The sequence below is a fragment of the Doryrhamphus excisus genome, linkage group LG20 (genome assembly GCF_037039965.1).
Source record: "Doryrhamphus excisus strain RoL-2023G ecotype Guam linkage group LG20, RoL_Dexc_Guam_v1.1, whole genome shotgun sequence".
Classification (NCBI taxonomy): domain Eukaryota; kingdom Metazoa; phylum Chordata; class Actinopteri; order Syngnathiformes; family Syngnathidae; genus Doryrhamphus; species Doryrhamphus excisus.
Window position 1 is genome coordinate 3,125,386 of NC_136376.1, and position 576,716 is coordinate 3,702,101.

General features: G+C 40.2%; 16 protein-coding genes and 3 long non-coding RNA genes across 31 annotated transcripts in view; 7 read left to right on the plus strand and 12 right to left on the minus strand.

The window, feature by feature from the left end:
• Window positions 1–4,081: 4,081 nt before the first annotated feature.
• LOC131107954 (protein bicaudal C homolog 1-like) lies at window positions 4,082–65,804 on the minus strand. Of its 2 annotated transcripts, none has more exons than XM_058058488.2 (21): window positions 64,601–65,804; window positions 49,890–49,936; window positions 39,652–39,721; window positions 30,987–31,066; window positions 29,839–29,997; window positions 27,945–27,998; window positions 23,333–23,515; window positions 19,360–19,611; window positions 17,267–17,398; window positions 15,100–15,304; window positions 13,429–13,578; window positions 13,114–13,304; window positions 12,893–13,034; window positions 11,089–11,242; window positions 9,900–10,059; window positions 9,784–9,823; window positions 9,568–9,722; window positions 9,346–9,508; window positions 8,841–9,004; window positions 8,651–8,750; window positions 4,082–6,428 (listed from the first exon to the last, which is right to left on the minus strand). In XM_058058488.2, exons 1-21 carry the CDS (start codon window positions 64,797–64,799, stop codon window positions 6,301–6,303), a joined length of 2,928 nt encoding a protein of 975 aa, XP_057914471.2. In that variant the 5' UTR covers window positions 64,800–65,804; the 3' UTR covers window positions 4,082–6,300. The 2 variants fall into 2 exon arrangements, with proteins under 2 accessions (XP_057914471.2, XP_057914473.2); XM_058058490.2 differs by lacking the exon at window positions 64,601–65,804 and adding an exon at window positions 51,363–51,462.
• Window positions 51,045–60,912, plus strand: LOC144902150 (uncharacterized). Its single transcript, XR_013630442.1, has 3 exons — window positions 51,045–51,106; window positions 51,536–51,668; window positions 60,817–60,912. It is a non-coding gene; the product is annotated as an uncharacterized LOC144902150 (long non-coding RNA).
• Window positions 65,805–65,957: 153 nt separating the features above from the next.
• On the minus strand, window positions 65,958–70,176 carry LOC131107955 (ubiquitin-conjugating enzyme E2 D4-like). The gene is made up of 7 exons (XM_058058491.2): window positions 69,987–70,176; window positions 69,538–69,601; window positions 68,163–68,194; window positions 67,828–67,905; window positions 67,297–67,402; window positions 66,404–66,497; window positions 65,958–66,305 (listed from the first exon to the last, which is right to left on the minus strand). Exons 1-7 carry the CDS (start codon window positions 70,008–70,010, stop codon window positions 66,260–66,262), a joined length of 444 nt encoding a protein of 147 aa, XP_057914474.1. The 5' UTR covers window positions 70,011–70,176; the 3' UTR covers window positions 65,958–66,259.
• Window positions 70,177–76,160: 5,984 nt separating this feature from the next.
• rgs7a (regulator of G protein signaling 7a) lies at window positions 76,161–143,641 on the plus strand. The gene is made up of 18 exons (XM_058059005.2): window positions 76,161–76,424; window positions 80,400–80,523; window positions 115,626–115,722; window positions 119,913–119,963; window positions 120,980–121,086; window positions 123,099–123,150; window positions 125,182–125,246; window positions 125,531–125,607; window positions 127,147–127,228; window positions 128,987–129,061; window positions 129,164–129,262; window positions 129,328–129,389; window positions 132,265–132,375; window positions 133,731–133,856; window positions 135,381–135,567; window positions 137,136–137,225; window positions 142,705–142,741; window positions 142,824–143,641. The coding sequence occupies exons 2-17, from the start codon at window positions 80,446–80,448 to the stop codon at window positions 142,723–142,725; spliced, it is 1,380 nt and encodes a 459-aa protein (XP_057914988.1). The 5' UTR covers window positions 76,161–76,424; window positions 80,400–80,445; the 3' UTR covers window positions 142,726–142,741; window positions 142,824–143,641.
• A 958-nt stretch (window positions 143,642–144,599) lies between these two features.
• Window positions 144,600–155,733, plus strand: grem2a (gremlin 2, DAN family BMP antagonist a). The gene is made up of 2 exons (XM_058059007.2): window positions 144,600–145,057; window positions 154,611–155,733. The coding sequence occupies exon 2, from the start codon at window positions 154,612–154,614 to the stop codon at window positions 155,173–155,175; it is 564 nt and encodes a 187-aa protein (XP_057914990.2). The 5' UTR covers window positions 144,600–145,057; window position 154,611; the 3' UTR covers window positions 155,176–155,733.
• A 1,146-nt stretch (window positions 155,734–156,879) lies between these two features.
• Window positions 156,880–200,319, minus strand: fmn2a (formin 2a). Of its 2 annotated transcripts, XM_058059004.2 has the most exons (18): window positions 200,166–200,319; window positions 196,906–198,818; window positions 194,170–194,315; window positions 191,644–191,793; window positions 189,404–190,017; window positions 188,877–189,018; window positions 187,123–187,210; window positions 182,521–182,582; window positions 175,794–175,885; window positions 175,594–175,723; window positions 175,360–175,506; window positions 174,109–174,168; window positions 173,389–173,509; window positions 170,856–170,948; window positions 163,590–163,641; window positions 162,204–162,353; window positions 157,653–157,734; window positions 156,880–157,550 (listed from the first exon to the last, which is right to left on the minus strand). In XM_058059004.2, exons 2-18 carry the CDS (start codon window positions 198,770–198,772, stop codon window positions 157,524–157,526), a joined length of 4,023 nt encoding a protein of 1,340 aa, XP_057914987.2. In that variant the 5' UTR covers window positions 198,773–198,818; window positions 200,166–200,319; the 3' UTR covers window positions 156,880–157,523. The 2 variants fall into 2 exon arrangements, with proteins under 2 accessions (XP_057914987.2, XP_078643559.1); XM_078787433.1 differs by lacking the exons at window positions 156,880–157,550; window positions 157,653–157,734; window positions 162,204–162,353 and adding an exon at window positions 162,376–163,391.
• Window positions 200,320–201,340: 1,021 nt separating this feature from the next.
• chrm3a (cholinergic receptor, muscarinic 3a) lies at window positions 201,341–289,783 on the minus strand. 2 transcript variants are annotated; one of them, XM_078787435.1, is made up of 5 exons: window positions 289,703–289,783; window positions 289,410–289,595; window positions 287,437–287,596; window positions 253,346–253,450; window positions 201,341–204,536 (listed from the first exon to the last, which is right to left on the minus strand). In XM_078787435.1, the coding sequence occupies exon 5, from the start codon at window positions 204,515–204,517 to the stop codon at window positions 202,634–202,636; it is 1,884 nt and encodes a 627-aa protein (XP_078643561.1). In that variant the 5' UTR covers window positions 204,518–204,536; window positions 253,346–253,450; window positions 287,437–287,596; window positions 289,410–289,595; window positions 289,703–289,783; the 3' UTR covers window positions 201,341–202,633. The 2 variants fall into 2 exon arrangements, with proteins under 2 accessions (XP_078643561.1, XP_078643560.1); XM_078787434.1 differs by having other exon boundaries at window positions 289,410–289,756.
• A 19,273-nt stretch (window positions 289,784–309,056) lies between these two features.
• Window positions 309,057–388,669, minus strand: ryr2b (ryanodine receptor 2b (cardiac)). Its single transcript, XM_078787273.1, has 103 exons — window positions 388,556–388,669; window positions 386,688–386,807; window positions 385,779–385,883; window positions 385,630–385,701; window positions 385,432–385,510; window positions 385,255–385,367; window positions 383,768–383,891; window positions 383,452–383,548; window positions 383,312–383,386; window positions 383,000–383,156; window positions 382,212–382,376; window positions 381,524–381,645; window positions 381,253–381,436; window positions 380,962–381,097; window positions 380,792–380,887; window positions 380,585–380,703; window positions 380,299–380,432; window positions 376,437–376,678; window positions 376,153–376,345; window positions 374,209–374,428; window positions 374,034–374,138; window positions 373,859–373,962; window positions 373,678–373,761; window positions 372,733–372,892; window positions 372,501–372,648; window positions 372,191–372,399; window positions 370,450–370,624; window positions 370,149–370,357; window positions 369,792–369,981; window positions 369,444–369,576; window positions 368,492–368,606; window positions 368,204–368,364; window positions 367,914–368,073; window positions 367,015–367,101; window positions 366,294–366,520; window positions 364,645–364,858; window positions 364,052–364,582; window positions 363,777–363,977; window positions 362,958–363,072; window positions 362,692–362,832; window positions 362,233–362,509; window positions 362,048–362,162; window positions 361,846–361,978; window positions 360,697–360,800; window positions 360,483–360,618; window positions 360,240–360,414; window positions 359,425–359,533; window positions 358,864–358,984; window positions 357,827–357,996; window positions 357,394–357,614; window positions 356,955–357,045; window positions 356,757–356,897; window positions 355,179–355,342; window positions 355,015–355,093; window positions 354,846–354,935; window positions 354,500–354,637; window positions 353,315–353,392; window positions 353,155–353,230; window positions 350,156–350,279; window positions 349,781–349,896; window positions 348,675–348,751; window positions 346,814–346,935; window positions 346,612–346,661; window positions 346,451–346,511; window positions 343,781–344,028; window positions 343,383–343,464; window positions 342,199–342,329; window positions 341,805–342,125; window positions 341,488–341,725; window positions 340,167–340,254; window positions 339,990–340,073; window positions 339,757–339,918; window positions 337,882–337,989; window positions 336,573–336,685; window positions 334,745–334,841; window positions 334,476–334,606; window positions 332,411–332,462; window positions 332,291–332,338; window positions 332,123–332,222; window positions 331,949–332,028; window positions 331,663–331,739; window positions 331,512–331,585; window positions 331,313–331,393; window positions 329,650–329,738; window positions 329,430–329,558; window positions 329,229–329,333; window positions 328,032–328,113; window positions 326,765–327,957; window positions 325,380–325,435; window positions 325,051–325,186; window positions 324,881–324,967; window positions 323,623–323,802; window positions 323,426–323,556; window positions 323,031–323,073; window positions 319,766–319,902; window positions 318,479–318,539; window positions 318,020–318,166; window positions 317,714–317,848; window positions 314,172–314,328; window positions 313,375–313,439; window positions 311,829–311,929; window positions 310,037–310,088; window positions 309,057–309,854 (listed from the first exon to the last, which is right to left on the minus strand). Exons 1-103 carry the CDS (start codon window positions 388,595–388,597, stop codon window positions 309,759–309,761), a joined length of 14,529 nt encoding a protein of 4,842 aa, XP_078643399.1. The 5' UTR covers window positions 388,598–388,669; the 3' UTR covers window positions 309,057–309,758.
• Window positions 356,424–357,676, plus strand: LOC131108248 (uncharacterized). The gene is made up of 3 exons (XR_009120434.2): window positions 356,424–356,612; window positions 356,788–356,889; window positions 356,951–357,676. It is a non-coding gene; the product is annotated as an uncharacterized LOC131108248 (long non-coding RNA).
• Window positions 388,670–389,134: 465 nt separating the features above from the next.
• actn2b (actinin, alpha 2b) lies at window positions 389,135–409,129 on the minus strand. The gene is made up of 21 exons (XM_058059138.2): window positions 408,841–409,129; window positions 403,983–404,097; window positions 402,243–402,362; window positions 402,093–402,179; window positions 401,915–402,002; window positions 401,564–401,642; window positions 398,055–398,136; window positions 397,846–397,931; window positions 397,595–397,687; window positions 396,312–396,542; window positions 396,082–396,229; window positions 395,816–395,966; window positions 394,866–394,974; window positions 394,192–394,332; window positions 392,376–392,558; window positions 392,173–392,307; window positions 391,801–391,980; window positions 390,334–390,480; window positions 390,196–390,261; window positions 389,965–390,123; window positions 389,135–389,878 (listed from the first exon to the last, which is right to left on the minus strand). Exons 1-21 carry the CDS (start codon window positions 408,970–408,972, stop codon window positions 389,720–389,722), a joined length of 2,691 nt encoding a protein of 896 aa, XP_057915121.2. The 5' UTR covers window positions 408,973–409,129; the 3' UTR covers window positions 389,135–389,719.
• Window positions 409,130–409,896: 767 nt separating this feature from the next.
• On the minus strand, window positions 409,897–421,874 carry p4ha1b (prolyl 4-hydroxylase, alpha polypeptide I b). Of its 2 annotated transcripts, none has more exons than XM_058058943.2 (15): window positions 421,715–421,874; window positions 417,882–417,961; window positions 417,716–417,812; window positions 417,500–417,651; window positions 417,304–417,441; window positions 416,865–417,104; window positions 415,854–416,074; window positions 415,605–415,781; window positions 414,326–414,396; window positions 412,806–412,905; window positions 411,856–411,909; window positions 411,710–411,775; window positions 411,564–411,632; window positions 411,305–411,401; window positions 409,897–410,399 (listed from the first exon to the last, which is right to left on the minus strand). In XM_058058943.2, the coding sequence occupies exons 1-15, from the start codon at window positions 421,729–421,731 to the stop codon at window positions 410,329–410,331; spliced, it is 1,650 nt and encodes a 549-aa protein (XP_057914926.2). In that variant the 5' UTR covers window positions 421,732–421,874; the 3' UTR covers window positions 409,897–410,328. The 2 variants fall into 2 exon arrangements, with proteins under 2 accessions (XP_057914926.2, XP_057914925.2); XM_058058942.2 differs by lacking the exon at window positions 414,326–414,396 and adding an exon at window positions 414,741–414,811.
• Window positions 421,875–424,779: 2,905 nt separating this feature from the next.
• Window positions 424,780–430,778, plus strand: LOC131108107 (uncharacterized). Its single transcript, XM_058058899.2, has 4 exons — window positions 424,780–424,903; window positions 425,350–425,536; window positions 427,220–427,520; window positions 428,580–430,778. Exons 2-4 carry the CDS (start codon window positions 425,411–425,413, stop codon window positions 428,972–428,974), a joined length of 822 nt encoding a protein of 273 aa, XP_057914882.2. The 5' UTR covers window positions 424,780–424,903; window positions 425,350–425,410; the 3' UTR covers window positions 428,975–430,778.
• Window positions 429,464–435,305, minus strand: ecd (ecdysoneless homolog (Drosophila)). Its single transcript, XM_058058896.2, has 14 exons — window positions 435,160–435,305; window positions 434,803–435,019; window positions 434,608–434,725; window positions 434,444–434,531; window positions 434,182–434,360; window positions 432,662–432,854; window positions 432,462–432,590; window positions 432,242–432,367; window positions 431,009–431,094; window positions 430,829–430,929; window positions 430,527–430,752; window positions 430,385–430,452; window positions 430,118–430,320; window positions 429,464–430,002 (listed from the first exon to the last, which is right to left on the minus strand). The coding sequence occupies exons 2-14, from the start codon at window positions 434,996–434,998 to the stop codon at window positions 429,757–429,759; spliced, it is 1,959 nt and encodes a 652-aa protein (XP_057914879.2). The 5' UTR covers window positions 434,999–435,019; window positions 435,160–435,305; the 3' UTR covers window positions 429,464–429,756.
• Window positions 435,306–435,530: 225 nt separating this feature from the next.
• Window positions 435,531–442,595, plus strand: fam149b1 (family with sequence similarity 149 member B1). Of its 3 annotated transcripts, none has more exons than XM_058058893.2 (16): window positions 435,531–436,001; window positions 436,332–436,445; window positions 436,757–436,877; window positions 437,941–438,089; window positions 438,173–438,301; window positions 438,371–438,517; window positions 438,592–438,767; window positions 438,844–438,974; window positions 439,592–439,654; window positions 439,964–440,055; window positions 440,121–440,345; window positions 440,842–440,965; window positions 441,035–441,166; window positions 441,243–441,324; window positions 441,587–441,730; window positions 441,810–442,593. In XM_058058893.2, the coding sequence occupies exons 1-16, from the start codon at window positions 435,955–435,957 to the stop codon at window positions 441,890–441,892; spliced, it is 1,959 nt and encodes a 652-aa protein (XP_057914876.2). In that variant the 5' UTR covers window positions 435,531–435,954; the 3' UTR covers window positions 441,893–442,593. The 3 variants fall into 3 exon arrangements, with proteins under 3 accessions (XP_057914876.2, XP_057914877.2, XP_057914875.2); XM_058058892.2 differs by having other exon boundaries at window positions 435,955–436,001; window positions 436,733–436,877; window positions 441,810–442,595; XM_058058894.2 differs by lacking the exon at window positions 439,592–439,654 and having other exon boundaries at window positions 435,533–436,001; window positions 436,733–436,877; window positions 441,810–442,588.
• On the minus strand, window positions 442,148–443,958 carry dnajc9 (DnaJ (Hsp40) homolog, subfamily C, member 9). The gene is made up of 5 exons (XM_058058900.2): window positions 443,604–443,958; window positions 443,084–443,224; window positions 442,767–443,021; window positions 442,611–442,697; window positions 442,148–442,533 (listed from the first exon to the last, which is right to left on the minus strand). Exons 1-5 carry the CDS (start codon window positions 443,775–443,777, stop codon window positions 442,423–442,425), a joined length of 768 nt encoding a protein of 255 aa, XP_057914883.2. The 5' UTR covers window positions 443,778–443,958; the 3' UTR covers window positions 442,148–442,422.
• Window positions 443,959–445,473: 1,515 nt separating this feature from the next.
• On the minus strand, window positions 445,474–453,199 carry ndnfl (neuron-derived neurotrophic factor, like). Its single transcript, XM_058058516.2, has 4 exons — window positions 453,020–453,199; window positions 449,124–449,327; window positions 448,038–448,159; window positions 445,474–447,198 (listed from the first exon to the last, which is right to left on the minus strand). The coding sequence occupies exons 2-4, from the start codon at window positions 449,294–449,296 to the stop codon at window positions 445,838–445,840; spliced, it is 1,656 nt and encodes a 551-aa protein (XP_057914499.2). The 5' UTR covers window positions 449,297–449,327; window positions 453,020–453,199; the 3' UTR covers window positions 445,474–445,837.
• A 9,966-nt stretch (window positions 453,200–463,165) lies between these two features.
• ccser2a (coiled-coil serine-rich protein 2a) lies at window positions 463,166–509,755 on the plus strand. Of its 6 annotated transcripts, none has more exons than XR_009120354.2 (12): window positions 463,166–463,822; window positions 470,642–472,037; window positions 472,120–472,334; window positions 474,393–474,507; window positions 481,360–481,456; window positions 484,651–484,816; window positions 486,906–486,977; window positions 487,074–487,193; window positions 492,059–492,196; window positions 496,504–496,613; window positions 498,754–498,838; window positions 507,873–507,909. XR_009120354.2 is itself a non-coding variant. In XM_058058271.2 (12 exons), exons 2-12 carry the CDS (start codon window positions 470,681–470,683, stop codon window positions 507,922–507,924), a joined length of 2,457 nt encoding a protein of 818 aa, XP_057914254.2. In that variant the 5' UTR covers window positions 463,166–463,822; window positions 470,642–470,680; the 3' UTR covers window positions 507,925–508,072. The 6 variants fall into 6 exon arrangements, 5 of the variants coding, with proteins under 5 accessions (XP_057914254.2, XP_057914253.2, XP_057914255.2 ...); XM_058058271.2 differs by lacking the exon at window positions 496,504–496,613 and adding an exon at window positions 501,780–501,819 and having other exon boundaries at window positions 507,873–508,072; XM_058058270.2 differs by lacking the exons at window positions 496,504–496,613; window positions 498,754–498,838 and having other exon boundaries at window positions 463,166–463,366; window positions 463,464–463,822; window positions 507,873–509,755.
• A 30,810-nt stretch (window positions 509,756–540,565) lies between these two features.
• LOC144894488 (uncharacterized) lies at window positions 540,566–545,191 on the minus strand. Its single transcript, XR_013625114.1, has 3 exons — window positions 545,173–545,191; window positions 544,818–544,899; window positions 540,566–541,292 (listed from the first exon to the last, which is right to left on the minus strand). It is a non-coding gene; the product is annotated as an uncharacterized LOC144894488 (long non-coding RNA).
• Window positions 545,192–545,270: 79 nt separating this feature from the next.
• Window positions 545,271–576,716, minus strand: part of grid1a (glutamate receptor, ionotropic, delta 1a) — a 303,095-nt gene continuing 271,649 nt past the window's right edge. Inside the window, exons 9-16 of one of the 2 annotated variants that reach the window (XM_058058871.2) lie at window positions 573,038–573,139; window positions 569,893–570,090; window positions 568,031–568,361; window positions 565,373–565,511; window positions 560,037–560,232; window positions 556,405–556,571; window positions 551,585–551,825; window positions 545,271–546,410 (exon numbers count right to left, since the gene is read on the minus strand). In XM_058058871.2, the coding sequence (XP_057914854.2) occupies window positions 545,973–546,410; window positions 551,585–551,825; window positions 556,405–556,571; window positions 560,037–560,232; window positions 565,373–565,511; window positions 568,031–568,361; window positions 569,893–570,090; window positions 573,038–573,139 (1,812 nt within the window). In that variant the 3' untranslated portion in view covers window positions 545,271–545,972. Of the gene's footprint in view, window positions 546,411–551,353; window positions 551,826–556,404; window positions 556,572–560,036; window positions 560,233–565,372; window positions 565,512–568,030; window positions 568,362–569,892; window positions 570,091–573,037; window positions 573,140–576,716 lie in introns of both variants that reach the window. The other variant, XM_058058872.2, reaches the window with a different exon arrangement.

Genomic DNA, 576,716 nt, shown 5'->3' on the forward strand with positions numbered 1-576,716 from the left:
CATTCAAATACAGTAGGAAAAACATCTCTCAAGGCCTCGACTCTGCTTTTGAAGATTGAAGATTGAAGGACTGGACTCTAGAGTCCTTCCCTGAAGGTCACACATGTGCTCCTGTTGAAGATGCAACATGCACACGTGAACACGGAGAAGCTTGGTCTCCATTAAGCTCTTCTGCATGGACTTAATAAGACCCAGCTTGTGTGCTGGACTTACCAGCTGCCTCCTGCTGTGTTTAAATACCTTCATTTCCAAAAGAGCTTTAGGCTTGATAGCCACAGATTAGCACACAGCATCCGTCCAAATGACTTTTCTTTTCATTTCAACTTCATAAACATCATAAAAGTGCTGGACTAATGCACAAATGCATAACAAAAATAGTTGATTGTTATGCACGCCATGATTTGCCCTATTTGCCCCTGTTAACCAAGAGGAGGAGCAGGGGGAGGAGGAAGGAGGAAGGGGATGGTTCCTACCTCCGTCCATCATCAGATAACCTCCTCCCCTCCAGCCTCAGTTATCCTGGGTTAGGATCAGTTCCCCAATGTGGGGAAAGGGGGGGGGGTGCACACAGCGTCCCATAAACAGACTAAAAAACACAACTTCCATCAGTTGTATCCTTACACAAAATCATCTAAAAATTATCTAAAAAGTAAAAAAAAAAAAAAACTGAATAGAGTTGTGTCCTGTGTGTGTGTGTGTGTTCGGGGTGTCATTTTTTTTTTTTTTTTTTTACAGTGAGGACCACATCCTGAAGAAGGGTGCGAGAACCACTTTGATATTTTGTATTTTGTAAAGCAAGACATGTAGAGATGCTAAGATGGTGTACATAGCATCCTGAGAAAAAACGCACCACAGCTTTCTGACCCTTATTGTTAGTATCAACTTTGCTCTGCTTTCCATTTTTATGCATTTTTTTTTAATTTTTGTCAACGATTTTTGTAAATTTTCTTTTCATAGTATTATGTCTCCCATGATATTTTGACTTTATTCTTATAATTTTTTTTTAGTATTCCTTGGTTTATTGTAATAGTATGACTTTAAAAAATTATAAATATTATATATAATTTTATAAATATGTTTATATTTAATATTATATTTATATTATATTATATATATATTATAATTATATTTATATTTAATATTTCATCTTCTATGTAAGTTACTTAAGTGAAATTTTTCCCCCAAATTGCAACTCATGTTTGTTTTTCATAGTATTTCTCTATAAAATAACGTCATTTTTTTCTGTAGTATTTATGCTACTTAAAATGATGTTACTTTTCCCCTGTTCTCATTAATTCTTTTTTTTAATAAGATAAAAATTACTGCTGGTTTTTATGACGGAGTAAAAGGGCCACATTAAAAAAAAAGGCAAAAATTAATGAGAAAAAAGTTGTAATATTACTTTTGCCCAAGGCCAATAGTCGCATAAGTCTCCCATTTTTATAGCAATGCTTGTAAATACTACAACGTATTTAAATAATCAGAGATTTTGTACATTTCTGAGAATAAAATCGTAAATGTACTTGATAAAAACTTGTAATATTACAAAAATAAAGTCATACATTTACTGGACAAAAATATTTTTGGGACTTTTGGTGTCGGGTATGTGGAAGGGGGCGGGGCAAAGATGGCGGAAGTGAGAATGGCTAGCTCAACATGCTAATGTAAATGCTAACTGCTGTTTTGCATCACGTTGTGAAATAAAAACCTTGCCTAAAGCAAGAAAAACGTTCCCTTCTATATTGTCATAAATTTACCAATTTATTTCTTGAAAATCTTCATATTTTTTCCATTTTTGCTGTTTATTTTTTTTCTTGTAAAATAGTATTTTTTGAATGTGCTATGGGCCAAATAAAAACCAAACAAGCCCCAAACATCCCACTGTGACAACTTCGGACACCCAAGTGATAAGCCCATATTTGCTGTGCGGAATCCAAAATGCAGCAGATGTGGAAAGTGGAAGGATGGCGGCGGTGATGGCGGATGCTACAGTCTTCAACCTGTAGAGGTCAGAGGTTACGCTTGTGTAACATTTTCTTATTAGTCATAAGACCCAAAGAATCAAATGTGTTTGTGTGCCTGGCTGAAGTTTTCCTTTCAGGAATAGTAAGAGATGAAATGGAATATTATGAATGCAAACATCATGGAGTATTTATAAATACATACAACAGGTTTATGCGTCATAAAGCGAGCATATTGTCAAAGCTCACACTCACATCCTCGTTCACACTTTTCCTGCAGAGGCAATCTGCTAATGTGCTCCAGCAATATTGCTGGACATCAAGTGGGAAGCTTGCCTGCAGACATTTGAAATAAAATGTTTTTTTTTTTTTTTCGTGCATCTCAGCCCATCGGTAGCAACCACGGTCCTCCCTCTTGACCGTCAAGACGAAATGTGACATCGAGTGACATCTCAAACCAAGCGCCACCCTAATGATTGTTTTGCACAGCAGCCGCCGACATCTTAACACACGCTAACCACTGTTTACATCGTCTGCGGTGCGGTGGCGTGACACCCCACTCTCACAAAGGCAAAGCTGGTGTGTGGATTGCCAGCGAGTCACACGCTGCTGCTGATCAACACGCTTCAGTGAAGGCCACCTGTTTGGGTGTACGCCATCTTCCTCACCATATGAGCCGCTATTTCATGCCATCAACCACAGTGTTACTGTATAAATGTAGTGCTACTGTATATCCTAATTTACATTCACTTAGTCATGGAATTCATTATTATACCATTGGAAGAATTTATTACTTATCATTTTATATTTTTTTATTTATAATCACAATTTTAAATATATATTTAAAATATTTTTATTTAATATATTATTTATTAGTTGATGAGGACTTGCTAAGTAAACAATAATATACAAGTTAAATCAGAAGAAAAATAATTTTAAATATTTATATCCTTGTAAGAATTTATTACTTATCATTTTATATTTTTTTCTTTATAATCACAATTTTAATTATATATTTAAAAATGTATATATTTAAAATATTTTTATTTAATATATTATTTATTAGTTGATGAGGACTTGCTAAGTAAACAATAATATACAAGTTAAATCAGAAGAAAAATAATTTCAAATATTTATATCCTTGTAAGAATTTATTACTTATCATTTTATATTTTTTTCTTTATAATCACAATTTTAATTATATATTTAAAAATGTATATATTAAAAATATTTTTTTAATATATGATTTATTAGTTGATGAGGACTTGCTAAGTAAACAATAATATACAAGTTAAATCAAGAAACATCATTTTAAATATTTATATCATTGTACAAATTTATTACTCATCATTTTGTATTTTTTATTTATATCACAATTTTAAATATATATTAAAAATATTTTTATTTAATATATTATTTATTAGTGGATGAGGACTTGCTAAGTAAACAATAATATACAAGTTAAATCAGAAGAAACATCATTTGAAATATTTATATCATTGTAAGAATTTATTACTTATCGATTTATTTTTTAAATTTATAATCACAATTTTGAATATATATTAAAAATATTTTGATTTAATATTTATTTATTAGTTGATGAGGACTTGCTAAATAAACAATAATATACAAGTTAAATCAGAAGAAACATCATTTTAAATATTTCTTTCAAAAGTTATCAAGGTAAAAAAAAGTTTAATAATAATATTAAACTTTTAAACTAATAAAATTAATAATTTTGGTAAGTTTTTTTTTTTTTAATTCCCCAAATTTTGAATACTATTTATTAGACATTATTTTTCCTGTATCTGTAGCAAGTATATTTTTTAAAGCAGCAACACTGCCCCCTTGAGGCACTGAGCCAATTACACTCAATACACCTCCTGTTCATGTTACCATTGTTACCATGTTGTTTCTATTCAACTCACTACCAAATATGACAGCTAACAGATAGCAGGTGAGTTCCAGCATATAAAAAAACATATTGACTAGCTTAATTCCACCTAAAAAGACATTGGACAAATTGAGAATAAAGGGAGAATAGTATATATGATAACGGCAGAGCAGATGGAATATTTAACAGAAAAAAAACAAAAACAAGCAAAGGAATATTTTGCATATATTTATTACCTTCATAAAGTCGAGAATGTTTTTTGCCTGATTGATGGCTTGAGTTTTGTTCTAGAATCCAACTGGCATTGAACACAACTTTTGAACGATTCTGCATAAAATCCTGACAGAATGGAAAAGACGTTGCACAAATGTTACACACTTTAGTTTTTAGTGGTTTTTGACACCAAACTGCAGTACAAAAAGAGAGAGATGCTTATTTGGCAATTCAGTAAACTTTCGGACACGAAAATAAAACCTTTTGTAAGAAGGTGGGAGGACAACAAATGTCTAATGTAGGCGAGAACACGAGTCACAACATAGCGTAGTGCCACTGTGAGTCAGGCCCGACTAGGCCTGGGATCCGATCTTTTGTTGTATCAAATAAAAGAACACAAAGAATAAAATTAGCCGGTTAGCATCAGCAACCGTGTCAGATCATGTTATTAAACGTGAAAACCACGTTGACCACGACTCAAATCACATCAGAGGAGGCAAATGTGGTTTAAAAAAAAAACGAGAAAAGGGAATGTTGGGAATCATTGCAATGAAAGCAAGGCACTGCTTTGTTTGGCTGCTGGTGCTTCCATACTGGAAAGGCGGTCATTCCTAATGGCTGATTTTACGTTTTAATACTGAATAGAAACATAAAAACATCAAAAATACCATTGATTGCACTTGGGGTATCTTCTTCTGCATAGTTAACGAACACTTCAGGACACTTCATGTATACCGCTCGTTATCTTGCTTCATTAAATGGAGCAAAGGCAGCTTTTCATGGCTTTTTTTAATTAAAATGTTTTAAATTTTTTTATAGAAAGACGTACACTTAAGCCCAAAATAATTTATACCCTAGCCAAATATGGTGTTAAAATGATTTTTTTTAAATTTGTGAGATGGAAATTATGGAAGAATGTGAAACAAACTAATTAAAATAACATTTTTGATATTAAGTACAATATTTTTTGCTATTTTATTCTCATGAGTTAAATTATTTTATTCAATTAATTTATTTTATATTTATATTTTATGATTAGTTTTATTTGTAACATGAAAATTATGGAAAAATATTACACAAACTAATTAAATTAACATTTGGGATATTAAGTGAAATAATTTTTGCTATTTTATTCTCTTTAGTTAAATTATTTTATTCAATTATTTTATTTTTTTTTATATTTTTCTGATTATTTTTAGATTTTTTTTCCATTCAGGTCTATGAATAATTTGTTGATATTTTAATTTTTTTTATGGTTATTTTCTGGCTGGAAATGACAAGACAAATTGTTCTATATTTGGGATAATGTATAATTTAGTCAATAAAAGTGAAATGTGATATTAAAATATTGTGATATTAATTGGTAGAAATATTTGGTAGAAATATTGGAAGAAATATTATATATATATAGAAATATATAATATCAGCAGACTTATCAAAATGCATATATTTGAATTTATTCATGATTATTTTTCTACATTTGGGTATATGAATCATTTTGTACATAATAAAAACTCACTAAAATCATTTTGGGCTTAAATGTAGTCAGCACTATGGGGGGATGGGGGGGGAGGCTGGTGCATTGTGAGATTTTGAGCCCACGCCGACAAAAAACGGTTCCTTATGAACAAAACAAAAACACGAAATGACAATAATACGCACAAAATAATCATTCATTAGGTATAAAAAATACACATGTAAACTGATTAGCATTAAAATCCCACCCTTTCCCTAAACATGGTAGAATAATGAATACAAAATATTTGTTTTTTTTTATCACTTGGTGTGGAAATACACACAAGATGGCGGCCGAGCATCAACGCCGAACCTCCCAATTAAAAGCCCTTTTTGGAGTCCATGACGGTCACGATGATGACCTTGCAGACCTACTTTGATCTTCATCCAGGCTAAGTGCTAACATTTCTTTGGCTTGGGAGCAAAAAAGTTCTTCTTCATATCATGAAGGTTTTCACAGGCAAACGTTTAGCAATATTAAAGTGCATGTCACTGACACGGCTGCAGCCGCATCACCGGAAGGAAAAGGATCCGACTAAACCGTTCCGCCTGCACCTTCTGGAGTAGCCTAAAGAACGCTGAACTTCCATGTTGCTTCCCGAACTTCTTTCCACGTCGTGCGGACAACTATGGCTTGTCATTCATTCTGGAAAATTAGTCTTTAGTCCGAAAGAGGCCAAGGAAGCGGCATCCAGGATGGGACGGTTCTGGGAGTGCCTACCACCTCCCGCTGACGCTGGCCATGTCGGCGTGGAACTGACGGGAGAGGCGACCGCTGGCGCCCCCTTCCAGGAAGGAGGACCTGATGGGGGGCTCAAATAGCTTCCGACGGTTCTTGTTGAGTTCTGTGAACACATCAAAGTCGCATTAGCGAAGAAATCCACTACCTCTAGCACCTAGGCTAAGATTGATGGCAGTGGTTTGCTTTATTTATTCATTTGTTTCAAATATTCACTTACACAATTCAACACATCTGAAAAAGAAAACCTGAACAATTATCATAGACAAAAAGATTGGACTTCTGGAGGCCTACATACTAGGAAAACACTGGGAATGTAGGCTACCACGCAGTTAGCATGTTGGCAACCGTACGGTTAGCATGTTGGTCACCGCAAGGTTAGCATGTTGGCCACCACGTGGTTAGCATGTTGACCACAGCAAGGTTAGCATGTTGACTACCATGCAATTAGCATGTTGGCCACCAAATGGTTAGCATGTTGGTCAACACACAATTAGCATGTTGGCCACCACGTGGTTAGCACGTTGATCACCACATGGTTAGCATGTTGGTCACCACACGGTTAGCATGTTGACTACCATGCAATTAGCATGTTGGCCACCAAATGGTTAGCATGTTGGTCAACACACAATTAGCATGTTGGCCACCACGTGGTTAGCACGTTGATCACCACATGGTTAGCATGTTGGTCACCACACTGTTAGCATGTTGGCTACCACACAGTTAGCATGTTGGCCCGCAATTGGTTAGCATGTTGGTCACCACATGGTTAGCATGTTGACCACAGCATGGTTAGCATGTTGGTCACCACACGGTTAGCATGTTGGCTATCACGCAGTTAGCATGTTGGCCACCATGTGGTTAGCATGTTGGCCACCACGTGGTTAGCATGTTGACCACAGCAAGGTTAGCATGTTGACTACCATGCAATTAGCATGTTGGCCACCAAATGGTTAGCATGTTGGTCAACACACAATTAGCATGTTGGCCACCACGTGGTTAGCACGTTGATCACCACATGGTTAGCATGTTGGTCACCACACGGTTAGCATGTTGGTCACCGCGCGGTTAGCATGTTGGCTATCACACAGTTAGCATGTTGGCAACCATATGGTTAGCATGTTGGTCACCACACGGTTAGCATGTTGGCCACCAATTGGTTAGCATGTTGGTCACCACATGGTTAGCATGTTGGTCACCACACGGTTAGCATGTTGGCCACCAATTGGTTAGGATGTTGACCACAGCATGGTTAGCACGTTGATCACCACATGGTAGCATGTTGGCCACCATGCGGTTAGCATGTTGGTCACACGGTTAGCATGTTGGCCACCACGCGGTTAGCATGTTGGTCACACGGTTAGCATGTTGGCCACCAATTGGTTAGCATGTTGGTCACACGGTTAGCATGTTGGCCACCAATTGGTTAGCATGTTGGTCACACAGTTAGCATGTTGGTCACCACACAGTTAGCATGTTGGCCACCGCACGGTTAGCACGTTGGCCTCCGCACGGTTAGCATGTTGGCCACCGCACGGTTAGCATGTTAGCCACCGCACGGTTAGCATGTTGTTCACCACACAGTTAGCATGTTAGCCACCGCACGGTTAGCATGTTGTTCACCACACAGTTAGCATGTTAGCCACCGCACGGTTAGCATGTTGGCCACCACACAGTTAGCATGTTAGCCACCGCAGGGTTTGCATGTTGGCCACCACACGGTTAGCATGTTGACCACCGCAGGGTTAGCATGTTGGTCACCACACGGTTAGCATGTTGGCCACCAATTGGTTAGCATGTTGGTCACACGGTTAGCATGTTGGTCACCACACAGTTAGCATGTTGGCCACCACACAGTTAGCATGTTGGCCTCCGCACGGTTAGCATGTTCGCCACTGCACGGTTAGCATGTTGTTCACCACACAGTTAGCATGTTAGCCACCGCACGGTTAGCATGTTGGCCACCACACAGTTAGCATGTTAGCCACCGCAGGGTTTGCATGTTGGCCACCACACGGTTAGCATGTTGGCCATCAATTGGTTAGCATGTTGGCCACACAGAGAAGAGATGGAAAAGATCTGGGATGGAATCAGCATGTGGGTTTGAACTCCGGCTTCCTCCCACATTCCAAAGACATACATGTTAAGTTAATGTTTGTGTAATTAGGTTGTTTGTCTCTTTGTTTGCCCTGCGATTGTGACCACTGCGATGAAGAACGAGTCGGTGCAGCAACAAAACGGCCCGCTCACGTACATAGAATGTCCATAAATCTGCTGTAAATCCATCAACATTCATTGGGGACTTTACTGTATCGTATTAGTAAATACCAGAGATGGCCAGTAGCATTTTCCTGCGGGCGCCAAAAGTGGTGATGCCCAATTCCTTCAGATCCTGGTCGGTCAGAGTCAGGAATGTCTGCAGGTCGATCTGGAAGTCACAACAACATGTTCAATCCCCGCTACTCACGTTCTACTTTCACATACGCCACGAGGAACCGCACTGTCTCATACGCTTCACCTCCTGTTGCTGGAAGACGTCCGTGTACTTCCCCAGGCCCAGCTTACTGAAGAGCTCAGGCAGGTCAGAACCTTTGAGGGAGGAGTTCAGGCTGCAGCCGTTGCTCCCCGTCACCGAGGAGATGCAGTCCATGTAGTTGCTGCTGCTCAGGTAATGTTCCGCAGCTGGCCGGAACGCCGTTCATGCGGAAGAAGAAGAAGAAGAACGCGCCAAAAACGACATTAGAAGCATAACGTTCATGCACATTCAATGGATAAAATACATCATGTCATGCTGTGAAATCGCCATGGCAACCACGCACACACATAAAACGGGAATTGGGTTCACTGGCTAGGAGTAACAGCGCGGAATGGCGAGCAGCTGCTAACCCAGAGGGTGCGTTCCGCTCAATAAAGGGAGGCCATTTTGGATTAGGTGCCACATAAAGCGCACAGTGGCTGACTTTCAGCCAATCACAACTCAACGCCACGCTAACGGACATGACCCAACACGTGCTGCAACACACCGGATTTGTTCTGCTTCCTCTTCGGGCTGCTCACAGTGGCGGGGAACTCGGCGTGGGCCTGCAGCCCGTTTGACGTGCCGTTCCTCTCCCGCCAGTTGTCGGAGTCGCTGCCGTTAGCCACGCCCTCCCGGCTGCTGGACCGCGACAAGGACAGCGGGGAACCCTGAAAGGAAATCCAGGTATTAGACAGATCCCGTGGAAAGATTAGAATAGTGCACCGACCTCGTATGTGGTGCTCATGCTGGGCTTGTAGGACACGTGATTGGCTCTCCTCAGCTCCTTGATGGTTTCCGCCGGCATGGATTTCGAGAAACCGAGACCGCTCCATGTGTTAGTCGGGGTTCGAACCTCCGTCACCACGGGTTTCTTCAACATAGCTGCATGAAGGTACAAGTTAATCCCGCCTTTATTGACAGCCTCTAACTAATGTCCGCTCACCTTTGGTTGCCAGCAGCTTCTTCTGTTCATAGTCAAAAGCCTGCAAAGCAACAGCGGCCATGATTATTCATACAAATAAAAGATTTGTGTTCTGTTTTTTGTGTGTTTGTGTGTACCTGCATGTTGGCGAAGGAGGTCTGCGGCCCCAGTCTGATTCGCTCTCTCTCGTTCTGCTGCGCCGCCCTCTCGGCCGCCCGCTCGCTGCCCGGCGCCCTCTTGTCAGCCACAGGACTGTCTGAAGAACTGGACTCGGCGTCCGACAAGAGACAGTCGGAACTGCACACGACACACAGGAATCATTGCCAGGAATACCAGGTGACACGATTTAAAACCAAAATACAATATTACAGTATTTTAACTTAACTTTATTTCATTTGTTTTCTTTCAAAACAATAATCATTTACTGAATACCGGTTCTTCCGGTATTTAAACACAGTTTAATTATTATTTATTATTATTTATTTTATATTATATTATATTATATTATATTATATTATTATTATTATTATTATTATTATTATTATTATTATTATTATTATTATTATATTATATATTATTATTATTATTATTATTAATTGTTTAATTTCTTCTGGTATTTAAATATATATCTTCTTACATTTAAACGCATTTTGGTGAGTATTAATCTAATTTTATTTATTTGTATTTCTGACAGAATGTAAGCTTAAAATATTTTTAACTTAATAGTAATAATGTAATAATAATATAATATATATATTATTATAATATATATATATATATAAATATAATTAATAGAATATATATAATTTAACTGCATTTCAGCCAGTATTTGAATGCGGTTTTATTTATTTTTGGTTTCATTTAAACTTTTATTTTCTTGAAAATTTAACAGTTTTTCTGGCTGGACATATAACTTAAAAATAATAATTATTTTATTTTATTATTCATAATTATATATATATATATTTTTGTATTATTTTATTTATTTTTTATTTAGTTGTAGTTATTTTTGCATTTCTGAGAGTAAATAAATTTTTTAGTCTTTGAGTCCTATTTTATTTGATTTTATTTAAAACTAATTTTAATTACTTTTCTTGCATTTCTGCCAGTAGTTAAAATACTAATTACATTTCATTGAATTTCTGCCAATATTTAATTAAATGTAATTGCATTTCTGTCAGTAATTGAATTGTACTATAATATTTCTTGTAGCAATCCTTCTAAATTGTTGTTGTTGGAGTTTCTAAAGTAAAAAAGTGTAAATCCATCTCTGTGCACATGGACTCAATAATGTGTGTGACTTAAACATCTTAAATCCCAACATACTGTAGGTGGGAATTCTTGGTGCCTTGCAGGAGCTCCACGGCTTGTCGTTTTCCCGATGATGTCTTGCATGACGCCAGCATCTGCTTCAGCTCGCTGCCGTTGGCCGAGTGAGAGGGGCTCCTGGGCATGCCCACCTCCACAAATGTGTCAGAGCCTACACACACACACACACATTCCTCTTTATCGGAAAAAAAAAAACGCTGCATTAAAAGTCCCGGCGGGTTTGTGGATGAGTGGAAAAACACCCATCTGTAATTCAGCTTCCAGAGTTACAGGAAGTGTGAAGAAGCAACACTTTTTGAATATGCACGGCCATGAAATAACATGATGTCAGCCCATTTTAAAGGAGATCTCTGGGGATTCACGTTGGAGGCGTCCGCCACGCAAACAAAAGGGCGAGCCAGTCCAAACACACCGTGTGACACAGGAGGAGGTGATGGAAGGAAGGAGGGAAGGAGGGAAGGAGGGAAGGAGGGAGAGGAAACCTGCCCGTGACGCACCACATCAGGGAGGACGGGTTCGGTAAACAGTGGAGGAAAAGGAGACGCGTGAGAGAGAAGAACCGAGGGGGAAAACCGCCTGAGCAACACGAGGAGGGCTGAAGCTAACGTCTCCATGATGATAAACTCTGGCAGATCAGGGACGAGTTCATTTCAGGTGTTTTTGAAGGTTAATGTAGGTAACAACAGGAGAAAAAGATATTTTACTTCATAATATAAAATAATAAAGTACCCCAATATATAACAAAAAAGTGTATTCATTCATAAATGTGACATTTTAAACTCAACAAAGCATCCACACTATGCCCTGATTACAAGCTGACAGGTGAAATGCTTTTTTTTCAGTTTTAAACAAGCCCTTACAGGGAACGCCTTTTTATGTGTCTGTAGCTTTAATGCTAATGAGCTCTATGCAAGAGTGTGTATTTTTCATATACACTGTAACTTTTCACTTGTTCAACATAATAGATACCATTCATTCATTTTCTACCGCTTATCCTCACGAGGATATGCTGGAGCCTATCCCAGGTGGGGTACACCCTGGACCGATGGCCAGCCTATCACAGGGCACATATAGACAAACAACCATTCACACTCACATTCATACCTATGGACAATTTGGAGTCGCCAATTAACCTAGCATGTTTTTGGAATGTGGAGAAAACCCACGCATGCACGGGGAGAACATGCAAACACCACACAGACATGGCCGAGGGTGGAATTGAACTCAGGTCTGCGTGCTAACCACTCGATCGCCGTGCAGCCCTAATAGATACCAAATATCAATAAATAAAAATAAATGGATGCTATTTTTAGCCGGCACGGCGGTCGAGTGGTTAGCGCATAGACCTCACAGCTAGGAGACCAGGGTTCAATTCCAGAATTTTCCGAAAATTACAACTTTTTTGTTTTGTTCATCATATTTAAAACATTTTTTTTTGTTTTTTTTTGGGCATCTCTATGTGGAGTTTGCATGTTCTCCCCGTGCATGCGTGGGTTTTCTCCTGGTACTCCGGTTTCCTCCCACATTCCAAAAACATGCTAGGTTAATTAGCGACTCCAAATTGTCCATAGGTATGAATGTGAGTGTGAATGGTTGTTTGTCTATATGTGCCCTGTGATTGGCTGGCCACCAGTCCAGGGTGTACCCCGCCCAAAGACAGCTGGGATAGGCTCCAGCACCCCCGTGACCCTTGTGAGGAAAAGCAGTAGAAAATGAATGAATCTTCATACTACATGTTCTTCTTCTAATATTTGGACTTAATAAGAAAATGAATGAATGCTATTTGTCTGTGTATGTGTACCTTCATCTGTGCTGGACTTGCTGGACAGTGGTTCTGATGGATTGTGTCCACTGGCCTCTTGGACCGAGTCACACGGAGCTGGACTCAGAACCGTCTCGGCGAGTGATGCAGTGGCTATCCTCCCGTAGACGGAACCGGGATGCTGCACAAATCCATGAAGCTAAGTATTAAGCTAAGTCATGAGACTAATGGAGTAATGGAGTGGTGGAAACCGAGCCGACCTTCACGTGGCCGTTGAGCGTGCAGGCCGCTTTGGCACAGTCGGGAACGCCGTTGATGGGCTGCTTGTCGATGGGCGCCAGGCCCGGCGGAGGGGACGGCGTGCTCTGCGTGTAGCCCTGCACGCCCGATAGCAGGATGCTGCTCAGGGTGGCCTGGGTGGCCGGGTGCAGCATCAACTGGGAAGAGAAGGCTGGAGGAGAACCATAATATTTATTAGATTTAATAACCCCAAAAAATTACAAAAACCAGCAGAACTTGAGGGCCATCCAAGCCGACGTGGGCTTTCTGAAAAATATACACGCCGATACACAAACCTTGGGTGCTGGTGAGTGAGCTGGGCCACAAGGAAGGCGTTGGGGTGCTGGGGGCCTGCAGAGGACTCATGGAGGAGTTTAAGGTGTTCAGGACAGTGTTGGGGGCGGTGGAGTTGGCGAGCGAGTGGGACGCCGTCGCACCCAGGAAGCCTGTAGAGAAAAAAAAAAAAAATCAAAGGTGGTCCTGTCAAAGTTAAAAACATGTTAAAAAAAATAATCAAATTCCATGCGAAGGAATCTCTCTACAAGGTCAGTCCATATCTAACATGTCTTCCCGGCCAATGTTATGGAGACAATGTGGTGCTGAGTGCATGAAAACACAAAGAATGGGGTCTGCGGCTTTAACAAGGGGCTACTTTGGCTCCAGGAATAAGGCACGGGACTCTCCTGGCAGCCTGCACTGTGTAATCTGCGCTAGACAAACATGCAGCAATTGCTAACGGCCAGCCAGGATGTGGCCGTCCGCGGCTTGATCACCGACTTTTAACTGATCGCTCTGCACCGGGACCACACGGAATGACATTATTATCATTTCCTCTGACTGAATATTTACGTTTAATCCTGCTTTTTACGTCTCCTTTGGCAGGAAGTGTAGTGAGGTCAGGAATATACTGTACAGTTTGGATACACAATACATAGAAAATGAAAGCAAGAATAATAATAATGATGAAATTAAATTTTTATTACACATGCATCAATATGGCCTATGAGTCGAGCTGACTCCAGTATATTTACTCAAAATCAATAGGGTTCTTGCTTTGCAACTATAATGTGAAAGTATCATTTAAAATCAATCGCAAGGGGATGCTGGAGCCTATCCCAACTGTCTTCAGGCGAGAGGCGGGGTACACCCCGGACTGGTGACCAGCCAATCACAGGGCACATATAGACAAACAACCATTCACACTCACATTCATACCTATGGACAATTTGGAGTCGCCAATTAACCTAAGTAGAAATATTAAAGAAGTTGCCATAAAGTTGTAATATAATGATAAACCAACTAAAGCTTTCGGAATGTTTAATATTAAAGAAATATTATGGGAACAAAGTCCAAATATTAGAAGAAGAACATGTAGTATGAAGATTCATTCATTCATTTTCTACCGCTTATCCTCATGAGGGTCGCGGGGGGTGCTGGAGCCTATCCCAGCTGTCTTCGAGCAAGAGGTGGGGTATACCCTGGACCGGTGGCCAGCCAATCACAGGGCACATATAGACAAACAACCATTCACACTCACATTCATACCTATGGACAATTTGGAGTCGCTAATTAACCTAGCATGTTTTTGGAATGTGGGAGGAAACCGGAGTACTCGGAGAAAACCCACGCATGCACGGGGAGAACATGCAAACTCCACGCAGAGATGGCCGAGGGTGGGATTGAACTCGGGTCTCCTAGCTGTGAGGTCTGTGCGCTGTGTCTGTGTCAGGAGTTTACTTTAAATCTACTCGATTGAACAACATGAACGTAAAGGTGATTGTAGGGGTGTTATTTCATGTCTAGAGGGCTCTAATGCTAAAAAGTACTTCTTACCCTTATTACAACATTGGTTCTGTTGCTACTGTGTTGTGCAATATGTGGTCATATAAAGCTATATTTTCTTAGACACTTTCTCATGCACTCCAAATCATTATTAAAGTGTATCCATAACAGCTCTTAATGGTTACCCAGGTTGCTGAGCCCCAGGCCAGCTGAGGCTAGGATATCCAGGCCAACGGGACACATGAGGGACGGCGAGGGCACGTTGGCGGCGGGGTTCAAGGCCACCGAGGGCGGAGAAGAGGACACCCCGTTGCACTCGAGACCCAAGAGAAATTTCCGGGCTTCGTACATATTCACGGCGTTCCTCTCCACACTCTTGACTATTACAGACTGGAAGACACAGAGAGGTTGGAGAGGTTGGACAGCGGAAGTGTCTTCATGATGAAATAGGTGGATCGGAGGAAGGTGGATAGCATGGGAGGAGGATGGAAGGCTTGGGAATGTTGGCACAAGGAAACAGGGAGTGAAAGGGAGGATGAGAGGTGGAGACAAACAAGATGGGGAGGAAGGAAAAGGGAATTAAGGCGAGATTAGGATGATAAACAGCAGGAGTGTAGGAGCAAAGATTTCACCATTGCTGCACATGATGGAAATACCCGGAACACATTGTTCTCCTACGCCTGAGACATCAAATCAGCAACAAAAAGTTATTATGGGGAATCTTTAAAGAGCATGTGGGGATGATTCTCACACAATTGAATACTACAGTATGTAATAAAGATGCTGTCTTCTCATTGAAACCATTTTTGGACTTTTTGACACCAATATTTAGGGGAAAAAATATTAAACTGTTCTCAATTTGCGATGTAAATGAGTATGTGTGACGTAAATGCATCACACATACAAAAATATTATATAAAATTTCTTCACAGAGTTATCGATCTGTTGAATAACAAAAAATTTAATTCATTCGGATGTCAAAGATATGCTTTTATAAATAATAAAATTACATATTTTTTAGAAGATTTTTTTCATCATAGATAATAATAATTACTATTATTATTATTAATATTTTTCATTATAGATAATAATAATAATAATCACAATTACTATTATGATTATTAGTATTATTATCTATGATTAAAAATATTAATTAAATAAACAGTATATAATAATAAATAATAATAATTATTGTTATTATTAATATTTTTATCATTATGTATGATGAAAAATCTTTTTAATCAATATAATAATAATATATAATAATATAACAAGATAAAAAGAACAATTATTATTACAATAATAATTATTATTATTCAGAATCAGAGAATCAGAATAGTCTTTATTGTCATTGTATTGCATACAATGAAATTTGAGAAATGTATTATTATTGTTGTGATTATTATTATTGCTATATATTAATTAATTTTTATTTGGGTTTTAAAAAACGTTTATGAAATTGAATCTATATATTTACTAATAATGTATTATATATTTAATTTTTAAATTAAAATATATAGAAAAAAATATATTTATATAATTGTAATGTATTTTTTAAAATTATTAATAGATTTGAATAAAATATAGCTATCTAGGTCAGACAAGCTAATCGGCTAATGCAGATGAAAACATAATTGTACGGTGTCGGTAATTAATGATGCTACATCTTTCCAAAGAGCCCCAGAACTTCTCATCTTACCACAAATACTACGGAAATGAATCCAATATGATCTGTAGAGAAATAATCAGGTCAGACCGCTCATTCGTCTTCTAATTGCGTGTGCAGTTTCCAGCCAGGCCACAAGCCCCGCCCTCCTTGAATGCCACATAAAAATCATGTCATGACTGTTTGCATTTCTAAAAACAGACTCCAAACCCGATGGCTCTGTCCTTTACGGCCAAAGTGCTGAGGCAGTGGATTTGGAAGAGGTTGTCTGCTGTCACCTCATTAAAATATTTAAGTGAAGGGTTCTTAGGAGGGTTAAGGGGACGAGATCACTGCATGGGTTAGGCACTGCGCCCTTGTGGCTGACATGAAGACACCTGGGGAGATGTACTGGTCTGTACTGGTCCAAATAGGGCATCGCAGACCTCGAAGAAAGCTTCTATTACTCGAAACGCAATAAAGACACAAAATGAGCACACAGACACACTGTGGTTCCTTTGGCCTCGTGTCCTCGTTTTTCCTGTTCAAGTCCCTTACACGTTGAAATGGGATCTTCTAATATGTTTATTTAACACAACATCACAGTCCCGACACCGCCCTGGCTGCCTCTGACCACGTGAGACACTTGGAATGTTGTCTTTAGAGGCCGGGTTCATCCCTTGTAGCACGTCAGATGTCTGCCATACCTTGCTAGGCTGCTTGGGCTTGGGTTTGATGCTGATGAAGACGTCCAGCTGCTCCATGAGGGCCGTGATGCACTGAGGCTCCACCTCCACGTCTTCTTTAATGTCGAACATGAGCACCAGCGGCAGGCATCCCTGAGGAGCACACATTAGATCTCGTAAAGGTTACCCATATGAATGAGATTTAACAGAAAAAACAGTTTTCCCGTTCAAAATAGCCAAGTGGAAAACTGCAAAATCCAAGCTACAGTCAACGCATCAGACAAAAGGAGACACTCGAATGACCAACAGAGGAAGAGTCGTTTGTGTTTATATCTCAGCATGAGAAGGTGCTGTAGCAAAGTGGAAACGGTGGAGCAAAATACTGCAACACTATGCTAAGCTAACAATAGCATGTGTGTTTGTTTTTGTTATTTCTGATGCCATCTGACCCAACGGTACCTGCTTTTGTGAATGAAAATGTTGACGTTTTGTTTAAAAATTTTAAATAAAAATAAAAATAAAAATAAAAATAAAAATAAAAATAAAAATAAAAATAAAAATAAAAATAAAAATAAAAAATGTAAAAGTGTAAAAAATACTATATATATGATTTTCAAAAGCCCTACAAGGAACAAACAAAAAAGAAAATGTGTCAATAGGTACTAGTGGGTGCTTAGCCCTGCAAAGACGGCGGCCATGTTTTACAACCAGTCTCTCACACATCTGCTTGAGAGTCCTCTAAACATGTGGACCAAATTTGGTGCTGATTTGCCAAACCATCCTAAAGCTACAAGGATGCAATATCTGTGCAATATCTGATCAACCTCCATGTGCAATATTAAGGTTCTAAATGCAATATATTAAGTTCTATGTGAAGTATTATATACTATTATAGTACCATAATGCCTCATATTAACTCACTAGCAAGATCTCATAGTGTATAGACTGGTCATATATTTCATCTCGTTTCATATTATCTGCATACTGCATATCCAGAGTTATATACTTTGTACATAACTCTGGGTAAAACTGTTGATTTTGTTTATATTGTTAATTTTTTTATATTGTTTATTTTGTACTGCTTAACTGATTCTGTACTCTTAAGATTAAATGTCCTTATCTTATCTTATCTTATGCATTGAAACTCTGAGATTAGTCAAAACAATAATCGAACAGTCGGTGCTTTAACACGGGAGTAGAAGGGTTCAGTATTAGGGTGTGGTGTGTCCTCATGACTTGAGTTTCAGTCCAATTCGATAAAACACTCAGGACTCCCTGGTGGACATTTACATCTCAAGAGATGGGGGGGGGGGCATTCTGCCAAGTGCAATATGCTTCACATTATCACCACCACAAAACCACAAACATCTATATTTTAGGCTGAGCGCTGCATGGCCGCCGCTCCTATTGTGAGTGGATGTAATTAGCTACAGTGAAAGCAGGCATGTCGGTCCTGACAGGCCTCAGGATTGGATCTGTAATCAAGAGTCTGGGCCTGCAAAAACGGGGGGGGCCAAATGACAAAGTACTGTAGACCGGACACTCCATCCTGTATGCCTACTTTTATTTTAAGCCTCTGTGTATCCACTCTTCCATATTTGCAAACATAAACAGGCTTGTTCAGTCGCCACAACAAGCTTGGTATTTGATAAATGTCTTGCGGTCCAGATGGGAGAACAGTTCTGCGGAATTACTGTCCTACATTATGCACTAGCGTAACAAAAGCATTTAGCCTCTGGTAATTGGCAATGATGACTTTCATATAATCTGAAACGATAAGCCAAAGTACTTTAGATAAAAGCAGCGTAAGGTTCAAGGGCACCAAGAAACCTCTGAAATTCTAGTAAACGATGATCATTTACAGGAGTCAAGATAATGCGTCTAACTAGCAGGTATGTGGCAGCTTAATGGTTGTTGTTTGACTGCACAGAGCCAAGCAAATTCTGCCAAGGTTCTCCCTAAAACCTCAACAGGCCGTGGTGGTTAAATTGCATCCTTCGCATACCAAGATGATGTCCATTATAGCAACCACACACGCTGGGGAATACATTTCCCATGCCAGCACCACAAAAACAAACCTCCAGAGGTTTCGAAGTCACGCACAAATTACGTACCATGAGGTACTGCCGAGCCAGACACACCGACTCGATGGTGCCCTGGATGTAGACTGTGGATTTCTTCTGCGGGCTGTTGGGGTCCGGGAAGTGGATCTGGGCCCCCGTTCTCTGGGTGATGTGCTTAATGTTGCTGCCGTTGCGGCCCTTCATGAAGAGGTGGTGCTGCGGTGCGATGTCAAGGTGAGTGGTGACCGAGATGCTGTTGGCCAGGCTTCCTGCTAGATGTTCTAGCAGGAGAGCAGTGCCTCGCTGGAAAGAAAAAAAAAACACTAAAATCAGTAAAATATGAATATAAAGAAGGTACATTCTCCCATAAAGGAACAATACTGTATGTACACCTAAGTCACATGCTGTTTACGTCTAATGTACGAAATTACTGCATGGGGATGCATTGTCACCACCACTTGCCGCATCCATGCAACAGAAGGCATCATCCCAGCTTCATTCATTTCTCTATTTGCAAGGGACCTGCAAGATGTTCAATTCTTGCACAGCTGCAGAAAGACAATGCGGAAAGAGCAGGAAGGAGGCATAAACTAGAAAAAAGGAGGCACTGACTGTACCAGAGAGGGAATGGCAAGATGGTATCATTGGACACGGACACTCTTTGGTTATTCATTCTCATATCCTCATGAGGGTCGCGGGGGTGCTGGAGCCTATCCCAGCTGTCTTCGGGCGAGAGGCGGGGTACACCCTGGACTGGTGGCCAGCCAATCACAGGGCACATATAGACAAACAACCATTCACACTCACATTCATACCTATGGACAATTTGGAGTCGCTAATTAACCTAGCATGTTTTTGGAATGTGGGAGGAAACCGGAGTACCCGCACGGGGAGAACATGCAAACTCCACACAGAGATAGCCGAGGGTGGAATTGAACCCTGGTAGATCCAAGATCCAAGAGGCTACAGAAATTAGCCTACAAAAATTTGCCAGTGTTGTTTGCACATAGGTGGCGTTGTTGTTTCGTTGGCGTGTTCAAGGTACGCTATTAATTGTGTACCGTTGTGTCACGTCTGTTAATTGATATTATTTGCATTGATGCTGGGTTGCACGGTGGTCGAGTGGTTAGCACGCAGACCTAAGATCTTCCTTGTGAATTTCTGTTGATAAAAATAATAATAACCTTTTGCCATTCCCTCTCTCGTACAGTTAGTGCCTCCTTTTTTCTCGTTTATGCCTCCTTCCAGCTCTTTCTGCATTGTCTTTCTGCAGCTACGCAAGAATTGAACATCTTGCAAGTCCCTTGCAAATAGAGAAATGAATGAAGCTGGGATGATGCCTTCTGTTGCACGGCGTCACACGACAAATGCTTCACGGATGCGGCAAGCGGCGGTGACAATGCATCCCCATGCAGGACCCACAGCTAGGAGACCAGTGTTCAATTCCACCCTCTGCCATCTCTGTGTGGAGTTTGCATGTTCTACCCGTGCATGCGTGGGTTTTCTCCGGGTACTCCGGTAATTGGCCACTCCAAATTGTCCATAGGTATGAATGTGAGTGTGAATGGTTGTTTGTCTATATGTGCCCTGTGATTGGCTGGCCACCAGTCCAGGGTGTACTGAGAGCTGGGATAGGCTCCAGCACCCCCGCGACCCTCGTGAGGAAAAAGCGGTAGAAAATGAATGAATGAATGAATGCATTGATGCTATAAAACAAATATTTACCACCGTCCCTTTGTTGTTTACTACAGTGACTTCAAGGTTCAAGTACACTCCAATTCTACAGAGGGTCCAAAAAAAAAAAACAAAACCCAAACCACCATCAAAAAATAACAAAGCCCACACAATCACTCCTTACACTTTCTTTACGAGCGAAAACCTATCCGTGCAACTGTTTGACGGCAATAAAGTATATTTCTGTCGAGAAACCCGATCGCTCATAAAAGCTTTGATAAAATATTATTTCATTTACTGCACATCTCTTTCCACACCGCATTATAAAACAGTTTATAACCTTGAGAAAATAATGACATCTTTGGAAAATGTAATAGGCAGCTGTCATGATTGTCTCTCTGCTGTGCAAATTATCACTTGCTGGTGCAAAGTAAGGTCCTATTGTGCAAAGGGGAATCCATACACACACACACACACACACACATGCACTGTGGTCAATGTAACACAACCATCCACTGTGGGTTTGGCAATCCTTGAAGGTACTCCCAGGGTCTCGCAGCACCACATAACAGAGCTTCCCCAAATCATCTCGGCCTTCATCTGGCCTCCTGAACCCTCTGACCTGCTAGGGAACATATTTACATCTTCTGGAGAATCTTGGATATAAGGTAGTCAGTGTACAGCTTGAATAGCTGCCAATACACTGGGAATTAGTCAACACACAGCCATTAGTGTCTTCTCTATAATCCTATTCCGCTTCTCCATGGTGGAGATGGTGGATGTTATACCTTGTGCTCCTCTACCTTCCATCCTTCTGCTAGAGGATGCCCCACAGGTGGCCGTTCATACAATTCTCAGGGAAGAAGTACATTTGAAACACTTTATGCTAGGACTACGTTAAAAAGCCATAGCATTTCAGTATATGGAATCAAACTATGGAATGGATTTGGTAAGGGAATCAAACAATGCAAACAACGATGAGCCAATTCAAGAAACAATACAAGCAGTTGATGTTTGCTAAATACAAGGATGAAGAGTCTTGAACCAGTCATGATGTGCTATATATATCACTATATTGACACTTACTATGGTACACATTATGGCATTGGATGCTCATATCACCTTGTACTTCGGTACTTGACAAAAATAAATAAATAAAAAAATATATAAAAAAATTAAAAAAATATTTAAAAAAATTTGAAAAATTATAAAACAATTATAAAACAATTATAATAAATAATAAAATAATAAAATATATTTTTGGATTATATTAGGAAAGCAGGAAGTGAACAAATGTAACAATTACTGATTGTAAAAGTACCAGATGGAGGGGTAGGATTTAATAAGTTTTGCTTCTTCCTACTCCTTTTGGACATGTGGAACTGTGAACTGATTATGTGATGCATTCAATTGTAATCTGATGCATGTTCAAATGAAATTAAACCATTACCATTACCATACTGTATCCGGACTCACTCTCTGACTGAAGTTCTGGTGTAGATGAAATATAATAACTCAAGTGACTTTGGTTATTAGTAAGAAAACCATGGAAATATCAGCTTGTCAATTAAGCATCAATTGGACATTTGCATCATTTGATTTTTCTTTATGCAGCCCTCGGTGGAATAAGTATTTTCTATCATGCTGTCCCTGGACAAGCTAATTAATGAAAATTCTTGCTGAAACATGCGGGGTGTACTCTATATATAGAGGCCTGTAAAGCCTAATGTGCCCACGTAGAAACTAAAATGTTGGTTGATTTATTGGAAAAAGAGACTGGAAACCTCCTCATACTAGCAGAAGAAGTGTGTGTGTGTGTGTGTTGATAAACATGCAAAAAAATGACACCTCTGCCTCACTGCTGCTAAGCTAAAAACTTTAAGAGTTGCACCTCCCCCGCAGTAAAAAAAACAAAACAATCAGTTCACGCGAGTGGACTCTCTCAGCAGTCTCTTGGCTGCGGGGCGTTGAGAAGTAATGAAGCGGTTTGTGTGAGGGAAAGTCAGCAATGCTTGCTAGTGTCGGTGGGCTCGGGAAAGCTTCCTCGCCTTGCGGGCGGAGAGGAGCTCGGCTACGACGCAATAGACAGGAAATGAGCAAAACTTCTTGTGACCTTATGATGTGCTCTATTTTGTACGTACACCAGCAGTGAAGGGTTTGGACACACCTTGTTTATTGGAGAGATTAAGCACTGTAAGTGCAACCATTTGACTAATACTGTTAATGTAATTGTGGTGAAAATGTTCTATTTTATGAATAAAATATTAAACATAATGGGTGTATTTACAATTAGGTCAGTTGAGTCCACTTGTAGTGGACTGTAAATATATAACGTAAACATCTGCCTCACCTTGACGGCATGGGCGTTGTTTTGGGATCCGCGCACCACGCCGGTGGCCCTGTAGAGGCGCGTGGGGGGCTTGAAGGACACGGTGAGGTTGTAGGTCTGAGAGATGGCCTGCACGCTCGGTGAGCTGGGGTCCGACTGCATGATGGCTGGGAGCTCGAACGATAGCACCAGAGGTAGCAGCTCCTACAAGCAGTGGGGGAGACGGACATTCAATCAATTACTACAAAATTACTACATCTTTATATGTATTTTCTATATAAACTTTAGCGGACACTGTTTTTCTGCAATTAAATACGCATTATTCAACACATGAAACACTAGCAGTAATATAATAACATAATCTTAAATTAAATTGTGCTTCAATTGGGTGAGAAATGCAATTAGAAAGACAATACTTTATTTATCACTTTGGGATTCCTCAGGGAAATTGGCAAATGAACTGCAATACTGGCACAAATGCAATTCAATTAAATTAAGTTAAAATAATTGAATAATTTAAATTACTGGCAGAAATGTTATCTGTATGCTATATTGTATGACAGGGGTCGGCAACCCGCCGCTCGTCTTTTGAGTTTTTTTAACACCCATGTAGGTGAAATGTGCATTTTCGAAAAGAGCGTGAAATATCTGACTTACTGCAAGTCTGTGAATGCATCTAGACTTGGTTCTAACTGCTGATTGGATGAGAAAGGGATGGGGTGGTAGGCTAGTGTTTGCAGTGAATCTCACTGTAAAAATAGCGTACAATAGCTATGCGTTTTGAGCCTGTGACACGCTAATCGCAGAGTTGGTGACTACAGGAAAGGTCGGTAGTGTAGAACAAATGTTCAGCAACTGTGCTTTCACTTTTAAGTCCCCAAATACCAAAAAAGGTCTCCATTTGTCGCTAGTTGCTTTTGAGAAAAAAGCCGCCAGATTGGTAAAATGTCATTTTTTGATTGTAAAGGTTGCCGACCCCTGGTGTATGTGAATATTGACTTAACATTAGAGTAGTCAGTGTCCAGCTTTTATAGCAGAATAGCTTTACTGTCAACACACAACCATTACTGTCTACATACAAAACAGGTAAGTGGACAGAAATAAGAAACGTTAATGGCCTCCATAGCACTAACAATGCTTCAGTTTGCCTTAAAAGCTTTCAACCGTGCTTTCACTTTTAAGTCCCCAAATACCAAAAAAGTCTCCTGATGACGCCAGGAAAAGTCCCCATTTGTTGCTAGTTGCTTTTGAGAAAAAAGCCGCCAGATTGGTAAAATGTCATTTTTTGATTGTAAAGGTTGCCGACCCCTGGTGTATGTGAATATTGACTTAACATTAGAGTAGTCAGTGTCCAGCTTTTATAGCAGAATAGCTTTACTGTCAACGCACAACCATTACTGTCCACATACAAAACTGGTAAGTGGACAGAAATAAGAAGCGTTAATGGTCTCCACAGCACTAACAATGCTTCAGTTTGCCTCAAAAGCTTTCAACCGTGCAACCGTGCTTTCACTTTTAAGTCCCCAAATACCAAAAAAGTCTCCTGATGACGCCAGGAAAAGTCCCCATTTGTCGCTAGTTGCTTTTGAGAAAAAAGCCGCCAGATTGGTAAAATGTCATTTTTTGATTGTAAAGGTTGCCGACCCCTGGTGTATGTGAATATTGACTTAACATTAGAGTAGTCAGTGTCCAGCTTTTATAGCAGAATAGCTTTACTGTCAACGCACAACCATTACTGTCTACATACAAAACTGGTAAGTGGACAGAAATAAGAAACGTTAATGGCCTCCATAGCACTAACAATGCTTCAGTTTGCCTCAAAATCTTTCAACCGTGTAACCGTGCTTTCACTTTTAAGTCCCCAAATACCAAAAAAAGTCTCCTGATGACGCCAGGAAAAGTCCCCATTTGAAAAAAGCCGCCAGATTGACATTTTTTGATTGTAAAGGTTGCCGACCACTGGTATATGTGAATATTGACTTAACATTAGAGTAGTCAGTGTCCAGCTTTTATAGCAGAATAGCTTTACTGTCAACACACAACCATTACTGTCCACATACAAAACTGGTAAGTGGACAGAAATAAGAAACGTTAATGGCCTCCATAGCACTAACAATGCTTCAGTTTGCCTTAAAAGCTTTCAACTGTACAGCATTAAACTATGAAAGCAACGTTCTGTTCAAGCTCTGAGGCATTTGGCCTGTTTGTTCTCATGCATGTCATACATGTCATTGACTCAAACCCGCAGCAGATATCAGCGGTCCAGCAAATAACACAGACGGACGCTACGACCTTACTCCATGAAAACGCACACTTATGCGTGCAGAAGTGTATGGACACGTGCGTACACACACACACACACACACACACAGAGAGTTATCCAAACACTGGCTGTTGGGCAGAGCGCCACAATGGCTTTGGCTTCCAGTGAAGGGCAAGCAGCATGGATTGCTCCAACCAAAGAAATGCTTCCCTGATCATTCCCATATGTGCTTGGCCTTACATTTGTATCTCGGTTCCACTCTCGCTCTCTGAGGGATGGAGAAATGTAGGTCAGAACACAGAAAGGACAGCCGGACTCTGGAAATGAAGGAAGAATAGGCTGCTTTTTTTTTTATATGGTTGGCGCTGACTTCAGCTTTATTCAAAAATGAGTGCCTGGAGTCCAATTTCAGGCTAAAAGGTCCTGGTAAAAATGGGAAAAAGATGATGGAAAATGTAAATAAAGAGACCTTTTATCACCTTTATCACACAAAAGTTGAATTCTCGCTTAATTCTGCGCTTTGACACATGAAAACAGACACCCACCCAGGAAACAAGGAGCCCATTGAGCTGACTAGCTGTCTGTGTGAAAGGATAATCATTGGAATGAATGAATGGATTGACGAATAGGCGGATGGTTTCTTGAGGATTCTGCAAAATAGTCACATCACAATAACATTTGTCTACCTGTGCCTCTTACACAAAGTGAGCCACAATTGTGTGCACTTTCACACAGAAAAGACGATTCTCACCTCATTTCCAAAGGCGAGCCCAGCTACTCTAAAGAGAACACTAATTTCACATGCTGGTACCTTCCATCTTGCCGTTTCCGTCACTACCCAAAGCTCAGAACCATAGAAAACCAAGCCGACCGAAGGAAATGCGTCATAGCTTCTCCTGCTAACCGGGTCTCCTTATGATGAGCAATATTTTGGGATGCTGGCACTCATTTGTTGCTTGTGCAACCAAGCATCACGCTTGGAAGAAGATAAACGCCCACACCATGTTTCAGCAGCAGACACCACATAAATATGCAGCGTTTATATCACTCTTCGGTTACGTGGTGTATTTGTGTTAGCTTTGGAGATAGCGGTGACGGTGTTGAAACATATGAGACGTTTTAGGACTGTTAGACAAATCACATGACTCAAACTGACGCTGTTTTGCAATGGTTTTAGCTCTGCTCGTATGGTTTAATTTCAGGGGTCTCAAACTCAATTTACTTGGGGGCCACTGGAGCTAGGGTCTGGGCGAGGCTGGGCCGCATCAGGTTTTCCCCAAAAAAAAAAAAAAAAACGCATTTATTAAAAACAGAAAGATGAATAAACTTTGCTTTTCTACAAGAAAAGCTCTGATAAAACATTCCACTGTTCTCAAATATCTTAATTTTTATTTTTCTACACAAAATAAGATGAAAAATAAATGAACAAATCAAGAATAAAGAAAATCAATCAGTAATAAATAAATGTAATAATAATAATAAAACAACAAATAATAAAAACTTAAGAAACCACATATAGTTGGTGGGTAGACAAATTATGTTTTTCAGATTAAAATGAACAAAGCATTATTAGAGCCCTGTAGACATGACAAAACACGACTATAGTCACATTTATACTTTTTTTTTATTTACAACATATTGCGCAACTGCAGCGTCTTGAGACACATGCTAACTCGCAAACTAGAGAGCTAGCGACCTAAACGGTAGCCTTCAAGTTATTTCCTTTAAACTTAAATAGCCAAAAACTCACCACTTCCACACGGATAGGGAGGATAACTATTAACAGTTATTTAACCTTTAACATGAACATTAATCAAACGTAATAATTTTTTCTGGGTACATGATACCATACAGCATCCATATCAAACTTGCGCGGGCCGCATTAACATTAAACTTTCATATCAAGGCGGGGGCCTCAAACTAGTGTCCTGCGGACCACATTTGGCCCGCGGGCCGCGTGTTTGAGACCCCTGGTTTATTTGGTCAACTGAGAACGCAGGTGGGTGGGTCTACGTCCTGTTGCAAGTGAACTCGAATCTGGTCCATAGGACACCAAAGTCTGCACAATAATCCTTTAAAAACGTATTTATTTTTAGTCCGACCAACAAGTGTGAAGGCAGTTTCAGACTTTTGCTCAATCAAATGGATGTAAGTCGGAAAATGGAACGTGTGAAACCCAAAACGGGCACTCGGGTCCAGAACACTTTGACCCAAGTGAGTTGAAAAAAATTATAGTTGTCCTAAAAATCAAATGTTTTGAATGGACGCCATAAGTAATAATTTTTCCAGAGTACAGGACGTGTTCCTCTCAATGTTTTTCCGGTGGGAGTATCCCCCTTTTCAAAGACAGCGGGACTGGGTCCAACTTACCCTGATTTTAACTCGAGCCGCCTCCACCCCTCCTGGCTGCCCTGCGATGGACACCTGTTGATTAAAAAAAAAAGTACATTATTGAATGCATTATCAGACATAATTCCAATGTTGACAGCAAATCGAATGAAAACACGGAAAAAGCAAGACTCCATCTTTGACGGCATAATTGCTGCTATTTTTATAGCTATTTCAAAAAAGACTACGCAACTGCAAGCAGGTCCCATGTTAGCAAATGCTCACAGATGTGCTTTACATCATTGCCTGAACATGCCAATACTTTCTATATTCTCGGAGGCTCTTGTGACGCATCAGTTAAGCTTTTAAAACCAGGAAAGGAGGCAGCTTAATGGGTCTCGGGTGTTAAGAAGGAAGTCTCTTGATGATTGTCTGCCTTTCAGTGCGTCACCGGAGAAACAAAGTGATGGATGGAATACACTTCATGAGGTTAAACCGTCTGAATACTGTAATCTTGTATCATTTCAATTTATGAATAAATGCACTCATTTGCTGTTTATGTCTCATTTTATGTGTAAGCATAGCGTCTTGACCTGCAAGTGTAAAGACTGTGGAACACATTGCGCTCTGTGATATGATGAGAGAGAAAGTAGAGGTCTGATTTTTTTAAGGAGGCGTTTTTGTGATGCAAATGTATCACTTGAGAACGTTTTGAACAGTTTGATGATAATAGATTGTCCTTGAACCTAAGTAAAACTAAAATTGAAAGAGTTCATATCACCTCATACTTCGGTACGAGGTACATTATTTAAGAAAAAAACAAAACAAAACAAAAAAAACCCTTAAACTGTATTATGGAAAGCAGGAAGTGAACAAATATAACAGTTACTGATTATAAAAGTACCAGATGGAAGGGTAGGATTTAATAAGCTTTGCTTCTTCCTACTCCTTTTGGACATGTGGAACTGTGAACTGATTATGTGATGCATTCAATTGTAATCTGATGCATGTTCAAATGAAATTAAACCATTATCATTACGTTCCTCATAACCGAAATCCAACAAGAGCTCAGCTCATGGGAAGTCACAGTTGATGCGCTACACTGCCGATGGGGATGTCATACAACTTCACGTCAAAATAATCCCAACTATCCATTTAATATGGGGAAAGAAAACAGATTATTTCTATTTCCATGATTATTTTTGCTTGAAATCTGAAGAAATTGGACTTTGCGGGAAAACTGCTCTTTGAACCTTTCCATGTTGTTCTCTGCGGCACAATGTTATGATTTCCATTCTGGTTATTTTAGGTGTTCAGTACAGACGCGGGTCACTTGACAATCCATGTAAATAGGCAGGAAAAATATTTGGTTACAGGGCAATCCAGGATACAGAAGTACCTTTTCCAAACAGTCTCTGTCTACCCAATTCCCTAGGGAATGCGTGAAGCAAACCAAATGGCATTGAAAGTTATTTCCTTATTGCCCACATGGCCTCTCACTGAGAAAAATCGGTATTTCATGACCACAACATTGCCCAACTGATGATCCAAGAGGGTAATTGGGACCTACATGTTGATTAAGAAACGCGGCACTCTGTAATCAGCAGGGGAGTTTTCGACATTCCGAGGGGTCAGATACTCTGCGGTTATCAGACTTTAGCAGCCGTCTGGCCTCCTGCGCTTCATCACGCAGCCAAATTCACTATTTGGTTGCGCTAGTTTGCATAATTGTCCTTTCTGTTTGAGTCGTAGGAAGCCATTAGCTAACCTCTGGGAAGCACAACTTTCGGAATACAACATCAGTGTTTGTGTCCACAGCAATATTGGAAAACAAACTGGAAATGGATCAACAACGAAGCATCGAAAGACACAATAATGTAGGAAAAAGCAGTTTCATGAAAGTAAATATTTATTGAAATACAACTCAACGACGTACCTGGTTGCTTTTCTCTGCTTGGTTGTTCCGGTTGGAATCTGGGAAGTGGATGTGGCAGCCCGTCTCCTCCATCACCCTCTTGATGTTGTTGCCCCCCTTGCCGATCACATGGGAGTGCTCCGTGTGGGACACATCCATCTTCAGCGTTACTCTGTTACTCTGGTGTGATTAAGGAAAAAGACAGATTTAATTATTATTATTATTATTATTATTATTATTATTATTATTATTATTATTATTATTATTATTATTATTATTATTATACAATTATAATTATATACAAGCATATCACTCTAATTATTTAAATTTTGAAATAACCAGACAAAATGTTTTGACATTTAATAAAGTACACATAAAAATGTCAAAAAATGTAATAAATGTTTGTACACAATAATTTGTAATTTCATGTTAAAAACCTCATAATTTGATTTTCATTCACAATTAGCTACATCTGCACAATCTATACCAGGGGTGTCCAAAGTGCGAATCGGGGTCCATTTGCAAAAATTTGGACACCCCTGGTCTACATGGTGTTTGTTAAAAAATATTAAAAAACAACACAATAAATAAAAACAAATAAACATATTAGCTTTAAATGGTATTGTCATAGAAGTATGACAAATGAGTCGGAATCATAAGAAAAATTGTCAGGTGGTAGAGTGGTCGCCTCCCAATCTGAAGGTTGCAGGTTTGATGCTCCTGTGCTCAAAGTATCCTTGGGCAAGGTACTGACCAACTGTTTTTTTTTTTTGCACACTCAGCATCACATTTCTGTGCTTCTAAAAATATTTTAAAAACAGTTCTCTGCATGATGCAGTGCAGTACTATACAGTCTGCTATGATAAATATAAAGTCAATAAAACTCTTCAAAATTGGCCATTATATTTTTATTTTGTGTACTTTTCATGTATCATTAGATTGTGCAGGTGTACCTAATGATGTGGCCACTGAATGTAATGATTTGTCATATTCGGCTGACAAAAGAAGTGCATCAATAATTGGCTGCCCCCAGGGGGTGCTACAGTACAGTCTCCTAGGTGTGCAATTCTCCTGTTGCCACGGCAACAAAGCCTCCTGGCACATGGCAGTTGATGTCAGGTCCAGGATGTCGATGTGTGTGTTGTTGACAGGAAGCAATAGATGCTTACCTTTGTGTCGAGTACCAGCATAATCCTGTCTTTGGCTTCTCTCACGTGTTCCCTCTTGCCGCACACCTTGATGTGTGGATCTGCAGAGGAGGACAACGTAAACACAACACGGATCAGAACCTCTCGGAACCCAAAACGTTACACAGCGTGTCTGCCTCTGCTAACAGATGACAGCGCGACAGAAACCCTGCGATGGTAATTGCAGCTTTGAGTTGCATTTTTCAAGTCTGCGAGTGGCCGCGACGTGTGACCAATAAGAGGGGGGTGTGGTGGGTGCAAATGTGAGGAGCCATACTCAGGCTATCTATCAGTCAAGTTGGTGCAGACCACCGAGAAGGATGATTATAGCTTTGCTGCATTTAAGCCTGACTAGACGACACACATCACGTGACCCTTATCGTGTCAATCAACCTCATTCTACCGCTGCAAAAGACACTCGGTTGCTCCTCCTTAGTGTCCTCATCCATAACTCAACTCTGTACTTCAACACTGAAGGTCCTTACATTTCCTGAACAAGACAAAGTTAGAAAGACAAGAACATTTTTCCATGTACAACATTCCAAACATCAATAGAGACATCAGTTCAGTTCTACAGAAAAGGGTGAAAAGCGACATTTTGTTGCATGCTTTGAATGGGAAAAAGTAGCGTCATTTGGTGGACAAATACACTTCTGATCAGAATGTGAAGACCAATTAAAAATGGCAAGAATTTACATTGGATCTTAAGGAAGTTCATCTTCAAAATAAAACCCAAACCTTCCTAAAATAGAAATAACATGTCCAAAAAAAAGTTGCACGGTGGAGAAAGTGGTTAGTGCGCAGACCCGTGTTCAATTCCACCCTCGGCGATATCTGTGTAGAGTTTGCATGTTCTCCTCGTGCATGCGTGGGTTTTCTCCGGGTACTCCGGTTTCCTCCCACATTCCAAAAACATGCTAGGTTAATTAGCGACTCCAAATTGTCCATAGGTATGAATGTGAGTGTGAATGGTTGAATATATGGTTCAATATATAGTTGCTTACATATTGTCACAAAAGCAAAAAGAAATTTTGTGTCAAAGTGAAAGTTATGCTCTCTTTTGTAGTTGGGAACTGATATTTTCCTGAAACTTACCTATGTTCCACTGCTGATTACTAAGGAACGGAAAAAGGTACAAAAAACTTTTTTTGGGATAAAATACAGAAGGGCTGGTGATCGAGTGGTTAGCGCCTCACAGCGAGGAGACCCGAGTTCAATTCCACCCTCGGCCATCTCTGTGTGGAGTTTGCATGTTCACTCCGGTTTCCTCCCACATTCCAAAAACATGCTAGGTTAATTTGCGACTCCAAATTGTCCATAGGTATGAATGTGAGTGTGAATGGTTGTTTGTCTATATCTGCCCTGTGATTGGCTGGCCACCAGTCCAGGGTGTAACCCTGCCTCTCGCCCGAAGACAGCTGGGATAGGCTCCAGCACCCCCGCGGTAGAAAATGATGAAAATGAATGAATGAATGTCCAAAAAAGGGCTGCACGGTGGTTGTGTGGGATCAAAAAATACAAAAAAATATATACGTACATTTTACAGTAGTTCACTTATTATTACACTTGTGTGACACTTGAATTATGAATTTTAATGCATCGTTTACTCTGTTTTTACTTTGTTTTTTTGCTTTAAAGCATCTTTAAGTACTCTGAAAAGCGCTATACAAATAAAATGTATTATTATTATTATTATTATTATTATATTATTATTATTATCTCTTCTGTTTCCATGACAGCCTTGAATCATCTACTCCGGTGTCCTATGGAACTCTTTGACTGGACTAAAAACTACCTTATTGCTTTCTTAGCCTGGGCTATTGTGGGAGGAAAAAATACAAAAAAAATATATATGTACATTTTACAGTAGTTCACTTATTTTTACACTTTTGTGACACTTGTGAATTATTTAAAATATACCGACTGAGACAGATTTGCAATGTCGTTGTCATTGAAGGACTGACTGACTGAGGACTTTCATTGCTTTTACAGATTTATATGAACAAAAGTCGACTTATATTAAAAAAAAATGCTTGTACAGTAAATAAAGAGTTTTATGATGGTGGCAGATGCTGGAACGGATGCTTTTATTCCACTCAGTAAACTGTACTTGTGTTGGTACCAATGTACCAACACATTTCAGTTCATATAAGTGAACGCCAAATAGCATTGCAGCTCTCGGTCCCCCGCAGAAGTGAACACATAGACACTCACTGATCATGCACAATAGTGTACTACACACATTGCAGGAAGTCCGCTAAGCCCGCTTCCAGGAATACTCCTCCCCATACCTACACACACTTACAGCATCTCGGATTTACAGTACGGCCTTCAGACAAGACCCACTGTACAGAATTTATTGTTACAACCTCTGAGAAGCTCACAAAGCGCCTGTTTAGACTTTTGCAGGCTAGCTTGGGAGGTGTGGGGGGGAGGGGGGGGTCAAGGACTGCAACATTTTGTGATGACAAGGGAATTCCAAAGTGTATGGAAACAAAAGAAAGCTGAAAAACAGCTCATTTTTATCCTTGTTGTACCAATTACAACCATAAGAGGGCGCTGCTCCAGTGTCCCCGTTCTAACCTGCTGCGCACATCTGGCAAACATTAGCCAGCCTGAAGGAACTGTGATGTAGAACACCCCCGCATTTTTCACGTAGAGTGTGGTGTGGGCGCTTCTACTTTTCTTTTTTTCCCTGTCTCTCTCTCTCTCTTTCTCTCTCTCTCTTTCAGGAATTAAAGCAGAGTAGAAAAAAAGTGAAACTAACAGCTTAAATTGGCACATGGAGCACATATGAAAACAAACAAAAACACACGAGTGGACGTGCAGCTGTGAAAAAGGTGAGTACTTCCAGTCACACAAAGAAGAAACCTTTTGACCCGCAGCTCCGTACTTACTGCAAGTAGCCGGAAAAATAAGGAAAATAGGAAATGTCTCTTGTAATGAAGTTACGGTATTTGGATAAGTATTAATAAGGAGCAGATATTGGTCCCCTATTATGGAAAAATGACTTTTTAATGATGTTAAAACATCAGCATCATAAGCAGTAGTGCCCAAACGTATGCCAGTGAGATAATAGTGTGACTTTAATACTTTTTCCCTAACCTAATTTCCCCAAAAATACATCTTATTTCTCATTATGCTATAATCTCATTTAATATTTCAGCTCTGTGCTTCTAAAATGACAGTATTTTCCCTCATATTATAAGTTTATGAGGAGATCCCGGCATGTTTGATGGCAAAAATGGCCCAGATGTTCAATTCAGATACAGAAAATGAGGACTTTGATGAATTTGTGGATGAAAATTTATTAAAAATTTATTGTTGAATAGTAGAATAAAGTTCAATTAAACTCATTGTTTTGCTTCTGTTGCCGTTTTTTTTTTTGGCAGAATGTATGTTTTAACATGCGGCTTATGTATGTGTTACGTACAGAAATAGACCCCGTAATTGAGACTGCGCCTCCGGTGCGCCTCTGGTGCGCCTCCGGTGCGCCTCCAGGTGCGGAAAATACGGTAAGGTAATCATATCGACATCATATCTCATAACATTACTGATGCCTAGTGACCATGATACTACATATAGCTTGTCTTTCAGTATTTTTGGACTAATAATAGGCCATAGTCAACCATGATATAGTGAGGGAGTGATATAATAGCGAGGGACGACGCTATATGTAAAAAGCGGATAGAAATAGCTCATTAGCAGTGAGATAATAGTGTGACTTTAATACTTTTTCCCTAACCTAATTTCTCCAAAAATACATCTTATTTCTCATTATGCTATAATCTCATTTAATATTTCAGCTCTGTGCTTCTAAAATGACAGTATTTTCCCTCATATTATAAGTTTATGAGGAGATCCCGGCATGTTTGATGGTGAAAATGGCCCAGATGTTCAATTCAGATACAGAAAATGAGGACTTTGATGGATTTGTGGATGAAAATTTATTAAAAATTTATTGTTGAATAGTAGAATAAAGTTCAATTAAACTCGTTGCCGTTTTTTTTTTGGCAGAATGTATGTTTTAACATGCGGCTTATGTATGTGTTACGTACAGAAATAGACCCCGCAATTGAGACTGCGCCTCCGGTGCGCCTCCGGTGCGCCTCCGGTGCACCTCCAGGTGCGGAAAATACGGTAAGGTAATCATATCGACATCATATCTCATAACATTACTGATGCCTAGTGACCATGATACTACATATAGCTTGTCTTTCAGTATTTTTGGACTAATAATAGGCCATAGTCAACCACGATATAGTGAGGCAGTGATATAATAGCGAGTGACGACTCTATATGTAAAAAGCGTATAGAAATAGCTCATTAGCATTTAAGCTAGCTAATTCCAGCATCAAGTTACAGCACACTGTTGTGGGACCTCTAAATACTAAATAATATGGGACCTTTAACTTGGTGGGAGGAAGTGACACATGCAGAGAGTTATGTGCTTCCTCATGGTATTAAATCACCGGAGACACACACAAACTCACACACACACACACATTCACACAAAGTTGCGCCCTACAGGTGAAAGTGTGGCCTTATCGCGCCTGTGCAGGTGTCAGACTTGGTTGGCTGCAGGTGATAAATGAAAACGAGGACCTCATATTCTGATGGACTCGCTCAAGTGGAAAGGTGACAAACATCTGCTGCCAGCACGCAGTTTTAAACCGCTTCCAGACTCGCTGTGAAAGATGACATTTTGGAGCAAAAAGTCAAAGGGAAAACTTCTAGTCTAGCCTCCTTTTGAATGGGAAGTGTAAAAATAACACACATGACGCCATCGGTGAGTCTTGTGTTAGTCAGGTTTGACTGGACACTTGACTCGCTGAAACTATATTCCTCCATAACCAAAACCAATTACAACTCAGCTCACGGGATGAAGCGGGGGGATGTCACTGTTGATGCGCTACATTGCTGATGGGGATGTCATGCAACTTCAAATCCGAACTGTCCCTTTAATGTCACAGTCCAAGTCGAGTTGCAAGGTTTTTATGATATTGGCAAGTCGAGCCCAAAGTGATCAAAAAGTCCAAAATAGCCTTTTGAGCTTTTTTGCAGACATGTTGTTACCTTGCTAGCAAATGTTTCAAGCTGTGTGGATCATAAACGGAAGGCTCTGGCACCTCGTAAAATCGTGTTTTTCACTGGATTCCATGATTTAAATGTCTGCTTAATACATAAACCAATGTATCAATAGTTTTATAATGGTGGAATAACAATATTTTGTTTTCACCGGAAAAGCATTGAAACTTGCAACATTATACAACCTTGCACCAACGACATATACCAGTGATAACAACCGTGATGGCTGGACACCACATGATTTTTATTTTAGATAACAATACATCATTTAATTCACATGGAGTAATTTGGTCGCATAACTACAGCTTAGCTTCTGGCTTTGCAGTAAAACATACTAATTAACGCGTGTAATGGCAGAGGACACAAAAGATATTATTGGATTTCCAAAGTTCCTGACTGACTGACTGACTACAACGATACGAAGAGCCGACATCGAAGGATAAAAAAGCGACGTCGCTATGAACGCTTGGCCGCCACAAGCCAGTTATCACTGTGGTAACTTTTCGGACACCTCCTGCTTGAAAAAAAAAACAGATAACAACCGTGATGGCTGGACACCACATGATTTTTTGATAACAATACATTATTTAATCCACATGGAGTAATTTGGCCCCATAACTACAGCTTAGCTTCTGGCTTTGCAGCAAAACATACTAATTAACGCGTGTGATGGCAGAGGACACAAAAGGCATGATTGGATTTCCACAGTTCCTGACTGACTGACTACAATGATAGGAAGAGCAGACATCGGAGGATCAAAAAGCGACGTCGCTATGAACGCTTGGCCGCCACAAGCCAGTTATCGCTGTGGTAACTTTTCCGACACCTCCTGCTTGAAATAAAAAACAGATAACAACCGTGATGGCTGGACACCACATGATTTTTTGATAACAATACATTATTTAATTCTCATGGAGTAATTTGGACCCATAACTACAGCTTAGCTTCTGGCTTTGCAGCAAAACATACTAATTAACGCGTGTGATGGCAGAGGACACAAAAAGTATTATTGGATTTCTAAAGTTCCTGACTGACTATAACGATAGGAAAAGCCGACATCGAAGGATCAAAAAGTGACGTCGCTATGAACGCTTGGCCACCACAAGCCAATTATCCCTGTGGTAACTTTTCCGACACCTCCTGCTTGAAATAAAAAACAGATAACAACCGTGATGGCTGGACACCACATGATTTTTTGATAACAATACATTATTTAATTCTCATGGAGTAATTTGGCCCCATAACTACAGCTTAGCTTCAGGCTTTGCAGCAAAACATACTAAATAACGCGTGTGATGGCAGAGGACACAAAAGGTATTATTGGATTTCCAAAATTCCTGCAGGGTTTCCCCTAGGATTTTCTGAAGCTGTGGTGGTAGGCCGCATGATTCTGCACCACTTTTCATCCATTTTTTTAAAAAAACTTGAAACATTTAACACTTCCTGGTTCATGTACAGTACACTGTACAACGTAAATAAACCGATTCCCTCCTTTGGGGTACATGCGTTAGTCTCCTTCTTTCCAACACCAGATGACGCGTCGCTCCATTCCCGTAGGACCAGCTTGTTAAAACAAGCACATGTCCTCCTCCAAGAACACGTGTGCTCATAAATGCAAAGACAGCGTCCAACATTTTTTCGCAAACGTTGACGCAACCACGGGACCGCTTTAACAGACGATTAAAACGTTATCATTCAGCACACAAAACATCTGTGCCAGCTGATGATGGACTGAACTCGTGTGCGATGTTATGTCACGCTGTCAAAGATGTTGTATCTTACATAACCGTCATGTTGGATTTCACATCTGGCTCCAGGAGACACTGGTAACTCTCCTGTGGGCAACAAAGTAGGCGTGGCTACATCCTATTGTCAAACCCCCACTGGTCATCATCATCATCAAGTGCATATACCCAAAGCACGCCTGTTGGAAAGGCTCCAAATGGGCGTGATGGTGTTTTATTGGTAACAGAGCACTGGAACAACATTGGCTAATAAACACAGGGGCTTTGATAAAATGAAAGCGACGCCTACCCGTCCGGGATCGGCGGCCAAAAATTCCTCAAAACAGATGAAGAACAGAAGATGAGAAGCGAGGAAGTTGAAACAGACGAATGTCAGCATCAGTTGGGTTCTGCTTGTCAAAAGCACGCCCGCTTTACACGTGATGCTAAGCTAACAGCGCCGAGAGTGACAGGACGTCCTGTAGATATATTGAACGTAACAATAGTAACATGAAGTAGTACAAATTGAATAAACAATACTGTATTTTCTACTGTATTTAGGCTATTTACGCATTACCTCATTCAATCACAGCCATTTTTGGTGATCAAAATATAGATTAGATGGTCATCTTTCATCAGAAAAAAAGTTTGTTTCTGTCATTGTTCATATTTGATGTAATCTATTTATTCTCCACATTATTATTTATTATTATACGGGAGCCAGGAAACGACATTTCGTTGGCAATTTCACTGCTGTGTTATTGTGCAATGACAATAAAGACAGTCTATCTATCTATCCATCCATCCATGCGCAAGAGGCAGGGAGTACTTTCAACGCTAGTGCAGACCTGCCAACGTGTACACATTTATAGTACTCAACATGTAATTTGACTCTTGAATAGACTTCTTGTATACTCTACATTTTCCTGCTTTCAGTCAAATATTTCTGTCCCTGGGGGGTGCGGGGGGGGGGGGGGGGCATGACAGATAATTGAAAACCACTGCCTTAAAATGATCATTTACAACTCAAATGCTGTTATTTGTGCCATTAAATTATATTAGTTTCTTCCAACATTTTATTTTCAGTAGCGTAGCAATTACTTCCAGGGCCTCTAATTAGCGTCAGGGCCAAAAAAAAAACACCTGCGGCTGTAGGCGACCTACTGATGATGTGTTTATTAACCACGTGCAGCATCCAGCAGCTTTATCTACCTCTGAATACGCTTTAAAAAGCCGGGTGTTAGGGTGAAAGTCATGTATGTTACACTTGGCATACTGTTGTTTACTACCTAGGAAATGGGGTACACACATTGTCATGGGGGCACATGAATAATGATAATGATAAATAAACCAATAATGTATGTAATAAATCATTACATATATCAAACAGGTGAGAAATAAGTCCGATGTGAAATCAATACTGCCTCCAAACAGCAATAAACAGGATTTAAACATGAATACCCCGTCAATAAAATCCATCAGTTCTTGCTGTCAGACACGTGTTGCCGCTTTCCCCCGAACACAAACGTCTGCTTAAAACCACACTGAGGCGTAATGATTAACTTATTGTTGGCAAGGAGAAGCCCAAGTCAGGTGTGAGAGCCAGATGGATATGCGTTAGCGGTCTTTGTTGCTACTACACATGTTGAGGTCAGGCTAAAACATGCGCTACTTTTCGATGACACCACATCCAGTCGACAGAAAAAGGCTGAGCACTCGTGCAGCCACAATAATAAACACATTGCTACATGAATGCTAATGCTTAATACACAATGATAGTCCAATATCTACTCAAGCAGAACATCATGCAAGGAGAAATAGAAGCAAATTCTCACCTTTTTTTGACTTTGCGCCGATCTTGAGTTTCGAGGGCCAGGCTATTTGCGTTTGAGTTTCATCCATAATCTGAAACACAGGACGATAATTACCACAAATCATATGGCACACAAGGTAACATGTTTATTAGAATGACCACGCCTTGCCCCGAAGTCAGCTGGGATAGGCTCCAGCATACCCTTGTGACCTTAGCGCGGAGAAGCAGCATAGAAAACGGATGGATGCATGTATTTAAAATGTCCCAAGGTTGTACAAATCTGACTTTGACCCAAATTATTGGTCCAAAAAGCATAAAAATTAATAAATGAAAAATAGTAGCAAATATAACCTTGCACCAATGACATATACCAGTAATAACAACCGTGATGGCTGGACACCACATGATTTTTAGATAACAATACATCATTTAATTCACATGGAGTAATTTGGCCGCTACAGCTTAGCTTCTGGCTTTGCAGCAAAACATACAAAGAAACGCGTGCGATGGCAGGGGACACAAAAGGTAACACATATTATTGGATTTCCTGCAGGGTTTCCCCTAGGATTTTCTGAAGCTGTGGTGGTAGGCCGCATGATAGTCAGATTTTGCACCACTTTTCATACATTTTTTTTTTTTTTTAGTAATAGTGAGCGGACACAGAGCAGTGCTGGGAAGTTAGTCAGCACCACATGAAGGAAGTCACAGAATGGATGATTTTTAAAGCAAATGCCACATCTCCAGTGTGGGAAATATTTTGGTTCTAAAGAGAATGAACAAGTTGAACGCATGAACAGGGACGCACCAATATGTCACATTTGTTCGAAAGTAGTGACAAGGAAACAGGGGAGCATGACCAACTGAGAGACAAAGCGGCAAAAATAATCCTCCGCGACTTATAGATATTAACTGTTAAATCTGATTGTTTTTATGTAATTTTTTATTAATCTAGAAATTAGTAGTCATAGATTTAGTCCGGAAAATACAGTATAATATGCTAAAAATGTCATTATACAAACTCAAAACATTCATTCATTAATTTTCTACAGCTATCCTCACAAGGGTCGCAGGGGTTGCTGGAGCCTATCCCAACTGTCTTGGGCGAGAGGTGGGGTACACCCTGGACTGGTGGCCAGCCAATCACAGGGCACATATAGACAAACAACCATTCACACTCACATTCATACCTATGGACAATTTGGAGTCGCTAATTAACCTAGCATGTTTTTGGAATGTGGGAGGAAACCGGAGTACCCGGAGAACATGCAAACTCCACACAGAGAAAGCATTTTACAGTATGTCCTTAAACCTCACATGAATAAAAACGTAGTGATGATGAAGACATGATATTCCCGTCAGGTTTGTGCGTCCTTGTATAAATCCTATAAATCATCAATCAAGAAATCCCAAATTCATTTTCATCATCGCAATACCTTAATAATGTAACGATTACAAGCATGGAATTTCCATTTCACCAACAATTTCAAAACATAAACAGAATAGAAGGTCCAAAAATGTGTTATAGATGAAAAGTTGACTTAAAAAAAATTTAGAAGGTTTGACAATTCTGAATGTGTCAGGAAAAGGTATTTCTTCCCAACCTGGAACAGATTATTTCAATTACCATTATGTTCTACGATGTTCAAATAGTTTTGAAAAATGAAACCTCCATGGAATTTTGTATTTCAAAGACAACGAGACTGTTTAAAATGTGAACGGCAGTTCCAGAGATGAATGGAGGGTAAGAGTGTTAAAACGGTTTATAAATACATGGCCGGCTGCAGGTAATATAAGCTTACATTATGTATCGCTCCTGCTCAGCACAGCAATCAGACGCCATTCCGACGTTCCGAAAAAAAAAAAGGAAAACAACAGAAAAAAAATTGGCTTGGCTACATGTGAACAACGCCAAGGCCAATCTGTACGAGAGCTCCTTGACAAGTCCAGTCATCGTAACCAGGAGCACATGCACGGGACGCTAAGAAAGCAAACCTTCAACCTCCTGCTCCTCCTTTCAACCACAGGAAAGCTCACCTTGCTTGGCTTTCTGGCTACAAATCCACAGACAAACCTCTGGAGGGTTTGACTCGCGGGGAAAAAAATGTTAGCCCTTAAAGAAAAAAAGAAGAGCTGACATGTTCTCTCCTAATCTTTGTTTTCATACTTTGCAGACATCTTTGAGGTGAAAAAGGTAAGAGTTTATCCAAAGTCTGATGCTGGAGCACTATTTAAAACTCTCAGTAGCGCACTCGTCATCCTATATTATAGTATTACAATATCAGCTTAAATAAAACTAAAATAAATGGAAAGTTTGTTGCTCAAAGGTTTGCCTTAATGCTGGATTTTTGTTGTTATCGTTATTCGTTCATTCATTCATTCATTTTCTACCCTCGTTTTCCTCACAAGGGTCACGGGGGTGCTGGAGCCTATCCCAGCTGACGTCGGGCTACACCCTAAACTGGTCACCAGCCAATCACAGGGCACTAATCAATAGCTTTTTTTTATATGCAGCTGACTGACAAATGCCGTATTTTCCGGACTATAAGTGGCACTTTTTTTCATAGGTTGGCTGTTCCTGCGACTTATACTCCAGAGCGACTTATAAATGAAAAAATTGTTTATGTTCCATAAACACTGGACACCTTTTCTGTTCATGTTTATTTTTTGTGTAGCTGAATAAGCATTGTGTTAGCATATCTTACACCTATTCAGCCTGTTCTCTATTCTTTTATTGTTAGAACTTGCCTTCCAAGAGGACGTAATGTCTGTTTTGGTCAAGTAGTTCAAATAAATTACCCGCAAAAAAAATGCGACTTATACTCCAGTGCGACTTATGTATGTTTTTTTTTTTACCTAATTATGCATTTTTGGCCTTGTGCGACTTCATTCATTCATTTATTTTCTACCACTTATCCTCACGAGGGTCGCGGGGGTGCTGGAGCCTATCCCAGCTGTCTCCGGGTACACCTTGGACTGGTGGCCAGCCAATCACAGGGCACATTAGGACAAACAACCATTCACACTCACATTCATACCTATGGACAATTTGGAGTCGCCAATTAACCTAGCATGTTTTTGGAATGTGGGAGGAAACCGGAGTACCCGGAGAAAACCCACGCATGCACGGGGAGAACTCCAAACTCCACACAGAGATGGCCGAGGGTGGATTTGAACTCGGGTCTCCGAGCTCTGAGGTTAGCGCGCTAACCACTCGAACACCATGCAGCCCTCCGGAGCGACTTATAGTCCAGAAAATACAGTAGTTAGCATTTTAAGATGTGTAGGGAAACCTCTTCTCTTAAAAGTGCCACAAACAGCAACACTTCTCTTATGTTTAGTGGTCATAAACGGGCTCTAGGGTAATGGTAATGGTTTCATTTCATTTGAACATGCATCAGATGACAATTGAATGCATCACATAATCAGTTCACAGTTCCACATGTCCAAAAGGAGTAGGAAGAAGCAAAGCTTATTAAATCCTACCCCTCCATCTGGTACTGTTTCATTTGTTCACTTCCTGCTTTCCATAATACAGTTTAAGGTTGTTTTTTTTTTTTTTTTTTTTTTCAATACCATAGTAACTGTCAATATAGTGATATATATAGCACATCATGACTGGGACATAGGGGCATGATAGGGACATGTGTTACTCTTAGAAGATGATTCAAAAGTCCTTTGTTCACAATAAGGGCTCTTTAAAAGCTCAACTTTTCCCGAAAAAGCCAACATATTTCTCAAAATTCCAAGTTCTCGCCAAAATGGAAAACAGCCCATATACTTGAGAGAGAGCGAGAGAGCGAGAGAGTTGGGTGGGGGGGTTTGGGGGCACAAATTAAAAAGGGAAGTGCTTAAATTCCACCACATGCTCTAAAGGGAGTAGCCTGCTCTGGTTGTCATCTTGTTTAACATGGAGCGACAAGCCTGTCCTTCGCCAGCGTGACAAACATCATGCAAGTGTGCCTTCGGTCGCGCCGTGCATCATGATGGTTGACTGCACGTGCTGTCCGGCCTCATCGACCTAGCATAGCATCCTATACACGACTCAGAAAGGACGAGAAGCAGAACAAACGGCTCCACGCGCCAACTTGAGATATTTAAAGGATTTTTTTTTTCTCCCTATTTTTCTTCAACATGTGGCATTGTTTCCTCTCGCTGCACATCTGCCGTCGTAATTGTTATCATCTAAAGAAACAAAAATAAAAATAACAAATGCTCCTCAGGGACGCTTGTGAAATATGATGCTGACGTTGCAGCCATGTTTTATTAAAGGCAGGTTCAGTATGATAATGCGGAATGAAAACATAGCAGGATTCCTTCCTGGTAACCTCACTCATCTTTTCTTCTTTTCCTGAAAATGTTGTTTTTTTTTTTATATGTCGAGGTTCGTTTATTTCTGGCCGTTTATACAACATTTTCCATCACGGGCCCGCCATTAAAAGAATTTTAATACTGTTAAGGTACACTGCCAACTACTGGTCGGATATGGAAACTACAGCTGTTTACTCCTCTTTACACCTGATTTTCATCATTCATTCATTCATTCATTCACTTTCTACCACTTTTCATCACGAGGGTCACGGGGGTGCTGGAGCCTATCCCAGCTGTCTTCGGGCGAGAGGCAGGGTACTGGACTAGACCTGGACTGGCACTTATAGACAAACGGAGTCCCCGGAGAAAACCCACGAAAACTCCACACAGAGATGGCCGAGGGTGGAATTGAACTCGGGTCTCCTAGCTGTGAGACCTGCGCGCTAACCACTCATTTTGCCTCATTTTGATTGATTGATTGATTCATTCATTTTCTACCGCTTTTCATCACGAGGGTCGCGGGGGTGCTGGAGCCTATCCCAGCTGTCTTCGGGCAAGAGGCGGGGTACACCCTGGACTGGTGGCCAGCCAATCACAGGGCACATATAGACAAACAACCATTCACACTCACATTCATACCTATGGACAATTTGGAGTCACTAATTAACATAGCATGTTTTTGGAATGTGGGAGGAAACCAGAGTACCCGGAGAAAACCCACGCATGCACGGGGAGAACATGCAAACACCACACAGAGATGGCCAAGAGTGGAATTGAACTCTGGTCACCTAGCTGTGAGGTCTGCGTGCTAACCACTCGTCCACCATGCAGCCCGGAACCAAGATTGAATTTGATAATGTGGAATAAAAATTCCTCTGTCTTGTTTAATTCCTCAGTGCTATCATTAGCGTCATGTCGAAACAAACCTTTCATAGTTAATGTCGTCTTCTGAGCCAACAAGTGTTGCAATAACAGCATCAGTGCAGGCATTAAGGACATGGCTCCTCACAACAAAAGCAAAACCTGATGAGTTCCACCATGGCCTGAGGCCCGGGCCACTAATCTGCAACATGGCTGTTGTCTGCACAATGAATAAATAAATACCTCCGTAGCTAAATAAAGTTTTTCATCATTAACTGAAGCCAGAGTGGCCATGTGGGGGAATTTATTCACATTTGCTCCTCACTTGTGCATCTTTTTCTTGTCTGTGACAACAATAAATGTGCCTGGAGCGTGTCCTAAAGGCGTTTTATTTCAAATATCAAGGAAATAAACTCTTTTTTGCCAATTCTGCAGTCAACCTATATTATGCCAATGTATTCAATTTTAAACATCTGTGCTTATTGTTGTGTATGTTGTATATAAACATGGGTACTCATATAATCATGGATCATGATGTGCTATATATATCACTATATTGACAGTTACTATGGTACCCATTATGTCATTGTATGGTCATATCACCTTGTACTTCGGTACGAGGTACATTATTTAAAAAAATAATAATTAAAAAAAATAATAAAATAAAATAAAACCTTAAACTGTATTATGGAAAGCAGGAAGTGAACAAATGTAACAGTTACTGATTGTAAACTCCTTTTGGACATGTGCAAAAATGCATAATTAGGTACAAAAAAACATACATAAGTCGCATTTTTTGAGAAAAGTTTGTTTAAGCTTGTCTAAATATTTGTTATCATTGTCATTGTTTCATGTAAATTGAAGGAGCAAAAGCAGTATCGGCCACAAATATAATATTTTGACTGTATCATTTTTTATATTTTTTATATTATATTTAATATATATATAATATATTTATATTATTATTTTATTATTTTTTATATTATTAAAATTATATTTTTAGAATGTTATTATTTTGTATATTTTATATTATATTTAATATATATATATATAATATATTTATGTTATATTATTTTTATATTATAAAAATGATATTTTTAGCCCCCCAAAATAGCTGCAAGCCACAAATTGCCCCCGGGCTGCAGTTTGTACACCCTCCTTTTAGTGCTGCCCTGCAGTAAGGGCGTCTACCCAAAATGAGGACAGCAGCACAAATAAATAGTCGATCCCATCATGACCAACACGACATTTCAAAGCAGCAGCAGCTCCGATTACTTTTCCGTAAATCCTCCAGCTTCCTGCCCTACGCTCCATCAGTGTCTTTAAAAAAAAAAAAAAAAGGTCCTTGTTCGGCAAGAGAGCGAGAGACGTTTCCTGTTCACGGCTGCTGTTCTTGGCGGCGTCGTGCAGATGGGACTGATTTCTGACAAGACCACACACCATTTTAATGGCCGCCCGTGTTTATTTTCGATGAAAAGGGTCTCCCTAAAAAAATCTCAAATTCACAAGTTACCTATATACCTTTGATGCACCGCCTCTTTGCGGAATCCAGAAACACAAACTTTTGCTGCGTCTCATCGCGCAAACTTGACACAATGATTGGCTTCCACGGGATTCCAGCTGCTTTGTGCATTCAAAAAACCAAACAGGCATGTGTTGGACAAACGTGACTATTCACGTGCACGCAGCAATCAACATGGCAGAGGTATGCGCTGCGATGCTGCAGCTGTTGTTACAGCTGGAATGTGTGTGTGTGTGTGTGTGTGTGTGTGTGTGTGTGTGTGTGTGTACGGCAGCGGGACACAGGGGGCCTATCGGGGGTGTAAAGACACTGTGAGCAGACATTGAAGCTGCCAGATGATAGCTACGATGTAAAACAAGAAACTTAGCATGCATTTTATTGTGCGTGTATGCTAGTACGGTTCCTGCGGTCACGTGTGAAAGCGAGCATTCAAACTGTGGGGCGCCAATACGGACAGGACGTGGACCAAAGACACGGACCAGTGTGAAAATGACAGTATGCAAAAGTGATGAATATAATGGAAGTCGGGTCTAAAACCAATAAACCTCTTACTGGTTTTTAAATGTCTTAACGGCCTTGCACCTTCTTATTTATCTGATCTGCTTTTACCAGATCAACCCCCGCGGACCAGGCAGCACGGCGGTCGAGTGGTTAGCGCGGAGGCCTCACAGCTACCGCTTTTTCCTCAAGAGGGTCGTGGGGGTGCTGGAGCCTATCCCAGCTGTCTGAGCGAGAGGCAGGGTACGCCCTGGACTGGTGGCCAGCCAATCACAGGGCACATATAGACAAACAACCATTCACACTCACATTCATACCTATGGACAATTTGGATTCGCTAATTAACTTAGCATGCTTTTGGAATGTGGGAGGAAACCGGAGTACCCGGAAAAAACCCACGCATGCACGGGGAGAACATGCAAACTCCACACAGAGATGACCGAGGGTGGAATTGAACCCTGGTCTCCTAGCGGCGCGCTAACCACTCGACCGCATGTCTTTGCAGGAAAAGTGCTTTACAAATAAAGTTGATTTGATTTAAACCGCGATATACGAGGGACGGCTATACAGAGTTTCCATTGCTATCGCTAACTTCACTGCTAATGTTTACTGTTCTTGTTAGCATGCACGGTCACAGTGAGTGGAGCACCCACTTGGACTCAAAGGAAGTCCCGCAGACGGTGAGTAAGAGCATCCTGGGGATAAAATATGGGGGTGGACTTTAAAAAAAAAATCTCTTGTCACTTTCTGAACTCTACCACTAAGCCTCTTTGCAGAGCACGGGCGTGTAGGCTGGACAGGAAGTGGTCAAAATAACAGTTTCCATTTTTCATCAGCTTCAAGGTACTCCACACGAGCCTCTCAACAATACCATCTCACAGCGCGGACCGCCGTGTTTATTTTCCAGCCTTGAATCCGGCACGCACGGGGATCACGGGAATCAAGTGGAAATTCCACCATAAAAACATCTCGTTGTAATTTGCGTAGATGTAACCACGAGCTGTGATTACTATACTTGAGGTCTTCGGGTGACCTTGAGGGGGCAACGAAGTGGACATGGATGATATTTTGACATGTACTGTAAGTAAAAGAAGGAGACTTAGAGTACGGTACTTGTAAAAATTCCACAGAGGAGGCGCCTGTTTTGCATTACATGCTTGGTGAAATGTGCCTGAGGAAAAGTTTAATTGGTCTTTCTACTCCGCTTCATTAAGTCCAACACAAAACTGAAGGAGACTTTGTAACGTATGTATCCTTTGGCGGAATCATCTGGTGCTACGTCAACATGATACCGACTTCTGCTTATTCCCATACTGAACTAAATAAATATAAATATGGCAGGATTAAGCTGTATTCCAGAATTCCCAAAGTCAATTCAATTTCAATTCATTCATTTTCTACCGCTTATCTTCACGCTGGAGCCTATCCCAGCTGTCTTCGGGTGAGAGACGGGGTACACCCTGGACTGGTGGCCAGCCAATCGCAGGGCACATATAGACAAACAACCATTCACACTCACATTCATACCTATGGACAATTTGGAGTCGCCAATTAACCTAGCATGTTTTTGGAATGTGGGAGGAAACCGGAATATAGCATAGAAAGCATAGAAAAGTTATCTACAGTATGTTTTTTTACCACTATTAGAGCCCTCTAAACAAACACTAACACCCCTATAGTCAGCTTTACACTAGCATTACATGAAAACTTACACATTAGCATTAGTCTTCTAGCGAGAGGCGGGGTACACCCTGGACTGGTGGCCAGCCAATCACAGGGCACATATAGACAAACAACCATTCACACTCACATTCATACCTATGGATAATTTGGAGTCGCTAATTAACCTAGCATGTTTTTGGAATGTGGGAGGAAACCGGAGTACCCGGAGAAAAGCCACGCATGCATGGGGAGAACATGCAAACTCCACACAGAGATGGCCAAGGGTGGAATTGAACCCGGGTCTCCTAGCTGTGAGGTCTGCACGCTAACCACTCGCCCACCATGCCACCATGTCAGTTCATAATGTCTATCTATCCATCCATTTTAGTCGTGGGGGTATGCTGGAGCCTATCCCAGCTGACTCCGTGGTACACCCTGGACTGGTGGCCAGCCAATCACAGGGCACATATAGACAAACAACCATTCACACTCACATTCATACCTATGGACAATTTGGAGTCGCTAATTAACCTAGCATAAATTAATGTTTTTGGGGGCTGCATGGCGGTCGAGCGGTTAGCAGCTAGGAGACCAGGGTTCAATTGCACCCTCGGCCATCTCTGTGTGGAGTTTGCATGTCCTCCCTGTGCATGCGTGGGTTTTTTCCGGGTACTCCGGTTTCCTCCCACATTCCAAAAACATGCTAGGTTAATTAGCAACTCCAAATTGTCCATAGGTATGAATGTGAGTGTGAATGGTTGTTTGTCTATATGTGCCCTGTGATTGGCTGGCCACCAGTCCAGGGTGTACCTCGCCTCTCGCCTGAAGACAGCTGGGATAGGCTCCAGCAACCCTGTGCGACCCTCGTGAGGATAAGCGATAGAAAATGAATAAATGAATGTTTTCGGAAATTTGGAGTACCTGGAAAAAATGCAGGGGAGAACATGCAAACTCCAAACAGAGATGCCCAAGCGGAGGATGGAACCCAGGACTGTGTGGCCAACATGCTAACCACTCGTCCACCATGCGGCTATAATGTGAACTAAACACCTAATAAAGTCAATGAGGCATCAGAGCCGGCACTCGTGCGGCCTTACATCGTGCATGTTTTCAAGTTTACAAAACCAACTTGTACTTTGTCTTCTGTTACATAAGCAAGAGAGAAAGGTCGTTGTTGTTGTGTCAGCTGCCGCGTTACGAGATCATAGCGCAGTGGCCTGCAGCGACTGAAGAACATCGAGTGTCATTCCAGTTCTTGGTGTTTTGTTTTGTTTGGGTTTGTCGGAGCAACTGGAGGCTGCACCTGACATGTGCACCCCAAACTCCGCTTTAACATCTCCAGGAAAGACACGCAGCTCAGCGGGTGAAAACACAACCTTAAGATAATAATAAGTACTTTTAACACTCACCTTTTGAAAGAAATCCTCCCCGCCGTTGACTCTCCCCTCCGAGGCAGCTATAGTGGGACACAGGAAGAGAAATATTATTTATTTATTAACAGTCACTCCATGTTGATTAAACATGCACATTTATTTCAGATACCAAGTACATATTTCATGGACTAGCGTACACATTCGCCCTCGAAACTGCAGTTTTTGAAGCACATAACAAACTCCCGTTGTGACGTTGTGACCTGCAAAATTCATCAAACAATAACAAGAGCCTTGGTGCTTGAAAGTCCATTTCCAAGCAGGTAACTGAAGACCGAGGAACACCGAGGAACACCCTTGGCCGCTGTTTGGAGTTTTATTGCAGATGGTTGACGGTCAAGAAAACATTAAACTAGCCACTCCTTATGGCGACGCTTTAGAAAACAGGGTCCAAACAACAAATGGGGGGAGGATATATCAACTTGATAATATTTCAACTTTATACTACTAAAATCAGGTTATAATAATACATAATCATACATTCTATTATATAATAATAATATATAATAATAATTTAATACTCAAATTAATATTTTGACTTTATTCTTGTAAAATTATTTCATTTTTTTCCATTTCTGCTGTTTTTTTTCCATTTAAACTTTCTTATTGTACATTTTCCTTCTTGTAATTATGACTTTTTTCCATAATATTTTGTCTTTATTGTCATAATATTATGTTTTTCCCCCACTTAATTTTGCTAGAAATCACTAAGTTTGTTTTTTACTCTTTCTCATATTGCAACTTAAAAAAAATGATGTATTTTTTTCTTTAATATTTCAACTCTATGCTACTAAAATGACTTGGAATATTACGAGTTTATTGTCATAAAATGGTGACTTCTTTGTTATTAGAAGACAATTTTTTAAATTAATATTTTAACTTGATTTTCTTGATTCTGTTCTTTCCTTTTCTGCTGTTGTTGATTTTTAAACATTTTCCGAATTTTTCAACTTTTTTTTTTTTTTGAAAATTGTCTTTTCATAATTCGGACTTTATTCCATAATATTTTTTTTTACTTTATTCTGAAGTTGCGGTTGTTGATTTTTTTTCATTTTTTTAAATGATGAGAATTTGCAAAAAATTCTAAACAAATTCTTAGAATCTGCCACTGGCCAATAAAAAAAAACAACAGCCGTTTGGTTGAAGCAGCTCGCTAGCCAGGTAGCTAGCTAGCAAGATGTTTCATCGTGTAAAAGGTAAGAAAAATATGTCATAACTTCAACATATTGACTTGTATTCTTATCTTGGGTATAGGATAGGAAGTATATATGACGAGCTGTCAAAATAGTGACACATTTGTTCTTACCGTGTAAACAATGAGCAACATCTTCCTGTGGCCGAGACAGTTAGCTTAGTAACTAGCGCTCAAAACGATAAAAATGTCCACATGCCATCATAGTTATATATATATATATATATATATATAATAGTTACATACGTATATATTCTTACCATGTAAACATCTTTGTCACCAATTTGTGAAATTGCACTTCAAAACTTGTAAGAGCAAACATCTACAGTAGCTAGCCTTCAGGCTATGATTCGGCTGATGCAACAAGCGGCAACCCGTCTAATTAATGGGTCGTTAAATACGACACAGTTTGATTGTGATGCTTTGATTCAAGCCCAGCTCCCATGGATGAGCTACCAGCGCTGGATGAAGACCGACGCTGACAAAGCCAGTGAAGCTTGTCGCCACTCCAGCACATCTGCAAGTCGTCCGGATTGCGGCGGCCGGTCTGATGCAAAATACATACGGTATCTCTTCTCAAGTTTCGCTATCATTTAGGAGAACAGGAAGTTTTAATGATGCCTCTTAACCGACGCTGTGTCGGAATCTGGGTCACGAGCGTGTGGATTGGTTCAAATGGCCTGGTTTCCCATTATTAGCGCTGTGATTTTGAATGACATATGCAGAATACGAGATGCCTGCTCAAAAAGCAACTTCATTGCCATTCAGAGCAGACGATGAGGCCGTTTGGCGATGAACGAACACCGACATCGTCCAGGCTGTCCAGTCAACAACAACACTCAGGTTTAAAGTCGCATTGACACATCGCATTATGTCATTGGATGGCCATATCACCTCGTACTGTGGTACGTGACAAAAAATAAAAAATATAAATATTATATATATATTTTTTAAATGTCTAAAAAATTTGAAAAATTATAAAACAATTATAAAAAATAATACAATAAATTATTAAAAAAAATATATTGAGAATGGCCATATCACCTTGTACTTTGCTCCATGACAAAAAGTAAAAAAATTATAAAAATCATAATTTTTAAAAAAAAAATGAAAAATGAAAAAATGAAAAAATACAAAAATTATTTAAAAAATTGAAAAATTATAAAACCATTATTAAAAATAATAAAATTAATTATTTTTAAAAAATTATATTAGGAATGGCCATATCACCTCATACTTTGGTACGTGACAAAAATAAAAAAATATAAAAAAAATTGAAAAATTATTTTAAAAAATGAACAATTATTAAAAAATTGATAAATTATACAAAATTTGAAAAATTATAAAACAATATAAAAATAATAAAATCAATTATTATTTTAAAATTATATTAGGAAAGCAGGAAGTGAACAAATGTAACAGTTACTAATCGTAAATGTACCAGATGGAGGGGTAGGATTTAATAAGCTTTGCTTCTTCGTACTCCTTTTGGACATGTGGAACTGTGAACTGATTATGTGATGCATTCAATTGTAATCTGATGCATGTTCAAATGAAATTTAACCATTACCATTACAAAACATGAAAACTTAGAATGACTAACATCAGATGTATATACAGTAGATGGATGCAGTTTTCTAACACATGTACACGACGTAGGAACCTTTCGAGAAAACAGCCGGCAGATGCGTGTCATGTAAACCGGGTCATGGGAGAACCCAGAACAGACACAGGAAGATTACGACACTCACCGGGGTGCTTATCGTGCATGACACATCTTTTGCAACACTCACACCGAATCTGGATCTGGTGATACGCTTGGCTTCAAAGAGGGAATTCTAATTCGGCCGCTCCGCCATTTGTACTGCGTCACTAACCGTAAAAGCTAAGAGGCTGGAAATTTCACTAATGAGGGTAAAAATAACTACAAGCCATCCTTTTGTTGAGCAACCTTACAATTTAATTACATTTTCAATACAGAAATACAGAATTACGATAATCCCCTCTATGAGACTACATAAATTAATTTCAGAATAATCTCTAGAATAATCTCATGTATAGGTTTACAACAATCTCCTGTATCGACCCACAAAATATTTCATATGGACCAACAATAATCTCATGTGTATGCCAATAATATTCTCATGTAGAGACCATGAATAATCTCATGTATAAACCAACCATAATCTAATGTATAGACTGGCAAAAATCTTCCACAATGTCAACAATCTCTTATGGAGGCCTAGAACAGTCTTCTGGGTAAACACAGAACAATTACCTATTTCAGCAAACAATAATCTCCTTTTGTGGTAGAATAATCTCAAGTATAGGATCTCCAGCAACTGTCGTTATTATAAAATAATACAACATATACTACCGCTCAAAAGTTTGGGATCACTTGGAAATTTTTTTGGTCCAGTCTAAGATATGACTTTTTCTCGGTAGTCCTGCTATGAAGTCCAGCATCCTGAAGTCGCCGCTTCACTGTTGATACTGACACTGGTGTTTGACGGATACTATTTAGTGCAGCTGCCAGGTGACGACCTTAAAATACACACTCTCAGATATTTGTCTTCTTGCACAGCTGTGCAGCGTTTTTGTGTCCTTGTTAGACCCATCCCAGTTTGTGCTGCTCTCTGAAGGGAGTAGTTAACAGCATGGTAAGAGATTTTAGTTTTAGTTTTTAGATTTTTAGATGGCTTTTCTAATAATCTATTAGCCTTATAAAATGATGAACTTGGATTAGCAGCCATACCAGGAGATTGATGCAGAGGACTGACAGTTGTTGATAGTAGGCCTCTATGCAAAAATGTACATCCTGATTCATTTTAATTGTTTGTGAAATGGATAAAAATGTTGGTGAAATGCATGAAAATTTGTTTTGTGGACATTTTTATGGCTTAAAATTGCTCTGAAGTAGCACGTGTGTCACCTTTTGCTGATGTTACGCTGTTCTTCAGACTGTAAACTAGTCGAGCGTGAATCGACAGCACCTCTGCTGGTCGCATCCAAGTACTGCACTTTATTTCTCATCCACTTAATATCATTGATTATGGTTTCTCTCGTCATCGTATCAAAGAAGTCACATTGTTTAGCTTCTACCACAACCTGCAATGAAGCTAAGTGAATCATTTTCTCCACTTAGCTAATTTTACTTTTTTTAATTTTATTTAATTATTATACATGGTCACACACACTGACTGTTTTTCAACAGTCAATGCAGTATCAATGGGTTCTAGGTCCTAGTACAAGTGTTCTAAAATATGCATCTGGAAGCATGCAAGGCTGCTGCCGAGCTGGTCTTTGGCCGGCCAACCAAAACCCAAAGTAAATTATAGATCTTTGTGGAGACACGCTGACAGAAAGCTCGAACAAGGCTTGAAGAGCACATGCTTTGTTTAAGAGCATAGTATATTTTCGGCATTTTTGTTGGACAGATATTTTCTTCATTCGTTATGTCTTTTAAAATAGAGTTTTTTTGGGGGGGGTTAGGTTCCATGAGGACAAAGTGGCATTTTGTTGTCACATTCAGCACACCAGATCACATCTAGAATCACCAAAAAGTACACCTCAAGCAAGCAAGACCACATCTTAAGTCGTCGTGTCATCCAGCGGCGACGTCGCCAATTACCAATTGTAACCAACACATCGATATAGCCTGTAAAGAACCGAGCAGCAGAATCAAAAATGAAAGCATGAAGGCCAGAACACTGCCAGATGATACATGGATCTGTTCTCCATTATTTAGTCCAGAGACCAAATCCTGGAGATTCTGCTGTTGTGACACAGATGGAATGTAAACAATGTTGATTTCTGCAGCCATGGCCGGGATCCATGCAAACAATACCCTCATAACGCCATCCAGAAGACACGGACATGTAAGACTGCACCAGTGAAAACACTCAAGTGAGGCGGGGAAGGTTGAGACACAGAACCAGGGCCAAAACTAGTCCGGTTACAGAATCCATCACAGGTCTGATGGTCCTTTTATTCTAAGCACATTATGCCACACCATCAATCGCAAGCACTTCATATTATGGAGAATTGACTCAATGTGTTCTATGCATAGGGGTGTCCAAAGTGCGGGCCAGGGGCCATTGTGATGCCAAGTGAACACTTTCTTGGTACCTGGTGTTTACAGTCCAGTATCACATCCCCTGCTGGGCTAACATGACGGCAATGATCATAGTACAGGACCCCCCCCCCCTCCGTGGGAAACGGGGAGGGGGGGGGGTCCTGTAGGGGGGGGGGGGGGGGTTAAAACCTCCAAAAACACAATTTACAATTTAAAAAACTAATTTAAAGACCAAGCATTACTTTTTTTACTATGCCATTTTGCTCTATTGTTGGCTGCACGGCGTTTGAGTGGTTAGCGCGCAGGCATCGCAGCTCGGAGACCCGAGTTAAATTCCACCCTTGGCCAAACCAGAATTTTCCAAAACTTACAACTTTTAGTTTTGTTCATCATATTACATTTTTTTCGTGTGTTTGTTTTTTTTGTTTAGCATGTTGGCCACACAGTCCTGAAGACCTGAGTTCGATTCTCCGGGGGGCAAAAAGCTCAAAAAAGACGACACATATTTAAAGACCAAGCAGTCTTTTTTTTTTTACTACTTATTAGTATCAATATTTGTGCCTTTTTGCTCTGTTGTTGGCTGCACGGCGGATGAGTGGTTAGCGCGCAGGCCTCGCAGCTAGGAGACCCGAGTTAAATTCCACCCTCAGCCAACCAGAATTTTCTGAAAATTACAACTTTTTGTTTTGTTATTTATCATATTTAAAACATTTTTTGTGTGTTTTTTTTTTGGGTTAGCATGTTGGCCACACAGTCAGTAGATCATGAAGACCTGAGTTCGATTCCCCGCTTGGCCATCTCTGTGTGGAGTTTTGCATGTTGTCCCCGTGCATGCGTGGGTTTTCTCCGGGTACTCCGGTTTCCTCCCACATTCCAAAAACATGCTAGGTTAATTAGCAACTCCAAATTGTCCATAGGTATGAATGTGAGTGTGAATGGTTGTTTGTCTATATGTGCCCTGTGATTGGCTGGCCACCAGTCCAGGCTGGGATAGGCTCCAGCATCCCCCTTGACCTTCGTGAGGATAAGAAGTAGAAAATGAATGATTGTTCACATTTTGCAGGTTTTTTTACTGCAAAGTGCCACGGGCCAATAACAAACATGCTGCGGGCCGCATATGGTCCCCGGGTTGTATTTTGGACACCCCTTTTATAGATTGACAAAAATGTGTCTTTTTGCTGAAGCGGCTTCTCCGATGAAAATGATCCAAATAAATCTCCAATGGAAGCAAGAGGATGAAATGTTGAGTGATCTGAGAGGAGAACAACAAACCAAAACCAGAACTTCTCCAAAGACAAACACCAAACACTCAACATGGGGAGCGGTTATACAGTCCTGTAGTCATGATGTGTGTAAGTACCCCCCCACACCCCACACCCCCTCCTTCAAAGAAACATTTCTAAAATAGCAACCACAAACCAGACAGAATGTAAATCTGCACTTTGACGAGGGTGCAAGGAAAAGAAGCTGGAGGTCTGTAGAATAACAGATATTTAATTTACAGGCTCCGGCAGCACAGAAATGGGTCAGACCACCCCCCCCCACCTCTTTTTTTTATTTTTTTATTTTTAAGTAATGAATTACAGGTTTTTCCACCGAGCGGAGCTCAATTATATTACAGCTGCTGAGAGCTCCATCATGGCCGCCATGGAGGAATGTAGCATGCAAGCAAACTTTGAATAGAATTGTTTAATTGTATCAGCATGTTTCAGGAAGGGGAGGAGAGAGAAGGTGCGAGAGAAGGAAGCAAGGAGAAGGTGGCGACAGGGCAGAGCTCTGCAGTGAAAATAACTTGAATTAAAATGTGGTTACTCTGCACATTACCGGCCTTAAGTGCAAAATACAGGCACAAATACTAAAAAAAGAAACACTAAAATTATGCATTAATTAGCTTATGGCGTTTAGAACAATAGCCACGTTTACATGGACCCAAATATTCCAATTGCATTCGGTTTATTTGTAACGGAAAGAATGTAACCTTTGTATACACCTCATTCCGAAAGAAAAGTGCCAATCCGAATGGACATATAATCGGATTCCCGGGAATGGAATATTCCTTTCCCCAATCCGATTGAGTACCCGCTCAAACGGAAAGTTGTCAATGTGTGTTTTTCTTCTTCTGTTGTTTATTGGCGGTTGGCAAGCAGCTTTCGTGTGCATTAGCGCCATCTGTGGAACAGAATCTAAACCAGGGGTCTCAAACACGCGTCCCGCGGGCCAACTGTGGCCCGCAGGACACGAGTTTGAGGCCCCCCGCCTTGATATGAAAGTCTAATGTTAGTGCGGCCCGCGCAAGTTTGATATGGATGCTGTATGGTATCATGTACCCAGAAAAAATTATTACGTTTGATTAATGTTCATGTTAAAGGTTAAATAACTGTTAATAGTTATCCTCCCTATCTGTGTGGAAGTGGTAAGTTTTTGGCTATTTAAGTTTAAAGGAAATAACTTGAAGGCTACCGTTTAGGTCGCTAGCTCTCTAGTTTGCGAGTTAGCATGTGTCTCAAGACCCTGCAGTTGCACAATATGTTGTAAATAAAAAGAGTATAAATGTGACTATAGTCGTGTTTTGTCATGTCTACAGGGCTCTAATAATGCTCTGTTCATTTTAATCTGAAAAAAATAATTTGTCTACCCACCAACTATATGTGGTTTCTTAAGTTTTTATTATTTGCCGTTTTATTATTATTATTATTATATTTATTTATTACTTTATTTATAAAAACATGCTAGGTTAATTGGCCTCTCCAAATTGTCCATAGGTATGAATGTGAGTGTGAATGGTTGTTTGTCTATATGTGCGCTGTGATTGGCTGGCCACCAGTCCAGGGTGTACCCCGCCTCTCGCCCAAAGACAGCTGGGATAGGCTCCAGCACCCCCCCGCGACCCTTGTGAGGAAAAGCGGTAGAAAATGAATGAATGAATGTTTGCAGTCTTCCAACTGTGGTGGAAGACAACGTCTGCAGAGCTTGAGTTGAACTTTATTGTGAAATTACAACAGGAAATGTATAGCGATGTCTTCCGCGGACATATTTGTTTGGACAGCGGAAGCTGTAAGTATTTTTGTTTGGTTAAGTTAGACGTGTCAGCACCGATGAAAAGCTATCACAACAAGACTACTGTTTGAATCCTCAAGAGGGAGTGAGAAAAGGGCCCACTGCTCACCCCGTCCCCCCGAGACACCCACTTCCTGTTCAGGAGTCTTACTCAGCACCCCGGGATGAAGAGGAGGAAAAGGCCTGGTGTGAAACTACAAAATGAGTGTGTGAAAAAGCTGCCTGGTAACAGTTAGGTAGCTGGGAAGCAAATTAGCTAAGTGGACAAAATGATTCACTTAGCTTAATTGCAGGTTGTGGTAGAAGCTAACGGGTAAACAATGTGACTTCTTTGCTACAATGAGGACAGAAACCCGTAGCCAATGATATTAAGTGGATGAGAAATAAAGCGCAGTACTTGGATGCGACCAGCGGAGGCGCTGTCGATTCACGCTCAACTAGTTTACTGTCTGAAGAACAACATCACATCAACGAAAGGCGACACCCGTGCTACTTCAGAGCAATTTTCAGCCATAAAAATGTTTGGGAGCGCTTGCAAATTATTTGTTTTCTAAAGAAAAACATAAAGACCTCACAGCTAGAAGACCCGAGTTCAATTCCACCCTCGGCCATCTCTGTGTGGAGTTTGCATGTTCTCCCCGTGCATGCGTGGGTTTTCTCCGGGTACTCCGGTTTCCTCCCACATTCCAAAAACATGCTAGGTTAATTAGCGACTCCAAATTGTCCATAGGTATGAATGTGAGTGTGAATGGTTGTTTGTCTATATGTGCCCTGTGATTGGCTGGCTCGCCCGAAAAATGGTTGTTTATCTATATGTGCCCTGTGATTGGCTTGCTCGCCCGAAGAATGGTTGTTGTCTACGTATATGTGCCCTGTGATTGGCTAGCTCGCCCGAAGAATGGTTGTTTGTCTATATGTGACCTGTGATTGGCTGGCTCGCCCGAAGAATGGTTGTTTGTCTTTGTGATCTGTGATTGGCTGGCTCGCCCGAAGAATGGTTGTTTGTCTATATGGGTCCTGTGATTGGCTGGCTCGCCCGAAGAATGGTTGTTTGTCTATATGGGTCCTGTGATTGGCTGACTCGTCTGAAAAATGGTTGTCTATATGTGCCCTGTGATTGGCTGGCTCGCCCGAAGAATGGTTGTTTGTCTACGTATATGTGCCCTGTGATTGGCTGGCTCGCCCGAAGAATGGTTGTTTGTCTATATGTGCCCTGTGATTGGCTGGCTCGCCTGAACAATGGTTGTTTGTCTTTATGTGATCTGTGATTGGCTGACTCGCCCGAAGAATGGTTGTTTGTCTATATGTGCCCTGTGATTGGCTGGCTCGCCCGAAGAATGGTTGTTTGTCTATATGGGTCCTGTGATTGGCTGACTCGTCTGAAAAATGGTTGTCTATATGTGCCCTGTGATTGGCTGGCTCGCCCGAAGAATGGTTGTTTGTCTATATGTGCCCTGTGATTGGCTGGCTCGCCTGAACAATGGTTGTTTGTCTTTATGTGATCTGTGATTGGCTGACTCGCCCGAAGAATGGTTGTTTGTCTATATGTGCCCTGTGATTGGCTGGCTCGCCCGAAGAATGGTTGTTTGTCTATATGGGTCCTGTGATTGGCTGACTCGTCTGAAAAATGGTTGTCTATATGTGCCCTGTGATTGGCTGGCTCGCCTGAAGAATGGTTGTTTGTCTATATGTGCCATGTAATTGGCTGGCTCGCCCGAAGAATGGTTGTTTGTCTACGTATATGTGCCCTGTGATTGGCTGGCTCGCCCAAAGAATGGTTGTTTGTCTATATGTGCCCTGTGATTGGCTGGCTCGCCCGAAGAATGGTTGTTTGTCTATATGTGACCTGTGATTGGCTGGCTCGCCCGAAGAATGGTTGTTTGTCTATATGTGCCCTGCGATAGGCTGGCCACCAGTCCAGGGTCTACCCCGCCTCTCGCCCTAAGTCAGCTGGGATAGGCTCCAGCACTCCCGCGACCCTCGTGAAGATAAGCAGTAGAAAATGAATGAATGAAAAATACAGTAGTAAAATTGGGGTCCTTTAATGAGTGGTCAAATACTCATACTATGAGTATATTATGTGGCTCCTGTTGACCAAACTGCATGAAGACTAATACAACCTGACCACACCGAAGGCCCCAAAATGAGCTTCCGCCACAGTGGTAGGAGAAAAAGTACACACTCCAGTGGTGTTATAAATTTTCCCGACAACAAAGCTGCATCCCAATTGTGGTGCGACACACACGTAGCACATCCGTTTCGGAGGATGAAGGACTAAAGTATATTTAGACTAGACTCTAATCCCATTTCTCCAGCATCCTATAATACAAGGTTACAAGGATACTGGAACCAGATGAACGCACGTTATGATATGGAAAAATATCAGTGAACGCATCACAAGTGTGCGATTCTCGAAGGCATTAGTCAGGAATGAAATTAGAAGAGAGGTGGGACCGCCGTGCTGGTAAACGGGAATGTCGTCACATGTTGTGTGACTTGTGGAAATTTCAAAAGACTATTAAGATGTGATTAACTGGCGTGACTTCATACTGACTCGCAGTTTTTTGGCTCGCTCTCGCCAGGATGGAAGATGGAAACTATGAAGCCGGCCGTTCCAGCAAGTCCTAATGAACGTCTCTGGACCTGGCAGGTCCATATGCACAGGTTCAAATTGGTAAACAGAGGTTTTTTTTTTTTTTTTTTCAACTGGGTTGTCCTTTTGGCACGGCGGAATAGAATTTGCAAGTTAACAGCTTGGAGAGCTTGACACCGGGATGAAAGCTTGAAAGATGGCTTCATGTGGACAGAAACCCTGTGTGGTCACTTTTCAGGAAAGAAACCACGGTGGGAAAGCATTAACATTTACTTCTGGACCAGCTGTCCACCTTGTCTGCTTTGGGGTCCAGGTTTTCCCTGATCAAGTAGTCTGCCACAAGGAAGATTAAGACAATGGTGGACCTCGGCGTTGTGGCATTTGCGTTTGTACCAATTTTTCAGCAAGGGTCACATACTGAAGAATGAAAAGACGAAATTTTGTGAAGATGCTAAAAAAGAAGTCACAAAAAAGAAGCGCTTCATTTGCTCACCTTAGCCTAGCAACACACCACAGTAGGGGTCATTTCTCCATATTGGAGATTTTTTTTTTAGCTATTTTTTATGTTTTTGGATTTATTTGGGGGCTGCACGGCGGTCTAGTGGTTAGCGCGCAGACCTCACAGCTACGAGACAAGGGTTCAATTCCACCCATGAAAGTTACATCGAGTTAAAAAAAAAATTGAACTTTGGTGTTTGCTGTTTTTTATTTAATTTTTCCCAACCAGATTTTTCCAAAAATTACAAGTTATTAGTATCAACATTTGCTCCTTTTCGCTCTATTGTTGGCTGCATGGTGGTTGAGTGGTTAGCGCGCAGGCCTCGCAACTAGAAGACCCGAGTTAAATTCCACCCTCGGCCAACCGGAATTTTCCGAAAATGACAACTTTTTGTTTTGTTCATCATATTTAAAACATTTTGTTGTGTTTTTGTGTTTTTTGGGTTAGCATGTTGGCCACACAGTCAGGAGATCATGAAGACCCGAGTTCGATTCTCCACCTGGGCATCTCTGTGTGGAGTTTGCATGTTCTCCCTGTGCATGAGTGGGTTTTCTCCGGGTACTCCGGTTTTTCCTCCCACATTCCAAAAACATGCTAGGTTAATTAGCGACTCCAAATTGTCCATAGGTATGAATGTGAGTGTGAATGGTTGTTTGTCTATATGTGCCCTGTGATTGGCTGGCCACCAGTCCACCAGTGTATCCCGCCTCTCGCCCAAAGACAGCTGGGATAGCCTCCAGCACCCTTGTGACCCTCATGAGGCAAAGGGGTAGAAAATGAATGAATGAATTTTCATACTACATGTTCTTCTTCTAATATTTGGACTTTGTTCCCATAATAAGTGTATGATTTTTTTGATGAGTTTGAGTGACAGTACATCTTCAATTTACTCTCAGGACAAACGAGTCGCCACTATCCTTTGGTTCCTCTGCCCGCCAGCGACCGCACAAATTGTGAGATCGGGATCTATCATTTGAGGAGCAACCACAGCATACTTTTAGACATTCAAGTTGCTGTATTTTTCACAGAGGAGTGAGTCAGAGATACATTCACACACATAATAAAAAGCCTCACATAAAAATACACAATATAATACCATGACAGTATCAGTGTCAATCAGCAGCTCTAATCCAATCAAAACAAAGATAAATGTTAAGATGGCCGCGTACAACAACAGATATGAACATTCCAAAGACTGACTTTCTGACTCTGGTCCAGAGTTTTAAAAAAAATCTTCCAGCGAATGGATTTCAAAAACGATTTCTCCAGATGTGACGCTATTCACCCAAAGTACTACCAAAAACTGCAAAAGCCGCTTAGCCAAGGAATGAATGAAGGAAACACCTCCTTCCTCATGGACATGATACCACCTCCGATCCTCCCTTATAGCTAGCTCAGCCTACCTTGTGTATATGCCTACTCAGCTTTGTCAAAATAACAAATAAAAGGCTTCACTACACACCTTAAAATGCCAACACACTATAGCAGGACCCTGAGCCTTTGCATGTCAACTTTGTGAACTTTGGTTTTTGCTGTTTTTTATTTAATTTTTCCTAACCAGAATTTTCCGAAAATTACAACTTTTTGTTTTGTTCATCATATTTAAAACATTTTTTGTGTTTTTTTTGGTTAGCATGTTAGCCACACAGTCAGGAGATCATGAAGACCTGAGTTCGATTCTGCGCTTGGGCATCTCTGTGTGGAGTTTGCACATTCTCCCCGTGCATGCGTGGGTTTTCTCCGTTTTCCTCCCACATTCCAAAAACATGCTAGGTTAATTGGGGACTCCAAATTGTCCATAGGTATGAATGTGAGTGTGAATGGTTGTTTGTCTATATGTGCCGTGTGATTGGCTGGCACTCGCCCGAAGACAGCTGGGATAGGCTCTTTTTTGTTCTAATAGGATTTTTTTTCACCTTATTCTCATAAAATCACAGCTGATTTTTCATTTGTGAAATAAAAAAAAGTTGTACATTATCTTCTCATAACGATGACTTATAAATAATTATTTAAAATTATTATAAATAATAAAAAATAATTATAAATAATTATAAATAATTAAACTAATAACATTGTAATTATTAAAATATTTTAATATAATTTTTTTCCCAACCCCAAAAATTACAACTTTATTTAGGTTGTTTCAAATAATAATGAAACTTTTTTAAACTCTAATATTTCTACTTTTTTTAAAAAAACAAAAATTACTTGATTTTTCATCATGTTACATTATTCATGTTTCTCTTAATATTTGAACTTATAAAATGAATGCAGTTTTTACTGTTTAATTAATATTTTTACAATGTGCCACGGACCAATAAAAAGCAGCATGGGCTGCATGTTGGACACTCCTGTCTAAATGTTTAAAATGCAGATTGATGATTATTTATTCTAACAATACCAACGTGTTTTGACCTTGTTTGTACCTGCCTACAAATAGCACAGCTAAGGGGCAGACATGGGGGGGTGAGGTCAAAGGTTAGAGTGGTTTCATGGTTCAGCTAATGCGGCCTCCAAAGTTGCACTAATAAATAAATCAGACTGGGTTCCATCATTTCCCCCCAAATCCAACAAAGTAGGAACACCCAGCTAGCAAGATGCATCATTTATACGCGCACACAAAGCGTGACGTGGCGCATGGTATGACCGGGACACTTGGATCTCGGGGTCGGTTTCTTGAAGCTAAGTTGTTTTCGTGGAAGGGTCGGGGATGACATGGAGCTTTGAGGAATGTACTTCAGGGAGCCCAAGAGCAGACATGGGGGAAGATGTGTGTGTGTGTGTACCCTGAATGTAAACATCAGCTTTAGCTTATCACACACACAAACATTTACTACATCTATGTTTTGTATTTGTAGTCACTATTACATTAATTTAGTTTCAACAAACGTTTTATCATTCATCATGTACAGTATCTTCAATTTTTTTTTTACAAAGATGCATTTGTTTTGCTTGAAGAGTTGTGTTCACGTGATAAAATGTCATTCACTGTTATAAACATAATGTATCTTTGGTGCGTTTAATGTCTACCAGTAAGCTCGGAATTAACTTATATGTCCAAATCTTACCAGACGTTGTCTTGTTTAATTTCACACAGTCTCAAGCGAAAGCTCAACTACTGCTCTATTATGATAAATGGCGGCTAATTGAGGTCACTACTAATTGGCTACTACGCTTATTACTCGGTCATGTGACCCGAGTGTGATTGCTGGTCAGTAAAACAATCATACCTGCATTTTAAAAGGCGGTAATTCAACAAAGAACTTTTCAGTACCTAGCAACATGAACTCTAGCTTCTTCCGGTCCACTCGGAATCTCTCCTCGGTCCACTCCGGGTCGGGCAGCTGGTGGGGTCCGCTCAAGTCCTCCTCGGAGCCGGGTAAAGGGGAGTCGGTGCTTCGCTCGCTGTTGGAGCCCTGGTCCGACTGTTGCTGCTGCAAGTATCCGCTCAAAGTGTCGCAATGGGCGGCCATGACGCTGCTCGGTGTCGGCGGCGGTCGGAAAGTTTTTTTTTTTTTTTTCAGAGTTCTGGTCCCGTCACTTGGAAGTTGGGCCTTGCGAGATCATTGCTGCGGGCGATCTTCATGCACCCTCATTTTGCCCCGATTTTCTGGAGCCGGAGGGGGGGGGGCGGTCTAAAAATAGTCAGCCTATATGACTCTTGTCTCTCTGCAGGCAAGGTTCTGTGTTGCAGGCAAGCGGAGGTCCTGCCAACATACCAAGAAACTCTTCGGGAAAAAGTTTCACATGTCATCCTGCACCAAGACTCCTCCCAGACTCTTTTCATTCTCCCCATCAGCCCACCCCTTCCCCCCCTAAAAAACCATCCACTTCTTTTCTTACATATTACTCCAAAATATACTCATAATGCACTAAATGACATTACAACGCACTTGCAAGATGAGCAGTCTTGACTTAAAGTGCATTTATTATCTTAAAAGTTATGTTATTTATGTCAACACAGCATGCAACTGCTTTATTGGCCTATAGAGGAAACACTCCACATCCTGTGTGGGGGGGTTGGGGGGGGTTAAAGGGAAGCAATACAGGAAAGTTCAAGCAAAACAAAACACGCCTTCACCAGTCAAACAGACCGACTGTCCAAGTGCAATATGATAACATGTGAAAGGAGCATATAACTGAGTGGGGGGTGTAGTTTAGGAAGTTATTTAATGGCACCTTCCGGTCATTCATTTAATTTAATTCCACACATTTGTGCATATTGCATATATTACTCAAACTTTCATCACAGGTCATTTGTCCTCAAGCATAATAATCTTGCTTCTCTATATAAAAAGGACATAAAATTGATTTCTGCTAGTTTAAATGTACGTAATAAGCATTTAGAACTTGGAGTCTACACAAAAAAAACATAAGCTAAGAAGCTATTATGTTCTAATTAGTTTGCAATGGCCTCCAGGCATGTGCACTAAAAGAATATGCCGCCCTCTAGTGGACACCAGAGTTATAAGCGTTAAAACAGACTGACTTTTTTACTGTCAGGAAGCTAAAGTATAACACAATTAGCATTTTTTTGGCATAAAATAAATGCAGGAACTGATTTGTTTGGTTAATTTACTAAAAAATAGTTTCCTTTTTTTTAAAAAAAAAAGAAAAATGCAACTCAAATTTTTGTGATTTTTTAATGTAAAGTAAAATGAGCATAGATTCATTCAATATAAATCTCTCAAACGTATAAGGTATCATCATCATCCCCACCGCGAATAATAATAATAAAAATAATAATAATAATAATAATAATGGTAATAGTACTAATGCCAATTTAGCGAAAGAATAAAATGGACAGTCAATACAAATTTGGGTCATGTCAAGTTTGAGTAGTGAAAGTGCTCCCAGTAGAACCAGTGTGGCAACAGTACTGTAACTGTTTCTTTCTGCATTTGACTTGAGGTGTCATGTTGGTGGTGAAACTTCACATTGCATACTTCTGAGTCCATTCTCTGGCAAGTTTGTTGTACCTAGCCGAAAACACATCAGAAAGCCCAAATTATGATTGTATTTGTATATACGGTATATTGTTAAATGATGCAATGTTTGTGCATGCATTGGTACTTACTTCTGTCTGTCTGATTTGTATGTGTGTGCTATGTCGGGGACTAAGGGGTCATCGGGATTGGGGTCACATAGCAAAGAGCATATGGATAATAACACTGCAATAGGACACACAAAAGTTCTCATATTAGTAATTTCCAATAAAACACAGTAACTACAGTCATCCATTGTTTATCACGGCTACGGAATAGTTTCGTATTTAGAGTAACTACTTTTTTTAACCATTATTAGAGCCCTCTTGATATTAAATAACACCCCTATAGTCACATTTACAGTCTTATTACCCAATATAGTGGATATAATGAGTGAAAATAAGACTGCAAATTTTGGGGGAAATTTGGGGGAATCATCCACAACCCTTATGCGAGACATGCACACACATCTCTTTTCTGTGTGTTCTAAAGATATACAAACTGCTAAAACGAGGCAGTTAAGAATGCATGTAATGGAACGCTTACAAATCCAGAAAAACTTTATGGTTGATGTAATATGTATTTAAAAAAAGTATCCATGTTAACGTAGACAGTTGTGAGTACAGCCACAACAATAGCCCATATTATTATTATGATGATGATGATTATGTTATTATTGTGCCTGTTGTGAGAAATAATTACAAAATAATCCTAGCCTGTAATAGTCTGTGTCTTGGGTGTGTTAATAGTGACACCTAGTGGTCAGTGCATGTGACAGTTAATAAAAGTCTTGTATTGCCTTAAACTGCATTTGTATTTTAGCTCATTTGGAACATTCTTATACTTAAAAAATGCTTAATTTAGGTTAAGAATTTGTAATATTTGAAGTATTAACAGCGATCATTAATTTCTGAAAAGGGTTGGGGGAGCGATGTTGGAAACAACACAATCTCAATATCACGTATAAACCAAACAAACATTTTACCTTTTGAAACGGTGAGAGCAGGCGACCACTGTGATCTTAAGATGTCAAGGCAGATGCTACCGTTGCCGTTGATGTTTGGATGATAGATTTTTGTCGTAAAAGCCACCTAGGGGACAAAAAAAAAAACACAATATGACTCTCAAAAGGAGTCGATTCTGAACGTCTAGTCTTTATTAACTAGGAAGCATTAGCATTTAATAAATGTATCTACCTCTGCATGCACTTTAAAATACTGCTACTCAGCTGCTGTAGTGAAACATTTGCGTGTTAAACTTATAAATATAAAATACTAAATAAATAACTCATCAATGGTATTAATGCTGCCTGTGACCGCTACAACATTATTGTTATGCAATATGCTGCACTTGTTCATTAATGACCACGTGGTCACTCCAAATCATTATTGAAATTGCATGTATTTTAAACATTTGACCCTGGACCCCATTCATTCAACTTCCATTATTTTCTATGGAGAAAATGGTCCATGAATTAATTAGTCAAGTTCAACTGCAATATAAGATAAAAACCTACCTTAGGTGGTTTAAAAGGATAGTCTGTGGGGAAATGGACAGAGAGGAAAAACACGCCTCCATGATAGGGGCTGTCATTCTGAGAAAGAAAACGGGGAATTTATTGTTATTTAGTTCATATCGTGCACGGCTGAACTCAACAATGCCACAGGCTTCAATGTGTTACACTAGCTGAGAGTGTGCCAGTCTAAACTCTTTAAAACAGAAACCGGGGGGGTTAGCGGAGTCTGTTCAAGTCAACATAAAGCACCTATTGTCTACACATCCAGAAGCAGCTTCGTAAAAAAAAAAAAAAGAAGAAGAAATGCTGGAAATAAACATCTAGAAAAGGCTCACCGGTCCTGTGATGGTGGCTTGCCAATGGAACACTGGGAGACAAAAGAAGGTTATTAAGCAACTAGAAAAGGGCAGTTCTTTTACAAAATAACAAAGGAAGACGAAAAACAGGTTTATTACGTCACAGCACAGGATTGCAACGCCTGATAAAATCGGGTGTCCAAAGTGCGACCTGGGGAAAATTTGCAACTAAGGGCTGTTTTTTTTTTTAATTGACCCATGTTGTAAAAGTATAATTCCACAATAAAATTTTAAAAAAGAAGCAAGTTCCACAAAAATAAAGTCAAAATATAAAGACAAACAAGTTAAACTACCATCATTGTAGCAGCACAGAGTTGAACTATTCAAGGAAAATTATGTTCTTTAACAAACAAAACAAAATAAAGTCGCATTTTTTAGAAAATTGGGTTGGGGAAAAGTTGTAATAATAAGGGGGGGGGGGGGAACAAAATATTTAGGATATAAAGTCAGGATTACAATTGATAAAATCGGGTGTGACCTGGGGGACATTTGCAACTAAAGGCTGTTTTTCTTAATTGTATAGTAATTGTAAAGTATAATTCCACAAGAATAAAGTCAAAATATAAAGACAAACGAGGAAAACTACCATCATTGTAGCAGCACAGAGTGGAACTATTCAAGGAAAATTATATTCTTTCACAAACAAAACAAAATAAAGACGTATTTCTTTTAAAAAAATTGGGTTGAGGAAAAGTTGTAATAATATGGAGGAATAAATATCAAAATATTTAGGAAATAAAGTCAGGATTACGAGAAGAATATTTGCAAGAAGAAAGCCGAAATAGCTGGAAAATTAAAAAAAAAACTGTCTCAAATGGGGGAAAAAATGCATGGACAGTTAGTAGGTTACGCATAGTGTGCTAGTAATAAGTATATACTTTTGTTACACATAATATTAGAAAAACCGAAGCAAATTTTGGCAAAAATTTTTTTTGATGAAAACCGAAACATCCAAAAACCAAGGCTTGACTGTACTTCCATAGCCAAACATTTTTGATGCCGTACAGTGATAAAGTTTGAGAACCACTGCCTGATAGAACATACAAATACGCCCCCTAGTGGCCGTAAAAATATTACCCTGTCATTGACATTATGATATCACTGCTTTATTGTCCATGACATGTCCATTTACTAAACAGAGCCAAACTAACAGTGGTAGAAATTATGTTATGTTTTTGTTTGCTGCTGCTTATCCTCAGTAGGGTCAAGGGTGAAGGCTGGAGCCTATCCCAGGTGGTGCCAGGCGAGAGGCGGGGTACACAATGGCCTGGCCTCGTTTATACAAATTAAGAAAAATGTATATATATTAAAAAGACAATGGCAAAATGACAAACAGTAAACACAGCATACTCACTGTCCTCTCCAACTGGTCCTGCTGAACATGAAGCAGGAGGGTCCCTCTGCAAGTCATTCAACTCCTACCAAAAAAAAAATTAAAAATTTTCCTTCACATGACTTAAATTAAACAATAAAGTGTCAAGCAAAGCGTTGAAAAGTTTCAAACAAACAAAAAGTGACACAGCTTGCAACCCCTTGCTAGGCTAACTTCAAGCTAGCCGCCAAGTTAGCTTACTCATGATGAACTATAAAAGCTAATGACGTTAATGTTTCGGACTCAAAGCGGTTCAAATCGACTACAATTAACCTCTTAATCGCTTCACGTTTAAATATAAATCCGTGTAACCGTTTATATTAAACTATGTGTGCAATGTTGGCTCAATTAAGTGAACATATCGACATTTCCCGACGACTCCCCAGCCGCTTCTGCATCAGATAAATAAAAACCGTAATGGCCAAACTCACCTTCTGTATTCTTTTCAAAGCCATGACAAGTCCTTGGGCTCGGCTACGAGAGACGGTGGCGTCCAACCGACAGCTGTCAACAGTAAATAAGCTCACTTTTATGTGCCGACTCGATGGTGTTGTTTGTTTTACAGGCGAACTGCGTCTCTTTTGTTTCCGCGTTTTTGTTCGCCAACGGAAGAGCTGGAGGAAGCGCGGTGCATTGTGGGGGATGTAGTATGAGCGGGACTAATTCCTCTTAAAGGGGCCGTTCGAAATTTCGCGGAAAACCCAAAGTAAGAGAGATTCATGAACATTTTAACAATTAACATTTTAGGAAGAATTTACACTTTTAAACTTTTAATAGTATGTTTAAGATTTGCATAGCGCTAATAACTTCACTGACAGGTTTTAAGTACAACCATCCATTTAAATAGCCTTCACAGCCCTGGAGATACTTAATTTTTTATGCTTTGCCCTAAAAATACGCTTTATGATTGATGATTGATCTCTGAATCAGCTTTATTAGAACTGGGGAGAATGCTAATGATGATCATGAGTAATAGTATCTTAAAATGTATTAAATGATTTCAAATAAATCAATAATAACAGTAGCATGCAGTCAGCCTAAGAGTCTGCAGGTTTCTGTGTGGAGTTTGCATGTTCTCCCTGTGCTTGCCTGGATTTTCTACAGGAGCTTCTTCATGAGCTGGTTTTTAAACTGGATTAACCAGCAGCATCTCGGTATTGATCAGCGGTGCATCTCTAATCTCCATACTGAATCACTCAGCACCATAATGCACCCTCTGCTGGCGTAAACATGTCATTACACTGTCAAAATGAAATACAGGCCTCAACATAAAAAAACAAAGTTTGTAAGGTTAATTTATTAATAGAAATTGTGTGGGTGTGAATTTGCATTTCCTTCACATGTACATGGCAATATATGTAGTAAAATTATCCAGTCTATTTTATTTTTGGTTAATTAATCTATTCATTATTTATTCTTGCAAGACAGTCTTTTTCTTAATGAGAAATCCTGTCATGTTTTGCTCTTGCTCTTTTTAGTGTTCATCAGCTGATCAACAGTTCAAAAGCCTTTAAAAGCCACAATCTTGGCAAGAATATGAATTCAATGAGATTTTCTGCCAGGCACTCACACTGTCATGATCTCTTGACGGCAAAGGCAAAAAAAAAAAAAAAGCCTTCTCTCTTTGACTGTGGTTGCTGAGATTGGATGCACTAAGACTGTTAAGATAGTTATTGATTTTAAACATCTTCAAAGATCCTGAGGCTTATCGAACAAAAAGGTCAAGTGGTTGACCCCAGAAAATGTCAGCAACTCTGAGCCGGAGGATGTCAGACACGGAACCGTCCTCGGCAAAAATGAAGGTTGCTACTGGGGCAGAGTGCAGTTCGATAACCATAACACGGCATCTGAGAGAAGAGAGAAGGTTTTTAAGAACAAAAAACCTGTGTAGAGGGCGCCATCATAATCTGGGATGCTTTTTTTTCCCTTCAATTGAACAACAGAACTTCCAGTTGTGCAGGAGCGTCAAACGGCTAATAGCAGTACTTTCTTTATTTTGGCTTTCTGCTATATTTACCAGCTAATACTCCGTTTCCACACACAGAGAAGGAGAAACAGAACTTTCAGCTCATTTTGTCTTACATATGCCACATTCCAAAAACATGCTAGGTTAATTTGTGTCTCCATTTGAAAGTCATATTTGAATTCCTATTGTATTATAAAGTACATGTGGTCATACTGTTGTATACAGTACAAACATACTGTGATCATCGACCCCACTATGATACTATTGTGGCCAAGCTCATAGAGAAAAGGGTGAGGTAAATATTCAGGTCCACCTGGCAGAAAAGCTTAAGTCCAGAGGGAGCAAAGGGGACAGGAGGACAGGAGATAATCACATCATCTACTAGAACAGGAGAGAGGTCACATCAGTCATGTTTTATGCTACAAAGCTCAAAGCCACCTTTGCAGAAAACGATATTTTTATTTTTTGTTTCTGCTGCACTGATTCACGTATAATCAAAACAGCTCGTGGCTAACTCATAATATTTTCACAGAGTGCATTTGTAATCAGTGTGTGACGCAGGTAGAGTGGCGGGACTTGAGCTCATAGCGCTTGCATTTGACTTAGTAGAGTTTTACTTCCTGGTAGGAATTATCAACAACCTGGGAATTGATGTCCCTGTGACTTGAGTGTGCAAGCACACTTGAACAAATGTAATGAGTCCTCATAATAATACACACAAAGAAGACAAGCCCTTGTCATAGACTGTACAAAGCAGGGCTATTCAACTGGGAATGGCCATGTAAAAGCATCTCATCACATACAGGATCTTTGACTAGTGTTTTTCTAGTAGGAATGCTTTGCTTTGATACTGTTTTGTGTATACTTCCTGCAGGATGTAGTGTAGTAACTGTTGCAGTCAACAGTCTGGAGCCTATCCCAGCTGTCTTCGGGCAAGAGGCGGGGTACACCCTGGACTGGTGGGCAGCCAATCACAGGGCACATATAGACAAACAACCATTCACACTCACATTTATACCTATGGACAATTTGGAGTCGCCAATTAACCTAGCATGTTTTTGGAATGTGGGAAAAAAAACCGGAGTACCCACGCGTGCACGGGGAGAACATGCGAACTCCACGCAAGCGGTGATTCGGTCTTCCAGATATCCTGACTGTGTCACCATGGAAGGTGGAAACCGGAATGTTTACAGGAAAAGTCAAAGAACTGCTGTCATAGACAAGATCTTGGACTACAAACTGCAGAACACGCCAGTCAGAAGCTCTGAGATTCTGCTAAGGCAAAACACAAATCTCACGATGGAAGGTGGAAACAGGAACATGCAAATCAATCAAGGAAACAGGACAGGTTTTGGTAGTAGGTACTTAAAACTAGCAGATCTCTCATGTCATATAGAAGATTACCATAGATTGATTACCGTTTTTGGTAGTATGTACTTAAAAACAGCAAAACACTCCGAGCAAAACATAAAACTCACCATGGAAGGAGGAAATAGGAACATACACAACAGAAGAATAAATCCAGGTAACAGGAAACCTCAAAAAGCACAGCACTCCTGTCCTATAGAAGATCTTTGACTAGCCTTTTTGGCAACAGACACTTAAAAACAGCAGAGTACATACATAGAAGGCCTGTAGGGGGGGGACTTGAACGTAACCCGCTCATGCTAAATATAGCACATAAAGCAATCTTACAAGTAAAGTTCAAAAACGTGACCGCATCCTGTGCACAGCGGTGCTCTGATCCTGAGTGGCAGCTGGTCCACGTTTAAACCAAAGTAAATCAATAATCAATACTCCAGCTGACACCAGGGTACTTTGACTTGTTCTGTTGTTGTTGACATAAAAAAAAAAACGGTGCTACACATTTCGCATTTTGCTGGGTTTATCAGCAACATGTGTACTAACTCAGTGGCCACAACATTAGGAACAGATGCACCAACTAATGCGACCAACCCTCAGCAGGATAAAATCTGTGGCAATGTTGCGGCTTGGGAGTAAATTCATAGCACAAACGGTAGCAGACCACCAAAGGGCTCCGTTATAATAATAATAACATAGTCAGTATAATGACAAGCCGCCGCAATTTAATAATGGGAGCAGGCTGCGCATAGTGGAATTAATTCTACCTATCTTGCACAGGTCAATGGATGGGTGGTTTCATTTCCTCGAGAGGCGATGCATTGTATTATATACCAATTTAGCGCTGCATTTGTGCACATAAAGGAGAGCGTAATTAAAACAGTCAAGTGGAAGTACATCCGCGTGGAGACAATTGGTTATACAGTATAGCGGAAGTAGTGTGCATCGTTGCGTTCACAGCTTCTCGCGTCAATTGCCTTTTTTTTTGTCGTATTTTATTTTGGAAAATCATTTCAGAACAGGTGAGGATACTGACCGATATTAATTTTTAATAATAATAATTTTTTAAATAATTTCACTTTGTCCACAAGAGCATACAGGGAAGGTAATGAATGTAAAAGCAATAAATAGATATGAAAAATGTGTATTTGGGTCACCCCCAGAGGTACGCTAATTTTACGTGAATAAACATGAAAAACAATTAGCGCCAAGCACTCAAAATTACGAGTGTGCCTGAATGCCTCAGGCAGAAAGTAGTTGTTCATTGCTCTGTGTGCATCATATGAAAAAATAGGTTTGATGATTATTTTGCGCATTAAAAGTGTTTTATCTTGAAGATTTCATTTATTTTGCATTTTTTAATATTTTTTAATCTATTTTTATTTTTTATACATACGTATATGTATATTTTCTTTATATATATATATTCATATATATTTTTATATTTTATATATTTGCATTTTTTCTTTTTATATACGTATATATTTTTTTGTTATTAAAAAAATCATTTATTTATTTTATTTATTTATTCTTCCAGTCCCTGCATAGCGCAGTGGTGAAATTACATAAAAAATGCAGATTTAAATTCTAGCCACTGTGAGTGGACAAAAATGGAAGAATGCCAACATCTTTTCTTAAAGATATATAGGACAACAAGCTAAAGTATCACTTTAAAGTATTACAAAGTTCCCTTTATCCAGTATCTGAACTACGCTTTTTGGCTCGTCTCTTCAACTCAGCAGCATTTCTCCATAGCTGCGATGCCCTGGTGGAATCCTTCCTCGTATTCATCACTTACGCCTCCACAGTGCAGTGGAAATAAATCTAGACGAGAATGTAAAAAGTGTATCTTCAGTGACATATTGCAGCCAAGGGCTTTGTAGGACTTCAGAAGATTTCCCACCAGCTGCTTATAATGATCTGCCTTGTAGCTTCCAAGAAACTCTGATGCAAAGTCAATGTCTGAAACTTCTCTACATGCATTTGTCCTCTTCCAAGAGAGAGATTTCAGCAAAAAAAACAAAACACTTTATGCCAAAACTCTACTGAATGTATTGGAATGTGTTTTCAGATAGGACTGGTTGCTTGTAGACACACTGTATGTTCTGATAAACTACCCTTTTTGCTTTATTTTGCAGAAATTTCCCATTTTGACCTAATACTGTATCTCAGAAACTACAGCCAATCCACATTATTTATGGTACAAGTACCACTGGTGGTACAGAGGTACAATTTGAGACATACGAAATAACATTTCATTTTCTACCACTTATCCTCACAGGGGTGCTGGAGCCTATCCCAGCTGTCTTTAGGTGAGAGGCGGGGTACACCCTGGACTGGTGGCCATGCAACCAATCACAGGGCACATATAGACAAACAACCATTCACACTCACATTCATACCTATGGACAATTTGGAGTCGCCAATTAACCTAGCATGTTTTTGGAATGTGGGAGGAAACCGGAGTACCCGGAGAAAACCTACGCATGCACGATGGCTTCGAGGGGCATAGAAAAAATAGACGTCTGGCAACATTACGACATCATTGCTTTGTTGTTCATGTTTTAATTGTTTGTTGGGTGGGGCGGAAGTCCAATATTTGAAATCTACTGTGAACCTGTAATAAGGAGACCAGGGTTCAATTCCCATGCACCCTCGGCCATCTCTGTGTGGAGTTTGCATGTTCTCCCCGTGAATGCGTGGGTTTTCTCCGGGTACTCCGGTTTCCTCCCACATTCCAAAAACATGCTAGGTTAATTAGCGACTCCAAATTGTCCATAGGTATGAATGTGAGTGTGAATGGTTGTTTGTCTGCCTGTGATTGGCTGGCGACCAGTCGCCCAAAGACAGCTGGGATAGGCTCCAGCACCCCGCGACGCTCGTGAGGAAAAGCGGTAGAAAATGAATGAATGAATGAATGAATGAACCTGTAATATGATTTGAAGTATGTTGCTCAGATATACTGTTGCTAATGACTTGGTGATTGCTATGATATGCTCTGATATACTGGCAAACATTATAGTCATCCATTGAGTTCAATCTTCATTCCTCATCGTTCACAAACAATTTACTGTTCCGGAAATGCACTTCTAATTAAGCTAATTATTATGAAGCTAGATCCTCTTTCCATGAATCCATCATTGGGAATGGAAAGAGAGGAGTATAAAACGTGTGTCTCCAAAACGGGCCGCAATTTCATTCCTCACACGCTATTGGGTACGGATCGATGCGCGTTCACTGTGCAGCGAGGGCGCGCGCCCGCGCGCTTCACAGCATCGCAGCCAGGGAGAGCGAGGAGAGAGGCGAGCGTCAGAGAGAGAGAGAGAGCGAGAAAGAGAGAAAGAGAAGGGGGGGGGAGCAAAGTGTTCGTTCGCCGCCGAATGTCCGCCTCCCGGAGCCGCCAATGAACCAGCCTCTATTCCTTGTGTGCGCCGCTTGACAACTCTCCAGCCCAGCCGCAGGCTCCGAGGCGTCCGTCCCGATCCACGGGTCCCACCAGCCGGGAAGGCGGGCGGGAGGGGGGCGCTGCGCGTTTTTTCAGGTGAGCACCCCACATTATCACACACATTATCCCCACCATCCTCTTTCTTCTTCTTCCTCGCTTTGCCTTCTTGTGTTGTCGCCGTGGTGCGTTAAGGGGCGTTGTTGGTCGCTGTCCAAGGTGCTGAGATGCTACACACACACACACACACACACAAGGCGGCCTCATGCGCGAACACCGTTCTCTCTTCTTTATGCATGCTATTTAACGTGGCCACGACTAATCCACGCAAGCATGTCGTGTGTGTGTGTGTGTGTGTGTGTGTGTGTGCGTGTGATGCACAGGGAATAATATTAATGATGACGGAGCGGAAACGTGCACACGGTACATTTACATCCGCTGCTTTGCCCTCGAGTGGCTGCTGTGTCTAAGCTGCATTGTGGAGTACCTCCTCCAGGGACGGTGTGTTGTTCTACTGCATCTGCCCTTGTTCAGCCTCTTCAGCTGATCCTATCTTGGCCAAGCATTCTCATAGGGGGGGGCTTCTACAGCCAAGTTAAATGTACGGACATCTACCGTTGGGTACGATATAAAGACTGAGGCTGGTACCTTCAAAAGCGCTGCTGGTTTTTTTTTTTTTTTAACATATGCATCCAATAAGCTCTCCATAATGCAAATTATGTGTGCAGTTTTGATTACTTACCAGAATCTGACCATGTTTTAGTTTATGACACAGTCCATAATTGCACCTTAAGCGGGTACAGAGACACCAGTTTGTCTGAAGTACACACCATAATACTGAAAAACACAACAGTTTTTCATATATAACAAGTCACAAAAGTGAGTACACTAATTTTTATGTCAATATCCTGTCAAGTGATACTGAAAATAGTAGTTGATTATACTTTAGAGTAGTCACTGTATGCATTCCAACATGGACTGTGATATTGAAGTTTTGCAACACAACAAGTGCCTTGCTAAGGAAGCTGAAAGTCAAGGTGATGGAGGGGGCAAATATATACGTATCTCCCCAAGACCTGAACCCAAGTGAGGACCTGTGGGGCATCCTTATAAGCAGGGGTGGGCAAACTACGGCCCGGGGGCCACATCCGGCCCGCCAAGTGTTTGAATACGGCCCGCCCAATCTTTCCAAAGTATTTCATTTAAACTCAACATACAACCTGGCATCATGGCCTGAGCCAACCTTTTGATGGTTTTATCAATTTCGTTTTTTTGACATGGTCTGTTGTTTACAAAGTGCTCCTGAAAAAAGGGACACAAGCACATAATAATAATAATAATTATTATTATATTATTATAATAATTATTAGAACTATTATGATTATTATAATTATTATATTAATGCTAATTATTATATTAATTATATATAATATTATTGTTATATTTGCATATTTTACATAATAATAATATAATAATTATTATTTTAATTTTATTGTAATTATTATAATATTTTATTATTTTTAAAATATTTAAATATAAATATAAAATAATAAATAATAATAGCAGATTGCATGACAATTTTACAGATACAATAATACCAGGTGGACTGTTACGTGTAAAATATATAGTCTACCCCCCCCCCCCCCCCGTAAATTTTGTCATATCAATGCGAGTCAAAAAGTCTGCCCACCCCTGCTTATATTAAGCATAAGGACAGAAGCGAGGAAGGAAGGCGGAAGAGTGGAAAAGCGTCTAACATCCAGCAGTGATGTCATCATGGAGGAATGGAGGAAGATTCCAGGAACAACCTGTACGACTCCATGCCTGAGTTGACTTATTTTCAGTCAATAGCAAATCTAAACTACTATATAAGCAGCACTGACTACTCTAAATATATATAAATTTAATTTCTATACTATTGCCCCTTAAGTATTGAAATAGTTTCTGAAATGTGAAATACTGTGCGATGATGATACTATCTTACCCAGTGATAGTGGGACCCAACATCATCCCAAAATGACAAATGGTGACCCAAATTGACGGAATTTCTTCAACTCAAATCAACCATGTGAGATGCAGCGCTGAGGCAACTCTCTAGCAGATATCTGCAGCTGTGTGTCCAACGGATGCAATGTTAAGTCTCCACTCAGAAAGATGGCATGCACCCCAGGGTGGCGTGCTGAGCATGTAGCGCAGACAAGAACGTGAGGTGCATTCAGAGACATTGGGTCATCATTAAATTATTTTTTTTTAACCCCACGGCAAACACCTGTGGCCCACCGAAAATGGCTCCGCAATCCAAAATAGAACCACTGGTCTTCGTTACTTGTTTTGTACTTCGAGAACATATTTTTAATGCATCTTTTATGGTATCAATGTGGAAATTCGATTTGTTTATACGAGCATTTGGAAGCACATTGACATAAATACTATATATTCCATTGACTGTATATTATAGTAAACACCTTCACAAAAAATGCATTTATGTTTTATAAAGGTTTGTGATTGGTGGCCCTATGGTTTCCATGTTAACAGAATTGGCTAATAAAAATGAAATTTATCGTTTAACGACACAATGTGAATGAATGTTGTTATCGTGAGGAAAAGGAACGTTTCCATGGTGGAATAGTTCCCCGGCAGATGACTCAAACATGGTGGAATTCCATTAAAAATACTAATCAGACCCCTCCCACCGTAAACACACAGGGTTAGTTTAGTTTAGCATGCTAGTGTGGTTATGTGAGTGCGACTCAGGCTGGACGAGTATATTTTCACCGCATTCACCGCAAAATATCTTACATATGCCGTTGGAATTGCATCTCTGATGACATCATCCTTCATCACAAGCAAAGAATTAATAATAAATGTAAGGATTTTTGCATTTAATTAATGCATATTTTATTCTCAAACCCTAAAAGCAAATATGCTATATTGGTATAACATGTAAAAATGTAATTGAAAATCATTACAAAAAAACAAAATATTGGGCTGTACGGCGGTCGAGTGGTTAGCGAGCAGACCTCACAGCTAGGAGACCCGAGATCGATCCCACCCTCGGCGATCTCTGTGTGGAGTTTGCATGTTTTCTCCGGGTACTCCGGTTTCCTCCCACATTCCAAAAACATGCTAGTTTAATTGGCGACTCCAAATTGTCCATAGGTATGAATGTGAGTGTGAATGGTTGTTTGTCTATATATGTGCCCTGTGATTGGCTGGCCACCAGTCCAGGGTGTACCCCGCCTCTCGCCCGAAGACAGCTGGGATAGGCTCCAGCAACCCCCGCGAGGATAAGCAGTAGAAAATGATTGAATGAAAACAAAATATGGAAACAAATTTACAAAAAGAGATTTCATTCAAGGTTCTGTTTTAGGTCCCTTTGACATTGGAACATACCTGTATCTTTTTGGGACGGGAAAAATTTGGTTGTCGTCAGTCTGCTGGTGTAGACTCCAGGACCCTACTGTGACCCTGAAGAAAAGATGAATACAAATGGAATTCTCACTGTTCGAAATAGTGGTACAGTATCAATATTAACAGCACAGATTGCTTACATGTTTTATAACATAGCTGTACCCTTTTGTACACCTTGGAAAAGGTAGAAACTGCTAACTGAAGTGACCTGAATGGACAATATCTACGCAGTTTGAGTAGAATGTACCCAAAGCTGCTAATTGGCCTTGAAAGCGTAGCCTCAAATGTAAACAAAGCAGTAAATTAAGAGCACAGTGACTCCATCCCATGCCAGAAGAACCCTGAGGGCAGGCTACTTGTCATTGCCTTCACCGCCTGAACTCCTGCTTCCTCCTACTAATAATTCACATTGCGTTTTCTCACACTACCCTGTCCATACAAGTTAAAAAAAAAAACAAACGTCCTTGTCAAGACCTTGCGGGACGTGAACAGGTGCAGCCAATAGAACAGCACATTTTGTTCCACGTGTAAATGTCAAATATGTTTAAACACCATCCAGGCTATCGTGCTGTGTTGTCTGTGTGGTCAAGGTAGGGGAAAGACAGCTTTTTGGCTCCATTTGTCCTTCTAATAAGAGTTAAATATCCGGTCTGACCACCGCAGGAGCACCTGACATTCCCTGTGGCAGACTGACTTGTGGTGGACCATCATGGCGCAGACCAACAGCGGCGGGCAGGGGACCAACGGGGTAGCAGACGAGTCCCCCAATATGATCGTATACAGAAAGGTAAGAGCATTTACGCTTTTGTAATACGTTGGCTGCAAATTGGCTGTGAAATGTGTGATGGCAATTTGGCAATATATCAATACAACATTATTTTTGATACAACATTAAATATTGATACATTTGAATCAGAATCCTCCACTTGATGCCGCTATTTTTGTGTGTATAGGATAGGATCATTTAATTTGGATATATACATATACAGTATATACCAGTGGCGTCATTAGGCCCTAAAATGTTCTTAAGTCCTCCTAAATAATTTGATATTTTTTATTGATTAAAAAAAAAATTATTGATTTTTTTATTTAATTTTTTACAAATAAAATTTCTGACAAATTTCATATAATAGTAATATAATAAGAATAAAATATAATATAATATCCCTATAATAAATATCCCTAAAATGTTCTGAAGCGCCCCTAAATAATTTGATATTTTTTTATAGATTTTTTTTTAATCTCTGACAAATTTCATATAATACGGCAAAAGCAGGGTTATTTTTAGGTTATTTTTGAAAAATGTTCTTAAGTGCCCCTATATAATTTGATATTTTTTATTGATTTTTTTCTATTGATTTTTTTTCATCTCTGACAAATTTCATATGATACGTCAAAAGCAGGGTTATTTTTAGGTTATTTTAAAAATGTTCTTAAGTGCCCCTATATAATTTGATATTTTTTATTGATTTTTTTTCTATTGATTTTTTTTAAACTCTGACAATTTTCATATAATAAGGCAAAAGCAGGGTTATTTTTAGGTTATTTAAAAAATGTTCTTAAGTTAATATTTTTTATAATATTTATTTTTCTATTGATTTATTTCTTTTTTTACAAAAAATCTCTGACAAATTTCATATAATAGGGCAAAAGCAGGCTAATACTAGCCTACTACTATTACTAGTAGAAAAGTAGTATATACACCCATAAAGTATACGTGAGTCTATATCATCGCTCTCTTTATCGTAAAGGCCGAGTTGTAGTAATTCTATACTGCTATAAAAGCCGTACAGTGACTACTCATCTAAGTGTACCTTCAGTAATAGTACTAGACTAGAAGTAGACTCGCTGTGTGAGGTACTGCACCGTACTTGTCCATAAATACCACAGTATCATCATATAGTCAGTTATACAGCCCGCATGTGCATCTGTGCGGTGGCCCTGAAGGTGTAGTGACTATTTATACAGGAGCTGACATAGTTAACACGCTGCTGGAATGCAGTTTTGTCTGCGCTAATGGAGGGGAGACGACACGGCAGTGATGTACTGAAGGAGTGTATTTCTAGCGCGCGAGATGGGGAGGGGCGGCCCGCTGCTGAAACACCTTAATCCAGCTGCTTCACACATCAAACAGATTCATTAACCCATTAAGATCTGATGCAACATTTGCATGTTTATTCCTCCAAGCTATGCTGTATTGATCTAAAAAAATAAAAAGTTAATGAACACAAGGAGGGTGAAGGCAATAGTGTAATGGAATGGATGTTGGGGACCATTTTGATATTTATAATGTTGCTAAACGGGCTAAAACCAATCCAATGTAACCTAAGTAATATTCCTTTTTGTATTTTGAATGTGAAAGCAAATAGTGGGCCACAGATGGCCCACATGCCACACTTTGGACACCTGGCTACTCCAGAGAACATTCATTCACTCATTCATTTTCTACCGCTTATCCTCACGAGGGTCGCTGGAGCCTATCCCAGCTGTCTTTATACGAGAGGCGGGGTACACACTGGACTGGTGGCCAGCCAATCACAGGGCACATATAGACAAACAACCATTCACATTGTTAGAATAAATGATAATCAATCTGTATTTTAAACATTTGTCCAACATGCAGCCTATGCTGGTTTTTATTGGTCCGCGGCACATTGTAAAAATATGATTTAAACAGCAAAAACTGCATTAATTTTACAAAGTTCAAATATTAAGAGAAATGTGAATAATGTAATGTGATGAAAAATTAAATAATTTTTGTTTTTTAAAAAAGCAGAAATATTAGAGTTTTAAAAAAGTTGCATTATTATTTGAAACAACCAAAGTAAAGTTGTAGGGAAAAAATATTATGCTGGAGCCTATCACAGCTGTCTTCGGGCGAGAGGCGGGGTACACCCTGGACTGGTGGCCAGCCAATCACAGAGCACATATAGACAAACAACCATTCACACTCACATTCATACCTATGGACAATTTGGAGTCGCCAATTAACCGAGCATGTTTTTGGAATGTGGGAGAAAACCCACGCATGCAAACGCAGATATGCCTCAGAGCGGAATCAAACTCGGGTCTGCGCGCTAACCACTCTTCCGCCGTGCAGCCCTCCGGAGAACAATTCATGTTCGGTTTAAATTCTACTTTGAATACCTGTAATGTGACATAAGGACATAGCAAGGTTTTCTCAGTATTGCTCATTTGATTGCAATCTTTTTATGCATTTAAGATAAAAAGCATTTTGGAAATTGCTTCCCTGCCATCAGGGCTTCACTTCTCCCGGCGGGCCCAGACTTTATTATCCCCAAAAAGATTGAAAAAAAAAAGAAAAAAAGAGCTGATCCATTTTAGTCTCCTGTTTTTTTCATGTAATACCTAAAGCCAAAGTGACTTAGCCTGGGTGCTATGCTTCTGTAATGAAGTGTGATCTGCAGTATTACAGCGTACCAACATGCATCACCGCCCGATGGGCCATTTAATGCTTTACTTCACGTTCAGGTGCTCCCATAAAACCAACCTTTTCTCATTTTCCTCGTGCATATGACTCAGGTGCGGCGTCAATTTTCGCCATTTCATTCGCTTCACCCTTCAACGAGCGCCGTCGTTCCATCTGCTCCCGCGCGGCAGGAAGAGGATGCGCTTAGCATGGTATCATAGATCGACGCTTTTTTATTGCGCTCACCCGCATGCCGGGCCAATATCGTTGTCATGCCGTGTGGGACAGGATTGCGCCGGGATTGAGGCACAAAAAGAGTCACAATTTTTTAGCAAGCAATCAAAGGAGGATGACAGGCTCGTGAACAGGATGGCTCAGAAAGTAGGCCACCCATGGAGGATAATGGAGTCGAGTGAATGGGAATGTTTGGGCTTTTTTTTTTTCAATGGAATTCTGTCTAACGGTGGCCTTGATCGGATGTCCGTGATGAAAATATGCCAATTATTTAAACAGTTGTCTTCTTTTCTAACATAAATGATGAATAAAATAAGCTTATATCATGTTGATGCTACACTGCGGCAGCATGGAGTTGTTGCCATGGCGATCATCACCTCTGATGCTATATTAGCGCTAGCGCCAAAGCTAATGGAAGCGTTCAGGAAATGTTCATTTCAAGGCATTACGCTTAGTATTTTTGTGTGTCTGTGCTATTAAAATGACATTATTGTTCCTCATAATATTTTGAGTTTATGCTCAGAATATTTTTATATTTTGACTTTATTTCCAAATTTTTACTTTATTCTTTTATACTTTTACTTTTCTCAAAAAATTATATTAAAAAAACATATTTTTTCTTTAAAGGAGACCTATTATGCTCGCTTTCAGAGCTTTCTTTTGAGTCATGGACGCCAATAAAGCATCTATACGCGATAACTTTCTAGATCTTCCAGATTATTCACCTCGTTCTGCAGTGTTTCCATTGATTTCCCGCTTCCCACCAAACGGTCTGTTTGATTTACTCCCCACCCAAGGCACGCCCCCCCCCAGGTACGCCCACTCCACTGTGATTGGTCACACTCCCATGCACTCTCGAGGACTTCCAGGCAGCTGCCGATTTGATTTTGCCCAATTACTTACATAAAATAAACACAGTTAGGAATCTGATGAATTACTTACAGCTTGCTCTTCTTTGTCAACAGTTTGGCGGATAGTCCAGTGTTTGACATTTTCACAAAAGAGTTGACAGATGAACATTTTTTTCTCTTGCTAATGCTAGCCTCTTTAGTTAGCTTTCCCTCATACTCGAACAAACTGTCCCAATGCTAACGTGTCTTTATATTATGTCTTATTTTCTATAATTAGGTCAACTTGTCTACTATATTGGGTAATACAAGTGTAAAGGTGACTATGGGGGTGTTATTTGATGTTTGGAGGACTCTAAATATGTAAAAAAAAAACATTAAGAAAGTGATGAACAGATTTTCTACGCTCAAAAACATTGGGCATGGAATTGACAGGTTGTTACTGAAAACCTCTTCTCCTCCTCCAGTGACTCCAGGTCACAGTAATTCATGTTTCCCCTCAGTGAACCGCAGCTCCCCCATTCCTGACAGCACTCATGCAGTCTGAGTGTGGACATCCTGTGTGCTACTTGTATTGCCAGCTCATTTTCGGAAGAATTGTACCTTCTCTAGTACTGTCCCATGAGACGATAATCAAATAAAAATGCTCCAGGAGGTTGGTGGGGTCATGCAGCTTTCATACGCCATCCTCCTCTTCGCTTCTCTGTGATGGTGCTGGCTTTCTGACCTACATAACGGTATATGATGACAGGGAGAACGCGGTGGAATGTAGCGAAGACGAAAATGGATGCTTCTGGAGTGGCTTGGGGTCAAACGTCAATGGTGAAAGGAGCTCTTTGCCCAGGCCCAAGCCGGGTGCGTTCATTTTCAGATGCGAGACGAGGAGACGGTGACCCGCTCCGACTTGATTGTCAAGTGGGAAGAGATGTTTTTTTTTTTTTTTTTTCATGTCGCCGCTCAGCCTTAAAGTGAGTGTACAAACACGATGTTGATATCTCCTCAATAGTTACATAACGACAGCACGGGGAGTTCTCTGGTTGAGGACAGCGCATGCTAGTTAAACACTCCTTCCACAGGGACCGGAGCTGTATCCTTTCTCAGACTCGGTCTCTCCGTGGCCTGTCCGCCACTCCGCTGCTGCCATTATCCGCTAATGAAAATGGATGGGCGAACCGAGGTGTTGACCCGCTTTCCTCACAGACAGTTTCCCTCAAGGACGCATAGAGTGGATGTACAGAAGATGCAAATGCTCAACTGCTAGCATCACCAATGTAGCCAAACAGGTAACCAAAACTTGATAAATGTCCAATGTACCATGCAGCGGAGTCGAGCACATGTGTGTGCTCACTCACGTGTGTGTAGCATGAATAATACGGTGGCGTGCGTAGCGCTATGTAGGGCGAACGTTCGCAAAGAGACAGCACTGAATTTTTCATGTGAGCCTAAAACATAAGTTCCACTCAACACGAGTAGGGAACATGCTTTGCGCGTTTGCAATCACGATACGCTACACATCGTGTACGTAGGATATGGATCTTTTTAACATTACTCACCAGGTTCTTATGTACGATGGAGTATTTGGGTCAGATTGAAAAAGTATTGAGTACAGTTATGGCCTGAGGATAGAATCTATACTTCAGTTCAGTTGCCTAGAAGTTGAAAGATCTCACATCCTGGGTGAGAAGGTACCTGAGAATGCCGTGTACTTCACTGAAGCACCGTGATTTCAACAGTTGGTCCAAGGAGTAGAGAGGGCAGCCCCCGATTTCCTTGGCGGTGGTGACGACACCTCTGGAGTGTGCTCTTTTCGGCCGCTGTACACACACACACACAGAATGAATATGTGATAGTAAAGCATAAAATGTACATTTATATGTAGCATACAAATACTGTACACAAGTTTTATGTACTTAGCTCCAGTATGTGCTGCTTGTGAACTGAACTGTCATGGTGAGCGGACTCACAAAATCCTAAACTTTGCATAGAAACACCCACAAATGTTGCTCAGATGGCTTGTTAATAAATTTAGCAATGTGGCTTGTCGCCATGTTTTGACTTAGTTACTTTAAAGAAGTAACTAGTTATAGTTACGTCTAAAAAAAAACGTAACTGGGTTACTAATTGAGTTACTCCACTACAAAAGTAACTATTGCCCCCCTCCACACACACAGCAAAGACGGTACCATTACAGAGGTTTGCATTTATTGCAGTCAACAGGTGTTTATGTGGGTTTGAGTTGCTCACACAAGACGTGGACAAACTTTTTTTTTCGGGGACATAATGTACATTTTACCTTTGACATCAACGAGGTTAAAGTAGTGTCTTTACTTCCATTTGGCAAACGCTGTTTTCTCATTAGAGTCTTCCTCACTCGCCATCTCTCGCTATGCAGTTAGGACTTTAGACATGCTCTAAACACCCGCCCACCCAAGTTCTCTGATTGGCTGAAAACGCAATCTGTGTAAAACTTAGCCAATCCTCATTGCTTATGTGCTCTAAACACCCGCCCACTTAAGTTCTATGATTGGCTGAAAACGCAATCTTACGAAATTTAGCCAATCCTCATTGCTTATGTGTTCTAAACACCCGCCCACTCAAGTTCTCTGATTGGCTGAAGACGCAATTTTAGTAAAACCTGAGCCAATCCTCATTGCTTATGTGTTTATGTGCAACATTCTCACACTCACTGCGCTGCAGATTAGTTATGAAGTCGGTGATATATTTTTAGGCGGCTTCAGTATCGTGTCGAAAATGGTTACGGCGTTATGCTGGCAGTAAAAGTAATTAGTTAGATTACCTGTTACTGAAAAAAGTATTATTTTAAACGCCGTTATTCCCATCAGTGGTCATTACTGGAATTACACAAAGCAGGACTTAAATTTGTATTGTGAAGTGAGAATGGTGGGCAGGGTTCTGGAGTTGAATCTAATGTAATAACAACAACATTCGAGTTTATTGTAAATGTTGACCAGAAATCAGAGAACATCAATGTCAAGCTCGCAGGAGGAGCGAGATTATAACCTTGCCATAACCATGTCATAGCACAAGAGGGCATATTTTCACTAACGAGCATTGCAGCCCTGAGTCGGTTTGTTCTTTTCATCTCGCAGACAACATCGATTAGCATTCACATGCCATTTCTGAGGCAAATGTGCACTTAAAGAGTACATCACAGTGTGAAGTACGCCTGCTGAGCCGCTCATATTTACATCTAAGCATCCACTAATTGTTCTCCCAGCAGTCACTTGGTCTTGTGTCTTCTGCGCGTAGATCCATTAATCCTCAACTGTATCCATACTGTTCCCTGCTATTATGTCTCTAGTCCATCAGAGACAAGGTACTGTTTAACATTCTGCTGCTTACAAGTGTGTCAATATGGCTCGTCTTTCACGTAATTGGTCCCTGGGTGAAAGGCAAGGCTTTGCAACAAATGATGGAAAAAAGAAGAAAAAAAAAAATCAGCGCTTCCATTGTTTCTCCTCCCGTCTCTTGAAGGATCAGACACACTCGCATGTGCACGATGTAACCTTCCATTAAATATAATTACTGGCATTTTTTTTTTGCGAGAGCAAGACCGGCATGAGTCACACACACCTTGTCTTCTCTAGCGGCATCCTCATAAAATTAGCGCCATACAAAAAAATACGTAAAAATGATTGCCACAAAGTACATTTGGGACACTATAGACGGATTCCGGCCAGGATCATTGTCATTATGTGCATTTGGGACACTATAGACGGATTCCGGACAGGCTCATTGTTATTATGTGCATTTGGGACACTATAAACGGATTCCGGCCAGGATCATTGTTATTATGTGCATTTGGGACACTATAGACGGATTCCGGCCAGGATCATTGTTATGATGTGCATTTGAAACACTGTCGATAGATTCCGGCTAGGATCATTGTTATTATGTGCATTTGGGACACTATAGACGGATTCCGGACAGGATCATTGTTATTATGTGCATTTGGGATACTATCGATGGATTCCGGCCAAGATCATTGTTATTATGTGCATTTGGGACACTATAGACAGATTCCGGCCAGGATCATTGTTATTATGTGCATTTGGGACACTATAGACGGATTCCGGCCAGGATCATTGTTATGATGTGCATTTGAAACACTGTCGATAGATTCCGGCTAGGATCATTGTTATTATGTGCATTTGGGACACTATAGACGGATTTCGGACAGGATCATTGTTATTATGTGCATTTGGGATACTATCGATGGATTCCGGCCAAGATCATTGTTATTATGTGCATTTGGGACACTATAGACAGATTCCGGCCAGGATCATTGTTATTATGTGCATTTGGGACACTATAGACGGATTCCGGCCAGGATCATTGTTATGATGTGCATTTGAAACACTGTCGATAGATTCCGGCTAGGATCATTGTTATTATGTGCATTTGGGACACTATAGACGGATTCCGGACAGGATCATTGTTATTATGTGCATTTGGGATACTATCGATGGATTCCGGCCAAGATCATTGTTATTATGTGCATTTGGGACACTATAGACAGATTCCGGCCAGGATCATTGTTATTATGTGCATTTGGGACACTATAGACGGATTCCGGCCAGGATCATAGTTATTATGTGCTTTTGGGACACTATAGATGGATTCCGGCCAGCATCATTGTTATTATGTGCATTTGGGACACTATAGATGGATTCCGGCCAGGATCATTGTTATGTGCATTTGGGACGCTATAGACAGATTCCGGCCAGTATCATTATTATTTACATTTGGGACACTATAGACGGATTCCGGCCAGGATCACTGTTATTATGTGCCTTTGGGACACAATAGACGGATTCCAGCCAGGATCATTGTTATTATGTGCATTTGGGACACTAAAGACAAATTCCGGCCAGGATCATTGTTATTATGTGTGTATGGGTTGTTTGAACAACTTCATGCTCCTTCGCTATGCGCCGTGAGACGTTCAGGCGCACTCGTAAATGTCAGTGTCCTATCCATCATCTTTCTTTATCGTTAATTAGTGGTGGGTGGGAACGGTTTGGGATATTTTGATCCCTTTATTTATCCACAAAGGGCGCCACAGCCAAGTACAAGGATTATAATCATATAATAATAACTTGATGAGACGACACGTCTGATTTTATGCATGGAATGGTGATGATCGTCTGGTCCAAATCTGGGATAGGAGACAGAGAAGAGCACATTGGAGGACTTGCAGTTAAATCACATCCGAGCTCATCATAGCCGCCTGCCTTAAGTGATTGTCTGATGGGAGCTTCTCTTCCTGCCGGTGTCTGACATTACATTATTTATTAGATGCCTCCTTGCCAGACCATCACAAGCAACCATCCCCTCCAGTCATCTCACGTTCTCCTCTCCAGCTCCATCACAATGGGCTTGGACTTCTAGATCATGTGACACGATTCATATACAGTATATGTGTAAGCAATTGTTCCTTTATGAGCGGAACACTGCTGTTCGCACTTTGCAGAAGGTGTTGACGTCGCACCACGAGAGCGCCGACGTGTGACTGACTAATGAAGCAAAGAATAAACAGAATTAACAAGCCAGGCAAGAAGGTATTAGTGCATGTTATTGATCTGACTATTGACTTGGGGGTTGTAGGATCATTTTGGCAGAAACAAGACTTTCGCTTTCACATCCGTATTACTGCAACATGACTGTAATGTTGTATTGATGGATAATGGCGGCCTTACTGATGCACATATTCAGGGTACAACTCCCCCTATGTACACAATAAGATTTTACCCATACAGGTAAAAAGTTGTAAGGTAATGGTAACGGTGCATGTAGTCCGACTCATAAAACCCAGGTACGTATATCTGACGTATCTGACCTGTGTCATAAAGCAGCTTTTCCTCAAGATTGACAGTGGTTGTTTGTTTCACAGGATTAGTAAAACAGAGAGAAAGATGGCGGGTGGACAGGGTGGGGGGTGGTTGTGGTGGTGGTGAGGTGGGCCGATCTATAATTACAAGATTAGAGAGAAATCTTTTGTACATCTGTTGGTTGCCTTTCAAAGCAAGCATGTTGCTTCTGGTCTCCATTGAACTGTTTTGTTGCGAGCCCAGATGGACAATTGGCTCATGACTTTGTGCATTTTAAACTAATCCATTGTGTCCATATTTACTGTGGTCAATAGCTAAAAGGCAATTACTGGAGATACACACACCAGCGCGCTACAGTCAATAGCAGCGCTGCTCTAGTATTTCCTCATTGAGATAATACACTGTTTGTGTTTACGTGTTTATAAGCAAGTATGTGTCCTTTTTGGGGACACCAACGCCGTGCGACCAGATGAGGTGTCCGCAAGCCTGATTGTCGTTCGGGTTTTCAGTTAATAATGTGAGAACACGAGAAAGAAATGCATTAAAAACTACAAAATGTGAGGAGGTGCGTTTGATAAGAACTCGGCAAGGATCATATTAGGAAGGCAGTGAGGGACCGTGTCCTTTAAATTGCCCCTCGGGGATAAATAAAGTGTTTTTGAACTTGAACTTGAACTGTGGAGGAGTGGAGCGTGTAGAAGGTTACGCATTGAAGGGAAATTTTAGCACACACAAATGCCCTCACATATAGTTCAGTTCCAAATGTGAAAATTGCAAATAATTCATGGTGTTACGTTTGTAAATAAAATGTTATTTTGATGTAAGACAATCGTTTTTGTGTTGTTTATGTTGTTATAGTTGTTATATATATATATATATAATTAATTAATTAATATAAATTCATGGGTTTTTGTGTTGTTTATGTTGGTATAGTTGTTGTTTATATATATATATTTTTATATATTATAATTATTATTATTATATTATATTATTAATATATATATATATTTGAGCAAAGCAAAAACACTTTAGATTCATCGTTTTTTGTGTTGTTTATGTTGGTGTAGTTGTTATTTATATATATATATATATATTTATACTTTAAATATATACTTACTTTACTATACTATACTATACTATACTTTAAATTCATCAGCTTCTTTTTTTAGTCATTCATTCATTCACTCATTCATTTTCTACCGCTTTTTCCTCACGAGGGTCGCAGGGGTGCTGGAGCCTATCCCAGCTGTCTTCGGGCGAGAGGCGGGGTACACCCTGGACTGGTGGCCAGCCAATCACAGGGCACATATAGACAAACAACCATTCACACTCACATTCATACCTATGGACAATTTGGAGTCGCTAATTAACCTAGCATGTTTTTTGGAATGTGGGAGGAAACCGGAGTACCCGGAGAAAACCCACGCATGCACGGGGAGAACATGCAAACTCCACACAGAGATGGCCGAGGGTGGAATTGAACCCTGGTCTCCTAGCTGTGAGGTCTGCATGCTAACCACTCGACCGCCGTGCCATCGATGCACTCATCTTTGAATCTGCAAAAAAGCACCAAAAAGCAATGCTACTCCCTCAAATGTTGAATTATTCCTTGAAGTTCCTGCTACTAAAGCATCAAATGAAAGTTTAAGTTGTGGACAGCGTACAAACCAAGCCTGGAGGTATCAGAAGAAAGAAGCAAATCCCATGACCACACGTTGTGCTGCACCGTGAATAGAAATCATCCCATAATGACTAAACAGTCTCCAACATTTATAACAGCAGAGTTATAGCTTTCTCCGTGAAGACAGCAAAGATATTCACGTCCGTCTTGCTCTAAGCCCCCCCCCACACCACCCCATCTGTGGATGTCTGCCACAGCTGGAGTCTTTCTTCCTGCCTGTTTGGATTACATAAGGGTCCAAAGGCAGCCTGGGCATTAAAGATAGCGGCTGACTCGGGCCTCCTCGCCTTTTGTCTGGACATTTCATTCCAGCTCAACATTTAGCGAGCGATTACAGGGAAAAACCCTCGTCCGGGAATGTGAATGAATGAATCCTCCAGAGTGACAGTCTTAACACGGACAAAAGACGCTTTCGGATGTGACTGCATCTCTCAAAAGAATCATTTTATCCTTGTTTGTCCTCGTTTTCAGAAGGTCTGGGTTCTGTTTCTAACCTGGTTTTTAGTAGGACATTATGAAATCGTTATAATGCTCACAGCCACTAGGGGCATATTTAAATGACACATGAAAATTGTCCATAGGTATGAATGTGAGTGTGAATGGTTGTTTGTCTATATGTGCCCTGTGATTGGCTGGCCACCAGTCCAGGGTGTACCCCGCCGAATGTAGCGATCAATGCTCTTATTTTGAAGGCCGGAAGGGTGTTGTGTGTGTTGAGAATGTCTGTTAAGAGAATAAACGTACCTCTCAACCAACCTTATTTCACTCACAAATATCAGCAGGCATAATAAAGGTAAAAACAAGCGTTAAAACGCAACATGGTGTACACACACTCATACAGCCCGAGCCGTACACACACTAGCATGCAGTTAAATTAAGCTAACACTGCTAGCAGGCTACACGGTGGTCGAGTGGTTAGCGCACAGGCCTCACAGCTAGGAGACACGAGTTCAATTCCAACATCAAGTTTGCATGTTCTACCCGTGCATGCGTGGGTTTTCTCCGGGTACTCCGGTTTCCTCCCACATTCCAAAAACATGCTAGGTTAATTAGCGACTCCAAATTGTCCATAGGTATGAATGTGAGTGTGAATGGTTGTTTGTCTATATGTGCCCTGTGATTGGCTGGCCACCAGTCCAGGGTGTACCCCTGCCTGAAGACAGCTGAGATAGGCTCCAGCACCCCCGCGGGAGAAAATGAATGAATGAATAACACTGCAGCTGCACGGTGATTGAGTGGTTAGCGCGCAGACCTCACAGCTAGGAGACCCAGGTTCAATTCCACCCTCGGCCATCTCTGTGTGGAGTTTGCATGTTCTCCTCGTGCATGCGTGGGTTTTCTCCGGGTACTCCCACATTCCATAAACATGCTAGGTTAATTAGCGACTCCAAATTGTCCATAGGTATGAATGTGAGTGTGAATGGTTGTTTGTCTATATGTGCCCCGTGATTGACAGCACCCTTGTGAGGATAAGCGGTAGAAAATGAATGAATGAATAACACTGCTAGCTTCCATTCACGCTCTGTATGAGAGGTTTTGGAGTTTTTTGCCAACTTTTTCAGTGTTCAAGGTCGCCTTTTCAACCTGTTTAGTTTGGGCGGTAGCGAGCTCGGGGTTGTGTTGCGATTTCGCCACGGTTGAGCGATCAGCTGTGGCCAAAATTCCGCATTTAATAGTAGATACCGTTTGTATGGACACGGAACTCGTAGGGCTCTACCTCCTTGCACGTTTTTGGGATCTGGGAGGAAGCTGGAACACCCGGAGAAAACGAACCCACGCACAAAAAGACCATGAAAACGCCACAGAGAGATGCGCAAACCATCAATCTACTGACTGTGAGGCCAACATGGCTACTTTTACGTTTACAAGCAGAAGGAAGGGATTTATCGGTTCTGATGGTGAGGGACTACACATATTTCTGGGTTGAGCAGAAAATTCCACCAACAAAATAATTTTCTCGGGGAGGAGGGGAGGTCCCAGTCTTATTATATTCTCCGATATGAGGCTTGCTGTATCACACTTGGAAATCCCCTGCTCTACACACTATACTAATAGACTGACTACCTGTCTCTCACTTGCAAAAACAAACTTCCTTTGCGTGCATTTTGATGAAAATATTCAGGCCAAGAAGAAGACTTTATTACAGGCGGCGTTATCTCGTCTTCGCCTATGTAGCGTACATTCCCCCTGCAGTCTCACTTCATCGCCAGAGCCCAAATCGTATTTGCAGCCTTCAAAAAGTCAACAGCAATAAGAAATCTTGTCATTTTCACACATCGACTCCTTTTCTCCGCCGTCAGCCGGAATCAAGCACGTTCTGCAACATGATTACTGTTTTGGAGCATTATTGCTGATATTTGACATGGTGCTAAAGCAGGGTTGCTGGTATTGCACGTGGTTGATGTTAATGTACATTGATGTCACTTCAGATTGTGAAAAGGAGGTGAAGAAGCGTGTGGAGGCAGGATGGAACGGGTGGAGAAAAGTGTCAGGCGTGATAGAAGTTGTGTGATAGAAGAGTTTCAGCTAAAATGAAAGGAAAGGTATACAAAACTGTGCTGAGACCAGCCATGTTGTTTGGTCTAAAGACAGTGCCACTGAGCAGAACTGGAGGTAGCAGAGATGAGGATGCTGAGGTTGCTTGAATGCTTGAGGCATTGGGAGTGACCAGGATGGATAGGATGAGGAACGAGTCAATCAGAGGGACATTAAGTGTTAAAGGCCTTGGAGATGTTGTTTGGTCTCGAGACACTGAGGAAAAGACAGGAAGCAGAACAGGAGGTAGCAGAGATGAGGATGCTGAGGTTGCTTGAATGCTTGAGGCATTGGGAGTGACCAGGATGGATAGGATGAGGAACGAGTCAATCAGAGGGACATTAAGTGTTAAAGGCCTTGGAGATGTTGTTTGGTCTCGAGACACTGAGGAAAAGACAGGAAGCAGAACAGGAGGTAGCAGAGATGAGGATGCTGAGGTTCTCATTTGGGAGTGACCGGGATGGATAAGATCAGGAACGAGTTGATCAGACTGACATTAAATGTTAAAGGCCTTGGAGATGTTGTTTGGTCTCGAGACACTGAGGAAAAGACAGGAAGCAGAACAGGAGGTAGCAGAGATGAGGATTCTAAGGTTCTCATTGGGAGTGACCGGGATGGATAGGATCAGGAACGAGTAGCTCAGAGGGACATTAAATGTTAAAGGCTTTGGAGATGTTGTTTGGTCTCGAGACACTGAGGAAAAGACAGGAAGCAGAACAGGAGGTAGCAGAGATAAGGATGCTGAGGTTCTCATTGGGAGTGACCGGGATGGATAGGATCAGAGACGAGTAGATCAGAGGGACATTAAATGTTAAAGGCCTTGGAGATGTTGTTTGGTCTCGAGACACTGAGGAAAAGACAGCAAGCAGAACAAGAGGTAGCAGAGATAAGGATTCTAAGGTTCTCATTGGGAGTGACCGGGATGGATAGGATCAGAAACGAGTAGATCAGAGGGACATTAAATGTTAAAGGCCTTGGAGATGTTGTTTGGTCTGGAGACACTGAGGAAAAGACAGGAAGCATCACTGGAGGTAGCAGAGATGAGGTTCTCATTGGGAGTGACCGGGATGGATAGGATCAGAAACGAGTAGATCAGAGGGACATTAAATGTTAAAGGCCTTGGAGATGTTGTTTGGTCTGGAGACACTGAGGAAAAGACAGGAAGCATCACCGGAGGTAGCAGAGATGAGGTTCTCATTGGGAGTGACCGGGATGGATAGGATCAGAAACGAGTAGATCAGAGGGACATTAAATCTTATAGGCATTGGAGATGTTGTTTGGTCTCGAGACACTGATTTGCTGTGATTTGCTTCTTCCTTCTCGTCGCTTTTCTGTTGTCACAATCCGGCCTGCCCCGCCCCTGCCCCGCTAGCGCTTTAATGCTCTCTTTGTTCCCTCTCAGCTCTTTCAAGCGCTCCTCATACACCTGCAGTGTATAAAACTAACTTCCCTCACTTGTACGGATGTGCGGCTCTCTCACCGTTCCACCCCGTCCTGCCACAACACCCGAACCCCCCCTCCGGTTCCATCCTCCTCTCACATCCCTTTCGTCTCTCTTTGAAGTCGTCAGAGCTCGATTCGGAGCGCCGTGCCACTCCAGTCTGCTTTTATCCTGACAAAAAGAGGAAGAAAATAAAAAAAAAGAAGAGGGCAATGTATTCAGACCCCGCTGCAGCACAGTCATCTGTCCTCCTGTGTGAAATGATTCACTTGTGACTCATAGCTTTATTGGGGACTTGCGCGAAACAAAACAACGAGGGATGGATGCGGCGTTTTCTAGCCAAGATAACTGCAACTGTAACTGAGAGTGTTGCACCGATTCGTCACCAATGCCGCTTGCTACATCTCAATAAGAGACCTGTCTCCACCCAAGGAGGAGCGTTCTTGTCATTCAATTTCTTTGTATGTGTCCCGAAGTGGAAAAGTTCTTGAATATTTCTACAAAAAGTGCTTTTTATGTATGCTTACACAACTGAGTCAGTTCACCGGGAAATCCTAATGGCGATGATCCGGGGTCATGTGGGGAACAGGATGATTAGAACTGTCATTGTGTTGAGTCGGGAGATCCCACTTCTGATGCCAGATTTTAGCAAAAATCTCTGCCTCCTTGGAAGATCTTTTAAAGCAAGAGACTTGTCAATGATCCATTTGCATTCAGGTAAGAAGTGTAAGACCCTCAGGGTTATATGAGGTAAATAGTCAAAACCCAGACAGGAATGGACCATTTGATGAATTTTATCCAATATCAGATCAAGGAGGACAGAAAGGTGGGATAGAGGGAGGGTGCTCAGTGATCGTACGCCTATGTAAGACCCTCAAACATACCTGTCAACAATTGCATTTAAAATACTGCAAAAAGTGTACTGTAAAAAAGGTCAGTCAGGATAATTCATAATGACGCCTCCAGAGAACATACTAACTCCTTATTTCTAAAATCACAAATACTTCAACTTGCTGATATAGTTCATCTTCAAACAGCTAAAATAATGCATAAGGCTAAAAATAACCAATTAGCTAAAAATGTCATCCAATACTTCTCTACAAGAGAGGAGAAATATGATCTCAGGGAAGAACTACATTTGAAACACTTCTATGCTAGGACTACGTTAAAAAGCCATAGCATTTCAGTATGTGGAATCAAACTATGGAATGGATTGAGTAAGGAAATCAAACAATGCAAACAACGATGAGCCAATTCAAGAAACAATACAAGCAGTTGATGTTTGCTAAATACAAGGATGAAGAGTCTTGAACCAGTCATGATGTGCTATATATATCACTATATTGACACTTACTATGGTACACATTATGTCATTGGATGGGCATATCAACTCGTACTTTGGTACGTGACAAAAATTAAAAAAATTAAAAAAATTTTAAAATTTTGAAATTTAAAAAAAAAATTAAAACATTAAAAAAACAAAAACAAAACAAAATTAAAAATTAAAAAACAAAAAATATATATTAGGAAAGCAGGAAGTGAACAAATGTAACAGTTACTGATTGTAAAAGTACCAGATGGAGGGGTAGGATTTAATAAGCTTTGCTTCTTCCTACTCCTTTTGGACATGTAGAACTGTGAACTGATTATGTGATGCATTCAATTGTAATCTGATGCATGTTCAAATGAAATTAAACCATTACCATTACCATAACACAGGACGTGACAAAGTATTTCAACGTAGAGGCCACCCTGGACCCCCACTTTCTCTTATAAAGTATGAACGGTACAATGAACGATTTTAGTGGTTTTGAAACCGTGATATTTTCATACCGTGGACCGGAAAACCGTTTTCCAACTCCCATCGATCCATTTTCTATACCGTTTATGGAGCCTATCCCAGCTGACAGCTAACCCAACTCCCATGGTACCCAGGCTTCCAACTTGTGTTATTTGAACGTGTACCCGTTTCAATTCATTTCTGAGGTAAACAAACTCTCACAGCTTGCACGTTAAAAGTAGCCGAACGACTGAGCCCTCACAGCTACGCACTCTTAGCTCAGCTTAGCCAGCCGCCAGTCTGGAGTGTGCAAGCAAACGCCACACGCTGTCATTGCTTCTTCTTTGGCTTCTTAAAAAAAAACAAAAAAAACAAGGCACACCAGTGACTAATAGGTTGAGAGAAAGTGAATATATCTAGTAAGCGTTCACGACACTAAGAAGGAACAAAGTGATGTGATTTACTTGCTGTATTTACCTCAGGAAACAGTCATTCATTTGGAGTTAAGATGCATGACTCAGAGGTTGAGTCACATTTGCATCTGTTTGGGTCGGATCATAGCAGCTCGGTTTGTTGCCTTTTTCAAAGTACATCAGACTAACGCTATTTATAATAGACAGTATTTGCAGTTTATTCATCAGAAACGGGACAAATGCAGTTCTGGGTAGATTGCTACCACAATGTGCACCATTTTATCCATCATACATTATTGTTAAATGTTTGTCATCTCACCTCAGTTATGAAAAAAAACATCTTATCTCGTTTGATGGAAACAAAAGGTAAGGTCAGGGCAACAATGGGAAGGGTGCACTCTTTCCTTTGGATTGCATAATTTGATATGTTGATATTAATTTCCCTTGTACTGTAGTCTGGTGCATGTGTGTGTGTGTGTGTGTGTGTGTGTGAGGTTAGACAGACAGGATATTTACCTGCTGATTCCAGTGAGACAAGCCCCAAAGCTAAAATGCAGACCTGATTACATTCTACACAAGCTGCAAAATGGATGGAATAGCAAATAGCGCGCTTCCATAGCACACTAAAACTAGTTCGCTATGGAAGTAAGAGATGCAATGCGACTCAAAAACAACCACCTTGGTTTAATAACATCTGGTGAATATGAAATATTGAAGAATAGTCATTTATAATAAAAAAAATACCACCCACACAGGGATTAGTGATGCTGCTGCATGTACAGTAGTTGCTGTGTGTGCATATGGCTGCTTCTTTTGCACATTGTTACTGTGACTGGGCATGGTCGCCGGCCAATCGCAGGGCACATACAGATAGAAGTTGTGTGATAGAAGAGTTTCAGCTAAAATGAAAGGAAGGGTATACAAAACTGTGGTGAGACCAGCCATGTTGTTTGTTCTCGAGACACTGAGAAAAAGACGCAGAAAATGAAGCAGAACTGGGAGTGACCAGGATGGATAGGATCAGGAACGAGTAGATCAGAGGGACATTAAATGTTAAAGGCCTTGGAGATGTTGTTTGGTCTCGAGACACTGAGGAAAAGACAGGAAGCAGAACAGGAGGTAGCAGAGATAAGGATGCTGAGGTTCTCATTGGGAGTGACCGGGATGGATAGGATCAGGAACGAGTGGATCAGAGGGACATTAAATGTTAAAGGCCTTGGAGATGTTGTTTGGTCTCGAGACACTGAGGAAAAGACAGGAAGCAGAACAGGAGGTAGCAAAGATAAGGATGCCAAGGTTCTCATTGGGAGTGACCGGGATGGATAGGATCAGGAACGAGTAGATCAGAGGGACATTAAATCTTATAGGCATTGGAGATGTTGTTTGATCTCGAGACACTGAGGAAAAGACAGGAAGCAGAACAGGAAGTAGTAGAGATAAGGATGCTAAGGTTCTCATTGGGAGTGACTGGGATGGATAGGATCAGAAACGAGTAGATCAGAGGGACATTAAATGTTAAAGGCCTTGGAGATGTTGTTTGGTCTCGAGACACTGAAGAAAAGACAGGAAGCAGAACAGGAGGTCGCAGAGATGAGAATGCTGAGGTTCTCATCGGGAATGACCGGGATGGATAGGATCAGGAACGAGTGGATCAGAGGGACATTAAATGTTAAAGGCCTTGAGATTAAGTCAATTGGAGGCAATTGATTTTCTTGATTTAAAAGCTGAAAGAAGAAGAAGTTGTTATTGAGTATTGTTGCCGTTAGCATTTGCTATAGCCCCTGACTACTGCTCATGCACAGTTTCTGTTTTGCTACACATGACTATTCTGTTGCACACTTCTGTTGTGGTTAATGCACGTGGTTGCTACTTTTGCCTGTAGCAGTCGTTCCACACAATGACTGTTAATGAGCATAATTGCCGTTAGTGTATGTTGTTGCCGCTATTGCACATGACTGCTACGTATGCACAATTTCTGTTTGTGCACATTGGTTTGCCGGGGCTGCAAATGGCTGTGGTTAATGCACGCGGTCGCTACTTTTGCCCACAGCGGTTGTTGTTCAACACAGTGACTGTGTTTGCACATTGTAGCCATTTGTGTGCGTTGTTACGACTGATTATGCATCATTTCTGTTTTAGCACGTTGGTTGCTGTTGTGGTTGCTAGTTTGTCGCCTAATATTTGCTGTTCCTCACAATTACTGCTTTTTTAAATTGTTCTTTACTGTTATTGCACATGACTGTTCCTAAGGTGCAATTTGTGGTCTTGCACCTTTGTTATTGCTGTTGCACATGGTTGTAGTTAATGCACATGATTGCTACTTTTGCTCATCGGAGTTGTTGGTCCACTGCTTCTAATGCAAAATTGCTTTTTTTGTATATTGTTGCTGTTGCACAAGGTATAAACTTTTACAAGTGATTATAGTTTTTGCACATGATTGCTGCTTTTGCACATAGTTGCTATTCTTGTACACGGTGTGTAGCGTTATCGTTGCTTATTTTAGTGTCCTGGGCTGATGCTTCTGTGCATAATTGGTGCTGTTATATTGTTAGTGGAGCTGGACAATGTGATAAAACATCAGGTATATTTCTATAACCGAGTCTTGTGGCAACATTTTAAGGGGGGGGGGCATTACACTGTATGATGGAAGCACTCCACAAGTGACTGACAGTGAGAAGTCCATCATCTTCATTGCTGCATAGTACAAATGTCAAAGAGGCAATGTGTGTGTGTGTGTGTGTGTGTGTGTGTTTGTGCATCCTGCCAGACACTCCTGCTGTCCTTGTTGCGTCTCCGCAGAAAAGAAAAGGCAGAATGTCAGCCTGCCAGCATCCAGCTGCTTCTTTCTTATTGCTATTCAGGACACTCTGCCATCCTGAGCGTCTGTTGCACGTGCCAAGGAGGAATGTGGGAAATGAGGGATGGAGAGGAGGGAGGACTTGAGGAGTTAAAGCCCCACCCCGACTCATGTTATCTAAAAATAGATCTACTTTTCTATTCCCAACACACCTCCGTTTTCTAACATCGGCCTCCCTCCCTTCTGTTTTCTTCTTCATGTTTGGTCTGGGTAAATGCACTCCCTGGTGCCCAATAAGGAGACTCCTCCAACACGGGGCCAAACGCTCTGATGAAGAATTAACTATACTGTTGACATAAATCTAGTCGACTCCCGTGATGGCAGTTGGTGCGTTTTAACCAATAAAAACACAAAAACAAATCCTTTCTGGGTCAACACTTAATTGTTGATTATTTGTGAAAAAAAAACATTCTTAATGATGAACACTGCAAAAAATGGCGGACCAAATTTAGGATAAAAGTAAATTTTACTTGGTAAGAAATGTTAAATTAAGATTTTTATATCTAGAAATTACTAGAGGGGCTGCATGGCGGTCTAGTGGTTAGCGCGCAGACCTCACAGCAAGGAGACCAGGGTTCAATTCTACCCTCGGACATCTCTGTGTGGAGTTTGCATGTTCTCCCCGTGCATGTGTGGGTTTTCTCCGGGTACTCCGGTTTCCTCCCACATTCCAAAAACATGCTAGGTTAATTAGCGACTCCAAATTGTCCATAGGTATGAATGTGAGTGTGAATGGTTGTTTGTCTATATGTGCCCTGTGATTGGCTGGCCACCAGTCCAGGGTGTACCCCGTCTCTCGCCTGAAGACAGCTGGGATAGGCTCCAGCACCCTCGCAACACTTGTGAGGCTAAGCGGTATAAAATGAATGAAGGAAGGAATCTTCATACTACATGTTCTTCTTCTAATATTTGGACTTTGTTCCTATAATATTTCTTTAATATGTAACATTCCCAAAGCTACTGTAATTCTGGCCACCAGTCCAGGGTGTACCCCGCCTCTCGCCTGAAGACAGCTGGGATAGGCTCCAGCATAAACAACACAAAAATGGTTGTTTTTTGTATGACAATAACTATTTATTTACTAATATAACACCATTAACTATTTACAAATTTCACATTTGGAACTGAGACCTGGGTTCAATTCCACCTTCAGCCATCTCTGTGTGGAGTTTGCATGTTCTCCCCGTGCATGCGTGGGTTTTCTCCGGGTACTCCGGTTTCCTCCCACATTCCAAAAACATGCTAGGTTAATTGTCGACTCCAAATTGTCCATAGGTATGAATGTGAGTGTGAATGGTTGTTTGTCTATATGTGCCCTGTGATTGGCTGGCCACCAGTCCACGGTGTACCCCGCCTCTTGCCCAAAGACAGCTGGGACAGCTGCCACCCTTGTGAGGAAAAGCGGTAGAAAATGAATGAAATTACCAGGCCCGGTTCTGTGCCACCACTGGAAACTTGTGCATGACAAGTTTTACACTTAGCTGCAACATCATTTTTGGGCTTTAACAGAAAATACAGCTACACGACTGATATCAGTGCTAGCTAAACAGGTTAGCACATACTGTTGTTGCAATCACGTGGGCTCTATAGGGTTGGGGGGAATCGACTGCTTGTATCAGAGTGCCAATATCTGAGATTTTACATGCAGGCCCCAAAAAATCTGTTTATTTTCTGATATCGCCCTGATATCCAACATCAACACCCCATGTACTGTATAAGGAACCAATTACCGAGCTGGTGAAGTGATTTTTGCCTATTTTCCTGTGGAGTACAACTTTAAATGCGAGTCCAAAGTGAGTTCCTTTATCTACTCATTTATGATAGCATGCTGTTCGAGTGATGAAATGATGGTGGGTGGGCAGGAGGGATATTGGCTTTCAGTGGATTATGTTCCAGCACATGGCCAACCTTGGCTTAGTCATCGCACCCACTGCCCGCCCACCAAGATGATGAGAGAGTGTGTGTGTATGTGTGTGAGTGTGAATTAGACAGAGGTCTTGCCCTAGGAACACACACATCACTAGAACCACCTGCCAGCAACATCAGATCATTAGGTGTTGGAATAAAAAAACGCGTATAAAAGAGGTCAACGGTGGTGAATGATCCTTGTATGGCCACCATGACTGATGGACACTTCATTAGGGACACTTGAATTAAAAATCCTGCCTTTATGAAGACAATAAATATCAGTGTTGATTGAAGAATCGGTGGTAGTTTGCATCGTACATCCTTGACTTGTTTCCAGAGCAAGTCAGTGTTTTGCATGGCTCAAGTCTCAGGTGTTTAATCTCGAGTCAAGTCTCAAGTAAAAACATGCAAGTCCAAGTCAAAACTCAAATCTCAAGTCAAGTCTCAAGTAAAGACACGCAAGACCAAGTCAAAACTCAAATCAAGTCTCAAGTAAAAACATGCAAGTCCAAGTCAAAACTCAAATCTCAAGTCAAGTCTCAAGTAAAGACACGCAAGACCAAGTCAAAACTCAAATCAAGTCTCAAGAAAATACATGCAAGATGAAGTCAAAACTCAAATCTCAAGTCAAGTCTCAAGTAAAGACATGCAAGACCAAGTCAAAACTCAAGTCAAGTCTCGAGAAAAGACATGCAAAACCAAGTCAAAACTCAAATCTCAAGTCAAGTCTCAAGTAAAGACATGCAAGACTAAGTCAAAACTCAAATCTCAAGTCAAGTCTCAAGAAAAAACTTAGAAGTCCAAGTCAAAACTCATATCTCAAGTCAAGTCTCAAGTAAAGACAGGCAAGTCCAAATCAAAACTCAAATCTCAAGTCAAGTCTCAAGAAAAGACATAGAAGTCCAAGTCAAAACTCATATCTCAAGTCAAGTCTCAAGTAAAGACAGTCAAGTCAAAGTCAAAACTCAAATCTCAAGTCAAGTCTCAAGTAAAGACAGGCAAGTCAAAGTCAAAACTCAAATCCCAAGTCAAATCTCATGTAAAGACATGCAAGTCCAAGTCAAAACTCAAATCTCAAGTCAAGTCTCAAGAAAAGACATAGAAGCCTAAGTCAAAACTCATATCTCAAGTCAAGTCTCTCGTAAAGACAGGCAAGACCAAGTCAAAACTCAAATCTCAAGTCAAGTCTCAAGTAAAGACATGCAAGACCAAGTCAAAACTCAAACCTCAAGTCAAGTCTCAAGTAACGACATGCAAGACCAAGTCAAAACTCAAATCTCAAGTCAAGTCTCAAGTAAAGACACGCACGTTCAAGTCAAAACTCAAATCTCAAGTCAAAACTCAAGTAAAAACATGCAAGTCCAAGTCAAAACTCAAATAGGGTGATATGCATGGGGCCCTGAATGTAGTAAAGGCCACTCCAGAATCCCATGATGCTCTATAGTGGAAAAGTTGGAAAAACACCAAAAGCAGTGTCGTATGAGGATAACTCCCTTGTTGCCATGCCAGGAGGAAGCAAACATTGTCTCTCATTTATGATTTAACACGGGCCTATGATTTGGGCATCGCTCCTTGGGGAAGGTGATGTTTGGGAGTCGGGGGAAATCTTGCACATCCTCCTCCTGCTGCTGCTGCTTCTGCTTTACACCAGGGGACGACGGGCCTCCAGGGAACGCAAGCAGGGAAAGGAAGGAAGGCGGCATTTAAAAAATGCCTGCACGAGTTGACAACAACGCTGAGAGGAGGGGCGTCCAAATTGAGCGTGTTGGCAGGCGGCATAAATGAAATAATGATTAGTCCGTCAGGGTGTCAATACTGCTACTTGTGCTTGCTGCCATGAAGTGTGCACACAAGGGGTTTGGATAATTAGGAAGTATCGGATGCAGCCAAGTATTATGTCATTAAATATACCAGAGTCGGGCCTTATGATACTATTATGGCCAGGGGGGTAATTATGGTATGTCTGAGAAATGACACATTCATCCTTCCTGTTGCATTTGCGTATTAGAAATATCATAAGAAAAGTAGATGGAAGTTTTATTTTTATTTTTAGATTTGTATTTTTATTATTGTTATTACTAAATATTATTATTATAGTAATACTATAATAATAATAATATTATTGTTATTACTAAATATTATTATTATATAGTAATACTATAATAATAATAATATTGTTATTATTAAATATTTATTCATTTGTTTCGATTTTAGATATAGCTATTATCATCAAAATTGTTACTTTATTAAGGTTTTTGATTTTTTTATTATCATTATTTTATATACATATAAACAACCTGTATCCATCCATTTCTTATACCCATTATCATCATTGGGATGGCAGGGGTACGCTGGAGCCTATCCCAGCTGAGTTTTATTAAAAATGAAAATACATATCTATATAAAACATGTGCCAAGCTTAATTATAAAATATTAGCAAGATTGAACTTTATATTTTCCTGTTCCCGGGTGCGTTCTTTTAGCGAATGCTGAGATATGACGTAACACGCAGCTCAAGACGTTCTTCGATTTAAAAAAATGGAGGCGAGCAATCGGCACTGGTTTGTTTTTGATCCAAACGAAATTTCAAGACTGGACGAACGAAAAACCGGCAACAATACGGAGTTATTCCAACAAGTGAAAGAAAAACTCGATTAAGTCGGTATCACGTGATGTTAATGTTTACGTTTTAATGGGCATGCCCCATTGACTATTCTGGTTGATTATAGCGCCGCATGTAGACAAGAGATTGGAATATTCCTTTCCATGGATACCATTGTTTTTGGAAAGGTCATTTAAAAAGATTCAATTCGGAAAGGGAAAAACTCCTCATGTAAACATGGCTCTTCCAGAGTTCATAACACAGCCAAATCCACAGTGTATTTAAGCACAACAACCCAACATGCACCTCGGGAACCCTCCAAGTCATGTCGAACATCACTCCCCTCCTATCATCCATTAACATATCAGCTCACTCAAGCCATTAAAAGGCTTTCAGTCACACCTCCAAGGAGTATTTCCAAGCTGACGAGGCATCACGGCTGACAACATCCATTTGTACGTGTCCAAAGAGAAGCTCTCTCCGTCCATCAGACTGTTTACGATAATGCTGCTGCTGCTGCTATCAAGAGTGTTTAACTGTTGCATTAGCCTTGTCTTATCACTCGCCTCCATTACTGCAGCCACAACTTTATTTACATCCTTAAACATGTTATTTGGTGCGGTGGGTCGGAGGGTGCAATGATGCATTAAGAAGGAATCATTGTCATTTGGATAAAAAAATCATAAATTAATTTGGGAAAAGGGTGAAGTTCATTCATTCATTCATTTTCTACCGCTTTTTCCTCACGAGGGTCGCGGGGGGTGCTGGAGCCTATCCCAGCTGTCTTCAGGCAAGAGGCGGGGTACACCCTGGACTGGTGGCCAGCCAATCACAGGGCACATATAGACAAACAACCATTCACACTCACATTCATACCTATGGACAATTTGGAGTCGCTAATTAACCTAGCATGTTTTTTTGGAATGTGGGAGGAAACCGGAGTACCCGGAAAAAACCCACGCATGCACGGGGAGAACATGCAAACTCCACACAGAGATGGCCGAGGGTGGAATTGAACCCTGGTCTCCTAGCTGTGAGGTCTGCGCGCTAACCACTCAATCACCGTGCAGCCGTAGTATTATTCATTCATTCATTTTCTCCCGCGGGGGTGCTGGAGCCTATCTCAGCTGTCTTCAGGCAGGGGTACACCCTGGACTGGTGGCCAGCCAATCACAGGGCACATATAGACAAACAACCATTCACACTCACATTCATACCTATGGACAATTTGGAGTCGCTAATTAACCTAGCATGTTTTTGGAATGTGGGAGGAAACCGGAGTACCCGGAGAAAACCCACGCAAGCACAGGGAAAACATGCAAACTCCACACAGAGATGGCCGAGGGTGGAATTGAACCCTGGTCTCAGTTCCAAATGTGAAATTTGTAAATAGTTAATGGTGTTATATTAGTAAATAAATAGTTATTTTCATGTAAAACAACCATTTTTGTGTTGTTTATGCTGGAGCCTATCCCAGCTGTCTTCAGGCAAGAGGCGGGGTACACCCTGGACTGGTGGCCAGCCAATCACAGGGCACATATAGACAAACAACCATTCACACTCACATTCATACCTATGGACAATTTGGAGTCACTAATTAACCTAGCATGTTTTTTTGGAATGTGGGAGGAAACCGGAGAAAACCCACGCATGCACGGGGAGAACATGCAAACTCCACACAGAGATGGCCGAGGGTGGAATTGAACCCTGGTCTCCTAGCTGTGAGGTCTGCGCGCTAACCACTAAACCACCATGCCGCCCCAAGGGTGAAGTTGTTAAGCGTAAACATAAATTTCTTCCCCAACCGTGCACCCGTCTGTGCAAATGACACGGAATGATGAATAACGACAGCAAAGGGAACACACGCATTCCGAGGAGCAGATGCTACGTGTGACTGATTGTGTACACACAGGAAAAACGTCCATTGATGAAGACAAGTGACAGCAGGGCTTATATCGAGCACCAAACTGCAGATGCTGTTAAATGGCCGACGGCCCGGTTTGGTGGAGTCTGCCTGTTGAAAAAAAAACAAACTTTCATTGTCGTCACCCCGGCATCTGTTTGCGTTGAGTCCTTCATGTCACGCAGTATGCTCGTCATCCTAAATCTGGAGCCGGGATACGTGCGGATGTAATGAGGCGTCGCGCGAGGAGGGAAAATCTAAACGAGGTCACAGAGGAACATTTTGAAATGAATTAGGCCGGATGCTATGCTATTCTCAATAATCCATTTTGCGCTAGCTTTGGAATTCACCAGTAGTTTCACGAAGATCAGTTAGGGATCATGACTCTTAACGTAGAGCAGGGGTCAGCAACCTGTGGCTCCAGAGCCACATGTGGCTCTTCAGCCTTTTTGTTGTGGCTCCCTTTGCAATTTTTTTCCCCGTCTTTGTAATGAGTTAAAAAAAAAATCCAATTTTGTGTGTGACCATGAATGCATCGTAACTGATTTCTGGCAGAAACATGAAGGAAAATTAAGATAATTAAAAAAAAAACAGCTGCATGCGAACTACAACAGGTAAGTTTACAGTAGTTTACTGCTAGTTTACTATAGCAAGAGTACTCAAACTCATCTTTTCTTATCTGAACTACTTTGATACCCCCAAATTCCCTCCAACGCTGTTTTAAACGTATATTTTGCGGCATTGGGTATTTCTTTTTAATGAGCAAGGGAGCAAAACGGCTCTTTTCATAGTAAAGGTTGCCGACACCATGATGCATGCAACGCACTGACCCTTTTTTTGCACAATAACTGCTACTTCAGTTATCGCCGCACATCATTCAAAATCTATTATGTTGCGACTATAATGAGCACTTTGAAGAGGATCGGTTGACAATTGCGACTGGTTGAGTGCCAAATAGATGATCTCTGACTCAAAAGCTACTTAGATTGTTCATTTATTGCGGTCTTTCTTTGAATATCACTGAAAGCTTGAAGATTGGTTGTGAATTGCGACTGAAAAAGTGCTGAAAATAGAAGCAAAATAAGTATTATTATTATTATTATTATTATTATTGAAGATACTGTATAGTATGATTTACACCCTTTGGTTCTTCCTGAAGTAAAAAATAGTATAATAGAGTTTTCACAGTAATACATCAAAGCATCAAGTCCAAAGTCTGCGTCCCCTCCGTTCTCCCCGCCACTATAACCCCCGTCTGTCTTCGTCTCTTCACGAATGAGCCATGGGGAACTGCCAAAGATGTCCTTGCGATTGTGGTTGGATTGGACACGGCGTTGCTGTGGTAACTCGCCGAGTGGAAGGCAAACCTCAGAGAGACTTGAGATTCACGTCATCAACTCGACAAAACCTCGTCAGCATTAACACACACACACACACACACCTTTGAATTGCACGGTCGGTCTCTCATTGGACAGTTCTGTGTCAAGTCGTCTTAAATTAATGCACTTCATTAGGTACACTTGCATGGTACAGTATAATTTGACATACACGTTAAGCTTGTTATTTGCTGTACTGTACTCTTATTTATACTATATTGTCGTTATATTGTGTTGTTTATTTGTTTGTTTGCTGTGCTAAGCATATCACGTATTACATAAACAATAAAAGCAACATTAGAAAGTAGCTTTGTCTTAGTTTATATCGATTGCTTCACTGCAGTTATGCTGATTATTCAAAAACCGGTTTGCACATAATTGCTTAGTTAAGTCTAGTCAGCATCCGTGGCCACCTTTAAATGCACGGATCATCCATCATTTGTTATTGTTATTATAAAATTAACTCACTCACATCTCACTGATGGCTGCTTTTTACACGCACACTCATGTTACAGTATGTAACGTTATATACACCTTTAGGTTTTCAACCCCGTCCAAATGGACCGGCCTTGTCATGAGAAGATGTAAGATTCATTTTAGCATGAGCTGACATTGATTACAACGAGCTATAATGCATATTTGAATGCTCGCAATGATGAAGTTGCACTTTCTGATATTGTGGCAGACATTTTCTGCAAACCCCATCTCGTTTTTCGAGACGGGATCAAATATGAAATGTCATCTCTTTCGCTGCTCTGGTAGGAACAGGCTGTTTTATTTATTGAGCAGCGAGCTAAGAGGGGAATTATGTCAATCAACTGGAAGATGCGGTTGTTCTGTTGATATACTGCTTATATATAATGCATAGCCGCAGGTCATATCCAGATACTTTAAGGCCTGCGCAGCAAGACCATTGGGAGGATATACTGTATTATTATTACATGACATTAATGGCGCTTCTTATGGGGTTGCACTGAAAATGCATTGAAAGATATGCACACAGCTGCACTAGCATGTTCTGCTAAAGTAAGCTAACCCTGCTAGCTTCCATTCATGCTCCATAATAAAGATTATTATTGCTCTCTGGTTCTACCATATCTTACTTATTGTGTGGAAATATGGGGTAATAACTATAAAAGCAATCTTCACTCGCTAAATGTACTGCAAAAAAAGGCCAGTAAGGATAATTCATAATGCCGCCTACAGAGAACATACTGACTCCTTCTAAAATCACAAATACTTCAACTTGCTGATATAGTTCATCTTCAAACAGCTAAAATAATGCATAAACAATTAGCTAAAAATGTCATCCAATACTTCTCTACAAGAGAGGAGAAATATGATCTCAGGGAAGAAGTACATTTGAAACACTTCTATGCTAGGACTACGTTAAAAAGCCATAGCATTTCAGTATGTGGAATCAAACTATGGAATGGATTGAGTAAGGAAATCGAACAATGCAAACAACGATGAGCCAATTCAAGAAACAATACAAGCAGTTGATGTTTGCTAAATACAAGGATGAAGAGTCTTGAACCAGTCATGATGTGCTATATATATCACTATATTGACACTTACTATGGTACCCATTATGTCATTGGATGGGCATATCACCTTGTACTTTGGTACGTGACAAAAAATAAAAAATTATAAAAATTAAATAAAATATTGTAAAAAACTTTGAAAAAAAAAATCTAAAAATTTAAAAATTTTAAAAATGTAATTTTTTTTAAAAATGTAAACAATTTTAAAACATTAAAAAAAAACTAAACAAAACCAAATTAAAAAACCAAAAAAATATATATTAGGAAAGCAGGAAGTGAACAAATGTAAGTTACGATTGTAAAAGTACCAGATGGAGGGGTAGGATTTAATAAGCTTTGCTTCTTCCTACTCCTTTTGGACATGTGGAACTGTGAACTGATTATGTGATGCATTCAATTGTAATCTGATGCATGTTCAAATGAAATTAAACCATTACATTACTTTTGTCAATGTTTCAGGTCTCATTGTCTCCTCACAATGACAGAGTTTTATTCACATTATGTCAATTTCCGCAAGATTCCCGATTTAACAGTAGATTCCATTTTTTAAATCTGTCATTCCATTAACACAGAAATGATAGGACCATAATAATATCACCCCATCATTCTTCACTGTAGCACACGATCCCATTCATCATGCATTTCCTGCTAGAAGCAAGTCCGAGTTCAATTTGTATCATCCATCCTGACTATGGTATAAAAAAAAAAAAAAACTGATGAAGGTCTCACATAATTGAGCATTCCATCATCAGACGACCTCCTTAAAATCGCTCCGACATACCTCAAGATAGACCCCGTCCTATTTTGGGTCCCGTAGGCCCTTTAAAAGCGATCCCGCAGTCATTTGAAACGCTTGCTGATTGCGTGTCCGCGGTGATGGCCTTTACGCACTTCACGTTCACACAACTTCTTTTCACGAGTGACATCGTTGTTATTAGAGCACTCCGACTGCGCAGACAAAACACCGCAGACGTACGTGCACGGGCGGCTCGATGGATGGGTGTTTGAATGACAGAAACAAGAGACGCTATCTCGCAATTCCGCTCTCTTCTTGTTGGCAACCTGAACATTGATTGATGGATGGATGGATGAGAAGAAGACAGGAAAGAGAGCCACTTTGGTCTTCCCCTTCGCTTTAGATGGTGAATATTCACGCTGGTGGCATTTTAGCATGTGTAGGCGGAGAGGTTTGCAAAGGGAGAGAGAGAGAGAAAAGTGTGAAGTATCGATCAATGTTGTCCCTGTTTGCTCACGGCGTTCTCGCCAAACTGGGAGGAAAAAAAAGACAGCGAGACAGAGGGTTGGTTGGCGTTAGGTGGCGTTAGGGTGGCAGGCGTATCTTCAAAAAGCAATCAGATGAGATTCGGATGAATTGGGACAAAGCACATCTCGCTGGAACAAAAAAACGCCATCTTGAAGTTCTTTGTGATGGAATTGTGTCACATCGATTTTGGAGCTTTTCAACGTCCTGGCTTGCCGTCGAGTTCCTATTAGTCAGCGACCTTAATAACGGCAATAAATAACCAAGTGAGGAGAACGGCTCTGCGAGCTCCTCGTTTAAAAAATTAAACCTGGCCTGTGACAGCACGACATTACTGCTCCATTAAAGCCTCCTCGTGAAGATCAGTAATAGTCCGTAAGTAAGCAACAGAAGAGAATCACAAAGCTCCTTTACAGTGGGAGGAAAAAGTATGTGAATCATTTAGTATTTTTCTTAATTTCTTAATAAAATGGTCATAAAATGTCGGCCGATCATCTCAATCACAACCTCTGCTTGAACAAATGCCACACAAAAGTTTGGGATCGCTTGCAAATGTCTTTGTTTTCCAAAGAAAAACACATTTTCATGTATTTCACAAACAATTAAAATGAATCAGATGATTTTCAAAGTAAGATGTACATTTTTGCATAAACAAACCTGACAAAAAAAGCAAAATTGCAAAAAAAAAACTGCAAGCCAAATTAGTGGGAGATTACCATTCCACACTCAAATCTCTCCCAGCTGGCAAAGAAAATTCATTTCCAGCCACATAAAATGGAACCAAAATGAAACCTTTCGTGAAATGAGCACAGCTGACAAGTTATAACTGTCAAAAATTGCATTTAAAATACTGCAAAAAATGTACTGCAAAAAAGGCCAGTAAGGATAATTCATAATGCCGCCTACAGAGAACATACTAACTCCTTATTTCTAAAATCACAAATACTTCAACTTGCTGATATAGTTCATCTTCAAACAGCTAAAATAATGCATAAGGCTAAAAATAACCAATTAGCTAAAAATGTCATCCAATACTTCTCTACAAGAGAGGAGAAATATGATCTCAGGGAAGAAGTACATTTGAAACACTTCTATGCTAGGACTACGTTAAAAAGCCATAGCATTTCAGTATGTGGAATCAAACTATGGAATGGATTGAGTAAGGAAATCGAACAATGCAAACAACGATGAGCCAATTCAAGAAACAATACAAGCAGTTGATGTTTGCTAAATACAAGGATGAAGAGTCTTGAACCAGTCATGATGTGCTATATATATCACTATATTGACACTTACTATGGTACCCATTATGGCATTGGATGGGCATATCACCTCGTACTTTGGTACGTGACAAAAAATAAAAAATTATAAAAATTAAATAAAATATTGTAAAAAACTTTGAAAAATTATAAAACAATTATAAAAAATAATAAAATAAATTCTTATTTTTAAAATTATATTAGGAATGGTCATATCACCTCATACTTTGGAACGTGACAAAAAAAAAAACATAAAAATTATATATTTTTTAAAAAAATGTAAAAAAAAATTGAAAATGTATAAAAAAAATTGAAAAATTATAAAACAATTATAAATTATATTAGGAATGGTCACATCACCTCGTACTTTGGTACGTGACAAAAAAATAAAAATTTTACAAAATTCAAAAAATGATAAAACAATTATAAAAATAATAAAATTAATTATTTTTTTTAAATTATATTAGGAAAGCAGGAAGTGAACAAATGTAACAGTTACTGATTGTAAAAGTACCAGATGGAGGGGTAGGATTTAATAAGCTTTGCTTCTTCCTACTCCTTTTGGACATGTGGAACTGGGAACTGATTATGTGATGCATTCAATTGCAAACTGATGCATGTTCAAATGAAATTAAACCATTACCATTACCAAAATAAGGGACATTTTCGAAACAATAAGAGAAATTCTGGTCTATGTTATGGACAACGAACACTTAATTGATGCCATTATTTTGACTAGCCTTTAATTGTGGCCAACCGAGCTAAATACTTGCTAGTAACTGTTCAAGCTAATACTGGTTGTGTTCATGTGTCCATGTTAGGTGTGCAGAAAACAGACAGCTGTGTCAACCATTAGTGGCAAATAAAGACATAAATTACAGTACATATGAAAGTAAAAAAAAAAAAAGGAGCCTTGACACGCCGCACACATCACAATAGCAGTCATGGGAAAAGTCAAGCTTTTACGGGTGGTTTGTTTCTGTATTCGGCGCCCTCGTTTCAAGGCCACACACCCTTCTAAGAACTCCCATAGCTCTCACCTTGACGTGTGCAAATACTTTAATGCATGCGTCATTTGTTTTACCCCCGCTCTGAAATGTGTGTTTTAAATGTGTCACTCAGTCAGTCAGTCAAGCACACAAACACACACAATTCCGTGTGAAAAGCTGCGCCTATGCTTCCAAGTACAGATGGAAAATATGCTGTGATGGATAATGACAAGAAAGCTCACTTGGCAGCACTTTTTTTTTTTATTTGTTTCTGTGTGACGAATGGCACAAATCATCAAGTCTGGTCAGAGTGCGGCTAAGAATGTGACAGCAGTGATTGTTAGTCACGGACATGGTGAACCCCCGTCTGTGTCCTGCAGACGTGATTGAGTCGTGTCTGGGTTCAGGTGGTAAAGTGGGTGGCAGCAATCACAAAGTCGGTGCTTGAACCCAAGACAGTGGCAAAGCATTCTGTCTGAAGGGTCCTTATGCAAGACGCTTATCCTCTAAATGCTGCTGATGAGCTATCTGCATATAAATGACGGAGGAAGACAAGGAGTCACAACACATTTTCCACCGCTTTTGTTCCAATTAATTTTAAAATCATATTTGTCTTCAAATGACAGATTTTTTAAAGCGGTGCGAGAATATGACAATTTCTGTCAAAACGGGCTAGGTATGTTTTATGGTCTAAAACTCATTTTGGAATAGAGGCAATTCAGTGAGAGAAAATGGTGAAATTAAGTGTATTAAACGACAAAGCCCGTTTCCGCCACTGAAAATAAAAACTATCCTAATTGTAAGTCAAAATAATGAGATAAAAAGTCAAAATTACAGGATAAAAAGTCAACATTTTGAGATAAGAAAGTCGAAATTATGAGATAAGACAGTTGAAATTATTAGATAGAAAGTCATAATAATGAGATAAAAAGTCAAAGTAATGAGATAAAAAGTCAAAATTAGGAGATAAAAAGTCATAATTAGGAGATAAAAAGTAAAAATTTTGTGATAAGAAAGGCAAAATTATGAGATAGAAAGTCATAATAATGAGATAAAAAGTCGAAATAACGAGATAAAAAGTCGAAATTACGAGATAAAAAGTCAAAATTTTGAGATAAGAAAGTCAAAATTATTAGATAGAAAGTCATAATGAGATAATAAGTCAAAGTAATGAGATAAAAAGTCAAAAATTAGAAGATAAAAAGTCAAAATTTTGAGATAAGAAAGGCGAAATTATGAGATAGAAAGTCATAATAATGAGATAAAAAGTCGAAATAACAAGATAAAAAGTGGAAATTACAAGATAAAAAGTCAAAATTTTGAGATAAGAAAGTCAAAATTTTGTGAAGAAAAAGGCGAATTTATGAGATAGAAAGTCATAATAATCAGATAAAAAGTCGAAATAACGAGATAAAAAGTCAAAATTATGAGATAAAAAGTCAAAATTACAGGATAAAAAGTCAACATTTTGAGATAAGAAAGTCGAAATTATGAGATAAGAAAGTTGAAATTATTAGATAGAAAGTCATAATAATGAGATAAAAAGTCAAAGTAATGAGATAAAAAGTCAAAATTAGGAGATAAAAAGTCAAAATTTTGAGATAAAGTCGAAATTATGAGATAGAAAGTCAATAATATAGGGATAAAAAGTTTAAATAACGAGATAAAAAGTCAAAATTTTGAGATAAGAAAAGCAAAATTATGAGATAGAAAGTCATAATAATGAGATAAAAAGTCAAAATTACGAGATAGAAAGTCATAATAATGAGATAAAAAATCAAAATAACAAGATAAAAAGTCGAAATTACGAGATAAAAAAACGGAGTCCACACAGATATAGCGTACATGCTAACCACTCGTCCACCGCGTGGTTCGGTGCATCATAAAATGCCCCAAGCAGCTGAAATGATGTTATAAGATCTTTGGATGTGTCCTTTTCCCCTCTTTTCATGTCGCCCCCCCCAACTGTGTTCCAGATGGAGGAAGTCATAGCGCGCATGCAGGACGAGAAAAATGGCATCCCGATCCGAACAGTGAAAAGTTTCCTCACCAAGATCCCCAGTGTTTTTTCAGGTAAGGCTCTTTTCTCTTTCCGTCTTATCTCTTGTGCTCAGCGGTGCTTCTCTTCACTTTGCTCCTCTCTTGTCATCTCTTCACCTGCTGGGCTCACATCCCCCCCCCCCCCCCACCCTCTCAACCACAAAGTACACAGCTTTACTAACTTCTTGCCAAATAAAAAAAACACACACAGCTCTGACATTCCAGCAATGCAGAGGTGTCGGGAATATGACATCGGATGAGGAGGATTTGTTCGCAGTGCAATTTGGAACCCAAGCCAAATAGCGTTTGCATTAGTTATGACTTGGTGGTTAGTGTATTCCAAACCCACAATGCACCTCTCTACTTCCTGTGAGCGGCTTGTTTCTGCTAATTGTGCACAAGCCGCGTTATTTTTCGTGCCCTAAGGCTGCAGAACCAGCACTGCTCACCACAGCCAAAATGGGAATATCTTGTCAAAACCCCCATCATGTCCTCCTGACATGGCGGACGAAGATAGCGTATGCTAATATATGATACAAACATCATGCACTTTATTTGAATGGACAACAAATGTACCCATCTGATGAGGCAATACAACAACAAAACAAAAATGACAAATATTATTTTATGAAAGCGGGGACTATCTGATACTACTTTGTGAATTATTTTCAATATTAATGAATCGAATATTTTGGTAGTTAGAGCATATAAAACTTGTTATATACAACATTTGGATGTTCCATAGCACTACTGGCAAAATATTCCATTAATACATTTTTTACCATTATTAGAGCCGGTAAACATGAAATAAGATGTCACCTATGGTCACCTTTACATTACCCGTTACACCTAGGCTATTGGGTAAATTTCATGCTACTGAGAAAGGGTTTTAAATGGAGTGGGTAAGAAGGCCAAAAGTAAAAAAAACAAAAAATGTGAAAAAAATACCACTTCCACACGTAATGTGAGGAAAACTTTTTTTTTTTACTATATAATGTCCGACATGCCATAGCTGACTCCATGCAGTGTGACGCTCTTATCAGTGTAACATTACTGACACCTAGTGACCAGATTATTACATATGCCTTGTTTTTCAATATTTTTTTACTAATAATAAATAAACGGCGGTCGTTTATTAATTATTGAAATGAAGCAATGAGGTGAATGTATACCACAACCCATAAGGGGGCGCCATAAATGTATGCCGTGTATTATACAGTGGGGTTTTTTTTTTGGCGTTTTAGTGTACGGCAACCTAAAGTTTGGATTTCTATACAAGCTAACCTAATTAGCTAAACCTTTATAACAGGGGTCGGGAACCTTTTTGGCGAAGAGAGCCATGAAGGCCAGATATTTTAAAATGTGTATCTGTGAGAGCCATATACATTTTTTTTAAACATTGAATGCAATAAAATGTGTGCATTTTTATGTAAGACCAACAGTTTTAGATAATGGGCTCTAATTACGTAGACCAGGCACACTACCCCACGCCAATGGGGTGTGGCCAGCACACTTTCGTGAGCAGTGCAGTGTCTAATAATAAATCAAATACTTGTTGCCATTAATGCAACTTCTGCTGCTGCTTAGTTTTGCACCGTACTCAGTATATTTCATTCTTTTGGCCATCTTTGCCAGAAGGCTTGGTTCTGCAGCTTTCGCTAGGTGACTATTTGACTAAAGGAGGAAAGTTTACATGTACATCTTAATGGCCGAGGTACACTACCGCATTACCCAGGAATAATCGAGTTTTGGTGTTTGACCTGGAAAATATCATCAGGAAAGATAGATATGGTTGGCCGTATTGCAGAAGAAAATAGATGGACGGATTAAAATGCATAAGAAAGTTGTTGATTTTGAATATTATTTTTAACAGTAATTTCTGTGATGGTTTACTTTAAAATGTTAGCAAAAATAAATTTTTATTGTGGTAAGAAATGCTTGAGAGCCAGATACAGTCATCAAAAGAGCCCTACCTGGCTCCCGAGCCATAGGTTCCCTACCTCTGCTTTATAAGGAAATGAGTACAATTAACTGTTATTACGCAGTATTTGTGCGCAGTGCACCACAAAACATCTTGCATCTATCTATCTATACACGCACACACACACATATACACACATATACACACAGAACCTGACATTCCAAAGGCATCACATTAATCAGGCCTTGTTTGAAGATTACCTTACACATCCCATTTAAGCTCTCTCTTACAGAAGTGGGTCATGTGCGAGTGTGTGAAAAACGAGTTGCGCTAATCACGGTAATTCACGGCAAAAACCTCCTCTAGTTTTATGTGTGCGTGAAAGAAACAAAGGGGCTCTCGGTAATAACAGTCGAAAAAAAAACACATCATGACAGACAGACCGCCACAGGGACCGCCTGACAGTTCGCACTCAGTAATTGCTTGCAAGATATATTTATTTATGAGAAATATATTTAGCCCAAATTGACACAAGACGTAGATTCTGTTGGGGTGTGAAAAAGGGGCAAGAGGCGGGGGCATGTTGTTGGAAATAAGTTGGAGCACTGTGAGAAAGCCGCCACTGGATTAGTTGTCGCAGTGCTCTAAGCGTTGGGTATAATTATCTGTTTTGAACGCCACGCAAGTTTGTATGTATTTATGCACGTTTATATTTCAGCTCAGGGCTTTCATCAAATATAATATGTTTGATTTGGCTGTGCTCTTCAGTATTTTACGCAAAGTGATTCAAATTTCCCGCCATGTTGCGCAACAACACACAACAACAAGAACCCAAAACAAACATCCAGGAATGATACTTTTCGAAGGGGAAATGGCCGACATGACCCACAAATGACGGCTTTAAACCAAAATGAGCGACTCCCTGTGTGACTCAAGCATTATTACGCATCTCCTCGCTTATCCTCACGAGGGTCGCAGGGGGTGCTGGAGCCTATCCCAGCTGTCATCGGGCGAGAGGCGGGGTACACCCTGGACTGGTGAAATGAAAACCGGAGTATAGCATAGAAAGCATAGACAAGTTATCTACAATACGGTTTTTCACCACTATTAGAGCCCTCTTAACAAACACTAACACCCCTATATTCAGCTTTACACTCACATTACATGAAAACTTACACATTAGCATTAGGAATGCCTAATGCTAACATTACTGGGTACTACATATCATTTATTTTTCAATAGTCACAAAACAATAATCATTCATTCATTTTCTGCCGCTTATCCTCATGAGGGTTGCGGGGGTGCTGGAGCCTATCCCAGCTGTCTTATAATATTAAAGAAGTTGCCATAAAGTTGTAATATAATGATAAACCAACTAAATCTAGAATTACAGTAGCTTTGGGAATGTTACATATTAAAGAAATATTATAGGAACAAAGTCCAAATATTAGAAGAAGAACATGTAGTATGAAGATTCATTCATTCATTCATTTTCTACCGCTTAGCCTCACAAGTGTTGCGAGGGTGCTGGAGCCTATCCCAGCTGTCTTCAGGCGAGAGGCGGGGTACACCCTGGACTGGTGGCCAGCCAATCACAGGCATATATAGACAAACAACCATTCACACTCACATTCATACCTATGGACAATTTGGAGTCGCTAATTAACCTAGCATGTTTTTGGAATGTGGGAGGAAACCGGAGTCCACGCAAACATGCAAACTTCACACAGAGATGGCCGAGAGTGGGATGGAAATCGGGTCTCCTAGCTGTGACGTCTGCGCGCAAACCACTCGACCACCGTGCAGCCTGTGATATAGACATGTCTACCAAAATTTCTGAGAAGAGCTACATAGCTATTTTTCCGCGGCCATATCTGCAAACCAAACCAAATTTTCACCGAATGCATGCCAACAAAATGTTGGAGTGATGACAACTGAACAGTCGTGTATCTAAAAAGACTTGCATGTCCACCAATGCTGACTATGCTCGGACTACGATTCCATCGCCGCTGACTGTAAGAACTGTACAATGATTTGTACCCGTCGTTATTCAATTATCGGAAGCGTGGCTTTGGAGAGGCTGCCAGAGAAGAATAGTTGGGATATCATCCGCCCACATGGTGTAAGGCGAGAGGAATTGCTATGCACTGTGATGGCGAGGGACGGTGGAAACAGTTAAGAGTGTTATTTGAATAAAAGAAAACAACCCACAGATAATATATATATATATATATATATATATATATATATATATAATATCTGCAAGGCAATGATCCATAATAATAAGCTTTATCGTTTTCAGGTTCAGATATCGTACAGTGGATGATCAAGAATCTAGACATTGAAGATCAAGGTAAGAGTTCACGTTTGGTATTAGCTTCATGCTAAAAGCCAGGGGGGTGTTGTTTTTCTTTCATGCTTCAGCCAATTACCAGCAGTTACCATGGCAACACATATGTCTCTAACAGACGTACATGCATGTTTTCTACAATACTGCTGTAACCTTTTCTTTTTTTTTTTTATTATTTTTTTGACCGTAAGCTTTTTATGAAAAAGGTTATTATATTTATTTTGCGTACGTCTATCACGTTGTGGCGTTTAATTCCCGGTGACGATCATTGTTTATTGTCCGTGTTGTAATATACAGTATGTATAGTCCAGGTTGTGTCAAGGGAGGTGTTTGACAGGAAACAGCTTTGAATAAATTATGAGGCATAATTTATTGATGAATGGAACACACACGCCAGGTAGAGGTGCATACATATTTGTGTGCCCTTCAAATATAACAAATGAGCAGACATTTTTAGTATTTAGTATGTCCGAAAAGGAGCAGGAAGAAGCAGAGCTTATTTATTAACTACGCCTCAGAAAGTCAAATAACGGCCGCGGAAATGTTTTTTGATGTCGTATCATGACACAAACAGATCGGCGAACATATGACAGGGAGAATGACTGACGGGTTGCGGCTACAGAGTTGCCTGGCAGGTGAAGGGCACAGGCGATGACGGCGATTACACGTTTTTCATTACGCGATGGTTTAAAAATCAAGGACAGTTGAGCGAGCGCCGCGGGGGGAAGCAGATTGTCTCTGCAGCCGGGGCGGGCACAACATCAGCTGATTTGTCTGATGAGCTCTTGCCTCTTAAACTCAAGGTGGCCTCATCAGCTAACACCTCCTGCTGTGGCCGTTTGCTGCCGCCGAAGACCTGGACCAAGTGAGGTTCCACAACCATAATAATAAACCTCTCAGACCAATGACTTAACAAAAACCAGCAACATGTCTGGACAACTATTATTTGACTCATTAGTATTGAACCTGATGGTTAAACTGATTAAGAAGTTTCTTTGTTTATGTATTATCCTTCCCAGTTGAGGCTCTTCACCTCGGAACACTGATGGCCGCACACGGATACTTCTTTCCCATCTCAGACCACGTCCTCACTCTCAAAGATGATGGCACTTTCTATAGGTTTCAGGTGAGGATAGCAGAAATGAATGCTGGGTATTCAATAGTCATGTTTACATGAGTTTTTCTCTTTCCGAATGGAATCTTTCCGAATGATCTTTCCGAAAACAATGGTATCCATGGAAAGAAATATTCCAATCTCTTGTCAACATGCGGCGCTATAATCCAACAGAATATTCAATGGGGCATACGCAGTAAAACGTAAACATCAACATCACGTGATACCGACTTCCTGGAGTTTTTCTTTCACTTGTTGGAATAACTCCGTATTGCCGGTTTTTCCTTCATCCAGTCTTTAAATTAGTTTGTATCAAAAACAAACTTTCCGCAGCAGTCCATTGCCGATTGCTCGCCTCCATTTTTAAAACCGAACGTCATATCTTAGCATGCGCTGAAAGAACGCACCCGGGATAAATTTAAACAGGAAAAGATTAAATTCAATCTTGCTAATATTTTATAATTAAACTCAGGACATGTTTTATATAGATATATATTTTATTTTTTAATAAAACTGGACTTGTGAATGGCGTATAGAAGGGTTTAGATTCTGTTCCACAGATGGCGGTAATGCACACGAAATCTGCTTGCCAACCGCGAATAAACAACAGAACGCAAAGAACGCACCATGACAACTTTCCGATTAAGCGGGTACAAGATACCTCAATCGGATTGGGGAAAGGAATATTCCACCCCTGTGAATCCGATTATATATTCATTCGGATTGGCACTTTTCTTTCGGAATGAGGTGTATACAAAGGTTACATTCTTTCCGTTAATTTAATTCCGTTTATTTCCGTAGCAAATAAACCGAATGCAATTGGAATATTTGGGTCCATGTAAAAGTGGCTATTGGCATAGTTTGTCATTTGTATTCATTTTGGTCATGCACTGAATCCAAGGAGAAAAGTTTAATCCACATCAGGACTTCATGTTAGGAACTCGACTCAGTAACGTCCTCGTCAGAACGCTACAATATACTGAATTATCGACAAGATTCACTCAAATTATTGTAAAGGGCGTTGAATCGATTGCAACTGGACTGTCCAGGTTGTTTTAGACTACGTTAGTCTCTCATTTGAGCAAACACAAAGACGAGGTAGAACACACACCAGTCAGACTAGACAGGACAGCTCTAGATTGAGAGCTCGGTGCAAGATCCAATCTATTTATATCCCGGCATGGGCAGACAGGAATGGTTTGGTTCTTTAGTGGTGCCAACCATGAAAAAAAAAAAATTGTTTAGAAAATAACAATCCCCACTGACGAACACAACACTCTTCTACACCCAATAAAATGAATCAATAAGCGATTATCAGAGAGATGATCCAGGAAGTAAGTCAGCAACAGGTCTTCCGATACTGTAATTTAAATGTTTTATGTGACGCTGGACATGATAGATGATACCAGCCATTATCAGCGCACAGATGAGTCTGTTCAGCGCCAGGCTGCTCCTCCCCAGGAGCAAAACGGACTTAAAAACTCCTTAGTTCTCCATGCCGTCCAACGGTAGAACCGTATAAAGGGCTAGCGAAGGAAGGAAATGGAAGACGGGGAGGGGCACAGGGTCAATGTGCAATAATATGAGGTTGTTCTTAAGGTCAAAATACATATTACGTACATATTGTAAATATCTGTTTAATCTACTACTAGTACTGCATACTGTGTTGGTGCTACCGGAGCTGTAATTTCCCAAAGGGCACACGCCAAAGGGATCAATAAAGTTCTATTAAATCTAATCTCTAAACGAACGTTTAAGGCTACTCAAACAGGATTCGCTTTCTCGTCTGAAGATCAGCGTCGCCCGCAGAGGGCCAAGATGCATGACGACTCCGATGCTGACAGGAGCTTATGTGCTTTACGAAACAAAAGGTTTTATTGTGACAGATGCAATGCTGTGACTATGCACCCCCCCCCCCCGCCCCCCCTGCCCGCCCTGCCTCACATGACAAGAAAACACCATAAAGAGATGAGATGATTTCTTTTGCGTGCGGATTGTATTCATCATCATATTTCTGCTTGCAGACTCCATACTTTTGGCCATCAAACTGCTGGGAACCAGAAAACACAGACTATGGTGAGTATATCATAAAATATGGTCATATTGACACTAAGTCACACTCTAACAAAAAATGCATAATATTATGAGGAAAAATAATGCAGTTTAGTAATGTAAATGTGAAAAAATAAAGAAAACTACATGTGCTTTGGGCGGCACGGTGGTCTAGTGGTTAGCACGCAGACCTCACAGCTAGAAGACCAGGGTTCAATTCCACCCTCGGCCATCTCTGCATGGGTTTTCTCCGCGTACTCCGGTTTCCTCCCACATTCCAAAAACATGCTAGGTTAATGGGCCACTCCAAATTGTCCATAGGTATGAATGCGAGTGTGAATGGTTGTTTGTCTATATGTGCCCTGTGATTGGCTGTCCAGGGTGTACCCCGCTCAAGACAGCTGGGATAGGCTCCATCACCCGCGCGACAATTTTAGCCATACCTTATATATTTAGCCAAACAACGATGCTACAACATAAACTGTGATTGGTTGGTGATCGGTCCAGGGTGTACCCCGCCTCTCGCCCGAAGACAGCTGGGATAGGCTCCAGCACCCGCGCGACATTTTTAGCCATACTTTATATATTTAGCCAAACAACGATACTACAACATAAACTGTGATTGGTTGGTGATCGGTCCAGGGTGTACCTTGCCTCTCACCTGAAGACAGCTGGGATAGGCTCCATCGCTCGTGTGACACTTTTAGCCATACTTTATATATTTAGCCAAATAACGATGCTACAACATAAACTGTGATTAGTTGGCGATCGGTCCCTGGGGGTACCTTGCTTCTCGCCCGAAGACAGCTGGGATAGGCTCCAGCACCCCTGCGACAAATTTAGCCATACTGTATATATTTAGCCAAACAACGATGCTACAACATAAACTGTGATTGGTTGGTGATCGGTCCAGGGTGTACCTTGCCTCTCGCCTGAAGACAGCTGGGATAGGCTCCATCGCCCGTGTGACACTTTTAGCCATACTTTATATATTTAGCCAAATAACAATGCTACAACATAAACTGTGATTAGTTGGCGATCGGTCCTGGGTGTACCTTGCTTCTCGCCCGAAGACAGCTGGGATAGGCTCCAGCACCCCTGCGACAAATTTAGCCATACTGTATATATTTAGCCAAACAACGATACTACAACATAAACTGTGATTGGTTGGTGATCGGTCCAGGGTGTACCCCGCCTCTCGCCCAAAGACAGCTGGGATAGGCTCCAGCACACGGGCGACAATTTCAGCCATACTTTATATATTTAGCCAAACAACGATGCTACAAAAACTAACTGTGAATAGTTGGTGATCGGTCCAGGGTGTACCCCGCCTCTTGCCCGAAGACAGCTGGGATAGGCTCCACCACCCCCGCGACCCTCATGAGGAAAAGCGGTAAAAAAAAATGAATGAATGAATGGTTGTATGACCCAAAAACACACACGCTAACCATCTGGAAACTATGCAGACCGTTTAGATCTTGAACATATTTATCCAGTGGACTCACAGTAGACTTCCAGAGATGAAACACAAAGTGTATCACAGGCTAAATTGGAATTTAGTCCTCCTCTAATTTCATCAGACAGACTGATTACAGTGAATGAAAGCAGGGCCATGCTTGTGTGCACGACGCGCCCGCTGTGCACATTAAGGAAGGAGCATTTGAATGGTGACACAGAGATGAGCTTTTGGCTGCGTATTCATTCCGAGAGTAGTTTTTCTTTTTTGGGTCATTATTGTTTTGAGTTGTAGATTTAAAAGATAAAGTAGGTCACAGTCATGGGGGGAGTTAAAAGTGTGTCAGATGTTGCAGCGCAGCGTCTTTTGGGTTTTAAAAAAACAGTCTCGGTCTTAATGGCCGACTAATGGTTAGTTTACAAAGGGATGAAGGGAGGATGATGACACTCGGACATCAACATGCACGGTCAATGTGATTTACAGGTCAGTTTAAATGTGCAGTTGAGAGGATTAAATGAGTCGGGCCACTTAAGGCCAAGCTGAGATCCAGTCCTCTCTCTCTAACCTTCTACCCTTCTCTCTCTCTATCGCTCGCTCAGCTGTTTACCTCTGCAAAAGAACAATGCAAAACAAAGCACGTCTGGAGCTTGCAGACTACGAGGCAGTAAGTAAAAAAAAAACATTCTAACGTCAACCACTTTGACACCAAAACCTGTTTGATTTTTTTTTGCTTTTTTTTGTTTTTTTACTGTTTTCTGCTCCCCTCCAACTGAAGCTATTAAGTGAATCACCAGGCTCTGTTTCCTCTTTTGTACAGGAGCAGGGATCGTTAGCGATGCAATCCAACCGTGCACTGTACACAGCTTGTGCAGTAAACATAATGAGTCCAATCACCTCAAAAGCCTTTTTTTTTTTTCTTCTTTGTTTGTTTGTTTGTTTTACTTGCAGGAGAGCTTAGCAAGGCTACAGAGAGCATTCGCCAGGAAATGGGAGTTCATTTTTATGCAAGCAGAAGCACAAGCAAAGTAGGTTTCCGGAATGTCGGGTTTCCATTAAGCAGTACAGTTCGGTTCAGCTCACATACGATACGGTTTGGAAGAATAAATGTCGACTTGGAAATGTAGTCCAAAATGTAGCTGAAAACGACGCTCAATGTTGCCAAAAGATGGCAGTTTTTAGAACATTTACAGTATGCTGCAATAGCCACAACAAAAAAGGGAAAAAGGCTGCCAAAAAAGATTAGCTTTGTTGTCAGCGTAATGGAGTATAACGTACCGTTACCTCTGATGATAAACGTCACCCTTATTAAAGCTTGTTAGCCATGTTTTTGTTTTCTTTTGTTTACTTTCTTCTGGAATGCTTTAAAGTTGGACCTCAGATGATCCAAGCGGGAAATTTCCTACTTTCTGACACTCTGGAACACAGCATAAAGACGACAGGAATGTTTTCCATATTTGACGCAAGGGGAAAGGTTACCATGTATTCATTTATCTGTGGCGGGCAAAGGTGAATTTATTTGCACCGTCACAAATAGATTTGGTGCGACTTGTCTTAATTTATTCTTGGTTTGATTTATTCATGTTTAATACATATACAAGTACAAATTATTTTAAGTAGGTTACACAAATCTGCAAAAAGTTCATATTAATCAAAAATTACAAGTTAAATAAACTGAAAAGACATATAATGGAACTTTTAAGAAAAATTTAACTATACTTAGTATATCAATTAATTATTTTTAATTATTTTTATTTTTAATTATTTTATTTTTTAGTTAACTATACTTATATCAATTAATTATTTTTAATTATTTTATTTTTAATTATTTTATTTTTGTTAACTATACTTATATCAATTAATTATTTGTATTTATTTATCGGATTTACAGTGTCTTAAGTTGTATGTAAACTATGTTTTTAAGTTAATCTTACTTAATATAGCTCAATTTAATCAAAACATATTAGTTAAAAGTACTCAAAATGGAACTACATGTTAAATGAACTCGACATAAGTAAGTTATTAGAACTTTTTTTAAGAACTTTGAGTGTGCATAACTTTATTTATTTAAGTATTTTGAACATTCAGGTTTACAGTGACGCAACAGAGGAATGTTTTTCTTATGTTTTTTTGCTCACGTCCATAGAAATGACATCGACATACACGTTTAATGTCTATTCACGTAAATGTATGTAAAGCATTCCGATAACCCACCGCCACAAATAGATTGCAGTCTTGTGGGAAACTGATAATTACTATCAGTTATGCATTTTTATTCACATTTTCGTCCAATTAGTTCCTTCCAAAAGGTGCTTTTTCCTTCCCAAATGTGACACAAAAGCGCTACTTTTCTGTCAACCAGTCAATGGACTGCAATGTCACTCTGTCCTTGTACCCCAAACCGTGTGCATGAATCATTTTTTACAACAGCTTTTGTATCGCAGACTAATGAACTGAACTGTACTGCTTGGTGAAACTTAAATGAGCCTAACTTCTTGGTAATAAGGCACACAGAATAATAATAACTATAAGATTAATAATAATAATGTGTCTTTTTTTCTCCTCAGGGTGGATAAGAAAAGGGACAAAATTGAGAGGAAAATTCTGGACAGTCAGGAAAGAGCTTTCTGGGACGTGCACAGACCAGTGGTGAGTGCATCGTTTACCTTTGCTGGTGTTGTCGTCGCTGATGGCTGATGGCTATGCTAACGTCTTTAGGTGTCCAATGGACGGTGGTGATGGGTACCTTCCCTCCCCCACACACACATACATCAATATCTGTCACCGCACATCAGCACCGCAGCTCATCGTTAACCACAAGCTCACTTAGCGTTAGCCTTTAGCTTCGCCCCCGGCACCATTCTCAAATAGCATCAGCGCCTGGCTTAAATAGCAAATAACACATTCAATTTATGCGTCCTTGGGGCAACATGATCAATATTCATTCAGATTTCACCGTGACGCTGTCCCGCAGAGCTACTTAATCCTGAGATTTCAACCACTTCGCTCGGTCTCTTGCAAGAATCGACACATTCGGTGTTTAATGAAGCGCTGTCAGACATTTTGGCCTGGAGAAGTCGAGAAATCCTTACACATATTCGCGAATTTGGCAAATATGTAAAATGTGCACAGCCTAAAAAAATGTCATTTTTATTATTAATAATATAATATTATATAACACAACACAACAATAATAATATAATATAATATAATATAATATAATATAATATAATATAATATAATATAATATAATATAATATAATATAATATAATATAATATAATATAATATAATATAAATTCATTCATTTTCTCCCGCTTTTTCCTCACAAGGGTCACAGGGGGTGCTGGAGCCTATCCCAGCTGTCTAATCTAATCTAATCTAAAATATAATATAATATAATATAGAAATCCTTCCACATAGCTGCAAATTTGGCAAATACATAGAATGTGCACAGCCAGCATCCTCGCAGGGTGGCCAAAGTGCGTGTCGGGGACCATTTGAGGCCCGTTTTTGAATGACTAAAAATTCATTATTATTATTAATATAATACAATACAATACAATACAATATAATATAATAAATCCTTCCACATAGCTGCAAATTTGGCAAATACGTAGAATGTGCACAGCCAGCATAATTGCAGGGTGGCCAAAGTGCGTGTCAGGGACCATTTGTGGCCCGTTTTTGAATGACTAAAAATTCATTATTATTATTAATATAATACAATACAATACAATATAATGTAATAAATCCTTCCACATAGCTGAAAATTTGGCAAATACATAGAATGTGCACAGCCAGCATCCTCGCAGGGTGGCCAAAGTGTGTGCCGGGGACCATTTGTGCCCGTTTTTTAAATACTAAAATTTCATTATTATTATTATATTATAGTAATATAATATAATAAAAAATAATATATATTTAGAATATTATATAATATAATAAAAATGTCATTATTATTAATGAGATGTATTATTAGATATTACACTAATTTGCACCCAGTTTAGCATACATTGACCTACAGTGGATTGCTTTGAAACTCTTCCATGCAAAAAATGTATCAAAGTGCCCCAGATGGGTGGACTCCAGTCACACGACTGGGGTCACAATTTTCATGACTTTGACCTTGACTTGACACCATCATCAAAGACTTGGACCTTGCATCAATACAACATACTTTTCAATTGCGTCTGCCTCATTGAATACATCTATTAAGTCAATTTAAGTCAATCTTAAATTGTACTTGCCCATCTTTACTTAAAGATTGACTTAAAAAAACACCGACTTGCTCTCACCTCTGAAGTTCCTCCACAATCCTTCAATTGTATTTCCTGTGTGCAGCTTTCATGGATGCTAAAATACTGAAAAATTAATTAAATCAATTTCATCTCCCTCCCTCCCCAAGCCTGGATGTGTGAATACAACAGAAGTCGACATCAAGAAGTCCTCCAGAATGAAAAATCCACACAAAACCCGAAAGGTGCATAACAGATTGTGTTGTCTTCAACCCACCCAGCATTGGTGTTAAATGAAATAGTGCTCTACCCCCCATTACTGATTTATTCTGTTTATCCTGCCCTAGTCTGTGTACGGCCTGCAGAATGATATCCGTGCACACAGCCCGACCCACACCCCCGCCCCGGAGGCCAAGCAGCCAACAGAGGAGGAGCTGCAGGAGCAGGTTAACTAATGTGGAAAAGAATCATGTGACTGACAAGCTAACTGTTGCTGTGTTTTTGTTTTCAGATCACATTCTGGCAATTGCAATTAGACCGACATCGACTGAAAATGTCCAAAGTGGCGGAGAGGTGAGCGGTTCCCAAACGGGACAGATGAAAGAAGTCTATCTACCCATAGAGGCTAGCATTTGGCTAGCACACGTCATGACTAGTGATAGTGCCACAGCTTGAAAACCATTGTCCGTCGTTGAAGACAAAGACAAGTGGATAAGACGAAAGCAGTGTGCCTTTATGGTAATGGTAATGGTAAAATTTCATTTGAACATGCATCAGATTACAATTGAATGCATCACATAATCAGTTCACAGTTCCACATGTCCAAAAGGAGTAGGAAGAAGCACAGCTTATTAAATCCTACTCCTCCATCTGGTACTTTTACAATCAGGAACTGTTACATTTGTTCACTTCCTGCTTTCCTAATATAATAGAATTTTTTAAAGTTTTTTAAAAATAATTTTTCAATTTATTATTTATATATAATTATAATAATATAATTATTAATTTATTTTAGATTCTATATATTTTGTTATTTTATTTATTATTTATGAATGTATTTTTTATTTTATTTTATTATTTTTAATTTGATTTTTTTTTTTTGTCACATACCAAAGTACAAGGTGATATGACCATCCAATGGTTTCTTGAATTGGCTCATCGTTGTGCATTGTTTGATTCCCTTACTCAATCCATTCCATAGTTTGATTCCACATACTGAAATGCTATGTCGATTATATCCTAGCATATAAGTGTTTAAAATTTTTGTTTTTAAAAAGCTGATTTATATTGTGCTAGTTGTTCCCTTACCGTGAACCGTGATTATGGCAAAGCATAAACCGCCACGATTTAGCCATCGATGCGTTTAAGCCCTTAAACAGGCTAACTTGTTGCAGTATTTCAAGCTAACGGTGTGACCTTGAAGAGCACAGGAGCCGAGGCGATGGCATCAATAGCGGCCGATTGGTTGTCTCCTCGTGTGTGCCGAATGAAGACTTGCGTTGTTGAGTCGACAGCTATCTAACCTTGCGAGCGCACAAGCAGGGTCATCCCCCTTTGTCAGACTCTACCTTGGATTTCAATTTGAAGTATTGATCCGACTTGCCGGCCAGTTTGTTAGAAAGACGTGTAATTTGAATTACGGTCTTTGTTTTGTAATAGGGTGCAAGTGGGGTCAATATTTTGGCCTCATTTACGCTCACATTAGTGGCGAAGGCGTTTAAACGTAATACAGTAGCGGCTACTATTGGCGCTCGCTTTGGTAATAATGATCTAACGGCAGAACACACGGATCCCAAGTGGTTAGCATGTCGACCACACAGTCGGGAGATCGGGAAAACCGGGCATGCTAGGTTAATTGGCAACCCTAGTGACGATAAGTGGCATAGAAAATATGTGGTTGGGTGTAACTGCACAAAGTACTTTATTTTCTGGAGTATAAGTTGCTCCGGAGTATACGTCGCACAAGACCAAAAATGCATAATTAGGTAAAAAAAAAACGCACTGGAGTATAAGTCGCATTTTTTGCGGGTAATTTATTTGAACTACTTGACCAAAACAGACATTACGTCATCATGGAAGGCAAGTTCTAACAATAAAAGAATAGAGAACAGGCTGAATAGGTGTAAGATATGCTAACACAATGCTTATTCAGCTACACAAAAACCTATAAAAAAAAAAGTATGACTTAGTCCAGAAAATACGGTATTTTTTTCGATAAATATTTTAGCTTTTTCTTAATTACTGCTGATTTTAAAAAATATATTTTACATTTACCATATTTTCTGGAATATAAGTCGCTCCGGAGTATAAGTCGCACAAGGCCAAAAATGCATAATTAGGTAAAAAAAAAACATACATAAGTCGCACTGGAGTAGAAGTCGCATTTTTTGCGGTTAATTTATTTGAACTACTTGACCAAAACAGACATTACGTCCTCTTGGAAGGCAAGTTCTAACAATAAAAGAATAGAGAACAGGCTGAATAGGTGTAAGATATGCTAACACAATGCTTATTCAGCTACACAAAAAATAAACATGAACAGAAAAGGTGTCCAGTGTTTATGGAACATAAATAATTTTTTCATTTATAAGTTGCTCTGGAGTATAAGTCGCAGGAACAGCCAACCTATGAAAAAAAGTACGATTTAGTCCAAAAATACGATATTTTTTTTCTATAAATATTTTATCTTTTTTTTTTTTAATTATGGGTGATTTAAAAATATATATTTTTTATATATATAAAATATATTTTATATATATATATATATATATATATATTTATAAGTCACTCTGGAGTATAAGTCGCAGGAACAGCCAACCTATGAAAAAAAGTACGATTTAGTCCAAAAATACGGTATTTTTTTTCTATAAATATTTTCTTTTTTTTTTTAATTATGGGTGATTTAAAAATATATATTTTTTATATATATATATATATATATATATATATATATATATATATATATATATATATATATATATATATATATATATATATTTATAAGTCACTCTGGAGTATAAGTCGCAGGAACAGCCAACCTATGAAAAAAGTGCTACTTATAGTCCGGAAAATACGGTATATGTTCACATTGTCAACTCTCATGGAAAAGCGCAAAAAGAATTAAAGCGATCAATCAAATTTGCTAATCGTGCCATTTTTACATGGTGTTCTTCCTGTATTAGTCAAGTCAGCCATATTGTACTGGGCAAACAGGACAGCCGCCACTATTTTGCTTTCAGATCAATTTCTGTTTCCATGATAGTCGTATTCATCTGTGGCGGAACCCCCCATAAGTTGCTAAAGAGGCCCAAGGAAAAGTCAAATATATTTTTGTTTTGTGTCTTGTGCAACTTTAGCTGCATATTTTCTCCCCCATAACTAAGAGCTTCCACCGTGCTTTGTATATTTTATGTCATGCCGTTCCATATTTGATTGTGTCTCATCGTAGTTTGCTGGCCTACACGGAGCAGTACATCGAATACGACCCCTTCCTCACGCCCCCGGATCCATCCAACCCCTGGATCACAGACGACACCACGCTGTGGGAGCTGGAAGCGAGGTTGGCACCAAGTCCTTTTTGGGGGGTCGAAATGATCATCATCTACACCAGCGTGTACACCTAAAGCATAGATAGCATTTGAGGCCATTTGAGCCAATAAGAAGCTTGGAGAAAAAGCCTGGGATCAATATGAGAGGACATACGTCCATTGAACACAATCAGTTGGGTTTCTGTCAGCTCACTAAGCCCAATGACATTAGCATCCTGATAATCATATTACTGCAAAGTTTAATGGGGAAAAATACAACTTGTTCCTCTGTTGTGTTATTACCGAGATGGGATTGAAAACAAAGGCGTTCCATGGTGATAATGATTGGCAAACTCAGTGGCGTCACTCGGTTCTGAGGACAGGAGGTGCACAGAATATGAATGAATGTTTTAGACATTAAAAAAACAATTCAAAAAAAAAAAAAAAAAAAAGGAACAAGAACCGGAATATAACTTTCGGACAGATTTAGTAGAGTTACTCAATAGTTTTAGGCCACCATTAAATGTACACAAGTACACACAATCTACACTGCAAAACCGCTGCTCAAGCTCTGCAACCATTCTGTCCAGTGGACAGTGATCAATTATATAATAATCATTATTATATTATGAATTAGCCTATTATTATTACTATTATTATTATTCGTCTTCTGATTATTACTACTACTACTAGTAGGCTAATATTAGCCTGCTTATTGGCTTGCTTATTAGCCTGCTTTTGCTCTATTATATGAAATTTGACAGATTTTTTTTGTAAAAAAAATCAATAAAAAAATCAATAGAAAAAAAAAATCAATAAAAATTAATTTATTTAGGGGCGCTTAAGAACATTTTAGAAGGACTGAAGCCCCCCTAAAATAACCTAAAAATAACCCTGCTTTTGCCCTATTATATAAAATTTGTCAGAGATTTTGTTTGTAAATAAAAAATGTTTAGAAAAAAATCAATAAAAAATTTCAAATTATTTAGGGGTGCTTAAGAACATTTTAGGGGGACTGAAGCCCCCCTAAAATAACCTAAAAATAACCCTGCTTTTGCCCTATTATTTGAAATTTGTCAGACATTTTGTTTGTAAAAAAAAAAATCTATAGAAAAAAAATAAATAAATATTTTAAAATTATTTAGGGGCACTTTTAGGGGGACTAAAGCCTATTTTTGCCCTATTATATGAAATTTGTCTGAGTTTTTTTTGTAAAAAAAATATATATATAAAATAACAAAAATACAATATATAATATAATATAAATAAAAAAATATGGCCTAATGACGCCAGTGGGCACACTCTTGTTTCATGACCGAGTCCGACACTCCTACTTCACATGAAGGGGAAATGATCAGTATGTGTTTTGCCCTCCACCCCCCATCAGTAAGGAGCCTGGCCAGCAGAGGGTAAAGAGGTGGGCTTTCGGCATCGACGAGGTTCTCAAAGATCCAGTGGGGAGAGAACAGTTCCTCAAGTTTCTGGAGTCTGAGTTCAGCTCTGAGAATCTCAGGTGAGAAATAAACATTGTCATTTTTTTATGTTTGAGGCTGAACTTGACCTTAAAAAGCCACAAAACAATCAAGTTTGTTGAGGTCTTGGAGGTTTTTATGCAACGTTAGTGTCATATTTTTACCACAATGATGGTCAAATGTTGGACCTCTGATTGGTTAGCTACATCAGCAGAAGGTTGGAGCCAATGAGACATTAATGATCAGCACACACAGAGAAAACACAATATGAACCTTATTCAATGAACAAAGACTAAATAACCTCATGTGACCTCACGCTGTCATTTTAAATGTCTACTCATCCTAATACAAATGTTGAACCGTCATGGCGACAAGCCTCTCGGTCCCACGTGGATTCCGCAGTCAAACCGAGAGAATGTGATTAATATGTCCGAGCGTGGAGGATTTAATTCACACTTTGCACCTCCCCTGCTGCTTGTGCACAGCCTTCATAGATCCATGCGGAATCCCTCAGTTTAAAAAAAATAAAAAAAACTTTGTTTGTACAAACAGACAATCACGGTGATGGAATGACGCACGACAATGTTTGTGCATGCAGCCTTGTTGCTAATAGGCACAACAGCAGCTATGTGCAGGTGGCTGAGGGTCCTCTGCTAATTGGTTTATTCATAGCAACATGAATACTGCACAAGTTTTAAAGATGCACGCCAACACCTACTTATGAATAAAGCATGGATGTGCTCCTACATGTGCATTAAAAAATCACGTGCAGGCAATCATGGCTCCCCTTATGGAATATACCATTACTACTAAATAGGAGCATTTAATGCATTTCAGTACTTTGGGATTTAATTATAAAGTCACTGATTGTGTGTGTGTGTGTGTGGTATGTGGGTTGACTTACTGAATATGGTTGCTCTGCAATTGGTAGCAACAGTTTTCTCCTTGGTGCGTTGGTTCCAGTGAACAACGGCTTGAATGGAGTGAGCCCCATTTGTCAGTCGTGCAGTCTCTTTGTCTTGATGGATGGAGGCGGGGCCGTCTGCTAGTATACACACAGAGTGCGGAAGAGTGTGAGGAGCGATGCGAAGTATCGTAGTAGAAATTCATTCATTCATTCATTTTCTACCGCTTCTATTCTATCTATTCTATTTTATACTCACGAGGGTGGCAGGGGATGCTGGAGCCTATCCCAGCTGTCTTCAGTCAAGAGGCGAAGTACTTCCTGGACTGGAGCAGCCTATCACAGGGCACATATAGACAAACAACCGTTCACCGTAGTAGAAATTAAATGAGTAAACTACAATGTTGTCATTTTTTTTCCATCAAATATCGTCTCGTCTTGTGACACGCCCAGTTAAGATGCATATATAAGTAAGTATATATAAGTAAGTAAATATAGTATATAATTTCATGTGTTGCTTTTTTTTAATCAAAGTGGCCCTTGCATCCTTTTTTCTTACTTTGTGGTCAATGCCGGAAAACATTGAGACACCGATGTAAAACATTATGATTACTTCTTACTTAGAATTAACTACACAACGTTCCTCTGGTCTTCACGCAAGGTTCTGGCTAGCGGTACAAGAACTCAAGAAACGTCCCATCAGAGAAGTTCCCAGTCGGGTTCAGGAGATCTGGCAAGAGTTTTTGGCTCCGGGCGCTCCCAGTGCCATCAACGTGGACTCCAAGAGCTATGATAAAACCACCCAGAATGTCAAAGACCCCGGACGCTATGCCTTTGAAGACGCACAGGTGTGTGATTGAATAGCTCAGAATACGGTCGTTTTCTTCTGCACGTTTGCTTCAACAATTTTAATCTTACGGGAATAAATTACAAAAAGAACATTTGCAGGAAAAAAGTTAATGGCTGTAATTTTAAAATCCAAAACAATATAAAGAGAAAAAGCTGTATTCTAACTCAGGCTGTGTTAAACAATTGTTTTTCAATGCATGGATTAATCTAACGATTCATTTTTAAATCCGATTTGATTTGATTTCGATTCAATTATCGATTATATCCCCATAATTTGACCTATATAGCAATTAATGCTACTTTTTCTCCATGAATAAAACACAAATTTCTTCTTTCCAAGATATTTTAAATTTTCATATGTTCAAAAATGAATGAATAAAGTTCACAATGAAATCCTATACTAACAAAAATAATAAATCTAACTTTCTTTCAATAAATAAAACTATTGCAAAAAACACAATCTGAAACAAAATGCAAACATAAAAATAAATTGGAAAAAATAACAGCAGCTGTGTGTGTGTGTGTGTGTGTGTACAAGTTACGAATGACGTGGCTAATTATTGAAAACAAGGAACGAAAAAACGTCGAAAACGTGTCTCCTCCTCCACGCTAGCAGCTTCCAGGTTCCAGGTCATCGCGCTAGTGCCTTTATAGTACGCCATCTCCATTTTACACAGGTCACAGACCACCGAATCGTTACCTTTAAGTGTAAAGTACTCCCAAACTGTTGCTATATGGCCGCCGCCATTTTCGGATTCTGAGTGACCATTAGTGGTGCGTCGATCATGAACGAACGGGTCAAAAGAACTAGCTCTTTTTTGTGAACGTAATGAACGAAGTCACCGCCTCTAAAATACCTGTTCTGTCCGTTCAGTTGCAAATGCTTTTTTTTTGATTGGCTGGAGAGTCGGTTCACAGTTCCTGTTGCAGGGCGGGACTATCTTCGTGCTTGCCTGTCTCATCCTATCATCGCGCTTTGCTCTGTGGGTGGGCGGGGTTAGCTGACTGAAAAACAGAGACGGGGAGATTGATCGACACTCGTCGACGGTTCATTCTTATTACATTTATATTGTTTATTTTAATATTTTTGTGTGTTTAATAATGTTTAATACGCATTTGCACTGTCTGTTAATATTTTGTACTTTATATTATTGTTTTTAATGCACCTCAAGATAGTAAAAACCATTAAAAACCTTATATGTTTTTTGTTTTTCCTAGTATAATTTTAGTAATTTTAGTAATAATTTTATAAGAAGTGCAGCGGTCACACTGGGGGGCAGTGTGGGGTGGCTGGTACGCTCGGATCAGAAAGGCTGGGTTTGATAAAAAGTTATAATATTGTGAGAATAAAGTCCTAATATTCCAAAAAGAACATTAACAAAGCTTATTTATGAAGAAACTTAATGGAAGGAAAAACAGCTGGTCTAAGTCTGGACAGGCATCTTTTATCCCTGCCAACAAACCGGTCGCAGCTCTATTGTGGCGCTCGGTGGAACAATCCAAGTGTTGAAATAATTTGATCACGCCGTGTCTGATGATGTTTTTATGCATGACTGTCATGTTACAGGAACACATCTATAAACTGATGAAGAGTGATTCTTACAGCCGCTTCATTCGTTCCAGTGCCTATCAAGAGCTATTGCAGGCCAAGAAAAAGGTACCAAAAAGTCTTTCCACATTCCGTGGATGAGCCTTACTGTTCTGTAGGAACACATTGTCATGACCGTGTGCTGCAGTGGCACAAGGTCAGATCAATCGGCACTAATATAATGTGCATTACAAGTTTTACTTGTTGATTATTATCAAGCTATTTTTAACCAAATACTGTAATAATAATAATCTGAGGTCGGTCCTATAAATCCTGCCACCACGGGAAACCTGTGCATTACAAGTTTTGTACTCATCTGCAACGTGAACAATGAACACGGTGCCACCTACAGGATCCTGGTGTTGAATCTACTACCCTCCAGAATTCACTTGTTGATTATTATCAAGCTATTTTTATACAAATACTGTAATCATAATAATCTGAGGTCGGTCATATAAAACTTCCTCGGTCGTGCCACCACGGGAAACCTGTGCATTACAAGTTTTGTACTCATCTGCAACGTGAACAATGAACACGGTGCCACCTACAGGATCCTGGTGTTGAATCTACTACCCTCCAGAATGCACTTGTTGATTATTATCAAGCTATTTTTATACAAATTCTGTTATAATAATAATCTGAGGTTGGTCCTATAAAACTTCCTTGGTCGTGCCACCACGGGAAACCTGTGCATTACAAGTTTTGTACTCATCTGCAATGTGAACAATGAACACGGTGCCACCTATAGGATCCTGGTGTTGAATCTACTACCCCCCAGATTTCACTTGTTGATTATTATCAAGCTATTTTCATACAAATACTGTAATCATAATAATCTGAGGTCGGTCCTATAAAACTTCCTATGTCATGCCACCACGGCAAACCTGTGCATTACAAGTTTTGTACTCATCTGCAACGTGAACAATGAACACAGTGCCACCTACAGGATCCTGGTGTTGAATCTACTCCCCTCCAGAATTCACTTGTTGATTATTATCAAGCTATTTTTATACAAATACTGTAATAATAATAATCTGAGGTTGGTCCTATAAAACTTCCAAGGTCGTGCCACCACGGGAAACCTGTGCATTACAAGTTTTCTACTCATCTGCAACGTTTGTTTTGCGTTTGTTTTGTGATAAGTGAATTTCCGCAAAGTCCTATTATTCTTTGTTTACATCACTTTGAGAAGGCTATGGAATTACTGCAGGGACATAATAGACGGACACCGCTAGCATAGCAATTAGTTAGCCTCTCCAATTTATTTATAGCATTTTTTTCATCTTTTTTCAATTTATTTATTGTAAAATTAAAGTGTTTCAGACAGAATAGGGAAGGACAAATAAGTCCAAAACTTACCACTTCCACACAGAATGAGAGGAGAACCTTTTTCATTCGATCTCAGCCATGACACGTCCGTCTTAGACCCGATATTGTGAGGAAGTGATACTCTCAACAGCGAGTGAAGACTGTACACACATTTTTATGACCGTGCCTTTTCCCACAGTGACTTTCTTCAGGCATGGGATTGGCTCCCTGGCTACAGTTAGGGGTTGCAAGTGCTAGCTTTAGCTTTATTAATTTTCTACCGCTTTTCCTCACGAGGGTCGCGGGGGGTGCTGGAGCCTATCCCAGCTGTCTTCGGGCGAGAGGCGGGGTACACCCTGGACTGGTGGCCAGCCAATCACAGGGCACATATAGACAAACAACCATTCACACTCACATTCATACCTATGGACAATTTGGAGTCGCCAATTAACCTAGCATGTTTTTGGAATGTGGGAGGAAACCGGAGTACCCGGAGAAAACCCACGCATGCACGGGGAGAACATGCAAACTCCACACAGAGATGGCCGAGGGGGGAATTGAACCCTGGTCTCCTAGCTGTGAGGTCTTAGCTTTAGCTTTTGTACTGTAAATGCATTTCCACGCAGAAAGAGAACTGGTCATGAATCAACACACCGACCACAAACTCCAAGGTTGGCTTCGATTCCACGGTCTTCCGGAACCAAATCAAAGCTGTGTGTTGTTTCTCAGCGGAATCGTGTAAATCACACTGATCCTGCCTTAATATCAGGAATAAACCTCACACAGGTTCACCCAGAGTTCAGTCTGAGAGCGTACAAGTAGCTAGCGCTCTGTTTGTGCGAGCGCACGAATGCTATCTGAGCAGCATATGAAAATGCTCGAGGACGGCCTGTGAAAGAGTTGCTGAAACGTCGCAAACCCACCAGGTCAAAGCAAAGGACGCAGCAAACAAAAGAGGCGCCCACGCGCCGGTAATACAGATGAGGTGCACGGGGCGGATAAAAGCGGGGTATTAATAGAACGCTCTGTCAGGTGGTGCTGCATCAAGGCCCGCTTGTCTGGCCGCCATCACTGGATTAATAAGTCACAATGATGCTAATTAGCCTCTGAAGCTGCTCCGTGTTTCTACCCGTTATCGTGGCAAAGACGATATTGGCTTTGGGAGGTTTGGAATGACATAAATATGGCCTCCACTGGAATGGTGTGAAGTTGTGGGATTGTTTATGACACACGGACAATTTGTGCTGTCTTTAAAACATTTGCAGCATTTCTTGGTATCCTGGCTTTTCAACTGTATTAAACTGCACGGCGGACGAGTGGTTAGCGCACAGACCTCACAGCTAGGAGACCCGAGTTCAATTCCACCCTCGGCCATCTCTGTGTGGAGTTTGCATGTTCTCCCTGTGCATGCGTGGGTTTTCTCCGGGTACTCCGGTTTCCTCCCACATTCCAAAAACATGCTAGGTTAATTAGCGACTCCAAATTGTCCATAGGTATGAATGTGAGTGTGAATGGTTGTTTGTCTATATGTGCCCTGGGATTGGCTGGCCACCAGTCCAGGGTGTACCCCGCCTCTCGCCCGAAGACAGCTGGGATAGGCTCCAGCACCCCCGCAACAAATTTAGCCATACTGTATATATTTAGCCAAACAACATAAACTGTGATTGGTTGGTGATCGGTCCAGGGTGTACCCCGCCTCTCGCCCAAAGACAGGTGGGATAGGTTCCAGCACCTCTGCAACAAATTTAGCCATACTATATATATTTAGCCAAACAACAATGCTACAACATAAACTGGGATTGCTTGGTGATCGGTCCAGGGTGTATCTTGCCTCTTCCCCGAAGACAGCTGGGATAGGCTCCAGCACCCCCTTGACAAATTTAGCCATACTGTATATATTTAGCCAAACAACATAAACTGTGATTGGTTGGTGATCGGTCCAGGGTGTACCCCGCCTCTCGCCTGAAGACAGCTGGGATAGGCTCCAGCACCTCCGCAACAAATTTAGCCATACTGTATATATTTAGCCATTCAACGATGCTACAACATAAACTGTGATTGGTTGGTGATCGGTCCAGGGTGTACCCCGCCTCTCGGCCAAAGACAGCTGGGATAGGCTCCAGCACCTCCGCGACAAATTTAGCCATATTGTATATATTTAGCCAAACAATGATGCTACAACATAAACTGTGATTGGTTGGTGATCGGTCCAGGGTGTACCCCGCCTCTCGGCCAAAGACAGCTGGGATAGGCTCCAGCACCTCTGCGACAAATTTAGCCATACTGTATATATTTAGCCAAACAATGATGCTACAACATAAACTGTGATTATATGGTGATCGGTCCAGGGTGTACCCTGCCTCTTGTCGGAAGACAGCTGGGATAGGCTCCAGCACCCCCGCAACAAATTTAGCCATACTGTATATATTTAGCCAAACAAAATAAACTGTGATTGGTTGGTGATCGGTCCAGGGTGTACCCCGCCTCTCGGCCAAAGACAGCTGGGATAGGCTCCAGCACCCCGCGACAAATTTAGCCATACTGTATATATTTAGCCAAACAACGATGCTACAACATAAACTGTGATTGGTTGGTGATCAGTCCAGGGTGTATCTTGCCTCTTCCCCGAAGACAGCTGGGATAGGCTCCAGCACCCCCGCGACAAATTTAGCCATACTGTATATATTTAGCCAAACAAAATAAACTGTGATTGGTTGGTGATCGGTCCAGGGTGTACCCCGCCTCTCGGCCAAAGACAGCTGGGATAGGCTCCAGCACCCCGCGACAAATTTAGCCATACTGTATATATTTAGCCAAACAACGATGCTACAACATAAACTGTGATTGGTTGGTGAACAGTCCAGGGTGTATCTTGCCTCTTCCCCGAAGACAGCTGGGATAGGCTTCAGCACCCCCATGACAAATTTAGCCATACTGTATATATTTAGCCAAACAACATAAACTGTGATTGGTTGGTGATCGGTCCAGGGTGTACCCCGCCTCTCGCCCGAAGACAGCTGGGATAGGCTCCAGCACCTCCACGACAAATTTAGCCATATTGTATATATTTAGCCAAACAATGATGCTACAACATAAACTGTGATTGGTTGGTGATCGGTCCAGGGTGTACCCCGCCTCTTGCTCAAAGACAGGTGGGATAGGTTCCAGCACCTCTGCAACAAATTTAGCCATACTATATATATTTAGCCAAACAACGATGCTACAACATAAACTGTGATTGGTTGGTGATCGGTCCAGGGTGTACCCCGCCTCTCGCCCAAAGACAGCTGGGATAGGCTCCACCAACCAACTGTGATTGGTTGGTGATCAGTCCAGGGTGTATCTTGCCTCTTCCCCGAAGACAGCTGGGATAGGCTCCAGCACCCCCACGACAAATTTAGCCATACTGTATATATTTAGCCAAACAACGATGCTACAACATAAACTGTGATTGGTTGGTGATCAGTCCAGGGTGTATCTTGCCTCTTCCCCGAAGACAGCTGGGATAGGCTCCAGCACCCCCACGACAAATTTAGCCATACTGTATATATTTAGCCAAACAACATAAACTGTGATTGGTTGGTGATCGGTCCAGGGTGTACCCCGCCTCTCGCCTGAAAACAGCTGGGATAGGCTCCAGCACCCCTGCAAAAAATTTAGCCATACTGTATATATTTAGCCAAACAACGATGCTACAACATAAACTGTGATTATATGGTGATCGGTCCAGGGTGTACCCTGCCTCTTGTCGGAAGACAGCTGGGATAGGCTCCAGCACCCCCGCGACAAATTTAGCCATACTGTATATATTTAGCCAAACAAAATAAACTGTGATTGGTTGGTGATCGGTCCAGGGTGTACCCCGCCTCTCGGCCAAAGACAGCTGGGATAGGCTCCAGCACCCCGCGACAAATTTAGCCATACTGTATATATTTAGCCAAACAACGATGCTACAACATAAACTGTGATTGCTTGGTGATCGGTCCAGGGTGTATCTTGCCTCTTCCCCGAAGACAGCTGGGATAGGCTCCAGCAACCCCTGCGAGGATGTGAGGATAAGCGGTAGAAAATGAATGAATGAATAAATGCCATAAAATGGCCTACCCCTTATTGTTGACATGCTAACAATGATGGCATTCTGCACTATAAATAATACACCAAAAAATACTATATTTTAGGTTATTAGGGTAGGGGTGTTATTCATGAAATACTCATTTTTCTTTTTTCGTTTCTTTTACAGAAGAGTAAGAACCTCTTCTGAAAGTGTTTCCTTCCAGGTAAGATCCAATGCTAAAAAAAAACTAATGTCACATTATAGTCACCTTGTATGTCCTCCTTTTTGGTGTCTTCCCACCACAGGAGAGACCCACCAGGATCCAAGCAGTGGAGCAGCGGTGTGCCATCATGCTAAAAAAACAAAAAAAAAACACAAAAGAAAATCAATGCCATCTCTCTCTGGGACATGGAGAGCAGCCATCGTCATCATCTCTCCATCATTGTCTAGACACCCACTCCGGGCCCCAGCCGGGGGGGGGGGGAACAAGCCGGGCCCGTCTGTTCGTCCAGTTCGTTTGTCCAGCAGCCATTGCACGTCCACAGAGACAGAGATGCTCCGTCTCCTCTTCTTACAGCAACTGACATTATACGATTACTTTAAAGGGGAAAAAAAAGAATAAAATAAGAAGCATCGCTGGACTGTGTGGGGACGCCGGAGAGGTAAAATGGTGGAGACCTTCTTTCATGATGTCAGAGAGACAGAAATACAATGAAATAAAACACACACGTAAAAAAAATAAGCTTAAAATGATCAATCCTAGCCAATGGGAAAGTGTTGTGCAGAATGAATATACTATATATATGTATATATACACATATATACATATATATACATATATATATATGTATCTACAACTATATTACTATGATTGTTTAGTGTGTGTTTACTTTTCAGCTTTGCGTTATTTTTTTATTGCACTACAATAATCTAATCAGCACATTATTGGTTTCCATTGCACACAAGTAAGTAAAGTCACATCCTATCAGGAGGATACTTAAACGTCTGCCGTACGATGTAAAACATACCTCTATGTTTTTTTTTTTCTCTGCATTTATTTTTATACCATATTTAAGGACACTTTGACTTACTTGTATTATTAAAGTCGGCCCTCTGTCTGTTATGGTGGCTTGTCATGACTCTGGAGAATGCCAGCCATCACTGGACGCAACAGGATGACATACTGGTAAAGCAGTTGGGCAGTGCATTCTGGTTTGTGACCGCTAGAGGGCGGTAAAAGGTTATTCCCCCCACTGAGGGGCGCTGTCTTCTTAGAAGTCGGTTTAAGACGTTGGGATTTTTAGAGTTAGTTCTCTATTTAATTATTCCTTTAGTTTTTTTTTTTGTACTTTTTATTGTTTTAATTCGTTATATGCACTTTTTTTCATTTCCCACACTTTAATGTTACAAAAAAAAACAGGCTGTCTTTTGACATTATACAATTTATTCCCTGGCTGACTTTTTTCTCATTTTTATTTTTTTACTCTTTTTAAAAAAAATAGTTTTCCTTTGCTTTTTATATTAGAATGGGTCATTTACTTTTTACATTTTTTTCCTTGATATTTTTCTTCATTATTTTCAAATTTCTTCATTTATTTTATTTTATATATTTTTTTAAACCTATTTTTCATTCAGGTTTTTTTTATTTTACAGCATTTTTTCAGCATTTGCAACTATTTTTATTTATTTTTTCATTCTTTTTATACACTTTTTTTTGCTTCCTTTCATTTTTTCAGTGCAGGCAATTTTTTGATATTATAAATTTTATTACCTGGTTTACTTTCTTCTCATTTAATTTTTTTTCCTTTTTTGAGAAACATTTTTTTTCACAATTTTCCACTTTTTTTCTTACAATGTTTTCATTAAAAAATAGAAATATATATATATATATATATAATATAATTTTAAATATATTACCAGAAATAGATATAATTATTATGGTATATAGCATTACATATGTTATAACTATTAATTATAATAAGATAATAATAATGTGATTTAAAAATGCAAACTGAAAGGGAAGAAAGCTTGACACATGATTGGCTGAAAACGTGTAAAATGAAAATAGAGAAATACCCCCCCACGCACACACACACACACACACACACACACACACACACAAGTATATTAAAAAAAAGGAGTACACAATAAGCATAGCCAATAGGAAAAAGGCCTCCCAATCTTGAGGAGGGACAAGGGTGGTGGGATTCAAACTAAGTCTGAAGGCTTTCCAGTCAGTGGAACACTTTCACACACACCCACGTACACACACCCACACACACACACACACAGACACTCACACACTGAGAGCTGAGCTATGGTCTCACTGTCTTCAAGCTGTGGAGCCGCCCTCTAGAAGCCAAGAAGAAACAAAACAATGACAGACAGCTTAGAAATCAAAAAGCCTGAGGATACTACAGACTTTGTTGTCATGGAAACCGGAGCCTGGCAGCGGACACAAGGACCGCCGATGGTGGAATGACCTGCCCTGACCGCATCCTCCACACGCTACCGTCACGCTGTGCAACTGTGCTGAGAGGTACACGCACCCGTCACTGTAATATACGCTCCTTTTGGCGCTTGAACGCATCGCAAGCAAACAACACTCACTGCCAAATAATGCTCCATTTGGCTGACACTAGAGTCTTAAATTGGATTGACATACTCGTTTAGGGCTACCAAGTTGGAGTTGTGGGAAGTTAGGATTCCATTACTTTACAAATTTGGTAAGAGTTAAGCCAAAAAGACATTTAAATAATCGGTTTTAATCATGAGATGATCCCACGTAGACAAAGCGATCAAAGATCCTCTACATGACCAAAGCACTTGTTGTTTTAAGGACCGACTGCAGAAAACAAACCAAAAAAATGCTAGTTAAAGATCCCCTAAAGTATATGACAAGAGCCGAGAACCTACTGCAAAAAACAGTCAAAGATCTTCTATGTACTTTACTAGAGGGCTTGGCTGTTTTAGGAAATTTACTGCAAAACCAATACTCAAAGATCCTCTATATAACAGAAGTGCTTTGCTGTTTTTAAAGATCTACTGCAAAAAAAAAAAATGCCAGTCAAAGATCCGCTTTATGAACCTACTACAAAAAGACAAGTCAAAGATCCTATAATAATTCTTTTTACCAATCAAAGATCCTCAATATAACAGAAGCACGCTGTTATTTTTAAGGACCAACTTCAAAAATGCCGGTCAAAGTCCCTGTAAATGATAGGAGCACTCTCGGTGTTAAAGACCTACTGCAAAAAAAACCCACACACCAGTCAAAGGTCTGTTTTTAAGAACCTACTGCAAAAAGACAAGGTCAAAGATCCTCAAAACGTCAGTCACCCTCCAGAAAAACTAGTCAAAGATCTTCTAAATCGTAAATGGTATGGCATTGTTTTGCTTTTTTTGGAAATCTACTGCAAAAAGACTAGTCAAAGATCCTCTATTAAATATGAAGCTCTGTTTTGAAGGACATATGCCACAAAAATCTAGTCAAAGAGCCTGTACATGGCTGTTGTTCCTTGCTGGGTTTTGGAATGTGTTGTCAAAGATCCTCTAATTGGCTGAAACACACCACACATACCGACTTTTTCATCCAGTACCAAACGTCAGTCACCCTCAAGAAAAACTAGTCAAAGATCTTCCATATCGTAAATGGTATGGCATTGTTTTGCTTTTTTTAGGAATCTACAGCAAAAAAAAACGAGTCAAAGATCCTCTATTAAGCATGAAGCTCTGTTTCGAAGGACATATGCCACAAAAATCTAGTCAAAGAGCCTGTACATGGTGTCCGTGCCCTGCTGGGTTTTGGAATGTATTGTCAAAGATCCTCTAATTGACTGAACCACACCACACATACCGACTTTTTCATCCAGTACCAAAAATATTTGCGTTTTGGATGAAACTTCAATGACAGTCAGCAATAATAGTTCATCGATTTTTAAATGTGGTGAAATTTAGACCATAAAGTGTAAAATGTCCTCGCTACAGCCAGTGGGTCTTCTTCGTCGTTCCACAGGAGGGTGTAAATCAGAGCAATCTGTACGGTCTTATTGAGGAACTCAAGTGTGGGCTTTTCGGATTCTCACCACGTCGGCCACCCAGACCCTAAAACTCCCCTCCACCTTGAAGGTTCCAGGAGGTTGTGTGGATAAAAGTGTCAGGCTAAATGGCTGTCATTAGTGGCTGTTGATGGTTGGGAATTAGTGTTGTGAGTGAGAGAATTAGTGTGTGATGACAGTCGGGGGAAAAAGACGACACATATAAAAAATATATATATATATATATATATATATATATATATAAATGTGGTTTGTGTGGGCGCTTCGACATTATGAACGCTTTAGGGAGTTTGCCTTCTGATCCGTCTTACTGCTGCCGTGACTGCACCACCTTGTACAGTCGGCGCCAACGTTAAGACGAGGATTTAGCCAGCACTCTGACACGTTTGCAACACAAAACAAGCCCTTTTCCTCAACGCTTAAGACTTTAAAAGTGGAGTTTGATTGGAACTTTTTCACACGTGAGAGTTGCAATGCACTGCTTTTGGGGGGGCTTTACAAAAAAATTAAATTTGGGCTTTTTCTTGTATGGAATCACTCCTCTTTATTGCTCTGTGGTTCTACCATATCTTACATATTGTGTGGAAATATAGTAATAGTAATAACTATAAAAGCAATCCTCCCTTGCTAAATGTACTGCAAAAAAGGTCAGTAAGGATAATTCATAATACCGCCTACAGAGAACGTAGGGGTGCTGGACCCTATCCCAGCTGACTTCGGCTGAGAGACGGGGTACACCCTGGACTGGTGGCCAGCCAATCACAGGGCACATATAAACAAACAACCATTCACACTCACATTCATACCTATGGACAATTTGGAGTCGCTAATTAACCTAGCATGTTTTTGGAATGTGGGAGGAAACCGGAGTACCCGGAAAAAACCTACGCATGCACGGGGAGAACATGAAACCTCCACTGTACAGTACAATAATAGTTAAAATCTAATTTATTTTAGTTTTATTTAGTTAATACCCGGAGAAAACCCACGAATGCACGGGCAGAACATGCAAACTCCACACAGAGATGGCCGAGGGTGGAATTGAACTCGGGTTTCCTAACCACTCATCCGCCGTGCAACCTATTTTATGGCAAAGATACATAAAATTAATCTAGTAAATAATACATACAGTATATTGTACCTCTAATGTTTTCACTTAAAAATAATAATGGTGCCTGGTAAATAATAATTGCGCAGTAATTTCAGTTCAAATAATCGATAATTGTAATGTAATTGTAATAATTCAATAATTGAATAATTTTTTGGAATGTGGGAGAAAACCGGAGTACCCGGAGAAAACCTACCGTAAAATCTAGTATGTAACAGGACCAATCTGCTTTTTTTAAGGACTCCACAAATGAGTTAAAGATGCTCTATATGCACTACAAAAAAAATTCTAGTCCAAGAGCCTCTACTTGGTTGGCAGGAGCCCTTTGCTGTGTTTTAGGGATATACAGCAAAAACGCTGGTCAAAGACCCGCTCTATGACAGGTGCACTGCATCTTTAAAAGGACCCACATCAAAAAGTCAAGTCAAAGATCCTAGAAAGGACAGGGACCATCTGCTGTTTTTTGGAATGTGCTTCAAAAAACACGTTTTTTCCAAGTTTTGACGCAAAATGTCATTTACGGGCTGTATGAGTTGTGTTCTGGATGAACAAAAGTATACGGACACATGGACAAGATACGGACAAGATTTTAAGAGTGTGTCTGTGGGAGGTTTTGTCAATTTGTGATGTCACAGGCCACCAATTTCTGGTCTGCAGGCTCAGCATTCATTCATTTTCTACCGCTTTTCCTCACGAGGATTGCGGGGGTGCTGGAGCCTATCCCAGCTGTCTTCGGGCGAGAGGCGGGGTACAGCCAATCACAGGGCACATAAAGACAAACAACCATTCACACTCACATTCATACCTATGGACAATTTGAAGTCGCTAATTAACCTAGCATGTTTTTGGAATGTGGGAGGAAACCGGAGTACCCGGAGAAAACCCACGCATGCACGGGGAGAACATGCAAACTCCACACAGAGATGGAGGAGGGTGGAATTGAACCCTGGTCTCCTAGCTGTGAGGTCTGTGCGCTAACCACTCGACCACCGTGCCGCCCCAGGCTCAGCATGTCTGCTGAAAATGTTTAATGGGGTTAAAAGTCAAAGTTCTTAAGGTCTTCCACACCAAATTCATCCCAGCGTGACTTTTCATACACATGCAAACCGTTCCCTCATCGAGGAATCGACCGAAATGTATTTTCTGATTTAAGCAGACAGCTGAAACGAAATTCCATTAAAGCGAATCAAATTCCAAATACGAGCCAAGATTGAATGCGGCGTTAATCGCTGTCGCTTCATAGCGGCAAACAAGCTCCAACTGGCGGTCATCCACTCCATATGGCAGCTGAAGCCGAGGCGTCGTCCTGGATTCTCCTCGCCACTTTAGACTGGACTCGAGCTCGATATCTGCGAGTCATTATCAAGATGGATTGCGGTGACAAACGGCTGTCCAAACCGCTGACAGAAACCTCATAAAGATGCTGGAACATCAAGAAAAAAAAAACCATCCATCCGTCCTGAGTGTTAATGCTGATAATGACATGGTTCCTCTATGCAGTTGTGTTGCAATTAAACACATCGTGTTGTGTTTTTTTTGGGTGTCCTTTAACTGTGGACGTGGATTTGTAAAGCAACCTGTAGCAATATTTTAATGCTTTGATGGAAAAAAAAAAAAAAAAAAGATAATATGTTCTTGCGTCCAGCCCAGCCGTCTCCCTCACTCTCTCTGGTATTTGGTTCTGGTATTTGTAATTTCATTACAGTCCTCCATTTTGGAAGCAAGGTCTGCCACACTTCAGTGAAGCATGTCCCCCAAAGTATTTGTGGTTTCTCTCTCGCAGCAGTCCCAGCACAAAGATTGTTTACGGGGGCGATATTAGTCTCTGGCGCAGACGAGAGAGAGAGAGGTCCGCTTCACTTTCAACCGCAGTCTCCTTCCGTCGTCGGCGGCGGCGGCGGCGGCAGGACGTTGGAATAATTAGGGCAAGCGTCAAGGAGACACAGAGCGAGAGTTCATGTTAGTCTGTGTGGGGGGGGGGTACAGTCGTGGTAAGAGACCCCAAACCTCAACATCTCCTTGTCCCGTCCTTCCTACTGTCTCGTTACGCCAAAGGTTAACCACCCCACCTCAGTGCTCCAAAGCCTCAAATGAAGCCTCAAGTGGTTTTGCAGCAGAATTGATGGTGGGAGCTTGTCAGGACCGGCACTATCAGGCCCGGTTTTTGGACGTTGGAGACAGGAAGCTCTTTGAAGCCATCCGTCACGTCCTCCCGTTAGCGTTTCTCAGAGTTAATAAAGGTAGAATCACCAGAGTCACAAGAACGGTGGATCTTGCGGAGTGGTTCCTCCTTAGAGGTTCTTCAAGGAATCAGACATACAAGACTGTTAGCTTGGATTGGATGGATGGTTGGAGGTTGGATGGAAGCCATAACCACAAAGATACTGGTTCTGGACGGGTGACACCGAGGACTCCGTAGATGAGTGACAGGTAGAAGCAAACATCTCAAGGTTTCCTCAAGGTTTCCTCAATGTGTAAAACAGAAAATTCACGGGTCTCAGTGCCAATGTCCCGTAGGACCACAAAGTATCCCATGAGCCATTTCAACTGCAGTATCAGAACTATATGAAGGGCTAGAAATCCAGGAAAGAGTTTTCTGTGTAGGATGGCCGGGTTCTCCCTGATAGAGATAAGCTGAGAAGCACTGTCATCTTGGAGAAACTTACAGTACAATAAGTAGTACCAATGTACCAACATCACATATTTATACTTCTGATGTGACGTTTAATGACTTGTTTATGTTAATCCTGGTATTTACCACAATGGCAATACTATAAAGTAAAGAGTTTTAGTGTTCGGAATCCTTTCCTTTTTAGTTACATATTGAGTCACACATGGAATTCAAGGAATGTGATGACTGCATGTATGGATAAAATCCATAAAATTAAATAGTAAGGCCACAAAATTACACGAGTACAGTCATTCCTCATTTACCATGGTTGATTGGTTCCACATTCTACACTCCAGACTTCGAAATAAGATTCTTATTCATTCATTTTCTACCGTTTTTCCTCACGAGGGTCGCAGGGGGTGCTGGAGCCTATCCCAGCTGTCTTTGGGCGACTGGTGGCCAGCCAATCACAGGGTACATAAAGACAAACAACCATTCACACTCACATTCATACCTATGGACAATTTGGAGTCGCTAATTAACCTAGCATGTTTTTGGAATGTGGGAGGAAACCGGAGTAACCGGAGAAAACCCATGCATGCACGGGGAGAACATGCAAAACTCCTGGAATTGAACCCTTGTCTCCTAGCTGTGAGGTCTGCGCTGTAACCACTCGACCGCCGTGCAGCGTTTCTAACATTATTAGAAACCTCAAATAGTAGACACAATAAGACATATTATAAACTCACATTATTATTGGTAGAGTTCCTTGTTGTCCTTTATTTACTTCCTGTTCTGTACAGTACTTCCTATGGTGGCTATTGTCTCAGCAGTGTAACATTACTGACACCTAGTGACCGGTGTAGAATACTACATATCTTCACAATGTCTTTGAATGGGTCTTCTGGATGACTTCATCTAGCCGTTTTTATGTGAGAAAAAACTTAATTTATGCAACAAAAAAAATACATAAAATTTGCTTTATTTGTTTAATTTGTGACTATCATGAGACAGCAAAATTCGAAGTGACTGGTATAGAACTCACATTACTATTGGTAGGGTTCCTTGTTGTTCTTTATTTACTTCCTGTTATGTACAGTACTTCCTACGGTGACTATTGTCTCAGCAGTGACACCTAGTGACCGGTGTAGAATACTACAAATCTTCATAATGTCTTTGAATGGGTCTCCTGAATGCTTTCATTTAGCTGTTTTTATGTGAGAAAATACTTAATTTAGGCAAAAAAAAACAACATAAAATTTGTTTATTTGTTTAATTTGTGACTATAGTTTTTTTTGTGGTCACTTTTATATTTATATTGTTATTCCTTGTTTTATTTTTATCCTTTTCCTTATTTTTAATTTCTACAAAATGCACCGTGGAATTGCACTCAAATTTCGTTGTACGCAATACAATGACAATAAAGGCGATTCAGATTCTGATATAGTGAAAAAGCAAAATTCAAAGTAACTGGTATGGATGCGGGCAGCACGGCGGTCTAGTGGTTAGCGCGCAGACCTCACAGCTAGGAGACCAGGGTTCAATTCCACCCTCGGCCATCCCTGTGTGGAGTTTGCATGTTCTCCCCGTGCATGCGTGGGTTTTCTCCGGGTACTCCGGTTTCCTCCCACATTCCAAAAACATGCTAGGTTAATTAGCGACTCCAAATTGTCCATAGGTATGAATGTGAGTGTGAATGGTTGTTTGTCTATATGTGCCCTGTGATTGGCTGGCCACCAGTCCAGGGTGTACCCCGCCTCTCGCCCGAAGACAGCTGGGATAGGCTCCAGCAACCCCCGCGACCCTTGTGAGGAAAAGCGGTAGAAAATGAATGAATGAATAGTTTTTACCAGATGTGAATATGTCCAAAAAAAATATCACAACACGGTGCTTTTTTCCAAGCATTTGCTATAAATAATAAGGCATTTAAGCCGTATGGACGATGCTGACGATGGAGCCTCGGTGCCTTGGTGGCACGCCCACACAGCTGCCATGACATCAGGATCAAGAGCAGCATTAAAAAGGAGTCAAAAGCCAAAGTGGCTTATGATAAAGTCATTTGTTCCACGGTGGGGTTATTAGAGGGTCACCGAAGGCGAAGACGACTTCCACATTTTACACGGTGAAGAGCGCTTTGTGAATAAGCCCACTCACTCCGTGGCCTCCGGGCACTTTGCTTCCCTGTCATGCGGTCCTTTTCAGGAACGACATCTGTTCAAAAGATGCTTGGGCCAAAAAAAAAAAAAAAAAAAAAAAATGGTGCTCTAGCCGAGCTTCACACTGGAAGACGCCGCATCAGTCGTGTCGTTGTGATGCGAGGATGAAACAAACAGTCGGAGAGATAGCGGGTCGTTCTAAGTTCAGTCATCACAATAGGATATATCAGCAAAGAGAATAATAAAGGTGCTTTTTCACCCCTAATGGCATACAGATGGAACTTTCCTATGCTGGTTTACATATCTGCGGCATAGTTCATGACTAAAGTAAGCAAAGCGCTAATTATTTTAACAATAAAGTCAACTTCCTCTTCTCGTTATGGGTGTTTAAGTTCATCCTTTGATGGGAGGGTTTTGTTTATTTTTGCAAGGGAGTTGAACGTCAATGGAAATGTAAAGGTGCTTCACGTGACCACACATCATTAAAACGATTAAAACGGTCTTATGGTATTTTTTAAGCAGTTTTTATAGCTTACAAGTAAAATTGCATGTTGATGCTGGAATTTAGTAAAGAAAGTACTATTAGCAAACCCAACTGGGACCGCTCTATTTTGTGTGTCTGTAGCTTTAATGCTAATAAACAGTGTATGTTGTGTACTATGTACTATGTGTACCACTTTTTACACGTACACTACAACTCTACACTTTCCCGACGTAATTAATGCAATATATCACATACAACAAGCAAAACTAGCATGGCTACCATAACAGTCACGTCATCATGCTAGGTTAGCTTAGTCACTGAAGAGTCAAAAGATCTTGCCAGATTAAAACGTAAAGATTTCTCGTTCACAAAAAGTCTTCACTTACCCGACGTAATGAATTCAATATATTACATACAACAATATCACATAAAGGAGTGAAACAGGAGGACGCAAACGTTAGCAAAACTAGCATGGCTACCATAACAGTCACGTCATCACGCTAGGTTAGCTTAGTCACTGAAGAGTCACAACATCTTGCCAGATTAAAACGTAAAGATTTCTCGTTCACAAAAAGTCTTCACTTGCCCAACGTAATGAATTCAATATATTACATACAACAATATCACATAAAGGAGTGAAACAGGAGGATGCAAATGTTAGCAAAACTAGCATGGCTACCATTACAGTCACGTCATCACGCTAGGTTAGCTTAGTCACTGAAGAGTAAAAAGATCTTGCCAGATTAAAATGTAAAGATTTCTCGTTCACAAAAAGTCTTCACTTACCCGACGTAATGAATTCAATATATTACATACAACAATATCACATAAAGGAGTGAAACAGGAGGACGCAAACGTTAGCAAAACTAGCATGGCTACCATTACAGTCACGTCATCATGCTAGGTTAATTTGGAATTTAATTTGCTCTACCTATAGTCCTTAAATTCATCATAACTTCTAATCTCCATCACAAATTAAGTTCATGCTAGCATGGCTATGCTAGCATTAGCATCATGCTGGGTTAGCTTATTTGCTTAAAAGAAAGAAAATGATCAAACTTACAGCTCCCACGTATGTAGGAACGTTTGGTGGAGCGCCAGGCGTCATTTTAAGATGTGTAGCGAAGCCTGCTTTTTCATCCTAAAAACATAGAACTTAAAAATTTCACATTTGGTTGTAAAAAACAAGCTCTAGGAACACACATAATATATATATATATATATAATTTTTATTTTTAGTTTTATTTTTATATTTTATATATATATTTTAGAACAATACATATTTTTTTTAGAATATTTTTATTTTTATTTTTATATTATATATATATATTTTAGAACAATACATATTTTTTTAGAATATTTTTATTTTTAGTTTTATTTTTATATTTTATATATATATTTTAGAACAATACATATATTTTTTTGAATATTTTTATTTTTAGTTTTATTTTTATATTTTATATATATATTTTAGAACAATACATATATTTTTTTAGAACCAAAAAACTAAAAACAGGCTTTAGGAACACACATTATATATATAAATATATATATATATATATATATATGATATGAAATCAGTAAAAAGTGACATACTATTGGACCTTTAATGACCAAAAATACAACTTACCACTGAAACTGTTGCGTTCATGACCGTTGTCTCTTTCTGTTCCAGAATGCTGTGGAGAATAACCATCCCAGTCATACTGGCGGGAGTGCTCTGCATCACCGTGGAGACCAAAAAGCCCCGCCCCCAAGGCTACATCCCGTCCCCGTACAAGACGAAAGGGAACCTATCCTCCGAGCGCCACCACCGGCTACTCCAGCAGAAGCCCGAGGTGCTCTCCTCCAGCCGGGAGGCCCTGGTGGTGACGGAGCGTCGCTACCTGCGCAGAGACTGGTGCAAAACCCAACCCTTACGCCAGACCATCAGCGAGGAGGGATGCCGGAGCCGCACGGTGGTCAACCGCTTCTGCTACGGCCAGTGCAACTCCTTCTACATCCCCCGGCACGTGGGTTCCCAGAGTCGAGGAAAAGGTTCCGGGACCGGAAGAAAAGGCAACAATAAAAGCCAGGAACCGTTTCAGTCGTGCTCCTTCTGCAGGCCGCACCGCGTCACGCAGCTCACGGTGCAGCTGGATTGCCCTGACCTGCAGCCGCCTTACCGACACCGCAAAGTGCAGAGAGTCAAACAGTGTCGCTGCATGTCGGTGGATGTGAGCGGACATGGAAAGCTGTGACGGCGGAAGTGGGAATGCCGCTGCGTAGAACTGCTTCCTGTACCTCTTTCAATGAAACACACAATACTGCAACACTGATTGAAGACTATATGACATGGTGGTACTTGGTTTGGACTAGATGTTGACTTTACAGCCTTGTAGTCCAAAACCACAAAAAAAAACTGTTGGAGATGTTTCCTGATTTTATCTTGCTTTTCAGTGTCCTGAATGCAACACGATATGTTGTTACTGTTTGGACACAAGACTGCGTACAAAAGACAAAAAAAAAAAAAAACATACAGCTCAACTTGTCACCAGGATTTGGTGGGAAATTAAGCAAAGTTTTGTCAAAATATGATATATTCTACCACACAGCTCAGAATACCAGAATATCATTTTCATACAGGGGTGTAACGATATGACGTAATCACGTTTTGGTACGTACCAAATGTCAATTTGGTTTCTTCTGGTTGCAGTAAGGGAATACAATGCAAAACAGATTTTTTTTATGTTTTAATGGTAAGATTTTAATTATATTTAAAATGACACCTAAAATGCAGTTAATTAATAATATTAATTAATTCATAATTTTTAAAATTAAATTATAATTTTTTTATAAAAAAATAAATATAATTTATGTTTTAATGGTAATGTTTTAATTATATTTAAAATGACACTACACAAAAATTATTTAACTAATAATATAATTACTCAATTTATACATTTTTATATTACATTATAAATTATTTTTTCTTGAATACAATTATAAAAAAAAAAAAAAATTATTAAAAAAATAAATAAATAAATTCCTTATTGCCCAAATCAGGGTTCAGAAAACTTTTTGACTCAAGGGGCGCATTGATTTAACAAAAAACTAGCATATTTTACACATATAATAATTCTAACAGTCCACCTGGAATTATTCTATCTGTAAAAGTGTCATGCTATCTGCTATATGTGCTTGTGAAAATATATTTTTTTTAATAAAAAAGCTACCTAAACCATCAAAAGGTTGGCTCAAACCAGGTTGTGTGTTGTATTATACACTTGGCGGGCCGAATGTGGCCCCCGCGCCGTAGTTTGCGCACCCCTGGCCTAACTGTATAAATTCTCCAAAGATAAAGTTGTACTATTTCATTAACATAATCTTATGTTAATCTAAACCAAAATAATTAATCTAATCTGAAATTAAATAAAAAATTATATGACAATGTCCAAATTATCCAAATATTCAAAACAAAACAAAAATTCCTTTAAATATGTAACTTCTTAGCATACAGTATCTACATTGGAATGTTTTTAGCCATTATACCAAATTGTGGGTTTTCAAGCTCTGGCCTCCCCTTGGCATCATCACTACTGCATGGACACCTGCTACAAAGTCATGTGTCCCGGGTGGGAACACTGTACACTTGGGTACCGTACCGTAAATCTGTTTACATGTACCGTTCCACCCCTATTTTCATAACATAACATTCTTTTTGAATTGAGAAGCTCCCTTTTTGTCCATGTGAGAAGAGACCGTCCATGTTTAGTCAAAGTGCAATGCAATATGTTATACAGTATACACATTTTATCTTTGTGTGCATATGTGAAAAATACAATATATGAATAAATCTATTTCATGTGAATTTATAAATAATTTTTTTTTTAACAAGAAAAAAAAAATTACACCCAAACTAAAATGTAAATAAATTCTTTTATTCAATAAATATCTTTTCACCGTCAAAAACATATACGGAATGTCAAATGTCAAATCACATGATGCTCGTGTTTGGTTAGCATATCACAATGTAGAGCTGCAGAGGATTTAACGCATAAAGCAAATGCTGACAGTGATGAATTAAGCAATAACACCGTTTAAGAGTGAGTGAGGAGGGGGTGGGGGGTACGGCCTTAAGGGGGACGCGAACGTAGCCGAGGAGGTGCTGAGCGCTGCTACCGGGATATGAAGTAGTCGACGATACGAAAGTGAAAGAATTGCAACTGATACGTCTCCGAAGTCCATGTTGCACATCACTTATGTGTGTGTGTGTGTGTGTGTGTGTGTTAAGGCACTGTCAAGGAGATCTACACCTGTTATAAACTGTTGGTTTACTGCTAAAACCGGCTACACTAAAAGTCTGCATATGGCTTATGAAATACAACGTATAAAACGTTGCTAGAAATTTGCAGAGAGCATTTTCTGGCATCTAGTTTTAATCCCCTCGGCTTCAGTTTGCTGCATGTAATAATTCAACAAATGCTGCCAAAGAGGAGCCAAAGTTTCATTTTTCTTCCACCGGCGATAAGAAAGTTTAAAAAAAAAATGGAGTAAAAAATGTGTGATTGTACTTGCACAGTAGACTCGCTGATTAGTCTTCTCTGTTTTACATCTTCTGGCCCAGCTTTGCTTTCTGTGGAGCACAAACAAACAAAAGCCTTTTTTTTTTTTTTTTCCACAGGAGACGACAATGCAGGAGAAAAAGCAGACATAAGACAAAAGAACGATGACGTACGATTCCAGTTGCATGTTTAGGTTTGACATTGTAGGAAGATTTCTCCTTGGCTTGTTTGAAACACTCCTCCGCCATTTTTAACCTGAGATAAAAAGATAGAAATAACAGAAACATTTACAGATTTACAGATAAACTGATGCATACTGGAAATCATACTCTACGTAATAAGACATCATACGTAGCCTACTGCGTTTTTTTACTTTGCTTGTGTGAACCGCAAAGGAGGATTGAGGCCCACACTGAAATACACAGGAAATACTAATAAAAAAAATACAAGTCATAATATGATGTCGAAAATGTTGCAATATTTCAAGAATTTGCTAAGAATTAATTGAATGAATATTCACAAAATAGTTACAACCAAAAATGATCGCAATGTCAATAATGGAATACTAATTTTACCATTGGAAAGTGACAACATTAGGAGGAAAAATGCAACACATTTTATGAAAAATAAATTCACAATATTTTATATACACAAAAATATATTACACTGAAAATGTATTAAAATAAATTAATTAAATGAAAAAAATTAATGTCAAAATATCAGGAACAAAAGAGTCATTTTTGCTAGAATAATAATATTAGGAGAAAAATAATATACATTTCTGAATAAATAATTAAACATAAATTACATATGTAAAATCAAAAATATATAAATATATTATTGAATATAATGTATGATAATTATAATATTAATATTATTATATTAATATATTATATTATTAATATATAATATTATTATTAAATATAATATAAATATGTACATCAAAAATAATTGATTTATGACTAAAACAATACATTTTCAATACATTTAATTTACTTGTAATATTGCGATAAAAGACTAATGTCAAAAGAAAAAGGAAAATTATGCAATATTTTAAGAACTTTATCAAAATTTTATGACATTTACTACAAAAATCCAAGAAAATAAAACAAGTGAATTGTTGTAATATTATGACGGGGAAAAAATTGTCATAACTGTAAGAAAATAAGCCCATAATTTAGGTAGAAATGTATGCATATTTCGCTCTTTGTTGACTTGGTGCTCAGGCCGTTGAGATAGTGATGATTGTTATTGTTCATTACACATGAAGTGACCCAAAAAAGGCCAGCATTGTTAGTCCAGTGAACGGCGTCATGCCACGTCTAACACGTAAACAATACGGAGGCCGGTTTGAGCTACAGTGATATATATATATATATATATATATATATATATATATATATATACAGTGAAGAAAATAAGTATTTGAACACCCTGCTATTTTGCTATTTCTCCCACTTAGAAATCATGGAGGGGTCTGAAATTTTCATCGTAGGTGCATGTCCACTGTGAGAGAGATAAACTAAAAAGAAAAATCCAGAAATCACAATGCATGATTTTTTAACAATTTATTTGTGTGATACAGCTGCAAATAAGTATTTGAACACCTGTGTATCATCTAGAATTCTGACCCTGAAAGACCTGTTAGTCTGCCCATTAGAAGTCCACCTGCACTCCATGTATCATCCTGAATCAGATGCACCTGTTTGAGGTCGTTAGCTGCATAAAGACACCTGTCCACCCCATACAATCAGTAAGACTTTAACTTGTAACATGGCGAAGACCAAAGAGCTGTCCAAAGACACCAGAGACAAAATTGTACACCTCCACAAGGCTGGAAAGGGCTACGGAGCAATTACCAAGCAGCTTGGTGAAAAAAGGTCCACTGTTGGAGCTATCATTAGAAAATGGAAGAAGCTAAACATGACGGTCAATCTCAATCGGAGTGGAGCCCCATGCAAGATATCACCTCGTGGGGTCTCAATGATTCTAAGAAAGGTGAGGAATCAGCCCAGAACTACACGACAGGACTTGGTCAATGACCTGAAAAGAGCTGGGACCACCGTTTCCAAGGTTACTGTAGGTAATACACTAAGACGTCATGATGTGAAATCATGCATGGCACGAAAGGTTCCCCTGCTTAAACCAGCACATGTCAAGGCCCGTCTTAAGTTTGCATATGACCATTTGGATGATACAGAGGAGTCATGGGAGAAAGTTTTATGGTCAGATGAGACCAAAATAGAACTTTTTGGTCATAATTCCAATAAGCGTGTTTGGAGGAAGAAGAATGAAGAGTACAATCCGAAGAACACCATCCCTACTGTGAAGCATGGGGGTGGTAGCATCATGCTTTGGGGGTGTTTTTCTGCACATGGGACAGGACGAGTGCACTGCATTAAAGAGAGGATGACTGGGGCCGTGTATTGTGAGATTTTGGGGAACAACCTCCTTCCCTCTGTCAGAGCATTGAAGATGGGTCGTGGCTGGGTCTTCCAACACGACAACGACCCGAAGCACACAGCCAGGAAAACCAAGGAGTGGCTCCGTAAGAAGCATATCAAGGTTCTAGCATGGCCCAGCCAGTCTCCAGACCTGAACCCAATCGAAAATCTTTGGAGGGAGCTCAAACTCCGTGTTTCTCAGCGACAGCCCAGAAACCTGACTGATCTAGAGAAGATCTGTGTGGAGGAGTGGGCCAAGATCCCTCCTGCAGTGTGTGCAAACCTGGTGAAAAACTACAGGAAACGTTTGACCTCTGTAATAGCAAACAAAGGCTACTGTACCAAATATTAACATTCATTTTCTCAGGTGTTCAAATACTTATTAGCAGCTGTATCACACAAATAAATTGTTAAAAAATCATGCATTGTGATTTCTGGATTTTTCTTTTTAGTTTATCTCTCTCACAGTGGACATGCACCTACGATGAAAATTTCAGACCCCTCCATGATTTCTAAGTGGGAGAAATAGCAAAATAGCAGGGTGTTCAAATACTTATTTTCTTCACTGTATATATATATATGTCCAAGCGTATGGGCTGTTCCCAACCCACAATCAGAAACCTGCATGAACGTTTGGTCTAAGAGCCAAACTGAGAGTTGCCATGATGGCTAAGGGCAAAGTGCAAAGAGTTAATGTTTGCAAATGTGTTTGTATTCTTTCCTCCCTTCGATGTGGCCTCTCCGAAGACGACAACTACATCGCCAGTCAAATCTTCGCTTGGCATAATGGACCAATTTGCTTTGTGTTGACATGCGTCGTTATCAGTGTATCCATCACAGCACCGAGAGCCAAGTGGATGCTGCGTGTGTTCTTTTCATTACAAGGGCGAGGACAAAGATTTGGGTCATTTCATGTCTTTTTCCCTTCATGAATGTCAATGACCGTGATAGGATCTTCACAAAGCACAACATGTACTATTAAGTTATTCATGAGTGGCTCTGGGCACCGTGGTGAACGTACAACGCTGTGGGAGATGGAATGACATTTGAAAAGGTAAAAGTCTTACCTTTCTTAAAACCAAGGAAAACAAATACAGGACGGAATTACAGTAAGGTCCAATATCTCTTAAAAAAATACGTTTTCATACTTACATAAAAATCAAAATTAGGGGTGTCCAAACTGCGACTCAGGGGCCAGTTGTGGTACCTAACTGGTTTTTAATAGCCCTCGGCACATTGTAAAAATACAATTATACAGGGAAAATAAGCAGTGATTTGAAGGGAATAAAGTCAAAATACTTGGGGAGTAAAGTTCTAATAACGACAGATAAAAGTCGTCATCATATGAGCAAATATACTGGAATTTGACAAGAATAAATTCAGAGTATTATGAGGGAAAATATTTTAAAAGCATAGCTTTAAATATTAAAGAAAAAAAGGACCTTGTTTAAAAAAAATTAATAAATGTGGAATTAGGTTGGAGGAAATTATTATATCACAAGAATAAATTCAAAACAAACAGTGGAACCTCAGTTAGCATCCAAGGGAAAAATATATTAGAAGCATAACTTTAAATATTAAATAAAAAAAATGACCTTGTTAAAAAAAAAAACTTAATAAATGTGAAATTAGGTTGGAGGAAATTATTATAACACAAGAATAAATTCAAAACAAACAGTGGAACCTCAGTTAGCGTCCGCCCTGGTTTGCGTATTCCTCAGTTAACAAATAAAAAGACAAACGTTTGACTTGGTTTGCATGCATTCTCGGATTAGCAACCAAAATATGGCGCATCTCGATGTAACACACTGCATGCGTTATCATCAGAATAAAATCACAAGAATAAATTCAAAACAAACGGTGGAACCTCAGTTAGCGTCTGCCCTGGTTTGCATATTGCTCAGTTAACAAATAAAAAGCCAAACGTTTGACTTGGTTTGCATGCATTCTCGGATTAGCAACCAAAATATGGCGTTATCATCAGAATAAAATCACAAGAATAAATTCAAAACAAACAGTGGAATCTCAGTTAGTGTCCGCCTTGATTTGTATATTGCTCAGTTAACAAATAAAAAGACAAACGTTTGACTTGGTTTGCATGCATTCTCGGATTAGCATACAAAATATGCTGAGTGCATGAGTTACATCACGCGATGTTATCAGCGGTTGACACATTTTTATAGTCTTATATATATATATACATCTATATACGTGTATATATAGTCTCTAGCGAATGTAAGGCAGCTAGCATTAGCATGGGAATAATTTGTGTAAACTCACCGCTCCTTCAACATCAGCTTATTCTGCTTTTTCCACTGCTCTTTGAAATCCGTGGAAAACTCGTGCCAAATGCTGAACAGGGTGCTGGGAGAGACCTCCTTCTCGCCTGCTTTGGGTTTGACCGAGAAGGACACGCTCAACTCCAAGAAGCTGACAAGGAGAATAAAAAATAAAAACATCAGCTTCCAGGCCAGAATATTACAGCATGGGAAAGAAAAAAACAAAACAAAACAGTTTTTGGCTGGGAAAAGTTTTGACTCGTGGGGCCGCAAAAAGTTAGCGTAGGGACCATCTAAGTATAGGTGGCATCAAATAGAAATAGCATACTTGTTCACGGTGCAACAAAACGAAAACACAATCCATCCACAGCAATTTAACACACAAATAAACAACTAAATACGACACAAAACTTAAAAATTTTAGTTCAAAATGCCCACAAGGCATGCTGGGTAGTCTAGTTGCAACAACAATATGAACTCAAGAGTCAAGAGTATGTCAACTCCTGCGTCTTAACTCCTTTTGACAACCTTCTCAACACAACAAAATGTTGGGCATAGGAGTACCAGAAGTTACCCAGCATGCATAGCTTTTTCTACAAGTTTTGGAAATGCCCGTCGGACCAAAATAAGATACTTGGCGGCCATGATAATATAAAGGTGGTGTTTGGAGATCAAGGAAAGTGTTAAAAACTCCAATATGGTTTTACTTGGTTGTCATCCAATCATACCTTCAGTTTCCTCGAATAGAGTTTGAACATGGACTAGTGTTAAACCGGACGTGATGGCGGACGCAATTGATGTAAATGACTTTGATTTGTTGTGCAAAAGTATGTGTAGTAATTGTACTTTCAGGCCTGTTGTACACGTGTACGCCAGGAAAAAAAAAAGTGGGCGTAACCAACGAGGACAATCCATCCGAAGTACTCGTGCGGCAGGATGACACATGTCAAAGTGTTAACCGCGGAGGCCGTGGATCAATACGTCGGACAGGTTGGGTCGTCTTTGTTTGGAGTGTGCTGTAGGAACATTCCTGGCCAGCCGTAACAGAAGCCTGGAGCCAAGGCTGTCTCCTCTGGCTGCGCTTAGATAAACAACGCAGACACCGCACGAGGAGTTGTGTGTGTGGGGGGGTGGCCTCCCGTCTACTGAGGCCCCCGGAACGATGCCTTGCACCTTCCCTCCAGAAGCCCTAAATATTGACAAAGCGGAAAAGATTATTTTCCTCTGAGAACACGGCACTTAAAGCTCTGTCGTATTCATCATCCCGCGTCGCCGCCACTTCCAAACTCACAAATCAGAGCTTTGACGCATGAGAGCGGGTCTTATGTAAGCCGTGAAATGGAAGAAGAGGAATTGTCTATCCGAGAGGTGAATTAATGAAACTTACGTCTTTTGAGTGTCGGCCAGCTCCTTCTCTCGTGTTTCCAGCTCCTTTTGGGCTGAAAAGAAAAGACAAAAGGAAAAATGGAATGCGTGCAGGATGAGCTCACCGGGGGTTTAAGACTTGTATGTACAGGAGCATTCCACCCGCCACCGTCGCTTAAACCAACACGGTCGCTGGTGTGCCACCAAGTGGTTTTGTTGTTGCACAACTGACAAATGAGTGGCGTGGAGTGGATAGCACAAGTGCCTCTTTGTGCGCTCACCCGCCAAATGGAGACGGATGACTGTGCGGCCATTTGTGTGCGAGAAGGTGCTGGAGTAAGTCGGCATTTGCACAGGACGGGACCCGTTGGTTTACATTTCCAGCCCGATACGGTGCTAACCTTAAGGACATCGGGGTCATTTGGACTGGGTTACGATGTAGCGTCATTTCTGATGCATTTGCTCTGATAGTGTAGGATCATCCGAAACCTGGTGTGCACCAAACAGGAGTCATGGTTCACTTGCAAGTGAATTCTTCCATGAAAACACACTGTTTACCACACTTTAAATACAGTTTTTCATCTTATTAAAGCCCTCTAATCATGAACTAACACCCCTATAGTCACCTTTACACTGGTATTACTGAATATAGTAGACATAATAAGAATAAATAAACCATTTAAGGCACAACTAAGCAACATCGGTGGTTCATAGTTAGAGTTTCAATTTAATGGTAATGGTAATGGTTTAATTTCATTTGAACATGCATCAGATTACAATTGAATGCATCACATAATCAGTTCCCAGTTCCACATGTCCGAAAGGAGTAGGAAGAAGCAAAGCTTATTAAATCCTACCCCTCCATCTGGTACTTTACAATCAGTTACTGTTACATTTGTTCACTTCCTGCTTTCCTAATATATATATATATTTTTTTGTTTTTTTATTATTAAATTTTTAACATTTTTTCACTTCCTGCTTTCCTGATATAACTTAAGTTGGGTTTTTAAAAAAATATATTTTGCAGTGCTGCATGGTGGTCGAGTGGCTAGCGCACACCTCACAGCTAGGCAACCCGAGTTCAATCCCACCCTCTGCCATCTCTGTGTGGAGTTTGCATGTTCTCCCCATGCATGTGTGGGTTTTCTCCGGGTACTCCGGTTTCCTCCCACATTCCAAAAACATGCTAGGTTAATTAGCGACTCCAAATTGTCCATAGGTATGAATGTGAGTGTGAATGGTTGTTTGTCTATATGTGCCCTGTGATTGGCTGGCCAGCAGTCCAGGGTTTACCCCGCCTCTCGAACAAAGACAGCTGGGATAGGCTCCAGCACCCCCCACGACCCTTGCGAGGATAAGCGGTAGAAAATGAATGAATGAATTATTTTGCATTTTAATTGATTTTTTGTCACATACTGTAGTACGAGGTGATATGAGCATCCAATGCCATAATGGGTACCATAGTAAGTGTCAATATAGTGATATATATAGCACATCATGACTGGTTCAAGACTCTTCATCCTTGTATTTAGCAAACATCAACTGCTTGTATTGTTTCTTGAATTGTCTCATCGTTATGTATTGTTTGATTGGGTTATGAGCAGTAGCGGTATATTCCTTAATATTATATTTGGAAGCTGCCAATTCCGAACAACGGTTGTCATCTTGGAAAAACTGGGGTTCAGTCCCAGAGTACGGAGCTATGGGATCGCCACTGGTTGCAGAATCTTATCTCTTTGCATGGGGTTTGCCTTCAGCGACGACAAGCCTCATCTTACCAGTGATGGAGATGCGGCCCCGCAACAATACACAACGTCTACGTAGCGTTGCTCTCTTAGATCCAACTACTGTAGGCAACTCTTCTTTCCTCCATATGTTCAAGTTCGGAACTTTTAGTTTATATAAGAGCAAGAATGTGGATTGTGGGTTTTTCCCCTTTGGTCCAAATCTTCAATGTGCTGTCGTAGACTTGTCAAAAAAGGCAGCCAGACGTCTACTCAGTCACCTCCAGGTCAATAAATGTATGCTAAAGCTACATTAAACTGTCACTGATCAGACATATCCTAAAGAAAGTCACGTCTCCTCAAGGGTTGCTGGTTTTTTGGTTTTTTTTTTTTTCTGAAGACATGACTCCAGATAGAACAGATAAACTTTCCTGGCGCAAATATATGTTGAGCTCTTATCCCAGGGAATATCTGGTTGCGATGTGTAATTGAAGCCAGAGCAACATCTAAAAGAGCTTGTCGAGAAAACCCAGTGGGAGCTACGCTATGCTGCAAGACGCCAAGCCGCTAAATCAGCCGTCAGCCCGCAATCCCATTCCAGCGGGATGACAGCTCGTCAATATATTATGACAAATCTGCAAATAATATGAAAATGTCTTCATACCAGGATCCTGATTTGTTCCTTGAGAAAAAGGTACGACTGCAGAACCAGGACTGTTTGTACTTTGACTCAAATTGGTTGGGAATGACATTTGTGGTGCTACCTATGGTTTTTGGTCAAAGACATGCTGCCCCATATGTGCTTGTCAGTCCTCTAAAGGTGGGTACTAGGGATGACCCGATCAGGTCTTGCCAATCCAATCCCTAATTTAGAATCTATAACATTTTTTTAAACAAACTTTCTTCAAGCAAAGAGTAAAACGAAAGCGGTTCAAGCAAAAGCAGTGACGAAAGCTGATTGGTCCAGGACTCCGGCCTCTTACACATTCTTGAGTGTATAAAAGACCGAGCAGGGAAAGGAAGGGTGCTTTTTTTGCAGCTGCGCTGTAATAAGACCCGCTTACTTGTAGGCATGCAGGTACTGCAGATAAGCCCGGATGTCTGTATTAGGTATTGTTGTCAGGAATAAACAATCTGATTCTCATTCTATAATTTGGTTCTTTAAGATTCCCTTAGGGCGGCATGACGATCGAGTGGTTAGCGCGCAGACCTCACAGCTAGGAGACCAGGGTTCAATTCCACCCTCGGCCATCTCTGTGTGGAGTTTGCATGTTCTCCTCGAGCATGCGTGGGTTTTCTCCGGGTACTCCGGTTTCCTCCCACATTCCAAAAACATGCTAGGCTAAAAGAAAACAGCTAATGGCTAGCATAGAAATGTAGCAGTGAAGGTTGACACTTTCCTTTTCTGTAAAATATTACTATGTACATTAGTTTATGGTTGAGTGGTTAGCGTGCAGACCTCACAGCCAGGAGACCCGTGTTCAATTCCACCATCAAGTTTCATGCGTGCATGCGTGGGTTTTCTCCGGGTACTCCGGTTTCCTCCCACATTCCAAAAACATGCTAGGTTAATTGGCGACTCCAAATTGTCCATAGGTATGAATGTGAGTGTGAATGGTTGTTTGTCTATATGTGCCCTGTGATTGGCTGGCTACCAGTCCAGGGTGTACCCCGCCTCTCGCCCAAAGACAGCTGGGATAGGCTCCAGCACCCCCGCGACCCTCGTGAGGATAAACGGTAGAATCAATGAAGATTCCCTTATCCTCCATTCGAAACCCACTTAGAGTCCTCAGGGGGAGGATTAGTGAAGAGTTTTGAGTATTCATATAAGAATTATATAAATCAAATCAATTATCCGTATTATTCCCATTATCATTAGTTTAGCAATAATGTTGTCCCAAACATCCCAAATGTATTGCAGGTGTCGTTTGAAGACATGTGGGATGGATCCTCACTTCATGGTCATGTCCATCAGAAACAGATTATCCGAAAAAGGCTAAAAGACAGCGACCATCAAAGCTCAGCAAAGAGAAGCAAGCAGGAGGGGTCGGGGGTTGGGGGTGGGGGGGTAATGAAGCTAGGCCAAACAGCCAACAAGTCCGCTCCCACTGTTATTCTGCGGTTAGTTTCATGGTCAGAAAACAAACAAAGGCGGTTAAAATGGTGGAGCCAGAAACAGTTTAACCCCTGAGCCTTTCGGAGATTACTGACATAACAAAAATATGACATTTGGATGTTTTTTGTTATGTTTTGGTGTTTGCCCCCCCCCTCCCCCGTTCTACAACTGCAGTGGCGGAACCCCAAGAATCCCGACCCGAGCAAAACATCCATGCTCTCAGAGGGAAAACTTTGTCATGTGAATCAAAGCGGGAGCTCCCATATTTCTTTCAAGCCCAGAAAGGGAGCTCACCAGAGAAGCGAAGGGAGGGAGCGGGGGCGCCAGGAGCTTTCATCTGCAGACTAGCTTGAAGAAACGGACAGCGAGCTTTACCGCCCAGCCACATATGCTCCGTGTTACACGTCCTCATTTGAATACAAAAGCAGTCGGTGCGAAGCCTGTGGCGTGTTCCTTCGGAGCGATTGGTCACAGTCAGTTAAATGTAGCGTGGGTCTAAGCCAATGTGATGGGGGGGTGGGGGGGTGAAAGGGCTTGTTATGTAAAAACATAGCAAACAATATGTTGCACCTTAAAAGGTGACAATGTTATACTGCTGTTGTATAAAATATAATTTTGCACCTGAAGGAATATAATAACTTTACCCCAATTCCAGGTCATTGCATCAGCCGTCCCAACCGCTTCTTCACAAATTTATCGAAATTTTTGCAAATTAAATTAAATTAAATTAAATTAAATTAAATTAAATTAAATACATATAATTTATTAAATACATAAAAATATATATTTTATTAGGATATACGTATATATAAATTATACATTAGTTTAGTTTATTTCGAACATAAAAAACATCCAAAGCACAACAAACCAACCAAAACCAATACAAATACTTATGTATATATAAACGTACATATGTTCGAAAGGGAGTGGGAAGAAGTCAAATCCCACCCCCCTAACCACCCAGATTCCAACCTCATCCCAACTAAAACATATATTATTCCTTGTCCACACAGATTAAATTAAATTAAATTAAATTAAATTAAATTAAATTAAATTAAATTAAATTAAATTAAATTAAATTAAATTAAATTAAATTAAATTAAATTAAATTAAATTAAATTAAATTAAATTAAATTAAATTAGCCAAGGTTATTAACGGTAACATGCACCCACCTTGCATCATAATGATATAAGGATGACGAGGATACAGTCGAGAAATGTCTCCACTGCTTTCATGACACTACGTTCTTTATTATTTTTGTTATTGTGTATGTCATTTTTAATAACGCGCTGCAAAAACAACATTAAATGTGACACTTTTATGTTGCGCATGTGTTCATGCGTGAGCGGTTCAAGTTCAGGTTGAGCATATGGCATGCAGTTCTCCGCCATAATGCTAGAGGGCGGTATTAACCGGAGGTTCGAGTGATCACATTGATAATACATATGTCATATACCAGTTGGGGATTGTGCAAGTGATGGCCCCAGGTCCTGTACTTGGACAGGGACGGGTAAATGGACCATGCCAGACCTCTAGCATCTCCAAGTATCTGCCTGAATTTTCAAGCTTGTCATTTTCATCAACAGTGTTACTGCCAAGAAACGTAACCATTTTGTTCTCTTTACACCCAACTCACTGAATTTATTCTTATGATGCATAAAATGACGATGAGCATAAGCTCAGCTCTAATTAGTGTAGTTAGTGGTATGTTAATTAAGGTTGTTTTTGTCACACCACATCTGAGGGCTGGCAGTGACACGGCTCACGCTGGTTTGGAAAGAAAAAGAGCAATAAAAAAAAAGTCTGTTTTCAGTTTATGGACTTTTGGTCTAATCTTTGATTTCTCAGTGAGATATTGGCTCATTGAAACGAAACCATGTGAGGCTAAGTCCATGGAAAACCATTGTTTGGTGGGGGTGTTGACGTCTGAAATCTGAGAACAAGCTGATTTTTTTTATTTTTTTTTGGGGGACGGGTTGGAATGTACAGCTTTTTACAGTGAATACTTTATATAGTATGCATCTAACGAACGAGTAGCTAAAGTTGTGCATTGAGAAGTGTGAAACGGCATAAAATGAACTACTCAAGTACTTGAAGGGTAAGTAGGTGCACATAATTTGCCCCCAATTCATCACCATCATGGTTTTAACAGCCCTTTTGGTAAACATCTCATTGTGAGGGTTTATTTGATCTAGATCGGCACGGAGATAGCAGAAGAGTTCAACGAGGCGACTGGGTTCTTCTTCATTTTCCATTTACTGACAGACAAAATTAAAGGCCCAGTCTGCGAGCTTGTACGGGAAAAGAAATTAAACATTGTAAAAATGTAATGCATAAAAAAATAAGTACATAAATTAGAAATCAATTGAATATAAATGAGAAAAAATTAGAAAAAATAAAAGTAAATCGAGCCAATTGAAAATAAATGTATAATAGATCCCTGCTTTTTGCAGTGGTTCTGTTCCAGACTTTTTATATATACTTTTTATACTATTTATATATATATATATATATTAGATAATATTAGAAACACCTACAATAAAATAAATATAAATATTTATATAAATATATATTATATTAATATTTATATATTTAAATTTATTTTATTGATATTTTATTATTTTATTTATTATTATTATATATTACTATATTGTTATAATTATTATATATTATTATTTTATTTTATTATTTTATTAATACTTATTAATATTTTTATAAATATATATATATCTATATAGATATATATGTATTATTATATATTTATATAAATATTTATATATTATATGTATGTATATTTGTAGGCGGCACGGCGGTCTAGTGGTTAGCGCGCAAACCTCACAGCTGGGAGACCGCGGTTTGGTTCCCGCCCTCGGCCGTCACTGTGGGGAGTTTGGATTAATGTAATTTTTTATATTTTATTGTACATGTTATGGCTGCATGGTGGTCGAGTGGTTAGCAGAATTGAGACCAGGGTTCAATTCCACATGTTCCACATGCATGTTCTCCCCGTGCATGCGTGGGTTTTCTCCGGGTACTCCGGTTTCCTCCCACATTCCAAAAACATGCTAGGTTAATTAGCAACTCCAAAATGTCCATAGGTATGAATGTGAGTGTGAATGGTTGTTTGTCTATATGTGCCCTGTGATTGGCTGGCCACCAGTCCAGGGTGTACCCCGCCTCTCGCCCGAAGACAGCTGGGATAGGCTCCAGCACCCCCCACGACCCTCGTGAGGAAAAAGCGGTAGAAAATGAATGTATATTTGTACAAATATTATATATATATTATATATTTATATAAATGTTTATTTATATAAATATTTATATATTTATTTTATTGAAGGTGTTTCGAATATTTTGCACCATGCTTATAAAATAAAATAAACAAATGTAATGTACCTCCAAAAAGTGACAGGCGAGAGTAATCGCGGTAGAGAGTAATCGCGGTACCTTGGCTCAAAAAGGCGTCCATCTTGTCCTTGAAGGGCTGCAGGTTGTCAACCGAGGACAGCTTGCATACTTTGTCCGTCTCTTTGGAGCAGGCTGAAAAAAAAAAACCAGGATGACGATGAGCGCCATGTGATGATACACAGAGCACGAACGCCGTCACCTACATCACACCTCGCCATGGTTACACTGTGTGTTTTGTTTGGGAATACATACTTTATAACACGCCGTCACGCCGTGTCTACAAGTACACACAAGATTCGTATTTTCTACACAAGGCCTGAACGGTTAGAAATGTGTTTAAATTCAGAAACCACATGGCAGCTCTTCCGATGCTACTTCCATAGGACATTTTTAGCCCCTCCCTACTTATCGGAAGTCTGTTAGAGCACTCTCCAGATTCTGCTAAGGTAGCAAAGAGCTCTGCAGGTAGAGCAAGTGGTGACGTATTTATGCACGGCCGGTTTGCAACGCCGCCACCGGGGGGGGGGGGGGGGACGTAGCGGATAGGAGTGTATCTCCCGTGTGAGCAATTCAATCTTCATGACTTTCAAATAAAGGATCATTATGACGTTTGAAAAAACAATATATTCCATCAAAGTGATTGGTTTAGCAGAAAAGAGGTTTAGCACATCCATGAGACCGGGAGCGTAGTTTGGGGAATTGTTGACAGAGACATATGGAGGACAAACTTGCAGAAAAATACATAATTTTGGAAAAGTGCTGCTCAGTGCTTTGAGAAGAAGAATAAGAATTCCCTGTCGAAACTTCCTGTTCTCTTCATAAGATGACCATTATTTCATTTTATTGGATTTCCATGTGCTTGACTATGGAATATCTCAAAATTATTACAAAAAGGAACAATGAAAGAGCCAAAACTCTAAAAAAATTGTACCACATCAATGACTATATGTGATAAGTTGTAGATCATTGCTTCTTTAGGCCTGCAGAGAAGGCTTTGCTAACCCTCACAGCACACTGCCAATCTCAGATAAAAGTATCAATTATTTTATGTTGACTTTAAAAATTGAAGCAGGACATCATGAACAAAATCATCTCCTATTCTACTAAATTTAACATGACGATAATCACCTCAACTAAACATTGAATTTCACGAGGAGAGTGAAGTTCTGCTTAATCCAGCGGGGGTCTCCTCACATCTGTTTCTGCTGGTCGTGTGGACAACAACCAGATGTTATCTCGTAGTCGACGCACACCTCCCTCCACCGATCCGAATGCCGCCATGTAGCAAGTCGGGCTCGAAAAAAAAATTAGTTTCCGTTTCCACGTGAGAAGTTATGTTAAAGGCTTAGTGCATTATTCATGGCTCCATGGTTCCTCACACGTTGCCCATAAACAAATAACACCTCATCTCTCTTAGTGTTGTCCCAACCCCCAACACCCAATCATCCTATCCTGTCCACCCCTTGGCTCACCGCATAGTATGTTATAGTAATGGTAATGGTTTCATTTCATTTGAACATGCATCAGATTACAATTGAATGCATCACATAATCAGTTCATAGTTCCACATGTCCAAAAGGAGTAGGAAGAAGCAAAGCTTATTAAATCCTACCCTTCCATTTGGTACTTTTACAATCAGTAACTGTTACATTTGTTCACTTCCTGCTTTCTTAATATAGTTTAAGTTGTTTTTTTTTTTTTATTATTTTGCAGGGTTGCACGGTGGGCAAGTGGTTAGCGCGCAGACCTCACAGCTAGAGGACCCGAGTTAATTCCCACCCTCGGCCATCTCATGTGTGGGTTTTCTCCGGGTACTCCGGTTTCCTTGTTACATTTGTTCACTTCCTGCTTTCATAATATAATTTAAGTTTTTTTTATTATTTTTTATTATTTTTATTATTGTTATTGTTTTTAATATTTTTTATTATTTTTTATTATTTATTATTATTTATTATTATGTATTATTTTTTTATATTTTTTATTATTTTTTATTTTTTGTCACGTACCAAAGTACGAGGTGATATGACCATACAATGACATAATGGGTACCATAGTAATGGTCAATATAGTGATATATATAGCTAGAAGACCCAAGTTAAATTCCACCCTCGGCCATCTCCGTGCATGCGTGGGTTTTCTCCAGGTACTTTGGTTTCCTTGTTACATTTGTTCACTTCCTGCTTTCATAATATAATTTAAGTTTTTTTAAAATGTATTTTATTTTATTATTATTATTATTTTTATTATTGTTATTGTTTTTATTATTTATTATTTTTTCAATTATTTGTTATTATTTTAATTATTTTTTATTATTGTTTTATTATTTTTTTGTATTTTTTTTTTTGTCACGTACCAAAGTACGAGGTGATATGACCATACAATAACATAATGGGTACCATATTAACGGTCAGTATAGTGATATATATAGCACATCATGACTGGTTCAAGACTCTTGATGCCAGGTTAACTGGCGTATATGTATGGACGGATGATTGCATTATTTTGCTTGTACTTCTGTATGAGGTATATAAATAAAGGCTGGTTCGATGAATCTGGCGTTGGACATCCTTACCCGTCAGGTCTTTTCTCAGCTTACGCAGGTCCTTTTGAAAGTCGTCAAACTTCATCTGGGAGGCCTGGAAGAGGTCGTGTGGCTCGGGTAGAGGGTAAGAGCAGGTCTCTTTTCCAGCATTCTGCAGTACAAACACACACAACTTAGCGAAGGCCCCTCTTGTGTACATTACAGACACGGCGCGCATTAAATGTCTTAAGTGACTCTTGTGTACTTATCAACAATCCAAACAAGCTTGAGGAGATATGTTTGATTTTACAACACATTAGGAGCATTTAGCTCAGTGCGCCCAAAGAAAAAAACAAAACAAAACACCACAATCCCCTCCATCAACGTCGCTTCAAGGCCATTATGAGTGCTACAGGCATGTCATGCAGGTTGATTTTGGCAAGGCAGCGCTCAGCCCGAGTTCATTTCATCTGGAGAAACTAATTATTTACACCGGAGCCTCGTTAGATGCCGTGCCAGAGAGCAGACGACCGCTCTGAATGAACCCAGACCGGGAGATGAAGAGTGAAACACAGACAGAACATTACAAGCCAGCCAGAGGAGGAGAGAGATTTCAGTGTGTCGTATATACGGAGAAGGAAAATAAATAATTTGATAAAGGATAAGTCATTGTATCCTCTGGCAAGAGGGGAGATGAAAAGAGGGCTCTGGAAGGATTTCTGAGGGAACTCGGACTGAAAAAGATTCAAATAAACAGAAATGAAAACATACCTCATCAAAGTGCCTCAGATAGTAAGCAACAACGTAGGACAAAAGACTCTGGGAGTTATCCTGAAAGAAAGGAAGCAGAGCTAAATAAATAAATCCCTTTATTTATTAATCCAAATAAAGATCTTTTTTTCAATCATCATGGAGCAGGATGTTTCAATTAGAGCATATAGAAATGGAAACAGCAGCCTAAGAGAGTGGAGTGGAGGGAAAAAGGGGGGTTGGGGGGGGGGTAAATCATGACATTAGGGCAACAATGTAACAACACGCCGGGCCGGCTGTCATAATTCAGAGTTAGATGTTCTTTATGGATGCGAGGCTGGGTCCACCTCCACAAGAGCACATACTGGAGCATCACGGCCTTATATGGCAGTGCCAAGGCCAGACTGGGACCACTGTGATACCCAGAGGATACCGATAGGAACAGTGGAACATTATGGCCTCTCCTCGGAATCTGCTATGAACTCATAAACCTCCACAGTTCAGTACAAAAATAAAAGTCAATAAAACTAAAATAAATCAACATTCATTCATTTTCTAATGTTTCTTCCTCACGAGGGTCGTGGGGGGTGCTGGAGCCTATTCCAGCTGTCTTCGGGGGAGAGGCAAGGTATACCCTGGACTGGTGGCCAGCCAATCACAGGGCACAGCCAATTAAAGTAGCTTTAGGAATGTTGAATATTATTATGGGAACAAAGTCCAAATATTACATAAGAACATGTAGTATGAAGATTAATTCATTCATTCATTTTCTACCGCTTAGCCTCACGAGGGTCACGGGGGTGCTGGAACCTATCCCAGCTCTCTTCGGTTGAGACTGGTGGCCAGCCAATCAGAGGGCACCTATAGACAAACAACCATTCACACTCACATTCACACCTATGGACAATTTGGAGTCGCTAATTAACCTAGCATGTTTTTGGAATGTGGGAGGAAACCGGAGTACCCGGAGAAAACCCACGCATGCACGGGGAGAACATGAAACCTCCACTGTCCAGTACAAAAATAGTTAAAATCTAATTTATTTTAGTTTTATTTAGTTAATAAAACTAAAATAAATAAACTAATATTCAGTAATTTTCTACTGCTTATGCTCACAAGGATCGCGGGGGGTGCTGGAGCCTATCCCAGCTGTCTTCGGGCGGGGTACACCCTGGACTGGTGGCCAGCCAGTCCAAATTGAAATACACAGGGTATGCAGTACTATGTACTATGAACTATACGGTACTTTTGAACCATCTTGTGAACACTCACACTGCTCTTAACGTCCTTCAGTTTGGGCAGAATGTCCAAGGAGAAGCCATCGGCCTGCCCGCGAGTGCGATTTCCTCCGTTCATGAAGTTCCCAAATGCCAGTACCAATCCCAGAACCTGCAATACACACTTGCCACTCTGAAGAGTCTAACACACACACACACACACACACACACACACACAAGAGTCAGGGATATTGGTGCCAATTAAAAATGCGGACACCTGGTAGTTCACCTTGCATGTTCTTTGAAGAATTTCCATTTTACGAACAATTGAGGTGATGCATTCATGGAAAGTTGACTGGAAAAGGATGCAGAAGACCCGCTCAGAGAAGTTGGGGATTTCGGATAACTGGAACAGAAACCTGATGTGGAGATGACGGAATGTTCATATTCAAAAAGACGACTCTGAAGTCACCATTAAGGGCGACTTACTGCTCGGGCTTGTCCAGCGGCTTTGTGTCCTCCTTGTCTGCAGAAGACTTCACGTGTTTCCTGATGCTGTCCATCTCATCACTTTGGGCCCTCTGCTCCACAAGAAAGTGGTTTCATTCAAGTGGTAATGTGATCAAAACACAATTAGAGGGAGAATAAGTTCCTGTATGCTGCCGCTTTATGATGCATTATTTGTAGTGAATAAATTATAACATGTACAATAAAATATGAAAAATTACATTATCGAGCGGATTAAGGGAAATTGGATTACTTAAGAAATAAATAATGCATTACATTTTTAAAAACCTTGATAAAAATCTTAAAAGTTGGAAAAATTGCAAGGATTTTGCACAGTTGGACCTTAAGGAGGTTCTAAGTAGATCATCAAAATGCAAAAATAACAAATGGGAGGGAGACCAAAAAAAAAAAAAAAAAAATCGAGCATGCAATTTATTTCAAATAAGCACTAAATAATAAGCATCACTGATGTCAAAGTCCAAGTCGAGTTGCAAGTCTTTGATGAGATTGTCAAGTCATTGAAGTTCTGCCATATTGTAATAAAAATACCATAGTTGAGGTTTCTGATGCAGACAAACAATTGTTACTTAAGAAATAAATAATGCATTAAAATTTAAAAATCCTTGATAAAAATCTTAACAAAAGTTGGAAAAATTGCAAGAATTTTGCACAGATGGACCTTAAGAAGGTTCTAAGTAGATCCTCAAAATGCAAAAAAAATAAATAAATTAATGGGAGGGAAACGAAAAAAAAATCAAGCAATTTATTTCAAATAAGCACTAAATTAAATAATAAGCATAATTGATGTCAAAGTCCAAGTCAAGTTTGAGATTGTCAAGTCATTGAAATTCTGCCACATTGTAATAAAAATACCATAGTTGAGGTTTCTGATGCAGACAAACAATTGTTACTTAAGAAATAAATAATGCATTAAAATTTAAAAAACCTTGATAAAAATCTTAACAAAAGTTGGAAAAATTGCAAGAATTTTGCACAGATTGACCTTAAGAAGGTTCTAAGTAGATCCTCAAAATGCAAAAAAAAAAAAATGAATGGGAGGGAGACAAAAAAAAAAATCAAGCAAGCAATTTATTTCAAATAAGCACTAAATTAAATAATAATCATAATTGATGTCAAAATCCAAGTCGAGTTTGAGATTGTCAAGTCATTGAATTTCTGCCATATTGTAATAAAAATACCATAGTTGAGGTTTCTGATGCAGACAAACAATTGTTACTTAAGAAATAAATAATGCATTAAAATAAAAAAAAAACCTTGATAAAAATCTTAACAAAAGTTGGAAAAATTGCAAGAATTTTGCACAGATGGACCTTAAGAAGGTTTTAAGTAGATCCTCAAAATGCAAAAAAAAAAAAAAAAAATTAATGGGAGGGAAACAAAAAAAAATCAAGCAAGCAATTTATTTCAAATAAGCACTAAATTAAATAATAATCATAATTGATGTCAAAATCCAAGTCGAGTTTGAGATTGTCAAGTCATTGAAATTCTGCCACATTGTAAAAAAAATACCACAGTTGAGGTTTCTGATGCAGACAAGCAAATGGAAAAATTGCAAGAATTTTGCACAGTTGGACCTTAAGGAGGTTCTAAGTAGATCCTCAAAATACAAAAAGAACAAATGGGAGGGAGACCAAAAAAAAAAAAAAAAAAAAAAATCAAGCAAGCAATTTATTTCAAATAAGCATTAAAATGAAATAGGTTGTTCAAGTCATCCCACTGAAGTCTGAATCAAGTCCAGAGTCATTGATGTCAAGTCCAAGTCGAGTTGCAAGTCTTTGATGAGATTGTCAAGTCAAATTCAAAGTCAGCATGTTGTAATATTGAAGTTCTGCCACATTGTAATAAAAATACCATAGTTGAGGTTTCTGATGCAGACCTACAAATGTAAACTCAGTTTCTCCACTTGTCCGGAGGAAAACCCCCCACCGCCCGCACCCTACCCCGAGGAGTCCGACCTCTATACGGATCCTCTGAATGGCATCAAACACGAGCATCAAAAGCAGCGAGCGCCCGTATTAGTATTCTGCGCACCGCCGCCTTCTGTGGACGGGTCCAAACTCCCCTTCGCTCGTTCTCTCGAGACGTTTTCAAGTGTAAATATATTTAACACAAAGCAGATCCTTTTCAAAGGGCAGCGGCGCGGCCCAGCAGTGTTTGGTGTAATTGGGGACAAGTAGGCATTAGCGTGTGATCTCGGAATTGCAAGGGCATGTTGCAGCGCTTGTTAGCATGGGAAATACACTCCCATGTGGAATATCAAATGCAAAGGAATGTAGGATGATATTTTGTGATGCCAGATTCTTAGCAGTTGTCGGCCAAGTGGTATTCATTATCCCCGTTTCGAGTTCTGGGCAAAGTGAGCCGGTTATAGCTAATTCTCTATTTATGTCACTCAATTTTCCCTTTATGGGAGCCTTTGTGCACTGAAGTGCAAAGAATACTTTCCAAATGAGACACTGTATAATGTAATAAACATAAAGACAGCAGAAGCAGGGGGAGAGGCGGGGGACAGGGGGGGGATCATTAAAAGATCGTATAAGCGGGGCCGTGGTCATGACTGACCTGTGACTTTGGCTACCGTCAGCAGTCTGAACCTCAGACAGCCAGTCTGGGCCCAGATTATGGCTTGTGATATTGCGTGGGAGGGAGCGCTTGTCCCACTATCACTGCGAGACCCCTTTAATGCTTTAATGGCTTATTGTTCAAAGCGCAGGAGTGGCTATAATCCGCAGACTGAGAGACTCTATGGCTGTGAAAAGAAAAAAAAAAAAAAAAAAAAGCAAATCTCTCATACAAAATGTGCATAGCTCCACTTTGTTTGTAAGCATTTTTCTGTGTGATCGAGGCGAGGAAAGTGCTTCTTCTGCGAACAGCGAGCGAGGGCGTAACCGTTAGAAGCCCCCTCGCATTCCTGAAGACAGGCTGACTGTGCTGCCAACTGTGGTTTAGGGGTCTGGAGACCCACAGACAGGATGGAGTCTCGCAATACAAAAGGGAAACAATTTGGCTCCTCCACTCAATAACACAGCCTGAGGCGGTGGCGGCAGGGGAGGGTGGGGTGGGGGGGTTGGGGTGATCGCAGGAGGAGGAGAGGGCGAGCGGGCTGGAAGTCGTGGGGTGAACGCTGGAAAGGTTAGAGTAGACGACTGATCCCCTCGCTTGTGACACGGTGGTTCATAGCGAGCCCAGGACTTGTTCCCATGACCGTCACTGGCAAATTACAGTTCTATGTCCGATGTTTTCATACACAATTAATTTGATTAATTTTGTGCTATTCGTGATTAATTTGAAGCAATATTGTTCCAGGGCAGAAATATTATACAATGTATATCGTCAATCATTTTTAAATACAAGAATTGTATGCACAAGTTTATCTTATCTCGGGTCGATTGTGAGGTCGATAAGCGGATCCCCTCAACGCCACGACTGTGCCTAGAAATTCGGTCCATAAGATTATGAGTAGATTTGGTGACAAAGGGTTCAAGTCTAACTGGAAACAAGTCTGACTTTTTGCCAGCAATGCGGACCAAGCTCTGACACTGGCTGGGAGAGAACCGCACGAAGTACTTAAACTAGGGTTCTGCAAAGAACACTGTCAAATGCTTTCTCCAAGTCCGCAAAATCTAAGTAGACCGGTTGGGTAAACGTTCATACACCCTCAAGGACCTTTTCTGGTCCACAGTTCAACGACCAGAACAGAAAACTACACTGTTCCTCCTGAATCAGAGGTTCAACTATCTGGTAGACAGTTCTCTACAGAACCCCTGAATAGACCTTAACAGGAAGACTGAGGAGTGGGAACCACGTTCTCTGGGAGCACCACTAATCTGTCATTTGTGGTTATTGGTGTTGCCATTGTTGAGTATCGGATGATCCAATGGATTTGTGGTTACCACATCTGGCTCACATTCAGGAGATGCAGGTTTGAATCCTCAAGCAGGTGTGTGTAGAGTTGTTCATCTATATGAGCCCTACGATTGACTGACAATCACTTATTATAGGATTTAAGTGACTGTATTTTGTTTTTTTGAATAATTCTGAAGTCCGAATCAATATAAATGCTAAATAAACTCAAACATATGCACTCCGTTCATAAAAAATCATTGAGGATGTACACGGTACAATCATTCCACACAAGAAAATGATCTGTACAAATGCATTATTGTCCCAAAAATGAAGATACATGTTTATGACGGGAATGAGGCTGGTTATGAAGCAATATATCAAACGCACGTGGCTCGTTCATCTCCTCCAACCACTCGCCCACTGACTAAGCCCATCATCATTTCACCCAAGAAATGGTAACGGTTCAAAGAAATAATAACTAAGGCATCGAAATCCATGGTCATGACGAGTGTATGTAAACTTCTGACCATTTTCACAGCATCATCACAGTGTATCGCTTGGAACACATGCTCAGGTTTAGGCTGTGATATTTATTGGCGTGACTTTGCGTGGGTTCACCCCCCCACCCCCCACAATGGTTTTTCTACTTGAACACAAGGAGCTCTTTATTGTCAAAAGCATTGGAACTTGGTGATGACAGCCTTTTATGCAAATATTATGAGTGCACAATGCATGGGCTGCAAGTGTCCTTTTCAAACACCATTTCAAAGAGAGAGAACAAAAGCCGAGTCGATTGAATCCAGCGAAACAAAAACAAGTGTGCCATGAAAAATCATCGGTCCCCCCTTTTGGACCAGCCGACGCAAGGAGGGACTCTAAACATCACACGGTTTGCGGCACGCTAGTTTCTTTCGGTACCTAATGCCCATGTCCTTTAGTTCACCCTTTACAGTGAGGCAGGAAACTGCACTTCGGAAGAGAAAAATCTCTTCACTTTGGTGAGGCGTCAAGTGGAAAAACAAGCCACGTGCTCTTTCTGAAAAAAAAAAAAAAACACTATAATTAAATGGATTTTCTCCCACCTAAATCACTCAGAAACGCTAAGTTTTTAGCTTTTGAGGGTTGATTGCCATCGGTAAAGCACAAATAAAGTAATGGATGCCTTCTTAAGGTGTACACACACTTGTCCCATTGAACCGTACTTGGCCCGTGTACGTTAAGCGATCGATCCTCGCAGGTTCTTAAGGATAACAGACACATTTCATAAGAGAAATAAGACTCAAAACAGAGAAAATCATTTTTGGAAGGAATTAAAATCCGAGGATTCAATACTTCAATTCCGCATTGTAAATATACTTAAAAACTCAGTTACCCTCTGGAGTGCCTTCAAGTACCCCCAGCAATATTAGTACCACCATATGAGAACCACTGACTTAATTGAGGTAAATTGCTCCTCTTGCAAGTAATTAATGACAGCCACCACCTTTCAAACGCCCCAGTTTCCATATGATTCAGGTTTTTGACCAGTTCTTTTGCTCAAACTCATTGGCGAGAGGCGGGGTCCACCCTGGACTGGTGGCCAGCCAATCACAGGGCACATATAGACAAACAACCATTCACACTCACATTCATACCTATGGACAATTTGGAGTCGCCAATTAACCTAAGTTGAAATATTAAAGAAGTTGCCATAAAGTTGTAATATAATGATAAACCAACTAAATCTAGAATTACAGTAGCTTTGGGAATGTTAAATATTAAAGAAATATTATGGGAACAAAGTCCAAATATTGTAAGAAGAACATGTAGTATGAAGATTCATTCATTCATTCATTTTCTACCGCTTAGCCTCAAGAGGGTCACGGGGGTGCTGGAGCCTATCCCAGCTGTCTTCGGTTGAGACTGGTGGCCAGCCAATCACAGGGCACATATAGACAAACAACCATTCACACTCACATTCATACCTATGGACAATTTGGAGTCGCCAATTAACCTAGCATGTTTTCGGAATGTGGGAGGAAACCGGAATACCTGGAGAAAAAACACACATGCACGGGGAGAACATGCAAACTCCACACAGAGATGGCCGAGGGTGGGGTTGAACCCTGGTCTCCAAGCTGTGAGGTCTGCACGCGAACCACTTGACCACCGTGCAACCCCATTGGTGACTGCTGAATAAGTTGCCATGGAGCCAAATAATTTGCTCAAGGTGAGAATCATTGAATTCAAGAAAAAAGTGAAGATGGCATCCTATCCAGTCCTCATCTTCTTCGTCATTCCATCCATTTCCTATACCACGTATCCACATTAGAGTTGTGGGGGTTTCTTAGCCATTCATCATTTATAATTACTTTTGCAGTTTTCTGCAGGTAACATTTTGACCTTTTGGAACAGATTCATTGCAAAAAGCCAGCTAGCACGGCTTGTGTTTAACTGCTTTGCATATTGGATTGCTGTTTTTTCGTGGCAGTCACCTCTGCTCTAGTGCGAGTGCACCCTCGGGTTCCATTCTGTCATAAAATAACAGTCTTGCTATTTGGGGTAGACTGTGTGAAATGTGCAACTGCGTCTTTCTGTGTGCCGCAAGCGACAGTTTTCAAAATAAAAGCCGGACAGAAAGAAGACTGACAAAGAAAATGCGGTCTTTGCTGTGTTAGTGTGTGGGTTTGTTGCTCAACTTTGTGTGTTTATGTATTCTGCTCTGGCGGGTGAGTGCGGAAATGTTTACTGCTCTGGATTGATGATCGAAACCGCAGTCTGTGCCGGGCTCACTCATCTTGCCTTCAAAATAAAAACAACATGTTATAGCTCCGAGAGCAGCCATGAGGTTTTTCATACTCACGTTCTCATACAGAGCTTGCAGGGTCTCCAGATCAACGACAGCGTTGTCCATATTTAGGACGGCTGTGGGGGGGGGGGGGGGGGGGGGGGGAGAGGAGATGATGTTAGCGCCTCGACCATGTCATGACCGTTCTTAAATGAGTCATAAACGTTGTCGTGATGATAATATTATGGTGCGGCTTGAGGCTGCAGACAAAACAGCCCAAATAAAGCGCAGCGTGTCGCATGCGGCCACTTGCATATTTTTCACATAGGGGGGCCTCAAATGTGAAACATAAATACACGAGAGAGGTCTGAGAAATCTGTCAGTTGCTACAATGATCTGTGTTTGAACTCCCGTGTTTGAATTCCTGGTGTCGCCTTTGTGTCTCGGCGCGAAGGACCCCGGCGCCCGCAAGCATTAGTCCTGTGAGAGTAAATGTTTAAAGACAAACACAGCCCCGGGGGGTCGGTGATGTTGAGGCTGAGGTGTTGCCGTGTGCATAATCGCTTGGCGAGGAACGCAACACCAGCGCATGCAAGTCCAGATTTATATTCACCTTGCTTGGATCTGCTGCTGATGCTGATGTGGAAGGTGTCAGGAGTGAAAATGGAGTCGTGTTAAGGTGTGAAATAACACATTACGACTTTATGCCACTCAACAAGGCAGCAGAACCTCTAATGTGGAACAACCCAAAAGTGGAGTTCAACTAAAAATACTACCTCTAATTTCAAACAAACATGCATGCATCAGCAAATCCCGTGAGACTGCAGTTGTGATGATAACCATAGAAAACACCAAATTATACAATAAAAAAAAAATTACCACCACTGAAGGGAACCATTCATTCATTCATTCATTCATTCATTCATTCTCTACCGCTTTTCCTCACGAGGGTCGCTAGGGGTGCTGGAGCCTATCCCAGCTGTCTTCGGGCACATATAGACAAACAACCATTCACACTCACATTCATACCTATGGACAATTTGGAGTCGCTAATTAACCTAGCATGTTTTTGGAATGTGGGAGGAAACCGGAGTACCCGGAGAAAACCCACGCATGCACGGGGAGAACATGCAAACTCCACACAGAGATGGCCGAGGGTGGAATTGAACCCTGGTCTCCAAGCTGTGAGGTCTGCGCGCTAACCACTCGTCCGCCGTGCAGCCCCATTAATATTTGTATTTTTACATTTAGGCAATAAAAAATTTAAAAAATTTAAATTAAAAAAATAATAATTTTGGGCGGCACGGCGGTCTAGTGGTTAGCGCGCAGACGTTACAGCTAGGCAACGAGGGTTCAATTCCCACCCTCGGCCATCTCTGTGTGGAGTTTGCATGTTCTCCCCGTGCACGCGTGGGTTTTCTCCGGGTACTCCGGTTTCCTCCCACATTCCAAAAACATGCTAGGTTAATTAGCGACTCCAAATTGTCCATAGGTATGAATGTGAGTGTGAATGGTTGTTTGTCTATATGTGCCATGTGATTGGCTGGCAACCAGTCCAGGGTGTACCCCACCTCTCGCCCAAAGACAGCTGGGATAGGCTCCAGCACCCCCCGCGACCCTCGTGAGGAAAAAGCGGTAGAAAAAGAATGAATGAATAAATGAAAAAATAATTTTAAAAATAAAAAAATAAAACAAAAAAACACAAAAATATATATTAGGAAAGCAGGAAGTGAACAAATGTAACAGTTACTGATTGTAAAAGTACCAGACGGAGGGGTAGGATTTAATAAGCTTTGCTTCTTCCTACTCCTTTTGGACATGTGGATTATATGACGCATTCAATTGTAATCTGATGCATTGTTCAAATGAAATAAAACCATTACCATTTTGTGTATCTGTAGCTTTAATGCTATGATTTGCTGTGTTTACCCTCACCTGTCTGACAGCGTATGACTCCAACAAGCGCTATTTATCCACTTTCTACATACGTGTATATGTACATCCAACATAAAAGAGGCAACATATCACATACCATGTGACATTAAAAGAAAACAGCAAGCAAGGGATATCATTTTTCTCCCCCAAAGAGGCTCCAGGGACGCACATTATTGTTAGACCGACATTATGAAGTCACTTTTGTATAATAAGGGACCTGTAAGGTATAAGCGTCCATTTCTATCTTGCTCGCTTATCTTCCTCCGCCTGACATAGTGAAGCCTCCAATCAGCGCTAATGGTGCAGTATGGTAAAAGTTGTCCTAACACAAGGAGATGGACGACACCACTGATGAGAGTGGCCCTCGTATGCCCCTCATTTTTGACCTGTGACGAATGCACTCACATTCAACCCAGAGTTAAAAAAAAAAAAAAAAGTGAAAACATGCAAACAATGTTTTGCAGGCATCGGTAAGAGCATTGACTAAAAAAAAAACGTGATTTTGTTCATGGCGCACATTCATTTGGATGAAAGCTTCACAGCCGACGCAGTCATCCGCTGTGAATGGGACGCGAGTGTTTAGACACGCGGTGAGTGACGACTGGAGAGCAATCAGAGACAAACTAAAACAGGAAGACGGTGTGTTCCCATTAACGTCTCCCCCGGTGACAGCACTTTGACAAAGCCGGCTTGACAATACGGTGACAAGACGGAGAAAAACACAGAACGTCTGAGAAAATGGGGGAAGAATGGAGGCTTTACATCAACTGTGAGTAGACATTTGCATTAATATAAAAGCACTTACATCCCTGGAAGCTGATTGACAGGGCTATAGAGTAACATCACGCTCAGAACTATTGACCCGGTGGCCCAAATCTGTCCTGAGAATGGCATCAAAGTGGCCCGCCAATTTAGTTTCATATGGAAAAGGGGTTCTGGTGGCAATGTGGAACCCAAATTACGGCAGTGAATAGGTTTTGCAAGATACTAAGTAACTTCTCTGTGACATTCAACCTTAATTAAATGTGAAATACTAAACTAGTGCATTTGAAAATCCCACTGTTGAGATTCATTCATTCATTTTCTACCGCTTATCCTCATGATGGTCGCCAGGGGTGCTGGAGCCTATCCTAGCTGTCTTCAGGCGAGAGGCGTTGTCCACCCTGGACTGGTGGCCAGCCAATCACAGGGCACATATAGACAAACAACCATTCACACTCACATTCATACCTATAGACAATTTGGAGTCGCTAATTAACCTAGCATGTTTTTGGAATGTGGGAGGAAACCGGAGTATAGCATAGAAAAGTTATTTACAGTACGTTTTTTACCACTATTAGAGCCCTCTAAACAAACACTAACACCCCTATAGTCAGCTTTACACTCGCATTACATGAAAACTTACACATTAGCATTAGTCTTCCAGCGAGAGGCAGGGTACACCCTGGACTGGTGGCCAGCCAATCACAGGGCACATATAATAGACAAACAACCATTCACACTCACATTCATACCTATGGACAATTTGGAGTCGCTAATTAACCTAGCATGTTTTTGGAATGTGGGAGGAAACCGGAGTATAGCATAGAAAGCATAGAAAAGTTATTTATAGTACGTTTTTTACCACTATTAGAGCCCTCTAAACAAACACTAACACCCCTATAGTCAGCTTTACACTCGCATTACATGAAAACTTACACATTAGCATTAGTCTTCCAGCGAGAGGCAGGGTACACCCTGGACTGGTGGCCAGCCAATCACAGGGCACATATAATAGACAAACAACCATTCACACTCACATTCATACCTATGGACAATTTGGAGTCGCTAATTAACCTAGCATGTTTTTGGAATGTGGGAGGAAACCGGAGTATAGCATAGAAAGCATAGAAAAGTTATTTATAGTACGTTTTTTACCACTATTAGAGCCCTCTAAACAAACACTAACACCCCTATAGTCAGCTTTACACTCGCATTACATGAAAACTTACACATTAGCATTAGTCTTCCAGCGAGAGGCGGGGTACACCCTGGACTGGTGGCCAGCCAATCACAGGGCACATATAATAGACAAACAACCATTCACACTCACATTCATACCTATGGACAATTTGGAATTAACGCCAATTAACCTAGCATGTTTTTGGAATATGGGAGGAAACCGGAGTACCTGGAAAAAACCCACGCATGCACGGGGAGAACATGCAAACTCCACAGAGAGATGGCCGAGGGTGGGATTGAACTCGGGTCTCCTAGCTGTGAGGTCTGCGCGGTAACCACTCGTCCGCCGTGCAGCCCCATTAACATTTGTATTTATACACCTATTATCATTTTATATTTCTTTTTTTATTTTTATAATTGTATTTATAAAAAATAATTAATTATATTATTAATCAACAGCCAGCAATTTGCAATTTTTTTTCATGTAATTTTAAATATCTTTAAAACCTTACCATTAAAACATAAAAATCAATGTTTTGCATTGGCTTTGGCTATTTCTATTAGCTATTAGCATTAGCTATTTCAGATGGTCATCACAGTGGTTAACCTACCACTTGGAAATGCTCAAGTGTTTAAGTAGTGTTTTGTTGTTTTCACATATTTAAGTGGTTAACATATTTTAGTACTTGTGTAACAGTTTAGAATGTATATAAAAACATGAAATATGAATACAATGTATGCTCTCGTCCTTGTCCGCCATTATAGTGATGTTATCATTACCAAAGCGGAGACGCCACTCACCATTCTGGATGTCCTTCATGTCAAGATGGATGCTGGACATCAGAATGCCAACAGCCTGAGAACGCTTGTTGCTCAACAGCTTCACCACCTAGAGTCCACGAGAGGGAAAAACATGTGCGGTTAAAGCCACACAGAGAAGAAGTAGCAAAGAAAACACCACATGTAATAATTGATATGTTAGAAGAGACAGGATCATTACTCCCCACGTCTGTGTTTTTTTCCTGGTGTGGGAGCAGAACATAAGACGACTGACCACAAACATTTATATAAAATTATAATCCTGTCTCCTTGATTTACGACGTCTCAGTTTTCTTTCCTGTACCACCACCATCGGCATCAATCATCTCCGAGTTGTGACGTGAAATTCAAGTTAAAACCCCGGCAAAGGAAATGATGTGACATTTGACCCCAACTACATAAAAGGTTTGGAACGTCTTCAAAATCAATAAACTCAATAAAAAAGTTTTGGAAAGCCTTCAAAATCAATAAACTTCTGATATAGAACTTTAGAAAATGATTCATCTGAACACACTCAAAAAAAACCACCAATCACGAAAATTGACTGGATTTTTCCTACAATCAGGTTGAGGTCTGCACGAGTTCTGCAAGCACTGGGGAGCTGCGGTTCATTGATGTGAATGAACATGAATTCCAAGTGAATATTCACACAAATGACCAAATTTAGACATGTTCATTGTTATCTGTGTTGCCAGGTTTATTGGCACCTCAATTTCCGAGATACCCTCGCCGACAACCCCAGTGAGGATAAGCGGCATAGAAAACGGATGCATGGATGTGTAATTGGATTGGACACAATACTGATGCATATTTTACGTTAATTATGAACATTGCGGTCCGTACCATCTAGCAACAATGGGAATGAAGTGTGATGTTCTGTTTATTTGTTTTTAAGTTTCCGTCGTCTGACATGTTTGGTTGACATTCTGTTCCGTGTTCATGGGAAGTGATGAGTGAAGCTAAAAATGATTTAAAGTCCGCTTAACTGTTTTCAGACCTCCTGGATGAGTATTCCAAAAAAAGACAGGGGCCAGATATCTTTGGCACGAACAAAAGGAATTCAAATGTACCCGCAACCACTACGAGGTTTTTTGCAATCGATGTTAAAGTAAGAGTAAAACTTTTATTTTTTGGAGGTTTTTTTACAAGTTGGCCCCCAAGAGTTGGAAGTCACCCATTCCCATGAAATGATTTGCATTCCTGAGAACCGCATTTCCTCTTTACAGATGATCCTACATCCCCGGAACAATATTGTGTTTATTATTTCGTATTGAAGCTGTTAAATACATTAAACATACAAATCTTGACAAGAACATGCTTGAATTGAAGATCAAACATTTCTCCGTTGGCTGATTGATGGGAGTAGCATGACGCGTCCTGGCAAAGGGAGACGCTCAGGCCTCGGAAAACTGAATCATACAGCGAGCACAATGGGAGGAACCACATGGTGAAATACAGCTCCCAGGCTTCAACCACCCCCCCCCCTAAAAAAAAAAAAAAAAACACTTTCCCCCACTTACTCCCACTATGGAGTCATTGCCACGGTGAGGTTTCTTTTTCACCGCACGCGAAATACTGGCCGGGTTCCATCATCTGGTCAGAGGAGACTCTGATGGGAGCCAGAGCTCACGGCATATAACAACTGTCACTCTCGCAAGTGGGACAAGATAGGATCCCTGAGGTACACCAAATCATATAAGCTTCACTACAAATCTGCATGAAAAAAAAAAGCATACCTGCTTGGCTTTGGATTTGCTGATTGTGTCCGAAATTGGCTTTTTCTTTTCTTTTACAGCACTTTTGGAGAACAGTTCCACAAATTCTTCAAAGTCCACAGATGGTTCTTGGATTTGCTCCCATACCAATGAGCCGGCGTGTCTGAAATAAAAATGGAATTTTAGTGATGTAACATTTTCATTCTAAAACAGTAAATAGGACAGAAAGATATTTCCGTAAGTACTTTCTCAGAACTTCTCAAGGGACAATACTACAGAAATTAAACCACATGCAGCCCTGGACCATGACACTACCACCACTACGTTTGACTGTAGACAAGACACAATTAGCTTGCGTCTCACTTAAAATATGTAGCATTGGTGGTCACTATGCCTGGTCTGAATCATTTTCCGCAAGGTTAGAATCCCTATTGCCTCACACGGCATACGGCTGATCTTAATCTAAAGTGGACGTGTTTCCTCTCAATGTTCTCCTGCATGGAGAATAACTCTTTGCCAGCGATGCGTATCTATCTCCATGTTCTTACTTCTTTGCATGAAGTTGAATGCGTGTCCAGTAGAGGGGCTTCATTGGCTTGGGGGGCTCGATCATTGCCTTGGCAGGGGCAGCTTCCTGCATCGTCATGGGGAACATGGGGCCCGGTGGTGGTGGGGGGCCAAGGCCCGGGGGCGGTGGCGGAGGTGGGGGGCCCATCATCCCTGGTGGCGGGGGCGGTGGAGGGGGGCCCGTACCTGGCAGTGGGGGAGGAGGTGGAGCTCCAAAAAAAGGAGGCGGTGGCGGTGGTGGCGGAGGAGGGGGGCATGGTGCTGACCCAGGTAAGGGTGGCGGAGGTGGAGGAGGGGGACAAGGTGCTGACCCAGGTAAGGGTGGCGGAGGTGGGACAGTCTGCTGCTTCTGTTGGCACGTACAGACAAAGCCCACCTCCGCATCCAACTTATCCTTCACCGGTGACGTCTGAACAAACACCTCCTGCGCTCTCACCCCCGAGCCGCCGCCCTCCGCCTTGTCCCCGCTGGCCTGATGACCCTGCAGCACGGCCATCTTCACACGGAGGTCGTGGATGGTCTTCTCCAGCTGTGATATGATGCTGCCTTCATCCTCGGAGGAAGACTGAGCTGACTTCAACCTGCTGGGATCCGACTGTCAAAATAAAAGATAACATTCAAAATTATATTGTTTCAATATTTAATAAGTGATATCTGGACATGTTTTTCCTAAGTTACTTATGTTTATTTTCCACATGAAAAGGGCTAACTAAACTACACATAAGTCAACAAAGTCCATAACGTCTAGACTATCAGACCTCATGGCTCCAGAGGGGATGAGGGGGATACCGAGAGATTTCACCCCAGAGACATGGAGCCTCCTTGGGCCTTAAATGAGGAAAAGAGGGTCGCTTTTACACAGTCTCAAATTCTGTGGTCGCATCAAAAATAATCCTTTTATTTAAAGGTCCCATATCAGGCAAAATGGACTTCGGAATAATGTCCTAGGACTCGAAAAGATGTGAAAAATCTCTTCCACTTGAGCAAAAAGTCGCTCAAGCGCTCCCTTTTGAAGTTGGCTTTCTTCATGACATCATGAAGGAAAAACGTCCGACCTCATAGCATGATTCTGCCTCTGACTGCAAAGGATAAATTTGTTATATATTAGCATGCTGAATGCACGCACCCTTGCTAGCACATGCATGCACTTGATAAAATGAATACATTAATTTGCACCACTATATTTTTGCATGCTAGCTTTTTTATCGCTATTACGTAGCATAGGTTACTTAAGTGGTTGCGTGTTGTGTTGCACACAATCACATATACAGTCAATGTCGTGCTAGGATGCTTGGAGGTATTTACGAGCGGAAAGCACAGATAAAGCCAGTGCATCCCAGCATACGATGCATTGCCATGGTAACCTAAGCCAAAAGGCTATATCAAAGGCTGCCCTTCCTTTTTCCCGGAAGGAAGTAGGGACAATATAAGGATTATTTTAAGATAAGAGTTGGAAATTGGTCAGTTTCCTGCGCTAATATTTGGATGAAAAACATTTTTTTTTGCTACATGTTAAAATAAAGCCTGTGCTAATTATCTATCAGATGTGGATCTGTTAATGTTATGGTTTTCTTCTTCAAATAAGCTAACCTTGCTTGATGCTGCTGTTAATGTAAGCAGTGTAGCTCACATAGCTAGGCTAGTGTCGCTAATGCTAATGTTTGTGTCCTCCATCCTGCTGTTGTATATGATATATGGCATATATTATGTTCTAGTGTGTATGTAAAAACTGGATCAAGTGCAAAATAGCACTTCTTGGAGACACACACTCATTAAAAAACTCATTAGCATTAAAGCTACACACACAAACATGGCGTTTTCCCAGTTGGGCTTGCTAATAGCACTTTTAAATTGTTTATATTGCTACACCACTTTTCCAAAACACTGTTGTGGAAGCTTTGAAATATATTGTACAATATTGTGTGTTGTATTGTACAAAATTGTGTAAATTAAATGTATTTATGTGTGTGAATTTAAATATTTCTTGAATTAAACAAGCAGAGGTAGCTTGTGGTCGTTCTAGCTAGACAAGCCTGACCTCTGGTGGACAAAGTGATAATTGCAGTTAAAATCTCGTTTCAAATTATGTTGGTAAGTTAATAGTCAATACGGAGTGAAGGAGGTAAGTTAATATTTATGCAGAATTAATGCAACACAAGCATCATCCAAATTAGTTTACTATTCTTGCTAACACGCTGTATATGTTGTTTTTTTTTTTTACCTGCGGGTGAGGTGTTGCTCCTGCTGTGGTCTTGGTCTGCAAAGGTGATCTGGAATTCTGCACTCTGGTGGGTGTTCTACCCCCATAAAGCTCCCACAGATGTGAGGACACTGGCAAGCCCACCGTGGCCCAGGTGTACAGCTGCTCCCCCTGCGTGAATTTAAAAGAATAATTACTTTCACCTCCTTTACCACGGCAAACGGTAACATTATGCTATTCATTTCCGGGTGAAGGTTCAGTCGTCTAGCCATATAGCGAACATGCTAGCTAGCTAGCTAGCTCATAAGCTAAACAGCAAGCTAGCTTAACTTTTAGCCAGCTAGTTTCAAACACTATAATCATTAAACACCAATAAATACATGTCAAACCAAACTATCACTATTGCGCTAGTATTAAGCTAGTAGTTTGAGTGAGCTAACAAGCTAAAATGCTAACCCACCATCAAGCTAAACATCTCAAACTTTTAGTTTAGCAAGCAGTTTTCAAATTTAAACTACTAAATCCTCATAAAAAATCAAAACATAAAGAACGACAGGTGGCCACTTTGGTGTTCTGTAAAGGAGATATGCTAAGAATTTATACGAAAAAAATAGCATCTTTGTGATATACTGTAGGTGAAAAAGCATTATTAGTATCAATTTCAATCTTTGCTCTGTTTCTCCATTTTTGCTGCTTTTTTATTTTCCAAATTAAATAATCTTCATATATTTTATTTTCATAATTGTATTATTATGTATAATATATAGTGTATTAATATTATATAATATAATATGACTTACAAAAATATTTTGAAAATATTTCTGCCTTAGGTTACTCAAATGAAGTTATTTTTCCTCATAATATTACATTATTATTTTCATATTCATTTCAATCTTTGCTTTGTTTTTCCATTTTTGCTGCTTCTTTATTTTCCAAATATTTCACCTTTCTTAAATAATCTTCATATAGTTTTTCATAATTTTTATTAGTTTTTATGTATAATATATAGTATAATAATATATTATATAATATAATATGACTTACAAAAATATTTTGAAAATATTTCTGCCTTAGGTTATTCAAATTAAGTTATTTTTCCTCATTATATTATGGCAAAAAGGGAGTTTTGAATTTTTTCCCCCTTTTTTCCTGGGGAAGATCACGCTGCCTGCATGGAGGCACGTGTGTAGCTGTTACATAACATGGTCAGCAGATGGTCTACGCAAGCATTGCTGATTGGGACTGTGTGTGTGTGTGTGTGTGTGTGTGTGTGAGAGAGAGAGAGAGAGTGGGTGTTTGCAGACTTTTAATCCACTCATGTGTGCATAAACCACCAACATGGACCACTGTCTCCTTTTGTGTAAGAAGAATGCACCACACACAGACGACTTGACATTAAAAGGGAAATAGTGTGCATGGTTGTGGTCTTTGTGTATGCTGATGTTGTGTTTTAGATGCTGTTCATGTGGGGGAAGTGCATGCGTGTAACGTGTACAGTATTTTGCATGAGGGATAAAGGATAAACAACACACTCACTCACTAGCCGCAAGCAACAATGTGACCACAACAAGCTTAAGCGTTTGCATGCCAACGTTCTAATATTCCTGCCAGGGTGAAAATTAAAAAGCCAAAATCATGAAGTCATTTGTTGGTTTTGCATTGCAGAAGTGAAGAGATTGAAGTTGCGGGGGGCAGGGGGGGGCAAAACTTTTCTGATAATTGCTTTTAGAAAAAATCTGACAAAGTGTAAATGATAAATTAAAGGTTTGTACACAAAAGTGTAGAACTGAAAAGTTTAATTTATGAAGCAGTTATTCTTAAATATTGTAGAATTTTTTTTTATGTTCTAAAAAAAATAACGTTGCAAGGACAATTTGAGAAAATGAGTGTAGAAAATTTCTGAAAAGGTTTTAGAACATTTCTGAACAGAGTAAAAAGTTTAGAATGTTAAAAATTTTTTTAGGCAATTTCAGAAAAACATCTGAAAATGTTTTAGAAAAATTCTGACAAGTGTAAAATAAATTCTAGGAAAATTTTCTACAAATAGTGTAGACAATTTTTTAAGATGTTATAGAAAAATGTTCATGGAAGGTATGGAAAATTTCCAAAAAAGTTATTCATGAAAATTTCCAAGAAGAAAATTCTAGAAAAACTATAGACATTTTATTTAAAAAATACAAATCTGTATATAATTTCAGAAAAAAACATCTGAAAATGTATTAGAAAAATTCTGACAAGTGTAAAATAAATTCAGAAAAAAATTATAAAATTTAAACATAAGTGTCAAAAATTTCTGAACAAGTTACAGAAAAATTCTCAAGAAAATTTTAGACTTATGTTGAAAGTGTTTGAGAGAAAGAGACATCTGGTGGTATGAAATTGTATGAAATGTCCTTGTTCTCATATTTTTTTGATTTGTTTATAATGCAAATTCCCTGTGAAAGGCTAACCTAAAGTTCCTCAAAATGTAGAATCCGAAATGTTTATATTATCATTCATGTCACAGCACATATCGTCGTTGTATGGTGAATTATTTGTATTACTTACATTGAACGTTGGCTTGGTGTCACCGCTGTTGTCACTGAAGGGATGCAGCAGACCTTGAGTCAACATCCTCTGACACATTTCCTTGGCCTGCTCCTCCGAGGAGCCGTCCTCCTGACTCATACACAACCTGTCCACCAGAGAGCGTCCTGTAAACACACCAACACATCACTGACGTCACTTTCCAACTGTTTAAACATTTGGTTCGTGCTAATGAAACACCTGCACACTTCCTTCCTTATGAGGTGATGGTGTTAATTATGCAGATCCGGTTCATCACCATCCTACAGAAATGGAACGCTTATAGCTGCGTAGACCAATTTTAGTGTTATAAAAATACTATTAAAAATCATCTGTATGCTTGATTGTGACAGCATTCTTATTATTAGAGTAATATTTGGCTCGGGTTGAATTACAACAGCGTCAGTTGATGCTCCTGGAAAAGCCGTGGCAAATTGTTTGGGCTTTCCTTTCACTGCCATTTCTTCTCTCCTCAGGGCTGCATGTGACCTGGAAAACTGTCCAAATTCAGCAGCATCACGTGCAGGCAAAGAATGGCCAGACAAATCCTCACACACTCTCTCTGGATGCTTGATGTGGTACGCCTAAATCCGACTCATGCACCCTAGCAAAAGGGGAAAAATATACTTATATTTTAATAGAGATGTCCGATATTGTCCAACTCTCAGTTTCTGATACCGATATCAGCAAATAATACCGATATGTGCGACATGACATAGCTCCTGTGGTGGAATGAACACCTATGTTGTATACAATATATATATTTTCAATATTGGTTTTCATGATAATTATATTTTTCATGACATTTATGATATTATTATGATTATATTATTTAATAATAATTGACAGTTACTATGGTACCCATTATGGTACTTCGGTACGAGGTGCATTACTTAAAAATAAATAAAAATAAACAACTTAAATTTCTATTATGAAAGCAGGAAGTGAACAAATGTAACAGTTACTGATTGTAAAAGTACCAGATGGAGGGGTAGGATTTAATAAGCTTTGCTTCTTCCTACTCCTTTTGGACATGTGGAACTGTGAACTGATTATGTGATGCATTCAATTGTAATCTGATGCATGTTCAAATGAAATTAAACCATTACCATAATTTTTCTGCTGATATCAGGCCGATAATTATCTGACATCCCAAATGTTTACACGATTTTATGAACAGGAAGATAAATGACCGGACACAGTTGTATTTATTTGTATGTATTGACAGCTACAAATGAACTAAAAATGTAAACACGCTTTCATAGTAGCAGAACATTTGAATCACACTTTAAATGACTTGCACGGCTGTCGATACGTTCAGGTTATAATAAAGTTATCAGGAGTATCAGACTCTGGGGGGGACACTATTGTGCTTCATAACAGGGAATGCCATAATGCTGTGAATGTAACCTAATATTTTGATATATCATTATTACAAAAATTATTTTTATGTCCCACCTGATGAAATGTAAACTGATGTCATGTCATGACTCATACTTATCATGAGGATAAACTGTCACTTTGCTTTAGCATCCCCCAGTGGTGCATTCTGGGTACATGTGTATATGTGTGTGTGTTTTAGTGTCATCGTGGTCGTCATTTTGTGGGACAGACCGATACAGACAATGGCGGGCAGCTGAGCTCATCAAATGAAGCAAGGATCGGAACAAGGTAGCATTGTTTTAGGAGACACAGGCCTTATTAAAGACTCCTTCATAGGGAGCTTACACTGTTTCCTTTCTGCTTCACTGCTCATTTTCCTGCAGTGAACCGCTTCATAATGTGATGATCACATTTTTTTTTCGTAATATAATTGCATAAGGGAGTCTGAGTCAGATAAAAAAAATAATAATTCTCCAGTAAATTTAATGTAAAATTACATAAAAAGTAAAGCACATTATTACACTCACCCCATGATGACATATTACCCGTATAAAGAGGCACCAGAAGTCTTCAGGGGAGGTGCATAAATTGAAAAAATAAATAAATATTTTTTTTAACCTGCTAAACTTCATATATGTATAAAAAGGTCAAATAAATACATTTTTAGCTCCTACAGTGAGTTTAAAGTGGTCATAATTTCAGTAGTCAGGCATATCTAAATATATAATATCTATAATAACACATGATGTGATATATATATATCACTATATTGACACTTACTATGGTACCCTTTATGTATGGTCATATCACCTCGTACTTCGGTATGAGGTGCCTTATTAAAAAAAAATAAAAAAAAAATAACAGAAAGCAGGAAGTGAACAAATGTAACAGTTACTGATTGTAAAAGTACCAGATGGAGGGGTAGGATTTAATAAGCTTTGCTTCTTCCTACTCCTTTTGGACATGTGGAAGTGTGAACTGATTATGGGATGCATTCAATTGTAATCTGATGCATGTTCAAATGAAATTAAACCATTACCATGACCATGATACTATCTACCCTTCTTCCAAGAGTGTTTACAGTGCCTGCTATTAAATTGTCAATAACATACAGTATAGTTCCCCAACTGGTATTTCTACAGGTTACTATACACAAATACGCTTCCTTATGCGTACTTCCTGTCAGACACGCCTCCTCATGCTTCTTCATTCACTCACTCACATTCAACAGCCAATAGGCCCCGCCTACTTGGTTCCTCGAGTACCTCCTAGTCTCTCAAAGCTGAACCAGAAACACTAACAAGACTAGACATACAGTACTTCATCACGACTCACCTGAGAAGATGTCCAGGTAAGATGCTGTTGCCCTGGAGGACCTGGAGTGTCCATACTGGGCCCTCCTGGAACCCAGCGTCCAGTAAGCCCCACCAGCGCCACCCTTCTCGGACGTCTCCTGCTCCGAGAACTCAGCTCCAGTTCCATCTTGTCCGGTGGACCAGTCGGCAGAGGTGCCGAGCGGCCCTGCGATGGAGCTGGACCTCTGCTTGCGTCCCCGGCCTCCCTGGGCGTCGCCTGGTTCGGCTGGGTCTATTCTCCTGGGCACGCAGGGGCTGGTGAGGGGGGATGCAATAGGAGAGGTGAGTTGCCTGGTGGTGGTCTTCACGTAGGAGGGGTGCACTGGGGGGTAGAGTTTAACAGTGGACGGGGAAATAGTGGAAGCTGGTCTCGGCTGAGAAGCAGACGGACTCTCGGTCGGAAGCTGGCTTATTGATAAACTGTTCTTCTTCCGAAGGGACAGGAAGTCCTGTCTGCAGTCATCCTCCACTGGCGCCATGAACAGATCCGTACTGCTTGCGCTTTTGTGAGGACTAGCACCCACAGGTTCCACCCGAACGCATGGCACGCCCGGGTATTTGCTTTGAGATGCCCAGTTTTCTTGACCGGCGTCGTCCTCGGCGCTCTCGTAGGAAGTAGTGGTGGTCAACGTGTCCGGGAAGCTGTAGGTGCTGTTGGTTTTTGGGAAGAGGCTTCCACTGCTCCTCTCAGTGTCCGGCACCGACGACGGTCCACTTTCACTCAGCGATCCAGGCACTGATGAATCTCTTGACATCGGCGTGCTCTCCGATGTGTTCTTCTGAGAGTCCTTGTCAAAGCTGAAAGCCTGATGGGATAGGAGCTTGGTTTGGCCTCCTTGGAAGGTGGACCCCTGAGTCAGAACTCCGTCACCCGATTGGATCTTCATGGCTTGCTGGATGTCAGACAACAGATCCTCGTTGTCAGCTGGTGCAGAGTGAAAACTGTAGAGGTCTACATCCGATCCAGAGCTGGTCTTTCGGCACATGTCATCCAGGATGGATTGCTGGCTTCCTACGGTCAAGCGGCTTAGCTCACTTTCCGACAACATTCCCATCTCGTCAGCTGACAGGCTGGCTCCTTTCTTAAGGCCTGCATTTCCTGACCTCTCGTCCTCCAGCAAGTCATCCTTGGACAAAGCCTTGGCCTTGGAACTTTTCCTGATCTTCATCCCGGAGAAAACAGAAACCTTGGAATCTGACTTGGATTTCTTTTGCTCCCCACCTGCTTTGCTCGCCTTGTTGGATTTTTTGGATTTCTTATCCACTTCTCCGGAGTCGCACCCGCCATCCTTTCCCCCTCCGCCGTTACCTCCTTTCTTCTGCTTGGCCTCCTGGTTGCCCATGCTCCGGAGCAGGCGCACACCCCTGGCTATGAGGCCGTGCTGCTGGGGTCGAGGCTGGCCATGACTCCGGGGATCCTCCCGGGATCCTCTGCTTAATCCCGTCTGCTTCCCCGGCAGAGCTGGAGGCAGCTGTGAGGATGATGCTGATGCTGAGAGGAGGCGGAGACTGGCGGTGACAGCCTCGGCCTCGCTGCCGTTCACTCCTCTCTCTCCACCCCTCCCTGTCAGGGGTCTCCTCTCTTTTTGCCCCTCCCTCTTATCCCCGCCTGCTCCCGTCCAGTCAGATCTGTTGCATAACGGGCTGCTGTTGGAGCGAGCGAGTCGCTGATCCCTGGCAGGGGAATGCTTGGGATGCTCAGAAAGGATCTGAACATGGGGCTGAGATTGTTGTTGTCGACGCAGGACGTTGGTGGCGCTGCTTTTCCTCCTGTCCTTGAAGGTGCTGGTGAAGAAACTCTCCTTCAGAAAGGGCACTTGGGTCTCCACCGTCTTAATAGTGTGCATGGTGACCGGTGTGGTGTCATCCAGGGGGGAGGACGACCGAAGCGGGCTGAAGGAACACAAGTTTAGATAAATGAGTTTATTGTCAGACACCCTGGACTGGTGGCCAGCCAATCACAGGGCACATATAGACAAACAACCATTCACACTCACATTCATACCTATGGACAATTTGGAGTCGCTAATTAACCTAAGTTGAAATATTAAAGAAGTTGCCATAAAGTTGTAATATAATGATAAACCAACTAAATCTAGAATTACAGTAGCTTTGGGAATGTTAAATATTAAAGAAATATTATGGGAACAAAGTCCAAATATTAGAAGAAGAACATGTAGTACGAAGATTCATTCATTCATTTTCTACCACACACTGCCTCACGAGGGTCACGGGGGTTGCTGGAGCCTATCCCAGCTGTCTTTGAACAAGAGGCGGGGTACACCCTGGACTGGTGGCCAGCCAATCACAGGGCACATATAGACAAACAACCATTCACACTCACATTCATACCTATGGACAATTTGGAGTCGCCAATTAACCTAGCATGTTTTTGGAATGTGGGAGGAAACCGGAGTACCCGGAGAAAACCCACACAGAGATGGCCGAGAGTGGGATTGAACTCAGGTCTCCTAGCTGTGAGGTCTGCGCGCCAACCACTCGACCACCGTGCAGCGATCTCAATTGTTATTTCTCAAAAAACATATACCATACAATTTAAATAATACTATTAATAACTCTATTATTTATTATTTTGTGGGGATTTTTCTTCCACACGATTGAATAATAATATTTTAACTCTTATTTCCAAATGTAAAAAAAAAACAAACAGATGAGAAGTAGTGATTTATTTATGATTTGTTGTTAACTGACACACCAGAAACATATTTGAACTGCACAAGAAAATATGATTGAAACATTAATCTGCCATTAGTGTAAAACCAGTGCTTATTGAAGAATATCTGACGGTAAAATCATCCAATTTATGTTATTTAGATGTCAGCTGACACATCCAAAACCACATAAATCCAAATAACTGCTACTTGTTGGCACATTTTCACTAAATATTTGGCACAATTGATTCATATACTTGATGCAGTAGGGAAATTACGTCTTTGGGTGTGGTGCAGGAAAACCAAAGTATTACTACTCATCCTTTCAGTGTTTTTTTTTAGCACGAATTCAAGCAAAACATCTACAGAGATGATAAATAAAACATAAACACTCCCAAAGTATCATTGTCAGATTTACACGAGAAAGTCAACTCTAAAAGTTTGGACACTCCAACAACACTCCTGATTGACGCTTATTTTTCAGCACATCCAAGCATGTGGTCAACTTACTTATATATCAGATGAAAGACACATGAAATAAAAATTCATAAGAAAGGAGAGAACTTGCCTGAATGCAGTGAACGGAGTGAAGACAACCAGACAAACAAATGTTTGTCCTCTTCTAGGAGGCGCTCCTCTGCCATGGGTCACATGAAGTTGGTATTTGCTTCATCACATGTCTGCCGTCATCATCATCATCATCTGTCCCTGCAGCAGGAAGCCCCCCCCCCCTAAATCCGCACTTGGACTTGTCACAAGTACTATTTATTGTATTTGTCCTTTTCACACCGTTGGTGGAGTGTTACATTGCAAAAGGGTGGTGATATATGTCATATGTCATATGTCATGGCCGACATAAAGCGATAAGCCGCATTGACAAAGTGTGTCAATCACAGCCTGCTGTCTCCTTTTAAAGGACAACCCCCAAATTAGGACACAAGTGGCAGGTGTGTTCTCTCGGCTGACAGCAAACAAAGCAATCATGCTGATCAATGAATTAACATATTAACCATATATGCAAACCTAGGCCCATTATGAACATAGTATGTCATATGGCACATTTTACAATTACAATTAAACAACAAAAAAGGAAACAATGGATAAAAAGACATAACATTAAATTTGTCTTATATATATATATATATATATATATATTTTTTTTTTTTTACACTACGACCATTTTGTCATAGTGACCATATTTTTAACAAAACAAAACAAGAAAATATATATATATATGCTGAAAAATCTAATGATGTGGTGACCATTTTTTTAAACAAAATACTCAGATGCTTTACAGAAAAAATAGAGTTGAATAAAAGCAAGTAAACAGAGTAAAAGATACATTAAAATACAACATTCATTCGTTTATACACAGCTAAAACATGGGTAAAAGTATATATATATATGTACTATATATATATATATAGATAGATAGATAGATAGATATAGCTAGATAGATAGATACACACATATATTTATATATATACATATTTTTTTAACTTGTTTAAAAATATGGTCACCTTTTTAAAAAATAAAATAAAAAAATTATATAATATATATATTTTTTGATTTAATATTTTTTTAAAATCTCTCTCTATATATCTATATATATATATATAATATATATATATATATATAATATATATATATATAAATATATACATATTTTTATGAAAATAAAAGTAAATGAAGTCTTTGTACCAGTCATTATATTGTCAAAATGAGGCGACAGATCATCTTTGACTGTTTATTGACTTAAAATGATTGGCATACTTTAACGTAACAAAACAAAACAAACTTGTGTTCACCATGTTTACATTCCCAGTACTTATGACCAAAATGTTCTTCATAAAAGTCTTTGTGATGGGTGCATATCAAATACCAAGTGACAAAATGGTTTGAACATCTTTTTTTTTGCACACAGTACATAAACAGTAGAAGGGCAGCTGTCAATTGTACAATACTCAAAAGTATACACTGTATTTTAAAGATGGCAGCTGTCAATCAAAATGTCCCTTATCAGATTTTAAAAAGTTTCAAATGCTGTACCGTAATCAGCCACTAGAGGGTAGAAGAGAACTGTAGTCTTAAAGTTGACCATTTTTATAAACAATCTTCAGTGCGAATTTAAATGAATTATGTGCAGTAAAGTAAACCAGAAACGTAATAACAATTCCCCGCCCTGTTTAATCACTAGTATAGTTTATTAAATAATGTGACACTGGTTTCACTTAGGCTGAACGGGCTGGTGAGAACTGTAGGTCCCTCTGTCGCCACAAGAGGCCGCTGTTGCTCCAGCCAAATAACAACTGTACTCTTCATTCAATTAACACCGTTTTGTCGTAGACATCAACGGTAGTGTCAACACAAATTGACATTTTAGTGTGTGGGTCAGAAAAGTACACATAACAGAATACCATCATTGTATATTCACAACTGCGTACAGGAAAAAGTACAAGAACACAACCAAGACTCGTCGTCACATTGAACACAGGAGCAGTTCACTGACGGTGCGGAATATTCACAACTCATATTCATCATTTGAAGACTGGCTCAAAAGGTTCAAGAATATTAATTGAAAAAAAAAATAGCACAAAAAATAAAAAAAATTCTGCACAAATGTAGAATATTTTATACCCCATAAAACACAACTTGTACCGAAGCAGGAAGGCAATGTACAGGAGATGTGATGGTCAGTGAACACAACACAGTTATAGTTCTTTCATTCACACCAAGTTGTGTTTAAAAGCACTCTGCACGTTACAAATGTAGCTAGCGACAAAAAGAGGAAAGATTTAATTGTGTGACAACCGTTTAGCCTCCTTCAGTCAATTGCACTTAAATACTTCACCCGCCGACAAGTTCCGTTGAAAGCCCTTTTCTAGAACACATGAACTGGACTGGTCCTCCAAGACAAAATGTTCTTGTGGAGCACCTGTAGCATAAACATGGACGTACATCCAAACTTGCTATGGTGGACGAGACTCTTTAAGGAAGCCTCTTGCTTTCATTCCATCGTCAACATCTTTTTTTTTTTTACGTGGACTCCCTGGGAATCCTCCTATGGAAGATCACTGACTGCCTCTGCTGGAACTGCTGCTTCCTTCGCCTTTTCTGGTCCCAGCGGCACAGCAGTATCATCTTGAAGGTGGTGCGGAAGGTCTTGTTGCACAGGGCGTAGCACATGGGATTGACCGTGCTGTTGACGTAGCATAGCCAGTAGCCAACCGCCCATATCGTGTCCGGGATGCAGCCCTTGCAGAAGGCGTTGATGAGGACCATGATGTTGTACGGCGTCCACGTGATGATGAATGCAAAGAGGATGGCACTGAGGGTCTGGGCGGCTTTCTTCTCCTTCACTAAGGACATGCGTTTCCTCTTGGAGATCTGAGTCCGAGCTCTAGCGGCGAAACGCTTAGCAAGAGCAGCCTCCTTGAAGGACATGGGGACAGTGGGGGATTTGGTGGCGGCGCCGCCGGTAGTCATGGTGGGGTCGGTGGACGTGGTTGCCGCCCCATCCGCAGAGTTATGCGTCGCCTGAATAGCCGGCATGGATTGAATCTTGCGGGAACAAAAGCGTTGGTGGTAGCTGTTTTCTGCATTGGGACTAGTTCTGTCGAGGTTGTCTTCCGCCCCTTTAAGTGGGTCCTGTTCTGAGGCTTCATCCAGGTCTTCACAGGAAGTGAGCTGGGAATCGACAGCAGCTTTGATACCAGGAAGGCTGAGAACGATGGAGAAGATAGTATGGCCGTCTCTACCGCTGCAGTCTTCATCGTCAGATGACCCGGACTGTTCAAGTGAGACTGCATTGTCGTTGTTGTTCCAGCTGTCGCTACTGCTCTGATCCGGATCGCCCTCGCCGTGTCGGATACTACCAGGTCTCCAGGATCTAACCCCGGACCAGCAATGGAGCCGACTGACAAGCTCCCGACAGGCGCTTCTTCTTTGGGACAATCTGGTCAGCTCATAGCTGCTGCAGCTTCTGGAGCTGCCAGTTTGACGTGCAAAACGGGCTCTGTCCACACCGCCGTTCTTCGCCGCTATCCCACCACCACGAGCCCCCGAACCCTGCAGTCCTGCTAACTCTTTGGAGCGGTTCTCCGTCTCCTTATAGATGCGCCAATAAAGGACGCTCATAATGGTGACAGGAAGGTAGAAAGCCGCCATGGCAGTGCAGAATGTGATGGTGGGTTGCTGGAGGAATTGAATGTAGCATTTATCTGGCGGCACCGTCCTTTGGCCTTCAAAGTACTGCCACAAGAGGATGGCGGGTGCCCACAGAACCAGGGACACAAACCAGGCCAATCCGATCATGATCCCGGCTCGCTTTGTCGTTCGTTTAGCCCGATAAGTCAGAGGCCTGGTTACGGAAAAGTAGCGGTCAAAGCTAATGACCAGAAGGTTCATCACTGATGCGTTGCTGGCGACATAGTCGATAGCCAGCCACAGGTCGCAGGCCCAATTCCCCAATGCCCAGTAGCCCATCACGAGATAGGCCGTGTAGAGGTTCATCGAGATCACCCCAATGATGAGGTCGGCCACGGCCAAACTCAGCAGGAAGTAGTTATTCACGGTCTTTAGCTGACGGTTCACCTTGAAGGACACCACCACCAGGATGTTCCCAATGATGGTGACCAGGGAGAGCATCCCTGTCAGCAGCACGATGAGGACCACCTGCCACACGGTGTGCCCACCCAAAGGATCCGGAGCGGACGTTTCATTGCCAGGCTGTAATCCCGAGGTGACGTTGAAGAGGGAAACGACGGAGGAGGAGTTGTCACCCAGGGCGTTCAGGTGGACAACCAACCAGGATAATGTTCCTGCTTGGTGGAGAGCGTTGGATTGTGGGTGAGATCCCGCAGAGGGTGGCAAGGTTTCGGGAATCAGGAAGAGACCAGGGTTTGTGCTGTTGGAGGTCATTGTTATGTCCGGGCATATTCTAAAAAGAGAGAAACGGTGCAAAGGGACAGAGAAATTGGTTAGACAACATGTCTTCACATGTCTGTCAAATGGAAAGCAGTTTTACTTTATTTTGGTTTTATGATACTGTGGTCAACTTCCTTGTATGCATGCCTGACAGTTAATAACGTTTCTTAAAGCATTGCCTGTACACTATACCTATATAAACTCTTTCAAAATGACAGCGAGGGAGCATTTGCTTTGTTTTACTTTTATTTAGTTATATTTTACAGCGGGCAAATTCTTTTTACGCTTTGTACTACTTGTTGTCTTGGAGAACCTATTAAAGGCCAGTAGATTACTTTATTGCTCGGTAATCACCATCCTGCCTCCCTTTCATCACATGTCTGTCAAACGGAGAGCAGTTTTACTTTATTTTGGTTTTATGATACATTGGTCAACTTCCTTTTATGCATGCATGACAGTTTATAACGTTTCTTAAGCATTGCCTGTACACTATACCTATATACACTCTTTCAAAATGACAGCAAGGGAGCATTTGCTTTGTTTTACTTTTATTTAGTTATATTTTACAGTGGGCAAATTATTTGTACGCTTTGTACTACCATCTGTTTACACTTGTTCTTTTGGAGAATCAATTAAAGGCCAGTAGAATACTTTATCGCTCGGTAAACACCATCTTGCTTCCCTTTCATCACATCTGTCTGTCAAACGGAGAGCAGTTTTACTTTATTTTGGTTTTATGATACATTGGTCAACTTCCTTTTATGCATGCATGACAGTTAATAACGTTTCTTAAAGCATTGCATGTACACTATACCTATATGAACTTTTTCAAAATGACAGGGAGGGAGCATTTGCTTTGTTTTACTTTTATTTAGTTATATTTTACAGTGGGCTACTTCTTTTTACGCTTTGCACTACCATCTGTTTACACTTGTTCTCTTGGAGAACCCATTAAAGGCCAATAGATTACTTTATCGCTCGGTAAATGCCATCCTGCATCCTTTTCATCACATGTCTGTCAAACGGAGAGCAGTTTTACTTTATTTTGGTTTTATGTTACATTGGTCAACTTCCTTTTATGCATGCATGACAGTTAATAATGTTTCTTAAAGCATTGCATGTGCACTATACCTATATAAACTCTTTCAAAATGACAGCAAGAGAGCATTTGTTTGTTTTACTTTTCTTTAGTTATATTTTACATCTTCTTAAGTCTTTTGTAGAAAAGTTTTGGCAATACCGACCATGCCAGGGAGAGTTTTCTCATTATTTGTTGTTGTTTAAAATGTCGCTTGTGTCACGGCGTATGTTTCGGGCTTGCCAAAGCAAGGAACTAGTTGTGCGAGAGCTAATTGCTAATAGCTCGTTAATGGTGTTTGCATTTTAACAGGAGGGTCACTTGAGGGAGGCGAGCAAAACAACAAAACAGAAGATGCTGCTGTTTTTGTCAGAGCATTTCCTGGATAATTGGGTTATAAATTGAGAAGGAGACTTTTTAGCAATTACCATGTGTGTGTTTGTGTGATGCACTCAAATATTTTGCTTCTGTTTACATCAAATTAGCTGCCCAGCACTTGTATAAATGATGGATTTCTTCCTGAAGGAAAAACATTGAGGATGATGTGAGCACACAGCATAATAGTATTTTTTTTTTTTTTAAGGGTGCGTATTAAACCCGGTGGGAGGCCTTTGTGACAATATAAACAAGATGTGATGAGGAAGGACAAAAAGAAAGAATCCAAGTCGACCTGTGCACAATTTACACAAATATCATGACATGCACAACTAAGCACCGGCAAACACACACACACATAGCGTCCTCCCACTGGGACAAGTATTTGGATCTAAGAGCGCTCCTGCAGAGCAGGTAAAAGGGCCCCAAAGCAGCTCAGTATGCCCACTTCTTTTTAGACTCAAACTGGACTCCACATGAACCTCTACGGTGTATAAGATATACTGCACACACACAATACGTAGCATTCTAGTCAGTGGGACACGTCCAGGTGTGAAGATGGAGTTAGCAACCATGACCGCGACGAAAAGGGTGCACTGCTTGGGGCATTTTTGTTGTCTTGGAGCCTTCCATGCGCGAATCCACAGACATATTCTAGGAATTTATGCCATCGGTTTATTCAAGTCAAGATTCACGTTTTCAGTTGTTCACTGAAGCAACGGAAAGATCACTTGGAGATACCTTCCTTTCCACCAAAAGTGACGTATATTAACCTTTCATTCATTCATTTTCTATCCAATCACAGGCCATCCAATCACAGGGCACATATAGACAAACAACCATTCACACTCACATTCATACCTATGGACAATTTGGAGTCGCCAGTTAACCTAACCCATGCATGTACAGGGAGAACATCCTCACAGAGATTGCCGAGGGTGGAATTGAACTCGGGTCTCCTTGCTGTGAGGCCTAGGCGCTAACCTCTCAACCACCATGCAGCCTTAACCTATGTTATTAAATTCAATTAAACAACATTAATGTAATGTAATGGTTTAGTTTACTTCTATCGTGCAAAAATCATGTTTATATAGAATGCATACCTAAAATAAAAAGAAAAAAATAATAACAGTTGTAATATTAATAATAATAATTATGTAAAAATAAAACAACCATAATAACTAATACTAATAATTGTCATGAATAATAATTAATACTATACCGAGTAGTCGAGTCGGCGGTCGAGTGGTTGATTTGTTTTGCGTTGATCTGTAATTTGAAATTTTAAGTCAATTAGTATTATCGGGGCTGCACGGTGGTCGAGTGGTTAGCGCGCAGACCTCACAGCTAGGAGAACCGAGTTCATGTTCTCCCTGTGCATGTGTGGGTTTTATCCGGGTACTCCGGTTTCCTCCCACATTCCAAAAACATGCTATGTTAATTGGCGACTCCAAATTGTCCATAGGTATGAATGTGAGTGTGAATGGTTGTTTGTCTATATGTGCCCTGTGATTGGCTGGCCACCAGTCCAGGGTGTAACCCGCCTCTCGCCCCAAAGACAGCTGGGATAGGCTCCAGCACCCTCCCTGTGACCGTCGTGAGGCAAAGGGGTAGAAAATGAATCAATGAATCTTCATACTACATGTTCTTCTTCTAATATTCGGACTTTGTTCCCATAATATTTCTTTAATATTTAACATTCACAAAGCTACTGTAATTCTAGATTTAGTTGGTTTATCATTATATTACAACTTTATGGCAACTTCTTTAATATTTCAACTTAGCTTAATTGGCGACTCCAAATTGTCCATAGGTATGAATGTGTGTGAATGGTTGTTTGTCTGTATGTGCCCTGTGATTGGCTGGCCACCGGTCCAGGGTGTACCCTGCCTGAAGACGGCTGGGATAGGCTCCAGCACCCCCCGTGACCCTCGTGAGGATAAGCAGTAGAAAATAAATGAATGAATGTACCGAATTCCCAACATTCGACAGGCAGGGCAGGTAAAAAAGCGGCTAGTTGGAATTTCCTAGTCTCAGCCTTTGACTGGAACATACAGCTGCTTGTGTTAAACATCTTCTAATTGGCTTCCAAGGGAGAAAATGTGTCATCGTGAAGATAAGAGCTTTGCCGGTAAAGGCGTATCATCTCAATCTGCTACCTTGGAAAAAGAAAAGTAAAAGCTTCCGATGAGGAGAGGTGAGACAAAGGTGGCGAGAGCACAACAAGAAAAACGGCATCCCATTAGAAAGACGACAAACATCAGACTTTGTGTGTCCTACAGAACGTTGAGAGCACGGGTTAGTTGAGACAGCGTGGGCGGATGCAACGCTAAGAAATATGACACGATAGATTCCGAGCCCTGCAACGAGCTGCCACCATAACAGTGATAGAGGTGATCCATCAATGTCATTTTAGGGTGACCTCCTGTGTCCTGTTCCCCATTTGGATAACATTTTTAAAGGGCTGATTCATCCTGGTTGGCTGGAGATGTTCTCATTTTTATATGACACCTGCACCGTGCCATCTGATCTAATAACACAAGAGATGTATTGAAAATGTGCCTTTAATGCTCAGTCGTGATTGACACTGTCAGAGATATTATGTTTATGACTGTGGTTGACATTTGTTGTGGTGTAAAACAACATACAGTACCAAGAGGTGTCTATATGTTCAAATGAGAAAGATTTGGGTTTGTTTTACTTTTATTTAGTTATATTTTACAGTGGGCAACTTCTTTTTACGCTTTGAACTACCATCTGTTTAAACTTGTTCTCTTGGAGAACCTATGAAAGCCCAGTAGATTAGCGAGGGAGCATTTGCTTTGTTTTACTTTTATTTAGTTATATTTTACAGTGGGCAACTTCTTTTTACGCTTTGAACTACCATCTGTTTAAACTTGTTCTCTTGGAGAACCTATGAAAGCCCAGTAGATTAGCGAGGGAGCATTTGCTTTGTTTTACTTTTATTTAGTTATATTTTACAGTGGGCAACTTCTTTTTACGTTTTGTGCTACTTGTTGTCTTGAAGAACCTGTGAAAGGCCAGTAGATTACTTTATCGCTCAGTAAACGTCATCCTGCTTCCCTTTCATCACATGTCTGTCAAATGGAGAGCAGTTTTACTCTATTTTGGTTTTATGATACATTGGTCAACTTCCTTTTATGCATGCATGACAGTTAATAACGTTTCTTAAAGCATTGCCTGTACACTATACCTATATAAACTCTTTCAAAATGACAGCGAGGGAGCATTTGCTTTGTTTTACTTTTATTTAGTTAGATTTTACAGTGGGCTACTTCTTTTTACGCTTTGTACTACCATCTGTTTACACTTGTTCTCTTGGAGAACCTATTAGTAGATTACGTTATCGCTCGATAAACGCCATCCTGCTTGCAAATCCTGCAAATGGAGAGCAGTTTTACTTTATTTTGGTTTTATGATACAGTGGGCAACTTCCTTGTATGAATGCATGACAGTTAATAACGTTTCTTACAGCATTGCCTGTACACTATACTTATATAAAGTGTTTCAAAATGACAGCGAGAAAGGGAGGCTTTGCTTTGTTTTAACTTTTATTTAGTTACATTTTACATTGGGTAAAATATTTTTATGCTTTGTACTACCATCTGTTTACACTTGTTCTCTTAGAGAACCTATTAAAGGCCAGTAGATTACTTTATCACTCGATAAACGCCATCCTGCTTGCAAATCCTGCAAATGGAGAGCAGTTTTACTTTATTTTTGTTTTATGATACAGTGATCAACTTCCTTGTATGCATGCATGACAGTTAATAACGTTTCTTACAGCATTGCCTGTACACTATACTTATATAAAGTGTTTCAAAATGACAGCGAGAAAGGGAGGCTTTGCTTTGTTTTACTTTTATTTAGTTACATTTTACATTGGGTAACTTATTTTTACGCTTTGTACTACCATCTGTTTACACTTGTTCTCTTGGAGAACCTATTAAAGGCCAGTAGATTACTTTATCGCTCGATAAACGCCATCCTGCTTGCAAATCCTGCAAATGGAGAGCAGTTTTACTTTATTTTTGTTTTATGATACAGTGATCAACTTCTTTTTATGCATGCATGACAGTTAATAATGTTTCTTAAAGCATTGCATGTACACTATACTTATATAAACTCTTTCAAAATGACAGCGAGAGAGCATTTGCTTTGTTTTACTTTTATTTAGTTATATTTTACACTGGGTAACTTCTTTTTGTTATTATTTTACTTTTATTTACTTAGTATTCAGCATATAAATGTAACTTCAGACATTGCCTGTACACTTGATAAAGCTGTTTTGAAAAGACAACAGGGGAGCATTTGCTTTGTTTTACTTTTATTTAGTTATATTTTAGAACTTCCTTTTATTATTATTGTACTTTTATTTACTTACTCAGTATATAAATATAACTTCAGAGATTGCATGTACACTTAATAAAGCTCTTTAGGACCAATATCTAGGGAGCATTTGCTTCATTTTACTTTTATTATAATTGAATTCTTTTTGCACGTGTCTTCCAGCAATGTCGATGAATGACCATGAGGTGCCGCTACTGCTTTGAAAACATCCATCCTCTTCCTTCTCTATTTTGTGCCTATCAAAGGGTGAGTAAAACATTGCCTGTTTAGTTAATAAAGGTTTTGAGATGGCTTGGAACAAGTTCCTTCAGCTTACATGGAATCCAATGGCAAAATAGTTTTAAAATTGTATGTTACTTTTACTCAGAAGTTGACTAAAGCCTTTAAGAGAAGTCAATGTCTTGATGACAAAAAAAGACCATTCCCTCAAAGCTAGCAAAGCGTGTCTGGGTGTTTGTGCAAGGCACAGCATTAAGCGCCATATTTCAACTTCCAGGCACGTATAGGTGTGATAGTCTCAGGTACACACACACACACACACACACACACAGATCAATACTCATTTATTGTGTAATGCAATGCCTTTTGCTGACATTTGTCTGGGTGCGTTTGGGCAGCGGTCCGAGTTCGAGCTGACGAGGTCACCGCATGGTCTCAGTTTTCTATTTTTAGCGTCTCATCTATCAGCAATGATGAGGTCACATGATGGCCGCTATTTTGGAAATAAAGGTTGACGCCGATTTCAGTCCAAACCGACTTTGTGTGTTTTGCATGCAAATAAAGGCTGTGTTAACTCGTATTCAGCTGGAAGGAGGCCATTAAGACCAAGTTGGCCGCCTTACATAAGCCCATTTCAAATTAAGCGTGCACAATTGCTGCGTCATACAGGATGCAGATTAGAGTGACCGCAGACCAGGAAGTGCACACTGATTGATGACACAACACAACGTGTGTGTACACATGCACCATGGCAACCTAGTGCAAACAACATTTTTACACACAGTAACTAGCTACCGTATTATGGACTCATAAGGACAACCATTTCATCTGAATTTGGTTCTTTGGTTCAAGGCTCAAGTTTAGAATGATGTTGCATTAATGATAATTATTATTAGTAAAAAAAACATAGTAAACAATAATAAAAAAGTAAATAAATAAAAAATAAAAAGTAAATAATAATAAAATAAAAATATAAATACATAATTAAAAAATAAAATATTTTCATACAAAATTGTAATTCATTAAATGAAAATACTAATTAATAAAAATATATAATAATTATTTAATATGGTTTATTGACAAATGGATGAACCCAAGCTCCACTGATATATGTTTATATTCATTATTACAATAATTTTTCATCCATACGTTCATACATTCATACGCTCAAACATACGAAATACATATGTAAATAATAATAATAATAATAATAATTATTATTGTTATTATAATAATAATAATAATTATTATTATTATTTAATTGTATTTCACAACTTCCTTGTATTATTTTTTACTTTATTGACTTATTCGGTGATAATAATAATAATAATAATAGTAATAATTATTATTATTACATACACCCAACAATAATAATATCATACTCATAATAATGATAATATTTTTATAATTAATTATTATTATATTATATAATTATAATTCTTATATAATAATAACAATAATTATTATATACTACTATTAATACATTATTATATATTATATAATAATATTTATTATTGTTATTGTTATTATTATTATTATTTTAACAATTAAGCTCAAGCTTGAGTAGAGCAGTAAAATGTATGTTATCATATGTTACATTAATTACCATAATAATACAATACAATAATAAATCTACCATTTTTTTCAATGTTTATTTTAATATTTAACATTGTGTGTAATTGAATAAAATAATAATAAGTGTCAATCAGAATAACAAGAGATGTAAGACTTGAGTGGTGAACTACTGAGCACGTTATCACGCCCATCAAATTCGTCCGCCACGGGAACGTTGCTCAAATGTGTTAAAAAGTTCAAACGAGTGGCACAGCGTTTGTGATGAGATGAGATGGTTGCAGATAAATTGATTAGGTTGCGCTGCAGCGTGACGACGCTATTTTAAACAACATGCCGGAGGGTTCGAATACCAAAGACAGCATGATACAGTCCAAAAGGTCCGCATGAACTTCCTCCTTCAGAGCTTGAAAATGTACAGAAAATCCCAGGAGGATAGTAAAGATATAGTAAAGATATAGTAAAGATATAGTAAAGATAGTATAGGAGCAGCTTTGTTGCTCTGAACCCATGTGTGTGTGACATTAAGTATCACAACCACTCCAACGTGACATTTGTAGACTCATAAATGTCCTTAAACGCCTCTTTGCTCTCAACACAGCAGCGGAAGGGACGGCTCAATGTAAATATTGCGCAAGAGCATACTGTTATATGTGCACATTCACACTTCCTTCAAATAAACACATGGGATAGTCGGTTATTGCTGAAAAAGCAAACAACACGTTAGCTACTCATGGAAACTACATTTCTAGCCACGCGGGTTTATGCTAGCAAGAAGAAGCGGGAAGCTGACGTTATGTTTATGTTGTTTTCTGGACATTTTTTTCAATAGTTGTTTATTAAAAAATCGTGGAACCAGTTCCAACTTTTGGATTTGTGTGTGGCCTCATTCTTGTCAGAGCACACGTATTTGATTGCAGAAAATCTGCTCTTGTATTGGATCACAGGAAACAAACGCAAAAAAAAGCAAACGCAGCAGGATGTTCTCATATATAAAAAAAAACAGGATGAGCTCCATTATCTTTAAAGATGGAGAACCATCTGTCAAGGTTACTCTCAGCGGCCTGCGTGGAAGTGAAGATGGATGCGTGCTGGAACTTCAGACCCCCGGCTCTTAAGGTGATGGATCGTCAGATCTAAAGCGAGGAACATGAAACCTCAACAATCCACGAGCCAGACTTTCTAAGTCGCTGACATGGACTTCAAAAGCAGGTAGACCATAAGCCCGGCGGGTACCATCTGCTCCGTGGATGATGATACAGCTGTCTCTCGTAGGGAGGGGAACCCACCGCCGCTTCTGTCCGTCATCCGAGGTGCTTATCATCTGCTTTTATCTTACAGGGGATACATTATCACGTGACTGTTCTAACATTTTGCAGCTTTAGCGGATTTTCTTCTCAAGTCTTGGAACATCCCAAAATCTGAAAGCTGAGCTACTCCGTCTGTGGGCCAAATCCCCGCCCCCCCACCCGCCCCCCAAGCTGTCTGGATCCAGCCCCTTCTGGTTGTGTCGATCACAAGGTTTAGTTGCCATGTTGTCTCTTTAATGAACGCCACTGTTTTCGATCCCACACAATGATTAGCGTATCGCTAAATGTTTTCCACTTTCCCCAGTATCGTGGTCTCTCGGTTCAGGCTGGCGAGCATCAGTCACTTTGCAATTACCAGGACTGACAGGTGATGTTCACTTCCCACCTGGTAACGTGTTTTTCTATGGTCTTCACATCGAGCTGCTGTGGCGAACTCGTCACAGCGTGGATCTGAGTGCTCTCTGTGGGTAATCAGCAAATATGAGGTAATGTAATGATGTTGGGAAATGACGCTATTACAGCATATACAGAATTTCATGTGTTGCTATCAGTTGGCCACGTCTCATGATATGCAGTACTGTACATCTTACAGCGGGGGGGGGGGGGGGGGGGCACTTTTTTTTGCCACTTTGATATTAAGTTATATACTGTATATTTCAAGGAAAAAACGTCGGTGAAAGCCTCTTATTAATATTAACATTTAATTAATATTAATATTATTTTTATTAATATGAATAAATTCTGTCTTTTCTCAATACCCCAATTTTTGATGTTTTTTTTCAACGTTACGAACATTTCAACTTTCTTCTTCAATAATCTCTGTAAATTTACTTCCGTTACTTCCCGTAATGTTTTGACTTTATTCATATGTCATAACTTCCCCAACCTAATTTTCCAAAAATGACACCTTTTGTTTTATTTCTTGTAATAATATTACTTTTTTTAAAAAAAAACAAACTACTTTTTTGTATTAATATTTCAACTCTGTTCTATTAAAACAACCTATTTTTCCTAATAAAATTATGAGTGTTTTGGCGTAATAATACAACTTTATCTTGTTACGACTTTTTCTTCTCTTAATATGTTGACTTGAATTTTACAGTATTAATATTTCAACTCTGTTCTATTAAAACAACCAATTTTTCCTAATAAAACTACGAGTGTATTGGCCTAATAATACAACTTTATCTTGTTATGGCTTTTTCTTTTCTTAATATGTTGACTTGATTTTAAATTTTTTTAATTTTCAATATTTTCCAAATATTCAACCACTCTCCTTAAATAATTTTTGTAAATTTACTTATTGTAATATTATGACTTTATTCCCATAATAATTTGACATTTTTACTTTTTTTTAATTTGGCAGGTACTTGTGTGTAGCTGCTGGAGTCCACAACTCAATACAAAGGGCCCAAAAATTAGCATAAAAGGTCCCCTTTTATAATTCAACTTTATGCTACTAAAAGAACATTATTTTTCCTCATAAAATTATAAGCTTATTCTTTACAACTTTATCTTGTTAGATTACTTTTTTTGTCTTAATATTTTGAGAAATTTGCCTGTTTTTTAAGGTAAATTTTTAATTTTATGAAAAAAGTTTGAAAAGGTATTAAAAAAGGTAAAAAAAAAAATTAAAAAGCTAAAGTTTTTTTCCTTGCAAAATAATTTGATTAGAATGTGCCACGGGCCAATAAAAAAACAGCTCTGTCCGCAAATGACCCCCGGGCCACACTTTGGACACCCCTTGATTTAGCGCTTAATAAATTCAGTACGAGTACTTCATCCTGACAAGAAGACTGGCGTTGCCCCCCTAAGGAGTCGTGATGACTAATGAAAAAAAAAAACAAGTTTGGTATTTCTTTCTTTGCTGTTCACACTTTGGTTTCCACGCCAACCACGCAGAAAGCGTGCTGTTCGCATAAAACGTTGCATCATCTATTTAACACCACCTTTGCAGCTTTTGCAGATCATTTGGTGGCTACACATAATGTATAATGTAACTCTTTTAGTCCACATTGAGCATTGACTTCTGTTAAAAACTTCTCTATGCATGAAAAGGGACAAAGTCAACTGCAGTCTTTTAATACCAGGAAGCGGCTCAGCGTCATTATTCAGCCTAACCTTGTTTATTCTTCTTTATGATGGCCGGGCAGCCAAGAGATCCTCTTTTATTGAGGTGTCTCGCTGCTGCAGGCCGGATTAGTGCAGCACAGAAGCTGCTGGACGTACGGCCGGCAGAAACACAAACACAGCAGCTTCACGCCCGGGGGAGGGGGGGCGGCGACCATAAAATAACAATGCCGGGAATTGGAATAATACTAACAATAACAATCACAGTGGGACGTTATGGCGGGAATGTCAAAGTCGTTAGCGGAAAGATAGTTAACAGAGAAGACACACATGGCATCGCAATGGCTTTGCTAGCACTTTAACCACTTTCCGCTAGTCTGCCATATGCAATATTCATATGCAATATTGCTAGCATTCCCTCGCTATAACGCAGTTCACAGAATTTTTTTGTGTTTTTGTGACACAAGCGTCCACAGCCACTACGGGACGTAACAGGATGGATGGATGGGTTTGGTAATATTAGGTTACTTTAAGTTGCAAAAAAAATGCGTCACGGCAAACCATCTGGCACTGCTTTCTTCTCTTATTGGTTGCAAAAATCGAAATAGGGAGGAGGAACACTACCGCTCAAAAGTTTGGGATCATTTGCAAACTTTGTTTTCCAAAGAAAAACACATTTTCATGCATTTCGCAAACAATATTAATATTTCATCTCTATGTCACTCATTTATTCTCGTAAAATGAGAACCTTTTCTTGATATTTTGACTTAATGTTTTGAAATATTTTTAACATTTTCCAACTGGTTCAACTTTCTTGTGGTACATTTTTTTTTTCTCGTAATTATCAATTTATTCCCATAATAGTTTTACTTTATTCTCTTAAAGTTATGACTTTGTTATGACAAAGTTATGACTGTCAGTATCAACAGTGAAGCGGCGACTTCAGGATGCCGGACCAAAAAAATTCCAAGTGATCCCAAACTTTTGAGCGGTAGTGTATGTGAAATTGTGTGCACACATGACCAAAGAAAAATAAAGTATATCAGGTTTAAAATGGAGCTAAAGATGCTAGCAAGTGTATGAATGACAACACGACCAATGACCCCAATCATCAACATGGGAATTAACGAACTGACATGAATAAATAACGTGTTAATGGTAATGGTAATCTGGTACTTTTACAATCAGGAACTGTTACATTTGTTCACTTCCTGCTTTCCTAATATTTTTTTCATTTTTTTTTATATTTTATTAATTTTTATACACATTTTATCTCACATTTTGTACACATTAAGGGCCATATAAGATCTTCAATGACGTTACGTGTGTTTTTTTTTGTAAAAATGGCAGACAATTTTGCCTTCAGTGAACCTAATTGACAGTTTTTTGTCAACACTGTTTTTAATGAACCCGATATATATATATTTTTACAAGCAATAAAGACCATATAAAGTCTTCAGTGACCTTAAAATATAAGTTTTATATAAGATTTTACAGAAATTATTTAATCAAAAGGAGGCAGGTGCCTAAATTTGGGCACCCCAACTGAAAAATGTCACCTATATTTAGCAGAAATAAATGTTAATGGTTTAATTTCATTTGAACATGCATCAGATTGCAATTGAATGCATCACATAATCAGTTCACAGTTCACAGTTCACAAAAAGGAGTAGGAAGAAGCAAAGCTTATTAAATCCTACCCCTCCATCTGGTACTTTTACAATCAGTAACTGTTACATTTGTTCACTTCCTGCTTTCCTAATATAATTAAAGTTTTTTTATTATTACTTGTATTTATTTATAGATTTTATTTATAGATTTTTATATATTTTTTTAATATTTTTTTAATAATTAAAAAAAAATAAATTTAAATGATTTTTTATTTTTTGTCACGTACCGAAGTACGAAGTGATATGAGCATCCAATGACATAATGGGTACCATAGTAACAGTCAATATAGTGATATATATAGCACATCATGACACATTCACAGTTCATAGAATAGGAAGAAGCAAAACTTATTAAATCCTACCCCTCCATCTGGTACTTTTACAATCAGTAACTGTTACATTTGTTCACTTCCTGCTTTCCTAATATAGTTTACGTTTTTTTTTGTTTTTTTCTTTGTTTTTTTGTCACGTACTGAAGTACGAGGTGATATGACCATACAATGACATCATGGGTACCTTAGTACCTGTCAAATGCTATCTTTGGGATTTGTCTGTCAACAACAGGTCTTGCAAAAGAGGGTTGTCTTATATGTGTTTTTGTTCAATGTGGTCCCAAGCTCCAGGTATGCAGACAAAGAATCTACAAGTGGATGTTCCAGCGCAGTGCTTGAGCTCTGCGGTGGGTCTCCGTGCTGGTGACCGACGCAGTAACAAGCTGCTGGAAGTCTTTAGACATGCCACGCCATGACAGCACACATGTGTGTGTGTGTGTGTGTGTGTGTGTGTGTAGAAGAAAGGCTCCGGGATATGTCAAAGCTAAAAATCCCGACCCCGAAGATGAATGCACGTTCCTTTCTTCCTCTTACAGTAAATCTGCATCTGGATGACGGCCAGCGCATACCTCAAAACAAAAACGCTGCTGTAAATTAGCCTAAAAAAAAAAAATGGCGTGCATGTGTCAACTTGGAACGCGGTGAGCCGTAGCGACAGCTCAATCCAAACTTTTATAAACCTGACTTTGCCGCCGACCGACCGTTCAACACACGCCTGTGCTCATGCTACACATGTCACTCAAGGTCGGGATGGCGATGAATCCTTAAAAGGAAGTGCAAACGTATCGAAAGCGTGCAGTGTAAACACAGAGGCGAGGGCTCTTTAAATGAGATGCGGCGTGCAAAGAGTCTCTTTGGGAATGTTCCAGGAAGACAAGAAGTCACACCTCCAGCTCCTTCCCTCCATCCCTCCATCCATCCCTCCCTCCATCCATCCTTCCTCCCAAGCACAAGCAGGGATATTGTGTGTTTAAGTCAAAGACGAGGGACCAAACAAAGCCAACAAGGCTGTCAGCTGATGGAGAACATACACACACACACATACACACACACACACACACACACACACAAGCATTCTTACATAAGCTCACCATTGAAAATGTAGGAAATACGTCCACACACCTTCTATTTGTCTTCCACTGAGACACTGAGAGGAATGCAAACAGAGACGTGGTCATGCTGCACAGCTCAAACACTGCAGGAGGACAGTGTGTGTGTGTGTGTGTGTGTGTGTGTGTACGTGTGTGTCAACAAGGTGATTAAAGGATGTTTATGACGCTGTCAGAAAGCCTGCAGTGCTTGCACAGTGCTGCACAGAATTGTGTACAAAGTTACAAAAAATACATATTCGGGGGTTACCTGACAGGGGTTATTTGAAAAATATCTTATAAACGAGAGTACAGCACTCACATTTTAGCAAGATTTTAATCATATCTTACTACAGGAAATACACTAGCATTTAGCATTTTAGCATTGTTTTAGCTCTGAATGAAAGTTTGGATATTGTATTTTAATGTATCGTTTACTCAACTCTATTTTTATTTCTTTTTTTCTCTACTTTAAAGCGTCTTTGAGTACTCTGAAAAGCACTATACAAATAAAATGTATTATTATTATTATTATTTACTTTAGAGTCGCCAGTGTACAGCTTGTTCCATTGACTGAAAATGACTTAACGCATGCTAGGGCATGATCTTGTGTCACAAAATCTCACAAGATTGAAACCTGACGAGAGTCTGCATGTGAGTTCGAGGTCTGGGATACTAAATAAGTACATTTATCAGCTGTAAATAAGCCTTCAGTTCCAAAAGGACGACAAGGATATAAAAACGCTACAGCCCAACAGCGCCAGGACAACCAGCGATCAGAGAAGGCAATGCGTGAGTCACTTAACGTCTCGTGTCCAATCTCTTGAATTGATAATTAAAATTCAAGCGGAAATTGAACTTTGAGTGTAGAGACACGTGATCAAATGTGTAAAAATGACTTAACGCATACTAGGGCATGATCTTGTGTCACAAAATCTCACGAGATTGAAACCTGACGAGAATCTGCATGTGGGTTTGACACCTGGGATGCTAAATAAGTACATTTATCAGCTGTAAATAAGCCTTCAGTTCATAAAGGATGACAAGTATATAAAAACGCTACAGCCCAACGGCGCCAGTGTTAAAAAAAGTGTATAAAGTGTATGTTATTTATTCCGCTTAGAGGAAATTACGTTTCAAGGAGAAAATAACTAACATAAAATCCATAATAAATAACAATTAATGTGTCTAAATAAATAAAACATATTATAATAATACACATTGCTGGAAAAAAGTCCAGTTGCAAAGAAAAATACTGCTTATGCTCTCATGCCGTATATCATCTTCACGTTCACTCAGCAGTGCATCATCCCCCGCACGGCAGCCCCCCTCAGAAGCCCCCCGAGTGCACATCAAATTGGAAGAGGTTCATCCAATCATAAGAACCCAGGTGACATGACTTGTACCTGGCATCGCTGCAGCCTAAAATAGCTTTTTAAATTCGATTGTCCCAAAATTCATAGGGGACTCCGGGTGGTCTCATCTCATCTCCAAGCTGATTCCCTGATAAGCGGCACCACCACACCGCTGACGCCATTGCCGACATCTGCAACGGGAGCTCCCAAAAAGAATAGAAATATATATAGACAGCAAAACACCTCAAATTGAATATCGGTTATGTAGATTCATCATTATCTACATATTTGAATGTAGAGCATAATAATAAGGAATAAAGCAGCAGTCACCTCCACTGGATTGATTACTGTATTCCATCTATTGTGCTGGAAGTCCTTGCAGACGCCGCATTTGCTCTTGGATTAGTTTATTCCTGCACACATCGCTTACATTATTAATGGAGGCTGCTCTGACCTTCCACAAGAAGGGTGGGACATTTTTGTGGCATGCTTTGCAGGAAGGGTTAGCGCGCAGACCTCACAGCTAGGAGACCAGGGTTCAATTCCATCCTCGGCCATCTCTGTGTGGAGTTTGCATGTTCTCCTTGTGCATGTGTGGGTTTTCTCCGGGTTCCTCCCACATTCCAAAAACATGCTAGGTTAATTGGCGTTAATTCCAAATTGTCCATAGGTATGAATGTGAGTGTGAATGGTTGTTTGACTATATGTGCCCTGTGATTGGCTGGCCACCAGTCCAGGGTGTACCTCTTGCCTCTTGCCCGAAGACAGCTAGGATAGGCTCCAGCACCCCCCGCCCCCCCCATGAGGATAAGCGGTAGAAAATGAATGAATGAATACTTTTTATGCTTTCCGACTGTATATTTATAACAAAACAAAAAATTATGTCCCCTTAATCTTCTAAAAAATGAATTTATTTTGTTTATATTAACATCACCGAGTCTAAAGTTTGGAGACATTTTAGGTTTTAGAGGATTAAATGCATGTTTTTATTCATCTTTTGAGATACAGCGGTACCTCGGTTAACATCCCGCCCTGGTTAGCACACTTTTCAGTTAACAACTTTTGCTCAAAATGAATGAATGAATGCTTTGCAGGGTGCAAAACTTATATCACTTTAACAAAGACAGGAAGTCCCACACAGGGGTAGACATACTTGTTCTGGGTGCAACAGCGGGGGGCGGAGCTGATCGGCGGAGGGCCAATATCGATCTTTTTCACTGATATCGATCTGAGGCCAATCGATCGAACACCCCGAGCATAAATTCTCATGACATAGTGGATATACAAAGCAAATAAACACAGAGGTGTCAAATTAACGGAGGAGAACAATGACACCTGTGGCTGTAGGCAACCTACTGATGAATTTCATTATTTTGAATTTGAAGTATCATAATGTTGCTACTCAGCTGTTGGTGGGAAAAAGTAGTTAAATACTCGCCCTGGCTATTATTATTATTATAGCATTCACAATAATAATATTTTTATACCGAGTACTTCTACTAGGGTCTACTAGAGATGGCTGCAAACCAAAAGCTTGAAAAAAATTGCAACACGTATTTTTCTACGGGACACAATGCTCAGCAACAATCTATAAAAAAAAATAAATACATAAAATAAAAAACAAACAAACCCTCAGGGCTCGACATTAATAATGTAATTTGGGCCTAGAAGACAAGAAAAAGAGTATAAACAAACAAAAACACTTTACTTTTAAGGCAGCTCATTATCCGTATCGCCCATGTCCCTGAAGGCAGCATCATTATGATGCATTGTGTTATTTCCCAATGTTGTTAATGTTACATTTAAACACCACAGTGTTGAAACAGGATAAGAAGAATACTAATACAGGCTTAAATGCGCAATACAATTAGTGAGACGATGGCCACTTTAGCAGGTATTTAAATCTCATATTCAGCAGGTGGCCTCACAAAGTTTATAGCCCGTAATTATATTTTATATAATGCGTCGGCTGCTTAACGACGCATGAAAACCAAAGTAATTGAGCTGCAGCTTTTATGGCTTGAAGAAACACGGCCACGCCTGCAGGGGGCGATGAAGAAAACGACACAGGGCGTTCATACACGGGAATTAGCTCAACAATGCAGATTGGCTAATAATAATAATACGTGGTCGTGTTTTGGTGGGTAAAGCCCTGAGTGATGATGTAGTGGCCACGCGCCACCCTGACAGCCACATTAGCGGGATGGAGAGTGATGAGATGTAAGGAGACGCAATCTCGGGATAATGCGAGTGGGAAGATGCAACACAGCACGACGAGAAGGCCAACGTGGGCGGATCAGCCGGAGAAATGGTGCACGGTGGTGCATGATATGGTGTCATGATTTTGTATTTTTATTTTTATTTTTATTTTTATTTTTATTTTTATTTTTATTTTTATTTTTATTTTTATTTTTATTTTTATTTTTATTTTTATTTTTATTTTTATTTTTATTTTTATTTTTATTTTTATTTTTATTTTTATTTTTATTTTTATTTTTATTTTTATTATGAGTATTTTCATTAAAAAGCACTTTTGAATGGGAAAGTGTCCCAATACATTTCATTTGTAACGTATACTTTTTGGCGACTCCAAATTGTCCATAGGTACGAATGTGAGTGTGAATGGTTGTTTGTCTATATGTGCCCTGTGATTGGCTGGCCACCAGTCCAGGGTGTACCCCGCCTCTCGCCCGAAGACAGTTTGGGATAGGCTCCAGCACCCCTTCCGCGACCCTCGTGAGGATAAGCGGTAGTTGGCTGAACGGGACAAAAAATAAAAAAATATATATAAAAAAATAAAATAAAAAATATATTAAAAAAAAAAATAAAAAAATATATAAAAAATAAAATAAATAATTATTAAATTATTAATTAATTAAATAAAATAATTAAAATAAATGTAAATAAAAAATAAATCCCCTTAATATCCCAGAATGTAAACATGATTTTGTGCTGTAATACAATGAATGGATTAAAAAAAAACAGCACCAGTCAAAATTTGGAGCCACTTTTCCATCTTATTGAATGAGAAAGTGTCTCCAAACTTTTGACTAGTAATATGTATTTTTTTATTATTTCCTACTATCTATTATTTTCCTACTAACTTTCAGGAGAATGTGGATAACGTTCACAGCACCTCAATGCAAGGCCAGGAATGAGCCATTCTACTTTGGACAATCCCACTATACCCCCCCCCCCCCCACCCCACCCCCTCGAGGCTCTCGCTCGTCTCACTTTCAGGCCGTCATCGTGGATGAAGGATGCTTTGAGGCAACTCTTCAGCTTATTTAAACACAGCTGAGAGCTGGTATATTACTCCTACCCCGAGTTCGTGCGTGAAGATAAACACAGCCTAAGTACCTCGCTCGCATTTTCTAGCCTTGAAATTGAAAATAAAAATGAAGCTTCAAAAGGAAGCCATCCTCCGTACCTGCAGCTTTGACGGCTTTATCTGCTTTTACTTAAGTGACTTCATCGTCCCCACGAAGGCAAACCGGAGAGGAGGAGCTGAGACGGATGGAGAAGGAAGCCAACCCTCCCAAGTGACCTGGATTTGACTGATATCATTTCATTATTCTGCAACTTTATGCTTGGTGGGAATTCGTGTCGTCCATTAGGATAGACACGGCTAAGAGATAGCAGCTCTATCTCATCTCTGAGTCTCGTAGGTACTTATTATTATCTCTGGTGGAGACGGCCATCTTGGACATGCTGGATCACTTTCATACTTTTAAATAAATCCACTGCAACATTCCATCACTTTGGCTCGACTGGCATTTTAATGTCATCGTATGAAGTAAAAGTAGTCTTGCACATTTTGGGACATTGGGATTTTTTTTTTTTTTAATGGAACGAGGAGATAACCTTTCAGCATTGTATTTTATTGCAAAATTCTCTTTGGACAATTTATAATGAGTTTTTAATGGAAATAGAAAATTTGACCTAGTAAGGTAAATTTGACCTAGTAAGGTAAATTTGACCTAGTAAGGTAAAAAACAGTAAAAAAAATCTTCAATAATAATTTCCAGAAACGTAATAACTGATCAAATAAGCGTATTTGATAGCGTTTTTATGACATTTATTTGTTGAATTTTAATTAATATTATAAAAAATAATTATCACGTTATTATTAAACATTTCATTTACCCATTATGTCATTGTATGATCATGTCATCTCGTACTTTGGTATGTGTCAAAAAAAAAAACGCAAAATAATAAAATAAAATAAAATAAAATAAAATAAAATAAAATAAAATAAAATAAAATAAAATAAAATAAAATAAAATAAAATAAAATAAAATAAAATAAAATAAAATAAAATAAAATAAAATAAAATAAAATGTTAAAACAATTTAGTAAGTTTGGCTTCTTCCTACTCCTTTTGGACATGTGGAACTGTGAACTGATTATGTGATGCATTCAATTGTAATCTGATGCATGTTCAAATGAAATAAAACCATTATCACTACCACTACTACTTTTTTACTGCAATAATTATTAAATTTGCATTTATTATTTTAACTAAATTAATTATTGTTTTTATTTAGCTTTAAAAAAAATTAATCCACAAAATAAATTCATGATTGAATAATACATTTAAAATTAAAATACCGATAATTCTTCCATATTAGGAAACAAATTAAAGATTTAGAAGCAATTATAAGCTCTTCTCCTTTGTCAAAGTGAGGCCTAGGGTCCATTTGCGGCCTGTAAATCGTTCCTTATTGGCCTTGGGCACATTCTAAAGATAAAATGAAGCGATCATTAATGATATACACGATTAGATATCACATTAGTTCCCTTTGTGGCCTGTAACCCAAAGCTACGATGTTTTGTTCAGATCACTCAGCATATATTGACCTCCATTTTAGCAGCAACAGGAGAACACGTCCTGCTTGAACGCACACGACGCTTCATTAACTGACTTCATCTCTTTTCTTCTGTCAAATGGCGTGACGACTTCACAATTGACTTCAAAGGTACCAAGATCAATAAGAGACGTGTACAAAGAACAAGGAAATTAAATCCGGGATGTGTGAGATTAATAGATGCACTTTGTTTGTCGACGTGATGTCATTTATGACGGCTGAATTTTCCAGCCAAATCAAACATGGAAGTTAATCACGTGATTTTTTATTACGCAAGAGGCGTCTTTGCTCTCGACGAGGAAAGGAATGATCCGTGTTTGTTTATTCCGAATTGGTGTGTGTGACGTGATGAAGAAAGGGAGCTGATGGACTGATTAAGTGGCACATTTGCGGAGGTTGTTATGACCTCCTTTGATTCTCCACATTGCTCCGTTAAAACCCATCTGCAGTCTGCGGCATCGATTAAATCTTCAATCATAACCCCAATTCCATGAGTCGTTTCGGGAAATGTGTTTGTTTTTGCTGATGGCACATCATGGAGATGCAGAGTTTTAACTAATATAAAAATATTTAAAAACAAAACATGCTTCAGTGGTAATTGTGGTGCTTGTTGTGCAGTTTTTGATTAAAAAAAATTGTCGCTTGTTTATTGTGGTTAATTGGTTCCGAACCGCAATAGGTTTGAATAGGATTAAATTTTCAGAAATTTAATATTTTCTGCTTCTGACTTTCTAAATAAATTAAATAAATTAAATAAATTAAATAAATTAAATAAATTAAATAAATTAAATTAATTAAATTAATTAAATTAATTAAATTATTACATTTTTAGAACCCCGTAGACATGAAATAACACCCCTATATTCACCTTCATACTCCTTTTATTCCACTGTAGTTGCTTGCCATAGCCCTGCATAGATGTTTTTCTTGATGGTGGCCATTTTTCATAAACAATATTAGCTCAAATTTTACACACACATACTTGTCAGTGTCCTAAACGTGTGTACAAAATTTGGTGGTGCTTCGGTTAAAAATCCTAACAATACAGTGATTTGTTTTGCGTTGATCTGTAATTTGAAATTTTAAGTCAATTAGTATTATCCGGGGCTGCACGGTGGACGAGTGGTTAGCGCGCAGACCTCACAGCTATGAGACCCGAGTTCATGTTCTCGCCGTGCATGTGTGGGTTTACTCCGGTTTCCTCCCACATTCCAAAAACATGCTAGGTTATTTAGCGACTCCAAATTGTCCATAGGTATGAATGTGAGTGTGAATGGTTGTTTGTCTATATGTGCCCTGTGATTGGCTGGCCACCAGTCCAGAGTGTACCCCGCCTCTCGCCCCAAAGACAGCTGGGATAGGCTCCAGCACCCCCGTGACCCTCGTGAGGCAAATTGGTAGAAAATGAATGAATGAATCTTCATACTACATGTTCTTCTTCTAACATTTGGACTTTGTTCCCATAATATTTCTTTAATATTTAACATTCCCAAAGCTACTGTAATTCTAGATTTAGTTGGTTTATCATTATATTACAACTTTATGGCAACTTCTTTAATATTTCAACTTAGGTTAATTGGCGACTCCAAATTGTCCATAGGTATGAATGTGAGTGTGAATGGTTGTTTGTCTATATGTGCCCTGTGATTGGCTGGCCACCAGTCCAGAGTGTACCCCGCCTCTCGCCCCAAGACAGCTGGGATAGGCTCCAGCACCCCCATGAGGATAAGCGGTAGAAAATGAATGAATGAATAGTACTATCGGGGTTCAATAACAGCGCCACCAAGTGGTGTATTTCCACAGCAGTGGTCCATGTTCAACAGTTCAACAAGTCCGTCTTCCCTTCTCCAGTGTACCAGTCCAGTCCAAGTGAGCAGAATGAGTGCCACACAGTTTGAGGCAGTAAAAGCATCACATCAGCCTCCCATGTGGCAGCCAGAGCCATAAAACAATAGCTGTAGGGACAGTCGTGCTATTTAGGAAAAAAAAACTAATTCACTTTTGATGTTGCTGATCTTCAATTTACCAACGTACACTATGCCTCATTCCCAAAGAAACATGCCAATCTGAATGAATATATAGTCGGATTCCCAGGGGTGGAATATTCCTTTCCCCAATCCGATTGAGGTGTCTTGTACCCGCAGTTTGTTTTTGATCCAAACTAAATTTCAAGACTGGACGAATGGCAATACAGAGTTATTCCAACAAGTGAAAGAAAAAACTCGGGGAAGTCGGTATCACGTGATGTTGATGTTTATGTTTGTAAAGGTGACTATAGGGGTGTTATTCCATGTCTAGAGGTCTCTAATAATGTTTAAAAGTGTATTTGGAAGCTGGCAAACAGAGTTTCTATGTCTTAATCTGTCTTTTTATGTCTACCATATTGGGTAATAGGAGTGTAAATGTGACTATAGGGTTGTTATTCCATGTCTAGAGGTATCTAATAATGTTTAAAAGTGTATTTGGAAGCTGGCAAACAGAGTTTCTATGTCTTAATTTGTCTTTTTATATCTACCATGTTGGGTAATAGGAGTGTAACGGTGACTATAGGGGTGTTATTCCATGTCTACAGGTCTCTAATAATGTTTAAAAGTGTATTTGGAAGCTGGCAAAAAGAGTTTCTACGTCTTAATTTGTCTTTTTATGTCTACCATATTGGGTAATAGGAGTGTAACGGTGACTATAGGGGTGTTATTCCATGTCTAGAGGTCTCTAATAATGTTTAAAAGTGTATTTGGAAGCTGACAAACAGAGTTTTTATGTCTTAATCTGTCTTTTTATGTCTACCATATTGGGTAATAGGAGTGTAAATGTGACTATAGGGGTGTTATTCCATGTCTAGAGGTCTCTAATAATGTTTAAAAGTGTATTTGGAAGCTGGCAAACAGAGTTTCTATGTCTTAATTTGTCTTTTTATGTCTACCATATTGGGTAATAGGAGTGTAACGGTGACTATAGGGGTGTTATTCCATGTCTACAGGTCTCTAATAATGTTTAAAAGTGTATTTGGAAGCTGGCAAACAGAGTTTTTATGTCTTAATTTGTCTTTTTATGTCTACCATATTGGGTAATAGGAGTGTAAAGGTGCCTATAGGGGTGTTATTCCATGTCTAGAGGTCTCTAATAAAGTTTAAAAGTGTATTTGGAAGCTGGCAAATAGAGTTTCTATGTCTTAATCTGTCCACCATATTGGGTAATACTTTTCAGCTTAGTCTATAAAAACATTTCTACTAGATGAGGGCAAAAAAATCAGGTAAAAACGGCGTCTGTGGTGCAGTGATAACATCACGTTAAGGAATATCAATTAACTTCCCCGACCCGGTCGGACACGCTAAATGAGAGAAGTGGAAGTAAAATGGAACGTCCGTAAAGTGATTAGCTCGTTCAATCGGGCTCATCATCTTGTTTATCAACACGATCAATACCGCTCGCTGATGGACTGCCTTGGACAGGAGTTTGTCACAGAATGACAGCGCTCCTTCCTACTGATCTCATCATCATGGATGCCGGTGATGTCACTGATCTGCAAAGACTTCATTCCCGAATCAAATGCTGCTGTTCCGTGCAATATATAAAAGTGTGAAAAGTGTTTTTTTTGGCATTTTGATATTAATTACGGGTGGCACGGTGGTCGAGTGGTTAACGTTCAGACCTCACAACTAGGAGACCAGGGTTCAATTCCACCCTCGGACATCTCTGTGTGGAGTTTGCATGTTCTCCCCGTGCATGCGCGGGTTTTCTCCGGGTACTCCGGTTTCCTCCCACATTCCAAAAACATGCTAGGTTAATTGGCGTTAATTCCAAATTGTCCATAGGTATGAATGTGAGTGTGAATGGTTGTTTGTCTATATGTGCCCTGTGATTGGCTGGCCACCAGTCCAGGGTGTAACTCGCCCGAACTCTTCCATGCAAGCAGTTTTGGTTAGTGTCTTTCTTATAGTGGAATCATCAACACTGACTAACTTGGATGTGGGGTCTTTTGTGACCCCTTGGATGAGTCGCCGCTGCACTCCTGGTGTCCTTTTGGTTGGCTGGCCATTTCTGCAAAAGTTCACCACTGTTCCATATTTTGCTATTTGTGGATTATGGCTCTCACTGTGGTTTGCTAGAGTCCCAAAGATTTTCAAATGGCTTAATAACTTCTTCGAGACTGATAGCTCTTAATGAAGTTATGTTTTAAAGGGGGTGGGAATGGCTTCTATTTGTGACAAACTAAACAGTCCCAGTTTTGTTATAGGAAGGCGACTGCCCTTTTGTGAGCCTCTTTGAATTTGTGAATAAAGTTTAAACTGCCAGGCCTGTCAGGTTAATCGCCTTCCGTGCTGTGAGCTCAGCTTCGGCATTGCTGACATGTTGGAACGTTGTTGTCATAAAACATCTGTGTGCGTATGACCCATTTCATTGTATATTCATTGCACTCCAAAATATACACATGTATTTTTTCAGTTGGTGTTTTTTCACACTGGAAGACATCCAGACTGACTTGGCAAAAAAAAAAAAACCCTGCAAATAAAAGTAAAGGCTAATTATGTGGAGAAGTTTGGAACATAATTACCAGATTTTCACTTCTGTTCACACTTATTTTGATGACGCCGGCTAGATGATGCAATTTGGACGCAATGCTTGGATTAAGCATCAAGCAAGATTTTTTTTTTTTTTTTTGCAGAGTTTAGTAAGAAAGGCTCACTGAAGAAAAGTTAGCTCCCATTTTTAAGACACCCTCACTAGAAGTCACTTGGAAAATACCAGTGTTGTCTATGCAAACCAGTGGAGGAAATGGTTTGTTTTTTTGGAAAGCAGCGTCATTTCCATAATATAAATATAAATAAAAATAAATAAAACACCCCTCCGATCGACATATTAGTTCACTTTTTCAGAAATCAAAGCACCTTCAGGGGGGAGAATTGTCCCGCCCACCATCATAGATAGAGCAAAACTGACGTGACAAATAACCTTCCTTGGTTAGAGTCCGTTTTGGCTGTATTAATGACATTAACCAAGGCACCACTGTACTAGTAAGTGTACAAAAACATATTTTTGTCAACAAAACCACATAGGTGGTATTGCCCATGATCATACAGTAAATGAGAGTACCCCGCCTCTCGCCTGAAGACAGTTGGGATAGGCTCCAGCACCCCTGCGACAAATTTAGCCATACTGTATATATTTAGCCAAACAACGATGCTACAACATAAACTGTGATTGGTTGGTGATCAGTCCAGTGTGTACCCCGCCTCTCGCCCGAAGACAGCTGGGATAGGCTCCAGCACCCCCGTGACAAATTTAGCCATACTGTATATATTTAGCCAAACAACAATGCTACAACATAAACTGTGATTGGTTGGCGATCGGTCCAGGGTGTGTCCCGCCTCTCGCCCGAAGACAGCTGGGATAGGCTCCAGCACCCCCGTGACAAATTTAGCCATACTGTATATATTTAGCCAAACAACGATGCTACAATATAAACTGTGATGGGCTGGCCACTAGTCCAGGGTGTACCCCGCCTCTCGCCCGAAGACAGCTGGGATAGGCTCCAGCACCCCTGCGACAAATTTAGCCATACTGTATATATTTAGCCGAACAACAATGCTACAACATAAACTGTGATTGGTTGGTGACCGGTCCAGGGTGTACCCCGCCTCTCGCCCGAAGACAGCTGGGATAGGCTCCAGCACCCCGGACAAATTTAGCCATACTGTATATATTTAGCCAAACAACGATGCTACAAGATAAATTGTGATTGGTTGGTGACCGGTCCAGGATGTACCCCGCCTCTCGCCCGAAAACAGCTGGGATAGGCTCCAGCACCCCGGAGACAAATTTAACCATACTGTATATATTTAGCCGAACAACAATGCTACAACATAAATTGTGATTGGTTGGTGGTCAGTCCAGGGTGTATCCCGCCTCTGGCCCAAAGACAGCTAGGGTAGGCTCCAGCACCCCCGTGAAAAATTTAGCCATATTGTATATATTTAGCCAAACAACAATGCTACAACATAAACTGTGATGGGCTGGCCACTAGTCCAGGGTGTACCCCGCCTCTCGCCCGAAGACAGCTGGGGTAGGCTCCAGCACCCCGGGGACAAATTTAGCCATACTGTATATATTTAGCCGAACAACAATGCTACAACATAAATTGTGATTGGTTGGTGATCGGTCCAGGATGTACCCCGGCTCTCGCCCGAAGACAGCTAGGGTAGGCTCCAGCACCCCCGCAACAAATTTAGCCATACTGTATATATTTAGCCAAACAACGATGCTACAAGATAAATTGTGATTGGTTGGTGACCGGTCCAGGATGTACCCCGCCTCTCGCCCAAAAACAGCTGGGATAGGCTCCAGCACCCCGGAGACAAATTTAACCATACTGTATATATTTAGCCGAACAACAATGCTACAACATAAATTGTGATTGGTTGGTGATCGGTCCAGGATGTACCCCGGCTCTCGGCCGAAGACAGCTAGGGTAGGCTCCAGCACCCCCGCAACAAATTTAGCCATACTGTATTTATTTAGCCAAACAACAATGCTACAACATAAACTGTGATTGGTTGGTGGTCAGTCCAGGGTGTATCCCGCCTCTGGCCCGAAGACAGCTGGGATAGGCTCCAGCACCCCCGTGAAAAATTTAGCCATATTGTATATATTTAGCCAAACAACTATGCTACAACATAAACTGTGATGGGCTGGCCACTAGTCCAGGGTGTACCCCGCCTCTCGCCCAAAGACAGCTGGGGTAGGCTCCAGCACCCCTGCGACAAATTTAGCCATACTGTATATATTTAGCCAAAAAACAATGCTACAACATAAACTGTGATTGGTTGGCGATCGGTCCAGGGTGTATCCCGCCTCTCGCCCGAAGACAGCTGGGATAGGCTCCAGCACCCCTGCGACAAATTTAGCCATACTGTATATATTTAGCCGAACAACAATGCTACAACATAAACTGTGATTGGTTGGTGACCGGTCCAGGGTGTACCCCGCCTCTCGCCCGAAAACAGCTGGGATAGGCTCCAGCACCCCTGCGACAAATTTAGCCATACTGTATATATTTAGCCGAACAACAATGCTACAACATAAACTGTGATTGGTTGGTGACCGGTCCAGGGTGTACCCCGCCTCTCGCCCGAAAACAGCTGGGATAGGCTCCAGCACCCCTGCGACAAATTTAGCCATACTGTATATATTTAGCCGAACAACAATGCTACAACATAAACTGTGATTGGTTGGTGACCGGTCCAGGGTGTGTCCCGCCTCTCGCCCGAAGACAGCTGGGATAGGCTCCAGCACCCCGGACAAATTTAGCCATACTGTATATATTTAGCCATACTGTATATATTTAGCCAAACAACGATGCTACAAGATAAATTGTGATTGGTTGGTGACCGGTCCAGGATGTACCCCGCCTCTCGCCCGAAAACAGCTGGGATAGGCTCCAGCATCCCGGAGACAAATTTAACCATACTGTATATATTTAGCCAAACGACGATGGAATCTCGCCTGCGATTTTTCTATGCCACTTAATTTTTTTTGGATTATGAGATTTTTTTTTGTAAATATAAACAAAACATCCATTTTGAAAGATGGCTATGATGATGAATAATTACCGTCTGAAGGAAAGAACGCAATGACCGTACGCCACATCCGACACATCCAATGCAAGGACAACGTCCTAATGTTGTGACGTGTTGCCGCTACTCTGGTGTAAATTGCATGCGTGCTTTGTGCGTCCATCATTGTCTCTCCGTGGTTTAATTAACAATCAGTTCCACCTGACTACCGCCACCATGTCCTCCTCCTCCATCATGCATTTTTATAGCACCTCTATGGAATACATCTCTAAATTCCTGCCCATATTTATTAACCTGGAGTCATCAGAATAATAAATTATCACAATAATAAGTCTTCTGCTCTGTGAAAGAAGTTTTATAGACATCCCTGGCCAATAAAATGATGTTCTTTTGTTCCCTTAGCAACACAATGATGATAAGAGAAGCTGAATAAAATAACCTTTATCAAACCGTACACTCTTTGACAAGGAATGATGTACGTTTTGTATAATTGTCATATTTGGAGGTGATTGAAATGGGTATGTAAAATCGCTAATGCTAACTGCTAGGACATACGTAGGGTTTTCAATGTAAACTAGCACGTCGAGCTAGCTCATCGAGCTAGGTTTGCTTTACAAAACATGAAAGTCACCCATGCATTGCTTTACACTGTGTGGCCCTTCTGGAGAAAGATGCTAAATGCTAACAAATGCTAACCTTGAAATAAACAGGCATTCAGTGCGCGGTAATGTTAGCATTGACACAAATACAGCATAAGGGGTGTCCTGGCTGGTCCAACGATATATTGGAACAAACACAAACATGCTGTTTTTCGCCTTAGATGCTAAATGCTAACAAATGCTAACCTTGAAATAAATAGGCATTCAGTGCGCAGCAAATTATTCTGTACGGTAATGTTAGCATTGACACAAATACAGCATAAAGGGTGTCCTGGCTGGTCCAACGATATATTGGAACAAACACAAACATGCTGTTTTTCGCCTTAGATGCTAAATGCTAACAAATGCTAACCTTGAAATAAATAGGCATTCAGTGCGCAGCAAATTATTCTGTACGGTAATGTTAGCATTGACACAAATACAGCATAAGGGGTGTCCTGGCTGGTCCAACGATATATTGGAACAAACACAAACATGCTGTTTTTCGCCTTAGATGCTAAATGCTAACAAATGCTAACCTTGAAATAAATAGGCATTCAGTGCGCAGCAAATTATTCTGTAGGGTAATGTTAGCATTGACACAAATACAGCATAAGGGGTGTCCTGGCTGGTCCAACCATATATTGACTATATTGACATATTGACTATTCTGTTGGATTATAGCGGCGCATGTAGACAAGAGATTGGAATATTCCTTTCCATGGATACCATTGTTTTTGGAAAGATCATTCAGAAACATTGCATTCCGAAAAAGAAAAACTCCTCATGGAAACATGGCTACTGTCAACACTATTTTGACACTAAAAGGTCAAATTGTTACATAGTGCAGCTTTAACTACACCTTAAAAACAAACACCTTTGGGATGAACTACAATTAAGACTAAATTCCCCAAAATCACACTCCAAAATCCGGTGTAAACGTTCCTTTGAAACAAATGCTAATTTCTGTACCGATTCAGGAAAAGAAAAAGCACGGTGTGAGGTGAAGATGTATTTTCAGCGCTAACATTTCATGAGACGGGGGTGAAATAACGTTCTGACAGTGGGAGGTGAGACATGAGAATTAAGCAAAAGCAGTAAAACTGTAATAACCTCCACTCCTTGGCTGCAATGAAATATTGTCATGTGAAACTTTTACTGCTGAAAAAACGGAAATAACCACACAAGGTCAATTTAAAGGCAGACCTGCGGGTCTGGAAGTATTTACATAACACTTGGGACGTGTATTGCATTCAGGAAGAAACAAGACATGCTCAGACCTGAATTTATTAAAATATATATATATTTATTTTAAAATAATAATAATAATTATTATTATTATTTTAGTTTAATTGTATTAATTGTATAATTGTATTTAATTGGAAACAAGACATGCTCAGACGTGAATTAGTTTTTTTAATATAGATTTATTTTTAAATAATAAATAACAATTATTATTATTATTAAATAATAATAATATTAATAATACTAATAACACAATAATAATAATATAATGATGATGATTATTATTATTATTATTATTATAGTAATAATGTCAATATGGTGGTAATAATGTTTGCGGATCGCTGATTCAGTAATGGAAGAAAGAAATACAAATAAAATAAAATAATAATATAATAATATTTATATTAATACAATAATAATGATGATGAAGATTATTATTATTATTATTATTATGGTAATAATGTCAATATGGTGGTAATAATGTCTGCGGATCACTGATTCAGTAATGGAAGAAAGAAATACAAATAAAATAAAATAATAATATAATATTATTAATATTAATATATAATAATGATGATGAAGATTATTATTTTTATTATTATTATGGTAATAATGTCAATATGGTGGTAATAATGTCTGCGGATCGCTGATTCAGTAATGGATGAAAGAAATACAAATAAAATAAAATAATAATATAATAATATTATTAATATTAATATAATAATAATGATGATGAAGATTATTATTATTATTATTATTATTATGGTAATAATGTCAATATGGTGGTAATAATGTCTGCGGATCACTGATTCAATAATGGAAGAAATAAATACAAATAAAATAAAATAATAACCATAATAATAATAATGATGATTGTGATGATGATGATGATGATTATTATTTATTTTATTTTTATTATTATTATTATTATTATTATTTTTTTTTTTCTTATTATTATTATTATTATTATTATTATTATTATTATTATTATTATTATTATTATTATTATTATTATTATTATTATTATTATTATTATTATTATCCTCAAACATTATTAGCACCCTCCACATTTCCTTACTGGTTGTCAAAATGTCCTACATGGTTGCAATTAATAATACATTTGACTGTGTGCACTCTGCCTTCCACAGCTATCTATCAAACTCTCTAATTCTATTCCCCTTCAACCGCAACAAGCGCTTTCGCCTTTGCAAGCACTTTTTTAATGCGCCAGCATCTTTGTTTGACTTTAAAGAGCAAGAGCAAAGAGCAAAAAGTGGACTTTTTCTGAGTACACTGGAAGCGTATTGTTTGGGGATCGAGAAAGAAAACAGTGGCCAGCTTGTTATGTGCTGGGCAGGTCTGGACCCCAGATGCAGAGGCGTGGGGGCGAAAAGCAGCATCCGTCTCCTTCATAATAGTCTCACAAAGTACAAGCAGCAGACACCGGCTGAGCTTTGTCTTCAGCTGGCAAAAGGCGCCATGAAAACAGGAAATATTAAATGTCCAAAGGTGGACCTGTTTTCCCAGCTACAAAGACTAAACATTTATATTCAAGTATAAAACCATTCATTCATTCATTTTCATTTTTCTATACCGCTAATTCGTGGTTCAAATCCCAAAACTTCACTATATTGTGTAATGTGAGTGAATCCGGCCTATTATTACTCAAAAAATCTGCATATTGAAGCATATTTTACATTTTATACACAAATTATATATTTAAAGATGCTGTGAAAGATATGTAATATTCTACACTGGTCACTAGGTGTCAGTAATGTTGCTAGAATGTTCGGTGAGACACGCAATCGCCAAATGCGATGGCATGAACAAAAGCCTTTTATTGCAGCTTTGAATTCATATATAAAATAAAAATAAAAATAAAAATAAAAATAAAAATAAAAATAAAAATAAAAATAAAAATAAAAATAAAAATAAAAATAAAAATAAAAATAAAAATAAAAATAAAAATAAAAATAAAATAAAATAAAATAAAATAAAATAAAAATAAAAATAAAAATGAAAATGAAAATGAAAATGAAAATGAAAATGAAAATGAAAATGAAAATGAAAATGAAAATAAAAATAAAAATAAATAAAAATAAATAAAAATAAAAATAAAAATAAAAATAAAAATAAAAATAAAAATAAAAATAAAAATAAAAATAAAAATAAAAATAAAAATAAAAATAAAAATAAAAACTGTTTTAAATGACTTATTTCTACTACATTGGGTAATACTAGTGTAAAGGTGACTGTAGGGGTGTTTGTTTATGCCTATAGATCTCTAATAATGTTTATAAAAAATATTTAGAAGGTAGTAAACCGGTTTTCGATGGTCTAAGGACAAAAATATTCCATTCATATGTAAGGATCATTGATCACAGTCGGTTCTGGAAACAATCGCAATAAGCGAGCAATTACTGGACAATTATTGTACTATTTTAATTTATTTTAAGTGTTTTGGTAACAAGAAAATAAAATATATAAAAAATGTATAAAAATATTGACTTAAGACAATACAAATACTTTGTTTTCCAGATTCAAAGTGCAGATGCTTTGACGCCGTTTGGGTATACATTGAATATTAGTCTTGGTGGTGAGCAGCTGCGAATGGGAACATGTGGAATAGTGTTCATCCTTCACCTTTGCTGCATCGTCTTCACAAGGACAAATTCATCAGCCATTGACTTTTGCATTGCGTTGATCAAGAAAGGCCATCGGGTGATGGCGGCCCAAAGAATTCCCACCATATCCCGGAGATGCAGGTGCAGCAGTATAATCACTTAGAGGCTGAACGCCAGGATTATAACAGCTCCTCTTATTGGCCTGCCAGCATGGCTAGACGCATGGCGGGCTTGGCGGGCAGGGGGGGGGGAGACAAATGCCCGCGCTAAGCAATACAAGCAGTAATCTCAGCTCGAGACAAGAAATCGAGACAAAAATCCATGGTCGGTCAGAGAACGGCAAGGCTTGTTTCATTGATAGTAACTTGGATTGACTGCAGCTTGCTTGCTAGAGCATACGTTTGGGCTTTTTATAAAGTGCTGCATTTCTTCATTTACTGCTGGAAACATCCACAATAATGGCCTCTAGTTAATAATGTTGCAAATATCTCTCCCGACGTTGGACGCTGACCACTCATGATACGTCACATGTAGCTACTTACATACTGTTGGTGTCAACAACAACACAACCACCGCCTACAGAGAACATACTAACTCCTTATATCTAAAATCACAAATACTTCAACTTGCTGAGCTAAAAATGTCATCCAATACTTCTCTACAAGAGAGGAGAAATATGATCTCAGGGAAGAAGTACATTTGAAACACTTCTATGCTAGGACTACGTTAAAAAGCCATAGCATTTCAGTATGTGGAATCAAACTATGGAATGGATTGAGTAAGGAAATCGAACAATGCAAACAACGATGAGCCAATTCAAGAAACAATACAAGCAGTTGATGTTTGCTAAATACAAGGATGAAGAGTCTTGAACCAGTCATGATGTGCTATATATATCACTATATTGACACTTACTATGGTACCCATTATGGCATTGGATGCTCATATCACCTCGTACTTCGGTACGTGACAAAAATAAAAAAAAATAAAAAATTATTTCAAAAATTTAAAAAATTATTTAAAAATTTTTAAAAATTATAAAACAATTATAAAAAATAATAAAACAATAAAATAATATTTTTTATTATATTAGGAAAGCAGGAAGTGAACAAATGTAACAGTTACTGATTGTAAAAGTACCAGATGGAGGGGTAGGATTTAATAAGCTTTGCTTCTTCCTACTCCTTTTGGACATGTGGAACTGTGAACTGATTATGGGATGCATTCAATTGTAATCTGATGCATGTTCAAATGAAATTAAAGCATTACCATAAGCCAACCAATGAACTAAATCATAGTCTGTTTAGGAGGATGAAATGGAGATGAGAACACCCATAAGACTTTCAAGTTGCACATTTTATTCTTCAAGCTCATCCAAGTGTCCTAATGAGAAGAAGCTCAAGGATGTGAGTATTATTATTCTTAATTACACTTGAATTGTCTTCCCAGAGCTTTTCAACCGGTCACTCCCGGGAGAAAGACTCACATTATGTCTTATAGGGTTTTTAATATTGGCGGTGTATGTAATGAGCGCACCTCCAGACGTTCTAGTTGAGTATTTTGTAATTCAAGAGCGCTTCTGAAGCTCTTGACCAACACGTAAACGTCCTAACGATCAAGACGCTACGTTTAAGGGCATCATTATTCCTAATTGCACTCCATGTTGGATCATTCCTCCTTGTGGGTTTGTAATTCTAACTAGCTGCATTTTCTTGCTGTTAAATGTTTGCTATGTTATCTAATTGGCCACCGGGACGATTCGCCATCAGGCGATGGAAAATACACTTGGGTGGATTCAAGGTAAATCACGAAATGCTCACGCTCCATGTATACATACTACTTTGCTCCTGATCCAGCAGGATGCTCTGTCCCTCCATATTGGACGCTTATGGAAGGATTCCCGTGCCATCTGTTTTTTTGCAAGAACATCTATAAGATCATGCCGAAAAATAAGGCGTGACACGAAAAAATCACACCGCTAGCTTCCTATGTGTGTGTGTAGGTGAGGTTTCTCCCCAGAAACCATTCCCCTAGAGAAAAGGAAGAACCCTCAAGTTTTTTTTTTTCCATCCCAAAGTAACTGACTGAATGGAGTGTCACTAATTGCAGAAGCGGCTGGCGTTCCGGCCCACAATAACTCACAGAGGAAATGGCCGTGAGTTTTAATGCAGCGCGCTAATCACACAGGCAGTTATCTCATGCAGCTGATGGACAAGGTGCAGTCATCCTTGAATGTTCCGCCCAAATTAAGCAGCAAAAAAAAATGATACATTAGACGGAAAGGCTCATTAGAGTCAATGTGACTAAGAGTACGAGACTGATTAATAATAATCAGCATATTGTCAGGATGAAAGTGGACTTGATGGAGATACTTTTTAGGGATAATTTTATACATATATGGAATGTTTTAAAAAGCTACTGTCAAAGATCCTTTTCATTACAGGAGCCCTATATAGTAAATGCTAGTCCGAGTTTGCCTGAACGCCTCACAGCGCAGAGCACACAGTCAGAACAGAAAGCAAGAAGGAGTATGACATGAAGTTATTCATTGTGCTGTGTTAGTTTTATTCATATGATTCATATGACGATTATGTCGTCCTTTACATGTGTTTAATTCTCAAGATTTCATTTATATTAATTTTCTACCGCTTATCCTCACGAGGGTCGCTGGAGCCTATCCCAGCTGTCTTCAGGCGAGAGGCGGGGTACACCCTGGACTGGTGGCCAGCCAATCACAGGGCACATATAGACAAACAACCATTCACACTCACATTCATACCTATGGACAATTTGGAGTCGCTAATTAACCTAGCATGTTTTTGGAATGTGGGAGGAAACCGGAATACCCGGAGAAAACCCACGCATGCACGGGGAGAACATGCAAACTCCACACAGGAATGGCCGAAGGCGGAATCGAACTCGGGTCTCATAAGGATGATGAAGATTCTTAATATTTTGACACTTTCTTTCTTTATTTCTTTCATTTTCTACCGCTTATCCTCACTAGGGTCGTGGGTATGCTGGAGACTATCCCAGATGACTGCTACACCCTGGACTGGTGGCCAGCCAATCACAGAGCATATATAGACAAACAACCATTCACACTCACATTCATACCTATGGACAATTTGGAGTCGCTAATTAACCTAGCATGTTTTTGGAATGTGGGAGGAAACCGGAGTACCCGGAGAAAACCCACGCATGCACGGGGAGAACATGCAAACTCCACACAGAGATGGCCGAGGGCGGAATCAAACTCGGGTCTCCTAGCTGTGTGGCCTGCGCTGTATGTTTTTTTCTACCAAGTTATGTATTTTTGGCCTTGTACGAATTATACTCCAGAGCGACTTATAGTCCAGAAAATACGGTACACATTTAAGTACTTACTTGCTATAAAATGAATGGACCAAATCTTCGTGTTGAATATTTTAATGATGATTAAAAAAGGTTAAAGTGTGCAGGGGTAGGGGGTTAAAGGGGCTTCGAGTCAAATGTCTAAAGGGGTCGGTGACTGTGAAAAGTTCGGGAACCACTGCTCTACACGACCGCTAAAGGCTGCCATCATGCGTTGACTAAGTTCCGATGCCGGCGAGGTTAAATTGGGTCAATGACTGGCCCGTGGGGGAGGAGCAGGAAGTGAAAAATGTCAGTTTTCTCTCATTTTTATGTCTAATTTATGCATTATGAACAAAATCCTATTCTAGGAGAAACGAGACCCGCGGCAAGACCTGAGAAAATCACAAATCCCTGCCTCCAAATGTAATGAGTCCCTGCTCTGAGCCCTGTGCAGGGTTTCTCATTAAACCTGGGCGGTACGCTGGTTTTACATAATCAATTGGAAATGAAAAGAAAAGCCAAGGTGAAGTCAAGCTAGTTCAGATTTAAAGATACGGCAGGACTCGGAAAGGACAAGTTGCACCAATTACTTGTGTGTTTGCCGCCAATGTAATTACTGAAGACATTATTTCCATTGATGAAATGACCGATAAGCCGACGCAGAGGCGGACTGGGGAATTGATCATTTAGACTAGGAAGCTTTTATAGGACTTAAGATGATGCTGCTGGGTAAGTAATGCAATCATTGGCTTTCTGGAAAGTGCAGTGTTAGCGACGATTGGAGCCTCTGAAAAGTTTGGAGTGTTAGTTAAAGAAATATTATGGGAACAAAGTCCAAATATTAGAAGAAGAACATGTAGCATGAAGATTCATGCATTCATTTTCTACCGCTTTTCCTCACGAGAGTCGTGGGGGTGCTGGAGCCTATCTCAGCTGTCTTCGGGCGAGAGGCGGGGTACACCCTGGACTGGTGGCCAGCCAATCACAGGGCACATATAGACAAACAACCATTCACACTCACATTCATACCTATGGACAATTTGGAGTCGCCAATTAACCTAAGTTGAAATATTAAAGAAGTTGCCATAAAGTTGTAATATAATGATAAACCAACTAAATCTAGAATTACAGTAGCTTTGGAATGTTAAATATTAAAGAAATATTATGGGAACAAAGCCAAAATATTAGAAGAAGAACATGTAGTATGAAGATTCATTCATTCATTTTCTACCGCTTTTCCTCACGATTGGTCGCGGGGGGTGCTGGAGGCTATCCCAGCTGTCTTCGATCGAGAGGTGGGGTACACCCTGGACTGGTGGCCAGCCAATCACAGGGCACATATAGACAAACAACCATTCACACTCACATTCATACCTATGGACAATTTGGAGTCGCTAATTAACCTAGCATGTTTTTGGAATGTGGGAGGAAACCGGAGTACCCGGAGCCACACAGAGATGGCCGAGGTTGGAATTGAACCCTGGTCCTCCTAGCTGTGAGGTCTGTGAGGTCACCTACAACATAACATACTGAATAAAATTGTGTTTAGTAACTGGTGTAATTGACTTTTTCCAGGAAATAATCTTTAACTCCAATAAAAACAAAAAGAATATCACCTTGTTAACAGTATCATGATATATCGTGAGCCTAGTATCGTGATACGTATCGTATCGCCAGATTGTTGCCAATACACACCCTTAGTACTGAATGTTCCGTAATGTTCCAAAATGAATGCAGTGTTACACGTCTAATGTATAATATATGCAGCTAACACAAAGAGATTTTTTTTTTTTACCCAAATCCCCAAATTAATCACGGAGAGCAACATGTGTGTGACAGCCTGACTCTCTGCATAATAAAAATGGCTAATTGCAAATTACCCCAAACATCCAGCTTTAAATGGCTAGCATGAGAGTCCCCCCCCCCAGCCCCCAGTGGGTGATTATGTTAATTAGCAGCATATTTCCTCTCAAAGTGAAGCGAGCAGGTGGCAACTGCAACTCGGAGGCAGACAAAGTGACTGCGGGATAAATGGAGGCGGGCCGGTCGGACCGCCGCGTGTGCAAGTGTCGGCATTTTAAAAAACCGAGGGGTCCTGATTCAATTGTGCCTGCGGATGCCGGTGCCATTTCCTACCCTGCCAATCAAAAGCGGCGGAGAACGTTAAATCCCTTCGAGTGCTTTTTTTTTTTTTTTTTTTTTACCTGTCAGTCGTCACATCCTGGCATGCTAGCATACACCAGCAGCATCCGTTAGTCACCAGGGATCTGCATCACTTACGGTTATCTTGACCTCTGAAGTACCAAGATGGCTGCTAACAGTAGGATTTTGTACACAAAGTCATTCAAAGTATATTTTTTATTTGATATGAGGTCGACCCAGACTATCTGAAGCATTTCAGCTATCATTCCGAATCAGTTCTACCTTTGAAAAAGTCTTATCCAACTGTGTGCCTCGCCGCTATGATTTCTCCGTATCAATTATGCATAATCCCTTCAATCGTCTGCGTTTTGACTGTCAATCAGCGAGAACCAAAAGTTGAGACGAACTCCCCAATTTTAATTTTTTAAAGCTTCTCCTGGTTGAACGGTGATTTTTTTGTGATGACAACAAAAGAAAAACCGAACCGGGTAGGAATGCACAGTTGGAGATGCCCTCAATGCATACAAGTTGTTCTATAAGGAAAGTGCCATCCATGCCCACAAGATACCATTTTTGGTCCATGATGAGCTCTGAAGTACTCGTAGAAGTCAGGAGCAGGATCATGCACAAAAGATGAAAAGTACACTGAGGGCATGGCAAGGGACCACCCGGGTCAACATGAGGTCTCTCTGTCCCTCAGTCCCATATATTATACTGTTGTCAATGTATGTGTTTGTTGCATAAATGGCATTTAAACTATAAGAAAATTGACTGTGTTCATAGTTAAGGACATGGATCATGTCAAAAATCTGCCTAGACCACCCCGACCAGGCTAGTTTTAGTGATGTTGTAGGCGTCCTCTGGTTCTGGACTACCTATCATAATGAGTCAGAAGAGCACGAACACATCTGGAAAATGTCCATGAGGGATAAAAGTTCCGGTTTTCCCTGAAAAGCTGGCTGTTGGATGCAAAGTTGTCTCACTGGGGAGGAATCATTCCTACAAGTTAAGTCTATGGCTGTGTTCGAAACCGCATACTTCCATGCCCGTACTATCCACACAACATACTGCATACCCGATCCATCAGACAGTATGCAAAGCATGTACACTACAGTGTACTACAAGATAACCCACAATGCATTGCGCTCCTACCCGAGCCGAAATCGACAAGCAAAATCTGATTTCACTTTAGCTCTAAACTCTTTAAATACATCACTTTATTGAGATTTTTAAAAAATCAGGTAAGAAAATGGTGTGTGTGCCATTTATTTGTCCAAATACCAAATGTTTATAATTTTGTTTGGACGAATTCTGCAAAATTTAAGCTAGCCAAAGTGAGTAATGCACTTCCGGTTATTTTCACAAAATAAAATACCCGCTTACTTTTCTCACACAAAAAAACATAGTGATAAATCACAGCTTTTACTTTGAAGACAAGAAGCGAACCAACTTGCAATATATCCTGCTTGACCAACAAACGCAGAGCTAGGAGTACTAATGGATGAATTTTGGTCTTTATCTACACATTGTAATGGTAATGGTAATGGTTTAATTTCATTTGAACATGCATCAGATTGCAATTGAATGCATCACATAATCAGTTCACAGTTCCACATGTCCAAAAAGAGTAGGAAGAAGCAAAGCTTATTAAATCCCACCCCTCCATCTGGTAATTTTACAGTCAGTAACTGTTACATTTGTTCACTACCTGCTTTCCTAATATATAAAAAATATATTATTTCATTATTTTAAAATATTTTTTATAATTGTTTTATAATTTTTCAATTTTTTAAAATAATTTTTATATTTTTTTATTTTTGTCACGTATCGAAGTACGAGGTGATATGACCATCGAATGACATAATGGGTACCATAGTAAGTGTCAATATAGTGATATATATAGCACATCATGACTGGTTCAAGACTCTTCATCCTTGTATTTAGCAAACATCAACTGCTTGTTTTTAATTTTTAATTTAAAAGTTTTTAATTTTATTTAATTTTTTTAATTTTATTTTATTTTTTTATATAGTCAAAGTCAAAGTCAGACCGGACCTGATAGACTTTTTGTCACCGATACAAAAGTTGCACCCAAAAGTCAACTTTTCTAAAAAAAATAAATAAAAATAAAAAAAAAACCTTGGTACATTTATCATTGCAGAGGTCACAAGAGCGTCTGCAGGGATAATGGCTTTTTCCAAAGTATTGACACGCTGGTAATTAAGTGTCTATAGGTTAGGCTGCCATAGGTTAATAGAAGCACATCAACACATCACCACGGCGACAGCTGGAGGTGTTATCATTGCTCGTACGGCGAGACGTAGACATCCCGTAACAAAGGTGAAATGTGGGCGACATAAGGACCCCCGCTTTGACATTTACACTCAGCATTCGTTTAACAGGAGGACAGCCGCTAGTCACTCCGGTATGGATTTCCTGTCATGACTTAAGGTTGTCTTGTCCTAGTCTTCTCTGTACTTTTTCCTGGTGGACCAAAAAACCAGCGCACCCAAAGACCTCCAAACGTACCGGGTAGAAACGTATCCGTCACAATTGCATTGCTGATTCTGGCACAGATTAGCATAGCCTGTAAAGAATTGCTGACATCACTAAAACAGGCTATACTAATTAAAGCCAGAATCATCAATTCAGATCTTCAGACACCTTCATCCCTCAAAGCGGAGAAGAGTTTTGCTCGGAGCGAAGCTGAAGTTGGAAGTGAATCAAAGGTTAATGTCAAGACAGGAGCAGACGGATGGAAGGGAGTAGAACTTAGTCATGGGTTGAACGTGACAGGATGCGATCCTTTCAAACGGTTGCTATGGAGAATTCAACACTTTGTTGGATGGACGTCAGGTTTTGCAAATCCCTCTTCCCTCCTGACTGAGCTCAACATGTGCTAGGAAGTCACTAGCAGGTCTTTAGGACAGATGTTCCATTGTTCTCCGAGCTGTCTTCATCACTCAGAAGCGATATCAGAGTTGCAGCACACGGAAAAACTTGTGCTTCACAAAGACCTTGTGCACATAATGGATGGTCTACCTCGGGAGAACGTACAAAGGAGAAGGGAAATAAATGGGGAAAGTGGAACGGTGGAAATTACCAAGCGGGACAGGTTGGAAAAACCCTGTGTGATTAAACCAATGAGAGAAGACAGGGGTGTTAGAACGGCATGTTTATTTGTGATCTGATTTTTGGGGTTCAGAACATTCGGAACGGTACAGAGTTCCCTCACAGAAGACTGGAGGAACTGGTCTACTGGGGGGAACAAAACCGTTTAGCCCATCTTTTGGATTAGCTGTAAGATAGAGCTTGAAAACTCACTTCTGCTGTCAAAACTTCCTGTTTGGGAACAAATACGTAACACTCCATTTTGGTGGAGTGTACCCAAAGACAGTTGAAATAGTTGGGGCCAAAAAAACAACAGAAATTGTAAACAAAACAGACGGAATTTTACGAGAATAATTTTTAACTGATTAATATTTTAATGAGGAAAAATTTGCAATTTTTTTTAGAATAAACAAATTAATTTCGGTGCATTAATTTTAATTTAATTTAATTTTAAATAATTTTAATCCATTAATTTCGGACACGCTGTGCGTCCATGCAACATTGTAATATTCCAAACGGAAAATTTATGAAGATTATATGTATACGGTAGACAAAGAGAATGTGGATAAAACCAAATATTAGTAATGCATTTTAGCCAATCATTTTTAAATGAAATGATTTATTGTTGATTTAGGTCGAATGTACCCAAAGACAGTTGGGGCCAAAAAAAAAACAAAACAGAAATTGTAAACAAAACAGATGGAATTTTACAAGAATAATATTTAATTGATTAATATTTTAATGAGAGAAAAAAATCACATTAAAAAATAAATACATTAATTTCGGTGCATTAATTTTAATTTAATTTAATTTTAATTAATTTTAATGCATTAATTTCAGACACGATGTGCGTCCATGCAAAGTTGTAATATTCCAAAAAGAAAATTAATGAAGATTATATGTATACGGTCGACAAAGAGAAGGGGATAAAACCAAATATTAATAATGCATTTTAGCCAATAATTTTTAAATGAAATGATTTAAATGGAGCTGCACGGTGGTCGAGTGTGCCCAAAGACAGTTGAAATAGTTGGGGGCAAAAAAACAACAGAAATTGCAAACAAAACAGATGGAATTTTACAAGAATAATTTTTAACTGATTAATATTTTAATGAGGAAAAATTCGCAATTTTTTTTTGAATAAACACATTAATTTCGGTGCATTAATTTTAATTTAATTTAATTTTAATTAATTTTAATACATTAATTTCGGACTGCTGTGCGTGCATGCAAAGAGAAAAATGCACATGTTTTTTGAATAAACAATTAATTTCGGTGCATTAATTTTAATGCATTAATGTTGGACACGCTGTGCGTGTAGCGGTGGAAAATGAATGAATGAATGAATCTTCATACTACATGTTCTTCTTCTAATATTTGGACTTAGTTCCCATAATATTTCTTTAATATTTAACATTCCAAAGCTACTATAATTCTAGTAGCTAAGTTGCGGATACCAATACTTTGTATTCAAGCCTCGGGCTTAGTAAAAATGACCACATTTTTGGGAGGTTTTCTTCGCCCATGTATCACCCTGACGACGGTAAACGATGAGTTCAGGAGCTCCCAGTAATGAGGACGCTTTTCTGGCTCTCAGACTCATATCTCAAAGATGTGACGTGGCTTCTGTTTGCTTTGGTTTGCTCCCCCAAAACCTTTGAACAATAAAACAGCCCAGAGAGTACAGCTGTTCGTCTAAGATTGAAAATATCGAACCCCTGAGCCTCCCGTTTCTTAGCGCAGGTTCGCGAATATAGCAACGGTAGGCATTGATCATCGAAGATTTTTATCAACGGCTTTGAAGAGAAAAGGATTCCTTCGGGGTCGAGGAGACTAAATGACTAAACCGGTAGGATATTTATTATGGCGGTCACTGTTGGGACGTTAGCTATAGCACATTCCTTTTTAATGGATTCCTTGTTCACTGAATAAGAAAGCTAATGGGACTGATTATGTGTCCAGGTTGGTTTGTTTTGTCTTTTGTTAGATCATGGGCAATTTACCGCAACTGGCAGGATTCAATATTAATAAATGGAATATTTTGTTAGAGCAAAGACTGTTTATGACCTTCTAAATATGGCTTTTACGAATTATTACAGCCCTCGAGAAATTAAAACACTCCCTATAGTCCTCTTAATGCTTGTATTACTAAATATACTGTAGTAGACATAATCATAGAAAATAAGCCATCCGGTCGAGTGGTTAGCGCACAGGCCTCACAGCTTAGGAGACCAGGGTTCAATCCCACCCTCGGCTATCTCTGTGTGGAGTTTGCATGTTCTCCCCGTGCATGCTGCTTGTTACCTTGTTTGTGTTTTTTTTTTGTTGTGGTATAGTTGCTTATATATTGTGTCAAATTGAAAGTTATGCTCTCTTTTTTTAGTTGGGAACTGATATTTTCCTGAAACTTATCTATGTTCCACTGCTGATTACTAAGGAACGGAAAAAGGTTGAAACAAACTTTTTTTCCGATAAAATAGGGCTGCACGGTGATCGAGTGGTTGGTGTGCAGACCTCACAGCTAGGAGACCTGAGTTTGATTCCACCCTCGGCTATCTCTGTGTGGAGTTTGCATGTTGTCCCCGTGCATGCTGCTTGTTACCTTGTTTGTGTTTTTTTTTTGTTGTGGTATAGTTGCTTATATATTGTGTCAAATTGAAAGTTATGCTCTCTTTTTTTAGTTGGGAACTGATATTTTCCTGAAACTTATCTATGTTCCACTGCTGATTACTAAGGAACGGAAAAAGGTAGAAACAAACTTTTTTTCTGATAAAATAGGGCTGCACGGTGCACGAGTGGTTAGCGCGCAGACCTCACAGCTAGGAGACCTGAGTTTGATTCCACCCTCGGCTATCTCTGTGTGGAGTTTGCATGTTGTCCCCGTGCATGCTGCTTGTTACCTTGTTTGTGTTTTTTTTTGTTGTGGTATAGTTGCTTATATATTGTGTCAAATTGAAAGTTATGCTCTCTTTTTTTAGTTGGGAACTGATATTTTCCTGAAACTTATCTATGTTCCACTGCTGATTACTAAGGAACGGAAAAAGGTAGAAACAAACTTTTTTTCCGATAAAATAGGGCTGCACGGTGATCGAGTGGTTGGTGTGCAGACCTCACAGCTAGGAGACCTGAGTTTGATTCCACCTTCGGCCATTTCTGTCATGGAGTTTGCATGTTCTCCCCGTGAATGCATAGGTTTTCTCCGGGTATTCCGGTTTCCTCCCACATTCCATAAACATGCTAGGTTAATTGTCCATAGGTATGAATGTGAGTGTGAATGGTTGTTTGTCTATATGTGCCTTGTGATTTGCTGGTGACCAGTCCGGAGTGTACCCCGCCTCTCGCGCAAAGACAGCTGGGATATGCTCCAGCCACCCCGCTTACTGGCTCCTAGAGACCAGAGTCAAATACTCTGCAGAGAAGACATATGCAGTGAACATTCACACAGGAGCTGCTGTCGGCCACTCTCTAAACTGCTAGCCTGCTACTAGCTAATTACTAGATTGAGCAATTCGGTGATGTTAACGAAAACTCACAGACAAATGGTCATTGCTCACAATTGCTCACAATTTTCATTCATTCATTTTCTACCGCTTATCCTCCCGGAGGTCGCAGGGGGTGCTGGACTGGTGGCCAGCCAATCACAGGGCACATATAGACAAACAACCATTCACACTCACATTCATACCTATGGACAATTTGGAGTCGCCAATTAAGCTAGCATGTTTTTGGAATGTGGGAGGAAACCGGAGTACCCGGAGAAAACGCCACATGGCCGAGATGGCCGAGGGAATTGAACTCGGGTTTCCTAGCTGTGAGACCTGTGCGCTACCCACTTGATCACCGTGCAGCCCTCACAGTTTTTGTATATATGCTTTTCAGACCCTTAAGGGTTTGTGGCAAATCTCCTGGTGATCTTGCTCAACACCCAAAATGGTTGGTAGTGAGAAATTTCAAGTCATTACAGCTTATTAGGGTGTAATAACAGCGCCACCATGTGGTGTATCCGTCTGACAAGTCAGCACTCGAGCAACACCGTAGGGGCGAATGTTTGCGAAAAAATTGTGTTTTTATGCACAGCGGTTGAGAAGCAGAAGAATCCTCCAGTGTGCTTGGATGGCTGTGAGCCTTCATTACGTGTTCAAGACCTGTCCCGACTTTTTTTCCGGTTGCACCAGCACTTTTTTTTTGAGGAGATTTAGCCGAAGATGCAGATGGTGCTTGACAGGCTTAGAAAAGCAGAAGACTGCTGAGGGCAGTGTATATATGCACTAGATGGGCTTTGTAATGAATAGTGGGTTTAAGCTTGTTATAGCAGGCGACGGATGCTGAAATACTGCAAATGATGACGCCCCAATGAAGACGGAGCACTCGGAAAAATATGCTTAAGTCCTGAGTACAGGAAACTCGCAGGGAACTTTTGACAATGTTCTTGTTATTGCTGAAACTCTACATACACACTGAAGACACTCACAAAGGGGAATTAACTTCTCTCCACTTCCAGCAGTTGAAATGAAAAATATATCAATTGGATTTAATATGTGCCTCCCTAGAAGTGCCGGATTGTACAGGAAATCAATTTCTAGCTTCCTTTATCAAGTCAACTCCCTTTTCTCCAGGAGGGAATGCAAAATTAAAAAATAAAAAAAAACCTGCCACAAGGTGTAATAAGACCAAAACGTTATGAAGACAACTACACCCAAGGCTTAAACTCACGTCAATGAAGCGCTGTAGCGCTGCCTTTAGCCGTACGGTAGCTGATGCGTTAGTGGAGGCGCATGGAGGACACATGGCTACCGGGATGGGCAATATGCGGGAAAATATATTTACACTCATTACACAAGAAGTCTGCCAAAACATCAGTGGATGAACGAGAAGATACGATGGACCACGGCCTCTTGGCCAACAGGGACTGCACTTTTTTTTTGTAAAAAGGCAAAAAAAATTGAGAAATGTATATATTTAAAAATAAAACACTGTGTTATAATTAGTTATTACGATTTTTATATTTTTAATATTTTTAATAATTTTTTAATAATGATTTTATATTTTATTTGTAATATTTAAATTGTGCCTTTTTGCCTTATTTTTCCCATTTTGCTATATGGGCCAATAAAAAATGTTCACCAATAATAATAATAATATATTATAATAATAATATATACAATATACAATATATGATAATAATAATAATAATAATAATAATAATAATAATAATAATAATAATAATAATAATAATAATAATAATAATAATAATAATAATAATAATACCAATTTCATAATATCAAGATTTTTAGGCCTGTTATTATTATTTATTAGGATTTTTTATTTGTAATATTTTAATATTTTTTTGATTTTATATTTTACTTTTAATATTTAAATTGTGCCTTTTTGCCTTATTTTTCAATTTTTTGCTATTTTTTAATTTTGACATTATTTCTATATGGGCCAATAAAAAATGCTCAGCGGGCCGCCAATAATAATGGCCGCCAATAATAACAATAATGATAATAGTACCAATTTCATAATATCAAGATTTTTAGGCCAGTTTAAAGTAGCAAAGCTAAAAAAATATTTGAGCATTGCAAAGGGAGCCACAACAAAGAGGCTGAGGAGCCGCGGGTTGCTGACCCCCTGTCCTACTACAACAACCTGTTAGGGTCCGAGCTTTGTATAAGGCTTTGCATCAAATAAATGAAGAGAAATAAAAACAGATCTACTGACTGCATGCATTTTTTGGAAGAACAACCATTTACTTTCTCCGTGTAGAAATTTTTGCATCACATCTGGCAACTTCAATGGCTAAAATCCAAACCCCACCCTCCCAAAAAAAACCATAATGAAAGTCATATGAAATTGTGCAATTTCTCCAGCAGCTGAGTGGCAGAGCGTCTCCATTGCAGCAGACAGGTAATTACAGTGGAAGGGATGAAGTGACACAAGTGGTTTATCTGCATCTTCCTGCCCTCACGCACACAAATGTGTTGCTGCTTGCTATCTCTTGTAAAACCAGCCCCCCGCCCCCATCGACCTTCCCTCCCCGTTAGCAAATGAAGTGCACACTGAGTGAATCCTATCCAACGCTCTGTTGCTTGTAAAACACACACACACACACACAGAAATTGTAAAGTCGCCGAACTCCGACGACGCATTCACACTCCGCTCGCTTCCATCATAAATCAGCTCTGCCTTTTGAGCCAATTAATAAAGAAGATGATTTTAATTTTTGCCTTGTCGGTTGCATTGATTTTAACCCCAGGCTATGGAATATATCAATGCTAATCTGATAGCCAGCATCCTTGAGCAAAAAACAAAAAAAAAGAAAAGATTTAATTCTTAGCCCATCAAAGCACACCATATTGCATATGACATACGACATATGACATATGACATCAATATGAAAGTGGAGTAAGGTGTATAAGTCAAAGGTTTTATGAAGTATGAGGTATGAAATCTTTTTGCTCCATATTTAGCCATTTAGTTAGTGTTACATCCATTTCTTTTATTTTTTTAATAGAAAAAGGTATAAATATTACATCAATAAATGCATATAAAAGTCCTAAACACCAGATTTTTTCCAGCGAGGGCCACATAGTAAAAATGAAAGGATACATAAAATTAGGACTTTATTCCACTAACATTTTGACTTTATTATTATAATATTATAACTTAGCTTTCCAAAAACTACAACTTTATTTCTTTTGTTTTTTATATTATGACTTAAAAAATGTATTTGTTTTTTAAAATTAGATGATTTTTCCTGATAAGGACATTAATATACCGTCATGTTGATTCTTGTAAATTTGCAACTTTTTTCTTGTTACAATACATATTTTTTATCTTTATATTTTGACTTTATTCTTGTAAAATTAAAGCTGTTTTTTCCCATATGTGATGTATTTTTCATATATATTTTTAAATATTTCAGTTATTTCAACAAAATTTTATTCTCATATTTATGACTTTATTCCCATGATATTTTGACTTTCACCGCAACCTAACTTTGTGTATTATTTTCTTAAATATTTATATATTTCTTAAATATTTGTCATTATATTACAACATTTTTATCTTCATATTTTGACTTTATTCCTTGAAAATAACTGAAATTTTTTTTCTTTAGTTTACTTGTCCAATTTGATATTTAGAATATATTGTGGGGAAAAAATGTAAAATTTAAAATTTAAAATTTAAAATTTAAAATTTAAAATTTAAAATTTAAAATTTAAAATTTAAAATTTAAAATTTAAAATTTAAAATTTAAAATTTAAAATTTAAAATTTAAAATTTAAAATTTAAAATTTAAAATTTAAAATTTAAAATTTAAAATTTCATTCATTCATTCATTTTCTACCGCTTTTCCTCATGAGGGTTGCGGGGAATTTAAAATTTAAAATTTAAAATTTAAAATTTAAAATTTAAAATTTAAAATTTAAAATTTAAAATTTAAAATTTAAAATTTAAAATTTAAAATTTAAAATTTAAAATTTAAAATTTAAAATTTAAAATTTAAAATTTAAAAAACAATTAAAAAAACAGCTATGGGCCGCAAATGGTCCCCGGGCCACACATCAGACACCCCTGATTTGAACAATATACAGACACAAAACCAATGAAGACTAAATAGCAGTAGCCAACAAAAAATGGGCTATATGGGCCAACAAAAAATGCTCAGCCGGCCGCCAATAATAATAATAATAATAATAATACCAATTTCATAATATCAAGATTTTTAGGCCAGTTTAAAGTAGTAACTTGCTAACATGATGTATTACTATTTCTTTCCGGGTCCAAACTTCACTTCTTAGTGTATTGTGACGCATACAAACATGATGAATGAAACTTACCAAACACTTTTGGGGGAGGCGAAGTGTCTGGAGGTCACCTTCGGGTGTCAACTTTGCTGTCTGCTGGGGGGACACGATGGTCCTCCTCCCCGTGGATCATGGCGTCTACATGGAAGACAAATATATAAGTTTATTTTTCAAACATCTCTGATTCCTTGTCTTTATTTATGCGGCGTGTTTTAATCAAGGACGTGTTTGAGTACAGTAACGAGCGTTTTTTTTTTTTTTTTCTTCCCCCCTGCTGGATAATATCTGTCAAAGGAAAGAATTGCATGTCTTGGTGTCTGCTGAAGTCTTCATGCCTTATATAGTCTGGGTCTAGTGTGCTGCACAGTGCTGCATGCAGCCGGGGGGCGACGGAAGCTCGCCCAAAGTCATCTTATCATCACGGCGGAGTCTTCCCTCCTCGACAAAGATGAGCACAAAGACGCCTAATGGAGGATCTTGTCTAGCTGAAAATGCATTTATTAAAATGGACGTCGCGCAGCTTATCAGGGTGGATAATGAGAATGTGAGGTGGGTGACGGCTGAGGCGGCGTAATAATCATCAACGAGATCACAAACAGCTTTCAGGTCGCTGCAGCGAGCGAGCACAAGTGTCTCATTTTCATGTTACAAATTGAGCTTCCAAAAGGTCAATGAAGCAAACATTTCCCTTCTAATAGGAGAGGCTGCATGACATTTCTCGCTTTGCTGCGGAATTTTTCATTTATTATTATTCCAGTTTTCTCCATTTCAACCTGGAGCCTCACACCGCTAGCTAATTGACTTGGTCTAACATCACGCTCTGTTATTAAGTACAACAATAGTCCACAGTCTCCACTTGGCTCCATTTACCCGGTTTCTTCTCTTCCAATGTTTTTTCATGTCCATTTAAAATTGACCGAATATGCTCATTTTTTAACCTTTTGGATTGAGATGTGGACTCCTATAGAGCAGCTACACACAATAACACCCACAGAAATCTTTCTAGATCTTCCAGAATCCGTACCTATTCCAGATGTATTTATTTGGATTCCGTGCTTCCAACTAAAACGGTCTGTTTTTATTATTATTATTTTTATTTTTTTTTATTATTTTTATTATTTTTTATAGTTTTTATATTTTATTTTTATTTTATTTATTCCACCCACATGAATGTGAGTGTGAATGGTTGTTGGTCTGTCCCCTGTGATTGGCTGGCCACCAGTCCAGGGTGTACCCCGCCTTGCGCCCGAATTTTTATTTTTATTTTTATTTTTATTTTTATTTTTATTTTTATTTTTATTTTTATTTTTATTTTTATTTTTATTTTTATTTTTATTTTTATTTTTATTTTTATTTTTATTTTTTCAAAAACCACTTACGGGTGGATAAGGAGGATAGGAGTTGATAATAAAAGAATAATGTTTTTGGAAAGCGAATTGAAGCATTTAGGAGCTACTGGCAGCTCATGAGCCACTGGTTGAAGACCCCTGACTTTGTGTGTATGAACTCATAGTGGTAACGTCAGCAACGCTGGTGCGGTGGAGCTCAGGTGAAGCCAGGCTTGTGGACTTGTTTCCGACCTCGTCAACCCGAGGAGGATCACTCATTGTCGGACACACTTTGTCAGAGCAATGTTGGTGCATTGATGGACAGCGTGTTCGATATTAATGCACCTTTCTCAACTAATCAACTATTTCTACTAAGTTGCATGAATTGTGGCAATTTTTAAGGTCTCTGGGTTGTATGGAAAGCTGCCCAGCACTTCCATAAATTAAATAACGCAAGCCATTTTGTGTATGAAGGGCTGCAATCAGGTGTGAGATATCCAGACTATCTGCTGTTGACAGGAGCAAGCTGTGGACCTGCTTTAATATGCATGCAGCCGCTCTGTGTTTTACATCCGACTGTTGCATAATGCACGCAGACGTTCCCCCACATGCTAGCCGCAGGCTTCCATTCCATAAGAATGCACCTCCTCTTTGGAAATGAAGCACTTTCATCACAGCTAATAGCTTTCAAGTAACCAGCGGAACATCTTCAAGTGGCAATGATGGCTGTTTTAGCCGTTAGCTAAGCAACCGTGGCATTGTTGGTAAAAGTAGTAAAGTAGCATCATTAAAGCATTAGCATGGAACTGCATATTTTGTGTTAAATGAAATATATAATATCCACAGAAATGTAAAATGTAAAAATGTACTAATATACATTAGCATCATGTTAGCATCACAACATTCCGTGCTTTCATCACTTATTGTTAACAAAAACATTCATATACGTTTTATATTTGGTGTTACAAATTCATTCATTTTCTACCGCTTATCCTCACGAGGGTCGCTGAGGGTGCTGGAACCTAAAATAAAGTATAAAAACAATAAAAAAATAAAAAATAATAAAAATAATCAAATAATAAAAATAATAAAAAATTATACAAAATTATAAAAATAATTAAAAAATAATAAAATAATAATAATAATAAAAACAGACCGTTTTAGTTGAAAGCACTGAATCCAAATAAATACAGCTGGAATAGGTACGGATTCTGGAAGATCTAGAAAGATTTCTGTGGGTGTTATTGTGTGTAGCTGCTCTATAGGAGTCCACATCTCAATCCAAAAGGTTAAAAAAAGAGCATATTAAATCAGTTTTAAATGGACATGAAAAAACATTGGGAGAGGAGAAACTGGGCAAATGGAGCCAAGTGGAGACTGTGGACTATTGTTGTACTTGACCAAGTCAATTGGCTTATAGACAAACAACCATTCACACTCGCATTCATACCTATGGACAATTTGGAGTCGATAATTAACCTAGCATGTTTTTGGAATATGGGAGGAAACCGGAGTACCCGGAGAAAACATGCCAACTCCACGCAGAGATGACCGAGGGTGGGTTTGAACTCGGGTCTACTAGCTGTGAGGTCTGCACGCTAACCACTCGACCGCCGTGCAGCCCTGTGTTACAAATGTTACTGTTTTTCTGCACTGTAACAATTTTAAAAATAATTTTCCCTCATTGTGCGATAACTAGCTAGCTTTATTAGCCACCGCAGGCTACCCACAGTCTGGGTGTAGAAATGTTAAAGGCCAATTTCTTTCAAGCCCCATACTGTTATCCATCTGACGCCAAAGCTTTCTGACCTGCAGGAGTCGGTCAAAAATACCAAGTGACATTTTGCATACGAATAATTGAAGCAGGGTGGGCTTCGACCCCCCCGTGCCCTTTTACGTGCACGTGTTGCCTCACGATTGCGTTTGGAAAATGAGAATATTAAAGGTTCTCGTGAGCAAAGTCGCTTGGAACTGAGAGGTGAAGTTCCTATAATGACTTGACCTTTCTTTGAAGCAATGACATCACATAAACTGTACGACTTGACTTCTCCTTCTGATTACTAATGAGCTGATTCCTAGTCATCCCATTCCATACGTGGATAATTGCCACTTCGTTTCTTATTCTGGGGATTTAAACAAGGATTTCTGATGGAGTGTAAAAGTCCCCCAAGATACAAAAGTGACTTTTTAATAGTGGCCTAACAATAATGAGAACATGGAGCTCGTTTATGAGAACCATCAGAACCAATCATCTCCCTCACTTGTTTGCTCCCCTTTGAGAGAAGTTGCGGCTTTTTGTAACATCATGAAGTAAAACCTTGTGGATTCCTTGTGGACACGGGTCAATGCAGTAAAGTGGAGACTGTGGAGTCTAAGTGAAACAGACATGGAAAATAAACATGAAGGAGGAGACTGAGGGCGGCGAGAACACGGGCCAATGCAATAAAGCGGAGACTGTGCAGTCTAAGTGAAACAGACATGGAAAAAAATATTAAGGAGGAGACTGAGGGCGGCGAGAACACGGGCCAATGCAATAAAGCGGAGACTGCGGAGTCTAAGTGAAACAGACATGGAAAAAAAACATTAAGGAGGAGACTGAGGGCGGCGAGAACACGGGCCAATGCAATAAAGCGAAGACTGCGGAGTCTAAGTGAAACAGACATAGAAAAAAAACATTAAGGAGGAGACTGAGGGCGGCGAGAACACGGGCCAATGCAATAAAGCGGAGACTGCAGAGTCTAAGTGAAACAGACATGGAAAAAAATATTAAGGAGGAGACTGAGGGCGGTGAGAACACGGGCCAATGCAATAAAGCGGAGACTGCGGAGTCTAAGTGAAACAGACATGGAAAATAAACATTAAGGAGGAGACTGAGGGTGGCGAGAACACGGGCCAATGCAATAAGCGGAGACTGCGGAGTCTAAGTGAACCAGAAATGGAAAAAATCATTAAGGAGGAGACTGAGGGTGGTGAGAACACCGGCCAATGCAATAAAGTGGAGACTGTGCAGTCTAAGTGAAACAGACATGGAAAAAAATATTAAGGAGGAGACTGAGGGCGGCGAGAACACGGGCCAATGCAATAAAGCGGAGACTGCGGAGTCTAAGTGAAACAGACATGGAAAATAAACATTAAGGAGGAGACTGAGGGCGGCGAGAACATGGGCCAATGCAATAAAGTGGAGACTGCGGAGTCTAAGTGAACCAGACATGGAAAATAAACATTAAGGAGGAGACTGAGGGCGGCGAGAACACGGGCCAATGCAATAAAGCGGAGACTGCGGAGTCTAAGTGAAACAGACATTAAAAAAAACATTAAGGAGGAGACTGAGGGCGGCGAAAACACGGGCCAATGCAATAAAGCGGAGACTGCGGAGTCTAAGTGAAACAGACATAGAAAATAAACATTAAGGAGGAGAATGAGGGCGGCGAGAACACGGGCCAATGCAATAAGCGGAGACTGCGGAGTCTAAGTGAACCAGAAATGGAAAAAATCATTAAGGAGGAGACTGAGGGTGGTGAGAACACCGGCCAATGCAATAAAGTGGAGACTGTGCAGTCTAAGTGAAACAGACATGGAAAAAAATATTAAGGAGGAGACTGAGGGCGGCGAGAACACGGGCCAATGCAATAAAGCGGCGACTGCGGAGTCTAAGTGAAACAGACATAGAAAAAAAAACATTAAGGAGGAGACTGAGGGCGGCGAGAACACGGGCCAATGCAATAAAGCGGAGACTGCGGAGTCTAAGTAAAACAGACATGGAAAATAAACATTAAGGAGGAGACTGAGGGCAGCGAGAACACGGGTCAATGCAATAAAGCGGAGACTGCGGAGTCTAAGTGAAACAGACATAGAAAAAAAAACATTAAGGAGGAGACTGAGGGCGGCGAGAACACGTGTCAATGCAGTAAAGTGGAGACTGCGGAGTCTAAGTGAAACAGACATGGAAAAAAAACATTAAGGAGGAGACTGAGGGCGGCGACAACACGGGCCAATGCAATAAAGCGGAGACTGCGGAGTCTAAGTGAAACAGACATAGAAAATAAACATTAAGGAGGAGACTGAGGGCGGCGAGAACACAAGCCAATGCAATAAAGCGGAGACTGCGGAGTCTAAGTGAAACAGACATGGAAAATAAACATTAAGGAGGAGACTGAGGGCGGCGAGAACACGTGTCAATGCAGTAAAGTGGAGACTGCGGAGTCTAAGTGAAACAGACATGGATAAAAAACATTAAGGTGAGACGGAGGGCAGCGAGAACATGGGCCAATGCAATAAAGCGGAGACTGCGGACTGTAAGTGAAACAAACATGGAAAAAAAAACATTAAGGAGGAGACTGAGGGCGGTAAGAAAATAGACTGTACCTTTGTATACTGCCCTGTGCAACAGAAATACAAGAGATCACTGGGGAGGCAAGAATAACAAGAAAACGATCCTCTGCAGCAAAGTGGAGACTATGGAGCGTATAACTGCATCAACAGTGTAAGCTAAGGCTAGCATGTGTGTTTTTGTCATTTGCCGTGTATCCCCAATGTTACTACTGCTACTGCTAAGCACCACACAGGGAAAAAAGGTCTAGAAAGGGTCTTTGATGAAACAAAGACTGTCATTAAAGGACGTTATCAACAAGCGCTGCTGTTCCTAATCCACACTCCAGCCAATCCTCCCTGCGAGACAACCTCAGCTGCAGAATTATTTATGAAGGAAAACAACAGAAAAAGCCACCATATTTCATTTTCTTTCTGCAAGGCTGCGAGCCACAATCATTCCAAAGGATGTGACTAGACAGACAGAAGCATAGAGAGGAATATAATAAAAAGATAAAACAGCACGCAACTGCACACAAATGCGTTTGAGACAGACAGACAGATTAGAAAGGCGCCAATCTCTAACATGCACAAAGACATAAAGTGGGATCACACACTCGGAATGTTGCAATAAAAGAGTGGATCGTGTTTGCTGAAGCAGGTGGATCGTTTGTTTTTGGCAAACAGCCGCACGCAACTGCGAGATGCGGTGTGTGTGGGGGGGCTGTTGCAATTAATCCCAGCATGCTCCATGAGAAAACAAAGTTTTTCCTGTGAAGGCCACATCGTCAAAAATGAAATGATTCATTCATTTTCTACCGCTTATCCTCACAAGGGTCGCTGGGGTGCTGGAGCCTATCCCAGCTGTCTTCGGGCGAGACTGGTCGCTAGCCAATCACAAGGCACATACAGACAAACAACCATTCACACTCACATTCATACCTATGGACAATCTCAACTTTTTCCTACTAATATCCTAATATTACATTATTCTTGGAATTAATTAATTCTAATTAATTCTTCCAATTAACCTAGCATGTTTTTTGGAATGTGGGAGGAAACCGGAGTACCCGGAGAAAACCCATGCATGCAAACTCCACACAGAGATGGCCGAGGGTGAACCCAGGTCTCCTAGCTGTGAGGTCTGCGTGCTAACCACTCGACCGCCGTGCAACAAAGTATGCAATGAAAGGATATTTTATGAAGCGAAACTTATAGATAGGATTTCCACATATCTTTTTGGAATATTACAACTTTGCATTGATGCACTGCATGTCTAAAATTAATGCACCCTTCCCCTTTAATATTACGTGTTTATTCTAAAAAATATTGCTAATTTTTTTAAATATTTAAAATATTAATTAATTTCAAATTATTCTCGTAAAATTTTGTTTACAATTTCTGTTGTTTTTTGCTCCCAAGTATTTCAACTGTCTTTGGGTACATGTTCTTGTTGTAATATTATGACTTTATTGCTATAATGTTATATTTTTGCCAACATTATTTTGTTGTGTTTTAGCCTCATAATATATATTTTTTTAAATCTCAACTTTATGCTACTAATATCCTAATATTACATTATTCTTGTAAAATTCTAACTTTTTCCTGTTGGATCCTGTTGATTTTTTTTCTGTTAATATTTGGACTTTATCCTCCAATATGTACTGCTGCCCCCCCCAGGGCCACACTTTGGACACCCCTGCTTTAAGTCGTGAGAAAAGCCAGGACTGATTACATAAAAAATACAAGTCCATGTTGTCGTCTTGCTGTGCTTCCTGCTCACTGAGCCCCCAAGCTGGTGGATGTGGACCACTTGGCAGGAAATGAGAGCAAATTGATTGGGGGACAGATGGACCAGAGGACGCCATCATGGCAGCAAGAAAGCAGTGAGAAAACGAGACCAGCATATGTGGCAGCTGACAAAACATTTCAGCTACCATTTTTTTTGGAGAGTATTTTCCCACGGGACAATAGTATAGGGCGGTACAGTACTGCTTCCATTGCAGTATAGATTTACTAAGCTGCACAGTGACTACTCTAAAGTGTTTGCTATTTCTAATATTGCCGAAATGCTTGGCTTTGCTGGGATATTGTCTTCCACAAACTGAGACATTTAACATGATGTGTATCCACTCGCACCTTCTGTGTCTTCTTATGTAATCCTTCCAAGAAACAAAGCGCGGGGAGGAACACAAACACTTTCGCCTTCTTACACTTGTCTCTCCAAAGAGTCCGGGACAGACAAAATCTGTCGCAAGATATTTTTAGACTTTCTCGTTCAATCCTCTTCTCGACAAACCTGAGAAAACATGAGACGGGATGCAGCGGGAAGTTCATGGCCACGCTTCCTTACTTATGTCACACACGTGTTTAGCATTCAATTGAGTCATTAGGGGAGCGCTGAATTCATTCAGGGTTATTTCACCAAGGTATATAATAATATTAAATATTAATAATATTTAATAATAATATGAGATATTAATAATAATGTTAGTAATCAAAAAATGTTTATTATTAAATATTATTATTAATATTATTAATTATTTGATATTATTATTAAATAATAATAATTAAATATTATTAATATTTAATATTATTATAAAATATTATTAATACTTAATATTAACCAGTAACATATTATTAATTATTTGATATTATTATTAAATAATAATTAAATATTATTAATATTTAATATTATTATAAAATATTATTAATACTTAATATTAACCAGTAACATATTATTAATATTTATTATTATTATAAAATATTATTATTATTAATATTTAATATTATTATTAGTAATATTTCATAAAATATTATTAATATTTCATATTATAATAAAATAGTATTAGTAGTAATATTTAATATTAATAATTCATTCATTCATTTTCTACCGTTTTATTGTATAATAATATTAAATGTTAATAATATTCTATAATGATATGAAATATTAATAATATTGTATAATAATATGAAATAGTATTAATATTTACTGATTAATATTAAATATTAATAATATTACAGGTCCATTATTGTAGAATAATTTTAAATACCAAATCTAGCCTTGACGCTGGAATTTAGACTTAGTAAGCTCTACTGTCTGTAGCTTTAATGCTAATGAGCTGTTTGTCCACACCTCTCCAAGACAAAGTGGTACTGTCCACTTTGATGTATACACTGTAACTCTGCACTGGTCCAATGTAATACATGCCATTCTTTTAAGAAGTGTAGCAAAGCCTGTTTTTTTTAACATCGCAAACACGATTGTCTCACAAATTGAAACCAGTAAAATTACATGTTCAATACAACACATCCTATATTATTATACATATGTATAATAATTTATAATAATCTATTTAAGAAGCACTGCTGGAACTAAAACACTTTTGGATAATAGAGCACCTTTACAGATCTTTACAGTTGCGGGATTAAATATTAATTTAAAGTAAATATTGTAAATTGTTTAAAAAATATGTAGCTGAGTGAAATGACTGAATGATATAATAAAACAAAGCCAATCATAAACAATACCTCTCTGACAACCGAGCATGATTATGTCAATCAAGGCATATTTACGATGTGTGTGTGTGCCAGGGTGGGCGTTCTAGCATGAATTTCATGAGGTGCTTACAGCTTTGATAGCAATGATCCTTCAAGTCACACACACACACACACACACACGTTATGGAGGTGAGAGATGATTGGCTGTGCAATAAATGGCTCGTTAAGCTGTGGAATATCTGAAGGCCTCAAACAACTTCTCCACTCAATGGCCACTCAGGAAAAACCTTTGTCATCAAAGGAGATGACTCATGTTAATGACTCGTCTTACCACTCTTACACACACACACACACACACACACACACACACACACACACAGGCGGTGTTACGGGGGAGCTATATGAGTATTATTTTATGTGTGACAAAGGCCTTCACAATAAAAGGTGGATATAAACATGACATCAAGTAGCCAGTGTAGACTACAGTTCAGTAACATCTCGTATTGCTGAAAACTGTATTTATATTTTACTTTATTTACAACATTTGTTTGCTTAAATATGCATTTTTGGACTAATAATAAGCAGTAATTAAGAATTAAAAGCTATTAAACCCCAAAGTTTCACCACCATAAATCAGTTGACTTGAAATTTCTCATACATCAACTATAACTTTAGGGTGTTTAGCAGAATCATGACAAACTTTGGGGGCGGCACGGCGGTCGAGTGGTTAGCGCGCAGGGTTCAATTCCACCCACGGCCATCTCTGCGTGGGTTTACTCCGGGTACTCCGGTTTCCTCCCACATTCCAAAAACATGCTAGGTTAATTGGCGTTAATTCCAAATTGTCCATAGGTATGAATGTGAGTGTGAATGGTTGTTTGTCTATATGTGCCCTGTGATTGGCTGGCCACCAGTCCAGGGTGTACCCCGCCTCTCGCCCGAAGACAGCTGGGATAGGCTCCAGCATAAACAACACAAATATGGTTGTTTTACATGAAAATAACTATTTATTTACTAATATAACACCATTAACTATTTACAAATTTCACATTTGGAACTGAGACCCGGGTTCAATTCCGCCCTCGGCCATCTCTGTGTGGAGTTTGCATGTTCTCCCCGTGCATGCGTGGGTTTTCTCCGGGTACTCCGGTTTCCTCCCACATTCCAAAAACATGCTAGGTTAATTGGCGTTAATTCCAAATTGTCCATAGGTATGAATGTGAGTGTGAATGGTTGTTTGTCTATATGTGCACTGAACAGACGGGTTTGTTTTTTTGGACATATTTTCTGGACATTTTTAATACAAGGCTGCACGGTGGCGGCGTGGTTAGCATGTTGACCACACAGTCAGGAGATCGAGAAGACCTGGGTTCGACTCTATAGGTGACCTGTGATTGGTTGGCGACCACTTCAGCTAGGATAGGCTCCAGCATACTCTGGCATAAAAATAGAATGGATGATTTTTTTTTTTTAAATGTATGACCTTCCATGAATTCCAATGTCATTTCAATGTCAAACTCTAATGTTTGAGGATCCAGAAGAATACGCATCAGTTGCCAAGCGCCTGTCTTTTAATTGTGCGACGCATGTAGCAATCATCAGGGGACACGAGGAGCTTATTTGCACATGGCGACACATTAAGAGTGAACTTCCTGTTTATTCAAGACGGTGGCGCTTATCCTTTAAAACCTCTTTACGCTCACTCCCGTTGATCACACCTCTGCGCTGCGCCTCCTTTTACGCTTCTCCGCGCCTCTAATTGACTTTTTGGACAGGCGGCTTGCTCTGAGATAAAAGATGTTCTGCATCAAAGTGCCGCCATCCCGACCTCGCTTCGCTTCCTCGCTCAAGTGATCACGATGAGATGCATCGGGCACGCAGGGGTCAGCGTGGCACCGAGGGGTTAATGATGTGCCGCTCGGCTTCGGGATTTTTCATTCAAAGTCCCAGAAGATAAACGCTTTCATGCGCTATTTGCACTTTAGCTGTTTATTTAAAGCACATTCATCGGATTCTGCCATGAAGACGCACACTTGCCATGAAAAAAAAAAAAAAAAAAAAAAACTACAAAACGTGTGAAGTATCCTGGAGTGCAGAGGCGGCTCTCAGAGAACATTCCAGAGATCATTTCACTTCACTTCTGCTGCTTCCTTTTCATCTTTTACACTTCCTGTGAGAGCACATCAGAAATAAATACCCCATCTCCACGTGCTTATTCACTTTGTTAGGTCCACCTGGGTAGAACTCGCTCACTTTCACCATTTCATCACATGACCGAAGAACATTAGCTTCGCCCCCTATGGGTTGGGGGGCACAATGGTTTGGGAGACACGCAGTAAAATATCCTCACTTTCTTCATCTTTAAACAAATGCTTAATGACGTGTGGGGAGTTAGTTGCTAGGGCGGCCATGTTTTTTAATGCAGCCCTCCCATATATTATCTGTTCTTTAAAAATACACCACATCGGACACAATCCCAATTGTGAAGGTCCGATCAGCACATGCCTACTTTATTCTCATAATATTTTGACTTTATTCCCAACCTAATTTTCCCACCAAAATTGCTTTAATATGTCATGATAATAATGATAATTTAATATTCATTCATTTTCTACTGCTTATCCTCACAAGGGTCGTTGAGGGTGCTGGAGCCTATCCCAGCTGTCTTCGGACCAGAGACGGGGTACACCCTGGACTGGTGGCCAGCCAATCACAGGGCACAATATAATAATATTATAAGAATATATAATTATATATATTATAAATATATATTTGGCAACTCCAAATTGTCCATAGGTATGAATGTGAGTGTGAATGGTTGTTTGTCTATATGTGCCCTGTGATTGGCTGGCCACCAGTCCAGGGTGTACCCCGTTCTCTTGCCCAAAGACAACTGGGATAGGCTCCAGCATAAACAACACAAAAATGGTTGTTTTACATGAAAATAACTATTTATTTACTAATATAACACTATTAACTATTCACAAATTTCACATTTGGAACTGAGACTCGGGTTCAATTCCGCCCTTGGCCATCTCTGTGTGGAGTTTGCATGTTCTCCCCGTGCATGCGTGGGTTTTCTCCGGGTACTCCGGTTTCCTCCCACATTCCAAAAACATGCTAGGTTAATTGGCGACTCCAAATTGTCCATAGGTATGAATGTGAGTGTGAATGGTTGTTTGTCTATATGTGCCCTGAACAGACGGGTTTGTTTTTTGGACATATTTTCTGGACATTTTTAATACAAGGCTGCACGGTGGCGGCGTGGTTAGCATGTTGACCACACGGTCAGGAGATCGAGAAGACCTGGGTTCGAAAAGCGGTAGAAAATGAATGAATGAATGAAGAAATATATATTATTATAATATATAATAATATAACAAATAATAGTCATAATAATTACATGATTTCCCTCCTAATAGTACAAGATTATTCTTGTAAAATTGCGACTTGGATATTGTATTGAATTGTATTGTATTGAAAGCACACATACTGTAGTTTGGCTGTGCTGATGCGGCCATGTTGCCTGAAAGAGTCTACATCGGTCGGGGTAGTTCCAGGTAGACCCCAGCCTGGGTAACATTGGCGCCACAGAAACGAAGCTGGTGTGATGAGTTGTGGTGAGACAGAAACAAGAAGCCCGAGGCAGAAAGATGCTCATCTAAATTGCAGAGTATCTTTTCAGACAGCGGTTTTGCACACGTCAATGCAACCACACGCAGGCACAGTAAAAAAAAAAAACATGCAAAATGTTGCCTTATATGTCTTACTCTTAGTCGATAATCCCTCATTCCGTGTACATGCATCATTCCGTGATGAATGACACATGTTGCCTTTAGAGGTCATGGGAAAAAAAAGCATCTTTGCTTGTTTTGTTTGTCTTTAGACAAATTTCTTTCTCTGTTTGACCAATCAAACACTCAGCGGTGAACACAGCATCTCTAGTGAGTGGAGGAAATTGGAGGTTAACTAGTTAGCACGGTAGCTCGCTATATGCTATATGCTATATGCTAATTCTTTCCCTGCAGTGATCCCGTAGCCTTTGCATTATGATGCAAACAAAGAGGGACACAGCTAGAATAATAAACAGCCAGCAAAGAATAATAGCAGTGTAAAGGTGACTATGGGGGTGTTATTTCATGTCTGCATGACTCTAATAATACTGACAACTGTATTTAGAAAGCCATAAACAGGTTTGATATGCTTTAACTATGAAAATATTCATTCATTTTCAACCGCTTTTTCCTCACGAGGGGTGCTGGAGCCTATCCCAGCTGTCTTCGGGCGAGAGGCGTGGCACAGCCAATCACAGGGCACATATAGACAAACAACCATTCACACTCACATTCATACCTATGGACAATTTGGAGTCGCCAATTAACCTAGCATGTTTTTGGAATGTGGGAGGAAACCGGAGTACCTGGAGAAAACCCACGCGTGCACGGGGAGAACATGCAAACTCCACACATAGATGCCCGAGGGTGGAATTGAACCCTGGTCTCCTAGCTGTGAGGTCTGTGCACTAACCACTAGCCCTATGAAAATATTCTATTTATTAATACTGAATCCGACTTTACTTTTCGCAGTTGGGTCTGGAACCAATTAATGGAGATAAAATATGAGTAATATATAAAATATATGGATATTATAACGGGAGTCAAGATTGCTCCAGAGGGGAAAGGCATGTATGAAAATATTCTTGGTCGTCAGAACTTCGGAACGGTGTTATTTTCTCACTGTTCGACTTTTGGTGTGAATCTGGCACCCTTATTGATAATGCTTGTGAATTCCATGCTATGGAATGCTATGCTAAGCGTGCCAAGTCAATTCAACTCAATGAAATTGCTGAGTTTGACACGTTTGACTCCATGACTAATGAGGTCATTATCACCATCTTTCCCTGTCAAGAAGAGGTCGGTTTGGGCAAAGGGCAAAGGTTGCAGCGGGAGTGAGCAGGGGTGCGGATGATGTAACATTTGCAAACATGAAACATTATCCCCCCCCCCCCAAGCTAGGAAAGCACGATTGTGATCTGTGACGCTCGGCTGAATTTACAGCCCAGCGGTGATCTGTGGACACGGGAGATTAAGAGGTTTGCAGGCGTGTGCCAACCTCAGAAGAGCTTTTGTATTCCAAATATGTACGGCGGATTCACAACACAATGGCGGAAAGTCGAGGAAGTGTCTGAAAGCACGCAATGAGTCAAAAGACGGGCGGCGGCGTGCCTCTTTAATGGAATATGCGTGTTCGCCGCGCGCTGCGTTTTCTTTGCATCAATTACCTCAAAGTGGCGAGTGGGCTCTCGTATGAGTCGTGACTTTATTGCTGTTCGAGTCCATGTTGGACCTCGGAGCAAGGTGGAGAATCCAAATGGAAGCAGGAACGCTGCAGGCCTTACATCACATTCATATGCGATGGGATGTTCTTGCTGTATATTTTTATGTACCCCGCCTCTCGCCCGAAGATAGCTGGGATAGGCTCCAGCACCCCACCATGAGGGTAAGCGGTAGAAAATAATGAATATATATATTTATATATTTTTATATTATTTATTATATTATTATGTTATCATTATTATCATGTTATATTAAAGTAATTTTGGGGGGAACATTAGGAATAAATTGGGAATAAAGTCAAAATAAAATTATGAGAATAAAGCAGGGATGTGCCGATCCGATCTTCACAATTGGGAAGCAGGAACGCTGCAGGCCTTACATCACATTCATATGCGATGGGATGTTCTTGCTGTATATTTTTATGTACCCCGCCTCTCGCCCGAAGACAGCTGGGATAGGCTCCAGCACCCCCTGTGAGGATAAGCGGTAGAAAATGAATGAATGAATATATATAATTATATATTTTTATATTATTTATTATATTATTATCATTATCATGTTATATTAAAGCAATTTTGGGGGGAACATTAGGAATAAATTAGGAATAAATTGGGAATAAAGTCAAAATAAAATTATGAGAATAAAGCAGGGATGTGTCGATCCGATCTTCACAATTGGGAAGCAGGAACGCTGCAGGCCTTACATCACATTCATATGTGATGGGATGTTCTTACTGTATATTTTTATGTACCCCGCCTCTCGCCCGAAGACAGCTGGGATAGGCTCCAGCACCCCCCGCAACCCTCTTGAGGAAAAGCGGTAGAAAATGAATGAATGAATATATTTAATTATATAGTTTTATATTATATAATCATTATTATCATGTTAAAATAAAGCAATTTTGGGGGGAACATTAGGAATAAATTAGGAATAAATTGGGAATAAAGTCCAAATATTATGATATATATTTTGAGAATAAAGCAGGGATGTGCCGATCCGATCTTCACAATTGGGAAGCAGGAACGCTGCAGGCCTTACATCACATTCATATGCGATGGGATGTTCTTGCTGTATATTTTTATCCCATGATGAAAAAAAAATAGGTATTGATGACCGGCAAATCCATTTTCCCTGCCATCCCAGTACGACTGTTCATTATGAATTATGAATTCACTTCTGTCACTAGCAGCTCGCACAATTAAGACAGCATCCAGCGGAGCGGAGCACAAACGCTTCTACAGTGAAGAAAATAAGTATTTGAACACCCTGCTATTTTGCTATTTCTCCCACTTAGAAATCATGGAGGGGTCTGAAATTTTCATCGTAGGTGCATGTCCACTGTGAGAGAGATAAACTAAAAAGAAAAATCCAGAAATCACAATGCATGATTTTTTAACAATTTATTTGTGTGATACAGCTGCAAATAAGTATTTGAACACCTGAGAAAATGAATGTTAATATTTGGTACAGTAGCCTTTGTTTGCTATTACAGAGGTCAAACGTTTCCTGTAGTTTTTCACCAGGTTTGCACACACTGCAGGAGGGATCTTGGCCCACTCCTCCACACAGATCTTCTCTAGATCAGTCAGGTTTCTGGGCTGTCGCTGAGAAACACGGAGTTTGAGCTCCCTCCAAAGATTTTCGATTGGGTTCAGGTCTGGAGACTGGCTGGGCCATGCTAGAACCTTGATATGCTTCTTACGGAGCCACTCCTTGGTTTTCCTGGCTGTGTGCTTCGGGTCGTTGTCGTGTTGGAAGACCCAGCCACGACCCATCTTCAATGCTCTGACAGAGGGAAGGAGGTTGTTCCCCAAAATCTCACAATACACGGCCCCAGTCATCCTCTCTTTAATGCAGTGCACTCGTCCTGTCCCATGTGCAGAAAAACACCCCCAAAGCATGATGCTACCACCCCCATGCTTCACAGTAGGGATGGTGTTCTTCGGATTGTACTCTTCATTCTTCTTCCTCCAAACACGCTTATTGGAATTATGACCAAAAAGTTCTATTTTGGTCTCATCTGACCATAAAACTTTCTCCCATGACTCCTCTGTATCATCCAAATGGTCATATGCAAACTTAAGACGGGCCTTGACATGTGCTGGTTTAAGCAGGGGAACCTTTCGTGCCATGCATGATTTCACATCATGACGTCTTAGTGTATTACCTACAGTAACCTTGGAAACGGTGGTCCCAGCTCTTTTCAGGTCATTGACCAAGTCCTGTCGTGTAGTTCTGGGCTGATTCCTCACCTTTCTTAGAATCATTGAGACCCCACGAGGTGATATCTTGCATGGGGCTCCACTCCGATTGAGATTGACCGTCATGTTTAGCTTCTTCCATTTTCTAATGATAGCTCCAACAGTGGACCTTTTTTCACCAAGCTGCTTGGTAATTGCTCCGTAGCCCTTTCCAGCCTTGTGGAGGTGTACAATTTTGTCTCTGGTGTCTTTGGACAGCTCTTTGGTCTTCGCCATGTTACAAGTTAAAGTCTTACTGATTGTATGGGGTGGACAGGTGTCTTTATGCAGCTAACGACCTCAAACAGGTGCATCTGATTCAGGATGATACATGGAGTGCAGGTGGACTTCTAATGGGCAGACTAACAGGTCTTTCAGGGTCAGAATTCTAGATGATACACAGGTGTTCAAATACTTATTTGCAGCTGTATCACACAAATAAATTGTTAAAAAATCATGCATTGTGATTTCTGGATTTTTCTTTTTAGTTTATCTCTCTCACAGTGGACATGCACCTACGATGAAAATTTCAGACCCCTCCATGATTTCTAAGTGGGAGAAATAGCAAAATAGCAGGGTGTTCAAATACTTATTTTCTTCACTGTATATGTGTGTCGCTTCAAACGGCCATAAAATAGAAGGGCTGGATGGGGGGGTGGGGGGGTCTATTTACCACTGGTGTATGCTATTGTATGTTATTGTATCATATTTACCATTCTCTTATTGATCCATGTGACCTTTATTGTAATGTCTTCCATCCACACACGTGTATTACAGATACTACTTACTTACTGTAATATAACATATTGCTACAATAATATAAGACGCCCATGTCTGTAGCTGACTGACAAATAGTTGCTAGAGCTACGGGCTGCTTTTTTGAGCATGCTTGACATTTAAACCCTCCCAACGAGGCATTCGGTCCTCAGCTTGATGTTGATTTGTAGACTTTAATGATGATTTAGCCTAAAAGTGTCATTTTAATTAGGTCCTCTGTTTTCAAATGAAGAGGCTACATTCATTAAAACAGCTTCTCACTTGTGTTTAGTATGGAATCATATTAAAAAAAAACACAAGATTATTAGCATCAGTGCTTAAAGGTCAGAAATTATATTATTTATTGAATAAGTTGGCTGCACGGTGGACGAGTGGTTAGCGCGCAGGCCTCACAGCTAGGAGAACCAAGTTCAATTCCACCCTCGGTGGGCATGTTCTACCCGTGCATGCGTGGGTTTTCTCCGGGTACTCCGGTTTCCTCCCACATTCCAAAAACATGCTAGGTTAATTAGCGACTCCAAATTGTCCATAGGTATGAATGTGAGTGTGAATGGTTGTTTGTCTATATGTGCCCTGTGATTGGCTGGCCACCAGTCCAGGGTGTACCCCGCCTCTTGTTCAAAGACAGCTGGGATAGGCTCCAGCACCCCCATGACCCTTGTGAAGATAAACGGTAGAAAATGAATGAATGAATAATTATATATTTTTATAATATAATATAATATAATATAATATAATATAATATAATATAATATAATATAATATAATATAATATAATATAATATAATATAATATAATATAATATAATATAATTATTATCATGTTATATTAAAGCAATTTTGGGGGAACATTGGGAATAAATTGGGAATAAATTGGGAATAAAGTCCAAATATTATAATATATATCATGAGAATAAAGTAGGGATGTGCCGATCCGATCTTCACAATTGGGATCAGGATCCGATCTGAACAGATAATATATGGAAGGGCCTCTCACCCGAAGACAGCTGGGATAGGCTCCAGCACCGACCCTCGTGAGGATAAGCGGTAGAAAATGAATGAATGAATGGATGAATGATACAACGAGGGAGCGATAATCAAACCCCAATATCCCGCAATCTTCGCACATTATACTGATTTTCCTTGGAATGCCGAACAAAATGATAGATTTCCATTAGTGGTTGTATATCTATATCTACGTATATCTATATCTATATCTATATCTATATCTATATAATACGTAGCCCCATGCCTCAAGTCTTCATGCAAACCATCTGCATGCATCCCTACTGATGGATACGGTCGTATCGAAGATCAATGGACCTCGCCGGTCCTGATGAGACGTGCGTTACAGTGTGGGTAGCGTGTTGTCACTCACGGACAAATGAGTGGGAGTGCATTTTCTTTTCCGAAGGGGAGTAAAAGCTAATCAATGTGAAACGAGCGAGCATGTCAAAGAAACAGAAGACGGACAAATGGACTTGAACCTCGTAGACATGCAGACGGCCAAGGTGACATCTTATTATTACAACTTAGTTACATAAGAAAACTAAGAGTGCCATCTGTCACCACAAAGGATTATACCAGGATTTGAATTGATGATAAACTTACATAAGCAGAGATGGCGTCACGCCGCTTGGCGAGGTACGACGCCGCATGCTGACAGAACGTTTCCTGTCCCGAGGTCAAGAGACTGAAAACAAACGTCCATCCATACTATTTGTCCTTCTGATTGAGGACCCCGATTAGAAGACGGCGACACTTACAGCAGGTTTCATCCTTTAAAGGTGTTTGGGGGTGTCGGCCAATGAAACGAGTCGTTCATCTTAGACGGGACTCGGGCCGGAGAGCAAGCTTTGCTTCTTAGCACGGATTGTTTGACCAAGGTTGGGGAATTCGACACATTTCACAATTCCAACATTTCATCATCTAAGTAATTCCTCTCCGTTATCCTTCAGGGCAGACAATAAGCTAGTAATTCAATTCCAGTCATTTTTCCAAAAACAACCTCTTCAGTAGCGGCCATTTTTTCAAATCACACAGAATATTTAAACAGAAGATAACCTACCGAAGACCCGAGTTCAATTCCACCCTCGGTACTCCGGTTTCCTCCCACATTCCAAAAACATGCTAGGTTAATTAGCGACTCCAAATTGTCCATAGGTATGAATGTGAGTGTGAATGGTTGTTTGTCTATATGTGCCCTGTGATTGGCTGGCCACCAGTCCAGGGTGTACACCGCCTCTCGCCTGAAGACAACTGGAATAGACTCCAGCATTCCCCCGCAATGCTTGTGAGGATAATCGGTAAAAAATGTATGAATGAATGAAATAGAAAAACCGGCTGCACGGTGGTCGAGTGGTTAGCGCACAGACCTCACAGCTCCAAATTGTCCATAGGTATGAATGTGAGTGTGAATGGTTGTTTGACTATTGTTTGTCCTGTGATTGGCTGACCACCAGTCCAGGGTGTACATAGGTGTAGATGCTGGGATAGAAAACGAATGAATGAATGAATGAATGAATGAATGAATGAATGAATGAATGAATGAATAAATAACCTACCGAAAAAAAGATTACAAAAAAAATCCATGCATTTTTTATGCCGCTTGTCACAAAAGGCGGGACTACACATTGGACTTGTCTACCTTTTTCCATTCTTTAATAATCAGCAGTAGAACAAAGGCAAGTTTCAGGAAAATATCAGTTCCCAAGTATCTTCAGTATTAATAAATACAATATTTTCATAGTTAAAGCATATCAAACCTGTTTATGGCTTTCTAAATACAGTTGTCAGCATTATTAGAGTCATGTAGACATGAAATAACACCCCTATAGTCACCTTTACACTGCTATTATTCTTTGTTTGCATCATAATGCAGAGGCTACGGGATCACTGCAAGGAAGGAATTAGCATATAGCATATAGCGAGCTACCGCGCTAACTAGTTAACCTCCAATTTTCTTGATTTGCCTCCACTACTGTATTTGTTCTAAACTTAAGAAAGGGTTTCAAACGGAGTGGGGAAGAAGGGCAAAGTAAGAAGCCAAAAATTTACCACTTTCACACAAAATGGGAGGAGAGCTTGCTTTCACGATTTCATGAATGGTTGTTTGTCTATATGTGCCCTGTGATTGGCTGGCCACCAGTCCAGGGTGTACCCCGCCTCTCGCCCGAAGACAGCTGGGATAGGCTCCAGCACCCAATTGTGAGAAAAAAGAATAAATACGTTTTCTTAATCATGTTGGAGTTTATTGGAGTATATCAGTTACCGTGTTTCAAGGTTGGGTTTTTTCATTTCCCACTTTCCTAGAATGCAACACGAGACCAACCGATCACCAAATTCTCCATTGTTCCTCAAACCTACCGTTCACGTCAGGTTCGGTACGACTGAATACTGTTATACTTGCGATAAGCCTCCACAAATACGATTTTTTTTATGTGTGTTTTTTCATGCGGAGAAGCCTAATTCCCAATCCCAGCCGTCTCCCAATCAACAGGGCTGAACAAAGACTGGTTTAAGTAGCCGGGCTGCATTAGAAAAGGAAATCAAACATTGAGCTTTGTGGACACTGTAAACAACCTCTGTCACATCCTGATTATGATCTATGGAAAGCTAAGTCCCGCTTTCAAACAAGCAAATAAAACACAACGTCTCTCTTGAGAGAGTGGACTCACAGGGGTGGGGTCGGGGGGGGACCTTACGTCCTCTGGTAGCTTCACTGTGGACAAATAAACGTCAGACGTGATTATTCCTCCCTGTCTCTTCCGGTGGTTCTCAACGGGATTAAAGGCAACGCTGTGATGTGATGGGATTAAGAAAATAAAAGACACTTAAATCCTAAAATCAGCTGTTAGAGAGCTTAAGGGACTCATAGCGAGAATCCACAAAGCAAGTCAAAATAAGAAAAAAAAAGAGAGCTTCTGCTTAAATTAAAAATGAGCGATTAAGCAGATGATAAAAGTTTACGTCACTATAAATAAACCATCAGCTCTGCTTTGTGTGTTTAATGTTGGACTCTTTTACTGTGATGGATGAATGACACTTAGCCATTTTTGAGAGGCTAAATGTGGCCTTCTTTCCTTTTAAGGTTTTTTTATTCTCTATGGGAAAAACCATAATCTTCAAAATAAGATGATAAATACATGGTTTCAATTTTTCGGGAATATTGTAGCTTTGTTTGCAAACGTATCGTATACAAACTTGACAAATTGCACGAGCATGTATAAAAACTTACAGTGCATCCGGAAAGTATTCACAGCGCTTCACTTTTTCTACATTTTGTCATACCGGATATAAATCCGATATATGCGTAAAAATGCGTATATTTTTACGCATTTTTTTACGCATAAATATATGCGTATATGCGTAAAACGGACATTTTCCGGTATACGCATTTCGCTTATATCGGACAAAACCAGTGGGAACAATTGAATCCGATATATCCGAGGTTTACTGTAAATACTTTTTAGACCAATTCCCCAATACCATATAAACTATTCTCCAAAATGCTGCTTTGCAAAAGGACGGTTAGCATAGTTGCTAACATACCAAACTCAGAATCCTTCCTTACTTTCCTTGGCCATTTTTTCTATTTTACCCTCAAAACCGTCCTAAAGTTGTAATAAAGTCTACGCACCTCGGCGGCCATTGCACACCGACGCACGCTTCCACGTCAATGTCAGCAGGTTTCATTTCCTGTTGTTGCTTCACGTTCATTTCCCTTCACCGACTTTGGCCTCGGGGTCTTCTCTCTCTCTCTCTCCTTTGTCATCACTCTGACGGCTACAAGTTCGACTTCTCCTCCGCTTCTTCTGGAACGTCAATCAAAGTCAGCAAAGAGCCATCCAAGACCGGAACAAACTGACGAGTTGGAGATAAATAATATGAAAGTAGACAGACTTAGTGGTCTAAAAGTCAAAATGGACGACGTAAAAAAAAAAAAACAAAAGGGTATTTAAGGTAGCCAATCGCAAGTTGGATCTTCTCTGAAGAGCATCACCTTGGTGGCTTCAAAACAACTGTCAAATGAGAGCAAAGCTTGTCCTACATCGTGGTCTAGGCAGGGTTGGGTAAACAATATTACAATATTAATATTATAATTATAATTAATTATTATAATTAATTATTACTAATAATATAATTATTATAATAATAACAATATTATTTATATTATATATTATTTATATTAATATTATTTATATTATCCAGGGGATAATTATTTTTTTTATCTTTATTAATTATTATTTATCTGTTAAATCTGTCCATTTTTTTCAGGAGCACTTTAAACATCTATTTAAAAATATATTTTTTAAATTTTTATTATGATAAAACACTGACTATTAAAGACTATGTGTATATGTAACATCCATCCATCCATTTTCCTCCGCTTATCCAGGTCCGGGTCGCGGGGGCAGCAGTCTTAGTAGGGAATCCCAGACTTCCCGGTCCCCGGCAACCTGCTCCAGCTCCACCGGGAGAACACCAAGGCGTTCCCAGGCCAGCTGTGAGACATAATCCCTCCAGCGTGTCCTAGGTCTGCCCCGGGGCCTCACCGGGGGAGGCGTCCGGGAGGCATCCGGACTAGATGCCCAAGCCACCTCAACTGACTCCTCTCGATGTGAAGGAGAAGCGGCTCTAGTCTGAGTCCCTCCTGGATGGCTAAAGGTTTAAATACTTTGGAAGCAACCGGCGGACCGAATTCAAACGCTTCATGGGCGGCATGTGGCCCCCGTAGCCGTACTTTGCCCACCCCTGGTGTAGGGGGAAAAATACAAAAGGCTAGATCCGAGAATTCGGATGTCAGGTTCCAGTGTGAGGAACTTGGGACACCACGGGCACGGTTCTAAGTTAAGGAAACATCTCAGCTAAGTTAAGACTCCAAGGATGGTGACAACGGTCAAAGTCAACCCACAGACCAGGTCCAAAGTCCTAATACATGATCTTGGTGCAGGTGGCGTCACGGAAAAATGCGATTGAAACCAAAAAAATGAAAAATATTTGCAGGTTGGTGGGAACGTCGGTGCATGCGGTCCAGACAAAAAGGCCTAAAACCACACCAAGAGCACGAAGACCGGTGTTGCATAAACAGACACGGACATGTCAGAAGAAATAGGTGAATCAGTGTGATGAGAGCCAGCTGTGTAAACATCTAACTGGCTTCCAGCTGTACCATTACAGGGAAGACAAATAGCTGAAGCATCGTTGCAATGTTTCACAGTATAGACCCGCAACGAGAAACAGACCTCCAGCACGCCTTCAAATAAAAAAAAAAAATAAAAAAAAATGGAATCCAATGCTCACAATGGCGTGGAAAAGGAGCACAGGTGCACATCATCTCACTCTCGGGGCTCGCCCTGTAGTGAAGCAGCTGTGTCGCACGGCGGCGTGGAAATGACCTCCTGCTGGGTGATGCTTCCACACCGCCTCCTTCGAAGCTACAAATGCACGACGCCTGCTTAGCGTTATGAGGATGCACTCGGTTGCCATTCCTTATTTAGAAACAGAATTTTACAACCTCCTAAATACTGTTTTTAACATTATTAGAGCTCTCTAAACAGGAAATAACACCCCTACATTCTCCTTCATACATTAGCCAATATAGTAAACATAGTAATAGTAAAGACAGCATCAATAAGACTTAATGTTTTTACTATAGACAGTGGCTATTGATTTGTATATGTAACATTGCTGACACCTAGTGGCCAGTGTGGTGTACTACACACCACATGCGTTTTCTCAATGCCTTATATTTGGATTTTTACATCATTTAGCCGTTTTCATTCATTCATTTATTTTCTACTACTTATCCTCACAAGGTGCTGGAGCCTATCCCAGCGGTACACCCTGGACTGGTGGCCAGCCAATCACAGGGCACATATAGACAAACAACCATTCACACTCACATTCATACCTATGGACAATTTGGAGTCGCTAATTAACCTAGCATGTTTTTGGAATGTGGGAGGAAACCGGAGTACCCGGAGAAAACCCACGCATGCACGGGGAGAACATGCAAACTCCACACAGAGCTGGCCGAGAGTGGAATTGAACCTGGGTCTCAGTTCCAAATGTGAAATTTGTAAATAGTAATGATGTTATATTAGTAAATAAATAGTTTTCATGTAAAACAAAATTTTTTGTGTTGTTTATGCTGGAGCCTATCCCAGCTGAACATGCAAACTCCACACAGAGATGGCCGAGGGTGGAATCGAACACGGGTCACATTCATACCTATGGACAATTTGGAGTCGCTAATTAACCTAGCATGTTTTTGGAATGTGGGAGGAAACCGGAGTACCCGGAGAAAGCCCACGCATGCACGGGGAGAACATGCAAACTCCACACAGAGATGGCCGAGGTTGGAATTGAACCCGGGTCTCCTAGCTGTGAGGTCTGCGCGCTACCCACTTGTCCACCGTGCAGCTTTTAGCCGTTTTTATGCTTGAAGTAAAAAAAAAGATGTAAATTTTGCTAAAACATGCATATGTTTTGAGTAATAATACGACTGAAGTCAGCTGGGATAGGCTCCAGCTTACCCCCACAACCCAGATGAGGATAAGCGGCATAGAAAATGTCTGTATGGATGGAATAAGCCCCATTCAACCACATAACCACATTAATATGATACAATATCATATAACTCTTGACTCCGTATCGGTCTGTTGTAGCGAAGACGTTATTTTACCGCCATATCTACGTTCTTAAGGTTGTGACCGACAGGACGAGATCGTGGGTAGAAGTGGGTACAAAATGAGTTTCCTCCGGGATAAAGAGACCAGGTCTCTCAACTGGCCTGGGAATGTCTCAGGATCCAGTCGGAAAAGAGGAACGTCTGGGATTCCCGTGACCTGACCTTGGTTAAGCGGTAGAATGGATTTTTTAAAAATGTGAGTATATAAAAGTGTATATATATATATATATACATACATATCATAGAAATATTTTTTTCAAATACTACCAAGCCCTCACAATCTCCGTTCGGACTAATTCTGTCCCTGGGACAAATACGACAAAGGAGCGCTGATATCGTGCGGTGAGATAAAGACAATAAGTGTTCCACGTGCACGTCTGTCACAGGGAAAACCTCCCATGGAATCATCTCCATGAAGCTTATTATTATACAATACTTTTACCGTCCGTGATCTGCCAATCTCTGGTACGCCTGATGATTATTCAGCCTCCCGTTGACAGACGCCATGATGAGCCTAACCTGCCCGTCTACAGCGGCATGCTCCGCCTTATTAGCGGCCTCGGTGTGTGCGTGCAACGCCACATGCTGCATGGCTGCGGGCTTCCTTTGTACAAAGAAACCTTCAAACGCATGCAGGGAGATGAAATATTCCGGTGGAATATTGTGGGAATGACAAACAGATGCATTCAGGGAGGTGCATTGATGTGGAAAGCAGCATTTGAAGTCGGCATAGGACTTTAAAAAAAAAAAAAAAAAGCAGTGGCAAATGTTGCGTTGCGCTGGTTTAGGTGTGGAGTGGTGATTTATAACACGGACAGGATGTATGACGTTTGTGTGTGTGCAGCTTTAAGAATTAAAAGCTTCTATTGTTCTCTTTTATTGCGATGCTATGCAACTTTGTGGCCATGCTATTATTATTGTTTACGTACGTATGTGCTCTATAGACAAGGACAAACAGGTACCGACTTCCACAATGCAGATTCCACTTCCACACACACTGACCAACTGCAAACGGGTTGGTGCTGGCTTTGGATTTGGGGGATGAAAACTTCCCACAATGCATCTGAAGACCACTCATGTTGTTCATTCATTTATTTGAAACTTCCCTATGTTCTACTGTGAATTACTAAAGAACGGAAAAAGGTAAAAACAGACTTTTTTTTTTGATGACCGATGAGAATCGAACCTTTCTTTTGGTCTACACAGCCTAAGAACTAAATATTCAGTGTCATTCAGTGTCATTCAGTGTCATATTCAAAATAATCCAATATGGCCGAAACCAAGAGCGACGTCATTTTTATTTATTTATTTTTAACATTATTAGAGCTCTCTAGACAGGAAATAACACCCCTACAGTCTCCTTCATACATTAGCCAATATAGTAGTAACAGTAAAGACAGTAAAGGCATCAATAAGACTTAATATTTTTACTATAGGCAGTGGCTATTGATTTGTATACGTAACATTGCTGACACCTAGTGGCCAGTGTGGTATACTACATACCACATGGGTTTTCTCAATGCTTTATATTTGGATTTTACATCATTTAGCCGTTTTCATTCATTCATTCATCTTCTATCGATAATCCTCACAAGGGTGGCAGGGGTGCTGGAGCCTATCCCAGCTGTCTTCAGGCGAGAGGCTCTCTAAACAGGAAATAACACCCCTACATTCTCCTTCATACATTAGCCAATATAGTAAACATAGTAATAGTAAGACTGAATATTTTTACTATAGGCAGTGGCAATTGATTTGTATACGTAACATTGCTGACATCTAGTGGCCAGTGTGGTGTACTACATACCGCATGCGTTTTCTCAATGCCTTATATTTGGATTTTACATCATTTAGCCGTTTTCATTCATTCATTCATTTTCTACCGATAATCCTCACAAGGTGCTGGAGCCTATCCCAGCTGTCTTCGAGCAAGAGGCAGGGTACACCCTGGACTGGTGGCCAGCCAATCACAGTGCACATATAGACAAACAACCATTCACACTCACATTCATACCTACGGACAATTTGGAGTCGCTAATTAACCTAGCATGTTTTTGGAATGTGGGAGGAAACCCTAGTACCCGGAGAAAAACCCACGCATGCACGGGGAGAACATGCAAACTCCACACGGAGATAGCCGAAGGTGGAATCGAACCCAGGTCTCAGTTCCAAATGTGAAATTTGTAAATAGTAATGATGTTATATTAATAAATAAATAGTTATTTTCATGTAAAACAACCATTTTGGTGTTGTTTATGCTGGAGCCTATCCCAGCTGTCTACGGGCGAGAGGCGGCGTACACCCTGGACTGGTCGCCAGCCAATCACAGGGCACATATAGACAAACAACCATTCACACTCACATTCATACCTATGGACAATTTGGAGTCGCTAATTAACCTAGCATGTTTTTGGAATGTGGGAGGAAACCGGAGTACCCGGAGAAAACCCACGCATGCACGGGAAGAACATGCAAACTTCCGAGGGTGGAATTGAACCCGGGTCTCCTCGCTGTGAGGTTTGTGCGCTAACCACTCGAACACCGTGCAGCCATCTTTGTAACATTTAAAAAAATACTTTTAATGACATAAATGTTTTCATTTATTGTTGTGCGGTCACATGACTTTTAAATTTACGATTCGGCGTGATGGCGCCATCTGTTGACAGCCATCAAAATACTTGTTGATGTGAAAAATATTGGTCTTTTAGTTTGACTTAGCAGAAGTTAGACTGAGCCCAGATCCAATATTGGCACGCTTGTTTACCCAACATCTCCAAAGCTTCTCCAAAGCTGACTGGCGTGACATGACGACAGTGTGAAAAATAACAGAAGTGCATGCGAAGCGGAAAGCCTGCAGGGATTCGACTCAAATGTAACATTTCCATACAAACGTGCTGCACCGCATGCATGAGAAAGCTTCAAAAAAAAAAAAAAATTTTTTTTTCTTCCCCTTAAATGCTTCTTTTTTCCCTCCGCTGTCATCCTTCCCTGTCGCTGCCCAGACGTCTCGCTCGATTTGCTTCTCGACAAAGTCAGGGTGACGCTGGGGGAATGGTGATTCATGTGGAATATTTGACTGCTCTTTTATGCTTTCTTTGTCTGGACTTAGTAAATAAATCAATAACAAATCAGCCTCATTTCTTACCGCTGCTCCCCACTGATGGATGCTGGGTCAATCCTCATAAAAAGATGAATCATAAGTGATGATGGACCACTCGTGTTATAGTGTGCTTGTACGTGGACAGTGTATTTATTATTCATGAACGTGGTTACAAACCATATTGATCATACTACGCATTGATTTGGAAATTAAAACCAACCACGCTAATAATTTTTCTTCCTTTTCACTCCTGCCAACACAAAATGTATACATTTTATTTTTATTATTGGAATTCACTTCCATAAAATAGTCTTAATGATATTAACTCCGGCTGCACAGTGGTTGAGTGGTTAGTGCACAGGCCACACAGCTGGGATAACCGAGTTCGATTCCACCCTCGGCCATCTCTGTGTGGAGTTTGCATGTTCATTTTGTACCCCGCCTCTCGCCCAAAGACAGCTGGGATAGGCTCCAGCACCCCCACCCCCCGCGAACCTTGTGAGGAAAAGCCGTAGAAAATGAATGAATGTTACAAAGATGATAAAAATATGGTTAAAAAAGGCCCTCGTCAGGCAAGAGGCGGGGTACACCCTGGACTGATGGCCAGCCAATCACAGGGCACATATAGACAAACAACCATTCACACTCACATTCATACCTATGGACAATTTGGAGTCACCAATTAAAGTTTAATTTAGTATAATGATAAAACAACTAAATCTAGAATGACAGTAGATTTGGGAATGTTAAATATTAAAGAAATATTATGGGAAGAACATGTAGTATGAAGATTCATTCATTCATTCATTCATTTTCTACCGCTTATCCTCACAAGAGTCGCGGGGGTGCTGGAGCCTATCCCAGCTGTCTTCGGGCGAGAGGCGGGGTACACCCTGGACTGGTGGCCAGCCAATCACAGGGCACATATAGACAAACAACCATTCACACTCACATTCATACCTATGGACAATTTGGAGTCGCCAATTAAAGTTTAATTTAGTATAATGATAAAACAACTAAATCTAGAATGACAGTAGATTTGGGAATGTTAAATATTAAAGAAATATTATGGGAAGAACATGTAGTATGAAGATTCATTCATTCATTCATTTTCTACCGATTATCCTCACAAGAGTCGCGGGGGTGCTGGAGCCTATCCCAGCTGTCTTCGGGCGAGAGGCGGGGTACACCCTGGACTGGTGGCCAGCCAATCACAGGGCACATATAGACAAACAACCATTCACACTCACATTCATACCTATGGACAATTTGGAGTCGCCAATTAAAGTTTAATTTAGTATAATGATAAAACAACTAAATCTAGAATGACAGTAGATTTGGGAATGTTAAATATTAAAGAAATATTATGGGAAGAACATGTAGTATGAAGATTCATTCATTCATTCATTTTCTACCGATTATCCTCACAAGAGTCGCGGGGGTGCTGGAGCCTATCCCAGCTGTCTTCGGGCGAGAGGCGGGGTACACCCTGGACTGGTGGCCAGCCAATCACAGGGCACATATAGACAAACAACCATTCACACTCACATTCATACCTATGGACAATTTGGAGTCATACAAACTCCACAAAGAGATGCCCGAGCGGAAAATCGAACCCGATGTTCTGACTGTGTGGCCATCATGCTAACCACTCATACACCGTAAACAACGCTTAAAAATATATATTTAAAAATTGAAACCAAAAAGTTCCATATACTAAAACACAAGAAAGTGGGGAATTGAACCCGTCGGCATGCATGATGTCACATTACTTCAGGTCTAACTGTTGGTTTTTTTTTTGGTGTATGGATCATCACTTTTTATAAAAGTTAATCTGAAGTGCTTAGGCATGGCATCTTTGTCGTCACCGTAGATTTATTGTCTTTTATGGCAAATGTTAACTTATTTTTACGCTTGTATGACATTTAATTATGAACATTTCTCCTTCTCATTCAGTTATTTCCTATGAGAAAACATCTTTGAGCTTCATATCTGTGATGTCCATAAATCACCTTTGCCCCCCACCTGACCTTTGCCCCTACAACACACACGGTGGACTTGTGCGTGCACCGCTGTGTGCTGAACATACACAATATCCTAAGACAAACACGGAGCGGCGCTGTTAAGGGCTGTAAAGTGACGGCCGTGTCGCTGCCGTGCTTACGAGCGCTAGGAAAGGTTAGAGCGTGTAAAGCTACACACATGCTCACTTTGTTATGGACGCAATATCACAATATCAGCACGGGACCACAATCAGGCAATGCACAGTATTAAATGTAATAACATTAATAGGAAAATATCATAAAGTATTTGAAATATGTACATATATAATATATATATATATATATATTTTTTTTTTTAAATAAATACATATTTTATATATATTTTTAAATACATATATATATTATATATTTTTAAATAAATATATATATATTATATATATTTAAAATATATATATACATATATATTTTAAATAAATGAAATAGTATATCATGAAAAGTATACAGTATATACAATGATATATTGTATATGAGAAAATTACAATGAGAAAATTACATATGCACTTGAATTATATCGAATACGGAAAATCTTTTAAAAAAATCTATAAAAATGATTATAAAATAATATATTGGTTAATATTATATATACTTTATTTATAAATTAGATGCATAATTATATTATCCCATTACATATCTAATTATTATTATATGTTTTGGGGAATTTGTTGTGATTCATTGGATAGATATGGATGACAATATTTTACAACAATATTAAAATTCTAATATATATATATATATATATGTATATGTATACTGTATAAATAAATAAAATATTTAATTAATTATGTAAAAATTACTTAATTAATTAATTAAAAATAATTAATTAAAAAAATAATAATTAAAAAATAATTTCACAAGTTAAAAATGCATTTTAAATTATATATACAATGATATATATATATACGATGTGATTTTTTTTAATACTACATTATATTTGAAAAATATTCTATATAATTTTATACATTACAAACATTACAAAAATGACATCTAATAATTATTATATATATTTCAGTGAATTTACAAGTGTATTCGGTTAAAAAAAACGACAAAAAAAGACCACCATGTTTATATGTGCCTTTCAAAGGAAAGCCAGCAAGAGTTGGAGTTCGAGTCTGACAGCTTTCTATCTGGCCTAAATGTCTCCATTAGCATCAATCAGCAGTCCGGTCCACCCCCCCCCACCCCTTCCACTGAAGACATTAAAAGGACAGCTACAAGGGGGGCTTCATTGTTTTAATTATGGCAGCCAAAGGCCCGCACTTGTGCCGTCTAAAGATAGACGACCCGCTCGGCTGTGAAAGTGGATTATGCAGGCTTTAACATCAAGACCGGCTCTAACCAAACCCAATGGGGGGATGTTGGCCCGTCTGTTTGACCAGCTGACTCCTGTAAAATAGCAATCAGTGGCTCCTATGGCTCTAGACGCTAGAAGTGCTCCGGTGGTGCCAGGCGGCGCTCGGGTGGCCTTGGGGAGGAGGGGACCGGGGAGGGGGGTGGATGTCTCCACGACAGACAACAGCCGGGATTACTCTGCCGGTCACGCAAGCATGATAATAAACATATTGTTAAATCAATAGCTCTACTGTTAGCCTTGGTATCTCTGTAAAGACACAATATGCTATGGAACGTTATGCAATCGGGTCAAAGGATGGCGATAACTGCAGCGTACGCCGCCACCATTCTTAAACAATCTACACTGGTGTACAGCATCAGGTCCAACATGTTGATTTTGATGTAAAGTCAACACAAAATGCATAATCTGAAATGACCTGATTGCACACAGAAATGCTGCAAAATAGAAATGCTGCTCACGATCGACAGCGAGCAAGTGCAACAAAATGAAAACACAACACATCCACGGCAAGCTAACGTAAATAAATCAACAACTGAGCGCTACACATAACACCTAACTTAAAACTGTTAGTTCCAAATGCCCGCAAGGCATGCTGGGTAGTCCAGTTGCAACAACAATACGAACCTGATTGCACACAGAAATGCTGCAAAATAGAAATGCTGCTCACGATCGACAGCGAGCAAGTGCAACAAAATGAAAACACAACACATCCACGGCAAGCTAACGTAAATAAATCAACAACTGAGCGCTACACATAACACCTAACTTAAAACTGTTAGTTCCAAATGCCCGCAAGGCATGCTGGGTAGTCCAGTTGCAACAACAATACGAACCTGATTGCACACAGAAATGCTGCAAAATAGAAATGCTGCTCACGATCGACAGCGAGCAAATGCAATAAAAATGAAAACACAACACATCCACGGCAAGCTAACGTGAATAAATCAACAACTGTGCGCTACACATAACACCAAACGCTAAACTGTTAGTTCCAAATACCCGCAAGGCATGCTGGGTAGTCCAGTTGCAACAACAATATGAACCATCAAGCGTACGACCATCATGTTGGAGCTCCGTGTCATGGAATGTTGGAAAACTGTCATGAGGCAGTACATGTTGGAATTCATGTTTTTCTCAGTGAACCACAGCTCCCCCAGTCCCAGCAGCACTCATGCATAACATAGGTGTCCAAAGTGCGGCCCCTGAATGTTTTTTTTAGTAACATTATGAGGGAAAATGTAAATTTAGTAGCTTGGGCTTGAAATATTATAGGAAAAATGTGCATAAAGAAACAAAATAAAGTAAAATTAGGCTCAGGAAAGTTATTATATTAATATTAATTATATATCAATATATATCAATTATATATTAATTTTAATAATAATATATTAATTATTTAAATTATTAATTAATATTATAATAATATCATATTAGACCAGTCCAGGGTGTACCCCGCCTCTCGCCCAAAGACACCTGGGATAGGCTCCAGCACCCCCGCGACCCTCGTGAGGAAAAAGCGGTAGAAAATGAATGAATGAATGATTAAAATTATTCATTAATATTATAATATCATATTAGACCAGTCCAGGGTGTACCCCGCCTCTCGCCCGAAGACAGCTGGGATAGGCTCCAGCACCCCCGCGACCCTCGTGAGGAAAAGTGGTAGAAAATGAATGAATTATATCATATTATGGGAATAAAGTCATACTATATTATGAAAAGAAAATTTCCAAATACGACTTATGAAGATGGAAAATGAATAAAAACAACAGAAGAGGGCCGCACGGTGGATTAGTGGTTAGCATGTCAGGAGATCTGTAAAATGAAATCCCATGTCGGGCATCTCTGAACATGCATGTTCTCCCCGTGTGCGGTACTCCGCTTTCCTCCCACATTCCAAAATCTAATCCAATCTGTCTAAATGTGCCACCAAGCCAGCTGGGATAGGCTCCAGCATACTCATGAAGAGACGGATGGATGATTTCTTGCAATTATATGTATACATATGCAGGAACATATTGCATCTTCATGTTTTCCTATGCGGGAAGCCATCCCAGCCCAAACCCATTCCTGCAACACCATCACCCAAAAAAAGACACATTGTTCCACTTTGGAGTTTGATGCCGTTGTCAAACTCCCACTGCAACCAGCACAGGAAAATATTCCCAACCGTAGCAGAGATGGCATTCCCATCAACAGCATCCGCACACATGCAAAGCACATACCGGATGTACAGTACACACTACTGTACGAGGTGGAAGCCCCCATAGGCTTCCTGCGTGGTGACCATCTATGGGCATCGCAAATACACCGCAAACGTGCGTCCTGCGGCATCATTTTACGCAACAGGACACTGTTTAAGTGCACTTTTTTAGCATCATTCCGCAACTTGTATTAATAAAAAAAAGCGACAATGGAACTTTTAACTTGCCTCAAGAAGAAAAATCACTCAGGACTCGAACGGGAGCGCTGGGGATAAGTGGACAATCCAAAATGGAACCGGGTTCTCTCGGGTGCTGCAGTCCGAGTCCACTCACACCATGCCGATGAGGATGAGGATGAGGAGGATGGTTGGGCACCTTCTGCCGCCTCTGCGAGCAGCACATTGGAGCCAAGCAGCAGCAGGAGGAGGAGGAGGACCACGGAGAGGATGTCCGAAGGCGCACGGAAAGAGAGAGTGCGCCATGATTGGGCAGCGAGGTGGTGACGCGTCTGCAGGTGACTCCTCCGCCGAATAAATAGTCCACGCCAATAAACGATCCAATCCGGTAAATAATCGAAATTATACTCATAATATCTTTAAAAACGGTGCTAATTTGTTATCAGCTCATATTAATTGGCTGAATATTTATCTTTTATGTCTAAAAAGGAAAGTTTTATTGAGATGCGGAAGTTGGTGCAGGTGTACCTAATTAAGTCTCCTGTGAGTCTATACGAAAAATATTAATATCTATTCAAAATGTAAGCAAAAGCATGTATGGGTATTTAAATCAGTAATACTATTTGCCCCAATGGCTGCACAGGACACAAAAGTCAAGTAAATGAGTTAGTTTAGTTGAGTTAATTGGACTAAGCACAGGTGTTTTGATACTTAATTACCTGTGATGTCTTTACAAAGATCCTTTATATGACACGAACACACTGCTGCAACACTAGTCAAAGATCCTCTATGATAGGGGTGTCTGTTGCTGTGAGGTCTGAGGCGCTAACCACTCGACCACCGTGCAGCCGAGTCATATAATACATAGTATATAATATAATATATAAGTCGTATAATGAGTCATATAATATTCATTCATTTTCTACCGCTTATCCGAACAAGGGTCGCAGTGGGTGCTGGAGCCTATCCCAGCTGTCTTCAGGCGAGAGGCGGGGTACACCCTGGACTGGTGGCCAGCCAATCACAGGGCACATATAGACAAACAACCATTCACACTCACATTCATACCTATGGATAATTTGGAGTCACGCTAACCACTTAATCACCGTGCAGCCGAGTCATATAATATATACAATATAATATATATGTCATATAATGAGTCATATAATATAAATATTATAATATATATATGTAATTTCATGAGGTTTTGGATGCTCTGCACACTCAATTTTTCGGTTTCATTCAACTGACATCAATGCGATCCGGACTTCCTTATCAGGGCTGCAGATTGCCTGCACTTAGTAAACGCGGACTTACATACACGGAAGTCCTCGGGAGCGTTTGGGATTGTGGCGTACCTAGACAAGGGCCGAGGGTGAAGACAATTTGGGAATTGTGTATTTGGGAAGTCCATCTGGAAGATCTAGAAAGCTGCCTGTGCGGGTTATTGTGTGTAGCTGCTCTATAGGAGTCCACAATGCAATATAAAAAGTGGGGTTAAGGTAAAGGTTAAGGCAGGGGGGTCTACAACAACATGGCCGATAAAAATGCACACACACACAAAAATTGCTAAATCTAATTTTATGTAAAGGTATAAATTTTGGAAATATGGGCCATTATTTAGTTAGAGTTTTGTATATTTAATACGAACAGTGGTCCTTGAACACACCTTGTAACAAACTCCAGGCTCCTACTGGTGGATTTCATGCTATTTTTCATTTCACAATTAATCAAAATGTGCATTATGTGAATGTGCTTATGTCACATTCACATAAGCCCCCACGCCCAAATAGCTGTCCTTGGTGATGCCTGCTGGTAAACAGCAGCTCGTAAGCCAAATTTTAGCTCACAGTTCAAAGCAAAAAATGTGTCGAGACACAAAAAAACTGGTTAGTTGGGACTCTGGTATGTCGATTTATGATTTCTACATTAAGGCCGATTTAGGGTGAATGAGAACAAAAAGCAAATGAAAAATGAATGATGAATCAATCAAGTGTTTTGACAGCTGCCTGTGATGTACTTACAAACATTTCCACGGATCTTTTTCTTGTCTTTTTTTGCCACCGACACAAATGGAGAGCTAATCCCAGCAGGAATGTGTATAAGCCAATTACATCTGGCTGCAGGCGAGGACCTAACCAATGTGAAGGCCTCGTGGAGCTTCCTGCTCAGCCTCACTGCACACTTCCCGTTGCCTGCACGCACACACGCTATATTTCGGAGAAAACACACACACACACACACACAGGAGCGTCACAGGCATGCATGAATGGGACATGCTGACATTTCCATGCTTGTCTTGGATATGTAAAGTTACATAATAGGGTCTTCTGCTGCGGAGGAGAAAGATGCTGATCCCGGCGAATGGACTTCTGAGGCACCTAGAAGTAGAATAAACACAGACGGCAAATACCAAGTTAAGATTTATGGACAAAAATATATACCGAGGACACAAACTCGCCTTTTTTCTACAAAGCCGCTCCACTTTCCTGCAATTTCACACCGTCTGACTTTGGGAGAGCTGCATGAACACACTGATAACCGAGACGCTGTGTCGAGGCCACCGGTCCACCCTCACCTTGACGGCCTCCTCCTCCTCCTCCTCCTCCTCCACATCTTCCACCGCCAATCTTGAGAGTGTCAAGAGAACATCAGATGGCCACGAAAGAAGTTTTGCTCCGCTTGACGCGGAAAAGTGTGTGGATATTACACCCAAAGAGACGCTACTCGTGTTGAACTTTTTCCACTGAGGGTCACATGACAAATGAAAGGATGCAAGGGCCAATTTTATATTTATTTCAAGAAAACATCACAGCTTTGTGACATAGGTGAAAATGCTTATTATTAGCATTAACTTCACTCTTTTTCTCCAATTTTTTGTTTGGGAAATATTATCTTTATTTTTCAACTTTTTCAACAATTTTCTCCTTGTAATAAAATGACTTTATTCACATAATATTTTTACTTTATTATAATATTATAAAATTTGTTATAATATTTAATATTAAATAATATATATAATAATAATACAAATATAATATATAATATTTACTTTATCATAATATTATACCTTTTTCCCAACATAATTAAAATAAAAATTAAATAATGAAATAATACAAAATAAAAAGAAATAAAATAAATAATGAATAATGATAAATGAATAATACAATAAATAAATAATACAAATAAGTAAATTTAAAAGAAAAATTCTCATAAAATTGGCACTTTCTCTCTTTTGCCAACTTTTTCAACATTTGTCTTGTAAATTTTTTTCTCGTAATTTTGACTTTATTTCTATAATAATTTAACTTTATTTTTGTAATGTAAATTCTCATTATTATAAATTTTTCCCAACTGAATTGTGTAAAAATTTCAACATCAGGTTTATGCTACTTTTCATCATAATATTAGGTTATTGTCATAAAATTCAAACTTTTTTCTCTGAATATTTGGACTTTATTTGTCAAGTTATTGCAATTTATTAAATTTTTTGCTGTTTGATTTTTTGATTTTTTTTAGTTTTCGTTTAGTCTTGTTTATCATTTCTATTGTGTCGTGGGCCAAAGAAAAATAAGCTGTGAGCCGCAAACGACCCACGGGCCACACTTTAGCGATGGGCGCTGCTGCATGTTATCAACATTCATGACATTTGTAGACGTTAAAAATGATTTGAATCAACATGAAATTTCAAAAATAGTCGAGTATCGAAGTATCGAAAATTTGTCGATACTGGCCCATTCGGTTTTGCAGCCTGCAGTCAAAGAGTATTTACGGTGAAAGTCTGCCTGCTTCAAACTGCATGTATTCCCGTAGCAGGACCAAAAAAGCCTTCCACCTTCCATTGCCACTAATATGTTGTTCCCGGAGCGACACAGCGAAAAGCACTCGTCTTTGATTTCCTGCAGCAGCCGAGCGAGCCGAGCGAGCCGAGGTGCTGCCCGAACGTGCGCTTGGAACGCTCCACGTGTGTGCACGCAGCGTGTGAATAGCACCCACGTGTTGAATTATCCCGGCCTGTACCTCATCAGGTGCTCGCACTCCATCAGCTTCAGCTTCGCCTCCCGCCTTATATGGTCGTCTCCTCATGCCACTCTTCACACCAATAAAAAGGCTCTCATCCTCTCGCTTGCTGCGTACGTACGAGTCTGACCTTCATCACCGCGGGACTTCTTCTCTTGGTGCACATGCACGGAAGGAGACTGAAGTGGCTCGACGAGTTCCATAGTCTGAGTTCCTGCATGGTGGAAAACCACAACACTCGTCAAAGATCTTCTATATGACAAGAGTACTCACCTGTGGGTTGGGACTTAAAAGCGGGTGGGGCAAAAGTTATAGTTTTATGGGAGTCAAAAGTCAAAATAGTATACTATTTTCTGTTACAGTATATTATAATATATTATAGTATACTATTCTATCTAGCATATAATATTAAATATTAAATATTAAATATTAAATATTAAATATTAAATATTAAATATTAAATATTAAATATTAAATATTAAATATTAAATATTAAATATTAAATATTAAATATTAATATTAAATATTTGATGTCAATATTTTTGATTTTATATTAAATATTTTATATTAATATTAAATAAAAATTAAATAAATAATTAAATAATAATAATAATAAATAATAAAGCGGGTGGGGCAAAAGTTATAGTATTATGGGAATAAAGTCAAAATAGTATACTATATTCTGTTATAGTATATTATAATATACTATAGTATACTATTCTATCTAGCATAGAATATTAAATATCTAATATTTTACATTACTATTAAATAATAATTAAATAAATAATTAAATAATAAAACGGGTGGGGCAAAAGTTATACTATTATGGGAATAAAGTCAAAATAGTATACTATTTTCTGTTATAGTATATTATAATATACTATAGTATACTATTCTATCTAGCATAGAATATTAATATTAAATATTAAATTTAAATATTACATATTATGAAAATTATGTGGGTCGCACGGTGGACAAGTGGTTAGCACATTGGCCACACAGTCAGGAGATCGGGAAGACACCCATTATAATTCATGTATTGACTTGTAAAACAGCTGTATGTTACATTTGTACTTATTAGCCTGTACAATTAATAAAGGTTATTTGATGGGTCCAGTTTGACCCTGGAACAGACTAGCTCTTCTTCCCATATATTGCATCCGGTGCTTCCTATGCTATGTTGTGATGTTGGCCGGACAACAGCATCCAAATTTCCATCTTTGGACGCGTCCACTGAGCCGCTTTACAACCTTCGCAAGATGTCCAATTCCTCTTCATTAAATCGGAGCAGCTGCTGAAGCCCACCGAGGAGCGACGGCACCGCCAGGCCCGCTTCTCCACCGGACCATCTGCCGCTCGTCAGCAGCCTGTTGGAACAAAGGCCAGATTATCAAGAGTTTTTAATGACGACTGCGGCATTAGCTAATTAATAAACATCATCAGCTTTATGGATCATCCCGTCTAGTTATCTTGTCTGGAAGAGCATGATCTCAAGGTCAAAGAACGACCCCAAATATTCTCTTTGTTGACACATAGACACACAAGATGGACCAAAAGCATCCTTGAGGAAACATCAGCGCTTCCCTAATCCAGCAACACCAAGTCAGTGTTACAATACTGCAAAGCGATCAGCGGAAAAAAAATTCAAACAGAAAATGGCCGACCACTGCAAATCGGAGGTCGGGCGGTTCAAAGCGCTCTTGGGATGAGCGTGCGCCCGCGTGATAAGGAACGGGAGCGTGCCACAGCGAGGAAACAAAAGCAGAAAAACAAAAAGGCAAGGATGGATCGCCGCAGACGCAGCCTCACTTCGGACTTTTGAGGCCTTATAAGTCCTGGATGAAACCACAAGACCATCATCCTTTTTGCCTCCGCAGCAGATTCTTGGCTGAGCTCTGCGATGACACATCCAGATGTTCACAGGCTTTCTTGGATGATGAAGATAAGCAAAAGGAGGAGATGGGCTAAGATGAGAACTTAAGAGGCGTGCGTGCGTCCACCTACGGTATATATCTCCATATACACTCATCATGATGACGAAGGAGGAGAACATCTGGTTGTTAGCTCCTGGTGCTGGACTCATCAAGATCAAGTCAGGATGGATGCTGGATCATGGAGCATTGGAACATTACAAAGCATACGCCATGTGATGGACATCTTACAGGTTGGATTCAAAGCCTTGATTGACAGATGCAATAACGCTGTCTGGTAACCATCACCCTTTACGTCCCACAACATGATTGAGCCGAGGCACATAGTTTACATGAGAAACATCTCCTGACGCGCCATCAAACCCAAATGTGGCAACAGGTGGATGGACAGGTGCATTATGTACCTTCCGCCATCTTGTGGAGGAGCGTTTCATTGTTCTGTCTGTCACATGATGTGATCCAGATCACCCCCCTCTGGATCCAGGATTATTTTTTTAACATTGTGAGATCCACAAGGACCAGTTTGGCATTTGTGCTTATACCGAACAAGTATCACGGTTGGGTCTGAAACCAATTGACCGTGATAAACGAGGGACGACTACGACAGGTCTGAAACCAATTAACAGTGATAAACGAGGGACGACTACGACAGGTCTGAAACCAATTAACAGTGATAAGCGAGGGACGACTAGATCAGGTCTGAAACCAATTAACCGCGATAAAACAGGGACGACTAAAACAGGTTTGAAACCATTTGACCGTGATAAATGAGGGACGACTGCAACAAGTCTGACACCAATTAACCGTGATAAACAAGGGACGACTACAACAGGTCTGAAACCAATTAACAGTGATAAATGAGGGACGACTAAAACAGGTGTGAAACCACTTGACCGTGATAAACGAGGGACGACTGCAACAAGTCTGAAACCAATTAACTGTGATAAACGAGGGGCGACTACAACATGTCTAAAACCAAATAACCGTGATAAACGAGGGGCGACTGCAACATGTCTGAAACCAATTAACCGTGATAAACAAGGGACGACTACAGCATGTCTGAAACCAATTAACAGTGATAAACGAGGGACGACTACGACAGGTCTGAAACCAATTAACAGTGATAAGCGAGGGACGACTACAACAGGTCTGAAACCAATTAACCGCGATAAAAAAGGGACGACTAAAACAGGTGTGAAACCATTTGGCCGTGATAAATGAGGGACGACTGCAACAAGTCTGACACCAATTAACCGTGATAAACAAGGGACGACTACAACAGGTCTGAAACCAATTAACAGTGATAAACGAGGGACGACTACAACAGGTCTGAAACCAATTAACCGCGATAAACAAGGGACGACTAAAACAGGTGTGAAACCACTTGACCGTGATAAACGAGGGACGACTGCAACAAGTCTGAAACCAATTAACTGCGATAAACGAGGGGCGACTGCAACATGTCTGAAACCAATTAACCGTGATAAACAAGGGACGACTACAACAGGTCTGAAACCAATTAACAGTGATAAGCGAGGGACGACTACAACAGGTCTGAAACCAATTAACCGCGATAAAAAAGGGACGACTAAAACAGGTGTGAAACCATTTGGCCGTGATAAATGAGGGACGACTGCAACAAGTCTGACACCAATTAACCGTGATAAACAAGGGACGACTACAACAGGTCTGAAACCAATTAACAGTGATAAACGAGGGACGACTACAACAGGTCTGAAACCAATTAACCGCGATAAACAAGGGACGACGAAAACAGGTGTGAAACCACTTGACCGTGATAAACGAGGGACGACTGCAACATGTCTGAAACCAATTAACCGTGATAAACAAGGGACGACTACAACAGGTCTGAAACCAATTAACAGTGATAAACGAGGGACGACTACAACAGGTCTGAAACCAATTAACCGCGATAAACAAGAGACGACTAAAACAGGTGTGAAACCACTTGACCATGATAAACGAGGGACGACTGCAACAAGTCTGAAACCAATTAACTGTGATAAACGAGGGGCGACTACAACATGTCTAAAACCAAATAACCGTGATAAACAAGGGACGACTACAACATGTCTGAAACCAATTAACCGTGATAAACAAGGGACGACTACAGCATGTCTGAAACCAATTAACAGTGATAAACGAGGGACGACCACAACAGGTCTGAAACCAAGAAACAGTGATAAACGAGGAATGACCACAACAGGTCTGAAACCAATTGGCCGTGATAAACGAGGGACAACTACAACATGTCAGAAACCAATTGACCGTGATAAACGAGGGACGACTACATGTCTGAAACTGATTAACAGTGATAAACGAGGGACAACTACAACAGAAAGAGATACAAAAAACTTCTAAGGCAAAATAATTTGATAATTTTTCAAATGTTTTAGTCAAAAGTGTCGGTATCGTCGATATTGGCCCAGTATCAATATCATTACTTTACATTTAAAGCGTATATTACCATCATTTCAAGTATTTAGGATCATACCAGTGTGTTTTTATTTCATTAATGAATTAAAAAACGTGTTTTTCCTATTTTGTTTTCTGCTAATTGCATTGCATTTCAGCTCAATTCCTACTAAAGCTTATATCGACTTTCATGAAAACGTTTTTTTTTCTCGTCTGAACTTGAGAAGAAAATGCATTTGCCTGCAATCAACCCCAAAATCCTAGCAAAAAATCCCAAAACAAACATGCTGCAACCAGGCGGAGGTAAAATGTTTGTGTCGCTTATTAGGATGAACAAAGAGACGCCCTAAATTGTTGCCGTGTGAGCGTCCCAATTAGCTTGACGACGTTGGATGCTTGGCGTGCTGCTCGCCTCCTGTGCCAATCATCATAATGCCATCTCCGCAGACGCATTAGGCCAATTTAGTATCACAATTAAAAGAAAGTAAAAAAAAGAAATAAATCATGCATGCTCATTTCCACCTCATTCAGCCATGACAGCTTTTTAATATTCCGTTACGTTTATCGCTTCTCATGACTCACAATAACTTGGCGTTATTATTACGACGTGTTTATTGATGTTTGTTTGCAGCTTTTTGGTGAATAATTATTTCCACTCATTTTCGAGCCAATGAAAACTAAGAAAAGTTTGGTGCACATCTGGATGAATACTGTTTTCTCACTTTAACATCATTTTTCTGTATGCAATTTATTTATCTTTGAGTTAATAGGCAAGACGTGTTTATTGCCGTTTGTTTGCAGTTTTTTGGTGAATAAGTTATTTCCACTTATTTTCGGGCCAATGAAGACTAAGAAAAGTTTGGTGCACATCTGGATGAATACTGTTTTCTCACTTTAACATCATTTTTCTGTATGCATTTTATTTATCTTTGAGTTAATAGGCAAGACGTGTTTATTGCCGTTTGTTTGCAGCTTTTTGGTGAAGAAATATTTCCACTTATTTTCGGGACAATGAAGACTAAGAAAAGTTTGGTGCACATCTGGATGAATACTGTTTTCTCACTTTAACATCATTTTTCTGTATGCATTTTATTTATCTTTGAGTTAATCGGCAAATTAACATGTATGATTATACATATTTTTCTTATGTAAACATAACTTAATGCCAATTAGCATATGATGAATGTATTCCTAATAACAGCAAAGTGAAAAATCCAATAGCTAGCATGAAAGAAACAAGCATTATTTCTGCTTGAGTGATGTAAATATCATTCTAAATTTGGATCCAGCAGCGCCTTAGGACCTTCCCAGGTCAAGAGGACCCAACGCTAATGAAGTCCCGCTTTGGCTTGATTTGGCAGTGAAGCCAAAAGGGGTAAATTAGCATACTTTACTGGAATAAATATGTGCAAAAAGTCGACTCCTGCGGAGAAGAGGGGAAAAAACGAGCGGCATACTAATTTGCCGCTTGGCACTCGCAACGCCACGTCTCTCGTAATCTACTGCGCCGGGGGGATTAGGAAAGCAGCAATGTCCCAGCATTTGAACCCGAGATCTACACCCCACCACCCTCCTGAGTCCTGCTCTTTTAGACCCAAAGGGGAGAAAGGAGGCGGGTTTCGGAGGGGACAGATACGGTCTGAACCAACCAGTTGGGTCCATGCATATTCTTATCATAGCCACAGAAAATATGCAATAAAATAACATTTCAAAAATACGGTTAAACTCAAACTGTGTGATTTTAGATGGAGAATAGGTTTAGATTAAGATTTAGGTTAGGTTTAGATTAATAATCATAAACATACCACCTTCTCTCGACTATTTTAGCCTGAAAACCCATCTTCTTTGTGGGTTTATTTTCATTTTTTTTGGTAAATTTTATTATTAGAATGGCCCCCGGGATGCACTTTGGACACCCCTAGCATAAAGGCTACACCATCTCAATACATGGTGATTCTATAGCCATAATAAAATAATACAAAGACAAAGAAAACAACAAAGATGTGAACAGACTGCAGATGAGTCACTCGCAGCCAAAAGACAAACCAGCACCCAATCAGGGTTTGATTGTAGGACCATAAAGGATGACCCTTGACCTCAAACCACTGACATCAGGATGTTTTTTTTTTCTCACGTTGGTGTTGATGTGATGAAGCTTTTCTTTGGCGGCCACTCCAGTGGATGAAAAATCATTTTGACCACACATGCTTGATTGGGGGCGGCACGGCGGGGGGAGTGGTTAGCGCGCAGACCTCACAGCTAGGAGACCAGGGTTCAATCCCACCCTCGGTCCATCCGTGTGTGGAGTTTGCATGTTCTCCCCGTGCATGCGTGGGTTTTCTCCGGGTACTCCGGTTTCCTCCCACATTCCAAAAACATGCTAGGTTAATTAGCGACTCCAGATTGTCCATAGGTATGAATGTGAGTGTGAATGGTTGTTTGTCTATATGTGCCCTGTGATTGGCTGGCCACCAGTCCAGGGTGTACCCCGCCTCTCGCCCTAAAACAGCTGGGATAGGCTCCAGCACCCCTTGACACTCGTGAGTATAAGCGGTAGAAAATGAAGAATGAATAATCATATATTATAATAATATTATATTATTATATTATCATTATTATTAAAGCAATTTGGGGGGGGAAATTAGGTTGGGAATAAAGTCAAAATATTATGAGAATAAAGTAGGGATGTGCCGATCCGATCTTCACAATTGGGATCAGGTTCCGATCTGGTGTATTTTTAAAGAACAGATAATATATGGGAGGGCTGCATGGTGGTCGAGTGGTTAGCACACAGGCCTCACAGCTAGAAGACCCGAGTTCAATTCCACCCTCGGCCATCTCTGTGTTGAGTTTGCATGTTCTCTCATGGTTTTCTCCGGGTACTCCGGTTTCCTCCCACATTCCAAAAACATGCTAGGTTAATTAGCGACTCCAAATTGTCGAATGAAACCGAAAAATTGAGTGTGCAGAGCATCCAAAACCTCATGAAATTACATATATTTATTATAATATTTATATTATATTACTCATTATATGACATATATATTATATTGTATATATTATATGACTCGGCTGCACGGTGATCAAGTGGTTAGCGCGACTCCAAATTGTCCATAGGTATGAATGTGAGTGTGAATGGTTGTTTGTCTATATGTGCCCTGTGATTGGCTGGCCACCAGTCCAGGGTGTACCCAACCTCTCGCCCGAAGACAGCTGGGATAAGCTCCAGCATCCCCCGTGACCCTCATGAGAAAAAGTGGTAAAAAATGAATGAATGAATGCTTGATTGGATGGTCAGTGAACGCAACAGCAGTCACATTGCAAACCCAAACTCCGAAAAAAAATGTGGAATGGAAGGTCTCGAGCTTTTGCTTTTGTTGATTCCGAAAAACACGTAAAGAATCTTAAAAACATTTGGGTCGCGATGCACCACATGACATTTGGCTTTTTTTTTTTGCAGCAGCAGAGTGCTCCTGTTATATAAAAGATCTTTGACAAGCTTCCTGGTCTTAATTCTCCATTTTTGTTACTTTAATCATGAGCGCCACTTCTAAGCTGGATAAGAGGATTTAAATGAGAACGTCTTATCAGATCCACTTCCACCCAGTCAAGGCGTCAACACTTGTGAACTTTGACTCACCTGAAAAAAAAAAAAAAAAGGCTCCAGATTCCGTCAGTCAGGAAGTGTCGCTGTGTGAAGTGCGATCATATCATGATGATAAGCTCCGGGCTGTCCTGCATTTCTATCGGCGATGGAGTCACCTTGAAAAGATGGGGCTGATACTATAAGGCAAAAAGCGAGTTTAGACATTATACAAAAATGTAGTTTGTGTAGGATTTTTTAGGGGACAAAGAGGGAAAAAGCTGGATGTGCCAGCATTCCTGGCTGGCTTTCGCTGAAGCGTGTTGGCCAAAAGGCACCGTGGCGAGGTCGCCCAGGTACAACACAATCAGGGGAGGCTTATCATTTACTTGCAGAACCTCTCTTTGAAAATGAACCCTTTTCTGTCCTGTATGTATTTAAATGAGACATAATGAGCAGGCTGTGTTTTCAGTCAGTACATATTACAATATTCCTGCGAACGGCAGCTACAGCATGTTTTGCTGTCAAGACATTATGGATGAAACTTTGAAAATTCATTACCAAAAGGCGTTTTTCTGGGTATGAGGACACGTTTGTGTCTTTTTATAAATGAGAACATGACAAGGGAAATATTTTTTTTTGTTCTCAAGAGGAAAAAGTCAACATCACTTACTATTATAGAAAGTTAACATGTATATGTGGCTAGAGTGGTTAGCACGCAGACCTCACAGCTCGGAGACCAGGGTTCAATTCCACCTAAAAAAGTTGAAATATTAAAGAAGTTGCCATAAAAATGTAATATAATGATAAACCAACAAAATCTAGAATTACAGTAGCTTTGGGAATGTTAAATATTAAAGAAATATTATAGGAACAAAGTCCAAATATTAGAAGAAGAACATGTAGTATGAAGATTAATTCATTCATTTTCTACCCCTTTGAATCACGAGGGTCACAGGGGTGCTGGAGCCTATCCCAGCTGTCTTCAGGTAAAAGGCAGGGTACACCCTGGACTGGTGGCCAGCCAATCACAGGGCACATATAAACAAACAACCATTCACACTCACATTTTATGTGTCCTGGGCCAAAAATATAATAACAATAATAAAACACTGCAAGCTGTAAATGCAGTGACAGCTGGCTAACTTATGACTACAAGCACAAATTAAAAAAAATATGTCTACGCAGTATTTTGTCTGGAAACCAGATGACAAACAAAGACCCACGGCAATAAAGGAGAAGACCTCACACTTGATCTTTCTGAGGGAGCCACGATTCCGCACGGCTGAGAAACGAGAGGAAAAAAAAAATGGGTCACTTCCCAAACTGCAATGGCTTACCCCCGAGTGAGCCAATTTGCCACTTTCAATTATTTAAGGCAGCACCTGTCTCCTTTCAAATTTCAGCGGCTCAGATTGCTGTGCAAACAAGAACCTCCAGAGCAGATTGGCAAGCTTGAGAAAAAGCACAAAAAGACAGAGAGCGAGAGCGAGAGAGAGAGGCTGAAGAAGAAGAAGCAATGCTGCCGATGTTCATATCTCCTCTGTGGTCTGCAGCCATTCCTCTTACTTAGTCAACCTCATGGAGTCATTTCTTGGCGTGGCGTTGTCCAATCTAAATGGTAATTTGGAAGGCCCGTTCTCTCATCACGACTGCTAATGCTTGTTTACGGGAAGACAGATACTCCGTGGGAAAAATTAAAGTTGGAATGAGAAAGCAGAAGGTCAGTCCGACTGTCATGAGACAATGCGCATGGAAAAGTGGGAATCCGGGCCATCGAGCCACGTAGTCAAATTTGGAAATAACAGTATGAGCTGCCTTGTTTGCCATTGTGAATATTACTTATTTGTCCCTAAAAAAAAAAAAACAAGCATGGCAGCCGTGAAGGAGGCTGTAGCCAAGGATGAAAATTCCATTCCTTCCTGTTGATTTGCCTCAAGATTGATAGGAACTCCATCAATTGCTTCCCTGCCTTCCGACAAAAATAAGGTAGCTGAAACGGGACTAATGGTGGTAAGAAAAGCAGTAGCTGTTTGAGAAAAGGGTGGAAATGAAGAATGAAAGGATGGGGGCCGGGGCAAGGGCGGCGGGGGGCACTTTGATATTTTACACTTTTTCTAAACCAACCCATGTCGATATGCTAACAAGCTATAGTTACTTTTTTCAAAGAAATGTTGTGAGGTAGCTAGGAGACGAGGTTTATATGACTCAGCTGCACGGCGGTCGAGTGGTTAGCGCGAAGACCTCACAGCAAGGAGACCAGGGTTCAATCCCACCATCTCTGTGTGGAGTTTGCATGTTCTTCCCGTGCATGTGTGGGTTTTCTCCGGGTACTCCGGTTTCCTCCCACGAAAACATGCTAGGTTAATTAGCCACTCCAAATTGTCCATAGGTATGAATGTGAGTGTGAATGGTTGTTTGTCTATATGTGCCCTGTGATTGGCTGGCCACCAGTCCAGGGTGTACCCCGCCTCTTGCCCGAAGACAGCTGGGATAGGCTCTAGCACCCCCCCCGTGACCCTTTTGAGACTAAGCGGTAGAAAAAAATAAATGAATGAATCTTCATACTACATGTTCTTCTTGTAATATTTGGACTTTGTTCCCATAATATTTCTTTAATATTTAACATTCCCAAAGCTACTGAAATTCTAGATTTACTTGGTTTATCATTATATTACAACTTTATGGCAACTTCTTTAATATTTCAACTAAGGTTTATTTGGCGACTCCAAATTGTCCATAGGTATGAATGTGAGTGTGAATGGTTGTTTGTCTATATGTGCCCTGTGATTGGCTGGCCACCAGTCCAGGGTGTACCCCACCTCATGATCGAAGACAGCTGGGATAGGCTCCAGCACCCCCCGTGACCCTTGTGAGACTAAGCGGTAGGGAAAAAATGAATGAATGAATGAATCTTCATACTACATGTTCTTCTTGTAATATTTGGACTTTGTTTCCATAATATTTCTTTAATATTTAACATTCCCAAAGCTACTGAAATTCTAGATTTACTTGGTTTATCATTATATTACAACTTTATGGCAACTTCTTTAATATTTCAACTTAGGTTAATTGGCGACTCCAAATTGTCCATAGGTATGAATGTGAGTGTGAATGGTTGTTTGTCTATATGTGCCCTGTGATTGGCTGGCCACTAGTCCAGGGTGTACCCCGCCTCTCGCCTGAAAACAGCTGGGATAGGCTCTAGCACCCCCCGTGACCCTTGTGAGACTAAGCGGTAGAAAATGAATGAATGAATGAATCTTCATACTACATGTTCTTCTTGTAATATTTGGACTTTTGGGACTATTGGGACTTTGTTCCCATAATATTTCTTTAATATTTAACATAAGCTACTCCATAAGCTCCCAAAGCTACTGTAATTCTAGTTTTAGCTGGTTTATCATTATATTACAGCCTCTCACCCGAAGACAGCTGGGATCGGCTCCAGCACCCCCGCGACCCTTGTGAGGAAAAGCGGTAGAAAATGAATGAATGAATGAATATTTGCATGTAGCTGGCAGCTCAGTGACTCCAGTTCCTGGAAAATAATCCATTCCAATGGAGCACTAGTTTGTGGGAATTCTGAGTAACATTGCTTTAGCTCCTAGAAATAAAGGAAACAAAGTGTGTGCATGACTAAGACTCAGCTTGTGCACACAAATCCCCCTTCAGGTTCCCAGCAGGAAGTCATGCAGGCAGGGAAGCTTCCAGTGAACATAAAGAGGTAAAGAGGAAGACAAAAAAAAAAAAAGAAGAAGACTCCAGCTGGAGTTCAACGCCAAAAGGCCCAACTGGTGGTGAAAAAGGGGGTGACGGAGTATCAAAGCAGGCGGCGTGTGATCTAACAGGCCGGGCAGACAAGAGCTTAGAAAAGTGAAATCAGAGCGAGCGAGCGCGCCTCATATTTAATTCAACATTCTCAACCCTCAGGTACGAGTGCCATCAGGGCGACGCTTCCACCTCAGGCCTCCCAGCATCTCCCATTGATTTACAGCGCGGATTACATTTCCATGATAGATTTAGGGGACATCTTCAGAATGACGGAGTATTTGAAGGCGATATGAAACGTAATCATTCCACAGGGTTTTTCCATGAATATCCATCTGTCATGTGCCAACCTCCGGCCCTCCGCCTCCGTCGATTATTATACATCCACATATATTATCACACAGGGCTGAATAATGCACAAACACTGCCAGGTACGGATGGTAGAGCCATATTTTATCGATTTTATATTGAATGTCGAGCTGCAAGGCGGTCGAGTGGTAAGCACGCAGACCTCACAGCTAGGAGACCAGGGTTCAATTCCACCCTCTGTGTGGAGTTTGCATGTTCTCCCCGTGCATGCGTGGGTTTTCTCCGGGTACTCCGGTTTCCTCCCACATTCCAAAAACATGCTAGGTTAATTGGCGACTCCAAATTGTCCATAGGTATGAATGTGAGTGTGAATGGTTGTTTGTCTATATGTGCCCTGTGATTGGCTGGCCACTAGTCCAGGGTGTACCCCGCCTCTCGCCTGAAAACAGCTGGGATAGGCTCCAGCACCCCCCGTGACTCTCGTGAGGCAAAGGGGTAAAAAAAGAATGAATGGATCTTCATACTACATGTTCTTCTTGTAATATTTTTCCCATATTTTTTCCCATATAATTTCTTTAATATTTAACATTCCCAAAGCTACTGTAATTCTAGTTTTAGCTGGTTTATCATTATATTACAACTTTATGGCAACTTCTTTAATATTTCAACTTAGGTTAATTAGCGACTCCAAATTGTCCATAGGTATGAATGTGAGTGTGAATGGTTGTTTGTCTATATGTGCCCTGTGATTGGCTGGCCACTAGTCCAGGGTGTACCCCGCCTCTCGCCTGAAAACAGCTGGGATAGGCTCTAGCACCCCCCGTGACCCTCGTGAGGCAAAGGGGTAGAAAAAGAATGAATGGATCTTCATACTACATGTTCTTCTTGTAATATTTTTCCCTTAATATTTTTTCCCATATAATTTCTTTAATATTTAACATTCCCAAAGCTACTGTAATTCTAGCTTTAGCTGGTTTATCATTATATTACAACTTTATGGCAACTTCTTTAATATTTCAACTTAGATTAATTGGTGACTCCAAATTGTCCATAGGTATGAATGTGAGTGTGAATGGTTGTTTGTCTATATGTGCCCTGTGATTGGCTGGCCACTAGTCCAGGGTGTACCCCGCCTCTCTCACGAAGACAGCTGGGATAGGTCCGTCACAAGGTCACACCAGTTCACATTCTTTGTGCGTGTACATTGGAGCCACATTGATAGAATTAGAGTACAATACAGTAAAAGATACATGAAACGGCCCAACACTGCAGCTGCATCCTACATTTAAAGGGGCGGTAGCCTACATTTCCAACACAACTTACTTCTAAGTACAACTTGGGAGGATAGCACCGTTTATTTGAACCCATCCATTTTTCATGTGGAAGAGAGGAGTCTTTTATTCCCCAGATATGTCCCATTACAGTCTTTCACATTACTAAATGTAACTAAAAAAAGTTGTCATAAACTAAATAAAATACTATATATTTGAAATGCAAGGTGAAAAATCCCAGTAAAACAAGTTTTATATGCATTTAGTTCAATAATTTTAATCCCCAAGTAGAATATTTTGAGTATTTAGGTGTTTGTTTCAAAAAATAGGTCAACTTTTATGGAACTTTGAAGTGCTTTATCTATAATTTAAACACTTTTCAGTCCTCGAAAATGCAGCATTAAAATTTAATTAAATTCCAGAGAACCCCTCATAAGCTTTTTTTTTTTTTTAAACCAATGTCATGTTATGTGTCAGATGTAAAAAAGATTGATGAAGAGGGCCGGTAACCTTTAACGCCATCAATCCAGTTCCATGTAACGCTGCAAAGTCGTCATCCTGGTCTTTCACTCACGCACGTCAAAACAAATGTCAGCGGTGTGTGCTTACGTGTTTAATGGCGGTGTCTTCGGGCAGCCGCTTGTTGATGGAACAGTCAGACGGGCAGCTCGCGCAAGGATTGGTTGTCGCTATGCTTGCCAACGGGTGTCACGTATTGTTGTCATTGTACTGTACTACTACTACTACTACTACTACTACTAGTACGGCTGTTGATCACATTTTCAGGCAGATGGTGTAGCGCTACAGAAGCTAAACTCCATCCACATCCATCTGGCTTCAACACATGGATGGCAGGAGAGAAGCTTGGCATAAGAAATGCATTTCGTTCGCAATAAAGTTTGAGTGGACGCTACTAGATAGAAATGGGCAATAAAGGAAGTGGAGGCTTTTCATTCTTGTTGGGAAATAAGATTATTTCGGCATGAAAGAAGCCCAGGATAGAAGTACCGACTTAGCCAACAAGGGGATCCTAACTCTATTCATCGACTTCTTTTCTATATAACATCAATGCAAGGCCAGGACGTCAACCACAATGGCTTACATTGTCTGGAAAAAAAAGGAAAATTCAAACCGACTCCAAAATCTACACCGACTCAAACCAAAGTAACATGTTGAATATGACTTTATCACAAATAAAAGGTCATCAAGGACTCTACATTCATTCATTTTCTACCACTTATCCTCATGAGAGGGTGCTGGAGCCTATCCCAGCTGTCTTCAGGCAAGAGGCGGAGTACACCCTGGACTGGTGGCCAGCCAATCACAGGGCACATATAGACAAACAACCATTCACACTCACATTCATACCTATGGACAATTTGGAGTCGCCAATTAACCCAAGTTGAAATATTAAAGAAGTTGCCATAAAGTTGTAATTTAATGATAAACCATCTAAATCTAGAATTACAGTAGCTTTGGGAATGTTAAATATTAAAGAAATATTATGGGAACAAAGTCCAAATATTAGAAGAAGAACATGTAGTATGAAGATTCATTCATTCTTTTTCTATCCCTTTGCCTCACGAGGGTCACAGGGGTTGCTGGAGCCTATCCCAGCTGTCTTCAGGCAAGAGGCGGGGTACACCCTGGACTGGTGGCCAGCCAATCACATGGCACATATAGACAAACAACCATTCACACTCACATTCATACCTATGGACAATTTGGAGTCGATAATTAACCTAAGTTGAAATATGAAAGAAGTTGCCATAAAGTTGTAATATAATGATAAACCAACTAAATCTAGAATTACAGTAGCTTTGGGAATGTTAAATATTAAAGAAATATTATGGGAACAAAGTCCAAATATTAGAAGAAGAACATGTAGTATGAAGATTCATTCATTCTTTTTCTACCCCTTTGCCTCACGAGGGTCACAGGGGTTGCTGGAGCCTATCCCAGCTGTCTTCAGGCAAGAGGCGGGGTACACCCTGGACTGGTGGCCAGCCAATCACAGGGCACATATAGACAAACAACCATTCACACTCACATTCATACCTATGGACAATTTGGAGTCGATAATTAACCTAAGTTGAAATATTAAAGAAGTTGCCATAAAGTTGTAATATAATGATAAACCAACTAAATCTAGAATTACAGTAGCTTTGGGAATGTTAAATATTAAAGAAATATTATGGGAACAGAGTCCAAATATTGCAAGAAGAACATGTAGTATGAAGATTCATTCATTCATTCATTTTCTACCGCTTAACCTCACAAGGGTGCCGGAGGGTGCTAGAGCCTATCCCAGCTGTCTTCGGGGGAGAGGTTTGGTACACCCTGGAGTGGTGGCCAGCCAATCACAGGGCACATATAGACAAACAACCATTCACACTCACATCCATACCTATGGACAATTTGGAGTCGCCAATTAACCTAGCATGTTTTAGGAATGTGGGAAAAAAACGGAGTACCCGGAGAAAACCCACGCATGCATGCGGAGAACATGCAAACTCCACACAGAGATGGCCGAGGGTGGAATTGAACCCTGGTCTCCTAGCTGTGAGGTTTGCATGCTAACCACTCGTCCGCCGTGCAGCCCCAAGGACTGTAGGCAGTATATGGTATTGCAATATTAGTAAACAATCTCGGTATATGCCACACTTGTGTGCGGCTGCAACGACGGGTTAAATGTCTGGGGTGGGTTTGATGTCATTATTGATTTTTAAACACACACACATACACACACATACACACAAATAAAGATGCTGAAGGGGATTAATCACACGGCGAAATGGGATTTGGAGGAGAAAGGTTTTCACCCTGTTTCTTTGAACAACGGACAAAGACCGACGTTACGAACCTGGGTTTCAATCTGTGAGATGTGAGCGGTTTTATTGTAGCTGGACAAGAAAGAAAATTTTGTGAAATTATTCTTGATCTTGCTCTTTGTCAAAGTACCAATAAAGATCCAGTAATATGCAAAAGTTAGATATGCTTCTGTAGTTGTGGGTTTTTATGATGTCATGGAGGAAAAACTTTGGACCTGTGCCTAGCTAGATGAGCCCATCCCTTGTAAAAAAAAAATTTTTTAAAAGGGCTTTGCTACACATCTTAAAATGCAGCCTGTAGCTTCACCATATAGCTCCTATCTCCATCATCATGACAGCCATCATCCATTAGTCAACAACTTGCAAACACCCCACAGATTTCTTTTCGGACCATCGCAGTCCATGTTGTCTTTAAAGCTTGGTGATCCGTTACCATAGCAACACTGCGCCCCATGCACGAGGAGACCGGATGATGAGCTACGTCGTGACAGATAATGACAGACGAAGAACAAGATGAAGGATGAGGGGTGGAAAAGGTGGACAAAAAGAGGAGAGTCCGGGCGAGACGATGGTGACGGAAGAAAAGGAAGGAATGCCACAGGCGGAGAGTCTATCTGGATGTCACAGGAAGGCGGAAAGGCTTGGGAAGCCGCGATTAGGAAAACAAATGACTTCATTCACAAAACGTGAGCGTCGCTGAAACACACATTCGGATAACGATTTCCGAAGCTACAGTTAAGGGGCCGAATGACTCCACATGAATGGAATGTTAAGTTAATTATGGATTCATATCTAAAAATCAGGCGGCACGGTGGTCGAGTGGTTAGCGCGGAGACCTCACAGCTAGGAGACCAGGGTTCAATTCCACCCTCGGCCATCTCTGTGTGGCGTGATGCATGATGCATGATGATGCATGATGCATGTTCTCCCCGTTTCCTCCCACATTGGCTCCGCATGCATGCGTGGGTTTTCTCCGGGTAATCCGGTTTTTTCCCACATTCCTAAAACATGCTAGGTTAATTGGCGACTCCAAATTGTCCATAGGTATGAATGTGAGTGTGAATGGTTGTTTGTCTATATGTGCCCTGTGATTGGCTGGCCACCACTCCAGGGTGTACCAAACCTTTCCCCCGAAGACAGCTGGGATAGGCTCTAGCACCCTCCGGCACCCTTGTGAGGCTAAGCGGTAGAAAATGAATGAATGAATGAATCTTCATACTACATGTTCTTCTTGCAATATTTGGACTCTGTTCCCATAATATTTCTTTAATATTTAACATTCCCAAAGCTACTGTAATTCTAGATTTAGTTGGTTTATCATTATATTACAACTTTATGGCAACTTCTTTCATATTTCAACTTAGGTTAATTATCGACTCCAAATTGTCCATAGGTATGAATGTGAGTGTGAATGGTTGTTTGTCTGTATGTGCCCTGTGATTGGCTGGCCACCAGTCCAGGGTGTACCCCGCCTCTTGCCTGAAGACAGCTGGGATAGGCTCCAGCAACCCCTGTGACCCTCGTGAGGCAAAGGGATAGAAAAAGAATGAATGAATCTTCATACTACATGTTCTTCTTCTAATATTTGGACTTTGTTCCCATAATATTTCTTTAATATTTAACATTCCCAAAGCTACTGTAATTCTAGATTTAGATGGTTTATCATTATATTACAACTTTATGGCAACTTCTTTAATATTTCAACTTGGGTTAATTGGCGACTCCAAATTGTCCATAGGTATGAATGTGAGTGTGAATGGTTGTTTGTCTATATGTGCCCTGTGATTGGCTGGCCACCAGTGCAGGGTGTACCCCGCCTCTCGCCCGAAGACAGCTGGGATAGGCTCCAGCACCCTGGCGACCCTCGTGAGGAAAAGCGGTAGAAAATGAATGAATGAATCTAAAAATCATCTGGTGTCCAAATCATCACCATTGTTATCAATGACATATTTCGATCTTATTTGCCACAATTTTATACACGACTTTTATGACGTGGCGGTGATTTAACACAAAATTATTATAATTTGAGTGCACCTCCACTTCTATATAAATAAATACATAAGCATGTCTTCAGTGTGAGCGGAAAAAAAACCACATGAAAATCCAAAATCGATAGCGTGCACAACAAGTTCCAGTCAATCTACACTGCAGGATCATCAACGCAGACGACTAGTATGTGACGACATTATCGAGGGAGGATTAAGATCACTCAGATTTCCTTTCATCCCAGCTGATCTTCATATTGCTTACGGAAACAGTCGCCCACAGGAAAGAATTCCCAGCAACGCTCCTGGTACATTTTCCACACATAGGATTCCTATATGAACAGAGGAGTTAACAGAATGGGAGGGTAATGTTGCTACTATTGTAGTGTCTGTATCGAGTATTTACAGCAATTGACTTAACTTAAAAACATATTGTCGTATAATTGCGGTAAGTGTCACCCGCTATGCTAACATTGACACAAGTATGTTAGAAAGTAATGGAAAATATATATACCTGTCCGGTGTGTTCAGTTTCATCTTTGTTAATGAGGTACATGAAAAAGAATCTGCAAGGGAACACCAGAAGAAATTATGCTGATGCTGATGCTGATGCTGATGCTGATGCTGATGCTGATGCTGATGCTGATGCTGATGCTGATGCTGCCCACACAACAAGTGAGCAAGTCTGTGCAAGTCTGTGTTTGTGTTAGTCTGGTTTTGGGCACCATATTGTAGTCTGGATGTAGACCAGTGAGCTAAGAAGTGTATATAATTGGGGTGTAACGCCATCATCACGGTTCGGTACATACCTCAGTTTTAAGGTCACAGTCGGCTTCATTTTGTGTATAGTCGGGGACGAAAACTGTCCAGGACGCTATAATGCCATACGGATCATCACTTTTCAACTTACAGGTAGTAATTTTGTCTTGAGGTGCTGAGTACTTAGAACCGGGTTGCACAAGTTCTCTATGCGGGAAGGTAAATGATATTTTCCGGTAGCATCACGTGAGGCGTTTTGCCGGCTCGAAGCGCTGAGCCTGAATGTTGGCCAGAAGATAAGGTGACTTATCTCTTATCTTTTAACCGGTTAAAATTTCCAGGATAACTTCCTTTTTTTCCCCATTTTCGCTATATATTTTGCTGGAATACTTTTCCATGACTCAATCATTTTCCAGGTTTTCCAGGACATGTGGGAACTGCTCGTATTAATAATAAAGTAATAGGGTTTTTCACTATCGCTACCTTGACTAGATGATACCTGGGCTGCATTGTATTTGTTTACGGAGTAGATGGATGACTAATGTGTACTGTCATCATCATTATAAATACTTTATATGGACCGTTCAGTGTTTTTTTTGTCAACAATATAAAAAAAAATTATAACAAAAACGACACTGTGACGAGCTAAAAATGGCTCTTTGATGACCAAAACGTGACAAGTTATGAGTTTTTATGGACAAGATGAGACTGGACGTAAATGTTATTTTTTATTAATAACCATTTTTAACACTCGTAGCACTTGATTTCTACATTTCTGCCTATTGTTGAGTATTTTGTATTCATTATTTTATATTTTATATTTTATATTTTATATTTTATATTTTATATTTTATATTTTATATTTTATATTTTATATTTTATATTTTATATTTTATATTTATTTTTATTTTTTTTATATATTCATTATATTAATATATTATTCTATTCATTATACTGTATGTAGACTTTAACAGGTGTATTTTGCATACAAAGAATAATTGTAGCCCTTCTTTTTTTTTTTTTTTTCCTATTTTCTTTTCAAAAATATACCAATACATGTTCTGTTTTTGATGACTAAAACCTTTTTATTTTTAGGTTTCATCAACTAAATCTGAACTAAAACTATGACATATAAAAATAATTAAAATGCGACAAAAACAAGAAGCATTTTCCTTAAAAAAAAAAACAAAACTCAACCCCGGTACCGTTACACCCTGAGTATATACGTACGTCTAACCGGCATGCACACACACATACTGCCGCATCAAAAAAAAACACAGCAGAGGTCAGACCAAGGATGCACCTCAGAAAATCCATACTGTGTGAGCCAATTATCGATAGTGGAATCATGCACATCTGCAATGCAAAAAAACACGACTTAGTGGACAAGCTGTTCATTCATCAACTCTGCACATCCAAGCAGATTTTCATGACATATTCCATTCATTTTCAAACGTGTTAGTTTCATAAAAGTGGGTGGCACTCACACTGTGAAGACAAAGTACAGCTTGGGTGTTTTTTTTTTTCCTAAACTACTGCAAACTCACAAATAGTTGGCCAAGTTGTGCTCCTGTAGAGTGTGGGTCTCAAAGCCATGAGGAACTTTATCAAAGTACTCACTCCCTAATCCACATATAAAACACTTTGTCTGCAGGGAGAGAGAGAAGTAAAACACAGTACAACATGAACAAGTGCAGGTTTTTCCCCAAAAAAAAAGCATTATGGGATTCGTTCATGGTGTTAGTCCGCTGTGACTACGTTGTTCCTTCTTCTCAAAGCCACTGTCACACGCTTAAATGCAAAAAAAAAAAAAAAAGACCGGATGGTGAAATGAATTGGGGGAAAGCTGCCAGGTTTACAGGCATCATTTGTATTCTCCGCTCACAGACACAACAATCATGTTGTTGTTATAATGCCTTCAACAATCCTCAGCATTTTTTCTACTGCGGGAGAACTCCCTTGGCTCTGGCATTATAAAACAATTATGAGAATCATGGAATATGCTGACAAATATGACTAAATCACCACTGTGTGTAACAAATATGTTTTATTCAAACTATGGAAACACGGCGGTCGAGTGGTTAGCGCGCAGACCTCACAGTTAGAAGACCTGAGTTTGATCCCACTCTCGGCCATCTCAGTGACTTTGCATGTTCTCCCCGTGCATGCGTGGGTTTTCTCCGGGTACTCCGGTTTCCTCCCACATTCCAAAAACATGCTAGGTTAATTAGCGACTCCAAATTGTCCATAGGTATGAATGTGAGTGTGAATGGTTGTTTGTCTATATGTGCCCTGTGATTGGCTGGCCACCAGTCCAGGGTGTACCCCGCCTCTCGCCCCAAAACAGCTGGGATAGGCTCCAGCACCTCTGCGACCCTCGTGAGGATAAGCGGTAGAAAATGAATGAATGTTAAATTCTGCACGGTGGTAGAGTGGTTAGCGCGCAGGCCTCACGGCTAGGAGCCCCGAGTTCAATTCCACCCTCCGCCATCTCTGTGTGGAGTTTGCACGTTCTCCCCGTGCATGTGTGGGTTTTCTCCGGTTGTCCCCCACATTCCAAAAACATGCTAGGTTAATTAGCGTCTCCAAATTGCCCATAGGTATGAATGTGAGTGTGAATGGTTGTTTGTCTATATGTGCCCTGTGATTGGCTGGCGACCAGTCCAGGGTGTACCCCGCCTCTCGCCCCAAAACAGCTGGAATAGGCTCCAGCACTCCCCGCGACCCTCGTGAGGAAAAGCGGTAGAAAATGAATGGAAACAACCAGGCCGAGTGGTTAGCACGCAGGCCACACAGCTAGGAGACCCGAGTTCGATTCCACCTGCGACCATCTCTATGTGCAGTTTGCATGTTCTACCCGTGCATGCGTGGGTTTTTCTCCGGGTACTCCGGTTTCCTCCCACATTCCAAAAACATGCTAAGTTAATATGAATGTGCCCCTATGAATGCACCCCGCCCCTCGCCTGAAGACAGCTGGGGTAGGCTCCAGCACCCCCGTGACCCTCGTGAGTATAAGCGGTCGAAAATGAATAAATGAAGTGGTTATAACTGAAGAGGACCCACAGGAAACAGGAAGTTATTGTAACATCTTACCTCCATATCCTCCTTCACCTGCTCCTGCTGGTCACGAAGCTCCCCAAAGGCATCAATTATCAAGCCTGGAAGAGAGAACACATTTCTTGTTGGTTTGCTTCTGACATCTCTAATTCCAGACGGCCTTAGGCTACCTGGAGACTCCAAAGCAGGGGTGGGCAAACTTTTTGACTCGCGGGCCGCATTGATATGACAAAATTTACGGGGGGAGCAGACTATATATTTTACACGTAACAGTCCACCTGGTATTATTGTATCTGTAAAATTGTCATGCAATCTGCTATTATTATTTATTATTTTATATTTATATTTAAATATTTTAAAAAATAATAAAATATTATAATAATTACAATAAAATTAAAATAATAATTATTTGATTATTATTATGTAAAATATGCAAATATAACAGTAATATTATATATAATTAATATAATAATTAGCATTAATATAATGATTATAATAATCATAATAGTTCTAATAATAATTATAATAATCTAATAATAATAATAATTATTATTATTATTATTATTATGTGCTTGTGTCCCTTTTTTCAGGAGCACTTTGTAAACAACAGACCATGTCAAAAAACGAAATTGATAAAACCATCAAAAGGTTGGCTCAGGCCATGATGCCAGGTTGTATGTTGAGTTTAAATGAAATACTTTGGAAAGATTGGGCGGGCCGTATTCAAACACTTGGCGGGCCGGATGTGGCCCCCGGGCCGTAGTTTGCCCACCCCTGCTCCAAAAGTGTCCATAGGTATGATGGTGGTTCCACTGTACGCTACTCTGACTCACCTTGGATGATGGCCAGCAAGATGACGACCACGAAGAAGAAAAACGTGATGTCAAAGACGATACGCTCCACCTCAAACTCATCACCGGCGGGGTCCTCAAGCTCGTCGCCAATGCCCCCGCCTGCTCGTACCCCAGCGTACATATGGAACATGTAGCACTAAAAGAAATATATATATTACATATAACCACATATTACTTATTACAAGCCAAAGTAAAAGTACTTAACCAGACATAAACACTGTTGCTCCACACTTGGAGAATCAGTAATCAAAACCAGAATCGTTCAATGGTGAGCCTCCTTGCACTTTTGTTGGTTTCACAGAACAGCTAAGAACTTTCCAATCAATATGCTGCGCCTTCGGCTACTACTCTCCCTGGAAGGATGTTGTGTGAGACACAAATTAAGAGTCTAGTTGCCTGGCAGGGATGATACCTCTGCTGCAGTACCTTTGCTTCTAAGAGATGTCTTACACAAAAAAAACACACATCCTGACTTCATTGATGGCTAGTTCACTTTGAAGAAACTTTTACTTGAGAGAGCTAAGAGAATGAGGTGTTATTATTACGGTATTATTTTTTTATTTTTGGTGGCACTGTTATTAAGCATTGAAAAGTTTGTAAAATATAGAATAAATAGTAGAAAAGCATACAAATAAAATTAAATATTATTTAATATTTATAATATTATTTAATATTATTATTTTAATATATTATTAATAAAATGAATTAAATAAATGACAAATAAAATTAAAATAACTACATTTTTTTCAAAAATAAAAATTATTTAAAAAAAAAAAAAAACAATGACTACCTATAAGTTGGACTGACTTGAATTTTCTCATACAATGCAATGTGCTCAATAAAAAAAGACCCACTCTAACTTTAAGGTTTGTAAAAGTTTGTAAAATATAGAATAAACCGTAGAAAAACATAAAAATAAAATTAATTATTATTATTTAATATTTATAATATTTTTTATATTTATAATATTATTTAATATTATTATTTAAATATATTATTAATAAATTAAATTAAATGAATGACAACAAATAAAATTAAAATAACAATTTTTTTTTCAAAAATGAAAATTATTACAAAAAAAACCCAATGACTACCTATAAGTCAGACTGACTTGAATTTTCTCATACAATACAATGCAAGGTTTGTAAAAGTTTGTAAAATATAGAATAAATAGTAGAAAAACATAAAAATAAAATTAATTATTATTATTCAATATGTATAATATTATTTAATATAATTATTTAAATATATTATTGATAAAATAAATTAAATAAATTACAACAAATAAAATTTAAATAACTAAAAAATTTTCAAAAATAAAAGTTATTACAAAAAAAACAATGACAATGCAATGTGCTCAATAAAAAAAAGACCCACTCTAACTTTAAGGTGTTTAGCAGAATCACCCTGAAATTTGGTAAACGCAAGCACATGTACAATTTGAGGACGTGAATCTAAAGATGAAAAGATGAAAACAGACAGCACAAGTACGTGCAAGAGAAACCCAAATGAGACCGTGAAAAGTGAGCTGCAGAGACGAGATGCTGCAAAGACGGCAACGGCTAAAGTGCTGCTCAACGTCAAGCATACACAATAAGACAGTAACCGTGACTGAAGATTTAATGTAAGAGCCTCCGCCTCCGAAAATAGACAGGATTTATTCAAATGCTACCAGCACCCGTCCGCATGTGAGTGACAGGGAAGCGCATGCTGGAATCGAGCAGGCAGAGGGTGTGTTACGGTGTTGTGACTGGCCACACAAAGAGATACTGTAGCTCCAGCAGACTCCTTTTTTTATATCCCCGTCGTCCATTATTATATGGAATAATAGTGGGAGGAATATGAACTGGATCGCTGACAGAACCTTCTTGATGAGACCAGAGGCTGAGGTGTGTGGCTCTCCAGATATAGAGCGAATGGCCACTCAAGGGACTCTTAAATAGGTACATCTGCCCAATCTAATGAGGCAAGAGCTGCGTTAAAATTCTCTTTATGCAACACGTCTCTGACGGTGTCAATCAAAACTGAATATGATTAGTTCGCAAAAGAGAATTCGGAGTACATACCATACAGTGAGTCTCATTAAATTGTGCATGTGTACCTTATGTCATATTTCATATCTCATAGTCGTGTGTTTGTTTGTGTAAGCTAACCCTTCTACTCCTCTGCAAGCCAGCGTACAAAAGGATGAAAATTTGTCAAAACATTCACCCCGACTGTGTTGGCTGTGCTATTATTTTTCTGACAAATACACCCCAGAGACTTGAAATTTCTCACACAGCTCAATGCGCTATAAAAAAAAACACCCTCTGTAAATTTAGGGTGCTTGGTACACCCATTTAGGGGACTGATGAGCACATGAGTGTCTTTGGACTTAAGCAGGTAATTGTTCTTAAGTCACATTTTGACGAATAATCCCAAATAGTCGTCTATCATTTATCGCAGTTAACTGTTTCCAGATATGGCTGTGATTCGTGACTTTTCCCGAAGGAGAATTTGATATAAATAAATGTGATATTTTCATATTTCTGATAATAGATGTGTTTACAATCTTCTTTTTTTCAATTTTTTTTTACATTATTAGAGCCCTCTAGACATGAAATAGCACCCCTAGAGTCACTTTTACATTTGTGGTAGCCAATATCCATCCATTCAGATATAATCAGGGAAAATAAGCATCTTATCTTATTAATATTCCATTTATTAATAGTGAATCTTACTTTAATTCACTTACAGTGGTCGGATCTGGAACCAATTAACCACAATGAATAGCGAGGGACGACGGCGTGCTAGCATGTCTTCCAAAGTATTTTGACCACAGCCCACAGACGACGCCACAAATTTATTTTCATTCATTTTTACCGCTTATCCTCACGAGGGTGCTGGAGCCTATCCCAGCTGTCTTTGGATGAGAGGCAGGGTACAACCTGGACTGGTGGCCAGCCAATCACAGGGCACATATAGACAAACAACCATTCACACTCACATTCATACCTATGGACAATTTGGAGTCGCCAATTAAACTAAGTTGAAATATTAAAGAAGTTGCCATAAAGTTGTAATATAATGATAAACCAACTAAATCTAGAATTACAGTAGCTTTGGGAATGTTAAATATTAAAGAAATATTATGGAAACAAAGTCCAAATATTACAAGAAGAACATGTAGTATGAAGATTCATTCATTCATTTTCTACCGCTTATCCTCACGAGGGTCACTGGGGTGCTGGAGCCTATCCCAGCTGTCTTCGGGCGAGAGGCGGAGTACATCCTGGACTGGTGGCCAGCCAATCACAGGGCACGCCAATTAACCTAGCATGTTTTTGGAATGTGGGAGGAAACCGGAGTACTAGGAGAAAACCCACGCATGCACAGGGAGAATATGCAAACAGAGATAGCCGAGGGTGGGATTGAACTCGGGTCTGCACACTAACCACTCAACCGCCGTGCAGCCCCAAAATTCTCATCATGTACAGCCAAAAAATGAAAATACGTGTTTGTGTTGTGTTCAATGAACTCACAGACAGCATGTCATTGCACTTCATGTCATGGGCATCCTTGTCGTCGCTCTTGTCGTAGAACTTGCGGAAAAAGTTGAAGGCCACCACAGTGTAGAGATAAACCACGACTGCCAGAAGGCCCAGAGTCAGGACCAACTATTAGACACATTTAGCATTTAGTACACATTTAGTACATTTAACGGGATTATCCTTGAAACAATACAAGATGATGCTTTATATATCAAAACATTGTTGACAGTAAGTCCTTGGCGGGATAATTGCAAAGGAGAGGAGACAGACGGGCGTCATAGAATAACAAACACACACCTGTTTGCCATTGTGCGTCACAGAGGAGAGGATGGTGCGAAGAGTCTTGAAGCCCATGGCGATGTCCAAGAGGTGGGCAGCAAAAAAGAAGTTGTTGTAGTGACCCAGAACCGACATGACCATGTAACAGGCCAAGTAGAGGAAAGACTGCATCCACACACACACACACACACACACAAAGAGAGATCAGCAGACAGCACGGAGACAAATAGACAAATATGTATTCAAGATAAGACGAAATCGCAGGATATTACGGCCATCAATTGGAGCGGCACGTAGATCGGCATCAAACCATGTCAGCGGCATTAAAACAGACGAGCAATCGGTAATAAAACATTACATATGATTTATGCCCGCTCCTGGCATCTGTTAACGTGCGCCGCAGGAAGTGACTGTTGTATCAGGATGAAGCCGTACCCCGGTGAACAAACATTTTAGTACTTCGCCACCTGGACTTACGTTGTCGGTGAGAACCACTCCAAGTTTCCAGACTTGGTACTTGACATCGATGGAGCTGAATCTGAAATAAAAATAAAAAAAAAAAAGATAAATTACGGCGGCACGGCGGTCCAGTGGTTAGTGCGCAGACCTCACAGCTAGGAGACAAGGGTTCAATTCCACACTCGGCCATCTCTGTGTGGAGTTTGCATGTTCTACCCGTGCATGCGTGGGTTTTCTCCGGGTACTCCGGTTTCCTCCCACATTCCAAAAACATGCTAGGTTAATTGGCGACTCCAAATTGTCCATAGGTATGAATGTGAGTGTGAATGGTTGTTTGTCTATATGTGCCATGTGATTGGCCTCTTGCCTGAAGACAGCTGGGATAGGCTCCAGCACCCCCCGTGACTCTCGTGAAGCAAAGGGGTAAAAAATGAATGAATGAATCTTCATACTACATGTTCTTCTTCTAATATTTGGACTTTATTCCCATAATATCTCTTTAATATTTAACATTCCAAAGCTACTATAATTCTAGATTTAGTTGGTTTATCATATTACAACTTTATGGCAACTTCTTTAATATTTCAACTTAGGTTAATTGGCGACTCCAAATTGTCCATAGGTATGAATGTGAGTGTGAATGGTTGTTTGTCTATATGTGCCCTGTGATTGGCTGGCCACCAGTCCAGGGTGTACTCCGCCTCTCGCCTGAAAACAGCTGGGATAGGCTCCAGCACCCCTCGCGACCCTCGTGAGGCAAAGGGGTAGAAAATGAATGAATGAATCTTCATACTACATGTTCTTCTTCTAATATTTGGACTTTGTTCCCATAATATTTCTTTAATATTTAACATTCCAAAGCTACTATAATTCTAGATTTAGTTGGTTTATCATTATATTACAACTTTATGGCAACTTCTTTAATATTTCAACTTAGGTTAATTGGCGACTCCAAATTGTCCATAGGTATGAATGTGAGTGTGAATGGTTGTTTGTCTATATGTGCCCCGTGATTGGCTGGCCACCAGTCCATTGTGTACCCCGCCTCTCGCCCAAAGACAGCTGGGATAGGCTGAATGAATGAATGAAGATAAATTAGCGTTCTACACCAGGACGTCCCGTTCTTCTTTAAGTACAACATAATGAGCTACATCAGTGTGTAATACTGCAAATTGTACTAGTCAACCAATGAGCTACGCTGTTAGAGGACGGCGTCCTGATGCGACCTTCTCTTTTCAGTACTTCCATTGAAAGTCACCTCCGTTGAATAATAACTCTTACAGAGCCTATTATGTGTGTACTCACAATGAGAGCCAAGCAGTGTCTTTTCGGAGCTTGTTTCTCTCCATTCCTTCAGAGCTGAAGTCCAATGACGACTGGTCCAGACCGAGAAGCTCACTGATCTTCTCACGGCCGTAAAACTCCCCATACTTATCCATAACCTAAATAAATAGACACATTAAGGTTAGATCACCAAGCCAAGGTAATTGGACTATCATTTAAAGTAACGGTAATGTCTGTACCGAGAGTCTATGGAGGAACAACAAATGTGAGGAAAATCATCTCCCTCACTTTTTTGCTCCACTTTTAAGAGAAGATGCACTCAAAGAAAGATCAAAGAAGATAGAAATTTTGGGCAAAAAAAAGAATCATCCCAAAACTGCACTGTAATAGAAATGCTAGCACAAACAACCTTGAATAAATCAATATTTTGGAGGTTTACAATTCACAACAGGGCTGCACGGCGGTCGAGTGGTTAGTGCGCAGACCTCACAGCTAGGAGACGAGGGTTTAATTCCACCCTCGGCCATCTCTGTATTATATATTATATTATATTATATATGTATTATATGACTCGGCTGCACGGTTGTCGAGTGGTTAGCGCGCAGACCTCCCAGCTAGGAGACCCACCATCCCATAATCCCACCATCTCTGTGTGTAGTTTGCATGTTCTCCCCGTGTATGTGTGGGTTTTCTCCGCGTACTCCGGCTTCCTCCCACATTCCAAAAACATGCTAGGTTAATTAGCGACTCCAAATTGTCCATAGGTATGAATATGAGTGTGAATGGTTGTTTGTCTATATGTGCCCTGTGATTGGCCGGCCACCAGTACAGGGTGTACCCCGCCTCTCGCCCGAAGACAGCTGGGATAGGCTCCAGCACCCCCCGTGACCCTCGTGAGGCAAAGGGGTAGAAAATTAATGAATGAATCTTCATACTACATGTTCTTCTTCTAATATTTGGACTTTGTTCCCATAATATTTCTTTAATATTTAACATTCAAAAGCTACTATAATTCTAGATTTAGTTGGTTTATCATTATATTACAACTTTATGGCAACTTCTTTAATATTTCAACTTAGGTTAATTGGTGACTCCAAATTGTCCATAGGTATGAATGTGAGTGTGAATGGTTGTTTGTCTATATGTGCCCTGTGATTGGCTGGCAGCCAATCATGCCTGAAGACAGCTGGGATAGGCTCCAGCACCTCCGCGACCCTCGTGATAAAAAGCGGTAAAAAATGAATGAATTAACCTAGCATGTTTTTGGAATGTGGGAAGAAACCGGAGTACCCGGAGAAAACCCACGCATGCACGGGGAGAACATGCAAACTCCACACAGAGATGGCCGAGGGTGGGATTGAACCCGGGCTCTAACCACTCGACCCATGTGCAGCCACAAGCTGGCATATTATATACAATAATAAGTCACAGCTGTTATACCCTTTCTTTATAAGTACAAATACAGTTCCACTACACTTTGAACTGATGAAAAATACTATAAAATTCAATAGGAATGTACTGCATATGTACTGTGTGGTGGCTTTGTCCGTTGATTTATACACAGTATCAACTTGAGACAAGAGCCAAAATATGCAGCTCAATGGATGCTAAGAGATCTCCATGACCTCCACGCTGGACAAAGAAGTGCGTTGCCAGATGCACTGAAGGGCATCGCATCATCTGTTCTGTTAAAAATGATGCAGTGCAGAAAGGTGAACACGGTGAGTTAGTGTTTGACATGTGCGATGCAGACGGGAGTTAAAACACGGCGCTTGTCCTTAAAAATGCCAACTCGACAACTTACGGTCCAAGTTTATCTTGATGTTATAGCGTGCTTCATAACCCTCATCCCGATATTCCCTGGTGTGACAAGGAAAATATACTTGTCTTGATATACAAGGAGCATGTTGTCCTGGCAGGAGTCCCAGTTAATCACAATCCTTCAGGCCGCGTGCCTTTTCTTTGAACTTGCCGTGACCGGGAAACGCTGACTAAGCGGAACAGTGAAGTCCGCCGGGAGCAATTGAAGGTACTACCTTTAAGTCTATGAGCATGTTTATCTACTGTTACTGTATAAATATAACGACTGGTGATGATTATGCATCAGGCTTGGAGCGAGATGAGAGAGTCCAAGTCGGTGACAGATGAGCGTGCGTAATGACTAGACGCCGCCATGATGCTTCTCGCTGGGAGAAGTGGAGACCTGCTGTTTTCAAGGACTCATCATGTCATTAAGATTCAGCGATGAAAGCGTCGGTTAAACAAGGTACTCGCTCTCCGAAGGGACTCAGCTGTGAAGCCGGCAGTTGTGTCTCTAAGAGGGATTCTTATAGAAATTAAACTCGGATTTACTTTAGAGTAGTCAGTGTACAGCTCGTACAGCAGCCAACAGGCATCCCCCGCCGCACTGCGGTTCAAATTTCACAGTGTTTCAAAAACACATTAATTATACTTTCTAATCTTTCATTAGAAACATAGCTTTCACTTTCACAACAATGCTGAAACATAAACAACACAATATAGGGGTGCTATTTTATGTCTTGAGAGCTCTAGTAATGGTTCATTCATTCATTTTCTACCACTTATCCTCACGAGGGTCGCTATCCCAACTGTCTTGGGGTGAGAGGTGGGGTACACCCTGGACTGGTGGCCAGCCAATCACAGGGCACATACAGACAAACAACCATTCACACTCACATTCATACCTATGGACAATTTGGAGTCGCTAATTAACCTAGCATGTTTTTGGAATGTGGGAGGAAACCGGAGTACCCGGAGAAAACCCACGCATGCACAGGGAGAACATGCAAACTCCACACAGAGATGGCCGAGAGTGGGATTGAACTCGGGTCTCCGAGCTGTGAGGTCTGCGCAGTAACCACTCATCTACCGTGCAGCCCTCCTGTATTTTATCAAAAAAAAAAGTTTGTTTCTACCTTTTTCCGTTCTTTAGTAATCAGCAGTGGAACATGGGTAAGTTTCAGGAAAATATCAGTTCCCAACTCAAAAAGAGAGCATCTGCAGCATCACCTTTTCTGCCTCGGGTGTTTGGGTTTGTAAAAACGTACAAATATATCTTTGGCATTGAATGAGTTCATTGTTTTCAAATATTAGCTTCAAAGGTTAGCTTATTTTTACACTAGCTGCGAGGTCTGCGCGCTAACCACTTGACCGCCGTGCAGCCGCTCTATTAATGGTAAAAATCTTATTTAGAAACTCAAACAGGTTTTCTATGCTCTAACGTCAATATCGTCCAATATTTATAATGATGCTTGGAAGATTTTACCTTTCTCTTCACAAATTTATCCCAGTAATTACTTGGAAACGATCTGAAAAGATAAATGACATGATTAGCATATGAAAATATTAACCTGCTACAACCGTAGGTGAGCTTGCATGATCTAATGAGAACAACAAGAGGAGTTAAAATATTTTGGTAATTTAATTACTGTGTCGTAAACACGTCTCAGTATGATAGACGACAACTATAGGAATAAATGCACCATTATTGTAAAGCTCTTGTAATTAATGGCTCTCATTAGATTGTATAGCATTGTAAATAAATTAAGAAAAAAATGCAGGCGTTAGGTAATATATTCTGTATAAATATTTTAAAGCCATTAAATATGTGCTATAAAAGCATGCAGAAACATATTCATATGTCATAAAATGCAAACATACACAGTGTTAATGACCAGCCGATCCCACTGGCCTTTAATGTCCTCCTCGGGCGGCTGCCGCGTCACATACGAGCCATCAAACTCAAGTCTCCGCGCCACTTCCTTCTCCCGTTTGAAAACCACCAGCGGCACCTGCCACATGCGGACAATTTGAATAAACACATCCGGTCGTATGTTTGTGAAATATAGCCGGCATACCTTGAGGCAGTAGTAGCCGATAATGCAACAGAAGGAGATGAGCGTGTGCAACACCGCCAGGAGGCGAAGCGACAGCTCCATGTATCCGCCGCCGCCTTCTTCCAGAACAAAACAAACCTCGTCGTGTTCAGCCGCCGAGTCACGTGATCCGTCGACATGTTTTTCCGGCAAAGACACCACCTGGGAAGCGGGTGTGAGACACAAATAGAAGGTGGCGTTGCACACCACAATATTGGACCCTAAATTTGGAAGGGCGGAATCAAACGTGGTTCCATAATAAACAAGATGAGTCATGATTCATTTTCTACCGCTTATTCTCACGAGGGTCGCGGAGAGTGCTGGAGCCTATCCCAGCTGTCTTCGGGCAAGAGGCGGGGTACACCCTGGACTGGTGGCCAGCCAATCACAGGGCACATATAGTCAAACAACCATTCACACTCATATTCATACCTATGGACAATTTGGAGTCGCCAATTAACCCAAGTTGAAATATTAAAGAAGTTGCCATAAAGTTGTAATATAATGATAAACCAACTAAATCTAGAATTATAGTAGCTTTGGAATGTTAAATATTAAAGAAATATTATGGGAACAAAGTCCAAATATTAGAAGAAGAACATGTAGTATGAAGATTCATTCATTCATTTTCTACCCCTTTGCCTCACGAGGGTCACGGGGGGTGCTGGATCCTATCCGAGCTGTCTTCGGGCAAGAGGCGGGGTACACCCTGGACTGGTGGCCAGCCAATCACAGGGCACATATAGACAAACAACCATTCACACTCACATTCATACCTATGGACAATTTGGAGTCGCTAATTAACCTAGCATGTTTTTGGAATGTGGGAGGAAACCGGAGTACCCGGAGAAAACCCACGCATGCACATGCAAACTCCACACAGAGATGGCCAAGGGTGGGATTGAACTCGGGTCTACGAGCTGTGAGGTCTGAGCGCTAACCACCCGACTCCCGTGCAGCCCGGCTCTAATAATTCATTCATTCATTTTCTAGTCCTCACGAGGGTTCGCGGAGGTGCTGGAGCCTATCCCAGCTGTCTTCAGGCGAGAGGCGGGGTACACCCTGGACTGGGAAGCGGCTGTGAGACACAAATAGAAGGTGGCGTTGCACACCACAATATTGGACCCTAAATTTGGAAGGGCGGAATCAAACGTGGTTCCATAATAAACAAGATGAGTCAATTCATTTGGGCTCAGTCCCGCATTTTAATCCCATTTGGTGAACCGCGCAAACTCCTGACCTTGTAGAAGAGCAAGATGAAGTTGATAGCGAATGTGACAAAGAGCGCCAGCAAGCGTGTGTTGTAAAAAGTTCTGGCAAAGTAGTTCTGGAAAAGAAAATGAAAGCACCTTAAGGAGTTTGTTTCTATATCATAATAATAACGTCTGGGATATAAGAATTGTATCTCACCAGCAGGTTCTTGTGATGCGTGCTTATCGTCTCGCCAAGGGCCGAGTGCTGGCTTCCTGTTTCGTCTGATTTATTACAACATCTCTTGGACCTCCATTCGGCCTCTGTCGCCATCGCATCCTCACATGGCGACCATCTGAGAGAACAAAACGTAAACAGAAAGGAGGTGAGAGTCTCCTTTTAAAAAGGGAATATCGGATATTAATAACTGACATTATTAATATAGTCTTGTTAGGCGAGCATCAACACATTTGTGCCCGAGTGACATGCAATGAAAAATATTCAATTTTTATTCACAGAAAAAAGCAAAAGAACAGGAAATGACTCACTTTTCTGATTCAGGCACCTCGTCGTCGTCAGCGCTTTGCTCCTCAGACATGAAGGTCTTAGTTTGGGTCAAATTGGGAGAAATCAAACATATGAATCAATATTGTAATGAAGTTTTGTGAGAAAATATTTTTTTCTTCTTCAGAGTAGTCAGTGTACAGCTTGTATCAATATTTTGGAGGTTTACAATTCACAAGAAGGCTGCATGGCTGTCGAGTGGTTAGCGCGCAGACCTCACAGCTAGGAGACGAGGGTTCAATTCCACCCTCGGCCATCTCTGTATTATATATGTGTTATCTTACTCAGTTGCACGGCGGTCGAGTGGTTAGCGCGCAGACCTCAGAGCTAGGAGACGAGGGTTAAATTCCACCCTCGGCCATCTCTGTATTATATATTATATTATATATGTATTATATGACTCAGCTGCACGGCGGTCGAGTGGTTAGCATGCAGACCTCACAGCTAGGAGACAAGGTTCAATTCCACCCTCGGCCATCTCTGTATTATATATTATATTATATACGTATTATATGACTCAGCTGCACGGCGGTCGAGTGGTTAGCGTGCAGACCTCACAGCTAGGAGACGAGGTTCAATTCCACCCTCGGCCATCTCTGTATTATATATTATATTATATATGTATTATATGACTCAGCTGCACGGCGGTCGAGTGGTTAGCGTGCAGACCTCACAGCTAGGAGACGAGGTTCAATTCCACCATCGGCCATCTCTGTATTATATATTATATTATATTATATATGTATTATATGACTCGGCTGCACGGCGGTCGAGTGGTTAGCGCGCAGACCTCACAGCTAGGAGACAAGGTTCAATTCCACCCTCGGCCATCTCTGTATTAAATATTATATTATATATGTATTAGATGACTCGGCTGCACGGCAGTGGAGTGGTTAGCGCGCAGACCTCACAGCTAGGAGACTCGAGTTCAATCCCACCATCTCTGTGTGGAGTTTGCATGTTCTCCCTGTGCATGCGTGGGTTTTCTCCGGGTACTCCGGTTTCCTCCCACATTCCAAAAACATGCTAGGTTAATTAGCGACTCCAAATTGTCCATAGGTATGAATGTGAGTGTGAATGGTTGTTTGTCTATATGTGCCCTGTGATTGGCTGGCCACCAGTCCAGGGTGTACCCCGCCTCTCGCCCGAAGACAGCTGGGATAGGCTCCAGCACACCCGCGGCCCTTGTGAGGATAAGCGGTAGAAAATGAATGAATTAATGAATGTTTCGTGCAATATTTTATGAATCACATTTTTGGCAAAAAAAATAATCTGTGGCGGGTTTGACTACACTGTAATAGAAATGCTAGCACAAACAACCTGAATAAATCAATATTTTTGGAGGTCTACAATTCACAAGATGGCTTACCGTCCCCTCAAGGAACGCAGTGTCAGCCGGGACAAACAGGTCAGTGTGACTGCTGGCGATGTCTTGCGTTGAGAGCCTGTATCGACCTCCATCTTTCCTCACTTTGAGGCCAAATATGTCTGACAGTACATCCATCTCCCTGGCGGAGGTCACAGCTGCCTCCTGCCCGCCGCGTCTCCGCAGGGCGAAAGAGGCAGAGTGCCGCCTCAGCTGCTCCACGATGCTTGTTGCCTCTGTGACCTCATCAAGTGTCGGTTCGAGAACGCCACCCAACAGGTCGGCGATGGTCATGCTTTTGGCTCCTTCTATGAGCCCGCCATTAATAAAAGCGATGTAGAGCACATGAAGGATGTTGTTAACTACGACGCAAACGCATCGGAGCGCCGTGGATAGAACGAATCTGAGTAGCACAGCAGATGATAAGAGGGCATCTTTCATGGTCATCTTCATGACAGCCCTCAGAGACGGCGGCAAAAAACGCCATCCGTACGCCTCCTCCTCTTCGCCAACATGTCGCTCTCCGCTGTCAGAGCCAGAGATCTGCGCCGCTAGCTGCATTTCAAAAATAGTGTCCTCACAGAAGTTGACAAACATCTCCATTTTCTCCTTTTCCCCGCCTTCGTTGACCACATCGAAAATGAACTGCCTCTTGGACTCCTTCACTTGCGGCTTCTCCCACTGCGTGCGGCTGGATTCGCTGATCTCGAAGTACACGCGCTCCATTCGCTTGCCGCTGCCAAGGATTTCAATGCGGCCTAAATGGGGCTGGAAGTAAGTCAAGACGCACTCAGCAAGCTCCAAGAACGCCCTCAGCCTTAAATCGTTGGGCATGTGTTCGGCCAAATTGGTGAGCAGAACGGCGACGCTGAAGCCGATGTCTTTGGCCGGCTCATGGAAGCGATCCACAAAAACCTCGTAATCCAGGATTTCCTTATCATCAGTCTCAACGCACGAGAGGAGGAAATGAGTCTCAGCTTGTGAGAACCGCTTGGAGATCTCCATGGCTTTCTGGAAGTCCTTCCTGGCAATGCGGCCCTTGCGATCGGGGTCGTAGTCTCGAAAGGTGTCAGAGGACGTCAGGTCTTTCAGCTTGAGGAACGTGTCAAAAAACTTCAGGATCATTTCCACGTTGCTGGACGATTCCACCAGCATGTCCACCATCTGTTTCCCGATGGTTCCATTGACGACGTTGCCTGAGCGAATACGAAATCTATTTTTAATATTCACCCATTCATGATTATGAATGCTGTATTCGCTGAAAGCATACCTTCTAGCATGGAAAGCAAGAACACAACCATATCCTTTTGTAAGTCCATGAGCTCCTTGAGGAGCTCAATGTGCTTTGAATCCTGCAAGGATAAAGAATTGTAATACAAAGGAACCATATTATACTATTTTCTACAAATTAAACTTTAAATAAGAGTATTGGAAGTGTTTTGCATACCCTAGTAACCATAAGTGACATAGAAAGAAAGGTACAATGAAAAAATATTAAACACATATGACAATATATAGCAATCTACTAATTTAATTTGTACTACGTTATACTCTTCTGCACTCTGTGTGTATGCTAACAGCCCCGCCTCCACCCAGTCTCTTTGTCTCAAGACAAAGACACTTCGTTTGAGTACAGTAATCCCTCATTTCTGGCTGTTGAAAAATGAAAGTGAATGAAAAACAAAGAATTTGTTCATTCATTTTCTACCGCTAACGGCGGGGTACACCCTGGACTGGTGGCCAGCCAATCACAGGGCACATATAGACAAACAACCATTCACACTCACATTCATACCTATGGACAATTTGGAGTCACATGTTTTTTGGAATATGGGAGGAAACCGGAGTACCCGGAAAAAACAGGGGAGAACATGCAAATTCCACATAGAGATGACCGAGGGTGGAATTGAACTCGGGTCTCCTAGCTGTGAGGTCTGCGTGCTAACCACTCGACCGCTGTGTAGCCGAAAACCAGGATTTATTCATTCATTCATTCATTTTCTCCCGCTTTTCCTCACGAGGGTTGCTGGGATAGGCTCCAGCGCCTATCCCAGCTGTTTTCGGGCAAAAGGCGGTGTACACCCTGGACTGGTGGCCAGCCAATCACAGGGCACATATAGACAAACAACCATTCACACTCACATTCATACCTACGGACAATTTGGAGTCGCCAATTAACCTAGCATGTTTTTGGAATGCGGGAGGAAAACGGAGTACTCGGAGAAAACCCACGCATGCACCTAGAGATGACCGAGAGTGGGATTGAACTCGGGTCTCCTAGCTGTGAGCCGTGCAGCCGACAACCATGATATTTAAAAAAAAAAAACAGGACATGTAGGCACATATATTAGTGTTAGAACATCATTAAAAAGTCACGTTTGCATAACAGGAGACCTTTAAATATCCAGAGCCGCACAAGGAAGGTCGTTTTTTTTGTCAGAGGATACCAATCAGCGACTCTACACACCTGGGAGAGCTTCATTTGCATATGTGCAAAGACGTGAAGGAATCCTACCACGGCATCCCACAGGCGACTGTGAGCCAGGCTCTGCTGGTTTCCAGTACACGGGCCCTGCAAGTAAACACAACACAGCTACAGGGTGAGCTGCTGCATTATGAATGACTACACCGATGTCAGGAATCCTTGCAGAAATGCAACGCCAACAACCTGTATGTACTCGGTGAGCGTGTTGAAGACCTGCTTGGCCACTTTGATAGCCTTGGAGAAGTTGCGTTGGCCTTGTGCATCGATCGCGTCCTTGCCTGAGTAGTACCAGTAGAAGTCACTGATGGACTCCTAAAGAAGCGAATGAAGAAAAATGGAGATTAAAGTGTTATCTTAAACGTTTTCTTTGAACACGTACAAGGTGGAGGAAACACGGGCTTACCTGGATTCTTAGCAGATAATCCACAGTGGAGATGATCATGTTGACAGTTGTGTTGTTGCCCGTCTGTGTTCGCAAGTAATTCTGGAAATCTAACACATGACAAGACAGTAGATATGGTGATATTGTTGATATTAAATATGCTAACCACCAGGCCACATTCAATGTTTAAGTTGTTTTTTATTAATTTCTGTGGGATGCTAATTTTCTTTTATAATGTTTGGTGTGAGGCTGTGCTAAATAAAACAGTAATACATAAAACTAGTGGTGGACACTAAGGGTGCGTTTGTGGGTATCTGTAAAATCCGATGCAAGCAGCGTTTTATTAATGTTCAACTTCAAAAAAAAATAAATAAAATGTTCAACTTCACCCCATATGCTATTCCCCAGGTGCATTGAATGCACCATCATTATGGATGAAATTGACGGGTGAAATCCAGATTCATCTCGATGCGTTTGTGGGTATCGGTAAAATCTGATGCAAGCTTCGTTTTATTAATGTTTAACTTAAAAAAAAAAAAATGTTCAACTTCACCCCATATGCTGTTTCCCAGGTGCACTGAATGCACCATCATTATGGATGCACTTGACCGGTGAAATCTAGATTCATCTTGATGCCTTTGTGGGTATCGGTAAAATCCGATGAAAGCGCCGTTTTATTAATGTTCAACTTAAAAAAAAAAAAAAAAAAGTTCAACTTCACCCTATATTCTGTTCCCCAGGTGCATTGAATGCACCATCATTATGGATGCACTTGACCGGTGAAATCTAGATTCATCTTGATGCCTTTGTGGGTATCGGTAAAATCCGATGCAAGCGCCGTTTTATTAATGTTCAACTTAAAAAAAAAAAAAAAAAGTTCAACTTCACCCTATATGCTGTTCCCCAGGTGCATTGAATGCACCATCATTATGGATGCACTTGACCGGTGAAATCTAGATTCATCTTGATGCCTTTGTGGGTATCGGTAAAATCCGATGCAAGCGCCGTTTTATTAATGTTCAACTTAAAAAAAAAAAAAAAAAATTCAACTTCACCCTATATGCTGTTCCCCAGGTGCATTGAATGCACCATCATTATGGATGCACTTGACCGGTGAAATCTAGATTCATCTTGATGCCTTTGTGGGTATCGGTAAAATCCGATGCAAGCGCCATTTTATTAATGTTCAACTTAAAAAAAAAAATGTGTTCAACTTCACCCCATATGCTGTTTCCCAGATGCTTTGAATGCGCCATAATTATTTTGTCTATTGTATTGAATACGGACAAATACTAGTAAAACAGCATGGACGCTCGCACGCAAGCAGCAGCTGTATTAGCGTATTAGCCTACCTGCTAGTGCATTCATATTAGCAGTATGTTTTACAGACAGGAATATAAACAAACATTGATTCCGCTGTTAAAAGTGTCACTTTAACTTTGCTGTTGCTGGTACTGTATTTTTTACAGCAGTAATTATTGTTTCATTGTTTTACTCCACCACTGAACCACTGCTATTGTAATTGCATAGCCGATGTGAAAGTGTGAGTAAACGTTGTTGCTGTTTTAAGATGGCAAAAAGAATGATCAAGAAGTGGTGTATAGTAAAAAAGACCAACAGCACTTTTGCTGAATTTAGTTGAATTTAAGCGCTCATTAAAATTTGGCATTGGAGAGCCAATCACCCGCGTTGTGTCCTTCACAGAGCAGCTGTAGAAAGCGGAATAGGTCACAGGTTAGCTGTTCATCAGGCATCACCTTCTCTCCTGTGGGGAAAGAAATCAAAAAGATGAAGTTGAAGGCTAATAATTGACTGGGCAACACTGCATTAAAATGGAAAACGGCTGGTGACCATTTAAAAAAAAATGTCCACTATGATTTTACCTGAGCTCTCGTCCGTGGCCATGCCTAATCCTTCAGCTTTGTTCTGCCGCTCGAAAGCGTTCAAATCCAGCACACTGCAACACACAAAACAATTAAAGCTTTGGCACCAAATGATGTCCACCCGCCTCTCCGACTGACTGCAGTGACCCACCTACACGACTGCATGAGTGCAGCCATGCTCTGAAAGAAGCCCACCTCACGTCGTTGTCTGAGATAATCCAGCATTTTCTATTCAAAACGAGGCAAGGTCTCATTAGGGGAGGGTGTTACGCTTCATCTGTCACGATTACCAGCAATATGCCGGCTTGTCTGTGGGAAGACACTAAATTTGGAGGTAAGACTGTGGCAGGAACGTTATTCCCACACCGCTTCATCATCATCTTTTTCATGAAGTTCACACACTAACTGTCAGAAGAAAAACTTTTGTGACAATGCACCTGCTGAACAGCAGCATTCCCTCCGTTGAGAACAGCGATGCCCATCTTGAGTGTTGGCGCAATCATGGAGCCCATTGTCCCTGATGAGATGTAAAATCGTCACAATCAGACAACATATGGCTTAAAAAAAAATGACATTTTACCAAGATATATAAAAAAAAAACACTATAGTACCTTTGCTGGCACTAATGCTTTGCAGGACCATCTCTGAAGCTCCACGAAGATGCAACCTGGCCTGCTGGTAGAGAAGCTTCTGTTTGTCCATCTCCTTCTCCTGAAACACAAAGACTCTTTCACTCCACCGCAATAAAAGTCAGCGGTTCAACAAGAAGAAAGACTGACTTCAAAACTCTCCAGCTCCTGTTGCTCATCATCGTCCCTGTGGCAGCTCTGTGAGGGCAAACATGGTGACGGAAAGACAGACGACCAAGGGAAGCTGAATACACACCTTACTGTGTTTACCTTGGCCATTATCTCCACGTAGGACACGTAGAGCCAGTCGATTCCAAGGTCACTTAGAAGAAGAGAGAAGAAAAGAAGAAATTCAGTGAGGGACAGGAGATTAACTCCGTAAGCCAATACAGTACATAACAGTCGTGGAGAAACCAGAGCTTGAAAACCCTTTTCTGTCGATAAAGCCTTTTCAGTGAAATATGTCAACAAGCGTATGAGAAAAATGTGGTGTGCAGCCATTGTTTACTAGAGGTGGGGAACATTTTCGCGGGTATGCTGGAGCCTATCCCAGCTGTCTTTGGGGGAGAGGCAGTTTTCATACAGTCTGGTTTTGGTAACTAAGATTATTACTATACTATACTAAAGTTATAAAATTTGCCTCGGTTTTCGTACAATCTCTTGGTTATTCATTCATTAATTTTCTACAGCTTATCCTCACAAGGGTCGCGGAGGTGCTGGAGCCTATCCCAGCTGTCTTTGGGCGAGAGGCCGTTTTCATCCACTCTGGTTTTGGTGACTAAAGTTATAAAATATGCCTCTGTTTTCGTACAATCTCTTGGTTATTCATTCATTCATTTTCAACCGCTTCTCCTCACGAGAGTCGTGGGGGTGCTGGAGCCTATGCCAGCTGTCTTTGGACGAGAGGCAGTTTTCATACACTTTGGTTTTGGTGACTATAGTTATTGTCAAAAATATGTCTCGGTTTTCGTACAATCTCTTGGTTATTCATTCATTCAGTTTCTACTGCTTCTCCTCACGAGGGTCGCAGGAGTGCTGGAGCCTATCCCAGCTGTATTTGAGCGAGAGGCAGTTTTCATACACTCTGGTTTTGGTGACTAAAGTTATTGTCAAAAATATGTCTTGGTTTTTCATTCATTAATTTTTAACGGCTTCTCCACACGAGGGTCGCGGGGGTGCGGGAGCCTATCCCAGCTGTCTTCGGACGAGAGGCAGTTTTCATACACTCTGGTTTTGGTGACTAAAGTTATCAAATATGCCTCTGTTTTCGTACAATCTCTTGGTTATTCATTCATTCATTTTCTACCGCTTCTCCTCACAAGCGTCGCAGGGGGGTGCTGGAGCCTATCCCAGCTGTCTTCGGGTGAGAGGCAGTTTTCATACACTCTGGTTTTGTTGACTAAAGTTATTACTATACTATACTAAAGTTATAAAATATGCCTCGGTTTTCGTACAATCTCTTGGTTATTCATTCATTCATTTTCAACCGCTTCTCCTCACGAGAGTCGTGGGGGTGCTGGAGCCTATCCCAGCTGTCTTTGGACGAGAGGCAGTTTTCATACACTTTGGTTTTGGTGACTATAGTTATTGTCAAAAATATGTCTCGGTTTTCGTACAATCTCTTGTTTATTCATTCATTCATTTTTATCGCTTTTCCTCACAAGGGTCGCGAGGGAGCCTATCCCAGCTGTCTTTGGGCGAGAGGCGGGGTACACCCTGGACTGGTGGCCAGCCAATCACAGGGCACATATAGACAAACAACCATTCACACTCACATTCATAGTGACTAAAGTTATTGCAAAAATTTGTCTCCATTTTCGTACAATCTCTTGGTTATTCATTCATTCATTCATTCATTTTCTACTGCTTGTCCTCACAAGGGTCGCGAGGGTGCTGGAGCCTATCCCAGTTGTCTTCGGGCAAGAGGCAGTTTTCATACACTCTGGTTTTGGTGACTAAAGTTATTACTATACTATACTAAAGTTATAAAATATACCTTGGTTTTGGTACAATGTCTTGGTTATCGTACGGCCAAACATTGCGTCCTTGCATATCATTCAGCGGAGTCGAGCACCCAAACAAAGCATCCATCCGCTGGTGACTCAAGTCTCCGTGAAGGATTGTTTTTAATGAATGTGTGCCGCCATGTGTGCAGTTAGTCGTCTTTTGTTTACAAAAAGCGAATCCATTTGATGTTCTGCATTTAGTTCCCTTGCCGTTCCCGAAATTAAACCAAATCGTGACTTTCAAACTGAGACGCAATCTAAACTGTGAAGATGGCGTACAGTTACCCCCGTAACAGTCAAATAGGTAGACGGAGAGATCATGACCACACCTTCTTTCTGTCAAAGCACTTCGACTGAAGAGCGTGATGAGCTGTAGGAGGGGATCGATGAGCTTGGCGCCCTCGGCCGCATCCCTCCCCTCGTCTCCGCTGCCTCCACCCAGCTCCATCACTCCCTGCTTCTGCTAAAACAACAACTTTTAGGTGATAAAGTGTGTTGTCGCTGCATGCAGCATCATATGTCAAGTTCCCTGCCAGCGACATGAACTGCATATAAGGCATGTAATAGCATGTTCAACACGCACTTCTGTACCACTCACAGATAAATCCTCCACCAGTTTCTCCTCCAAAGTGTCGTCCTCAGCTGATATCCAGGATTTAGTGTAGCCTTGGAGGAACAGGTTGACGGCTCTGTGTCTGGGAAACCGGAGCGCAAACACAAGACCGGCATATTTCCATTTGGAATCATGAATATGCAAACAGCAGATTAAGAATGTTTAAAATAAACAGAAAAATAATCTTTTAGAGTTTGCCAAAAAGGACATGGCGCTTCCTGCAAAGTCATGTTATTATTATTTTTTAGATTAGATTAGATTCAACTTTATTGTTGGTTGGTTGGATGGATGGATGGATGGATGGATGGATGGATGGATGGTTGAATGGATGGATGGATGGATGGATGGTTGAATGGATGGATGGATGGATGGATGGTTGAATGGATGGATGGATGGATGGATGGATAGATATATAGATATGTCATTGCCTGGCTCCCGTATAATAATAAATAATAATAATATGACTGGAAGGAAAGAATGAAAGAATGAAAGAAGGAAAGAAGGAAAGAAGGAAAGAAGGAAAGAAGGAAAGAAGGAAAGAAGGAGAAGTAAAGAAGTAGTAAGTAGAAGTAAAGAAGTAAAGAAGTAAAGAAGTAAAGAAGTAAAGTAGAAAAGAAGAAAAGAAGGAAAGAAGGAAAGAAGGAAAGAAGGAAAGAAGTAGGAGAAGTAAAGAAGTAGTAAGTAAAAGGAAAGATGGAAAGAAGGAAAGAAGGAATGAAGGAAAGAAGGAAAGAAGGAAAGAAGGAAAGACGGAAAGAGGGAAAGAGGGAAAGAGGGAAAAAGGGAAAGAGGGAAAGAAGTAGAAGTAAAGAAGTAGTAAGTAGAAGGAAAGAAGTAAAAAAGTAGTAAGTAAAAGGAAAGAAGGAAAGGAGGAGAAGTAAAAAAGTAGTAGGTAAAAGGAAAGAAGGAAAGAAGTAAAAAAGTAGTAAGTAAAAGGAAAGAAGGAAAGGAGGAGAAGTAAAAAAGTAGTAAGTAAAAGGAAAGAAGGAAAGAAGGAAAGAAGGAAAGAAGAAAAGAAGAAAAGAAGAAAAGAAGAAAAGAAGAAAAGAAGGAAAGAAGTAGTAAGTAGAAGGGAAGAAGAAGGAAAGAAGGAAGGAAGAAAGGAGAAGAAGGAAAGAAGAAAAGAAGGAAAGAAGGAAAGAAGAAAAGAAGGAAAGAAGGAAAGAAGGAAAGAAGGAAAGAAGGAAAGAAGGAAAGAAGGAAAGAAGTAGTAAGTAGAAGGGAAGAAGAAGGAAAGAAGGAAGGAAGAAAGGAAAGAAGGAAGGAAGAAAGGAAAGAAGGAAGGAAGAAAGGAAAGAAGGAAAGAAGGAAGGAAGGAAAGGAAGAAAGGAAGAAAGGAAGAAAGGAAGAAAGGAAGAAAGGAAGAAAGGAAGAAAGGAAGAAAGGAAGGAAGGAAGGGAGGAAGGAAGGAAAGAAAGAAAGAAAGAAAGAAGGAAAGAAGGAAGAAAGGAAGAAAGGAAGAAAGGAAGAAAGGAAGAAAGGAAGAAAGGAAGAAAGGAAGCAAGGAAGGAAGGGAGGAAGGAAGGAAAGAAAGAAAGAAAGAAGGAAAGAAGGAAAGAAAGAAGAAAGAAAAGAAGAAGAAGGAAAAAAGGGTAGATGGGTAGATAGATAGATAGATAGATAGAGTGGGGGGGGCAGAGTTCAACAGCAGGGGGGTGAGAGTAGCGGAGAGGGAGGGGGGTCAATGGGGGTCAGAGTTCAACAAGGACACAGCTGTTGTGTAAAAGCTGTTCCTGAAGCCGATGGTTGTGGTTGGTAAGCTATCATGTTTCAATATTAGCCTGTTTAAAAACAAATCATGGTGCATGCGTACCTGGGGAGGTTGTATAAGGGGGCCATCCGTAGGCAAGCAACCACTGCTTGTTTCCTCTGCTTGGACAAGACTTTATGACCTGAGGCCTTTTTATGTTTGTGGGGATGTTCCACCTGAACACGCAATCAAAGATAGATTAAGGGCAACAAGCCGGGTTTCAAATTAAGAAGCACCGACCTCGGGGCTTGCAGTAATGGCATTTCCATTCATGCATTCGTCATTCGTCTGCTACTGCATGTGTAGCTTTCTCCACAATGTCATATCTACTGCGGTTCTGGAATCAGGGCACGTTCCCGGCGCAGTCATTTCCAAATTGAAGCGTGGCAAAGATAAGAAAAGCGGTAGCACTGAAGGTTGATTGTTGTTGTGACTTAAGCATATATTGCTGGATATTTTGGAACAAATCCAGGTTCATGCGCCAATCCAAAGGTCAAATTCAATCACTCTCACTCGCAATTGTATAATTTCATGTTAAAGAAATATTAGCAGGAAAACAGACACTCAGTTATTCATGGTTCCTCCTTACTGGAGCATCATCATTATTTTCATCATCACTGTATCCAGCGTTATTGTTTACATTTTAACTATTCATTCATTCATTCATTTTCTAGCGCTTCTCCTCACGAGGGTGCTGGAGCCTATCCCAGCTGTCTTCGGGCATGAAGCAGTTTTCATACACTCTGGTTTTGGTGACTAAAGTTATTGTCAAAAATATGTCTTGGTTTTCATACAATCTCTTGGTTATTCATTCATTCAATTTATTCATTCATTTTCTAGCGCTTCTCCTCACGAGGGTCGCGGGGGTGCTGGAGCCTATCCCAGCTGTCTTTGAGCGAGAGGCAGTTTTCATACACTCTGGTTTTGGTGACTAAAGTTATTGTCAAAAATATGTCTTGGTTTTTTATTCATTCATTTTCTACCGCTTCTCTTCACAAGGGTTGCGGGGGTGCTGGAGCCTATCCCAGCTGTCTTCGGGCATGAGGCAGTTTTCATCCACTCTGGTTTTGGTGACTAAAGTTATTGTCAAAAATATGTCTTGGTTTTTGTAAAATCTCTTGGTTATTCATTCATTCATTTTCTACTGCTTCTCCTCACAAGGGTCATGAGGGTGCTGGAGCCTATCCCAGCTGTCTTCGGGCGAGAGGCAGTTTTTCTACACTTTGTTGGGTTTTGTGTGACGTGTACCGCCTGCCTGAAGGTAGCAGGTCAAACAGGTGGTTGCCTGCAGGTCCATCTGCCTCCCAGGCACATCTTGCAGGCCCATAATATATCACATATAGGCATCTATTTCCAGTCAAACTGAGTTTACCTGATCAAGGTAATAGAGCACCCGTGCGATACCCAGGATATGTTCAGTAGAGCATGTTTCGCTTGTGTCGTCAGGCTTGAAGGTCTCTCGTTGGAGGCTTGAGGAAGACTTAAAAGGACAGAAACAATGACAAGTGTTTACTCTGCTGCAGGTTTGTCCAATTCCAACCACTGGAAAACACTATTAAATAAGCTGCTGGGTGAATTGAGGGAAAGGTAAACAAGGCATGAATGAATGTGTATGTGCATTCAGTCATTGTAATATTGTGTGAATGTGTCACAACCCACTCACAGCTCGAGGGACGAATGGATTTTACAGGGTACAAGACCAAGTCTACGGTCTTCATTAACCGCACTCTTGTTGGTTAAATTAAAAAAAACGCAGCCACTCAGGCATGTCAGTGAGCACGCAGGATGTCAGCAGTATGCAGGTAAACATGCACCCCATTCCAAAAGACAGCGCTCTCAGGGGGCGGGGGAGGGAGTGGGCTTTTGGAGGCAAAGTGTGCAGCACAATAAAACAAAAACCAATGACCATGACCGATACCTGACTGTGGGAATGTAGAAGGTATTTACACACACGGTCTCGAATCTCATCTTCAGGGTACTTCTGTGGAAAGAAATGGAATACAGACTCCGTGGAAAATCCCAAGCAAAATCGTCTCAGGGTGATGGAAAAAAAATCGGTATCGGTATCGGCCGGAAAAAAAACATATCGGTCGATCCCTAATAAAAATTCAAGCTTTAAAGCAGGGGTCTCAAACACGCGGCCCGCGGGCCAAATGTGGCCCGCAGGACACTAGTTTGAGGCCCCCGCCTTGATATGAAAGTTTAATGTTTGATATGGATGCTGTATGGTATCATGTACCCAGAAAAAAATATTATGTTTGATTAATGTTCATGTTAAAGGTTAAATAACTGTTAATAGTTATCCTCCCGATCCGTGTGGAAGTGGTACGTTTTTGGCTATTTAAATTTAAAGGAAATAACTTGAAGGCTACCGTTTAGGTCGCTAGCTCTCTAGTTTGCGAGTTAGCATGTGTCTCAAGACCCTGCAGTTGCGCAATATGTTGTAAATAAAAAAAAGTATAAATGTGACTATAGTCGTGTTTTGTCATGGCTACAGGGCTCTAATAATGCTTTGTTCATTTTAATCTGAAAAAAATAATTTGTCTACCCACCAACTATATGTGGTTTCTTAAGTTTTTATTATTTGCCGTTTTATTATTATTATTATATTTATTTATTACTGATTGATTGATTTTCTTTATTCTTGATTTGTTTATTTATTTTTCATCTTATTTTGTGCAGAAAAATAAAAATTAAGATATTTGAGAACAGTGGAATGTTTTATCAGAGCTTTTATTGTAGAAAATCGGAACCAAAGCACTGAAAAAGTTTGTATATTTTTCTGTTTTTAATAAATGGGGGGGGGGGACCCGATGCGGCCCAGCCTTGCCCAGACCCTAGCTCCAGTGGCCCCCAGGTAAATTGAGTTTGAGACCCCTGCTTTAAAGGGTTACGAGCCAACAGTAGAAAATATAAATTCTTAGTAAACAAAAACAATTGGCACCCTGCGTTCTTCCATAATTCTGCGGGCCGCCCTAAGAGGATAAAGTACGGACACGCATGGTCTAGTGTGTCTCATTTCATGCTTTTTTTTTTTTTTTTTATACATGAGGAGGCGAGCCACATTCCCCCATTTGATGATTTAAATGCAAATGCAACACACCACTGCGAGGATTCCACAGCGCTCCAATGGATGTTTTCTTCCCGATTCTCCGTAATGCTAGTTTGTTTTCCTTTTTAACCGATCCATTAAGAATGCTTCCCAAAGCAGAAACCACTCTCCGTTACATCCACATTTCCAACCAACCTCAGCAAAAGCGCTTTTAGCCAAGAAGATGACGCTTTGGTCGCCGGGAAAACAAACCCTGAGTCCCACGGGAAGCAGTCGTTTCACGGAAGCCACAATGAGGGAGGTGTGTACGGAATAACGATCACCCTTCTTCTTCATGGCACTCTTCTCGTAGTCGAGCTGAGGATAAGATAGTATCATATTACTTTGACTGCTTCATGCATGACGTCTGCGAATGAACCGCGACTTACCTTTGACGTGTCGCTGTTGACCAAAAAAGCCAAATTGTTGATTTCGTTTTGGACCACGTAGTTTTGTTCCTCCCATTTGAAATTCTATCACATGACAAAGATCCAAGTTAGTTTTGACAACAGGATCCCTAGCTGAAGTAAGAGTGACAAGGTTGAAACCATATCTGGCAACCTCACATGAGATTTGGCCCAGAATATAAAGACCTCCGCCACCATGCTGAACAGTTGCTCAGCATCAGGGTTTGTCTCCCGATGCCAACTGCTCCTGAAACGGGTTTGCCAAAAAAGCACATCAGAAACAGAAATCACATCTGTCAAGCGCAATATGGCTTTTCTCTTTTTGTACATTAAAAACATCTTGGAACATCTCATATTTTTCACTGTCAAGCAAGTTCAAATTATGCAAAAGTGATTTTTTAATGATGGTCTATGTGTCCTTGCAGCTTGTTTATGAGCACCGAATGTGAGAAAAATCCATCATCTCCCTCAATTGTTTGCACTTTACTTTTGAGAGGAGTTCTTGGTGCTTCTTGGAGACACAGTCTGTCAGAGACAAGCTCATTAGCATTAAAGCTACAGGCACACAAAAGGGTGTGTTTCTAGTAACGCTTACTAAAGGCACTTTTGACCAACACACTATTGTGGGACGTCTGAAACTTGGTAATGGTAATGGTTTAATTTCATTTGAACATGCATCAGATTGCAATTGAATGCATCACATAATCAGTTCACAGTTCCACATGTCCAAAAGGAGTAGGAAGAAGCAAAGCTTATTAAATCCTACCCCTCCATCTGGTACTTTTACAATCAGTAACTGTTACATTTGTTCACTTCTTGCCTTTCTGATACAATTCGTAAAAAAAATAATTGTGCTTATTTATTAATATTACAATTTTTTATTTTTATTTATTTTTTTTTTAACTGAAACTTATTTCAGTTCCGTGAGAAATACTATTCACTTCCTGCCTTTCCGATACAACTTTAAAAAAAGTAATTATTTGTTTCATTATTATTATTTTATTTTTTTTGTTGTTTTTTTTAACTGAAACTTATTTAAGTTCTGTGAGAAATACCTATTTAATTCCTGCCTTTCTGATACAATTAAAAAATATATATTATTTGTTAAATTATTATTATTACAATTTTATTTTAACTAAAACTTATTTCGGTTCTGTGGGAAATACTATTCACTTCCTGTCTTTCTGATACAATTTTTAAAAATTAATTATTTGTTTTTTTTTTAACTGCAACTTATTTCAGTTCCATGAGAAATACCCATTCATTTTCTGCCTTTCTGATACAATTTTTTAAAAATTAATTATTTGTTTAATTATTATTATTTATTTATTTTTATTTATTTTTTTTTTTAACTGAAACTTATTTCAGTTCCGTGAGAAATACTACAAAACGGGAGCTTTAAGCTTCACAATGTGATCAAGTCCTCTTTCAAATATGCATTCATTGCACATTGTCATCCTCCGTGGGTGCAAAATCTTACCGCTTCGAGTCCACAAAGGGGATGAGGAGAGGATAGAAGGCGTAGAGGTCTCGCACCAGCACTGTAAACCTTTCCTGTATCTGTAGCTCTGCTTCAGACGCACCGCAGCCTTCTGCTTTCATGCGCTCCTCCTCCATCAAAATGTGTTCTGCCCTCTTCCTCAACTTATCCATCAGAGGAAGGAAGTGGCTCCTCAGCAGCTCAGGTTGACCTTGGCAGATGATAGGCTGGGAAAAAACTGAGATATAGGACTCAAAATGACTTGTTGAAAACCAAAATATAATATGTTATATTATACATGATGTTGTGTTGTGTACCTGCTAGCCGTTTCATCCAATCACAATGCCTCGCACCCACGTGGTTGTGAACGATTCGCAGAATGTGTCCCAGCAGCTCGCTGGCATGCTGAGGAGTGACGGATGTGCACAGCGCCCCGTGTGGTTGGGCCTCGGGCCCCCAGCGCCACCAACGGGACATGTAAGCGCACAACATTGGCAGGGTGACATCTGTGACGTGGGTGTAGTGGGCTTGCTGGGCGGCAGCACCGGCTTCCGCCAGAGCTTCCACCTCTTCCATTGCTTGGTCCAGCGAGGGGAGGAGGGGGCACATTTCCTCCACATGAACCGGCAGTCCTAAATCTAGTAGTAGAAGAAAATGCCATTCATTCAAAAATAAACAGGAAATGGTTGTTAAAGCGTTTTCATTGATTACCGTCTCTTTCAGGAGCAGTCATGGTGTTGTAGATGGAGTGAGGGTTGTTTTGATTGATGAACGGCTCCAGGAAACATACAGGAAAAGACCCGGTCAGCGCTGCTAAACAAGCACCGGCTGCTGGCCTCTGCCTAAGGGAAACATGCATACTTACACAAGTACAACACTAAATAAACCAGTTTATCTTCTAGTATCTTCTAGTAGGTCTAGTATATTTGTCTGTCAGGCGTGGAAGCATACTAACGAGAGGTGAGACTGGAAATGCAACTTTGCTACAAAACGCTTTATTAGCAATAAAATAAACTGATATTATCATCATCATCACCATGTTTTGGTAGTTTTTCTTTAATCTACATATTGTCTAATGCTTATTTGCCAAATGCAACCAGTAGCATCACAATGTGTTCATTCATTACACAATATGTGACCTGACATTGGTAATGGTTTAATTTCATAAATATATATTTTATAATTTTTTTATGTTTTTTATAATTTTTCAAATTTTTTAAATAATTTTTTATTTTTTAAAATAATTTTTTATTTTTTTTTAAATATTTTTTCAAATTTTTTAAATAATTTTTCACATTTTTAATTTTTGTCACGTAATCAGTTCACAGTTCCACATGTCCAAAAGGAGTAGGAAGAAGCTTATTTAATCCTACCCCTCCATCTGGTACTTTTACAATCAGTAACTGTTACATTTGTTCACTTCCTGCTTTCCTAGTATAGTAAAAAAATATTCTATTATTTTTTTATAATTTTTATAACTGTTTTATAAAAAAATATATAATTTTTTTAAAAAAATGTATAATTTTTAAAAAATTTTAAATAATTTATATATATATTTTTTTATCACGTACCAAAGTACGAGGTGATATGACCTTACAATGACCGTCAATATAGTGATATATATATAGCACATCATGACTGGTTCAAGACTCATCATCAACTGCTTGTATTGTTTCTTGAATTCGCTCATCGTTGTGCATTGTTTGATTTCCTTACTAATTATACATTAGTCGGTATAGGTTGATAACGGTATCGGTTCACCGGGCAATATCAGATTAAGCATCTCGAAACAAAACCACCCCCCATGATTGCATGAGTGTTTTATCTATAATTCACCATTAGCTTGTATTTTAGCATTTTCTTATCAGTGCCGTGCATACATAACAAGGCATTACCCCTCCATGCAGATGCTGCTGCTGGTGCCAAGCGAGTAGAGGCTGTTGAGGATCCTGTAACAGGACACCTGCACGCTTCCCACTGGGAAAAGGGGGTGACACTTAAATCCTTATAAGAGACAGTCAAGGACACACACACACAGAGGGAAAGGTGAGAGTATACAATCACAAGACAAATAGAGTAGCGAGACGGCTGCTGATGCAGGAAATGGATGATCCCTGGGAAGGTCACTGTATTAGTGAAATAGGCAATAGACTGCTGGTGCTGCTGCTGCTCGGCGGCCATGACTTGATGGAAGCTGACTTCAAAGGGTATGCAAACCAGACGCTTGATATATCAGATTTTTACAGTGATTTAACACCTGTACCAATTAATAAAACCTTCTTTCTCCTCTTACCCAATAGGTCAATCCCGTATTTTTGACTGCCAAGATGCTGAAAAAGGGACGTGAGAGTGGGGAGCAGGACCGAGGTCGTGAAGCCGAGAACCCTGGCAACCCCCCTCGCCTGTTGGCTCCGACACTGAGGCAGCGAGACCAAGGTCACCGAGAGGTTTTCCACCGTCGTCTGCAGGTCGGAGGCAGCTGTCTCGAAAAAAGAATGCAGGGACGCCTGGATGGACTCTGGAGCGGACGTCGTTAATGTCCTGTTGAGAGAGGACAAACATACGTCATTTAGGGTTCGTTTGGTTCTATTAAAGGGAACTCTGGTGCGTTTGCTGAATTGTAAACGCGATCATCCAAATTCTGCTGTGCACCAAACAAGAGCAACACCTTGACCTGAAATATGTACCCTTCACAGACCAAAAACAGAGACCGGTGTTTGTCTGAGCCAGGGGTCGGCAACCTTTACTATGAAAAGAGCCATTTTACCCCCTTGGCCACTAAAGAAAAATAGCCTGGAGCCGCAAAACATACGTTTGAAACAACGTTGGGGGAATTTGGTGGTAGTTCAGATAAGAAAAGACGAGTTGGTAGTACTCTTGCTAGTACTCTTGCTAGTACTCTTGCTAGTACTCTTGCTGCGCCCCGCCCCGCTTTTAGCCTTGTTTTAGCTCTGAATGAATGTTTGGATATTGTATTTTAATGCATCTTTTACTCTGTTTTTACTCAACTCTATTTTTATTTCTTTTTCTCTACTGTCTTACTATTTTTTTTATTTTTATTTTTATTTTTATTTTTATTTTTATTTTTATTTTTATTTTTATTTTTATTTTTATTTTTATTTTTATTTTTATTTTTATTTATTGTTTAAATTTTTTATTATTATCATTATTGGAGATAAAATTACATAAATGTGTAAACTACTGTAAACTTACCTGATTTGTGTACTCTGGCGCCCATGCAGCTGTTTTTAAAATGTCAAATATCTTTATAAAAGTATTACTTATTTTCCTTTATGTTTACCTGTGCTCATGCAATCAGTCAAAACTCAGTCAGGATGCATTCATGGTCTCACACAAAGTTGGATTTTTTAAAACACATTACAGAGACGTGTATTTTCCCCAATCGGGTGTTTAAAAATTTTCAAGCATTGCAAAGGGAGCCACAACAAAGAAGCTGAAGAGCCACGTGCGGCTCTGGAGTTGCGGGTTGCTGACCCCTGGTCTATGCAAAAGAAGTGCTGTCTCTTGCGACTGTTCTGTGTGTGTGTGTCTGTGACTACGGCGTTCTTTAAAAGTCTATTTCTGAAGCTTTTTGTGAAATTTAAGTCAAGCTAATGCTAATTATAGAGTGGCGATTCACAGAATTACTTATCTCAAGGTACTTTCCATAAGGAACAGGTCTAGGAACACACTCCTCATACATTTCAAAGAACCTGCTGAACCCCACATTAGCAAGCGTCATAGGCGAGGGGGAAAACTCCCCCTGGGGAAGAAACCTTAAACAGAACCTAGGCTCTGTAGGGTGGCTGTGTGTCTCGATTAAGATGGTGGAAATAGCAGAATATAAACATAACCAGGGCTGCACGGCGGGCGAGACCTCACAGCTAGAAGACCTGGATTCAATTCCACCCTCGGCCATCTCTGTGTGGAGTTTGCATGTTCTCCCCGTGCATGTGTGGGTTTTCTCCGGGTACTCCGGTTTCCTCCCACATTCCAAAAACATGCTAGGTTAATTGGCCACTCCAAATTGTCCATAGGTATGAATGTGAGTGTGAATGGTTGTTTGTCTATATGTGCCCTGTGATTGGCTGGCCCCCAGTCCAGGGTGTACCCCGCCTCTCGCCCGAAAACAGCTGGGATAGGCTCCAGCACCCCCGCGACCCTCGTGAGGAAAAAGCGGTAGAAAATGAATGAATGAATCTTCATACTACATGTTCTTCTTCTAATATTTGGACTGTGTTCCCATAATATTTCTTTAAAATAATAACCATAACCAATGTATTCAATGCCGCATGTTCTTTACTGTGCAACCTTTGGTCCTATAACACAAACAAGTGAACCATCCACCCATCCATTTTCTATGCCACTTATCGTCGTTACGGTTGCGGGAATATGCTGGAGCCTATCCCAGCTCACTTCTGACGAGAGGCGGTGTACACCCTGGACTGGTGGCCATCCAATCACAGTGCACATATAGACAGACAATCACTCGTACTAATATTAATAACCTGAGAGAAAGCCCAAGCACGCACAGGGAGAACACGCAAACTCCACACAGAGATGCAAAGCCAGGTGTTCCCGATCTCCTGACTGCGTGGCCAACATGCTAACCACTCATCCACAAGTCATCTCAAACAATAGTAATATAGAAAAGTGGGAGCAAGCGAGTATCGAGTCAAGACGTGCAAGTCCACGCCTTTGCCAGGCGTACGTATGCTAATGGAACCGAAGCAAATGAGCTCAGCTGAAAGGACACCAGCGTCTCTTTTATGCTTAAAGCAGGTGAGCTGACAAAAATCAATCATTTGCTTCAGAGGTGTCGCCTTTTTGATATTAGCATTTAGGTGGACTCGGTCTTTTAAGTGGATCAGTGAACTCGCCGCCGTCGTTTGATGAGACACTCATGAGAGACTGACAGAATCAATTACCGAGGAGCAATGTGACATGAGTGCCACCTAGCTACCTGGCATCCAACGCTCGGGCCAGAACATGGAGGCAGCTTGTGACGGCTGAGGTTTCATTTCCTGGAAATAAAACAACAGATTATATCAAAAGTGTACACACATGCAGAACATATGAACTGGAAGATACAATAAAGCTTATTTTTTCCTACATTTTTCTTACCAAAAAGAAAGAGTCTGTGTCTTACTAGAGCCACAAGCTTACAAAAGAGGCTGCATGTGAGAAGAAAGACAGGTCATGAAGACGCACGGGACAATATGACAATGATTATTCAATAACGATGCAAACAGGAAGCAGGAATACATCAATGTTAAATAATGTGTGTGAACATTATGATCCATTTGTGGAAGGGGCTGACACACACCTTGCAATCATTTCTTTCTCCTTTTTGGAGGCATGGCTACCGCTGGTGTCAGAGTAGGACGACGCAGACAGGAAATAGAGCTGCTGGCTTCTCACGTATTCTCCCAAAAGAGGAAGGATGACCTGTGAAAAGAAATAAATACACTGTCTTTTAATTAATATTTGCATATACCCAGGAAGAAGATGTCAATTAAACTATATTTTAAAAATCATAATAGACTTCAGAAAATTACATTAAATATGTTCATGTAATTTTTGACTTGTTGTCCACAACCCACCCAGAATGGGACAGCTAATGGAGAAACACTGCCTTAAATATAATATAATATATGATATAATCATACGATACAATACGATATATCATATATCAACTAACAGTTCATGATATGATATATATATCATAGAATAGAATTATATAATATAATATTCTATTCTATATATTAATATATATACATAAAAATTTTATTTTAATATAATATTTTTTTATATTTAATATTTATAATATACATGATTATATTGTATTATATTATATTATATTATATTATATTATATTATATTATATTATATTATATTATATTATATTATATTATATTATATTATATTATATTATATTATATTATATTATATTATATTATATTATATTATCAACAAAAACATTGTGTCACCGTTACACAATGTATACATTCATTGCAACACAACATGATGTATACACCTGGAAAGTTATTCATTCATTTTCTACCGCTTATCCTGACGAGGGTCGCGGGGGTGCTGGAGCCTATCCCAGCTGTCTTAAATGGTGTGTATTGGCACAAAATGCAGCCCCCTACAACACATCTTTTTTATACCCAAGTCAGCAACCGCTTACGTACGTCTAGTACTATATGACATTGTATGCAGAATGCGTATTACATCGGCACCACCGTGAAGCAGTCACGGCATTATTGGGTCCAGCATGACCCCACGCAACAGTAGGGGTCACACCTTGCTTAACCAATTCCTTTATTTGCAGAGAAGAAGCTCTCAAAGAAAGAAAGGTGAGTATGTATTATCCCACAGCTGCAGAAAAAGCAAGAAGGAGGCATAACCTATAAAAAAAGGAGGCATTGACAGTATGGGAAAGGGAATTTCTGACTAGAAGATTATTATTATTATTATTATTATTATTATTATTACCAGAAATTCACAAAGAAAGCCAAAAACGTAACAACATTTTGAAATTGAACCCGACTGGGTCACCCCTACACACACTTGGAAATCGAACCAGGGTCTATTGAGCAAAAAGCGTGTGAAGTTGACTCATACAGCCCTCTCTGCCGGTATCCGTTACAGCTAACCCACTTCCTCCCACATACCAAAACACGCAGAACTGGACAATATTATTCATAAGTGTGAATGGTTTCTTTATACTGTATGTGTCCTGTGATGGGCTGTTCACTCTCAAAGTCCCTTAAAATGTATTCATTTAGTCATGAATGAATGACTAAATGTGACACGGAGTCATGCATGGTTGTGGTAATCGTAGCGTGTTCCATGTGAGGCATGACTGGGTGGGACTCGATGTGCCCCCCCCTTCCCTCGTCAATGCAAAAATATCTCTTTCCATTCGCCGCCTCCGCGGCGGCAGAAGTGCGTGGGAAGCTTTAATCGATGTCATGATAGCAATCGACACGCCCACATGGATTTCTTAAATGGCTAAATAAATTACGCGGCCACAAAGGATTTTTCAGGGAAGGCGTTACCCGTAGCAACCATTTAACAAAACTAATTAGATGACGGAGTTGGAAATCTTAACTACAGGCTCTGCGTCAATGATAAAGACCGCATAGTGGATGGTGGAAATGGTCTTGATGTGATGAGCAAACCTTGAGGAAAAACTGAACAGGTTGCTGGTGCGACGCTCTCTCTCCTTTAGAAGTCTGGCCTCTGGCTTGCGTCACCTCTGCGGACAAGTCATGTTAATTTAAATAAATATATACAAGCAAAAAAGGAAAAATCAGCAGTAATTTTACAAGAATAAAGTTAAAATATTAAGAAAACAAGTTCTAATCTAATGAGAAAATATTGTAATATGACATCATTTTAGTTGCATAATGTTGACTTATATGTTAAAAAGACAGTAGAGATACAGTATTATAAAAATTAAATGGGAAATTAGGCTGTGGAAAAAGTTAGTGTTACGAGAATAATAATAATAATAATAATAATAGTAATAATAATAAAATTAAAATGTATGGGGATAAAGCCTTAGTTAGGAGAAGAAAGTTTACAAGAATAATAATGAAATAGTTTGAAAAAAACAACAAAAATAGTCAAAAAGCAGCAGTAATTTCATAAAAATAAAGTCAAAATATTGTTTATATATTGTATTATATTATATATTGTGTATATATAATATACAATATATTGACTCATTAATCAATATATATTGTTAAATATTGTATTGAGTTGCATTCTTTAAATTCTAACTAGAAAAAAGTCACATTTTCTAAGAATAACAATAATATTATGAGGTACAGTAATGTCATTTTAGCAGAAATGAGTTGAAATATTAAAGATTTTTTTTTAATCTGCAATAGTATGACAAACAAATGTGTGTTGTGGCCCTTGCATCTTTTCATTTTCAGTATGTGGCCCTCGTTGGAAAGGTTTTGGACACCTCTGATATATGCAAAAACTGCAAAATGACATTATGTCCAAAATTTAATAATAATAATAATAATGTTTTTGCACTTCAGAAAGTCTATTTCAAATAATGTCAAATCCAAAACGAGCCCGAGGCGGGAGAATGCAGAGAGTCGCTCAGCATTCATAGTCAACTGATGAACTGTGAGTGCGCATAGCTCAGTCCCACATGCAAAAAAAAAAAAAAAACTTACATCATGCAGATGCTGTGGTGTCGTCATATTTTGCCAATATTGTCACAGACATATCACTTTTTTTTATTTTTTTTTTTTATTGAAAACGTTACCCAGCTCCCGCATGTGCTCCTGGGCGTCCTCGGTGTAAAGGAGCAGGCGTTGGAGGAGAGTGTAGCCAAAAGAGTTAGCGGTGGCTGGGAAATCGACATCCACTTTTTTGCGATCCCTGCAGAGTGATGTAAAAAAACATCAGGAATTGCGACGCTGCAACTCGGACACAGTGCAGTGAGCCAAACAAGGCAAAGGAATGTAAATATTGAGGACAATATACAGCCATGGAAGTGTAAATAACATTTGTGGGTTGCACTTAAAATACATTCTTGTCCCCCCCCCAGTCCCCTAAGGACGTGCACCAAACACCCTTAAGTTCCAGTGAGTGATTTGTGGAGTAAAAAAGAGAGGAAGATATCTTTCATTGTCCTCACCTCCACACTGTGTATCCGTTGAGCTGAAGGAACTTGAGCACGTCCTGGGCTCTTTGTCGGAATTTGGCTTTTTCCTTTGCAGTCAGAGTGTCGTATGGGACAAGGATCGCGTGCCGACTCCCCCCTGAGGACACACACAGAGTCAACCGCAGTATAATGGATGCCGGCATAGCCGCCATTCAGCTGATTTGTGAACCAGGAAGTGGTTTTTTTATAAATAGTCCATTTGACTTGTTTAAATATTTAATTGGTCGCTTATTATTGGCCAATCGCAGGGTACATACAGTATAGACAAACAACCATTCCCACCCACATTCATACCTATGGAAAATTTTGAGTCACCGATGGATGTTTTTGGAATGTGGGGGGGAAGCGGAGTACCTGGAGAAAACCCACGCACGCACGGGGAGCACATGAAGAAACGTCACAAACATAATGGTTAGCGCCGCTCAAGTAAGAATCCAAAAATGTACCACTTCCACACAAGATGGGAGGAGAAGTAGTTTTCGCTCACATTCATACCATTTATATTCATATACACAGGGAGAACATGCAAACTCAAAAGAAAAGAAAAGAAAAGGAAAATAAAAGGAAAAGGAAAAGGAAAAGGGAAAGGGAATGAAAAAAAAAGAAAAGAAAGGAAAAGGGAAAGGGAATGAAAAAAAGAAAAGAAAGAAAAAGGGAAAGGGAATGAAAAAAAGAAAAGAAAGGAAAAGGGAAAGGGAATGAAAAAAAGAAAAGAAAGGAAAAGGGAATGAAAACAGAAAAGAAAAGGAAAGAAAAGAAAAAGAAAGAAAAGAAAAGAAAAGAAAAGGAAAAGAAAAGAAAAGAAAAGGAAAAGAAAAGGAAAAGAAAAAGGAAAAAAAACTGTACTATAGGTGACTATAGGGATGTTATGTCATGCCTGGAGGGCTCTAATAATGTTTTAAAAATATGTTCAGGAAGCTGTAAAGATGTTTTCTATGCTCGCACTACAAAAATATTCCATTTCTAATAAAGGAAAACTAATTCTTCTCTAAATGTGTTATTGTGGTATTGATCGACTACACATGATTGACTTTTTCTTTTGCATGCGAGCTGGACGAGGTTGGAATGTACGCTATTAATTGAATGGGCCTTTCAGATGAGTGGCATTTCCCGCTGTGACCTTCTGTTGGGATAAACCCTACCCTAATCAATCTCATCTCTCTGTGGGGACGACTGGAATTCTTATTTTTTCTGCAGTGTGTGTGTTTTATGTGAAATAATTCAAATGTCCTCTTTCGATAAGTAATACTAAAACGCCCTTGAAACCAAACATACAATAGATGCACCAACTTTGGTTTTTGCTGTCTATTGAAAATAAACACGAGTCGTTATCTAACGGTATGTGCCAAGGAGACGCCAGAGCTTGAAAACCATCTTACGCTATTAAAGTCGATGAAATACATAAACGGACTAAGACATATTGATTTGATGAAAGCAGTGTTACTCTGGGGCGGCACGGTGGGCGAGTGGTTAGCGTGCAGACCTTACAGCTCGGAAACCAGGGTTCAATTCCACCTAAAAAAACAAAGTTGAAATATTAAAGAAGTTGCCATAAAGTTGTAATATAATGATAAACCAACTAAATCTAGAATTACAGTCGCTTTGGGAATGTAAATATTAAAGAAATATTATGGGAACAAAGTCCAAATATTAGAAGAAGAACATGTAGTATGAAGATTCATTCATTTTCTACCCCTTTGCCTCACGAGGGTCACAGGGGGGTGCTGGAACCTATCCCAGCTGTATTCAGGCGAGAGGCGGGGTACACCCTGGACTGGTGGCCAGCCAATCACAGGGCACATATAGACAAACAACCATTCACACTCACATTACAATTCATTTATTTTACAACTTACAATTTAGGCAATTTGGGCTGCAATTTGAGTGGGTAGCGCGCAGACCTCACAGCTCGGAGACGAGGGTTCAATTCCACCCTCGGCCATCTCTGTGTGGAGTTTGCATGTTTTCCCCGCGCATGCATGGGTTTTCCTCCCACATTCCAAAAACATGCTAGGTTAATTGGCGACTCCAAATTGTCCATAGGTATGAATGTGAGTGTGAATGGTTGTTTGTCTATATGTGCCCTGTGATTGGCTGGCCACCAGTCCAGGGTGAACCCTGCCTCTTGCCCAAAGACAGCTGGGATAGGCTCCAGCACCCCCGCGTCCCTCGTGAGGAAAAGCGGTAGAAAATGAATGAATGAATGAATGAGTGAGTGTTACTCTGCTCTACTGTTTAGCAGAGATGTGGAACGAAGCCACAAGCTGGAAGTCGGCGCATGTTCGATTCCCGGCAAGGAAACAAATGCCCATTGGCGGGGCCAAAGCCCGGATTAAAACATTTTTTTTTTTTTTATGCGGAAACTGCAAGACTAAGCCGAATCAAACATGTAGTGACCCTTAACGGCAAGAAGCCTAAATGCCATTGTAACACTGTTAATGCCATTATGTCACTCGGGTGAGGTGTCAATCAAATACAAATCAGTAAGAAGACAGTAAAAAAAATCTCCTTGATGATTTGAAATGCATGAAACAGCCATACAAGGTTCTGATTTATGCCCCAACTGTCATGTTCTATCCTGAAATCCCGAAATTCGCCCTGGCCTCTGAATGAAAGCCACTAATGAATCCTGCTCAATCTCTACAGCAAAGCCCTTTGAGCCTGTGAACAAACCTCTCTTATTAGGAAGAAGATTTTGATGTTGGCCGTTTTTTTGTTTTTTTTTTAATTCAATGGTTTGAGCTCGGACCTCCTACTGTTTCTCAGTCATCTGGTGAAATCTTTCAAGTCCTGCCATTGTAGAACAAAAGCTCAGTCCGGAGGGCGAAAGCTAAAGTTTTTCAGAAAGGATTTTGCAACGTTTCCCTTCTCGAACGAACTGCGGATGTGTAGTTACGAACACCTCATTTACCCTCGGATCTGTGGAAGCAACATAAGCTCATGCACAGAAAGCCTGAAGATGGTTATGGTACCTGTACTCTCCAGTTCTAGTTTCTTCTTCTTAGCCCAGGAATTGTGGTAGTTCTCAGCCAACTTTTCAGCCATCGCCTGAGGAACATGACCAATTACTTCTCCTTATGGATGACCACAGTGTACGGTAGTTTTTACATGAAACGTGCCGACAATACTCACACACTGATCCCATGTTAAGGTAATGCTACTTGTGTCCAAAGGTTTGGGGCTGAAGGTTGAGGTTCCTTCGAAAGACAACTAAGATCAAGGAGAAAATGTGTAAAAACCTCTAAAGTTGCAATCATGGAAGATTACAATTCAGGATTCTACCAACATTTTATGGAAACACAGAATAAATGACTCTAAAATTGAATATAGGGGTGTTATTTCCTGTTTACGTGACTCTAATAATGGTAAAAACATATTAAGAAAGTCCTAAACATGTTTTCTATGCCCTAACCATGTATTAATGTTTCCTCAGTGGGGGTCCTCCACACTGGGGGCTGTGTCGGGTCTGCTGAGTGGGTGCCATACTTGGGTCTCTTTGACCCGGCCGGCTGGGGGTTCCTCCCTTTGATGTGGGGGTCCGACGGTCTGGCAGAGTCGAGGGGCCCGGGTGCTAGTCCCCCGATGGCACGGTCTGCGGCTCCTCCCAGTGTGGACGGCCCCAAATGTGGCGTTTTCTTGATCCTCAGTGCCATGACATGTGTGTGTGTGCGTGTGTGTGTGTGTGTGTCTAGTATGGTCTTTTTCATTCATTCATTTTCTACCGCTTTTCCTCACGAGGGTCGCGGGGGTGCTGGAGCCTATCCCAGCTGAGAAAACCTGTTTTTCTTTTTAATTGTGGTAATTGTTTTTAATTCTTTAAAGCACTTTGTGTTGCAGGAAAAGTGCTCTACAAATAAAGTTGATTCGATTTTGATTTGATTAATATTAAATACTAATCTGGCGGCACGGCGGTCGAGTAGCGCGCACACCCCGCAGCTAGGAGTCCAGGGTTCAATTCCACCCTCGGCCATCTCTGTGTGGAGTTTGCATGTTCTCCCTGTGCATGCGTGGGTTTTCTCCGGGTACTCCGGTTTCCTCCCACATTCCAAAAACATGCTAGGTTAATTGGCGACTCCAAATTGTCCATAGGTATGAATGTGAGTGTGAATGGTTGTTTGTCTATATGTGCCCTGTGATTGGCTGGCCACCAGTCCAGGGTGTACCCCGCCTCTCGCCCGAAGACAGCTGGGATAGGCTCCAGCACCCCCCGCGACCCTCGTGAGGAAAAAGCGGTAGAAAATGAATGAATGAATGATTAATATTAAATACTACGAATAAACAAAAAACGACGGCAAAAACCGGTAAGAAGTGCCACACCTGTCCAGACTGCGAGATTCTTGGCGGGCAGGTATGGAATCCGAACACATCTCCTTCTTTGGTGCGCTCTATGGTCCACCCAAAGGCCAGCATGCTCTTTATTGTCTCCTTAATGGCCCAGCGGTATGCTTCCTTGTCCTGGTAGAAAGACAGATAACTCTCGTGTGAAGCTGAAATTTGTCAGAAGGGAAAAGCAAAATCTATTTGAGCAATTGTGATGTACAAAGTCATATAGCAAAGCCCTGGAAGGAGGCTGGTGATTCATACAAGCAATAATTCAAAGGCCAAGCACTGAGGCTTTTTCATCTTTTTATATAACATAGAGCGAGCGTGTAGGTTTTGTTACCTTTTCAGCCAGAGCCCTGTATGGCTTGAGGAGGGGGTGAACCTTGGCGTTCTCGCATAGCTGCTCCCCGTGAACCCAGCCGTTGGCAAACTGACAAGACGGAACACATGACAAGAAGACGCAGACGTTAGCATGAACGTATTCCTTATACACTTCTCATGTCCGCCACCTTATCGAGAGACCACTTCTCATGAGTATGCTCGGCGTATTTGTTGACGGCGACCTCCAGTCTCTCTGGCACGGACACGCTGGAGGAAGACAGCGATGAACATATCAAAATGGAGTCCCGAAGGTAATCCGCCCGTAAAGAAACTTAGTCAGCGTCTTTCTCACTGAGATGTCTCAACGGGTTGCGGGTCAAAGTTTCCATCTGCATCCAAGGAAGTGTTTAGGTCCGTTTGGGATACACCGTTTGGGTCCAAGTGGTCTGGAGGAAGCGCCTTTGCTACCGCAGCGAGGCATTGGACACACAGTTTGGAGAGTTCAGGCTCATAAGGCTGTAGAGGAGGAAGAAAAATGGAAACATGTACAGGAAGTAAAGATGGAGATAAATCACAAATGTCTGCGAACCATTTACAGGTCAGCAATTCAAAAAACAATACTCGGCTGCACGGCGGTCGAGTGGTTAGCGCGCAGGCCTCACAGCTAGGCGACCCGACTTCAGTCCCACCCTCGGCCATCTCTGTGTGGAGTTTGCATGTTCTCCCCGTGCATGCGTGGGTTTTCTCCGGGTACTCCGGTTTCCTCCCACATTCCAAAAACATGCTAGGTTAATTAGCGACTCCAAATTGTCCATAGGTATGAATGTGAGTGTGAATGGTTGTTTGTCTATATGTGCCCTGTGATTGGCTGGCCACCAGTCCAGGGTGTACCCCGCCTCTCGCCTGAAGACAGCTGGGATAGGCTCCAGCACCCCCCCCACACGACCCTCGTGAGGTTAAGCGGTAGAAAATGAATGAATGAATGATCATCGTTTTGTGACTATTGAAAAACAAATGATATGTAATACAATAAGTAATGTTAGTATTCGGCATTCCTAATGCTAATGTGCAAGTTTTCATGTAATGCGAGTGTAAAGCTGACTATAGGGGTGTTAGTGTTTGTCTAGAGGGCTCTAATAGTGATAAAAACCATATTGTAGATAACTTTTCTATGCTTTCTATGCTATACTCCGGTTTCCTCCCACATTCCAAAAACATGCTAGGTTAATTGGCGACTCCAAATTGTCCATAGGTATGAATGTGAGTGTGAATGGTTGTTTGTCTATATGTGCCCTGTGATTGGCTGGCCACCAGTCCAGGGTGTACCCCGCCTCTCAGCACCCCCTCGACCCTCATGAGGATAAGCAGTAGAAAATGAATGAATGAATGAAAAAAAAGCAATACTGTAAAACTGTGGAAATAAGTTTTGCTCTGTTTTTACTCACTAAAGCCGAGCCTTACCATTTTATATGCTGTTTTTTTTTACCGATAACGTACACTTCGACATGACAGATAGAAGTTGTAACAAGTCAACAGCAAACAGCTGGAATTGGACACCTCATAGATGTTCTATTCAGTGGTAGTTCCCTGAAGATGCTTCTGGATTCTGCTGCGCTGTTTGATGTAAGACAGGAATGTGCTCATGAAAGCCATTCTTTGATGTTCCCATGTTCTCAATGAGTCAGTACGAGTGTCAGAAATAATAACAGTGGCAAAAAAGGAGAGGAGGATTTCACTCAACTCCCACGGCCTTCATTTACTGGCTGAGAAGTTTTCACACAATGAGGTGGGTGTTTAATTTCATTTTTACAAGATCACTCTTAGTTTCAAATATCTGCGGTAGTAGAAGTTTTAACCTTGTGGGAAATTCACCTGGTTGGAGACCCTTGAGTGAAAAATCATGTTAATTGAAGCTTTGAATTGCTTTCACCTTCTTTGCCAGCGCCTTAAACACGCCCCAGAAGAGTTTCTGAGACAAGTGCAGCTCTTCCTCGGAGGCAAGGCTGCGGTCCGTGTGACCTCCAGACAGGAAGTAGTACTTCCACCTCTGGTCGTAGTGGCTGGTGAGAAGCTGTAAAGGGAAGTGATGTAACTTCAGGTTCAGCTTTGAGTGTGTTTTTGCAGCTACCTTGAGTGGGATCCTGCTGTGGTCTGTGAGAGTGGTGAGATCCAAGACGAGCCGTCGAAGGAGAGGTTGCATCATGGCTGCTTGGAGTTCACTGAGGAGACATACAGTATGGAAAGTGGACTTGAAACTGGACCGTATCCTTGACAAAATGGCACGATGACTCATTAATCACAGACGATCACATCATTAGGGAATGAGGAATCTAATTAAGAATTGTCATTAGCAAATTAGAAAATGATGTCCGAATCATGGCAAAACATTATTGATGCCTTTCAAACAAGTAGCAAAAGCACTGCAGACAGGAAGTGCAGTATCTTGCCGTTTGCCCTCAGCTTCCTGATAGAATGTTTGATTTGGTCTGGCAGCGGAATAAAAAAAGTACCTTATCATGCAGATAAGAGTAATAGCCAAGTACACTCAGAACCAGAGGATGTCGTACTTGCACACGGCCAATAAGCAATGCTCAGTGGTGTCCCTCTGGGCCTTAGTCAGGCTCGCAGCCCTGGAGAGGCTGTAGATAGCCTGGATCAGAGAATCCATCAAGGCGGCGTGGTCCTCCAGACCGCTAAGGAGAGCGGAGCACTTGGTGAGCAGAGGAAGCACAGTCGAGCACAGGTACCTGTTGAGGGCCAAGGCCATGTCGGTGGATCCAAAGTCAACCTGCAGGAGGATTAAAGATGGACGTGTGACTGTGTTATTTCATGTATCTATAATAATATAATAAATAATAAACAATCATTGCCTGGGCAGGTAGGAGTTAAAGGGCATTGCTATTGGTGGCAAGCTGCGGTTTAAATCAATACTAGGTCACAGGTCACGCGTTCACAATGAATTTGAGTGGGACAAGCGAGGAAAAGTTCACTAATGCTCACCGTGTCGAGAGAGACGGCAGTCTGAAGGTCAGACAGAAAGCCAACCTGGAGGAGATGGAGGAGGAAAGTCCGTTTCTCTATACCATACACACGGTCCAGAAACAGAACCATAGCTGCCTTGTGGTCGGGGCAGAACACCGTCGATAAGTCGGGCTCAACTACGCAACCATCTGCAAGAAAGTTTCATTGCCGTCAGTGTCATTGATATCGAATCTAAAAGGTGCCCTATTATGGGAAAGTGGGATTTTAATGATGTTTTAGCAGTAATACAGACTTGTTCTCACAGCCTGTGCCTTATAGTCTGGTGTGACTTATGGAAAATATTTTATTTCATTTGAACATGCATCAAATTACAATTGAATGCATCCCATAATCAGTTCACAGTTCCACATGTCCAAAAGAAGTAGGAAGAAGCAAAGCTTATTAAATCCTACCCCTCCATTTGGTACTTTTACAAGCAATAACTGTTACATTTGTTCACTTCCTGCTTTCCTAATATAATAAAAAATATATTATTTTTTTCTTGTTTTTTTTTTATTATTTTTAAAAATGTAAAGTAATTTTTATATATTTTTTTGTCACGTACCAAAGTACGAGGTGATATGAGCATCCAATGACATAATGGGTACCATAGTAAGTGTCAATATAGTGATATATATAGCACATCATGACTGGTTCAAGACTCTTCAACCAACATGCAAACTCCACACAGAGATGGCCGAGGGTGGGATTGAACTCCGGTCTCCTAGCTGTGAGGTCTGTGCTAACCACTCAACCGCCGTGCAGGCTGGGAGTAAGTGTCTCTTATCTTATTCGTGTCTCATATGTCTTATTGTCAGTGATTATCTTTACTATATTGGGTAATACAAATGTGAAAGATGTTTTTTCCGTGTCTAGAGGACCCTAATTATATAAAAAGGTTATAAACAAGTTTTCTATGGTAAAATTCCAGCATCAAACTTGGATTTTGGACATCACACCACACCACTGAGATCTTAAACTGGTGAAGAACATGGGCCCATTAACTCCTACTTGACCTTTTGACACAGATGGGACTTGGAAAGAGATGCTAATGACGCCCTGAAGATCCTGGATGGGTATGAGCGACCTCAGAATGGCTCGCATGCGGATGGCCTCCCCTTTGCCTCCTTGAATCAGCTGCAACAGTTCAGAAAATAAAAGTATTGTGAAATGATGTGTACTGTACATACTGATAACAGGATAGAGAAGTTGGGAAAATGTTTTATTTACAAGCTTTTTGGCTAGCTGGGACTGTGCGGCTTATCTTTGTGAAAGCTAGCGATGCAGCTCTTGATGTAGTATTTTTATCTGTTACATCTTCTCTTGCTTTGTACTGCTGTTGTGTCCAAAAGAAAGATATTTCTTACACTGGACAAGGCAACAAAAAGCAAACATAATTCAACATGACGTCAATGTGCATGTATTGTAAATATATATATATATATATATACAGTCTGTGGACTAGTGTGGAAAGCACATATAAGTCTGTGGATGTGTATCAATGCCGTGTTTCTCCATGAGGCATTAGCGTTTGAGGTGCAAGCAGATATTGATGTCGAAAGGACAAAAACACTCACTTGCATCTCTGGAGCACAGCGCCCCAGCAAGTCAATGAGGGCCGAGTAGAAGGTCATGATGGCGTGGCCCATATGAATGAGGTCATCCTCACTGTCCTGCACGGCATCTCTGTAACGGCAACAATTATGACCATTAGCAGCTTGCCAATAATTGGATAGTGGTGGTTTTTTTGAGAAGAATTAACAGGCTTATTATTATTATTTAGGATTATCATGACTGCATGACTGATCAGCACTGCAGAGACACACCTTTTTAATCAGGCTTTTAAGTAATATTTTAAACTTTTCTTATGTTTTTATCTTTTTAGTCTTATTTTATGCTCTTAGTCTTTAGCTTTTAACTCCAGTATTTCCTCAAGGGGGGTCCTCCACACTGGGGGATGTGTCGGGTCTGCTGAGGGGGTGCCATGCTTGGGTCCCTGCGACCAGGCCGGCTGGGGGTTCCTCCCTTTGATGTGGGGGTCCGCCCGTCTGTCGGAGTCGGGAGGCCCGGGTGCTGGTCCCCCGATGGCACGGCCTGCGGCTCCTCCCAGTGTGGACGGCCCCAAAGGTGGCGTTTCCTTGATCCTCAGTGCCATGACATATCTCCCTACTGTGTGTGATTGTGTGTGTGTGTGTGTGGGGGGGGGGGGGGGGGGGGGGGGGGGTGTCTAGTATGGAGGGAGGGGCTTTCTTTGTAATTGTTTTTCCTTTTAATTGTGGTAATTGTTTTTAATTCTGTAAAGCACTTTGTGTTGCATGTCTTTGCAGGAAAAGTTCTCTACAAATAAAGTTGATTCGATTCGATGGATGACAGAAAAAAAACTGTGACTGACAGTGTTGCATTTGACCGGTAGGCAGTGCAAGGTCCATCTTCTGATATCATAATGGCTTCCTCCATCGCTGCTAGGAGACCGTTCCCTCCGTCACCCCGCAGCGCAGGACCAAAACACTCGGGTCGACGAATCAGCAACCTCAACACCAAGTAAGCGTTCTCTTCCACACTTTCGCCTGCGGTCAAGAAGAAGCAGATGTACCTTGATTTGTTTATACGACAGTGGATGTTCTATCAACGTTACTATTGGAGAAGACAGCAAAGCGTAGAAAATCCAGGTAACGTTCGCCCTCCACGGGGTTCCATCCGATGTCAGGGTAGCCTTTGGCCACAAGCAGAGGGCAGCTTTTAAGACCACAGCAGGCGAGGTAGTGCACCACCTGGATATCAGACGAGTGGAAAGAAAGGTAGATTGTTCACTTGAACATTCATAAAGATGCAATCAATGTTCAGCTCACCTTCTCTAGGTCAGGTTCGCTTAGAGCTAAAGCCAGCTCGTTGTTGTCCATGACAGAAGCTGCTGCCACATCCAGAGGAGTGGCCCCACGCATGGATGGTGAAGCTTAGAGGGGAAAAAACATTACATACAAAACCCACTCAAACTGTATCTTTGCTAATTGTATTCCCATATTTGGACTTTTAGCTCATATTTTTCTTTTTTAACTTTACCCCCAAAAATGCTGAATTGTGGGAACGTAACCATGTGATGTAATTATTCATTCATTCATTCATTTTCTACTGCTTATCCTCACGAGGGTCGCAAGGGATGCTGGAGCCTATCCCAGCTGTGTTCAAGCCAGAGACGGGGTACACCCTGGACTGGTGGCCAGCCAATCACAGGGCACATATAGATAATGCAAAACTGACATGACAAAAACCTGCCTTGGTTAGAGTCCATTTTGGCTGGATTAATGACATTAACCAAGGCACCACTGGACAAACAACCATTCACACTCACATTCATACCTATGGACAATTTGGAGTCAATTAAGCCAATTAACCTAGCATGTTTTTGGAATGTGGGAGGAAACCGGAGTACCCGGAGAAAACCCACGCATGCACGGGGAGAACATGCAAACTCCATGCAGAGATGGCCGAGGGTGGAATTGAACTCGGGTCTCCTAGCTGTGAGGTCTGCGGGCTAACCACTCAACCACCATGCAGCCTGTGATGTAATTAATTGTTCATTCATTCATTCATTTTCTACCGCTTTTCCTCACAAGGGTCGCAAGGGGTGCTGGAGCCTATCCCAGCTGTCTTCGGGCGAGAGGCGGGGTACACCCTGGACTGGTGGCCAGCCAATCACAGGGCACATACAGACAAACAACCATTCACACTCACATTCATACCTATGGACAATTTGGAGTCGCCAATTAACCTAGCATGTTTTTGGAATGTGGGAGGAAACCGGAGTACCCGGAGAAAACCCACACATGCACGGGGAGAACATGCAAACTCCACACAGAGGGTGGGATTGAACTCGGGTCTCCTAGCTATGAGGTCTGCGCGCTAACCACTCGACCACCGTGCAGCCTACGATGTAATTAATTGTTATGAAATGATATTTTTAGAATGTACAGTCATAGGCTGCAAACTTTGACACGTACCCAGTCCAACACTGCTGTTTTCCAAGAGGTAGCTGAGGTGATCAAACAGGGCGCCCTGGTTGGATCGGCTTATGCGGCAGAAATAACAAAGGAATCGGCAGCAGCTGGCCACCATCTTGGGAAAGGAAATCTCCTAGCAGGACAAAATCCAATGAGCATGCAAAGCCATGAGAGTCAATGCCATGGTTGATGTAATACTGACCTTTGATTCCTTCTCTCCAAGAACATTGACCATCACCTGCATCACCGTCTCATGCATCCCCAGCGCCCTCATTAAGTTGGGGTGTTGGTAGAAAACCTTATTGTTCATGATGTCTCTATGAATAGTATTAAAGAAAGACTGACGTTTGACCAGAAATGTAAACAAACGGCATCATCTGCCCTTACCCGAGTCGCCTGATCATCAGCTTCTCCTCTTCTCTCCCCATGCGAACACTGAGTAACGAGCGGATTTGGCCCAGTGATGACAGCAGGGTCATGGTGTCTTCCACTGAAGCTTGGCTGATCGTGTACGCTTTGGAAAGAGGGGCCGCCATTTGCCCACCCAGGCCCTGATACTGGCGGTGCAGCAGTGAGAAGACGGCTCTGATCAGCCCGGGTTCCTCCATCTCAGTCTCTTGGGCCCAGTGCAGCATTGTTTCTGATATTAACGTCTCGAGGGACTCTAGAAAATAGTAACGATTGGTAAGACCACTATGGTATCAAAGTTGAGTGGCAGCTGCCAATCTTTGTGACATGAAATCCTGATCACTTTAGTCTAGGTGCAAATGAAGACCTGCTGCTAATGTATTGTGTCTCCTTTCATTTTTAAACCCAGACTAACCTTCTAAGTACGCACGTACTTACTGGGGCTCTGTGGTCTATTAGCCTCCACTTCTACAGCCCTCCTCTTCAGTCCGAGAAGTCTTGCCGCAAGGCTGAAGAGCTGATCTTTCACCGACAACTCGGTTGACTCGTCCTCCTCCGAGGCGCCGTCCGATTCAATTCCTGCAGAAAAATAAATATGAGTCTTGCGGACAGATAATCACGGCAAGTGTCTTCTCAAGAGTTTCTTATCGGCTCGCTAAATTTTACAAGGCTCAGTGAGGATGAATAATGAAAACAGGAGAGACCACAATGTGTGTTGAGAAGATGGTGGAAGTCTCGTAGGAGCTGTCGGGTTTCCGCCGGGCATGGGCAGTTCTCTGGCTGGTCGCCATTGTCTCTGAAACTCAGAAGCATGTTGATCTGATGTGAACAAAACAAAACAAGGATATCACCGTTAAAATGAGAACTTGGGAAAGTAAAACCGTAAGGCAGCGTTCCAAACGCGGCCGCAAAGAAGTAGAAAGTGAGTGAGTCGTTCAACCAATACAAGCAGTTGATGTTTGCTAAATACAAGGATGAAGAGGCTTGAACCAGTCATGATGTGCTATATATATCACTATATTGACACTTACTATGGTACCCATTATGTCATTGGATGGTCATATCAACTCGTAAAAAATATAAAAATATAAAAATTCTAAAAAATATAATAAGAATTCTAAAAAAAAATAAAAATTGTAAAAATTATAACAACATTTTGAAAAATTATAAAACAATTATAAAAAATAAATTACTTTTTTTTAAATTATATTAGGAAAGCAAGAAGTGAAAAAATTTAAGAAATTATTTTTAAAAAAATTATATAAAAAATAAAAAACAATTATAAAAAATTATAAAAAATAATAAAATAATTAAAAATATTTTTTATTATATTAGGAAAGCAGGAAGTGAACAAATGTAACAGTTACTGATTGTAAAAGTACCAGATGGAGGGGTAGGATTTAATAAGCTTTGCTTCTTCCTACTCCTTTTGGACATGTGGAACTGTGAACTGATTATGGGATGCATTCAATTGCAATCTGATGCATGTTCAAATGAAATTAAACCATTACCATTACCGTTACCTGCTCTTGCGGAGGCGAGCGGAACTCCTTGGTCTTGCGTGCGGTGAGGGCAGCCGACATGTTGAGCGCCTGCATGACTTGTTTGTAGCGGAAGCGCTGGTTCTCCTGCAGCTGAGTCACAACATTTTCCGAGAAGCCAACCACGGCTTCTACCCTGTGGCGCACCTGGATATCACACAGGTAGGTCAGCACGTTGCAGAGCTGGAGGGGAAGAGGTAAACATATCAGTTTGCGAAAAGAACTAACAGTACTTTTATGTGTGTGTGTGTGAGTACCTCAAGTTTGACCATTTCTGGAAGTTTCATTTTCAGCAGTCCTTGTTTTGGATAATATTTTCCATCTTCATCCTCCATTGAGAAGACTCCGGGTTCCATCAGTTTGAGGACCTTAGCCAGGTCCTCATCAGTCAGCGCCCCCATTACCAGAAGCGTATAGAACAATTTGATTAGAGGAACCAGTAGAAGCTCTATACTGCCCCCTATTGGGTCTCGGACACCCCGATGCACATCCCACACGGCTGAAATCAGCATCTCCACTGTGAGGCTCTTCAGTACATCCACGGGAAGTTCAGGACTGTCACCACAGGCTATTTCCCATTCCAACCAGTCACTCCTGACAAAACACGGCCTGGAGAACTGCATACGTGGTTTAAGAGACGTGCTCCCCTGAATGCTCGGGATGCCCAACGGCAGTTTCCTGCCATCGAGACTTGAATAAAGAGTGATGTCTCTGGTTTGGTCCGTCATGGGGACGATGTATTCGTGGTTCATCATGAGACAAGCAGTGGTGTGGCTGCTCAAGTGAACCTAAAGAAATAAAATAAAATTAGTCTCAATGAACAGAACCAGGAAGTGAAGTACGCACACACCTGGATAAGAAGCTGGTAAAACGCAGAGCGAAGCAGCCCGGGCAGATGGGGATTCTGGATGGCGTGAAGGACTTGGGATTGGTCCACGTGGCTGCAGATGGCGTGGCAAACTCTTGTGTTGCCAAGCGAACACACGGCGCAGTAAAGCAGGAGGGTGTGGTACTGGAAAGTCAATAGGTCGTCGAGTTCCGACAATTCCAAAATGTCTACACTCCTGTGTGATAAAGCGGAATTAATAATCAATATTACATTCACGTGTGTAAAATACAGTGGTATCTCTGTTAACGTCCGCCCTGGTTATCATGTTTTTCGGTTAAGATGCAAACTTTTTGCTAAAATGTTGCCTTGGTTAGTGTGCAATATGGCGCACTGTTTCTTTAGCATTTGTTTAAATCAGAGTCGCTGCTGCCAGAGAGAGATACGCTACTGTGACAAGGGTGCAAGACCTCAATTTTAGGGCTTAAAGAGAATACCGCCATAATTTCAGAAGTATGGAAACAACAAACGGCTGCGCTGGGTCCCACCTCCGTGTGGTGCTGCTTGTTTGTTTCTGATAACGTATGCTAGAGATGGACAAATGTGTTTCCAACTAAATATATTTTACGCCTGGAATCCAATCTGCATTTAGCATTCTTGGTTATTTATCTATGAAAAGGGGCGTTTTCACAATTCATTCAATCTCCAGCTCGCCCTTATACATGAGTGGACTCGGTGTGGGATTAACTTTAAGAGAATTTTTTTTATGAATGTAAAACTGTACATTCATTCATTCATTTTCTACCACTTATCCTCACGAAAATCCCAGGTGGTAATGGAGCCTATCCCAGCTGTCTTCGGGCGAGAGGCGGGGTACACCCTGGACTGGTGGCCAGCCAATCACAGGGCACATATAGACAAACAACCATTCACACTCACATTCATACCTATGGACAATTTGGAGTCGCTAATTAACCTAGCATGTTTTTGGAATGTGGGAGGAAACCAGAGTACCCGGAGAAAACCCACGCATGCACGGGGAGAACATGCAAACTCCACACAGAGATGGCCGAGGACGGAATTGAACTCGGGTCTCATAAAGATGATGAAGATTCTTAATATTTTGACACTTTCTTTCTTTATTTTTTTCATTTTCTACCGCTTATCCTCACTAGGGTCGTGGGTATGCTGGAGCCTATCCCAGATGACACGACAAAAACCTGCCTTGGTTAGAGTCCGTTTTGGCTGGATTAATGACATTAACCAAGGCAGCACTGGACAAACAACCATTCACACTCACACTCATACCTAAGGACAATTTGGAGTCAATTAGCCAATTAACCTAGCATGTTTTTGGAATGTGGGAGGAAACCGGAGTACCCTGAGAAAACCCACGCATGCACGGGGACAACATGCAAACTCCACACAGCGATGGCCGACGGTGGAATTGAACCCGGGTCTCCTAACTGTGAGGCCTCCGCGCTAACCACACAGCCCTTAACACTGTACATAAAACTATAAATATTGTCTATAAAATTTGTGGGTGTCTGGAACGGACACTATTCTCTATTGGAAAAACCCGCCTTGGTTAGAGTCTGTTTTGGTTTGAGTCGGCCCTTCTGGACCAGACTAACATTAACCAAGGTAACACAGTAATTCAAATCACTTCAGACCTGTTTTCATCAGGGATTTGGAGCATCATGACCTGAAGAGGATCAAGGCATTGGACTCTCCAGCCGTGGCTGTCATCAGGACGATCGACCGTTACATTCAATGTTCTGTCCGGCATTCGGGTCCACGATGCCCGCCTCAGATGCTGGACCTGAATCCTGGGCGGGCACTGAGGCGTGGACGTCGTTCGAAGGCTGCGAAGTAAACCGGCTGAGAGCGGCATCACATTCTGGGCGGATGGGAAGCCAGGGAAGCGTTGCATTAGCTGCAAATGTGACGCATTAGGAGGGTATCCTGTCTCACATGACTCCCTAAGCTGCTTTTAAGGTTTACGGCTCTCTATCCAGGGGTGCCAGTGTATTGACCCCCCTTCTGTAAATCCTATCCACCTTGGGAAAAAAGCGTGATAAACATTGGCGAAAGTCAGAGCGTGTTCACCGTGACAACTGATGATGACCTTATCATATAAAAGCGGACAAAAATCGTATTTTTCATTCTGCTCAGGTCATAACCGTCAATTTTAGTGGTTTGGAACCAATGTGTCCTCCTTTCGTTACGGTTGATAGAGTTGAAGAATTGAATTAACAGCTATTAGCCTCATCCGAGGAGGGAACAACACCACCGGGATGTGTGTATGGTGTTTGGGAATGCTGACTGGTGTTAATGGAGCAGTGGCGTGAGCGCCCGTTGTGTTACAATGCCTTTTTCACGAGATGACTTTACCTTGATGCATCCCAGTTCAAACTGGAACATGTTGCTGGTGGTTGGCTTGATGAAGACGGCGGGGAACAGCTTCGTACCGGCCTCCACCTGATTCATTCACAAAATGCAACACTTCACACACACTCACAGGAATCAAAATAATAATCGCATTCTAAAATCAAACTTAGTATTTTCATACTTAGAGCATAGAAAACCTAATTACAACCTTCTACATAACATTTTTAAGTATAAAAATATTAATATATTAATATAATACAACAATAATACTATAATAATATTATTAATAGTATAATATTAATTTAAAATATTTATTAAATTTTATTTATTGTGCATATTATTTATAATAATATTATTAATATAATATTAATTTACAAAATTTATTATATATTTTTATTAATCATATGATTTATAATATTATAAGAATATTATAAATAATATAATATTAATTTAAAATATTTATTATATTTTATTTATTATACATATTATTGATAATATTATCATATTGTATTTTAGTATTAGTATTACACATTTTTAAAGTATGGGTTATGGACCTAGCAGTAGGCCAGTGTAATTATTATTATTATTTCTTGTGAGATCATTTACATCTGCAATAAATTCCTGTTCTGGCCATCACGTCTAGTGTTTGCCTCAAATACTGACAACTAGTGGTCAATTAATATTTGTATTTAAGTTAGCTTTCTTAAGCTTGAATTTACTTAAAATATTTTTTATGAATAAGTTGAATTCAGCTATAAAAGCAATATAATTTATTAATTAATTCATTTTTTTAAATGCAATAGAGTGAGGGCGCGGTGTTGGAACCGCAATGTACAAGGACGACTCTAATCGGTTACCACAATAAGACGATAAAAAAAACAAATCCTTGTGTTACGTGCTACCTGGTAGAAGGTGGCCATCTCCACCCCGCTGGAGGTAAAGGTCAGCATCCCAGTGGCCGTGTCGATCAAACAACCAATTTCCAGTCCGGCACTCCTCCGACTGCGAGACAAACCCGTCGCTTCTCCGGCACAAACCATGTAACAGTTACTCCTCTTCACGCTGTGGGAGTGGAGAGGATTGACATTATCAGGCAGCTTGGTGGGAATTTTACACTGAATTGAGCCAACGACGTGGAGCACGATTGACTGCATTTATTGCCATACGTCCAGGCCAAGATACAAACGCTGACCTCTCCTGGACCTTGCCGCCATCGTCTCCGAGGGTGACAGTCACTGTGAAGCTGTTGTCAGCGTCAAAGTTTATGTCATGTTGATGGAAATCTGGGGTGACCCATCCCACCCACACGTTGAAAGGCTCTTGGCCTGGAAGAACTCTGACCGAGTAGTAATACTGCAACACAGAGACCTGATAATAACCATCAAATGTATCCTTATGAAGCTGCTGTGTTATTTTCTTACTGACTAAAGACTAGAAACTAGAGACCAGAGACTAGAAGAGGACAGTACTACAGTCTTACTCTTGAGGCTGGAATAAGATGATCCGAGTTATCTTTGTCAACGAGGACGTCTTCCAGAAGCCGAGCAGAGGAGTTGCTGCTGACCAGGCCTGGTTTGGTTCTCTTTAGCATGAACCTTGAACACAACACAAACAAACATCAAAGAGTACAACTCCATGTTATCATTAAAGTAATCCCTCGCAGTTGATTGGTTCTACACAAAGACCAAGTGAATTTCCAAGAAGTTGGATTCGGTATGCGCTGCACGGTAGTTGAGTGGTTAGCACGCAGGCCAGACAGCTAGGAGACCAAAGTTCAATTTCACACTCGGCCATCTCTGCATGCTCTCCCCGTGCATGCGTGGGTTTTCTCCGGGTACTCCCACATTCCAAAAACATGCTAGGTTAAACTCCAAATTGTCCATAGGTATGAATGTGAGTGGGAATGAATTATTATTAGGAATAAATTGGGAATAAAGTCCAAATATTATGATATATATTATGAGAATAAAGTAGAGATGTCCCGATCCGATCTTCACAATTGGGATCAGGGTCCGATCTGTTTTTTAAAGAACAGATAATATATGGGAAGGCTGCACGGCAGTCGAGTGGTTAGCGCACAGACCTCACAGCTCCGAGACCCAAGTTCAATCCCACCTTTGGCCATCTCTGTGTGGAGTTTGCATGTTCTCCCCGTGCATGCATGGGTTTTCTCCGGGTACTCCGGTTTCCTCCCACATTCCAAAAACATGCTAGGTTAATTGGCGACTCCAAATTGTCCATAGGTATGAATGTGAGTGTGAATGGTTGTTTGTCTGTATGTGCCCTGTGATTGGATAAGCGGTAGAAAATGAATGAATGAACATTTTTGACAAAGTGAGGGAGCGAGAAGGAACCGAGAGACGACTATTATATGAAGTGATGAACCACAATGCCTCCAAATGCCAGCTTTCAGCGATCCCTCAACAACCCACCGTTGCTTCAGTCTTGACGTTTTGTCTTGGCTGTGATCCTTGTAGTCCAGCTCCTCTCTTGAAGTCGCAAAACTGTGGGCCGACTTCATCAGCACTTCAAAGTCAGAGTCCACCTCCTCTTGCTCTTTCCGTCCTAAAAGGACAACAGCAATTAATTGCAGCAGCAGCAGCAGCCCCTCCCCCCATGCCCCCGGGGAACTTAAGCCCCTTCAAAGTCGAGATGCAGGGTTGGGGAAAAAAAAGTGAATAGTGGACAATCTAATGCAGACATCTGCAAATAATTGGGATATGCAGTGTGTCCTCTGAGGAAAAAACATCACGAGGGGATGGAGGGGATGGTGCGCCGACCTGGAGAGAAAGAGCTAGACGCCACTGGCAGCACGCCCCCCACGATGGGGCTAGCGAGGACGGCGGCACACTCGATGGACATGCTCAGACGATAAAAGGCCATTTCTCCGCCTCCGCTGTGGTGTGCCAACAACCGCTGCGAGACCCTCAAGCTGGATAAGGAATCTGTTGAGCTGCCGACTCGATTGACCTTGAATGAGATTCCAAAAGGATATGGGAGGATCAGTTGTGTCAATAAAGCCCTGCTGGGAACAACGTAGGGGCTTGGATCTCAATCTTATACCAACAAGTACAACTTCCTTCATATTAAACGCACAATAAGCGTTCTTAATTTTTTTAATGTTTGCATAAACAAACCTGCAAGCTGGGATCATCTGGCGGGATGGACGTAAACTGAGGCTGTTTCCAACTCATCCACAAGGAGGGCTCTCGAGCCATATTGGCCGCAAAGGGCTCATAACCCTCCTGGAGCCCGTACGCCGTAAAGTACTGCAGAGAGTCCTCCTGGCGGCCCAGGTTTAGTCTCCCCACCTGGTTCACACCCACACTGACCACGGGCAGCAGGCCTGAAATGTCGGGAAGGGAAAATACAGACGCAAAACTGACTACAAATGTTCAATGAATGCAAGATGGAGGAATTGAACTTGGGTTGAAAGACCATCTCGGATGTCAAAGTCCCTGGCGGCCAGCTCTGATCCTCGGTTATTAAACAGTAACTCTCCATTGAGCGTGACCATCATGGTGCGTTCGGTCAGGTCCAGCAGGCAGCCCACCACGTCCCCGCTATGCCAGGCACGTCCCAGGGGCTCGCCGCCTTCATGGTACCACAGAGCCTGAAAGCAACAGGAAGAGGTGGAATTAGGGCCAGGTAAGTGGAGACACTTCCATTACAGAATCATACGCTTGCCTTAGCAGGATTGCATCCATCTTATAAAGCAGGGTTCTCTGATTATAGCTGCTATACTTACATCTACTATACTGGGGAATATGACTGGAAGGAAAGAAGGAAAGAAGGAAAGAAGGAAAGAAGGAAAGAAGGAAAGAAGGAAAGAAGGAAAGAAGGAAAGAAGGAAAGAAGGAAAGAAGTAGGAGAAGTAAAGAAGTAGTAAGTAGAAGGAAAGAAAGAAGAAAAGAAGAAAGGAAAGAAGGAAGGAAGGAAGTAGTAAGTAGAAGGAAAGAAGGAAGGAAAAAAGGAAAGAAGGAAAGAAGGAAAAAAGTAGAAGTAAAGAAGTAGTCAGTTGAAGGAAGGAAAGAAGGAAGGAAAGAAGGAAGGAAAGAAGGAAGGAAGTAGTAAGTAGAAGGAAACAAGGAAGGAAAAAAGGAAAGAAGTAGAAGTAAAGAAGTAGTCAGGTGAAGGAAGGAAAGAAGGAAAGAAGGAAAGAAGGAAAGAAGGAAGGAAGGAAAAAAGGAAAGAAGTAGAAGTAAAGAAGTAGTCAGTTGAAGGAAGGAAAGAAGGAAAGAAGGAAAGAAGGAAGTAGGAGAAGTAAAGACGTAGTAAGTAGAAGGAAAGAAAGGAAAGAAGGAAAGAAGGAAGGGAAGAAGGAAAAAAGGAAAAAAGGAAAAAAGGAAAAAAGGAAAAAAGGAAAAAAGGGAAAGAAGTAGTAAGTAGAAGTAAGGAAAGAAGGAAATAAGGAAGGAAATAAGGAAGGAAATAAGGAAGGAAATAAGGAAGGAAGGAAAGAAAGAAAGAAGGAAAGAAGGAAAGAAGGAAAGAAGGAAAGAAGGAAAGAAGGAAAGAAGGAAAGAAGGAAAGAAGGAGTAAGTAGAAGTAAGGAAAGAAGGAAAGAAGGAAAGAAGGAAAGAAGGAAAGAAGGAAAGAAGGAAAGAAGGAAGGACAGAAGGACGGAAGGACGGAAGGACGGAAGGAAGGAGTAAGTAGAAGGAAGGAAAGAAGAAAGGAAAGAAGGAAAGAAGGAAAGAAGGAGTAAGTAGAAGGAAGGAAAGAAGGAAGGAAAGAAGGAAAGAAGGAAAGAAGGAAGGAAAGAAGGAAAGTCATTGCGCAATAACACACCAGTGAAATTGCCAACAAAATGTCGTTCAGCATAAGTATAATAATAAATAATAATAATAACAATGTGGAGAATAAATAGATGTCATCAAATATGAACAGCAATGTACATCATCAACAGTAAATTGCACAAATAATGTAAATAATTTGGAATAAATAATAATAATTTCAAGTTTTGCGTGTGCGTGTGGACAGTAGAGGGGCTTATTCGGCATTCAGCAGTCTGATGGCCAGGAGGAAGTAGCTGTCTCTAAACCTGCTTGTACTTCCTACTATCGAACTATCTGATTTGTAAATAATCGCCTTATTCCGTACGTCGGACACTCCTGAGGAATAAATGAGATGCACTTCCTGTGATCGCAAGGCCGTGTTAAGAACATTGGAGTCTCACCTCAAACCCATCAAACACAAACGCCTGGCCATCCGAGCCCAGCTCCTTATCCGGAGCGCAGCCCGGCCGTGCCCAGCCCACTCTCATCTTCCCCGCTGTGACAAGTTCACATTCAAAGTACCACTTCCCCCGAGTCACAGCGTAGGATTTATCAGCTCGGAACACTCTGCACTTCTCATCACTGAAGAAGCATCCGTTTGATAGAGCGACTGCAAAGCCAATAAAAAAGGGAAAAGTTATGCAGTGGTGTTGCCTTCAGGCCCAAATCACTCGGCGATACAATGCTGATGGATGTCACCATATGACGTACTCTTCTCCTGGTTCAGGGTCTCCAGGCTGTAACCGTAGGCCAGCAGGGTGCAAACTGCCTCCCTGACACCAGTCCGACCCAGTCTCCTGGTCTTTTCATCAAGCAGGCTGTAGGGCACCAGGTTTGGGCTGCGCTTTGTTTTTGCTTCCTGAATGAACGCATTCAAAGCGCAAAAACGACAAACGTTAGCCAGAGAACGGTGGTGCAGGGAAAACGTTCTAAGAGCTGCAACCTGTTGCTCTCCGTAGGTCCATCCCTGCTTGATGCGTTCTCTGGCCCAGACATTGTGGGCGTTCTCTGCCAGCAGGTTGACCGCGTCCTCATGGCTGGGGCTAACGAAAACCTGGCTTAAGTCTACAGGTGCAGGTCTGTAGCCGCTGCGTTGCTCATACCTAAAGGCCGTATAAGACGCATCAGAATCCATGTACAGTCATCAGCTAGCTAGAGAGTTAGCAGTATGGCGAGCCGTGAGTTGTGGCCGACAGCAGCTCCTGTGTGAACGGTCGCTGCATGTGTTGTGTTTGTTAATAAAGCGACTGAAGTGAGTCTCCCTTTAATCTTAAAGGGGCGGACGTATTCTACACAAGTCATTGATGAGACAATAGCCACCTCAGGAAGTACGCAATCCATGCTAATGTGTTTAGCTATGTCTAAAATGGATGACAATATTGGGTAGTATCACCTCAGTAAGTACACGATCCATGCTAATGTGTCTAGCTATGTCTAAAATGGATGACAATATTGGGTAGTATAACCTCAGTAAGTACACGATCCATGCTAATGTGTCTAGCTATGTCTAAAATGGATGACAATATTGGGTAGTATAACCTCAGAAAGTACATGATCCATGCTAATGTGTCTAGCTATGTCTAAAATGGATGACATTATTAGGTAGTATAAATGTAAATGTGACTGTGGGGTTGCTATTTCATGTCTACGGGGCTCTAATAATGGCAAAAACAGTATTAGGAGGTAATAAACAGGTTTTCTATGCTCAGACTACAAAATATTTCATTCATTAATATTGAATGTTGGCTGCACGGCGCTTGAGTGGTTAGCGCGCAGGCCTCACAGCTAGGAGTTCGATTCCCTCGGCCATCTCTGTGTGGAGTTTGTGTGAGTGGGTTTTCTCCAGGTACTCTGGTTTCCTCCCACATCCCACTTGAGTCATACATACTTATTGGAGAGTCTCATAAAGCGGACGCTCCCCTCTGGGCGTTCATCATTTAAATCAATATGGAAACCAACAGCAAGCAGAGTCCTGTAGTGAGAAGAAAAAATAAACATAATGACTACTGTACATCCCTAATAATAACATGATATTATGATAATAATGAGATGCTGCTGAGAGTGCTCACCTTAGGATGTCCTGGGCAGTGTGAAGGTCTTGGTTTCTTTCCTGTTCTGGCAGCTTGCCGAACTCCACAAGACACGGATCGAGCTTCTTCCCTTCGTCTCGCTCCTGTTTTTCCCCAAAAAGTAAAATATTTCACAGTGCAAGCAGGTGAGCAGGCTCACTTTACATTTCCTTACATTTCCATACGTCCATCCAAGATCGATCTTCTCCACGACCTGCAGTTCGTGGATATTCTCCGCTATTTTATCCCGGATATCCTCAAATTGCAGTGGCAGTTGCACCTATTAGAGCGTTACTAATTATACGGTTAATAATTAAATACCCAGCTTTAAGTTCTGTACAGAACTCTACCTTGCTAACATCCACTGGCGAAGGAGTGAAGCTAACAGGATTGATGGGCTCAAAGGGGCCAATGAGCTCTCGGTTGCCGACTCCGTCAGCCAAAGCGTAGTGATGACACTGTTCCACCTTCAGCACCACCTTCGGAAGAAGAGCCTCGGAGCACGGAGAGAAGCCGTGAGGTGGGAGGAATCTGAAGTCGCCGTGTTTCCCTCCAAACAAAAACCGAACCCTTACAACAAAAAAAAAACATAAGTATCAGTAAGATGACATAAGATCTGCTTCCTCCTACTCCTTTTCGGAGAGGTTGAAATGTGCAAATATAAATGTGATGATTCTCAATGTGACTGTTCACATAAATACAGTCAAACCTCGGTTTTCATACACTGCAGTTTTTGCGTGATTTGGTTTTCATCAAAAAATTTTCCTTAGTATTCCCAAGATCCCTGCTGTTTTGGGCTTGATTTCTCCATGCCTCGGCTGCAAACGTGCATGCTATATCGTGCTATCCGTAGAAGTGATTGCACAAAACAATTACCCGCCAAACACAACAGTCGCCCTCGATTCGATTTATGACAAGCATCTTGACCTGCATGGCTAGCAATCTTGCACAGACAAAAGCACAGCTTTCATTCATGACCTACCTGGCAACAATTTACATGCTAGCTAAAGTTACATATTAGCTTGAACGGCTACTAGAAATATAAACAAAGTGAACATTTAGCTATTTTTCCACAGTCATGACTCATTTGGTCACAATTAATTCCGGGCAACATCCCGCCGTGGAGACATGGTGCATGAGTTTAACACCAGCGCCCCTCTGGAAGCACACACATGCAAGTTTCCAATCACATAATCGAGGTTTGTTCATATGACTTTTAAAAAGCCAAACACGATTTAATTAAGGGGTTCACATGCGTGATGAAAGGGTAGTTTTACACTAATTCATGCAATGATTTGGGGGTTTTAAACTGTAAGTCAATTCAGAAATTAAGAAAAGGGGCCTGGGAAGTGATGTAATGGTAATGGTAATGGTAATGGTAATGGTAATGGTTGAATTTCATTTGAACATGCATCCGATTACGATTGAATGCACCACATAATCAGTTCACAGTTCCACATGTCCAAAAGGAGTAGGAAGAAGCAAAGCTTATTAAATCCTACCCCTCCATTTGGTACTTTTACAATCAGTTACTGTTACATTTGTTCACTTCCTGCTTTCCATAATACAGTTTAAGGTTTTTTTTTTTGTTTTTTTTTTTGTTTTTTTTTTTGTTTTTTTTTTAATAATGTACCTCGTACATCCTCGCTTGGAAAGCTAACTGTTAGCTTGCAGCAGGTTAGCATTATCGACAGTGGCCGACAAGCTCCACAAATAATAAAGCAATTGAAGTGCATTGTGAGTCTCCTTAACCACAAACAGCAGGCAGTGAAGTAGTAGTCTAATATTCTACGCTGGTCTCTATGTGTGAGTTAGTAAATGTGACTATAGGGGTGTTATTTCATGTCTACAGGGCTCTAATAATGTTAAAAACTGTAGTTACGTCATAAAAAGGTTTTCTATGCTCATTCTATGTTACATCGGCTTGTGTACGTTACGGTTTTGGTCTGACCTTTTGGAAGAGTGGTTAGCGCGCAGGCCCTACAGTTAGGAGACATGAGTTCGATTCCACCTTCGGCCATCTCTGTGTGGAGTTTGCATGTTCTCCCCGTGCATGCGTGGGTTTTCTCCGGGTACTCCGGTTTCCTCCCACATTCCAAAAACATGCTAGGTTAATTGGCGACTCCAAATTGTCCATAGGTATGAATGTGAGTGTGAATGGTTGTTTGTCTATATGTGCCCTGTGATTGGCTGGCCACCAGTCCAGGGTGTACCCCACCTCTTGCCCGAAGACAGCTGAATGAATGAATAGAGAAAACCGAGGTTCTACAGTAAATTAAAAAAACACAACGTACTTGACTCCAGGTGAGAAGCTGACCACAGGATGAAGAAGCCCATCAAGGCAGAAGTTCTCCAGCATGCCCTGCACGGGGAGCCCATTAACCCGAAAAGAGATGCAGGGGGCGGTGAGGTCGAGGCAGCAGCTGACCACGTCATCATCCATCAGCAGGTGAGGGAAGGGAGAGCGAACTCTGCGAGCCACGCAGCCTTAATGCAAATAACACAGTCAGCATTACTTACAAAACACAGGTATTTTAACTGCATGATTAATGATTAATCACAGTTGATCTAATCTAACCTGACCACAGGTGAAGCCCATCAAAGCCAAAGGAGCAGAGGTCATCTCCGACCCCGTTGGCCCCCCAGCCGTCTCCTCCGGTGGGCCTGGGGTGGTAGCTCCCCACGGAAGCCCAGCCCACCCTCAGGTGTGTGGGCTCCGACGTGAGGAAGGGCTCCACGTGATCCACGACCAGCTCGTAGTACCACCTCCGAGGCTGCGCCGAATCCTCCCCCAGGGCCAGAAACATGTTGGGTCTCACGCTTTCATTGAGACAGGACAATGGAGACGTGGTTACTAAACTGCAGAGAGTATTCGTCAATGGAGAATTGTTATGTTCTGGGTTCTGTGTATTGGATGGAAAACTTAACTCAATCACATTAGCGGTTTCTATTTGTGTGTTGCAAAAAAACAAATGTCGGTTCTGTTACGACCTCTCAGAGCAACAAAGGAATCAGACAATAGGCAGATCACATTCCGTTGAAAAAAAAAAAATTGAAGAAGAAGCGAAAAGCTAAATTCAAGCAAACAACAAGAAGTGGAGGTGACAGAAGGCAAAATGGCTTCAGGAGGAGTGGGGGTAGAAAACCAGGGGGGGTGCTCGGGAATAGACTGAGCAGCAGGTGGAAAGAATTCTAAACAAAATAAACAATAACGCCTAACGGGGATAACGTCTGGCTCATAGGGAGCGGCGTAATAAAAGACGACAGCTAGGAAGGATGAAAAGGCAGATGCTTGTATTCCATCCTTTACCATTCCAGCTGCACATTTAGTCCGTGTTTCCTCTTCCGTTAGGCCTCCAAAGATGCGAGGAAGTCACATTTTCATTACAGATCCGAGGGTTGACTTTTTTTGAAAACAAAATTTTCTGTCATTAATGTTCTTTGGCAATTTTTGGCCAAAATGTGGATCAATATCGGGCATCCCGAGCCTCCAATCAGGTAACAGGATAAAGTCAGGGTCGTTGAAATTATGATGCAAACTGAGCATGTCCCATTTGTGTCTACTTTTCTCATAATTATGGCTTTTTACCTCATAATTATGAATTTCCTATCTCGGAATTTTGAATTCTCATAATATTTTTTTTTATATATATTTTTTATTTTTTCTCTATATTTTTCATTTTTTAATAATGGCTTTTATCTCAGAATTTTGACTGTTTATTTCATAGTTATGACTTAACAGTGGGATTTTTTTCTTTCAGTGGTGGAAATGGTCTTCCTTAGTTGGGAATGTTAGAGTGCCTGAATGCACAGCAGCTTGAGAAAAATGAAGAAAAAAAATGTATTTTTCCAGCATGCTAATTTCGTTTTTTTATCTCATAATTTCAACATTTTATCTCATGATTATGACTTTTTACTTCATAATTTTGACTTTTTAACTCATAATTATGAATTTCCTATCACAGAATTTTGACTTATCATAATAATTTTTTTTCTATATTTTTTTATTTTTTAATAATGTCTTTTATCTCAGAATTTTTAGTTTATCTCATAGTTATGACTTAATATTGGATTTTTTTTTCTTTCGGTGGTGGAAATTGTCTTCCATAAATTGGGAATGTTAGAGCGCCTGGAGGCACAGCAGCTTGAAAAAAAAAAAGAAAAAAAAAATTCCAACATGCTAATTTAGTTTTTTTATTTCAACATTTTATCTCATGATTATGACTTTTTACTTCATAATTTTGACTTTTTAACTCATAATTATGAATTTCCTATCACGGAATTTTGACTTCTCATAATAATTTTTTTTCTATATATTTTTTTATTTTTTAATAATGTCTTTTATCTCAGAATTTTTAGTTTATCTCATAGTTATGACTTAACATTGGATTTTTTTTTCTTTCGGTGGTGGAAATTGTCTTCCATAAATTGGGAATGTTAGAGTGCCTGGCGGCACAGCAGCTTGAGAAAAAAAAAGAAAAAAAAAATTTCCAACATGCTAATTTAGTTTTTTTATTTCAACATTTTATCTCATGATTATGACTTTTTACTTCATAATTTTGACTTTTTAACTCATAATTATGAATTTCCTATCTAATAATTTCAACTTTTTATCTTATAATTTCAACTTTTCCTTTTCCTTTACCTCATGATTGTGGCTTTTATCTCATAATTTTGACTTTTTTTTTTCTTTCAGTGGCGGAAACATGCTTCCATATCCAAACCCTTTTCTATATTATTTTAAATCTGGTTCTTCTTTGACTCAAAGTGGATGTTTGTTCAAATTCCCTTAAGGTGTAGTTGAATATTAGGAGGACAGATGGGAAGAACATAAAACTAAGCCCACAAAGAAAAGAAAGGAAGAGCCTAAACTGCAAAAAAAAAAAATAAGGTCCATTTTATGAGCCAGTCTGCTCAGCAACCTTTTCCAAAGTGTCATTGAAAAAGATGGCGGCACGTGCGCTTGTTTGTCCGACGGGCCACAACAAGACCACGGCGTGGATGGAGATGCTGGCGGAGACACCTTATTAATCCTTAACTCGAGTGCAACACAGAAAGACAAGTGCGGCGGCACTTATCAAAGCTTCTTGCATCAAAGCTTCTTGCAGAGGGACAACTTGAAGAACTAATCAGCCCCGTGCACCAAATCCACCAGAGGGAGAGGAGCCGACAAGAGCCACTCCACACAAAAACATGTCATATCTCAAATGAGGTGTTTTGCAGTTGTCATGGTTACAGGTTGGGACTTGACCAAGTTGCTTGGCTGGCTGGAAGGAGGCCTTTTCAGAAGAGTACCATTCAAGAGGAGACGAGGGGGGGCGTTAACGCTGTGATGAATTGCTTATGATAACAGTCATCCGCTGTCTTCACATCCCGCTCATACAAAAAATGTCAAAGATTTTCTTTAGTATAGACGAAGCGCTACAACATTACATTCAAAAAGTATCATATAACAACAATGTCAAAGCAACAAGAATACTGCATGAAATTATGTGGAAAAATAGCATGAATGCTATCGTAGCATAAAGTTGAAACATTAAAGAAAAAAGAAGCTGTAATATTAAGAGAAACAAACAAAACAATGAATACAATGGTAATTTGGGGGAAATTAGGTTGTGGAAAAAGTTAGAATTATGAGAAGAAAATGTACAAAAAAAGTTGAAAACGTTGGAAATTAAAACAGCAACAGAAATGGAAAAAAAACAATCAAAATTTGAATAAAGTCAACATATTAAGAGAAAAAAAAGTTGAATCCTGATGAGAAAAAAGGTGTAATTTTACAAGAATAAATTAATCATATTATGAGGAGAATTTTTTGAAGAATCCAGGTGAAATATTAAAGATTTTATTTTTTTAATTCATAGTAGTATAAAAAAATAAAAAAAAAATTTTAATTCAGTCAAAATTTGTCACTGTTAGAGTAAGTATATCTCGTAAATATTATGGGAATAAAGTCAAAATATTGTGGGAATAAAGTCAAAATATTTGAAATTTTACAAAGATTATTTAAGACGAAAACCAAGAGAAAAACAACAACAAAGTGTGGAAAAAGAGCAAAAATGAAAGTTCATACTAATCAGCTTTTTCACAAAACTCTGCTGTAGTTTTTTTTTTCCTTGAAATAAAAATAACTTATCCATTTCCAAAAAAACATCGTAGCCCTTGCATCCTTTCATTTTTCAGGATGTGATCTGTATAAGTGATTCTATAAATGAAAATCTGGAAATAAGAAATTGGTATGATAAACCAATGAATGATTCAGTTTTATTATTATTATATTATATTGTCAATGTGGAATTTAATTGGGATAACATTGCAACGGGTATATGCCAATAAATTAGAATATTGTGCAAAAGCTAATTCAGAATAAAACACCAATTTAAGGCTTGTCAACATTTACATTGGAAAATTCAAAATAAAAAGGTACTACAGGTGTTTACCTGGTGACCCGATTAACCAGCCGTGTTTGCATCAGCAAGTCTCTGTCTGGCAGCAGGTTGTCACAGATGAGGTTCTGATTGGAGCGCACCGCCACGCCGTGGCACACACACAGGGAGCACAGCACCTCCAGCACCTGGAAGGCAATCTGTCAGCACTTGGGCCAGCCAATCGCTTCATAAAAACCCCTGCACACGTGGGAGCCATCCAGTCTCGTAAACACCTTTTTTAGTAGATTTGGGAACATTTATTCACAGTTTAAGTTAACTCGGGTTAACTCATCATCACCTTGTGGTTGCATCCGTGCTTGTCTAGGAAGGAGATGATAGACTGGATGTGTCCCTCTTTGATGGCATTGAGTGCTTCAGGGCTTTCCACTAAGACGCAGTGCAAAACCTCCAACACTCCTGTACATGACACAGCTAGGGTGAGCATAATATATAAATAATATCACATATTTTTTGTCGATAATTCAAGTGTATAAACGGAACTGACCGCAGGATGCCTCCAGCCCGTCGAGTCTACTAATGAGCCAGTTGAGGGAGGCGGAGAAATGGGCGCAGTTTGCACGGTTTTTCCGAATTAGACATGCTGAAAAAGGAGATGATTTTTTTTTTTTTACCATAATTTCACCACAAACCGCTTAAACGCCAAATGTGTTCTACCCAGAAGCTCATAAAAAAGGCTGAGGATGCTCTCCCGCTTTTCTCCAGCATCATTTGTTGAAGCCTCAGCCGGATGCAAAGAGCGACTGCGGCGATGCAGACGTTCGATACACTCCAACACCAAGTCTATCACGCCCTGAGAAGAGAGGCATAACAAAGCCTTTAATATCGGCCAATCACAATATCGATGCTATATCAGCACAATTGAAATAATATAACTAATATCGAGACACCCATATAACCGATGCATCAATATCAATATCTAGTTCTTTTTTTTTTTTTTTATCCAACCTCTTCTTGAAACATATTCTGACGATTCTTCAAGGCCACTCTGCTGCTGTGCTGGTCTTCATGGGTCTGGCCCTCTGGTGGCGGCTGGAAGAAGGTTATTAGATCCTGCAGGCTTCGGGTGACATTCTCCATCGGAAACAAGGTTTGAGGAAGGTTTGCTTGTCCACTCAAAATATCAAGATTCCTTAAAAAAAATAATAATAATAAAATGTCAATATGAAGCTTGAATCTCAATCATGGATGGCTGGAAGGTGTGTGTGATGTGGAGTACCTGATGAAGGTATTGAAGAGGAGCGTGGAGCACCGAATGAGGCTGCCGGTGTGAGATTCTTCCCTCTGAGATCGAGACAGCGTCAAGCCGTCATCCATGTGACCCTCAGTGTGTAAGATAGCCTGGAAAAGCATCACTTGCGATGAATGGCAAAAATGTAACCGAAAACCGCACTTTTTTTGGTGAACGCAAACGTGAACGCAACACTGAGCAAAGACAGGGAACACATTATCGGAGCAATGGCGTCCATGAGTGGGACTTCCCACTGTTTCATTCATTCATTTTCTACCGCTTACAGGGTACACCCTGGACTAGTGGCCAGCCAATCACAGGGCACATATAGACAAACAACCATTCACACTCACATTCATACCTATGGACAATTTGGAGTCGCCAATTAACCTAGCATGTTTTTGGAATGTGGGAGGAAAACCGGAGTACCCGGAGAAAACCCACGCATGCACGGGGAGAACATGCAAACTCCACACAGAGATGGCCGAGGGTGGAATTGAACCCTGGTCTCCAAGCTGTGAGGTCTGCGTGCTAACCACTCGACCGCCGTGCAGCCTGGGGAAGATATTTGGGAAAAAAACATCAAGATTCAACATTGAACCTTATTAGCTGATTTTCCAACATTGCTATAGCTAATGTGACATATCTCACAAACGTCAAAAAGCTGTGGGTTCACCTTGCGCTCAGCTCCTCCCACGCAGGCCGATTTGCTATCGGCTGCTTGGTAGGTAAGCCACAGACCGGAGTTGACGTGCTGAAGATAGCAAACCGAGTCTCCATATTTGATCTCTGGTGATCCCATCCCATCCACATGTGACTTTGTTCCGGTGTCCAGTTTGTCCTGTAAACCGTATATTCAGTATAGACTGTATATGTTATATGGTAATGGTTTAATTTCATTTGAACATGCATCAGATTACAATTGAATGCATCACATAATCAGTTCACAGTTCCACATGTTCAAAAGGAGTAGGAAGAAGCTTATTAAATCCTACCCCTCCATCTGGTACTTTTACAATCAGTAACTGTTACATTTGTTCACTTCCTGCTTTCCTAGTATAGTAAAACAATATTCTATTATTTTTTTATAATTGTTTTATAAAAAAATATATAATTTTTAAAAAATATATATAATTTTTTACATTTTTAAAATAATTTTTATATATATTTTTTATCACGTACCAAAGTACGAGGTGATATGAGCATCCAATGCCATAATGTGTACCATAGTAAGTGTCAATATAGTGATATATATAGCACATCATGACTGGTTCAAGACTCTTCATCCTTGTATTTAGCAAACATCAACTGCTTGTATTGTTTCTTGAATTGGCTCATTGTTGTGCATTGTTTGATTTCCTTACTCAATCCATTCCATAGTTTGATTCCACATACTGAAATACTATATGTTTGACTCATTTGCTGCACTGCTCTTACGACTAAGAACTGGGAGTTAAGTCCGACCTTGGCAGACCGAAAACAGAAGGAAGTCGTGGTGATGTCGGCCTTGTCTCGATCGAGCAGATGGAGTCCCCTCTCATCCGTGAGGCCCAGGTAGCGTCCAGTGGTCACGTGGCAGAGTCGGAAAGCCTGCCCCCAGCTTGTGTGTCTTCCACTCCACCTGAGAGCAAAAAAATATACACAACAATAAATCCAATGCATCTTCTTTGGATTCGGTTCTCAATTGCTGAACTGACAGGGGGGCATCAATCACTACTTCCAATCAGGGCCACAGAGGCAACATAATTTGATACCTGTAGGCAAGCTTCCACTTACCCAACGCGTAAGATCTCCAGCCTCCAGAGAGAGCAGGCACGTCTGGATGCTGATCCAATCTCATATTGAATTATCCTACATTAAGAAAGACACGGCCTAAGATGGGGGCGTTTTTGGAGTTTTTACTTCTTGCATCTGACCTTTGCAGGTTTCCATCCTGGTCTGCAGAGGGAATAGTCAGACACGCGTCACTGTGGCTGTGGAGCAACCTCAACGTGTCGCCGCCTCTCAGGTATCCTGGAATCAGCAACGGACGACATCTCCAGTGAAAGAGACTCTTGCAGTCAAATAAACAAGGATCGCCACTCAAGCCTCGTGTAATTACAACCAGAGTGCCAATTAGCAGCATTTAATCATACTAAACATTTAAAACAATAACTCTCTGATTAACGCTCTTTAAAAATAGCGATACCCCTTTGAACAAGATATTAAAACGTGAAAGAGAGGACAGTTTGCCTTGAGCGAGTCCACTTGCAGAGCAGATGGGAGCAACACTCCAGAGAGACTGCCGGAAGGCTGCATCCACAATCAGACTGTCACTCAAGCTTCGGTTGTCAGAGGCGACGCCAAAGGACAGGTGCTGGGCGGACACACACGGAAAAATTACACATCATTTTATATTATACCTTTCTTCTGAATTTCTACAGTATCTCACACAAAAGTGAGTAATAGCATCGATGAGACTGTGTACAGCTTATATAGCAGTATAGAGTATATACTATAGTATACAATATAGTATATAGCAGTACTATCCACTGGAAATTACTCAACACACAGCTGTGATTTTCTATATAGCTGGCAACACAAGTTGTGTCCCCAAATCCAGGGTGTACCCCGTTTCTCGCCCCGAAGACAGCTGGGATAGGCTCCAGCATACCCCTGCTAACCCTAACCCAACCTAGTGAGGACAAACCAGTGAATCAGTAAACTGATAATCATGATATTTTTATGCTTCTTTGTTGCCTTTAATTTATTAATCATGACGATAATCGGGACTGCACAGTGACCGAGTGGTTAGCACGCAGGCTACACACAGAGACCCGAGTTCGCTTCCACCCTCGGACACATCTATATGTGCCCTGTGATTGGCTGGCCACCCGTCCAGGGTGTACCCCGCCTCTCGCCCAAAGACAGCTGGGATAGGCTCCGGCGACCCTCATGAGGAAAAAGCGGTATAAAATGAATGAATGAATGATTATAATGCACGGTGGCTGAGTGGTTAGCGCGCAGGCCACACACAGAGGACACCCGAGTTTGATTCCACCTTCGGACATTTATGTGTGGAGTTTGCAGGTTCTAGCCGTGTGTTTGTGGGTTTCCTCCCACATTCCAAAAACATGCTAGGTTAATTAGCGCCTCCAAATTGTCCATAGGTATGAATGTGAGTGTGAATGGTTGTTTGTCTATATGTGCCCTGTGATTGGCTGGCCACCAGTCCAGGGTGTACCTCACCTCTCGCTTGAAGACAGTTGGGATAGGCTCCAGCACCCCCCGCGACCCTTGTGAGGATAAGCGGTAGAAAATGAATGAATGAGGATTATCATCGGGACTGCACGTTGGTCGAGTGGTTAGCACGCAGGCCACAGAGGACACCCGAGTTTGATTCCACCCTCGGACATTTATGTGTGGAGTTTGCACGTTCCCCCCCGTGTGTTTGTGGGTTTCCTCCCACATTCCAAAAACATGCTAGGTTAATTAGCGACTCCAAATTGTCCATAGGTATGAATGTGAGTGTGAATGGTTGTTTGTCTATATGTGCCCTGTGATTGGCTGGTACCCCGCCTCTCGCCTGAAGACAGCTGGGATAGGCTCTAACACCCTTGTGAGGATAAGCGGTAAAAAATGAATGAATGAATGAACTTCTATACAAGCCGTACACTGACTACTCTAAAGGATACAAAAGTATATTCCGGTGAGAATTACATCCCTGTTACCTGACTTACCAAATATCTTTCAGAGGACACGCTGACCAGTATGAGGTCGTCACCAACACGCACTTTCTCGCCCTCTGACCTCTGCCTGGAAGCTGGATGGACTGTCCACCAACAGGTTTCACCTGAGAAACACCGTTCACAATTCAGACACTTCAAGACGTTGACATCGCCAGAGAGAGGAGCTACCTGCTTTCTCCTGCTGCAGGCCCACATCAAAAGCCAGCTTGTCATTCGAGGACTGGGATGTGGACAGGCAGCTGAGATACTGGGAGCGGAATGAACACAGTTCAGGTGTATATACAGTACATTCCTACTGAGTAAATGCTAACTGTGGTGCATGGTTGTTTACTGTACTATATACTGCAGTATATCAATATGACTCACCATGCCGCTGTACGAGTGTTGGAACAACACCGCCTGGCCGTACAGAAGGGTGCGGTGGCCTCCAATAGCTCCCTGTTAAGCACATTGTGGTCGAGAAGTAAATCTAATCATATTGATGCACGTGAGAATAATAATAGAAAGAGTTTTACCTCCGAAACCAGCCTCTTGCTGTGGGACAGCATCTCCTGCAGAGCCCGGACTGACAGACACTGGGCCAGGACGAAAGCACACACGGACAAGTCTGGTGGAACATTCTGGTAAACATCGGAGAGAGAAAACGCCAGTCAAATACGTAAATTGCATCAATGAATCAATCAATGAAAATGACAATAGCTACTGTAATAGAAATTCTAACTCTTTTTTTTAATGCTTCACTCGCTAAATGTGCTGCAAAAAAGGTCAGTAAGGATCATTCATAATGCCGCCTACAGAGAACATACTAACTCCTTATTTCTAAAATCACAAATACTTCAACTTGCTGATATAGTTCATCTTCAAACAGCTAAAATAATGCATAAGGCTAAAAATAACCAATTAGCTAAAAATGTCATCCAATACTTCTCTACAAGAGAGGAGAAATATGATCTCAGGGAAGGAGTGCATTAGAAACACTTCTATGCTCGGACTACGTTAAAAAGCCATAGCATTTCAGTATGTGGAATCAAACTATGGAATGGATTGAGTAAAGGGAATCAAACAATGCACAACGATGAGCCAATTCAAGAAACAATACAAGCAGTTGATGTTTGCTAAATACAAGGATGAAGAGTCTTGAACCAGTCATGATGTGCTATATATATCACTATATTGACACTTACTATGGTACCCATTATGGCATTGGATGCTCATATATTGTATGGTGTATTATTTAAAAAAAAAAAACACATGAAAAAGTCACACTGTAAACCAAGATCCTCTCCATGGTTTTACATGCCCTCTTCCAAAAATTGGTGATAAGAAATTTTAATTCTATCACAGTTGATTGGTTCCACACTCCACTGCGATAAGTGAATTTCCCCGAAGTATGATTCCTTCAGGTGAGATTGGGTGCACGTTACCTTGCAGTTAGAGGTGGCCTCAAGCCTGCACAGCCTGTTACCAAAGCCCTCGGCAGCCAAGCAAAGCTTCACGTGTTCCTCCTGGGACATGAAGGTGCTCTGCAGGACCACCTCGTCCCCCTGACACACACAAAAAAAAACACATTACACAATAAATATACCACTTTTTGGCATTTCTGTTGTGAGAATGACAAAAGGACGATGTGTGTCAACAGTAGATCTTATCTTCATGCGAATACCACCATCAGTGGAATGAGGCGTCTATCAGGTATCTATTTAAAGAACATTATAAAAAGACGAGGGCGTCCAACCCAGAAACACCAACACCTCTGGGTGCTCCATATTGGGAATGTACTGCACTGTCTGACCCCTGATTTAACTGGTTTTCCACTCTTGCATGTCAGCGGCACCCTGCAAGCAATCAAACACACCGTTCAATGCTGAGATACTGGATATACTGGAGATACTGGAGTACTCCTGCTTTTTTTGTTAATGTACAGTATATCTGATAAGACAATCTACACACACACACAGTACACCAGTTGATAGTTAATGCTGGTTAATCCACAAATCCTATCTTCTAATATTTTGAATGTTTTTTGCATTTTTATGTATTTAGGGTTTTTGCATGTTAGTTTTAATTGGAATACCGCTTTTGCTTCTTTAGGAAAATCCAATTTAAAGGGGACCTGTTATGCTTTTAATACTTTTCTGACCTATAAATATTGTTACAATGTTATATTGTCGTGTTAACCTTCCTCTTGTGTTAGGGTTGGCACCGACCCGTTTTACATTTTAATGCATAAAAAGAATCACATAACATTTATTTATGGCATCAAGGCTTTTTGACTTTGTCAGGAAACTCTATTTCAACAAAATAAAACCAAAAAAATAATTTTTACTACATTTTAAAATGGTCTGGTTGAAATTACGACCACTGTATTGTTATATATAATAATAGGCTATAATAATATGACTATAAAGCAATAATTTTAGCCACAACTGAAATTATAAGTGTACAATTAGCCAACACAATGACAACCAGCTCCTTTTCTCATCATGTAAGCTTGAGGGGATTCTCATTTTGATCGTTTTTCCAGTATACCAGCAGAAAAACAAGGTCCCGTATACATGTGAGGTGAATTCATTCACCAAGATCTGGACCTGTTCTTATACTAAAGTTTTGTTGCTGAAAACAATAACTTGTTCTACCTTTTCTTGACATTAATATATATGTGTCAAAATTCACCCGAACACCATAAGATGTTTCTTTAGTGATTAATACTAAAATGAGAAAATAAATAAAACTAATGGACTTAAGAGATATGTTCTATATCCCTCAGTAGTAGCCAAAAGAACAAAAGAACCTTCAATTTATTAATATGATTCTTTTGAGGTTCAGTTTACCATTTTTGGAAATTGAAATTGAGGGGTAGAGTGACAAAAAAAAGGCCTCCATGCCCACACCAAAAGTATTAAAAACCAACATTTTAAAGGATGAGGAAGCCTAAGAAGGTAACCAAGACATGATAAGCAAATTTAATGGTAACTTGTTGTTTTTAGTGTATTTTATAGCTGATTTAATACATGGTTCAAAACGTAAGAGATGATAACAGAAAGCTAACAAGGTTAGCATCATATCTCCGTTTTATTAAATTCTACTGACGTCACCAAGCATTGGTCGCCAGCCAATCGGACATAATAGATAAACAAACATTGAAAACATATTCACTTTTACACAATTTGGGGTCGCCAATTAACCTAGCATGTTTTAGGAATGTACGAGTACACGCAAACTACACACAGATGTAACCTAAAGAATAAACATAAAAATATATATTGATATTCGGACCAAGCAGCAAACTCACCGTTCGCAGAAACTGGAATTCGTCTTCGCCTTCGTCAGACATAATTTCCAACTTCCTGGCAGGAATTAATGGCAAGGAAAGAGAAGGAGAAAGTAAAGTTCCAAACTGATGAGCAGCTACAAAGTGTACAGACATATTGAATGGGCGGAGCCAATCCAGGAAGTGGCTGATGCATTGGCGGGAAATGGTGCTGCATTCGAAGTTATGGGAAAAATCACAAGTACACTTGAATATTACGACTTTTTTGCAAGTGTCAGTCAAATACAAAGAAACGAGATTATGTAGTATTACAGTAGCAATATACGGTAATATATTAACACTGTGGAGACTGCAGTGGCGTTTCGTTGCTGTTTCCTTAATCTGAAAGTTCCGAGTTTCATTGAATGTAGCCTTAGCATATCCACATCAAGCTAGCACCTCTTTCAATGAAATGACAGCGACCATTTGAGGTAATTTTACAAGCCAAAATAGCCAAAAAAAAAGGACAAAGCACACGTTAATTATGCTTGTTCAGCAACTATCCCTCAAAGATAGTTTAATTGACTCTCTGGACAACACAATGCAGTCAGTACACAAACATGATTTGAATACCATTTATTTCATTAATGCTCCTCAAATACTTTGGGTACAATGAAAATAACATATGGCCTCTCCAGCTGTGTTTGGTAGCCATTGGTGGCATGAATGAGTGTAATAAAACAAAAGATAGTAACATGCATCACCAGAACAATTAACGTTTAATCAGCACATACATTAAAAGCATAAAACAGACTAAATTACTGGCAGCTCAGCTGTTCAGTTGGCAAAAAAATAAAAGCGTGACGTTTTGTGTCTGTATGTATGCTCTTAACTTATGCCCTTGAATTTAAACATTTTACTCTTGTGTTGTCCCTCTTCGTCCGTAACATTTTGTTTAAATTAGGGTAATTTGGCTTCAATGTTACATTTTAGATGGTTTTCCGAATGACTTAAAGGACATCTGAATGTTTTATCAGATGCTGCAAATGAAACTCAAGGACACATTAAAAACAATACATGGCATTTTGAACATTTCTGTGAATTTACTTTATTACGAATCAAAACAAACATTCAACACCAGTGAGTCTCCTCTTGTTAGATTCCCTAGACTGCATAAATCCACTAATGGGTACCATGCTGCGAGGATTAAAGGTCGCTCTCTCCGTAAAGGGCGGTGGAGAAGGCGGTGTAGTCGAGCGCCCCCGGTGGCACCCCGTGACCGGTGTACGGCGGCATCCTCATGATGCAATACTCGGCCTGCTCGGGAGGAAGCTCTCTTCTCAGCTCCTCCACCAGAATGTAAGGCTGGGATGTAAAAGCGAGGATATAGGATCATACTAATAAATAATTTAGGGGTGGGGTTTAAGGCCGTTTTATTCCACAACACAAACCTTATCAGCTGCCAGGATGCGGAAGGATGCCACGACTTGCTCTGCGGTGTCGGTGTCGGCAGTTTCTCTAGTCATGAAGTCGATGAAAGACTGGAAGGAGACGATTCCTGTGCCGTTGGGGTCAACTAGGATCATGATGCGGGCAAACTCCACCTCGCCCTAATTGGGGAAAAGATGTTTTTTTAGTGCTATTTAGCAGGACTAACATTTTCAACATTTAAAGCATCTCACCAGATCATAACCCATGGAGATGAGGCAGGCTCGGAAGTCATCCGTCTCCATGGCGCCGTTCTTCTTCTGTAGTTAGAGGCCCAAAATTTAAATAGGATATTAACCGGATGAATGAAACCGACAGAATGAGCGTCGTACCCGATCAAAGTGGTTGAAGGAGGATCGGAATTCGTTCATTTGCTGCTGGCTGATGCCCTTGGCGTCACGGGTCAGGATCTGGGTTTCAATCTCGTTGATGGTGCGCGCGATGGTCGTGAGGAGCAACTCCCAGCCCACACGGATGTGCTGTGTGGAATGGCGACATGGAAAATGTCACGTGAGCAGGTTTTCACGGCTAGTGAGTATTCCACCAATCCTGGCATCTGCACCCTTTGTGGATGAACGGTGAATTTTCATAAATAAACGACACACTGCTAATTTTCTTTTCATAATATTATGACTTTATTCCCATAAAATGTTTACGTTATTCCAATAATATTATAACTTTTTCCCCCAAAGTTAAAACTGTATTTTCTGTTGTTTCTATATTTTTAAAAAAATTATTTTGCCTTTAATATTTTAACGCTAAGCTACAAAAATTTTCTCATATTTAGCAATTTTGTCTTTTCAGATTCCAACTTATTTCTCTTAAAATAAGTCATTATCACAACAATACAGGTACATGGTATTTGTAAAGCTTTTAGTATTTGTAAATGTTTTAATAATAATCATTATAATGATCATTTTCTTTTGTTTCTATATTTAAAAATGTATCTTTTGTCTTTAATATTTCAATGTTATGCTACAAAAAATTGCTCATAGTATTATAACATTATTCTCATAATATTTAGCAATTTTTTCTCTTAAAATATGCAATTATCACAACAATCTACAGCAGACCTGGTATTTGTAAAGCTAACGTAAGTTTTTTTAATAATAATCATTCTAATGATAATTTTCTTTTGTGTCTATATTTAAAAAATTTATATTTTGTCTTTAATATTTCAACGCTATGCTAAGAAAATTTCCTCATAGTATTATAACATCATTCTCATAATATTTTGCAATTTTTTCATTTTAGATTTTAACTTATTTCTCTTAAAATATGTTATTATCACAACAATCCAGAGCAGACATAATATTTGTAAAGCTAAAGTTAAAAAATGTTTTAATAATAATCATTCTAATGATAATTTTCTTTTGTTTCTATATTTAAAAATTGTATCTTTTGTCTTTAATATTTCAATGCTATGCTACGAAAATTTCCCCATAGTATTATAACATTATTCTCATAATATTTTGCAATTTTTTCATTTTAGATTTTAACTTATTTCTCTTAAAATATGTCATTATCACAACAATCCAGAGCATACGTAGTATTTGTAAAGCTAAAGTAAATAATGTTTTAATAATAATCATTATAATGATAATAATGAAGGGTTACCAAGTAAAGTAGCATCTAGAAAGCATAACAAAAACACCATAATATCCAGGAAATACCTATTATTAAAAGTCATGTTTATATGTGGAAAAATGCAAATGAAAAAAAAATGAAATATGTTTTTAAACAAATAAAAGCCCTCCTTGATGCTGGGCATATGTTTTTAATAATAATGATTTTTGTACCTCCATAGTGTAGTTGGTGTGCTTGTTGTCAAACACCAGCGACTCCTGGATGAGCTGATGGTCTCCCTCCAGCTTGTCGATGTTGGGCTTGTAGGCGACAATGACATGCTCGCACTGCTTGAGTTGGGTCATCTGGTCCTCCAAGGTGCCCCCTATCTCCAGGGCGCAGCGTCCAATTTCCTGTGCGTCAAGAAAGGAGGCCAATTTAATTTTCTTTGGCGGTGGTTGGGGGGTACTTCGGGGTACTTTAGACTTAGAGAGTCATATTCAAGTTCGGTATCCAATTAGCGGCCTTGTGTACAATGTGTTGAAATAGCATTATCCTCCATGAGATGGCCGTAATGGCATGAACGCATCGTGTGTGTGGCTAACCTCCATCCTGGTCTGTATCCAGGGTCCAATTAGATTAGCCTGGGCGGCAAACTGCCGCCTCAACCTTTCATGGGCATGCTGGCGTGCCACCTCCTCCTGCAGGGCACTGTCTCTCTGAGGAACCAACTTCTTAACCTGAAAAAAGTCCCAAAAAAAAAAATTCAGTGGATATGAATATGATTTCAAATGCGGCGTCCGGCTACCTTGTCCCATTTGATGAGGAGCTCGTCGGTGGTGATGGTGCTGTAGGGGTTGATAATGTTAGCCTTGATCCCATAGCTCTGGGAGATTTTCTGCACCTCATTGTGGATTCCCAAGATGGCCTGTCGCTCAGCATCCGCCTCTGGGAGAGTGGCTTTGAACTGCTCGTGAGCTGCAATTAGACTCTGAGGGGGGAAGCAAAGAAGAAGAAGAAAAAAAAAGGCTTGAAGTGCTGAAAGGCTGCGAAAATGTCAACTTTTTGTCAGGTGTGATAACATGCTGTGACTTTTTCTGGGTGCGATACGCGAGTGTACGGTTTAATGATGACCAAAGTATGAATCATAATAGCGCTGCTCACATCATGGAGTCACAATACAGACACAAAAGTACTGTAAATGTAATGCGGGTCTCACAATTGGTGACCTCAACGGCTTACAATGGCGGTGTCCGAAGTCCATTTGTGGCCCCTCGCTTCTTTTGTATTCTCTAAAAAATAAGATGATACTGGCTGGAAGCCACGGAAGCATAAGATGCTCTAAAAGAGCAATAGAACACACTGAAAAAGACAAAAAAAGTTAAAATCCCAATATATAAAGTAATGACTTGTATAAAACGAAGCTAAGATGCACCTACTTCTTCTTTATAATGGATAACTCATTCATTCATTTTCTACCACTTTTTCCTCACGAGGATCACGGGGGTGCTGGAGCCTATCCCAGCTGTCTTCGGGCGAGAGGCGGGGTACACCCTGGACTGGTCCTAAGCAAAATATTACCTTAATTGGTTAATTGGTTCCAGACCCAACCATGATATGAGGATTTAATATTAATACATGGAGGGCGGCACGGTGGTCGAGTGGCTAGCGCGCAGAACTCACAGCTAGGAGACCAGGGTTCAAATCCACCCTCGGCCATCTCTGTGTGGAGTTTGCATGTTCTCCCCGTGCATGCGTGGGTTTTCTCCGGGTACTCCGGGTTTCCTCCCACATCATTCCAAAAACATGCTAGGTTAATTGGCGACTCCAAATTGTCCATAGGTATGAATGTGAGTGTGAATGGTTGTTTGTCTATACCAGTCCAGGGTGTACCCCGCCTCTCCCCTGAAGACAGCTGGGATAGGCTCCAGCACCCCCGTGACCCTCGTGAGGCAAAGCGGTAGAAAATTCATGAATGAATCTTCATACTACATGTTCTTCTTCTAATATTTGGACTTTGTTCCCATAATATTTCTTTAATATTTAACATTCCAAAGCTACTATAATTCTAGATTTAGTTGGTTTATCATTATATTACAACTTTATGGCAACTTCTTTAATATTTCAACTTGGGTTAATTGGCGACTCCAAATTGTCCATAGGTATGAATGTGAGTGTGAATGGTTGTTTGTCTATATGTGCCCTGTGATTGGCTGGCCACCAGTCCAGGGTGTACCCCACCTCTCGCCCGAAGACAGCTGGGATAGGCTCCAGCACCCCCTGCCACCCTCGTGAGGAAAAGCGGTAGAAAATGAATGAATTAATTAATGAATACATGGAATATTTTTGTTGAAAACCTGTTCACGATCATCTAATTCCGGTTTGTAACATTATAGCAGCCCCATAGACATGGAAAAACAGCCATAAAATCACTGGTTTATGAATGGTAGTGAATGTTTGGTGGTGGCCGGAGAGACCGTAGGAGTGAACTGGCGGCCATGTTTTCCGACAGACTATACTGAACACCAGGGCAGTTGCAACTCCAGCTTACCCGTGACCCTTAATGAGAACAAGCGGACGGGTGAATTGTGCTCACTGCCGGCGTGACTTCCTCTTGCCCCTACCTGGACTTCCTCAATAGCGTGCACCATGAACATGTCCTGCAGGTCCTCCATGGCGCCCTCCATCCAGTTGTTGAAAGGAGCCGAGCGCTTGGCAAACTCCAGGAACAACTGATCGATGGTCTCCAGCAGCTTATCTGTGCGCTGGAAGGATTAGGAGACGACATAAATCCTGATAAAAGACTCAAAATGCCCGACGGAGCTCTCTCGGATACAAATCCCGTAACAGAAAAATCCTAAAGACACACACACCTGTTATGACGACTAACATTAGCATGGCCTTGTTAACCCCACTTTGGCTCGGTGGGGGGGGGGGGGGGGGGGGGGATTGTGTTGAGTGGACGGACAACAGAGCTCCTGTTGCTGTCATTCACGGTTAATCCTTAGACTTTTTTCCTGGGCCCTCGTACAGTTGCAGGTCAGGAATGGTCAGCGTGGATGACAGGAAGTGGCATCCATGTTTGCATTAACTACTATTTCAATACGGGGTTTTTCTCGCTGTTTGCTACTGTTGCTCTTTATTGTTATTGTTTTTTTTTTACTTTCAGATGAAGACACTCAACTCTGTGTATGTGTTCACATTTCTGATTGCATCAGAGTGGATCATTAGCACACTCTTGTGGAGATTGTGGAATATGCAAAATGTTTAATGTACTCTTGAATGTACCATCCCTCACCTCCAGTGCCTCTCTCCTTTTTTGGGTGAGGGTTCCCAGCCTGTCCCACAAATCGCAGATGCTCTGGCAGCGTTGGTTCACAGCTGCCACGTCGTGGTAGTCCAGCTCACTGGAAAACAAAGCAAGAAGCTTTGAGCCGGCAGACATGATGTGGCTCGGCCAAGGATGCTATGCTAAGATAGTTGAAACAGAGCATATTTCATATAAAATGTCTATGTACAACACGGGTTTCCAAAATGCGGCACAGGGGAATAGGCCTGAAACATTTTCTAATCATTATGGCTGCAAAATAATTCAAATATTTAATCACATTAATCAGTTTTCAAAGGCTGCATGGTAATCAAGTGGTTAGTGCACAGCTAGGAGACCTGAGTTCAATTCCGCCCTCGGCCAATTTGCATGTTCTCCCCGTTTGGCTGGCCACCAGTCCAGGGTGTACCCGGCCTCTCGCCCCCAGAGAAAGCTGGGATGGCTCCAGCACCCCGCGTGACCCTCATGAGGATAAGCGGTAGAAAATGAATGACTGAATGGAAACAACCAGGATGAGTGGTTAGCACGGAAGCCACACAGCTAGGAAACCCTAGTTCGATTCCACCCTGGGCCATCTCTGTGTGGAGTTTGCATGTTCTCCCCGTGCATGTGTGGGTTTTCTCCGGGTACTCCGGTTTCCTCCCACATTCCAAAAACCTGCTAAGTTAATGCTAGTGTTGGAATAAAATATTGATATTACATGCTGATATCTTAATATATATAATAATAATAATAATAACACGTTGGATTAATTGGAGTATTTTAGAAATGTAAAAATATCAAAAAATTGCCCCAGCGTCCTTTGATTTTCCACTAACTGCCGAATCTCATTTAGTCTGCTTTAAATTGCTGATCGAATTGCTGATCCCGGTACACAACGACTGCTAATGTCGACAATGGGAGCGAAGGGGGAGGCGTACTTTAGCTCCTGTGCAATGGCGGCAATCTGCTCCACTCTGTCCTGGTGGGCTGCCAAGTCGCTCTCAAAGGCCTCGTGCTTTCGAAGCAAAGCCTTAATTTCTGTCAGGGTGGCTGTTTCGTAATCCTTCAGGGACAGAAGCACTTCTTTGCCTGATGGAACACGTTTAAAAAAAATAAGGCAAAGATTACATCCAAACACAAACTTGATTTCTGGTGGTGACAAAGAACACGATGGAGATGGTAGACCAAAGGAGGAGCAACTGACCGCAGGCCCAGTTTTCATGACTGGCGGCCTTTTGGCGGAACTTTTCGGCCAGGTGGTCCAGTCTCTCCAACCTGCGGATCTCAGTGAGGAGCCACTCCTCATAGCCCTTTTCTGCATGCTCCAAGCCCTGCCATGCCGTGGCAATGTCCTGGAGAGAAGGTCAAAGCGGGTTTGTCTCTGGCATCTAACAATGCAAAGGACGGAAGGACGGATTCGGAGCGCCGACTTACAGACACCATCTTGCCTTCGGAGGGCATGAAGGCAGGCCGGTTGCTGATGCGCAACTTGGTCTGCAGGGTGTTGAAGTTGATCTCCAGCTGGCACTTCTCCTGCACCTTGGGGGGTTTGTGCTGGCGCCTGTAGTCCCGGAAGTCCTCCAGCTTCCTCTGCATTTCCGCCATGGTCTTCTCCGGGCTGCGGTTCTCCAGCCAGGGAGTGGTACGGCGGATCCACTCCAGCAGCTGGGTAGGGTAGTGATCCATATTTTGACATGATTGGGTCTTCATGACAGTACAATAAAGCACACCCCTCAAAATGTTACTAGGTCTTCGCAAATGTTGACAGGAAGGTGGTGGTGGTTGATCTCGCAACTACATTGTGTCTTTGGGATCAGTCATGTCTTTCATTTGTTATTTATAAGCATTTGGATTTTTTTTATGGATGTAAAACTAATATTGTTAAAAAAAACACCATATTGTACGCTAAGTGGAGAATGCACACTGCTAAATCGTGACGTAAATTTTCGACACTAACCAAAAAACACGCTAACCAAGGTTCCACTGCACTGTGGATTTACATGATTCAATTAGATGGCCTTCTTATATGATTACTATATTCAAATTATTCATTCATTCATTTTCTATGGGAACAAAGCCCAAATATTAGAAGAAGAACATGTAGTATGAAGATTCATTCATTCATTTTCTACCCCTTTGCCTCACGAGGGTCACAGGTGTGCTGGAGCCTATCCCAGCTGTCTTTGGGCGAGAGGCGGGGTACACCCTGGACTGGTGGCCAGCCAATCACAGGGCACATATAGACAAACAACCATTCACACTCACATTCATACCTATGGACAATTTGGAGTCGCCAATTAACCTAGCATGTTTTTTGGAATGTGGGCGGAACCCGGAGTACCCGGGGAGAGAACATGCAAACTCCACACAGAGATGGCCGAGGGTGGAATTGAACCCTGGTTTCCTAGCTGTGAGGTCGAAGTAGGGTTTGTGGTGAAATTGTGGTCAAATTAAAGGCACCCTGTCATGGAAGTCCTTTAAATCGGGTGTTAAGGAAAATAAAATAACACCTGACCTACTTTCAACCAGGGAATGCATTATTTATCAAAACAACAAACTTCAAGAAGAAAAACACAAAATCCCTTTTTGAAATCCTTCGGGCCATGAAATTGGATTTGACCACTCTTTGCGTTGCGCTCATTGTGTTATTTTTATCCAATGATCTGAGGATTAATTTTTATTTATAATACGCATCATGTTGAAATAGTGCTTTGTACCTCACTGGCCAGTCTCTCGTACTCCTCCATCAGCTTCTCGTTCTCCTGGTTGACACCCAGCACCTTACAGATTCTGTTGGCGGCCGTCTCTGCCTGGGAGAAACAAACAACCTCATTACAATCACGCTCAATATTTCCAGCGTTTGTCTGAAAACACAAAGTTTTGTTTGGGCTCTAAATCAATCTGCTAAGAGAAAACACAATCTGAGATGATTAGCATTTGCAGGAAAGCTAACTCAGATTTTGCATACCTGCTCTGCGCCAGCAAAAGCATGATAGAAGCAGGACACGTAGGTCATGATAGCTCTCTCGTCAGGCTTGGGGGTGTTGATGATATCTATACCCAGCAGGGTAGGATATGTCAATAAGAAAGATAAATCATTATAGTAGATGTACAAAAAATATATATTTTTTTATTCCCCATTCATCCATTTCAAGTCATTTCCTAAAATATGATTACCTTCAGCGTCAAGCATTTTGGGAATGTCCAGGTGTTTCTCTGCTATGTCAAAGGCCAGGTTCAGGTTCCCCAGAGGATCATCCTAAATAAAGAAGCACAATTCCACATGACTGAACGGCAATGCCGGACTTAAAATGCCACCGTTCTGACCTTCATAGTGGACATGTCATACTCCCTCATCACCTGCAGCATGCACGCTCATTTATCAAGCTAAAAGTAACCAGCCTTTATTAGATTGAGTCGTACGCTTTGATCAATGACGCCAAGACTGCGGCTCAACGGAAAATCCATAACCGTTTTGGCGCAAAAGCTACGTAATACTCTATGTCAGTAATTGGGGTTTGAATCGAGCAGCTTCACGCTGAGGTGTGAAACGGCCAAGTCAAGCAATCTCTCATGAATATGGACCCAGAAGAGGATACACCATAGATTTAGATTTTTTGGTTTTTCAGGGCTTTTTTGTTTTTCATTTTTCTTTAAATTGACGACATGGAAAAGAAAAAAATTGGTAATAAAATCGATGTTGCAGGTATAAATTCATAAGATCATGGGAGATTGGGGAAGAGTACAAAAAAAGTAATTTTGACAAAATTTTGCATTTTACAAGAAAAAAAATGCCACAAAGGCTGCGATGACGTCAGACTCCCGCTGAGCTCTTGGCTCCTCTGGCTCCCTGTAGTGGACTTAGGCAACATTGCAGTGACACTAGGGTCGCAGGTTATTTTAAACTTGTATTTTCTCTATTTTCTAGCTACCTTTTGAGTGTTAAGTTGCTGTGCGATGACTTTAGCTTTCTTTGTAAGATCAAACTGTTATATTGAGTAATGAGCCTTCTGCGTTGTGAGTTTTTCATGACATGGACATGTGCCGCTTATAGTCCGGTGTGGCTTATACACCAGAAATTACGGTACTTTTCTTGGAAATTTTGACTTCTTTCTATTAACTTCACTTTTTAAAGTTTATCGGGTATTATTCATTTATGCATATTTTAGCCTTGTTTCTTTATCACTGGTTTTAACGTATGTGGTATCGTGCTGGCAGGCTTTCTTCTGCAAATAGATGGTTGATTATTTGTATCTGTACATGAACTGCACACGCTTTGATGCTCTGCACAAATGAAGCTCCTAACGGATAAATAAAGTTCTTACATAAGTAAGTTAACATGAATGTCAAATCTTTCTCATAAATGATTACTCCGTCCTGTCATATTACATCATGTTTCTATTTTTGTAGTATTCTTTCCAGTGTTGCCCTAATGCTAATAATCCAAAAAATACTCTTCTCACGCAAATACTGTCATTTGAACAGAGACAAGAGTGGCGCACAGGACCAACAGCTGAGACCTTCCCTGCTAACCGGACAGTCAGTGGCTAAAAGGGATCACGCCATTGTCTCCGCACCACCAAGATGGTGTCTCACTACATGACAGGGCCAGCTGCTCCCAGATCCGGGGAGTAAAGCGATGCCTGAATGGATGCTGGGATTGCTCGGAGGACCCCACTAGTGTCTGAGTGTACTTCAACAATGCAAGCAAGCTCACCTGGAGCCAACCTCAACAGCTGCCTGGTGGCACAATGCAACTGTCTCCGAACTAACAAGCCTACGTGTGAAAGTGAGAAAAAGCAGTGGGAGGAAACAGACGAAGTCGTGATGGGCCTCGCCGTGATGCTTGACTGAGCCGGCGTGTTCTGCCTCTGACTCTCATGAGGCCGAGCAGCCTCGGCAGCAGACTTTGCTACGTGACTGTCATAGCAGAGTCGGAGCTGATCCCGAGATCTGCGGGGTCGAGATTCAGGTTTCCCTGACTGTGAGACGTGTGCTGACAAGCGAGGGCTTCTGCTTCCGAGGGTGACGAGTGAAGAAACTGTAGCCAAAGTTGAAATGAACAACTTCATTACACAGTGAAGCCAATAAAAAGCTGTAGTTATCAGGGATGTTCCACAGGAGTGCGACATCCGTGTTTTGATCCAGCAGGGAAAAGTGTGCATGGCGGGAATGTGAGCTCCCTGTTCATACAAGCATTAAAGCCAGAACATCCACATGAGATGAGAAAAAGTGTGTAATGTACTGTAGACTAAATTCATCACATAGCGACTTAACACCCCAAAGGTATATCTCAAAAATATTGCAGGTCATTATGTAACAGTATAACAACATGACAGTCTGACTCACGGGGTCATCTCAATGACAACACCAACTAGACTAAATTCATCACGAAGCGACTTAACACCCCAAAGGTATATCTCAAAAATATTGCAGGTCATTATGTAACAGTATAACAACATTACTGTCTGACTCATCGTGTCATATTAATGATAACACCAACTAGACTAAATTCATCACAAAGCGACTTAACACCCCAAGGTATATCTCAAAAATATTGCAGGTCATTATGTAACAGTATAACAACATGACAGTCTGACTAACGGGGTCATCTCAATGACAACACCAACTAGACTAAATTCATCACAATGCGACTTAACACTCCAAAGGTATATCTCAAAAATATACAAACAGGTACCAATACAATTTTTTAATGGATTTTTAAAAAAACAGCATTTTAAAGTTTTTCCATTGCATCTGAGCCACGCATTCATTGAGGTGCTGCAATGACATCAGCCTCCATCTGGGCTATAGGCTAGTGGGCCTTTACTTGGTTCTGACAGACTTGTGCATGCAACAGTATGGCATTTTATGACATAGACAAATGCGATATGTCTAAAATCAGTTTTCTCAAAATTTTTTGGGTGTGGTTTATACACGTTTATGCATTTTTTGCAGTAATGACGTACGGCAACAGTATTTGACATAATGTACAAGCTCTTCTCGAAATTGATTTAAACTTAAATAAATATACTGTACAGTAGTCGCTATTTGTGGGTACTACTTGATGATACTATGATTTTTGATCATAAAAATCATACAAATCCACACCTTACGAGGATAATAATGCTCAGTTTTGATTGACACTATAAGCAATGAGGTATTCATTCATTCATTCATTCATAGAGGCAACAAGATGTCGTCATAAATAATATATCAATCTGTATTCTGAAGGTTATTTTGAGTGTGCATGCAAACTCCAGCATAAATGTGTTGATGAATTCTTTGTTTTTCTGCACTGCATCATACTGATAATGTTTATAAAGTATGTAGCTCTCTCCTGCAGCTAAATAAGATTACTAAAATATTTAAACTAGATCTCAAATGTGATGCAGCACAGATCTATACCACTGAATAAAAATCTATACCACTGAATAAAAACAAACAGAGCATTATTAGCTTTACACAGGCACAACACAATCTCCGATTATTGCAGTGTATGAGTGCATAATAGCATTACTTGTATTATTTATTATAATGTGATATTAGCTCTCTCACAAAACAGGGCAAAAAAGTGCAGTTTTTAGTATATTTTTGGAAGGGGTGTGGAAGTCACGTCAGTCAGTGTTAGTGCTTTGGGGACCCGACACACAGCATCCCAGTTACAGGTGACACACACACGACACCTTGCTGAGCTTAGAGTAGTCGAGGAGGTCGGGTCTGTGTCTGTGAATCAGGGCGCAGAAGGCCAGGCCGTCCTTCCAGCTTCGCCGCGCCAATGAGCAGAGAGAGCCGACAATGTCAGTTGACAGAGGCCCCCCCGCGGTGAAACAAGACGTCATGCTACTTCACGCCATTTTGTGTTTAGAAAAAACATTCTGGCTGAGGTTGTTATGGATGAGCTCGGGTCGAATCTGCTTGTGATGTGGTGACTTGAAAAATTTCACATATGATAAAAAAAAAATGTATGTCAAAACGGAATTTAGCTCTGAAATGTATTGAAAACGACGTACAATGAGTAGTTATTAATAACTGACCTGACATGGAAGTTCTGCACATTGACATTCCTGTAGGGGGCGGTCTTTCTCTGACACCACAAGAGGAGGCCTTCTTTGGCGGATGTTTCTGCAAAAAAATGTGTACTATTATAGTCGCTATGCTCGCACGTATAAGTGCATTAAAAACACATTCATATTTTAAAATGTCTTTCATCACCTTCAACAGAAATGTCCTGAATTGCAAAGCGGAGGATAATGGTCCAGATCATTCCGAGCGTCATCTTTACGTTCCCATCCACAATCTCTGGAAAGAAAAAAGCACCACATTGAGTAAAATACACCGCTGTACGTCGTAGGGTTTTGGTACCTTCAGCTCCGATGGAGACCAGTTTTACTCCTTTGCTCGTGATGAAGTCCAGTGCTTTGTTGACGTTTGCAATCTTGTGAAAGCGCATCTTCCCTCTGTCAGGCTTGGGTAACCTCTCACCTGGGAACGGGCCACAGAGGATGTTAGTAAATACCGGTACTACAAAGTAAATATAGTGTGCTTGCATATCATATGCTATATTGACTTGTACACAATCCCTATAAGAGTTATACATTTTTATACACGTTGTAAACATGACTGCTAGTTCCTGCTTCCATGTAGTAGCAGACTAAAAATGCTAACAAAATAAAAAATACATTAAGAACAAAGTTGCATACTTGTATGACAAGGTGTGCGCCAAATTGTACAATTACCGGAGAAGGCACGCAAACAGAAACAAAATTATGATGTAAAAAAAAAACAAACATGCTAACCAAGGCATATGCTAACCAAGGTCCCACACTGCATGCAAAACAAAACCACTTCATATTTTCACTGATATTGACATCGTTTTGCGTTTGTCTTTTTTCCAAAAACAAGTCTTGAACAAGAAACAGTTTATCAATTTGGTTTTAAAACAGTTGCCAAAACGTTGTTTTGGTTTTCATACATTGTCTCAGTTATGAATACATTAAGAACAAAGTTACATGCTTGTATGACAAGGTGTGCGCCATATTGAACGATTACCAGAGAAGGCACGCAAACAGAAACAAAATTATGACGAAAAAAAAAAATGCTAACCAAGGCGTATGCTAACCAAGGTCCCACACTGCATGCAAAACAAAACCAGTTGATACTTTCACTGATATTGAAATTGTGATACTAACTCATTTTGTGTTTGTCTTTTTTCCAAAAACAAGTCTTGAACAAGAAACAATTTGTGAATTTGGTTTTCAAACGGTCGCCAAAATGTTGTTTTGGTTTTCATACACTGTCTCAGTTATCATCTGCACTGTATCATTCGGCCGACTCGAGTGTCCAAACAAAGCACCTTACGCGTTATTGACTTGATGCATTTTTTTTTTTGCTAACAAAGATGTTTTGTCAATAAAAAAATACATTAAGAACGAAGTTACATGTTTGTATGACAAGGTGCGCGCCATATTGTAGGATTACCGGAGAAGGCACGCAAACAGAAACAAAATTATGACGTAAAAAAAAAAAAACATGCTAACCGAGGCGTATGCTAACCAAGGTCCCACACTGCATGCAAAACAAAACCAGTTGATATTTTTTCACTGATATTGAAAACGTGATACTAACTCATTTTGTGTGTGTCTTTTTCCCAAAAACAAGTCTTGAACAAGAAACAATTTATCAATTTGGTTTTCAAACGGTTGCCAAAACGTTGTCCTGGTTTACATACACTGTCTCAGTTATCACCTGCACTGTATCATTCACACTATTGAATTAAAAGCATAACTCAATGTAAAGTACGAAGATGCCCTCCCCTCCTCACAATCTTTATCCATTTTATTTGTTATTTATCATTATTTTGCATTGTTTTCTGTATGTAATACTTAAAAAAATTTTAATTATTCTCCATAAAATGTAATTTTTTTGGCTATCAAGAACAGATTAATTAGATTTACATTATTTCCCAGGGGAAAACCGTTTTGATTTTCAGTGCACGACTTTATAATGAAAATTGAGGTACCACTGTATGTATACGCTAGTGCTCATTTGTGGCGTCACCTCAAACAATAAAAAAACCAAAGCACTTCTTCCAAGGATTCTGACCTGAGATGACTTCCAGAAGCAGCATGAGTTTGAGTCCGTTCCTTAAGTCTTCCTCAATGTTTTCGATTTGTGTGCCGGCTTTCCTCAGGTGGGAGTTACACCAGGCAGTGAAGGTCTAGTGGAAATCAGAGAGGAACAAAAGTGGATTAAACCGTCACAGGATGCGGTCAGGGCCTGCAAAGCCTTTTCTGCTGGCCTAACCACTATCACAACCACTCACCTAAAACTTAAATTGCAGTATTTGTTCCACAAAATTGTATTAATTTAGTAATTGGCAGCTATTTGGACAACAAGGGCTGTGTTTTGAGTCATTTCTAGAGGATAATTATTCTATACTGCTACTGTATACAAATATTTACTTTTCAATTGACCGAAAATCTATAATCCTAAGGGGGGCACCCAAATTCTTTGACCATTTTACCATTAACGTTTACCATCCCCCCCCCCTGCTGGCTAACTGTACTTCCTTCGCATCACAACAAATGCTGTGTGAGGTATGTGCGCTGTGAAATACTGTAAAGCCAGTTAAGATAGGATTATTGTTGTCTTTCTCCTCCTATTCTTGTAAGTCTCTCACTGGCCAACAATGGCGTTCATGCAGATAAAAAGCCGGGGGGGGGGGTCACCCACCACCACCACCACCACCAGAGCTCAGCATTCCGGCTGATATAAGGCGTTAAATATAGAGCGCTCTGGAGTGCTTCATGATAAGAGACCTGCCGGCAGGGAATAACGTTAAAAAAACATGAGGGGAAAATGGCATGCGGACAATTGCCGTCTATCACTGTGGCAGCACTGGATCGGTTACAGTTGCCAGGTTGTCTTATCTGGCAAGCATTCTTCCAGCTCACACTTGCACTGTTAACATTGAGCTACATATTACAGTACAATACCTTCAAATAAGTGACAATTGAATATTAACAATGTCAGAAAAATACTACATTTGTGGGTTTTTAATCTAGTATTTTTTATTAATATTCATTTAAAGATTAAGATTTGAAAAAAATATAAGAATAAAATTGTATTAATTTAAAACATACAAAAATAAATATTTTACTCTATTTTTAAATTGCATAATCAGAGTGACAAAACAACATCATCCAAAATAGCCATTTTAGCCATTTAGGATTAGTATCATCAGAAAAGTAGTGGTTTCATTGATTTTTAATTTGTAAAATTTGTAAAAAAAAAAAAATTAATTAGTAAAAAAAGAACATATTTTAAATGAAAAAAAATATATTTTTATTTTGAAATATTTCATTTTAAAACATAGTCGCAGTGACAAAAAATATTAGGAGGGAAACCCAAAAAACTTAACATTACAAAAGACAAACAACATTTAAAAAGTGACAAGATTTAATAACTTTTTTTTGTCACTATAGTGTGTATGTGGTTTTAAAATAAAACTGATTTTTTTCAATGTTTGAAATTATTTATTCGATTTTTTAATTAAAAAAGTATCTTCATTTGACTATTTTTCTTGTGTTTTATTTAGTTTCCATTTTTTTGTTTACTATGGGGGGGATAAAAACCTAGAAAATAATATTATTATATATTATATTATATTATATATATATAATATTCTTTTGACTTCTTCTGGCTTTTCTACCCATGCTACATCTTCATACCGCCTGTGGCTCTTTGTCCAAGACCAAATACATTTTAGCTTCCAGAGCAAAGGCCATCACATTTCAGAGCGAGGGTCCCCCGAGGGATTGGTGACTTTGAGCTGCTGCCATCCTTGTTGAGAACCGCGAGCGTCTGGTACACCAAATCTGACTCGGATAGAGTCGCTCAATCCCGCCGCGGCCCAACTTTTCCGAGTACTCCGACTCCCTCTGCGGCGCTACTGACCCGTGACGCCTTAGGATAAAAATATTTATGAATCATGTCGAGCAGGATCTGAGCCTGTAAGTCTACTGGCTGGTGACGCCTCTGGGGGCCCGGCTAGCTTAGGAAGGATGGAGGGTCTGAGCTGAAATAAATGATGGGAAAACAACAATTCTTATGAATATTGATTGTATGGTTCGCCAACATTACGCCACTCCATGAAACTACTGAAACTGGTTGTAGTGCACGTTCAGAAGTTTCACTGGCTGGAGGACTAGAATTAAAAATGCATGGTGGTCCGACCAGGGGTCTCATCTATAAAACTCATGTACGGACATAACGGGGTCAAAAAGTTGCATGCACTGTTTTCACACGCAAAATACGTGACCAATAAAAAGACAACCTGGCGTGGGAATGTGCGAATCGGTACGCCATCTTTGTAGTTATTTCAGTTTTATTAGTGTTATTTCAACGAAAAAAAAAAATCATAATTTGTAGAAAGGGAAAGCGTAAGTTGACGCACAAACTCACTTTTGTAACTCTTAATTCAGATGTACACTTTGCTGCATTTAGCTGTGCTGGGAAATACGCAGAAAACAATTACATTAACATAAAATTTCATGATGTCTTAGAACGCAACCCCTCATTTCTCATAATAACACGGTTTAAAGGGTCTCAAACACGCGACCCGCGAGCCAAATGTGGCCCGCAGGACACTAGTTTGAGGCCGCCGCCTTGATATGAAAGTTTAATGTTAGTGCGGCCCATGCAAGTTTGATATGGATGCTGTATGGTATCATGTACCCAGAAAAAATTATTACGTTTGATTAATATTCATGTTAAAGGTTAAATAACTGTTAATAGTTATCCTCCCTATCGGTGTGGAAGGGGTAAGTTTTTGGCTATTTAAGTTTAAAGGAAATAACTTGAAGGCTACCGTTTAGGTCGCTAGCTCTCTGCTTTGCGAGTTAGCATGTGTCTCAAGACCCTGCAGTTGCGCAATATGTTGTAAATAAAAAGAGTATAAATGTGACTATAGTCGTGTTTTGTCATGTCTACAGGGCTCTAATAATGCTTTGTTCATTTTAATCTGAAAAAAATAATTTGTCTACCCACCAACTATATGTGGTTTCTTAAGTTTTTATTATTTGCCGCTTTATTGTTATTATTATATGTATTTATTTATAATTGATTGATTGATTTTCTTTATTCTTGATTTGTGGGCCCCAAGTAAATTGAGTTTGAGACCCCTGGTTTAAAGTGTGACTCAAATTACATCTGCTACTATTAGAGACTGTTGGCATATTGGTTCATTTAATTGACATATTCAGTTCATTTGGTGTCCCTGAATCTCGTGTTCTTGTAATGACAATGAGGACGTGTCATTCCCAGGATGAATGGACAAGAGATGTGAGTGTGAGATGGAGATATATACAAAAGTCAAGTGTTGGGAATTGTACTGCTGATGTGTTGGAGTGGTCGACCCAAAAGAAGCAAGGATACCTTTGCTCGTTTGTCAAGACAGGGGACCCCATCGGTCCAAATTAGGGTTGTTACCGGCACATCAGATGAAATATCAACATTTGTAGTATCCCCTACCTCTACCTCTTTAGAACAGATACTTTCTCAAGTAAGATGGACTGAAGGCTCAACCTTTTTAGTTATGTTTTATTTTAAAAAAAGGCACAAAAAGCCCAAGAAAAAGCTAAAACGCATCCTCAGAATGAATTGCAGACCTGGTACATAGTGCCTTAGTGACATGCATAAGCACCAAAGTATGACATCAGGGGCATTCAGTGCAGTGTTTCCACCTTGTGTTACCACAAATACACTCATTTCTCATCCTTATTGGGGGCCACAGAAAGGTTAAAGAGCCAGAGGGGGCGTGTAGGGGCTCCAGCTGTGCAAAGAGTTGAAAAGCCAATTCACAAAGCCCTAAAATCAACTGAGATCGTGGAGGGCCGGGGGCTATATCCAGTCTACCCGATGCTGCCGGTGCAATATTTTCTACGTGGTCTCTATAAACAAAAGAATTCCTCGCCAAGGACAGCGGATTAGCCCCACTATAATGCCCGCATGGTGGCCCGGGTTAAAATTAGAGGCAGCGTCCATTCTAAATCCCAAGAGCGTCATCATGTGTTGGAAGCATCTGTTGACAGCTCGCATTCCACACGTATCACCAGGAGAGGCAGTGGGCTGGTGAGCCGCTGGAAGGCAGTGGGGGCTATTGTTAGACAGCTGGTACCCAATGCCGCCATCCGTAAGTCAAGGGCCCGTTAGCTCTGTCAAGCTGGGAACCAAAATATATCACTGGAAATGACGCACACTTCAGAGAAGTGGAATGGAAAACATTATATTTTCGCATATTACTGTAATTGAGTATATTTTTGTAGTTTTGTTTCCCTTCAAGTCTTGTATGTCACTAGATTTTTAAATGTTATGGGAACAGGAGTGAACTTGCATCATGCCATTTATGCAAATTCCTCCATTACATCAACCTTCTTAATCTTCCTTATCTTGTTAAACTGTCTTTTTACTTTACTTTTTGTATACTTTTTTTTAACTTGACTATTGCACTGAAAGGAGAAGCTCTCCAATCCAATTGTACATCTTGTATAATGACAATAAAGGCCATTCCATTCCTAAGCAAATTTGCACACAGCATTAGCAACAAGATCCGGGACGTTTTATTTTGTAAATGCTGACCGGAAGTTATGCTACGAACACCAATTTTCGCCTCCTGTCATTAAAGTAGCACTTAAAAGTCTAATAAAGTGACTTTTTGATGTCCTCTTTAAGCACGTAGCACTTTAAAAAACACATTTTAGAAAACACATTAAAAAGGTACTGCTTGTGGCTAATGTGACGTTTGCTAGCCAGAGATAGGTATTGTTTATAAGACGTTTGCTAGCCAGAGGTAGGTATTGTTTATAGACGTTTGCTAGCCAGAGGTAGGTGTCGTTTATAAACGTTTGCTAGCCAGAGGTAGGTATTGTTTATACATTTTGGTGATTTCAGGGTGACTTACTTTCCTCTGCTGCTGCTCCCAGGCCGGGTCCAGGAGCATGTCCCGGTCCCACTCATCCTCCTGCATCATGTACTCATCCTCGTAGCCATTGTCGTAGCGAACCAGGTTCTCCATATGGGTCACCGTCATCATCTTGGGTTTCCGTTTGCTTCTTCAAAGCCCAACTGATAAATATGAAATATTATTAGAAGGGGAGTTATTGACCTCTCTGTCACATACACACTTTACCCTTGTCCACCCCGACCTACAAATGTCTGGCCCTGGTGGTCTGCCTGGACTGCCTGGACTGCCTGCCTGGCTGGAATGAAGCAGTATCATTAGTGGGCGTGGTCACATGACCCAGTCGTACACGCGCACATGCACGGCAACACAGCTTTTAATGTGCACTGCCATAATAAGCACAACAATCACATTAAAAAATGGTGTGAAGTAGCATAACCAGTAGGCGTGGTCACATGACTCACTCATACACTGCAAGACCACATTTGATCCAAACAGCTTTTAATATAGTTTAAAAAAAAATAACAATGAGGACTGCCATAATAAACACAACAATAACAAGAGATTTGGGTCATATAAATAAAATTGTCATTTGGTATTTTAAAAAACGCACCAACCACCAAGGCCACTTGAAAATTTGACATAAAACAACAGATGTTGGGTTTCTGTATGTGGGTTTCTGTAAGTGTGCAGATGAGCGTCCATGCAGGGTTCCCAGACCACCATCGGTCCGTCGGAGTGGGTTAACCAGGTAGCAATTAAAAATAATAATAATAATCATCATCATCTGAACGCAAATGTGCCAAGTTCGTTGTTCTCGTTGTTCAGTCATTTTGGATTAAAGTTAAATAGAACTAATCTGCAGCTTTCCACAGTGGCATTGATTATGTAAGACTGTAAGGGTTCTCCTGCACTGACCCCGACCAAAACATGACAATAGCATTACGTCACGATGAGGTCTGGAGAGCACTTTTCTTTTTTTCGTTTGACGGGAATTTGTCGGTTTAAAAAGGTTGGGGATCCCTGCTTTAAAATGCACTAAAAAACTAAAGCAATGAAGCTAATGCTCATAATGTGCAGTGAATTAGTGGCATGGGTGTGTAAAGTGTAAATGTTGAAGGTGTGTAGGAGTGAACGATCTAGGCGTCTTATGAGTTGGGGCGATGGCGGGTGGAGTGCTTGCTTCTACTTAAGTTAGCATAACCACAAAACCAGAGGTCAAACAGAGTGCAATGATAAACACAGGGGAGTGAAAGAGGCACAAGTGTTTCTCAAAATCATCTGACCAACTCCAAGAACTATCTGCAGCGACACCAACGCTGTCCGGGAGTCTCCACGTGAATCCAAACAGCGGGGTAAAAAAACGGGAGGAAAGTGAGCAATTTGGAGCCCAAGCATCCATTATGTGTCCACCGCAGGGTTCTTCTTTGGCCCCACGGGCAAGGAAGGAAGGGGAGAGGAGTGTAGTCGGGTGGTTTCTTGCTTTCATCAGTCAGTCTCATTTAGACTGCACGGTCTCCGCCACTCCTGGCCTCGTTCGTGAATCCATTTGTTTGATACTAAAGACAGAAAAAAACACACATTTTACTCTTTGTAATACAGTAATTTACTGTATTTATGTAATGTATTTACTGGCCATTCCTCTCATGGATAGCCAATTAGTAGCTGGGAGCCTTCTTCACTTCAGTTAGTACATAAAAGTACATAAAAATACACATCTTGCCTTTTTCTCACTTCATATATAATATATATAATTTCATCATGACCTTCCCTTTGAGACAGAGGTGCAGCCTCAGGTGCCATTTACGGTCAAAAACGTATATTATGTCATAATAGTCTTCATTTTATGAGGAAAAATATGAAAAGAAAAAAGGTTTATGAGAAACATGTTGTAATCAGTCTCAGAATGACGCCGGGCCGCACTTTGGACACCTCCTGGCTCAGTAAAATATACAGGGTCTTTCGAAATATTTCATAAGCTGATATCAAAGCAAATTTGATTTTTTTTTTTTAATTTATCTTTAATGATATAGAGATGCCCTTCACTGGAAGACTTTTGTGAGGGCGTTCACCAACACCAATGCAGATTTGGAAAAAGAGGAAGGATGCATGTGCATTTTCTGAAACATCCTGTATGTTTATCTTTATTTTTCTCAGGCTGCTGTGCGTCTCTTGAAGTCTTTCTCTGAAGTCTTTGAAGTCTTTCTCTGTGAGTGTTGCTAACCAAAACAGCAGCACCTACTAAGGCATGTAAACAAACACATTTGGACGAGTATCACCAAGTCTTAATTAGTCCCTTTTTCATTTATTTGTTGTAACATTATTATTATTATTATTATCTATTGGTTTAAAATGATGATAATAGATATGCATTTGTACAAAAACATCTAAAGGTGACTAACTAAAAGTCACTAAAAGTAATAGGAAATGACTCCACATCATTTAGTCACTGAGAAGAACTCACCCCACTTATTGCCCACCAAGACAGGGCAAGCTGCATGCCGCGTGCTGTAGTCTCCCTCCCCACTGGGAAAGAGATTGTACCAGAACACAGCAGAACCCTGGAAAGAAGAAGAAAAACACACATAAGCCACTAATAAGAGTTCTGTGATCTAGAAGGAGCCACATTTCAGTTCTTCGGAAGTTCAAATAATAACCAGAAGGAGCTTTTTATCCCACATCCTACATTGGATATTCATAGTCAGTAATATGGTAATAAAGACCTTTAGAGGCCTAACTGATGCTCCAACATCTGGGAATACTGTGGCGCCCCCTGCTGACACGTCACTCATCTAGGACAGGAAGAGAAAAGGGCAGGTTGAACTTTCATGCCATGTTCTGCATCGTTAAGTATCAAGACTGGACTCACGTAGAAGAGCCACGTTGCTATGCGGTTGCCGGTTCCTAGCTCTTTAAAGGCATCCGGCTCGTCTTTCTGTGGAGAGACAATTTCAGGCTCAGCATCCTGGCATGAAAACATCCCAGCATATAAGTGTGTGGACAAAGAGGGCGTACCCTTCCAAAGTCAAAGTGAGGCTCGTACTGACCGCCGACGCCATAGTTTGCAACCTGTGGAAAAAAGGTGGAAAGATTTGGAGATAGCATTCTTGATGGGTATGGACATGTTTCCACACAGTGATGCAGCTTAGCATATCGTTTAGGGTTTGTGGTGCTAAAGATTCATTCATTCATTTTCTACCGCTTTTCCTCACGAGGGTCGCGGGGGTGCTGGAGCCTATCCAAGCTGTCTTCAGGTGAGAGGCGGGGTACACCCTGGACTGGTGGCCAGCCAATCACAGGGCACATATAGACAAACAACCATTCACACTCACATTCATACCTATGGACAATTTGGAGTCGCTAATTAACCTAGCATGTTTTTGGAATGTGGGAGGAAACCGGAATATCCGGAGAAAAAAAACAACAAAATAACAAAAAAAACATTCTTCGGGCGAGCCAGCCAATCACAGAGCACATCTTGACAAACAATCATTCTTCGGGCGAGCCAGCCAATCACAGGGCACATATGGACAAACAACCATTCTTCGGGCGAGCCAGCCAATCACAGGGCACATATAGACAAACAACCATTCACACTCACATTCATACCTATGGACAATTTGGAGTCGCTAATTAACCTAGCATGTTTTTGGAATGTGGGAGGAACCCGGAGTACCGGGGGTAAGGGGAGAACATGCAAACTCCACACAGAGATGGCCGAGTGTGGAATTGAACCCTGGTCTCCTAGTTGTGAGATCTGCGCGCTAAGCACTAGACCGCCGTGCCGGGTGCTAAACATGACTGGTGAAAACAATTATGTGATTGTGGTTTAGTGTACCAATCTAATTAGAGTTCATGTTAATAATTGGAAGTAGGCGATAGTTGAAGAGAGGTTCCAATTGATGAATAATAATGATTTAAGTGGGTGAGTGTTAAGACACGACCCCCCCCCTGAAAGCCTTTACCTGCAGTTCTTCTGCTGTGTCCATTTCCAAGCCCGTGAGATCCTCGATCCTCTGGTTGATGGTTTCGATGACGGGATCTTCGTAGCCTGTGAGCCATGCGCTGGAACAGAGCAGGGCCGGTTGAGAAAGCAGAATCTCCAGCACGGGAGACGGATGCAGGCGGTAGTCAATAAATCATTACGGTGAGAAAGACGTCATGCACAGATGCACGGAGGCGGAGGAAGCGCGAGGCAAAACAAGCCCAAGATTCAGAATCTCCAATCAGCTGTGGGTGGAGGGGTTGGTGGCACTTCAACTGCTTCAACATTGAGCTTTATTTTCTTCTTCAATGAAAGTATACCTGCATTTGTACCGTATGTACATGTGGTATATTATATTGTTCATTTCTCTGCACATTCTAAAAATACAGTAGAAATTTAATAAATAGCAGTAAATTTTCACAAATAAAGATAAAATATTGAGTTAATAATCAGAATTAATAATTAGAGAATAAAGTTGAAAAAACAAAGACAGAAAGTTGTAATATGATAAACAAAACAAAGGATAAAGTTGCCATTTTAAGTAGGCTGGAGAAAAAAAGTTATACAGTAATCCCTCGTTTATCTCGGTTAATTGGTTCCAGACCCAATCACGATAAATTAATTTCTGCAATGTGGTTTTCCTTCATTACATATCAAATATATTCATAGAGCATAGTAAACCTGTTTACAACCTTCTACATATGGTTTTTATTATTATTAGAGACCTCTAGACATGAATTAGCACACCTATAGTCACCTTTACGCTCATTTACCTAATATAGTCGATATAATCAGCGAAAATAAGCCTATTAAGACATAAATACGCCTCATGCTCATGTGTGTTTGAATAAATGTCTTCAGGACGTGTGGACAGGAAGTGATGTCGGGGGTTCCAGACCCAATCACGATAAATTAATTTCTGCAATGTGGTTTTCCTTCATTATATATCAAATATATTCATAGAGTATAGTAAACCTGTTTACAGCCTTCTACATATGGTTTTTAATATTATTAGAGACCTCCAGACATGAAATAGCACCCCTATAGTCACATTTAGGCTCATTTAACTGATATAGTCAATATAATCAGCAAAAATAAGCCAAATCATAGTATATTTGAATATTACAAAATCAAAATATGATAAAAGACTTAATATTACAAGAAAAAAATATACAAGCGGAAGGTTGGTATTTAGACTGAAGCCTTAGAAGGTTCTGATATGGAGGCTGAGGAAGCATAGCAGCACTGCAGCAGCAGCAGCAGCAGCAGCTAAAACGAGCCCATGAGATGATGAATGCGGTAGAGATTCATTCCCAGAAGTATGACAGAGGAAATATTCAATGTGCTGGACATGGAATATAGTCAGAAAAAAAAAAAAGCTAAGACCATCACCGGTTCAACTCTGCAGTGCTGTGACTTTGTCCAAACCGTAGCGAGAAACAGCTCTGATGATGCAATAAGTCTCAGATGAAGAGTTTGTTTGACCCGTAACCCCCTTACCTCTTAGAGACTCTGTATTGGGCAGTGGTAAGCTTCCCAGTTTGGGGGTCATGCACCGTGGCTCGCTTTAACTACAGTAGTTCCCACCGTGAAAGGACACCGAGGTGGATGGAGAGGGCAAAAAAGTGTGAGGGGGGATGCAATACATAAGTGGACAGGAAGGCGGGAGAGAGAGAAAAAGAAAGAGAGAGAGAGAGAGAGAGAGAGAAAGAAGAACAGTCACTCAATGTTGTTGTTGTTGTTGTCATGACCCTTAAGTATTAAAACTTCCCCTGGCTCAAGGAAACAGCAACTATGTTAATATCAACTACAGCAGAAACAAAGAGTAGCCAGAGGGGAAGAGGAGGAGAAAACACTCCCTCCATCTGTGTGTTCCTCCCCTCGGTCTTGACAGTATCCCCTGGCTCCAACTTACCTTTTACTGATCCTGTAGGATGCCGTCTCCAGTACTCCCGTGACGGGGTTGGAGATGGTGGCCCTGCGTAGCTGTGAAGCCAGGCATATGGTTTACCACACACATGCTCGTGTGCGTGTGTCACTAGTGTGTCTGTTGTGTTTCTTTAACCAGCAACATCATATCCTCCAGAATGACAGCCCAAGAGCTTGTCCAACTACGTGACAGGCTTGCATGAATAACAGATAATGTGGAACTAAAGCGTGGAAAATTGGCCACCCGTGGAAATTGAGGTTGCTTTTTTTAAGAATGCCTGTGCACAATATTTACCTCAAGGTTCTGTATCATGCAATGCTTACATTCTAATGATGTTGCAATAGCAACATGTGACCCGAGAGTCTGTTTATGAGCACAAACGTCAGAAAAATTTATTACCCGCCTTACTTGTTTGCATCACATTGAGAGAAGAGCGGTGCAAATGGTCACTTTTGAAGGGACAAAAATCCTTCCCAGGAGGGCAGCATTGGGATTTAAAAAAAAAAGGCTTCACTACACATCTTAAAACAAAACCTGGAACATAGCAGGGCTCTACATTAAAAACAAAAATTACTTGCCCACAGGGAATCCTTAAGGTGAGAACTACTTGCCCGCACTTGCCCCATGTAAAATGAAAAGACTGCCATAATGATATCATCTCATTTTTTGTGGCAGATTGCTACGGTAACTTCAAAAAGCATGAATGCAAACAGCGTGAGCAATGAAAAATAGCGTAATTAAGGGTCAAAATATGTGTACAAAAAATGAGTACACGTTGGCAGGTCTGTGTATATGGCACAAATCTATATTTTTCATGTCTATGCTATGTGTAAACATAACGTGACGTACCCTTGGCTTTGCCAGCTGTTTGACCTTCTCAATTTCTTTCTCAGAAATGATGTTGAGGAAGCGTACGATGTACGGTCGGTCCCACTCGTCTTGCTGCTTGACCGGTCCCAGCACATAGAAGGGGTTGCGGTTGTTGTCATAGTAACGGCAGAAGAGTCGGCTCTCCCTACGAGGATTCTGAGGGCAACAACTGAAAAAGTTACCAAACATGTGACTAAAAAGTGAAAGTCAAATGTTTGTGATGCTAACCATTTTGATGCCCTCTCCACGACACAGCATTTCATACTTCTTCCTCTCAGGGATCAGACTGAAGGCCTTCTTTTCTTTCTTCTCCTTTGGCTTCTTTTCTGGTGTCTCTTTCTTCTCAGGCTCTGTCTGTTTGGTGGCGTCCTCTTTGGCTTGTTTTCTCTGCTTCTCCAGCTGGAACTCAAAGTACTTCACGTTGCCTTTGGCCCGCTGATGCTCTGGGTCTGAACATTGGAAATAATTGAATATGACCACGATACAGATTCAGTATTAACCTTAAGTTTGGAGACACTTTATCATTCAATAGCATTAGAAAGTATATTTGAATGGTATTGTTTGTAAGCAGGGCAGCACGGCGGTCTAAAATTAAAATTAAAATTAAAATTAAAATTAAAATTAAAATTAAAATTAAAATTAAAATTAAAATTAAAATTAAAATTAAAATTAAAATTAAAATTAAAATTAAAATTAAAATTAAAATTAAAATTAAAATTAAAATTATCCTAATGCTTTTTAAAATATTTTTATTTCTTATGTGAAATTCTGGCTGCACGGAGTGGTTAGCGCGCCGACCTCACAGCTCGGAGACCAGGGTTCAATTCCACCCTTGGCCATCTCTGTGTGGAGTTTGCATTCGTGGGTTTTCTCCGGGTACTCCGGTTTCCTCCCACATTCCAAAAATATGCTAGGTTAATTGGTGACTCCAAATTGTCCATAGGTATGAATGTGAGTGTGAATGGTCGTTTGTCTATATGTGCCCTGTGATTGGCTGGCTGTAATTGTACCCCGCCTCTCACCTGAAGACAGCTGGGATAGGCGGTAGAAAATGAATGAATGAATGAATGTATGTAAGCAAATTACTACAAACATGAATTCTAACATATTCAAAATCTAAACCTAAAACTAATATAACCAGTACCACAATATACTGGCTAAGAAGAGGAATACTGGAATTCACATAATCACAAATGTCTCGCTGCGTGTTTTTCCAAGTTAAAAAAAAAAAAGACCTACCCAGTTCAAGAAGCCTCTTGGTGTACTCCAGGGCACGCTCCAGCTCCCCCTGCTGGTAGATGGCATAGCTGAGGTAGTCCAGTATTGTCACTTTATCCACTGTGGACTCCTCTCCCTCGTCGAGTTGTTTCAGGGCCTGTGCCATCCACAGCTCGGTGTGGTAGTAGTCAGCGTCTGTGTAGGCAATCTTTCCAAGCTCATAACAATCCTCTGCAGTCATGAGAGTCTTGTGCTTGGCGCCTGAAATGCAAAGGGGCATAGTAAAGTACCATGGAAAAGACCATGAGGTGTTGTAAAGGCCCTCTATGATGAACAAGTGATTTATTAATGATGTTCTAACAGTGATATGAAATTGGTTTTGTGTTTGTGGAGGAGCTTGCTTGGACTTACTTATTGACTGTTTGGAAAGCGAGTCTAAAATAAACAAAAAAGGAATTACCAGGCAGGTTTCCTGTGGAGATGCTATTGGCATCTAATCTGTATGTGTCCTGCAAACGGAGGAGAGCTTTGGCTGCCCCGATCTGGTCGTCATCCGTGGGGAAGTACTGCCTCTGGATGGTCAGGTTGGAAATAAAACCTGATGGAAAAGACAAGAACTTAATCCAAATCCTAACCACGTCTTGCTTAGGATGTACCATCTGTGGTGTCACTGAGTACGAGGCTTTCCAGGTCGGTCCATTCAGTGTTCAGCCTCTTCATCAGCTTGAAGGCGTTAACCGGATGGCCCAGGAAGCCCTCTGGGTCTTGTGTCGCAGTGGCCGTCAGAGCTTCTAACTTATCAGCCCACCTGTCAAAGACATGAATGATTAAAATCAAAACTGAATGACCACAATTAGGATGGCGGCCATTACTTTTTGACCCGCTCCAGCTTGCTCTCCTCAGCTTTGATGTAGTCCTTGAGGGACGTGACGAGGTCTTTCTCGGTGAACAACAGGTCTGTCATCTGACCTGGGGAACACACATCGGCGACGTGAATGTACATCCTATACTATACATCTAGAGTGTGATATCTTTTACCGATGGAGGTGAAGAAGTCGTGGGCTGAGAGCGTCGGCCGACAGCTCAGCAACAGGAGACACCAACATAGCAGCAACTTCCTGTGGGGACATGCATTCAGTTAGGCGACATATTTTATTTAATGCCTTAGTAATTCAAATGTATTCCTTTTGATTATTCAGAAATTACTCCCATTTTATATATATTTTTTCTTATATTTATTCCCCTAAAGCAAAAACGCATTTATTAAAAACAGAAAAATATACAAACTTTTTCAGTGCTTTGGTTCCGATTTTCTACAATAAAAGCTGATAAAACATTCCACTGTTCTCAAATATCTTAATTTTTATTTTTCTGCACAAAATAAGATGAAAAATAAATAAACAAATCAAGAATAAAGAAAATCAATCAGTAATAAATAAATATAATAATAATAATAAAACGGCAAATAATAAAAACTTAAGAAACCACATATAGTTGGTGGGTAGACAAATTATTTTTTTTCAGATTAAAATGAACAAAGCATTATTAGAGCCCTGTAGACATGACAAAACACGACTATAGTCACATTTATACTCTTTTTATTTACAACATATTGCGCAACTGCAGGGTCTTGAGACACATGCTAACTCGCAAAGTAGAGAGCTAGCGACCTAAACGGTAGCCTTCAAGTTATTTCCTTTAAACTTAAATAGCCAAAAACTTACCACTTCCACACGGATAGGGAGATTAACTATTCACAGTTATTTAACCTTTAACATGAACATTAATCAAACGTAATAATTTTTTCTGGGTACATGATACCATACAGCATCCATATCAAACTTTCATATCAAGGCGGGGGCCTCAAACTTGTGTCCTGCGGGCCACATTTGGCCCGCGGGCCATGTGTTTGAGACCCCTGCCCTAAAGGGAACCTATTATGCTTTTTTTCACTTCCACACACAAAGAGACAGACGTCTACTGTATGTAATTTGTGTATCTTAGCAACGCTAACCTTTGTTCTGACCACAAGACATGCCAGTCGGAGCTGGTAGTTGATAGTTTATAGAATCAAAAGGTTGGGCGTGTGTGGTAACTCCCCAATTTCCTGTAGGTGAATGGCTAGCTGTCTCTACATGCCGAGGCTGGGATTTCCTGTGGTCGACCACTCGGCCCACTCAGTGCGACCCAGTGCAGGATGATCACAAGTAATGAGGCATAAAAGACCTCAACTCGTCACACCGATTAAAACCGCATGTTTAACACCGAACATGTGAGACAATTTGGATTTAAACAAGCGCTAATGCTTTTGGAATCAGACACAGGTTGGTTGCTCTGGAGGCAAGACGCAGGCTCAGACAGGTTTTTCTCCACATCGACCGTCTTACGGAGCATTTTAAAACATCATGTGGCATTTAGGTCCACCGTTCACAGGGTGAAATAAAAATAGTAGCATAATAGTAATAGTCTTTCATACTAAGCCGGAAAAGCAGGAAGCAACCAAACACATCTTCTCCAACAAATTATATCATAACTACGGCACATATTCTGGCATTAAACAGAGCTCATGTTGTCATTCCTGCGTTAGCATCGCAAGGTGTGGCTCTAAACGGAGCGGGACTTCTGCAGGAATGGCCGTCACAGGTATATTTTTCATAAATGGAGATTTATTTTGACCTGAAATGTGCAAAAATCTGCTGCTGATCTGCAGTGCATTGGAAAGTGGTATTCTTAATACTGACCATCGGGAAAATAACATTATTATTAATGACTGTCCATGATGTGCTGCTTGTTGCTATACCTCCATGAACCCAGGAGGGAATAAAAGAATGAGTGCATATATATTGTGCAACAAATGTGCTTGCTGTTATTGCATATTTGTGCAGCCTGATTATCTTGCTTAGAATTGAGATTGTGATTCTCTGGGACAATTTCTTCACCTTTCATGTGTGCTTACTTTTTAAAGAAATCACACTCTTTTAGTAATATATCATTATTATTTGACTCCTCATTCTGTTGTTCTGCTTTAAAAAAACTACCAATGGACTTTCTACCATTCTTTTGCGATGTCAGTTGACAACAGGGGACCTTTATTTTGTAGAATGAATACAAAAACAAAATAATGAGTCAAAAATAATCAAGTCAAAAACATGACACGCTCGCTCAATCCACAGTATATTCATGCATGTAATAAAAGTCTAGACTGTGAGGCTGACGTACTCACCACTTGGTCACCATTTGGCTCGGCGAGACACACACCTTTTAATTAACAATGTCATATTAAATGGAAATATACAGTGGAACCTTGTTTAGCGTTATTAATGTGTTCCAGGTCTGAGTATATTCCAAATCGAATAAATTTTTCCCGTAAGAAATCATGCAAATCCAATTAATCTTTTCCAAAAAAAAAAAAAAAATATTAACAATTATTCAATTATATTTTGACATGCAGAAAAGGTATATAAATGAAAAGAATTAAATTAACATTTAAGGTAATTTCTACCTTCATTGAAAACATGATTTCTGATCTTGAACAACAACATATAGGAACTTGAATGCACCAAATCCAATGTGTGTTCAAGTTTGTTGTGCTGTCATTATGGATTAAAGTGAAAAGGAACTATGTACAACTTTACACAGTGGTACTGTTACCATTCCAACTCAACAGGATTTTGGTGTTACCTTATCAGTCTACAATAAAAGCCCCCATTAAACAAAACATGATTTCTGATGTGCCTTGAACAACAAAATATAGGAACTTGAATGCACCAAATCCAATGTATGTTCAAGTTTGTTGTGCTGTCATTATGGATTAAATTGACAAGCAACTATAAACAACTTTACACAGTGGTAATGTTACCATTCCAACTCAACAGGATTTTGGTGTTACCTTATCAGTCTACAATAAAAGCCCCCATTAAACAAAACATGATTTCTGATGTGCATTGAACAACAAAATATAGGAACTTGAATGCACCAAATCCAATGTATGTTCAAGTTTGTTGTGCTGTCATTATGGATTAAATTGACAAGCAACTATAAACAACTTTACACAGTGGTAATGTTACCATTCCAACTCAACAGGATTTTGGTGTTACCTTATCAGTCTACAATAACCCCCCCCCCCCCCCCAAAAAAAAAATTTTAAACAATTTTCCTGAAGTATTTAGCTAAAATAGCATTGAATGACAGTGTGCTAAGTACTGTGTCACACCGCATGAAAGTGAATGGAAGAGGACTGCCACGTCTTCGCCCCTCCCCGCCGGAGAGCCTTAAGCGTTGCTAGATAAACGTAATACATTATAACTGGCATCATTTAAACAATAAAACACTTAAAATAGCCAACACCAGGCGAGAAGGCTTTAATTTGATTAGTCACCAAACTGTTTTCGCTTCCGACGCGAGGAAAGTCTATTTACGCTGTTGTTAGCATGTAGCTTCAGCTAGCATCCACTGCTCGGGTCACTGGTGACGTATAAATGACATAAATGATGCTATAAATGGCACTTTAAATGACGTTTCAAAAAGCACCGCTAATTCTAACGGATAAATATATGTTTTAAGGCAGAGGCTGTGTACTAAATACAATACAAATGCCACAACAAAACGCAAACGGGGTTGTCAAGGTTACCACTTTCTGCTTCGACACACAAAAAATAAGCGTCGGTAAACATTCGTCATTTCACGCCAAACAAGTTTAAATCACAGTAGAAGAGTTAAATCGTTAAGAAAGTTGAAGCTAGTTTGCTTCCAGTAAGCTAACCTAGCTTAAGAGGACGAATGTACGCTGCAAAAAGTTGCAGAGATTGTCTTTTAAATGAAGGGCATTAAGAACCCGGCTATAATAGTAGCGTATCGGTGTCGTTATTTACCTAAAAAGATGCATCATGGCAGCAGGAAAGAGTTGGCGGTGCAGTCGGGAGCGAAGGAAGGTCCTTTCTGATGAGATGTCCCGGTGCACTGTTGGACATCTCCTGTCCTTAAGGGCTGGACATGCACAATCCAAGACTGGGAATGCTGCTACGTGCAGACTCTCACATGTCTCCTCAGCCGGGGAGGGGGGGCAGACTTTGGGGGGTGTCATTCAGAATCATAGGATATATTTTGGGGGTTTTCATATTTCAACTTCAACCTCAAAATGTATATTAATCTGTCACTTCCTGCTGGTAAACAGTGGGCTTTTGGTCACATTATGCTTCATTTAAGCTTTATTTTGGTCATATTCTCTTCCTATTTCTCCCACATTCCAGAAAAATCCTTCCAACCACAACGTGTCTGGTGGGAGGGCATTCCTGAGTTCAACAGGGTGGAGCTTCAGAATGTGTGTGTGTGTAAAGCTGTTAGGATGACTTGTGTGTTTTAGATGCAATAAATCACAACTAGCAGCATTTTTGCAGGAATGTCACACAGCAGTCTTGCATGCATATAATTGAAGAAAACTATTTTCTACAGAATAATTATACAATTTATTACCTTCTAATTGGGGAAATAAGTTTGCAGACTCATGATTATGAAATTTGTTCTCAATCAGAAATCACTCCACACTCTTTATTGCTCTCTGGTTCTACCATATTTTACCTATTGTGTGGAAATATGAGGTAATAACTATAAAAGCAATCTTCACTCGCTAAATGTACTGCAAAAAAAGGCCAGTAAGGATAATTCATAATGCCGCCTACAGAGAACATTCTAAGTTCTTTTTTCTAAAATCACAAATACTTCAACTTGCTGATATAGTTCATCTTCAAACAGCTAAAACAGGGGTGGGCAAACTACGGCCCGGGGGCCACATCCGGCCCGCCAAGTGTTTGAATACGGCCCGCCCAATCTTTCCAAAGTATTTCATTTAAACTCAACATACAACCTTATTATAATTATTATTAGAACTATTATGATTATTATAATTATTATATTAACACTAATTATTATATTAATTATATATAATATTATTGTTATATTTGCATATTTAACATAATAATAATATAATAATTATTATTTTAATTTTATTGTAATTATTATAATATTTTATTATTTTTAAAATATTTAAATATAAATATAAAATAATAAATAATAATAGCAGATTGCATGACAATTTTACAGATACAATAATACCAGGTGGACTGTTACGTGTAAAATATATACATACATACATATACATATATATGCCCACCCCTGAGCTAAAACAATGCATAAGGCTAAAAATAACCAATTAGCTAAAAATGCTAAACATTTGAAACACTTATATGCTAGGACTACGTTAAAAAGCCATAGCATTTCAGTATGTGGAATCAAACTATGGAATGGATTGAGTAAGGAAATCAAACAATGCACAACGATGAGCCAATTCAAGAAACAAGATTGCGACTCTTCTAATACCTGCTTTAACGTGAGTGTGTTTGGCTGAACACCTAATTTGCAACGTACCTTTAGGGGACCGAGAAGCACATATCCGTAAAACTTCATCAAGAATTGTTGAAAAACATGGCTGCCATCATGTATGTATGCATGTTTTGGGGTTAGGGTCAGGTTAAGAGTTTAAATTAAGGTTATGTAAAAGTCATTTCCAGTGTAGGTACCCAAAAAAGGGTTCCACGTTTTTACTGTGTATGTGTGTCCACATTGCAGTGACCCCACACCCTGCACGAGCACGAGCGTGTGTTTACTTTACATGCCGCCATGTGGAGCCCATGATGGATTAACCAGACTGAGGACGTACAAACAGGGAACAGGGGGAGGGGACGCGAAACCACAAAGTGAAATGTCACAAACAGGTGTCAAAGCAGAGACAGAAACGGGACCGTTTGTTGAGTTCAGTGACTTCAATGATGTCACACGTCCAAGAATCTATAATGGCATTGAGCCGTAAAATAAAAAGCTTTATCTGTCTTGGAAAAAAATGTGGTCAAACACGCAGTGATGGTGTCACTTTCTCTGTGTTGTCAGATAAACAGATATTTATTCAAGACCGTGCACAACTGATTATTTAATGACAAAGCGGGCAAACAAACCCGCATGGGGCCAAAGTCCAGTTGGACAATTCAAGAGCACAAGGCGAGTGAAAGCAGTGTCAGCAGGGAGGCTCATACAAGCATTTATTAGTGTGATTTAATTTATTATTATTATCATTATGATGGAGACTGTAAGTGAGCATTCTTAACGAAAAGGTGAGTATATACTGTATTGATTTTTGCGTTTTCTTTTTCATTCTGTCCGTGTGAGCTTATTCATTCATGATGTCTGAATTGAATAAAAAGCCAGGTTAATGAATGACAGCTCGGAGCAAGTGCAACCACACAAGGAGAGAATAGCAAATGGTTTAATCCAGAGGAATCAGCGTGTTTGATGCTGTGTTCTCTTTTTTTACCACCTAACTCCAGATATGATCTCCCTGGATTGAGAGCAGTCGAATCACCGCACAGAATGATGGCTTGCCACTTGGCTGAAAGGTAATCATTGGACGCTACTTTTTGCTTTAGATGTTGTTGTTCAGATGTAGGACAATCAGTGATGGGAATAACGACGTTTAAAATAACTAACGCCGTTACTTTTTTCAGTAACGGGTAATCTAACTAATTACTTTTACTTTCAACATAACTCGACACCCCTTTGCTGCACGTTACTGATGCCGCCTCAAAATATATCACTTCATAACTAATCTACAGCGTTGTGAGAGTGTGAGTGTTGCACATAAACAGATAAGCAATGAGGATTGGCTCAGGTTTTACTCAAATTGCGTCTTCAGCCAATCAGAGAATTTGAGTGGGCGGGTGTTTAGAGCACATAAGCAATGACGATTGGCTAAAATTGAGTAAGATTGCGTCTTCAACTAACTAAAGAACTTAGATGGGCGGGTGTTTAGAGTACATAAACAATGAGGATTGGCTAAGATTTAGCGAAATTACATTTTCAACCAATCAGAGAACTTGGGTGGGCGGGTGTTTAAGGCACATCCAAAGTCCTAACTGCATAGCGAGAGATGGCGAGTGAGTAGGACTCTAGTGAGAAGACAGAGTTTGCCAAATGGAAGTACAGACACTACTTTAACCTCGTTGATGTCAAAGGTAAAATGTACATTATGTCCCCGAAAAAAAACTTTGTCCACGTCTTGTGTGAGGAACTCAAACCCACAGAAACACCTGTCGACTGCAATAAATACTAACCTCTGTAATGGTACGGTCTTTGCTGTGTGGGCGGCAATACTTTTACTGGTAACTAGTTACTTTAGTAGTGGACTAACTGAGTTAGTAACTTTTTTGAGAAGTAACTAGTAATTATAACTAATTACTTTTTAAAGTAACGTGCCCAACACTGGGGACAATACAAAACAACCATTTAAAATGGTTGAAAATACCTTAAGAAAAGAGACGAGAGGCTGAGAACCATACTGTCCTGAATTTCATGAATCTATCACGAATCTTAAATAGAGCATACATGGTGACGAAGGGTGAAGACAAGGTCGGAACATCTACTATCTTAAATCTAATCTAATCTTCATCTGAATTGGAAGGTGGAGGAGGTGGAGTCGCCGCGCCTTGAGTCACTCATCCAACCACACCCTGAAGCCGCTAATGCCCATCCTCGGCCTGGCGGCTGTCTTTGCGTATGGCCTGGCCGACAAGCTTCGTGCCTTTGTGGTCCGCATCTTCATCCCTCAGTACCACTACCCGTACGTTGTGAGTCTCTGCTTCGGAGAGGTGGGTGTCTGATGCGAGAAAACATTTTACCATGTTTAGTATTTGGGACTGTTGATGAAGGATATTCAATGAGGGGGGGTTGAATGTTTAACCAAATGCTTCAAAGTCTTTGCATGCATAAGTCCAAAGGTCGATGCCAGTGACTGAAGGACAATCACTGGAGCAAAACCTTGAGTGATGTTACGGATCATGAAGTCACTATCCCTGATGTAAGACAATGTGATGTAGATAGATGTAAAAAACAAACAAAAACATTAACACTATTTGTTTTGGTTTACCTGGCGGCACGGCGGTCAAGTGGTTAGCGCGCAGACCTCACAGCTAAGAGACCAGGGTGTGTGGAGTTTGCATGTTCTCCCCGTGCATGCGTGGGTTTTCTCCAGGTACTCCGGTTTCCTCCCACATTCCAAAAACATGCTAGGTTAATTAGCGACTCCAAATTGTCCATAGGTATGAATGTGAGTGTGAATGGTTGTTTGTCTATATGTGCCCTGTGATTGGCTGGCCACCAGTCCAGGGTGTACCCCGCCTCTCGCCCGAAGATAGCTGGGATAGGCTCCAGCATAAACAACACAAAAATGGTTGTTTTACATGAAAATAACAATTCATTTACTAATATAACACCATTTAATATTTACAAATTTCACATTTGGAATTGAGACCCGGGTTCAATTCCACCCTCGGCCATCTCTATGTGGAGTCTGCATGTTCTCCCCGTGCATGCGTGGGTTTTCTCCGGGTACTCCGGTTTCCTCCCACATTCCAAAAACATGCTAGGTTAATTAGCGACTCCAAATTGTCCATATGTATGAATGTGAGTGTGAATGGTTGTTTGTCTATATGTGCCCTGTGATTGGCTGGCCACAAGTCCAGGGTGTACTCTCGCGTGAAGACAGCTGGGATAGGCTCCAGCACTCCCCGCAACCCTCATGAGGAAAAGCGGTAGAAAAAGAATGAATGAATATCTGTCCAACTGTTAGCTGGCAGGTCACTTCCTGGTTAAAGCCTGCCTTATGCTTCTGCAGCAAGGCGCCAGTTTATGCTAAATCGACTGGCTCCTCCCCCTTCCAAAAAATGTAACCTTTCCAATGTCTGCAATTTTGGTATTTAGCCTTCGCTGGTTGCGAGAGTGGCATTTTTAAAACATTCAAAACTAAGGAAAGAATGAAGCAAATGAAAAAGTATCCCATAACATTGATTACCTGCTGCTCCAACAAAGCTCTTGGTGTCGCTTTGGTCACCATTGTTCACTACTAGACAGGAAATATAATTATATAAGTATATTAGATATTCGTAAGAGAGCAAATATTGATGCTGTCTCTTAAAAAGTTAAGAAAAAAAGAAAAGTTTTGACCTTGAAATTGTGATGACATCCACCGTGGTTATTATTGTTAAAGTTCAGACGTCATTACTCCAGACGAGCCATCTGCTGGGCTCACTTTTATGGTGCAGTAGTTGATGCACATCTCAGTGCTCCATTAAACACACCATCTGTGATTATAGATCCCGCCCTTTAATCGGGCTAAATAAGGCAACCAAACTATAGAAGTAAGTATGATGCAATGCAGTGCTGCACTACTTTATACAACAATAATAATAAATCATGTAATGTTAAATTACTATCTTTGTAAAGAGTATATAATAAAACATATAAATATTATATAACAACGTTACTTTCTGCAGGTTCTGGTATCTGTGTCCTTCTTCAACGTCCTCCACATCCTGGGTGTGGCGCCATTGAGGCGGTACAATCGTCCTCTAGGCGAGCGTCTCCTGGTGCCCTCCATCTGCAGCAGCGTCCATGCTGTACTGGCCATGTGGGCCGAGGCCAGTGGCGCATACGGGGGCCTATTCCCCCTTGCCATGGGGCTGCTGCCTCTTACCACCGTGGGCCTGAGCTATGCGCTGAAGGTGACAGCGGCGCCTTCAGGCCATGCCTCTGTGTTGGTGTCCATCCTGACTGGGTCATCGCTTGTCTTCACAGGTAAACCCACATTGATGTCTAAACCTTAGACTCTCATCTGTCATCCGAAAAAAAAAGTTAGTTTCTACAACATGAACAACACAAAAAAGTGTGCGTGTGCATGCGTTCAAATTTCCCATCAATGTGTAACCTCCGAGAGATGCCTTCCTGGTCACTTCCTGGTTGTTGCAGAACATGTATTTCATTGGGAGAGGTGCATGCCCAGTTCTTTCATTCATTCATTCATTCATTTTCTACCGCTTTTCCTCACAAGGGTCGCGGGGGGTGCTGGAGCCTATCCCATCTGTCTTCGGGCACCCCCAATCACAGGGCACATTTAGACAAACAACCATTCACACTCACATTCATACCTATGGACAATTTGGAGTCGCCAATTAACCTAGCATGTTTTTGGAATGTGGGAGGAAACAGCAGTACCTGGAGAAAACCCACGCAATTGGAATTGAACCCAAGTCTCCTAGCTGTGAGGTCTGTGCGCTAACCACTAGACCGCCGTGCCACCCTGCCCAGTCCTTATAAAATGCAATTCTGCCATCTTGGGGGGCTCAAAACTGCATCAAACCTCATTTTCAATACATTAGGATCATAAGGTAATAATATTATGAGTAAAAAATAGCGTAAAGGTGAAATATGAGACAAAAATGTTTTCCCATAAGTCAGTTAAAAACAAATGGCAGTATAAAGGTTGTATAAAGTTTAACGTTTTAAAGAAAAAAGTGATAATATATATATTTATATATAATATATATAATATATATATATATAATATATATATATATATATTATATTATTAGATTTTCTATGCTGCTTCTCCTCACTAGGGTCAGGGAGACACTGGAGCGTATCCCAGCACCCTGGACTGGTAGCCAGCCAATCACAGGGCACATATAGACAAACAACCATTCACACTCACATTCATACCTATGGACAATTTGGAGTCTGTTATAATTTTATGATAAAGTCAAAATATCATGAGAATAAAGTCATAATATTAAGAGGAATAAAATGTAGAAGACAAAAAAAAGCAAAAATGGCACCTTGTGACCTGTCTTCCCACAGCCTGGCATGGCCCATCGCCTGTAGAACCCCTGGAGTACACGTATGCACCTCTGGCCGTCATCCTCCTCAGCCTCTCCCTCACCTGGCTGTCCAAAGTGTCCGAATGTGAGCACCAGGCCACGGCTTTGGACATCTACTACACCCGGCTGGTGAACCAGTGCTGGCTGCTTGGCCTCTTGTGGACGCTGCACCCAGACGGCCCCCTGCTGGTGCTGAGTCGGGCCAGCTGGCACAGCCTGCTCTTCCACGGGTACCTGCTCGCCATCCTCCTGTTGGGGATGCTGCTCAACTTGGCGGTGGCGATGACGGCGCTGTGCAAGTCGCCGCTGGCTGCAGGTTTGTTGCACACAGCTGGACAATTGATGCAACCGTTTGTGCTGCTACTCCGGCTCTAGTGTGAAGGACTAGACTTCAATGGGGCGGCACGGTGGTGGAGTGGTTAGCGCGCAGACCTCACAGCTAGGAGACCTGGGTTCAATTCCACCCTCGGCCATCTCTGTGTGGAGTTTGCATGTTCTCCCCGTGTATGAGTGGGTTTTCTCCGGTTTCCTCCCACATTCCAAAAACATGCTAGGTTAATTGGCGACTCCAAATTGTCCACAGGTATGAATGTGAGTGTGAATGGTTGTTTGTCTATATATGCCCTGTGATTGGCCGGCTACCAGTCCAGGGTGTACCCCGCCTCTCGCCCAAAGACAGCTGGGATAGGCTCCAGCACCCCCGCGACCCTCGTGAGGAAAAGTGGTAGAAAATGAATGAATGAACGACTTCAGTGGCGCCCCCTATGGGTTGTGCTGCAAATGCTTTTTAAGCACATGTAATACAAACATTGTCCAAGTTTTGCTTAGTAATTATAGTACTGTCAGAATGAAGCAATGCACTTTTAATGCAAAAATATTTATTGTGTTACTGCCAATCATCTTCACGCTCACACAAAACACAAGCTATTGTAAAAAGTTACTGAATGCCTTAATGAAGGTGTGTACATTACATTACATTACATTTTAGTCACTCAAATGCTGGTGAACTTTTAATTATTCCACATAAATGTTTTTTAGGACTTCCTACACACTTCCCTCCATGATGCTTTCACAATAAAACACCAATACCTGTTTTTTTGCTTTAGTTGCGGACAGAAAAAACGAGCAAGTCTTGATATTTCATCACTTGTTGCCCATTATGAGCAATCGGAGTTCGGAGGCAGGCGTATTCCCAGACTCTGCAGCAGGTTGGATGCAGGCCCGGCCAGCCCGGCCTGGCAGCTGAGGGACTCCAGCAAGTTGGTGACCAAGTTGAGGTCCACGTCCAGGGGCTGAATCTCTGCCGTCTCCTCTGCCATTGTCGCCCCTGTCGGTTGGCTCGGGAGGAGATTTGTGGCGGGGGGCTGGGCGGAGCTTTTGTCTGGAGTGGTCTTGCTGTAATTCTGCAGAGAGGTATGAGAGTCACTAAAATGCTAACTGATTAGTACCAAGCCACAAGCCTAAACCACCCAGATATAAATGAGAAGCCATTTTCCATGTTCTCTTTACAAATCCTACCGTCTGATTAAAACTTTGTCCAATATTTGTGCTCATCAGCTCCTGGTCCATTTGGTCCATATATTCTCGGAGTGTATCCAAAGCCTCCATTCCATTCATCTCTTTCTCTTCGTCTTCCTCCTCCACAACCTCTTCTCCATCCTCCTCCTCCTCCTCGTCATCATCAAGATCATCTGAATCTAGCTCTTCTTCATCTTTGCCTCCTGGACCACAAATAAGGCAGATTGAGTAAGATTAAAAAACGATGTGTACAACCAATCATCTCACCCAAGAGTCGGTCCAGTGCGCTTGTCATGGAGTCTGTGTCGAAGCTGAAAGGTTGAGATGAAGTGGACCTGCGATGGAGAAAGAAACAGGAAGTAAAATACCGCAAGAGTTCGCCCGTTGGTTGAGAACATGGTCTTCTCACCATGGCAACTCTGCACCCTCGTGTGACGACATGGCGTTGAGGAAGCTCTTCATCTTCTGGCTGACTGATACCAGGCTGTAACCCGCGTCCTCTTCCTTCTCCTCGCCTGCCTCCGTATCCGCGACGGGCTGAACCCGTCTCGCCTTGCTGCCGTGTGCTCTGACTCCGCCTCTTTCATCCAGCATACGTTCCAGATCCTGGGCGGTGACATCCAGCCAGCTGTCGCCTGGAAAAGACACATTTAGTTTGGTACTGATCAGTCTTATGTAGTCAAATGTGACGTTTACTGCCATTGCACTCACTGTCCTCTTGGGGGAGCTGTGACTCTTGTTCCCTCAGCTCCTCAATGTCGATGGGACACGTGCGCAGCAGTTGCAGAACTTCCTCCCCTGGAGACATGCCACTGGAAGGCACACATATTAAACGAGATCTTATTACAATGTCACCTAATGCATATATGCTTTACATTTACAAGGTCTCACCTGGATTTCGAGGCGACGGACTGCTTAAAGAAGGTTTCGGCTGATTTCATCAGATGTTTATAGCATGCTGAACCCTCCATCTCCCCCTGCGTTTGGGTACGAAATGTTACTATGTAGATACTGTAAAAGCTCCAATTAAAACTATTCATTACGTCTGCTATCATCGCCGATTGTGTAGTCTACAAATACATACATAATACCACCAAAGTCTCTAAATAGCACGGGGATAAAAAGCAGTTGTGGCTGTAGGCAACCTCCTGTGTGTGTGTGTTTTTTTTTAACTATCTCCACAAGATGACAGCAGCTGCAATTTGAAGTATCAAGAGTGGTCAGCAGCCTTATCTAGTATCTCTACATGCACTTTAAAATGTCATCCCTCGTTTATCGCGATTAGTGGGTTCCAGCTCAGACGGAAATATGGGAATTTCCGCCGAGTAGGATGATGCCTAATTCATAAATGCAATATTTTTGTAGTTCCAGCATAAAAAAACTATTTAAAACCTTCTAAATAAGGTTTTTTATCATTGTTAGAGCCCTCTAAATAACACCCCTATAGTCAATTTTACACTTGTGTTACCCAATATAGTTAACATTATAATAGAAAATAAGACGCCTTAGACATAAATAAGACATTACATTGTCTCAATGTGAAAGGTTTTTAGCATTGTTAGAGCTCTCTAGATAACACCCCTATAGTAAATTTTACACTTGTATTACCCAATATAGTTGTCATTATAAGAGAAAATAAGACACCTTAGACAAAAATAAGACATTACATTGTCAACGGTTTTTAGCATTGTTAGAGCCCTCTAGATAACATCCCTATAGTCAATTTTACACTTGTTTTACCCAATATAGTTGACATTATAATAGAAAATAAGAGGCCTTAGAAATAAATAAAACAATACCTCGTCTCAATGTAAAAGGTTTTTAAGCATTGTTAGAGCTCTCTAGATAACACCCCTACAGTCAATTTTACACTTGTATTACCCAATATAGTTGACATAGTAGACTATCTATAAATAAGACATTACATTGTCTCAATGTTACATTCCCGACATCTCGTGGCCAGTGTACTACAATACTACTGCGATGGCCCAGTGAACCTTCACACAGGAGCTGCTGTCAGCCACAACTCAGTCACTCTCCACACTGCTAACCATGCTCGCTTACATTAACAGGCGGTAAAAGGCAACACGCTGTAAACACACAGTCGCATTGGAGTCTACCAACCCGGAAGTAATCGTTCCTCTTCAGACTCTGCATGAATCCTTTCCACTGAGGGTTACAGCTAACGGAGTCGTCATCTTCTGAAGATGGCAGCTTGCACTTGGAGCACAGGATCTCAAAGCCGTGAGCCTGGAAGAGAGGACACACATCCCGCTCACAGAAAGGCTGGTACCTTCTCAAACTCAAGACGCAAAACAAAGAAAATGGTGCAGCCTTGTCTCACCAGCTTCATGCCAAGTTCGTGTGCTTTGAACTGGGGGTGAGAGCGAGCGGGCAAGGTGAAGCCGCTCCTCCTGTCTGGCTTGAAATGTTGCTGCTGCAGCTGAGCGTAGAGGCAGCGAGTGAACGTCACCTGAAAGATAGTAGTACGACATTAATCCCGACAAGGTACTACTTTAAATTAAAACATTTGATAACGATTACCGAGGTCAAGACTCGCGTGTCAGGAGGGAATTTCCTGAAGTTCCGGCACGCCTGGAGATCCACAGGGTCCCGCAGGTAGAAGGCGGACACGGCCGGGGCCACCAGGTCGGGTCGCTGAGATAAAACTACGGCGACCCCTGCGGGTATGAAGCAGTGGGCACGATGCAGGCTGGCTTGAACCTTCTCGGGATATCTGCAATCAAGATATGACTTTATACGTCATCTACAACAGTGGTTCTCAACTGGTGGGTCAGGACCCAAAAGTGGGTCGCAGACAGCTAGTCAAAAAAGACATAAAAATATGTACTTTGAAGTAAAATTAAGCAATATTTAATCATCCTTTGTCCTTGGTATAAGTGCATTGCATAGTTAGAAGTAGAATATACGTTTTTGTGATATTTTTCGTACTTCATTCACTTTATGCATGAATGATGAAAATATGAGCTGGAAACCTCATATTACAAATATACAACATAAGGTGGCCAGAAATATTTAAATATTGAAAAAAGCATCAGAAATCACTCCACTCTCTTTATTGCTCTCTGGTTCTACCATATCTTATTTATTGTGTGGAAATATGGGCTAATAACTATAAAAGCAATCTTCACAGCAAAAAAAAGGTCAGTAAGGATAATTCATAATGCCGCCTACAGAGAACATACTAACTCCTTATTTCTAAAATCACAAATACTTCAACTTGCGGATATAGCTAATCTTCAAACAGCTAAAATAATGCATAAGGCTAAAAATAACCAATTAGCTAAAAATGTCATCCAGTACTTCTCTACAAGAGAGGAGAAATATGATCTCAGGGAAGAACTACATTTGAAACACTTCTATGCTAGGACTACGTTAAAAAGCCATAGCATTTCAGTATGTGGAATCAAACTCTGGAATGGATTGAGTAAGGAAATCAAACAATGCACAACGATGAGCCAATTCAAAAAACAAAAAAAAACTTAAACTATATTAAGAAAGCAGGAAGTGAACAAATGTAACAGTTATTGATTGTAAAAGTACCAGATGGAGGGGTAGGATTTAATAAGCTTTGCTTCTTCCTACTCCTTTTGGAAATGTGGAACTGTGAACTGATTATGTGATGCATTCAATTGTAATCTGATGCATGTTCAAATGAAATTAAACCATTACCATTACCGAATTTATCATGTTCCTCTGTATTTCCTTGGCAAAATACCAAAAGATGCTAGGCGATTGACACAGGACTGTGTAAAGTTTGGGAACCACTCAAAAAGAATGAATGTCTGCCACGCTGCTAAGGAGCCGACGGTTCTGTGATGCATGCATTCATTCATTAACTGAATGATCTCATAACAAGCCAGGCAGCTGCGTCTCATTTTATCTCTCCTCTGTTCAAGGACACAATCTGTTGGTTACTTTATCGCAACTATTCTTTTCAATGATGTCAATTAAAACTTAAGCACCCAAAAGAAGCGATTCTCTGGCCTTAAGAATGAAGTCTGTATATATATTACTTTGACCGGAAAGGTGTGTCTTCTCACCCATCTAGACGCTTATCCAGGGCCAAAATAATCTCATGGCTGGCCCGGCAGGCTTCCGGCTGCTCGGAGAGCAGCGCCACAGCTTGCCTAACACTGGGGACCACATCTTTTGGGAACCCGATTGGACTGGAACGCGAGGGACAGGGCAGGATATGCAATGCACTCCGATAGAGGAACACCTGACAATGAGTATAAGATTATAAAAATATACATGTAACATATATAAATTATGACTTATGCACTATGGTTGGTGTACACTCACTCTGTTCTCACTTGTATCCGGATTTACCCACTTAGGGAGATGATCTGCTACTTCGATTAGAAGAAATTCCCCGTCGTTGTCCTCCACTCTGCACAATAATAAAAGAAGAAATGAGAACCAAGTCTTTAACCAATTAATGCAACGTTAACTCATTTATTCCTCACTTCGCTGCAAGCTGTGGATATGCCTCAGTAATTTTCTTCAGAAGATAAACAATAAACCATTCATCTTCCACATTGTCCCCAAACTGGGTGCTGCCACCAATGTGAGCCGGAACATTTCCTAGATATAAAGGTACAACATAATAATCACTGGGGTGTAGAAATTTGCAGAACAGCAATATTGATAAGTACTATTACCTTCTTCCGGGTGATACTTGAGGTTGAATGACTGATTTTGCCAAATGTACTGCATTGAGAGAGGCGCCACTATAGCAAGAAGATCCTCCACAAGACTTAAGAGATGTTCCTCTTCAATAGAACCGCCAGGCTGGGTCATAAAGAGCTTATAGTGGACCGAGTCCTCCTGTACCACTCTCCTTTGCAGTTCGTCCATTGTGGCAATTGATTTAAATTACTGGAAAAGGGTTCATACGTGTGAGATGTATATTTGTACTTACAATTAAGCTTCTTTCTAATTGCGTGTTTGGCTTATGTTTTAACAGTCTGATTAGGTAAGTATGGATATAATTTAGTACCGTGTATCTTCCAACATACCTGTTTACTTGTGTAAAAGACGCAAATTCATGACGACTGAATAATTATGAATAAATGTTGAACTTGACGCTAGTATCTGCACGTCTCTGTCACGCCATTCTTCCGTGTTTTGGGTCCTACTCTTAATTCTGATCGAAACAGAGTCCAAAACAATAGTTCCTACTTTATGCGAGAAATTGCACCCTTTTATCACACAAGAAATATACAAATATTATATTAATATTTAATTTGTACACATATATTTCCTCATACAATATCGTAAGAATTTTACTTCTAGGTCCAAATCCACTGAAGGAATCATAACACAAACGGAAGTTAACGTATATCAGAAGCGCACTGTTATTGCAATGCATGCTGTGAAATGTAGTTAAAGTACCATTGATTTAAAAGATAAAGCGCTGTGTAACTGTATCACTTTCCCATGATGCCGGGTAGTACAGAGGCAGTAACCATGACAGCCGTGTTGTTGTTGGTGCTAGCGCTAGTAGCATAGCCGCTCAATACAGTCAATTCAAGCCAACTTTAGCGTTTTAATGCGTAAACCGACTGAATGCGTGATGCAAAAATGGTTTTATTTTAAATGTAGCAGTGCTAGGAAGTGTGTTTTGAGGGAATAACTATGCCGCTGCTAGTATACATGTTAGCTAACCTTTAGCAGGTAGCCGCTACATAGCGTTAGCAACATTTGTGGTGCTGTAGGAAATGTCTTTGTTGTCCTACAGTTATTTGTGGGTTCAAAATGCGGGGACGAGACGACGAGACGGGAAGGGCTTAAGTCTTTAAAAAAGACGGAGAATGATTTCACGGTACAACAGGAAACCTGTGTCGCACAAGCTAGAAATGTGAGTACGAAGCAAATGACTTTGTAATACTGTATCGCTATCTGGTCACAACATTAGGTACACCTGTATTACTTTATTATATGGAAGAGAGAGACACAATTCAGTATTATTGTAGTTCAACACTACTGCCAACGACAACCGAAGCATTGTTATATTTTAAAATGACAGATTTGGGATGCAGGTCTTGTATTACATCTCAGGTGCAGGGGTACCTGTCTCGTTGGGTTATCATAACATGACCCTGGTGCATCATTATATTCAAAGCACGTCGCTAAAAAGTGATTATTGTTATTATTTTAAATTTGTGCTCACTAAAGTGTGCTTTTGCAGCCGTGGCTTGTCTCACAGCAGCCTCAACCACCACCCTCTCCCTGAGGAAGCAGACACCCAAACCCCTCAATGCTCCCTCCAAGATGTAGAGGAAGACACCGCCATCCACAACAGGTAAACACGGCTTTTTCCGCAAAATGACTGGCTCCCTGTACTGGGAATCAAACAACACCGGTGAGTTCTAGCTTCTTGAAATAGGACCCGTCAGATTAATTGATATCATGTTGCCTCCTTCAGATGTACGACTAAAAGAATGACTAATGAAGACAGCCTGTTGGAATATTCAATTACTATCTTCCACAGTGTTTTTAAGTCCGTCACCAATCCCATTTATACATTTTGTGTATTTGTCTTGTATGTATATTTAAGTTAGCTTAAATATTTGTCTTATGTTTGTTCAGTTGTGAGACATTCTGCTCCTCCAGCCATTCCGACTGTCCCACAGTCATCTCAGTGGCCTCCAGCCGGTCCTGGTCGGGTATCCACAGCTCCACGGATACGGGCATCTCCACTGAGAGGAGCTCTGTCTTCTCCTGGGGTTACGATGTAAGCCAGCCATGCAATTTTAGTGAAGGATTTCATTGACAGTTATGCCTGGATGTATTAATTCAAACATTAATTACAAATATGCTGAGCCTGGAGACAGAAAGTTGTAACAAAGACAGCCCATATAGAGTGTTAGCTTCTTAGTTTGTCTCTGTACTGCTCTGTATTCACAAGGCCTGGGCCCGCTGGGTATTGATTGTTGACACAGTTAGTCTACTGAGCTTTTTTTTTCAAAGGGACTCCAAATGTTATTTATCTTTGAGTTCCTCTGGCTGCTTCTAAGAAACACGACTCTCAGTAGAAAGAAACTTAACAGCATCCAATTCCAACGCTATCCTGCATGTCTTTACGTACTATATGTCCTTATGGCAGTGTTTCTTTGTTCATTTTTAAATTGCTCTGATCCTGACCCTGCATACACTTTAACAAAAAGAACAAAACAAAAAGAAGTAATATTATTTGTTACCACCATAAAAGATAGGGAATTGCTACTTTTTATCATTTTTAAAAATGTCTTTATTATTCTCTTATTCAATCAGTGCTATACTTCCCTAAACCTAACCAATAATATCAATATCAATTTCATCCAATTATAAAAATACCTTTTCATATTTTTATATAACATAATTTTTAAAATTAATGAAAAAAAAAATGATTTAATGCTATTTTTTTAATTCATCCATTCAATTTTTTCAAATAATTTTTTAATGATATCATGACAGTGTAACCAAAATATTTTTGGAAGACTGCACTGCGAAGAGTAAAATCCATATTAATGTATCACAAACTTATCCACCATCAATTTCATCCAATTATAAAAATACCTTTTCATATTTTTATATAATACAATTAAAAAAATAATAAAAAAAAAATTACGATTTAATGCTATTTTTTAAAATTAATCCATTAAATATTTTCAAATAATTTTTAATGATATCATGACAGTGTAACCAAAATATCTTGGGAAGAATAACTGCACGGTGAAGAGTACAATCCATATTAATGTATCATAAACTTTCCTTGGTGGATGTAACAACAGGCTTCCTTCGCTTCATTTTCTCAGGAGTTTGACAACGCAGCGTCACGACAAGTGCAGCGAATGTTTGAGGAGATCGACAAAGAGCTGTATGAGGGGAAAGGCAGTGGCGGAGGGATATTGCCGGGACTGCAGGACGAGTGTCAGCAGTGGGCTGAGCGCTTTCCACATCTTCGGTTTGTCACCTATTGACCCGATATCACGTTTTAATCTAAAAATATATATATATATTTTAAATTAACATTTTACTGTGACTTAGGATCCTCGGCACCCAGCTGCTGTGCCCAAGTGACGAGGGCTTTCAGTGGTACAAAATATCAGGGGCAGTCAGCAGTAGCATCCCATCAGCATCCCAGACGTCAATGGAGAAAGAAGAGAGCGGGGCAGAGTGAGTTTTCTGTTGCCATGTCATGCGTTCATCAACATTATCATGTATTTATGGTTGTGCGTCTTGAAGACTGAACGTGAAAGGCTGCAGCGCGGCACTGCTCAAGTCCAGCTCGGCCGATCTAGACGTTTCCATAAAGAACTGCAAGGACAGGCCCAGAGTGATCGAGGCAGAGGGTCACATGGAGGAGTACTTGGCCTTTGACAGCATCAGTCTGTGAGCATTAGCATTAGCATTAGCCGCACGCTTGTGTTTTAAGGTCGCGGCGTAACCTTGTTTGTGTTACACAGGGAGGACGAATGGAAGTGCTCGGAGCCGTCCCTCAGACACCGCTGCATGCCTCCCGTCTCGCCATACAAGTGTCGCCGTCAGGCTGTCCTCGACCAGTTGTTTGATGACGTGTGGAGGCAACTTGTGGGCTGCATGAGGGAGCTGGTCCAGCGCCAGTGGGAGTGCCACGCCATAAGTACGCCCACTCAGCATCCTTGATTATTTTGATTTGGTGACCGTAACCTGATTGATTCACATTGCGTGATTGGCAGATGATGAAAGGCCTTCTGGGAACGTGGGTCCTTCACCGTTTACGCTCTCCACAATCCCGACCATGCTGCCCAAAATTGGACAGGGCAGAGCGCCGCATCTGCCTATGCTTGCCACTAGTCTGCAGTTCCAGGTTAGTTAGTTGGACTGTTAGTTAGTTTTTTACACGAATACTACTACTTAGTGTCATTTCTCATATTAAAACTCAGTTAGAGATGAAAGTATATGCCTTGTTTGGCACTTACTCTGCACCAAGGTCAAAGGAGAGGTCACAGACAGAGTAACATTACTCATAGGGGCCTCTAGGGGGCATTTTTTTACGTAATCTGAGGATGGCTGTAATACACTGTAGTGTTTCTGCATCTTTATAGTCATCAATGCACTTAATGCAGTGTACTTACGCTCACATTTTAATAGCAGCATCATGCTAGGTTAGCTTATTTGCTGACGTATCGTTGGGAGAGCGGCTGGCTTTATTTTAAGATGTGCAGCGAAGCCTGCTTTTTAACAGAGCGTTCTTCTGTGAAGTGGTAGTCTGATGAGCGTGTAAAGTTAGAGTAAGAGTCCAAACTGATTTTCACTGTTCCTCTGTCATCACCCTCAAATTCGTTAACTTGTTTTCCTTCCTTCCCTCTTCCATGTGTCCCCCTTCGCCCTGACACCGTCTTCTACCTGTCTTTTCTTCATCTCTCCTTTCTTGTGTTGTCCTATTACCGTCTCTCCTGCTCTCCACTGCTCACTCACTAAAAGAGGTCAAGGGACTCAAAGCACAAGTCCCGACGGAAATCCAAAAGGCAGAAAAGGCCGACCAGTGTATGTAAAATTGCCAAGATGCCGCCTGGCGGTCATTGCCCTCCATCTCTGCGCCTCCTGCTTTTAGTTCTAGACTGAATGTGCTTGTGGCTGTCCATTAACCCATTAAGACAGTCGATAAATTAGCCTTTTTAGTTTGCCTTTTAATAAGCCTTGTGAAAGTTTTTATGTTAGTCCCCTTGCAGATTATGGTGCTTTTTGCATGCTAATTAACTCTTGACAAGTTCACCTTATAAAAAAGAACTAACCGCAAGCCCCCCCCCCTTCTTATGTGTAATACGCCTTACACATCACTTGTTCTCCCACCAGGCAGGAAAGGCCCAGCACAACCTGAACGACCTCATCATGATCCACAGCATCCCGTTACAACAGCGGAATCTGGCCGCTCTGGACAGAACCCAGTAAGGACGCACTTCTAGAACCCCGCTCATTCGTCATTCACCCACATTCTCAATTCTCTACCCAGGGAACCGGAGGAGCGCGCGCCCCTGAGACCGGGCTCCAGCTTGTCACCTGTTAGCAAGCCTCGCACTCGCCGGGTTCTGGAGCAGAGTTCGTCGTCGCTGACGCGCCCGCCTCAGTCGGCACGACGCAGAAATCTTCCGCCCCGCACGTTGCAGCCTCTGCCTCCTAATCTCAGTCAGTCCAGCGCAGTGGGATCCATGGATGAGGTCATTCGGGGGACACGGCTGTGAGTTGGGGCACACACACACACACACACACTTTGCATGGATTTCACTGTGTAGTCTTTTAAAGTAGACTTTTTTTTTTACTTTTGGTGCTGCAGTGTAGAATAACAGTGGTAGAAGTTTCATATATAGCAGATGAACTCATAATGAACTCCAACTGAAAAGGTAACATTTGTTATTGAACATTTCTATGAATGATTATTTGAAAATTGGGGGACTGATGCCAGTAGTAGAAGTTTAGCAACCAAACTCGTTGGAATAACAGCTCAGAAACGTATCTATTTAAATATAGAGCAATCAGGACATAAAATTAGGAACACGTGCCTAATCTAATAAACTTTATCAAAGCAATCTATTTTTAAAATACAATGATGCTCAGCAGTGATGTATCAATTTGTATCAATCAAAGAAAAACATCAAAATAGTAATTTCTTCTTTACAACACGAAAGGCGTCAAAGTATTGCATTCTATTACAAGTGTGCGTCTCCCTCCAAAAGACCCACAGCCAGCGACCGGCTGATGTCTCCACTGTTTGCGCTGAGCAGGAACACGCTCCTGCCGCCCATTGGCACCGGAGATATGGAGCTGTCCCCGTCGGGGCAGCAGTTCAAAGCCGCTCAGGTAACTGCACAACTTCAAGTTCAAAACCGCCTAACAGAAACTGTCTTGAAAATTTTGGAACCTTTTCAGCGCCAAAAAGGCCTGTCTGTCGTCAGCCGGGCCCACAGCGCTATAAACGACGAGGTTGCTAGTTCAATCCCAAGGGATCGTCTTTATCCTCTTGAAGTCTTCTCCCGCCCCAACACTACGCACACATATAGGGTAAGTTGTCACCGACTGTGGACATATAGACGTTATAACCTGCTTGAGTGGTGATGTCCCCCACCCCCCGCCTCAGTCAGATACTCCTTACCGGCGGTCCTTCACGGTGTTGGACAACATCGGGCAGGGGAGGACTGGCAGAGCTTCCATCGCCACAGGTAAGAGACTTAACTCAACTTTACACATTGAAGATGGGAAAAGGTATCACATCCCTTTTTACTCTACACAAAATTATACACCCTCCTTCTGCATTGGCCTGAATTTTTCGATAGAATGCATGCATTATCCACAAAAAATTTAAGGGAAATGTCCAAAAAAATGCCTCTTTTTCTAAAGTGCATGGGTTTTCCCTGGACATACACCACAACCCTCCATTATATTTTGTGGGAAATTGGGTAATGCCCTCTCCTGGCTTCTCAGATTCCCTTGGGATCGGCGTGACTGGTGTCAGCCTCGGCATCGCTAGCTCATCTTTCCTAGACTCCTTTTCCCACCACCATCCCTCAGGTCACTGGCCTATCAGGGATGAGGAAGAGGAACCTGACGTCAAAGCCCTGCCCACAGGTTAGTAGGCAAGAAGCATCAAAGCCACAAAGCATTCTGTCCATGATTAATAAATCCAAATTCTCTCCCCCTCCCATAGCTACACTGGTGCCCGTGTCTGTCCCACCTCGCGCTCACAGCCGAGGCGGCTTCTCATCCAGACTCAGCAGACCTGGACTGTAGCAGGTGGCTTTCAAAGTCTCCATGCACTTTAGCCATTTTTCTTTAAAAACAGCAGTCAAGTGCCCACCTTTTCCTTTTTTTTTTTATTTTACAGAAACCGTTTCATAGACTGTCTATTTTTGTATTTTAAATCAGCTGTTGCGGCTGCCAAAACAAAACAGGAACACTCGGATCTGTAAGATGTGTGCTTCTTTGAATGTGTGAATGTGACAAGTGTTCTATTGTGACAAAGCAGGGAACAACAACAAGCAGGACGGGGATGAAAACTTTTAGTACTGTACTTTTCTAAAAAACACTTTGTGACATGTTCACTCATTATAAAGTCAGTCCTGTTATTCCTCGCCTCTCCCTTAATTAGCATTTTATGGTATTGTAGACAGTTAAAGGTGCAAAACTGTGGAAAAATGCAAATCATGTACAAGAATATTAACTTTATTGTTCTATAACGGCACTAACAAAAAGTGCAATTACATTTTATTACAAGAACATTAAAATGCAAAAACAAAGATAAAGGGATGTCCGGAATGTCCTCACTTCTTTCCTCTTCGTGCTTTTTGGGATTTTCCACTTTTTTTCGAGTACTTGGCCTCCAGGTCGGACAAGAAACTATTAAAGTTCTGCTCCCTGGATTTGTTTCTTTGCTGCAAAATAACAAATTGTGGGTTTAGAGAGAGAAAAGCAACCAAACTAGACCTGCCCTGTAAACACTTAACGGTACCTTGATCATCATCGCCAGACTGTCGTCCTCCTGACCAAGACCCATCTCCTTCTGCATCTCCTCTGCTTCTTGTCGCTCTCTGTCAGCCTGGAGGAGAAAATCACATTATTAAGGAATTTGAACACAAATTCCTGTTTTTGTTCAAGTGCCACTTACCCTCTTCCTCCGAGCTCTCTTCTTCTTATCGCTCTCCTTAGCAAAGGCAGGGAACTCTGAGACTTCTCCACTTTCGATGGCAGCCCGGATTATGTCACCCAGCCTGGGCTCATCTTCCTGGGAGCTGCAGAGCGTCGAGGCCATGATGGCGTCCATGTCCCCCTCGTGCTGCGTGTACAGCTGCAGTAAGTCCTGCCTCTCTTCGTCAGAGCCCTTGTATTGCTTCTCAAAATCAAGGATGTCCTGCAGGGTGATCTAAGTGACGGAGATATCACGTTGTTATAGGCGCGACATCCATGACGTGTTCCAAGACTCACCTTCGGGAAGAGTAGCCTCCAGTAGTCCTCCCAGCAGCGGTCCTGACTCAGAGCATCCGACTCTTCGTCCACCACCCCCTGCTCGTCATACACTGTCCTCTGCTCCTTGTCACTCAGGACTGCGTATAACTTTCCTAAGACCTGTACCAAAGGAAAGGAAAACAGGTGAAGTAGCTTTACAGTCCATCAGTTATTAATATGAATATATTATGATGCATTCAAGTGAACTTAAAGCATTATGCACATGTTATTCTTCAATCAATACGTGCCTCTGCATGAATTTTGATGCAGCTGAAGTGCAGGTGTACCTGATGAAGTGCTCAGTGTTTATCAAGCCTGCCCTCGGTGTATTATGCACCCACATATTTAAAAACAAGGTTGAGCCGTAATTCGCCTTAGACTCTCAGCGGCAACATAACAAAATTAGCAGAAACAAGAGCTAGCTAGTGTGTTTTCGCCATGACTCTTGCTAGTACGTGTTGCTAACAGGGAAATGATAGCTGGGAGGAAGAGGGAGTACCTGGAACTTCTCAGTGGCCAGCGGGTCTTCTGGGGCCCGGTCTGGATGGACTTTTAGAGACACTTTGTAGTAGCTTCTCCGGATCTCTGCCTCGGTCGCCTCCTTATTGATGCCCAGCACCTCGTACAGGCTGGCTGTCTTAAACAGCTCCTGACACCGGTCGAGCAAACCCATCTTGGCACTGATTAGTTTAACCCCCCTTTCAAAAATCACCCCACGATGTTTAGTATTTGTTTTAGCTAAACCTTCCCTTTACATTTACTCACTACCTTCCGTTACCTCTTGCTGCTGCTGCTGCTGTTGTTGTTGTTTGGACACTTTTGGCGCGCTAGCATGTCTTACACAGCTACATGGACGCGAACGTGCTGACGCAATAGTCATACGTAGTCTCCTATTGGCTAGAGTGACTTCTGACGTCATATGGTCGCGACAGACCTTGGTGTGACGGATTCTTATTGGATAATAACTAACGTCACAGAAAGAGGGAATTGTTTATTTTTAGTGACTTTTTTAAACTATGGGACGTGCTATATTTTAATAATGTTGTAAATAATTTATGTCCACTAAAGAGGTTTACATGTGAAATCACACTTGTTTGTGAGCATGAAACCTTTAATTAAAATATTCACATAATTCCTTAATTTCTTAGTGAATATAGACGCCTCTTCCAATCTCTCGGTTCGATTATCGTTTTTCAGAAAAAATCATTGATTAATTAACAATCACTGTTTGTAGTAGTCCATGGTCTATTATTCATCAAAACATTGAAATGCAAGTAATGTAAATGTAATTATCCTATACCTTTCACTCAATGTAGCCAGCCATGGACTCAAGAGTGGAAAAAAGATTCTCCTCCCGTTCCGTGTGGAAGTGGTAAGTTTGTGGCTTCTTTCTTTGTTCTTCTTTTCCACACTTAAGTTTAGAATAAATTAATTTGAGGCTAACTCACTAGCTCGCAGCCGTCCAGAGTCTCTTTAGCATCATAGTTGTGTAAGCCGGTGTAAACAAGGAATACTAGTGTAATGGTGACTGTAGGGCTGTTATTTCATATATACGGGGCTCTAAAAAAGTTAAAAGCTATATTTAGGAAGCCACAAACAGGTTTTGTATAGTCTGAGCACATAAATATTCATTAATATAGAATCCTATATCGCGGACTTGTGTGGAACCAGTTAATTACTATGAAAGAGGGACAACTTATGTATTTACGCAGTCTGCACATTTCTAGTAGGTCTACTGCACAACATTATTAATAATTGACAGATTTATTGTTGTCTAAAAGCTCTCTGCAGCATCCATAATTTCTCAGTGGAAACAAAAAGCAAAATATGCACCTCTTCTGTAACGGGTGACTTATTATTTTTCTTGGCTGCTACTACTGACTCCAGAATTATGGAGTTTTTATGTGAAAAAAAGTATCAATGTGAGATCATGGACAGAATAGCAATGATGCGTCAATGATGACATTTCCTGATGCTGTATATCATAGCACTTACAAGGCATCCAATCAGAAAACACATACTTTATCCTCTAAAATTTCACTCACTGCCACTAGGGGGCTTAGATCCAAAGTATCAAGATAATTAATGACTTCAATAATTGTATATATAGTATAACATGGAAGTGCATGTATTGTATTAAGTATAGAGATACCCCAGTATTTATTGGTGCATTTGAAGCAACACAAGAATACATCAAAAACAATAATGAGGCTATAGCCACAAGTATTTTTTTTTTCTTCCTGCTTCATGCAAAAGCAGAACACAAAGATACACACTTTGAACTAAGCATCTGTAGATATCACCCGCCTGCGTCCGTACAATTCGCAGCACCGGAAATATACACTCCAACCCCCCTCCCCCCACCCCTCCAATGTCTCAGATGTCATCCAATTATTATTACCCCATCTGTTGCTGTTGCATATTTGGCACGCAGTCGCTGTTGTTTTTGTGTTTGCACTCTACTTCACAAACCTCATCTGTCCTTTTGTACCCATGCACCAAAACGAGCACTTGGACCGCTGCCGCATCGTTATCGGGATCGACGATGGAAAGCAACAATGAGCATCCTGTTGTAAATATTGTGAACGTTTGCTGGTGTGCAGATCACCCTCCTCTTCCTGTAAGAGTCCAACCATTGCTCCTCTGCGAGGGTAGACAACAGTCAAATGGCTTCATTCTCATGGTCAGTCTTTATAGCGTCTATTCCATAACCCTCCAATAGGGGGCAGTATTTCAGCATTCCTTCCTGGTCTTGACCGTCTTGCTGGCATACTTGATAGGGATCCCCCAGCGTCTCATTAAGTAGACATCAAACACATAAGTGGTCCCCGGCTCGAGGCTACCGATCACAGCCGTCGTGACTGCCCGCCTTGGATTCAGCTCCTGGAAATACTTGCACAGGACCCGCTCCGTATCAGAGCGGGACTCTGGGCCCAGACACGGTGCAGTTAAGGCGTCCGGGCCGAGCTTTCGCCTGTACACACAGTAGAGGCTCCTCTCCTCGGTGCCCATCCAAGCTAGCGTGACGCTGTTGCACCCACGCAAGCGGTTGAAGGATTTTACCTGCAAGGTGGACGGCAAGGACGGGACCCCTCTACGGTGGTAGGCTGAAGAGGTCTGCATTTTCACAGAAGCCGTCAGCCCCGCCGGTAAATTAGTAATTGTGGTTCCTTCACTTTGCAAGTGGATGACATAGACCGGGCTTCCCTGCAGCCAAATCTGCACCAAGTCCTTCCCCACGGCCTGAGAAGTCAAAACAACACCTTTACTGGAGACGGTGACCTTGACCTTGTCACCCCCGCCACAGCTCTGCAGGGTGAGGAGGCCGTTCTGCTGCACGCCGTGTGGACGGAAGCTGAAGAACTGCTCTGAAGTGGAGCCCCTGTCGTGGAAGGTGACCCACCTCAGCTCACCTTCAGCCAACGTAGTGATGGACGGCCTCGCTTCCTCGTGCGTTCGAGCGGCGGTGCCCTTGTAGGCGGCGCTGGTGCCGTTAACGCGGTCCATCACGAAAACGTCAAAGTAATACTGGGTGTCAGGCAGGAGCTCGGACACGGTGCAGACGCTCTCCGTCCCACGACACGCACACTGGAGATCGGCGTCCGTTTCAGAGTCCGCCTCCCACTGCTCCCACCACCATTCCTTCAGGATCGGCCATGCCATCACCCTCTTCTTCTTCTCCATTCTCCTTTTATCTTCCACCTTCCTGGCGCTCTCCCGGGCCGCGCAAACGCTGGGGAAGTTGCGTTCAGAATTAACCAGGACGCAGTATTCGTAACTCGTCTGAGGGACGCCTATCAGCGAGGTGCTGGGGGTCCAGCTGAGGGTGACGCTGGTCATCCCCACTCCGAGCGTGTGAACCCGAGGTTCAACCGGGACCCGAGGGAAGGCCCCCGATATCCCCGGGCCTTGGTGAAGGTATACCGTGGCTCTGCTGCTTTGCTGTTTGGAGCGCAGCCTCAGGATGTAGACGGACGCACGGGGGGATGCGGGGCCGTTGTAGGTGTCTGCAATGTTGCCAGAAAAGCTGTGTATTCTCTCTTCAGTCCCGGGACCCCTCCACCACACCTCGGGCATGCTCTTTTTGGAGCTCCCTATCAGGGAAAGAGGAAAGGAATCGTTTGAATAAACCATTATTGTGAAATAATTGATCTTATTGCAGCTTCAAAATGATGAGATGTAGCAGTAATATTTTGTTATTTCAGTCCTACGTTTGCACAGCATGCATTCGATTCACATCAGATGAATATTGAACACAAACCCAGTTTTTATATACAGACTGGGAAATCTGCAAAGAATTGAAGAAACCCAGTCGTCTTCATGTTCCTCTCCTTGCAGGCGAGGAGGAACCACTCGGCAAATGAAACGTTACAGAATCAAAGTGAATAATTTAGCTTCGGTCCAATTTGGAACGACGCAAACTGAATGATTGATGCGTCATTTTATAACGTCACTTCTCCAGGATGTGGACAAGCTTCTCCCAGCCTTTTAGCATTGATGCTAATGCTAATAAAAGAGGCGTTCTGGCTGGTCCGTGATGCACAACATCATCCCTTTACATATTGTTGCTTTAAAGTGCATGTTACATGGTGTCGGGGCTGCACGGTGGGCGAGTGGTTAGCGCGCAGACCTTACAGCTAAGAGACTCGAGTTTGCATGTTCTCCCCGTGCATGCGTGTGTTTTCTCCGGGTACTCTGGTTTCCTCCCACATTCCAAAAACATGCTAGGTTAATTGGCGACTCCAAATTGTCCATAGGTATGAATGTGAGTGTGAATGGTTGTTTGTCTATATGTGCCCTGTGATTGGCTGGCCACCAGTCCAGGGTGTACCGCGCCTCTCGCCCGAAGACGGCTGGGATAGGCTCCAGCATTCCCCTGCATTCCCCTGCGACTCTCGTGAATGAATTAACATGGTGTCGGGGCGCCACTCACACTCCAGACTCTTCAGGGGTTTGTTCTTCAGAGTGCGGGCCGCCAAGGTCCACTCGATGGGGGGGTCGCATGGGCTGACGGTTAAAGACATGGCGGGAGTCTTCCTCAGCGTGAAGTACAGCCTGTGGAGGAAGGGACCAGGGTCGGATTAATTGTAATGCTATTCCAATAGTCAGCATCTGAAATACTGGAACTAAGTCTTCCAATCTTAATAAATTGACATCAAAGAGTTAAATGAAGAGCAGAAAAAAATTGTGTTTAAACCAGTGGTCTCAAACACGCGGCCCGCGGGCCAAATGTGGCCCGCAGGACACTAGTTTGAGGCCCCCGCCTTGATATGAAAGTTTAAGCGCAAGTTTGATATGGATGCTGTATGGTATCATGTACCCAGAAAAAATTACTACGTTTGATTAATGTTCATGTTAAAGGTTAAATAACTGTTAATAGTTATCCTCCCTATCCGTGTGGAAGTGGTAAGTTTTTGGCTATTTAAGTTTAAAGGAAATAACTTGAAGGCTACCGTTTAGGTGGCTAGCTCTCTAGTTTGCGAGTTAGCATGCGTCTCAAGACCCTGCAGTTGCGCAATATGTTGTAAATAAAAAGAGTATAAATGTGACTATAGTCGTGTTTTGTCATGTCTACAGGGCTCTAATAATGCTTTGTTCATTTTAATCTGAAAAAAATCATTTGTCTACCCACCAACTATATGTGGTTTCTTAAGTTTTTATTATTTGCCGTTTTATTATTATTATTATATTTATTTATTACTGATTGATTGATATTCTTTATTATTTATTTATTTATTTTTTCATCTTATTTTGTGCAGAAAAATAAAAATTAAGATATTTCAGCACAGTGGAATGTTTTATCAGAGCTTTTATTGTAGAAAATCGGAACCAAAGCGCTGAAAAAGTTTGTATATTTTTCTGTTTTTAATAAATGGGTTTTTTGTTTTTTTTTAAAAACCTGATGCGGCCCAGCCTTGCCCAGACCCTAGCTCCAGTGGCCCCCAGGTAAATTGAGTTTGAGACCCCTGGTTTAAACCTAAATATAATGAATGCATGGTACAATTGTAGTGTTGACTACCTGCGTGTTCGTCCTTTAGGTAGAGTCACAGTGGTGATCTTCCCTTCTGGTAACCATGCGGTGGGTCGCAGGGGCACCTCGTTCTCCGGCGCCAAGGCCGAACGGACCAAGGACGCGCACCAGAACAGCACCAGAACTGTCACCAAACACCCGAACAGGGATGTGAGTGCCATCTTTTATGCACTTTTTTTTTTATTGCTTCACCTGCGGAGAGAAAGACACGAGGCAAAGGTCACATGTCACTTTCCCATTACCACTTACAGGATGGTTGCACACGTGTGTGTGTGTGTGTGTGTGTGTGTGTGTGTGTGGCACTTGCAGCACTTTTCACAGTGTGAGGTGTGGTTGAGAGTGACATTACACCTTCATGTCTATTTTTAGTTGAAGTGGTTGTCAGTGGACATTTTCTCAGCTGGAAGTCACACTCATGGTTATCCTTAGTGGGCGACGGCCATACCCTATAGACCAGGTGCTGGACTCATTTTGTATATAATGTCAATACAAAGCCGTGCCTTCCTATTTTTACCGCTAAAAATCTGTTGCTCGTTCCCAAGTTTTGAAATGAAAATCCCATGAGAGTCCACCCTCGGCCATCTCTGTGTGGAGTTTGCATGTTCTCATCGTGCATGCGTGGGTTTTCTCCGGGTACTCCGGTTTCCTCCCACATTCCAAAAAAACATGCTAGGTTAATTGGCGTTAATTCCAAATTATCCATAGGTATGAATGTGAGTGTGAATGGTTGTTTGTCTATATGTGCTCCGTGATTGGCTGGCCACCAGTCCAGGGTGTACCCCGCCTCTCAGTAGAAGACTAATGCTAATGTGTAAGTTTTCATGTAATGCTAGTGTAAAGCTGACTATAGGGGTGTTAGTGTTTGTTTAGAGGGCTCTAATAGTGGTAAAAACCGTACTGTAAATCACTTTTCTATGCTTTCTATGCCATGCTATGCTAGGTTAATTAGCGACTCCAAATTGTCCATAGGTATGAATGTGAGTGTGAATGGTTGTTTGTCTATATGTGCCCTGTGATTGGCTGGCGTCCAGTCCAGTCCAGGGTGTACCCCGCCTCTTGCACCGAAGACAGCTGGGATAGGCTCCAGCATAAACAACACAAAAAATGTTGTTTTACATGAAAATAACAATTTATTTACTAATATAAAACAATTAACTATTTACAAATTTCACATTTGGAACTGAGACCCGGGTTCAATTCCACCCTCGGCCATCTCTGTGTGAAGTTTGCATGTTCTCCCCATGCATGCGTGGGTTTTCTCCGGGTACTCCGGTTTCCTCCCACATTCCAAAAAAAACATGCTAGGTTAATTAGCGACTCCAAATTGTCCATAGGTATGAATGTGAGTGTGAATGGTTGTTTGTCTATATGTGCCCTGTGATTGGCTGGCGGCCAGTGTAGGGTGTACACTGCACTGAAGACAGCTGGGATAGGCTCCAGCACCCCACGCGACCCTCCTGAGGAAAAAGTGGTACAAAATGAATGAATGAATGAATGAATGAGTCCCATGAGAGCAGCAACAGAGGCGGGACGGGTCCTGTGTGAAAGTGGATCCCACATTGCCAGCCAGGACAGGGGTGTAAAGTAACACCCAGCACACACAATATCCCGCCAACGTCCCACCAGTGGGACAAAAAGACACAATTTTATTTATGTGAAAGAGTTAGTAAAAGTAGTGTGGGCTGTGCATTTGCTTTCTGACTTACTAAAATAAGTTTCTCTTCCATTCTTTCTGTCTATTTCCGTCCCGTGCAGGTGTATGCAACCCTGGTAGCGCGCTAACAGACTGCATGATTACAGGTCTGCGTGTACTTTTGCCTCCCCAGAGAGTCCACATTTGTTCAAAGTGACACCGTCTCTGCAAACACACACACACACGCGAGAGTGTATTCCTCTAACAAGATGTTAGATGCCCCCGTGGATCACGGCGGAACAACGGAGGCGGCTACACAGACGCGACACATCTAAGTCTTGCGGGACGCTCTCGCTGAGCCACATCCAAAACCGGAGCTACAAAGTGGCACAAAAAGAGGCGGCGGCTCATTATTCTCTCACTGAGCCGTGAAGCTTTAAGTGACAGACGTGCAGCAGGGAGGGGAACTGGAGGGATGTTGGATTCTGGAGTAATTAGAGGGGAAGGAAAAAAAGATGGTTGCAATCAGAAAGAATAAGAAAAACACTGGAGTAGGTTGCTGTTTTTAAAAGACTTAAGACATCCTCGGGACATTTTGTGCCATTCGGTTTTGGTTTAGAATCGGTTTGGAATTGTTTCTTCAGTTTGTCTTACATGTCAGCGCTACACAAAAAGTGACGCATTTGCTCCTCACGGCAGAAAATGTCCCATTTAAGAATGCCATTTTTTAGTTTAACAGTAGTTAATGTTTCTATTGGGCTGCACGGTGGACGAGTGGTCAGCTGGGAGACCCGAGGTCAGTCTCTGTGCGGAGTTTCCATGTTCTCCCCGTGCATGCGTGGGTTTTCTCTGGGTACTCCGGTTTCCTCCCATATTCCAAAAAAACATGCTAGGTTAATTAGCGACTCCAAATTGTCCATAGGTATGAATGTGAGTGTGAATGGTTGTTTGTCTATATGTGCCCTGTGATTGGCTGGCCACCAGTCCAGGGTGTAGCAGTCATTTGGGATAGGCTCCAGCATACCCACGACCCTAATGAGGATAAGCGGTAGAAAATGGAAAAAATAAAGAAAGAAAGTGTCAAAATATTAAGAATCTTCATCATCTTTATGAGGCCCGAGTTCGATTCCGCCCTCGGCCATCTCTGTGTGGAGTTTGCATGTTCTCCCCGTGCATGCGTGGGTTTTCTCCGGGTACTCCGGTTTCCTCCCACATTCCAAAAAAACATGCTAGGTTAATTAGCGACTTCAAATTGTCCATAGTTATGAATGTGAGTGTGAATGGTTGTTTGTCTATATGTACCCTGTGATTGGCTGGCGACCAGTCCAGGGTGTACCCTGCCTCTCGTCCAAAGACAGCTGGGATAGGCTCCAGCACCCCCGCGACCCTCGTGAGGAAAAAGCGGTAGAAAATGAATGACCGAACCCCTTTGCTGTTTATAAAGACCTTCTGCCAAAATGCTGGTCAAAGATCTACCAGACAGGGGCACTCTGCTGTTTTTAAGGACCTGCTGTACTGCAAAAAACACTGGTCAAAGATCTTCTATATGGCTTGTTCGGGTGGAATGTAAGAGTTTTCCGGGCCCTCTCATGGTTTAAGGATAACTGACTGATGCCCTCACACACATCTCCGTCCACATTATGTGATGTGTTTCTCTAACTTGCAGCCCCGCTGATGAAATATGCATTCGGCTCCTCAGCAGCTGAATTTTCATAAGGCAAAAAAAAAAAAAAAAAAAAACCAGGGAGGGCAGGAGCTTAGTGAAGTTAACCAGCGGCCTCTAAAAATACACACTTGAAGGACTGCAGCTCACCACTTCTTTTAAAATAAAATGAAACATATCTTTTTTTTCCCTTTTTTTTTTTTTTTTTTTTTAATTCCTGTGCTGAGATGGAAGCCAGAGGGACAGACAGGTTGGGAGCCGTGTGGTATCCGTTCACACGTTGTATTCTTCTATCTCCTCTCTGCCGGGACCATCTGCCTTCTGTTATTTGTGGGCAGGGAGGGATTAAGTTGCACTAGGAGGGGGTGGAGTGTGGTTGGTGGGAGGGTGGTTAGAGGGTTTGATTGCATCCCCAAAGAGGACGGTTGACAAGGTGACGGGGTGCCGTGCAACTTGAGGTTGTCCTCATTGTGGCGTCGCAAAGCACGGCTATCACTTTCTCTGCGCGAGGTCAAACACAACACAACACACGCGCATGCAAAAAAAAAACAAGCCCAACAAGTTCAATAGCAACAACACATGTCTTACCGTCTCCTCCGCCGTGCAGGCTCCTCACCGGGATGGCATCAAGTCAGGGATGGAAGAAGAGGAGTGGATGACAGTGAGGAGAGGAGGAGCGACTGTTTCTTCTTCTCTTCTCACACACGTGGAGGTTTGTCCTGCTGTTAAACGTCAATGTCATCAGGTCCGCCTCCAAGCCCCTCCCTCCTTGCTCTCTTCTCTTGTGTGTTTACCTCCTGGTTGTGTGTGTGTGTGTGAAGATGATGAGGTCATTGGATGCAGGAGGAAGTTAATTCTCTTCATCCAGCTCGCTGTGCGATAACATCTGTATGTATTAAAAAACCAGGCATGCTGCTGGTGCTGCTGCTGCTGCTGCTGCAGGCGGCGTGTTGTTCAGAGGTGACTTTGTGGGCCGCTTATCACCCGCTTAATCAAGGCCCGCCTCTAATTGAACATGTTTAAATGCAAAGAAAAAGCCCATCAGACACTTCATGGATTTTATGCCAATGTGTTTTGTGTGTGTGTGTGTGTGTGGTGACTTTAAACTAATGAAAATGTCCGTAATGGGGAATTTCAAACTTCCCAATAGGATTCGTGTACGTCACCTTGGCTTTTTTTTACACAGCAGAGCTAATTTCCAACATGCTTAACAAACTTATATTGTTTACACTTGTACCATCCAACATGGCTGAAAAGAAGCAGGAAGAAGCAGAGCGTATTTAAACCTATCCTACTGGTCACTTTGTGTCTTAATGAGTACATCATAAATGAAGAGGTGGAGTCAGTGAAATTATTCGGTCAAGCAAATCAAATAATTTCAATAAATAAAAATATTCATTCATTTTCTACCGCTTTTCCTCACGAGGGTTGTGGGGGGTGTGTGTGCTGGAGCCTATCCCAGCTGTCTTTTGGCGAGAGGCAGGGTTAAATAAAAATATAATATACTAAAATTAATACAAATAATATAAATAAAAATGTCACCTAAACATGTATAATGCATATAAATAACTAGAAATTTAGTAGCATAGAGTTATAGACATATTAAATAAAAAAGGCATTAATATAATATTATTAGAAAACAAACAAAATGATCATTTTGGGGAAATTAGGTTGAGGAAAAAGTTAGAATGTCAACAGAATAAAATCAAAATATTATGAGAATAATCTCATTAATAATCTCAAATAATCTCATCTCAACATTTACAAAGTTGGAAAATTACATTAAAAAACATCAGAAATGAAAAAAAAACAGCTGGAATTTTAGGAGAATGAACTCAGAATAGTACGCGGAAAAATCATTTTAGGAGCGAGTTGAAATACTAAAGAAAAGTAATTTTTTTTTTTTAAGTTGTAATATGAGAAATAGGTAGTATTCTTGGGAAAATTAAGTTGGAAAAAGTTCTAACTTGAAATAAATTGAAAATATTATGGGAATTAAATATATGTAAGATAAGATGGATAAAATGCAACATTCATACTATTTCATAATAGTCTTTTCATAATAGTCTTTTTCAGTCTTTGACAAATATATAACATCTTAGCGTATCAATATGTGTTGCTTTGTAAAATATCATATATATATATATATATATATATATATATAAGTGGCCCTTAATGGAAAAGTTTTGGAAACAATAATCAATGAAATATAGATACATGAATGAACTTTGACTTGCATATTATTCCAACAGTATAAGATTTCCAAATACATATTTATATACTATAATCAATAACAAATAAGTACATAGGGATGTCCGATATTAGCTTTTTTAGCTGAAAACCGATATGCCAATATTGATACCGATATCAGCTACCGATGCCGACTGATATCACATTTTTAATGCGGATATCTGGCCGATAATTACCGTACCGATAATTGTCGGACATGTGTAATAAAAACATATTTCATATGAGAATGACGATACATTAATTCATTCATTTTCTACCGCTTATCTTCATGAGGGTCGCAAGGGGTGCTGGAGCCTATCCCAGCTGTCTTCGGGCGAGAGGCTTCACTTTTTTATGATTTCCCAACTAAGTCCTTATGAGAACACGCTGCAACCATAAGACTGTGCATGGTGACAAACAGGAAGTGGGCTCCATACGGGGGGGTGCGGCCATATTGCAAGCTCTGTGTCCTCCGCCTAGAGGTCAAGTGTGTCCCTCAGGGGAATGCGGGGGCTTTTGATATTCACACAAAAGGCCAGCTTCGCTCTCTCCTAAGCTTCTTAATTGCAATCATCAGGAAAATAGGAGACCCCCCTGCCCTAACCACCTCCCCCTCCTACGACGTGGCCTCCCTGAGCAGGTACTCCACTATTGAGGACCCCCCCTCACACCAACACCCCACCCTACAAGGGGGTACATTTTCTATCCTTCCTTCCCTCCGCCTTTCAAGTGCAGCCTCCAAGGAATGGAGAGCGCTATGAATAAACGTGTCACTACGGCCGCTCTTAGTGCTTTTTAATGGAGGGCCCTTTGCGGCGAGGCTGGACCCGCCTTCAAAGTTTTCCACTCTGGTTTAGTCTTCGCTTGTTGGCCCGCTTCGTGCAGCCGCTAAGAAGTTCTGAAAGTCGCCGGTCTGGCGGTGCAAGATAGGAGAAGGGGGGGGGGTGCTTTTGAAGATGGATGGTGATTAATTAACCTTGGAGGGATTCAAAGGATGTGGAATATGTCTTAGATGTTTTTTTTAACTCTTTATTGGCCAAGAAATTAGATTTACTGAAGTTAATAACGTCTCAAGGTAGATAATTATATATAATATATAATTATTATTACAATGTTATACAATATATATGCTGTATATAATTGAAATAATTTCATGCTAAAAGCTAATATTATTAAAGGTAATGATACAGTACTTTGATATGAATGGTGAATTGATGTGACAGCGAGGCGTTCAGGGCCTTGAATGTGACTTTCGAAGGATGACATTTTGTCATATTATTCATTCATTCATTCATTTTCTATCGCTTTTTCCCAAAAAAAAAGGGTCACGCTGGAGCCTATCCCGGCTGTCTTCGGGCGAGAGGCGGGGTACACCCTGGACTGGTGGCCAGCCAATCACAGGGCACATATAGACAAACAACCATTCACACTCACATTCATACCTATGGACAATTTGGAGTCGCTAATTAACCTAGCATGTTGAAGAAGTTGTAATTTAATGATAAACCAACTAAATCTAGAATTATAGTAGCTTTTGAATGTTAAATATTAAAGAAATATTAGAAGAAGAACATGTAGTATGAAGATTCATTCATTTTCTACCCCTTTGCCTCACGAGGGTCGCGGAGGGTGCTGGACAACCATTCACACAACCATTCAAACAACCATTCACACTCACATTCATACCTATGGACAATTTGGAGTCGCTAATTAACCTAGCATGTTGAAGAAGTTGTAATTTAATGATAAACCAACTAAATCTAGAATTATAGTAGCTTTTGAATGTTAAATATTAAAGAAATATTAGAAGAAGAACATGTAGTATGAAGATTCATTCATTTTCTACCCCTTTGCCTCACGAGGGTCGCGGAGGGTGCTGGACAACCATTCACACAACCATTCAAACAACCATTCACACTCACATTCATACCTATTGACAATTTGGAGTCGCTAATTAACCTAGCATGTTTTTTTGGAATGTGGGAGGAAACCGGAGTACCCGGAGAAAACCCACGCATGCACGGGGAGAACATGCAAACTCCACACAGAGATAGCCGAGGGTGGAATTGAACCCTGGTGTCCTAGCTGTGAGGTCTGCGCGCTAACCACTAGACCACCGTGCTGCCTGTAGATAATTATATATAATATATAGTTATTATTACAATGTTATACATTATATATACTGTATATAATGAAAATAATTTCATGCTAATATTATTAAAGATAATGAATGAATTGATGTGACAGCGAGGCGTTCAGGGCCTTCGATGTGACTTTCGAAGAATAATATTTTCTTATATTAATCATTGTTATTATATTTATTGTGTGATTAGCTGGTCCGGAGACAACACATAGTTCCACTGCTTTATAGTGATGCATTCAGGGACCTAGATGTGACTTTCTGAGTTACTTCCTACTAGTATATTTCATTATATTCCATTATCATTGCCATTATCTGTCTTGGCTGATAGGCTGGTTCATTTCAATGGCTGTACTGTCTTATAATGTGATGCATTCAGGGTCCTTACGGAGCCTTCCCTTAATGTAATTTATTATACTTTCCCTTACATTTGACCATGAAGTGATGGATCCTTTTCCTCTCTCTCTTTCTCTCTCTCATTGAATCTCTCTCTTCATGACCGGCCTGAATATTTTGTTTGATCCACCCCCTCGCTTGTGTGGCCATTTAATAATTAATGGACATACATGGAGTCATCTAGCTAGCGAGCTAGCTATCTATCTATCTATCTATCTATCTATCTATCTATCTATCTATCTATCTGCAGGGCGGTGATGTTAAATCTCACTTGTCATAATTGCAGCAAAAGCAGCTTTTCATGTATTATTGATGGGCGCTTACATGCTATATATAATGCAGAGATAAGGGATGGAGGACTAGCATGTATTAAATATCACGTTCTAGGGTTGGGGTGGGGGACCGGGGGTGGGGGTCTCATTTGGGCTATTAATGATGCCGCCACTTCCTCGTGCGGGAGATTGACAGTGACTTAACGGGAATCTTTATTCGCCAAAGACGTATCATCAGCAGGCGCCCATCTGCTCCCTCTGGTCCAAGTGTGTCACACATGACTCGGGTGACAAGGTTAAAGGGGGGTGGCGAGTGGGTGGCGCCGTACATCATCTGTGGCGCCTTACATCCACTCCGAGGTGTGACATGAGGGGCTCGTTTGTAAGGCAAAGCAGGATTAGGTCGATCCATCTCATCTTTTCGAGGGGCGGGGGGCATAAGGAAGAGATGCTGTCCCAGAAGTAATGAGAGGAATTCTATTAGCAAAGTGTGTCTATCCCTATCATTCTATATGTATGTATATGTATGTATATGTATGTATGTATATGTATGTTTCTCACATAAAGAAAAGCCTTACTTGCCCCACGGGGGAAATACAAGATTATAGAAATGTATATTAAATGCTCGTCACTCATTATTAGCAAATTAATTAGTTTTTTTCCTGCACTTACCGACTAAAGTGCACCATTAGTTCACTGTTTGTGTAACATGCTGCATGTAAACATGTTATTGTTATCATACCTTAAGGGAGGGTGTCCAAATTGCAGCCCAGGGGCCATTCGCAGCACACTTTAAAAGTAGAATTTAACATTCATTTATTCATTTTCTACCGCTTATCTTCACAAGGGTGGAGCCTATCCCAGCTGTCTTCGGGCTGGACTGGTGGCCAGCCAATCACAGGGCACATATAAACAAACAACCATTCACACTCAAATTCATACCTATGGACAATTTGGAGTCGCCAATTAACCTAGCATGTTTTTGGAATGTGGGTGAGAACATGCAAACTCGATTTTTATGTTTCTTTTGCGTATGAGGTAAAATAGGATGGAAATTTGGTTTAATTTGTAAAATAGACTATATTGCGTACTTTAATTAAGGGCGAGCGGGGCAGTGCCCCTCCATATCATCAGGTTCAACTGCGAATATGTGCTCTTTTTGCAGCTTTTCCTCCACTCTCAGCCGTCCCTTCCCCCCTTCTTCTCCTCCATCCCGCCTTCCTCCTCATTTGCCATCCATTTTTTATTCATTACTCCCATTTACAACCCCATCTTTTCACAAACACACTTTGTACTTTTCACTCAGCGCTCTCGGCCTCTGATTCTTTCCATCTTTTATTATCTTGTCTTTTATCCGCTCATACACTTCACTGTTCTTTATTAGCTGCTGTCAATATATTCTTCTTTTTTAAAGGCTTATTTACTGCATTCCTTATTGGGGATCCGCTCCCTCGTAGCACAAATGTCAGTGACTTTATTGAACAATCCTGCAAGTTAGCGTGGTGTCCGCACGATCTTGTCTATTTGAATGCAGGCTTGCACAGACGAGTGCATAAATCAAAGATATATTGCGGAATAAAAGAGCTGAGCGAGCGGTGAATACGTTCCATGATGAAAGCAGAGAACGCTTGGAAAACTTTTTAAGACCCTAAAGTAGACTTTTGGATGAAAAAGTCTTCTTTGGACATTCGAACTTTAGCCAAATAAGGTAACCAGTGCTCGGTATGATGCAATGACGTAAACTACAGCCACAATAATTGACATAATGTCAAATACGTCATACATCTCATTAGATTGTTGTCATAATCCATAGGAATCAATCTGGATACCGTATAGCGATACGATTAAATAGATAGCAAATCTCCCAAATTAGTGCAAGTCCCTCGGGGAGAAACGAACCCTAATGACACCATCAGACTTAATGGAGTCTGTAAAAAAGTCTGTAAAAAAAAAATATAAAAGTAAAATAAAAAATAAATAAAAATATTTTTAAAAGAAACTAAATACATGTAAATATAAATTTTAATATATTTTAAAAAATGTAATTTATTATTTTTCAAGTTTTAACATAAAAAAATTACTAAATATATATATATGAAGGTAAAATAAAAATGAATAAAAATATTTGTTTTTAAAGAAACTGTTTTAAAATGTCAGGATGAGTGGAGATAATAAAGACTTTTTGAATCTTTAATGAATGACTGTATTTTAAAAAATTACTAAAAAATATATATATAAAGGTAAAATAAAAATAAATAAAAATATATTTTTTAAGAAACTAAATACAGGTAAATATAAATTTTAATATATTAAAAAAATTTGTAATTTATTATTTTTCAAGTTTTAACATTAAAAATTTTTGTAAATATATATATATAAAGGTAAAATAAAAATAAATACAAATATTAAAAAAAAACTTTTTAAAAATGTCAGGATGAGTGGAGCTAATAAAGACTTATTGAATCTTTAATGAATGACTGTATTTTAAAAAATTACTAAAAATATATGTATAAAGGTGAAATAAAAATAAATAAAAATATTTTTTTAAAGGAAACTAAATACATGTAAATATAAATTTTAATATATTAAAAAAAATTGTAAAAATATATATATAAAGGTAAAATAAAAATAAATAAAAATATTTTTTTTAATAAAACTTTTTAAAAATGTCAGGATGAGTGGAGCTAATAAAGACTTATTGAATCTTTAATGAATGACTGTATTTTACAACATCGGCAAGCTGCAGGATAAAAAAAAATTGCTTTAGAGACGACAAAATCAGGCTTTGGGAGCGACATTCCAGCATATGGTCACATGACCCTCAACGCAGCATGTTAATTAAAGGGTATGTTGACTTTATACATGCATGCACTTTGATCAGACCTGACCCGACCATCACCCCCCCGCCCCATCCATCTGCAGGTTACAACATTGGTTTTAATTGTTTCATTATTAACCCTTATTTAATATTACAATATTCAGTTTTTATATTATTTCAAAAGGTTATAGCTTGAATATGATAATAGATAACACAAACACTTGCACAGTCGTTCACTTCCCCCCCGTGAAGGGTACGCCGTCAATTTGTGTGAAGCCATGGGCAGCGTGGGTAATAAACATTATCATTGCTGGGAATGGCTTGACTTTGACACTGCAGACTGTGACACTCCGTGTGTGTGTGTGTGTGTGTGTGTGTGTGTGACATGATGGTATGTCAGAAGTGTGAACATCCAGACTGAAGACAGCTCTAGAAGATGATGTAGGAGGATGTAGGAGGATGGAGGATACAGGAAAGAGGGCTTGTCATGGCGGATGGAGGGATGGATGTCACAGAGAGAGAGAGAGAGAGAGAGAGAGAGAGAGAGAGAGAGAGAGAGAACAGCATGGTGGGAGGCGCTGCCTGGTTTCCGTGTGACATTTTTAACCCTTGTTGTGTCAGCCATGAAAGCCACATATGGATGGTGTCGCATGGCTCAAATGTAAAGCACGGGCAAGCATGCGTGGTTATTAAAAAGCACCGAGGCCGCCGACAAGGCTCAAATGTTGCATCTTAATAGTTAAAAAAAATCCACAAAAAAGCAGAAAATTTCACATAAATGTTGAATTTAAATTACTATTAAATTCAATCAACAAACATTTTTAAAGATGCATTAAATAAAATAAGACAATTCAATAAAATAAATGCTGAGTCTGGATCAGATCCTGTAAAAAAAGCATTATATTTATTATTTTAAGTTTTTAATATTTAAGTTTTAACATTAAAAAAGAAATATATATATATTTTAAAAGAAACTAAATACGTGTAAATATAAATTTTAATATATTTTTAAAAATGTAATTTGTAATTTATTATTTTTCTAGTTTTAACATTAAAAAATTACTAAAAAATATATATATAAAGGTAAAATAAAAATAAATAAAAATATTTTTTTAAAAGAAACTAAATGCATGTAAATATAATTTTTTATATATTTAAAAATGTTTAATTTGTAATTTATTATTTTTCAAATTTTAACATTAAAAAATTACTAAAAAAATATATAAAGGTAAAATAAAATAAATCAAAATATTTTTTAAAAGAAACTGAATACATAAATATAAATTTTAATATATTTAAAAAAATTTAATTAAATCCAAATAATATGTAATTACATTTTAAAATATTTTAAATAACATCCTTAAGCTGCCTTTTTATCTGAATTTGCCCCCTAAATGAATTTGTCCTTCTTTAGCATCTAATACAAGCTTTAATACATAAAAATAGTCTGTTTATTAATAAGACACAATCAAACAATACCTACAAACCAGCACCAACAAAAAATAACCTTTTAAAAAAATAATAATAATGGAAAGCAGTCGGCTACTTGTGTTACACGCAAGGACAAGCCACAAGAGGGTCTTAAATTACACCCCCATTTAGCCTCTCATTGAATAATTTAGTGCTTATTGACATTGTGAGTACTGTCCAGCGTCCACGTTAACGAGCGCAAAAGGGGACAAGAACACGTCGTCGGTCTTTATTGTGGACTCATGTTGCTCGACACGGTGAGAGTGTCTCGTGTCCAAAACTACTGTTAACTCAGGTTTCATTAGGGAAGGACACAGATCCCTTCATCTTTGTTCTTCAACTTTCACTTACCTCAGGAGCCTGTATTAGTTTTAAAGGATTTAGTAGGATTTGGAAAAAAAAAAATCCAAAACAATCAGAAACAAGTGCAGTACACACTCCAAAACACTGGGGGCAGCACCTTCTTTCCTGTAACAATGTAATGAATAATTTGTACAACTTTATTGTCATTTTGTGTTTTTTTTTTCTTCTCATTCTGATGTATTTTGTGTACTTTCTCTAGAAAAAAAAAGACCAACTCTTGTTACATTTTAAAGTAAATTAATACATCAAAAAATAAATTCATTAAAAAAACATACAACTCTTCATATGTAATCACCCTTAAATAAAACATAAATTAAGGCAAACCAAACAGATCACTCGGATAAATAATTTCCTGGTAATAAAAGTTAATTCATTCATTTGTTTACTGCTTAGCTAACGAGGACCGCGGGCGTGCTGGAGCCTATCCCAGCTGTTTTCGAGTCGCCAATTAACATAACATGAATGTTTTTGGAATGTGGGAGGAAACCGGAGTACCTGGAGAAACTCACAGGGAGAACATGCAAACTACACACAGAGATGCCTGAGGTTGGAATCGAACTTCGGGTTGTGTGGCCTATGTGCTAACCACTCCATCACTGTGCAGCTGTAATAAAAGTTCAGTTATATCTATATTTTATTTTATATATATTTATGTCACATTCATGTGTTATTACAAGATGGAATTTTTGTATTTATCTTTTTTAAACATGCAAAGCAAAAAAAAAAATTAAACATATATCCTAAAAAAAATAGAAGTTAATATTCCAAAGCAAAAAAATACAGTATACAGTCACACCTCACTATAAAAGTAAAATGCTTCCCTCTGGTGGTTAAGCTTGAGAATTACAGTTTCGCGAATTCATTTCAATTAGCACTGAGTGAGGTACAGTAAAATGTTTACATTTTTATTCAGATATATGTTTTACATGCTGTCGTTTTATGACATTTATTTACAGTGTTTTTTTGACGGATGGCTTTAAACTAAAATGAGAGAAAAAAATGCTTTTTCCCAATGACGTCATATCTACGGCAAGCGAGAAGACTTTCCCGGAAAAGGACGAAAAACAGGGAAAACGAGGACGCTTCTACAACAATTATTATTTCCGTAAACAAACTGATAATAGTAAAATTGTAGCCTTTCAAGGGGGAAGGAGTCACTGCAAGTTGCCCGGTGATAGACTCGCTCCGCCCCGCTGGAGCTGGAGGGGATTTGGGAGTGAGAGAAGCCTTAGGGTGGCTACTACTAGGTAGTAGTATTACTAGTGATGATCGTCTACTACTACAAGTAGGGTGTTTACATCGCTTGGATTTAATTTGGAGCCTTTTTGTCTTTTTTTTTTTCAGGACGGTTTTGCTTACTCTGGAATCCGAACGGATGCTTCTTTTACACATGAATGCCCGACATCATGCTTGATGCCCGGCTGTGGAAGAAGTAGCTGCGTTGCCTGGAAGAATCCGTCTGGAGCTTGGCTGCTACCTCCCAGCATTTCCTCCACTTTGTTACCGTTATTTTCATCTTTTCTCTTTTCCTACTCTACAAGAGTAACAAGAGTAACAAGAGTAAAGTGCTTCCATGCTTAAATGGAAGCAACTTCATGTGACTTAAATATAAATACGGTTTATTGAACTTGTGTAAGCTAACCTAGCTAACACTACAACCAACAAGAGAACTGTTTACTACTTCCTGCTTGTTCCAAATTTAGGTAAGTACAATGAAACTACTTATTCATGTAATTTTTCAACAAAAAAAATAATTAAAGATCCCTGTACTGTAATTTAATGTGAATCATCTAAATGCGTAAAAGATTGTGATTTTCTGACGTCAATGAACGCAACTTCACATAAGGAGTCACGTGACTGCTTTAAAAGGCTACATAATGAATATAAACTGAAGTAGCCTAGCACCGTATAGCACAATAACAAGCTGTTTTTAATATTATTTACCTCATGTAACTCAGTGAGGCTGCCAAAATGGTTACAAACAGCCTTTTGTGTCATGAACTTGTACTTTTGCAACCACTAAAATAAGGATATTGTCAATTTTAATGTTTCAAGTTGACTTTTGACCATTACAATAAAACAGGGCCTGGTTATTCCACATATGAGACTTTTTAACTACGACTTCCATGCCCTCATCTTGTTAAAGTTAGCTCCAGCAGGCAGGAGTTTTATTTTATCCCTTGCATCACCTCCTATCTGTATTTTTACACCGTGACTTAAGTCGCTGTCAATCAAATGCATGTTTGAATATGATCTGTTCCAGGCCAGACGGCACGTCAACATACAGTATCCCGAATAGCGAGTGTGTGTGTTCTGTAGACACCTGTTGGCTTGGGGTTGTAGAGCGCCACCTTGGCCGTGTGTGTGTTTTATTTCCCCACAAACAGCTGAATAGCTCAAACTGCAAGCAACCCCCCCCCCCATCCTCTACTTGTTGTTGTTGTCTGTTTGCTTGCTGATCTTTGTACTTTTATACGAGTGCAGTGTTCCATGCTGTGGGCGCTGTGTGGGAATGGCCGACCCGAGTTCACAAACGGCTCAAACGTTGAGGCAGACAGATAATGTGGACTCATGTTGTGCTAAAAATAGACGGATACATGTTACAGTAAAGTATGACATCATTGTTGCGGCTAGACTGAGAGAAACATGGGGCCTGATTGGCTTGGGGTGAGAGGGCGTACCACCCAAGGGTGTCCAAAGTGTGGCCCCCGGCAAATATATAATGAGACTTTGCTAAGAAATCAATGTTGGCTAAGCATACGTATATTAAATGCAGCGCCCGTACCAGTATAGCCGACCCTCATTCACCACCATCTTGTTGTTTTTGCATTGAAAACATTTAGAGAAAGCTCTGTGAAACTACTGCATCATGTGGAGACAGGATTACTGGGATAAGCTTTACTGAGACCCCCCCGGCTCCAGTCAGTGAAAAATGAAAGACTCTGTCTGGACTCTGTGGACTTTAAGACGAGTGCCCCTTTTGCGTGAGTTGTGGGTAAATAAATCCCACAGAGGACAAAGAACACACGCTGGAACAGTTTTGATATGCAGGGAAGCATATGTAGATATTTTAAGAAGTTATATTCATATATTTCAAAACAGAAATGCATCAGCTTTGTGAAAAAGTTATTATTATTAGTTTAAACTTGGATCTTTTTTTGCAATTTTTCCCATTGTTTTTTTTTCAAAAATATTTTATCAAATATTTAAACATTTTTTTTTAAATAATAATCATCATCATCCCCCCCGCCCCATTTTCTGACTTTATTCCCATAATATTTTAACTTTTTCCCAGACCTATTTTTTAAAAAAATGACAACGTTTCTTTTAATTTTATGACTGTTTTCTTTGTTATTTCAACTCTGCAACTTTCTTTCATAATATTCTTATTCCCATAAAATTGCAACTTTTTTCTCTTCATATTTTGACTTTCAGCTGTTTTTTTACATTTCAATGTCATGCAATTAAATTATGTTATTTATTTATTTCTATATATATTTTATTTTTTTAATTATTTATTATAATATTACAATGTTTTTCTTGTAAAATTGCGACTTTTTTCTTATATTTATATAATATATTATAATATATTATATATATATGTATATAATATTTTCTTTTAATATTTTTACCTAATTGTCTTAAAATTACTGCTGATTAAAAAAAAATGTGCGACATTTCCTTATATTTATATTATATATGATATATATTAATATTTTCTCTTAATATTTTTACCTCATTGTCTTAAAATTCTGTTGTGTTTTTAAAAAATGTCTTATTAATGAACATTAGTACATTTTTAGAATGTACCGTGGGCCGCAAATGGCCCCTGGGCCACACTTTGGACACCCTGACTTCCAGCAACCAAAGGTCAATCAGGATAACTGACTGTGGTCACAGGTTGGTGTAAGCACCAGAAGACTTGTGGTGGTTTGCTGTGACTTTTCTCTCATCCTCCAAGGTCCCCCCCCCACCCCCCCACCCCCCTGTCTCTCTGCATGCGGTCTGTCATTGCCGCTAAACTTAGCCTCGCTGATCGCCTCTTCTTCATCTCCTCGGCAAGAGCGCAGATGTTTACAGACTGGCAACAGCCATATTGGGCCGTGTGTGTGTATCCTTACCACCGAGTCAGCACCAGCATCCTTTTTCACTTTCATTGGCCGTATTTGAAAAGCTGAAGACGCCGCCACTGATTGACACCCGCTCCGTGGCGCGGCGACACTCGACAGGTTAACTTGGGCAATCCTTGTAACCTAGCGAGCGTGGCAATTAAATGTAGCTCTTTAATGCGCATTAATCTCGTCAGTGTGGATCAAGTGGAGGTCATGGAGCAGACACTCGCCATGTGCCACAACATTCTTCAAAATATATCATGTGTGAGCTGAATGTTCTGAACTCCTGTTGCCAATGTGACAATGTCTTTCCATAGCTTACTTTCATTATTATGCGCAACCTTGAGGCAATCATGTGATCTTTCTAAATATTTAACGTGCTGCACCACGGCGGTTGTTTGCTTCAGGTTCCTGCCTCGTATGTGAGGAGGAAGTGGTTGAACCAACGCTGTCACTTAGAAAAAGATCAACATGTAGAAGCTTTGACAAGAACAAGAAGTGTGAAGTTTTTTTATATATATATTTTATAAAAAATAAAAGATAATAAAAAAATTGAAAAATTATAAAAAAAATTGAAAAATTATAAAAAATTTGAAAAATTATAAAATTTGAAAAACTATACAAAATTTGAAAAATTATAAAACAATTATAAAAAATAATAAAATAAATTACTTAAAAAAAATTATATTAGGAAAGCAGGAAGTGAACAAATGTAACAGTTACTGATTGTAAAAGTACCAGATGGAGGGGTAGGATTTAATAAGCTTTGCTTCTTCCTACTCCTTTTAGACATGTGGAACTGTGAACTGATGATGTGATGCGTTCAATTGTAATCTGATGCATGTTCAAATTAAATTAAATAATAATAATTATTATTATTATCATTACCATAACCATATTCTGTCTGCTTTTGGCGATGATATTTGTATCACTTGATCCTAAAATATGCTAAAATGTCCTCACATCACCTTACCTTGAAGGCAAACTTTAAAATGTAATGACTTACATCACAAGTAGATTGTTTTGGTCCCCAAACAGAAGGTGGGTCCCACCAATACTGCATTAACATTTATGGCCCCCTCCACACAGGGAATGTGAGTAGAGATACACGCATAGTTCAGTTTCAGTCGATTACTTTCATTTTAGATATCGGTGGAAACGGTTGACTCAACACGTCAGGGTAAGGTTTCGATTTATTTCTTATCTTTTGTGATGTAAATATATACGGTATGTGCAGGTTGCATCACTCCCTTACTTTCTCCACGTGTACCGCAGCACCTCCACGCTGTCATTTTGACCGTCCGTTCTTGTCGTCTCATTGGATTAGCGTGACTCGGCCATCAGAGCCGGTATTGTTTTCACCCAGCGCACATTAGATGGGCGTCGGTGTTGCTGCTTTCATCCCCGCCTCGTTCTATTAGCCTGCTCTAATGCCATGACTGTTAATCGCTTCAGGGAGGGAGCACCGCCCGCCCGACACCGCCCGTTCCAGATGACCGCCCTGGTTTTTTATTACTCCACAGTGAAGCTGGGATGTCAATAGATGCATGCTGCACTTTGGTGTGCTTAGTAAAGATGAGAGGTGATGGGTTATACATGCATTGTGAAACAGGAAAGGATGCAAGGGTATTTTCTAGAGCAGCACATGTAAAAAAAACAAAAACAAAAAAAAACCTGAATGTCAGCTCAGTGATCTAGTGGAAAAAACATACTGACACCAACTCTTGGTTCTGTTTTTGCTGTTGTTTTTTCCAAAATATTTTATATTACTTCTCAAGTAATGTTCCTAGATTTTCTTTTTGGAATATTTTGACTTTATTCCCATAAAATTACAACTTTTCTCTCCAATCTAAATTGGCAGAAATTTTATTTTTTTTCTCATAAAATTCCGATAAAAAAAAAAAAACAGAATTTTTATTCAGAATTTTTTTAATATTTAAATTGCTCTGATACTTTATTTTGTCATGTACTGTACCTCATGTAAGAACACGTACTATTTCAACTTTATTCTAAAAAAATTACAGCTGTTTTTTCCATGTCTCCTGTTTTTTTTTTTTTTTTACTTTTTTCCTGAATTTTTTTTGTAAATATTACTTTATTTTCATAATATTTGGACCTTATATTCTTATACTTTTCTTCAACATAATTTTCCTAAAATGACCACTTTATTTGCTTTGTTTCTCATAATATTCCAACATTTAAAACATTATGTTCTTTCTTCAGTATTTTAACTTTATGCTACTAAAATGAATGACGTTATTTTTCTTCGGAATATTACATTATTCTTGAAAAATTACCACTTTGTCTTGATGATTACTAATTTAAATTTTTTGTTTCTCATAAAATTGCGCATTTTTTTTCTTTTAATATTTCAATTGCCGTGCTACTCATTTTGTCTTGTAAGAACATGTAGTATTTGGACTTTATTCTAAAAAAAAAAAAAAATTACAGTTGTTTTTTTCCAATGTCTGCTGTTTTTTTCATGATTTTTTTTCTCTAAATATGACTTTATTTCCATAATATTTGGACCTTATTCTCTTGTGTTTTTCTGCAACGTAATTTTCCTAAAATTACCACTTTATTCGCTTTGTTTCTCATAATATTCCAACATTTAAAACATTCTGTTCTTTGTTCATGATTTTAACTTTATACTACTAAAATGATGTCATTTTTCCTGAAAATATTACATTATTTTTATGACGCACATGTCATGTGTCGTTGTGTATGAGGGATGTTTTCCCAGCGGTGTACCATTTCATTAGAATATGCAAGGGTACCAATGATGGCTTTGGTACTATGAAGATGAATGATAAGTACAGAAGGAAAGGAGAAGCTCATCATGATATGATTGTGTCATATGCATACATGTACACTTTCGAGAAGGTGGGGCCGGGCAGGGAGATTGACAGATGGTGTGTGTGGTTTACCGCCCCACCTTTATGAATGTGTGTCAGCCAGTTGTGTGTATCTGGACTGGCGATGTAATCAGTGCGGTGACCCACATAAACATCCATCACACCCGTGCGTTAGCCTCCCGCTTCCTTTATGTGATGTGACCGAAACCTGGGAGGTTCTCGGTTTGCAAACACCAATTTGGACCCATTCAGCTCTGTACAAAGATGCACGCCCTGCCCGGGAGTGGGGCAAAGAGGCTTTGGTGGCCCTGCCTTCGGCAAGTTGACCTGATTTCCCTTGCGTTTCTGTTCCCATGTGTGTTTATTGATGCGGATTAGTACGGGTCGGACACTTCTGTGCCAGTGGCGAGCGGGGATGATTGTAGACGTGTGTTGCTGCCTGGGAATGTGGGCCAGCACAGGCCAGAGGATCCCCCCCCCCCTCAACCCTCGCCTAACCAATTTACAGATAAATGTGGACTATTTCTCCAGAGTCTGTAGGTCAACTGCTGGTCAACTGTTGTCTACCATTAAAGCAGGCGCATTTGGGAACAAATGTAGGGATACATTTTTTGTTAAAATCTGATTATACGGTCGTTCACATTGCCGAAAGAATGCGATTTGTCAACGTGAAATATCCAGGAAGTGACGCGCGCGTGCAAAAGCATGACCTCACTTGCTTTGCCATGCGTTTACGCAAGTAAACATTACCTCAATTTAATGTCTTCTTGGTGTGTTTGGGGCAATTACAAGGATTTGGAGCAATGTTTTTTTTTTTTTAACCAAATGATTAAAACAACAAAGGCAAGAGTTTTGTTGATGGCAGTTTGTGGAGAACTTGCTGGGATGTCGGTTCACACTGACGTGGAAAAAAATTACATTTACGAGCAAAAAAACTGACCTGCAGATAGAGAACATAGCCTTTTTGTACATATTCTTGTCCCAAATGAAAAAATTACATTTATGAGCAAAAAACTGACCCACAAATAGAGAACATAGCCTTTTTGTACATATTCTTGTCCCAAATGAACAAATTTCAATCATAAAAAATGGCTAAATGAATGAAAATACAAATATAAAGCACTTAGAAGATGTTATATCTGTATTACAATTTCTGTGACGTTGTGTGTGTGTGTGCCTTTAAGAGGCGGAGCCTTTGAATTGATGTGTGGTCACAGGGCACATATAGACAAACAACCATTTTTCGGGCGAGCCAGCCAATCACAGGGCACATATAGACAAACAACCATTTTTCGGGCAAGCCAGCCAATCACAGGGCACATATAGTCAAACAACCATTCACACTCACATTCATACCTATGGACAATTTGGAGTTGCTAATTAACCTAGCATGTTTTTGGAATGTGGGAGGAAACCGGAGTACGGGGAAAACATGCAAACTCCACACAGAGATGACCGAGAGTGGAATTGAACCCGGGTCTCCTGGCTGTGAGGTCTGCATGCTAACCACTCATGTCAAATCATAACATGTCCTTTGTCTCTGCTCTGTCCCCAGTTGTGAGTCTCTGCTCATCCATGTCTCCCTCGGCATCTAATGGAAGATAAAGCATCGACCAGGTTGACCATGGTTTCGAGACTGCCCAAGTTTGGCGGGCGTTCTGCGAGTGGCGGCGCCGCCCCCCTGTCAAACGGATTGCCTACCCAAGATGCCAAGACCACTTCTCCTCCTGTGGTATCCCAGCCAAATGGCGTGATTCGGAGCTCTCCTTTTTCCCTGAAATGGAAGAAAGATGAAGGGATGACCCCCTCCAGTGTCACTGCCCCCACTAGCCCTGTGGATGGAGGTAAGGACCAGGTTTCGAGAACTCTTTCCGCACCGGCAAAAGCCCCGGGGACACCTATAATGCGGAGGTCAGGTGCATTGATGGTGGCTGTCTCGAGCCCCAAAGCCGTCCCTAAGCAATCCTTGAAGCTTGGACCCAAAGACGGAGCCAAACCGGGTCCTATGAACAGAGTACCTAAAACAGACCAAAATGACTCGGTAGGGTCTGAGTCCCGCCTTGCACGACCCAAACTGCACTCCCCTAGAAGCAGCTCCCAAGACAGCCTTTCCCAGTCCAGCGAAAGCTTGAAAACCTTGGCGCTGGACAAGATGGTGCGTTCAAACAGCTTCACACACTTCAAGCAGATTCCTTCTCCCAGCAGCCAGCCAATGATACGCTCCTTCTCCTTTACCCGGGCTGTGGAACTGGCCAGACCTCTAACCAACACTCAACTCAAACCGCCTCGGAGTAGCTTCCTCAAACCTCCACAGCTCAGCAACGGTAGATTAAGTTTAGGACCCGGGGGTTTGAATGTAAACCATGCAGGGTCTGGTTCTTCTAGTGGTGGGGTCGGAGCTCTTCAGTATAGCAGAACCCCTCCTGGTAGCTCCACTTCGACATCTCCAGCGCCGAGTACTCCCAGTGCTCTGAAGAAGCCTCTTTTTTCCACTTTGAACAAAACGCTTGGGAATACTAACGGATCTTTAGGCTACAGGCAGGCAAAAGCGGGACAGACCAAACAAGGGAAGACGTCTTTTCTTCCAGGTTGGCTTAAAGGAGACATCAAACCTTTGTCTGCGCTTCAATGTGGAACTCTCTCAAAGACTGAAAGAGATGCTGAGCCAGCTGGAAAGGCTGAAGACTCCCGTAATGGTCAGAATCCTGCTCATGGAAAAGAAGAGGACAACAACGGTCCGATCCAAACATCAGCAGACCAGGGAGGAGGTGATGCTCAGGAGGACATGTCGCTGTCTTCTGCTTCTTCCCTGGACAGAGAGAACACCAGTGAAGAGTTTCCAGACGACTTGGACAGTGTTGGAGATGTATTGAGCGATGGGGACCTTCATGATAACAAGAAGTCTGACTTTGATAGTTTTATCAGCGAGAACTGCGACTGGGATCTGGCAGGTAAATCAATCAATCAAACAATCAATCAATTCAAGCTAATTTGTTCTCCTGATGGACGTTTACTCTTTTATGTCTGGTGCAGACCAGGATGAAGAGAGCCCCATGCAGGACTCCCAGGGACCGCTTGTGAGGTCTGTGGTGGAGGGTGATGTCTGCCAGGCTTCATCCTTGGAGCTGTCACCTTCAAACAGCTCTGGGGGGACCTACATGTGGGATGAAGAAGGTCTGGAACCACTCGGAGGTCCCGGGACCATAGATCCATGTGATCTATACGATGACTCCGACCTCAGTAGCATGGTGCGTAACATTGACAAACAAAATAAATACACATATAAAGTCGCTTTTTATGCGCCACAGTCTGTTCCAGAGTCCCAACTAAAACCACTTAAGTCGTTTTCAGCTTCATAATTGAATAGCCTTATTGTTCCTTTATCACACACTTTGTCAGCCTCTCTCTTTCATTATCGCTCTCGGTGTCACTTTCGATTCGAGGCAAATTAGCTCTTTAGCTTGAGCTGTCCTCTTCATCACGCAGTAGCCCGACCGACACACTATTACACTTAGAATCCTACCACCACTCCATATTCCCAGCATCACTTGTTATGTAGTTTCGATGATAAGACATGAAACGCCTTCAGTCATTCAGTCCAAACAGAGCTGTAGTAATTCTACACTTGATGAAACTTACTTAATATTTGTCAGATCAAAACACAAACTCTGCATAAGACTTCAAAACAAGTGATAGTTGCGTCCACTTGACCGGTCTAATTCATACTTCCTAAAACTGTAGTCTAAGCATCATGGGAACTGTAGTTCTTGTAGCCATAAATTAGCCATAAATTAATGCGTGGATGATCGCCTGAATGACCAAAACTTGTGGTTTAACTCAATTTCCATTTCAATTTTCCATACTCGGGCCACCTTCCAACTAACTGGATTTTCACCAAGACTTGGTACCCACTACCACTTCCTCATTAAGCAAAGAGGTTAAGTAATATCCCCGGGAGGAATGCTGTCCCAGCCACCGACTGGACTGTAATAGCCTTTTTAGCCTTTGGTTCTCTGTGTTCACGTACCATAGCGTCTGATCTGGGGCACAGATAAAGAGCTTTCCACAAAGCCTGATTAGAAATTGAATAATAATAATAATAATAAGCCTTGTCTTGTTACTTCTTTGTAGTAACATGTGATATTTACATATGACATATAAGTATTTTTGTCATTAGTTGTATGTGTGCAATGGGAATAACTGGCAGCATAGATTACTAATTAGATTCAGTCATTGTTAGAAATTGCAATATCAAAAATAGCATGTTATTTTTTGGCTATAGCTCCTAAAATGTTGAGTTTAACGACTCCGGGACAATATTGTTGTTATTGACAGTACATAAATAATCATTATATACTTACGGACACATGCCTGAACCATGCGTATCCGATTAGAAAGCGTCATTTAGCATGTCTTTAGGATTGCGTGCCCATGTTTACGTACTAGATTAGTACAGCCGGCATCATGTGGTTTACTCGAGCTTTGGGGATTTTTACATTCCTTAACTGTGCGTAGAATAGAGGTTTATGTTTAATTTTTTGTATTTTATGTGGCTGCACGGCGGTCTAGTGGTTAGCGCGCAGACCTCACAGCTAGGAGACCAAGGGTTCAATCCCACCCCCCGATCATCTCTGTGTGGAGTTTGCACGTCTCCCCCGTTTTCTCCGGGTACTCCGGTTTCCTCCCACATTCCAAAAACATGCAAGGTTAATTGGCGACTCAAAATTGTCCATAGGTATAATGTGAGTGTGAATGGTTGTTTGTCCAGGCTCCTCCGCGACCTTCGTGAGGAAATGCGGTAGAAAATGAATGAATGAATGTATTTTATGTTCCATTAACAACTTTAAATAAGTTTGTTTTCCCCACAAAAGTACACAGCTGGTTCTTGACTATGTTGTAATAGCATACTCATTCCACACGGGGGCACTGTGCATCCACAATAACACACCTAAAGGTGTGTGCATTGAAACTTGCTCCTTGTGTGTGTGTGTATATATGTGTGTGTGCGCTATAGTCATGGTTTTGGCTATATTTGGCTCTATCTACATTAGTACACCTCTGTGTAAAATTACTGAGTGGGCGACTGGAGCTTATGATAGCATTTTCTATGATGCACCATGCAAGGACTGGCATTGACAAAGAGTGGCACTTCATGTCTGCACAGTATATACCGTATATATTAGTGTTTGTATATTCAAAGCTCACACTTATTGCTTTTTATTGCTTCCATATTATTGCAGAGCCCCGCTTTTTGCGGGGATTACAATGGACGTAGCAAAAATACGTTTTTTTTTTGTGATTCCCAGGATATCCTGAACAACCTGCACCCCGCTGGAGCTGGAGGGTTGGATGACGACGACGACGACGATGATGATGATGACCTCATGCTGGACATTGACCTCCCAGAGGATAGCGTGCACGGTGAGTCCAGACCCATTGTTGACATACAGTCGCTTACAAAACTAGCCACATTTCCGCCACCGTTTTAAGTATCTTTTCACATTTATACTTTTTTATTTACAACATATTGCGCAACTGCAGGGTCTTGAGACACATGCTAACTCGCAAACTAGAGAGCTAGCGACCTAAACGGTAGCCTTCAAGTTATTTCCTTTCAACTTAAATAGCCAAAAACTTACCACTTCCACACGGATAGGGAGGATAACTATTAACTGTTATTTAACCTTTAACATGAACATGAATCAAACGTAATAATTTTTTCTGGGTACATCATACCATACAGCATCCATATCAAACTTGCCGCACATAAAATTTTCATATCAAGGCGGGGGCCTCAAACTAGTGTCCTGCGGACCACTTTTGGCCCACGGGCCGTGTGTTTGAGACCCATGATCTAAGGGTTACAGACATAATTTGAGCAACTTTTTTACAAAACAAGTGCCGCAAAGCATGCAGGGAAGTGTTCACCACTCCCAGTGATGAAGTGGAGTGATGACCGCCCCCAACATGCTTTTACCCTTCCATGCACGTGTGGAAAGCTCTTGAGTTCCTCGAAGTCCACATCTTCGCAGACCACCTGGTCCACCAACATCTCTCATCAGGTGACCGAAGCACGGCAAAGTGTGTACTTCCTCAGAAAAGTACACACTATACGTCAAGCCCAACTCCCCAAACTGATAAACTTCTTGACCTACTGCTGTACAGGTTGGGGGGGCGGCAGGGGGGGCTGTAGCAAGTGCTTGATTGGATCCACTCCACGCTAACTCAAAGACGTTTACACTGGCAGACTCCTGCGATAAGCCAGTGGACTTATGGAGAACCTTTCCCACCACGGACACTCACTTTTCTCCCCACTTCCCTCTGGAAAACGTGACAGGATATTAAGGAGCACAACCGACAGTCTCAAAAACAGCTTTTACCCCTCCCAATACAATCAGCAAGTACAATCCCCAAATGTAAATAAATAACACCACTTTGAAAAATTAATCTTTTTAATCTTTTATTTTTATCTGCAGGGCAACTAATTACAAAGAGAAACTAAATTGTTATTGTTCCTCTAACAGAGACAAAGTTATATTCTATTCTACATAGCTGACAACACCAGTGACTACCAAGATAATTACATGGTGTCGGTGGCGGCTGCACGAGTGCTGCCAAGTATCTACCATGTGCCGTGACATCAGCATGTTTACATGCATTAGAATGAAATGAATTATTGCATAAATTTGGTTAAAAGCAGCTTTATAAACATTTAAATTAGATGGTGTTGGACATCTGAAAGAACAGATTAATATGTTTAGATTATGTGATTGGAAACTTGCATTTATAATCTTTGATCGAGAGGTCAATAGAGCGATTTTTTTTTTTACGCATCTGCCAGACTCCATGGAGGATCATGGCGGTGTTCTTAACAACATTAATTAAGAGGAGAAGAAGAGGAAGCCGGAGGGGGGGTCGACAAGGAGACGAATTAAAGCTTCAGACGGCGATTAAAACATGAAAACAGGAATGTTGCCAACAACACAAAAGACCTGTAGACCCTGGAGATGGGCGGGCCATGAATAAGTTGCAAGTTTTTTACTGACTCGTTAATGTACTCCCCCTGGTGATCATTAGTTAAATGACCAGTCACTAATTGTGCGTGTTTTACTCTAATTTCTGCGTGGCCAGCCAATCACAGGGCACATATAGACAAACAACCATTCACACTCACATTCATACCTATGGACAATTTGGAGTCGCTAATTAACCTAGCATGTTTTTGGAATGTGGGAGGAAACCGGAGTACTCGGAGAAAACCTACGCATGCACGGGGAGAACGCATCCCGAGGGTGGGATTGAACCCTGGTCTCCTAGCTGTGAGGTCTAACCACTCGACCGCCATGCAGCCCTTCAACGTGACGTTCATTCATTCATTTTCTACCGCTTATCCTCACAAGGGTTGTGGGGGTGCTGGAGCCTATCCCAGCTGTCTTCGGGTGATAGGCGGGGTACACCCTGGACTGGTGGCCAGCCAATCACAGGGCACATATAGACAAACAACCATTCACACTCACATTCATACCTATGGACAATTTGGAGTCGCTAATTAACCTAGCATGTTTTTGGAATGTGGGAGGAAACCGGAGTACCCGGAGAAAACCCACGCATGCACGGGTAGAACATGCAAACTCCACAAAGAGATGGCCGAGGGTGGAATTGAACCCGGGTCTCAGTTCCAAATGTAAAATTTGTAAATAGTTAATGGTGTTATATTAGTAAATAACTAGTTGTTTTCATGTAAAACAACCATTTTTGTGTTGTTTATGCTGGAGCCTATCCCAGCTGTTTTCAGGGGAGAGGCGGGGTACACCCTGGACTGGTGGCCAGCCAATCACAGGGCACATATAGACAAACAACCATTCACACTCACATTCATACCTATGGACAATTTGGAGTCGCTAATTAACGTAGCATGTTTTTGGAATGTGGGAGGAAACCGGAGTACTCCACAAACTCCACACTTAGATGGCCGAGGGTGGAATTGAACCCTGGTCTCCTAGCTGTGAGGGCTGCACGCTAACCACTCGACCGCCGTGCAGCCCTTCAACGTGACATTGAGCCCAATAATACCTCCAAGATGACAAGTACTTAGAAAGAAAAGAAAGAAACGACAACAAATCTTGAAGTGTCACGTGTACAAGCCAGTCTGTCACTTCACTGCTTCCACGGCTTATTACGGCTTGATCAAATCCCCGCTTCTTTTTGGCTCGCCAACATCTGTTTAAACGCTGTTCCCATCTATTGTGTTGTCTGTGCGCTAGCACACGAGTTATTTATAGGCTGTTTATCCCGCTTGAAATGACAGCTCGGTAGCAAACCTGCGTGGAAAGGGGATGATGCCAGCTGTCTGTGAGTGTCGCCGCACACACATGAAACACATACACACGCGTGTGCGAGCAGCATCGGCAGACAGCGTGATTGCCTTGACAGTCGTAACAAGGTGATTACTTTCGTGCCTCATTGTCCCGCTTCACTACCGCCGTGACGTCACGTCTTTTGTCGACTTTTCTTTATCGCTTCTGTGAATGTCATCACATTCTCGTCTCTTTATAAAGACGTGAAACGGGCTTAATTGTATGTGCTCAAGGTAATCAGGTCATGTTTGATTGTGCTGGCAGCGTTATTATGAACTGATCAGATAGCAGTGTGTCATATACAGTATACATGAGAGAATGAACAGGAGTTTAGAAATGTTGACCTCAGCCGTCATGAATTTTAATGACTCGTGTGAAGATAATTCACACTTGTCAGCACTGAAACAAACTAGATTAGCAATTCTTGGCCCGGGTTGTTTATTGGGCTTAGCTTGATGCCGAATGTCTGTGACACATCCCGGCTTGGTATGTATGACAAGGCCTCCTTCACTGACACAAAATCTAATATAGACGCGTCACTTGGGCTGGCGTTCACGCGCAAGCTCAGCATGGCGAACAGGTTCTAAAGAAATCAGAAAATATTTGAAAAACAAAATGAAGAAACCGCATCACACTTCGGGATTTTGCGGCTTCAGACGATACAAGGGAATTTGAAATTACATTGTAATAATCCACCAATTTAATTTCTTCTACGGTACACTCTTTTATAAAGAGACTGTATGACAGACAAAAAGGCTCACTCCATTCACATTGTTCTATGGAAGAAAGGCTTCAAGGTGATGAAAACAATGCACAGATTGAACCCTCTTCTGGCCTGATTGTTGGCGACAGAGCAAAACAAACACGCATTATTGAGTTGATTTTCATTCACTGTGTGATTAATTCATTCATTTATTCTCATCCCAGGCCAGACATTTTTTTAAAGAGCAATTAACTTGATTAAACCTGATTAAAATGAAATAGGGTTGCACGGCGGTCGAGTGGTTTTACACGCAGACCTCAATCCCACCCTCGGCCATCTCTGTGTGGAGTTTGCATGTTCTCCCCGTGCATGCGTGGGTTTTCTACCGGGTACTCCGGTTTCCTCCCACATTCCAAAAACATGCTAGGTTAATTAGCGACTCCAAATTGTCCATAGGTATGAATGTGAGTGTGAATGGTTGTTTGTCTATATGTGCCCTGTGATTGGCTGGCCACCAGTCCAGGGTGTACCCCGCCTCTCTCGCCCGAAGACAGCTGGGATAGGCTCCAGCAACACCCGCGACCCTTGTGAAGCTAAGCGGTAGAAAATGAATGAGTCTTCATACTACATGTTCTTCTGGTAATATTTGAACTTTGTTCCCATAATATTTGTTTAATATTTAACATTCCCAAAGTTACTGTAATTCTAGATTTAGTTGGTTTATCATTATATTACAACTTTATGCCAACTTCTTTAATGTGAATGTGAGTGTGAATGGTTGTTTGTCTATATGTGCCCTGTGATTGGCTGGCCACCAGTCCAGGGTGTACCCCTGCCCGAAGACAGCTGGGATAGGCTCCAGCACCACCCGCGACCCTAGTGAGGATAAGCGGCAGAAAATGAATGAATGAATAAAATGAAATACAGTAAAGTCTCGTTATATCGATATTCTCGGGAGTCGGAAATAATACCGATATAACCGGACTATCCATATATCCGATCCTGCACCGAACTGCATTAAAAGTGGGCAGATCTTTGATATGGCATGTAATTTTCTCCTTGAGTTCATGGATTGCGTATCTAGCATGCTTTTGTACTACAATACAATTTGTACTACAGTAAATAAAAATAAACTTACGCTGTAGTGATTACCGGTTACCGGGACATAATTCACCCCGGAACTATCGATAGGGAAGGTGTTGCCACCCGGAGGGGTAGGCGCGAGGGACGGGTGTTTTCCGCTGTGTGTGCTGCACTCTGGTGGTGGAAGTGTGAAAAATAAAGTTGACTGGAAGCAGCCGTTCGCCGTGTTCTTTTTTGGTATTGAAATCCTTAAGCAAAGATTGATTTAAGCTGCTTTTGTATCGATATAAGCAGACCAAATTGGCTGGCGGGAGATGAAAAGGGCATCCTAGTAACCGGATTATCATAATAACCGTGTATCGTACTAACGGAACTAATTATATCATAAAAGACTAGAAATTTGCCGGGATAGTATCGTAATAAGTAGTAATTCGTTTTAACCGATATCGATATAACGAGACTTTACTGTATAAACACTGGGAATATCAAATACTAAAAATAAACAAACTGAAAGGAAAACTGCACTTAAAAAAACACAAACACATATTTCTTTCCCTTTTCTGTGCATTATAAAGATGTCCAATGACGTGCTTTGTTAGCTAGCTCATACCAACTCGTTTTCTCTTGTTATACACAGAAAATGGAAATACATTTGTGTTCGATGGGCAAAATAAAAAAATTGCACTTTTTCCTTAAAGAATGTAGCTGCCACAAGCAAGTAAGCGATTATATACATCAATTTATTAGATATTGTGCCTCTACAAAGGTTGAGATGTCCTATTTGTGTTTAAACAAATCCACAAGTGTCTTTGTGGCCATAGAAGAAGAGGCTGCAGACTGGCTGCACTGTTGAATTGGATACCATTACCGCTGAGAAGCTGTTTAATATGCCTTCACTGATATCAACAAAATATCACCAAAATGACCTCATAAGTAAATCAACACCGACCCCAACATGTAGCGAAGGGTATCATATTCCCGAGTGTTTTATTGGAATGTGTCACAGATGGCGCTGCTACTGTCTGTAAGCGTCATAATGTTGTCCTTAAGACTGGAATCAACCAAAGGAATGTAGGAATGTGACTGGTAGCCACGTCCCCTTCGTCGTCCTTTTTGGGAAGTGGTCGTATTTATAGCCCGTGTGACAGGGCAAGCACTGGGAAGGTGAGCCCAAACCCAACCCACGAGGCCGGCCCTCAGCGCCGGGATCGGGAAGACTGTTTGTTTTGCTTCAAGAGTCTCCGCCAGGCCCTCCCTTGCTGGCTCTGTCGTTCATTTCCTCCTTCCCAAAGACACCCCGACTCTGCCACACAACAGGAAGAAAAGCATAGGCCAAATCAGAACCGGATGATTTTTTTTTTTTCTTCTAAGTCGAGCTGTCAAGTCTTGTGGATGGAATAGAGGCCCCGCAGTTTCCGCTTTTGCTTGGACTCCAAACTGCAGCAGAGGTCCCAGGAAAACAAGCCTGACAACGTAGACTGGGACAGCCAGGGTGGACTTGGGATCTTTGGACATTTCGCTCCGTTTTCCTATTCATGGACCTCCCTCCCTTGGACTATATTCCCATTGTTTGGCTCCCTTAATGATTTGGATTGTGCACGTTTCCAGGAATGTAACGCCTGAGTATGAAAGGAGGTGCCTGCTTGGGCGGCGTTGCGCGGTGACACATTGGGTAAAGTATTTTAAGCAGCAGCGTTATTGTTACTTTTTGTTGTTGTTGTTGTTGTTTTCCCACTGTCTTCCTTGTTTTTCCGGAACGGAGGTCAGCGTTTATTATTTGTCAGATTTTACATTTTGTAGACATGGTTCAGAGTTTCCAAACATTTTTTTTTATGTGGAAATGACTCGTTTGCATCTGATATTGTTGTGCGAGCGAGCAAGAGAGTCAGGAGGGAGATGGATGGGATTGAACATTTTGAAAGGTACACATTTTATTCATGGTATGATGAAATGTTTATGTGTGTCTGTGTGAGTCAAACCCAAAGAAGAACAAATTCCTGCCTACCTTTTTTTTTGCATGGAACGTCTCATCTTTCACGAGCAAACCATTTGCACAAACAGAGAGGCGCGTTTTTTTTGCCCGTACGTACACCCCCTTCGCTTTCTGATGTTTGTAACTTTTGCTTGTAGATGCTGACAGGATGTCAAACGGCCCGAGCACAGCCCGTCGGCAAGGACCGCGGCGTAAGCATCAACGCTGGAGTGGCCCCGATGGCTTCGATGGACGGTTGGTCACCCATTTAGTACTCCAACAAAATTGTGTACGATATTAAGACAGCAAGCCAGACATCGTGAGGCATAGTACACATTACTACATATCGTACTCTTGTTTATTGTAGTTAATTGGTTCCGGACCCGACCACCATTCGTGGATTTTGACTCAATATTTACAAATGAAATATTTTCATGCCGTAAAAATCCTGTTTACGATCTTCTAAATACAGCTTTAACATTATTAGAGCCCTCTAGACATGAAATAACACCCCTATAGTTAGCTTTACATTAGTTTTACCCGATCTAGTAGATATAATCAGAGAAAATAAGACGTATTAGACGTAAATAAGGTAACATAGACTCACATGTTGGTAGTTTTATTCTGGACAGTATACTTCCCATGGTGGCTATTGTCTCATCAATAGATTGCAATGGTGGTCAGTGTAACTGTGCTCCTTAGCGGACCTTAGGAGTGAGTAGACAGTATCATTTTAGATGCTGAAAACAATGCAAAGTAATTATAAATGATGAATTTTAGGCGAGCAGTCTAGGGTATACCTCGCCTCTCAGCTGGGATAGGCTCCAGTATACCCCCCGGAATCCCAGTGAGGATAAGCAACATGGAAAATGGATGGATGGATGGAATTTTTGCCAAAAATTGGGACCAAAACCGAATCTTAATGAAAATTGGGGCTTTATGAAAACCTAGGTTTTACTATGACAGTAGAAATAGTCCGTTCCAGGGTCAAACTGTGGTCACCATGAATAGTACATACTCTTTTAGAGTAACTTTTTAAACTTTTATACAAATGTAAGAAGAAGTACTGCACAGGCAGTTTAGCATTAGTAATTATTATCATGCAAGTGTAAAAAGAAGTTAACCACTGTTAATAGTTGTCGGTACAAAAAAATGCAGTCTTAGTCAGTGTCTAAACAGCGTCTAATGAGGTTAAGCGGCATGGAAAATGGATGGATGGATGGGATTTTAGCCAAAAATTTGGACCAAAACCGAATCTTAATGAAAATTGGGGCTTTATGAAAACCTAGGTTTTAATACGACAGTAGAAATAGTCCGTTCCAGGGTCAAACTGTGGTCACCATGAATTGTACACGCTCTTTTAGAGTAACTTTTTCAACTGTCATACAAGTGTAAGAAGGCAGTTTAGCATTAGTAATTATTATAATGCAAGTGTAAAAAGAAGTTAACCACTGTTAATAGTTGTCGGTACAAAAAAATGCCGTCTAAGTCAGTGTCTAAACAGCGTCTAATGAGGTTAAGCGGCATGGAAAATGGATGGATGGATGGGATTTTAGCCAAAAATTTGGACCAAAACCGAATCTTAATGAAAATTGGGGCTTTATGAAAACCTAGGTTTTAATATGACAGTAGAAATAGTCCGTTCCAGGGTCAAACTGTGGGCACCATGAATTGTACACGCTCTTTTAGAGTAACTTTTTCAACTGTCATACAAGTGTAAGAAGGCAGTTTAGCATTAGTAATTATTATAATGCAAGTGTAAAAAGAAGTTAACCACTGTTAATAGTTGTCGGTGCAAAAAATGCAGTCTAAGTCAGTGTCTAAACAGCGTCTAATGAGGTTAAGCGGCATGGAAAATGGATGGATGGATGGGATTTTAGCCAAAAATTTGGACCAAAACCGAATCTTAATGAAAATTGGGGCTTTATGAAAACCTAGGTTTTAATATGACAGTAGAAATAGTCCGTTCCAGGGTCAAACTGTGGTCACTATTAATTTTACATGCTCTTTTAGAGTAACTTTTTCAACTGTCATACAAGTGTAAGAAGGCAGTTTAGCATTAGTAATTATTATCATACAAGTGTAAAAAGAAGTTAACCACTGTTAATAGTTGTCGGTACAAAAAAATGCAGTCTTAGTCAGTGTCTAAACAGCGTCTAATGAGGTTAAGCGGCATGGAAAATGGATGGATGGATGGGATTTTAGCCAAAAATTTGGACCAAAACCGAATCTTAATGAAAATTGGGGCTTTATGAAGACCTAGGTTTTAATATGACAGTAGAAATAGTCCGTTCCAGGGTCAAACTGTGGTCACTATTAATTTTACATGCTCTTTTAGAGTAACTTTTTCAACTGTTATACAAATGTAAGAAGGCAGTTTAGCATTAGTAATTATTATAATGCAAGTGTAAAAAGAAGTTAACCACTGTTAATAGTTGTCGGTGCAAAAAATGCAGTCTAAGTCACTGTCTAAACAGCGTCTGATGAGGTTAATGGAAAATGGATGGATGGGATTTTATCCAAAAATTTGGACCAAAACCGAATCTTAATGAAAATTGGGGCTTTATGAAAACCTAGGTTTTAATATGACAGTAGAAATAGTCCGTTCCAGGGTCAAACTGTGGTCACTATTAATTTTACATGCTCTTTTAGAGTAACTTTTTCAACTGTCATACAAGTGTAAGAAGGCAGTTTAGCATTAGTAATTATTATAATGCAAGTGTAAAAAGAAGTTAACCACTGGTAATAGTTGTCGGTGCAAAAAATGCAGTCTAAGTCAGTGTCTAAACAGCGTCTAATGAGGTTAAGCGGCATGGAAAATGGATGGATGGATGGGATTTTAGCCAAAAATTTGGACCAAAACCGAATCTTAATGAAAATTGGGGCTTTATGAAAACCTAGGTTTTAATATGACAGTAGAAATAGTCCGTTCCAGGGTCAAACTGTGGTCACTATTAATTTTACATGCTCTTTTAGAGTAACTTTTTCAACTGTTATACAAATGTAAGAAGGCAGTTTAGCATTTGTAATTATTATCATGCAAGTGTAAAAAGAAGTTAACCACTGTTAATAGTTGTTGGTATTTTCCAAACTTTCTATACAGAAAAATTTTGCCATTTTGTGCATTAAAGATGGTCAATTCAATGCAGTGTAGGTTTATATATGCTAGGTTATTTTAATAAAACATCCACATCTTAGCTTTTTCTTTAGCTTCATTCTTTCTTTTAATTAAAAAGAACTGATGGAACTCAGAAAGAACTTGTGTCACTTCCACAAAAAGCCAAACAACAAGCTATGATCTTGTCTTGTGCGACCTCACAGGATGCCGTGCATTTGTGTCACTTTGGAGGCAACGTTTTCAAAGTCTTGTCTTTTTGGAGGCTTCACCGCACTCTGCACAAAGCAGGGCTCCACACTTGACAGCCTTTTTTTTGTCTCGTCACTCGTAGGGCAAATTTCTTCCAGCACTACGACAGCTTCAAATGTTCACAGGCCGTCCCCTCTGAAGCGACACGGCAGGGCTTCACCGTGCTGGATGAAGCGTCGCTGCAACACATGAGCCAGGACTGCAGCTCGGTCAAGAAGCAGCTGCTCAGGCTGAAAAAACTACTGCAGGTACAAACCACGCACGCCATGATTGTTTTTTCACCTTTTGAGTGGGTGCCTGACCTCTGTGGGCAGGCCTGCGGTTCTTTGGATTTTGTTGTGGGGTCTTTTGTGACTTCTCGGATTCTCATTGGTCATAACCCACCAGTGGAGGATCTCAGTAATGAATGAGGTCCTCAAAGTGTACCAAAACAATCCACTAATGTTGTTTATACCAAATTCTGAACCCACCCATCTTCATGACTCATCAAATTAAGTGGAATTTTTTTCCTCCAAATAGGCCAAATTCAGCCTCAAGTGGCTCGTTTTTTTTGTGTTTATGACCATTTTGAGATGACAAGAAGAAGAAAACTCAAACAACAGCTCAATTAGGGATGTGAGCAGCGGAATTAAACGGAAAGATGACCCGTGTAGTAAAATGGAAAGTGTGGAATCGCTTGGGCTTTTATAGTACGGATGGATGAGACAAAGTCTCTATTGAATGTTGCCAGTCATACAAATAAAACACCAATAACTCACTTCTTCTTTCTTTGTGCCAAAGTAGCTCTAACATTGATGGAAGTTGGGAGGAACCTGCACTAGAAATAAATGCATCCTGAAATACAACATGTAGATTAAACATTTTTTTTGTACAAAAAGTGAGTTGTGGATGCCAGTATTTTGTAAACGTTCCGGCAAGATAATTTTATTAAGTTTGTTTTGATTGAATTCTCATTTTGTAAGTACAGTATAAAGTAATGTAATATTTTACTTAGTTTTTATTCACGTTTTAGAGGAAATCTGTTGTTATCTGTTATGTTAAATACTACACAATGTGTCTAGATGTTTTCCCAGTGACGACCACCCACGATAAAATAGAAGGATATTTTAGGTTTTGTGTTTACATAAAAAGCTTATTATTATTATTTATTATTATTTCTTATTATTACTTTTTTTTTTTCGATATTTCGACTAAAATATCTGCTTTAAAAAAATCTTTTCTTGTTTTCTTATTTAATTGTATTATTGAAGGCTGCACGGCGGACGAGTGGTTAGCGTGCCGACCTCGCAGCAAGGAGACCAGGGTTCAATTCCACCGTGTTTTCTCCGGGTACTCCGGTTTCCTCCCACATTCCAAAAACATGCTATGTCAATTGGCAACTCCAAATTATCCATAGGTATGAATGTGAGTGTGAATGGTTGTTTGTCTATATGTGCCCTGTGATTGGCTGGCCACCGGTCCAGGGTGTACCCCGCCTCTTGTCCAAAAGACAGCTGGGATAGGCTCCAGCACCCCCCACGATCCTTGTGAGGATAAGCAGTAAACAATGCCTGAATATTAGTTTATTTATTTTAGTTTTATTAACTAAATAAAACTAAAATAAATTAGATTTTAACTATTTTTTTACTGGCTGGCCACCGGTCCAGGGTGTACCCCGCCTCTTGTCCAAAAGACAGCTGGGATAGGCTCCAGCACCCTCCGCGACCTTTGTGAGGAAAAGCGGTAGAAAATGAATGAATATATTATTAAAATGTATCGAAGGCCAAAACAATTATGGGCTGCAAATGCCCCCTGGGCCGCACTTTGGACACACCTGGACTAAATGCTGAACCAGCACATTATGGGGGTGTAGTAGTCATAAAAACGATAACACAGGCGACACAGTAGTGGTGCATGTTTTGGCATATTTCCCCCTTTTGTGTGTTTTGGTTGAGGAACGGAAGACTTAGCTTTCCACATCCCGAGAGTTAATTTGTCAACCTAATAAGTTGGCTTGTGAGCTTATTCTGCACACAGAAGATAAACTCTGATCTGCCTTCTGGCAAAAAAAAAAAACAACAACATGCAAATTCATTACCGCATGTATTCCAGCAACTGGTTGACATTTATCCTTCATTGTGAAATAAAGGCGTTGAATGTTCCAAGAATATACTCTTGGAGATTGCGCCTAGGGTGAGGTATGTGCCGTCGGTGGCTGCCAGTCCAAGGCCAGATAGGGAGTGAATGTGTGAAGAAGTAAAATTATTCCACCTCACAACATTGCTCTTGAGGCATGCCTAAGGCTACTGTCATTGATTGTACTCACCGTGTACTTTGTGCGTTTTTGTGTGTTTCCAGCTTGAGGATACAGACTTGCCAGCAGCAGATGTTACTGAGGCGATTGAAAGCAATACCAATACTACGACACAGGTAGGAAAAATACTTGGTTTTTTTTTTTTGCCTTTAATGGCTGTATGAGGGTGAGCCGTAGCATATATTGTAATATATGTAAACGTGTGTCTGCAGCTCGAGGAGCTGCTGAAGGAAGTGAACGTGCTGAGAGAAGAAGTGAAGACAAGAGACAAGACCATTGTTCAGCTCACTCTGCAGTGTCAGCAGCTGGAGCAGCAAAAGCGGGAGCAAACGGTAAAATTCCGAGGAACTCCTTGACTGTTTATGACTGCAACATTCTTAGCTGTCTAGCTGGGATTTTGACTCCAAGTAAGGAACTCACACAGAAGGAAAGGAAACACTGTTTTTATGTTAATACAGTTTGGTCATTGGGAGGATAACAAGAAAAATACAACTATAATTTACTTAGTACTTGCACTGCATTTCTCTGCACGAAAAGCTCAGATATTTTGCTGTAAAAGCCTGATTGTGTCTTGATGAGCTTCTGTATGTAATACTCCTTCTTGGCAGAAAACACATTTAAAGTAAATAGTCTTTCACTTGTATAGCGCTTTTCCATGTTTGACACTGATAGCAACGGGGGGAGGGGGCAGCATCCACTCTACCACATTACCACGTGAGCGACGTCACCCCCTGGAGTACAGTTCCATGGACAAATATATCAGTTTTTCAAACATTTTCATGGGCTGCACGGTGGGCGAGTGGTTAGCGCGCAGACCTCACAGCTAGGAGACCCGAGTTCAATCCCACATCTCGGTGTGTGGTTTTCTCCGGGTACTGCGGTTTCCTCCCACATTCCAAAAACATGCTAGGTTAATTGGCGATTAATTAATTGCCAATTAATTAATTGGCGGTTAATTGTTTTTCTATATGTGCCCTGTGATTGGCTGGCCACCAGTCCAGGGTGCACCCCGCCTCTCGCCTGAAGACAGCTGGGATAGGCTCCAGCACCCCCCACGATCCTTGTGAGGATAAGCAGTAAACAATGCCTGAATATTAGTTTATTTATTTTAGTTTTATTAACTAAATAAAACTAAAATAAATTAGATTTTAACTATTTTTTTACTGGAGAGTGGAGGTTTCATGTTTTCCCCGTGAATGCATGGGTTTTCTCCGGGTATTCCGGTTTCCTCCCACATTCCAAAAACATGCTAGGTTAATTAGCGACTCCAAATTGTCCATAGGTATGAATGTGAGTGTGAATGGTTGTTTGTCTATATGTGCCCTGTGATTGGCTGGCCACCAGTCCAGGGTGTACCCTGTTTCTCGCCCGAAGACAGCTGGGATAGGCTCCAGCACCTCCCACAATCCTTGTGAGGATAAGCAGTAAACAATGCCTGAATATTAGTTTATTTATTTTAGTTTTATTAACTAAATAAAACTAAAATAAATTAGAACTATTAGAACTATTTTTGTACTGGAGAGTGGAGATTTCATGTTCTCTTCGTGAATGCATGGGTTTTCTCCGGGTATTCCGGTTTCCTCCCACATTCCAAAAACATGCTAGGTTAATTAGCGACTCCAAATTGTCCATAGGTATGAATGTGAGTGTGAATGGTTGTTTGTCTATATGTGCCCTGTGATTGGCTGGCCACCAGTCCAGGGTGTACCCTGTTTCTCGCCCGAAGACAACTGGGATAGGCTCCAGCACCCCCGATAACCCTTGTGAGGATAAGCGGTAGAAAATGAATGAATGAATAACATTTTCATCATGACAGGTGAACCTCCGCTGACCCCAAATTTTACTTTTGGGGTGATTTTATGCCCACTATGTCAACATGGGAAAATAAGACGAGATATAAAAGTAAACAGAAAAACTGCCCCAGCCCCCAAAGGGTTAATAATAGTGCTGCTATGTGGTGTATATATCAGACAAAATAATGGATACAAATAATAGATAATATGGATGAAAATACACACGGTGGCATGATGGTAAAATGAAACACTGGGGGTGGACATGCAAGACCAGCGGCGGCCAGTCACCTCTGTTCCGTCTGCTTTAAGTTCCCTCCATCTGCAGCCTAACGCTCATTAGTTCCTTGAAGAGACTCCCCCTTGTGAGCCAAACAACCGCACGCCCGACTGACATTATTCAAATCCACCGCCACGTCCGCAAATACCAAAATGTCAAAACGAGGCCTTCCACTTTTTTTTTTTTTTTTTTGCCGTATCCCAATTAGAGCTACCACCCACCCAGCTGGGTCTTCCGCACCGCGCAATATTGCTGCACCCTCGCCCTCAACAGGCGAATAGAAGGAGGAATGGCATTACTGGATATGGAAGCAGACAGGGAGTTAAAAGAAAATATATAGGATATTCTGATTATATTGGCTTCTGCATCCCTAGGTGAGAACCCACCAACCTACCTTTGAGGAAAAAATACGATTTTTTTATTTTTTTGGCAGGGCTGTTTCAAATTGCCTGTCATCCCCTTGCAAAAAAAAAAAAAAAAAAATCCTTGTTTATTTGGCCTTGAAATTGGCTGCATCAAGTTTCCACTAAAGCTGGCATAAAACTGTGACTTCCTGTCTGTTTTGTGCCGCGGAGCCAAGTTGTTGAGTCTGCAGCTTTGCCACGCAAGATGTGAGATTTAGAGCCCCCCCCTCTTCAGCCCCGGCGCCACAAAACTGCTTAGCAGATGATTCATTAGTTGATTAATAAGCTACTGTTGTGCTTCGACAACGAGTAACAAATGCATTCATGTGGATGTCGGCGAGCTACTCACACACTTTTAACGACAATCTTGCCAATTCAGTCATTTTAGTCGTGTTAATAGCTTTTGTCAACATTAGCACGGTATTGTTAGCGTGACTTTTTAGTGATTGTAATACTGTATGTACTCTATCACGTCCCTCACAAAACAAAGTTGCGACTGTTTGTGACATCCTGAAGTAAAAACCTCCTTCCCAATGGACATTATACCACCTCAGATCCGCTTGGAGTTAGATGAGCCCAAGAAAAACAAAACAAAACAGGCTTCGCTACACATCTTAAAGCACATTTAAAGGTCCTCTATCATCCAAAAATGATTTATTTAATGCTTTTATAACAGCAATATGGGTCCCTAGAATCTGTTTATGAGCACCCATACTGAGAAAAATCAATCATCGAACTTGTTTGCTTCACTTTTGAGAGAAGAGGTACAAGAAGTTGCCACTTTTCATGACCTTATAATGGAAAAAAAAAACTTCCAACACGATAACAATTTTAGATGAGCCCGGCTTGTGTAGATGCTCAAGAAAAACAAACATCTTCGCCATACATGTTAAAATGAAGCCTGGGGTGTGTCACGTTTTGGCATGGTTGTGTAGTGTAGCGACCCCAGGATGCACAGATGAGGAGGACCCAAATGCAGATAAAAATGGCTTTACTTGAACCAGTCATGATGTGCTATATATATCACTATATTGACACTTACTATGGTACCCATTATGTCATTGGATGCTCATATCACCTTGTACTTTGGTACGTGACAAAAATAAAAAATGATAAAAATTATTTAACAAATTAAAAAAATTATATAAATTATGAAAAAATTGAAACATTATTTTAAAAAAATATTGGAAAAAATTAAAAAAATATATTAAAAAATAAATATATTTAAAAAATTATATTAGGAAAGCAGGAAGTGAACAAATGTAACAGTTACTAATTGTAAAAGTACCAGATGGAGGGGTAGGATTTAATAAGCTTTGCTTCTTCCTACTCCTTTTGGACATGTGGAACTGTGAACCGGACCCGGATAAGCGGAGGAAAATGGATGAATGGATGAACTTTTTAATGTATTCTAATAGCAATATGTGGCCCTAGAACAGGGGTGGGCAAACTTTTTGACTCGCGGACCGCATTGATATGACAAAATTTACGGGGGGGGGGCAGACTATATATTTTACACGTAACAGTCCACCTGGTATTATTGTATCTGTAAAATTGTCATGCAATCTGCTATTATTATTTATTATTTTATATTTATATTTAAATATTTTTAAAATAATAAAATATTATAATAATTACAATAAAATTAAAATAATAATAATTATATTATTATTATGTAAAATATGCAGATATAACAATAATATTATATATAATTAATAGAATAATTAGCATTAATATAATAGTTATAATAATCATAATAGTTCTAATAATAATTATAATAATGTAATAATAATTATTATTATTATGTGCTTGTGTCCCTTTTTTCAGGAGCACTTTGTAAACAACAGACCATGTCAAAAAACAAAATTGATAAAACCATCAAAAGGTTGGCTCAGGCCATGATGCCAGGTTGTATGTTGAGTTTAAATGAAATACTTTGGAAAGATTGGGCGGGCCGTATTCAAACACTTGACGGGCCGGATGTGGCCCCCGGGCCGTAGTTTGCCCACCCCTGCCCTAGAACCTGTTTATGAGCACCAATACTGAGGAAAAACCAGCTCAATTTGTGTAAGTTGAACGCATGCACACGTGCAAAATGGCTGGGATTGAAGTAGTTCTGTTATGTTATATAGTACGTGATGTATGTTAGCTCGTTAGCATTAAAGCACAAAACAGACACAGAAACAGCACATTCCCAGTAGGGATAACCAAAAGGACTTTTAAACAGTAAATTCCAGCATCTTTTGGAACAGGTCCAACATACTATATAGCGTGAACCTCATGAGGCGTTGGTGAAACCACCTTTTGAGTCCCGTTTTAGACCAATATAGACTATACTGATTGGTGATTACTGTGTACAATGTGTACAATGTGTACAATTTTGCGCGTGGGTGGTTTCTCGGCCGTGTTTGTAACATTCTAATACACCCACTTGACCTCCGCTTGGCACGGGAGTGCTTTGTTAAAAGTAGCACAGACTGAAAAGCATATCGAATGAAGAGATTTCAGGCTGTACATTATTTAACAGAGGAGTTTAGATTGGCCTCATTCCACTCTGGCTGTTCAAAAAAACACCAAAGACGCCTTGACGCTTTGAGTTGCACTAGATTCCGAGATTATCCTTTTTTTCCTCGTGGCAGCGCGGCTAAATTAGGATTGTGGTTGGAATTCATTGTGATTTTCCGACATTCATGTGGACTTTCTGTTCGGTTCTATTTTTCCAGCTCGCTCAAGGACGGCAGGTACGGTGCCAGTGCCACCAGCAGAGGGCGCCGTCGCTTCTACGACAGCCCGGCGACAAGCGAACGCATCACCGTTATGACAAAGCCACCCAGACACACTGGAGACCTCCAAACCAGTCCGTGAGTCCGCATGGGTCTACTTTTATTTAACAAAATCTAAATGATCATCTAATAAACTGCCAGCTTCCTGTGTGGGGCGACGACCCCCCCCCCCCCCCCCCCGTAGGAGGACATTTTTTTGTCACATTGCCTCACGCTTTTAATAGCCGGGGCGACTTAGGAGGCGTGTGATGGAAGGAATTTTAAAAACTGTAGTAAACACCCTCCTGAACTGTTTCTATGACTCCATGGGATGGACTGGGCAAGCTTCCGAACCATGGTAGCGCCCTGCTGTGTGCTTTTACTGTCGTCATGGCAACCAGCTTATTCTTCCCAATGGGCAGCAGCATCCTCTTTGCTGTCTGTGTCCTGAAGTGATGCACATTCATTAACCCTTAAGACGTTAAGAAGCTGACAAATAAACATGCCGACATGTTTAAGTGTCAGAAATTAATGTCGGTATTTGATTTGTTATTATTGTCGTTTGGTACTGAGAAGATTTTTATAACTTTTTTCTACTTTTAAAGAGCCAGTCATTTAAAACTACTCCAGCATATGTAAGGATATTTTAATAGTTAATCAAGGGTTTAGTATGTTTACAAAACTGCTTTTTTTCATTAAGAAAAAAACGCATAAAAATATAGAAATACATACACACCTTTATCAAACGTCCATATAGAAACACATAGAGACAAACAACCATTCACACTCACATTCATACCTATGGACAATTTGGAGTTGCTAATTAACCTAGCATGTTTTTGGAATGTGGGAGGAAACCGGAGTACCTGGAGAAAACCCACGCATGCACGGGGAGAACATGCAAACTCCACACAGAGATGGCCGAGGGTGGAATTGAACCCGTGTCTCCTCGCTGTGAGGTCTGCGCTAACCACTCGACCGCATTGCAGCCCGTGATTAATAATGATTAATTAATTTTAAATGATTAATTAATTTTGGAATGTGGGAGGAAACCGGAGTACCCGGAGAAAACATGCGAATTCCACACAGAGATGGCCGAGGGTGGGATTGAACTGGGGTCTCCTAGCTGTGAGGTCTGTGTGCTAACCACTCGATCGCCGTGCAGCCCTTTTCCTCATAATATTATGACTTCATGCTTTCATTCATTTTCTACCACTGGAGCCTATCCCAGCTGTCTTCGGGCGAGAGGCTGGGTACACCCTGGACTGGTGGCCAGCCAATCACAGGGCACATATAGACAAACAACCATTCACACTCACATTCATACCTATGGACAATTTGGAGTCGCTAATTAACCTAGCATGTTTTTGGAATGTGGGAGGAAACCGGAATACCCGGAGAAAACCCACTCATTCACGAGGAGAACATGAAACCTCCACTGTCCAGTACAAAAATAGTTAAAATCTAATTTATTTTAGTTTTATTTAGTTAATAAAACTAAAATAAATAAACTAATATTCAGGCATTGTGGGAGGAAACCGGAGTACCCGGAGAAAACCCACGCATGCACGGGGAGAACATGCAAACTCCACACAGAGATTGCCAATGGCGGAATCGAACTCGGGTCTCATAAAGATGATGAAGATTCTTAATATTTTGACACTTTCTTTCTTTATTTCTTTCATTTTCTACCGCTTAAAAGTTAGTTTCTACCTTTTTCCATTCCTTAGTAATCAGCAGTGGAACATAGATACGTTTCAGGAAAATATCAGTTCCCAACTAAAAAAAAAGAGAGCATAACTTTCATTTTGACACAATTTTTTTTTTTTGCTCCACACAGAGATGGCCGAGGGTGGAATTGAACCCTGGTCTTCTAGCTATGAGGTCTGCACGCTAACCACTAACCAAATCTTACCATAAAATGTTTTGTTAGTTTATGATAAGATAAATGAATTTCCAATGGGACACAAAGAATAAATGTGTCAGTTTTGGGGTTTTTAGGCTAATTTAAGGAAGTTTCACCACAGCACTAAACGTCCCCAGGATCTCGTCAGCCATACACCTACATCAACCTAAACATGGCGTCATCTGTATCGTGTCCCCCCCCCCCCAACACACACACTCCTTCCATTCTAAAGTGCCCTTTTCCTGTTGATTTTTCTGTGTGACATTTATTAAAGTGCTGCCTTATCAGGCGGCTGGAGTGGCCCGATGCCCCGTGGCGGTGTTACCGAGTGCGGAGATCAGCCATGCAACATTCTCATGTCAAAGGTCACCAGCGGTAATGATTTTTTTTTATTGTACTACCTTAATGCCGATAGCAGCAGCAGGTTAAGTGAGCGAGCAGGCGCTGCAGTAGATTACAGTAAATAACAGAGAGTGTGGAGTTTATTGGGGCTTAGTATTTGTAGTAGTAGGCGGTGCGGACTAGTGCAGTACTCGGCTGCAACCAGCAGGGGTGCTGATGAGTCAGTCTGGAATGTTTTGTGGTGATTTCAGCTCAGTACTCGATGACGAATGAAGTTTTTTTTTCAGTTCACTCCCGACTGCTCTCATTTCAGTCTAATTTTCAGGAAAAGTAGCAGAGACGTGATGTTTGAAGGTGGCGAATGTTGGAAATCGTTGTCGCAGCAGGAAGCGCTTGTTGATTCAAGCTAACTGCTGCTGCTTAAATGTCAATTGTAGGGAGAAAAAAAAACCAAAACAATATTGTTGAATGGTTCCCAGAGGCAATCTGAGCAGAGGGAAATGTTTTTCTCTGCTTACTCAGCCTCTCGGCAAACCAAAGCTGTAATATGCTATTTTGTGCTGGTGCTTCAGTTGTTCATCCTGACCCGAGTATTGTACTATTATCATTTTATCATTTTATAACAGTGTTCTCTGCATATTATTTATCCATTTAACTTGCTTGATTACATGTTATATAAATCTTTTCATTTTATAATATTATATTAATATTATTATAATAATATAATGTATTATATATATGTGTATATATTATACTATAGTATTCATAATTTGTGGAATAATTCAGACAAATACAAAATGCACTAAATAATTTAAATAAATACAACAATGGACAAATAACAATGGGTAAATAAAAATGCCATTGTAAGTTATGATTATTATGATATTGGTACATTAGCACTCAGGTTTGTTGCAATTTATTTGTGTATACAAAAAAAATTATATAAAATATACATCCAATTATATATATATATGTAATAAATAAATATTGTACATACAATATATACTGTATATATTTTTTACTATTTATAAACTTGTAATTAAATAAAATAAATTTAATGTAAATGTAATTAATAATTTATTAAATAGTAAAGTGAAATAAATGGTGTTTACTTTTTAAATTAATGTATTTATATAATGAAAATTATTGTATGAAATTTCTTCTCTTAATTGAGTACAATAATTAGTGATAACTAAATAACTATATCAACATAATACTCTTGTTCATTGTATAATTCAGTGGCTCATAAATAATAACCATGGTAATAAATAAAATATAAATAAATCTAACAAAAAATACACTCTTAATACTATAAATATATATGTTGTAAAATATTAGGATTATTACCACTAAGTTTTAATATAGTAACGCAATAAATCATGCATATAAATAATAATAATTAATAATAATAAATAATAATAATAATTAATAACAATTAATAACAAATAATAATAAATAATAATAAATAATAATAAATAATAATAAATAATAATAAATAATAATAAATAATAATAAATAATAATAACCCATTATGCATAGAGAGGATTCGTTATAATACTACATACTAAAAAAAAACATAATTTCAATACATAATGAACGCATTACAATCAATACAAATCTGGGAATGACACATGAATAAAAATGTCATGATTACATTCTGCTCCTGGCACCCTCTGCTGTTGAGTAAAGCCACCTTATGACGAAACACCATCGTGTGTGTTGCGGGTGACTCAGCAGTTAATCACACTTAAGGAGTGTGCGGCTCGCCTCGTTAGCGGCGGCGATAAGACAAACAAGGGCAACACAGGTGGCGTGGCGTTGTCATCATCAGTGGCTGCAAAGGTGGATCACCTCCTACTCTCTCTCTCTCTCTCTCTCTCTCTCTCTCTTTCTCGCTCTCTCTTTCTCGCTCTCTCTCTCCTTTTCCAAAACATCCTCCCTTCATCCGTCCCCCGCTGTGACCGCCTCGCTTTTGGTCTTACTTTCTTTTAACTCTTCTTTAATTAGCTTGATGCCATCCATCCACACACACCACATGAGTTGGGAATCAGGAGGATTGAGTTGAAGGGAGTTAGTGATCAAGCTGATGGATGATGATGATGATGATGATGATGTTAAAAGAAGCCGTCAGAAATAGGGGACTTTCTCTCTCTGTCAGTGTTTCTGTCCGCTTGCATCAGTGCACACATGCACAGTCACAGCACATGCTCGGTGACAGGTGAGGATCCAAACTCGGGGAAGTGAGACATCGTGGACAAAGACCAAAAGGTATCAAGAGCTGTGTGTAGTGGATTAGACAGTTCAAGTAGGAGGGGTGTGTGTGTGTGTGTGTGTGTGTGTGTGTGTGTCCTCGGGGCACTCCATTTTTTTTTTTTTCCTCCTCCCAAATTACTGATGTGATGTAAGATCACAGCCCAAATCTCTCTCCCTTTGCATTTAAATTCCCGTCCTGCTTCATCAACTTGCACCATCTGCTTGTGGGACCGTGCGGGCCCCTGCGGTGAGGTGACGTCTGGTGACATGCCAGCGGTTCTCCATCAGAGACACGCGCTATTTATAAATATAAAAGGCGACACTTTAGGTTGAGCTCAACTCAAAGATGGAAAACTTTTTCTCTGGTCACCAAAGGCCTATCTCGTTCAAATATTATCAGCCACTACCAGACACCCCCCCCCCCCCCCTTCCAGTGTCGGCCTTTTGGAGGATTTTGACTGATATTTCAAGGAACATGGAATATTGTGTTCTAGCTATATAAACATGGAGCACGCCAAAAGAAAAATTAAACGCTTGTCATTCAATGTTTTTAGTAACCAGCAGTAGAACATATGTCAGTAGGTTTCAGGAAAATATCATTTTCAAATGTACCCTTATACTGTATATATTTAGCCATAAAAATGGTTGATTTATATAAAAAAAACATTTATTTACAAATATGACACCATGAAGCTGCACAGTGGATGAGTGGTTAGCACACAGGTCTCACAGCTAGGAGCCCTGAGTTCAATCCCACCCTCTGGCATCTCTGTGTGGAGTTTGCATGTTTTTTTCCAGGTACTCTGGTTTCCTTCCACATTCCAAAAACATGCTAGGTTAATTATCGACAAATTGTCCATAGGTATGAATGTGAGTGTGAATGGTTGTTTGTCTATATGTGCCCTGTGATTGGCTGGCCACCAGTCCAGGGTGTACCCCGTCTCTCGCCTGAAGACAGCTGGGATAGGCTCTAGCACCCCCCGTGACCCTTGTGAGGATAAGCGGTAGAAAATGACTGAATGAATGAATCTTCATACTACATGTTCTTCTTCTAATATTTGGACTTTGTTCCCATAATATTTCTTTAATATTTAACATTCCCAAAGCTACTGTAATTCTAGATTTAGTTGGTTTATCATTATATTACAACTTTATGGCAACTTCTTTAATATTTCAACTTGGGTTAATCAGCGACTCCAAATTGTCCATAGGTCCATCATATAAAACCTGTTTAACATGAGTACTACTCTGGAGACATAGCACCCCTATAGTCACTTTTACACTCCTGTCGCCCAACATAGTAGACATCCGAACATAAAATCTGACATATAACACATAAATAAAACTCATGCTTGTGCGTGTTGCAGTCAGTGTTGACATCGGGGTTCACATCAAAGTTGAGTTTTAGCTGGGCTAAATGCTAACATATTAGCATTGCGATTATTATCATCATTATTATTACATTATTCTAATTCTAAAATCAAACCTGTAACAAAAGCCTGTTTTTGCAGCGATCAAGTCTGGTGCTTGTGTGTCTCACTGAAGATTACACTAACAGTAAAATTACCGACACCTTCAAGGAACCACATCTCCCCTTTGTGTCAGCAGCACTCGTGTTGCCCCGGACCATCCACTGTACTTAACTGTAGTCAAGTATCAATTATTTTGCTACTAACTTATCCAAATACTAACTACTCCCAAGTGTACTTACTAACGTTTTTTTGTAGTATTAATGAGATACGTTGGGTGTAGTGCTACTCACTAGCTAGTTACGCAACAGTGTTGTTTTGATGGCGTGATTGAGTCGCTCTCTGCAAGTCATTACCGCACCGCCCTTTAAGGTCGATTCTCTGTGGGATCTCATTAAAAGCCGCACGGTGATGGATAAAATATAAAATATGTCTTCCTCATCTTGCACCGTGGAAGCACGTCACGTTGACAGGTGACACAGCGCTGTGGGCCAAAGATGCTACGTGTGAGTTGATGCCTTCGCAGAGGGCAGCGGGGAATGTTTGGCCTCGTGTTGCGCGTCGTACCTGTTGAATTAGCTGTGAAAATATACACAGTGGATGGCTGATGTTGTGTTGCCGTGTGTGTGTGTGTGTGTTTGTCATGCTTTGTCTTGTGTGTTTTCTCTCTCTCTCTCTCTGCGTAGGGTGCGCTGCCCTCCCCCTCGCCACCCCCGTGGCAGGCACAGCACCAGGCCTTGACCTGTACCAGCATGCCCCAGCGCAGACAGAGTGAGTCACTAACACAACAATGCTTTTTTTTTTTTTTTGCTGTCTTTTCACAAAACTACTTTTCTCATCTCCTGCAATTTTCCAGCCTTTTATGGTCTCTATTTATATTTTTTACTTTAATTACACGCTGTGCACAGCACATTGGCTTTCTCCCTTGAATCTCGATTTTACAATTAGAGTAATTCTCACAAGAATTTAGTATCATAATGCACTGTAATTAGTTTCCGCATTATGTTATGTTACGGTCATATATCAAAATAGACCAAAATGTACTTCATTCATTCATTTTCTACCGCTTTTTCCTCACAAGGGTCGCGTGGGGTGTCTTTGGGCGAGAGGCGGGGTACACCCTGGACTGGTGGCCAGCCAATCACAGGGCACATATACTAGACAAACAACCATTCACACTCACATTCATACCTATGGACAATTTGGAGTCGCTAATTAACCTAGCATGTTTTTGGAATGTGGGAGGAAACCGGAGTATAGCATAGAAAGCATAGAAAAGTCATCTACAATACACTTTTTACCACTATTAGAGCCCTCTAGACAAATACTAACACCCCTATAGTCAGTTTTACACTTGCATTACATGACAACTTACACATTAGCATTAAGAATGCCAAATGCTAACATTACTGAGTATTACATATTGTTTAATTTTCAATAATCACAAAACGATGATCATTCATTCATTTATTTTCTACCGCTTATCCTCACAAGGGTTGCGGGGGTGCTGGAGCTTATCCCAGCTGTCTTTGAGCGAGAGGCAGTGGCCAGCCAATCACAGGGCACATATAGACAAACAACCATTCACACTCACATTCATCCCTATGGACAATTTGGAGTCGCTAATTAACCTAGCATGTTTTTTTGGAATGTGGGAGGAAACCGGAGTACCCGGAGAAAACTCACGCATGCACGGGGAGAACATGCAAACTCCACACAGAGATGGCCAATAGCGGAATCGAACTCGGGTCTCTTAAAGATGATGAAGATTTTTAATATTTTGACACTTTCTTTCTTCATTTCTTTCATTTTCTACCGCTTAAAAGTTTCTTTCTACTTTTTTCCATTACTTAGTAATCAGCAGTGGAACATAGATAAGTTTCAGGAAAATATCAGTTCCCAACTAAAAAACGAGCATAACTTTCATTTTGACACAATTTTTTTTTGCTGACAACTCCAATATATAAGCAACTATACCACAACAAAAACAACACAAATAAGCATTGTGGAATTGAACCCTGGTCTCCTAGCTGTGGGGTCTGTGCGCTAACCACTCATCCACCGCGCCGACCACCAAATCTACTTTATCCTCCCAAAATTCCACACCCAGCAGAGCAGTTTTTTTTCAAATAGCAGTACGTGTATTTAAAAATCGAATACTATGATTGCACAATACACAGGAACAAAGCTGCGGTGTTGCTACAATAGAAAGCAGGTGAAAAATAACAACAATTGCATGGCAGGAAATACGCAATTGAAAAGCAAAAAAAAAAAAAAAAAAAAAAGACAAAGGAAACAAAGAGAAGCTACGTTCTCCTCTTTTCATGAATCCCCCACGGTGCTTTGGAATCAAAAGAGGAGGTGAAAATAAACGCATCGCATTGTTGGAGAACGTGCCAGGTTTTATTTCAGCGTCGTGGAGTGCTCTTGTGATTTCTATCAGCTCTTTTTTTTTTTTTTTTCCCTGACAAATGCGTCAACGCCACATTTAGTTTCCCACCATCACTACCACCACCACCAGCGGCGCGTTGCATAAGTGGAATGATGTGCGTGCAACGAGAGAAAATGAAAGTGGGAAAGAATAGAACTTCAGAAATTGAAGCAGGTTTTGATTTTATTGTTTAGTGGAAATTACAGGCATTAACTATGGTATATATATATTTTTTTACGGTATACCTTTAAGGGAGGGGTCGGGAACCTTTTTGGCTAAGAGAGCCGTGAAAGGCACATATTTAAAAATGTATTTCTGTTTGAGCTATATCATATTTTTTCCATATTTCTAAACGGATTGATAGGTTCTAGAGAACGAGCCTGAAGGTGACTTTCTATTTTGTGTCCGTGGTCGTTCATCCAAACACTGATCTGTTTATTTGATGCAGTGCCAAAGTAAATCTGCAGGCCCATCGGTGCATAGTTAGCATAGTTAGCACACATTGCAGCTGCATATTCGCTGGAACAATAAGGGTTCCGAGATTGACCCCTGGGGAACCCCACATGTCAAAACCTTCTTACTTCGTAGTTCCTGTCCTCCAGATAGGACCTGAATCAGTGTCTAGCAGTACCAGAGATCCTCACCTAGTTTCCTAACATCTCTAAGAAGATCACATGGTCAACTGTGTAAAAAAGACCTCCCAGAACTAGGTCTACCAGAACTAAAACCGAGCCTGAGTGTGTGTTTACGATGGATCTCATTTGTCCCCTTAACGGCATCAAACACAAAGTCAGTAAGCTGTTGGTACCTAACCAAGAATGAAGGGTCAGAGAAGATCTTCTCATTTAGGAGCACACATTGCAGCTGCGTCTTCGCTGGCCTAAAGGAAGCATGTACAGATAGAACAATAAGGGTTCCGAGATTGACCCCTGGGGAACCCCACATGTCAAAACCTTCTTACTTCGTAGTTCCTGTCCTCCAGATCGGACCTGAATCAGTGTCTAGCAGTACCAGAGATCCTCACCTAGTTTCCTAACATCTCTAAGAAGATCACATGGTCAACTGTGTAAAAAAGACCTCCCAGAACTTGGTCTACCAGAACTAAAACCGAGCCGTTTGATATGGGCTGACACTTATTCAAAGAAGATCTTCTCATTTAGGAGGGTTTTAATTCTGGATGGAATGTGTGTGTGTGTGTGTGTGTGTGTGTGTGTGTGCCTCCTTCTTCTTTCTTTTCTCTCCTTCATCTGCTGCTCTCGCTATCTTAACTGCCCACACAAGGAGTGGAGCACCTAGTGCAGTACTTCACTGACCGTCCATGGTACAGTAGAACCTTTACCTCTCTCTAACGTGCTTCTTAAGCATGACCTTCTTTTTCTTCTTGGTTTTCTGCTGCATGCCAGTGACATTTTTTATATTTGATTTATTTCGGTCATGATCATATCCGATTTGATTTCCGTCATTCTATAAGGACAAAAGTATTGGGACATATCATCATTACTGATAATAAAAACGGCTTCTTGTGTTCGGGTTGTACCCAGTGTAGTAAAAACCAAAAAGACATGTGTCCCATGACTTTTGTCTATACAAGCCCATTTATTTGATTTGTTCCATGTCATCAAATGAAGTCAGCACAATGCATGCATCACTTTTTATTTGTTTTGGTGCATGTTTTATGTCCGTTCGCCACCAACAATGGTCTGATTTTTTGCTGCATTTAAACCTTTACTGGGCACGCTTTAAAATGCTTTAAAATGCTTTAAATAAATGCATTAAATAAATAAAATAAAATAAGAAATAGCTCAGGATAAACTTTGGAAGTCTTAAAATATTTTTGTATTCAGACATTTTTTTTCCTCCGGTTATTTTTTTTTTTTAAATAATTCATATTTTTCACTAAAATCCAGTAATGCTTGCAAAATCTAATTTTAGATTTTTAGATAATTTTATAAATTCAGTACAAAATTTTGCAAAACATGAACACATTAATTTCAATTAATTTTTTTATTTAATATTTTAAAGAATAAATACATTAAACTAATTTTACTAAAATATCATGTAAATTCATTATCTACCGCTAGCAGCCAATCACAGGGCACATATAGACAAACAACCATTCACACTCACATTCATACCTATGGACAATTTGGAGTCGCTAATTAACCTAGCATGTTTTTGGAATGTGGGAGGAAACCGGAGTACCCGGAGAAAACCCACGCATGCACGGGGAGAACATGCAAACTCCACACAGAGATGGCCGAGGGTGGAATTGAACCCTGGTCTTCTAGCTGTAAGGTCTACGCGCTAACCACTCGACCACCCTGTCATGTAAATTCACATTACCTTTTTTAATATACATTTAATGCGATAATACTTTTGTAGTGGTTGTGAGAAGATATAAAAGGTATTTTAAAGGTGGGCGGGGCATTTGGAAGCCCCTCGTCGTTGACCAAATGTGCTCCTCCGGTGTGATGAAGGGTTAACGGAGGGAGAACATGTGTCATTGGACGGTGATTGACTGTCTTTGTGATTCACTAAAGCAGCAGAGCACCACGCTCTCACGTCCAAATCACCATTTTCACGAGCGCCTATAAACGCCACAGCCGTCTAATCCAGCCTGGGAATGGAGTGGTGCCACATTAGCGTGCTCGTGTGATGATGATGATGATGATGATGATGTGCCACAATGACACTCTACTCCTCCGGCGACTCTGGAAATATTTATTTACGTGTTCAGATTTGTGAAGAGGAGGCCGTTTAAAAGTGTATTTTTTTTTAAAAAGAGAGATATAAAGCAGCGTATGAGCTTGGCGGCCATCGAAGGATGTCTTGGTCGTTGTTTGGGGGTGGCCATTATTTACATGATGGAGTTAGGAGCTCATAATGTTAGCTTTTAATGCGCGGCAGACGGCAAATTATTATTGTTCCTGTATGACATGACGTTGTATAGCTGCTGGAGAGGCTATAAACAAGTACACTTACAGTGTACTTGGCTATTTACTTTGCTACTAGTAGTCAAATTTATACATTTATAATATTCCATTCAAATTGTCTGATTTTTACGCCAGTGTGAAAACCATTTTAAATCTTTATTATGGTTAATTATCGGTGATAAGTAGAATTCCTTATAAATTGAATATTGTTATTGTTAGATTTATTATTATTTTATTATTTTATTATTTTATTATTTTATTATTTTATTATTTTATTATTTTATTATTTTATTATTTTATTATTTTATTATTTTATTATTTTATTATTTTATTATTTTATTATTTTCAATATGCTTTTTAACATTATTAGAGCCCTCTTGACATGAAATAGCACCCCTATAGTCACAGTTATAGTCATATTACCAGTATAGTAGACATAATCAGAGACAAGAAGACACCTTAGATGGAAATAAGACATATAAACTTGTGTTGTACTGCTGTAATGTACACTACTTCATTCAGTGTAACATTACTGACACCTAGTATAATACACCTATATAATACTATATATCATGGTAGCAGTTTTGAATGTCTTCTGTGTGCTTTATATTTGTATTTTAGTTCATTCATTCATTCATTCGATTTTGTACCGCTTGTTATATATGTTAAATATTAAAGAAATACTATGGGAACAAAGTCCAAATATTACAAGAAGAACATGTAGTATGAAGATTCATTCATTCATTCATTATCTACCGCTTATCCTCACGAGGGTCGCGGGGGTGCTGGAGCCTATCCCAGGCACATATAGACAAACAACCATTCACACTCACATTCATACCTATGGATAATTTGGAGTCGCTAATTAACTTAGCATGTTTTTGGAATGTGGGTACATGCAAACTCCACACAGAGTTGGCTGAGGGTGGAATTGAATCCTGGTCTCCTAGCTGTGAGGTCTGTGCGCTAACCACTCGACCACTGTGCAGCCCGTATTTTAGTTTATTTGGTTATTTTTACACTTGAAAAAGGTTAATGTAGACAAATAAAATGTGATATTTTAAAATGATATTTTTGAATTATAATAGGCTGTATTCAATCACGAAACTGATGGTTTATTAATGAATATGTCACCGCTACTGACCTACCCCTGGATAGAACGACAAAAGAAATAAAAATCTTAAAATTCAGCCTGTTAGCATTTTAGCTCACAGTGCGATACAAGGGTTGTTTGTGTCTTCCTGTCCAAATCCTTAATGTTACGTTGTTGTATGTGATACTGTATCTAGCATATGTATATAGTAATATGTTCAGACATTTCTAAAACATTATATTTGTAAAGATGCATCTAGGACGAGTGCACCTAAAAAAGCAAAAAAAAAAAGCAAAAAAAGTGGAAAGAAAGTAAAAAAAAATGTACAGTAGGAATGAATGAAAATACTGATGAGGTGTGTTGAAATACCTTTTTACCCCAGTAGAGGGCGCTGTGGTCCTTCACACCCGGCTTTCAGTGTGCTGCATGTGTGCATCAGAGCCCCCAACTCCCATCTTCACACATCCTCAGAGATGGCCGCGTTAAGAGAGTTCATGTTTTTAATAGCTTTCGATAGCTTCAGGCGGATATATAGTAAAGACCCCCCCCCCCCTCAAACAAGCTAACAAGCCAAGTCTCCTAAGTAGGATTTGATGGCTGCAGAGGTGGCGGGTCATCAGGAAGCTGCATTTATGCACGGTGAGATGCTGCTGCTGCTGCAATGTTGTATTCTTCTTCTGACCTGAGCAGCTGTAGCGTGGCATTCATCTAATAAGCCTTCCTCGGCTGCCTGAATGCTTGCAAGAAGTCGGCTTGTAGCGCCGTGGACCAGCCAGGTCGCAGGGGCCAGGATTGTTGCTTTACTGGTTAATCATTTTCCACTTGAATTGTGCTGGTGGCAGACCATTAAATTGTGGAAACAGTAAAGTGACAAAAACAAGCTGATATACTGTATAGATACCATAGAACCCTAAACCCTAATTTGGTAGGACAAAAGCTTTTTACCAAATATGGCTTTAATATATTTGTTTTTATGTTTTTATGGAATTGTATGATGGCCCGGATCAATTCAAAAAAATTTGGTCCTTGCGCAATACTTTATATTCTCAGGGCATTCTTCATGTTTTCCCTCTCATTCAAGCAGAATTCATGATTCCTGCTCGAAGACTAGGTAGGACAGCGCTAATCTGACTAGATAGGACAGCCCTAAGTCTTAGGGGTTGGTGCAGGATCCCAGGTGTCCTCTGAAGGACGAGGCATGTCCAGACAAGAAACCGTTTTTGCCTGAACATGGGCTTTACCACTCTTTTGTGGTACAAAACGACAGTCCTTAACATATTTTTTAATGACTGCAGAGTTGCACTGCAAACAAGTGAAGAGAGGCAAAACGACAGTCCTTAACATATCTTTTAATGACTGCAGAGTTGCACGACAAATGAGTGAAGAGAGGCAAAACGTTCTTGACTGATCATGCTTCAGCATCACTCGTTTGTGGTACAAAACGACAGTCCTTAACGTATCTTTTAATGACTGCAGAGTTGCACCGCAAACAAGTGAAGAGAGGCAAAACGACAGTCCTTAAAATATGTTTTATCAACTGCAGTGCGTTACAAAAGAGTGAAACGTTCTTGACTGGCCATGCTTGGGCATCACTCGTTTGTGGTACAAAACGACAGTCCTTAACGTATCTTTTAATGACTGCAGAGTTGCCACTTAAAGAGTCCTTAACGACTGCGTGTTTGGACCTACGTGTTTGGTATCTTTTAATGACTGCAGAGTTGCATGACAAACGAGTAAAGAGAGGCAAAACGACAGTCCTTAATGTATCTTTTAATGACTGCAGAGATGCACCGCAAACGAGTGAAGAGAGCCAAAACGACAGTCATTAAAATATATTCTACCAACTGCAGTGCGTTACTAAAGAGTTAAAGGAGTCAAACATTCTTGACTGGCCATGCTTCGGCATTACTCATTTGTGGTACAAAACGACAGTCATTAAGGTATCTTTTAATGACTGCAGAGTTGCACCTTAAAGAGTGAAAAGATGTAAAAACGACAGTCCGTAAGGACTGTGTGTTTTGGACCTGCGTGTTTTGGTATCTTTTAATGACTGCAGAGTTGCATTACAAACGAGTAAAGAGAGGCAAAACGACAGTCCTTAATGTATCTTTTAATGACTGCAGAGTTGCACTGCAAACGAGTGAAGAGAGCCAAAACGACAGTCATTAAAATATATTCTACCAACTGCAGTGCGTTACTAAAGAGTTAAAGGAGTCAAACGTTCTTGACTGGCCATGCTTCAGCATTACTCAAACGACAGTCCTTAACATATCTTTTAATGACTGCAGAGTTGCACCGCAAACGAGTGAAGAGAGGCAAAACGACAGTCATTAAAAATAATTTTTACCAACTGCAGTTGTGTGTTACAAAAGAGTGAAAGGAGTCAAACGTTCTTGACTGGCCATGCTTGGGCATCACTCGTTTGTGGTACAAAACGACAGTCCTTAACGTATCTTTTAATGACTGCAGAGTTGCACTGCAAACGAGTGAAGAGAGGCAAAACGACAGTCGTTAAAATATATTGTACCAACTGCAGTGCGTTACAAAAGAGTGAAAGGAGTCAAACGTTCTTGACTGGCCATGCTTCGGCATTACTCAAACGACAGTCCTTAACATATCTTTTAATGACTGCAGAGTTGCACTGCAAATGTTGAAGCGAGGCAAAACGACAGTCATTACCGACTGCGTGTTTGGACCACAAAAGAGTGTCTAGACATGCTTCCATTGTCATTCATGTAGGTCATTCTTGTGGTGCAAAATTACAATCGTTAACGACTGTCATTTTGTACCACAAATGCGTGACCCGGATGAATGAATTATATGATATCATACAGCATATTTTGTTTATTATGTATATTATTATTATATATATTATTATTCCACATTTTTCGTGGGAAAAATGGCTCCACGCGTCACAACCATGTGCGTCTCCGAAACGTTCCAAAGCTTTAAATCTTTATCCAAAGAGGTGACTCCAGCCGCCGGCACGGCAAGGTTACTCTCCTCTAAATGCTGACTCAGGACTTCCTGTCTGACTTTGCGTCTCCTCATCCAGGAATAGTTCAATGACTGGCAGCGCAAACACGTTGTGATGTTAGCGGCAAATAAACAAGTCAAAGAAAACCGGAGAATATTCCGTCCTGCTTTCATTCAGAATTTTCCTCTCAGAAATATCAAAGTGTCTGATCAACACCCCAACCCCCCCCCCCCCCCTCCAAAAAAAAAAAAAGATGTCATTTCTGGAGCACCATGAAAAAAACATCTCACCATCAGCCTCATTATGCCGTTTCATAACTATCTTCATTTTTTTTTTAATCTTTTTGGTTTCATCTTTGCTCTTTCCTGCAGCTTCAAATACCTTTCAACCTCAGCGAGCCTTCCCAACCGGGAAGACCGGTAAGAACTCTCACCGAGGGCCGCAGTGACTCGACGAGGGACACGACGGACGCAGGAGCCCGTTTTGATGATGACGGTCCTCTTGATGGCTTCACGTCAGCACTGAAGCTGAGTCACCTCGTCAGTTTAAGCTCAGGGGCTCAAACGGCAGCTGCGCCGCTCCACCCGCCCGTTCCTACATCCTCGGAACCTCCTCGCCGTCGCACAGGCGCGTTGCTTCCTGCCGTCAAGTCGTCTTCCCTGAAGCCTTCGTCTGACAGAAGCAGGCAGCTGCCCCCTCCGTCCAGAGGTCTTCCTTCCTTTAACGCCGGCCCCCGGCCTCACCTTCCGAACATGCGTCGCACCTCGCCGCTTCGGCCTGGCAACTCTGAGAACAAAACGCCCGGTCGCTCGTGTCTCCCCAAGCCAAAAAACCCCTGAGGAGGTTCCGGCGAACCAAAATAGCCATCACTGCGGACTAGCTCGGGAATATGTAGCATCATGTGGATGCGCACGGAAGGAGGCGGAGCGCTTGTGTCGCTTTTATCCCCCCCCCCCGCCGCCGTCTAACTTATTAACTCAATTTAAAGCTACACTCGTCCTCGCGCCGGGGCCGTGCCCCCGCCGACACATACACACGGGAACATTAAAGACGGCTCAGACAGACGTGACCTTTACTGTGGAGAGCTGAACGGCCCCGTGGGTGAAGGACGCAGGCCAGGAACCAGGCAGCGTAAAAGAAAGGCGCCATAACGGAGAAGGTGGAGAGAGGAAGGAGGTTATCTGACTGGACATGAGGTACACCTTCACACGGAATAATATTCTACTCAAATTATGCCTTTATGCACACATAACAATCCCTTCCACGATTTTTTATGAAGGAGTACAATATACCGTGCTACGGCACGTTTTGCTAGTACAATCACTTTTGAGTCGATCCTTCTTTCATTGAACGCGGGAGTTTTAGATTATTTATTATTATTATTATTATTATTAGTTTCCATTATGAAATATGTCGTTATCATTACGAAGCTGCAATGACGGATGACATAACAGTCATGCTATGTTGTGCCAGTACATCCCGTCCAACTGTGCCAAAGAATCGGATAGCAAAGAAATAAAAATATTAGAATAGAAAAAGAGTTGAAAATAATCCAAAAATAGTCAAAACCATCCGATTAAAAAAACGTATCATATAATTAATGCGATCGCTTTTATGCCATGGTGTAAAGAACAATAAAGTAGGGTTATTTTGTTTATATGTTTATATTCTAATGGCACCAAAAACGTCGGGAAAGAAACAATAACAAAAGAAAATCAAAGCAATTTGTTGTCATACTGCAAGCATAAAAGATGCCGGTTGTGACATCACAAAGTCAAAATTACGAGATAAAAAGTCAAACTTTTGAGACATAGTAGAAATTATGAGATAAAAAGTCATAATAATGAGATTAAAAGTCAAAATAAGATAAAAAGTCGAAATTACAAGATAAAAAGTCAACATTTTGAGATAAGAAAGGCAAAATTATGAGATAGAAAGTCGAAATTAAGAGATAAAAAGTCAAACTTTTGAGATAGAAAGTCATGATGAGATAGAAACTCATAATAATGAAATAGAAAGTCAAAATAACGAGAAAAAAAGTCAAAATAACGAGATAAAAAGTCAAAATAACGAGATAAAAAGTCTAAATTACGAGATAAAAAGTCAAAATTTTTAGACACAGTAGAAATTATGAGATAGAAAGTCATAATAATGAGATAACAAGTCGAAATAAGATAAAAAGTCGAAATTACAAGATAAAAAGTCAACATTTTGAGATAAGAAAGGCAAAATTATGAGATAGAAAGTCAAAATTAAGAGAACTTTTGAGATAGAAAGTCATAATGATGAGATAGAAACTCATAATAATGAGATAGAAAGTCAAAATAACGAGAAAAAAAGTCAAAATTACGAGATAAAAAGTCAAAATTTTTAGACACAGTAGAAATTATGAGATAGAAAGTCATAATAATGAGATAACAAGTCGAAATAACGAGATAAAAAGTCGAAATTACAAGGTAAAATGTCAACATTTTGAGATAAAGGCAAAATGATGAGATAGAAAGTCATAATAATGAGATAAAAAGTCGAAATTACGAGATAAAAAGTCAAACTTTTGAGATAGAAAGTCATAATAATGAGATAAAAAGTCAAAATTATGAGATAAGTCAACATTATGAGATAGAAAGTCATAATAATGAGATAAAAGTGTAAATAACCAGATAGAAGAGTCACAGCAGCAGCTCTTCTCTCCTGTTCAAACATGGATTGTGAGTACATTGAGGAGTACTTTAAGTGATATGAAATACTTCATTTGCTGGTGAATTCACATGGAATTGTACCAGCAAACACACATTGGAAACAATTTTGAGCCATCGAAATAATAATAATAATAATAATAACAGGGATATGTCTCTTCATTTTGCCAAGTGACAAAGACGACTATGTAAAAGACGGCAGTTGGTATCTCATAATTTCGACTTTCTTATCTCATAATTTCGACTTTCTTATCTCGTAATTTGGATTTACCGATGGGATAATTTTTTTTTCAGTGGTGGAAACGGGCTTCCATAGTTGAGATCTGGCGCTATATAGAAAATAAAATGAGCTACTATGTTATCATATGATGAAGATGAAGGGGAGCGATCGCATTAATTAAATGACGCTTGCTTATTGGATTATTTCAAGTGATTTTTTTTTTTAACTTGTTATCATAAAGACGTTTCCAAGGAGCAACTACATTCGATGACGATGCTTCCTTGCCTTGGCCCACCTCTTCCATTGGTGCCAAAGGAGGACTCGGACCGACCGCGTGCCCTAAGTCCTCTAAACGGCGGGAGGTTTATGTTCCATGTTACCATCAAACATCTACTGCGTGCCCAGCCGAGCGTCCCCCCCCCAAAAAAACAATAAACGATGGAGCCGTTGAGGCTATTTGTAGAAAAAGCGTGAGGCGGAATGGGTTTGTTTGCGACGCGAGGAGTCGCCCCGTCCCCTCTCAGCTGTTGTCACTCATCACTTCTTAATGCCCAGCCAGGAATCCATGGCCTCTGTTTGTGTTTGTCAAGACAAACATGATGCCAAGGAGAAGAAGCGGCACAAGAGGCAGGAGGCCCCCGCAATCCTCCGCTGTAATCTCCTAATCAATGTCCTCCTCGGTCACTTTAAGAGGCTGGCCAATCAGTCTCGCGTAAAGCCAGAAACAAAACACTGCAGCAGCCGTGGATCAATTCCCACACAGGGAACTTACTTAACTTGTTTTTGCAACAACACTTTTTTTTTGTTGGGGGGAGAAAAAATAAATCTGAAGCTGCTTTTGCACCAAAAGGAGGACGTCTGGTTTAGTTGGATTGCAGCATTCAGTGGAGTTAAGTAAGACGTTCACAGGAAGGCCACCAAGGGGCCTCCAGAGATGGAGAGATGGAGAGATGGAGAGATGGAGAGATGGAAGCATGTTGTCACTTTTCAAGCTTTCCTTTTCACCTCAACTTGGCTGTAGATGTCAAATATTGGAATTGGTTCACACATTAAACACCTCAATAAGTCATAGCTTTTAAGGCATAGTAGTAGGAAAAAACTTTGAAGAATAATGTTTTTTTTTTTTTTTAAAGTTGGCAATTTAAAACAATAAAGTCAGAAATTTATGAGAAAAAGTCAATTTAGGAGAATAAAGTCGTAAATTTTACGAGAAAAGCATTAATATTACCTTAATCTAATGGTGGTGTTATCAGGACAACCTTGTTGGATTATTTTGTGTGTGTATTTACAGTATTTACAGTTGACTAAGAGATAATATATTTTAATATATAAACACATTAGAGTGATTATGTCATTAAAAATAATAAAAAAATAAAAAAAATTTAAATCACAAATGTATATAATATATTATAATAATTTATTCATAATAATTTAATAATACAATAATGTATAATAATAACATTATATTATATATTCTTATTACTATATTATTTTTATTATTATATAGCCTTATTAAAACTATAGGAATATTTTAAATTTATTTTAAGACATTTAAAGACAAAATAATCATCAAAGTATATTTATTTTCTTTGTTATATTATGCTTATTTTTGTTAAATGTTTGTTAAATGGCCGTAACATACACAGCATGTTCGTTATATATTTTAATATATACTACAATAAAGAAAAATAATGTTATGGTCAAACGAAATAAAATCCTATCCTATATATATATATATATATATATATATATAATTTATTATAATTAGACATTATTATTTGTATGTTATTTTTATTATTATATAGCCTTATTAAAACTATAGGAATATTTTTAATTTATTTTAAGACATTTAAAGACAAAATAATAATCAAAGTATATTTATTTTCTTTGTTATATTATGCTTATTTTTGTTAAATGTTTGTTAAATGGCCGTAACATACACAGCATGTTCGTTATATATTTTAATATATACTACAATAAAGAAAAATAATGTTATGGTCAAATGAAATAAAATCCTATCCTATATATATATATATATATATAATTTATTATAATTAGACATTATTATTTGTATGTTATTTTTATTATTATATAGCCTTATTAAAACTATAGGAATATTTTTAATATATTTTAAGACATTTAAAGACAAAATAATTATGAAAGTATTTATTTTCTTTGTTATATTATGCTTATTTTTGTTAAATGTTTGTTCTATAGCCATAACATACACAGCATGTACGTTATATATTTTAATATATACTACAATAAAGAAAAATAATGTTATGGTTAAATGAAATAAAATCCTATCCTATATATATATATATATATATATATATATATATATAATTTATTATAATTAGACATTATTATTTGTATGTTATTTTTATTATTATATAGCCTTATTAAAACTATAGGAATATTTTAAATTTATTTTAAGACATTTACAGACAAAATAATCATCAAAGTATTTATTTTCTTTGTTATATTATGCTTATTTTTGTTAAATGTTTGTTCTATAGCCATAACATACACAGCATGTACATTATATATTTTAATATATACTACAATAAAAAAAACAATGTTATGGTCAAATGAAATGAAATCCTAACTTAATATAAAAAGGAAGTTGGGACTTCCCATTGCTGCCTCTAGTGGCCATAACAAGTATCACAACCCATTGACTGATTCTCCCTGCAATGATTTTGAGGTGAAAATGAAAGCTTGAAACGTAGTAAATGTAAAGTTAGCTTAGCATGAAAGTGTCAAAGTGCTAAGACCGTCATGGCTTATTTCATGTTGGATGCGGATGTGGATTGTGCAATATTGTGACTGTTCAAGCTAAAATATCCTAACTTGATGCACTTTAAATGATTGTGTATGATGTCTATGCTACATGGACGCCATAAGCGGGTCACTTGATGTACATGTCGGACACATGAAGGACATTCTCCCGTGTGTATTCTTCCTCTATGGTCGTGTTACCGTGGAAATAAATACATGATTGATAAACCTTTTGAATTGAGACAAGTTTTTTTTTTTTTTTTATCCGGAACCAAAAGTCCCGATCCGCTTCCTCCGGCAATGCTTTCAAATATTCAGCGAGGCTGCAGGCGAGACGGTTCAACTCCAGCTTGGAGGAGATGGCTTGTGGTTGCGGTTAGTGGGTGAAGGGTCGATGTCTGTACAACGTTTGATTGTACACCGCGGACGGCATTCGGGTTGAGGTTGGGAATAGTCCGTGTGGGCGTTTACGGCGCCTTATGTAAGATATCGTTTTCACAAACAAATCCGAGGAGCGTTCCCATGGAAAATTCCTCCCGGTATTGTTTGTCTTTGAGTGCTGGAGCCGCGACGCTGAGATGAAGAAGATGCTCGGAGAGAGTGTTAGTCGGTAACAGATCAGCTGCTGGGGCCCCGACACGGCAGGCACCCTCCATCACCTCCGACTGGCCTCCCCTCTCTCGCATGAATCCAATCTCGGCGTGTGGTCAAGTGTGCTGCAGAGAAATATCTGCTGCCTGAGTGACCCTCCGACATCCACTAAAGCATCCAGACGGCAGGAAGGTAAGACCTGAGCTTAAATGTACCTCTGCTAACATTTCATGTTTGTGTATGGAATGCTGGAATGATACAATCAATACGTTGAAGTCGTCAGTAGGATTGCAGTCATTCCAATTAATTAAGATGCTGGACGAACAGAATGTACGGAATTGGTGGAATGTGACTAAACCAGAGAGGAACCTAAAGGAGGGTCTTCAGGAATTAACAACAGAAGACTAATGAGATAGATGGGGATGTTCTCTGCCGGAAGTCTGCAAGGAATGCTGGTAGGGAATACGGATGCTATCGAAGATAATCATTCATTCGTTTTCTACCGCTTATCCTCACGAGGGTCGCGGGGGGAGCTGGAGCCTATCCCAGCTGTCTTCGGGCGAGAGGCGGGGTACACCCTGGACTGGTGGCCAGCCAATCACAGGGCACATATAGACAAACAACCATTCACACTCACATTCATACCTATGGAATTTGGAGTCGCTAATTAACCTAGCATGTTTTTGGAATGTGGGAGGAAACCGGAGTACCCGGAGAAAACCCACAAATGCACGGGGAGAACATGCAAACTCTACACAGATATGGCCCGAGGGCGGAATCGAACCCGGGTCTCATAAAGATGATGAAGATTCTTAATATTTTGACACTTTCTTTATTTCTTTCATTTTCTACCGCTTATCCTCACTAGGGTCGTGGGTATGCTGGAGCCTATCTCAAATGACTGGTACACCCTGGACTGGTGGCCAGCCAATCACAGGGCACATATAGACAAACAACCATTCACACTCACATTCATACCTATGGACAATTTGGAGTCGCTAATTAACCTAGCATGTTTTTGGAATGTGGGAGGAAACCGGAGTACCCGGAGAAAACCCATGGGTAGAACATGCAAACTCCACACAGGGATGGCCGAGGGCGGAATCGAACTCGGGTCTCATAAAGATGATGGAAATTCTTAATATTTTGACTCTTTCTTTTTTTCATTTTCTACCGCTTATCCTCACTAGGGTCGTGGGTATGCTGGAGCCTATCCCAGATGACTGGTACACCCTGGACTGATGGCCAACCAATCACAGGGCACATATAGACAAACAACCATTCACACTCACATTCATACCTATGGACAATTTGGAGTCGCCAATTAACCTAGCATGTTTTTGGAATGTGGGAGGAAACCGGAGTACCCGGAGAAAACCCATGGGTAGAACATGCAAACTCCACACAGGGATGGCCGAGGGCGGAATCGAACTCGGGTCTCATAAAGATGATGAAAATTCTTAATATTTTGACTCTTTCTTTTTTTCATTTTCGACCGCTTATCCTCACTAGGGTTGTGGGTATGCTGGAGCCTATCCCAGATGACTGGTACACCCTGGACTGGTGGCCAGCCAATCACAGGGCACATATAGACAAACAACCATTCACACTCATATTCATACCTATGGACACGGGGAGAACATGCAAACTCCATGCAGAGATATCCAAGCAGAGAATCAAACTTAGGTCTTCCCGAGCTCCTGATTATGTGTCTTACATGTTAACCACTCGACCACCATGCGACTCTCATACTAGTCAAGATTATTTGAAACTTAGTGGTACCAAACGTCAATCTAACCTGGAACCGGAACGCTAAAATCCAATTAATAATCCCAACACAAACCCAAAGCCTAGAAGTAACCAGTAAACCTAACCCTAAGTCCTCAATCCTAACCCTAATCAAAACCCTTATCCAAACCCAGACTCACGAGGAAAACAATCGGGTCTTGATGAGCAGACCATGTGACCCTGATGACTCAGCACCTCCAAATTGTCCTCCTCAAGAAACCCCTCCACGGCTCATTTCACTGTGACCAAATCTGCACCACAAACGGCCCACGGACTGCACCTTTCAGAACCCCCCCCCTCCCAATCATAACTGAGCAGGAACTTGCATTGTCCGGTTGTTGTTTAAATCCACCGACATCATTCCGAATTGGCAACAACACATCCCTTTCTTGTCTGGGAACACATGAAGCGCTTGTCCAATATCCAAAGACGCAGCTGTGTGGCGTTCTAACACTGACACTCTGTGATCCGCTAACACTCTCCCCCGCCGAGCGAGAGCAGAGAAACAAGCTTGTCTACATGGAGATGTTTGATGGACAGGCTCATTCACTGAGTGTTTTCCATCAGGGCGCCGTGACGGGACGCGTTACATCCATTCCGTCTCCCAAAGGAAGCATGTGCAGGTAGATACGCTTTGATTAATTACTTCATATATGGCTTTTATTTTAGATAAAGCAGCAATTTATGCAACGGCCCCATCTTCCTGTCACGGTGCTAACGGCTAATGGATGGAAATGGGATGAGCGTTTGCTGACTGGCCATCGTCCGTAGCATTTTTCAGGAATTGGCTATTATTATTATTATTATTATTATGTGACAAGAACATCGACTGCAGCACTTTTATGTTACAAATGGAGACTTCCTGGAGTGGAACCTCTAATGGATGTGTGTCAAACTCAAGGGCCGGGGGCCAGATGTGGCCTGCCGCATCGTTTTATGTGCCCTATGAAAGCTTGGGAATTTATTTCGTCTTGAATGTTTCTATTTGTGCAATAGCGTGGGACCTCGGTTAGAGTTCCAGAAGGTTTGACTCTAACCAAAATGGACTTTAACTAAATACATTTTTCCCATAGGAAAACATAGTTTTCCATGCAGAAAGCAATTGGAAATGCATGTAAATGACAAATGGAAGGGATAAATGAACATTTACCAATACTCTAATCCAAACCTTAACCCAAACCAAAACCCTGATCCATACACCAAACCCTAATCAAAACCTGAACCCTAACCTAACCCAAAACAAATAGTCTAATCCAAAACATAACCCAAACCAAAACCCGGATCCATAGACAAACGCTTATATTAATTCTATCAAAACCTGAACCCTGAACTTGAATGTTTCTATTTGTGCAATAGCGTGGGACCTCGGTTAGAGTTCAAGAAGGTTTGACTCTAACCAAAACGGACTTTAACCAAATAAATTTTTCCCATAGGAAAACATAGTTTTCCATGCAGAAAGCAATTGGAAGTGCATGTAAATGACAAATGGAAGGGATAAATGGACGGATGGACGGACGGACGAACGGATGGATGGATGATGGATGGATGGATGGATGGAAATTGCCTGGCTCCCGTATAGTAAGAACTAATAATAATAAGTTAAGTGAAGAATAGATGACATCAAATATGAACAACAATGTACAGCGTAAACAGTAATTTGTACAAATAATTTAAATACTTTTGAATAAATAATAATTTTAGTATAATAATATAATATAATAATAATTTAAATTTGAATATGTTCCCAAAGACACAATGTGGCATCAAGATCAACCACCACCACCTTTCCTGTTTTGAGTTGTTACCTGAAGTGGCCCCCTCCCTAATTTTTCTGTATTCAGTCCTTTCTGTAAGAAGTTTTGTGACGTATTGTGGAGATCTTAGCAAGTGCTCTTCGCTATTGGCGCCGTAATCGTATCTCACTTTGCGTAAACGCTTCTTAATGTTCCGTTCTTAATGAACGAGCTTAACGGGCACGCTGCTGGCTTTTATTTAACAATTACTGAAAGGCGATGATAAAGGATCGATCATCTAACGCCACATTTGATATTTCCACGGTCTACATCAAATCCGAATCACCATTAATCAAACGTAATGAGTTGCAGACGAGGAGGAGGTAGCGGAGGGGGTAGCGGAGGGGAGAGCGACGGCAACCGGCTGCACGGAGACTAATTCCACAAGAAAGAGAAAAATCAAACTGCTTTCCAGATCAAAAGATGTTTCACACAGCAGGAGGGGGGGCTTCGCTGAAAAGTGGTCAGAGTGAGACTTCATCAGCAACGCCTTCATTACAGGTGCAGCTTAGACTCAAGCCTCTAATTGGAGGAGAACTGGTTGGAGGTGCCAGGTCCGAACAGATCAATGGCAGCCTCTCCAGTGAGCCGTGAATGCAACGCTACCAATGACAAATGGGGTGGAGGTGAGGTTGGGGGGTGGGGCCAAAGACTCGCCAAAGACTTGGCGAAGACGCTAAGTCGTCCGTTCTGCCGGAACAAAGAGCTTTTTCGAAACTACTTGGCTTTGGTCCACTTATCGGTGGTGATGCAATGCACCCTTGAACCTTGACAGCGGCTTTCCAACGTTCCGCTCCAAAAATCGATAAAACGGATGTAAAACATCTGTTCCTGATCAGGCGAAGGATCAGCGGGTTACATTTTGGTATCAACTCAAAACTCGCGGATTGTTTCTCCTGCATTTTGAAAAAGTTATCATCCACAAATTGATTGTTTTGAATTCAAAACGAGTTCCGACTGAAGGTCCTCGGGAAGCTTTCCGAGTTCATAAATTCTGCCTATGTTTTCCTCAAAGAGCTCAATTTATACTCCGACTCAGGCGTGATTGGAAGCGCCGGTAAAAAGCTAGATTTCTAATACTCCACTTTATCTCCATCCCAGATTTCCTATTTGTGCTTTGAAGGAGACTTCCCGAGCTGTCACGCCGGCCTGGGCCTCCCACATTTTCGTCAATTACCAAGCGATGTTTCACGGGACAACGCGGGGGAGATGCTGAGGTGGGGCCTTCCTGGCGAGATCCAGATCTGCTGATGCAGAGTGACGCTTGGCGTAAAGTGCTCTCGCAGAAATGGCACAGAGGTGGAAAAGTGTCAAGTTCATCAGACAGCCGAGGAGAAGCCCGATCAAGTCTGTTTAGGACATCTCCGCGTCTTTGGCACGAGCACTTCGAGTGACAAGAGGACTCACTCGCGTATGACCTTCGCTGTCCAGGTCAGGATGAGTCAGCACCTGTGTTGCACTCTCTCACCGGAATGTGGTCTGGGAAAGAACTTCACTCTTTTCCACTGATGCTGTCTTCGGAAGCCTCTAAGTGGGATTAAAAAGTATGAGGCAACAACGTATTTCAGCATAAATCCAAAGCCTAGAAGTAACCAGTAAACCTAACCCTAACTCCTCAATCCTAACCCTAATCAAAACCCTTATCCAAACCCAAACTCTGGCCCAAACCCTAATGCTACCTCAAACTTTAGACCTAACCCTAATCCATAATCCGAACCCAAATCCAAACTGTAATCCAAACTTTATCCCTAATACTGTAACCCAAATCATAAAAATAAGAAAAGCCCAAAGCCTAACTCTAATCCTAGCAGTAACTTGTGAACCTAACCCTAACTCTTAAATCCTAACCACAATCAAAACCCAAACCTTAATGCTACCTCAAACCTAAGGGACCTAAGAACTCTTATTCATAACCTAAACTTTATACCTAACCAATACTCTAATCCAAACCTTAACCCAAACCAAAACACTGATCCATACACCAAACCCTAATCTAAATTCTATCAAAACCTGAACCCTATTCCAAACCAAAACCTGATCCATCCACCAAACCCTAATCTTAATTCTATCAAAACCTGAACCCAAACCTAACCTAAACCAATATTCTAATCCTCAACATAACCCAAACCAAAACACTGATCCATAGACAAACCCAATATTAATTCTATCAAAACCTGAACCCTAATCCAAACCAATAGTCTAACGCAAACCAAAACCCTGATCCAGAGACAAATCCTAATCTTAATTCTATCAAAACCTGAACGCTAACCCAACCCAAACCGTCTAATCCAAAACATAACCCAAACCAAAACCCTGATCCATAAACAAACCCAATATTAATTCTATCAAAACCTGAACCCTAATCCAAACCAATAGTCTAATCCAAAACATAACCCAAACCAAAACCCTGATCCATAGACAAACCCAATATTAATTCTATCAAAACCTGAACCCTAATCCAAACCAATAGTCTAACGCAAACCAAAACCCTGATCCAGAGACAAATCCTAATCTTAATTCTATCAAAACCTGAACGCTAACCCAACCCAAACCGTCTAATCCAAAACATAACCCAAACCAAAACCTTGATCCATAGACAAACCCCAATATTAATTCTATCAAAACCTGAACTCTAATCCAAACCAATAGTCTAATCCAAACCTTAACCCAAACCAAAACCCTGATCCATACACCAAACCCTAATCTTAATTCTGTCAAAACCTGAACCCTAACCCAACCCAAACCAAAACCCTGATCCATAGACCAAAACTAACCACATCAAAGATTCTTATTGGTACAGTTTTTAGGTCTTTGTGGTGGACTATGAAGGACCCAATGGACGTTCTTCATCTTTTTCAACCAAAGTGAATAAAAAAAGCAGCCATGTTTAGAATGTGCTCATCTCTCTTCAAATATTCACCTCACACGGTCGCTGAATTAGACACGGAGTGAAGTCCTAGCTTGTCCACTTCCTTTTTGTCGTCACCGGCTGCTCCGCCTTTGGCAAACGGCCGCTGCCCGCATGAAACGCCCGCCACCGCCACATCGGGCAGCAGAAAAAAGGTTACCTGTCCACCGCAGCCTTTTTTTTCATATGTCTTGTCCTCATGAGCGCTGCCTTATTTTTGTGTGTGCGGTGTGCTTTAAGTGCGAGCTCGTGGGGGCGATGGGGGTGGCGGCGGGGGGAAGAAGGACGGCGTGAAGTGATGCAGAGAGACGAGGCGAAGTCCTACTCCTAAAATATTTATCCGTGCAGGCCCTGCAACCACATTTGCCTAACTTTTCACACTCCTGCTCTCCCGCGGAGGGCAAAAGAGAGTCGGATGTAGCAGCCGTTAAATGATGTCTTCCGATCCAGCTGCTCCCTGCTGCGTCGTCTTGGTGTTCGCCTTTAAAATATTTGTCGTGACAGAGAGAGTGCACGGAGAGAGGCGAGGCAAATATGATCGGCCCGACGGTAATGTGAGCAAATAATGTGGCTTGTGACGAGTAAAAGCGTCTGATTTCTTTTGACCGCCTTTGCTTTTAGCCCCTCCACGAGCACGAGGCCTTCTGAGGGGACATTAATACTTATTTTTTGACTTTTTAGCACTACTCTTAGAACATTCACGCAAGATGTTCTAACACCCCACCCAAAAAGTTACAGTCTTCATAGTACACATCCCATAATCACCTAAACCAGGACTAGTCAGCTTTCCTTTAAATAGGGGCAATGAAGGACCACAATCAGTACGAGATGCCATCGGAAAATGGCCACGACTGGATGTTGTTTTAGTTGTCACAAAAGCAAAAAAAAATTATTTGTGTCAAAGTGAAAGTTATGCTCTTTTTTAGTTAGGAACTGATATTTTCCTGAAACTTATCTATGTTCCACTGCTGATTACTAAGGAACAGAAAAAGGTAGAAACATTTTCTTATAAAATGGGCTGCACGATGGGCGAGTGGTTAGTGCGCAGCCCTCACAGCTAGGAGACCCGATTTCAATTCCACCCTCGGCTATCTCTGTGTGGAGTTTGCATGTTCTCCCCGTGCATGCTGCTTGTTACCTTGTTTGTGGTTTTTTTGTTGTGGTATAGTTGCTTATATATCGGAGTTGTCACAAAAGCAAAAAAAAAAAATTGCGTCAAAGTGAAAGTTATGCTCTTTTTTTAGTTGGGAACTGATATTTTCCTGAAACTTATCTATGTTCCACTGCTGATTACTAAGGAACGGAAAAAGGTAGAAACAAACTTTTTTCTGATAAAATAGGGGAGGGCTGCATGGTGGTCTAGTGGTTAGCGCGCAGACCTCACAGCTAGGAGACCTGAGTTAAATTCCACCCTGGAGTTTGCATGTTCTCCCTGTGCATGCTGCTGATGCTGCTTGTTACCTTATTTTTGTTCTGGTATAGTTACTTGTATATTGGAGTTGTCACAAAAGCAAAAAAAAAAAATTGTGTCAAAGTGAAAGTTATGCTCTCTTTTTTTAGTTGGGAGCTGACATTTTACTGAAACTTATCTATGTTCCACTGCTGATCACAAAGGAACGGAAAAAGGTAGAAACAAACTTTTTTTCTGATAAAATAGGGCTGCACGGTGATCGAGTGGTTAGCGTGCAAACCTCACAGCTAGGAGGCCTGAGTTCGATTCCATCCTCGGCCATCTCTGTGTGGAGTTTGCATGTTCTCCCCGTGCATGCGTGGGTTTTCTCCGGGTACTCCGGTTTCCTCCCACATTCCAAAAACATGCTAGGTTAATTGGCGACTCCAAATTATCCATAGGTATGAGTGTGAATGGTTGTTTGTTTTTTTTTTGCTTTTGTGACACTCCAATATATAAGCAACTATACCACAAAAAAAACAAGGTAACAAGCAGCATGCACAGAGAGAATCCACTTTTCTGGAGTGGCCCAATGATCAGTGCCAGGCTTTCATTAAAGTCAGCTAATTTCCGCCATTTTTAGCGCACTCGTTTGAAAGTTGAATGCCTTGCCGGTTAACTTCATTTAGTTTGTGCTCTCTTGAGGGGCAACTGGAGTGGAGAATTGTTGTTGTGGAATGTGAGGAGAGAAGAGGACAGATGCTGAGCTGAGCAGTGGCAAGCAATAACTCCAACGTAATCATCTTTAAAACGGAGCAAACTGTGAGATATTAAGAGGCCGAATATCGTCAGGGGAGGACAGCAGCCTCACTTCAAGTGGATTTCATCATTTTCATTTGGGAGAGGGTGGGGGGGGGGGGGGGGGCGTCAAAGACACAGCTTGCTCCAGTTTTTTGCCGCAGACCTCACAAGCAATGAGCTGATGTGTACCAGCCAGGCCCCGAGCAATGACCACCACACCTGATGAGCCTTGCAGCAGCCGAGGTAATTAGAATCCAACTATTGCTTTTAAATTACAGCCTGGTAATGAGCTGCTTGCAGAGGCCACAAATGGAAGGAAAGGCTTTTTTCTTGCAAGATCAGCAATAGAACATGGAAAAAAAAAAACAAAAAAACACAGCACAGCAAGTTATTTTCTACTTTTGTGTCACGATATACAGTAGGTCTTACTTTTCATTGGTAATGCTCATAAACATGACGCAGTAATGTAATGTAGTGGTGACTCACACCTCATTTTTTGTGTTCACTTACACTTCCATGTAAAAAGTCAAAACAGAAAAAAGACCAAAAAAAACAGTAAAATTATTTTATAATAAAGTAAAAAATCTGCATACCAATATAACATCATATTGGTAGTACAAAACTGAAATATTAAAGAAATAAAATGTTTTTTTCAAGTCATAATATTTGGAGAACCAAAAAAAAAAGTTGGAAAATTAAACAAAAAACTCAAACCAGAAAAAAACAAAAAAAAACCCAGTAAAATTATTCAGTCACTTTATAAGAATAAAACAAAAAATATGTTACACTAATATAACATCATATTGGTACTACAAAACTGAAATATTAAAGAAATAAAATGTTTTTTCAAGTCATAATATTTGGAGAACCAAAAAAAGTTAGAAAATTAAACAAAAAACTCAAACCAGAAAAAAACAAAAAAAAAAACAGTAAAATTATTCAGTCATTTTATAAGAATAAAATAAAAAGTATGTTATACGAATATAAAATCATATTGGTACTACAAAAGTGAAATATTAAAGAAAATGTTTTTTTCAAGTCCTAATATTCGGAGAACAAAAAAAAGAAAAGTTGTAATTTGTTAGAAAATTAAACAAAAAAAGTCAAAACAGAAAAACAAAAAAAAACTGAAACAGTAAAATTATTCAGTAATTTTATAAGAATAAAGTAAAAAAAATGTTTTACCAATATAACATCATATTAGTACTACACAACTGAAATATTAAAGAAATAAAATGTTTTTTTCATGTCATAATATTCAGAGAACAAAAAAAAAGTTGTAATTTGTTAGAAAATTAGGTTTGAAAAAAAATAGTAGAAATAGTAAAAAAATATATTTTTAAAAGTCGTACTATGAGAAGGAAATTAACCAAAATAACAATATGGAATAATATTATGGATTATGGAAATCATGTCGTATTATGAAAATATAACATTTTCATTTAATTGCATTATTTTGAAGAATTAAAAAACAAAACAACAAAACGTGGAAAGAGTGAAGTTCATAGTAATAATGTGCTTTTTCACCTACAGTAGAACCCAAAGCTGAGGTGCAATTGTTAGCATAGCGACATCTATGCTTTGTTTAGCTAAATATTAAAATGCATTTTGCAATCTTTCATTTTCTACTTTTATTCTTTAGCATGTGGCCATTGATGGAAAAAGTTTGGACACCCCTGCTGTGAACAAATCAGTGCAGCCCAGCCTTTGGCTTTGCTTGGAGTCATGGCTCGTGATCGTGCCCCCCCCCCTTCAAGGGTTGAAGCACTCCGACTTTAAATTGTCCTTCAAACAGCAGCACATCCAACAAGCCGAGTGCCCTCGTCGCCATCATGAACTAGCCACATTAGCTTGGAGTATTCCAATCAACGTCACATCAAATCAAATTGCTCCACTCAGTGGCTGCTGCTTGCCACTTGGTGGTTGTTTATGGAACACAAAAATATTTGGGCGTCCAGTGTGAAAATTGGTGGCTTCTCATTGAGTTCCAGGTCCAAAATCATCACATCCATCTGCTCCTCGCAGCTGCTCGCTCACATCAGCATGAGTACCCGTTGTTCATGTGGTTTATTTCCTAAACACAACACCAGCGACACTCGTTGGAGAGCAGACCTCCTCCTAGATAAGCACCTGCTGCATATGCCTGAATGTGGCATTAAGATTCAGGATTTCATTACTGGAAAGTAAAGGACACTTCTGGAAGGTGGAGCATTTTCATGAAAAAAACAGCAACAAAAAAAGCTGCACCTTTACCTTCATTCTCACCAAATCTCCTATTCTTTGTTTTTGCAAATGCATGAATATTTAATAAATAAAAATAAAAGTGTTTTTTTTATTAAATAATAAAAAATTGCTACAGAATAAAAAAAAATTCTGGCAAAAAAATTAAAACACATTAAAAACATTTTTGTAAATTCAGGTTTTAATGATCGGGATAAAAATCTGATACCAATATGAACCGATATCACATTTTTTATTATCGGATAATTATTGGATATCCCTAATAAAAACAATACTTACTAGCAAATAATATGTACTAATGTTAAATAAAGTATTTTCTCATTTAAATATTAGTATTTTTCAGGAATTATGTGGACAGTTTCGGCAAATAAGAACTAGATGCTTAGCTTTGCATAAATACAGAATCATCCAATGATTTTTGTTTTTAATATATAATAAAAAATAGTTAAAAATGTAATAAAATAAAATAATAATAAAATAATAAAAAATAATGATTAAATTTAAACAAAATAATTTATTAATAAAAATATTAATACAATACACACAAATATTATATATGCATTTATACAATATATGTGTTTTATATGATTGAGCAGTTTTATATTTTTATTTGATATATTTAGCCAAAATTTAGTTAAAATCATCCCTAATTTTTGGTGTATCCGTCCCTGAAAATGATGCCTGTTTTATTTGAAGTACCAGCAAAGAGCAGGGTTGCCAGATGAACTGCCCAAGACAAGTGCTGGATAAATACACTTAGCAGCAACATATTCTGACACAAAATAACAAGCACCGAGTCAAACAAACTACCGTTGTTGCCATGAATAAGCAATAAAATCATAATGAGCCTATGAAGCTAAAAGTGTTGCATAAATCCCAGCGTCAGTGAATGATGCATGACTTTCCACACACGGAGATGCCATATATGCTTTGAAAGGTAGCTTTCAGCCAACATAAACCAGCCATCTTGTCCACTCCCATGGACATGAGATGTTTACAACGTTTTCAAGAGACCTGGTCTAATTTCATCCTGGGCGAAATCGCACAGGTGTTGCGGTAGGACCGCCACTGCCGCATTTCCATCAGATAGAGGCGCATCAGTGTGCTAAGCTGTCAACACTGTCACACTCATTCTTCATTGCATGCCAGTCAGTTAGCAGAGGGGATATCGGGGGCGGGGGGGTGTTAGTCAAACAGCATGTTTGCCAGGGGAAATGACATGTCTGCAGCCATCGGCAGCCATTACGGCTGTGTGCAAAAGTCTATTTTCCAACGTTGCAGAGAAACACGGGCTTTTGGAGTGAAAGAACAACAGTTTGTATTATACTGTATACACCTTCCATCGTGGAACGTTCATCTTTTAGGTGTTCCCCAAGGCAATATGTTGATGTTGACTTTCTACATCTTTCGACAAATTTGTCTATGGAATTTCATACTACTACATACTACTGTATGTTAACATGCAACTTTTTACTAAACAATTACCGCAAACCAAGATGGCCCCCGGGTAAATTGAGTTTTAGATCCCTGCTGTACTTTAATAATTATTATTATTATTAAGTAATTAAGTATTCTAATTACGAATGTAGTATTCTACATCCACTAGGTGTCTGAATATGTCTACTATTTGGGTAATAAAAATGTAAAGTTGACTATAGGGGTGTTATTTCATGTCGAGAGGGCTCTAATAATGTTAAAAAGTAGGTAAACAGGTTTTCTACGCCATAAATATGAATTGATTAATATTGAATATCACTTGGCGGTCTGGTTTTGTCTGAATATGTCTACTATTTAGGTAATAAAAATTTAAAGTTGACTATAGGGGTGTTATTTCATGTCGAGAGGGCTCTAATAATGTTAAAAAGTAGGTAAACAGGTTTTGTATGCCATAAATACGAATGGATTAATATTGAATATCACTTGGCGGTCTGGTTTTGTCTGAATATGTCTACTATTTTGGCAATAAAAATGTAAAGTTGACTGTAGGGGTGCTATTTCATGTCAAGAGGGCTCTAATAATGTTAAAAAGCAGGTAAAACGTTTTTTAATGCCGCAAATACGAATGGATTAATATTGAATATCACTTGGCGGTCTGGAACCAATGAACCGCGATAAACGAGGGAGGACTCTAATAGTCCAAACACGGTTTCTTTGATGATCAATAACTACAGATTTCAAAACTGTTTTTTTTTATCATTTTCTCAACAGCCTCCACCCAATCCCACAGTCTTTAGCTGTACACCAACCAAACCATTTCCCGTGAACTTTGTCCAAATTCCGATTGGTACGACCTTAGGGGTGCTCCACTTTCGACAAGCTGAGATGTTCTGTTGTGTCGCTAATCAATAGAGCGCATGCTGCTCCACTGCATGGTCGCAGTCTGTAAGTGTATTAAGAGGTTACGGACAAAGGACAGGCAAGGACATGACATTTTTTTTTCTCTCTTTTCTGTCCCTGGACTGTTTTCAATGGTTTGAATGCTTTTATATTCACACGACCATGTGCACCATTCACTTCACGCCATTGTAAGCCACAAACATCCCTTTTAGCTGTCTTTTTTTTGCCTGTTTAGAGGACATGTAATGATTACAAGATGCTATTTCCTTGTTACCTCATGTGTTTCTCTTCCATATGAACCCCTTTTATGCATTTATGGCATTTTAGTGACATTTATGTGTCATCATAAAGGCTTTTTTTTTTTGGTAGAGTGCAGCCCTATTATGCAAAATTATGTTTTTTGTCCTAAAAGTTGAATTAAAGCTGCACCATAGAGCAGCTAAAGGTTGTGATGATGCTTTGGAACGATTGGACCGCACAGAGAAGACAATTAAAAGGACCTTGTTAATGAAATAGTTGTTAAATAGAATTTTCAGAAAGAGAGATAAAAAGCGGGTGACGCATTGCCATGGCGACACTAAAGTGCCTGTTTGTGTTTTTTGATAGAGTGGACTGCCGGATAGCGGAGCTCCAGACAGCCAATCCATTCTCCTGATTAGCCCTCCTCATTAGACCGTCTCTCTGTTCCTCGTTTCATTCATTTTAATCATTTAGGCCACAGTCGGTACTTCTTTAAAGTGCTGTTCCTGTGCTGGAACATCAAATAATATTGCTTCCATGCATGCTAAATTACCTTTGGTATAGTGTTAATAAGCCAGGAGTTATGGGAACATGCGGTTGCAGCTAATTGAGCCGTCCAAATAAAGCTGCTGACTGGCCAGAAAGAAATCAAAACACAAAAATAAGTATGGAACACTGTGCATTTATTCCAATAAATAATATGCCGCTATGCTGGAGCTTATAAATATTGTATTTACATAATTATTTTGGATATAATTATGTATATAATTGGAGTTGTTGGATTTTTCCAACAAATTGGAGCAATTTTATATATTATATATCATAATATATATTATACAATATATTATTTTGTATATAATTATGTATATAATTCAAAGTTGTTGGATTTTTCCAATGAATTGAAGCAATTTTATATATTATATATAATAATATATATTATACAATATATATAATTATATATATAATGTATGTCAATTTTATTTTATATATTTTAACATTTTGTAAAAAGACTCAAAAAGACAAAGTTTTGTATTATTATTTATTGGCGTCTTCTCTTTACAATTTTCCTTTTTGCTCCATTTTTCTTATCTACAGTTTGCTGTTTTGTTTTGTTTGAATTTTATTCCAACAATGTGCCACAAGCCCATGAAAAACAAGTTGCGTGCCACAAATGGCCCCCGGGGCCACATTTTGGACACACCTAGTAATATGTAAAATATTTGAAAATATTAAATAACAACAGTAATCTCATACAAATTAAGAGATAATAATATAAAAATATCGATTTAAAACACAGTATATAGAATTTTAGTAAACATATTGAATTGATCAATTTTACATATTGTTATTACTATTAATTATTGTAGTTATTCATTGTCTTGAGACTACTTTTTTGTTATTTGATGCATGTGAGAATGCAGCCTCCCATCCATTGTGACTTCCAAATTAATTAGGATCCAATGGAACCTTAAGCTGGACGACGCGGCGCCATTTAAGAAAGGATGCTGCACGTTAGCTTATTAACATCCGACACGGTTCACGGCGGGAGCTAATCCAAAGTGATGTTATTACGGAAAGCCAGTGTAAAGGGAAGGCTAATATTATGCCTTGGTGTATTTAATGGACTTTCAAATGGCAAATGTAATTCCATCTGGTGCACATAATGGCTTTGACTTTTATGTGATTGTTCAACAATGTAAGGACAGAAAATGCCTGTCGGCAAATCGCCAGTCGCCCTCAAAAGCATGAAGGAAGAGCGTAGGTTTGTTTGAAAACAGGTTGTTTCTAATACTATGGTTAGCTCATAGCTCATCTCAGGATGGGATGCTTTTATTGGCAGTATGTCTTTTCCACAACAATACGTCTTTGTTGTTATTTGAATCCAAATGTAAATTTACCACCAAATGACATTTATGCGTTGGAAGACATGCCATCGTATATCCTCCATCTTTTACCATCAGTACACAGTTGCTGCAAAGATGTTTCGCTTGATGTCGGTCACTAAACGCCTAACAACACAGGCAACACAGCCTGGGGGGGGCCTGTGTTGACAAGTTATTGTCAACTCTACATCAGGGGTGTACAAAGCGGGATCCGTGGGCCATTTATGACCCATTGCTGCTTCTTATTGGTCCTCATTATAAAAACACATTTAAACTAAACAAAAAAAACCCCCAAAAAACAGCAGAACTAGAAAAAAGTGCAGTAATTTTAAGAGAAACGAGACAAAATATCAAATGAATAAAGACATCAAATTAACAGAAAAAAACAACAAACAGAATGAAGTTGCAAATTAGGTTGAAAAAAGTTCTAAAATTACAAAAACAAAGTCAAAATATTATGAGAATAAAGTCATATTAGAAGATCAAAATGTACAACAAGGCTGCACGGTGGTTAAGTGGTTAGCATGCAGACCTCACAGCTAGGAGACCCGAGTTCGATTCCGCCCTCGGCCATCTCTGTGTGGAGTTTGTATGTTCTCCCCGTGCATGCGTGGGTTTTCTCCGGGTACTCCGGTTTCCTCCCACATTCCAAAAACATGCTAGGTTAATTAGCGACTCCAAATTGTCCATAGGTATGAATGTGAGTGTGAATGGTTGTTTGTCTATATGTGCCCTGTGATTAGCTGGCCACCAGTCCAGGGTGTAGCAGTCATCTGGGATAGGCTCCAGCATACCCACCACCCGAGTGAGGATAAGCAGTCGAAAATGAAAAAAATAAAGAAAGAAAGTGTCAAAATATTAAGAATCTTCATCATCTTTATGAAACCCGAGTTCGATTCCGCCCTCGGCCATCTCTGTGTGGAGTTTGCATGTTCTCCCTGTGCATGCGTGGGTTTTCTCCGGGTACTCCGGTTTCCTCCCACATTCCAAAAACATGCTAGGTTAATTGGCGACTCCAAATTGTCCATAGGTATGAATGTGAGTGTGAATGGTTGTTTGTCTATATGTGCCCTGTGATTGGCTGGCCACCAGTCCAGGGTGTACCCCACCTCTCAGTCGAAGACAGCTGGGATAGGCTCCAGCACCCTCTGCGACCCTCGTGAGGATAAGGGGTAGAAAATTAATGAATGAAAAGTTAATACTAGGTTCATACTAATAACATAAAACTGAGATGCAGGCTGTTTCGTTAAAAAAAAAACATCAAACTATATCTACATGAGTTGGTTTAAAAAAATGAAATGTGGCCCTTGCATCATTTCTTTTTGATTATGTGCCCCTATAATGCCAATAAAAAGTACCAATTGATAACATAGACACAGGTTGACATATATGGGTTTAAATGGCTGCTAAAGGTAACCATCTGTAATCACCTGATATCTTTTCACTTGGAATCGGTGTGTGTGTGTCTATGTGTGTATAAAAGGTCAGTGGGTTTCTGGGCTCATGACAGACCCCTGCAGTGCTGCACTCACTTTGGTAGATTCCAAGTAGCAAAAGAACGTGTAGGAGAAGATGGTGGAACTGCATAGAACAGAAAAAAGGATAGAAAATATGGAGGAAATCTATAGAATTGAGAATGTCAGTCAGGAGAATTCAAACTCTAATGAAGAAGTGACTCCTTTTGAAACTTTTGAAACCCAGATATAGTCATGTAGACCGTGAACAATTTCAGCCGCAACTGCCAGGAAAAAAATGTTGGGTTTGCAAAGAAAAAGCAAAAAAACTTCAGCTGACATTCAGGAGTCCCTGAAAGAAAGATGCAATAAGTAGGCACCTGAAGGCCACTTAAAGAGACAGGCCCGTGTTGGATGCACTGCCAAATTCTGTGAAACGCCGATGGAGATTGCGTACAGCAGAGAAATGAACATTAATTTCATGGGCAACATCTCTGGCGGATGTTCCTGCAGTCAGCAGGCCTCTGCAGGCCCCCATCTTGATAAGACACACCAGTGAGGTGGATGGATTATCTCGGTGAAGAAGAAGTGCTCCGTATCACAGATTGAGATGGATTTATCAACAATATTTGAGGGAAATAGACATAAAAAAGTTTTGTGAGCAGAAATAAAAGTGTCGTGTTTATATTAATGTTATGTATGTTTCCGCTTGAAAGTGGTTCTCCTGCTTGGACTGTTTACTTCTGCTGCTTTTGGTTAATTGAAGAATGAAGGGCTTAACTGGAAACCTTAAATTAAAGTCTAGAAAGTAATTATAATAGAAATGCTGCACGCTGGATGGAATTAACTGTTTAATTATACTCTAATCATATTTGTTGCTGTGAGGAAATGGTCGGTTTTCGGTTGCTGACAATTCAATTATAGATTGACAATTAAAAATGTGATTATACTGTATTTCATTACCTCTACGCTGAAATTGCATGGGATGATACAATATACATTTTTCCATAGTTTACGTATTCATGTTTGTAATTAAAATATGAAATGAAATAATTTAAACAGTAAAAGCAAAACAAAAAGAAACTTTTTGTGCTTTTTTTGTTATGTCAAATGCAAAACGGAGTCATGTGTGAGTGCTTTTCGATTTTAGATTATGGTAAACTGCGGACTATAAGATGCTTCTTTTTTCACATGCTTTGAATGCTACGGCTGAAACAATAATGACGCTAATTTGAGGCTAAAGGAACTACAAAACCCATGATGCTTAGAGTGCAGATTAAGGCAATAGTACATGGACAAATGACACGGGATACTAATATTACATTTACAAGTCTTATGCAGACATGATGTTTTAATCTGACAAATCTTAAGTAAGTTTGATTGAATGTAGAACCCCTACAGCTTCTGCTTGGACTGCTTGGACTGTGGCAGCTTTTGAACTCTGATGGAAAAAAAGCGTCTACTCGCCAATATAAAAATAAATAATAATATAATATAATAATAAGGTTATAATAATGTGTCCTTCTGTGTAAATATCGCATTTTACAACATTGACACCTGCGGCTTATATAACTGCAAACATTTTTTTTTCCTCTTTAAATGTGGTGGGTGTGGCTTATTTCCAGGTGAGTTAGTCTGAAATTTATGGTACATACACAAGTTATATTTAGGAAGACCATGCTAATGTAAATAGGTGTAATATACTGTAACATTACACAACATTTTATATTACCTATGAAATGCCACTAGCGTGATATTAAACCACTGCCCTGTGGCCTATTTGAAAAATGCGTATTTAAGCAAATACTGTATTATGTAGGTTTTTTTTTTTTTTTAGCATAAATTAAGCATTTTCAAGCATAAAAATGAACAAATAGTATTTGAATTAGTTCATGTAAGGTAATCAGAAAGTGATGATTATAGCAACACATGAGTATGAGTCTTATTTCTGTATTATGTATGTTATATTGGGTAATATAAATGTAAACATGGCTGTAGGGGTGTTATTTGATGTATTGAGGGCTCTAACAATGCTGTAAACCAAATTTAGAAGGTCATAAAGAACCTAACTACATACATTTTCTATTTATGAATAAGTGGAAATTCACTTAGCATGATTGGATCCAATTAATGGAACCGATTCATTGTGATAAACATTTAAAAATAAGCGACACACCATCAAACGGCTGAATAAAAAACCTTCCCTCTTTATGCCGAAAAAAAGCAACTGATTCCTTCCGTGTCGGCAATGAAGGCTGTTTTCTTTCACGCGTGACAAGAAGAGACAAGTTAGATTTTGCTGGCAGGTGGTGTCGATTGGACCTGCCACAGCTACATTGATGGGCGAAGGGAGGGCATGTGTGGTTTGGATGTGATTGGATGCTGAGGATAAACATCTCGAAGGAGCTGACGACATTATGCTGCTTTTTCCTCCGCTGCAGGTTTGGGGGGTGGGGGGGGGGGGGGGGGGGGTGACAAAGGTTGCGCATTCAAGTCCGTGAATGCAAACGAGGACAATCAGCCTCGCTGACAGAAATACTAATTCATTCAAAGCGTGAGCGACCCCGTGCACAACCTGGCCCTTACTCCGATGTGCTTATTTTGCACGTCCCATCTTGAGCGTTTAACAGCAGCTTTAATGAGCATCTGTCCAGATGTCACACAATTACACAAAGAGACAATCATGAACTCCAAACAACACAATCACTATCAAATCCTGTTTTGCATCACCACATGCGGCGGTCTGATTTCCCTCCGTGATGAGGCTTTTATTTAGAAAGACTCAAGAGAATTACAATTACAACTCGCGCAGCGATAACGGTATTTATTTTTAAACAACGGTAGCCTTTAAGATGGCAAAGAACCATATTTGGTTCCTTAAAGTCAAAATGGGCAAACAAAGAAATAAATCCACGCCTCTATTGCTTCTATTGTCTTTTTTGTTAACAGCTCAGCAGAAAAAAAACAATAGCGGAATGTATGTGTACTGTGTTTGTTTAGCCTACTTCTTGTTTCACGGAGGATGACAGACGTAATACATTCCTGTATTATTCCTCTTCATCTTTCCTTATTCCATGTGCCCCCACTCGACAACAGAAACCGATTTTGTGTTTTGAGTAATCCCTCCAATTGTGTCTGTCCGCCTATTTAAAGTGTTAAAATGAGTGCTGTGAAAACTGTCATTAAAATATTCATTCATTTTCTACCGCTGGAGCCTATCCCAGCTGTCTTCAGGCGAGAGGCGGGGTACACACTCACGTTCATACCTATGGACAATTTGGAGTCGCTAATTAACCTAGCATGTTTTTGGAATGTGGGAGGAAAACGGAATATCCGGAGAAAACCCACGTATGCACGGGGAGAACCTGCAAACTCCACACAGAGATGGCCGAGGGTGGAATTGAACTCGGGTCTCCTAGCTGTGTTAACCAGTAGACCGCCGTGCAGCCCCTATGTCATTTGTGTTTACAGAAAAAGCTACATCTTTGCTTATAGGTTATAGGTGACAGAGTATTATTTATTATTATTATTATTATTTTTTACTAATTTCAGAAATTATTTCTACTAAAATATCTGCTTTAAAAAAATGTTTTTGTTTTCTTATTTAATTGTATTATTAAAATGTGCCAAAGGCCAAAACAATTATGGGGTGCAAATGCCCCCCCGGGCCGCACTTTGGACACACCTGGACTAAATGCTGAACCAGCACATTATGAGGGTGTAATAACAAACAACAACAAATAATAGACAAACAACCATTCACACTCACATTCATACCTGTGGACAATTTGGAGTCGCCAATTAACCTAGCATGTTTTTGGAATGTGGGAGGAAACCGGAGTACCCGGAGAAAACCCACGCATGAACGGGGGAGAACATGCAAACTCCACACAGAGATGGTCGAGGGTGGGATTGAACTCGGGTCTCCTAGCTGTGCTAACCACTCGACCGCCGTGTACGTATTTCATTTATTGTTAACATAGTTACTACTATACTTACAATGTGTTTTAAAGCACATGTTCATTATTTTTTTAGGTGAAATGTCAGTCTAATAAGATATTCATACACATAGTAGTTTCCAGCCTAATAATGCCAAAACTAATGTTTTCAAAGCGTAACATTATGGTGACTTTTTTGGAAGTGACATTTACATTGCGATGTAGTGATTAGACAGGCTTAGAGCACTGACACTTAAGTTGACTTAAGTATGAATCAGTGAGTCAAAGCATGGCTGTTAAAGATGTAGCATGTTGCTGCAGTTATACCCCCCCCCCCCCCCCCCCGCCTTTTTCTGTGTGAGACGTGAGCGAAAATGAAGGCTGCGGACGACGAGGCCGAGTGGGAGTCAGGAGGTACCCTGAGGCTGCTCCATAGTGTGGATGTTGATTAAGTGCGGGAGTATTTGGCTAATGAGATCTAAGCTGTCTCCGCACTCCGAAGTGACGCATGGTGGCCCGCCGTGGGCTACGTGGAGGTAGCTCAGGCTGGTCAGTACAGTAGGTGGGTAGACGTCGACACGGACGACACGCTGTTCTCACCTGACGACTCTCGGCTTGAGCAGGGAGGTCACAGGGAACGTTTATAAATAGCACACTGTGGTTCTACAGGATTATTTTTTTGCCACAGAGCAGAGCGAGACGTCTTGCCAGATCACAATCTTTGGACCTGAGTCAAGTCGTTTAGGAGTCAAGCTGTCTTTTTGACAGTTTAAAACTCAAATTTAAGATATAGTGGACAGGAGTTTGACCTTTCATTCGTTCAGACTTGGAAAAAGTAATTAAAATACATGTAATTGTGGTGGAAATGTGGAACAATTTGGCATTTAATCAAATGTCGTCTATTCAAGCTCTATCCATCTGTCAATCCATCCATTTAATCATGCTTCCATCATCCATTCAATTGTTCGTCCATTGTTCATCGGTCCATCAATCATCCATTCTTCCCGTCCATCCTCGGTCTGTACATCCATCTGTCCGTCCAATAAAACCCCACCATCCTTCCATCCATCACACAACCATCTGCCCGTCTACTTGTCTGGCCATCGATTTGTTTGTCTATTTGTCCATCTATCTAAACCAAAACCTGGAACTCAAACTATCATCACATGGTAATGGTAATGGGAATGGGAATGGGAATGGTAATGGTTTTATTTCATTTGAACATGCATCAGATTACAATTGAATGCATCACATAATTAGTTCACAGTTCACATGTCCAAAAGGAGTAGGAAGAAGCAAAGCTTATTAAATCCTACCCCTCCATCTGGTACTTTTACAATCAGTAACAGTTTGTTCACTTCCTGCTTTCCTAATATATTTTTTTGTTTTTGTTTTTTTTAATATTTAATTTTTAATTTTGTTTTTGTTAATGTTTTAAAATTTAAATTTGTTTTTTTATTTTTAAAATTATAAATTTTTTTTTAAATTTAAGTTAAAGTTTAAAGTTTAAAGTGTCAATATAGTGATATATATAGCATATCATGACTGGTTCAAGACTCTTCATCCTTGTATTTAGCAAACATCAACTGCTTGTATTGTTTCTTGAATTGGCTCATCGTTGTGCATTGCTCGATTTCCTTACTCAATCCATTCCATAGTTTGATTCCACATACTGAAATGCTATAGCTTTTTAACGTAGTCCTAGCATAGAAGTGTTTCAAATGTAGTTCTTCCCTGAGATCATATTTCTCCTCTTGGGATGTCACCAAATGCCATGTGTACGTTTTAATGGGTAGAATTCTTTCACTTCATTATTACTTTTAACATTAAAAATGTAGCTCTAATAGATTAATTTCGTAGTTTTAATGAATATATTGCATGTGACGTTACCGTGGTCAAAAGAAAAAAACCTGAAATCATCATTTTTAGGACTATATACAGTATATGTATACATTTACATGTTTCCTTAGCAGGTACGTAGATGGTGTTGACCCCTCGGAAATAAACTGTACTCAACTGAGAATGTTTGTTTCCATTACAGACTTTTCACAAGTCCAATCACGTTCTCCCAGACTGGGACACCTGAATCAGAAGCATGTTCTTGGATTTAGGTGATCACATGTGAAGGTTTCGCAGACGACCTTGAATTAAAATGGCCTTTTCGGCACTCACCTTTCTGTCTTTTTCCTCATGAAAGTCCGCAACGTTGAGTTCTTTTAGCAGGCGGAATATCATTACAGTTCATAAAATATGTCCGTAAGTCTCTCATTATGTCAGGATTGACTATTTAAGAAGCGACCACAGTGGGACTTAAGTAGATAAGAACGTTGAAATTTGGAGTACTCTCCATTCATCAGTATGTGCATCCACAGAGCAATACACGCATCATCCATTTATTCCACCAACCTGTATCCGTCTATCCATCCATCTGTCTATCCATCCATCCATCTGTCCGGACATCCATCTGTCCCTTCATCATCCAAACATGCATCTGTTCATCATTCATCAGCTATTTTTTTCCATCAAAATTTTTTACAGATCTGTACCACTTCAGACATTTGACCTGAAGTCATGTGCTCCCTACTGCTGGACACTTTTATCTTAATTAATTTGAAATATTGAACATAGTTAATTGGTTAATTCATTTAATGCTGATCCCAGATCAAAATGTGTATTTTGCATAGTCACATTTTAATTTAGATTTTCACACAAGCACTGATCGATAGCTAAGTAACATGCTACATATCTTTTAGTGCAGTTTCATGTTGACGTATTTCCGTTTCATTATTTTCGGGGTCATCCCCGCATTCAGTGATAGGTTGTCGTTGTGCAGTGCAGTGATTGGAACACGAACGTGAATGAAAACTTAACTCAGCCATCATGCACAAAACGACCGTCAAATGTACATATTTGTTTATATGAAGGACACAGAGCAATGAATAACTTCATGCTTCGTGTCCTTTCTGCTCTGGTCTCCGTGAGGTGTTCAGGTGCACTTGTAATTGTGAGTGTTGTTTTTAATTTTAATTTTTAACCAGTTATGATGTGCTATATATATCAGTATATTGACACTTACTATGGTGCCCATTATGTCATTGGATGGTCATATCACCTTGTACTTTGGTATGTGACAAAAATAAAAAATTATAAAACATTTTTTTAAAATTATAAAAAAATTTAAAAAAATATTTTTTTTACAAAATTTAAAAATCGGCTGAAAAATAATTTAAAAAATTATAAAAAATTATAAAATACATTAATAAAAAAAACTATATTAGGAAAGCAGGAAGTGAACAAATGTAACAGTTACTGATTGTAAAAGTACCAGATGGAGGGGTAGGATTTAATCAGCTTTGCTTCTTCCTACTCCTTTTGGACATGTGGAACTGTGAACTGATTATGGGATGCATTCAATTGTAATCTGGTGCATGTTCAAATGAAATAAAACCATTACCATTACCAATTTTTCTTCACGTACCCTCTATGACAACTGGTGTACCCCTTTTGGTCTGGACTTGGACAGACTTTATTGATCCATAAGTGAAATTGTTCTGGTGTCTATCCAACACCCATCCGTTCATCCTTCCACCCATCCATCTATCATCCATTTTACTGCCCTGCAATCATCAGTGATGCATTCATGTATGCATTCATCAATCTGTCCATCATTCATCCAGCTATGTGTCCATCTGTCTGTCTGTAAGGATAAAATCGGTCTGTCCCTCCGGTTGTATATGCTGACTGTCCAGACAACCTCAATCTGTCCATCCAGCCATTCATTTCTTTGCATTGGTCCAACATCCAACATGGAGTACATAAACATGCGGTGATGTAGTGTAGTAGTGTTATCCAATTTTTTTTCAAGTTTTTTTTTGTCCCATTGCATTCTTAAACTGATGTTTCTCGGCTAACAAAAGGGTTGACAATGACTGTACAAATTGTGAACTAAATGGAAAGAAACAACTTTTCAACTTCAAAGCAATGTCCAATTTTTTTTGTACCGTGGGAGGAATTGCCTTCATTCAACCCGCCCGTGTAACTCAGCAGACGTAACAACAAGCGAGGGCTTGCAGCCTTTTCTTTCTGCCCGACTGCCACAGCGTTGCGTGCCGCCGTGCAGCGGATGCCACTTGGAATCGAGCTTCGGTCGCCTCCTCTACATCCTCCTCTCCCTTCTGTCCTCTGTCCTCACCGGCTTGGCCGAGGATGGGACGGGCTGACGTACCCCATCGGTCACAGCTTGACACGTCGGACCGGGGACGGCTCGGGACGGAAGGACATCATGTGAAAACTGAACAGTGTGTTGTTGTGACATATGTGTGTGTCCGCTTCATTGCTACGTTTGTGCTTTGTCCTTCCTGCGGAGTCAGAGATTAATATTCAAGCGACAGCGCTGTCTGCCTGACACCATTACTCATCCGACATCTGCCGCTTTGCCGCTACAAGGCCTAACAGCGCTACCCAGAGTGGGACCAATTATTTCCTATACAACTTCTGCCTCTCCAACACAATTCATCAAAAGCTGCAAGACAAATATTGTGTCTGAGAAATTGCTTGTGTGTGAAATAAGAGAATGTCTGATTAGCAAATCGGACATACTCCATAATGGAAAAAAAAAAGTTGTTTCTTTACTAGAGGAAAGTGCTCACATTCTCCCTGGAACTATTTCTGTGAAGCCAACGTTGGCGTATGCTCTCCAGCGCCTGTAGTTATATAAGATGCTTATTGCTTATTTTTGGAGCATTAGGCCCGATGCTGAGGCACATATTGTCAGCAGCAATTTGACAAGGTACGCTCATGTCTACAAAGTTGGGTTATGAATGTTGTCGGACACTGCGGAGACGCTTCTGTCTGTTTATAATGGAGCTTGAGGCATCATGATGGATAACAGAGGAGTATATTTTCTGTTTATTAGGAAAAAACAAACAACTGAAATCTGCTTTTAACTACCTTTTGGTGGACGTTAATACACCGTTGTTCCCAATATCGAAACCTCATGTGCCCTTGATCACCTACAGGTATATTTTTGGTGCATGTACTGTAAATCGTTGAGTGCAGTCTTTGCCCATTGACCAATATTGCATTAATAGTAATGGTAATGGTTTAATTTCATTTGAACATGCATCAGATTACAATTGAATGCATCACATAATCAGTTCACAGTTCCACATGTCCAAAAGGAGTAGGAAGAAGCAAAGCTTATTAAATCCTACCCCTCCATCTGGTACTTTTACAATCTGTAACTGTTACATTTGTTCACTTCCTGCTTTCCTAATAATTTTTTTCAATTTTATAAATTTTTATACACATTTTATCTCACATTTTGTACACATTAAGGGCCATATAAAATCTTCAATTACCTTATGTGTGTTTTTTTTTTTAAATGGCAGATAATTTTGCCTTCAGTGAACCTGACATTTTTTTGTCAACACTGTTTTTAATTAACCCAATATATATATATATTTTTACAAGCAATAAGGACCATATAAAGTCTTCAGTGACCTTAAAATATAAGTTTTATATAAGATTTTACAGAAATTATTTCAACAAAAGTAGGCAGGTGCCTAAATTTGGGCACCCCAACTGAAAGATGTCACTAATATCTAGCAGAAATAAATGTTAATGGTTTAATTTCATTTGAACATGCATCAGATTACAATTGAATGCATCACATAATCAGTTCACAGTTCCACATGTCCAAAAGGAGTAGGAAGAAGCAAAGCTTATTAAATCCTACCCCTCCATCTGGTACTTTTACAATCAGTAACTGTTACATTTGTTCACTTCCTGCTTTTCTAATATTTAAAAAAAAATTATCCATCCAGAACATGCAAACCCCACACAGAGATGGCCGAGGGTGGAATTGTGGTCTCCTCGCTGTGAGGTCTACGCGCTAACCACTCGATCACCGTGCAGCCGGGATGAATAACTTATTTCATGAAAAAAACATGAAATAACATTAGCTATATTATCTTCAGGGGATTATGTCACGTGCGGCAAAGTGCCCTCATGGCCAGTTTGATGACCAAAAAAGAAAAAGAACAAAAAACAGAACATTTTCATCACTTTCTTAAAAAAACATGACGGCCAGGACAGGACGTGAAAGCAGGGGTGCTGATTTATAAAAGTCTTAAAAGTCTGACTTCCAAATAATCTCATGTCAGTCCAAAAATAAAGGCAAGCTATTGCACGATGTTTACAGCGGGAGAAGCCTTCAGAATACCTTCAGTAGACATTCTCTGCTGCAATGCGCTGCAATCATCATCACCAAATACTATTTTTTTATTCCTCGTTTGCTTTCGTTTTTACACTTTCTTGTTTTGATGTCTTTATACTACGGTAATTATCCAGCACCCCCAGCAAGGTTCGGGTGCTAAAAAAAAAAAAGCTACATGCTGTGTTATCATTAAAGGCACACCACATAATTGCTGGCCAAGTGTTTATACGTCTCGCTCCAGCAAATGCATTCGCAGTACAATAGAACCAACTGGCTAGCAAAACCCGACCCATCAGAAAAGCACACAAAGTATTTATAGGATGACAACATTAACAACTAAATATTAAACAAGGCATTATTATTAAACAAGGCATTAATAGAAGACATGTAAGGAAATGATTGAAGTATATACCTGGCACATCCAAGATGGCTGCCATTCATCTCCTTGACAGACAACTTGCTGGTTCATGCTAAAGCAGAGGTGTCCAAACTTTTTCCACTCAGGGCCACATTCTAAAAAATGAAAGGATGGATGGGCCACTTTAACATATGCTAAGGAGGTATATATATTTTAAAAATTAAAAAAGGCAATTTTAGTATGAACTTTGCATCTTTCCCACAATTTTTGTTGTTTTTTAAAATTTTCCAAAGATTAAAAAATTATTCTTAAATAATCTTCGTAAATTTTCTTGTCATAATATTATGGGAATAAAGTCATAATATTATGACAAGAAAATTTGTTTATATAAAATGAATATGAAATTATTAAATTATTATTAAAATTTAAATTATTAAATTTTAAATTATTATTAATTTGTATTAATTTATTTAAGAAAATTATTCTTAAATAATCTTTGTAAATTTTCTTGTCATAAAATTATGAGTTTATTCCCATAATATTATGACAAGAACATTTACAAATATTTATGAAATTATTCTTAAATAATCTTCGGAAATTTTCTTGTCAATATTATGGGAATAAAGTCATAATATTATGACAAGAAAATTTACGAAGATTATTTAAGAATATTTTTTGTCATCATATTATGGGAATAAAGTCATAATATTATGACAAGAAAACTTACGAAGATTATTTAAGAATATTTTTTGTCATCATATTATGGGAATAAAGTCATAATATTATGACAAGAAAACTTACGAAGATTATTTAAGAATATTTTTTGTCATCATATTATGGGAATAAAGTCATAATATTATGACAAGAAAATTTACGAAGATTCGTTCATTCATTTTCTACCGCTTTTTCCTCACGAGGATTATTTAAGAATATATTTTTTTTATTTTATTCCAACCTAATTTTCCGAAAACTACACATATTTTGTTTCATTTGTTTCTCATAATGACTTAAAAAAAAACTACTTTTTCTTTAATAATTCAACTTTATGCCACTAAACTGAAATTTCCCCCCTCATATTATTATGAGTGTATTCTTCGATTACAACTGGACTGTTCAGGTTGTCTTTGAGAACGTTTCCCCTCTCATCCTAGCAGGCTACATCAGTTCACGCTCAAAGACTAGATGGGACACAACCCAGTCAGACTAGATAGGACAGCTCTAGTCTAGTCTGAGAGCTCGGTGCAAGATCCACAAGGTATCACTTTCGTTAGCCTCCCATTCAGATGCTAAACTATTTGATGTCCATGGAGAAATACTGTACAGTAAGCTACAAAGTTCTGCCTTGGCGGAGGCCAACATGTTGCCCTGTTTACATGTTATGAAGAATTTGAAAAAGCAAAACACAAACACCGAGCAGCGAGACGGAATCTCTCAGAATATTACAGCCAGAGAGAAAAAGAAAAGGAGCGAGGCGTGGAAGATATTAGAATTCTGCCGACTGCCCGCCTCATGTCTGGCGCTCGGCGCAGCAGAAGCCATAAAACTTTCATGGCTCTGTCAGGATGCTGTGTTTCTCCTGGATTATTTATCAAGTAGCGTGAACTTGTTTATTACACACATAGTGTTACTCAGGTATGTTGGCTATTGGGCCAGCTTGGGGGAAAAACAGGGATGAAAACATCTGGAATAGAAGCTTTAATGAGGAGAATAATCAGCCCGTTTTCCAAAATGGAATCGAGGACGGCGCTTCCGAAGAACAAACAAGCATTCCGGAGGTCACTGTCAAGTGACCCCAGCTGTGAGGACATTATTCATTCGTTCTAATTAATTAATCCTAATTAATGCCTTCATGAGCCTGGGTGAGGTCAGCGACCACAGGGGTGACTTCTGCCAAGTCCACCCATCACACAGAATCCTAATGAAGCGATGGCGGCACTAAAACAATATTGATTAAAGTCTTATTGAACATCATGAAGAAACGGAGAAGTTCGTGGATAGCTATGTAGCAAAACATACCACGGCGGGTGGGCGGGCTGGGGAGATCGGGACATAATTTCCTCGTTGGAGGCAATAAGGTTAAAAAGATGCATAATTTATTAGCAAAGCACTTATTCATCTTAACTTAAATAACAGTGTGTTATACCTGTAATCTCACAGGGGCCTCATGAAAAATGCATCACTTTTTTCAAGTCGCAGTGCAGTTTCCCTCCCGCTGAGTCTTTTAGTCCCAAAAGTGTGCACTTGCTTTTTGTTCCCGGTATTCTTTTCTGCACTGTTAGCACTTTGGTAGGACATGGTGGACTAAATTATTCCCTTGTCTGAAATCAATGGCGGTTAGGTGACTTAGCAGAGTTGTTATTGGTTTATCAGGTTACCATAGGATTGTGAATTTTACGTCAAATATTAAAGAAGCGGCTGCACGGTGGATGAGTGGTAAGCTCGCAGGCCACACAGCTACGAGACCCGAATTCAATCCCAGGGTACTCCGGTTTCCTCCCACATTCCAAAAACATGCTAGGTTAATTATCGTCTCCAAATTATCCATAGGTATGAATGTGAGTGTGAATGGTTGTTTGTCTATATGTGCCCTGTGATTGGATGGCCACCAGTCCAGGGTGTACCCCGCCTCTCGCCCGAAGACAGCTGGGATAGGCTCCAGCACCCCGCAACCCTTGTGAGGATAAGCGGTAGAAAATGAATGAATGAATGTATTATATGACTCGGCTGCACGGCGGTCGATTGGTTAGCGCGCAGACTTCACAACTAGGAGATCCGGGTTCAATCCCACCATTCTGTGTGGAGTTTGCATGTTCTCCCGGGTTTTCTCCGGGTACTCCGGTTTCCTCCCACATTCCAAAAACTTTATTTTAGAAGCTTACAGACCTTGTCAACATGCCTTTTTCCAAGCATATAAAAGGTAATAAAAAAAAACCTAAACAATGACAACCTTACTTATTTACACTTCTAATCAAAATGTTAAGACCAATTTTGCACTATTAAAAACTTTCGACTTTCCTCTTTCATCAGAAAAAATAGTTTGTTTCTAGCCTTTTGGAGTCTTTATAAGTTGGTAGTAGAACATAACAGTGTTTTAAGCAAAAACTCCTGATTTTGACTAAAAAACAGAACAAATTAGCTTTTTCTACAGAGAAGCAAATGCAAGCAGAAAGGTGAACATATATTCATATCCATATTTTATAGTTTTATAGTGTTTTTAGTGACAATTTAACATTTTACATACTAAACCAAGGCTATTCAACTACATTGTTTTGGGGGCCGTATTTTCATAAAGTTCACAAAGTCCGAAGTTATTCGCGGGCTGAACCCTCCAATTGAATCACCCTGTGCGATCTTATCCAGATTTTAAACCGTGTCACCTTGTATAAGACATTAGACAGTAAGTCATGAGCTTGTAAAAAAAAAAACCTTTCAGTAGTTTTACGGCGCTGAATAAATGAAAGTGCAACAATGACAGCTAGCAAAACCTGACCTAGCATCAAAGCATTTATAGAATGACAAAATTAACTACGGTAATAAAACAAGGCCTTAATAGGAAAACATGTAAAGTGATTGTTACTTTGTTACATTGTTACAAGAGGCTTGGATACTATAAAGTGTGGATGACAGGATGCAGGGGAGTCCCTTAAAATCAAGTTTGATCCTACCTTTTTGTAACCTACCTAGGTAATGGCGTATGCTAGCAGCTAGCTAGTTTTAGTGGTTGATAATAGTAACGGGGCGTCAGCCGACCATCCATGTTCCCTGTAGGAGAAAAGAAAGATTATTTAACAGCAGATTGCCCCACAGCGTCCACACAAGTCAATTATATGCACTATTCGAGTCATTTGCGGCTCGATAATCATGACGGCGGTCATTTTCCTTCTGGTGCTAATGTGTGCTATGCTTGTACAAATCATTTATCTTACTATTACTTACTATTCTCACAAATTATTATATTTTACATATTTTATCTTACACATGTTCATTAGAAATAACAGTTATGTGAAAGAGAAAGAGAAAAGAGGAAGTACATACTCGACAGGTTTCACATGATCACATCTAAAATGGCCGCCATCCATCCACTTGTACTTGCTGCGATATAGACTGGACTGTACCATCTAAGATCAGGTGAGGGGGAATGGTTACATTATTGCTCAAATAAATAACAGAATTTCAAACAATAAACATAGCAGGATATATTTTTACTTACTCTCACGAGCTAACGCATAAACTGATACACTGAAGTAATAGAAATAGCAGCCACAAACGACATTAGTAATAACAAACATATGGTTAAATTACCCCAAAATGGAAGTTGTAGCCTTAGTAATGTAATTGTATTTGTAGCTCAGAGTACAGTGACACACAAGCAGTAGAACAGCTCCCATTTTTGTAATATACCTTTTATTCTTTTCATAGGAAACAAATCATTGTTTTTGAAATGTCTTTTCCTGTCAAATGTCTTTTAGTTGTTGTTGTTCATGAGTTCTTCTCACAGTACATTCAGTTATCTGAAAGAAAACATCTTGGCACTTTGAAAACAACCAACACAAAAAAAATGTCACCTTTATTTTGTAGAGAACAAAAAAAAAAAAAATACAAAGCCATTCAAACAGTATTTTTTTAAATACTTTTCTTTTTTTTTAAACTCAACTCTGGAGAATATTCAAAATACACTTTGTAATGTGGCTTGTTCTCTCTTTATAATTACAAATATGTACATTAAGAGTCTCTTCTGTCTTGTCTGGTGTCTCCACTGGTAATAAAAAGATGTTTTCTTATTTTCTATTTATAGCTCTCATCCACGCCGGTCTCCAGAGTCACCTCTCAGATGCTCAGATGGAGGTCCCGTGGCTGGCTTCCCCCTCTGAGATGGGCCCCCCCGGCACCGGCTGGTAGGACATGGGCATGGGCGTCTTGACCGGGCTCTGGAGGAAGAGCCCCCCGTTGGGCGCCCTGTGTTTGCATCGGATGGAGGGCATGGTGGCGCTGCTGAGAGGCAGGGGCAAGGTCCGGCCGCCCACCGCGCCTAGTGTCCTCCCGGCCCCGTGGCCCTCCCGCAGGAAGGTGCTCACCGAGAGGGGTGGCGGTGGTCCCCGGTGGGTGGGGTACTCCCGAGCGGACAAGACCTCCAGAGACTGGCTGGGCTGCATGCTGCTAATGTCCAGAGCGGAGATCTCGATAGACTGGCCGGGCAGCTGCTTGTGGGCCAGGTCTTTGTCCAGGAGGCTGTTTAAACGCTGGTGGACCTGCTCCAGGTTCACTTCTTTGTCCTGCAACCACAATGGACCATGCAGCAATGGGGGGTAAGACGGAGGGGATGCAATTAAAGGATAGAAAATATGTCAAAAAAAAGAATGGAAAGAGAGAAAGTAGAAAGGTTACACTTTTGTTTTGTCATCAAACATCTTTGCAAGTCCATGAAATCTAGTCTACGTACTTAGGCTGGATTTACACTACTTTGACTAGTATTTGTACAGCAGGTTCAGGATACTCCATGTTTTGTTTTTTTTGCCAGTGTGTTTTCCTCTCATATCGTGTTTGCATTTGGTCAGGGGTCGGAAACCTTTACTGCCAAAAAAGCAGTAAACATCAGTCTAAGTCATCTTTCAATCTTTCTTGGCTGCACGGCGGTCAAGTGGTTAGCGCTCCGGTTTCCTCCCACATTCCAAAAACATGCTAGGTTAATTAGCGACTCCAAATTGTCCATAGGTATGAATGTGAGTGTGAATGGTTGTTTGTCTATATGTGCCCTGTGATTGGTTGGCGACAGCTGGGATAGGCTCCAGCACCCTCCACGACCCTTGTGAGGAAAAGCGGTAGAAAATGAATGAATGAATCTTTCTTAATTTACCAGAATCCAACATAATACAGTAAATAGAACTGCAATAATCACGCATAATGGAAAAGCGAAGCACAGTCAGTCTGTTTCGTCGAACAACCGTGGCCGGCGTCAACGGAGAGCAAATTACGAGTCGCCACGGTGATGACTGGCTGTCAGATTAGCAGGGAACCTTGGGGTATCAAAGTAATTCGGAGAAAAAAAAGTCAAATATGCCAACGTGTCCACGATGATATGCACAAGCTGCGAGTTGCCGACCCCTGCATTAGGTCCTTAAAAACAGCAGTGCTTCTGTAATCACCAAATATAGAGGATCTTTGACTTCACATCAGATCGTTAAAAACAGCAGCGCACATCCTATGAAATAGACGAGCTTAGGCTCTTGCAAATTCCTAAAAACAGCAGAGTCCTGACAGAGGATCTTTGACTTCACATCAGATTCTTAAAAACAACAGAGCACATCCTATGAAATAGAGGATCTTAGGCTTTTGCAAATTCCTAAAAACAGCAGAGTCCTGACATAGAGGATCTTTGACTTCACACCAGATCATTAAAAACAGCAGCACACATCCTATGAAATAGAGGATCTTAGGCTTTTGCAAATTCCTAAAAACAGCAGAGTCCTGACATAGAGGATCTTTGACTTCACATCAGATCATTAAAAACAGCAGCACGCATCCTATGAAATAGAGGATCTTAGGCTTTTGCAAATTCCTAAAAACAGCAGAGTCCTGACATAGAGGATCTTTGACTTCACATCAGATCATTAAAAACAGCAGCACACATCCTATGAAATAGAGGATCTTAGGCTTTTGCAAATTCCTAAAAACAGCAGAGTCCTGACATAGAGGATCTTTGACTTCACATCAGATCATTAAAAACAGCAGCACGCATCCTATGAAATAGAGGATCTTAGGCTTTTGCGAATTCCTAAAAGCAGCAGAGTCCTGACATAGAGGATCTTTGACTTCACATCAGATCATTAAAAACAGCAGCACACATCCTATGAAATAGAGGATCTTAGGCTTTTGCAAATTCCTAAAAACAGCAGAGTCCTGACATAGAGGATCTTTGACTTCACACCAGATCATTAAAAACAGCAGCACACATCCTATGAAATAGAGGATCTTAGGATCTTGCAAATTCCTAAAAACAGCAGAGTCCTGACATAGAGGATCTTTGATTTCACATCAGATCCATAAAAACAGCAGCACACATCTTATGAAATAGAGGATCTTGGGCTTTTGCAAATTCCTAAAAACAGCAGAGTCCTGACATAAAGGATCTTTGACTTCACATCAGATTCTTAAAAACAACAGCGCACATCCTATGAAATAGAGGATCTTAGGCTTTTGCAAATTCCTAAAAACAGCAGAGTCCTGACATAAAGGATCTTTGATTTCACATCAGATCCTTAAAAACAGCAGCACACATCCTATGAAATAGAGGATCTTGGGATCTTGCAAATACCTAAAAAAGGTATTTAAAAAGCAGCAGAACCATATACTATGTAGAGGATCTTTTACTAGCATTTTTCAGCAGATTACTAAAAACAGCAGTACACACGCCATCGAAAAGAGGAACTACATTTTGCAATTGGTCCCAAGTGACTGCTCCTGTCGCATTGTGAATCTCTGACAAGCATTTGTACAATAGGTTCTGAAAAACAGCATATGGTAGTCGATGCTCAAAAACAGCAAAACGCTTTAACTAACATTTTTGCAGTCGATCCTTAAAAACAACAGTGCTTATGTCGCCTAGTGGATCTTTTACTAGCATTTTTCAGCAGATTCTTAAAAACAGCAGTACACCCGCCATCGAAAAGAGGAACTACATTTTGCAATTGGTCCCAAGTGACTGCTCCTGTCGCATTGTGAATCTCTGACAAGCATTTGTGCAATAGGTTCTGAAAAACAGCATATGGTAGTCGATGCTCAAAAACAGCAAAACGCTTTGACTAACATTTTTGCAGTCGATCCTTAAAAACAACAGTGCTTATGTCGCATTGTGAATCTTTGACGAGTGTTTTTACAGTAGATGCTCCTGTTAGATAGAGGATCTTTGAAGAGTGTTTTTGCAGTAGGTCTTTAAAAACAGCACAGCAATCCTGTCATATAGATAATATTTGGGTAGAGTTTTTGCCGTAGATACTTGCAAACGGCAGAATGCTCCTGTCACATAGAGGATCTTTGTTTAGTGTAAATATATCGCTTTTAATTTGAGGTTATGACTCTGCACACTAGTGTAAATCCAGCCTGAGAGAAATTCTTTGGGGCTTGATGTTGTAACAATCCTGATATCATTTTCTTAATTTCTTAAGAAAATCTAAGAGTTCAAGTTAAAACACATAAAGCCTCAAAAGTGAACACGTCGGCTGACAAGACGCATGCAGTAACACTCAAATGAAGACGGAAATGGTTTAAAAAAACATTTAGAACACATACGGCAATGATGACAACATAAATGTGAGCAAAGTCAGCGACTTATCGTGAGAATTTACTAGAAAATCGTACAAAAATTGCAATATGTTTTCAGTGACTTTTTGTAACAAATCCTAATGAATTCTCACGACACGAGCATGCCATCGCCGCCGTCGCCGCCGTCTTCGGACGTCATGCACCCTTTTGGGTCGATACACAGTAGACGACACCACCAACGACGAGGTGAGATGACGGATGAAGCGACTAGAATCGACCCCTGCCCCCCCGGCCCTGTGTGCCCTGCCCCCTTTTGGTCCGACACAGCCAATCAGCACTCACAATTTGGAGTCAAGAGCCTTGCGTCTGTTTGACTGTCCACATGTCCCGCCTCCCTTCAGGTGATATGTCCTTAGAGGGTCACATAGAGCACCCAGAAATTTATTTTAGGTGTTCTTATTCTGTTATTGTGATACTTGCTGTTAACTCTTATTTTTTATTTGTATTTTTTATTGTAACTGTTGCACTTTGAAATCATTCAATTGATGTATTTTATTATTATTATTATTATTATTATTATTATTATTATTATTATTATTATTATTATTATTATTATTATTATTATTGTTATTGTTATTATTATTATTATTATTATTATTATTATTATTATTATTATTATTGTTATTATTATTGTTATTGTTATTATAAAAGTTATATGGTATTAATGTGACCTGTGATTATTATTATGTTATGTAATATTTATCAATAGAAAACTTAAACATGTTTTTTTGACAAATACAAAAAAAATGTATTTTCAATAAAGACATATTTCTACATCCAAATAAAAAAGACATCACATAGAAATAAATAAACATTACACTCAGACTATTGAATAAATAACACAAATACCGTAAATGCATATAAAAAGTCTAAATAACACATATATTATTTCTAATATTGTTGTAGTTAATTTGTAATTTTCTTGAAACTTTTTTAAAAAAATTAGGAATCTGCAATCTGTATGAATTTGGCTATTACATTAATATTACATTATGAGATTAATATTACAGAATTATTATTAAAAATAGAATAAAATTAATAAAAATAAAATTTTCTACATTTTATTATTGTTATATGAACATAAATTAATTTCATGTAATGTTTTTTCCTCTAAAAACATTTTTTTTAATTATTTTTCAATTTTTTTGATAAATAAACAAATTTTCTTTTCAATTTTTTTTAAGAATATAGAAAAATAATCACATAACTGTGTTTTTAAATTGCAAAAATGTTGGATTTATAATAACACTGCCCTATTTTGGAAAACGTATAAACACATTTCCAAGTCATTAATCCCGGCAGTGACCCTTGAGCTTGATGTAATTATCTTACAGCAGCGAGATGCTGCATTCAAGTGCTGTATTTCTTTTCTCTATGATGTCTACGATGAAAACCTGCCTAATCCTGGAATGCATGACGACAAATAAAGTCAGCGGCAGTACTGTAACACCAGCAGTACCTCTGGTTTGACACCGGCGGGTAATGTTGGACGTCAAGTCAAACAAGTTTGGTGGGTGGCGGGTATGGCTGTGCGGGGTCGGGGTGGGGGGAGGGGTCAAGGCTCAAATTCTACGTCATCTGCTCGTGCTCACACTTTAGTTTAGGGATCCATGTCAAGCCTTACTCGTGTGGATGCAGAGGGGCTGCCGAGTCGGAGCTCTACGGCGTTAAGACTTGAATGGATTGGCTAAAGAGAGCTATTGTACCACTGAAGCGCGCATCGACCCAGAAGTACAATGGTGAGTTGGTCAAATTAACACTGTGAGGAGTTTGTTCGTAAGCTGCCGTAAGCTTCTCTCTCACATGAGAATTGGTCATACATGAGAGAGAATCACAACCATGAGAAGGAATGATCACAGACTGATCACATGACTTCCGGACTATCATCGAGGCACACCTATTATAGCTGCGTGTACTGCAGCTCGACTAAATCGGGGCTGGCGTCTGTGCTTGCTGGATCCATAAAGTAGAGTGTGGCAGTGGCGTCTCTGGGCAGCACCGGGGGGCCCGGGGGTCTGGGTCTCGACCGGGGCCTCGGCGGGGCGGGGGGACCCGCGGCGGTGACCACCACGGCCCGGTTCTGGGTAAGCAGGTTTGGGCCCGGGCCGGACGAGTTGTCATTGGTCACCTCTTTGGGCTCCTTCCTGCGGCACTGGTTGCTGTTCCACCAGGTCTCCAGCGCCGCCACAAGCAGGGCCAGAAGAAGTCCGGCCGCCAGGATGCAGAAGACCCCGGCAAAGCTGTGGAGATGCAGCGCCCTGCCCTCCGTCTGGGCGTCGGCGTGGCTTTGCAGGTCGCAGCGGCCCTTCTTTGGCCACCACTTCTGCTTCAAGATGTCCAGGTCGCCTTTCTCCTGAAGCTCTAATATCCTGAGGAGGACAAACAATATGGTTTTTACATGATGTATGTTTTTATATACTAAAAAATAGACAAAAAAATTGGGCCACTTATTATTCATTCATTCATTCATTCGTGCTGGAGCCTATCCTAGCTGTCTTCGAGCGAGAGGCGGGGTACACCCTGTACCGGTCACCAACCAATCACAGTTTATATTGTAGCATCGTTGTTTGGCTAAATATATACACTATGGCTAAATTTGTTGCGGGGGTGCTGGAGCCTATCCCAGCTGTCTTCAAGCGAGAGGCGGGGTACACCCTGGACTGATCACCAACCAATCACAGTTTATGTTGTAGCATCATTGTTTGGCTAAATATATACAGTGTGGCTAAATTTGTCGCGGGGTGCTGGAGCCTATCCCAGCTGTCTTTGAGCGAGAGGCGGGGTACACCCTGTACCGATCACCAACCAATCACAGTTTATGCTGTAGCATCGTTGTTTGGCTAAATATATACATTATGGCTAAATTTGTTGCGGGGGTGCTGGAGCCTATCCCGGCTGTCTTCATGAGAGAGACGGGGTACACCTTGGACCGATTACCAACCAATCACAGTTTATGTTGTAGCATCATTGTTTGGCTAAATATATACAGTGTGGCAAAATTTGTCGCAGGGGTGTTGGAGCCTATCCCAGCTCTCTTCGGGCGAGAGGCGGGGTACACCCTGTACCAGTCACCAACCAATCACAGTTTATGCTGTAGCATCGTTGGTTGGCTAAATATATACACTATGGCTAAATTTGTCGCGGGGGTGCTGGAGCCTATCCCAGCTGTCTTCATGAGAGAGACGGGGTACACCTTGGACCGATTTCCAACCAATCACAGTTTATGTTGTAGCATCATTGTTTGGCTAAATATATATAGTGTGGCAAAATTTGTCGCAGGGGTGTTGGAGCCTATCCCAGCTCTCTTCGGGCAAGAGGCGGGGTACACCCTGTACCAGTCACCAACCAATCACAGTTTATGCTGTAGCATCGTTGGTTGGCTAAATATATACAGTATGGCTAAATATGTCCCAGGGGTGCTGGAGCCTATCCCAGCTGTCTTCAGGCGAGAGGTGGGGTACACCCTGTACCGGTCACCAACCAATCACAGTTTATGTTGTAGCATCGTTGTTTGGCTAAATATATACATTATGGCTAAATTTGTCGCGGGGGTGCTGGAGCCTATCCCAGCTTTCTTTGAGTGAGAGGCGGGGTACACCCTGGACCGGTCACCAACCAATCACAGTTTATGTTGTAGCATCGTTGTTTGGCTAAATATATACAGTATGGCTAAATTTGTCCCAGGGGTGATGGAGCCTATCCCAACTGTCTTCGGGCGAGAGAGGCGGGGTACACCCTGGACTGGTGGCCAGCCAATCACAGGGCACATATAGACAAACAACCATTCACACTCACATTCATACCTATGGACAATTTGGAGTCGCTAATTAACCTAGCATGTTTTTGGAATGTGGGAGGAAACCGGAGTACCCGGAGAAAACCCACGCATGCACAGGGAGAGCATGGACGGTGGGATTGAACTCGGGTCTCCTAGCTGTGAGGTCTGCGCGCTAACCACTCGACCACCGTGCAGCCGCCACTTATTATTATGTGATATTTTGTAAAGCAAAACATGTACTGTGTTTGTACATAGCATGCACATACATACAGTAGGGGCATCGAACACGTAACGTGGACTGATGTGTGTTGATTCAATCGCATGAGCGTCTATTAAACACTTCACTTTCTGCAGGCCACCAAGAAAGCGGAAGAACAGATGGACATAGCGGACGAAGAAGGACGACAAAGACTCGGCCTTGAGTCTTGGTGTTACGTTTAACGTTATTCACAGTGATTTTTCAACGCCATCAACAAGGCCTGCCACATAAATATTTGAGCATAATCCTGCACATTTATTACCAGCACAAAAAAAAAAGAAGCGCACTCAGATCACAGATGTTGAAGCGTTTGACATTGAGTAATTTATCCACATTAATACACGAATAACGCCGCTCCAGACGCGCCATTCATTCTCCTACAAGTGATGCATTCAAGATCGTTTGCACAGAAGCCGTTTGTGCTTTGAGGGGAGATCAATCCTCTTGGTTTCGATGATACCTGCATGGTGCTTTCGTTTTCGGAGGCTGGAATTGAAATTCATATCCATCCATCATCTGGGAGTATTTCGGTTTCGTGTGCGTCGTTACAGAAGCAACAGGTAAAACACCCCAAGACAGAAAATAGTAACGCCGGAGATTACTTACTGTTTCCGAAAATGCATGAATTATGCTCATTAAAGACTAAATTGCCTTAAGTGTTGACCAAAACAGGCACGTTAAGTTAATTACAGACTCTAAATAGTCTTCAGGGTGTGTAAAAACAAAAACATTAGCTTCATTAAGGACTAAATAGTTTAATGTGTATATTATTTACGACAAACTGTTCTCAATGTTTATAAAAAATATTCATTGAAGACGTGATGTATTTATATGTATTTCCAGTTGTTTTCCCATGTAAAACTATCATTATATAACTATAATTGTGAAAGTAAAAAATATAGATATTTATAACTACTAATGGGAGCATTTGATTTGGTTAAGATCCATTTGGGTTAGTGATGGACCTTCTGGATGGAAGGAATGAATGACGCTAACCAAGGTTCCATTCCATTGGGTTCATTAAAGCAAAAATGGTTGTTAGGTCCATTAAGGACTACATTGTTTTCACTACAAGGACTACAAAAACATGGCCCTTGGGTTGAGTAAGGACTACAAAACATGGACATTAGGTTGCGTAAGGACTACAAAACATGGACATTAGGTTGCATAAGGACTACAAAAACATGGACCTTAGGTTGAGTAAGGACTACAAAAACATGGACATTAGGTTGAGTAAGGACTACAAAACATGGACATTAGGTTGCATAAGGACTACAAAAACATGGACATTAGGTTGAGTAAGGACTACAAAAACATGGACATTAGGTTGATTATGGACTACAAAAACATGGACATTAGGTTGAGTAAAAACTACAAAAACCATGGACCTTAAGTTGAGTAAGGACTACAAAAACATGGACATCAGGTTGAGTAAGGACTACAAAAACATGGACCTTAGGTTGATTATGGACTACAAAAACATGGACATCAGGTTGATTGTGGACTACAAAAACATGGACATTGGGTTGATTATGGACTACAAAAACATGGACATTAGGTTGAGTAAGGACTACAAAAACATGGACATTAGGTTGATTATGGACTACAAAAACATGGACCTTAGATTGATTATGGACTACAAAAACATGGACATTAGGTTGATTATGGACTACAAAAACATGGACCTTAGGTTGATTATGGACTACAAAAACATGGACCTTAGGTTGATTATGGACTACAAAAACATGGACATTAGGTTGAGTAAGGACTACAAAAACATGGACCTTAGGTTGATTATGGACTACAAAAACATGGACATTAGGTTGAGTAAGGACTACAAAAACATGGACATTAGGTTGAGTAAGGACTACAAAAACATGGACATTAGGTTGATTATGGACTACAAAAACATGGACCTTAGGTTGATTATGGACTACAAAAAAATGGACATTAGGTTGATTATGGATTACAAAACATGGACATAAGGTTGCATAAAAAGACTACAAAAACATGGACCTTAAGTTGAGTAAGGACTACAAAAACATGGACCTAGGTTTGAGTAAGGACTACAAAAACATGGACATTAGGTTGAGTAAGGACTACAAAAACATGGACATTAGGTTGAGTAAGGACTACAAATACATGGACATTAGGTTGAGTAAGGACTACAAAAACATGGACCTGAGGTTGATTATGGACTACAAAAACATGGACCTTAAGTTGATTATGGACTACAAAAACATGGACCTTAAGTTGATTATGGACTACAAAAACATGGACATTAGGTTGATTATGGACTACAAAAACATGGACATTAGGTTGATTATGGACTACAAAAACATGGACCTTAAGTTGATTATGGACTACAAAAACATGGACCTTAAGTTGATGATGGACTACAAAAACATGGACCTTAAGTTGATTATGGACTACAAAAACATGGACATTAGGTTGATTATGGACTACAAAAACATGGACCTTAGGTTGATTATGGACTAAATTGTCTTCATTGTTTCCAAACAACATGTGTGTTAGGTTGATAGCAGACTTTAAATTCGATGGATGGATGGATAGATGTTCCCGTCACTGTGAGGTTGCCAGGCAACCAATCCAGAGTCCAGAAAGCAGCCGAGAGAATATCAGTCACTTTAAAAGAACTGCTTTTGGTTTTAAACCGTCTTCCTCTCTCCCTTTTTTCCAATACTGGAATCCATAAAGCACATTTATTAGCGAGCTTATGAGGTGCAGAGTCGTTCTCTTTTGGTTCGCAGCCTTTCAGGGTGGCTTGCTCCTTGACTTAACCACGCGACCCGCCCGCAGCTTCATATTAAAGCGCGTACGTGAGACGCGGCGATAATGACCGTCTCATATCAGGCGGCGGTGTGAATAATAAGGTGTGAAGTGTGTGTACTTCTGTGAGAAGAGGTCTCTGTAAGGGCTGCCGTGTTGCAGGGCCACGCCGTAGCCTCTGGTGCTGATGCTGTTACCGGCCACCGTCAGCGTGCAGTCGTCGTCTGTCAGGGCGGCGTATTCCACCACCGCCATGTCCCACAGGAAGGCGTACGACTCCCGCTTTGCCTGGATTGATCACACACACAAAATAATGACAGTACAGTACGCGCAAAGCCGAGTGACATCTCCACGGCTGTGGAAATCTCTCTAATATGTATGCCTTGCATTGATTTTTCACAGAGATCAATTTGGCATTGTTGGGTGGAGACGAGCAAAAATGACAAGTCGACAGCTTCACAAGACTGGAAGAAAGAATCGGAATGACTTTCATGCCAGCTGAAGTGCTGCATTAGTGTCACACAATCATTTCCTCTTTCTTTGCCTTACTTTTTTTGTACTTTGGTGAACTTTTCCCCGTTCATGTCTCCCACATTCCCACATTCCCAATTACATTGGCAGTCGACTCGGTTGGCTTCTGTGTTGCAAAACATGTATGGTAGTTTCCATAATGTTTACAAAGATGAACAATTAGGTTCGTTAAGGACTAGATTGTCAGTGATTACAAAAATACTTACTATATTATGTTAATTGAAGAATAAGCTATCTGCTGTGTTTACAAAAACCAAAAATTATTACCATTATGTTTACAAGAATGCATATATTTGGTTAATTGAGGACTTAACTACCTTTTTACAACGACAAATTATCTGCAATGTTTGCAAAAAACTATATTTTAAGGTCACTGAAGACTTTATATGGTCCTTATTGCTTGTAAAAAAATATATATATATATATAAAATATATATATAAAACAGTGTTGACAAAAAACTGTCAATTAGGTTCACTGAAGGCAAAATTATCTGCCATTTTTACAAAAAAAGTTTTTTGAAGGCCCTTAATGTGTACAAAATGTGAGATAAAATATGTATAAAAATATATAAAATTTTTTCTTTTTTAAATTAAAAAATTTTAAAATTAAAAAATTTTTAAATTAAAAAATTTTAAAATTAAAAAATTTTAGAATTAAAGAATTTAAAAATTTTAAAATTAAATGAGGAAAGCAGTAGTTACTATGGTACCCATTATGTCATTGTATGGTCATATCACCTTGTACTTCGGTACGTGACAAAAATACAAAACTTAAACTATATTATGAAAGCAGGAAGTGAACAAATGTAACAGTTACTGATTGTAAAAGTACCAGATGGAGGGGTAGGATTTACTAATAAGCTTTGCTTCTTCCTCCTCCTTTTGGACATGTGGAACTGTGAACTGATTATGTGATGCATTCAATTGTAATCTGATGCATGTTCAAATGAAATTAAACCATTACCATTACCCAAATTGCATATAATAAGTGACTGAATGGTTTTCAGTATTTCTAAAAACATGCATAATATGTTCATTCAAGCCTAAATGATCTGCAGTGTTTACAAAAACACGCATGTCAGCGCCATTGAAGACTGGCTGGTCCATAATGTTTACAAAACGTTTACTAAAAACGTTTGTTAGTTTACTTAAGGACTAAATTGCTTTCAGTGTGCTAACAAATACATTTTGTTTACACACATTTTGTATAATTTCCTGCATCTTTGCTTTACTTTGTGTACTTTTGTGAACTTTCCCCCGGTTTCCATCCTTCACATCTTGTTCCCAATTACGTGTACCGTTAAAGCCAAATGTCATTTTCCTGACAGTGGAACTCAACAGGTTCTCTCCCGGCGTCAGTTCTTAATGTGTTAGGGAGTAAGATGGAGGGCAATTTGCATGGAATTACTGCAAACGCACAGCACGAACAAGGCTGCATTTCCTGGCAAAGATGATGAAAACTGTTACTTGAGAGACAACTATACACAAGCGCCGCCGGCGCCAACTGCACGCAAAGAAGATGAGAATGGGTCTGAAATCCTTTTGGATTTTTATTTCTTTTTTTTTTTGTTGTTGTTGATGACGCCCTTACTGGTGGTGTCCTCAACCTCATCCTGAGTAGTTCCAGAAATGACAACCAACCTTTTCACCTCACATCTCATTAGAAAAAGTTGCAATGTTTGCCCGCCGTGGTGAAAACCCACACATAGGATGAGGATTCTGATGGTTTTTTTTGTCGGGAAACAAAATGGCGCAGTGGAAAATAAAGAACAATATAATTAACAATAAGTAATTTGACACTTCCTCCCAATGCAATTAACTGCTAAGGGCTTTACAATGTTATGATTATTACACTCTTGCAACATTAGCCACACCTACACAAGCTAACGCTGCATTTCTATAACTTTGCTGATGAGCTGCAAGACGAAGCACAGAAAGTGTTGACAAAAAACTGTCAATTAGGTTCACTGAAGGCAAAATTATCTGCCATTTTTACAATTCATTGAAGACTTACGATGGCCCTTAATGTGTACAAAATGTGAGATAAAATGTGTATAAAAATTAAAAAATTAAAAAATTAAAAAATTAAAAAATTAAAAAATTAAAAAATTAAAAAATTAAAAAATTAAAAAATTAAAAAATTAAAAAATTAAACATTAAAAATTATCGATGTTATGTTTACAAAAACATGTTATTGCCATTATGTTTACAAGAATGCATATATTTGGTTAATTGAGGACTTCATTATCTTCAGGTTTTACAACAACATATATGTTAAGTTATATAAAACCTAAATTATCTGCAATGTTTGCAAAAACTTATATTTTAAGGTCACTGAAGACTTTACATGGTCCTTATTGCTTGTAAAAATGTGTATATTGGGTTCATTAAAAACAGTGTTGACAAAAAACTGTCAATTAGGTTCACTGAAGGCAAAATTATCTGCCATTTTTACAAAAAAAAACACACGTTAAAGTCTTTTGAAGACTTTTTATGGCCCTTAATGTGTACAAAATGTGAGACAAAATGTGTATAAAAATAAAAAAATATATAAAATTTTAAAATTGAAAAATTTTTAAATTAAAAAAATTTCAAATTAAAAAATTTTTAAATTTTAAAATTAAATGAGGAAAGCAGTAGTTACTATGGTACCCATTATGTCATTGTATGGTCATATCACCTCGTACTTTGGTACGTGACAAAAATACAAAACTTAAAAAACTTAAACTATATTAGGAAAGCAGGAAGTGAACAAATGTAACAGTTACTGATTGTAAAAGTACCAGATGGAGGGGTAGGATTTAATAAGCTAAAAAAATAAGCGTAAAAAAAAAAAAAAGTGTCCATCTATGAAGGTGTCCAAATTAGGATTTTCTTAGGCCTGCTGGATGTCTGCCCTCGACTCGTTAGACATGCAGGATTCATTGATATTTGTTAAATTATGGATCGCATCTCTGCAGCTTACGTGGGCATGTGGTGAGCAGGTTTGACAGACAGGAAAGGAGTCGTCATAAAATATTACTTCACTGCTGCTTTTGTAGGAAGCACTAGAATTCGAAAACAGCCCCAAAAAAAGGCATCATTATGTTTATAAGGAACATTTCTGGGCATGATGTACCACAAGATTTCGTAAAACTTTCCTACGACGCTAACTTTAAATTGTATAACTGAAGAATAAACATAATTTAACGCTTCTCACCAAAGACGGAAAGAACTTATTACCTTCTTGATGCCTTCAGCAGGGCCTGAGACGGAGTTCTCAAATCCATTGTTCTTGTTGATGGTCTTCCAGAGATCGGCAAAGGTGCTGTCCTGCTCCAGAGGGTTGGTGCCCTTGGCTTGGAAGTAGTCGTACACCGCAGAGTCCCTGACTGTACCGTAGACCAGGTCCACTTGCTTGGACAGGTCCTGGAAAGACCTGGAGGACAAGAAACGGCGGTGGAACTGGTGGTTCTTTGTTATCAGGGTGTGTTAGTTTGTTTGGTCATGTGTGAACGCAATCGTCCGAATCCCAAGAACCAGAGTACCGAACTGTACTTTAACTGAAGCGGTTTTCACATTTTTTTTTGGTAGCCGTGTTTGTGTTTGCTCAGCTTTGCTCCACGTCCAATCAGTACGTCTTAAACGACCACTCAGAGTACTTGGGAGAACATCGCCGCAAAATCAGCCTACCCTTTATCAAGCAAATGAGACGCACCTGTAGCTTCTCTGGAAGATGCTTTCACCCCCCCCCCCCCGCCCTCCCCCCCCAAGCATCATTGCTGCAACTGTACGCTAATTCAACCACCGGAATTTGAAGAAGGTTGCGAGTGTGATCGATTGGCCATTAACTGGCCGTAAGACAGTGTGCCAACGTCTAATGTACTTTTCATCAACAATACTTCATATGTGGAAATGAGTCCCGCCTGACACAAAACGCCATTACGCAGATGTTGGGTCGGCATGCAGGAGATGGGACTTTTTTTTTTGGGGAGAGTCAGCCAACTGGACCTTTTTTTAGTTTTTTTTTAGGTAAACCCAATTATAAACAGTAGTAGCTATGATGCACCATCGTTGATTATGCCTGTCAATGGTCCTGTTTTGCTCTTCTCACTTGGTACCCTCACCCCCCCCATTTGAATATTTTTCCCGTATTTGAACTATCATAATAATGGAATGGTGCTGGTGGAAATTCTGATCGAGGTTCTGCTCATTTTCTGGAAAAATGTACCGTATTTCCCGGAGTATAAGTCGCACTTTTTTTCATAGGTTAGCTGTTCCTGCCACTTATACTCCAGAGCGACTTATAAATGAAAAATATATATACAATTTCACAGACAGCCACAAGAGGGCACTATAGACTTTCACATCGATATCTCCTAACAGTAGACGTTAGCTTACAGGGCTGCACGGCGATCGAGTGGTTAGCGCACATACTTCACAGCTAGGAGACCAGTGTTCAATTCCACCCTCGGCTATCTCTGTGTGGAGTTTGCGTGTTCTCCCCGTGCATGCGTGGGTTTTCTCCGGGTACTCCGGTTTCCTCCCACATTCCAAAAACATGCTAGGTTAATTAGCGACTCCAAATTATCCATAGGTATGAATGTGAGTGTGAATGGTTGTTTGTCTATATGTGCCCTGTGATTGGCTGGCCACCAGCCCAGGGTATAGCAGTCATCTGGGATAGGCTCCAGCATACCCACGACCCTAGTGAGGATAAGCGGTAGAAAATGAAAAAAATAATGAAAGAAAGTGTCAAAATATTAAGAATCTTCATTATCTTTATGAGACTCGAGTTCGATTCCGCCCTTGGCTATCTCTGTGTGGAGTTTGCGTGTTCTCCCCGTGCATGCGTGGGTTTTCTCCGGGTACTCCGGTTTCCTCCCACATTCCAAAAACATGCTAGGTTAATTAGCGACTCCAAATTGTCCATAGGTATGAATGTGAGTGTGAATGGTTGTTTGTCTATATGTGCCCTGTGATTGGCTGGCCACCAGTCAATAGGCTAGGCTCCAGCACCCCCCGCGACCCTCGTGACGAAAAGTGGTAAAAAATGAACGAATGAATGAATGAATAATACTATATAATACTATGATACTATACAACACTAGTAGTATTATATAGTATAGTATAGTAATAGTCTAATATGAAAGTTTTGAGTACTTTTCGGTATCTAAAAAGTTATGCTGCCATGATCTCTTGATGGGAAAGGCAAAAAAAGCTTTCTCTCTTTAAACTTAGACTTCCTTGGTGACCATGATGAAGGATAAAGATGTCATATCCTTGATTATGTTAAAGGATCTGCTCCTATGAAAGTAAAAGTGTTGTTATTATTAGCTGGAAGACCAGAACCAGTAAACAAATGTTGTATTTTATCATTACTATTTCATTTCATTCTGGTATTCCATCTTTTAATGAGTACGTTTTACATGTCCGTCACGTGAGGGAGGGAATGACTTCACCAAAACTCGACTTGCCACACGGGAAACGGAACTCGTTTGTAACCCGAGGACCACATCCACATCGATTTCATTTAATCCTTCTCAGTTTCTGCTCAATGCCGATAAGTGAAATGTCTAAATTTGCATTATCTGCCAAAAGATGGACATAAGTGATGGATATTTTGGCCCATTTGTGCCACTTCACCTCTTGCTTGTGCTTTTTTTTTTGGCAGGATGACAGCCTCTTAAGGGAGATAAGAGATTGATTACCCCTATGGCTGTAAAGGAGCTTTATGGTTTTCCAATTGAACTAGACGGGGGCACAAACTACACCTTGTTCAGTCTAGTTGGTAAAATATGATGGTTTTTTACGTCGTCTGTCACTTCTCTTCTTTTACTTTGGCGTTTAAAAGTAGGACAAGATGGCTGTAATGTTTTCTTAGAGCAGAGAAGAGGTTTTGCTGCAGAATATTTGGAGGCGTTATTGATTGGTTCTGTGAGGGATGAACTCTGTTTGAGCGACTATATGGTCAGCATAGAGATAAACTTTAGTGGGGAAGTTTACAAACTAGCTTCCAGACTCGTATTGTTGACTTATACTACGCATACAGATCAGGTAGCACACAATATGGCGTCCGTGGGTCCATGACCATGAGGTCCACCCTCTTACTAATACAGTTAGCTAGTTTTGGGTCCTTTGCAAAACATCAAAAGAGCTCTCAAATTCAGTTTCTTTTTGTTTGAATATTCTGCATGGACTCTCGGACATTAGCCATGTTTACATGGACCCAAATATTCCAATTCCAATCGGATTATTTGCTCAAACGGAAAGAATGTAACCTTTGTATACACCTCATTCCGAAAGAAAAGTGCCAATCCGAATGAATATATAATCAGATTCCCAGGGGTGGAATATTCCTTTAACCAATCCGATTGAGGTATCTTGTACCCGTTCAATCGGAAAGTTGTCAGACTGCGTTCTTCTTCTTCTGTTGTTTATTGGCGCTTGGCAAGCAGCTTTTGTGTGCATTAGCGCCATCTATGGAACAGAATCTAAACCCTTCTATACGCCATTCACAAGTCCGGTTTTATTAAAAAAGAAAATATATATCTATATAAAACATATGCCGAGCTTAATTATAAAATATTAGCACAATTGAACTTTATCTTTTCCTGTTCCTGAGTGCGTTCTTTCAGCGAATGCTGAGATATGACGTAACACGCCGCTCCAGACGTTCTTCGGTTTTAAAAATGGAGGCGAGGAATCGGTACCGGACTGCTGCGGAAAGTTTGTTTTTGATTAAAAAACTAAATTTCAAGACTGGACGAACGAAAAAACGGCAATACGGAGTTATTCTAACAAGTATAAGGAAGTCGGTATCACGTCATGTTGGTGTTTACATTTTACTGGGCATGCCCCATTCAATATTCTGTTGGATTATACGCCGCATGTAGACAAGAGATTGGAATATTCCTTTCCATGTATACCATTGCTTTCGGAAAGGTCATTCGGAAAGATTCCATTCGGAAAGAGAAAAACTCATGTAAACATGGCTATTGTTTATTTTCCCCTTCTTTTTGTCTTCCCGCTTTTGCTGCACTTTGTTTGAATTCTCTCCCCAACAAACAACATGGAATACCTTCCCGGGATTGTTGTATGTTTACAAAGATTACAGCATGTTCTCCGCAAATAATCCCCCCGTACGGTCTACATGATTTATAAAGTAGTTACTTCAGGGAACAGCCAAGCGAACATTTTCTGACAAGCCTGTGTTTTTCCTTGTTAGGGTTCTGTGTGCGCTCACAATTATTTGCAGTTACATGCCTTGCAGTGTCTGTGGGTTTAAACTCTGGTTCATAGACGCTCTAGTTTATGTACTAACTTAACATCCAGACATCGATTTTTCATGCCGCTTAATCTCACTAGGGTGGTGGATATGCTGGAGCCTATCCTAGCTGTCTTTAGGGAAGAGGCAGGGGTACACCCTGGACTGGTTGCCAGCCAATCACAGGACAAACAACCATTCATGCTCATATTCAATTGGAAGGAAAGCGGAGGAACCGATGAAAACCAAAGAGAACATGCAAACTCCACACAGAAAGCCGGGATTCGAACCTTGGATGCTTAAAATGAGCCTTTATGCAAAATAAATACAACATATTTCCCCAGTGAGCGGTCGAGTGGTTAGCACGCAGATCTCACAGCTAGGAGACCAGGGTTCAATTCCACCCTCGGCCATCTCTGTGTGGAGTTTGCATGTTCTCGTGGGTTTTCTCCGGGTACTCCGGTTTCCTCCCACATTCCAAAAACATGCTAGGTTAATTAGCCACTCCAAATTGTCCATAGGTATGAATGTGAGTGTGAATGGTTGTTTGTCTATATGTGCCCTGTGATTGGCTGGCCAACAGTCCAGGGTGTACCCCGCCTCTCGCCTAAACACAGCTGGGATAGGCTCCAGCATAAACAACACAAAAATGGTTGTTTTACATGAAAATAACTATTTATTTACTAATATAACACCATTAACTATTCACAAATTTCACATTTGGAACTGAGACCCGGGTTCAATTCCGCCCTCGGACATCTCTGTGTGGAGTTTGCATGTTCCAAAAACATGCTAGGTTAATTAGCGACTCCAAATTGTCCATAGGTATGAATGTGAGTGTGAATGGTTGTTTGTCTATATGTGCCCTGTGATTGGATGGCCACCAGTCCAGGGTGTATGAATGATCATTGTTTTGTGATTATTGAAAAATAAATGATATGTAGTACTCAGTAATGTTAGCATTTGGCATTCCTCATGCTAATGTGTAAGTTTTCATGTAATGCGAGTGTAAAGCTGACTATAGGGGTGTTAGTGTTTGTCTAGAGGTCTCTAATAGTGGTAAAAACTGTATTGTAGATAACTTTTCTATGCTTTCTATGCTATACTCCGGTATCCTTCCCTGTGATTGGCTGGCCACCAGTCCAGGGTGTACCCCGACTCTCGCCCGAAGACAGCTGGGATAGGCTCCAGCACCCCTGTGACCCTCGTGAGGATAATCGGTAGAAAATGAATGAATGAATATTTCCCCAATGAGTGTATATACAATCTGATGATAGGTACTGATTACAGTTATGGCTGGATGGCGCCTTACCGTATGGCGTTGTCCATGCGGGACACGGTAAGGTACGCGGCCAGGTTGGCGGTGTAGGATGAGCACACGATGAGTGTGAAGAGCCACCAGCTGCCCATCACGATACGCAGTGCCACCGATCCCAGGATGGAGTCGCTGCCTGTGTTCCAAGGAAATAATCTCATATTAAACCAACTGTAGGAAAACATGGATTCCAAACAGTGCAGTCATCATTAATAATCTTTTTTTTTTATTCCGCAAACAGTCTTCCTTTCATTTCATTTTCATTTTTCTTCCAATTCCAATCTTGCCCTACCATCCTGACTCTCGATATGAAAAAGAATAAAAAAGAGCTTATGAGGCGTATGAGAAAGAAATGTCAGGATACATTCAAGTTTGGGTTAAAAAAAAAAAAAAGTTAGGCTGTAGAAATGTCACGAGACAGCGAACGCACCGCAAAATGTGATGAGAGCGTATTTGGCTGAGTGTGTCATCACTGACGCAGCTGGGGCCTCGGGACTGAAGTGAAAAGCCTCGTGGGATGCGCGGCGCTCCGGCAGCAGTCTTTTTATTCCGTGTGGCTTTGAGTGATCTCTCGAGGTCATCCCATACGAAAAGTGCATCTTGTCTTATAAATAAAGTTTGTAATTACAAATAAAACCTTGTGTGGATTGGAAAACGAGTTAAGAAAAGGGCAGTTTGTCTATGAGTTGATATTTTACTAAACCCACACGGAATGCTGAGGGAATACATCAGCATTCCGACCAATGTCATGCCCGGAAAAGAAACAGCCCACTTGACAGAAAATAAAAATGGCAAAGCCAAAAAAAAAAAACACCAAATTTATCATCTTTTGGGTTCCAGTTGGCTCACGGGCAACATGCCACCATGATGATGCAGCTCACTTGCTGAAGTAGCCGTTTATCCGAAAATCGGGAACGTACAGTAGCTGCATGTCCACCAGATGGAAAGACGGCATGGTGTCCTTGAGGAAGGACACCTTTAGGAAAATGCAAGAGTGTGCATTGTTCAAATGACTCATGACTCAAATCACTATGCGCCTCGTTAATGCGTGTATTTTTAATTGATGCGCTCTTTATTCAAACCCTGCGCTCACTTTAATCACTTAAAGTGTTTTAGCCTTCCCGTCTTCAACGTGTGATAGTTTGACCTTGAAGTAACAGCCTGAAAACTATGTCATGGTTTGGCTGTTTTCAACACGCTTAATAATAGTGCATTGAAGTACAAATACAACTCCTCTGGTTACTACCAATTACTACATTGGTACTATGCGGTTTGAAGCATGACTTTTTTTTTGGGTCAAAAAGGGAACACACTGCATGACTGCAAGTATATTTTGTGGATTACCTTGAACTCCTCTGCTTACTACCAATTACTATATTATTCATAACTGGTGGGAGGAGTGACACATTGAGTATAAGACACATACAGTTTGGGTATGCTTGTTTGAGTGCAGCACGCTATAACTTTGTGGATTTTTTTATTGTTTACATTAAAAAACATGGATATTATAAATAATAACTGGTGGGGGGGGTGAAGACACTGTAGAGTTTGGGTGTGCTTGCATGAGTGCTTGTGCATCAGCGAGGCTTTGACTTTGTGGATTATTTCGAGTCTCTTTGTTTTTTTTTATGAAGGAAATTAGCAGTCACAAATAATAACCGGTGGGAGGAATGAAGGCACTGAGTATATGACACATACAGTTTGGTTATGCTTGCTTGAGTGCAGCACGCTATAACTTTGTGGATTATTTTGGATCTTTTTGATTTTTACATTAAAAAACGTGGCAATTATAAATAATAACTGGTGGGGGGGATGAAGACACTGTAGAGTTTGGGTGTGCTTGCTTGAGTGCTTGTGCATCAGCGAGGCTTTGACTTTGTGGATTATTTCGAGTCTCTTTGGTTGTTTTTATTAAGGAAATTAGCAGTCACAAATACATAATAACCGGTGGGAGGAATGAAGGCATTGAGTATATGACGCATAATGGTTTGCTGTTTTCAACACGCTTAATAAAGGTGCATTGAGGTACACCACATATTTACATATAACTCCTCTGGTTACTACCAATTACTATATTATTCATAACTGGTGGGAGGAGTGACACATTGAGTATATGACACATACAGTTTGGGTATGCTTGCTTGAGTGCAGCATGCTATAACTTTGGGGATTATTTTGGATCTTTTGATTGTTTACATTAAAAAATGTGGATATTATAAATAATAACTGGTGGGGGGAAAGAAGACACTGTAGAGTTTGGGTGTGCTTGCTTGAGTGCTTGTGCATCAGCGAGGCTTTGACTTTGTGGATTATTTCGAGTCTCTTTGGTTGTTTTTATTAAGGAAATTAGCAGTCACAAATAATAACCGGTGGGAGGAATGAAGGCATTGAGTACAGTTTGTGTGTTCGTCCTTGTGTGCTCTTCCATATGTGAGTGTACCAGCAGGCTTTGACTTTGTGGATTACTTCAGGTCTTTTTGGTTTTACGCAAATTTTTCAGAGTTTTATTCTTACATGTTGGAATTTCCCCTCAGTGAACCGCAGCTCTCCCATGTCAGAAGGACTCATGCACCCATGCCTTTTGCCAGCTTGTTGCACACAAGCACTTACTACTCGAAAGTACATCCACGTTATTTATCTTATTATTTACCATACCTTGCTGGACAAAAGCCCCGTAGACAATCCAGATGGCGCTCTGTAGCGACGTGGACACCGAGGGTGGCGGGTGGCCACCCGTGCTCTTCTGGCAACGCACTGCCTGGATGCGCCTGAGCAGAAAAATCATGACGCCCACCACCGGGATGGCGGCGCCAATGCACGCCCAAACCGCGAGGTCGAACGGGGCCAGCAAAGAGAAGATGTTGATCTTTTCTTCTGACTTGCGCATCAGGATTCCCACCGAGTAGTCCAAGTAGCGTTTGCTGAAGTCCACCACTCGCTCTCGCTCTGGTGTGATGGTGATGGCTGACACGGCTACGTCGGCTTTCTGTGGAGGATGATGATAATAAAAATAATAATACTACTAGTACTACTCGTGGTAATAGTAAATAATAACTAACAGCGTTACAATACAATACTAACAAAGAATCCTGCAAGAACTTAGAATGTTAAAAGTACCACAATTTCCAGTTCTAATCTCGCAACATCTCCTTTACTTGAGAACTACTACAAATTCTTTAAATGCTGCAAACGGAAACGGTACCGCTTTCTTTGGCAAGAGCCAATCACAAGCTACGAATGAACTCAAGACAAAGTCGTCAACCAATTGGAAATTGTTCGATCTTACAACGACGCTAAACTCATCACACAGCAAATGAACACTCAAAAGTTAACTATACAGTACAAATACCAATAAAAGTTTAAAATAAAAACAACTATTTTAACTTCTTCCCATTGTCTTCCCAGGCAAAGTATTCCATTCAAATTATGTAAAAGCATAAAAAAAATACAAAATCTAAACAAAATATGAACATACAACCTATGTAATAATATATTAATTAATCATAATATTTTTTCAATAATACATCCAAATCCGAATAAATAAGTAATACATAAAGAACATAATTATACTGTATATAATATTTAAGAAAACAACAGAGACCACCAGAAAGGCCATAAAATACATTTTAGATGGAGTGACAAAATTTCTGAAGTGCCTTTGGCAGCAACTGTGGGATTATAATCAGTATAATAAACACCAATAAAAAAAATGAATACAAATCTATTAAAAAATACATAAAATATATTTTTTAAATACCAGGGACATATTAAGGGCCCCAAATTTGGAATATTAATCATAGTAATTGCATTAATATACATTTTTGCTATTTTCTAAACATTCTTGCTATGGTCTTCTTCATGCTTATATATTTAGAGATGATTATTAATGTGTATTATTGATAGATGGATGAAAAAAAAAAACATGGAGAGTATTACTATTATTATTATGATCAAGTCCTGTTTCTGCTATCTCTGGACCGGAACTCAGAATAACCTCAGCATTACTCGTGTGGACAATATGGTTATTAATGCTACACAGTGTATGTGAGATGAATATGATTCATGGCTAATGCATACAGTCTGGTGGACCCTCTTCATGGAAAATAGATATTTTATTCAGCAGCGAGGGGTGATCATCTTGGTGAAAGCAAGCCACTGGTCTTAATTATATGAGGAGTGTTATGTTTCAGGGAGACAAAATTAAAAATGAAAAGAGTGGATGAAAGGCTGAATGGGATGGAAAAGTAACACGTGAGTCCATTAAGGAAAGAGATGAGTGAATATTACAATTCACAGTCACGTTCTCAAACTCCGTCCGTTCTTTTTTTTTTGCTTCAGAAATGCAACTGCAACTGATTTGTAGATAAAAAAAAGCTTTTGGATTGTGTGATGTTTTTTTTTCTGTTTCTCTTCTGAGAAATTGTGGCTTCTAATTGCTCCCTGAAAAAAAAAATCATTTGGATCTAAATCTGGACACTGGTTGTCTATGATAGCGAAAACAAGACAGCGTTACAAACCTTGCCAATGAGCTCGCCCATCATTCCGTTCCAGGAGCCGTTGGGGAGCGCTGAGCCGTACTTGCCGTCTTCTACTTGGTAGATGTCGTACTTGAAGCCCAGGATCTTGGCCAGGGCATCCAGGACATCAATGGAGAAGCCCTTGTATCTCTTGGGCTGGCCCAAAATGTTCTCTGCCACCATAACGAAAGGCTCTTCCTGTTCAGAGGATGAAATGAGATGAGATTCTCATCAATATGCGGTTTGAAGCCTGACTTTTTTGGGGGGGGTCAAAAAGGGAACACACTGCATGACTGCAAGTATATTTTGTGGATTACCTTGTACTCTTCTGGTTACTACCAATTAATATATTATTCATAACTGGTGGGAGGAGTGACACATTGAGTACATGACACATACAGTTTGGGTATGCTTGCTTGAGTGCAGCACGATATAACTTTGTGGATTATTTAGGATCTTTTTGATTGTTTACATTAAAAAAGGTGGCAATTATAAATAATAACTGGTGGGGGGGGTGAAGACACTGTAGAGTTTGGTGTGCTTGAGTGCTTGTGCATGAGCGAGGCTTTGACTTTGTGGATTATTTCGAGTCTCTTTGGTTGTTTTTATTAAGGAAATTAGCAATCACAAATAATAACCGGTGGGAGGAATGAAGGCATTGAGTATATGACACATAATGGTTTGCTGTTTTCAACACGCTTAATAAAGGTGCATTGAAGTACACCGCATATTTACGTACAACTCCTCTGGTTACTACCAATTACTATATTATTCATAACTGGTGGGAGGAGTGACACATTCCATATGTGAGTGTACCAGCAGGCTTTGACTTTGTGGATTATTTCGAGTCTCTTTGGTTGTTTTTATTAAGGAAATTAGCAGTCATAAATAATAACTGGTGGGAGGAATGAAGGCATTGAATATATGACGCATATAGTTTGTGTGCTTGTTCTTGTGTGCTCTTCCATACGTGAGTATACCAGCAGGTTTTGGCTTTGTAGATTATTTTGGGTCTGTAAAAAAATTAAGAAAGGTGGCAGTTAATAACAACAACCAGTTCAGTCTGGGTCTGCTTGCTTTTTGGTAGTTTTTATAAGGAAAGGTGGCAGTTGGAAATAATAACTGGTGAGAGGAATGACTCCAACCGGGGCTAGGGAAGTGTAGCACACTTCAAGCCTGCGTAGATTGCCCCCCCCCCCCCTTTCCCCAGTTTGGTCTATTTAGCTGCTGTTTATTTGCCAGTGCCCACAAAAAACTAAATTGTTCATAAACTGTTGCTTTAATAATTTACTATTTTGTTGGACTCCATATTTACTCTTAAGAAATTTGGGGTGACACCTTTATGAAGCGCCTCTAAGGCAGTCTTCATTGTGACAAAAATAGTCCAGTCAGTAACTGTTGACCCGTGGCGCTACGGCGCCATGGCAACAGTGATGCTTCATTAAAGTGGAAATGGACCTTTCCTTTTTTTTTGCTACATTTAACACGGCGTATTGTTCGTCTTTATGAGGTGCCAGGGTAGAGTGCTGAAGGTGGACTAAAGCGCACACACGGTAGAAAAGCGAGGGAGGCCATCTGCGTGATAAAGCGACACTGTAAACAGTGCTCGGCTGAACTTGGACGAGTAAACACAGTGTGAGGAAACCGTGCATGAAGAGGAAGTGCAGTGAGGGGGAGGAAGCTGGAAGAAAGTTGGTGGAGGACGAAGTGACTTTGAAGGGTTTTTCAACGAGCCCGTTTTGTGAAAAGATCCGCTCAGGCGATGAAGTGACCAAGCTTTGTCACGCCGTCTAGAACTGTCCTTTGGTTTTTCTTCTCCGTTCCCCTGCCATAAAAGCTTCCTGGACCCGGTAGAATATTGAATTTCTTGTACATTACTGTGACCTTCCTCAACTCAAGCAATCAAAAAAAACAATCATTATGTGTTTTGATGACATGTTTCTGTACACAATTTTGCTCAAGGACGTATTTTTGTAGCGCTTCTGGACTAGCTATAGCAGAGTATTGCACTTTTTGTATGAATTTTTTTTATATTCATAACGTGAATCCATTTAAGTCTCTTTAGTACCTTATTAGCGACAGGTCCAAAAACATGGGCATTAACAGCCGTGGCTGTAGGCAACCTCCACATTGCATGTATGTATTGCATGCGCTTTAAAATGTCCGCCGTGCTCCTCAGCCGTTACGTCACGCGAGTTAGACTTGTCGTAAAGTTGTTTACAGCGATTACAACATTGGTTCTGTAGCTGCTGTGCTGGGCAATGTACGCGTTAATGAATGACTATATGCTAAAATAAAGCTACGTTTTCCTTTCCAGTTTCTCAGGCACGCCAAAATCAATATGAAAATGAAAACGTAATACATTCAACAAATAATTTGATAGCATATTTAGCTGTCCAACATATCTACCTCTGCATGCACTTAAAATGTTGCTACTCAGCTATTGGTGTGAAACTTAAGCGTGTTACACTTACTTACTTACATACTTACATACTGTTGTTTGCAATTAACTGATCTGCAATTTGCTCCTTGCCGCAATTACAACATTGGTTCTATTGCTGCTGTGTTGTACAGTAAAGTAGCTAATGACTATGTGGCTAAGACTCAGAGAGCTGCGTGGTCCACTTTCTCATGCACTCAAATTTTAAATTTTAAATTTTAAATTTTAAATTTTAAATTTTAAATTTTAAATTTTAAATTTTAAATTTTAAATTTTAAATTTTAAATTTTAAATTTTAAATTTTAAATTTTAAATTTTAAATTTTAAACTAATTTAATATTTATATGTCTACTATTGTGTATAATACAAGTGTAAAGGCAACTATAGGGGTGTTAGTTCTGTCTAGAGCACTCCAATAATGTTAAAACCAGAATTTAGAAGTTTTTCCATGTTCTAACAATTAAAATATTCCTATTTATAAATTAAGAGTACTACTTTGCGGAAATGTACCTATGGTACTTGGGTCTGGAACCCATAAACTGGGATTACTGTAACAAGTTTTATGAAATAACAGCCACACCATCAGCTGCTTCCTTCCTTTTTTTCGGGTTTAGGTCAATAAACGGCCCGGCTATCATTCAAACATTCATAACTACTCTCAGTTTTTGACCAAATCCCATCAATTGTACGGTAAATCCAACTCACCAGTAACGTCACGATCTTGAGCGTCACTCCCTGCATTCCGCTCTCAATCCGGTTCTCCTTTAAGCTTCCGTTCAGACCTCGGGTGGAATCCCACACCGCCAACTAAAGGGGAAGAAGGAAAGATGCACATTATCCCGAAATAGAGAAGACTTTCTTTCACCCCAAATGTCTCCTTCCTCAGGCTTTGAGACTTTGGCACCGGGGAACAGAAAAGGTCCTTGGAAGCACACAAAACGTCCAAAATCACAGATTCATAAATTAAATATTTTCTTCATTAATAAAGCTGTTTATGACCTCCTAAATACATTTTTGAACACTATTAGAGCCATCCAGGCATGAACTAACAGCCCTATAGTCACCTATACACTCCTATTATCCAATATAGTAAACATTTTGTGGATTACCTTGAACTCTTCTGGTTGCTACCAATTAATATATTATTCATAACTGGTGGGAGGAGTGACACATTAAGTATATGACACATACAGTTCGAGTATGCTTGCTTGAGTGTAGCACGCTATAATTTTGCGGATTATTTTGGATCTTTTTGATTATTTACATTGAGAAAACATGGCAATTATAAATAATAACTGGTGGGAGGGGATGAAGGCATTGGGTGTTTGGGTGTGCTTGCTTGAGTGCTTGTGCATCAGCGAGGTTTTGACTTTGTGGATTATTTCGAGTCTCTTTGGTTGTTTTTATTTAGGAAATTAGCAGTCATAAATAATAACCGGTGGGAGGAATGAAGGCATTGAGTATATGTCGCATTCAGTTTGTGTGTTCGTTCTTGTGTGCTCTTCCATATGTGAGTGTACCAGCAGGCTTTGACTTTGTGGATTATTTCGAGTCTCTTTGGTTGTTTTTATTTAGGAAATTAGCAGTCATAAATAATAACCGGTGGGAGGAATGAAGGCATTGAGTATATGACGCATATAGTTTGTGTGTTCCGAAATAAATTTTTGAACATTATTAGAGCCATCCAGACATGAACTAACAGCCCTATAGTCACCTTTACACTCCAATTATCCAATATAGTAGACATGAGAAAAATCATCAGTATGACCCAAGGTCTGTTCAGAGGATGATGAGATGAGATTCTCATCAATATGCGGTTTGAAGCCTGACTTTTTTATTTTTGAGTCAAAAAGGGAAGACACTGCATGACTGCAAGTATATTTTGTGGATTACCTTGAACTCTTCTGGTTACTACCAATTAATATATTATTCATAACTGGTGGGAGGAGTGATACATTGAGTATATGACACATACAGTTCGGGTATGCTTGCTTGAGTGTAGCACGCTATAACTTTGTGGATTATTTTGGGTCTTTTTGATTGTTTAATTTAAGAAAACGTGGCAATTATAAATAATAACTGGTGGGAGGGGATGAAGGCATTGGGTGTGCTTGCTTGAGTGCTTGTGCATCAGCGAGCCTTTGACTTTGTGGATTATTTTGAGTCTCTTTGGTTGTTTTTATTAAGGAAACCATTAGTCACAAATAATAACCGGTGGGAGGAATTAGCTCATCTAATTTGCATATAATGACACCAGGCCCAGAATTTGTCAGATTCCTGTCTCCAGGATACTCAACAGGTTCATGAAAATGTCTGATGCACATTGTCCCTAAAAAGAGAAGACTTCCTTTCATCCCAAATGTCTCCTTCCTCAGGGTTTGAGATTTTGGCACCAGGAACAAAAAAGGGTTTCGGAAGCACACAAAATGTCCAAAATATATTAATAAGATGAAGAATTGAGATGTTCCGATCAGTATGTAAAGTAATAACCGTCTTAAAAAGCATAACAAAAGTCATCATCCTAACAGCTAACCATTTGTAATACCGGTTGTGTTTGGGGAAAAAACAACAGCAGAATCTACAAAGACATGCGGTTACCAAGGCAACAAGTGTCATCCATTAGCATGCTGTCAGGACCCTCATTCCAGCATCCAGCAGTCAACGCCGCCTGCTTTTGCTGCAATCTGCTGTGTACTTAGCGTTCGTAGCGTCCAGAGTGGCAGCGATGCGGACGGACTTGATGATTACATGAAAAGAGCGTCTGATAACAGATGTCATTAGTATCATAAAACGCCACGTGAATGTCGTGGAAATACAATTTCAGACCCATGTGACATTTGAGGTTGAGTGCTTCGCCTTTCCACCATGTCAGCTCTCTGAGCGCCGCGTCCACTCATGAAGGTTGATGTCGTTTAAATTGTTAATCAGCGCTGCGAGCTGGACGAGGATGCAGGAGGATGGCGACACGTCACTTTCATGTGTCTTTAAGATCGGAGCAGACAGGACAAGAAGGATGGCCTGAGGACAAACAACAGGCCTCGGTGGCCACAGAACACCTCGGTGACTCAAACGTGGGGCGTCACTTTTACCCCCAAAAATGGTTCCTTTTCATTTACAAAATGTATAAAAGGAAAAGTGAAAGTCCAAGGGTACAATATATATTATGAACATATTTAATAAAAAAGAACAGTCTGAAAAGAAGTTTCAGGTTTCAGACAGTTTTTTCTAAGACCCGGTCTTTGGACGGTCAGCCTGTGGTCCGTGAGTCTTGTGAGACCTCACCGGCTAGTGGTGTGTCGGTCATGAACGAACGAGTCAAAAGAAGTAGTTTTTTTTTGTGAACGGAATGAACAAGGTCACCGCCCCTAAAATATCCGTTCAGTTGGCTGAAGAGTCAGTTCACCGTTCCTTTTGTAGGGCGGGACTATCTGCGTACTTGCCTGTCTTATCCTATCGTCGTGCCTCGCTGTGTGGGTGGGCGGGGTTAGCTTACCGAGACCGAGAGATTGACCTTGTTTATTCTGTTCACAAAAAAAAAACTAGTTCTTTTGACCTGTTCGTTCATGACAACACCAGTAGTCATCAAGTGTTGTTGCGTGTGCTGTTGAGTCGGAACGAACGAGTCAAAAGAACTAGTTCTTTTTTGTGAACGGAATGAACAAGGTCACCACCTGTAAAATATCCGTTCAGTTCGTTCAATCGGCTGGAGAGTCAGTTCACCGTTTCTTTTGCAGGACGGGACTATCTAGTGCTTGACTTATCCTATCGTCGCGCCTCGCTCTGTGGGTGGGCGGGGTTGGCTGACCAAGGCCGAGAGATTGACCTTGTTTATTCCGTTCACAAAAAAAAACACTTGTTCTTTTGACCTGTTCGTTCATGACAACACCACTAGTCATCAAGTGTTGTTGCGTGCGCTGTTGAGTCGGAACGAACGGGTCAAAAGAACTAGTTCTTTTTTGTGAACGGAATGAACAAGGTCAAAGCCCCTAAAATATCCGTTCAGTCCGTTCAGTTGGTTAAAGAGTCAGTTCACCGTTCCTTTTGCAGGGCGGGACTATCTGCGTGCTTGCCTGTCTTATCCTATCGTCGCGCATCGCTCTGTGGGTGGGCGGGGTTAGCTGACTGAGACCGAGAGATTGACCGACACTGTCGGTGACTTCATTTATTCCGTTCACAAAAAAGAACTAGTTCTTTTGACCAGTTCGTTCATGACAACACCACTAGTCATTAAGTGTTGTTGCGTGCGCTGTTGAGTCGGAACAAAAGTGAACATGAGTGAATGAACTGACTCGACACTGCTGACCGAATCTATGCACAGGGGGAGATCACACGACCAATTGACCGAAATGAACGGATCTTTTTACTGAACGAACCGGAATGATCC

What these genes read in the sequence shown, in the direction of transcription:
- LOC131107954 (XM_058058488.2), bottom strand. Translation starts at nt 64,799, where the DNA reads ATGGCCGCCCATTGCGACACTTTGAGCGGATACTTGCAGCAGCAACAG. An exon ending in GGGAGGATTTCTTTCAAAAG is followed by an intron (nt 39,722 to 49,889) that starts GTGAGTGTTAAA and finishes CCTGTGTTTCAG; the next exon opens with ATTATGGATGAAACTCAAAC. An exon ending in TGGCTCGGCAGTACCTCATG is followed by an intron (nt 17,399 to 19,359) that starts GTACGTAATTTG and finishes TGTGCTCCTCAG; the next exon opens with GGATGCCTGCCGCTGGTGCT.
- LOC131107955 (XM_058058491.2), bottom strand. Translation starts at nt 70,010, where the DNA reads ATGGCTTTGAAAAGAATACAGAAG. An exon ending in AAGCCACCATCACAGGACCG is followed by an intron (nt 67,906 to 68,162) that starts GTGAGCCTTTTC and finishes TTTCTTTCTCAG; the next exon opens with AATGACAGCCCCTATCATGG. An exon ending in TACAAATCAGACAGACAGAA is followed by an intron (nt 66,306 to 66,403) that starts GTAAGTACCAAT and finishes GTTTTCGGCTAG; the next exon opens with GTACAACAAACTTGCCAGAG.
- rgs7a (XM_058059005.2), top strand. Translation starts at nt 80,446, where the DNA reads ATGGCGCAGACCAACAGCGGCGGGCAGGGGACCAACGGGGTAGCAGAC. An exon ending in GATCCCCAGTGTTTTTTCAG is followed by an intron (nt 115,723 to 119,912) that starts GTAAGGCTCTTT and finishes TATCGTTTTCAG; the next exon opens with GTTCAGATATCGTACAGTGG. An exon ending in AGGAGGAGCTGCAGGAGCAG is followed by an intron (nt 129,263 to 129,327) that starts GTTAACTAATGT and finishes TTTTGTTTTCAG; the next exon opens with ATCACATTCTGGCAATTGCA.
- grem2a (XM_058059007.2), top strand. Translation starts at nt 154,612, where the DNA reads ATGCTGTGGAGAATAACCATCCCAGTCATACTGGCGGGAGTGCTCTGC.
- fmn2a (XM_058059004.2), bottom strand. Translation starts at nt 198,772, where the DNA reads ATGCACACTATTAAGACGGTGGAGACCCAAGTGCCCTTTCTGAAGGAG. An exon ending in ACACCAAGCCAACGTTCAAT is followed by an intron (nt 191,794 to 194,169) that starts GTAAGTAATACA and finishes AAATTCACGCAG; the next exon opens with GGGGAGCAGCTGTACACCTG. An exon ending in TTCTTCAAAGAACATGCAAG is followed by an intron (nt 175,507 to 175,593) that starts GTGAACTACCAG and finishes TGTGTGTGTTAG; the next exon opens with ACTCTTCAGAGTGGCAAGTG.
- chrm3a (XM_078787435.1), bottom strand. Translation starts at nt 204,517, where the DNA reads ATGACCTCCAACAGCACAAACCCTGGTCTCTTCCTGATTCCCGAAACC.
- ryr2b (XM_078787273.1), bottom strand. Translation starts at nt 388,597, where the DNA reads ATGTCTGACGAAGGCGAAGACGAATTCCAGTTTCTGCGAACG. An exon ending in TGCTCTATTACCTTGATCAG is followed by an intron (nt 336,686 to 337,881) that starts GTAAACTCAGTT and finishes TTGCGTGTTCAG; the next exon opens with GTGGAACATCCCCACAAACA. An exon ending in AACTGGTGGAGGATTTATCT is followed by an intron (nt 334,607 to 334,744) that starts GTGAGTGGTACA and finishes TTGTTTTAGCAG; the next exon opens with AAGCAGGGAGTGATGGAGCT.
- actn2b (XM_058059138.2), bottom strand. Translation starts at nt 408,972, where the DNA reads ATGATGACGGTGACCCATATGGAGAACCTGGTTCGCTACGACAATGGC. An exon ending in ACTACTCTAAGCTCAGCAAG is followed by an intron (nt 398,137 to 401,563) that starts GTGTCGTGTGTG and finishes TTCTTTATTTAG; the next exon opens with GATGATCCTCTGGGGAACCT. An exon ending in CAAAATGCTTGACGCTGAAG is followed by an intron (nt 397,932 to 398,054) that starts GTAATCATATTT and finishes TGCTGGGTATAG; the next exon opens with ATATCATCAACACCCCCAAG.
- p4ha1b (XM_058058943.2), bottom strand. An exon ending in GTGGAGAGGGCATCAAAATG is followed by an intron (nt 415,782 to 415,853) that starts GTTAGCATCACA and finishes TGTTGCCCTCAG; the next exon opens with AATCCTCGTAGGGAGAGCCG. An exon ending in CTCACTTTGACTTTGGAAGG is followed by an intron (nt 411,776 to 411,855) that starts GTACGCCCTCTT and finishes GTCTCTCCACAG; the next exon opens with AAAGACGAGCCGGATGCCTT.
- LOC131108107 (XM_058058899.2), top strand. Translation starts at nt 425,411, where the DNA reads ATGCCCATCCTCGGCCTGGCGGCTGTCTTTGCGTATGGCCTGGCCGAC. An exon ending in TGAGTCTCTGCTTCGGAGAG is followed by an intron (nt 425,537 to 427,219) that starts GTGGGTGTCTGA and finishes TACTTTCTGCAG; the next exon opens with GTTCTGGTATCTGTGTCCTT. An exon ending in GTCATCGCTTGTCTTCACAG is followed by an intron (nt 427,521 to 428,579) that starts GTAAACCCACAT and finishes GTCTTCCCACAG; the next exon opens with CCTGGCATGGCCCATCGCCT.
- ecd (XM_058058896.2), bottom strand. Translation starts at nt 434,998, where the DNA reads ATGGACGAACTGCAAAGGAGAGTGGTACAGGAGGACTCGGTCCACTAT. An exon ending in ACGAACTTGGCATGAAGCTG is followed by an intron (nt 432,368 to 432,461) that starts GTGAGACAAGGC and finishes CCTCTCTTCCAG; the next exon opens with GCTCACGGCTTTGAGATCCT. An exon ending in AGAGGAACGATTACTTCCGG is followed by an intron (nt 431,095 to 432,241) that starts GTTGGTAGACTC and finishes ACCCAAACGCAG; the next exon opens with GGGGAGATGGAGGGTTCAGC.
- fam149b1 (XM_058058892.2), top strand. Translation starts at nt 435,955, where the DNA reads ATGATTTCACGGTACAACAGGAAACCTGTGTCGCACAAGCTAGAAAT. An exon ending in GTGTCGCACAAGCTAGAAAT is followed by an intron (nt 436,002 to 436,331) that starts GTGAGTACGAAG and finishes GTGCTTTTGCAG; the next exon opens with CCGTGGCTTGTCTCACAGCA. An exon ending in GTCATTCGGGGGACACGGCT is followed by an intron (nt 440,346 to 440,841) that starts GTGAGTTGGGGC and finishes TCCCTCCAAAAG; the next exon opens with ACCCACAGCCAGCGACCGGC.
- dnajc9 (XM_058058900.2), bottom strand. Translation starts at nt 443,777, where the DNA reads ATGGGTTTGCTCGACCGGTGTCAGGAGCTGTTTAAGACAGCCAGCCTG. An exon ending in GGAGGCTACTCTTCCCGAAG is followed by an intron (nt 443,022 to 443,083) that starts GTGAGTCTTGGA and finishes TCCGTCACTTAG; the next exon opens with ATCACCCTGCAGGACATCCT. An exon ending in AGAGAGCTCGGAGGAAGAGG is followed by an intron (nt 442,698 to 442,766) that starts GTAAGTGGCACT and finishes TTTCTCCTCCAG; the next exon opens with GCTGACAGAGAGCGACAAGA.
- ndnfl (XM_058058516.2), bottom strand. Translation starts at nt 449,296, where the DNA reads ATGGCACTCACATCCCTGTTCGGGTGTTTGGTGACAGTTCTGGTGCTG. An exon ending in CCTAAAGGACGAACACGCAG is followed by an intron (nt 448,160 to 449,123) that starts GTAGTCAACACT and finishes CTTCCTCCACAG; the next exon opens with GCTGTACTTCACGCTGAGGA. An exon ending in ACCCCTGAAGAGTCTGGAGT is followed by an intron (nt 447,199 to 448,037) that starts GTGAGTGGCGCC and finishes TTTCCCTGATAG; the next exon opens with GGAGCTCCAAAAAGAGCATG.
- ccser2a (XM_078787359.1), top strand. Translation starts at nt 470,681, where the DNA reads ATGGAAGATAAAGCATCGACCAGGTTGACCATGGTTTCGAGACTGCCC. An exon ending in ACTCCGACCTCAGTAGCATG is followed by an intron (nt 472,335 to 474,392) that starts GTGCGTAACATT and finishes TGTGATTCCCAG; the next exon opens with GATATCCTGAACAACCTGCA. An exon ending in GGCTGAAAAAACTACTGCAG is followed by an intron (nt 484,817 to 486,905) that starts GTACAAACCACG and finishes GTGTGTTTCCAG; the next exon opens with CTTGAGGATACAGACTTGCC.